Here is a 529,276-nt window from a genome sequence, read left to right as displayed (position 1 = left end):
TCTGAAGAGTGCAAAGCTGCACCCCGCCCTTCCCCAATTCTCTGCAATTGAGCCCAAGTTCACCTTCCCATGGAACACTGGCTCCATCTAGCTGAGTCCACGGTCCTCATTTGCATATCTTTTCTGCACTAGAATAAATCTGTCTTTGCTTTTATTTTATTTATAATTTCTTGGTTTGCATTATTATTGACCTTGGAATATTGCTCCATGGCTACTTTTTTTGTAGTTGTATGTTGTTTATATACTAATTATTACTTTTTCTTAGATAAGTCTCATTGTTCCTCATTCATGTGAATGTCCTCAAGGATAAAGTCAAACACCTTTTCTTTCTAACTTGTGGGATTTTCTGATCAGTGGTTTCTATTGGGCAGACTGATTTTCCAAATGAAATAAAGGCAGTTGATGGATGCCCTTAGATTAGGGTTTTGAATCTAGTGATAAAACTTTTAGGAGCTATCTCATGAGTCCCCCAAGGATGCTGCAATATTTGTTTCTTTAAAAAAAAAAAAAAAGATTTGCTGATAGCCAAGCTTTTTGTATGTTGCTTGCTTCTCTTTCTCTTTGGTAAGAGGAAGTGTTATAGACCAAGTAAATTTATGACGAATAGTGCAAGCTTATAACTAGGGGCGATCAAATCAGTGAATCAGCAGAAAGACTAATTTATTATTCTGAAGTTTCTGGGAATGGTAGATGAAAATCACTTTACATACATGTGTGGGGTTGGCTAAACCTCACTTGGTAGTAAAATCTGGCCTGATCCAAATGAGGAAACTCATCAAAATGTTTTGGAATGCTTTTGTGAAGACTTCAGCAGGAAGTTAGAATTGACAGCCAGAGGCAGACACATGCTTGAGGAGCAGTCTTCACCCTCAACTTTTAAGCAAGAATTGTTTATTGTTGTTTGAAAGGAAGTTGGCTTGGTTTTAAAAGAAATCCAAAACATGTGTTTTGGGGATCAGGAAAATCCCACACTCCCCCCACCCAAAGCCATAGGGTTTTCCAAAGTAGGACATTTTAAAGATCCACAAGCAGCTGAGGTCTTTGCTTAATTTAGAAACCAGGTTTGCTTTTTAAAGTTGATTTTAACAGAATGTTTGGAAAATTATCATCTTGTTTTGAGGAATTTTTAACCCTCCTTCTCTGAGAACTCCAACTTGTGGTGGCAAGAACCATCCTCTTCAGACCTGTCTTCATTTTTCATTGTGGTCTTGTACTAATCCTACCTCAAGTTCTGAGTTAGGATTTCCTCCTGTTCTGGTCACTTCCAAGCATATCCTGTGAATGGACAAGGATCCTAAGGAAAGACAAGTTCCTGGGGGTGGCCACAGGATTGCAAACTCAGAGAGTGGAATCTTTTCTTTTTTTTTTTTTTTTTGAGAGGGCGGGGTACTGGAAATTGAACCCAGGGGCAATTTATTGCTAAGTTATATCCTTATCTCTTTTAATTGTTTTTTTAAAACTTTGAGACAGGGTCTCACTTAGTTGCTGAGGCTGACTTCAAACTTGTGATCCTCCTGCCTTAGCCTCCTGAGTTGCTGGGATTATAGGAATATATAATGGGGCTGGAGTCATCAATTTTAGATGAAAAATAATGCTATCAAGGAGGTAAAACATTAGCATTTGAGGTGCACTGTTCTCTTTTTTTTCCTCCACCCTCAGCTTCCATTATGGAATATCTTTCCATGTGATTATCATATTCTTCCTTTTTTCATTGCTGGGGATCAAATCCAGAGCCTGGTGCATGCTACACAAGTGCTCTACCATTGTTCACACTCCCAGTTCCCATATTCTTTCTTTCTATATGATGAGCTGGTCAACTAAGTGGAAGTCTTCTTTGGCATGGGAAGATGGTACACCTTTACAAAGTGCTTTGCACGTTCTGCTTTGCTTTAACCATATGGGACCAATTGATTTCTAACTTCTTGGAGATGAAGCGCCTCTTTGTTGCTTTCAACTCCTTTTTAGAATTCCTATTTTCCAAAAGTGCAGAAAATGCTTTAAAAATTCATTATTTTATATTGAGTAGTTAACAAAAGTTCAACCCATGATCTTCCAAAGTTCCGAGTAAAGTAGAGCAAGAGCAAACACTGTGCTTTTCTAGTCATTTTTATAGTGTCTTGCGGAGCAATTAGAGAATTCCTCTGTGTTTTAAGATAATAATGGTAATAGCAAACACTAACTTCATCCTAATTCGACATACTGGGCCCTTATGTGCATTAAATAACTTACTACTTACAACAACCTTGTGGGTTAAGTATTATTATTGCCTATGCATTATAGGTGGTGAAATAAGCCCAAAGAGGTCAAGGAACTTGCCTAAGGCAAGGAAATGACAAAATCTGGATTTGAACCCAGGCAGCTTGGCTCCAGGGTCTGTCCACTTAGTGACAGGGTATGAGGGCTTCCAAGTCCAGGAATACACTCAAGAACTTTCTATATTTTAAAAAAATACTTTTTATATTGTATGGGTAATTTAACTCATTTAAACTCTAATTTTAATTAAGGACCAATCTAGTGATGGCCAACTTATTTAAAGCAGAGGAAATGTTTCACTCCACATTTCCAGTGGGCACTCTGTTATTTCTAGCTCTCAAGGAGGAGGGCTGGCTTTTGTCTGGGGAAAATCTGTCAGCTCCATGAAGCAGTTCTGATTTTTCGGTAATGCATCTATTGAGGACTTTCTCTCCTGGCTGTCTTCCTCTGTCATCCTTGGTGACATCAACGTCTAACTGTGTGACCCATCCAACATCTTGGCCATTCAGTTCTTTGATTGCCTGCTTCAGAATCAATGACTTTTTTTTTTTTTTTTCAAATTTCAATTCGGCCATGTGTTCCCATGGTTACAGCCTAGACCAGGAGCTGCACTATCTCTGGTCTCAAACATCCTACTCTGACCAATACCTAGTGTCCCCTCAATTCACTTACTGGAATAGCCCATTTGCAAGAGGTTCAGTTTGTGACCTCATCAAAACCTCTCATTCATCCATTCTCTCCTTTTCTTTTTTGAAACTTTCATACTTCTCATTTTTCTCCTCTCTTCATTTTCTTTACTATCCACCTTAAATTCCATGATCCATCATTATGACTCCCTGGCAAATACAATCAATTGTCTTGTTCCTCTATCTTACTTGCCCGGCACAACCCTGACCTTGGTTGAAGGTAACTGTGTTCCATTTTCTCAAACAATTGAAACACTGAGGAGAAAAATCAGACAATTGAGCTGACTGGTTTCATTTTTAAAACTCATTGCTATCAGCAAATTCCACTGAGAGTTTCACTGCCGAGTGTTTTCAAAATTTTAGTCATTCCTCTATCACCCATATGATTTTTATTATTATCTGAATACTCCCTATGCAGTGGTTAACTGCATAATTTATCTGAAATTGATTCTTTTTTTTTTTTAATGGATCTGGGGATTGAACCCAGGCCCTGGTGCATGCTAGACAAGCACTCTACCAACTGAGCTACAGCCCCAGTCCTTGAAATTGATTCTTATTGAAAATGTACACATATCCTACAATTTGCCTTACACCAAGGGTCAGCAAATATGCCCTGCAGGTCCTGCAGGCCAAGTCCAAACTGATACCTCTGTGTGTGTGTGTTATGGTCCATGAGCTAAGAATAATGATTTTTGCATTTTCAACTCATTGGGGGTAAAGGAACCAAAAGAAGATTAATATTTTGTGACATGTGAAGTTAAGTGAAATTCAATTTTGAAAGTCCATACTAAAGTTTCACTACACTTGTTTATATTTTGACTATCTATGGTTGATTTTGCACTGTAAGAACAGAGGTGAGGGGTTGCACAAGAGATGGCACTGATGCTCTTACTGTGTGACCTTGCTGGTCAGCTCGACAGTGTTTGGAGAACCATGTGTACCACTGTACTGGGATATTTTATTTTACTTTTTAAGTTGCTGGTTATCCATCATATCAAAATGAGAAAAAAGCTAAAAATGGATTTCGGGTGTCATGCTTTTAAGAGTTCATTAAATCACATTTGATTACTGCCACCAAAGAAAAGTATTTAGAGAAAATAAACTTGCCTTTCAGTGAGGACGGTTGCTCCGAGAATTGAGGACACTGGGAACAGTTTCAATAGTCAATAAGAAAGCAAAGTGAATGATTTAGAATGTTTTTCTTTGGCTCTTGATTTGTTGACTGATGTTAATATATCGCCTAATTGTTGTTCTTGAAAAGTTAGCGCCAAGATTGAAATGACTGAAAAGTGGAAGTGGAACAACTACAGTTGACAATATTTTCAGAGAAATTGAGGAAACACTAATTCAGGACAAACTGAAGTGGAATCTGATGAGTGGCAACTGATGGTGGCAAAAATATGCTGGACACCAAAGAGTTTAATTAGATGACATTTAAAAAGCATGCAAAAATGAAAAGCCTATGGTTAATCATTGTATTACTTATCAGCAAATCAATCCCAACAAGCATTTGTGTTAAGCCATTGTGTCAATGTTGAACTTAATTTGTCCTTGTGGTCCTAACCTTTCCTACTTCTGTGAGCTTTTTCTAGAAAAATAAGATGAAAAATCCTGACTTACCTTGTTGCACAGCATTTGATGGACCAGCCATGTTAAAAATTTAGTGAAATTTTTTTGAACCCAGGAATGAGATAGAATTTTTTTTCTTAAAGAATAGATGGCCCTCAACCACTATTATCAAATGAATGGCTGAATGGCTTTGAAAATTAGCCTTTGCTATAGTTAAAATAATAAGATACAACAGCATTAAATGTAAAACTTACACTGTTAAAGTCATTTTTGATAACTGCTAATATTGTTTGAAGTGCAAGCAGAGTTTCTTAAAACACTTCTTATGCTATCAAAGTTAAAAACAGGATTTTAAAATTTTATTACCCCACAAATACTTAGCCCTCAATGTTATAACAAAGGAAATTTCCATACCCCTAACTGTGCCATAGAGGAACTTCCACCTAACTTTCATTGAAAGTGATTAATTAATCTGCAATTTAATGGTATGCTAAAAAACAAATATCAAGATAAAAATCTAATATAAATTGATACGTGCCTCCAAAGTAATTGGTATGATGCTCTATTAAAATCACATCCTAATGGATTGAAATCAATATTTATCAGTACCCATATGTTTGACATTTTCAAAGATGAAATAGGTCATCTTTATTAGAGATAAACCTTAAGTGCTGGACATTTATAATAAATGTAGATGCTAGGAAAGATTTACTTAAGCCCTAGTTAAGCAAACTGTTATTTGCTCCACAAAGGAATTCTATTCTCATTAGTAGAACTTTATTACAGATGTGTACTCAATTATTATCATTCTATTTTTTTAATTTTCTCAAAAAATATGGAAATCTATTTTCTCCCTTGGCATATATGTACTCATTTAATATCCTTGATTTTTCCTCTTGATTTACAAAGTCTAAAATATTTACTCTCAGGCTCTTTATGGAAAATGTATGCCAACTCCTGTTGTAGGATGGTGGTTCTAAAACTTGAGTGTGCCTCAGAATTACCAGTAGGCCTTGGATATGGGGATAGAATCCCAGCATTTGCATCTAACAGGTTCCCTGGTGATGTTGCTATTGCCCCTCTAAGGACCACACATTGAGAATCACATATAAGGCTAATGAACAGCCAGATGCCCTATATTTGTTCCTTTCTCCACAACCCCCCCTTTGCTGTTCTCTGACATAGTAGGAGGAACTTCATGGTTTCCATTATCAACTACGTTCAAGTTTACTTTAAGGACATTCTCCAAATTTGACCAGAGGTCACCAACGGGGACAGTAAAAACAAACACTGAAGACTTTGCAACGTCAGTGCAAAATGGTTTCTCCCTCTTTTCAGAAACAGGGTTTTAGGAATATTGATTTTTCTTCCAGTTGTTTGAGCCAATGGGAGTTCTGGAGGAGAACAGGGCAGAAGGAGAGGGTGGTCTGGGTACTTAGACCACCAGCTTCCTCTCCATCCTCTTGTTCCTCTTGGGCAGTTCTTTCCACGTGGCCACTCTCCTCAGGTTCCAGGAATCATTCCCTCCCCTTAGTCTTGGGTCTCTACTCTGCATCGTTTCCTGTGGGCTTCCCTAAACCTTCCCTAAAGTCTGTAAATGCTCTCTTCATTAAACACCTACGTAAGTCCCCAGTTTGAGTATACTTTGTTTTATGTCATAACTCTGACACAGCAGTGATATACTTCCAATACTGTAAAAATTATATTTGTTGTATAGCAACCAAAAATATTTCTGAAATCATCATGGTTCTGTTTTTCTTAAAAGAATCTCTTAGATGCTTCTGATGGTATTAAATACGATGCAGTTTGGTTCCTTCATCTTTTTTTGCTGAAAGCATTACTTTTATCTTAAAAATCATACCAAATAAATTCAGAGTAAATACATTTAAAAGCTTGAGTGACGGCTCTCTAGCACACATACTATACTTTCTCCCTAAGGCACAACAATTTTTACCTATCATTTGGCCTGCTTTTTAGAATCCATAATAAATATTGCAAATTTTCATTTCATTTTTCATCCTCAAAGAGTTTATAATATAGACAGAATAAAAAAAAATGCATAAGGCAGAAAAAAATAACAAAGATTCAGAGGTTTTTTTTCTGTCATTTTGTTACATCTGATAAATCTCCTAAATTTTATACCTATAGAGGGTTTTAGAAAAATCTATTTTTATTTCAAGTGGATAGTTTTTAATAAGAATACATAATTTAAAAATTTCAATTGGCCACATGCCTAAATGGCAGGAAGTACACTTAAGTTCATCACATTCTACAATGTAGCAATTCTACAGCTCTACTGCATTGTTAAAAATTAGTTATTTCAGAGCAATTGTCATAATGAAGATGTTTGTACATTGAAATTGGGAACTTAAGATATCATTCTGTATAATAAACAGCAGATCATATACATTGTAACGTGAATGTCAAATTTAACCAGTGACTAATCCCAGTAGAATACGGTACATTATTGCTCACAGCAGTTATGTTCTGTGAAGTTGCTGTGAACACTGAATTAGTGCATACTGAACCATTGCTTCTAAGGGAAGTGCAGGGTTAGGTTTTTGTTTGCCTGCTTACGAGATTTTCATCAACTGGTCAATATGTAACTTTGTTTTATGCGATTTTGTCTAATGATACCTTATTAAATATGTACTGTTAGTTCATTAGCTGTGAACTCATGCCAACAGCACCATAATTCAAGCTTGAGTGGCGGCTCTCTAGCACATGTACTGTACTTTCTCCCTAAGGCACAACCCAGCCTAACTTCAGCACCAGAAGGCATCTCAGCACTGTGCCTGGGGCCATTTTAATCAGCCAAATCACCAACAGGGTTGGTAAAGCACTTGTCTTGCATCCTTGAAGCTCCAGATTCAGATGGTTAGCACTGCCAATCAAACAGAAACCAAAATCACTCACAACAAAGACGAAAATGAAAAATAAAACCCAAAACAAAAAACCAAAAAAGACTTCAACAAAGGAAGAAACAAAAATCAAAAACAGAAAAGAGCGCTAACTGTACTGCAAAAGGACTTGTGTTACAGAGTGAGTGTGGGAATGAGAAGGCGGAACATTGCTTTGTTTGACTTCAGTGGAGGATATGCACATTGGCTTATGGTTCACCCTTACTAGTGTGCTCTCTCCCCTTACAACAGAAAAATATTAACATAGATTGTTTCATTTATCTCTCCAAATTTTCCCCAAATATTAATATATTTTAATTTTGCAATTCTATAGCTGAAAGATCACTTCAGTAAGGCCATGAATGATGGCATTATGTATAATATGTCTTTCTGACCAGTTGAGAAAATATCGATTAAAATTGATTGAAATATTAAAATTGAATTTATAGGAATAAAATAAATCACGGGTCTAGAAAATATGTATTTATCATGGATAGTTTTCAGAACTACACATTACCCAGCTAAAATATTTTGAAATGTACTTTACATTTTTGATAAGAGGGATTTTGCTTTTTAAATAAACAGTTATTATTTACCTTAACAATTTAAAAGAATGATTATAATTTACCTTGAAAAGTGGAAGGTTTTGCCAGGCTGATGGTGTACACTGGTAATCCCAGTGGTTCAGGAGGATTGTGAGTTCAAAGCCAGCCTCAGCAACCCAGTGAGGCCCTGTCCCTAAAATAAAATATGAAAAAATCTGGAGGTGTGGTTCAGTGGTTAAGCTTCCCTGGGTTTAATCACGGGTATAAAAAAAAAAAAAAAGGTGGAAGATGTTTGAAAAGGTGAGTTTTCCATAAAGTGAGTTCTTAGAGGTTCTCTCAACCTAGCCTATAGTAAAATTATAAGAGGATCACATTTATTTTATGTATAAAATATGCTTGGTCATATGTGTGGAAAAAAGAAAGTAGACCTTAAAGATAAATTGAATGAAAAGTTATGATGATCCTTGGAAGTGACATTGACAAATTGCTTACAACCAGCTCTATATTACAATAGAACCAAGAAGGGACGGGGAGCTGTTTTTAGGATGAATTGATAAAACTGAAATTATTGCTAAAGAATGATTTACTTTAGCAAATCGTTGCTAAAATCATCAAATAGGGATCAGCAAACAACGGAGACCAGTCTAGGAAAGGAGTGAGAATGGCCATAAAGACCTTTAAATGCTGTCATTTATATGGCGGTGGATCTCAATGGTCCATATTTCACCAGGTAACTTGGGTTCGATGAATACAGAAGTCGTTTGCAGTCTTTGTTCAGTTCTGCCTTACTTCATTTGGGCTGCTGTTCGACTGGGTCATTGAAAACAACAGGTTTTATTTCTCACAGTTCAGGAAGCTAAGAAGTACCTCCTGAAGGTGCCAGCAGATTGGTGTCTGGTGGGGGCCTGTTCTTTACAGAAGGATGGTGTCTTCCTGCTGCACCCTCGGGGGCAGCTTATTGGAGCCACTAATAAAGACACTGATGTCATTCATTAGAGTAGAAGCTTCATGACTTAATCAACCACTCCCACAGCTGCACTACTTAATGCTATCACCTGCAGTATGAGGTTCCAACATGTACATTTTCAAGGGACACCCACATTCAGATTATAAAAATTGTCTAGGAAAATATTTATTTATTTTTTCCTGGAACTAGGAATGGAGCTCAGGGGAGCTTTACCATGAGCAACATCCCAGCACTATATATATATATATATATATATATATATAAATTTTTTTTTTTCCTCCTATGGTGTTGAGGATATAGACAGCACCTGAGGATACCAGGGCCTCATGCATGGTAGACAAGTGCTTTACCTCTAAGCCACGTCTCCAGCACCTGAGTAGGAAAATATTTAAATCAAACATATTCTTTTAATCAATCTTTAGACAACTAAATGTCATAGGAGTGGTTCCAGTGACAAGCTTTTAAATGTAAATTGAAAACCCCAAAGTTGTTATCTCGGTACATTTTTTTCCTGGGAAACATGTTCATTTGTAAAACAAATAAGCAGTTAAACAAAAGAAGGAAAACAGAGTAATAAATTTATGACACCACAAGCAAGCTCCAAATTTTTCATGCCCCCAGAGCTATTTTTGAAGCATTTTAATCTTTTCTCAAATATTGTATTTATTTTACATATATCTCCGCATGCCACGTTTATCGGTGTATTTCAGGGGACGGTTTAACATTGTAGAGAAGGAGCTGGGTTTTCTGCTTCGGGCTGATGTGCCCAGGACTGCCTGTTCCACACTGCAGGATATCTGCTTGTTTTCTCCTTTCAGAGTCAGACTAAAGTTGTCCCAAACTGAACTCTCTTCTGCTTTGTCTCCTTGCTGTCTGGTTAGGCCTCACCAAGATCTGCCAGTCTAAATCTTCCTCCTCCTCCCACTTCCACTTGGTCTGGCTCCCCGTCTCTGCTGGCCTGGCCAGTCTCCTCCTCCAGCCCCCTCACCACCCCTATCAAGGTCTAGCACCATCAGGCTGTTACCTTCTTTGGGTGCAGCATTCACAGCAAAGAATTGCTCTTCCAAAGCGTATCAGCTTAAGAGTCTACATTACCTGAAACAAATTCAGCCGGGTGTCTAGTTAGGAACATCTCTCTTCCATAAAGATGCAGGTAGAGGATGGGTACAAGGTCACAACTCTGGCAGCTTCCTGTCTCCCTTGTCATTTAAAGACAATCAGAAGTCTGTATTGGGGTCTTAGGCACCACAGAGTGTTGCCCACGTGTGGGGCTTTGTGGGAAGTCTGGACTGGAGTGTGCTTGGTCATTTCACTTCCCTCCTGAGTGTAAACTGCCCTCAGACTTGCAGTGCCCCATCCAGATCAAGATGCTGCCTTGGAAGTCACATGGCTCATGCCTTGACATCTCAGAAAGTTCAAAGGTACTGGGACAAAGCCGGGCAAGCACTTTTTCTGCCCTGTCACCTCAGAAACACCTGCTGCCCTCACACAGAGAAAAGCTGTTTAACAAGGATGTTTAAGACTGTGCCAATTCCTACCTCCTGTTCTCACCAAGAAGAGATGCAAGGTTAACCACAGTGAATGGAATTAGACTTTATGACATGGAATCTTGGAGCAAAAGGACGTATGCAGTTTATAGAGAAGGCCTTTTTCAGGTTGGTTCTCTTGCGTTTTTTTTTTTTTTTTTTTTTTTTTTTTTTTTTTTTTTTTTTTTTAGTTGTAGATGGGCACAATATCTTTATTTATTTACTTATTTGTTTTTTTAAGTGGTACTGAGGATCGAACCCAGGGTCTCACACCTGCGAGGCAAGTGTTCTACCACTTAGCTACAGCCCCAGCCCTCTCTTGAGTTTTCATTGACTTTGTGTGTCCTCTGATAGTGTCAATTTGCTGAAAATTAAACACCTTTGTAGTGATTTTATAGCGAGAAAAAACTGCCACTGGAAAACACATTTTCTAAAAATTATACTATTAATTATAATTATACTATTAATCTTCCTATACTATTAATAGGAGATTTCCAAAAGCTTTTGTTTCATTAGGGACTTCCCTAAATGGACCTTGGACAGGTTACTCTCTATGCTTTAGTTTTCTGATCTGGGGTCTTATTGTCACCCTACTATTTGTCATTTATATATCCTTGAACAATGTATTTCATTCTTCCTTGAGGGTTGGTTGCCTTATCTTAAAAGTGCATTACATTATTCTAATACCCACTTTGTAATCCTGTTTCATTTAAAGAGCGATTAGAACACCCCATGTTAGGGCACCTGGATTTCAGAATGAGAAGCCCTGCTGTCACTAACCCTAGTATTACCATCACCTCTATTTTCCTGCAGGGTTGTTGCTAAGGTTAAATAAAAGAAGGCTCACCAGGACAGGCCAAGTAATTTGCAAAGCCCAGTACAAAATGAAACTCCCAAAGTTTCAAGGAATCTGAACGAGGAATTTCAACATGAGAACAGCAGGGCATTAAACCCGGGCCTGTGCGGCACACCGGTTGCACGCCTGTGAAGGGGGCCTTGGAGCTCGCAGGGGCATTTGCACACACTGGGTGCTCAATAAATGCTCCCTTCACCATTATGTGGGTGAGTGCCTACACCTCACGTGCGCCGGCACCGTAGAAGCGACCACTCGTTCTCCCTTGTCCCTGACATAAGGGCAGAGTACCTTGGAGCTGCGCTTACAGTGGAGTCCCACCGTGAGCGCGGACTTCCATTCCCGCGGATCCCAGGTCGCTCAGTCGCAGAGGCTCGCGGTGGAGGACAGCCTCAGGAGGCCGGCGCCTCCCGGCGGTGTTTACGTTGCCTGAGGAGACGCGTCCGCGCCACCCGCCGGCTCAGCGCGCCGCTGCGCTCGGGGCACCCGGAGTCCTGCCATGAGCCGCCGCGACTCCTCCGGCTCCAGGAGCCTGGACGCGACCAGCCACGCCGCGTCGCCAGCGCCCGAGGTACAGTCCCAGCCGCAGCGGTGCGCGGGGTGGCCCCGGCCGGGGTCCCGGGGGCCGCGCTCCCCGCGCCGAGCGGCACCCACGCCGCGCGTCGGCAGCCCTCTCCTCCCGAGTGTGGGGAGCATCCAGCAGCTCCGTCCCGCGTGGGCCGTGGACTCGGGTGGCCGGAGTTTGTGACCGCGTCTGAGTTTCAGGTTGTGCCGCGCAGCTTCTGCGACCCTTTGGAAGGGTGAAATTCGACCGCGCGGCGGCTCCTGCGCTCCCTCCTCCCGGCTTAGCCACGGAGACGCGCTTCCCCGCACTTTCCCTCCAAATCTGACGGTAGGATGCCGGCTCCGAGTCAAGTTGCCGACCTTTACGTTGCTGACCATTCCAGAATATTAAAATGCAGTCATCCTTAAATCCACTTACTCCTTTACTACCAGGAGGTCGCTTAGACCTTGGGGACTGGAGGTGTCAGGTCCCCCTCCCACTCGCTCAGCCTGGGTTACCGTGCACCTCTGGACGTGGCTGGCACTGGATGCCCCCAGGGTATCCTGTATCTGCAGCAGTTGCCAGAGAAGGGAGAGTCGCGCTGGGTGGGATTGCTGACCCTACTGCGGGCATCCCTGGAGGAGGTGTTAGATTCAGAGCAACATGCTACCAGGATTCTCATGTAGGGCACCTTTGACTGTTGCCTGACACCCCCACATTTAGATTTCTCCCATTCCTGACATGTTTGTGGAAAAGTAGTAGCGTGTCCTAAAAACGAAACTAGTTTTTCTTCCATCTGGCATTTGCATATTTAACACAATTACCTTTTATCCCAACATAGGTTTTCTCTATTAATTAAGTCAGTCAGCCCATATATAAGTAGGTGGTATCTTTATATTATTTATTTATGGTGACCCAGAGTAAATTAGACATCATCATGATGTCTATAAGTCATGGTGATGACTGTAATTTACTTTGGGGTCCATCCTAAATAAGCTGGTGTGTATCTTCTAATAAGGGCATTTACTAACCTAAGCACAATGATCAAACTCAGAACATCTAGTTATAATAACACTAACTACACTATCAATTGCGTGCTGTCTACTTGCATTTTGCCTATTATCCCATTCACCAGCTTTATTGCAATTGTTTCCCTTCCAGGACAACACATTATATTGTTAACAATTCTCTTCAGTTTCTTTCATCTTGGAATAATTCCTCAGTTTTGTTTTAAAAACTCTGTTCTTTATGATTAAATTTTGGTAGGATGTTATTTTAGAGGTGTTGTGTCTCAGTGCATCCCATCAGCAGGTACATGATATTGGTTTGTCCCATTATTGGTGATGTCCCCAACTGGTGGTATCTACCAGATTCTTCCACTGTAAAAGGTACCTTTTCTCCTTTAGCAATAAGTAAGTAATCAAATTAATTGAATAATCTTATTGATTCATCAATAATCTCTATTGATTCAATAGAGAGTTTTCAGGATAATCACTATCTACATAAAGGAAAATTTCCACCAGGCCTGAGATTTTAATGGGCTTGAAAGAGCTGAGTGGTACTGAGAACGAGAGTAGAAGCAGCAAGCTTCTATTATTGTAATTCTATTATTGTAATCAAATTTTCAGTTTACAAAAGACTTCATCCGAGATAACCTTAAAATTTAGGCAGGCATAGGCAGCCCAGAAATGTCCCAATATATAGAAGAGGAGACAGATTTCTCAGTTAACAAATGATGAGAGGTACTGAAGTATCTTTATTTTGAAAGTTTTCTTTTCCTACCGGCTGCATTGAAACAGGTAAAAATACAAAGCTATAATAGTATGCACCTTTCTGAGGAAGTAGAGTACCAAGGAACCAAAGCTAGATATAATCCTGGTTACACCTCTTATCTGTGACATTTTGGTCAAAATTATTACTTAACTTAGGAGGCTGAGGCAGGAGGATCACAAGTTTGAGGCCAGCCTGGACAACAACCTTGTCTCAAAATAAAAAATAAAAAGGACTGGGGATCTAGGTCAGTGGTAGAACACCCCTGGGTTCAATCCCCAGGACCAAAACCAAACAAAAACAAAAACAAAAAAACCAAAAACCAAACAAACAAAAACCACAAATAGCATCTCAACTCTAGTGTCCTCATCTGTAATATGGGACCAAAATACTTATCACATAGTGTTGTTTTGGGATTTCACACTCCAAATATGTAGGGCACTCCACAGAGTGTCTGACTGAATAAGTGCTTATTAATATTATCTGTTGTGATTCTTTATAACTTCAAGAATTTGCCTTGGTGTCACGGTACTGCCACCACCAACACCTCCACTGATACCTCACCAACTACCCCAACCATCCACTTACTGAGGGTCTGTGACAGGCACCAAGGACGAAAGTGGGTTTGACACAGTCCTTGCTTTCAGTGAGTCCAGAGTTTATGACTGGGAGAAACAGACACATGAAAAGATTATGGGCTCATGGTTTCACTCATGAACCAGATTTCTTGCTCAACTTTTCTCAAGATGGATTTACCTATAACCAAATCACCCACAGAGACTCACCAGGCTAGAATATGTCATGAGTCCTGATGGCAAATATTTTTGGGGGATTGAAGTGGAACAGCTTAAGTGTGGAGGAAAAGAGACTTGCTTTGGGGAAATTCATAAGCAACTTTCAGCAGTAAGTAGTTGTGCACTTGGAATAAGCTACTAATTGAAAAATCCGACTGGGTTATAAAGTAGTATCATCATCCAGCAAAAAGCTATCACAGTAGTTCAGGGAAAGTGCTTGGATTGGGTGTCGGGGACACAAGACATGGCGATTTAACTATGTTGGTGAGTGAGTGTGTTTTCACATACCCGGAGGACCCAAATCAAAGTGATGTCTTCGATATAAATTATCATTGGGAAATTGGACAAACCTCTTTACTCTCTGTAAGGCAGGGGTGAGTGGAATGCCTTTCTGATAAGATTGTTATAAGAAGCAAATGCAAATAGCAACGCCAGCTCTTACCAGTTTCTGTTCCTCAGAGCCAAGGGCTTAGAGCTGATCATGTGTAGTTAAAGGGAGTGCAGTCTGTTTTCCTTTCTCCTCCCACCACTTTACAGTTAAAAACATGTGTAAAATGCACATAAAATTTATCACCTTAAACCACACATTCAACAGCATTGAGTGTATTCTCGTTGCTGGGAAACCATTGCCACCACCCATCTCCAGATCTTTGTTTATGTTGCAAAACTAAAACTCTGTACTCATTAAACAGTAACTTCCCATTCCCCCTCCCACAGCCTCTAACAAAAGCCATTCTTCTCTGTCTCTATCACTTTGACCATTCTAGGTGCCTCACCTAAATGGAACCATACATATTTGTATTTGTCCTTTTATGACTAGCATATTTCACAAAGCATATTATCCTCAAAATTCATCCATGTTGTAGCTTGTGTTAGAATTCCTTTTGTTTTTAGGGCTGAATAATATTCCACTGTTTGCATATCTCATGCTTTCCTTATCCTTTCATCTGTCCATGAACACTTGGATTGTTCTATTTTGTGGATGTTGTTAATAGTGCTCTATGAATAAGCATCTACAAATATCTCATGGAGTCTCTGCTTTCAGTTCTTCTGCGTACATACCCAGAACTGGAGTTGCTGTATCAGGGAGTAATTTTATTATTATTTTTTTTGAGGACTGCCACCTGTTGTTTTCCCTAGTGGCTCTACTAGTTTACGTTTCTTCCAGCAATTTACAGAGGTTCCAATTTCTCCACATCCTTGACCCTACTTATAATTTCCTCTCTGTGTTTTAAGTCATAGCCATTCTAATGGGTATGAGGGGGTCTCCATGACTACTTCTTAAACAACCATGTCCTCCCTCCTTTCCTCCTCTCATTTACTCTGTTCTATTGTTTTCTTCCCCTCCTTTTTATAAATCAAAATCAAATTCAATATCTTATTCAGAATATATTGTCATATGAATATAAGTAAGAAACCCCTTTTCTAGGTGTATAGAAAAAACGTAAATCTTCCAAAAAAAAAAAAAAGACAATAAAGGAGAGAAAAGGAAATAGATCAGGGGGAAGAAAAAGAAAACACAAAATGAGAGTCGAAAGCAGTGCATGTGTATCAGCAATCACAATAAATACATATGGACCAAATACTCAGCTGACAAAAATAGATCACATTAAAAAATGTTTTATTTTGCAGGGTTGGGAGTCAAACCAGGGCCTTGTGCGTACAAACTACGGGGGCTGCGGCTGAGCTACACCCCCAGCCCTAGATCACATTTAAAAATCCAAGTGTATGATGTTAATGAAAGACTCACGCGTTAGCTTTCCACTGAGGTGAAGATAGACTCGAGGTGGGCTGGTTCTGCTGCTCTGGGCCTGAGACGAGGCAGAACTTCTGGCAGAAGGTCCTGGCAGAGGAGAGCTGTCAGCTCTTTACAGCCAGGAAGTAGACAGAGAAAGGATGGGGGACAAGATACAGTCCCCAAGGGCATGCCCCCAAGGTCATACCCCTCCAACTGTGTCCCACCTCCTGCAGTTTCATCGCCTCCCAGTTGTCCCTTCAGCTGTGACTCCATCAAGGGATGAATCCATTGATGTCAGAGCCCTCAGGATCCAATTAGGTCCCCAAGCCCCACCTCTGAACACTGCCATACCGGGGTCCAAACTTCCAACACATGACTGTGAGGACATTCCAGGTCCAAGCCATAACAGTACCAAAGCAAAAGAAGATGGAAAGATTGAGAGCAGAAGTACATAAAGGGACATACCAGGCAAATAACAGCCCAAACAAAACTGATTACCATATTCATATTATGCAAAATACTCACAGGAAAAAGTGGGTTACTAGAGGTCAACAAGAGTCATCACAAATGATAAAATGTTCCATTCATCAGGAAGTTGTAACAATTATTTTTTTTAAAATATTTATTTTTTAGCTTTAGGTGGATACAATATCTTTATTTTATTTTTATGTGGTGCTGAGGATCGAACCCAGTGCCTCATGCATACTAGGCGAGTGAGCTACTACTTGGGCCACATCCTCAGCCCCAGGAAGTTGTAACAATTCTAAATGTATATGCACTTAATTACATCGCCTCAAAACATAAAAACAAAAATTGACAGGAGCAAAAATCTGTAAGGAGAAATAGGCAAATTCATGACTAGAAGATTTTAAATATACCTCTGTTAGTATTAATTGGCAAGGGGTCTATTAAAAGATTTTGCTAAAGTGCAAACTTGGTTATTGTAAGAATAAAATACATAAAGCATTTGGGTTTTTCTCTCTTGGCCCAGGGAAATAAATATTTTTAGATTATGTAATAATTAATTGGATAAAAGCCTAGAAAGTTTACTTTAATGGTAGAGGTTGAATTAGATGTTTTCTCCATGTGTTAAATATAGAGAGTTATTACAAACAAATGATAACTCTCAAATCATGTGAAAACTTTACACAAACCTACCTTAAAAGACATTCTTCAGAATACTGGGTAGTGTTCTTCAAAAGTATCAAGTTCATGACTAGGGAAACGCAAAAACTAAATGCATATGCGAGCTCAGGTTGGCTCCTGATCAAGAAGGACCTCAGTGAAAAAAGTGATGGAATTGGACTGAAGTCTGTAGTTTAGTTAACAGTATTGTAGCAACGTTAATTTCCTAGCTTTAATAAATATACCTCGGTTGTGCAAGTTGTTAACGTTAGGGGAAGCTGGGTGATAGGTGTACAGAACCACTGGGTTGTTATCTGCAGCTTCTTTGTGATTCTAAATTATTTCAGAATAAAATGTTTTAAAAAAATATCCGATGAGTGGTTCATCATTTATTTACACATTTTGACTTTGTTACATTTATTATAACATTTATTTTCTCTTCCCTATTCTTTGACTGCCTGGCCTTTGAATGCAGACAGAGAGAAAATCCTTCAAAAAGAACAAGTAGGGGAGAACTTTTTGAGCCTCAAACAGAAAGTGAGGTGTTTTTTGCATTTGTTTGAAGAGATTGTGTGTGTTTACTTAATGTTGGCAAATAGAATGTGCAGTGTATTTCAGACAATACGAATACTCTTTGGTTTGTGCTTAAATTGACTCATTATAAAGATTTACTTTTTTCCATGTTCAAGAACAACTTAAAAATTTTTTTTAAGTGAAAAAGGGAGTAACATTTGCTACACCAGGAATTATTTATGCTGTGTTCTTCAAGGTTTCTTTCTTTCTTTGTTTCCCTTCCAATTTTTTTCTCTTTGAAATTGGTGCTTTGGTGGCTTTGATCTAAGGGCAGAGAAGTTCAAAGGCTCTGCTGAAGTGGACAGAGCACCTCATTCTTTCTCTTACTGATAGGGGCACAGCTATTGATTATAGTTTCTGTGTCTAGATGAGAAGAGATTGCTTGAGTAAATAAATATTGCTTGTAAATATCTGAATTGTCTTTTTAGTTCAGTAGGGAGTGAGTCAGTCTCATAAAAATAAATATCTGAATTATATTTCTCTGTGTTTGAAATGACTTCCTTCTCATGGATTAAATTTACCCTTAGACTTCTCCTCTGAAAGGAATCTGCCCTATAAGCTTTAATTCAAAAATGTATGTTTTGGCACATTACAGTCAACATAGTCTAACCTCAATGTTGATGCCAAGGGGAATAATTTTATGACATTTCCCTAAATCTTGTCTACTTTGGGGCAAAAGAAATGGATAGTTGGCGTTCAAAAAGGAAATCTTGATGTTGAAATCTTGTCAATGTTTGCAGTAAGCAAAAGTGAGAACTTAGGAGGAAATGAGAGCCACAAATAATGTGCCTACTTAGTCAGAGGTTAGAGGTTGCCTTGGTCACTCCTTTGTAAACATGCACGGGGTCTCAGGCACTTCATTAGGCACTGAAGACACAGAAGTTCCTTCTTTCAGCCACTACAAAATCTGGGCTGATTTAAAAGCAGGCACTGTGTTGTATATGGGCCCACTTTCAAAAAAATCATATTCTAGTAAGGGAAAAAAAATAAAAAATTAACCAGGCAGATAAGGTCATTTAAAGGAGCCGTCAATGCTTTGAAAGAAAAGAAAGCAAGGTTGCAAGATAGAGATAGAATGGGGTGAGGGGCAGGGTCCGGTTTCAGTCGGGTCAGCTCTCCAAGGAGAGAGACGGCACACTGGGGCAGAGTCCTGAAAGGTCTGTAAGGCAGTGTTCCTAGAAAAAGCCAGGACAACAATCAGGTGGGAATGAATTGATGCATTTGAAGAGTGACTTGCCGAATGCCTCTCACTGTGGGCATGTCAAGCATTTCTTCATGATTAGACTTGTGCTAATCGATTTTTGGCTATTCCATGGGAGGGTCTGTATTCTTTTCCATGCATCCCATAAAGAGCCACGTGCCAATTTATCACACCACTGAGATGTTACGAAAGACAAGGAAAGGCTGACATTTGACAATCACATGCAATGCATTTATTGTTATTCTGAGGAACATTATTGGGTCAATTGGTGAATGATATGGCATCACTGCTGAATTTTTTGAACTTGACAATGATCTGAAAAGGAATGTCATTATTTGTAGATGCACACCAAAGTATTTAGGGTTAAAGGGCCCTGGTGTCTGTAGATTGCTCACATATAATTCAACAATCATAACTGTGATATACACATACATAAATGATTTAATAAAATGCAGCAAAATGTTCTTTTTGGTGATTTAAGTGAATAATATTCTTGAATTCATGGGATTATTTCTGCAACTCTTCTACATATTGATGCAAAAATATATTCAATGGACGTGCCAGGCCACAAATTTGTTGAGCTTACAGTTTAGTTAAGTAAATAATAACTGCTAATAAATAAAAGTTTACAAAAGGTCCAAGGCAAGTGTGGCTGGAGTGTGAAATCAGGGAAGGCTCTGGAGGGAAACCATAGGGTTGGGAAGGGAGCCTAGCCGGGGGTGCTGGAGCAATGGCAGTGGGTCTTGAGCTTGAGGTGCTGGCAGGACATGATGTTGCAGTGGGTCTCTGGCTGGAGATGGAACTGGGAGCCATCACCTCCTGGAAGTGGTTGAAATCGCAGGAGGGTGTGAAGTAGGCGGGGGAGGGTGTCCCGAGAGATGAGTGAGGAGTGTGAAGTCAGAATCCAGCAAAGGTCAAGTTGAAGATAATCCCAGTGGCTCTGGAGGCTGAGGCAGGAGGATCATGAGTTCAAAGCCAGCCTCAGCAATTTAGTGAGGTCCTAAGCAACTCAGCAAATCCCTGTCTCTAAATAAAATACAAAAAAGAGACTGGGGATGTGGCTCAGTGTTTAAGCAACTCTGGGTTCAATCCCTGGTACCAAAAAAAAAAAAAAAAGAAAGATCAAGTTGAGGAATGGGTGAAGGAAGATGAGCTACAGGGGATGGAGAAGGGGTGCACAGGGACAAAGAAAGAAGAGGTGCTCCGGGGAGCACAGTGGCTTAGGGGCGAGGAAGCACAGAGCCACGAGGGAGTGCCTGCTGTGTCCAATGTCAGAGGGAGGTCAAGTCAGGCCGGAGGACAGAGTGTCACCTGGACTTGGGGGAGAGGCAGTCTTCTTCCAGGAAGTGAATCCGAGGCTGAGCTTTGGGAGGTGAGTGGGAATCAGCTGGACAAAGGACTGGGCCTTTAGGAGGCACAGAGTGTGCGGAGGCCGTTGGTCGGAGAAGCACAGTCCATTCAAGAAGGCCAGTGTGGCTGGAGGGGACCGTGAAGGGACTAGAGTGGTAGATGAAGTTGGCAAGGCAGGCTGGGTCCAAGTTGGGCTTAGAGGGGAATCAGCTTTTGGAACCTGCCGTCTGTGATCCCGACTTGGACGAAGGTCAAGGACGTTGAGGGTGCTGGGTGGGAGCATCCACAAGACAGAGGCACAGGAACAGGGAAGAGGGCGACAGAGGTTGCCATGGGTTTCTGGCTTGAGTGACAAGGTGGATGCTTGGTCTCATTCACTGGGATGGAGAACCCTGGAGAAGGCTGGCCTGGCACTTGTGATCCTTTTGTATTCGGAAAGCAGTTAGGTAGGAAGATTCTAGCTTAACAGAGAGGTGTTGATGGGGATCGTGCATCTTTGGAGGTCATCAGCTGTAGGTTGTTCTTGAGGTCATGAGTACAGGCAGACCACAGAAGGAAGAGCCTTCCCAGGGAGAGAAAGAGGCATTTTCAAATCAACACTGGATTTTATCACGTGTTGGTTGGCGTGAGCAGACCCCAGAGGACCCCAAATTTATTCCCTTCACATCCTCTCAGTTAAAGACATGAGGGAATAGACTCTTCCTGTTATAAGCTCCTAATAAGAAAATCAATGGCTCGTCAACTTACTGAGTAAATATTTGTTGACTTGAAAAGAATAAACCTAGAAGTCAAGAGACCTGAGTATTCTTGACTCTGAGATGAGCTGATTTTGTTATGGAGAGCACATTAGTTGATCTCGCTAGGTTTGGTAGTTTTATGTTTTAATGTTAATTTTTTTTTCAAAAATTTGGAAGAAATATTAGTAAACTAATAACTTCCCAAATAATTTGAGAGATTTATAACAGAAATGAGAGAGAGAGAGAGAGAGAGAGAGAGAGAGAGAGAGAGAGAGAGAGGGAGAGAGAGAGAGAATGAATCAGACACTCTAGTTGTGGCTTAGACATGTTGTGAAATGGTGTGAAAATTGCTACACTACATTGAATGTTAAGCTCTCTGACAGTTGTGAAAAAAAGAGCGGTGGGTTTTCATGGTGGAAGTTTTACACACACGCGTGCACACACACACACACACACACACATTCATGTGGAGGGATAATTCTCTTTTCTGGTTGTAAGGCACAGCAGGTATTCACCAACGGGTCCCCTTAAGTGGGAGCCAGGAGCCACAGTGTAGAAGATGGGGGCAAGTCCAGCCACGCCACGTGCTCCATTCAAGACCTCGGAAAAGTGGCTCCAGCCCCCCAGGCCTCAGAGGCCTCTCGGTGAAAATGGGGGTGTGGATCCCTGATCTGGACTGCTGGCCAAAGACAGTGGACCGAGTCCCTGTGTTCACGTCCTCTGCTTCTCTAAATCCCACTAACCCAGAGGAAAAAGCAGGAAACAGAATATAGACCTCCAACATGGTGGAGACGAGACCACACACTGCGTCATTCTGGAACACAGAAAAGGGAAGTGACATCGATAAACGGGAGGGAGCCTTCTTTAGGTGTGGGTGAAGCGACCGTGAGGTAGAGCTCCTCTTCCCAGGGACCTCTGGAAGGGTCCATGCTTGGGCTTGGCACCTGTGGGTTGGGTTAGGAAGGAGGAAGGAACAGGGGTGATGAGTTGCTGAACGGAACATGGAGGCGTTGCCTAAATCCCCAGACCCCCTCGGCTCCCAAATGCATGTGGATTTATCTTTTCCTGCCCTGTGCGATTAAGCTTGCAGCCTGTTGTGGATTTAGGGTTTGTGTCCTCTGCAATTCATTTGCTGCAGCCCTAACCCTCAATGTGATGGTATTGGGACATGGGGACCTTGGGGAGGTAGTAGGTTTAGATGAGGTCATGGGGTGGGGACCCTAGGATGGGGTTAGTGTCCTGATCAGAAGATGAAGACCAGAGCTCTGTCTTTGTCATGATAAGATGGCTATATGCAAGCCAGGAAGAGAGCACTCATCAAGAATAACCTCATCTTGGACTTCCTGATCTATGGAACTGTGAGCAGTACATGCCTATTCTTTAAGCTACCCAGTCTCTGGTGTTTTGTTATAGCAACTTGAGCTTATTAATAGACTGCCTTTGTTAAAGTTGGTATCCTCAATCATGTGCTCAGAACTCACACCCTGTGGAAACAAAGGCCTTGAAAACAAATACAGAGTGTTACAATGATGTCACCTTAGCACTGGTGTCTTTAATTACAGAATTAGTCTTCATATGGAGATTTCTTACAACACTGATCCCCAAAGACTGAAAGACATTAAACTGGACCTTAGAGAAGTCACTGCTCTACAGAAACAAACTCTCTGGCACCTAATTTACAGAGCTGGAAGCAGCAGCCGCTCAGCCTATACTTTTTTGCTCACCTAACACTTTCCTTTGGATGTCTTTGTCATGATAGGTAGTTCTCTGGGGGACTGGTGACCTACAGCTAGCACCAGGCAGGGAGGGTCCAGTTGAGAGGCTGTCTGCCATGTGCTGTCTAGAGTAGAAATACACCTCCTTCCTTTTCCTTGCCTGAGGAGTGGGTGCCCAAGAAGCTGGAAGGATCCACCTGGCCCCCATGGTGGGCCCTTCCCCAGGCCCACCCAGGAGCTGTGCAGCCCACAGGCCTTCCCTCAGAGGCTCTGGTCTCCATGGTGCATCCCCGGAGTGGACAGCTAGCTGGAGGGCACACTCCCACCCCCTCAGTGTGCAGCCCCGAGAGGGTGGGCAGTGTCCCTAGGCACCAGTGGTCCTCTGTCCCTCCCATTTCCCCTCTGTTAGTGTCACATATTCTCTTTATCGTGGAAAAGTGTCTTTCCATCATGGATGGTTCTCCACTCTGTGAATTAAAGAAATGATTTTTTGGGGGGATGGGGGGCTGTGAATCCTCAAGGTGTTGTGATTCATACACAGAAGTAGCCTTTTAAAGCATTTAAAAAGCCTCCTTTTTCAGAAAGTCTGGTTCTTAAAAATCAAGAATTCTGTAGCTCTAGAAAGCTGAGGCTGGTCCCCTAACTTGGGCCTGAGGTACCTCCCCATAGTCCCCAAGTAATTCCTACCCACACAGCACCCCTCTGAGCCACGGAAGGAGCTGGCTTCCTGGAGAGCCCTGACTGGTACAGAGGGCAGTGTCACTGAGAGACCTTCCAGGCTTGAGGAGTTTGTTAGAACGAACAGATTAGCATCAACCGCAGAGAGAGCACACATAGAGAGAGAGACAGAGGAAATGTCCCATCGAGCCACCTGCCATTCCTCTTCTAGAAGTGATTCCACATGTGACAACACTCCCAGGCCTGCATTCACTATTAGTCTTGGAGATACGTCCAATACAAAGGCTCATGGCTTAAAATTGAACCTGGAGTTAATTAATTTGCTTGTGACTTTTATTGAGTTTAGTTTAAGAAATTATCACTTTAATGTGAACAGAGTTTTTTAAAGTGCCATAGAACTTTACAGTTAGCTAAAATAGAGGGCCCTGAGTTGATCAGACCCGCCCTGTACATTTGTTTTGATCCTGTTGTAGAGGTGCTTTAACTAGTCAAGGATTTGATCTTGGGCCACTGGATTATTTTGTGGTTTTGAAATTTGTTGTGATTTTTTTCTGTAGGGAGGTGTGCTGTTACTGAGTAGCGGGTCTGCTCTCCCTCACGGTCCTAGCGAATCCTGTGACTCCTTTTTACCGGCTTGGAAAAGCCAAATCAAGCTCAGGTCATTGCAAGCAAGTGACTCTTATTGGCTTCTTTTAATTTTTTTTCCTCCTTTATTTTTTGTTCACTTTCATTCGCTTCCTTCTTTTCTTTGTTTTGACATTGAATAAGAAATTAGACCTGAAGCTCTGGATGGGAATTAAAGTCATTTCTTGAAAATCCAGGCCTTTTACAGACAATAAAAATTATAGGATACACTAGCAGAGTGAGGACTTGCCTGTGTTTAGGCCTCTGCCAAGATACAGGAGGAGTAGGTCCTAGAACACCCGTAGAAGCAAAATATAAGGCACCTTCTCCTGTCTGAGCTCATGGTGGTGTGATATACTCCTGCTTTGTGGTATTAATGTTTCTGCAGAGGCTGAAATGGAGAATATCCGGCCATTTCCTTCCCATGGAACAATCTGTGGACTTTCCAAATCTGCCCATTCCCAAGGCATGGGGCCCAGTAGAAATCAGCCAGCCACTGAGGCTGATAGTATTAGGCATAGCAAATGAGAATGGGGTGAGATTCTAGATAGAATAGAATGTAGGGTGAAAACTAGGATATTAATAAAAAGAACACCCATCCTTCATTGGTCCATCCAATGGAAAGAGTAAGATATTGGTAAAAAGGGCGTCCACCCATTCCCTTAACTCTATTAATAAGTACAGTTTGTACTGTGAAGTCCTCAGTAGGTGCTAGGTGTGTGGCTTAGTGAGCCTCACAGTCTTTTGTGATTATTTATTCCTTATCCTGGGCTGAGTGCCCAGGGGGAGAAGCATCCTCACTAGGAGAAGAGAGCTGAGACAGAGCAGCTTAGCCGAGCGAGTGTAGACTGGTCAGGTTCTACAGAATTGTCAGGACTGGAGGAGCAAGAGGGTTACTGTTGGGACACACTCACTGGCCAAGCTGATTTTCCCCGTTGACTTCTGGTTCCTTCTTCAGTTCTCAAGCTGCCTCCTGCTACTCTCTGGATTGGAGTTTTAGGGGAGGAGAGGCTGCGGATCCTGGGTAGACTGAGTGAGCTCTGGTGGTTAAGGAGGTGATGAAGCCCTTCTTTGGGAAGGATGGGGTTGCTAGCCAGGAGCCTGCAACATCTGTCCTGAAGAGGGTGTTGAGGACGCGGGTTGTGCTCATGGCAGCTAGTGAGGGGTGCCGAGGACCACAGCGGAGGTATGAATCTGCCTTTAATCTCACTTATTTTGGGAACAAAATGGAGGGAAAATAATTCTAAAAACCTCTCTAAACTTGGTCTAAAAAGACAAAGATCTTTCTTTGTCTCTTTGCAAGAATTCTTGTAGGAAGTCTAAACGCTGTTTGACTTCTTTCTAAAGTGGATTATTTGCTTATGGTTGCTTACATTTTCCACCTTCTGGTTATTTCCCAATGGAGGCTTTGTTGCTGTCAGGATTGTGTGTTTGCTGGAGGTGGTGGAGTGCTCTAACCCAAGAAACGGCTGCTAGGGAAGATGAAGCACCATTTTGTTGAGTTTTCTTTAGGCAAAGCTAAGGGCCACCTGGGGAGAGAAAGCAAGGAGTTAGTGCAACACAGAAGCCAGATGGGTATTTTTTTCCTCTAATTTGTCCTTTGTTAATTGAAGATATTTCTCTAGTTAGTTAAAAAAAAATCACTGAATTCTTGTTTTAAATCTTGAAGGCACTTCATATTTTGGCTACAATATAAGTTATATACCATTCATTTCAGCAGTGAATTTCCTGTCCTGGCACACCAAGTGCATCCCAAGCATTGCTGGAACTCAGTGGTTCTCTTTCCTACTGCCTCTTAGTGCATACTGGAGTTCAAGTTCACAGTTTCCTGTTGCTTCTGCAGCCAGTAAGAATTTACAGATGTAGTATTCAGCTTCTCAAAGTCTACAGCAAAGAAAATTAGGATAGACCAACTGAGAATCAAGCAATATGGACCCTTAAAATGCTTTCAGTTGTCTTTTACCTGTACAATTAAGAAATTTTTAAGGGATTTTTAATTTGTTCTTTTCAGATATACATGACAGTACAGTGTGTTTTGATATATTACACATACATGGAGTATAAGTGATTCTAATTAGGATCCCATTCTTGTGATTGTATATGATATGGAGTTTCACTGGTGGCAAGAAATTAATTTTAATATGAAAATTAATCACTTTTTAAAAAATTTAAATTTTCTAAAACTGATACTAAAAGTGTAAAATTCTTCATATTTATAATGGGACACCATGTGATGTTCTGATACATATGCACATTAGGGTCAGTCACTTTCCCTTTAAAAAGTAGAGTATTACAAAATATACTGTAGTTCCCTTTGACAATCACCTGTAATCTTGATCTTTCCCTCCATTCTCCAGAGTTAATTATTGTATAATCTGGTGGGTATCTTTGAGACCATTGACAATACTTTTTGCATTCATATTTGCACCCAGGGAAAATACTTTATTTTACTTAGCATTCACTTTTAAAACATAAAAGGTATCATGTTGTTACTTTTGTTCTCTAACTTACTTAAAAAACAGTATGTTTTTGAGATCTATCTGTGTTGCTCCAAATAGATGTAATCTGGTTCTTTTAACTGCTTTCTAGATTCTGTCCTTATGGATGTAGTAGTTTACTAATTCCTGTGTTAATAGACACTGTACCCCATGAACATTACCAAGAACTGGAAGAACTGTGGGTCAGAGTGCCCCCAACAGTACTTGGGATGTTTTACATGCCTGTCCATTAGGCATCCTTTAAAAAAATATTTATTTTTTAGTTTTAGGTGGACACAATATCTTTATTATTTTTATGTGGTGTTGAGGATTGAACACACCAGTGCCCATGCATGCCAGGTGAGGGGGCTACCACTTGAGCCACATCCCCAGCCCTCATTAGGCATACTTTTTTTTTTTTTTTAATTTACTTGTTCTACTTAGCTGTACATGACAATAGAATGCATTTTGACACATCATACTTATATGGAGTATATAACTTCTCATTCTTCTGGTTGTACACGATGTGGAATCACACTGGTCCTGCAATCATATATGCACATAGGATCATAGTGTCTTATTCATTCTATTATCCTTCCCACCCCATGACCCCTCTCCCCTTCACTCCCTTCTACCTAATTCAAAGTACCTCTATTCTTCCCTAGCCCCACCTACTTATTGTGTGTTAGCATCTCCATATCAGAGAAAATAGTGGCCTTTGTTTTTCTGGGATATGGTTAACTCATTTATAATTATACAGCACAGAGAAGTAATCATTGCTCCAGAATTACCACCAGTTCTTCTTCTTTTCCCTCCCTCCCTTTTATCTCTCCCTCCTTCTTTCTTTCCTTCCTTCCTTCCCTCCTTTGTGTCTTTCTTTCTTCTTTTCTTTTATTCCTACTTAAAAAAATATGACAACAAAATTCCTTTTAAGGTTTTACTTGCCTCATTTTTAAGTGAAGGGACAGGAACAGCCCCCACTCATAGGGTTATGGTGTAGAGCAATGGGAAAAGTTTCTGGATCAGTACATAATCGTTGTGAAAAAATTGTACATATACCCATACATACATACACATACTTATGTATCCTTATATGTGTATGTATGTATTCTAATACATATGCCTGTATAAATATATAAGATACTTTATAACCAGTACTGAAAGCAGGTCTTCAAAAGCCTTTGGCACCTCAGTGTTTCTTATTGCAGCCCCGCTCACCCCAGGAGAAGAAGACTCAATGTCTTTAGTAAAGCCAGATGATTTTAGATCAGTGTATTCTCTTGGTTTTCCCCTGGGATTCTGGGGATGGTGTATTCTTTTCAACAGGGATATTAGGTTAGAAGGGGCTTCAAGTAAATAAGAGTAATGCCTAAGGGGAAAAGGAAGGGAAGACAATGTAAAGATAATATGATCAACTTTTTGTAATACTTGGTTTTAGCAGCAGTGTCTTCTTCCCAAACGTGTCCCATAGCTGCTAAGGTGCAGGTGTGCAGGTTGACTCCCTGGATCCCACACCCGTCACATGGTCCACTGCACCCACGAAGGCGCACCTGAGTCCAGGTGCAGGGAAAGGAAAAAGAAAAGCAGGAGGCTCAGGAAAGTCCGTCCAGGTAGGGAGGAAAATGGATGAATGGTCAAAAATTGCTTGTAGTAATGATTAGGTGGGAGAAAGGCAATTAATGAGACAATTTATGGATGGTAAATTAAGGGAGAAACTTTACTAGTTGGAGTGAAGGCAGATAATAGGAGGGAGTGTCTTAGAGGGGATTTCTCACTGGGCACCACCGGAAACATGAGTTTGCAGAGAGAGAAGGAAGCATGCCGCAATGCCAGAGTCTTCAGGAATGCAAGTCTGCAGTGCAGTTTGGATCCATGGGGAACAAGAAAGACGAGGGTGGAATGGATTTAGGAGTTTTGTATGTCAGAGGCAGGCAGTGATTTTCTTTCTCTCTCTCTCTCTCTCTCTCTCTCTCTCTCTCTCTTGTCCATGGAATAATAAGACAACTAAATGCCATACTAGCAGGACTGGCCCAAGACATTGTCCACAGATCAGATAATGGGACACGTTGTCTACTTGAACTATGAATAAGCTTTATGCCACTGAGCTTTGAAACCATCCTTTATTCTAAAAAGACTCTGAGCCACCCTGTGAGGCAATTTCAATCATTATCATAATAATATCAGCAGCAAAATCAAATCATACGTAGTTGGATATTTAAAATTAATATAAAATTGCTTCCTGGGTTAGCTGAGAGGTGCCTAATAACTTAGATGGTCCTCGTGTGATGACAATTGGATGAGCTCTTAATCTTGCCATTTTGAATAGGCTAAGAAAAAAGTTTTAAGGTGAAGATTGCTTAATACTTACGGGAAAAGTTGAAGGATTTTCAAAAAATTTTACGAACTCCAGGAGGGCTGAATTAAGACAGCAACCCTCTGAAATGTCAGCTGCCATATGTGCTGTGTCCAGGCTGCCCACTGTCATTTCTTGTCATTGTGTTCATATATATATATACTATGGAGCAAGGCTTCTGGGTTTTGTCTTATTTTTGAAAATTTAAGAAGGATGAAAGTAATACATGGTTGTTGAAAAAGATTTTGGAAAATACGGAAATGTATAATAAAGAAGAAAATAAAATCTAGCCCTGGAACTAAATGATAACCACAGTAAGCATTTTCTTCTCAATGTTTTTCTTTTCTTTAAATTATATTTAATTGTAAAAATAATGCATAAATATATCTTTCTTGAAAAAAAAATCAAAACACTGCGTCCCTATCCACAGCTCCAGTACTAGCGTCCTATTGTCCCCTGCAGAGAAAGTACTGTCATTAGGTGACTGGGTGCTCTGTAGGTCTTTCTCTCTTTTTGTCTCTATATATTCATAGTAAATACATGCAGTGGTACTTTTCCTCCTGTATGTGCTTTGTGAGAACAAGTATCAAACTATGGATGAATACTGTCTTATTTTTGTTCAGTGATATTTCTTGAAGATATTTGTATGCCCCAACATACTGATCTATCTCATATTACCTGTTGCCTCAGACTCTACAGTATGGAAATGGCTTAATATTTTTTCAGTAACCCCCTTCCCCATTTGTAGCTGTTACAAATCGTGATATATCATGAGTATCCTCTGTGCACATGTGTGGGTATTTTTCAAGGGGAACCAATTGGAGAGTTGAGCTCAGTGAGATCCTGTCTCTAAATAAAATATAAAAGGGCTGGGGGATGTGGCTCAGTAAATGTATAAGTGGGTCAGAGACTTATTCATTTACATTTAATTAATTAGTTAATTCTTTTTGTGGTGCTGGTGGATCTGTTAGTTTGCCATTGCTGTGACAAAAACTTCCGATGTGAACAACTCACAGGAGAAAAGATTTGTTTTGGTTCCTGCTTTCAGAGGGTTAGTCCATGGTCAGCTGGTTCCAAGCAGAAGCATCATGGTGGAAGGGGAGAGGTGGTGGAGGAAAGCTGCTCAGCTCAAAGCAGCTGCCAAGCAGAAAGAGAGAGAGGAAATGAAACTGGGGACATGAAATGCTGTTCCAGGGCATGCTCCTTCTTAGTGACCTACTTCCTCCAACCAGGCCCATCACCTAAGGTTTCCACTACCTTCCATTAATGTCATCTAATTATTAATCCACTCATGGATCAATCCACTGATGAGGATCAGAACCCTTAGAATCCAACCGTTTCCTTACACTCCACCTCTGAACACTGCTATATTGAGGGTTTCATGAGCCATAGGGGGTGGGCATTGGCATTTTAAACCACACCATAACTGGATCAAACTCAGGACCTTGCGTACACTAGGCAAGCACTCCACCCCTGAGCTATACCCCCAGCTCTACATCTACATTTAAAAAAAAAATACTTCTTTAGTTGTAGGGACACAATACTTTTATTTTATTTATTTGTTTTTATGTGGTGCTGAGGATCAAACCCAATGCCTTGCACATGCTAGTCGAGTAACCCCAGCCCCTCTACATCTCCATTCTTGAAAGATATAAACAAACTGGTAAGGCATCTGAAGGATATACTCATTTTATACTCCTAGAAGCTATATAGGAAAATAATTCTTCCCTTCTACTTGGCTGACACTTGGTATTATCAAATTTCTTATTTTTTGCCCAATCTGCTATACAAAAATTGGTGTGTCTGTGTTTTAATTTGTATTGCCCTGAATCTTAGGGAAGTTGAGTATCTTTTCATATTTTATATTTTATTATATTATATTACTTTCACTTGTATCTCCCTTAATGGAAATTTCCTGCTTATATGTTGGGTCCTTTTTATGGGGTCATTTGTGATTTTCTTTCTAATTTGTTGGTGTTTACAAATTTTCTAAGTTCTAATAAAACTTTTTTTCTTTTGCATAAAATTGTCTTACACAACTAAAATGAAAGTGTATATACCATTTTGTATTTTGTTTTTTTAAACTAAAATTTATATTGCATTTAGCTGGGTTGGGTGATGCATGCCTGTAATCTTAGCAGTTTGGCAGACTGAGGCAGGAGATTGTGAGTTCAAAGCCAGCCTCAGCAACTTAGCGAGGCCCTAAGCAATTCAGTGAGACCCTGTCTCTAAATAAAATATAAAAAAGCTGGGGGATGTGGCTCCCTGATTAAGAGTCCCTTAATTCAATCCCCAGTACACACACACACATACGCACACACACACACACACACTGTATTTTTTCATATGACTAAAGTCTCCCCAAAACTGGCCTGGGGTAATAGCTCAGTGGTAGAGTGCTTGTTCACCATGCCCAGGATTTGATCACCAATACCTGGGTGAGTCTGGGGGAAGGGTAAGCATTTGGTGGTCATAGTGGTATATGCTTATAATCCCCGCTACTTGGGTGGCTGAGGCAGGAGGATCATGAGTTCAAGTCTAGCATAAGGAATTTAGTGAGACCATGTTTCAAAGCAAAACAAAAAACAATGTAGTCTCCTAAATGTGATTTTTACTGACTGAATATAATTTTATTTATTTATTTATTATTTGGTTCTGGGGATTGAACCCAGGAGCAATTTACTGCTGAACTATACCCTCAAACCTTTTTATTCTTTATTTTGAGACAGGGTCTCTGTAAGTTGCTTAGGTTGACTTTGAACTAGTGATTTTCCCGATTCAGCCTCTTAAATAGCTGGGATTACATCGTGCCTGGCTGAATATGATTTTATTGTGCATTTGTATCATTTTCTTTTCCTTTTTTCCCTTCATGTTAACATTCTTCTAGATCTGTAGGTTTTTTCTAATGTTTGCAATTGCAGATTTAAAAAAAATTGCTAACACTCACCTTTTTGAATATCTTTGTATTAAATATTTGGGTATTTTTTTTCTTTTTCCTCCTCCTCTTCTTCCCCTTCTTTTTCTCCCCCAACCCCCACAATGCTGTAGAGTCAACCCAGGGCCTCGGTGTGCTAGGCACGTGCTTAGCACTGAGTGATAGCCCCAGCCCCATCCTATCTTAATATATAGTTTCATTTGCCCATGAATGTTTGAAGACAATGCTTCTGATACTGTTTTGCATTAGGTTGTAACCTCCTAAAATGAATTTCTGAATTGTCTTGTCTGGCTTTTAGTTTTACATTCAATGGACATAATATTTTTTTCATTGGAAGAAGATATAAAAATACTATGAATATACCATTTCTTTTTTATATATCTTTAATTAATTAATTAATTAATGTGTTGCTGAGGATTGAACCCAGTGCCTCATGCATGCAGGGCAAGCGCTTAACCACTGAGTCATAACGCCAGCCCTTGATTATGCCATTTCCTAAACAAAGATGTTAGTTATTGAACAAGATAGTCCTAGGGGACCTTATTTTCCTAATGGGTTTTATAGAATGGCAAGCCATATACCCCATGGTTGAAACCTCTTGTAAGTGACCCATGTCCTCACTTAGGCTGGTTCAGGACACGTGGCTGTGGTGGTTAGGGAGGAGAAGGCCCTCTGAATCCTGAGACTGAACAGGATGTGGTTCTCCAGTAAAAGCTTCAATGGATCTTGTTCTGCTTTCTCTCCAGGAGGACACAGCTACCATCTCCTTGGGCATGTTGTGATTGGCAAACACTGACTGTTCCTAAGTGCCCAGCAAGTTTTGTTTGGCATCTACGAACTACAACACACTAGTCATGACAACGCTTTATGATGACTTTTACATTCATGATTCTGTCAAACACTTGCTGAGTAGTTGCTGGCAGTCATCGATGGTTTTACTGATGTGTCCCCTGAGGCCACTGAGATTCCAGGAAATTCTCCTTTATGTGACCTCCTTCATATTCCTTCAAAAATGAATGGGTTTCTTTCACAAAGACCTTAGGCCAGAGGGACTTCATAGAGGTGGGTACAGTTATCTGTCCAAAGTAAGAAGTGGTTCTTGAAGGAAGTGGACATAATGCTTGGGAGAACAGAGACAGGACCCGAGGCGGCAGGCTGACCACAGCCTAACCCTGCCAAGTCTGCTCTGCAGAAGTGTTTATTTGGCTCATATTTTTCTTTAAAAACATTTTGACAGTTTTCAAGCTGCAAAACTGAGAATCACTTTGAAAAGGCCGGGTATATGTTTTATCTTTATTTGGCCAGCTGGGGTCCTTATTTTTGCATTGGTGACCCTCAGTGGAGCTGAGAGCTGCTCCCTTCTGGAGGGATGAAGGCTTTCCATGCCCTCCCCATCTCTAATCTCGTGCATTTCTTCAAGGCATCTCTGTGATCCCAGGAGCTTATGAGATTGAGAGTAAAAGGCTTAGTGAGGAGGAAGGATATGGTCGTTCACATGAAATCCCGTGATCTCTGATGAACAGACAAGAGAGGAGCTGGTCACCTTTATAGTCAGGAGACAGGGGAATGATGGAAACCACCTGATACAGAGGGTGTGGTGCTGTTTCTCTTCTGATAGTTCTTGGCTGACTCTTTCTGTGCTGGGCAGGGGTCAAATAGCATTTGAGTTGTCTGGAAGGAAATGCTCTGAATGGCAAGAGTCAATCCTTAAGTGTCAAATCTCACTGCCACCCTGGGATAGCCCCTCATTAGTTCCTGGGCTATCTCTGATCTCCCTTTGAATTTTGAGAACAAGAATAAAGTGATCTGAACACAACATGTTTCTGGTTAGCATTTTCAACACACTTGAAATACGAAGAATACTTCCATGCCATCTAGCTTTGCACAGCTGCACAGAAAAGATTGTTTATCATTTTTCTTTGTATTTTGTCTTTTGGGGGGGAACTTTTAGGAAACTCGTGAACATTCTTTGGAAGTCCCTGTCTCTCGGGAGCAATTAAACCATTATCGGAATGTGGTTGAAAATGTTCGAAGTGAACTCGCCGCAACTTTGGTCAAATTTGAATCCGCGCAGTCTGAGGTAAGATTGTGCCCCTTTATCATCAAAAAGTGGGTCTTTCTAGCTTCTGACAGGTGAAGTAGAGGATAGAGGATTAGGAGTGGGATAGTAGGATACAGATTGAAGCTTTTTGGCAAAATTTGCACTTCTTCTTTTCTGGTGGGCCCATCACCTAGAATTCCTGAAGGGTTGTGCATTTCCACACTGCAAAGCAAGGTGGCTTGGCCTGGCTTGAATCTCAGAAAACCCTGCAGCCTTAAGTGGCCAGAGGGCACCTGAGGACTTTGGGTTGAAGCTGCAAGGGTCTTGGGGAACTTTTAGCCTCTCTGGGAATATTATCCTTTACTGTGAATTGAATCTGAATTCCTTTCTTATGGAAGTTTTGATTGGCTGGGGAAATTCTAGTAAGACATTTGGGGTCCACCTGCCCTCTAGGCTAGATCAGGTCTACAGTAGAGCTTCGAGTCTCCCTAGACTCATTCTGCTCCTAGCCCAGTGTCTCTAGGAATCTAGGCTGGCCTGTGAGATAACAGGCAATCTCCCTGAGGCCGCCAGGACCCCCCTGAAAGATGTGTTGATACTGTGTGTGTGTGTGTGTGTGTGTGTGTGTGTGTGAGGGGGGGGGATGTGTGCAAGTTCACTTATAGTTCCAAAGAAATGCATTGCATTTATAAAATTTATCAAGTGTTCTTGTAGGAGAGACCTGACATCTTAACTTGGTAGGATATGTACATTGATCAGCATTTTGATGCCAGAGAGCTCATAAAACTCAAAATGTCCCCATTTCATATAAATACAATAAGGATTTTCCTTTGCTCTCATATTTTTTTTTGCAGAAATCTGAATGTTATTTTTTTCACCCACAATTCCAGAAGGCTAGTAGAAGAAATATAGTGATATATCAAATAGTCTGTATTTATTTGAGAAATAGTTGTGGCTGTGAAATCACAGAGTGTGGCTTGTAGGTTCCTTGAATCATTGTTTATCAGAAGCAAAAACAGCAATACTGGATATAGAAAATGGGTTACTGCTGCAAAATATATTTATTACTTTTTGTAATCCCATCACAAATGTTTCCTGAATGAGACGAAATCAACCTAAGTCATTGTTCCATTGGTTTTGAAAAAGACAGAACATAAAGCCCAATTATTAAAATATAATTTCCTACTTGAAATACAGATAGAAATATGAGAAAAAGAAATTAAACATGGATTAAGTCATGAATAACAGTATAAGATTTTAAATTATGGTTTTGGATTTCTAACTGGTACTTCAAATGGTATGCCATTAGATTGTTCTATCTTTTTTTTTTTGTTGTTGTTAGCTTCGAGACCTGCGCTCCAAGATGCTTTCTAAAGAAGTTTCCTGTCAAGAGCTGAAGGCTGAGATGGAGAATTACAAAGAAAACAATGCCAGAAAATCATCTCTCCTCACCTCTTTGAGGGACAGAGTTCAAGAGCTAGAAGAAGAATCAGCTGCACTTTCTGCTTCTAAAATCAGAACGGAACTCACAGCTCACGCTGCAATCAAGGAGAATCAGGAGTTAATGAAGAGAGTTGTGGAACTAGAGGAGAAATTACAGTAAGGATACTGCAATATGTTCTCTGTTTAGTGAGTGATCCATACTAGCTTTGGAGCAAGATATGTCTTTGAATAAACTTCAAATATTTTGTATTATCTGACCATGAAACTCAATTAAAAAAAAACCCATATTATTAACCCCAGATATCTTTAGAGTCTTAAAAGCTTTTCCCTAGCTCTTTTCAAGTCTCATCAAGTGTCTCAACAAACACAAGACTGTCCTAAGCAGGGGTTTGTCCTATAGATGAAGCTTGCAAAAACACAGCATATGCAAAATGGGAAGATTTTCTCTAAGTAGAGGTTTAACCCTGAGGTGGCAGGCTAGTCTGCAGAGGGAGGCATTTACTCAGAAGCCAGTTATAAAAATCCTGGAGCGCAACACTGTAGCTCCTGTCCTCCTCCTCTCCCACTTCCTGCAAAACTTCTCCAGTCTTGTATGCCAGACCACCCAAACGTTCTTCACTAGGTTTTATTACCAGTTTACACAGGACTCTTAAAAACCTAGATTTTTCCACCCTTGGTTTCATAAGGAGGTAATTATTAAGACAAAAGTGGGACCCAGTTGCTTCTAAAATATATTTAAAAAATTCTATACAGGACTCCAATGTCTTTATTAATAAAATGCGTGATGTTTATTTTGCTTGTCCCATTTAAAAAAATAAAGCAACACCCTAGCTCCTGTCCTCCTCCTCTCCCACTTCCTGCAAAACTTCTCCATGCTTGTACGCCATCATCACCATCTCCAAGTGCTCTCCTCTCTCCTAGAGCTGCTCCACAGAATCACTCGTGGAGACCACCAGTGTCTGCCCAGTGCAGGGTCAATGGTCAGCCTCACCTCGCTTGACCTGTCAGCAGCACACCAGTCACAGCCCGCTGTTCTGCTACAGTCCCTTTCTTCTGTTGGTCTCCAGGACATTGAACATGACCGTTTCCATTCTTATCCTCTCACGTGGTTTCTTCTGATTTCCTTCATCTCCTTGACTTCTAAATGTTGGAGTGCCTCGGGCTCGGTCTTCAAATCTCTTCTCATTTCTTTGTCATTTGGTGTCATGACTTTAAGCATGATCTAAGGGCTGGTGACACCCACATTTCTGTATCTAGCTTGAATCTCCTTCCACAACTCAAGACCCACCATCTTACCCACATCTTAGCACCTGGTCCATCAGGCACCTCAAACCTAATGCGTCTAAAACTCTGCTCTTGACGTTCCCACACAATCCTTCTGCACAAATTTCCTTATTTTCTTCAAGGATAATTCCATTCTTCTAGTGGATCAGGTCTAAAATCTTAATATCATCCTTGGTTCTATTTCTCTTTCATACTCATATTTGGTTCCTTAGCAAATCCCAATCCTGTCTACCTTCAAAGTGAACCTAAATTTTGACTGCTTCTGTAGTCACCCCAATAACTATTGAATATTGCATTAGACATTTGAAACATTAGCACCCCACTCCTGATATTAATTTCTGTCTTCGTTTGAGGTGCTATGAAAATACCATAGACTGGCTTACACAGCAGATATTTATTCCTTTGTAGTTCTGGAGGCTGAAAGTGTAGGGTCAAGGGCTGGACAGTTCATTCCCTGGTGAGAACCCATTTCCTGGTTTGCAGGTGAATGCCTTCTTGTGGTGGAGAGAGGGAGATTGGTTATTCCTTCATGTCTCTAATCTTATTACCTAATTACCTCTTCCAGGCCCTGCCTCCAAATTTGTCATATGGGCGACTAGGGCTCAATGTATTAATTCTGGGGGACATAAACATTTAGTCCATAATAGTGGTTTGCTTGCTTCTGTCTACACCCCTGCAGCCAGGGTGATCCTGTTACAATACGAATTAGATCATGTCTGTCCTCAGCTCAGAGCTCTCTAGCGATTCCTTTTCTCACTGAGAACAAAGACATAGTAGTATTTTCTATATCCTAACAGACACATCCTAACCTGGTTGATTGCCTTTATCTCCTTTATTTATTTATTTTTTACCTTAGATAACTTTCCTTCCTTCCTTCCTTCCTTCCTTCCTTCCTTCCTTCCTTCCTTCCTTCCTTTCTCTCTCTCTCTTTCTTTTTCTTTTTTTGTTTCTGTTTCTTGAACTTGACAGGTGTGATCCTACCCCAGGGTCTTTGCAACTGCTAATCATTCTGCCTAGAAGGCTCTTTTCCAGATGTTACATGGCTGCTTCCTTTAGGCCTTCACTCAGAAGACTCCTTCCTACTGAAGCCTCCCAAAGTTCCACATCTGAAATTTTACCTGATCACAATATTTCTTACCACCTTTCCTGCTTCATCTTTTCTCTGCAGTCCTTTTATTACTTACTGTAGGTTTTGCATATATTAATATTATGATTATTGTCCATCTTTCCACTTTCCATGAGGGCAAGGGTTCTTATCTGTTTTGTTTACCTACTGTCCTTTAGCATCATGAATAGGGCCTGGTGCATAGTACATGATCAATAAATGTTTATTAAATGAACAATAAAATGATGTATACTTATTGTAAAGTGCCAAGAAGAAATTAAAAATTGCCTAAAACCTTATGGTTGTCGAAAAGCTATAATTAACAATTTCTGAACAGATTTTCAGATAGTTGTACCCACATGACATCATGTAATATACTATTTTTACTGAATAATATATTGTAGATATTTAAAAAAGTCATTATAATTTTTAAGAACCCATTTTATTCCATAGTCTGAAATATCTCAATTTATTCAACCAATTCCTTTTGCTTCCTGTAAACACTTAGATTAGCACCATTAAAAAAAAATTACTACAAACCAATATTAGAATAGGAAAGACAGTAAGATAAGTTGGACATAATTTTCCTATTTTCACATATGAATACATGACAAGGATAACTCCACATCATGTATAACCACAGAATGGGAAGTTATACTCTAAGTATGTATGATATGTCAAATTACATTCAACTATGATGTATTACTAAAAAGAACAAATTAAAAAAAAATAAACCCAGCTGTAATGAATGTCCATGAGCATTCATATTTTCACATTTATGTGATTATGTTCTTAGGGTAACTTTAGGAGGGTAGGTCAGGTAAAATGAAAATAGATGTGGACGTAGTTTAGAGAGTAAGATTGAAATCTTGGGGTTAATATACAGGATTATATATGCAAATCGATAAGAATCACAGTATTCACTGTGCCTTTCACAAACCTGAAAGACTGAATAAATATTACCTTTCATATGCCCAAAATAAGAATTCAAAGATATATTGATGTTAGTTTTTTTATTGTTACATTTTTCCAAGTGAAAATACGATATACTTTTGAGTATATGCAATTACATGCTTTGTTAATCTTCAAATAGAGTGAAAAAATTGCAGTAAACACTCAACGTGGTGAAAAGGGAAAGCAATAATCATGTTCGTTGTCTAGGGTACTGAAAAAAATGGCACCAATTTACTGAAATGATTCTAATTTGCCTTTAATATGCATCTATTTTTTTCATGACCTCTAAGTCTTTAACATTTAAAGCATTAGAAATGGACCACACCATTTCAACAAACCTAACTGAAATTTGAAATAAAATATTCACAACAGGCTCCCAATCTCCTGATTTTTCTTGACTGGCCAATTACAACACTCTTCCCATACCCTAAAGATTCTGTGTGTGTGTGGAAACTAATCATGATCTTTTCTGGTGACTGACCACTTCTGTCCTCCAAGGGTGGCCCATTCCCCCCTCCCTAGGCGTATCTTATTACAGTTCTGCCTGGCTACGCCTGTGCCCCTATAGGCTACTTGAAAATGAAGTGAAGCTTGGTCTTCTAGAACCAATGCATTGGTGCTCTGCTTCTCTACAAGGTCCCAGTGGGGACCTGTGCTTGTGTGGGTTACGATCACACGTGGTAAAGAGTCCACTTGTGATCCAGAGGCCAGCCTCTGCTTCTGCAGATCCCAAAGGGTTGAGCGAAGGAGGCGGAATCCATTCCCCCAACTCCCGGCCCGTTACTAGGCCCGCGATGCCATGAGAATTTCTCTGCATTTGCAGAAATGCAAAGCATTGCTTCCAGAAATGTAAAGCATTGCTTCCAGGTTTCTCTGCCCCTCACAGGGCTTGGTTGACAGCAATGTGCATTGTATCCAGGGGCCTCTTTTGTGCTGAAAATAACAGTTATTTCCCACAGAGAGCTTCACTTCCGACTGGGTTTGATGAATGCTATCTTCTGTGGTGCTAAATCCTGACTTATTTGTTTTTTGCCTGATAGAAAATGTTCAAAGGAAAATGAGGAAAACAAGAAGCAAGTTTCAAAGCATAGCAGGAAACACGAAGAGTTTCTAATTCAACTTCATGATTCCTTGGATCCTGACAAGAGGAGCGAGAAGGCATCGGAAGAAGATTTGATTTTAAAGGTGTTGCAATGCAGACCAGAAAGACTGAAATTTAAGGGTCATTCTGACATGTGACATGAAAGGAGGTTCTGAGGTTGAGTCTGGACAGTGACGGGAGACCCGGACAGTAGCCCAAGTGTAGCATTAATTAAGTGTGTGACGTGGAACAAATCATAGCATCTCTGGGGCCTCAATTTAAAATTCTTCTTGCCATTATTTGGGATTAATTATTCTCCAAAAGGGATGAATTATGTTGTCTAAAATATATTTAGGTTTTCAAAAACAGTTAATTATTCATATTGATGATACATGTCAGGACCATATTTGTTCTCTTTTAGTTACACACACACACACATAAAACCAGATAGGTGTCATTTTGGGGGACTTACCGAGTATACATTTTAGATTAATTCAAAAGTACTTTTAAGTTTTTACATGAAAACCAAGCAATAAAAATATTACTTATTGGTAGATGACTGTTAAGATGGGAATTACTGATACTGACTGAATAATTCATTATCTCATAGTGGTTCATTTGGGTATCTCAAGGTATTTGAGTGCTCCTGGTCTCGTTGCTTATTGAGAAACCCTTTGTTTCCTTGCATCCTGGCAGACTTCATCAGCCATTCTTAAAAGCCACCTTCCAGCTGTCTGTCAATCAGTTCCTCCGGTGTCCTCCCTGTAAGCTGTGAGAGGGTTCCACGATGCTTTAGCACGTATCCATTCTCCGATAGGTTTGGTAGCTAAGAATAGAGTCTGCCCAGCACCCTCATGGGCTCTGGATGGCCTTTTCCTTCTACTGTGACTGATGTGTGACCAGGAGCTATGCTGTAAAAGTGACCTTCACGCTGTGGTCTGGGGGGCTGACTTTTCAATCCCCGTCTGGGGAAAAGCAAAGGATTTCAGAAGTTTCTTCTTTGTGATACCCTTCCCTTCACCAAAGATCATCTCTAGGTGCTCATCTGGGTGCGTTAATCATTCCCTTTAATTTTCTGTATTCCTGATGCTTTGTCATCTGGGAGCTTGCTGACCCAGAACAGACTGCCCCTGCCCCCAGGGTCAGCTGATTCCTAGAGTTGGTAAAGGACTCCGTTGGGAGCTTGGCTTTCCCATGAAAACTAACCAGCCCAGAGCCCACTACCTAATCACCTCCTAAGTCTAGATAGTAATGGAACCTGTATTTCAAAACCAGAGTAGGACTCTGAAGTTTTAGCACCCCATCCTGAGTAGGCGCTCGCCTGGAAACACATCTCTGGCCAGATCAGGAAGTCTGGTGTCTTGAGCAAGATCACAGACTCACTAGGTGTTCCTCTGAGAAATGGGGCAAAATCTCTCCCACTTCAAAGCTATTGCTTTGCTTTCACATGCCCCTGTAAACACGTGTCACCAAACACTTCCAAGGATCTGTGGTGGAAAGGGAGTACTCCTAATAACTTATTTGGTATTCATTCATCCATTTTATCAGTCCTCGGTGAAAGATAGGCGAGGAACCACTCAAGGTGCTAGGAATGTGGTCGTGAGTGAGGCAAAGCTAATTCCAGGCTCTCTTAGAGCTTTCTTTGTCATGGGGTGATGATGGTGAGGAGGTAAATAAGTAAATATAGAATATTGTCCTACATGGCTGAAGGTGCAGTGAAGAAAAACACATCAGGATGGAAGGCTAGACAAAGCTGGTCAGCAGTCTGCGATGCTGGTTCAGGGAGACTGACGGAGGAATGGCCCTTGAAGTGGGGACTCTTGAAGGATGTTGGGGAATGAGCATGCAAATATGAGAAAAAGCGTTCAAGGGGGAGGAACAGCACTGAATTGGAAATGGTACTGTGTTGGCACAGTGCTGAGGCTAAAAGGTGTGGCACTTGCATGGCTGGGTGTGACTTGGAGGCTGGGCTTTCGCACCACCTATAGACATCCACCATAGGCTAATCCATCCCATAGGCTAATCCTAGCCCTGCATGAAATCAGAGTTTGAGGGTGTTAAGCAGAATTTTCCTAGGTGCATATTAGGAGGATACTTTTAAAAATAGTAGTCCTGTCTCCACTGCGTCTCCCCTGGTTCAGATGGTGCCTGGCGTGCAGTAGGTGTGAGCAGGTGGGCATTGAACGCAGCTCCTGGCTCCATTTCCTGCCGTGACCTCTGTGGAGCATCTCTGGCCTCCAGTGCTCAGAAGCCAGCGCCAGCCTCTGGCCACCAGTGTTCAGACGCCAGGGCTGATGCTTGCCCAGTGGACAAATTTTTGACTCACTCCTGACATCCTTGCCTTGTGACCATGTTTTGAATACTTTTAAATTGCCCCTGGGCCTGCATCTAATGGCCCAGTTAGAGGCTGCCTTTGGAAATGTGAGCTCTCGAGATCATTTAGGAATAACGTTTTTTACTGTTTTCCTATGATCACAAAGTCCTGGGGCCCAGGCTGGAGAGAGTGGGTGAGGTTGTGAATTTTCACGGGGGACGGCTGTAATTGCTTTCTCTTCAGCTTAGAGAGCTGTGCAAGGAGATGGCATTCGTGAAAGGACAAATTGTTACTCTTGAAGAGTCTCTAAATGTCCATGAGATGGAGGCAAAAGCTAACAGAGAGACGATTGTGAGGCTGGCTTCAGAAGTCAACAGAGAGCAGAGGAAAACTGCCTCCTGGAAGGAGGAGAAAGAGCAGCTGAACCAGGTAGGGCGCGCGAAGCGTGTGTGCGCATGTGGGACCGCGTTTAGGAAACAGAGACGGAAAAGCCATGTCAGATGAGGGCACCAGGGTCAGGGACCACGATTCCAACCTGCTCTCAGCAGGAGGTGTGGGGCGACGTGGGATTAAGTGACCCGAACAGGCCATTCGATATACATATATTTTTTCAGTTGGAAAAAAAGAAACAAAAAATACTTAAAAGTATAAAAGTAAAGACTCTGTAGAGAAGATGATTTATGTTAACTAGATGATAAGGATTTTTTAAAAATTTGTTTTGCTTTTTTGAACCAACAGAGAATACTTTTACAAGTCTAATGTCCCAAAAGATATTCAGTGAAAACCCTTTCCCTTTCCCCTCTGCCCAGTTCTCCTAGGGGGGAGGGAACTGGCTACAATTTCCTCTGTGTACTTCTGGAAATAATTCTATGCTCATGTAGGCATGCAACATGTAAGAGAAGATGTCTGTTATCTGTAACATGTAATATGCATTTATTTTAAAAAATGGCAATATGTTGCACAGTAATATCAAGAAGGCAATGATGAATGATTTTTATATAATTTTGCATGCTTCATGGATCATATAAAACAAAGTCCTAGAAGTAGACTTGCTCTGTCAAAGGATATGGGTATTGTAATTTTGAGAGATATCGACAAAAGGAAGTAATTTCCTATTCTAAATTTTTTTTTACATAATAAATTGCTAGATCTTTTAAAATTAGCTATAATCTATTTGAGCAAGAGAATTAATACTACGTTTAACACCATATAACCCTTTAATTGTGATTTTTATGTTTTGTAATAAGAAACGAATTATTGGATGAATAATGACAATCTGCTTCCAAAAGCAGTAACGAGTGAGTGCAGTCAGTTAACACAAGTACACAGGAGGGCCAGGGGTGGTGGTGCATTCCTGTAATCCCAGCAGCTCAGGAGGCTGAGGTAGGAGGGTTGTAAGTTTGAGGCCAGCCTCAGTCACTTAGTAAGGCCTTAAGCAACTTAGTGAAGCCCTAAGTATCTTAGCGAGACCCTAAGTATCTTAGCGAGACCCTGTCTCAAAGTGAAAGATAAAAAGGGCTGGGGACGTGGCTCAGTAGTTAATCACCACTGGTTCAATAACCAGTAACAAAAAAAGGCACAGAGGAGGAAATAAAATGGCCTTGGTAAAGAAGATGGAGTTTACAATGGAGTAATAAGTGGTGCCCCCAAAGAGTGTCCCCAGAAAGGGTGAAGACCCAGGCTGAAGAGGGTGTGACTTGGTCTGTGGGAGAGGGGGCCAGTTTCCTTGGGCCTTTCCTATCTGTAGTGACATTACTGCTGAGCAGAAGCGAGATGGGAAACTGAGGCGAGGCAGTGATCCCAGTAAAGATAGTAATTTCTAATTCACCCCCAATTCCATGCATCAGCAAGCCCTCTTACCATTGGTTTTCTTCTCTGACATTTCAACTAGGAACAAAAAGCCAAGACTCTGTCATTGTCAACATCTTAGTCAGCTTGAGTGGCCATCACAAAATATACAGAGTTGGTTGGCGATGTAGCTCCCAGGTATTGCACTTGCCTAGCTAGCATGCACAAGGCCCTGGGTTCGAGTCCTTGCACCACAAAAAAAAAAAAACCAAAAAAACAAAGCAAAGCAAAACAAAACAAAGCAAAGCACCACAAATTAGATTGCTTAACAACAATTTTTTATCTCTTGTAGTTTTGGAGGCTGGAAGTGCAAGATCAGGGTGCAGCCACAGTTAAGAAACTGTTGACATAACAGATATTTGTTGTTTCAAGGTTTCAAATTTTGGGCAAGTTCTGCACAGCAGTAAATAACCAATAATCCTCTCAAATTACATTCAAACACTACATATATATTTGTAAGAATAAGTGCTATATAAGAATGTCTTTTATAGATTTTTTTCACCAAACTGGGATCGAATCTGGGTTTATTTATTGCATATTTGGAAATTTTTAGTTCCTTTTTAAAGTCCAGAGAAGCAATGTGATAGTTTCTTCATGATACCATTTGAATTGTTTCTCTACATCCTGAAATTGTATTATCTCAGAAGTAAGTTGTATATTTTCTATTATACCACACTAGAAAGAAAATGATGTTAGATATTCCTTTATTGGTAACATTTAGTGTGACTACAAATATCGTTAGTGTAATGGTACATTTTTTTCTTCTGCAGTTAAGTAAGATATCTGGGGTGTGTGTGACATTTATTAGTATGGAGCTTAACAACTTCACCAATGATATTAGCATCCATCAAATCTTGTTTGGAATAACTATTAGGTCAGGTTGGCAATGTGGTAGTATTCTAATTTTAGCATTTGTCCTATTAATTAGCTGCTATTTTTCTGTAAAGAAAATATTTCCTTCTTTTTCTTTTCAATTCTATGGATGCATGGATTTTTTTTTTATTGTGTTACACTCAATTATTCTTTTTTGTTTTTCTGAATTCTCCAAATTTGTCCAGCTCCTTGTGACCTTGACTCCTTTAGTGTGTGTGTGTGTGTGTGTGTGTGTGTGTGTGTGTGTGGCACCAGGGATTGTACCCAGGGGTACTAACCACTGAGCCGCATCCCCAGCCCTTTTTTGTATTTTACTTAGAGTCAGGGTGTCACTGAGTTGCTTAGGGCCTCGCTTAGTTGCTGATGCTGGCTTTGAATTCATGATCCTCCTACCTAACTCAGCCTCCTGAGACACTGGGATTATAGGCATGCACCGCCATATCTGGCTTCCTTTAGTGTTTAACACTTCCATATTTTTAGAAAGAAGTTACCCCAGGGTCACTTGAAATTTTTAGTTCATAAACCCAAACCAGCCAATTTCCTAAGGAGCTCTGGTTCATTTTATCAGGGAATGGTGCTTAGAAACCAACAGTGATGCTTTAAGTGTGCTCATTTATTGAACATTTACACGGTCCTTGTGCTAAGTGCTCCGTGAGGCTATGCACTCGATCAGGTTCACATGGCCGTCACATGGCAAAGCTGGGACTGGAGCCCAGATTATCACATCACTGTCTCCGTCCATAAATCCCCTTTACACTGATGGTCACAGTTACGTCTTACGTATGAGTTTGACAGAAGACATTATTTATCAGTAAGAGGAACAACGTTAGCAGCTATGAAAATTTCCTCAGTGAGTAATTTCTAATTCAATTATAATAGTAGTTATTAAATTATCAAGTCTTGAAAATTAGAAAGAATGTAATCTTTTATCTGTAAAATGCATCTCTGGAGTTTTAGGAGTAGGAAATAAGAAAATGTGTTGTTAAAAAAAAAAAACAGAACTAATTCCTTTTCTTACATAAGTGTCTTTACTGGGAAACGACTGAGACAATGTTGTTCAGACTTTGGGAACACATTCACTTTGGCTTGAGGTTCCTGCCAAAATAATAAAAATTGTAAAATAAAAATACAGGCAATAAAAAACTTGAGGTCTTTATAATAAAGTGCTCATTCACAGGATTATGACTCCAAAGATTTACTACTGAAAAACACGGTCAAGTGGTTCTACTGACATGTTAATGGCCTCAGGAAGAGTCTTCCTAGTGCTTTCTAAAGCTCTGTTTTGGAGATAGGAAACTTGTTTTATTAGTGAAGTCCAGCTGTACTGCAGAGCTAGAAGTATCCACAGGGCTGGGGTGCTGTTTCTACAAACTCAACTTTTCTGATACGCTTCAAGACTCTACTTAAGTTACTTTATGAAAAGTTTGCATAAAAATCGGAGCAATTTCTCATAGATATGATGAATATCTTATATACAAATCTTTAATAGTTAATATTTTTGCTTTTTTTTGGTGCTGGGAATTAAATTCAGGACCTCATTTTTCAACCATTGAGCTACACTCCACACATTGAAGTATGTTTTATAAACTATCAAAGGTTGATATCTTTTCTCTTGATTATCTTAAAGAAAAAAATCCAACTTTGAGAAAAGTAGTCACTTTCCCTGCCCAAGTCTACACAGTCATACACACATTTCTTATAGACTAATAGAAGTTAAAATTAATGGACTGGAAATTAGGCCTACACGTTGCATATCAAACAACTCCTTTTCTTCAAATTTATTATATAAAATATAGTAGTATTTGTATATCACCTACTCATATCCTCCTGTGGACTTTAAAGCAGCTCTAGTGTACTTGAAATGCCTAATAGAATGTAAAAGCAGAGTGGTCATACTATATTATTTAGGGAATAATGACAAGAAAAAGGTCAGTATGTGTTTAGTATAGATGCAGGGTTTTTTTCCCCTTGAATATTTCTGACTTGAAGTTGGTTGAATGCATGGGTGTGGAGGCTGTAGATGGACAGGGCCGACTGTTAACATACAGTACTCAGCACATGTCTGGTACATGATTTATACTCAGTATTTCTATTTCTCTTTCCCAGTTATTTAGTTTTATCCAGAGTTTAAAATAAATGTGGGATTGTTTGAAGACTGCAGGCCTATGGAAATGTCCCTGGAATTGACTAGACAGGATATGTTACTAAGGAAATTAAGGGTCTCTTTACTCTTCTAGAATCATAATGTTGGAAGTGACTGTCAAGCCATTTAGAATCTAGACTGACTCTAGATAATAAGAATTGTCCTCATTAATTTATTCTGATTAATTAACTAACTGATGAATGAGCTAACGTTAATTTTGCTGTTCTGGGGATGGAACCCAGGGCCTCACATACTCTAAGCAAGGTGTCTAAAAAATCATTTTAAAAATCTCTCTGACCAGCTGGAGTCCAGCCCTTCCTTGAACTCCACGGGCCAGGAGTTCACCACCCTTCCCTGAGGGCCAGCTCATCCTGTCAGTTCTCACTGTCTGGCTGTTGGGATTGGAATCCCTGTACTTCAGATCTTCATCCTGGTTCTGTCTTACTTCACAGAGGAAACGGACATCCCTCCTTATGGCCACCTTCAAGCACTTAAAAGCATTTGCCATGGATTTTCCAGTCACTTCTGGTTGAACAGCCCCATATCCTCCCAATTCTTCTCACTTGGTCCTTCCTTCTCACTGTTTGTGAGGCTTGGGGAGTTCTACTCTCTGGGTGAGGAATTAAAATGAAAGTAGGCCCTCAAGTCGTGCCTGCTCATAAAATTACAGCTGTTCAGGGACTCTGAAGTACACTTAAAAATCCTCTCTCCTTCAATACTCCACCCTATTCTCACTCTGACAAAGTAATTCTTTTTTACCTGTTTATCTTTCTTAGTTCTTCTGATAATTACCCCGAAGACCTTTATACATTTTATTCCCAATTCATCAATATAAGATAGTTATTTTTTGGACTTCTTTCTATATGAAATATGGAGAATTTACTACCTCTTACTTTCTGGTCCCCTCTTTCTACTTCCTTATTATGTTATTGCACTTAGATGGTCAGGGTTTCCATTTTGTCCTGTTATCATAGTTAAATCTTCAATGGTTTGTCCTTAGGTTCATTCTGAAAATTTAAAATCAGCTAAAACAGGGTTTTAAAATAACATGATTATTAAAATAACATTTTATTAGGGACCTAATCTTTGGGTATAGACAGAGGAGTGGGATAGCTGGGTCAAAGGGTGGTTCCATTCCAGGTTTTCTAAGGAATCTCCACACTGCTTTCCAGAATGGTTGCACCAGCAATGTATGAGTGTGCCTTTTCCCCCACATCCTTGTCAACACTTATTGTTGTCTGCATTCTTGATAGCCTATTCTGACTGGCATGAAATGAAATCTTAGTTTTGATTTGCATTTCTCTAATTACTAGAGATGTTGAACATTTTTTCCATCTATTTGTTGATGGAGTATTATGGACCTAATCTTAACATGTGATGCGGAAACCCATTCCATTTTGCCAATGGCCCTCTTGAAAATTCTAGTGGGAACTGTCCATGGTCCCCCAGATACCAGCTGATGGGTTCAGGGCAGAGGGCTTGCAGCCCTGTACTGGCACCCAGGAGCACATGGGCCTTTTGGGCAGCTAAGTCCACTGCCTACTAGTATTGAATTCATCAATAATGAGAATTTCAAACCTAAATTGAATTCTCATTATCTTCTAAGGTTGATGATGCCATTGGGAAAGGTCAGATTTGGGAAAGCTCTTCTCATTTGAAGTAAAGTGTTACCCTGCAGTTTCCATTTCATTGATCATGTTGAGCAGAACAAAGCTAATCCTCCTTCTAGTAACAGCCTTCAAATTGTTTGAAGGCATCCACAGGACAAATGCTCTAGTTCTTTTAAGATTTCCTCCTAGAACGTAACTTCAAAACTTCCACCATTCTGCCTATTCACTGAATGTCCTCTGGTTTGTTTTTTTTTCCAAACTTTTTGTTGGGAAGGATAACTTTTTCCTTTATTTCCAATGCATTGTTGATCAGTACTTCTAGAAAATATAAAATGAATGACTAGAAAAATCTATTTAAAAAGATACAGAAATGTATCTTTTTAAAATGTCCAAATTTATGTATTAGAAACCACAGACATAAAATTAAATTTTAATAAATGTAATGAGAATAAATATGAAGAATGGAATTATGCAAATGATACCCTTTGTTCTTTGAAAATATGTGTGTGGGTGATTAATATAGAGTATCACTATTATACTCACAGTTTTTTCTTATATTGCAATCATGTGAACAAAAAATGATGACTAAAATTCCCTGCACTAAAGTTCTACATGCACATTTTGAATGAATTCTGCTTATGTCAGTATTTAAAGTTTAATTGTGACAATGAATTTGCTTCTGGCTTCTTAGGTCTGTTGACAACGCTGCTTGCAGAAAACATGTTTTGTTTTTAAGACACTTATGGTTGGAAACTGTCTCAAAGTTTGTTGAGAGTATAAGAGATTTCAAAGTAATTTCAGCAAGCTCAATATGTTTATTTGTAACTTACATCCAAACTGAAACATATGTGTTTTTAAAATCTGTTCAGTCCTCCATTTGTAGATAGTTGTATTAATTTATTCCATAAATTTATAGTTAAATTATCTCTTGATGAAAGACATAGGTTCTGAATTTTATATGCTTTTTACTCTTAGATTATAGTCTGCAAACCAACCTTAAAATAGCACATTTTTTAATGTGTTCCTACAGGACCCAATAAGGTGCAGCTCACACCATATACCTCAACAAAGCCTGAGCAGAGCCCATACCTTATCAACAATCATGTCCACTGATCATATGTGAAATTTTGTTACCCATTTATAGCAACAATTTGTACCAAAACTGTACCTATTCCATTTCTACCAGCAATGTAAAAGAGTGCCTGTTTGGGGGAAATTCCTGGGTTTGTTGATCCTAACTGCAGTAAGTAGAACTAATGAACTTTCTAAAACAAATTATAAGACTGATTTAGGATTGGAGGAATTAAGCTCCATCCAGAGATTCTACCCTGATGATAAATAGTCATTGTATTTTGAAAGGCAATTTGATCTCAGTCATATCTAAATTTATGTAATAGCATTATCATAAGACAAATCAATTGTGTTTTTATTTTTATTTTTTTAAATTTTTTTCGGTGGACACAACATCTTTATTTTATTTTATGTGGTGCTGAGGATCAAACCCAGCACTCCACGCATGCCAGGCGAGTGTGTTACAGCTTGAGCCACATCCCCAGCCCTCAATTGTGTTTTTAAAAGCACAAATCTTCAAAGGCTTTCATCTATTAATGCAGATTCAGCCATTTAATTGGGAAGCTAAACCGAAGGCCTGGATTGTATTATTTATAAATGCTTTTGTTAGCAGTAATAGTGAAGGAGTCATTTGTTATTTCCAGCATTAATTGGACTGAACCTAAAGATTTGTTAATTATACAAAGAATGTTTAAGTGACCAGCTTCACTCTCTGCCTAGAGCCTGCCCTCATTTGCAAATATGGTGTCCTCTGGGGAGGTCAGCCCTGTTTTAGGAGGAGGAAGCTACTTGTTTCTTGCTCTGTGTCAGTGTGATCTGACAGCAGTCCCCAGGTCCTGGCCACCAATGCCCATGTCACATTACTTCATGCCCTGTGCTTCAGTTTATCCTTGAGGTAGTCACGTAACCAGACTCCAGGCCAGTGGATGGCTCCTCATAGCCGTACAGGTAATTGCATTTGCAATCTGAGGACATCTATTTCCAGCAGATCAGCCCAGTGCCCCTGAATCCCGGAATGATTAATCAGAGGCCTGGGGAGTGGCCTTCCCCAAGGTCTGTCACTAGCTCCTGTCCTGCATTTCATACAGAAATGGCTTGGAGTTCACTGGGCTGAAAGTGTCTAGAAAAAAAAGGAATCGGCCTGCTACCAGGTACTGCTGTGTTCCATGATCACAAGTTAGTTTCAGATTTTTATTAGATATAAATGTGGGCGCTCGGGTTTACAAAGAAGAAATGCTTTGGATTCGCTGGACTGTTATGGTCCTTGTTTCTAAGTCAGTGAACAATAGTATGACCCTGGGTAGAAAAATTCCTCAACTAGTTTAGTTGTGTTTATTGGTCTCTTAGTATCAGCTGCCTCTTGATTAGTTTACTTTAAATTGGCAGGAAGTCCATGGCATTCAAGCAGCTGATATTTTTTTGTGTGTGTATTTTGAGGGCCTTTTGTAAATAATCAGTTACAAATAAAAGTTTGTTGACTATGGAAAATTCCTTTTGCCTTAGGGTTTTTTTTTTTTTTTTTGTATCAGAGATTGAACCCAGGGGCACTTAACCTCTGAGCCGCCATATCCCCAGCTCTTTTTAATATTTTATTTTGCCACAGGGTCTCCCTAAGTTGCTCAGGGCCATGTCTCGCCAAATTGCTGAGGCTGGTTTTGAACCTGCCTTCTGCCACAGCCTTCCAATCTGCTGGGATTACAGACATGTGCCACTGTGCCTGGCAATTTAGGGTCTCAGTTTTCTAAGCACACCTGAGATTGTAGTTTCTAAGTAAAATGTGGCTGGACTGATTATCACTTATACTGATAATGGTTACTCCATCTGACCAAGTAAGCAGCTACAATGTTACCACTGGAAGAGCAATCGGTAACCTGCAAAAATACTGTATTTTTGATAAAGTGTCCTCAAATCTACTTTAGTGGCCATAATTTAATTATCAGTGGGCTTTCGCTACAGAGATGTCTAGTTTGCAAAGAGAAAGAGGAAACCAAGACCTTGAAAAGCAAGGCATTTTTCAAAGTAAGCTCCATGATGAGTTATTGCATCTCTGGAAAAGACAGGCTTCTTCTCTACCTACCTCTTATCTTTCAAATTGATGCTTGAGACTTACTTGATTTTTAAAAAAAATCACCCCAAGAAAAATACTAAGATGTTCCTCCTAAATAGTAGGAACTACTGTGTCAGCTAACCTTTTTCTGGTCTCCAAGTTGTTGGTGAAGATAAATACCATTTAAAACCAGCTCTAATGCAAAATAAATGATTGTGTTGTAACTAACAGGCTCAAGCATTTCCAGTTTGTTTAGGTGTACAGGCTGTGATTCAATGATACAATTTCTTCTTCTTTTTTTTGCTTTTTCTCCTAAAATACTATTTTATTTTTTTGCCAGTTAATGAGGCAATATAATAGCAATACTGGTTAGTCAACTGCTTAATCTTATTTGATACGAATCCATGTATTTTGGAACTGAATGTTAACAAGTGATTTAAAAATTAAAAGATACTCCTCTGGTGTCTCTTTGGATCATTCTAGATTATGGTGAATAGCAGCAGGTGCACAGGTAACCTTTTATATGCATTATATTTTTCTGAATCTAATATTACTCAAGATTATTTTTCTCAGTATGGCACTTCATCTCCTCAACTTTTAATCCTCCCACCCACCAAATGGCTAGTTATTCCCGTCTTCTTTCTTCAGGTTCTGTCAATTTTCATCTTGTGTTTATGAGATAAGGAGATACACAGTCAATGAATAGTGAAAGAAACATCCAGGTCTTCTTTATGGAATGATGTTTTCCTGAGAATGCTAGTCTATTTTTAAAAGTAGGATTAAAAAAGCATCTTTATTCAGATAATTTTTAATGCTTTAACCTTTACAATTTGATTGTAAAGGAAAATTATAAAAATGTGTCTTTATGAAGAAACATTAGGGAACTTGGAGTTAAAAAAGGAAACAGTATTTAACCTAACTCCTTGAAGTCTTCAGAAAGCAAGGTTAATGAATTGCTGTGGGCCCTGCAGGTGAACTCTGCTGACTGCTAATGGTAGTGTCTTCCCTGTGATTATTTCAGGACTTGCTCAGTGCTATGGAGGCAAAAGAAGCTCTTGAAAGGGAGGTGAAGATCTTCCAAGAAAGGTTGCTTGCAGGCCAGCGGGCCTGGGATGCCTCGAAGCAGGAGCTGAGCCTCCTGAAGAAAAGCTCTTGTGAATTGGAGAAGAGTTTGAAGGTCAGCCGCGAGGTGGCCACAGCCTCTGAAAGCCAGAGTGCCTCCTTTAGGGAGAAGGTCGCCGGCCTCCTCACGGGCATATGGGGCATGACTGGGTCCACAGAGGACGCCATTTTGGAGAGGATTCAAGAAATGGGCAGCCAGGAAGAGAACTGGAGAAGGGTGAGTGTGAAATAGCTGCTTACAGGCTTCCTCAGAATAACAAACTCACTCATGTAGCCTGTCCAATACCTGATTTATATGAAGCAGTTAAAAGTATAGTTTATAGGGGGTTGGGCCACTTTTAACTCTAGACAGTACTTGGGAAGGCCCAGGAGTCACTCAAGTGACCACTAACGGGGAAGTAAGTTCTAGAGTCAGAAACCTACCTGGCACTGACCCAATCTCTACCATATTCCCACTCATGGTCAGTGTGGGCTTGGGCCATCCTGAGATGATGGCTTCTGAGATTTTGTTTCCTTATCTCAGTGAGGGTTAGTGCAAGGCTCACAGTCCCTGGGCCCAGTGTGCTTTTCAATTCAGATATATTTTTTTTCAGAGTTCAGAAAGACAAGACAGTATATGGAAAGTCAGTAGATGCAACTGTGCACAGTCCCCCACAGGGGGTCTGCAGAGCCCCATCACCTGCCACCTTCCTGTCACTTCATACCTGTGAGCTCCTGGAGCGGGTGGGATGAATGGAGGCCCCGAAGAGCCTCGTGTCACTTCAGATCAGGGTTTGCTGCTCCACTGGGTCAGGTCAGGCCAGCTTTGTCAGCAACTAAATTAGGAAAAACCCTGCCTTTTGGAATTGCACATAAAGAGTTCTAGACCTGTAACAGTATTTGCCACATAAGGTTACTTTTTAAGTTATAAGATTCGATGGAAAAAATTGTTATGAAGTCCTTAACACACTGTCTGGCAAATCACAGAAATTAATCTTAACTATTGCTGCTGTTTCTGGCCCTCTACCTCTTCCTCCTCCCTCCTCGGTATTGGTGCCCAGAAGAGTCTTTTAGGAGACCTAGTTACCAAATGGAGAGAGGGCTTAATTAATTAATATCCACGGTGGAAGCACATTTAATTTTGTCATCATTCATCTCTCAACAATTCTCGTTTCCTGTAAAGCTTTACTGACCAGAGTTAACTTCAGCACAGCTCTTTAAATGATCATCAAATCAAAATTACTGAAGTTGTAATTAATGAGATGTTAAAGTAAATGATGTCCACATTCTATGTACAGTTCCACCATGGACTATTTCTTCTGTTGATGCCATAGTCATTCAAAAGGAGAAAAATGCACTTTTCCATTTTTTATTGTAAGTAAGAATCTCAGTGATAAGTAATTCAAAGCTCAGAGTTGCGTCCTCTGGCATCTCACCATTTCTCCTCTCCTTATTCTTGCTCTTGATATCCACTGTTTTATTCTCTATCTTTGACCTCTCCCATCTTTTTGAAGATTCTGCAAATAAGTGAGATCATGTAATATTTTTTTCTGTGCCTGGTTTATTTCACTTAGCATACTGTTCTCCAGATCCATCCATGACTGTGGGAGATGACGGGTATGTTCATTTTTTCTAATATAGCAACCATTTTACTATATATGAATCTTATAACATCAATTTGTATGCCTTAAACATACATAAACATTAAAAAAAACAAATTCAAGATTATATTTGTAAATTTCCCTTAACAATCCAAAAATTTAAATTACCCTGAAAAAGTCTCCAAAATTCAAAATACTCTTGAAGGAGTAATTGGGGCTCCTTTGGCTACCTGCAGTATTCTCTTTATGGATATAAAATGTTCATACTCACTCAGACATTGCTGGTGGGGCTTCAAATTGGTACAACCACTATGGAAAGCAGTATGGAGATTGCTCAGAACACTTGGAATGGAACCATTTTACCCAATTATCCCGTTTCTTGGTTAATACCCAAAGGACTTAAAATCAGCACACTACAGTGACACGGTCACATTAATGTTTCTAGCAGCCCAATTTACAATAGCTAAACTAGGCATCCTTCAAGAGATGAATGCATAAAGAAAATGTGGTATATATGCATGATGGAATATTACTCAGCCTTAAAGAAGAATGAAATCATGGCATTTTCTGGTAAATAGACGGAACTGGAGAATATCATGCTAAGTGAAATAAGCTAAACCCAAAGAACTAAAGGCCAAATGTTTTCTCTGATATGCAGATGCTAATTCACAATATAGGGGCGGGTTAGGGAAGAACAGAGGTATGTTGGATTAGAGAGAAGGGAGTGCAGGGAGGGGAGGAGGTACGGGGATAGGAAAGATAGTAGAATGAATCAGACATTATTACCTATTGCATATGACTACATGACCGGTGTGACTCTACATCATGTACAACCAGAAGAATGAGAAGTTATACTCCATTTATGTATGATGTGTCAAAATGCATTCTACTGTCACGTATAACTATTTAGAACAACTAACACACACACATGCACACCACAAATGTTCATACACAGAACGTTCCTTGGCTAACCTCCACTCTGGAAAGCATATGCATCTCTAAGAGAAACTCAGTTTTTCTTGTGATTCAATTTATACAGAAATACTTCATAGAGAAAGGAAATTATTTACAAGCTTGAGAAAAACTTTATGAAGTTATTAACAGTAATAAATGTGTTTCAATAGCCAAAGGTTTTTTCCATTTATTTGACTGCTTTTCCTCTGTATTTCCAATCCTACCCCCCAAATCTATTTTAATTCTGGCATGTGAAACATGACGTACAATTGTCAGCATGATGTGTATGTTTATTTTCTAAAGCAAAATGGTTTAAATTGGTTAAGCCTAATGTGCCTCCCCCACTCCCCATAGAAATTAGAATGATTCAGAATCTTTTTAGTGCCTTTGTCTGCCTTTCCTACCCTGTAATTTTTTTCAATAGCTGTTCTTCCTATTTAAAAGCCTGAAATCAAGCATATAGCTGGTGTCTTGTGTGACTCATCTTCAAGTAAAATCAGGAGAAAATGGATTTTGTACATTGTCTCAGAAATGTTTTTGGAGAATGGGAGCTTTACACATTGATGAATCTATTTGTTGGGGAGGCTGCACCCCCCCGCCAGCTGCTGTGTCTACACTGATGTGAAGGCTCCACAGTGGGTGCAGGCTTGGCCTGGCCATCTCTCCCCCTCAGGTCCACTCCTACCTGCTGAGTGGTGCTTTTCATGTTTACCCCTTGGCTACCCATTTTCTCTCTCCTGTATTTGCAGTTCTTGGTAGAACTGAGGACACCACCCACACTTCTTCAGTAAGTCATTTCTACTTGTTCCTTGAATTTCTGCTTCTGGCAAAATTTAATTTTCTTTTTAAAAGCTTTTCTGATTCTTAGAGCAGGTTGCTCAGCCTTGGCATTACTGACATTTGGGACCAAATAATCTTTGCTGTTCTGTGCATTGTAGGGTGATTAGTAGTATCCCTGGCTTCTACCCACAAGACACCATTATCATCCCCTCCCCAATTGTGACAATCACTGGTGTCTCCAACCAATACCAAATGTCCACTTCCTTAGAGAAACAGTCGACAGCAGCTTCCCAGAAATCCTAAATGAGTTGGGTTTTTTTATGTGTGTGTGTGTGTGTGTGTGTGTGTGTGTGTGTGTGGTGCTGGGGATCAAACCTAGGCCTTGTGCCTATGAGGCAAGAGGCCTATCACTGAGCCACATCCCCAGCCTGAGTTTTTTTTTAAATTTTTTTTTATTAAGTCTATTTTGTTTGGGAAGTGGGCAGGAATCCAGCTTCAGAACTTCTGGAAGAACTTCTTGGTGCCAGCAGCCTTGATGTCCTGAAGTCTGTTGAGGCGCACTCTCTTGCTCAAGGGCCTGCACACTGGTTCACGGTGACAAGGTTGTCAAGCTGGACATCCCTGAAGCAGCTGGAAGACAGGTGCACAGACATGTTCTTGTGGCACTTCTCACAGCGACTGCACTTGCAGACGGAGTGGAGACAGTCCCTTGTGGATCTTAGGGCCCTCAGTGTCTTCATCTTAGCCTCCAGGCCAGCCAGGATCCACCCTTGGATGGAGCTAGTAACAATGGAGGGGCACTTCCTGCCAATATAGGTGCCCTCAGTGGCCTCGCTGGGTATCTTGAAGGCCAGACCAATATTCTGGTAGTATCAAGGGAGTTTCTTCTTCCTAGTTTCTCCCGGCAGGACCCTCTTCTTGTTTGGAAAGATGGTTGGCTGGTTTTGGTAGGCCCGCCCCATCTGAATGTCCGCCATCTTCTCAGCTGCCTGAAATAAAAGAACCTAAATGAATTAATGAATTTTCTTTTTACTTTTTTTTGGTGGTGCTTGGGAATTGAACCCCAGGGCCTTGGGTAGGTGAGGCAGTCACTCTACCAACTGAGCTATACCCCCAGCCCTCTAAATGTATTTTAAGATACTATTTAGCTTTGAAATTTCAGGATGCCATAGCAGATATTTATGAAATAGTGATTCCACAATGGCAGATAGTTGTAACGTTTTTAGATTTTTACTTTAGAATTTAAATTAGAAGCAAATTTTTCCCTACTTTGAGGTGTTTACGAACTGACTGGTCATCTGGATGAGAACTGATTGAAAATAGAGCAGATATGACCATGATCAATTGTTCATACTTTCTTAAAGACAAATTCATGCAAGCTGGGCATGGTGGGGCATGCCTGTAATCCCAGTGGCTTGGGAGGCTGAGGCAGGAGCATTGCAAGTTCAAAGTCAGCCTCAGCAACTTAGAGAGTTCCTCAACAATTTAGCAAGACCCTGCCTCAAAAAAAAAAAAATTAAAAAAGGGCTGGGTATGTGGCTCAGTGGTTAAGAACCCCTGGGTTCAATTCTAGGTACCAAAAAAAAAAAAAAAAAAGACAAATTCACGCAAGTTCATACACCTTGGCCTGGACAGCCTTTTAGTTCTGCATTAGGCAAACCTAAGGCTTTACTTCCTTCGCTGGAAAGTGTCTTATTCTGGGGGCTCTGTGGGCATTGTGGAGACCCAGCTTGAAGCCCTAAAGAGCCTGGAATGGGCTCCTTGACCCACCTACTTCTTCTGGTCTCAGAGCCCAGTCCTTGCTGGTGTCACCTGTTCCTGCTCTGTTCTTATCCTGTGATATGGTTTGGATGTGAGGTGTCCCCCAGAAGCTCACCATGCACGAAGGTTCAGAGGAGAAAGGATCGGGTTGGGTATTAACCCAGTCAGTGATTTCATCCCCCAATAGGGGTTACCTGAGGGTGACTGACGTGGTAGGGTGTGGCTGGAGGAGGTGGGAATTGGGGTGTGGCTTTGGTGTGTATTTTTGTACCTGGAGAGCGGAGTCTCTCTCTGCTTCCTGATCATCATGTGAGCAGCCTCCCTCTGCCACACTCTCCTGCCATGACATACAACCTCACCTTGAGCCCTGAGGAATGGAGCCAGCCTTCTATGGACTAAGACCTCTGAAACTGTGAGCCCTCAATAAACTCTTCCTCCTCTACAGTTGTTCTGGTCAGATCCTTTAGTCACTGAAACATCCCGTGACACCTACTAAAGCCAACATTTTCCCAGAAGTGCCAGTTGATTTCTGGTGATGCTTCATTGTATGAAACTGTGTTCCATGGTCACCCCTGGCTACAAGGGCATCTGAACAGATACAGGTTCAGCTTTCCTGGCCTCTCTAATTGTATTTGTTTCCTGCTGTAACAAAGTACCACGAACTGGGTGAACTAAACGACAGAATTTTTTTTTTTTCTTTTCTTCTTTTGGTTCTGGAGGTTAGAAATCTGAAATCCAGGTGTTGGCAGGGCTGGTTCCTCCTGAGGTCTGTGAAGAAGACTCTGTTCCATTCATCTCTCCTAGCTCTTGATGGCTCAGGCCCACCTTGACTTTAGGATGATGTTCTCCCTTGACTTATATTTTTCTGCATATCTGACTTTGTGTCCAAATTTCCCCTTTTAATAAAGACACGGGCCAAAGTGAATTGGACCCTAAGGTAATGACTTCATTTAAATTTTATTCTTTCTGTAAAGAGCTTGTTTCCAAAATAAGGCCCTATTCGAGGTACTGGGGTACCTGGGGATGGGGTATCTTACTCAATGCATCATAAAAGTTGTCACGAACTAAATGGAGTGGGTAGAGTTAGGGAAATTTGACTTAAGGACCTGGCACCTGATAACTTATTTTATATATTTCCTAAGTGAACATTGAATCTTGGATGATCCACAAGAGTTGTTTATGTCCAGAGGCACTGGTGCCCAAGTGACCCAGTAGCTTTCCTTACTTCGAGCCCTTCTGTTTCTGCTTACTTCAGTCTCAGAGCACAATGCCTCTCTGATGAAATCAACAAATCCTTGTCCTTGGGAAGCGAAGTACCTCCGTTAGGGCGTTATGACTTCACTTTCAAACACGGTACTGCTGCCTCTCGGAGCAGAGTTTACTACCGTGACTTTTTTTTTTTTTTGGTTGTTGTTGTTGTTTAAAAACCAGGAGTATTTGTTCTTTGTGAGACCCACCCCTGTTTCCTACACCTCTAGGTGGAAATCCCAGGCACATTCTGTCGCAGGGACTATCAGGTGTATGTTAACAGACGATACAAGAAAAGAGGAAGAGGGAAAAGCTTACTGACTCTAGATTTTTTTGGTGTGAAAAGCAACACATGTTTACAGTTTGGGTGGGACACATATGTTCCCCCAGACACCGGGCATTTGATGTTCCTAAGAACTGTGTCAGATGGGAATGTTAATTTATTTGATTACAGTTTTGTAAATTTAGTTCTGAAAAAAACCCAGTGGTGCCCAATGGGCTGACACAGAAATAAGCTTATGAAGCAACGTTTCGTACCCAGGGGAGTGTGGGGAAGTCCTCGGATGTTGGTAGGCCCCTCCAATCCGTAATCCTGGCAAGGTAACCAGGTAGATTCTGCACCGTTTAACCATCTCATTTAGTGGTCTTAGAAATCATACTATGTGAAGTCTCCAGGGTTCCTTGGCATACCATTGGATCCACACAGGGTCAAGATGCTGATGGGATCCTCTTACCTTTGATTTGAAAATATTTGTCCCTCCCAGAAAGACTTCTAGTGGATAAAAAAGAAAAAAGACTCTACAGTTGAAAACAGTTTGAGAAACATGACATAGGACAATTTCTGAAATGTTCTTTACCTCTTTAAGGCAAGGGTGTATGATTAGCTGAACCCATGCCCTGGAGCAGTAATATGAGTGTACCACGTAGTAACTTCCATACGGTGTAAGACAGGTCTGATCCTGGTGCAACAGAAGTTGTGTGCTTCGCTTGCAAGGTGACCTACAGAAAAAAATGACCAGAGTCCATAAGATGTGGCCTCCCTGGGAAGCTGGTTCCAATTGTTTAAGGTTTGACATGTTTCTGCACAATAGGAGATGTGGCTTTCAGCTGGACTCCAAGTAGGCAGTGAGTCTTTCTGCTACTCAAATTTGTTACTCAAATGATCTAAATTGGCTCCTTTAATCATCTCTGAGTTTCAGAGAGGAAACATGCTGGTAAACATGCTGGTAAACAGTTCAGAGGGACTCGGAACCAGGGCTATCTGACTCCAGCGCACCCGCCCCACAGTGTGGTCCACGTTGAAGATGTCCGCTTCCTCCTTCAAGGTCATTACCACTCCCTAGTCCACTTCCTGTTGCTGCTCAGTGTCGTCTTCAGGATGGAGTCCTCCCTGGCTGATTTCCAGGGAGCCTGTGCTTTCTTCGGGCGAGGGCTGCTGCCAGCCCACACAGCTGAGTGCACACTTCTCCCTCTGCATCTGTTTCCCCTGTGGTCTTGTCCTCTGTGCTGGGTCCCTGTTGAGGTAGGAGAGGTGTTGAAGGCGCCTCAGGTGGGGAGAGTTGCTCCCTCCTGGAGCCTGGAGTCAAGCCACATCTCCTGTGGTGCAGAAATGCGCGTCAAACCTTGAACAGCATGAACCAGCTTCCTGGGGAGGTGGCATCTTGAGGACCTTGTTTCATGGACATTTTTCTGTAGGTGACTTCACGTGGTGTACCAGGGCGAGCACACTATTTCTCTTGCATTAATATCAGATCTATTGTTATTAAGTACCAAGAGCAGAAAATATAAAATGAAGTATCTCCAGAGCCTCATATTCTGTAGTGACATCAAGAATTTCCTTGGGAAATCGTTCCTTGAATGTGGCTCTGCGCAGCTCACCACCAAACATCTAAGCCCCCACATAAACAGAAAATTAAGTGAATAATAGGCCCGAAACTCGGAAGGCTACAGAAACCCTGGATTAGAGAGTTTAGAGGGCATATAGTCTAACCTTGCCCCTGGAGCACGTCAGTTCATCCTATAACAAATGGTCACGACTTCTGGCCATCTCCAGCGACTGGGAACCCACCGCCTGATGGGGAGTATAAAAAGAATTGAAGTAAATGGTAACACATTCTCTGGATTAATTCTTAATATTGTCACTATAATCTTGAGTATTTTGAATGGCATGAGAAGATGCTTAAGATACAACTAGGTAAAAACAAAGAAAGCTGCATACGTAATATAATTTCAGCTATATTTTAATAATATATAACAACTTATTTAAAAATATCAATGTTGTTTCCTCTAGGCAGTGAAATCAGAGGAGATTTTTTGTTTGTTTGTTTATTTATACTTTTTTGTCCTTAACAAATGTTTTATAATGTGCATGTGTTACTGCTATTATTTTGGGATGGGGAAAATTTTCCCCTTGAATGGATGTGGGATTCCTTCTCCAATTTATACTCATTAGTCCTCTGTGGAGGCTGTGAGGCAACTTGGATCATATCTGATTGTTCTTCCACATAATAGATGTCCAAAAAAGCTGAAGGGAGCTTAAAGTTCTTCTTGCCTTTCTACATGGTTGTTTATAGACAGGCGAGCAGAAACTTTTATTTTATTTTTTTTGTTAATTTAGGCTTTAAAAACTGAAGTAGATTGCATACCCTACAGAACGATATGTAAATATCTACTATTTTTTTTCCCTTTCCTCTTCCAAAGGAAAACATCAAAGGAAAACAAGTACATTGCCCAAGCCTTCTGGGTTGTATTGAATTCAACATCTTATGAAACTGGGTTTGAGTTTTCCGAAAGTCTACGGGAGGTCTTTGATGAAACTTATTCTCTTGGCATAAGGGGACAAGACAGTTGAGACAAACAAACAGGCACTTTGGAAAGGATGCAACTTTGGGGAAATCTGGGGTTGTGGAGAACCCTGGGGAGCTGAAATGGAGGGGCAGTGGTTTCATGAGGTAGGAGAGGGGACAGTTGTTAGATTTTTTTTTTTTTTTTTGTTGGCTCGATGTTGCCATTGACCTTGTTTGGAGTCATCATCATGGGGAGATTCTGACATGTCTAATGCTAAAATGAACTTTTTTGCCTGTGTCCTGCAAAGTCAGCACCCCTGGAGTTTAGGGTGTGATGACTGATACAAGGTTGAAGAAGTTTGAAAAAAAATGTTTCTGCACTTGAATTCCCTGCAATGCCTCAAGGTTATTTATCAAGATCATCTTGCTGTGTAATCTTCTGTCACCTGCGTGTGGTGGCAGAGTCTCTCTGGGGAATGACTCTTGTAGATTTTGGAAAGTGCTTTTGTTCACCCTCTTTTCCAACTAAACTTCAAAACTTCTAAATTAATGACAATTTGGGAGGTAAGTAGATGTCATCTGTAAATACTTATCGATTAATCTGTTGAATGTCTTTATACAAATTAAAAATATGTGTCAAAGATATTTTATTAGATAATGAAGGCAGATTTACTTCAAGCAGAGGCAAATAGAGCTACCGGTGACCTATTTTTGATTTGATTTTTGCAAAGAATCTGGAAGTGGGTGTCATTAATAGTGAGGCTGCTGGGCTGAGCTGGATTTTAACACTTTGTTGCATCTAAAACAAGGCTTATCCTGGTTGTGGCTCTGTTTCCAGATGGTCTCCCAGCTTGAAGCACAAAGAGCAGAGCTTGTCGAACAGTTGGGAAAGGTGTCTGAGTCTCACCAGGAAGCTCTCCAGAGAGCCCACAAGGCAGAAGACAAGTTGGAGACGCTTCAGGGTCAGCTGACACACCTGGAAGGAGAGCTGGTTTCTGCAGATGTTTTACGAGATAACTCGAATTTTGAGAAACAAAAAGTAATGACCCCAGGGGACGTCCATGGGTGGTAGCATCTGTTGCATCCTAAAAATTTTACCTGAGAATATTCTGAATTTTGCAATACTTAGACTGATTATGACTTGGGTCCTGAGCAAATTTCAAGGAACACTGAGTCTCTTCCTATTGTTTAGAACTTCTTTGATCCGAATTCATTCAATTAAACTCATATTTTCTGAATGCCTATGATATATGAGGCCCTGAAGGTTTGGGGGCAGTTAAAGTATGAATAATACATAGCCTCAGAATTCAATCGAGGAGACAGACCTTCAGATAATTTGCTGTGCCCTAGACTGTGTATGTGTTAATATAGTGTTGTAGGCACTTCTGGGTAAAGAGAGTTTACAGGAGAAGAGATAACTAAGTGCATCTTTGCAGGATAAGTAGGATTGTAGTGGTGAGAAGGGGCTGATAGAGGAAGCAGTTTGAACAAGGGCACAAAACCTTGTAAGTGCTGTATTCAGAGAATGCAGAGTGGTTAATCCTTATGGCTGGACCATGGCATTCTAAGTGGGGCTATGGCAAGAGACAAGACTGGAATGGCTTAGATGATAAAGACGGAGCATCTTTATTCTGTAGACTGTAAAAGTGGAATAAATGGTTGTGAGCATAATTGTACAGGCATGTGCTTCATCACAATGATTTAGTCGTGATGGACTGTGGACAAGACTGTGGTCCTATAAGACTCTATTGCCTACTGATGTTACAGCTTTTAGTCTGTGAAACTAAGGCGTGCTAAGATGTTCCCACAGTGATGAGATTGTCTGAGGATGAAGTTCTCAGAACGTGTCCCCAGTGTTAAGCAATGCGTGACTGCATTTCAAAACCGTGAGGACGCTGCGGAGCTGAGATTGTGGTATGGAGCTGGCCCAGTGGGAGAGAGGGATGACGAGAGAAGGGGTCCACCCTGAGGATCCGAGGGTGGGAGACCGTCAGCCACCTCTGAGATGCAGTCTGAAGGGGTGGTGAGAAGGGAAGGCAGTTAGCTCTGGGCTGAGGGGTGATTGGAAGAGAAAGCCCCCTGAATGGTGCCTGTGGATGGGCAGGGCAAGCAGCCTGGGTATGATCAGTAATAGAGATGGGTATAAATGTGACAGGGACTAAGGAAAAGGAGGGATGAGTTCCTTCCCATTCCTGCGTGTGAGGAAATGAGCTGTCTTCACAGAAGAGATGCCACTTATCAGGATCCTCAGGAATGAATAGGAATTTATCAGGAATTCCCCTCAGAGGGATCTGCAGGAAGGAAGAAGAAATGGAGGTTGACCAGATGGCCCAGGAGGTGAAATGTGGCACAAGGAGACTGGAGCGTGGCGCCTGGTGAGGCCAGAGGTGTGAGGTGCACCCTGGGTGGTGGGAATAGGGAGGCAGGTGACGTGATCTACTCAGGCTTCACTCTGTAGGTGATGGGAAGCCACAGAAGGTTCTTGAGTAAAGGAAAGTTTTCTCTCAAGGCAGATTGGCTTGGAGCATCTTAGAGGCCAGAGGTAGGGGAGCCCAATGGGAGATTCATGGAACAGTCTAGATCAGAAGGTAATAAGGGTGCGTGGCTCTCTGTGGCCCCCAGGATCTGGCAGATTCCTCCTGGTACCAGGGCTTCACCATCTGTAGGCTGCCAGGCCAAATCTCTCTGGCCAATGGGACAGACTCGAAGCATTCAGGGGCCAGTAGGACCCTGGCAGGGTGGGTGGTAAGTGATTCCTGAGCCTGAAGACACCCATGTTCACATCGGTGGCACTCCTCTGGCTTTGTGGGCATCTCACGCTGCGTCAGGAGAAGGTCCTCCTGCCTTCACCTGGTAAGAGTTAACCTTCCAGTTGCCACTCGGATTCCACTGGTTTCTCTCCCTTCCCTTCCTCCAGGGCCTGAAGTGACAGTCTTTAAATACATGAATTATAGAAGAAATATATCAAAGGCAAGAATTTCAAGTGGATTGTTATCTCTTCCCCCTCCTTTCGTAGAGTGAATCATTAATTTTAATTGGGATGATGCCAAAATAACTCCCAGTTATGAAAGCCAATTATGTCAGCTAATTCTGCCCACGGTGAATTTTCCGGAGATAATTGCATATGAAATAAATGTCCTGGTGAAGGCAGGGTTGTGCAAATTGAAAAGCAAAGTTGTGCAGAGATTAAATGCTCAATACAGGTAATCTAGCCTAACACAAGGTGCACAAAAATGCACTTTTGAACGTTTATTCTGAAATGTGGTTCCGACAAACAAAATGTTCACTCTCGTTTGCTTCTATGTATTTGGAAGTTTTCAGCAGCTGCAGTCTTCAGAGGCACAGCTAAGGTTCTTGAAATGGGCACTTCCTTTGCAGGATCTTGGCTTGTCCCATCTTGATCTTTTCTTGCCTGTTGGAGGTCCTTGCATGCTAAGGGTGGGCCACACATAGAAATAGAAAAAAAAAAGGGGACTTTTCTGTCTTAATAAAAAGGCAACAACTCTTACATAAAATAAAAGCAGTTTAGGTCACTTCCGTGCACAGAGATTAGGGATCAAACATTCCAAGGGGAGAAGGGACACAGCATTAAGAGCTTGCTTTTGTCCCTGGTGATGCAGGGACAAAAGCAAGCTCTGGTATTGTAGGACGATGCAATGTGTGATGTTTATAACGATTGTGACCTATACAAAGAAGAGGTTAAATTATATTTATATGTATGCTATTTATCAAAACTAGAGAAAATATACACTGGGAGATAATTTCATTCCGATGACTGAAATATAGAACGCTCCCTGCTTTAAGATGGTATGTTTAGGCAGCAGGAAATTATTTACATATTTAATTGCCTGAAAATGGCAGATAGAAGAGAAGTTCTTGCAATGAGAAGAAAATATCCAAGTTAGAGGCCAAATCATGCAATGGTGAAAGCTCATGGACTGCTTTAGTCATCCAGCCAAAACTCAGCTTTAACAAGTGGAGGAGGACTCAGTGACTTTCAACTATGAACTTTGACTTATTTTGTATGGTTCTATTTTGGATGTTGTTCATTTAACTTTGATACATTGAAATACTTTTAAAGACATTTTGTAAGATATTTTTAACTTAAAGAAACAAAACAAAATGTTGTTCAAAAATTTTGGGTGGGGGGAGCTTTGATTTTGAAGAGACGGGTGGGGCACAGGAGAGAGTTAAGTAGCCACTGGTTAAGTTGCCAGTTTCTACCTTCAGGGTCCTGGTCCAGTTCTGTGGGGGAAAACTACCACAGAAGGTGCATGGGTGGGCAGGTCCCAGGAGCTGGATTGGCTGGGGGTGGGGCACGATTTCATCACTGTGTTGCCACAGCCGAGAGATGAGGATGTAATTGTCAACCCAGCCAAATTTGTCATATGGCCGGGCGAAGAGGAGTGCATGACATTAGATTGAACACCAAGGTCACTGATCAGGATCAGAGTCCAGGCTCCAGTTTGGGTTTAAAGAGAACCACCGGTAAGCTTGGGAGAAAGAGAAGGATTCAGTGAGCTCACACATTAACGTTACTTTTATGTTCCATTTTCTTTTTCTTTTTTTTTGGTCCTGAATTTAGTATCTTAAATTTCTGGATCAGCTTTCAGAGAAAATGAGATTGGACCGGATGGCTGCTGAACTTGGCTTTGACATGCGTCTGGATGTGGTCTTGGCGCGTGCAGAGCAGCTGGTCCGCCTTGAGAGCAGCGCAGTCGTTGAAAACAAGACGATTGCCTACAATTTACAGAGGAAGGTGGGTGACGTGGAAAATTGGGAATGCTGAGGAAAAGAATTTCTGAAAAACCCCAATATTGAAGAGTGACTCACCCCCGCTGTATATACCAGTGGGATGGGAAACACAAATTATCTATTTACCATCTGGGTCTTGATTTCAAGTCTGGAGAGTTGCTAAGAGTGTGTGTCACTTTCAAGGTTATTTTCACTGGGAGAAATGGAGGCCCCAAATAATAAATTTTTTATGATTTTTTAATTTGTTCTTTTTAGTTAATAATACATGACATTAGAGTGCTCTGATTTTGATACAGGATACATACATGGAGTATGACTTCCCACTTTTGTGGTTGTACATGAGGTGGAATTACACTGGTCATGTATTCGTATATGAATATAGGAAAGTTATGTCCAATTTTTTTCTATTCTCACCCCCACCTCCCCCCAATCTGGCAAAACCCCCGTCCCCCATTGTGCATCAACATTCATGTATCAGAGAGAACATTTGACCTTTGTTTTTTTGGGATTGGCTTATTTCACCAGCAACTGACATGATTTCATTCTTCTTTAAGGCTGAGTAATATTCCATTGTGTATATGTACCACATTTTCTTTATCCATTTGTTTGAGGAAGGTCACCTAGGTTGGTTCCATAGCTTAGCTATTGTGCATTGAGCTGCTATAAATATTGATGTGGCACACCACTATGTGCTGATTTTAAGTCCTTTGGGTATGCCAAGGAGTCCTAAATAATATTGACTTAAACAAGCAGAGGTAGTTTCTTTTCTCACATACATTTCTGGAGATAGGCCGCTTGGGGTTGGCCTGGCAGCTCTGCTCTGTCCATTCTTCAAGAAATCAGACCCGTCTCAGCTCATTAATTTACCATCACTAGGGTGGTCCTTATCCTCAGGTTCAAAATGGTGCCCACACCATTATATCTGTGATTCATGCAGAAGATTGGAGAAGAAGGGGATGAATAAGAAGGTTACAATAGAACATGCAAGAGGTGCCTTTGAAGATGGGGCCCAGAATCTGCTACATGAACTTGCACTTATATCCCCAGCCAGAATGTGTTCTGATGGCCAAACCTAGCTGATACGGAGGCTTTCAAATGCAGCCTCAACTGTGGGTAGCCATTCACCTCCCTTAAAAAATTCAGTTCCCACTGTTTTGCGAGAAGAGGAGAATGGGGGATGCATGTAGCAGTGTCTGCATTTATAAGCTCTGTTGCACAAGAAATTAGAGAAAGAAGGACCAACTTCTCATTCACTCTGAGGAAGAGTTAGAAACAGTGTAGACAAAATGAGTGAATGAAAGAAAGAACAGAAATAAGTATTATTATTAGTTACATAATTAATGGTATTGGGAAAAGAAAACACAGATGTGTTCTTATTATTGTTCTTAGGAGAAAATTTGATGGTCAAATTTTAGTCTAAAGACTGGGTAATGAATGACATCTGGGTTTGCAATTTGGCTCAACCAAGCTGAGTCACCTTGGGAAATCGTGTACCTCTCTGTTTCCTCATATTAAGATAGGAATAGTACTTAATAGAACTGCTATTCTTTAATAAACAACATCTTTGAACTCTTGGTTCATAGAAGATGCTCTGCTCATATTTGTCTTCTTTCCTTTAGACTATAGCTGGAGGAATATTTTATAAAAAAGGAGAGTAGACAAACCAAATTGCCAACAGGGATGTTAAACTGAACAACAATTGTTTCCCAAGTCCTCCTTGGATAATAATTGATTTCCTTTTGAAATATTATTTAAATATTATTATTATTTATTCCAATATAAATAAGAATTACAGAACTATTAGAACAGTCAGGGTGTAGAGTTTACTAGTGTAAATTTGCCATAGAGTGGGATTTGACATGAAGATGCTCAAGAAAGGGAGCCGATGGAGGAGGAGTGGGAGGGGCTTGTTCAAGAATGACTTGGGAGGCATAGGCACAGTTGTCACTGTGAGGCAAGGAACTCAGCAGCATTTCAGTAAGTCCCCCACCTTATAATACCGCATAAATGTGGAGAAGATGATGAGGGATTGTCGGTGATTCTTCCTGACATTTGTGGCAGAATGACTGAGGTGTCTGGACTTAATAGAGCACCCTTTAGTTGTGACACGTGGAACCCTGGAAGGTCTTTTCAGTCTTAGGGTCCAGAGTCATTTTGTTTTTTTCCTCCATATTTTTATTGGGTACATTACAGCTGTACACAGTGGTGGAATTCGTTGTTACCTATCCACACATGCACACCAAGCAACGGTGCAATGTTATTCCCGCGTATTTCTCCTTTCCTTTCCTCTTCCCTCCACCTCATCCCTTTCCTCTACTGATCTCCCTTCGAGAATCCATGGTCATCTAAAAAAGTCCAATTTCCTTCCTCAAGTTTGACTGCCACTGAGAAGCCAGTTTGAGGACTTTGCTCTTTGTGTGGTTGGTTGATCTAATCAGCCAGTCGTATAACAAAAGACCCCAAAGAAATGAAACCTTCTAACATTTTCAATACGTAAACAAAGATTTCTTTTAAAAAAAAAAGCCTCCTTGTTTTATCATCTTTTAGCAATATCTGCATTCTCATATGGGGTGCTTGTTAAAGGATGAGTTGTCACCAAGAGGGACTGAAATCAGCCAGTCCGGGTTCACGATATTAATTTGCACCCTATGTTGTTTCAGAAAACACCAGTGAAGGCATCATGGTCCGTGTGTGTTGGAGAGGGTTTTGTCTCCCTGTCTTGTGTTCTGTTCTTGATAAGCCTGTTTTAGTAGTTTTAAAGTAATTTCACATTTTTATTATGATGCACACAATGTTGGAGAGAAGCAGCTATGGGAAGTCTTTGCACATCTTCTGCGGCTCTTTTGTCTCATACTTTGCAGCTGCAAGATCCATTCTTGGAAAAATATGAATTAAAAAAATGCAATCAAGGAAAGGAACCCAGTGACCTTTTTTTTTTTTTGACGGTTTACAAATTAGTCTTATTGAAGTGTAGATAAAATTTGACATTATCTCTAATTCATTTATATTTACTGACTCTTCAATTATTAAAAAAAATAATCCCTCTTTGTATCAAACCAGCTAAAGACTCAGAAAGAAAGACTGGAGAGCAGAGAACTCCACATGAACCTCCTCCGGCAGAAAATAGCGCAGCTGGAGGAGGAGAAGCAGGTGCGCTCAGCCCTGGCCACAGAGAGGGACGAGGCCCAGCTCACCGTCAGGAAGCTGGAGAAGAAGGTGGAAAGGATGCAGAAGGAGCTGAACCTGTGTCGCGAGTCCAACCTGGAGCTCAAAGCCAAGCTGGCCGACACCAGTGAGCTCAAGGCAAGTGCGAGGCTCCGTGTTCTTGTTCCTTTTGCAGGCTCCCAACAAAGCTTATGCAAAAGAATGAGCCTTATCATGGATGCACCAGGGTGGGGGGGGGAAGAAGAAAATTTCCTCTGTCGTGGGGAAAATGCCAAATTACATAAACCAGAATATCTGATTTAGGGACTTCAATATTTGAGGTGATCACTATTCAAAGAGTCAAAAAGAGGTAAAAATTTAGTGCAAGGAAATAAAAGCATTTCTTTAAGATGTACATGGATGTGTGGTGAGAGATGATGGAGGGATTTAGCAAATAGAAATTCATTTAGAAGAAATGAGAAAACGGGTACACGGTTTACTGAAGAGTCCGAGTTCGACGGTAGAAGGGATCAGCAGATGGGGGACGCAGTCCTGGATTCGAGATGTCTCACGTCTACTAAATACAGAGAAGAAAGAAATGAAACCCCCAGAGGGATTTAATAAGAATATCCCAACGTCCTGCAGGTGTGCTTCTGGCCACAATATGTCCACATGCACACGTTTCCAGCGGGTCTAGTAACTGCCTGCTCTTGGCAGGGGAGTGCCCTGAAACTGACTTTGGGTGTTTCTGAATTTGGAACCAGATCATTGGATCAAGCCACCCTTGAACTCGCACAGTGGGCACCATGGTTCAGGGAACATTTCCTCTGTGTTTTCCCTCCTAGGTCATTAGGGTCCCCACTCAGGCCCTTCTGCCATTGGACAAGGCCATGGAGTTGAGGCGAGTTTTCACTGAGAAGGGAAGGGTGACAGAGGAGGGGACATATTTGACTGTGAGGGAAGAGAAGCAGGGAAAGGCACCTGACAGGGCCCAGGGGTGGGGAATATCAGGGACCAGTGTCCCCAGCTCCCTCCTCAGGCCTTGAGATGGACCGCAGGGGGCCGACTTGAGCTGGGGGTAGAATCCCTGAAGTCGGCCTGGGCTGCTCCCTCCCTGGCTGGAGACAGGATGTCTGGATTGTGTGGTGATGGCCAGGACCCTGGGGTTCCATCTGGGACGGCTGGGGACATGGACAGTCGCTGAAGATGTGTGCCAACGTGCTCACTGTGGGAGCAGACAGGGTGGTCCCTTCAAGTGAGGGGCAAAGCGACCCCATCAGAGGCTCTGGGACAATTCTTGTTTTTTTTTTTATTAGTTGCTCAAAACATTACAATGATCTTGACATATCAGACATTTGATTCAAATGGGGTATGAATTCTTATTTTTCCACGTGTACAGATTGCAGGATCACATGGGTTTTACAGCCACATTTATACATACAGCCATACTAGTGTCTATTGTATTCTGCTACCCTTCCTATCTCCCCTCCCCTCCCCTCCCCTCCCATCACCTCTCTCTACCCACTCTACTATGACACTTTTCTCTCTCTCTCTCTTTTCCCCCCCTTACATCATCTTATATGTAATTTTGCAAACCAGTGAGGTTCTCCTTCCATCTTCCGTGCGATTTCCCTTCTCCCTCCCATTCCCATGCATCTCTCATCCCTATTTAATGGTAATCTTTTCTCATGCTCTTCCTCCCTGCTCTGTTTTGAGTCACCCCCCTTATATCAAAGAAGATATTTGGCATTTGCTCCTTAGGGATTGGCTAACTTCGCTTAGCATAATCTGCTCTAGTGCCATCCATTTCCCTGCAAATGCCATGATTTTGTTATTTTTTAATGCTGAGTAATATTCCATTGTGTATAAATGACACATTTTTTTTATCCATTCATCTATTGAAGGGCATCTGGGTTGGTTCCACAGTCTAGCTATTGTGAATTGTGCTGCTATAAACATTGATGCAGCTGTGTCCCTGTAATATGCTCTTTTAAGGTCTTTTGGGAATAGTCCAAGAAGGGAAATAGCTGGGTCAAATGATGGTTCCATTCCTAGCTTTCCAAGGAATCTCCATACTGCTTTCCAAATTGGCTGCACCAATTTGCAGTCCCACCAGCAATGTACAAGTGTACCCTTTTCTCTCTGGGGCAATTCTGAAACTATGATTCAACGGAGTCACAGGGAGTGTCGAACTCGCCCAGGCCGACGATGGAGTGTTCTCTGTTAGGAGTGAGCGCTCACAGGACAGGCTCCCGGGCAGCATGCAGGAGGGTTCAGGGCAGAACACCTACCAGGGTTTCCCTCCACACAGACCCCATTGCAGGGAGAAAAGAATTCCTGAAAGACTGAGCAATATATAAAGGAAAATGAATTTTAAACCTGAGGAAATATGGTTGGTTACCCACACTCAGTGCTTGAACCGATTGAGGCGGTGGGTGGTGAGGAGTTGGCTTCTTGTTTCCAGAGATCACAAAGCGAGTCCTAAGTTAGGATGGCAGGGACCTTGCTTTGGTCACTCCTGACGGTGGAGTGTGTGTCTGTTCGCCTCCAGGGTGGGGACCCCTTTGGCCCCCCAGCTCAGAGGGCTACAGGAGAATTACTTTATTAAAGAGAACACAGGGCCCCTCAACACTGCCAGAGCCAGCGATGAAAAGAAACGGGGGTCAGGTAAGACAGACAGTGGTGGGAGAGTGCGTAGGACAGCGCAGGGGTGGTGCAGGCCTTGGGCTCCAGAGAAGGAGGAGAAGGCAGAGACCATCTGATCCTTTTGGAGAATCCATCTTCACCAGAGGAGGTGTAGACAGGAAGTGGCTTAAACTCAGATGGAAGTGCCGTCTCCATCTCTCTGAGGCTTTGCCATGACTCCACCAGCAGACGCCCTCTCAGTGCTGTCCTGGGATCTGGCACAGCAGGTGGGTGTCGAGGATGACCAATGACTGTCCGATGCACTGAGACAGGGGAACTGAAGGCCTGGTTGTTGCTGACCACGCCTGATCTTCCCTGTGAGAGTGTTGGGAGGAGCTGGGTGTGGAGGGGGCAGGAGCCTGCTCACAGAGGGCCTGCGGGCATCCTGCAGATGCTTGGACTGATCCTGAGCCATGGAGGATTGTGTGTGTGTGTGTGTGTGTGTGTGTGTGTGTGTGTGTGATGGAGGGGGTGCTGTGGATCCAACCCAGGGACACTCTCACTGAGCTGCATCCCCGGCCCTTTGGATTTTATTCTGAGACAGGGTCTTGCTAAGTTGTCCAGGCTGGCCTTGAACTTGCGATTCTCCTACCTCAGCCTCCTGACTCTCTGGGATTACAAGCATGCACCACCATGCCCCACTCAATGTTCCCATCTTTGTACATAGTCTAAGTTTGTCTCTGTATTAATCTCACTGTTCATGGAACAACACTTCAGGACATCAGTGAATCAGCCCAATTATTGCTAACCCAGTGGCTTAACATTCCCTCTCAATTCTTCTGGAGGCCAGAAGTCTGAAATCCAGGTGTCGGCAGGGCACTTCCCTCTGGGGTTCTGAGGGAGTCCATTCCAGCCTCTCCAACTCCCGGTGGCTGCTGGCAACCCTTGGCTTATAAGCTGCATCATTTCAACCCAGGCTCTGTCTTCATGTGACCTTCTCTCTCTGTGTGCCTCTTCTTCTTGTCACTTACAAAGACATCCAAAATTGGGTTCAGGGCGCCTCCTAAACCACACTGATCTCATCACGAGAACCCTAACTGAACTACACCTTTGAAGGCCTTCTTCCTAAATAAGGTCTCATTCTGAGGTTCCAGGAAGGCTTAGCTTTGGGGACAGGAGGATTATTCAGCACATGATCTAGCAGATGAACAATTTCACCATTTATAGAGGGTCTAGATAAGGTAATAATTGAAATTGCGTTTCTATTTTTTTAAAAATAGAGAAATAGCTCACCTGCCATAAAATGGACCCTTTTGAAGTGTAGTGTGATGGGTTTCACGATGTCGACAGTCTGTGCAGTTACCACCAATAGTCGATGGTCTGCTTCCTGTCTGTAGAGATTTGCATCTTCTGGACAGTTCATATCAATGGAATCATACAGTATGTGGTCCTTTCTCTCTGACTTCTTTTACTTAGTTTGATGTTTTTTAAGGTCCACTCATATTCTAGCATGTGTCAGTGTTCCTGTATTCGTCAGGGTTCTCCAGAGAAGTGGAACCAACAGAATGTGTGTGAAGGTGTGCGTGTGCAAGGTAGGGAAGAGGGAAAAAGAGATCCGTTTTATTTTAAGGAATTGGCTCACATGATAACAAAGGCGGATAAGTTCAAAATCTGCAGGTTGGGGTTTCAGGCTAGAGACCCAGGAAAGGCTGCCATGCAGTTTAAATCCAAGGGCTGGCCGCTGGCAGAATTCCCTCTTGTTGAAGGGAGTTCAGTCTTTTGTGATATTTATATCTTCAACCGATTGGGAAAGCCCACCCACATTAGGGAAGCCAATCTGCTTCACTCAGTCTACGCAGTTAAATGTTAATATTATTTGAAAACATCCACACAGAAACATCCAGAATAACATTGGGCCAAATATGTGGGTACATAAACCAAAAATGTGGTTTAGCCAAGTTGATTCATAAAATTTACCATCACAATGATTTTTATGGGTAAATTATAATTCATTGTATGCATGTACCACATTCTGTTAGTCTAGTAAACATTTAATGGACATTTGGATCGTTCCTAGTTTTTGGTTATTATGAATAAGGCTGCCATGAGCATTGGTGGGCATGCATTTCTTATGTCTGTGGCAAAACCATGACTGAAGACCTTGACTCTTTGCTTAGCCAGATCTCCTGTCAACCCACTTTCATACCTAAATTTGGAGATTAAAATTTCTTTGTAATTTTAAACCAAAAATATGAGACTTTTCCAGATGAACAATTAAATTTTGATTTGGCAGGCAAATCTAGGATTATAGAGATTCTTTTTTGAAAAACAAATATGTCTTCACAGACTTCCCTATTTCAGATAGAATAATTTTATTAGAATGTTGCTCACATGTTCAAACTCAAAACTATATAAAAAGTTTTAATTTTATTATATTTTTAGCATTATGAAATCCAAACCAATTTAGAAATCCAAATAAAGGATCGGAATAGAATTAAAAATATTAGTGATGTTAATTCAATGTGACAGATGATGTTATTTTACTGAAATCACCAGCAAGAATGTGTGGTATAGCTATTCAGGATATATCTTCTTCTGAGTTTGGCAAACCTATGGTTTATTTTCCCGAAGGATAGAGCAATTATTCTACCGCCTGCTTTACTATTGCAGATACTGTATTTGTGCATACACTATAGCTTATCTCTGCTTTCATTTGGCTTGAACATTTATTTATGGATTAACTACTTATGTTAGTTTCAGCTGAATATATTGAAGCAGCCCATAGTGGCTGAGATAGGAGACACATTTATTCTTTGTCACTGAACAGAAGCATGGAAGTAGACATTCCATGTGTAGATGGATAGCTACCTGGTCACCAGCGACCCTGACTTGCTATGTCTCTCTACTTCACTACCCTAACTGTAGCTCTCATTCCCAATGCTGCCTGTTAGCCCAAGGTGGCTGCTGGGACTCCAGCCTTCTTTCAGTTATTTGCTACTTTTCAAGAGTGACTCAACATTTCCTACATCTTCATTGACCAGAACTGAGTACCTGCACTTCATTTAAATGAAGTCAGTCTGAGATGGGTCTTTATTCTGGGCAAAAAAGCAGCTCTCTGGTGGAGAGAAATCAGCTATCAATCAACCTGAGCTATCAGTCTAAGCTGCGTGCCTTAGTAGGGACCTGAGATCAAAGTTAGCAGCCAGACCACCAAAACCTAGGGGCAAGTCCTGATTATCTTCATTGCAGTCTCTCAAGGAAACACCCACAGGGATCTTCAGACCCTTGTGGAATTCTCTGCTGTCTGGCTCTCTTGGTGTGACCACGGCTGCTCCCATGGTCCTTCTCCACTCATGCCCTTCTCCCGTCCAGGACGCCCTTTCTACCTTCTCCCCTAGCCTCCCATTGGATCAGCTCTGATGCTGCTTGGAATCTTTGAGCTCCTGGTGCTTCTCACAGCTCAGCAGGTCTGGCTCCCTGGCTTGGGCTCTGGGGGAGGGGCAGGGTGCCAGAACTGCCTGCCCTTGGTTCTGCAGCATTCTTACCCAGCGGAATCTTTGCGTTCCTCTTCCAAAAGGGGCACAGCCTCTATTCGGGTCAGTGGGAGAGCCTCTCACCTTGTGTTCCCACCCCATTCAGAGGGCCTGCAAGCAGGTGGGTTTGCAATGCCTGTCTTGAACTCCACCTTTGCCCCACCCCACGCTCACACAGCTGGAGGTTTGTGGGAGCCAATACAACAGCTTTTAAATTTAATCACCTTTTCTTTCTGGGCCTTTGGGCCTTTGTAACACCAGAGAGTTGCTCACCGGATTTTAACAATTCCTTCCCTGAGGAGGCAGCAAATATAGTTTACAGTGAGCAGGGAGGGCAGCCTGGACACCTTCCATCTTTGCTGGAGTCTCAGTGACGCATCAATCTTATTTATGGCCAGTTCTGTCCCGATGGGAGAAAATGAGGGGCAGAGACCCTTGCTGAACTCTGAGCTGGTGAGAAGTTCCCTCAGGAAGATTAAGATGCTGGCCTGGTCCTACCAGGCGCCCAGAAATCTGGGGTTTGACTTCAGGAGGACCAGGGTGGACACTACCACTGGCTTCTAGCTCTGCCCTGGTGGCTTGGCCCAGAGCCGGTACTTGCCTTTGCTTCCTGAAAACAAGATTCAAGCAGCCCTAGGGACTGTGATAAACTCTCATATTTTTCAGAAATTCTTGGCAGTGCATTCTTCTCCCTAGGACTTGATTGATTCATCTCTCTGAGCTGTAGCCTGAACGTGTCTCTTCTCCTTTTAAGACAAGGGTCTGAACTCAACACACCAACCCCAGCACTGCCCCTTTGCTGTGTGTTTTCTCTGCAGCACAGAGCTAGGAGCATGTGAAGGGGAGCTCTTTATTTTAATGGGAGATTATTTTAAAAATTGATACTTATTTCATCCATGTAATGTCCACAATTTATAAAATATTTGATATTCTGTAGAATACATTATTTGGAGATGTATATTTACTCAATTTATAAGTAAATATACATATTAATTAAAATTTTTAATTCCTAGGATCCATGATCAATATAGACCCTTTCCCTGCTTTTGTTTTGAAAAATTTCAAATCTATAGAACAATTGCCAGAATAGTACAATGGAATTCTCCAACCCTTCACAAAGATTTTAAATGTTTTATTAATTATTATATTTTGCTTACTATGAGAGAGAGAGAGAGAGAGAGAGAGAGAGAGAGAGAGAGAGAGAGAGAGATTGCTTTTATTTTTGCTGAACCATTTGAGAGAGAGTTGCAAACATCTTTACACCTCACTCTTAAGAGCAAGGGCATTCTTGTCTTTGCCTCAATATAAGTAGCATATTCAGGAATTAGGTTTTTTTTTTTTTGGTGCTAAATTAAACATTGAGATTTTATTCGACATTTACAGTGTGAACAAAGACATAAAGAGAGCAAAATTGGTTTCCTGTGATATGTTGTGGCTTATGGAAAGTGTGTGGACCCTGGGAGTCGTGGGGCCTGGGAGTCGTGGGGCCTTGGGCTTGGGCTTGACTTTGCCCTTGATGGTGGGAGTTACCACTGAGGCCGTGCTCGGACACACCCGTATCTAATACTCAGTCCATATCCACAGACGGGCTTCATACCTTGGGATGCATGAATGCTCTCCCCGGTCAGCTCCTGTGGACCTGCTCTTCGTAGTGGCATTTCTCTGTCCCAGGGACCTGCTCTACTGCTATGGTTTCCTTGTTGCCAGTGTGAAATTCCTTCCCCCAGCGGCGGTCATTTTAATTTCTGCACCTTTCCGGAGCTGTCGCAGTTGTTCTTATGCCTTCTAGATAGCAAATCCCACACCTGCTGCCAGTTTCCTAAGGGATTTCATCTCCTCTGGACAGAGCCAGGTCAGCAGCTGTGACTTATCCGAGCATTGACCTCCTTCCTGTCTAGAAAAGCGTCTCACTCTTAGGCTGCTGTAATAAAATACCATAAACTGGGAGGATTACAAAGAACAGAAATTTTGTTTGCACACTTCTGGAGGCTGGAAAGTTACAGATCAAGGTGCCCGCAGACTGGATGTCTGGTGAGGGCCTGCTTCCTGGGTCATAGAGAACACCTTCTTGCTGTGTCCTCACACAATTCAAGGGGTTAAGGGAGCTCTTCAGCCACTTTGACCCCTTCACAAGGACTCTGTCTTCACTTCCCCAAGTACAACTTCCTACTAGTGTTACCTTGGGGGCTAGGATTTCCACATAGGAATTTTGGGGAACATAAACATTCATACCATAGCTAAAGGAATTTAATTTCCTAGGAAGTTCATGTGTGTTACAGTTGGTCAGGACCACAGGTGTTCCCTCACAAGTTACATCTCCTCATCATGTCCTGATTCCAAGCTCACAGTGATGCCCATCCATCTCCTGACTTTCTAGTGGGTCGGTAAGAGGCACCGGTCAGAGTGTAGGTCAGGTCAACTTGGGCCCAGGTTTGGATCCTCTGTCACAGTGAAGATGTGCTCGGGACCAGGTGAGGATGTCATCTCCTACAGTGTCCTCCTAATAGGACCAGTGAGTCACCTGTCTACACCTGCTGGCCAATTAGTAACCAGTCCAGCAGCTTCATCATTACACAAAAACAAAACAAACCGACCCCCACCCCCAACAAAAAGATGAAGAGGGGGTTCATTCACTGGGAGCAGCAACGGTTTGAAGTGTCTTCTCCTTTTATCTTTCTCTCCCAAGTTGCCCACGCAGCCCTATGGCGCCTAGAGAGTCCTTCCACACCCAGTTCCTTCACAACACCTTTCCAGCAGCCTCTTGAGCATGGCTCTCGCCTTTCTCCCCTCCTTCTCTGAGTTCTTTATCCTGTAGATCAGTTACTCCCCCTGGGTCTCTTCCTTCTATCACCCCCCCAGCTCATCCCTTGACTCTGATTCTGCCCCAGGAGGGATCAGGGGAACAGATGTAGCGAGAACATGTCCTTCATTCTTAGGGAAGACGGGGTCGGAGGGAAGAGGGAAAGCACTTCATTATTTCATGACTTTCATACAGAATATTCAAAGGACTTGAACACAGACTTAAAATCCCAAGTGAGACCTTTTTTTTCTGATACTGTGCCTGCAGACCTTGTCTGATTTGTTCAGAACTCAGAACTAAATCCTGAGCTCTATCCACCTCTGTTCTTTGTCCCCTCGATTCAAATGTACATACTTGTTCACTTATTTCAAATAATTCATTGTCATGCTCTGAGGCCTTCTCTGTAAACGTACATCAAACAATACTTTTATCAAGAAACAATTCACCCTTTTAAGTGTACAGTTCAGTGTTTTTTAGTGTCTTCTTGGGGTTGTGCAGACATCACCATTACCATTATCAAGTTTCAGAATGGTTTCATCATCCCCCAAAGAAACCATGTACCCGTAGGCAGGCACTTCCCCGGCCCTCCCACCAGCCTCAGACCTCTCCCAGATCTTTCATGTAAGCGACATCCCACAACATGGGGTCTTTGCAGCTGGCTTTTCCCCCTTGGCTTGGCATTTTCAAGGTTCACTCATGCTGTGGCCTGTCATGGTACTCGGTCCTTCTGCTGAGCAGTATCCCATTGCGTGGCCACACCACATTTTGGTTCTCTATACATCACTTGATGGACCTTTGAGTTGTTCCCACTTTTTGGTGGTTACTCAAGGTCTTATGTGGCGTGTTTTCTCCTCCTCCTGTCCTGTCTGTCCTTTGTAGTGCTGGGGATCAAACCCTTGCGCATGTTAGGAAAGCACTCTGCCGCTGCACCTGTGATACAACTAGGAGCAAAGCTGTGCATCTTATGGCAACTCTGTGTTCCACACTTTGAAATCGTCCAGACTGCCCTCCTCAGCAGCTGGGCTTGAGACTCCACATTCCCCAGGTTCTTGCAATTCCTTGTCACTGTTTGTCGATTTTATTTAGCCATCCCAGTGGATATTAAGTGGAAGCTCATGTGTATTTACTTTTTAACTTTTAAAATCTGTTTTAATTAGTTATACATGACAGCAGAATGCATTTATGCACTTTGATATACATAGATAGGATATATTCTCATTTTTCTGAGTGAACCTGTTATAGAATCACATTGAGCATGCAGTCACATATGTTCATAAAGTAATAATGTCTATTTTGTTCTATTATCCTCCCTATCCCCACATCCCCTCCCCTCCACTTCCCTCTACCTAATTTAAGGTAATGCTATTCTTCTCTAGTGCCCCCCCACCCCCGCCTTATTGTGAATTAGCATCCGCATATTAGAAAAAACATTTGGCCTTTGGTTAGTTGAAACTGGCTTATTTTGCTTAGCATGATATTTTCCAACTCCATCCATTTACCGGTAAATGCCATAATTTCATTCTTCTTCAAGACTGAGTAATAATTCATTGAGTACATATACCACATTTTCTTTACCATTCATCTATTGAAGGACACCTAGTTTGGTTCCATAGTTTAGCTATTATGAATTGAGCTGCTATAAACATTGACGTGGCTGCATTACTGCAGTATGCTGATTTTTAAGTCCTTTGCATATAAACCAAGGATGTGTATTTATTTATTTATTTAATATTTATTTTTTAGATGTACACAAACCTTTATTTTGTTTATTTTTATGTGGTACTGAGGATTGAACCCAGGGTCTCACGCATGCTAGGCGAGTACTCTACTGCTGAGCCACAACCCCAGCCCATTTTTAATAGTCATTTGAAAATACTTGTGTCTGTATAAAACTGCTTCAAATTCCTCAACTTGATAGTGGCAAAATAAGATATAAAATTCAGCATTTTAGTCATCACTATGTCTGCATTCCAGTGGCGACAACTACATTCACCATGTTGTGAAACCATCGTCTCTATCCGATCATTTCCAGAACTTTCCCATCATCTCAAATGAAACTCTGTGCCCCTCAGATGATGGCTCACAGCTCCCCCATCCCCACCCCTGACAGCTTCTATTCTGTGTTCCCTGTCTGAAACAGCCCGGTCTAGGTACCTTCGATAAGTGAAATTCTACACTCTTTGTCCTTTTGGGCCTTAGCATGTTTTCAAAATTCATCCACATTGTAGCGAAGTCAGAATTTCATTCCTTTTTACTGAAATTCTTTTGTAAGAAGCTCTGGTGTAACCTTGATTAATAAACTAACACAGAAAATATGCCCTGAACTCTAGGATACTCTGTGTTTGGGCTTTAAGATCCTGGGACAGCTGGGCACTGTGGCACTGCCTGTAATCCCAGCGACTCGGGGGGAAGCTGAGGCAGGAGGATCAAAAGTTCAAAGCCAGCCTCAGCAACTTAGTGAGGCCCTGAGCAACTTGGCGAGACCCTGTCTCAAGATAAAAAAATTTAAAAACAGGCCGGCAATGAAAGATCCTGGCACAACTCCTTGGTGGGACGCACCACCCTCCCTGAGTCTGCAGAGTCCCTGGTTGCCACCTTCTGTGACTGGTAGTCCTTGTGCAGACAGAAGACTTTTCTGAATAATTCTGATCTTGATTTTGCTCACAGTGATGCAGACTTGCTGAGGGGGCCTTAGGTGGGGCTCCCCTGTAGGACACACAACTAGTAGACAGTTTGCTCTTCTAATGTTTATAGGGATGGTGGCCCACGGGTAGGGCCAGAAAGTGCAGGTTGCTTGAGAGCTTTACTATCTCAATCCAGAATCATGCTGCCTACAGTTTCATCTCATTGATTTTTCCAAATAAGGGCACTCCCGTGCTAGAGCAGTCTTAAGTCATGTTCCTCCAGCTCATAATATTCAGCAAAGTCCATGTCTCTGTTTAGGATAAATTCCTTTCTTTATTCATAAAAAGTTAAGTGAGCTCCATTGACTTCTGATTTATGTTGTTTGCACAGTTTTCCTAAATAAAAACGAAAGAAACGATCAGCCTTCTTTTGTCTCTTTAGATTAAAACTTTGGAACAGACCAAAACCATCGAAGACTTAAATAAATCCAGAGACCAGCTGGAGAAGATGAAGGAGAAAGCGGAGAAGCAGCTCGCGACGGTCAGGGCAGAACTGGACACAGCGGGGCGGGAGGCCAAGGAGGGTAAGGAAAGGGCCAGACACATGCTGGAAGCAGTGACCAGCGAGATGAAGACTCTGAGAAGATCTCTGGAGGACGCAGAAAAGAGAGAAAAGCAGGTAGGCACAACTGCGGCAGGGAAATCCTGTGGGGACACAGCGGGACAGTTCAGAGGCTTGACGGTGACTCACTGGGATGCTTCACAGACTGTCACAGACTGTCACCCTGGCGCAGGGGCCACGCTACTCTTCTCAGTGTGATTCCAATTTGGTGGTGTGTGCTGCCAAAGACCACGGTATTCACGCACGTTTCTTCAAAACCACTTTGTCAAGCTTTCTATATCATTCCAACCCATCCTCCTGCATCCTTTCGGCATCCCAATGACCATGAGGAATTGTCATGATTTGCAGTTCACGGTGGCATGGCAAGGTCTGTAGGAAATAAAGACAGGCTCTTATCACAGCGGTGACAAGCCGGTGAGAGCCCAGGTTCTGGTTGTGGCAAGGTCGTTTATTGTGTCTGGTGATGACCTCTGGGCTCTGCACCCTTCCGGTCCCTGAACATCAGCAGGGCTTAGAGACCTGGGGGAGAGGCCTCATCTCTGGAAGAGATCAGTGGCAGGAAATAGCCTCCAGTCTCAAACAGTGGCACCCAGACTTGTGAGTCCACCAAGCACAGATGTAAGCCATAAAAACGAACTCATGGCTGGCTGGCTGCAGGAGGAACATTTTATCTGGTGAGCACATCAGGTCAGGCATAAAGAAATATGTCCCGGGCAGCCTGACCCCCACTGCCTCTGGCTTTCATGTCACTCTCTTTCTGGAGCTCAAAAGGGCAGAGAGTGGACTCTGGTCCTAGGATTTTTTTTTTTTCCCTCTCCCCTGCTCTTTGGCTGCCTCTGCTTTGGCTCAGATGTCAGACAGTTTGGGAAAGCCAAACCGTGAGAGCAAATGGACTCGGGGGAAACATCCTGGGAATTAAGAGCTCTGATCACATTCAAAAGGGTGGAGGTTTGAGGAAAACCTCTTCATCTGGGAGAGAGGCCAGGGCCTCAGTCTGCTGAGGTGCTGTGCGCCCAGGCTGTCAACTGGGTGGCTGGTAAACAAGACTGTTCCTCCTCACAGTTCTGGAGGCTGGTCCAGGTGCTGGTACAGGGAGCATCTGGTTCCTAGACGGTGTCTTCTCTTTGTGTCTTCACATGGTGGAAGGGACAAGGTAGCTCTCTGGGGACTGTTTTATGAGGGCACTAATCCTGTCCTGGGGACTCCACCATTATGATCTCATCGAAACCTAATTAACTCCCACCTAATTATCTGCACCTCCTGATACCATCACATTGGTGATTGTTTGCATATATGTGTGTGTGTGTGTGTGTGCACATGCACAAGCACAAACAGATCTATCATTACAGGTAGAGGGGTTGTTGCATTTCCCAAATTGGACTCTGCATGGGAAGGTGGTTGGGAAGCAATGGGCCCAGGGCAGGCTGTATGGATGGTGTTTTTCTAATGTGATCCATGTTCTGGTTGGATCACAGCTTTTCTAAAAACGGAAGGTAGCTTTAATGAGGTATTGTCCAGATAGCCCTCATTCACCTGTTCTGCATTGTCTTAGAACAAGAGAAAGCAGCCTAGGAGAATTTGAAGGGGTATAGGAAGCATATTTCAGCCATTGTTCCTGGTCTCCCATTTTCCCTTTCTCAATGGACAAATAATCCCACACTAGTCCAATGTGATGTTTTGAGGTGGCAATCTCTGTGATGTGATATGATACTAATTTAGAAGCCCTCCTGCTTTCTTGCTTTGTTCTTTTAGTTTAAGAAGTTCATTGTCCAGTTCACATTCCAATGCACAAACATTTATCGCCCATTGACACCATGATACCAACATCTGTATATTTCCAGCTCTGTATTTCTACTGTGCAGAGCACATACATAATTATCATTTCATTTGATCTGAATTTCAGAGCAAGTAAGTATATGGAGAAGAGAAAATGAAGCCTTAGGTCAGAGTCTCATTTATGGGTTCTCAACTGGAATTCTTGAGTAGCTAATCAATTAGCTCATCAGAAAAGTGGCTATGAGAATTGCTAAAGGGAGACCCTTGAAGAGACTTTAGAAGTCATTAGCAGGGAAGCCAACTTATTTTTTATAAGGCTAAAATGGGTAGGTAATTGACCTACCTTGTGCAGACCTGAGTTTTCCAGGTTTTATTATTTATCTTTTTGCTTTTGGTTGCACTTGACCCAGCAACAGTGGAGACTTTTTGTTCTCCCAGTTAATGTGTTTCTGTTTGATGTTGCAGCTGGCGGACTTCAGGGAGGTAGTTTCCCAGATGCTGGGCTTGAACATGACCGCTCTTGCTCTTCCTGACTATGAGATCATCAAGTGTCTTGAAAGACTGATCCATTTACATCAGCATCGCCTTGTTTCCTGTGCCTGCCTCAAAGACATGACTTCTGGCAAGACAGGCACCCGCAAGGGCACTTAAAACTTCTTCGTTGAATGCTGGTCTCCAGAGGGAGGTGGAACTAAGACAGCACAATTCCTACTTTCACAATTTCCTCAAAGTGAGATGTGAGCAGCGTGTGAATAGGGTATGCTTTAATGGCCTAGCGAGGTTGCATCACTGGCAGAAAAGGTCTCAAAGGTGCCAGCCCTCGACAAATGTTTAGCACTGAAAACACCTATTATTCCACTTGCTAACACTTTGAGTCTCAGAATTATTCCATTACATTGCAATCTAGACTGGGAAATGGGATTAGAGCATTAACATTGATGGGGTATCTTTTTTCAGCTGGGGTTCACTAGCCATTTTAATTCTCATAATAACCATATGGAGAAGCTTTCTTAAAGAGGGCCTCTAGAGACTGCATGCTATGGCTTCTACTTTGGAGCCCCTTTTCTGCTGAGTAGAGGAAGCAGTTTCTCTGTGTCCCTGGAGAAGATCCCCATGAATGCAGTCATGGATATGTGTGTGTGTGTGCACGCGCGCACATACGGGAGGGCTCTTTTTGTACATTTTCTCTGTTTTCCACACATAATTTTTAACAAATTTTATTTATCTTCTTTATAAATTTATTTTCTACAGCATTCAAAGATATCTTAAATAGTACTTAAAAACATAAATGTGTTTCTGAGATTGATTTATTATTAATTATATAACAAGATTCATGTAAGAGGCTAAAAATAGTCTATAGTGGGTAGTACTGTACTTTCTCAGTAGTATATGAAATCATACTCCATTTACCTAAATATGTTTATGTAGGATTTCTACTGTAGGACTCAGTGTATATACAATAATCTTTAATATAAAAGGAAACATGTTCAAACCTAAGCTTTAGAGACTTTTAGTGGAAAGAGTATATAGAATAAGAAAAAGAAATCCTGACTATGCATACGGTTGGTTCATAGAGTGGTTGGACAAATTGCAAACCTGCTAGGAAAGCCATTTCCTCCTTGTTACGATGGCATTGGCTGTGGCCTCTCCCTCGGTGGCCCTCATTCCAGAGTTGGCAAGCCAGCTTCATGTTTTTATGTTCCATTTGTTGGTCTGTAATATCCATGTATATTTTATGTTGCCCAATAAAATGCATTAGATCGATGTGATCTTTTAGATGAGGCCTTAAAATATTTAAAACTAACTCTTCAACCAAATACACTTGAGTGAAATTGCTACTGGGGTATTCATTCTGGTCACTGAGACCTCTAAGTATCTGTATAAAGTTCCTCAGGAGGAAAGTGTGAACCCGATCTGTCTAAATTTCCAGTTTTACCTTATAGTCCATTTTACAGGGAGAATAGTGAGCAACTCTATTCCCTGAAGAGCTGTGGGTGATTCTGCAGTACTGCTACAGTGAATGCTTAGGACACAGAAGTGGGGTCTAGTTTTCACTGGGGCAGCGCTCCATGGTCATGTAATCTGTTACTTATACACCAGTGACCTTGTCTTATCCATGTTACTGCACTCTGCTCTCCGGTTCTCATCAGCAAGTATAATCTGGGTACTTCTCTTTCCCCTCTATGTCTTCCACCCATTACTCTATGTAGTATAAAAATCATTGCTCAATCAAAAGTACTCTACAATTTCATCTCACCCCAGCCAGAATGGCAGCTATCGAGAATACAAACAACAATAAGTGTTGGTGAGGATGTGGCGGGAAAGGTACACTCATACATTACTGGTGGGACTGCAAATTGGTGCAACCACTATGGAAAGCAGTATGGAGGTTCTTCAGAAAACTTGGAGTGGCGCCAGCATTTGACCCAGCTATCCCACTCTTTGGACTTAAAAGGACTTAAAATCAGCAAACTATGGTGACACAGCCATCAATGTTTATAGCAGTTTAATTCACAATTGCTAAACTATGGAACCAATGGCTGCTCTTCAACAGATGAATAGATAAAGAAAATGTGGACACAATGGAATATTACTCAGCCTTAAAAGAAGAACGAAATTATGGCATTTGCAGGTAAATGTATGGAGCTGGAGCAATTATACTAAGCAAAATAAGCCAATCCCAAAGAACCAAAGGCTGAATGTTTTCTCTAAATGTGGATGCTAATTCACAATAAGGGGCAGGGCTAGGGAAGAATAGAGGTACTTTGTTTTGGGCAAAAGGGAGTGAAGGAAGGGGAGGGGTTATGGGAGTAGGAAGGATAGTAGAATGAATTGGACATTATTACCCTATGTGTATATATGATTACATGACTGGTGTGATGCTACACCATGTACAACCAGAAGAATGAGAAGTGATACTCTGTATATGTCTGATGTGTCAAATGCATTCTACTGTCATGTATAACTAATTAGAACAATTTTTAAAAAACCGTTGCTCTTTGGAAGCTCCCGCTAACTGCTGTATAATTTTCATTTGTCTTTATTGTTTTACCTAGTAATATGCTAACTATTCTCCCAACTTAAGAATTTTTTTTATAAAATAGTTCCAAAGTGTCTTCTCCACCCTGCTGAGTGCTGTCTTATTCCTGGGTGGCATTAATGTTCATGAGGTCACCTATGCAACATTGTATCTGTTGTCTCTGGGTCTTCTCAGCTCTCCTATCTTCCCTTCCTGTTTAGTCAGCTCTTTCACTACTGTGACTAAATGACCTGACCAGAACAATGGTAGAGAAGGAAAGTTCATTTGAGGGCTCATGGTTTCAGAGGTCTCAGTCCATAGAAGGCTGGCTCCATTCCTTGGGGCTCATTACTTCCTTGGAGCAGAACATCATGGTGGAAGAGTGGGCAGAGGGAGGCAGCTCACATGAAGCAAAGAGAGAGAGAGAGAGAGAGAGAGAGAGAGAGAGAGAGAGAGAGAGAGAGAGAGAGAGATCTACTTGCCAGATACAAATATAGTTCCCAAAGTCATGCCCCCAATGCCCACCCCCTCAGCCACACCTCACCTGCCTTCCGCCACCACTCCTTTAATCCCATCAGGTGATCAATTCACTGATTGGGTTAAAATTTTCATGACCTAATGGTTTCTTTTCTCTGAACTTTCTTGCATTGTCTCACATGTGAGCTTTTGGGGGATACCAATCCAAACCATAACACCTCTTATTGTTTTAGCCACTCACACCTTAGACTGCAGTATGTAGGAGTGCAATTTAGACTACCTGAAGGTGGAAAAAGAACTTTGAGGGCTTATTTGAAAGGTTCAGCTTCAGCTGGGTAGATTGAGGGATTCAAAACTTTTATCGAGATTCTTTTTGCTCCTCTTCACCTCTCATCTCCATCATTGGCTTGTCTTGTCATGTTGGTCTCATTTTCTCCATTGTGACAGGAAAGATGGGCTTTCCAACGGTGTTAGTTCTTTTGTCACTGTGGCAAAATACCTGAGGAAAAGCACTTAAAGGAGCACATATTTATTGGCTCATAGTTCCACGGGTTTTGGCCCATGGTCCACTGGCCCATTGTTTTGGCCTGAGGAAAGGTAGAACGTCATGGTGGAAGGGTGTAGTGAAGGTGACCTGCGCACCCCATGGCAGAGAGCTAGAGACTGGGGACAAAAGTACTCTTCTAGGAATGCCTTCCATGACCTGCTTTGTCTAACTGAGCCTCACCTCCTAATATGAGCTAATCAACAGATTTATCCATCAATGGGGTTAGAACCCTCGTGAGCCAAGGTGCAGCACTTCAACATGTTGCTGCATTGGGACCAAACTTTCCACACATGAGCTTTTGGGGACCTTTTAGATCCAAACCATAATAATAATAATCCCTGAGCTGAGAAAAAGGACTTGTCTCCAAGCATCTGTGTGAGAGATCTTACAGAGGAGCCATCTCTTCTTGTCATGTAACCATCCCTGACCCCTGACTGGAGCCAGGGGATGAACCCACCTGCCTACAACTCATGCCAACCCTGCAGTGAGGCCAGGCAGGGTGAGGTGTACGATGAACTGCTCAATCAGGACCACCTGTAATGACAGATGTTGCCCGCGAGCGCACACGTGCACACACACACAAACACACAAACGCCCCACTCACATCAGAACCTCCCAGTGACCTCGACCTCTCCAGCTCTGGAATCTTAAAAAAATGTTGTTATTAACACGTATTAATTGTACACTTTAGTGGGATTCAGTGTGACTTTTCCGACATTCCCACATAGGCACACAGCATGCTGTGATTGAAATTGTAAGTTAAAATCTCCACCAACTTTGTTCATCCCAGACTTTTACGGCCCACTCCCACAAAGCCTTTGAGTTTCCTTGGTCCTCCTATTTTCTCCCTCCTTGCCCTGCCAATCTTCAGTCCATCTGGAGCCACCTAGAGATGATGGCTCATTTCTTCAATCATTCTCTTCCTAATACCTTCAACTTCCTGTTCCCCAGCCTTTCTGTCCTCAACTTTGAAATCATCCCAACTACCAATGTTTCTGCTGTTTTTTCCTGCCCCTATTGAATGAGGCTGGAGAAAATCACATGAAATCACAGCTAAGTGGCATCCCAAATTCATGACCTCGGGCCCCACCGAGCCCTCTGTGCTGACTGGTAATACTGCCGTGTTTTCCTGGTTAGCTCTTACTGCCCATTTTCCAAAACTACTATTGCAAATATTCTTCTCTTGCTCAAAGCTCTTATCCTCTCTCTTCCCTCTCAGTGGATAATCTCATCTGTGATTTCACTCAGAGAATAGAAGCCATTACAGGAAACACCTTCTCTTCCGCACCCTCCTACAGCCTTCTGTGTCCATACCCATCCTCCCTCTCCCCCTCTCGGCTTATGTCCTCTGTCAGGGCACTAGAGTCCCCGGCAACTTATTCCATCAATTATTTTCGTCTGTTTTCAATATTTTCATCCTTACCTTTGTTAGTAGCTTAATTCCATCAGCCTTAAAATATGTTCAAATCTCTCTTATCTTGAAAAATCACTCCCTCTATTCATGACAATTCTTCAAGCCTTGCCTCCATCATCTTCTTTATAGTCAAGCCCCTTGAAATTGTCCATTGCATTTCTATCTTTCTGTCTCAACTCCCAGTCATTACCTCCTCCCTGCAACCTGGCCCTGTCTCTGCTCTTTGGTTAACAAAGCTTTGCTTTTAAAGTGCTTGTCTAACTTGAACTTTCTGCAACATGCGGCCCTATAGACCATTTCCTTCTTGAAACCTTCTTTTCTGTGGGTTTCCATGAAGTGACCTGCAACTTGTTTTTCTTCTACCTCTCTAGGTGCTTGAGTTAGGTAAGTTTCAGTTTGTAAGAAACAAAAATGAAACGAGAGATTCATGTAAGGAAAAGTGGGTACACGGGTGAGTGAGATCCTTGACTGCAGAACTCAGTGGAGAGCAGTCGGACATCCCGGGAACAGAACTGGAGGGCCCCGTGCAGGGCACAGGGTGACTCTTTGGAATCTCTTGTCCACCCCACAGTGCCAGGTTTCCTTTGGTTCCTTGATGTGACTCAGCTTTCTGCCTCTGCTTTGACAGCTTCCGCACCCATTCCTGGTCCCATCCCCTGTGGTCATGGAGTGGGGTCTTGCTCGGGTCTGTTGGATGTGAATGTTTCATGGGTGCTTATTCTAGGCTTCCTTTTCTCACATTTCATAATCTTTTCAATGCATCAGCTTCATAACCTCAGGCAGGTTACTCATTTCTTTGTGCCTTGGTTTCCTTATCTGTAAGACAGAGGTTAATTTTTTTGGTGTCCCGCCCAAAGCTCCTGTGTTAATGCAGGAATGTTTAACATGAAATGTGAATTGATTGGACTGTGGGAGTTGTAGCCTCATCTGGGTGATCACTGCAGGCAGGAGGGGCGTGGCTGGAGGAGGTGGGTCACTGGATGCATGGCCTGGAAGGGAGCATGGGAGCCCCTTCCCCTCCCTGTCTTGGATTCCTGGGTGCCATGAAGGGAGAAGCTCTCCTCCATCATGCCCTTCCACCAGGATGCTGTGCCTCACCTTGGACCCAGAGCACTGGACTCAGCACATGGACTGAAACTTTTGAGCCAAAATAAACTTTTCCACCTCTGAGTTGATCTTGCTGGGTATTTTGGTCACAGAGGTGAGAAGCTAACAACAGATGTTGAGGTCCTAAGTTTGAATTTCTGTGAACATAACCTCATTTGGAAAAAAGGTCTTTGCAGATAAGCAAGTAAGATGAGGTCATTATGGTGATCCCTAATCCAATATGACGGTGTCTTTATAAAGTGGAAATCTGGACACAGACATAGACACCTACTCAGGGAGAATGTCATGTGAAGATGAAGGCAGATATCAGGGCAAGGAATCTAGAAGTCAATGGAGGCAGGTTGTCAACAAACCACCAGAAACTAGGAAAGAAGCCTGGAACAGATTCTCTCAGTCCTCAGAAGGATCCAACCTTGGTGCATCTTGATCTCTGACTTCTAGCCTCCTGAACTGTGGCTGAAGTCACTCAGTTTCTGGAACTCTATTAGGGCAGCCCTACAATATGAGTACTCTACCTTATGAGCCTATTGCAAAAATTAAATAATATAAAGCATTTGGAAAATATCATAGCACATAATGGATACTCAACACATCCAAGCTAAGATGGTTGTTGTAAATATCACTAGCCAGGACCCCCTACTCTTGTGGCTTTAATTATCACTCATGTAATGATGGTGCTGACCTGTCTTTATTGAGATGGTTTCTGTTCTAATCATCATGATCAAGTGTGGGGTAGAATTGTGTAGAGGAGACACCAGGAGAAACTGAGCAAAACAGGCTCGGGCCAAATACAGGCTCTGCTGAGTGCTTATCCTGAGTGTTTACTTCAGGATGACAGTGGGAATGACAGGAGTGTTTTGCTCATAGAGTCCTGGTGAGGGTTGACTTGATGTGTAGAAGGTGTGCAGCTGAGATCCTGGACAACACCAGAGCTCCATGGGTTCTGTAATATCCTACAGCTTCTCAACTTCAACATGTGCAACACTGAGTTTATACTTTCCATCATATTCTCTTTCTTTACCACCTGTATCCCACCATATGCTCTCCTGGGCTCCCTCCTCAGAGAGTGACTTGGCTTCTGCTCAACTGTCCACGTCAGGATGGAGAGGAGGCTGTGACTTCTTTATCACTTCCACATCTGATGAATCACCAAGCCCTGTCTAGTCCACCCCCTGCCTTCTCCCTCATCCACCCAAGTCTCTCCTTCCACTTTAAGGGCACTGTGGTTTACACCCCCTTTTCTCTGCCCAACCTTGGGTGTTCCTGTATTGTCCCTTCCCTTCCCCACTGTGGTCAGAGTGACCATACCAACAGGACCCTGTGCTCCCTGCTCTACGCCTTTCTTTGATTCCTGCTGACCCCTGGGTGCAGTTGGTCTCGTGGCACGGAGCACAGGGTTCTCACTCTCGCCTTGAGGAATGCCATACTTCATATAAAAGAACCTTGGAAATCCCTTCAGTGCTCTCTCACCTGCAGGGCTTTGCAGTGGCCTACCATTTGCACTGTCTCTCTGCTCTTCTCATTTGAGTGATTCCTGCTTATTGTTTAGGACTCAGTTGGGATATCACCCAAGAACTTTCCCTGTGGTCCTAAAGTTGGGTTGGGTAACCCACTTATGGGTTTCCATGGGATCTTGTCCATAATTTTACCAGCACTTTTCTTTTTTTGGTAGCATCCCATTATGATAGAATTAATGGAACAAAGAAACACCGAGACTCAGACAAATCAAAGTTATAGCCACCTGGTCTCAAATCCAGGCCAATCGTACTTTGAAGTCCCCTTTATTCACAATTGGCCACACTACCTCCTGCAGGCTTGTTCATTATGTATGCTGGGCTTGACCCGTGGTGGATGCACTGTGGGTATTTGTTGAAGGTCTGGTCAAATTAGTTGATAGAATGGAGTTTGAATATACAGGTTGGTTGGATCCTCTCTTATCTACATTTCAGCTGTATACAGATTTGGATGGGTTCTTAATGCATAATGATTTGTGTAATTACTAAGTGGGCATACGATTATAAGGATGATAGCTTGCAGATGCATTCAGTTCTTATTTATAAAATGTTTCATCTACACAATAATTTGGATATGGATGGCAAGCACGGTTATTTCTAGGAAATGGAGTGGGGGAGAGAGAGAGCAGAGAAGAAAGAGGAGAGAGAAGAAAGGAGGATGGGGAGAAAGAAGAGGAGAAGGAGAAGGAAAGAGAAAATAGGAGAGGAGAGGTGTGGAGAATTGACAAAATTGAGACTAGGTCCCAGGTTTCCTAATTCCTGGTTCCATGAAATTTTCCTTTCACAAAGCTTCCCCCTTGCAACACTTTGAGTAACTTTATGAATAAATCTTGACCTAGTAGAAAGTAGGGAAAAAGGTGGTACTGAAGAAAAAGATGCTGCTACTTCCCAAGTGGTAATGGTCAATAAATAAAAACGGAGAGATTGCACCCACTGCTGATCTGGAAATAGATTAGGGGACAAAGCCCACACTCATGCTCTCTGGCTCCAGATTCACAAAGTTCAACTAGAGAAACATGCTTTCCTAGAGTACTGCTAAGTGGAAAATGGATTTTATTGTAACTGTCCTGCTAAAAGTCATTTACACAAAGCATGCCTCTCCCCAGGCCTGGGCTGAATGTCTTGATGAGTTGTTTAGGAAACTCTGAGAACATGATACCGGCTAATGCTTCTCTGGGCTTTGCAGCAGATGCTATGGGTGCACCCCAGTTCCCTCCTTAGGACTGAAGCATTCATTCTTTTCTTTTCTTTTCTTTCTTTCTTTCTTTCTTTCTTTCTTTCTTTCTTTCTTTCTTTCTTTCTTTCTTTCTTCTTCTTTTCATTTTTTTTTTTTTTGCTGTTCTGGGGCTTGAACTCAGGACCTTGCACCGACTACGCAAGCTGAGTACATCCCCAGCTCCAAAGCACTCATTCTCCAGCTACCCAGAGCTGCTGGCTCCTGACAACACACAGCTGAGTTCTAAAGGATTGCAGACCCTTCCTAAGGCAACTCTCATCCAGGGACTGGCCAATGTAGGGGCACGCAGCATGGCTGTCTTCCCTCCATGCAGGGCGGCTCCTAAGGGCCATCTCAGCTTCACATCCCTCCTTCCTCAGAAGATTGGCTGGGGCCTCTGTGGCCATGACATCATGGTGTGACAGCTCCCTCTGTCAATCCTGCTTCTCACTTTCTTACATGTTTTGTCCCTGAGTGTGCAATTCAATGACCCCTCTATGTCTGAATCTCTGTCCTGGGGTTTCCCAGGAAACCTAACCTAAGTCAGCTTCATGAGCTTCCCCTGCAGTGAGTATTGACGATGTACCTTTCATCATGCTCCTTGTCAATCAGTCAGTCAACAAGTATTTTCTGATCACTTGGTGTTGTAGTGCCCATAAAAGAATAAAAACAAAAGTATCTGGGACAAATTACTCATTTTTTTGCTTCTTTTCATAGTTCTCCACAGGGATTCGTAACTAGGTTCCAGTAAAAGGTTGAGCACCAGAAAAAAGATTTTATTAGCTTTACTTTCTAGTCAGTTGTAACAGATCACAGTACTGAGAGTGACATAAACAAGAAGGAATCTGTTGTAAGGTATTAAGAGGCTCACAGAATCGTCAGGACGGCAGAAATAAATGTGTTTCGAGTTTTCCACAGCAATTCTCAAAGGCATGTCACAGAACTAGACCACCATACTCTCTTCTAGTCAATGTTTGAGGGATGAGCTCTCTATGCTGTTCCATTTCATGAAGAATTGTTGAATTGACCCACTAAGTTGATTTCATTGACCAATTAATGAATGGCAAATGGTAGTTTGAAAAAAATACTTAATTAAAGGAGGAGAGAAATGGCTGTTGATTGCCAATCACCAGAAAGCTGGGGGATCCATCATCGTGTTGATACTACCAGGGTCTGAAGCTATGGCTCTCGGGGGTTCTCCCTTTCAGCTGCTAGTTCCAGAACCTCACTGCACCTGCTGTTACCTGGACCAGGAAGTGCATGCCTTGTACCCTGCCCCTCAGGACCCCTGGACCTAGTGATTGCTGGAATCTCTGCTAATGGGACCACAGAGGACCCAAAGCCTCTACCACATGCTTGGCAGCAGTAACAGCTGTGACAGGAGAGGTGTGGCCACCACCATCTTGCAGGTCTCACACTTAGGCATCTGATTGGCTAAACTCACTTTACGTCTGGAATCTGTTCTTAAGGGATTCCAGGAAATATAATATTTAACTTGTCAATGTCAGAGATACAGAAAGGCATGCTAGAAGCATGTTTTTCAAACCTTTTGACATGCTCGATTGTCAAATTCATTTTACTCACAGATACACATAGTCACAGATATGTCTGCCTGAAATAAAAGATTTATAAGAAAAATGTGACGAATCCCGATGGTTTCTATTCTAGTCTGTGTTGCGCAGGGCTCTGCTATTCTATGCTATTCCATTCCATTAAGCCATGTTGGTCTTGACTCACCAAGTTGATTTCATGACCCACTAATGGACGGCAACTGGCAGTTTGAAAAAAATACTTCACTACAGGAAGAGAGAAATGGATGTTGAGTGCCAATCACAATATTCACCATTCTACGCTGTTCTTTCCCCTGACCCTGAATTAACAAAAAGGATTTAAGGCTATTTACAGAAGGGACTTAGTAATAGGATATAGTGTACAGTGGACTGAGGACCAGCAGAGTGGCTGAGTGGCTTGTCCTTGGAACAGCAATTTCTCCATTTGTAAATGAGAGCATTGCAATAGTTCTGGGTTGTAACAACCCTATTGTCACTTGCCTAGAAGAAAAACTGAGGCAAAGTGATCAGTGCCTTGTGATTTTAAGGACAGTGTGGATTAATCTCACAAGGCAGTCTCAACAAAAAAATGTGCTTGTGGATCAACATGTGTACTCTTAAAAAGTAGTACTTTAAGTACTGGCTTTAGTCCAGTTCCTGCTTTTGCATGTAGGTGTAAATCCTAATGATCAATTCTAAGAACATGGCAGTATGTATCAAATGTGGAATGGATGGTTGGTTCACCTGCCCCAAGTTTGAAAAGTGTCAGTTAATTTTGCTGTTAAGGTTTGTAAAGAAGTTAATCCTTTAATGCAGAGCTTTCAGGTAAAATCTTATACTTGCCAGTGATTGAGGCTTTCAATAGGAACTTTTTCTAATCTGGTGTAGGTTTGAAGGTAATTTGTTTTGAAAAAGAGAAACCAATCAAAAAGGGAGAAGAAAATTAAAGTTTACCAAATGCTTATTCTGTGCCAAATGGGGTACCAATCATTTCCACATACAACAACTCATATACACCTCACGATTTTTTTTTAGCTATTTGTTTTTGTTTTTGTTGCAGTGCTGGGAATTGAACCCAGGGTCTCACAAATGCTAGGCAAGTACTCTACCACTGAGCCACACTCTAGTTCCTCACAATATTTTATTTATTTATTTATTTTGGTACCAGGGATTGAACCCAGGGATGCTTAAACACTGAGCCACATCTCCAGCCCTTTTTAATATTTTATTTACAGACAGGTTCTTACTAAGTTGGTTAGGATCTCATTAAGTTGCTGAGGCTGCCTTTGAACTTGCAATCCTCCTGCCTCAGCCTCCCAAGCCACTGGGATTACAGGCGTCCCTACCACACCCAGCCCTCACAATAATTTAAAGGAAGAATTTGATCATGACTTTTACAGATGAGAAAAAGAAGCTTAAAGTGATTTAAAGAGACTGAACCAAGGTCATTAATCTAGAAAGTGGTAGAATGTGGAATTTACACTCAGATCTGGGTGATTTCATAGCTCATGCTTTGTGGTTACAAGTGAAAAAGAATTCTCAAAACAGACTTGATTGGCAAGACTAAAATTATTATGTTCTGGAAAATGAGACATTCTTATGGGCATTTAAGCTACTCGTTTCGTGTAAAATCTTCCTAAGCTGTATTTTGCTCTTTATAAGACCTCGATATCTTAAGTGCAATAGAGAATTGGAAAAGATAATTTGCTGGGATAATTTTAGTTTTATATCTTTCATGGTTTTCCTGTGGATTGAATGTTAGTGCCTCCCCAAGACCATAGGTTGAAGCCTTAACCCCCAGCACGATGGCATTTGAAGGTGACGCCTTCATGAGGTGAGGAGGTTTAGATGAGGTCATGAGGGTGGAGTGGTTCATGATGGGACTGGTGTGAGAAGTAAATTGCTGCTGGCTGAGTCTTCCTAGTCTATGTCATTTTGTTATGGCACCTTGAGTGGACTAAAGCAGTATGTAACAAAATATTCCCCTGAGTGCCTCTACTGCGTGAGCTTAACCCAACCACCTGTGGTATACGTGGCCGGTGCATGTGGTGGTGGCAATGTGAAGAGTGCCAAGCTTGCAAAATACATGAAACAAGTCTACAAAGTGCGTTTGCTTCTCATATTGTTTGTTTTTGCATTTTTCTTTTTTAGCAAAAAATTTTTAAAAATTAAGTAAAATATTAGATTAAAAAGAGCACAATTTGGTATGACGCTTTGCCTATGTGATCTGATTTTATTAACCTCAGGACAGAGACAAAGCTACGCACAAACAAGTAACTTATTTAAAATCTTCCTTGGGTTATTTCTTATGCGTAAATCAATATGAGATCTACACCATTCTGTGAGTCCTCAGAAGCTGGCCACTATGTCTTCCACAGAGAAGATAAAACCCCACATAAGCTTCTCTCAGCATGTCATGGGTTAAGGAAAAGGTAGGGCTTCCAAAGAAGTTCTGAGAAACACTAAATCCTCATCTTGATAACCGGAGTTACTATTTATTTATGTGCCAGAGACTGTGTTGAGCCTCTTGTAAACCCTTTGTAAATTAATGTTCCCTAAACTGCACAGCGTGATCAATCTATGATCAATCTCATTTAAGCCAAAGGATGAGTGTAGATGAGAGCCGTTACTGGTATCCAACCCCATGCTGGCTGATCTGATCTGAAGGCTCTTGCTCCTGTACTGTTCCACCTCTTCTTAAAGCCAGATTTAAAGATAGGGAGCTAGTGTAGGTAGGTAAATCGGGTCTGATGGAGGAAATGGAGTTCGACTGGAGCCTGGGACATTGGAAACAGCCCCTAGGAGAAGAGCCCTTTGATACTCCCCCTCCCCAAAAATTGTTAATTAAGCAACTCCTGAGCGGACAGGGAGCTGCTCATCACCCCCCCTGGGCTGCCCTCCCTTCCTGCCTAGCACCCCATGGAGGCCCTTCCAGCCCACCTGCTCACCCTCTGGCCATTCTATGGACATCCCCCAGTCACTAGACAGGACAAGGGGCAATGAACAAGGGAGAAGAATGCAGGAGAAGAAGGGAAAATTTGGTCATATAAAGGGGATAGGACTTCCTCATCCCACAGATTCTGCTTTTGGGTTCCCTTCTTTCACCTGGAAGAAATCTGTTCTACTGTCCTTTAATAAAGCTTCTTACTTTCTACTCGAGGCTTGTCTGGTGCTTCTCTGGTGTTATACTTCAACATTGGAGGAAGCAGGACTCATCACAGTAACTGGTAACCAGCGGTTCCACTCTTTTGGAGAGCCTAGGGTGCAGGCCCTGGTGTGGGTGCCTGGCCAGTGCCTGGCACTGTCCTATGTGAGTGTGGGAACCATGTGTATGCACAGGTGTCAGCCAGGTTGACTCAGAAGAGGAGGAACGATGTCCCTAGCAGACAGCTTGGTGTTCTGGGAGCCCTCCGTGACTCCCTGGGTTGGGACTCGGGCTGATTGTTTTCAGCTGGATATTAGAGGTAAATTTTGAAAGCCATACCATTTTCACTAACCTGGCACCTCTGGACCATTCTATTTAGGGATCTGATAACCTGGGAATTAAGAGCACAGTTTGGATTATACTGCTGAACTTTAATCTGAACCCACCTTTTGCTGTTTGCATGTATCTCTGGACATTGGTTTTCTCATCTATAAAATGAGGATCAGTAATGGTCCCCATCGCCTACATGAAATGTTTAGTGCATGGCCTGCCATACTATTATTGTCAACAGATATTAGCTATTACTGATATTAAGCCATTAATATGTCCAATATAATATTTTCGTATTTAAGGCATTTGCTGCTGAATTAAATGACTGTACTCAGATACAGGGCTTCTTTTTCAAACCTCTAGGGTCAAGTGGATTGTTCCCAAGGACTCACCTCCTGGTACTGATGCCTGGTGTAATTCTTCCCCAATCCACAGTGACTCCGGGCTTGGCACCGTGACTTGCTTGGCCATGGGACCCCAGCAAGTGTGCTGTAGGCAGAGATGTGGTCAGCTCTTGCACCCTGGGACTTGCCCACTTGGAACCCAGAGGTGGTGCAAGAAAAGCAAACCAAGCCAGTCTATTTGGAGAGAGACCATAAGGCCATACAAAAAGAGGTTCATCCGTGCCAATGCCACAGTTGAACTTGACCCTAAGTCCGTTTTCCAGCTGAATGCAACCCCGGAGATGACTTGAGCAGAAGAACTGCCAAGTCAAATCACAGAATCATGAGAAACAATAAATCACAGTTGTTTTAAGCCACTGTTTTTTTTTTTTTTTTTTTGGTAGGGGGCGGTTTTCTATGTAGCAACAGATGGCCGAAGCACCCTTTGTATTGTCTGCATAATACTGTGAAACACAACCTTGTACCAAAGCCAAACTAATTAAAAAAAAAAAAAAAAGCACAATTGCCACCCTCTCAATGGCAAATGGATAGCTGTGGGAAAAGATAAGAGCTTTCAAAGAGCTCAGAGTAGTCATCTGCATTACCAGCCCACGTTTGGGGGCCACGCCTCCATCGAAGGCACCCACGGCATTGCCAGGACTCCATCCTGATGCAAAACCCAGCACCAGGACCGTTGGCTTGTAGGAAATAAGAAAGAAACCACAGGCGCTCCAGTGACCTGGCCACAATAAATGCAACCCACATTTCCATTTTCCTACAAAACCAGTGTTTACAACAGAAAAACAGGACAATTTATATTTTCAGAAACAAACGTTTTATTTGGAAAATGTCAGTGCCAGTTGTACCCCGACGTTGTTTTTCTAAAACATGTGGTTAGTAAGAAGAGCAGGGTAGGGACTTGGGCTATTTTAAGAGTGCTCTAAGAAGTTGGCTAAACAGTTGAACTTTATTGTATTTGAAGGGACATGGGCCTGTCAGCAACATATTCTTGACTTAAGTACCTGCACCAACACTGCCACCTCCACGGTCTCAGTTTCTCTTTCCTGCATTACTTTTTGCTCATTGTGTTAGATGAAGTGAATTGGTTGATGTGGATATGGGAGAGGATTATAAATCTTTAGGGGAAAAATTTAATCTATTACTAGGAGGAGAGAAAAATAAAGCAAAAAATCGATTTTGAACAAGCAAGTTTAAAAAATAGACTTTATTGTTATTTTTTGGGGTAGTTTTGGGTTCATAGAAAATTAAGTGAAAAGGTACCAAGATTTCTCACATCCTCTCTCCCCACCCACATAGGCATGGATTCCTCCACTTCAAAATCTTGCAACAGAGTGGGACATTTGTTACAATGGATGAATCTCCAATGACACATCATTATCACCCCAAATCCATAGTTCATATTTGGGCTCACTCTTGGTGTTGCATATTCTATGGGTTTTGACAAATGCATAATGCTACATGCCATCATTATAGTAACATATAGAGTAGTTTCACTCCTATGTGCTCTATTAATTCCTCCCTCCCAGCTAGCCCCTGGCAACCACTGATTTTTTTTTTTTTTTTTTTTTTTTTTTTTTTTTTTTTACTGTTTCCATAGTTCTGTTTTTTCCAAAATGTGAGATAGTTGGAATCATAGCTTTTCCAGACTGGCTTCTTTCACTTAGTTATATGTATTTAAGGTTTTTCCATGTCTTTGCATAGCTTGATAGTTCATTCTTTTTAGTGCAGAATAAGATTTCATTGTCTGGATGTACCACAGTTAATTTACCCATTTGCTTCCAAATTTCACCAAGTATGAATAAAGCTGCTATAAATATTTGTGGGTTTTTTCTTTTGTGGACATAAGTTTTCAACTCATTTGAGCATACACCAAAGAGCTTGCTGGATCCTCTGGTAAATTTTGTAAGAAACTGTGAATCTATCTTCCAGTGGGACATCCCCATCAGCAATGAAGGAAACTTCTTATTGTTCCACCTCCTCCCCAGCATTTGGTGGGGTTTTGGATTTGGCCTTTGTAACATGTAATGGTATCTCATTGTTGTTTTAATTTGCAATTCCCTGATGTCACATGGTGTTGAGCATCTTTCCATAAGCTTATTTGACATCTGTATATTTTCTTTGGTGAGGCATCTGTTTGGATATTTTGCTTACTTTTTAATTGGATTTTTCATTTTCTTATTGTGGACTTTTGAAAGTTCCTTGTATATTTTGGATAGCAGTCCATTATCAGATATGTCTTTTGCAAATATTTTCTCTTAGAACAGTTTTATAAAGGTAATAATGTTGAGAGTTTTAAATTAATCTTAGCATTGTGTAAACAAAATAATTACTAAAAGAACAAATAGAAATATATTAGCTATCATGATCAAATTTAGGAAAAACATTGATAGGATGCTGATTCTACATATCTAATCATTCTATATAAAGGAGAGAATGTATTAAAATCTGAGTATCAAAAATGTAATTGAGAAAATCTTCAAGATGTAGACAATCTAATAAAGACTGAAAAATAGTGGAGATCTGTAGAAAAAACAGATTTGTTAATATTTTTCTGTTGTTTTCCTTCTCTCTCACTATATTATCATTATTCATGTCTGTCTTCCTTGTTAGGCTGTGGCCTCCTGAGATACAATATGGCCCCAATATTTTAATATTTGCTGCATATTTGATGAGACAGAATAGACCCTTAATGAATGTTTCTTGAGTGAATAAATATAATTGTACCTTGATTTCTGCAGAAGATTGGTTCTAAGAACCCTCATGGATACAAGAATCTGTGGTGCTCATGTTGTGTATATATAATAGCATATATTTGCATATAACCTCCATACCTGTATATTTTAAATTATAATCTAGTTTACTTATAATTCCTAGTGAATGTAAATGCTATGTAAATAGATGTCCTACTGTGTTGTTTGGAGAATCATAACAAGAAAAAAAGTATATATACACGTTTAGTACAAATGCAATTTTTTTCAAGTATTTTCAATCCATGGTTGAATCCATGATTTCAGAACCCACCAACATGGAGAGAAACTGCATAAGATTGCATGTTCAGTAATTTAAAAATATTGTAAAGTTTCCATGGAATTGGATCTGTCAGAACCAATCCAAAGTGTTATTTGATGAACGGCTTGCAGCACTGATGCATTTGGAGGCCATACTATATAGGGGTCAAGAGCTGGGTTTTGAAACCAGGGTCATCTTACTTTGAGTCCTGATTCACCAGTTCCAAGCTATGTGATCTTGGACAAAGTCTCTTTCTAATTCTTTATTCCTCTGTAGTAAAATGGGATTGAAAGGAATTAGCATATCTCAGGGGTAATTGTGGGAATTCAATAAGAACATGGGTGCAAAGTGCCTGGCAGTCACTGTTATGTCAAGCAAATCAACTAACCTGATTTCATAAACAATACAGTGGTATGTACAAAGCCAAGGGAGGAATGTCAGGTCCCCCGGAAGAGCAAGGCTAACCCCAGAGGCATGGTTAGAAGGAGAGGATGGTGCTAGGAGCCAGGAGAGGAGAGAGGAGGAGAGAGGGGGTAGGGAGGGAGGGAGACAGCCTTGTCTTGGCGCAAGGTGTACCAGGCTAAGGTGCACCAGGCTAAGTTTCTGCTGAAGTTCTATCTTCACACTGTGGTTGGCCTTGGACCAAGGATGCTTATGCTTAAGGGTCCTTGTGGGGCATCTTCTGACCACACTCATGTCAAGGCTGAGTACAGGGCTAAGATCATGAGCTGGAGTCAATCTCAGGTGGCCATCACCTGACAATGACCGCCTAGTCACCAACTCCTGGGGTTCAGATAGATTCATAGCAAACTGGTCTCTTACTTTACTGTCTACAACCATAACATTCCAAACACTGAGAAAACATCGTTGCCTGCGTGATTACTAAATCCTATTCCACAGTTTGCTCTGTGATTTCCTGTGGACGAGAATGCAAGGGTGACAGGATGGCAAAGCACGGACTTTCGCTGCCACTAGGAATTGATGTGCAGCTCATAGTATAAAGATTTAACTGGGGGAGATATTAGGAGCAGATGGATAATTATGGGCAGATAAATAAATGATCTCATTTCAGTAAATGAGTTCCATGAAAGTAAGGCTGCTTAAGTGGAAAAGAATTGGCGTATGGCAGGGTAAGATTCTTTTGGTCTAACCTTGATCTTTACGGAATGTTTTATTGAAGTATGAGCCCCAAGGGCAGAAGCACCTACCACATTCAAAGAATGACAGCGTGGTTCTCACAAATCATGACCTGTCAGCTCCTTTGTAAAACCTGTTCTGAAAACACAGTAGGTTTTTCTATCTGAAGCTTAGTTTGGGTCACAATGATGGCAAATTACAAACTATACAGTAATGAATTCTTTGATACATCTAGATAACTATTAAATATTCATAGGTGTCTTTCTTCTTATCTGTTTGTCTATCATCTCTTTCCCTACATCCTTTCTCCCTATTCATTTGTCTATCACCCATATCCATTGATCTATCACCCATCTGTCTATCTACCTACCTACTTATCTTCCAGTGTAAGCCCTCTCTTTTCTTCCTTCCTTCCTTTTTCTTTCTCTCCCTCCCTCCCTCTTCCTCCTTTCCTTCCCCTTCCCCTGCTTCCTTCCCTCCCTCCCTCCCTCCCTTCCTTCCTTCCTTCCTTCCTTCCTTCCTTCCTTCCTTCCTTCCTTCCTTTCCCTCCCTACCCACTACCCCCTCTCTCCTCCTCTCTCTCTCTCCTTTCTTGATGAGGGTCTTGCCATGTTGTACAGCCTGGCCTCAAACTTGTGATCCACCTGCCTCAGCCTCCCAAGTAGCTGGGACTATAGGTGTGTGCCACTGTGCCCTGTATGGGATGGATTCTTTTCTGATAACAACACACTTTTCTTTTGATTTAGTAGAAACAGAACTCCTAATTACAATCTTGATTTTTGAAGGCAATTCTAGACCCTGCATACCTAAATCATGTGTAGTGTTTATAGAGTCTCAAATATTGCCCAATAGTCCATGGGAAGAAAGACTAGAATTGCTACCACTTGAATTTTCATATATTATTTCCATGAAAAAACACATTTTTTAAAAAAATTCAAGTGGTAGCAATTCTAGTCTAGTAATTATTCATATTTAAAATTCTAGGTCATGTTAGCACAAGGGAGTTTGTGATGATATGAGAGAGGCAACAATATGTGAGATTACACTCAATTCTTGACTTGTTTAGGGGGAACATATAGACAAAATCTTAAAAATAAGGAAGAATTAAAAATAAAAAGAAATGCTGAATAATCTGATGACTCTTATAATAACATTATAAGAGTAAAATAAGATAGTAGAAAGATGTGGAAACATATCATTAACTATAATAACTGCAAAAATATTAAACTTGCCAACTGAAAGAAACTACCCAATTAGATTTTAAAAATCCAGATATATGCCTTTCATATGATCATACCTGGAGCATAAAGACACAAGAAACCAGAAAATTAAAGGGTAGAAGAAATGAACAAAAGAAAAGCTAACAAAAAGCTCATATAGTTCTATAAAGATGAGACAAAGCTTATTTTTAGATAGAAAGCATTTATTAATTCATATATGAGATTATTCATCAACTCACCAAGAATACATATCAATTCTAAAGCTGATTAAAGTGACTCAAAACATATAAAACAAAAATTGAGAGAATTATAGAGTCAGATAAGGGTTGAAAAGAAGAAATAAAACTTTATTTTTAGGTTATATACTTCTTTACATAGAAAACTCTAGAATTCAGACAAATTATTAGAAATAATAGGACAGATTAACAATATGGCTCAATATAAAATTAATATACCAATGTCACTGGCAAAAAGACCTGGAAAAAAGACACTGTTTATGGTTACATTAAAGAATATCCAGAACATAAGAATAAATCCAGCATAAAATATGGAAAGACTTCTTAGAAGAAAATAATCATAAAAATTTGTTGAGGGATATTGGAGAAGATCTAAATAAACAAGGTTACATTATATTTATAGATAAGAAGTCTTAACATTTGGAAGATTTCAGTTCTCTCCAAGTTGGTCTTTAGTTTCAATGCAAATCTAGTATAAATTCCAACATATTTTTTATGACACTTGATAAACTGATTCTTAAGTTTTCATGAAAAAAGTAAAGAGCTAAGAGAAGCTAAAATACTTCTAAGGAAGAAAAGTAGATAGGTCTGGCTCTGTCAGATATTAGAATTTATTCTGAGCCTATCAAAATTAGGACAGTGTGGCCCCGATATACAAATAAACAAATTGATCAATAGAAATAAGTTTGAGAGCCCATGAAAGCAAAGTTTGATCTGTACCAAAGGCGAATGCTAGATTATGAGGGCAAGGAATGATTATTCTAGAAATGCAACTGAGTTTCCTATATGGAGAAAGATAAACATTGAAAATTGGATTCTTATGTCATATCACATACAAAAACTCAACCCCAGATGTCTCAAGGACTTACATGTCAAATATCAAAATTTAGGAGTTGTGGCTCAGTGGTAGAGCGCTTGCCTAGCACATGTGGGGCCCTGGGTTTGATCCTCAGCACCACATATAAATCTATAAAATAAAGGTATTGTGTCCATCTACAACTAAAAAATAAATATTTAAAAAATCAAAATGTAAAACTCTTTACAGAATATTGAATGATTACATATTGGACTTTAGGTAGGGATCAGTATCTTTCTTTTGTAAGTGCTAACCTTGAAAGAAAAGATCATCACTAGTACTAATTTTTAAAAAAGTATTTGCTAATTTGAAGAGTACAAATTATACCCAACTCAGAAATTTATATTTCTGTTATTAATGTGAAGTTGAATTTGTTTTCATGCTCTTTTTTAAAAAATACTTTTAGTTGTTAATAGACCTTTATTTTATTTATTTGTATGTGGTGCTGAGGATCGAACCCAGGGCCTCGCACATGCTAGGCCAGTGCTCTACTGTTGAGCCACAACTTAGCTCCTCATGTTCTTTTTTATTGTTTGGTTAATTGATGACTTTTTTTTTTTACTGTGATATTTCTTATTGATTTGTAAGAACTCTCTATATTAAGAAAAGTCAATTGTGCTTACTATGTATGTAGCAAATATTTCCTTAAATTTGTTTATTTTTGTTTTTCTTTCTTTCCTTCCTTCCTCCCTCCTTCTCTCTCTTCCTCTTTTTTCCTACATAGAAGGTAATAGATTTGAGAGCCCATGAAAAGACTCACATATAAATGGAAGTTTGATGCATAACAGAGACAGAATGATAGATAAAACCTGTCACTATTTTAATATAGAGATTATTTAGAATAACTCTCCTTTCCTTCAAAATGTTCTTCTATTACCGTAATAAGTTTTTTTTTTTCATTAAAAGTTAAGAGCTTTCCATTTTCTAAGGTCTTCAATTTATTTCTTTAGAGTTCTGTAGTTTTCATTGTAGAGGTCTTTCACCTCTTTTGTTAGATTTATTCCCAAATATTTTATTTTTCCTGAGGCTATTGTGAATGGAACAGTTTTCCCGATTTCTCTTTCAGTTCATCACTGATGTATAGGCACACAACTGATTTATGGGTGTCAATTTTATATCCTGCTACTTTCTAAATTCATTTATGAGTTCTAAAAGTTTTCTGGTGGAATGTTTTGGTTCTTCTAAATATGGAATCATGTTGATGGCAAATAGGGATAGTTTGAGCTCTTCTTTTCCTATTCATGTCACTTTAATTTCTGTCTTTTGTCTAATTGCTTTGGCTAGGGTTTCAAGCACTGTATTGAATAGGAAAAATAGTGAAAGAGGGCATCCTTGTTTTGTTCCAGTTCTTAGAGGGAATGCTTTCAATTTTTCTTAATTTAGAATGATGTTGGCCTTGGATTTAGCATATACAGCTTTTACAATGTTGAGGTATATTCTTACTATCTCTAGTTTCTCTAGTGTTTTGAGCATGAATGGATGCTGAATTTTGTCAAAAGTTTTTTTTTGTATCTATTGAGATGATCACGTGATTCTTTAAAAAAATTAAGACCTATGCAAGTTCCTTTATATTTTGCAATGTAGATTCAACTTTATTGTTTCAACAATTCATTATTCAAGTTTATTATTTCAAAATAATTTTTAAATAGTTTTTTCCCATTGAGTTGAAGTACAACCTTCATCATGTGCCAAATTATTAAATATACTTAGGCTTACTTTAAAGTTGTAATTTGCATTAATGAACTATTACTGTATCAATCTTAGTTTCACAATAATGTTTAACAATAACTTTCAGGGAAATATGCTATCCCTTACTTCTCTTCAGATAGGTCTAGTCTATTTTTATGTACTTTTTTTCTAGAAGATCTCAATTTAAAGAGAAATTGGAAATATGGTTACACTTATATTAAACTTCTGAATCTATAGTATTCTTTTAAAGAGAATTTTTAATAGACATAAATATTTATTTACATATAACTTTTCTTGAAAATAGCAATTACACATTTTTTTGTGGGTTTTAGTGTGATATTTTAGTACATGTACACAAATGCATAATCAAATCAGGAAAACTGGTATTTAAACTACCTCAAATATTTTGTTTTCAAGTATTTATCATTTCTTTTTTTTGAGGGGGACATCCAGAATCTTCTTATTTTAAAATATCTATCAATTATTGACAAACATAGTTAGTCTACTTTGCTATAAAACATTAGAAGTCATTTCTCCTATCCCATTTTACCTCTATACCTGTTGACCCTCCCCTTTCTCCCGCATCTTCTGAAGCTCTAGTTACCACTTTCTGCTCTCTCCTCCTATGAGATCAGGATTAGCACCCACCTGTAAGTCAGAATGTGTAGTATTTGTCCTTCTGGGTCTGACTTCTTCTTCTCTTTTTTTGACTATGGAAAACATTTGCAATATACATATTTGTTTACAAAATATACAAAGACCGGAAAACTCAACAATCAGCAAATAATGCGATTAAAAATGAACAAAACACATAAACAGGTATTTCATTGAAGAGGATAATCAAATGACAAATAAGCACATTAAAAAATACCTGGCATTATTCATTGTTAGAGAATTTCACATTAAAATCATAATGAAACACCTAAGAGATTGCCTATAGTTTTACACACGCACACACACACACACACACACACTTATGTATTATTTTTTTTATTTGCAAATAAAAAGTGTTAACAAAAAATAAAATAAATCTGTTGCTGTGTACCATATGATAAATGAGAGAATGAACAATTGCAACAAAAGCATTCCAACGATCTCCTTTTTGAACCCGACAGCAAGACTATTCAACCCATTTTCTAAAATATTACATCATCAAACCTATCATTTAATCAATCTCCCACTGACCTTATGCTAGGTGTTCTTTTTCCCCCCCAACAATATCAATAATTAATTTAAATATAAATGAACTAGATATTATAATTAAAAGGTATAAATGTTCAACATGTATAAAAAGCAAACAGTAACTATATGCTCTATACATATGTTGCACTTTACATATCAGTACACCAATAGGTTAAAAGCAAAAGAAATGGGAAATAAGCATTAGAAAGAGCTATTAATATAAAATAAATTTCAAGAAAAAGTATTTTCAGAGATAAAAGGGAACATGTCATAACCATAACAAAGTAACTTCGTCAAGAAAGTATAGCAAACCTAAATGTGTATGTAGCTAATAACAAAATTTCAAAATACATGATGTAACATTTAATAAAACCATAAAGACAAATCCACAATCATATTTGGAGATTTTAAGCCCCCTCACTTTGCTGGAAGGAGTAATGATATAGAAGGCTTAACAACATTATCAGCCACCTTGACCTACTTATTGTTTATAGAGAATTATGCACAAGAATGACAAATAGAAAATTAATAAGGATAGACTATATTCTGTCATAAAATAATCTTTGAGAAATTTTAAAAATTTGAAATCATGTAGATTGTGTTTCCTGCATGATTTATCACACTAGAAATCAATCACCTTAAGATGTATAAAATCCAACCCTACTTAGAATTAAATAGCACACTCATAAATATCTCACAGATCAAACAAGAAAGCACAAGAAAAGTAAATAAAAAGTGCTTTGAACTAAGTGATAATAAAAGCTTAAAATATCAGAATTTCTGGGATGAAATCGTACTCAGATGATCACTTATAACAAAGAATTTGTATTAGCAAGAAGCTAAAATAATAATCAAATTATTCTCAAGGAAGGTAGTAGGAAGGAAAAAAATAAAAGTAGGAACAGAAATATGTGAAATAGAAAGATAATATAGCTAAAAGTTAATATAAGTTTAACAAGTCTGATCAAGAAAAAAAGCAAGAAAAAATTAATACCAATGGAAAGGGAGCTATCAAAACAAACTAAACTTGCTAAAAATAATATTACAATTGTATAATTACAATTACATAACTTACATAACTTGGTCTGTTTTAGAGGTTAAAAACCCCTGCTTGTTTGTGTGATCCATGTGAACGATGTGTTTTTTCCCCACTCTTTCTCCTTCAGTCTGTGGATGTCTTTGCCTATGAAGTGAGTCTCTTGGAGACAGTATATTGTTGGGTCTTCCTTTTTAATCCAATCTGCCAGTTTGTGTCTTTTGATTGATGACTTTAGGCCTTTTATGTTCAAGGTTATTACTGAGATATGATTTGTGTTCCCAGTCATTTTGATTTATTTCTAGTTTTTAATTTGAATTAGTTTCAACTTTGATTGATTATTACTTTAATGTAGTTCCTTCCTTCATTGGTTTTCAGTTTTTTTTTTCATTTCATCTTCTTGGAATATTTTGTTGAGAATATTCTGAAGTGCAGGCTTTCTGGTTGCAAATTATTTTAATTTTTGTCTATCATGAAACTTTTTATTTCATCTTCAAGTATGAAGTTTAAATTGCTGGATAGAGGATTCTTGGTTGGCATCCATTTTCTTTCAGTGGTTGGTGTATGTTATTCCAGGACCTCCTAGCTTTGAGGGTCTGAGTTGAGAAATCAGCTGAGATTGAAATTATAATCTATACGTAATCTAATATTTTTCTCTTGCAGCCTTTAAAATTTTATCCTTATTCTGTATGCTAGGCATTTTCATTATAATGTGCCTTGATGTGGGTCTGTTGTAATTTTGCACATTTGGGGTCCTGCAGACCTCTTATATTTGATTTTCTATTTCATTCCTTATTTTGGGGAAATTTTATGATATTATTTCATTAAAAAGACTGTGCATTTCTTTGGTTTATATCTCCATGCCTTCATCCATCCTAATAAATCTTAAATTTGTTATTTTCATGTTATTCCATAATTCTTGAAAGTTCATAGTTTCTTAACATCTTTTCTCTGTGGTCAACTCTATTTTCAAGATCATATATTTTGTCTTCATTGCCTGAGGTTCTGTCTTCCAAGTGGTCTAGTCTGTTGGTGATGCTTTCTATTGAATTTTTAATTTGGTTTATTGTCTCCTTCATTTCAAGGGTTTTTTTCCCCTCCAGATTTTTTATCTCTTTATTGAAGTGATCTTTTGATATCGTATTTGCTCTCTTACATCATCTTTTACTTTATAGATGAGTTTAACTATGTACATTCGAAACTCCTTCTCTGATATTCCTTCCACTATGGAATCAATGGATTCTGTTATTGGAGTATCTTGGTTTGCTTGGAGTAAATGTTTTCTTCTTCTTTTTATTTAAAAAATGTTTTTTTTAGTTGTTGATAGACCTTTATTTTTATTTATTTATATTCGGTGCTGAGAATCGAACCCAGTGCCTCATACATGCCATGCTACCTCTGAGCCCCAGCCCCATCCCTAGGGAGATTTTTTTCCCCTCGCTTTTTCATGTTGTTGTATGGCTCTGAGGCTGTAGAGTTTCTACCCTAGGAACTTATAGTGTCTCTGAAGTTTTCCAGTAACTCATTGTTTAGGGGGAGACAAATAAAAACAACAATCAATGCAAGTAATTTTGAGGATAGAACCAAATAGTTCCTATTTTAATGTTTATAATGTTAATTATCACAATAAACAGAAATGACATGATCAGTTATGCCTATAATATAAACAGAAAGTTTGCAAAAGGGTTTACATTTTCAAATGGTGGACAGGGAGAGAACAGAAGTCATGGAGGTGATGATTATGAGGGAGCAGGAGAGAAGACAGAAGTAAAAGATGAAAGGAAGAGTGAAAGAACAGTAGAGATTGGCTGTTAGAAGAAAAGAGAGAATCAAGGGAAACAGGCTAAAAATATATTTAAAGCAAAAATTTAAATAAAAAAATAAAAGAATACAAAACAAAACTAAAACATATTAATCAAACATCCTAGTTCACCAAAAACCTAATTCTTGTAAAATAACTGGCTTCAAAAATGCTAGAGATAAGAATAAGAAAGAAATAGAAAACTGTATAAATGTCCATGTACCATTAAGGGTCACAATTCAACAGTGAAAAATAATTAAAAAAAAAAAAGCTTGATGAAAAGTTAAAGAGTTCTTTCCACTGGAGTTCAAAATATTCTCAGCTTCTCTTCTGAGCAGTTTTAGGTGGGGTCTTCTGGAGCGTGATGCTCCACCCTCTGGATTGCGGGAGTGAGAGGGGTAATCCCATGGATGAAGCTCCTGAAGGCAGGGTTTAGACCTGGGTGGGCTCCAGGCTGTTTGCTGAATGCTAACTTGTCTGGAGATTTTAAATCAGGCACCTCCAGCGCCCAGTACTTGCTGGTCCACACTGGAGAACTTTATGCCAGGGCTCCTCTGGGTTCCACTTGTGTGGTGGGGGAGCGAATTCTTAGTCCCCTACCTGCAGACGCCATGTTTCCTGGTCTCTGGTTCAGTCTCCAATCTCTCCTGCCCCTGTCCTTCTGAGTTCCCAGCCAGGTGCGTCTCTTCCAGGTGGTCCTATAAGCAGTTGGGTTGGAGGGGGACAGGTTGAACTGGGTGGATTTCCACAACCAGTTGTCCCCTGTGTAAACCTCTCCTCATGTTTGATTTTCTTCTGGTCACTTAAACAGACTCTATGCATGCAGCGTGTGTTTACTGGGCTTATCTTTAGGGCCAAACTCAGGTTTGCCAGGAATTGGCTTCCTCAGATGCTGGCCCCTGTGCCTCAGTTGCAAAATCTTTCCTTCCTGTCCTCTGCATGCTGCCTGGAGAGATGGTGGCTTCTTTTCCACATGGATATTGTGCAACGGGTTCTTCATGTTTGTTGGGCAATGTCCTTGTTCACTAAACACTCCATACCCAGACATCTCAGGCCTCCCAGGAATGTGGATTCCTTTAATTCACTTATCCCTCTACTATGCTCACAGAGGGATCCCTGTGGCTGGAGCTTCTGGCCTGTGGCAGCAGCTGTGCTGCTGGGGATATTTTCCTTATGCTATCCAACCTCCTGTGTCCCTGATCTGCTTTGAATGTTCAGTTTTAGGTTCTGGTAAAGTACCCCCTCTTTTTGCTCACCCACCTTGTTGGAGAAGCTGCCTGTTGGGTTTCCTGGTTTCACACCACCAAGGAGCCAGAACACAACTCCTCTATTCCGCCATCTTGGATCTCTCTCCAATCTTTAGTATTCTGTACTCTTTGTGATCATCTCTGTCTCTCTTCTGCCCATTCTTGCTACACACATACCTAGGTATTTTATTATATGATTTTGTTTTTATGAGTGGGCTCAGTTTTGGTTATATTATTCTAAACTGCAGATGAGAGTCTAGGAAAGTTCTTTTTTTTTCCCTGACATATTTTAAAATTTTGAAATGAAATTTGGGAAAGCTGTAGCAATTTATATTTCCACTAGCATTAGGTTTCAGAGCACCTCTATCCTAAACCATCAACACCATAAATATTACCTTAAAATCTGTAGCATACAGTTTTTAAAATGTGAAATTCTTTATCAATAGTGGAATTGAACATTAAGAAATTATGTTTATTAGGCTCTCATATTTTGTCTTGTAAGTCTTCTGCTAAAGTTTCAGTTCTCATGTTTTATTTTTAAGGTATTTGTTCCTCCCCCAGTGCTGGAGTTTGAACCCCAGGCCTTATACATGCTAGGCAAATGCTTTCCCACTGAATTACACCCAAGCCCAAGGTAGTAAGGTTCTTTTTGCTTAAGAATGTTCACCTTTAATCATTACCACTGGTATTTTTCCAGTACCTTCTTTATATACACTGCTTTTTCCCCTCAGCCCTAAGGCACAGGATGGAAGGTTGTCACCTGCCACACCACATCATCTCCAGCTTTCGATGAAGCTACCATCAGAGGCAGTTGGTAAACACCAATTTGCTGCTGAAGAGCTCACTTACTACTCTTCAGGAACATGATGGATGGCTCTGAGACAGTTGTTCTGTGTTCTCTTCCAGTAAACAAAATTTATCTGAAAGCAGAAATGACTCTTAGACATGTTTTCAATGCCTGAAGAAACAATAAGAGTAGTTCCCAAAAAATTATGGTAAGTAGATTTTTATTTGGGACAGTTTATTTATTTTTTGTGGTTCTGGGGTTTGAACCAGAACCTTACACATGCTAAGCAAGTTCTCTGCCACTGAGCTGCACCCCTAGCCACTAGATTTTATTTTGATAAGCTCGAAGTTTCTCACCAGTTAGGAAAAAATGGACATGTAGCTCCAAACATCCCCACAACCTGATTCCAACCCATTTGACTGAAAATAATGTTCTCCATTGCCCAAAGGAAGTAAGTTCTAACTTTTCTACTTTGTTAATTTACCTTAGGTAATCTAATATTGTAATTGCTATGAAAGAATGTAATTTGGTTAAAATCATACAACGTAGAAAGAATACCTGTGTCTTATAAATTGGTGTTAAGATGTGGACGTGGGATACATGTGGGTGCAATGGTTGACATATTCAAAGACTTGACACATGGTCCCTGGATATTTCAGAGCCCTGGATTAAGGATGACAATCTTTCAAATTAGAGAATCTTTAGATTATAAAGTAACGATAGCCAAACAATCTCATTATTCAATAATATTAAATGAGTCTACATCTTAAATACAGAAAATAAATTTTTGTTTAATTTTTTTCTTCTCAGGCAAAGTTGTTATGTCTTTCATCTTAAAAATTCAAATCTTAGCTTTATAGTTGTGAAAAAAGTTAACATTGTGTGGGAATTTAATGTTGTTCTGAAAATATATAGCAAAATATAGATGAATTTTGAAACTTAAGCTCCTATCACAAATAAAAATGGGAAAACAATCAAACTTCCCATTTCTTTTGAAAAAGTTTAACCCTTAAAAACAAAATTTTAGTCATTGTAAATTATGTTACAGTGAAATAATTTTCAGTTTTTGTGAAAGTAAATATTTTGGGTGACCATTGTATTCCATAGTTGTTCATACTTTGATTACTCTTTAGCTCAAATCTAGTCCTTTTTTGGGAAAATTATTCTTAGATTTTATGTTGGATGATATCACTACACTAGCATGGTTTATTGGCGTGACTCTACCATTAAAGTTTTTGTTCTTTGTGAAATGTTTTGGATGAAATTTTATGCATCAGTGACTAACTTTTTGTGCTGATTTTCCTTTTCTCTCCTCTCTTTCTTTCTTTCTTTTTTATACCAGGATTGAACCCAGGGGTGCTTAACCACTGAGCCACATCCTCATGCTAAGCAAGTTCTTCTTTCATATTTTATTTAGAGACAGGGTCTCACCGAGTTAGCAGCTTCACTAAATTGCTGAGGCTGGCTTTGAACTCATGATCCTCCTGCCTCAGCCTCTGGAGCCGCTAGGATTACAGGTGTGTGCCACCATGCCCAGCTGTGCTGATTTTCTAGTTCCTCACTTTAAACATTATGTAATCTCTCTCTCTAAATCTATTTTAAATCTGGAGAAACTAGCATGAACTCATGAGTACCAATTCTAAGTGTTATACATATGCCAGTATGTATTCATCTTAAAAATGCCTTCCTGAGCCATATGTAGTGGCACATGTATGTAATCCCAGTGATTTAGGAAGCTGAGGCAGAAGGATTGTGAGTTCAAAGTCAGCCTCCTCAATTTAGTGAGGCCATAAGCAATTTGGCAAGACCCTGTCTCAAAATGAAAAATAAATAAAGGACTGGGGATGTGCATCTGTGATTGAGTGCCCCTGGTTCAATCGTTGGTAACTAAAACAAAACAGAAACAAAACAAAACAAAACAAAAATACCTTACTGAAATTAAAATTGAATCATATGCAATTTGTTTTGTTGTTTTTTATCTAAAAAATGTTTAAACATTTCCATCTTCATATATTCGACCTAATATCTTTATTTTACGATGTTCTTGGCTGAAAATTTTGTGATGACTACAGAGTGTTTTTACTCTTTGAAATTTTATGTTTTAAAATATTTTTTTAATGTTAAAGGAATATAAACACATTTCCAACAACATTGAAAACATTTGTAGGTTAGTTTTTTAAATCCCCTCCCCATTTATTTTTATGTGCTGTCTATCTCTCCAGTTAGAATTTAATCATTCAAGAAAGGTAAGCAATTCTCCTCATCACCCTTGTGCATCTATGTTCATCGATTTCCTGACGATGCACATAGATGCAGCCCACACCGCAGTGCCTCCGGGGCAGAGAGCACCCAGTGAATATTTGTTGATGGTCCTGATTATGGAGTGATGAAATAATGCTAAAAGCAACTTGAACTTTTGTCAATACAGCTGGGTTTCACTTCGTTAGACCTTTTTTAGTTTGTCTGAATATTATTTCATGTAGATGAAATGACTCACAAGGCTACTTATTGATTTTAAAATTCTTGTTCCCTCCTGTGTTTTTGATTTTTGAAATTAAGTATTTTGTATATCCTTCCTCACACAGAAGCACAGCCAAAGCTATTTCTTATTGTTTTTGTTAAAATTATGTTCCTTAGGGCTGGGGATGTAGCTCAGTGGTTGAATGCTTGTGTAGCTTTTGCAAGGCCTGGGGTTTATTCCATAGTACTGCTTAAAAAAAAAAAGAAAGAAAAAGAAAAAAGAGAGAAATGTTCATTAATATTCCTGTTATGGTTTGGATGTGAGGTGTCTCTTAAAACCTCCTGTCAATAATGCAGGAATATCCAGAGGTAGGCTGACTGATTGTGAGAGCTGTAACCTCATCAGCCCAGTCTGGTTAGAATGGACTAGGTTGGTGGAAACTGTGGGCAGGAGGGGTGTGGGAGGAGGAGGAGGGTGATGGGGATGTGCCCTGGAAGGCTCACTCCTCCTATGGCCCCTTCCTCTTCCTCTCTCTCTGTTTCCCGGCTGCTTCCCTCCACTGGTTCACTTCCCCCACGATGCGCTGCATCACCTCAGGGCCCAGAACAGTGGAGTCTGCGCTCTGTGGACTGCGATTTCTGATACTGGGAGCCGAAGCAAACTTTTCTTCCTCTAGGTTGTTCTTGTTGGGTGTTTTGTTCACAGCAGTGCAAACGTGGACTGAAACAACTGCCTGTTCAATAACAATCCTCCATCCCCAGTATACAATAAGCACCAGGCCAAGGACTGTTGTTCATTTCACTGAGACAATGACATTGCTTTGTTTTCCCTTCCATAATGAAGTCGGATGGCAATGTCAAAAATATATTTATGCTGGGTGCCACATGGAGAACATCCCAGCAGCTCTAGAGGCCAAGGCAGGAAGATCGTGAGTTCAAAGCCAGCCTCAGCAAAAGCAAGGTGCTAAGCAACTCAGTGAGACCCTGTCTCTAAATAAAATACAAAATAGGGCTGGGGATGTGGCTCAGGGGTTGAGTGCCCCTGAATTCAATCCCCCCCTACCCCCATATATATATTTTTTGTATGTATGAATGTGTGTGTGTGTGTGTGTGTGTGTATACACACACATTCATACACACAAAAATAATAAGGCTTTTGACATTGTTATTTAAAAACAATCATTGGTATCATATATTAGGCACCTACTTTGTGCTGAGCACTGTTCTAAGTGGCTAGAGTTATGATCCCATGCACTACTGAGAGGAGAATTCTTTTTGCTTTACACATAAGGAAACTAAAGTATAGAGAATGAATGTATCACAGAGCTAGTGCAGCAGCCAAGCCTGGATCTAAACCCAGGTTTTAAGTCCTCTATTAGAAATATGCATCCATAAGGAAGGAAGGAAAGGTCTTTCTGGGTGGCCAGCCTAGGGCTTGGTTTAGGGAAGCCCACTGAGGCAGAACTCAAAAATGCTAAGGCAAATGTTGGTCACTAGAGGAGGTGACTAGTCTTGATGGCAGGACTTTCCCTCCTGACACTCTCCAATCAACTCCCTAGTTACCATCTAGGAGTGCTGGGTTCATCGTCTCTGTTCAGCAACGAACAGAAGAACAGGACACAGAGACAGCAAGCAAGACGCAGGTTTATTGCGAAGGCGACAGACAACCAAGACTTCTCCATAGAGAAGGGGCCCCAGAGCTGGGAACGTGGTGGGGGAGTTGGGGCCTGTTCTTTGGATGGTCTCTGGAATTCCTCCTTTCCTTATCTCCTCCCCTGTCCACACTCCTCACTGTTATTGACTGGGGCCCCCTCTGTCCATGCATCTGTTTTAGTTTTGCTATTGGATACCCTGATTAGAGCAGAGTATGGAAGTATCTGTCTGAATGGGTCCCCTGCCTGTGTCCAGGAGCACTTTTGTCAAGGAGGAAGTTGACCTCATTAGAGACCCTCTCCATGCTCCTTTGGTCTGTCCCTGTCCCGGAACACTTCACTTGCCATCTTGCCTCGGCTTCCTCTGCCCTTCTACATCTCCCTCTCCTCTTTTCGGGGTTCATGGTCCATCCTACAAACTCCCATTCATGAAGTGGTTCCTTATTTGGTTTTCTAACCAAACGGTGGGTTCTGAGCACCCTTGGTGGGTGCTGAGCCATTAAACACAACTGGAGGTAAAAGAGTGAAGAAAGGGTTATGACTTTCAGAAAGTCACGAGAGCACTGGGGATAACTCCCAAAGCAGTGTCTCCCCGAACAAAGGGAGCAAGGGACTTTTGTTGGGAAAACTTATACCGATTCATATTGGACATCACAGGTAGGGTAAGCCACCTTCTTGAGCATGCTCAGGTGGAGTGTGCTTAGACTTACTTTGCATGTTCAAAGATGGTAGACAGGGATACTCCTGGGGCAGAGAATTTAGCATTATAATGAGATTATAATGATCGAAGTTACTCTGTGTCACCTAGAGGAACCGGATGGCCACGGCTGGTTGTGCTTGGTTCCTGCTCGCTTTCTCTGAAGGCCTTCCCTGAAACAAAGAGACAGGGTGCTAGCAGTGAGCAGCTCCTTACCCCAAGCACAGCACTCACCCCTCCAGCTTCCTGCCTAGCAGCTAAGAGTTTGTCCAGCCCTTTTACCATCGAGTTTCCCAAGGCCAACAAGCACACTGGCATCGGCTTTATCTTTAGGATTCTGGGAACCAGTCCCTGAAGAAGGCTCTACTCCCTACTGTGGGAAACCTCTGGGGATAGGCCCTTGACAGGAGTAATTCACAGCGAACGTCTTCCCTGCCAACATTCCACCCCTACCAAGAGCTTTTCTACTCAAAATAATAGTTGACATGTCTACTGTGGGACTCTCAGCTAAGTTAAAAACCAAAAGATTGGAAAATGAACATGCAATACGTATCAGTTCAAATGCTTACCCCTAAAACTCCTAGCAGATGGTGGCTGGTTATTAAAGTCAAACAAAGGAGGAAAAAGGTGTAGAAGAAGAAGGAACTATTAGTCAAAATATTATTTAAAACAACACATTACTCTTGACCAGTGTGTGTGCAAAAGATTTTTATTCAAAAGGTGAAAAGGGAATTTTTAGCAATCTCCTTTATCAATTTAGAATAGACACATCTGTACAGTTATCAGATCAGCTCTTTAGAGTTCAAAGGAATCACTATTACTTTTACATACTTACCTGGCAGGTGAAATTAACATATCCACTGTATGGGAAAATGAAAAATTCCCTGTAAATTCCACAGGATGTTATAACTTGCTCTAGCAACTTTTTTTTAGAACTATTTTATGTATGTATGTCTTACAATATATATCTGTAAATTCAACTGAGAGGGATGTAACACACACACACACGCCCACACCACACACACACACACACACACACACAGATATGCTCCAGTTCTCTGCCTCATTTCAAAATTCTCTATACCACTGAGAGACACCTCTAGCCTAAGGCATTCTGATTGATTTGGAGTTGGGTCCAGGAAATTCAAATAGGAAGTTAAAATTGACCAATACTGGGAGCACCATATGGGACATAATGCAATAGTCAGAATGGTGGCAAGGGTCAAAAATAGTAAAATGATTTTAAAAAGGTATTTGATTTTTTTTTTCAAGAGTACCCATACAGATGTCATGGGGAAAGCAGAATTCTGTTGGCCTTCCCTACAAAGATTCTGCAGTGTGCTATATTTCTGCTTGCATCATATACTAGGGGTGAGGGGTGTGCTTGTGGAGGATGATGTGTGAGGCTTGCATTGGAGCAGCATGTCCAGATCAGAGGTAAGAGGAGAAGCCCAGCCTTTTTCTGCTCTGCAGCCTGGGTGTCCTGGAGGGGCTGCTTCCAGGAGAGTAGGAGCTGCTTTTCCTAATTATGTCCAAGGTTACAGAAGTGCTTAGCTTGGTCCCATGGGCAGAGCTCTTATTTTAGTACTTAGGACTGCTAAATGTCAAAAAATAGTTTCTCAAACATAAAATGAATACTCAAAATAATTATGGGGACAAACTTTTTGTATGAGGACAGCCTGTTTGTATGGGCATCTCCCAATTAAGTAGCAGCACCACTGGGCCAGGGGCTGACCCTTTATCCTTGGATGGAGTGAGGTGGGTGAGGCAGTCCAAGGGGAGGGGCTGATGGAGGGAGGGAGCGTTGGAGGGCACTTAAGGGACTCAGTTAGTGGTTCTTTAACATCTGGTGAGGAGTTATTTCCATATTTGAACAATCAATATGGCCTTAGGGTATATACAAGTGGAGCCTGATCTCTGCCTGCCGCCTATCTCAGAAATCGAAGTTTCATCATTTCTGTCTCCCTTTTGATGTTAGCGTATAGTTTATGGGCCACAACACAGGTTTACTTCCAGTTTTGGGAAATAGTAATCATGGCAATACTTATTGAGAACTGGTCATTTTATTTCATCTTCATACCAGTCCTTGGGGCCCATGACATTTTAAAGGGAGGACGTTGAGGTTAAAGAACATGCCCCCAACCCTCGTTATGAAGAAGAATAATCAGCCTTTAAACCCAGGTCTGTTTGGGTCTTAAGCCAGGCTTGGAGTCTGGACTCTGTTGCTGAACTCTGGCTGCCAATTTCCCCGTGTCCTCATCCTTTATCTCTATATCAGCAAATCCATGGGTCATGGGATGAAGAGCAGAGAAAGCAGAGATAAGAAGCAGCAGCAATGAGAGGAGATGGACCCCAGGAAGGGCTGGGAGCTAAGCTCCCCCTTATTAAAAAGGTTGCTTAGTCCCAGGATGCAGGAGATGAGAGGAAAAAAGGCACAAGCACACCTCTTCTCAGTTTTGTTCAAAATTATTTTCAAAGATTATTTTTGAAAGTCTCTTGCAGATATTTGGAAAATGAAGAATTTTGTTTATAAGAAAAAAGCGTGGATTGTTTCCATATTCCTCTAAAAAATTCTTGTTAAACTCGCGTGCCGCTAGTAAATTAAGTCATTATTTATTCTATGTAATGGAAAGCATGCCTAAATTGTGACTCAGTAGACCCCATTCTAGGAATGACTTGGCCCCAAGTTCACTGTAGCTCTGGGTGAGTCTCTCAAACTTGCTGGGTCTCAGCATTCTCACCTATTAATCAGGGAGTTCGGGCTGGTCCTTGCTCAGGTAGAATTGGCAGCATCTTTCTGCATCTGTTACCCATGTCTTGGAGCCTCAGCTTCTCTTTGATTATTATTTGATTACACATGGTAACAAATCAGAGCATTTTATACCATGTCTGGCACACATAGTGTCTGAGATTGTTATCTCCACTATGGAAAGCGGGTGGTTTGGAAATTAATGACCTGTACATCTTAATGTGGGTTGGGTGTTTCAAAATCCATTCGTATTTATCTACTTACCACTTTTATTCCAAAATTCTTTCTTCTGTAGACCAAGTAAGATTTATGGACAATCATCTAATGCCAGAAATTTGCTCAATGCACTTAAGAAGAACTGGATTAGTAGAGATTCAAACTTAGTTCCTTAAAAAGGGTTGGTGCCTTTTGTTTCAATTTTTTTTTAAGTTATGAAGAAAAGAGATTTATTTTGGCCCAGGATTCTGGTTCAAAGCCAAGGGACTGCATTTGGTGATGGCCTTCTTGATGATAGAGTGTCAAGACATCATATAGCAAGAGACAGGTTGCATCTAAAAAAATTTTTTTTGGACATTAACTGCCCGTAATAATTGAAACATTCATGCAGTTCGAATTTTTAAACAAAATAATCATAGTAATGAGTTCTGTTCTTTTGCTTTGTTTAGTTCCATTCATTTTCTGTTGGATATTTACTGCATCCCTAGAATTGTGCCAAGTGCTAGCCATGGCTCCCCAAAGCATCGATTTTTTCTTTGTTTCTAGGGCCTCCCATGTGCTAGGCAAGCACTCCTGAATTGAGCCATATCTCCAGTCACAAGAATGGCTTTGTATTCAAGGATATGACAAAATCATTGGAAAAAAGCCTTAAATATAAATTGATTTTAGGCAGCAATACAAGAACAACACATAATGCAAGTTTTAATTGCATCTGTTTCATGGCTATGGTCTAAAACAAAGCACCCTTTGTTCCACATAGAGAAGAAACAAGACCAAACAACACACAGGTGAAAGGAGTAAACTCAAAAACAGAACTCTGAGAATGTGCTTTTTAAAAAAAAAATTAAAACTTTTTAGTTGTAGATAGATACAATATCTTTATTTTATTTATTTTTATGTGGTGCTGAATATCGAACCCAGTACCTCACATGTGCTAGTCAAGTGCTCTACCAATGGGCTCTAACCTCAGCCCTGAGTATGTGCTTTTCATTGCAATGCTGTTGTGTGGTGTGGGCTTCTTTCCATGGTGGCGGTCCATAATGGATTCTGGATGCATTTTGCCACTTGTCCTTTCCTTCAGGCTGACATTCTTTGGTGCCTTGGTTGTGACATCAAATTCTTGCTAAGCATACATTGAAGTTAAAAAACAAAAATTTGAAATGGTGACTTAGAAGTGAGGAAATGTAGATTCCGTGGAGAAAACCCACTTGAATTGTGGGACCTGATAAAAACTCACATTACCACCAGATGGACACAAACCCTGCTTTTACAGATTACTGGGAGCCGATTAACAAGGACACCTTTACCATGTTTTCGTGTGATTTAGAGATGTAACTCCGACAGTGAGGATTTCTAAATTATTACCTGTAATAACAAATCCAGTAGCTTATGGAAAAACTATCACTAAAGAAAACTATTTAAAATATATCAGGTGGTAATAAGGGTGAAATTTTAGATAACAAGAGAAGATAATTTTTCTTTAGGCAGAAAAAAAAAATACCTGGCGCAGATTTCTCTTTGACAGAGTGACCTGCCAGAATGCCCACTCGGCAGCCCATCTGATAAAGGTCAAGGCGGAAACACCCCTAAGCTGGTTCCCGCAGCACCTGCCTGACCAAATCAGCTACATCCTCTTCTCGGTCCACCCTGCACTGTTTTCTCAAAGTTTGAAGAATAATAAACTAAGTTTCCTGACGCCATGTGTGTTTCTTTTTCTCTTTTCCACACTGGAGAGTAAACTGTGTTGTTGTGAAAGTCAATGAAGAAAGACTGTCTGTTTTCCTCTGCTTTTGACCCTTTTTTAAAAAATACTACAACAAAACTCTGTCACTTCTAAACTGAGAAGGAGACAGGAAATAAAAACGGAATTAACTTTAAAACAGCCTTTGAAGAGGAGTGATGACGTGCATAGTGGTTTTATTACTGTGCCAAATTTGGGTTTACAAGGTAATCAGTACTTGCCAAATTACTGCCTTTGACTGATTATCAAGTGGTACAAGACATGGCAAATCAAATTCCCCAAAATATACAGTCCTCAACACATTTTTCTGGTTATATTATTATTATTATTATTGAAATAGCAGGTATAAAACTTAAAGCAAGTTTTGTGAATATCCACTTCCCATTTGTGCGTGTGCACGTGTGTGTGTGGGTAGCATAGAATGAGCAGGATCAATCTACTTCCTCTCTCACAGCTGTGCTCAGTACCAACGCTTTCATGCCGTGGGCTGCCCTAAATTTTCTGGCTTGGTGCTGCCTCCAATTAAACAAGAAAACGAGGTGGGAAGGGTCAAGACACAATAGCAGGGTAATGCAATTGGCCTCAAAGCCCAGCTTCGTCCAGTCCCTTGATTTTTTTAAAGTGGTTTGTTTTTTAGAAGTGTCTGACATGAACTATAAATCATTATTATTTTCATCATTCAAATGGCCTCGGAGAGATTTTGTTTTAAAGAGACAGCACAGTTAGAGAATCATGACCTCTGAACTTAGAAGCCCAGAACTCTGGAGCTGGAAGCAGCCAGACCTGAGCCCATGAAGGTCCAGGGAAGGTCCCCTGGTGCTTGTGAGAGCAGCAGAGTCTGCCTGCTGTGTGTGTGGTCTTCCCTCTCTGTACAGCAGTCCACTCCCAGCTGCTCTCTCGCTCTTCCCACCCTCCTCCCTGGCCTCCCTAAGCTTAGTGCAAGTAAACACTGATACATTAAATGCAAGTAAATTTTGCACTCAGGCCCCCTCTTTTGGGTAATGGCTCCACTGGCTGGAGGTGGGCGGCTGGGGTAGGACCCTCAGTGTCCAGGCCAGCCCGGTTATCCTGCCACACTACCCCGCCTCTGCTCCACATCCTCTTCATCTCTAAATGTCTCCCCTCCCTTTCCCATGCCAAGGCTTAAAAGGTTTCAAATACTTCAAAAATAAATGGTTTCTAAATCATCTCAAGATGACTAACACATGAGGTTTTATCACATTTTCCCAAAGCACAATGGCATATTAAGAATTGATTTCATCTTCATCCATATTCTTAGGATATAGAGACATTATCTCAAATGATTACTCCAGAGACAGAGACAAGAATTTTGTACCATTCTACTTTTCAAATCATTTTAGGTTTTATTTCATTTCATTTCACCTAAATCTCTTAGACAGTTATTTCCTTCCGTTTTTTCTCATATCACTTAAAAATTACATTTTATTTGGTCAGGGCCTAAAGAATTGCATTGGAAAACTAAGGAATTATTGAAAAAAATTTTCACTAGCGCAACAAGGGTGATCAGAAGAAATTGGCTAATTTCACTGTCTTTCTTTGGGCTCTTCATAGAAAATGACTGAAATGTGTCTGCCATAAATAACTGTCACTCGGAAACTGATTTAAAGCTGTAGCAGGGGAGAAAAGCTACTTTGGAAAAATTAAATCTTAGACTCGAAGATATTAAAAAGTACCCCCCCAAAATCTCATGCCCAGGGGATCAAAGACGTTGGCCCTCTCTGAATTCAGCCATTAGATGTGAAGGAAGAAAGCTGGTATGTAGAATAGACTCTGGCTTCCTTGAGCCATTTTTATATTAAGCCTTTAAAGATTATTTTCTTGTTAATAATCCCTATTATTTCTATGGGGGAAATTGCACATTTCTGTTCTCTGTCGGATGCACCACCCAGGATGCTGGGTTCTCAGTGGGTCAGAATATCAGGAACTGTACAGCTCTGAGGCCACGTGTCTCTTCCGCCTGGCTGGGCCCTGTGCAGTCTTGCCCTTGACATAGCTCTGCACACTCTCATTCCTTCAAAGAGCTGGAGTTCCTGGCCTCTGCCCATCTCTTTCTGCAGCCAGAGCCCCTCTACTGAGGTGCACACTTTCACCTGGCTGCAGGCTTCTACCCACCAGCAGGGGCCTCCCCTAGGAGAGGCATGACGGGTATTAACAAAATGAACGAGTGCACCCATGGGTGTGCCATGCGAGGGCTCTAGCATCACCAAGCACACGTGACCACGGCAGCTTTAAACAGTGTTACGTGCTCCAGTGTGTGTGTGGGGGGTGGAGGTCATCAGGCAAGCTGGACCCGGAGAGCTACAAGGAGACAGGAAAGAAGAAAGGGAAGGTGCAAGTGGAAGAGAGAAGAAAAAATTAGAGAAGGAGTTGGGACGTCAAAGGGAATTAGGAGAGGAGAACTGGAACGCAGCCAAGAGAACTCGAGCCTTGAGGCTCCCTCACTTCAGTGAAGGCAGGTACCCATAAAGGGAGCGAGAAGGACAGAGATGCATCCACTGGATTTCTGCCTGGGTCTCACCCACTCGCTAGTCTTCCTCCTTTCTTTTTGCTGACACCGTTCTACTGAGCCCTGTGTACAACTTCTGTTAACTTTCACTGGGAAGCTGTGTGTCCTGATGGGAGCCCTTACATATCATGACACTTAAGGACATCTCATTAAAATCGCTTCTTGGCTTCTTATCCTCTGGAGAGTTCACTTCCCAAACGCAGGACCACACCACTGTTTCTCTTTTATCACAGTAGCCCCAGCACCTAGCAGAATGACCCTGCTCATAATAAACATTTAGCTAAACATTTGCTGAGAGTCTGGAGTTTGGGGTCTGTCACTCCAGTTCTCTGGACTGTAGTCCCTCATTTGCACCATGAGAGAGTTGGTCTGGTTGATACGGGAGACCCCCACCAGCATCGATCCTTTATGGTTTTGTACTTCCCTGGCTTTCTGCCCAATGCCAGGATCGATTTAACTCAAGAAGACAAGGCTGTTGCCTGCAAGGACATTGGAGACCTTTTAAGCCAAACCGTGACTGCTGGGGAGACGGTTCATACAGGACCTTGAACGAGGTCTGGGAACTCAAACCAGCCCTCATTAGCTGGGAGAGACAAGAGCAGCTGACTCTTGCTCTGGGAAGAAGTTGCCTGTAAGTCTCTCCTGGGCCTGAAGATGTGCTGGTGAGACTTGGCAGGCTCATTACAAAGGTGTTTGCAGGCTAAGAGTAAAGGAGAAGGATGCGTTATGTGTATGTGCATGTATTCCTCTGTGTAGCTAGCATTTATTCCATCGGCAAATGTTAAGTGCATTCTTGAGCAAAGTGCTAAAGTGATAAAAAAAAAATCAGGCCTCAAGGATCATGCTATTGGATTGGGGAAGAAAGGCATCTTCCCAACGAAAATATGGCAAAGACAATGTGAAGTGAATGAGACAGGCCCTCCTCCCTCCTAGCAGTCCTCTCCTGTTGGATTTCCTATGAGGATTTAAGAGGAAAGAAATACCACTTACTGCTGCATCATTTGGGAAGGGAGGTTTGAGCTGGGCCTTTCAGCATGGCAGGATCTGGACCTGTAGAGTGCGGGAGTGTCATTCCAGGTGAAAGAAGAGGCGCAGGAGGGTGGAAAGCCCTGGCACCCAAGGGGAACGTGAGTGAGTTCCGCTGTAGCAGGTGATGTGAAGCCAGCCCACGGCAGACCCGTGTGGAAACAGGCTGTGCCAGGCTGCAGGCATCTAGACTTTGCCCACAGGAGATGTGGAACCGCGGCAGGTATCTGAGAGGGTGCTGGCCAGCTCTGGGCTTCAGGGAGAGAGTCATGGCAGTGGTGGGGACCGGCTTGGGAGCTGGGCAGCCTGGAGCCAGCAGGGTCAGTTGGAAACTTCTCAGGGCCAATTGGAAACTGAGGTTTGGGCTGGGGCTATTGATTTATAGAAATGGATGGAGTCAAGGGGAGAGGAGAAGGGGCTAAAGGTGGGCTTCTGAGAAATAGCAGGAGGAGCAAGTCCTACCGCAGAGAAGGTCCTCAATGACAATAAGTCTCCAGAGAGCTGGGGTATAGCTCAGTGGTAGAGTGCTTGCCCACCATGCACAAGGCCCTGGGTTCAATCCCCAGTACCAGTTGTTCCCCCCCCAAAATAGAACACCCCACATATAATTTAAGTCTACAGAGAAGTTGAGGAAGGTAGAGGAAGGAGAATCTGAAGAAACTTGCTTGAGGAGCCTGGGGAGGTGAAACCTGGTTTCAAATGGTGAGAATGAGCCCGAGCCCCGGGGCCCAGGAGGTGGGGGAATGGAGAGGAAAGGCAGGTGTGTTGGGAGTGAAGGTAGATTCATGCTCACGGCATGGGGTAAGTTGTGGGGGGCAGTCTTGGGGGATAAATGGCCTCAGTTTGCCTTTGGATTCAAATTGAGGCTGTTCACCTGGGCTTCCGCGTCCCGCGGTGGCCTCCTCCTGCCTGTCTCTAGCCCCAGCTCCACTCTCCCTGCTGCCCTAGGCATCTCCTGCATTTTCTCAGGCCTGCCAAGATGGTCCCGGCCTGGACCCTGTTCCAGCTCCTCCATCTTCCCTCAGTTTCTTACCTGGTCAGCTCCTCTGTATCTTTCAGGGAATTCATGAAGGACTTCCTGACCAGGCAGTCCAAGAGGGCCACCCAGTGTTTATCACATGGCCTGAATTGTATGCATCACCCCTTGATGTTTTTGTTTGCCCCTTTATCAGTGTCTGGTCTCTCTCTCTTCCAGAGGTGTAAGCTTCATTGGGGCAGAGACCTCTTCTGTTTTTTCATGACAGTATTCTTTACACCTGGCACACGATAGGAGTTCAATTAAATGTTTGCTGAATGAAGAAATGAACACCGTTTTCATCAATATATGAGAAAGCAAGAGGCAAGTCTAGAGGGGCTGGGGACATAGCTCAGTTGGTAGAGTGCTTGCCTTGCATGCACAAGGCCCTGGGTTCAATCCCCCAGCAAAACACACACACACACACAGGCAAGTCTAGGTGGATAAGACGTATTTTGATGCAGAGAAGAAAATTGAGGAAATCGAGCCATTTTCCATTGAAAATCAGGAAGTAAAATAACATCTAGAAAGCAAGGGGGTAGGGATATAGATCTCTGGGTATGTCCAAAGGAAATGAAATCAGTATTTCAAATAGACATCAGCACTCCCATGTCCCTTGCTGTGTTATTCATTATAGCTGAGATATGGAATTACCATGTGTCCATCAACAGATGAGTGGATAAAGAAAATGTGATATCTCTCTCTCTCTCTCTCTATCTATCCAGACACAGTGCAGTACTAGTTGGCTACTGAAAGGGAAATCTTGTCATTTGTGATGGCATGGGTGAACCTGGAGGACATTAGGCTAAGCGGAGTAAACCAGGCACAGAAAGACAGACACTTCCTATTTGTGGAATTTAAAAGAGTTGAACTCCTAGAAGCAGGCACTAGGTTGGTGGGTTGCTGGGTGAGGGTCAGTGGGCAGAGTGGGGAGATGTTGGTGAAAGGGTGGGTAGTTTTAGATAGGATTAGTAAGTTTAAAGATCTAACATCGGCATGGTGACCATGGTCAGCAATACTGCATACTTCAGAATTGCTAAGAGTAGCTCTTAAATGTTCTCATCACAAAAGATAGAAAATGTGAGGTCAATTACCTTGACTTAATCATTCCATATTGTACACATAGATCCAGACATCACAGTATACATTGTGGACATACAGTTTTTGTTTGTTATTAAAAAAAAAAAAAGAAGTGGGGGGGGGTGGAATTGTGGCTCAGAATACATCTCAGAGGAATGTCCTAGGAGCTCTAAGAGGAAGTAGAGGAAAGGAGGGGAAGCCGGGGTGCCACGCCCTGAACCCCCACCCTGGGAATGGAGAAGAAGGTTCTTAGGATTCTCAGTACAGCTGGGCCAGCAGGAAGTTAGAAGTTCTCCCTCCCGCCTCCTTCTGGTGTCCTTTTGTAAGGCCACATGAAATCACAGCCATGCCTAGCGTTTACCACGAGCTGACGCGGTGATGAGTCTTTCATTCCTCGCACATTGCATCAGCTCATTTCAGGGACCTCTGTGCATTTTCAGGGGCTGTGCATTTTCCCCTTGGTGAACGAGAAAGTTGAGGGTCAGAGTGGTTAAACGACCATCAGTGGAGGTGCCAGAACCGTCCCAGGCCTGACTCCAGTGACACTGTTTCAGCCCTTGGCTCCAGGGTCTGTGCTTTCTTTCCAAAATCCAGTTGGGGCGGGCTGTGGGTTGTCCAGGCTTCAGGTGTGAATGAAGAGAGAAGGGTGTAATGCCCCACCCAGCCGGCTCCTAGCTGGGGGCTGGCGGAGCCCTGGAATAAAGGTCTTCTCATTATTACCTTTCCTTTAGGTGTTAAACAGGACTCAGCTGGGGTCTGTCAGGTCACGGCCCCCTTTTCAAGGACAGCTTTTCCATCACCTTTGCTGCTCTCTATGATAATTGATCTACTCAACTTTTCCCACAATCTCTCAGGTCAATTTTACTAATTTGTTTTTTTTCCCTAGGAAGGTTACCTGGCAGCACAGCGTCTTTTCATTGACCTAGACGTGTGTCTGTAATTCTCTGAAACTCTACTGTTTTCTCAGTCTTAGTTTTTCTTTCTCCTTCTTTATTGTGTTAGGTTTAGAAGAAACCTTGGAAAACAAGAAAAATTTGAGTTAGGCTTTAGAACACTGACTTTCCAGGTTTAGAAGAAGTTTATCTATTTTGTTGATCTTTTCAAAGAACAGATTTTAAATTTACTAAAATTTTTTTTTGTCTTTCCTTCACCTTCATGCCCTAGCTTCTTAATTTATTATTTTTATTTTGGATTTCTTAAAACAAGTATTAAGCACATATGTTATAAATATTTTAAATTTAATATTTTACAGATAATATATTTACAAATATTTTAAACTGCATCTGAGTCACTTTTTTTCCCCATGACCTATAGATTTTGGTTTCATTTTTCCAGGATAATTGGAGTATCTGGGGATCCAAGGGTATGCCAGTCAAGGGTTCTTTCATGAGCTATACCCCTAGCCTCCACCTTTGTCTTGATTCCCAAGATTAATTATAGATATATACAGATATATAGATATATATAGATATAGCTATAGATATATAGATATATATAGGTATATATAGATATATACCTATATATATCTCCCATTTTTAAGACTTTTTTTTGTATTCAAATTTTATTGGATTATTATCAGATTATATAGCCTATAGACCTCAACTTTTTAAAAAAATCTTTTTGCACATTCTTGGTGCCCAAATACATAACTAAATTTTATAATTTGTTAATGGATATATTTTTAAAAAATCTCCAATTGAAAGATGTAATTGAAAGATCTATCACTAAAAATGTAGATAATTGAAAGCAATATTGATTCACTTCTAAAAAAATGCATCAACATCTCTCATAATTACATGTTAATGAAGTTCTTGCTCTTCCAGATAGTTTTCCTCTATGTATTTAGGTGCCATGATGTTTGGACCTTTTGGCTTATTGACTGTTGTAGTTCCTTCACAAAAGTATATGATATTACACATATCTCTATTTTGTTTGGTCAGTTTTTCTATAACTAATTAAAATGCCCTGGTGTTAATGTGACTCTTTTTGAAATTAGCTTAGGTTACTCTGCTCCCATCATGTGATACTTTGCCTTTGGGATTGATTGTTCTAAGGCTATGTATCCCATACGTGAGTCTATCAATGTAGTCTACAAAAATTTATGGTACTTTTTGCCATTTGGGAGGCTAAGGGGATTTATTTATCCATTCCCAGTGTGCTCCAATTGGACTTTCATTACAACCAAGTGATTTTCTTCATTATAAAATAAAATGCATACTTTTCTATTGGGCCTAGGTTGCAGTTCCAGTCTATCTAGGACCTCCAGACTTACCTGCCCCACTTCAATATCTTCCGGACACCAGCACAAATCCAAGGGCAAGAGAGTATTCAGTAGGAATGCATTGGATGTCCACTGAGAAATGTTATGCTTTGAAAAGAAGAAATAATGTAGATACATATTTTCAGACCATTGGATTTTCAACCAGAGCATTGGAGCGCCTTGTTGATTTATGAAAATAAATGTTTTTCTCAATTCTAAGCCAATTTTTAGTAATTTGAGGTATAAATGTAGGAAAAACTAAGGTTGCAAGAAGGGGGAGGATGAGTCTTTTCCTGTTATGAGAAAGTGCTGTTGACTGCCAGGCTGTATACGATAACAAATATCTACACAACACCTAGTGAAGGTATGGATTACTAAGTACTCTTTATTACATGGGCATTCATTGACTGACTCAAAAATACTGATTGATGGTCTGCTATAATCTGTTTCCAGATAGAGGCTTGTGATGGACAGCTGGACTCCAGCTATTGTTCAGAGTGTGAATAATTACATGGGTAGCTCAGTGCCTTCAGATGCTGAAATTTATCCTGAGAAGTTTCTGAGTTGCTTTAAAACCAGAAGTGTTTGGGGAACTACAGAGGATTCATCTTTTCCTTTTCTTCTTCCTTCTCCTTTTCTTTTCCACCCCTCTTTTACTATTGTAGGAAAATTGAAATAGATGGAAAAATAAATTAATGTCATAATATCACTTTCTGGAATACTTTCATTTATGTAATGTTTCCTAATCATTAAGAAAAACCATTAATTTTAGGCTGAATCTTAATGATACCTGTATTGTTTGCACTTACCCTAAAAGTTAAAGTGCTCCCCTTAACGTATCTCATTTACTTGATAGCATCACTTGACCATTGAACATTAAGAACTGTTTTGGAACAATAAATTAAGTCAGGCTGTGGTGAAACAAAATTAGCAAAATTTGAGTTGAGGTGGGAAATTGAAGCATGGGATTTAGGGGCCAGTTTGCGGGTTTACTATCTGCAGATTCTGATCTGGACCAGGTGGGGGCAGCAGAGAGCTGATTGAGGGCCACCAAGTGGAGGCCAGGACTTGTCCTTGGAGTCCAAGACAGGAATAGAAGAGGCAATGAATTAGGAGAATCAAGGTTTTGACTCTGCCTCTGAGAAGAAGGGAGGAAAGCAAGAGAGAAACACCACCAAGATCAGAACTCAGGGGAAGCAGGAAGTGAAGTAGGACACAGAGTCAAAGAGCTTGGTGGCCCATAGCAGAGACAGCAGAACAGACAGAAAGGGGAGGAGGGTGGGCAGTGGACAGGAGGAGCCAGGGAAGCCAGCCTGCTTTCCAGAGCCCTCCCAACATGGTGGTCCAGATCCCAGTTCCATCTTGCTTGGTCCTCCCAGAACAACGACTCTGAAAGAACTGACATGTGAGAAGCTGGCCACCTCTCTCCTCGGGCTTGGATTATGATGAAAGTTCTTATTCCAGCAACAAACATTAAAATGAATTGAGAACACTTGGGATGACTTGATCCCCATCCAGGAGTGGTGATGAAGTTTTGCTTGGGCTTTTAATCCTGGTTACTGCAAAGGACGAAAGCCCACGATATCCTCCCGTCCATCTTTTGGAAGAATTTTTACAATCACCAAGGAAATACAGTCCGGTGCTCCTGTTTACTGAATGGTCTAGTACACTTGAAGCATCATGCTCTCCCTGTGTGGTCTTGTCATAATTATCTTCAAATGGCGCTAATTAACAGAGCCAACACGCATGCAGCCGTCCCTTCCCTAACTTGGCACCCTCGAATGCTGTATTTAGCACCCCCCGTGGGCAGGCATTCGGAGAACCCTCATTGCACCCCCCTGTCTTTCCCTTACCACTCTTCTAAGCTGCCTCACCAGAGAGGCTGCCATCCAATGGAGAAGAGCACCGAATCCTAGCAGATGGTAGCTTATCTCAAGGCATGTCCATCCCCCCAAGTCCCAGCAGAAGAAAAAGGCTTTTGGATAGTTCCTCTGATCTAATTATAACAGCGTTTGAATTGTGCAAGACAATTTGGAAATTGGGAGAGTCTAGAGAAAGACAAAGGGGAACACAAGGGAGTTCTTGGAAAAGAAGAAAAATTTGAGTTAGGCTTTAGAACACTAAACTGTAGGCACGGACTTTCTTGAGAAAATGGGTGGAAAGTTCTTGATGAGGGACGACACCATGCACCGTTCATTGGCTCTACTCTTAGGAGTGGCTGAGGCAGCTCAACTGTGACTCCCTTGATCAGAATGATCAACCTTTTCCTGCCTTTATTTACTTTTCTGTAAAATGGGAATTAAAGACCTTGATGACATGATTCCAAAAGATTTTAAAGAAATGAATGGAGATCACTGCTGGGCGTGGTGGCACACATTTGTAATCCCAGTGATTTGGGAGACTGAGACAAGAAGATTGCAAGTTCAAAGCCAGCCTCAGCAACTTAGTGAGGCCCTGTCTCAAAATTAAAAAAATAAAATAAAAAGGGTTGGGAATGTGGTTCAATGTTTAAGTGCACCAGGGTTCAATCACAGGTACTAAAAAATAAAAATAAAAATAAAAAAAATGGAGATTACTGACTCATGCATAGTTCTCTGAGAGGGTTCTTGTGAATGAATGTCAACATCAAGAGCATTTTATTAATGAAGTTCAGTGTGTCTTTGGAGAATAAACAGCCTGCCAGGAGAAGTATTGACTTAGTTTGCATTGTTCTATTGCTTGGTTTGTAAATCTTTCGAGTGATCACACAGTTCTTTTTCTCTTTTGTTCGAAATAGTCTTTAAAAAGCTGAATATAGAACTTCAGTCCCTGCTGGTTTTGTTCTTTTCCACTTGGCAAAGGTTGACGGATTTTATTTTTCTTTTGGCCTGTGCTGCTTAGCGGCTTGAAGTGAGCATGGCTTTTTTTTTTTTTTCCTGTTGTTTGTTTACCTCTTCACCCACGTTGTCAATAATAGAGTCTCGCTGGGGACGGCGTGCACAGTGTGATTTCAGAAGGGAGTTTGCAGAGGGAGGAGTGCTTGGTAGAAAATTTGGAATATTGCACTGTCAAAGTTTTTTCTTCCCCCCACCCCCAAATGCTAGAACGGTTTCTCAGGAGTTTTTCTTCTTTCTCTAATAGAAACTCACGCATTCTCTTGAGTGGTGTTGTTAAACATGGTAAATGTGTTTAAAAGATCATGAAACATGTGTCAATACAAATGTAACGAAAGAAGCAGGAAGTAAGTGGACAGAAACAGTGACACGAGGAGTTGGCTCAGTGATGGCTTGACTGTGTGTGTGGGGCGGTCCATGCATGGGGCTGAATGGGACAGGTTTGTAGGAACGTTGAGAAAATATGAAGCCAAGTGAGTGGTTTTCCACTCTCCTTGGCACATTAGAATCTCATGGAAGATTTAAAACCATGTTAATGCCCACATTTCTCCCCAGAAGTCAGAACACCCGAGGGTGTGGGTGAGGCATAGATGTTTGAATGTCTCCTTAGTTGTACGGCCAGGGCTGGGAATTACTGATAACCCACAGAAATGAGCTTCTTATGAGGTCTCCAGAGAAGGGGTCTCAGCCTGGCTGCAGATATCTGTCTGCCCCAAAACGCACCTGTGGGTTTCATCTAATCTTGATGGGGCTTCTCTTTTGGCAATGCTCCCATGCTATCTGGCCCTTCCTGACTTTAAACAGTTTTTCTCCAGTTGAACTCCTGGAGCATTTAGGATAGAATAAAAATGCCAACAGAAGTGGAATGAAATAGAGAGACGAATTGCTTTTCATGAACTTTTTTTTTCTCAGAGGTTCTTAGCAGCCGTGGACTGGTTGCTTTTGAGCGTGGATGGCATATCTGTTTTGTATCTCAAAGCCGCTGCCTTCAGCCTCAGAGCCACTGTCCTCTCCATGTGATTCAGAGAGTTACATGTGTCAAAGGATGCCACATGTCCGAAACACAAATGCTTCTTTCTTTTGGTGTGGCCTAGAAGAACCCTTATTGAAAAGGTCTCCTGTTAGCTTGGACATGTCACTTACAGGCAGATAGACCAGTGAATTTGGTTGGCATCTGCTAGTCTGTTATATCCGCCTGTTCATTTAGCTTATGTCTGTTAGAGCTCAGGAGAAGGGGACTCAGGAGAGGTAACTGTGTTGGGTCAAGAGAGAGGCGACAATCAAGGGCACAGAAGGAAAACTCTGCGTGGGAGGACAAAAGGCAGGACAGGGATCCTGGCAGCTGAATGAAGGGAAGAGATGCCACCGTCCTGGATGAGCAAGCTAGGGTCACCAGCTCTGAAGGTCCAATGCCTGCTAGGTGCTTTAGACTTGCAAACCCTTTGCCAGCTTACCGTGTCTGGCTGCCTAACTGGTGCCTCAGACTTAACATGTCTGAAACTAGATTCTGGAACCCTTTTTCCCCTTAAACCTGTACCTTCAGGGAACCTCTTTTCTCAGTAAGCGACATCTTCCTATCAGGGTTCTGGAGGCCAAAGACGTTGGGGTAGAGCTGAGCCTCCTTTCTTTTCCTCCAGGCATCTGACCTATCAGCAGTCCTGTTGGCTCCACCTTTCAGATGTACCCAGCGTGTAAGTACTGGGCATCACCGAGCATCACTGCCTGGTCCAAGCACCGGCACTTGTCTCTGGGTGCTGTGTGTTGGATGTTGGTGTCCCTCTTGAATGTATGTGGAGCCCTGGTGAATGTGATAAACGCCCTTATAGGAGAGATGTGAGAGTCGGCTTCCTCTCTCTGCTCTCTGCCATGTGAGGATACAAGAAGACAGGCACCTTCAAACAAGAAGGCAGGCCCTTCCCAGACACTGGGTCGGTTTGCACCTTGATATGGGCTTCCAGCCTGTGAGAAATGCATTTCTGTGGCTTAAGCCACTCAGTCGGTGGCTATTTGTTACAGCAGCCCCAGTGGCCTAAGCCAACTGCGTGGTTGCAATGTCCTCTCCCGTCTCCCCACTCACACGCCCATGTGTGCTAGTCTGTTACCGTGGCCTGCTAAAATGCAGGTTGGATCATGCCTGCTCACCAGCCTCCAGTGCCTTCCCACTGTGCTCGGAGCAGGACATCCACTCTTCTTTGAGGACCTCTGGGGCCCACATGACCTGGTGCCCCTCTTTCTCTTCCACCTCCTCCTTGTCCTTTCCTTGCTGGGGCCACGGCAGCCGCACTTGGTGCTTCTCTCTCTCCCAGTTATACCTGGGACACTCTGCCCTTCGGACTTGCTCCGACTCTGAGCTGTTATGTGCCCAGAATGAGCTTCCTCTGGGATGGCTACTTGTCTTCTCAGTCTGTGTGATCTAGAGTCACCATGTCACCCCTGGTCCCAACCTCCCCGTCTCCATGCCCTGCTCGTCTTCACCTGAGTGCCGTTGCGTTGTCATTTGTCCTTCTCTCTGTTTTATTTACTGGTCATTGTCTTAGTCAGCTGGGGCTGCTAGGACAAATACCATAAACAGGTAGGCTTAAAAGACATAAATCTGTTTGTCACAGTTTTGGAAGCTGGAAGTCAGAGATCTGGGTGCTGCGTGGACTGCCTCTGGTAAGGGCTCTTCTGCGTTGCCCAGGACTGCGTCCTCGCTGTGTCTTAACGTGGCAGAGGAGCTGCAGAGCTCTCTGGGGTAGGTCTCCTTTGTAAGGGCACTAATCTCATGAGGACCCCACCCTCCAGGCCTAGCCACCACTGAAGGCCCTGTCTCCTAACACTATCACGTCAGGGTTTTGGGTTCCAGTGTATGAATTTTGGGGGACACAAACTTTTTGTCCATAACAGTTACTGTTTCTGCTTCTCACTTTCCCGGCACGTGCTCTCTGTGAGGCCTGGAGTTTTGCCCCTTTTTTCTGCTGCTATGTCCCCAACACCTAGGCCAATGCTTGGCATGTTGTAGGTGCTCAATCAATAACTTTGTGTTGAAAAAATGAACTGGTTCTTCACATAATATCTAAGATACTTCCCAGTGGCCAGGTCTGCGTAGCTCCCTTGTGACCGAGTCTCAGCCTTGGGTCCTCATGTGCCACTTGGGGAGCACTGAGATGCTCATAGTCTCTTGCATGGTTCTCTCACTCTCAATGCCCACTGGAGCCCTGCCAACTGCCCAGGTGGCTGCTGGCCACTTCCTTGTCCCTGATTATTCAGCCAGTTGGGGTCTTGGTGTGGACTCTTCACTCACAGCCCTCACGCCCCCTCTGCCCCTTCTTCTGTGGCCCCATCTGCTGGCTGAGACCTCACCTGGGCTCACCTTCTTACTTTTCCCTTAAATAAATACCCCCAGCCCCCACCAACTGCCCAGCTCCTGGAATCATGGGACATTGGTCCAGCCCAGTCCTGCATGAGCTTCTGTTTGCATGATTCCTGTGCAGCCGACCATGTAAATACCGATTCTTTCTAAGGCCACACTGGGGTGTGAGGTGGGAAAAACGCCTCAGGGTAATTGTACTGAGTCTCTCTGAAGTGACTAATGGGACTCTGTGGCCAGAGTGTCATGCTGCTGGTGGGGGTGGGGCAGGGCAGGTGGGCAGGGTCCCACTGGGCTGTGCCTGAGAGGCTCTGTTGATCCTGTCATATAGAAGCCTCTGGAAGCATGAGTGCCTGTGGAAACCAGACGCTGTTCCTGGACTATTTCACAACACTTTTCTCCAGGAAAAAGTAGGGGGAAAAAGAAAGCCTCATTCTCCTGATCCCCCACGTTACATAACTTGATATTTCTCTTGCTGGTTGAAATAAATATCCTTTCTCTGCCTGAATCAACAGCACACCAGCTCTGTGGGACGGGCGGCTTCCTCTACCCCAGTGCTTCCGAGGGGCTGGTGGCTTTGTTGGTTTAGTGGTGGCCACAGCTGGACGTGGAGCAGCGTCTGCCTTCACGCCTCCTTCCTGAAGCACACACGCTGCCAAAACACCTTTTAAACCGTCTCGACTCAGAACAAACAAGGCCCCACCTCTGGCTCTTGCGGGGACTCCTGAAGACCTGCTCACCCTGAGCTGTGGAGGCCGTGAAGCTGGACGTCTGCTGTGGCAGTGCTCACATGGCCAAGTGTGGCCAAGTGCAAAACTCGGCAGCAGGCATGGAAGCAGGTTCAGAAGTCTGGAGTTGCAAACACAGGCCTGGAGGGCTCTGTCATGGGGGGACGGCGGGTACCTTGCTGCTGTGTTCAGCCCTTACTTCCTAGCCTAGGTTTTCTTATTTTTATGTTGCATCTCACACCTGAATGACTCTTTGTGTGACTGGTGGCTTAGCTCGTTCATACCTTTGTCTTTATTTCCTATATGAGAAAAAAATAAAAAGCCCCCGACTGGCCCAACAGAGACGGTGCTGCCCTATGCTAAGGCTGACTTTTGCCTCTTCCATTTCCTCAAGTATAAAGCTTCGTAGGTGGGACAGGCAGGACAGAGGGGGAGCCCTGTGGGGCAAGGTCCATGTGTCATTCTTTCTGAATCTTGGGGCCAGTTCATACCACAACGTGGTAACTGCTGAGAAGACCTAAAGTTTTGAAAATCAGGATCTCTTTGGAGTTTTACCAGTGAGATTTCCAAAACTGAGAAATGACCATTCCAATTTCTTTGAATTGTAAAATTGTAACAACTTGGTAAAAGGCACTAATTTGGAAAGGAAAAGTGATGCGTAGGCAATGTTTACAAATTGTGAAGGAACAATGACAATATATGTTGCATTTACAGTGAGAAACCCAGTTCCTTTGCTTCTTAAACTTGCTTGGGCTTCCTTAAGAATTTGATAAAGTTTCTAGATTTTTCTTTCAGAAAAATACACATGTGCTTATGTACCCAAAAGTTCAGGTAGGATTTCAGGGGGTTTCAAATGCCCTGGAACTACCCTTGTGGATGTTTGTTTTGGAGGGTGGAGTAAGCAAACCAGAGGACAGGACCCAGTGGAACACAGAATGGTTTTATGAAAGGGAAATATCATCTTTGCCTAGTAACCAGCTAAAATAGAATAGTTGTGAGGAAAATGCCTAGGAGATGGCACAGAATCACATTTATATTATTATCTGTTTTAAGCACTCTTTACATTTCTGGTGATCCAATAATCTAAATGCTCTTTATTTGCTTTGATTTTCTTGTTCTACTTAATGCCTGCACTGTGCAACTTAACTGTCCTATTGCTGGTGTAATTATCTAATTTTGTCCTTGGTTTCTTACGTTTTGTCTTTTGCTTGTCCCTTCAAGGACCTTGAAGGTACTGGGACTGGGGGAAAAGTAGGTTCCAGTATAGGTTTTGGTCTCACAGAGGAAGCTTTCCAAGCCCAGCAGCGCTACGCTTGGGGTTAGGCTATGCAGTACCCCCACGTGCGGGCAACTCCTTTCCTGCTCCTTGGAGAGCAAGGTGAGTGTCAGTCTCCTTGGCCACTGAGGATAGCAGAGGGAAGCAGATGGCGGAGGGACTGGAGTTTCTTCCCATTCAATCCAGATTGAAATGTATTTGAATGAAAAACAAAAACAAAAAAAGATATGTTCACCAGGCATTGTGTGGTTTACTGCATAGATCTAGGTGAAGTAAGACATATTCCCAGGTAAATTGCAATCAGTTGGTGGTAGGAGGTGTGGAAGGTACAACTCAGGGCCAGACTGAATCTTCCTAAGAGCCATTGAGTATTCTTTAAAAGTGTGCTCTGGCCAGGCACAGTGGCCACTTTTTTTTACACTGGGTGTAATCCCAGTGGCTCGGGAGGCTAAGGCAGGAGGATCATGAGTTTAAAGCCAGCCTCAGCAACAGTGCTGAGGCACTGAGCAACTCAGTGAGACCCTGTCTCTAAATAAAATTCAAAAACAAGGCTGAGGAGGTAGCTCAGTGGTCAAGTGCCCCTGAGTTCAATCTCTAGTACCAAAAAAAAAAAGGGTGCTTTGACCTGTTATGGGTTATACCTTTCACCTGTGGAAAGGTCGTTCTCCCTTTCCAGCACAGCTCCTCAAGGTCATGTCTGTTTGTTCTTGCTGGGCATAGAGGAGAGGACTCATAGGCACTTGTTGCTACAGGAGAGAGGTGCAGGCAATGCACTGTGGGACCCAGAGGACAGCGAGGCTTGAGCAATGTCAGGCAACCAGGGAGGGCTCCAGGGAGAAGGTGTTCTTTGACCTTGAAGAAGTGAGGCGGTTACAACGGAGCTGAATGGAGGATAGGCTGAGATCAAGGCCAGCGGGGCTCAGAGTGTGAGGCTGGTGAGAGGGCTGGGGTCGGATGAGTCACAGGGACCCAGTGAGTGGTTTGTACTTCATTGGATTTAGAGTGACGTGGTGAGGGTGATTAAAGAGGGAGGTAATCTGGTGAAGCTGCGTTCCGTGGATTAGCAGCGGGAGAGGCTGGCGGCCATCAGACCCTTTAGGATGTCATTCAGTCAGGTCCCCCAGAGCTGACGAGGACCTGACGGGGGCGGGAGGGGCCCAGAAGACCTGGAGGCTGGAGGTGTTTTGAAAATGGTGTTTGAAATCTCTAGAGTGTATGAGTCTGGGTGAATATAGGAGAAAAACTGTTAACCACACAGCAGTTTTCTCAGGTTCTTGCTCATCAACTGCCTTACAGCCTGCAGCCCTTGAAGACTCTTCACTTCTTTGGTGCTGGGTGAATAAGAATGTGCTGCAGAACTGGCCTCAGTGCAGATTGTCACTGTGGGCTCTCAGGAGCCACCAGTATTGGCGGGCCATGGCTGTCCACGCTGATGCACATCAAAGGCAGCAAAAGGGCAGGGCCCATTGCCCGATTCTCTGTGGCTACTATTTCCTAGATTTCATTCATTCATTCTTTTTTTTTTTTTTTTTTTTGGTAACAGGGGTACTCAACCACTAAGCCACATCCCCAGCCCTATTTTCTTTTCTTATTTTGAGACAGGGTCTCGCTAAATTGCTTAGAGTCCCACTAAGTTGCGGAGGCTGGCTTTGAACCTGCGGTCCTCCTGCCTCAGCCTCCCAGTCGCTAGGATCATGGGCCTGCACCACTGCACTGGCTCATCTGGTTCTTGATTCCTGTTCTTATATGGGTCAAGGCTTCCCTCGGATCTCATTTGTTTACAGCTGTTTCCCTCCCATAAAGCCATGTCTTCCGTCACTGTGATTCTGGTGTCTGGGTGAGCTGGGCAGCTGAACTTGACTTGACATTCTGTGCTGTATGTAAAAACCGTTCTTCTCTGACTTTGGCTCCTTGTTCTCAGGTGAAATTTATGGATTCTCCTTTCCTGTCAGAAATAGACCTTAGCAGTTGAAAATATACTAGTGGGAGGGCCACTGATCACAGATGGACTTATCTGATGGACTTACCACTGATCGCAGATGAGCCTGCTCATCTCAGCTGGCTGGTTTTCTCTGTCCTGTACAACTTTACTTACTAGGGGTCTTTGCTTCCTATGTTCTCCATTCCATCCCAAGACATTCCCTGTGAGGCTCATACCTCCCTGTAGGTTTCCAAATTCATACTCCTGAGAACCTCAACATGATTGGCCAAGTCCATCTTGTTAGGTTGTGTTCTAGGTCACTGCCCAGACTGCAGACTGGCTGTCCAGCTAGTGGTAGTCAGATTGTGGGGGGACGTGAAGTCCAAGGGTGTCTGCTTGGTTGTCGGGGCAACAGGAGTAGAGGGCAGGGCAATTTCCCCTGTGAAGATGGCTAGATGGGTGGTCAGGTACTGATTGATGCCTCCAGGCTAGGACAGTTCAATTCTTGTTGCTCTTCAGGAGGAAAACCAGAAATTTGAAGCGGCTTTTATAGTGTGATAGAATTGCGACGGTCTTGGAGTACTGCCCACAGTGGAAGCATCTTTGCTAATAAGGACAAATGGAGACTATGGGCAATTACCTATGTATCTGAGTCCCAAGCTCTGCTATCATCTGGTGTCTGACCAAAGCACACATTCCAAGCCATAAACCTGATTTTTTTATTTTAGCCTGAATCAACCAGATCACAGCAAGATTTTGCTTGAATGACCCAGACAGATTGCATCAATTTTCTGCTTCACTTTACTTGTGGAAACCAGGCTGTTAGTGGCTACTTCTGGAATGGGAGAAGGTATCAAAAAAAAAAAAAAAAAAAAAAAAAAAAAAAAAAAAAAAAAAAGAAAAAAAAAGAAAAAAACATGAAGGTTGTAACCTGAAAATTTTTTTTTAGAATTTCATTGTTCAGTGTTCCTTAATAAACCACATGACTCTATAACATATACACGATATGTTTATGTTAGCCCACTTTGGTTTTTAGTAAAGATAGAGTGGATAGCATGATTTTGATGAAAATGATTCTTCATTTTAAAAGTGTATATGAGGGAATCAGGCATGATATTTCTCTTTGAATTATACTTATGAGATTTGACTTGTCCTGTGTTTGTTTCTATGATGCTGTATTATAGTGCTTCATTTAAATTGTTCTGTTTTTTTTTTTTCATTACCAACTCCTCTTAATAGTGGTGAAATATACACTTTATCTCAAAGGAAGTTTTTTTTTTCTATAAGAAAGCATAGAGTAGTTTAAAACAATATTAGTCTAAGCACACATTTTTATTTTTAGTGAACTCATTAGGATGATAAACATCAAAATGGTCAAAATAAACTTTCTATATCAAGCTGATTAAATTGTTTTTGATTTGCTGATGAAACTTCACTGTCTCCTCAGCACACATAGAAACCTGAGTGTTCTCATAGTGTGAGATCCTGTGTTGGTTCAGATGCTACAGGGGAGTGTTGAAGGTGTGAGGTTTGAGCCCTCCTACCTGCTGGTATGGGAACTTAAGCTTAGTATCTCGTGGTCTCCACATCTGTGTTTTGGTAGAACCTATATCACTATGAAAGTGCTTAGAATTCCTGTATTTATATGCCCAGGAGACATTTGCTCTTATTTTGATTCTCTTCCACTCAAGAAAGCATATACTGAAATGTAAGTGAATACCAATAATACTCTTTTAAGGGTAAGTAATCTAATTTATATTTTATGTGATGTTTACACTATTTATTCATATTTTCTAAAAAAGGAAATAATCTATAATCAGTTTAGAATCCGTTGAATGTCCTATTTTAAGAACTGTTGCTCTCTGTAATTTCTTTCTCTATATTGATGCACACAACTGATTTTAGCAGGAAACTAAATGCTGTTTGAAAAGCATAATTCATCCATTCTCGCTAAAAAATAATGAAAGGATTTAATTAAATTAGAAAAAAAAATTTGCTTTTAAAACATTTAAACTACTCAAAACATTTAAAGTTTACTTTCCCCCAGAAATCATAAACAACAATAAACAGCTAACAAAGTTCCTGCACTGCTTAGTATACATGATTAAGTGAATCTTGTTAACATTTTATGTTTGTTAAACTAAATCAAGTACTTTGCCTCTTAACTAAAATGTTCCCTGCTCTTCATGTTTTGGAAAAGTTAATCTCAGAGAAGTTTGCTCATTCAAATTATTTATGGACTAATTCACAAATATAGAGAAGATGGAAGACAGTGAAGATTATTTATTTAAAAAAATGTTTAAAGCATTGATTCTGAGAGTTTCCCTTTTCCTTTCTTCCCTAAGTCATTTCTGAGATGGCCCTCCTCCTGCGTGTGGCCTTTGGCTGGGAGACCAAGAGGTGCAAGTAGCCAGAGAGAGGCCCCTCCTCCTCCCTTCATCGGTCACTGCTCAACTTCCGGAAAACCAGCCTTACTCAGACTTTCAGAGTAGAAAAAGCTAATATGTATCTTAAAATACATATTTTGGAGTACATGCTACATTAACCTACAGCAGATTTTTATAAGCTATTAAAATTTTTTAAAAAAATTAATATTATTTTAAAACTCATTTTCTACTTTAGAATGTTTGTCTCTGTGTTAAAAAACAAACAAACAACAAACAAAAACCCTATGAACTTGTAAACTATTTCAGGAAAGTGCCAGGATCATAGGACAGAAGAAGGAGTTCAAAGTCAGAGGAGCTAAACCTGTGCAGGTTACAATGTCAGGAAGGTCATTAATCAGTGACACAAAAAGCAGAGCAGAGAGAGAAAGTTAGTTACCAAGACGACGACGATCACAGGTGTGTCCTCCGTCCTGCTTTTAGCTGTGGTTAATTTGGGATGAACAAAATTGTTCAAAATGTGCTGAATGAAAGCTTTATTGACTTCTTTCCCCCCAATTCGTCTAGACCTCAAGTTTTATTATGAGTAAACAGAAAATGGGCTGGATTACATAAGAGAGAGAGAGAGAGAGAGAGAGAGAGAGAGAGAGAGAGAGAGAGAGAGAGAGAGAAAAGAAGAAGAAAAGAAAACAGTTTGGGTGGATCAACACATGACTTTCCCCATGTTAAACATCTATCAAAACGGAAGTGCTGAGAAAGTCAGAATCAGGCCTGGATGGAAGGCCACCGCCGCCTTTATTATTTGAAGGAGAGTTTCCAATCCCAGTCAAATGGTGGTGCTAGTTCTTTATTCTTGAGTTTCTGCATTTCCTAATTTCATGGTCACAACAGCCTCACAACGGCTTCTAGCAATACTGAAAATGCAGGCTCCCTGCTCAGCAGCTCTGTGACCGGCAGCAAAGGTTAAGGCCCCTTCTGCTGCCCTCTCTAGCACAAGAAGACAGTCTCTGAGTGACTTTCTTCTCCTCAAGTAGGTACTCCTTTTTCTTCTTCTCAATTGATTATTTTTTTCTTTTTGCTAGAATGCGCTACTGTGTCCAAGCAGGGTATAACTCAGAGCTTACCTCTCCTGTGAAACGATGTTCATTTTTCTCTCACTGCTCCAGGGGTATTTTGCAAAGTTCCTAGAAAGTCTTAGCATGATGTTAGCATGTTAATCTGAACTTGGTAGTGGAAATTCTCTTTGGGAGTAAGATTCAGCTGAGTCACAGGGCAACCCGACTGCCTCTCCTCTGTACAGCACTGACAGGCTCCCTGCCTGCCCCAGATAACTGTATATTTATTGGATCGGCTCTAGCCATGAGATACTGTATGGCTGAAATCTGTTGCAATTTTAGAAGTTCATGATTGAAATGATCTTGGACTAGCCTGAACACAAACTGTTTCTTGGTCTCTGTTTGGTGCTATAACTTATGTGAGTTTGAACTAAGCAATCGGAATAAGCCATTATTTGTTTCCTGAAGGCAAAGTTTTTTTTGAAAAGCTGCTCGAGGTAGCAAGATGAGATTGAGACTCTGTGTCTTGTATTGCCCCATAATTTTAGGCAAGTTCGTTTGAGTCCTGGGGTTCCGGTTTTCTCTATCTGAACACTACTACGAATGACTTTTTGCAGCAGGGTGGTGTGCACATTAACTACAGCACCACATGTAGCCTGTTGCTCACATAATGACGTGGTGGTCACAAAAGATAGGACAGGATACTTTCATTTTGGTTAATGGAATGCTACATGTTTCAGGAAATGTTTTAAGTTGTAAGTTTTATTCTGGGTTATGAAGCTAACCAGTTTTTGTTTTCCTTGACATGTACATAGAAGCCAACACGATTAATAATTTTTTTTATAATTACTTAATAGAAGGGTTGGTTTTATCAGGGATTGTGATCATTGGTACTGATTCCTATTCAAAGTGCCAGATTTTTAATGACTATGGATCATATCTAATAGGCTTACAGAGTACCTTCAAGTAGAAGGTTGTTGGGAAACTTATCTGGTTTTGATATGATACATATATATTTATTTTTTACACATATAAAATATATTTGTTTATTAATGTTGAGAGTGAACTTAGGAGAGAGAACCAGGTAGAAATATTTGAACTAAATCACAGAATGCATGGAAAAACAAAAAAAAATTAAGTAGGATAGGAACTGAGATCTTGGATTCAGAGCCATTTCTAATTCTTTAAAATGCCTTCCCATTTATTAAAAGCAAATGTTTGCTCTGGTTTTATTAATGTTCTATGAAGTGTGCCTATAAGAACTTGGGATGCATGATTGGATACAATACTGTACAAGTTGTTAGATTTTCAAGAAAATTAGAAACAAAAATAATGTAGGCATGAGAGAAAGAGCATGCAGGAAAAAAAGCAAATTTCTGAATGTGAATATAAGGATTATATTTACTAGTAAAATGTTTTTCTCAGGCTCTTGGAGATATTCGTTTCGTTTCATAACTGGTGACAGTCAAGGAAAGGCATAAAGCTCTGTACTTAAACTTGAAATGAGAACAAAGTCAAACAACTACCTTTTATTTCAGTGAAGCCTGTGTCTCTCATTCAGTTTAGGATTCAGAGCTTGTGACCTCTACCTTTCCCCTAACACTCTAAAGCCACCTGCACTGTAACCACGACACCAGGTACCTGCTGAACATTCTTACCTGGTCGTCTGCAGGGCTTCTTTGAGTATTTTGTCTGTTTCCATTTAGCTCAGTTGGTCAGAACAAATGCTGGGACTGAGGCTCATTGGCTGAAGTTTTGTTTGATCTGAATGGAGAAAAGCTCTGCTCCATGGTTGTAGATAGCTCCAAGGAAAAAGAGGGATTAGCTCTGAGAAGACCATCACATTTCTGGTAAAAAAAAAAAAAAAAAAAAAAAAAAAAAAAAAGACTCACACCCACACTTCATCCATGATGGGTGAGTTATGGTCCTGCCCATCCACTTCTACCAGGGCTGGGTCTCTGTCATTAATCCCTAAGAATGAAACACCACCTGTGAAGCTTCTGCCAAGAGTCTAATAAGGTGCCATTTTAAAAGACACTTTACAGGTGGCTCTTGCTGACGATGATAGTGATAAAGGTGCTTGCCTTTTGGGCAGCATCCCAGTAGGCTACCTCTGGGCCATTCCCCCTGGACTAGGACAGCAAAACCTCTCACAACTGTGAGTTTGTGGTTCTTTCCAAGGAGTATAAAAATTTTCTCTCTGAAAGTCTGTGACTGTTTTATTAGAGTTTGAAGAGGCTTGCACTATTCATTTGCCCCTAAAAAACATTCTATACAGATTGTTTTCAGCTCAGGTTTTCTATAACAGATAACTCTTTAGTGAAGTTTCAGATACAAATAAATATGATATGACTAATTCCAAGACTTCGTTATACGAATATCTACCTGTGCAATTTGGGCAGATTATTTCACCTCTGAACTCAAGTTTTTCATCTGCAATGTAGGGGACTAAGAGTAGCCACCAGGTATAATTTAATGGAAAAAAAATGAGATTAAACCACTTTTTAAACTATTTGCAGTATTCAAGTGATAGAAACTCAACACAAGAAAGTAACTTTCATTCCAAGCCTAGCACAGTGCCTGGTGCTCAATAAATGTTGGTGAATAAATGACTTGAACTCCAGGTTAGTCCCATGACTGCTAGCAGTTGATATCCATCTGATCATAACCAGAGACTTACCCTGAAAAATAACGGGTGGTCAGTTCATCCTGCTGAGAAAGCCACCTACTAAAGAACTGGTGCTTTTGTATTAAGCACAAAGTGTTGAAACAGAAGGCCCAGAAACTGCCAATGTCCTTCTGGCTCTTATTCCCATTATTTCCGTCCTTTGGGACCACAGGATGGTCACATTCCTTTGTGATAAGAAAGGCAGTAAGGAATATCTTGCTGAGATATCAATACTTTGTTATAAATTTCTTCATATTTATTTTCACGTTATAAGAAATATTTTGAGAGATGGGGTGGATGAAGTTCAGTGGTACAGTACAACAAGCCTTACCCTTCTCCCCCCAGAAAGAAAGAAAAAGAACAAATATGTTGCTTTTTTGGGCAAAATCTTAGCTCATATATGCATAGCATGTTAAATTTCGAATTCAATGTGGTATTAGAGAACTGAAATAGACTCTCCCTCTCTGACCCCCATATATTTAGGGCCCATGACGGTTGCAATAATAGCAATTACATTAGCACTTACTGTTTGGGGAGCTCTTATTTTGCATGATACTTTGTATAAGTATATCATGTTTCATCCTCACACCAACCCCAGGTCATAAACAGTAATATGACTCTCAATATACAAATGAGGAAACTAAGGCTTTGCAAGTTAGTGATTTGTCTTGTATTATAAAGCTTTGTAAATGACAAACCTAGCTCTGGAAGATAAACTCATCTAATTCCAAAGTTCATATTCTCAGCTATTACTTGAAATAGTATTCATTTCTCAAGTCTCTATTCAATATGAACTTTGCCTTGGGGAAGCAGGCTGAGCTCAGAGAAGATATTATACCCTCTCTAAGGCTTATTATCTTCGTCTGTAAAATGGGAATAATGATGTTGGATTTAACAGACGTTTTGTGGCTACTGATGAGAATTCAATGTAATCATAACTGTAAAAGAACATTGTGAAAAGTTCACTTTATTCAAATACAAATTTGTTTCTGCCAGTAACACAATTATGCTCAAATTATGACTGAGTTTACATGTAACATTTTGTCACCAGGTAAGTGAGCATAGCCTGAGTGTGGTACTGGGGACTGGGTAGGAGACGCAGGTCATTTTGTGCATGTGAAGCACTGACAGTGAGTGCATCAGTGCAAGTGTGGGTTGGGAGAGTCCTGGCTCCCCAAGCACGTGACCAAACATGCGTATGAGCGGGGGCAGGAGTGAGGTGGTTGTGGAGGAAGATGTCGACCTTCTCCCTGGTCGACCCTTGCAGACTTGGGGGATGCTCTCTAATTTATTTGGAGAAAACAAATGCCTAGGAGCTTCCCTAGGCTCGCTGTTGTAAAAGCCATTGAAGACTCTTATTGGCTGTACACATAGAATGGTGTTGTCCCAAGCTTTCAGGAGCTTAATCTGGCTTTGGTCTCCTACTTGAAATTAAAGTTGTCATCAACATTTTTTTTTGTGTGTGCTTTTCTGCTAAGAATGGGTGTAAGTGGGCACAATCTTCCACCTATCTTTCTTGTTGCCTTGGAGATAATGTCCAGGACCTTCGTGGTTACTGCCAATCATAAGGGGGAAGAGACAGACCACGACAAGATGACCATTCCAGGGAGCTTGTGAAGTTAAGCAACTGATGTCATGATTCCAGCTCTTCACTGGCAAAGTAGAGGGCCACTGGATTTTTGATGTTTCTTTTTCCTTGGGTCTCATTAAACTGCCATCTTCTCAAATGGAGAGCAGCTGAGCTCCTAATATGCAGCTCCTTCCCCAGGTTGGTTCAGAACCCACCAAGGTTCTTCTGAAAATGGGTGATCTGCATTTCTTTTTCCTTCTTCTGGTGGTTCTGGGGATAGAACCCAGGGCTCCTTGCATGGTAGGCAAGCACGCTACCACTGAGCTATCTCCCCAGCCCAGTGATCGAAATTCTTTTTTTTTCTTTTCAAATTCAGTTTAGATTCTATTTATTTATTTGCTTAATTCTTTTTAGTTATAGGTTATAATAGAGTCCATTTTGATATAAGTATATAAGCATGGAATATACCATGTTCTAATTAGGACCCCGGTTTTGTGGATATACAAGATGTTGAGATTCACTGTGGTGTATTCATATATGTACATAGGAAAGTTATGTCAGGTTCATTCTACTGTCTTTCCATACTCCCTTCTCTTTATTTCCCTTTGTCTAATCCAGTGAATTTTTATGCCCCCCGCCCTTATTGTGGGTTAGCTTCCACATATCAGAGAAAACATTCGACCTTTGGTTTTTCAGGGTAGGCTTATTTCACTTAGCATGATAAACTTCAGATCCATCCATTTACTGGAAATGTCATAGAGTCATTCTTATTTATGGCAGATTAAAACTCCATTGTGTGTATATACCACAATTTTTTGGTCCATTCATCTATTGAAGGGTACCTAGTTTGGCTCCATAGTTTAGTAATTGTAAATTGTGCTGCTATAAACATATATGTGGCTGTGTCACTTTAGGATGCTGATTTTTAAGTTCTTTGAATATATTCTGAGGAGTGGGATAGCTGGATCAAATGGTGGTTCCATTCCAAGTTTCTGAGAAATCTCTGTACTGCTTTCCAGAGTGGTTGCACTAATTTGCAGTCCTACCAACAACGTATGAGTGTACTCTTTCCCCCACATTCTCACCAACATTTATAGTTGTTTGTATTCTTGATAATTGCCATTCTGAATGGAGTGAGATGAAATCTTAGAGTGGTTTTGATTTGTATTTCTCTAATTGCTAGAGATGTTGATCATTTTTTCATATTTTGTTGATAGCTCATTTTTAAATGAAGACTCTATTTAGTTCTTTTTGCCCATTTATTGGTTGGATTATTTGATTTTTTTGGTGATTGAATTTTTTGTTGAAGAGGCTGTCTTTTCTTCAGTGTAAGTTTTGGAGACTTTGTGTAGTATGAGGTAACTATCTCAACTATCTCTGTGGGTTTGTCTCTGTGTCTTCTACTCTGTTCCATTGGAGTTCTTGCCTGTTTTGGTGCCAATACCATGCTTTTTGTTGTTGTTGTTATTATAGGTCTATAGTATATTTGAAGTCTGGATGCTTTCTGCTTTGCTTTTCTCACTAAGGATTGATTTGATTCTTCTGGGTCTCTTATTTTTCCACATGGATTTCAAAACTTTTTTTTCTATTTCTATGAAGAACATCATTGGAATTTTAATGGGAATTGCATTAAATCTGTATACAACTTTTGGTAGTATGGACCTTTCAACAATATTAATTCTGCCCACCCGAGAACATGGGAGAAGTGATCTGCATTTCTGAGACCCATCTTCCTTCTGCTGTTCTTAGAAATGGTCTCACTGGGATATTTCCTTTCAGGAGACACCAAGAAATCCAGTAGCAATTTTGAATTTATCTGACAGATAGTAAATCAGGAATTATTTTCTAAAAACCATGCAAAAAAGGGCCTAATAAAGATGATAGCATCATATTTAATAATTCATTTTAATATCTTTTTATTTATTTAGTTTTTGGTTCTGGGTATTAAATCCAGGGGTGCTTAACTATTGAGCCGCCTCCTTAGCCTTTTAGAAATTTTATTTAAAAATGTTGACACAGGATCTACATATGTTGCTTAAGGCCTTGCTAAGATGTCATTTTAATATCTTTTACTTTAAAGCTATGGGATAAACATACACAGACATGTACACACACACACACACACACACTTTCAATAAGGAATTTTAGAAGTCCTACTTGAATCGAGTTTTACTACAGAATATTTAAGGATTAAGGTTATTCAGAGCCAAATATAATTTAATTCAATCCACATTGTTAATTTCTTTCCCTAATTTTGCCTAGGAAATGAGTAGTTGCTACAGGGTCCCATTGTGGCTCATTAAACTTTGTCCTAGAGACCCTGCTCCTAACAGAACAAAAGTGTCGTGGGTACAGTGCTGGTGATTGCACATCGGTGCCCAGGAAGAGCCTGCTACACACTGGTGTCAGGGGCATGATTGTGTTGGATTGAGCCTGACATTTCTTTGATCCCTAGACATTCTCTACTAGGTAGGGTCAGCTGGGCACTGGGTACAATGTATGACTATTAGCTGACAGTTGTAATATATCCTTTCTGTCATAATGTCAGGTAACAGTGAAGGAGAATGTGATGAGTGCTTTGAGAGGGATGAGCTCTGTGGGGGAGTGTGAAGAGAAGGGAGGAAGTTATTTCCAGTTGGCAGAGGGTGGTTAGGGGTGATTTCAGGCAGGAAGTGACATAGGACCCTGACCTTGAACTGTGGGCAATGTTTCCACAGGAAGATGTAAGGAAAGGACAGAAAATAAGCAAAACAAAGGCTTTGGGGAATCATTAGCAGTTTGACAGAAATATAGTTAGGACACGTGCAGGGAGGCAGCAGGAGATAATCTAGGAATGGAGAGTTCAATGTCATTTTGAGGAACTTGGACTTCATAATGTAAGCATTAAAGATTTTGGTATAGGCTTATAATGAAATACTGCCTCAACCTTAGGAAAACACTGTAGGGATGGAAGTGTTCAGGTGATGAGTGAGAACATCAATTTGGAGGTGATTTGAATAGTTCAAGAGAGGTGAACTAAATTAATTTAAGTGGAACAACCTAAATTGAACAATTTAATGAATCTTTTAGGACTTGTTTTTTGAATCAGGACTGTTTATGGTTGTAAAGAAGATTTTGTTCCAAAAATGACGAGCGGAGAAAGAAGTGAGAGTCAAAAGGTCTTACTTTGCCACTGAGGTGCTTGGCAAACAGTCGCAGGCTCTGAGCTGTGTCTCTGTAACTGTAAAATGGGTCTGACAACTGCTGGGCACCCATCAAAGCACTACACTAGTGGTCCCCTGGAGACCAAGTAATGGACCTTTGTGAAGTGCCACACTTCATATGAGTGAAATACTAGTTACTTAGAATATTTTTATAGGACAATTATTTTATTTGGACAAAAAATAGATTCATAAGGAAATAGTTCATATCTCTATAGTAGTTGTACTACTACTACTGCTACTACTAGTACTACTACTATCAGTCTCTCTAAGATTACTCCCTTAATCTTATTGTGATTAATAGGATCATCCCAATTTTTGCATATACTTATTAAATAGATACTCTTCATTGGGCGCTGAGACTTTTGACTTTTGAGGCCTCATTTTTCTCATGAAATGGACACAGGGGTTGGGACTCGGGAAACTGCATGGTCTCTGTGATTTCACCATTTGGTAATTCTGTGGTTCTGGTGTTCAGTTACCTCCAGTTAGAATAGTGAGTTGAGATACCATCATCAACACAATCAAACTGATAGGCATCTGTCTGGGAGTTAAGAGACAGACGTGCCACTGTCCCAAAGACTCAGGGTTCTAGTTGGAAAAGAAGACTGATTTGTCTTTCCTCTGCCAAAATGCTTTGCATTATGGGAATGGGGAGCTGAGTCCAGGCATTGTGGGTAGAAGAAAGGGGGAAGGTTGGGTTTGCTGTCTTCCTTTTTTCTCTTATATAAAAGGAAGGGGAGATAATTATGAAAAGAAAAATGGCAAAGAACAGTCTGGGGTGGGGGTTGATAGAAAAGGCCAAGTGCACTCAATAATCTAATTTCAGTTATAATAAATCTCCAGGGCTGATGCTTCACTCCTGAGAGTGCTCAGTGGCTAACACTTGGCTTTTGTATTTGGGCAGAGATGAACAGAGAGAAGGTGATACTGCACCACTCAGCAGGAAGAACATTACTCATACTGGTTGGATGGTCTTTTCCTCTAGATCACCCAGCCTGCACAAAGTAAGCACACAGGTACTTTAAATCTAGTTTGGAACAAAAAAAGATTCATAGAAAAATGTTTTCTAGGAAACGAAAAGTCAAAAAATAAAGGTCTGTTTACGGTGGCATTCATGTTGCATAAGCTGTATTAAAGTAGATGAGTATTAATCATTTAGAGCAGTTCACAAATTATTCACATTTGGACTATGCAGGGACCTCATTTCACTTCTTTCTCACCATCTGGATTCTGTCCATTTCACTCCTCCCTCAGCACTTGGAATAGAAATGAAATTTCAATGTGCCAAATTTCTACTTATTAGAAGCTATAGTAATATGTTCAGTAGGGAAAGGGATTTATACTGTTATGTAGAAGGAGGGTTTGGGATGATCTAAGGCTTTGGTTTGTTGTTGATGTTGCTAGAATCCACTACCATCAATGTTTGAGAATTGGGCGCACTAGAGAAATTTATAGATGTACAAAAGTGTAACAAACATGGGGTGCACTTGACTTCTTTATCCAGCTCTTTAGTTCTAGATTTATTGTTAGTTTTATTTATCAAACCAATTCTCAGAGGAGTGGTATTTGCTGTGGCCACAAGGAAACATCTGTGAGCTTAAACCTTAGAGGCAAAAAGCCAGTTAGAACATTTGGCATAATGAAGCTCAGATTGCAGAAGAGAAAAATTAATCAAGGAAACCCTCAAAACTATTGAGACTACACTAAAGAAAAGTGTCTTATCACTGATACACTGAAGCACCAAGTTCACATTAATTAAGAAATGTCAGAATCCATCATGAATCAAGGAGGAGTGTCATACTCTGGTAAATTTGGAAGTTGATGTTAATCTGACTGCCAGGATTTATGGTAGATTATATAATGGAATCCTGAGTTCTAAGAGATCAAAGGAAAATTCTGGCTCTTCCTTCATCCATTCTCTTAGGTCAAGCCTACCCAGCCAAAAGCCAAATGGAGAGTTGAGCAATTATCTGAAGTGGGCAGTAGAGACGGCCAAACCAGATAATGCATGATCAGAAAGTCATTGCAGAGGGAAAATGTGGACTGAAAATAGGGTAGGAGTGAGTGTGGAATGTCAAGCAATTTGGTCAGTATCCACAGTCCAAATTTACTGAATAACAGCCAATGCCTTCTTCATGTCGTTGTTTAGAATGAGACTGAAGGACAAGGGGGAAAACAAAGTCACTACTGAGGCTGTTGCAAGTTTGTGCAGATTCTTCTCCATATCTGTGTTATTATCTGTGACATGTCTAATCCTGAGTATTTCCAGGGATCGGATTTCACTGTTCTAGACTAGTAGGTTGAAGTGGTGGAGGAAACTGACTTATGTTCTTTCACAGTTTCGTCGAATATTGTATTTAATTAGTCTTTTTACCCTCCACAGTGCATGCTGGTGAATTTTCCATTGAAAACTTTGATGCTCTCTTGCCTTTCTCATTTCCTCATATGGCCATTTTTATATATTCTTAATTTTAATAGAACCTGAGAGGGAAGCATACAAGTCTGCTAGAAGTGGATTGCATTGCTTTTGGTTAAAAAAAAAAAAGGAAGAAAGAAAAAAAAAACCTACCAAAGTCTCAGAATCCGTGTGGTATTTTTAAAATTTGATGTAAAAACCATAAGCTACTCACATTGAGCAGATGTTTCCCAGCTCTAAATTATCACTATCCATCAACATCCCTGTGTCTGTCAGTGTGAACTTGCTAATTGTAAAAACTCTTTTATTCAATGTCACATTTGTTATTTTTTTAATTGAGAAAAAGTTCATAAATTAAGTTTACTGTTGCTTAGAATTAGGAAAAGACACAGGCACACTCATATTTCAGATGGAAAAACAAAGAAATTAAACAAGTTTTTTTTTCTCACATTATCATGTTTTGTACATGTGAAGTCATGATACAGCATTTTAGAAACAAACAAACAAAAATAAAACCTATGACGTACTTTTCAATAGCTTAAGTTGAAGTTTAAAACCCATAGTAAAAAAAATGCACTGTGGCATTTTTGGAGCACTGCAAGGAATTCTATTGAAATACCTTGTAATAAAGTAAAGATTCAAAAATAGTGTAAATAAGGATTAAGAAAGTCATATAAGTGATGAGATAAAATTGTGTAGGAAATGACATTGCTAATTCCTCACTTGCTGATTCTCTGGTAAAACCACACAGCCATCACAGGTGACTGTACTGGACACATGCTTTGAGATGCTGTGGACTGGGAGGTTTTGTTCTAATGACAATATGAGTGTACAGAAATAAAATTCATTCCCTGAAACTGAATTGAGATAGTAGGTTATGGCCTACGTATAAATGAATCAAAACGACTAATTACATCATTGGTAAATAGCTCATGCCTCACTTAGTTTTGCAGAAACTATGGTCGAGGGACTTGATCTATGCAGATAAGGGAGACATTGATTCTTCAGTGCCATGGATAAGGGAGACTACTTTTATTTTTAATCACCTTGCTTTATTTAAGTGGAGGATAAAATCAGAATTCATAAAGGAAATCCTTGGAAATCACCCATATTATGAAACTGTCCCACTCTGTTATAAAACAAAAGGAAGAAGAAAACCAAGAAGATGTAAGCACAAACATCTCTTTATACTCTTTACCAAGAAGGATGTAGATACAAATCTCAATGGAACCACCATCAAAATAGGAGATCATATTAGTCTCCGTTTTTGTCTTTCAGCTTCTTCCATGGATATATAAAATATAATTGGACCCTTAGTTTGGGGAATGACTTTTCATTTAATTTCTTTGATTATTGAGCAACTATTGTCAGGGGCTTAGCATATACTTGCTCTCTGCGGAGCACTGCAGTGTGCTTCTTGAGTTGAAGTGAAAGATACAATCTATGAACTACCACCATTAAAAAAATCCCCCACAAGTACTGTGTAGTTGAAATTTCTTTACTTGTTATCAGGGAGGTTGACCAACTTATCTACAATGTTCAATATTTCATTCTATATATAGACAACACTACTTAAAAAAATCTTTTAAGTATCATTTTTTTTCTCGAGTAGCTTTATCATAGCTGTTAGCAAGTAAAACATTTCCTTATTGGAATTTCACAACTTCCTTTTTGTCTTGCCAGTTGTATGATGTTAATTAGATGCAAGATGTGAGTTTGCATTTAACCCTAAAATCAGAGAACGTCTTGAGAATGTAGGCTTTATATAATCAGTTTCTACCTAAAACCAGAGACATGACTCTTACATTCTTACTAGTTGGGAATCTTCCTGTGGAATTTAATTATTCAAAAGTGATAAGTGGCAGTTTTTAAGGGAAAAAATTGTTTAGGTGGACAATTGTTTTTTGTATTGTGATTACCAAATAATCAGATCACTTAAATTTAAAATTTAAAGAGAAAATAACTTACTGACCTCCAAGTCCTTTCTCATTTCCTCCATAAAACATTTTAGAACTAGTTTAGAACCTCTTGGAAAGCCATGCCTATATTCTAATGAAAGGTGTCACCATTGTGTAAAGCCAGCTTGAGAAGCTGTGTATTTATTTTGCAGTACATGAATCCAGTAGCAGGCATGTGATATAAAATATTAAAATCCCTTCTTATTTGTAAATTCCATGCAATCCTTCAAAATGATTAAAAGCCCAAGAAGTCTGAGTCAATAATATGGAAGGTTTGTTTTTATGTAACGTGCCCACATTGCAAGGGAGGTGTGGGGTGTGGATCTAGCTCTGTCTGCCAATCAGCTAAAGAGGCCAGCACTTAACCTGACCTCTCTAGGGTCCAAACTGGCATATTTTACTCAGAGAGATGACCTAATTGTAGAACTAGCAGTTTTGGTGAAGTATTTCAGGAAAGTTTTTGATTAGACCTTGTATAAGAAAGGAAAGGTTACTAGGCAAAGACTTTCTTTGGTGACTAATCAAATGTTAAATAATATTACCAATTCCAGGCCTAGTCACTGTCCTCAAAAATGCTGTGGAACTGGTTAGGCCAGTCTTCCCAAGAGGCTGGAGATGATCAACTGTCCCCAGGCACCAAAGCCCTCAGAACCTTGTCTACAAGAACAAGGCTGACTGCAGGCTATGTAGAAGCTCCCACCCCCCAAACTGCTCTGGCTTATGAATCTAAGAGAGTTATGGTTCTAATACCTCTATTAAGAGTCTGAGCAACTGCAAATCAACCCTCATGTGAATCACAGCAGAGCCTGGGGCTTGACTGTTGTAGCTTCTCACTTCCAAGAAGACAGTGAATGCCTGGAGCTATTTGCCAACCGGTGCAGACAGTTTGATTTTGGACAGCAAGGGGAAAGACAATGGGAAAAAAAAAAGAACAAGATTTTAACAAACAAATGAATCCTCTATCTGGCTCGGGGTTAAGACACCAGGAGAACAAGCGCAAATCTTGGGAATTTGGATCCCACACCATTTTCAATATATTGTCCTATGTCCTCTCTCCCTTTCTGTGTTTCCACTGGCTCCACGGGTCTCTTGCATTTTTCTTTCTACTTTGAGGTCGCAGTTCTGAAGTTGATTATTCTACAAAGGTCTAAGGTTGCTATTGTTGTGACTTTGATAGAGGTTTGAAACAAAACCATCAGTCCTCTAGCCGGCATGGAGCTCAGGGCTCATGGTGTTCCTCCCCAAGGAACTGCGACACCTAGGTGGCACGCCAGAATCATTCTTTCCCAATCCGGTTGCTCTTCCATTTACAAACCACCCAGCACAGAAGTGTTTTTCCCATTCTCAAACGTGCTTGGCTCTATTAACATGAAATGTTGGTCTTCAGTACAAAGAACCTGAAGGCTGAAAAAGGAGATACATAAAGCGCTCGGTTATGGGGCGCCTGCATGTGGGTTTCCCCACGAGCACTCTTGAAAGTCCTGTGTCTTTCATGGTCTAGTTTTTTCATTCCTGGGGTCAGTGAGTCCAGTCAAGTGGTTAATATAATGACAGTAATAACAGTTGTACATTGTTTTCCGGTGCTTGGTGCTTTATAGAGATAGCTCATTTGGTCCTTTTAATATCTCTAGGAGTAGGTGTCTATACACCCACTTTCCCAGGCAAGCAAAGGAAAGCCAAATCAAGTAATTTCCTGAAGACCACCTCACTATATGTGGTACAACAAGACTGGAATAGAGGATCTTGGCCACTGTAAGCATGGGTTTCCAGGTTACGAAGGCAGGCAAAAGACATTGATCCTGGAGGATATACAGAAAGTGTCATGAAAAGGAAAAGTCTTCTCCCAGTAGGATCCCATCATCCGTTTGAAATGAGAGCTCAGATTTCTTTGTGAATTGGTATTTGTGTCCCCACTGAATAGATGGACAGATGCCTATGATTTCTTATTTTTATATGTTTGGAGCTCATCTATTCAAGTCAAGAACTCTGTGTGTTTACAGACCAGGCCATGGACAATGGATTTTTAATTATTTTATCATTTGGAGTACATTGTTCTGCCTATAAATAATACCTAATGAAGCCAACTGATAATATATATCTGGACCAACTTGACTTATTAAAAAGACAACATGCAAGATTAGCTAACCAGTCATTAAGCTCAATCCTCATTCTAACTTCAGTTAGTGAAAATGTGTCACTGGATTTTGTCCCAAAATAGACAGTGGAAGAGGTCTCTTCTTGACCAGATCATTTTTTTGCTTCCTGATTATATTTGATGTAGATTAATGGTAAATATGATTTGGGGGATTCAGGAAATATGAACTAAAGATGAAAAGAGATGGCTCAAATGTGCACAGGATGGCATAGGGGAGGGGGATCCACAACCCTGGTGAATCACACCTGAATAATCTAGGACTGACTGCAACGTAACAATGCGCTCAACGATTATGTCACTTCATCCTCTATTTGGAGCAACTTCATTATCTATTTGGGGCATATTACTTCTCTGCTGTATTCTCATTGATATCTATTTACTGGTGATTTCTTCTAGTTTTGACTCTATCTCATTGCTTTAATCTGTCTCTAAATAAATTACAAGGCAATAAATATAATATTATATATATAATTACAAGGCAATAAATATAATATATATATAGTAAATATATATACATATATACATTGTAAGTATATATATACAAGAATTGTAAAAATATATATATATATATATACTTTTTACAATTCTTGTCTTTATGTCCGCTATCTAGTCAGAAGTTATATGTATACAACAAGTAGAAATCTTAGTCATCTGGAATTCCATGATTCCAGAAAAATGTGGACATCTGAAGCTGGAATCAGTTATGAACACACATGTCCATATCCATGTCTACATTTTCTTCCCATGGCAACATTTAGCTACTGTTTTGACACATACTTAAATAATAATATGATATTATCTGTCAAAGTATAGATGACATTTTGTTACTATTGAGCATCCAAAAGTTCTACAGAGCAATTTTGGGATTTTTGCTCAGCTCAAACATGCAGAACACATTTCTTCAAACTACATTTACAACAAGAGAAACCAGCTAATGTGCTTTAAAGAAATTCACCATGTTTCTGTTGATCTTTCTTTAGTCCTTGAGTACCACAGGAAAATGATATATCAGGGAATCCTTGTTCTCATCACCCAGGAAGCAAGGGTCCTTTCCAGGGATGGGAAGAAGGAGAGGGAGGGCAGGACCACGCTTCACAGGTTACTGTGTACCTTGTTGGCTGACTGGTCCTTTCAGGGTAGATTTCCTGGGATAAGAACAAAGCTTATTGGTTGTCCTTGCTCTGTACAAGAGCACACCAGGTCCCTAGTACTGTCTTGTTTGCTTTCCCACACTGGCTCTGCCTCATGTTTCAGCTGAAATTCTTTCCATGCAGGAGGAGAAATGAGAGAAAAAATGGAGGAAGTGTCTCTAGTTTTGAGCCCTCTGTCCAATCTACAGGCATCTGTTTTAAGTAGAGGGCTGGAGAAGTGAATAGTGAATGCTGTTCAGCAGAGTTAACATGAGAAGCACGTTTGGAATCGTGGAAGTTCTTCTCTGTAACCTCCGCAGAGGGACTTGGAAACGTGAGGGTTTACAGGGTCCCGGCTGTAAGGTTATCTGAGACAGGCCTACTGTGGTCCTCAAGGGCCTTCTCTGCTTCCACTCTTAACCAGCGATGTGGATGTGTGAGACTTGTATTTAGGTGATTGAGAGTCTTATGCTGAAGCAGCACTGGAGGAAGGTTATGCCTCCTAACAGAATTGACTATTGTCCTTCATTTTAAAAGGAAATCATGACCTTTCTTATGCTTCCATTTAAAAGTGGTATTGTGTTTTTTTTCATATTGTAGAGTGCCTGTTTTATTTTAGCAAGTTTAGACAAGAGTAAACATGTAAGTAGAAATAACCTATATTCTCATAGGCCACAGAAATTTGTTAATAATATTTTGCTGATAATATTTTAGCACTTTTTCATTTAGTCTTTTTGAGCAAATATATGTATATTGAATAACATGAAAAGATTCCATAGTATAATGTTAATAAAATTCAGGATGAAACAATTTCCTTTTATAATACACATATATAATACACACATACATATTATAGATGTATAACATGTATGTATGCACACATACAGGTATGTATTTTGCAGATTGAGGTTATGTTTACCTTAATATTAGAATTTATTTAAATACTTAGAAATTTTAAGAAGCATTGTTGTCTGCATTTTTATTCCCTTAATATAAATTCCTAAATGTGAAAATAGAATGTTAAAGGGGAAAGCTGTTTTTAAGGGTTTAAAGGAATATTTTCAGATATCTTTTTCTTTCTCTTTAAAAATTACTGCATTGCAGAAACTCTCTCTCAAAATTCCAAGTGAAAATCATCTATAATTCCATCTAGAAATCGAGTCACTATTTTGTCTGTCACCTTGTCTACGAATTTACTCTATTCCTGGATCTTTCCAATAATAGATAGGATTTGTTTTCTGCATTTTCTTTGGTTACTGTGCCTTGCATGTGTTCTATTATACCACAGTCTCTTTTTGGTCTGCCCTCCTTCTTTCGTTTCTCTTTGCTTCATCCATCCTACTTCTGAGAAACCAGCACCTACAGCTTGATGTGCATCCACTAGTCTTATCTCACATAACCCTATACAAATGTGCACACTGATATTCAGAGGAATAGTCTCCATTTGTCTTCACGTGTGGCATCAGGTTGCATATACAGAGTGTGTGTGAGTGTGTGCACGGGTGCACGTGTGCATATTGCTCTGTACCTTGGTTTTCTCTTTGCGATGCATTTTGGAAGTCCTGAGAACTGTACTCGTATCTTGTTCTTTTCAATAGTTGCATGAGGTAGGAATTTGCTAAAATTTATTCAAGCAATCGTCCTTCATTAGTTATTCTGTCGTGAAAAGTTCTCAACACATAAAAAGTGCTGTCACTACAAATATTCTTAGACACATATTCTTAACTATTGGTGGTTTTATTTTTATGGTGTAATTCCCAGAAGTGGGACTGCTGGTTCAAAGGTTATGTGTATTTTTAAATTTTAATGGTTTTTTCCACATTATTTTCTAAAAATATAACAAATCATAGTCCCACTAGGAATGTTTGAGAGTATTGTTTTCCTCACTTTTCCACTAGCATTCCTATTTCTTCACTTTCTAATTTTTGCTAGTCTAATGAGTAAATTGATAACCCTCCCCACCTTTTTTATTTTTTATTTTTGTAGTACTGGGGATTGAACCTGAGGCCTTGCACATGCTGGGAAAGCCCTCTACCACTGAGCCTCATTCCCAGTCCTAATTTCCACTTTTTGGATGTCTAATGATGTTGAGCATCTTTCCTCATTATTGTTAGTTTTGACCTATATAGTTGCATTTATTTATTTATAAATGTTCTTATATTTATATTATAGATTTAAAAATTGCCAGATAAACTTGAATCTCTTTATTATGAGCAACATGGTATTTTGAAATATATATATATATATATATATATATATATATATATACACACACACACACACACACACACACAGACACACATTCACACACACAGTGGAATGGTGAAATACAGCTAATTAATATATGCATTATCTCACAAAGTTATTCCTGTAGTGAGAACACTTAAAATATACTCTCCTACCACTTTTTTGAGAATTCATTATGTAGTTACTAGCTATAGTAATGTTGTTGTCTAATAGAGCTCTTGAACTTGTTCCACCTATCTAATGAAATTTGGTAACTTTTAACCAACATCTACCCAACTATCCTAAGCCCTGATTACCACCATTCTACTCTATTTCTATGAGAAGAACTAAAACATTCCACATGAGAGAGATCACACAGGATTTGTCTTTCTGTGCCTGGCTTATTTCACTTAGCATAATGTCCTCCAGGTTCATCCATGTATGATAAGGGTTTCTTCTTTTTTAGGGTGAATAGTCTTCTATTATGCAGGATCTCTATCCATTCATTCATCCATCAGTGGACACTTAGGTTGATCTTAGCTATTGCAAATAATGCTGCAGTAGATGTTGGGGTATGAATAAACCCTTCGACATATTGATTTTAGTTTTTTTTTCTATGTAGACATAGTAGTGGTATTGCTGCATCATATGGCAATTCTTTTTTAATTTTCAAGGGAACTCATATACTGTTTTTCATAATAGCTATACTAATTTACATTCCTACAAATAGTGTACTACTTTGTTACTATTTTCCCCCCTTTGGATAATAGTCATTTTAACAGTTGTGATCAAATGCCTTCTTGTGGTTTCAATTTTCATTTTTCTAGTGATTAGTGATGTTCAACAAATTTTCCTATAGATTTTTTTTGTCTCATCAGTTGCTATATCTTTCCCCCAACAAAAATTTCTCCTTTGATTTTATTTTTGTAGTTTGTCACAAAATTTACAAAGTAATTTTATGAAATTCAGTGTGCTTCTCTTCCTCTACAGATTCTGGATCTCCTTACTTTAAAATATCTTCTCACCTCCTCTTTTCCTTACAATTTCTTCTAAAAATTCTATTTATCTTTTTCCATTTTTAACATTAGCAATTTTTACACCTGAAATTGTTTGTGTGTCTAAAAGTGTGAGGCTCAATTGTATTTTTTAAAATTTGAATAGTCTATCATTTAAGCATCACATATGAAATAAAATTTTTTCAATAAATCAAATTTTACTAGTGTCTCTTTAAAAATTCTTTTCTCTAGTCCACTAGTATATTTTTATATTGCTTCAATCACAATAGATATATAATACATTTTAACATCTGTAAACTTTTATGCCCTCACTCATGATTATCCATAACTTTTGTTGTCATTTTCAATGATTATTCTTCTATATGAATTGAATTTTTTTATGCAACTTTATTTAAAAAGACCATAAATAGAAGCAAAGTAGTTTTGTTTGTTGCTGCAGTTAACAGCAACAATTTTCAGTAGTTGACTGCTTTGTGATATTATCTTCTTATCCAAGAACATAGTATAGCTTTTCATTGTTTAGCTCTTACATTGAGTTCCTTCGTGGGATTCTCTTTATATTGTTCTTGTATCTTCCTAGTTGTGCTTCCTGTTAGAGTAAAAATAATCCTGTAAGAGAAAAAACTAGAAGGAAATACATCAAACTATTAACATTAGCTGATCCTGTTGGTGGGCGTTACAAAACTTTTGCTTCTTCTTCCACTTTTCTGTATTGATGATGCATTCTTTTTATAGTGTAAGAAATTAGTAACACCTATTTTTCAGATGTATGAGAACTGTAATTTCACCTGGCATTTTTTTGTCATCTCATTGGGGTGGATCTCAAGGAGGACAGGTCCTGGGGAGTGGGGAGAAGCTCTTTGGTGTTGTGTGTACAAGTTGAGACATTTTCCTTATTAGTCCTCATCTTAACTGTAGCTGACAGCTGGCATCTAATAGCACTCAGTGAACATCTGATGAATAAGTGAATGAATGTCATAAAGTATTGTAAGAAAATGTTGTAATACTGTGAATTTGGAAAAGAAACCCAGTGTATTGTTTTCATAATATGAAATGGGAAAATAAAATTCAATAAAAGTGTCTCACTGGGTTGGTGAGAATCTACAAAAGATACATCTCTTCTATGAATCAGTAATAAGAAATTGTCCCAAGGAAGCCAGTTCTCTTCAGAGAGTTCTGTCTGGAAGATGGAGCTTGAGATTTATCTATGGAGAGGGATGAAAAACACTGGATTAAGTTACAATCGGTTGTCATTGTATCATCCTAAAACTTCAGCACTTAGCACAGAGACTAACTCCGATTAAACTCGCAAACAGTGTTGGCAAATTAAGTAGACAGTGTTGAATTATGTCTGATGACCAAAGAATTGAGCTTTTCATTTTGAAAACATGCATAAGATCTGCCTTTCTACCTATTACTGAAATATTATATTAATGGGAAAAATCATACAAGGACTGGGAGAAAAACATCACATCTGTCTTTTGCCAATGGGCTGGATGCAGAGGTGATGGAGTAGATTTACTAGGCATATGACTGGAAATAGGTTATGGTGCCCCAGCAAGTCCTTGTTGCTTGCTGACAATTAGTAGTGTCTGTTTAAATCATGCAGTTTTATTGGGCCTTAAAACTATCTTTTGGTTAGTTTCAGTTTCAGCAAGAGAAAAAGGAGCGCAGGGGAACATGGAAGGCTGTCACCATCCAGAGATCTAAGCTTTATTCTGACTTTTTTTTTTTTTAAGATAAGTGCCCTCACCACTTCTTCCTCCTCTTCATCTCCTCTAGTCATTTTCTTCCCTCCTTCTCTCTTGTCTTAGCTCTTCTTTTCTTCCTCTGAATCTTCAGGGTTTGGAAAAAGAGCCCGAATCAGTAATGGGGGGGAAAGAAGAAGAATGTCCTTGCCACCCCCAGGCTTGCTGGTTCCTCATCCCTTCCTGGAGCTCTGCCTTCACCTCCAGTGCTGGATTCAATTCAGCTGGCAGTCTGCATTCATTCATACCCAGTACGTTGAGCTCCTAGTGTATCGAGGTCGTGTTCTGGATGCTCTGCACAAACCCAATCTTGTCCCTCTGGAGCTTACATCTTATGGTGGAGGCAGATAGGTGATACTGAGATAATGTATAAGGCAAAGATCTTAAAAGATGGTCACTGCTGCAGGAAAGAACAGAAAAGTAGACCAAGGTGAGGTGGATTGCCTATCCCAGGGGGAGGGTGCAGCTAGATGGTCATGATCAACCTCCCTGAGAAGGGAACAGGTGAGCAAAGACATGAAGGAGGTGAGGGAGTGAGACATGGATGTCTGGGGAAGAAGTTTCCAGACAGAATTAAGAGCCAGTCCTAAGCCTCAGGGCAGGATCCTTGCTGTGTGATTGGAGTGTCACGGAGGTCAGTGTGTCTGGAGCCCAGACAAGGAGAAAGCTTGGAAGGTCAAGGAGTCGCTGTGGCAGGTGAACTTTTTTCTTTAGGGGAGTTCAAACGGTAATTCTCAGGATAGATTTAAATGATAAGTATCTCAAATTCATTCTGATATTATTGTACAATCACTTTCATGTGAATACTTGATTGGCAAGCAGACTGTGATCAGAACTCTAGGACAATTTGATTTGCAATTTTCTCTTTTTTTAAATTCCCAATAGAGAAGGGAGTTATTTATTTTTTAAACATTATTTTTTAAAATTTTTTATTTGTTCTTTTTAGACAGACATGACAGTAGAGTGTATTTTGACACAGTACACCAACATGGACTATAACTTCCCATTCTGGTGGTTGTACACGATGTGGAGTTACACGGGTGGTGTATTCATATATGAGCATAGGAAAGTTATGTCCAATTCATTCCACTGTCTTTTCTATGCCCATCCTGCATCCTAAGTCAAGTACTTCTGTTCCTTCTAACATTAACAAGAAATGCATAAATATACTTAGTAGTAAAAAGAAATAAATGAATATACTCAGTGGTATCTTGAATATACTCCTATCTTGGTTGCTCTTAGAGAAACTTACTAGAAATTTCTGCAGCTATCCCTCCTCCCTTCCCTTCATTCCCCTTTGTCTAATCCAATGAACTTCTTTCCTCTCCACCTCTTTATGTGTGTTAGCATCCACATGTCAGAGAGAACATTTGGCCTTTGGGTTTTGGGGATTGGATTATTTTACTTAACATGATAGTCTCCAGATTCATTCATTTATTGGCAAATGTCATAATTTCATTTTTTCCTTATGGCTGAGTAGTACTCTGTTGTGTATGTATATATACCACATTTTTTTTTTTTATCCATTCATCTACTGAAGGACACCTAGGTTGGTTCCATGACTTAGCCATTGTGAATTGAGCTGCTATAAACATGATGTGGGTGTGTCACTGAAGTATGCTGATTTTAAGTCCTTTGGGTATAAACCAAGGAGTGAGATAACTGGGTCAAATGGTGGTTCCATTCCACGTTTTCTGAGGAATCTTCATACTGCTTTTCAGAGTGGTGGCACTAATTTGCAGTCCCATCAGCAATTTATGAGTGTGCCTTTCCCCCTACCTCTTCACTGACATTTATTGTTACTTGTATTCTTGCCATTCCGACTGGAGATGGAATGTCAGTGTAGTTTTTATTTGCATTTCTCTAATTGCTAGAGATGTGGAACGTATTTTCATATACTTGTTGACCAGTCATATTTCTTCTTCTGTGACGTGCCTGTTCAGTTCCTTTGCCCATTTAATGACTGGGCTCTTTGGTTTATTTTTTTGTGTTATGTTTTTTGAGTTCTTTGTATATCCTGGAGATCAATGTTGGAGATCAAGGCTCTATCTGAGGTGCAGATGGCAAAGATTGTAGAGAAGGGATTCATAAAGGAGCTGCAGATTTCTGTAGTAAGTTTCTCTAAGGGCAACCAAGATAAGAGTATATTCCAGATACCACTGAGGATATTTATTTATTTATTTTTACTACCAAGTATATTTATGCATTTCTTGTTAACATTAGGAGGATCAGAAGTACTTGACTTAGGATGCAGGATTGTTTAGAAATGTGACTCCACTGGTTAAATATCTAAACCGTAGCTCCCAGGGAGAATGCAAGGTCAAAACTCGTGGTTGATAACAAAAATGAGGGCAGAATGTTTTGAAATGTCATGCCTTGGGTAATCCACTGACATTTTTTTTTTTGTGAACCCAAGGTTGTTCAATGTTGCCAATATTTTATATCCACCATTTGCTTTTCCCTTGCCATATGCCTGGACATACGCTCCTATCATTACATGCCAACTCTGCAATCTGCCTGTCAAAACAGGTATCCCTGACTCCATCTTGTAAGAGAAGAAAACTGAGTCCCAGAGAGGTCAAATAAGAAGTTCAGGATTATCTACAGCCCTGTTAACTGGTATACCACAGTATTCTCTCTTTTGATTTTATACTTTGCTCTTGCCCTTAGTAAGTTTAAATGAGCAAAGAGACTCACCTTTGAAGAGATATCTAGGAAGCAGATTTTTTCCAAGTGAGTTCCACTCATCTGCAAAAGTCTTGTTCAAATACATTTTCTAAATGCTGTAAATTTCTTGGAGCAGAATTGTTTGCACTTTCCTCCTCTGTCCTTACAGAAGGCAGGATTTTTTTTTTTTCATACTTAGTTGTTCTTTGGCTATGTCCCTTACTGTAACTATTAACTTCATAAATTTGCGACTTGTGTTTGCAAACTTCACTAGTTTGTTGCACGGCTGTTCTCATGTAGTCATTTTTAGTTTGGTTGTAAAAAGAAAAAAATTAAAAAACCTCAAAAACTCTTAACTGAAATTAAGTTTTTTTTTCCTTTTTAACTAGTTCCAAATTTAAAAAACATGAAATAAGTTTTAAATTCATTGGTTTTTTCTATGCCTTTTTGAACTCTCAAAATTGAATTTTGATCACATCTTATATTAAAGTGGCTGACACATGGCTAAAAAAAAAACTGAAAACTTTGTGCTTCCTCTTGAGAGATTTACGTGCAGATTAACACATGAAGGCCTCTGGGAAGTTTGTGGTGCAGAAACCCAATTAACTTATTTGATTAACTTATTTGTTCCTTTCTTCCCCAAACTTTTCGATTGTGAAGCCTAAAAAATAGTACAATAGTTTTTAATATTCTTTGGGAAACACTTAGAGAAGTGTTAAAGGAAAAGACATACAAGGACAAATTGAAAAATAGAATTCTTAAAAATGACAATATTTTGGAACAAAACATTCATTTTGCTTTTAGGTGGTCTGACATACATGCATTAGTTAGGAAACAATGTGCTTTTTGTTATTTGAATTCTTTATTTGCTTTTGAATTTCATGTTACTTTTTAAAGATATTAATCCAATCATTTGTTAAGTGTCAATCTTGTGCTAGATGCTAGTAATATAAAGAGAACAATGTAAAAATTAATAGACATATCTCTTGCTATGGATTCACAGTGCAGTGACAGAAAAAGAAATAATTTATAGGATTGAAATAAGTACCACATGACTTGTGTCAATAATGTGCTATGGAAATAAACTTACAAGGACTTAGCTGCCCAGGGACATCTTTTAGGAAGAGGTGATATTTGATCTGAATCTTAAAGGGAGGCATAAATGTTTATCAGGATGGCCAGGGCAACATGCTGGAGGTGAGGATTCAAGAAAGAGGCAACAAGGGACATGTTTGGGTGACCAGAGAGGTGGTGTGTTCAGGGAGCTGTGATTCGTCATGGCTGGAGTACAGGGTTCCAAGGAGAGACTGGGAGTGAGGAGATTGCTCAGGGCCTGTGTCCCACCCATGAGGCTACAAAGAGAAAGAACACTAGTCTGACGTGAGTTTAGGAAGAGCACTCTGGCTGCAAGATGGTGCATGATGAATAAGTGACCGAACAAGATTCCTGAGGAGACGGAAGGGATTTGGGGATCATACATACGCTAGTGGTTTAACATTCAAATAGGAAATTATAGGAAGCAAAATCCTGACTACCAACTCTTTAAAAATCATGGGAGTAGAGTGGTTAGAAAAGAAGGCATCAGTTTTTCTTTCATTTGTTAAATTCCTATGCTTTACGTGTCTGCCTGGCCCTAGGCAGTGTTCTCCTTCACCAAACATCAAATGGCAGATTTGTAGGTTTACAGTTGCAACCATGGTCTTTTGGCATAACCGTTTAACAAGATTTCTCTCTTTTTCAAGAGCAAGTCATTCATCCAACAAGTTAATAAATAAATTAATTCATAAATTGTTAAATAGAGGAAAATGTCATCCTAGTTGGTTCTCAGGGAGCAGGAGGTACATGTTGAGGATAATTCATATATTTTTTAATATTTTTAATTGTTGATAGACACAATATCTTTATTTTGTTTACTTAGTTGTTTTTTTTATGAGGTGCTGGGGATGGAACCCAGTGCCTCATGCATCCTAGGCAAGTACTCTGCCACTGAGCCACAATGCCAGCTCCATGTTTCATATTTTCAATGAATTCCCAGACATGAAAACTAGTCAAGTGGTATCAGGCAGATGTGATTGGCTTTCCAACTGTTGGTGACATATTGATTTCCTAAGAGACTTATCTGCTTAGAGGCTGTTTTAATCAGGTTTTTTTTTTTTTTTTTTTTTTTTTGCTGCTGTGACAAAAGGATCTGATGAGTACAACTGTAGGGGAGGAAAAGTTTATTTGAGGGCTCACGGTTTCAGAGGTCTTAGTCCAGAAAAGGCCAGCTCCATCCTTGGGGCTCCAGGTGAGGCTGAACATCATGGCCTGAGAGAGTGGCAGAGGAGAGCTGCTCACATCATGGTGATCAAGAAGCAGAGAGAGACTCCAGCTCCAGATACAAAATATATACCCCATAGCCACACCCCCCAATTAACCACTACCTCCAGCTACAACCCATCTGCCTCTAATCACCACTCAGTTAATCTCTTCAGGGATCAATTCACTGATTGGATTAAGGCTCTTGTAATCTGATCATTTCTCCTCTGAACCTTCTTGCACGGTCTCATCCATGAGCTTTTGGGGGATACCTCACATCCAAACCATAACAGAGGCATTGGGAGAATCCTGTTCAGGAGAAGATTGCAGTCAGAATCTTGGAGAACTGGCAGGAATAATCCTGGCACTAAGGGGTTTGGCTGGGTGGAATGGGACATCCCGTAAGCAAGGAATCAGGAGCACTGAGTGAGCCCAGCCTGTTCAGGGGCTAGAGAGGGCGTGGGGGTAGTGGATTTGATCTTGAGGTAGGTGGGCTCTGACTATGGAATCCTTGACAGACCTGCCTGCCAATAAGTTTTGGCTTCTCTCTGCAGTGACAGGCAGCTATCAGAGCTCTTTGAATTGGGAAGTAACACATTTAAAGCAAGGATTTGCACTGAGAGAAGTTCCTAAACCAGGGAAGAGCCTGGTTTAGGGGGAGGCCATGGCGATGCAGAGAAAAAGACAGATGTAGACAGAGACAGGGGCAGAGGAGGAAAATGCCACCCAAGACTGTGTGCAGTCAGAACAGACAGTGCCTTTGGCAAGAACACATGGGCCAACACAGTGACAGTAGAGTGTTCAAACAAACTGGCCCTTGGGGGCCCAGATTACTGACGTCTAGACCCTCCAGTGATAGTACTTCTGGCATTAATGTGCCCAAATGTCTATAAATCCTGATATGTTTCCAAACTTGGGCAGCTTTATAGTCCTGTATATTGAATTAAAAATCTAAACTTCTCTAAAACCATTGTCTTTTCCATAAAATGGTAATGATCACAAGTAGCCTACATCTTCATATATCACTGCTGAGACAAAATTCTATTTAAAGCTAATTCATTACCTGGGCAAGTTGCCACTTTATAGTGTGATGTAAATGGGGTCTGGGAGGCAGAACATCAGTACATTTTAGCTAACTTCGTTTCATAGCATTTATTATAAATCCTTCTCTACCCTGTAAATGTGGCCACTTAGAAGCAAGCAATGTGTATAAAATGTGAATGGTTAGATGTGTTCAGGTTCTCAGTATATTGAGAACTTTGTAGCTCATTTTATATATATTTGTACTTTCCAATTTGGATTTTCAGTGTACATGAAAGCCATGTGTCATAACTTTTTGAATTTCAGAATAGGAAGGAGATGGGAGTGGGGTGGGCTTTGGGCATTTGGAGCTGTGTAGATAGAGAGATGCCTTGTAGGTCACATATAAAACACAACCAGAAGCTTCTGACTAAACTTAGACTACTAACAAAAAAGGAATGGAAAAAGGCATCAACCCACAAGAACAAACAATGATAGGAGAAGGGACAACAGCAATACATGAAACTCTGGAGTGCAGGCAGCTGCTGGATGAGTGATAGGCAGCTCCGCGACCAGCTGGTGTGAATTCTGAGCCTTGTGGAGGTCCAGCTCACCCAGCTAAGGAATCCCAGGTCAGCTGGAGGTTTAGTGGCAGCAGGTGCCTCCAAAGACTAGGGGTGGGGCAGGGCTGAAAACAGAACCAGCTGAGAGTCAACATCTGTGGCAGTTAGAACCACAGACACCCTCCTCGTTGAGTGGAGAGGGGTAGAAGCCTTCTTGAAAACAGAGAAATTAAGGGAAGGCCATCGTGTTGAATGGGGAGACCCCAGTGCTTCCTGCCTCAAGACTTGGTAACAAGGTGTGAACCACCCAGGCAGGAGTTTGGGGGAAGTGGCTAATTGATGAAACTGATCACTTGCAAGAAGGGACCTCTGAAACTGACATTGAAGGGACTAGGTCCCCACCTGATTGCCCTAGAACTACACAGAAACATGATGCTCCAATGAAGGACAGTCATCTGACACTGGTACAATGAAGGATGGAGACACACACACACACACACACACTCTTCCACTGGAGGAACTATACAGGAAGAAAAACATCTTGTGTCTTTTTTGAGCTACTGTTTGCATGTGTTCTTGGCTAAGACTATTAACCTGAACACTAACCAGAAAACTAAGAATCAGACTCCCTGAAAGATAGATCTTTGCAAGGCAGAGAAAAATCTGCTCAGTGTTTGTCCTGGATCCCTCCTGGTCTGTATCCCTGCTCTTCCTCATTTTTAGATTTGAATCCAGAGTTACTACAAATGCTAACACCTGGGGCCAATTTATGGCTCTGTTTTTGTAATTCATCAAGGAGTCTCTGGAAACCTATGAAATACACTTTTATTTGGTCATCTTAGGAGCCAAGTTTGGGAATTTAAGGTTGTTTTGTTTTTGTTTTTTCCTATATCGTGAACAAATGAAATTAGGGAACACATGTATTTTGTCTATTATTTCAAATTCAGAGTGAAGTATTTAAAAAGGCAACAGCTTTCTCTTTGCATGGGATCCATGGGAGGCTTTCTGCTATAGATTTATTAAAATTCCCACCTCTGCTCTCTGATTACAGAATTGAAGACTCTTTTCCATGACAACTCCCTTTGGCCCTGGGAAAGTTGGTCCGCTTTTAGCAGATTTTGTTGATCTGAGCTTTGCTTTTGTTTGCCGAACCTGTTGGAGTGTTTTCAGGTCATGTGGGGGTGGTAGGTTTAATTGTGTCCCTTTAGCATTTTAAGACTCCAAGAAAACAAAATTTCCTTAAAAAAAAAGTTGAGTTTTTTTTTTTTTCATTGGTTTAAGGCTATGTTCTTTGATTTGGAAGTAGAGAGTTAAAGTGTCTGATTCTTAGTTTTCTAGATTATTAGGAATTGGTAAGACTCTGAAGAAATTTGCCATACTATTTGAATTAATAGGGAAAAAACATATAAAACTTGAAAGCAGAGCATGGTATAATTCTTAACCAGGGATTTTGGCAATATTGCCTCCCAAACAGGTTACCTTTGTAAATGTGTGTGGAATATTTCCTATGTGAGAGGCATAAGGTGAGGGTGAAACAAAAAAAATGTAAGGTCTGAATTTGGCCCACTTTGAGAGAATGTTCTCCCTGGGGAGATGAATTGTGAAAGGTTAAACAAGACATATTTGCATACAGATACATGAGTTTGCAGGCATTATTAAGACTAATGTCAAACACTATTAAGGGCTCAAGACAAGAGAAATGAAAAAACTGAGTTGTACACGGAAGAACTTTAAAAATGATGAGCTCTTGTGGGATGAGGGGATCTGGGCAGATGAGGAAGAGAGGAATTAAAAAAAAGATGGAAACCATGGGAGATACTTGATTGACAGAAAGCAAGGAAATTAGTGACATGGGGGAGGGGTACCCTTCATTTCAAACTTCTAGATGAGCTAGGGTACTTGGGTTTGGTAAGGAGCCAAAACTAAGCAACTCTGGCTTGCTTAGGCAGAAAAGGTATTTACAATCCTGGGTCTTGCAATCGGTGACCATAATCTATCCCTCCTTTCTTTTTTTTTATTGGTTATTCAAAACATTACAAAGATTGCAGAATCACATCGGTTACACATCCACATTTTTACATAATGCCATAATAGTAACTGTTGTATTCTGCTACCTTTCCTATCCTCTACTATCCCCCCTCCCCTCCCCTCCCATCTTCTCTCTCTACCCCATCTACTGTAATTCATTTCTCTCCTTATTTTTTCCCATTCCCCTCACAACCTCTTATATGTAATTTTGTATAACAATGAGGGTCTCCTTCCATTTCCATGCAATTTCCCTTTTCTCTCCCTTTCCCTCCCACCTCATGACTCTGTTTAATGTTAATCTTTTCCTCCTGCTCTTCCTCCCTGCTCTGTTCTTAGTTGCTCTCATTATATCAAAGAAGACATTTGGCATTTTTTTTTTTTAGGGATTGGCTAGCTTCACTTACCATAATCTGCTCTAAAGCCATCCATTTCCCTGCAAATTCCATGATTTTGTCATTTCTTAGTGCTGCGTAGTACTCCATTGTGTATAAATGCCACATTTTTTTTTTATCCATTCATCTATTGAGGGGCATCGGGGATAGGCAGAACTAACATCATCAAAATGGCAATATTACCAAAAGTTCTCTATAGGTTCAATGCAATGCCAATCAAAATCCCAATGGCATTTCTTGTAGAAATAGATAAAGCAATCATGAAATTCATATGAAAAAATAAAAGACCTAGAATAGCAAAAGCAATTCTAAGCAGGAAGTGTGAATCAGGAGGTGTAGTGATACCAGATTTCAAACTGTACTACAAAGCAATAGAAACAAAAACAGCATGGTACTGGTACCAAAATAGGCGGGTGGACCAATGGTATAGAATAGAGGACACAGAAACCAATCCACAAAACTACAACTATCTTATATTCGATAAAGGGGCAAAAAGCATGCAATGGAGGAAGGATAGCATCTTCAACAAATGGTGCTGGGAAAACTGGAAATCCATATGCAACAAAATGAAACTGAATCCCCTCCTCTCGCCATGCACAAAGTCAACTCAAAATGGATCAAGGAGCTTGATATCAAATCAGAGACTATGCGTCTGATAGAAGAAAAGGTTAGCTCCGATCTACATATTGTGGGGTCGGGCTCCAAATTCCTTAATAGGACACTCATAGCACAAGAGTTAATAACAAGAATCAACAAATGGGACTTACTTAAACTAAAAAGTTTTTTTCTCAGCAAGAGAAACAATAAGAGAGGTAAACAGGGAGCCTACATCATGGGAACAAATTTTTACTCCTCACACTTCAGATAGAGCCCTAATATCCAAAGTATACAAAGAACTCAAAAAATTAAACAATAAGAAGACAAATAACCCAATCAACAAATGGGCCAAAGACCTGAACAGACACTTCTCAGAGGAGGACATACAATCAATCAACAAGTACATGAAAAAATGCTCACCATCTCTAGCAGTCAGAGAAATGCAAATCAAAACCACCCTAAGATACCACCTCACCCCAGTAAGATTGGCAGCCACTATGAAGTCAAACAACAACAAGTGCTGGTGAGGATGTGGGGAAAAGGGTACTCTTGTACATTGCTGGTGGGACTGCAAATTGGTGCGGCCAATTTGGAAAGCAGTATGGAGATTCCTGGGAAAGTTGGGAATGGAACCACCATTTGACCCAGCTATTGCCCTTCTCGGACTATTCCCTGAAGACCTTAAAAGAGTGTACTACAGGGATACCGCCACATCGATGTTCATAGCAGCACAATTCACAATAGCAAGACTGTGGAACCAACCCCTATCCCTCCTTTCATTTCAGCCTAATTTCTTTATTTTTATAGTTTGAATGGTTTTCTATGTAGAAGACTGGTACATCTTTTGTTACATTTGTTCCTAGACATTTGACAGTTTTATGCTACTGTTAAAGATTTAAACTCCTTTCCTGCTTCTCCTCCTTCCTCTCATACCCTACCTCTACTCAATTGGTCTTTCTTCTATTAATTAGTTGTTTTAAACTGGTGCAGTATATACATAGAAGTGAGATTCACTGTGATACATTCCTACATGCACATGGCATGATTCGCTCAATTTCATTCTGTCATTCTAACCCTTTCCCATCCTTTCTTCCTCCTCCTCGATCCCCTTTCTTTACTCCACAGTTCTCCTTTCTATTTTAATGAGATTCCCCCTTTAAAAAAAAACTCTTTATTTCTGTCTTCCATATATAAGAAAAAATTCTACCCTTGACTTTCTGAGTTTGGTTTATTTCATTTAGCATGATGTTTTCCAGTTCCATCTATTTAGTCCATAAGTGACATAATTTCATTCTTCTTTATGGCTGAGTGAAACTCCATTGAGTATATATACCACATTTTCTCCATTCATTTTTCTATTGAGGAACACCTATGCTGGTTTCATAACTTGGTCCTTGTGAATTATGCTGCCCTAAACATTGATGTGCCTATATCACTATAATATGCTGATTTTAGTTCTTTTGGATAAATACCAAGGAATGGGATAGTTGGATGTGATGGGTCCATTTCTCATCTTTTGTGGAATTTCCACACTGCTTTTCAGAGTGGTTTTGCCAATTTACAGTCCCTCTAATAATGCACGAGTGTCCCCTTTCCCCATGTCTTTTCTAATATTTATTGTTATTTGTGTTTTTGATGATTATCATTCTAAACTGGAGTGAGACGAAATCTCAGTGCAGTTTTGACTTGAATTTCCCTGATTGTTAGGGATGTTGAGCATTTGTTCACATATTGGTTAAAAATTTGCATATCTTCTTTTGAGAAATGTCTGTTTAGATCATTTGCCCATTTGTTGACTGGGTTCCTCTATTTTTAAATAAATTGAATAATTTCAAAACTTCCACTTTCTAATTGTTGATACTACCCAGAGGTACAACACATTTTTGCATATAGTCCTTATATCTAGCAAATTTGCTAATTTAACTTATTAATTATAACAACTCTGTCTATAGATTCTTTTGAATTTTCTAAATATGCAATCAAGCTATGTATAAATAATGACATTGTTACTTTTTCTTCCTCTTTTCTTATTTTTCTTTTATGAGGTGCTGGGGATTGAACCCAGAGTCTTATTTGTATTTGCTAGGCAACTGCTCTATCACTGAGCTACACCTTGGCCATTTCTGATTTTTTTAAGCCTATTGCATTGGTTAGGATCCTCCAATATAATGTGAATAGAAGGTGATATGGTGGGCATTCTTTTCTCATTTCTGATCACAGAAGGACATCTTTTAACATTTAACCATCACGAGTAATGTTTGCTTTACTTATTTTTATAGTTTATCCTAACTAGTTGTCTAATAGCTATTCTAAAATAATGGATTAATGTATTATTAATATATTAAGTAATATAATCTTTTCTATATCTATTGAGATGATCACCTGAATATTGTCCTTCATTTACTATGACGAATTACATTGACTTTCAAACACACTTTTCATTTCCAAACGAAGTCCAACTTGCTTTTCATAGATTATTTGATGTCAAGAAAAAAGCTGATGAATCAGATTCATAAAAAAAAATAGGAGCCAGAATGGCAGCCATGGTAGAGAAAGGCAGAGCCCTGAAACTCAGAATATCTGATGGGAGAGGGAATCTATCTCATAGCAAAATCCAAATAAGAGGAGGAAGCCCTGGCTTGTGTTCAAAAGCTTGGGCTCACCTGGTGTAGTGTCATAGGCCTCTAATTCCAGCTCTGCCTCTCACTTGGTGTGTGACCTTAGCTCCAATTGTCCTTCTCTATAAAGGAAGATGATGATTTATCTCCCTTAGAGGTTTATGCCAAGCTCATAGAAAATGATTATAATTCTAGCTATTATTATTTTTATTAATGAATACAAGGTGTTCACCCAGGCACCTATAAATGGAAAGTTCAACTGAACATTGAGAAATCTTGAAGTCTATTTATCAGAAAGATTTTCATCAATAGAAAACACTGATTAGTTGATAGCTTGGCTTTCTCCAAAACCTTGAATACTTTTTAAAACTCATTTATGATATATGAACTATTTGATGACTTCCAAACTTTAAATTTTTAAACAGCTTTTTTTGAGGTCTAATTTTACACACTGTAATTGCACATAAAGTATATAATTTGAGAAGTTTTGATACATGTAAATTGCCATTTAACCTTCACCATAATCAATACAAGGGACACACCCCTCTTCTAAGTTTTTAAATCTATCCCCGTTCCTCACTGTCTATTAAAAAATGTTTGATGATGCCTTGGGCAATCTGACCCTGTCTGGAAAAACTCCCATGGAGGAAGACATTGGAAGTGCCTATTCTGATAGACTCAGATGTAACATAAGCCACATAAGCCAGTACTACAATGTAAGATTTGTTCTAGAAGGGTGGTACTACAAATGCATAATGAAGCTTGTATTTGTTTGATTTGTATCAACCAAAACTCGATATTAAGATGTCACAATGTAGAAACACCTATATTCTATTACTACTGTCCCATGCTTTTGGTATTCATTTGCAGTGGGCTGAATATGCAGGTCCCTTTCCCCCTAAATTTACATGTTGAAATCCTAACCTCAAAGCTGATGGTATCAGAAGGCGAAGATACAGCCTGAAGCATCTGTGACTTAGAAAGTAGGCCCTTACCAGACTCAACCTTGATCTTGGGACTTTCACCAGCCTCCAGAATGGTGAAAAATAAATTTCTGTCATTTACAAGCCACCTGATTTTGTTATCACAGCCCAAATGGACTGAGACTTTGTTCACCATCAATTTGACTCACCTTGGCACCTACAGGGCTCGTGTGTCTCTGGTGCTGCGATAGGAACTGGGCAGGAAACTTAGGGGAATTAATAATGCTTGGACCTACCTTGAAGAAACAGTAGGAGAAACTGCAAGGAGTAGAGAGCAAAGGAAAGTAAGCAACATTTGTTGTGCCCTAGCTCGTGCCAGACATTGTGCGTGCGTGCGTGCTTGCACGCATACACACACACACACACACACACACACACACACACACACACACACCCTTATCAGAGAGGTTAAGTAACTTGGTAATGATCAGTGACAAGTTTGAAAATGACAAAGGGCAGTTTCTAGTCAGGGAGAATAAAGACAGCTAGGGATCCTTTTGTGAAGACATCACATGAGTCTTGTCACAATCCCAGTCAGAATTGTGTCTCAGGCCTGCTAACTAGTGCCTTGTTGGTCTCTGCTGCAGGACTGTGCCTGTGCCCTGGGTCTGGCACATCACCAATCCTATCCTCTTTCAGCATCTTCTTCTGATCTGGCACAGCCTCTTATTTCCCACTCTGGCCTGTGCCAGGGGTCTGGTCCTCAGAGGAGATCTCTAGCTTTTCCAGTTTGGCCAGTCATGGCCAGCTCCCGTCATATTTGACTTCATTTGAAGAATTCCTCTCCTTTGGATCTAGCTTTCACCTTGCTGTATGAAGTGTTAGCAAACAAATATGTATCTTCACATTAATTCCTTCTAGCTTGGCGGACACTCTGGTCATATAGATGGCGAGGAATCAATGTTTCCTATTCAACATCTTGACATCACGCTAAGAAACTGGGTGCCCCTATAATTCTATGATGCACAGAGCTTACAAAAATCAAGTGTAGCTCTGAAGACCGTCCTGCTGGTCTTCCCTGGTGAAATTTTCATCCTAGTTTTTTCTCTTATCTCTGAGACCACTTTCACACAAGTTTTAATAGGTCATTAAACTAAATAGATGCAATTTTCTCTGTCTAGCCAAAATGCAGCTAGAAAGATCTTTGTGTAAAATTCATCATCACAAAGACATTTTACTTGAATCTTTTTTTTACAGTGGTGTCACCCAAGGGTGAAGAGACACTCATTCTTTTTTGCTTTGTTGTTCTGCTCCAGGGAAATTGATTAGCAGACAGAAACATGGGTGCAGGTAAGGTTTGTTTTGTTAGTATGGGTTTGGAAGGATTAGGCTTGGCTGGCTGGACACCCAGAGCAATGTGGAAACTGGGCAGCGGCTTGCAGTCTACATAGAGGCCTGGGACAGTTCCAAGAAAGGGGGATAAAGATGGTGCCAGATACCTGCTGCTTCCTGCCACTCAGTTTGAATCAGACTCCTCTTAAACCCTCAGAGAGTTTACACCAGCCTAGTGCCTCAGCCACAGCTCACCTGTGATAGAACACTGATCAGTTTGATCCTGGCTGCACGAAATAAGAGCCATGTGAGCATTGTGAGGTTTGAGATGCAGGGTCTTTGGTTGCTAATAACCTTCATAATGTTCTTGTTCCTCTCATCAGGCAGACAAAATAAGGTGTCTGAATTACCACTTTCATTATCCAAGAACAAGACAGAAGTTAAATCTGTAGTTATGTCTTCATAGATCATGGAGAAAATGCTGTTTTCTCATTAATCATAAAAGAAATTGCTTGTCCTAATGAAATGGTTCACTGTAGGGGATTAGAAACAGGGTTTGTGGAATTAGGAGCCACGACATATCCTTATTGTTAGCTGGTTACTGTTAACTGAGTCTTCCTATAATTTTTTTTTGAGAGATAAAAATCTGCAAATGTAAGTTTCTTCAAGTTGCAATTGGTGACTTTCCATAATAGAGTTGTAGAAAGCCGTGTATCTTCTCTTCTTCCCGGATAACATTTTTATTTCAATTATAAAATTGCCGCTATAAATAGCTAGTAGAAGTTCATAGGGTATTAGTCTCATCAGGCAGTTAATTACATTGTAAAATAAGTATGAGTCATTTAACTGAAATAAAAAGTAACTGATATCTTGTCACATACTGCATATGATCCATTTGGTCAGAAAAATGAAAAGTGATTTCATAGTCTTGCCAATGTAATTCCAAAGAATGAAGGACTTAGTGTTTGTGAAATGAAGTTAGTCTGTTTATGAGCAAGTCACACTGTTTCTCAGATTAAAAACTAAAAGGACTTTTTGCTTTCAGGATTTGCATAATGGAAAATGGGGTTCCCTTGGTTTTTTTGTGTTTGTGAGTGTGTATGTGATTATACGACATGCACATATCTTGTGCTTCTGTGTTATTGGGTGATAATTGAATTTGATAGTCTTCTTTTGAACTATTGAATTTGAAGAGATCTTTTTTTTTTTTTTAATATAGTGCCTTCACCTAGAATGAACTCCAATGGTACAAGACTCTGGGGTTCACACAGAGGTTAGTAGGGGCTATACTTTTAGGCTGAAGGTCTTTTTTTTTTTTACCTGCCCTCAGATCCTATCTTGTAGCTGTAACCATTATCATTGTGACACCTGGTTAGTACAAACCATGACTTTGAAACTGAAAGGGAAGGTTACCTGGGGCAAGAGAAGAGCTGAAGGGTTTTGACTTGATATACATACCCTCTCCTGTCACCTCTCCCAAGGCTCCTGGCTACACACCTTGGGCTGTAGTCCCTCTCCAGTCCCACCCAGGACCACAGCCTTTGTTGCCTTCATCTCCAGGACCTCTGGAAAGCCTGGATAACAGTAAGTAGCAGGTGACATTTCTGGTGGGAAACTTACGCACTCTCCTATGTACTTCACACATTTTTATTCTTTCAACCAACACAATGAAACAGATCCTATGCATACCTCCACTTTACGGTTAAGGACACTTTATGGTTAAGGACACTTTATGGTTAAGGACACTTTACAGTTGAGGCACAGAGGGGAAAAATAACTTGTCCAAGTTCATAAAGTCAGCAGCAGAGCCAGGATTTGAACCCAGTCGTCTAACCCCAAAACCCATATCATTAGCTGGCACACTCTCCCACCCCAAACACCACCATCGCAGAGTAGAACTAATCAGGGACATACCTGCCTCCTCTGCTTAATTGTGTGTTTCTAGGGATGAGGAACCTGGGCTGTGTCCAGCACCAGGGCCATGCAGACAGGCACCCTGTAAGTGTTAAGTGTCATCCTCTACTCTGTATTTGGAATGTTTTTATCTAACTTCACATACTTAGGCTTGATTTTTGCTACAATCTTGTGAGATCCACTTTGTTCCCATTTTATGTTGGAAAGATCTTGCATTTAGGAAGCCATGGGATGGGAGTCTGAGACCCCTCTGTTTGGTTTCCTAATCCTTCCCTTTCATGACTTTCATTACACTACATGCTCAATTAATTTAAAAAAAGGAACTAGGTAGGTGAGCATAAAACAAAGACGTGGTGAGTTTTGCTTTCCCAGCATTAGGATTTCTTTCTTCCTCTCGGTAGATTCCAGAACACTCGGAGCATGTGTTGCTGTCTCTCTGAAGGAAAGGGCCGGGTTGTTCACCCTGGTTTTCTTGGACTTACAAGGAGACTTCTGTCCTCTACCAGATGCCTTACCTTACACAATTATTTTTTTCCATGAATTCAGATGATTACATATTCATTTAGGTTAATTGGGTTATTCCTCCTATTTTATTTAAAATTTTATTGGCATTATAATTATACATAACAGTGGGATTCATTGTTACATTCCATATGTGCACACAACATAATTTGATCAATTTCATCCCCCAGTATAACCCTCTTATTTTAAAACTGTGAGATAATCCATTTAATTCCCAGCTCAGTATGATGCTCTTGAATCAGATCTGTTTGCTTGTAATGCCTTGGCTCATGCAAGTCGCAGAAATGGAATTTATGTTGTTGTTGTTTTGGTTTGGTTCTGGGGTGGGACACAGGGCCTCATCATGCTGAGCCATGACCCCAGCCCAGAAATGGCGGATTAAATTGGATGTAGGATGGAGAGGTTGTTTTGGAGGATGCCACTACTTCAAGAAAGGAAGAATGCTATTTAAATAATGAAGCCTTTCCCCGGGGTTTCCCTGGACAGTCTGTGTGCTGCTGGAGAGGCCTGGCTGCGTGTGAGACAACATTATCATGTACATGAGAGATGCAGAAAAAGAAGTGGGTGTAATCCAAAGTCAACTTCCATCTTCTTTGTGATTTGCCAAGGCCAGGTGGCAGCTACTGGGGGTCACTGAAGGACATTGTCCCGAGCTATCTTTGCAGAGACTGTGCCAGTGGTTTCAAATGCAGTCACCTGGGATGCCATCACAGGATTAATTTCTGAGAGCTTCAGAGGAACGGCCCATCTTCTAGATTGGCAAGGCCCCATGGTGGCTGGACTCCCTGGCACGACACCCACTTCATTGCTTCTGCCCTCCTGCATGGCGACAGGGCCACACTACCTACGTGTGAAGGTGAAGGGCCACTTAACTGCATTTTTTTTTGGCAACTCGTTGATCCCTATGAGTGGAAGCCAAGCTTCAAAAGAAAGAAATGTACAAAACTGAAAAGAGGCCTAGGACCTACTGGGTTTTTGGATGATTTAACAAATACCCACTACAATAAAATGTTTATAAAAATGTTTATGAGCAGACAAATCATCTTCTTTGGCCGTTTCTTCATTAGACAAAGATGCTGTGTTTTATGACTATGTTATTTTGGGGATGGAGAGTAGCAGATAGACTCATCTCACATCAGTGGAGTTCTCCATTCTGGACCAGGTTTCTTAGCATCAGGAATTGCCATGGTCCTCATGGTACATCATCCTTTCTCGCCAAGCCTTTCTCCTTAGTTCCTCACCCTCCTGCAGATTTTCGAGGCACCAGAATCCAAGTAACAGATTTCTTGTTTTAATAGAATGATTCTGATCACCATTTTTCTACAGGCTGGTAAAAATTTTGTGCTTAAGAACCACAGAATACCCCAAGAGCATTTTTTTCTGGAGACATCACTTCTACCAGTTCAGTAGAAAAATACACCTTGCTTGTAAATCCACAATCAGGTGTCCAAAGGAAATAGCTCCCTCCTAGAAGGTAAGACGGCAGAAGTCTCACCTGAATTTGGAGGGACTGTATCTATTAGGCTTTTTGTTTGTTTATTTGGTTTTGCATTTGATGTCAATAATAGAAAGTTTTCACTTTGGAGGGTCATATCAATACTAGTCCATTCCATTATAAGAATCTTGTGAATCAATATTTCTTCATTCATTGTCCCCCGAAACTTACACATTTGATTTTTATTCTCAGTAAGACATAATGCAGTGAAAGTTGGAATTGCATACTAAATCATACATTTTTTTATGATTTAAAAAGGTTTAAAAAAAATTTTTAAAAGTTTTAAAAATATTTACTTCTCAAATTCTAAAACTAACAACAATAGTAATAGTGTATTTCAGGAACTGTCCTAATCAGTATGCTTCTATTAATTCATGGAACTCACAATAACCCTTTGGGGTAGTAAAAATCACCTGCATTTAGAGATAGCATGGAGGCACAGTAACTAAAGCACAGAGAGGTTGTGTAATTTGCACAAAGTGTCACAGTGGTGAGTAGCATCATGGGCATTTGAATCCTGGAAGTCTGGTTCTTAAGACCAATCTCCTCAAAATTGCTCTGTGTTTGTTTAATGCAGAGAACTTCAAAAATAAATTTTCCACTTCCCAACCATTCAAAGATATCTATTAAAAGGAAGCATTTAACACTCAGTTGTATGCACTTTCTGAATTTTTATGAAAATATAAACTTAAAAAAGAAGTAGTTTCTTTATCCATACTGTTTGTTATCCCCCTCTGACACTTTCCTAGGTCCAAAACTGGACTTTTTGTATTTTCACCGTTCCATTGTATGAAAGTACATAATTTCTATAATTAAATTTCTTATTAAAAGACACCTATGTTATTTCCAAATTTTCAATAAATGTCACTGTGCATTATTTTTAAACATATGTTTGGTTATTTCCTTATAATAAATTCCTAGAATCACTCCTAAGCGATTCAGGCAGAGGCAAGGGAGATGCACATGTTAAGTGCCTTTATTCATCTTGCCAATTGCCCTCCAGAAAGATTTTCTTGTTTCCTTAATGCTAGCAGTGAACAAGAATACCTGTTTTCCTGGACACTGGATACCTCGGATTCTTCTTCTTCACCCTTTCTTCTAGACAAAACCAAAGAAATTTCTCATTTCAATGTGCATTTCTTGATTTGCAAAAAGTTTAAATATCAACACAATTTTATTTATTCCTTGAATAGGTGTGCATTATTCAAGTTATTAAAGAAGCAAAATATCATTATAGTGAAAAGTGCATGTACCTTCAACATTGGCTCCCAGATGTCCATCAGTAACCTCAGGGAGAACCACTGGTACCATTCTTGAGTAACCTCCTTAAAGGTATCAAGCATATACAATCAAAGAAGTGCATAAGTGGTCTTGTGTACATGCACATACACACAAAGAGAAATATACCATACATCTTGTTTGCCCCTTGCTTTTTCCACTTAACAGGAAATGTTGGTGATCATTCCATATCAGTAACAAAGAATTATCTTATTATTTACAATATCTACATAGCATTGCATCATAAGGAAATAGTTGCAAATATTAACATTTTTTGAGCTATGGGCATTTCTTCTTTTATAATTGTCTGTTAGTGTCCTTTGAACATTTTTTAAATTGCATTTTTAACTTTTATGTTGTTAATGATGATTCCCAAGCCTTTGTTGTAAAATAAATGACCAAGCCATTGGTATTAAATAATGCAATTTTTTTTTCATATTTCATTGTTGGTTTTTTGATCTTGTTTTGTGGTGGTTCATTTTTTTTTGCCATTGTTTTGTCTTTGTTTTGGTGTGGATGTAGAGAAGTCTTCTTACGTAATCCAACCTATTCATCTTTCCGGTTTGTTTTGTGAATGATTTTCCTGGATGATCAAGAGCTGCCATGATCTCTTTGTTTACTTGTAGTCTCTTTACATGGGGGTTTGGCTATTGGGAATGATGCTATCATTAACAGTAATGTGAAAATATTTTTTTAAAAAATACTACTTTCAGTTTCTTGTTTATGTATCCAGAGTGGGGTTGCTGGGCTATGTGGTGTTTCTAGATTTCACTTTTTGAGGAATAATCATGTTGTTATCCACAGCAGCTGAACCATTTTACAATCCAACCAACACTGTTCAAAGGCTCCCATTTCTTTATATCCTTGCCAACATTTGGTATATTCTTTTTTGATAGTAGCCCATCCTAAGGAGTGCCAGGATCATTCTGAATATAAAATTTGTCAGAACCTTAAAGAGTGTTTCCAAATAATATCCCTCCAACTTAAAATATTCTATAAGAGCAATATCATGAATAGAACCGTCTATGAAAATTTGTGGTTGGAAGAATTTGTTTTTTATGAGTTAGTTCCATTTTACATATGCTTCATTTAATAAATAGTTTTTAATGGATATGAAGTGCAGTTCCTGTGCCAAAGGAGGCTTAAGTTCAAGTTCGAGTTAAGATGAAATGACTGATTAGCTTTATGTTGACTTGGAAGCTGCTTGTGGATAAATTTTCATTAAGGAAGGAATTGGGACAGCGTTGAAACTTTACTTCATTCCTATATCTATTAATCTTGGAATATTAGAAATGCAGACAGCACCCAGTCAGAATTTACTGGTGTCTGAAGACACTTGGACACTTGTAGCCATGTTTAAATCAGAGAGTGCAGATTGTTAATAGAGACTTCTCTATCTGGAGTCCTTTCTAACATTTTTGCTTTATCTTATTTATAAGAAGGGGCTTCACTGAATAGTGCTTTTTTGATTTGACCCATAGATGAACAGGGGTAAGTTATTTATAATATTTAAAGTAAGAATAATATTAATAAGGATAATAATAATCTAATATCTACGTCATAGAATTGTGAGGACCAAATGAGCTAAGGTATGAAAAACATGTTGTATGTAAGTGCTAGATAAACCTAGTGGTTGTTGATATTACCATTGTCGAGCATCGAGAGTTTAGTTATTTTTCTTGATATTCAGCACAATTGTATGAAGCCAAGTTTGGGCTCCTTTCTAGGCAGATTTTTGCTAGCACCAGATATTGTCTGTGTAGAAGGCCTTCTTTTCCTTCCTTCCTTCCTTCCTTCCTTCCTTCCTTCCTTCCTTCCTTCCTTCCTTCCTCCCTCCCTCCCTCCCTCCCCTCTCCCCCTCCCCCTCCTTCCCTTCCATCCATCACAATGAAGGGGTTCCAAGTCCATTTCTGACTGCCCATTGTCAGTCGTATAAAAACAGTTGTTGCCCGCAGAACCATGATCATAATATCTTCAAAGTGCTCTGTGGGGTGTAACTCAAGGATTTATTTTCTACTGAACCACTTTCATGGCTCTCAACTGACAGGGAATTCCTTGCAGGCTGAACCCTCAAGCCCCTTTAATTCCATTTCCCAAATATGGTTATACCGTAGATTAAGGTGAACTGTCTTATTCCACCTTGTCCTCATCTTTCATGCTCAGAGTTCATTTTGAACTCTGTCTCTATTTAGAGGTTCCATACTTCCATTTCTTTCTGGCAGAGGCTCTTTCTTACCTTTATTTTGTCTCTAAGCAACCTGTACACAATCTTCTGCTCAATGATCCTTATTTGCCGTCTCTTCCTCCCTCCATCTCTCCATCTTTTTTTTTCACCATCAATCTGGTATTTAGTGAGAACCTACTGTGTGAGAGGCCCTGTACTAGATGTGGTCTTTTCATGTTCTGTCACAGAAGGCTTCTCAGAACAGTCTAAATCTGCTACATTGTCACCAGGGCTCCCCTCCATATGGTGAAACCAATGTCCTCTGAGGATCTTTCCATTTTCTGCCACTTACAGTGGCAGAATTCATGGCGCACAGTGGGCCATTAATCCACTGTGCTATCCTACAGCTAGCTGACAATGTGGCTCAAAAAGGTTCTCACCCCAGCCTCACCTTTTGCCTGGAGCCTATCTCCTGGCTTCTAGGAACATTCTCCATATTCCATTGAGTTTCCTTAGTTTTGATACATGTTTTTTTTTTTTTTATACAGACTTTTCAAACTAAGAAAAATATTACCAGAAATTGTTTCTGGCATGTTTGTGTCAATAGATGTTTGAATCACATGCCCAATTTTCTATTTGGTTCACTCTGAAAATTTCCTCTTAGACATTGTTTAGTATTTTGACTGCTTCTCTTTACACCCTAGGTTTTTAACAATAAAAAAATGTTGGGGCTGCTGTTGTGTTCTGCAGGTGGTTGGACGTGGCTGAGACCACCAATGTTTAACACACTCAGTCCTCCATTCTGCTGCCAGGGCCACCTGTGACCCCCTGGGCCTTCTCTGTTCTCCTCTGCTTATCTCTTTGGTGTGTTATTTACCATTTCATATTATAGCTCTCTCTATCCATGAACTCATGCACGATAAGGGAAGGGCATGTTGTTATTTTAATTTAAAAAATAATAGTCTCTTTTTCATCATAGCTTTAAGCATGCTTTATTTATGTGATTTGTATTTCAGGAAGTTTCTAGTACAGGAAAAACTTCCCAATAGTTAGAGAAGTATCTTCTAGGTTGATTGAGGTATAATTTACAAATCATATATGTACTCAAGGCACACAAGTAGTTTTTAGAATCAATGAATTTAAAAGTAAATTTTACAGTATATATTTAAGAGACAAAACATGCTGCTATAAGATACTTATAAGTAGTAAAATAATTACTATAGTGAAGCAATTTTACATATCCATCGTCTCATATGGTACCTATTTTTGTGTATTTGATAAGATCCACTAAAATTTACTCATTAAACAAAAATCCCTGATAAAATCCTATTCCATTACCTCACTTTACAGTTAGCTCTCCAGACTGTTTATCTCATGTATCTTCTACTTTGTATCTTTTGGCCACATCTGCCTATTTCCTCCCCAACTTCTGCCCTGATAAACACTGCTTTATTCTGTTCTCTGTGTGTATTTGACCGAATTTTAGATTCCACATGTAATTGAGATCAGGCAATATTTTTCTTTGAGTGTCTGGCTTATTTCACACAGCATAGTGTCCTCCAGTTTTATCCACGGGTGGCAAGTGGCAGGATCTCCTTTTCATGACCAAATAGCATTCTGTTGTATGGAACTACCACAGTGTCCTTGTCCTTATTCATTCATCCATCAGAGGGTACTTAGGTTGGCTCCATATCTTGCCTATTGGGAATAATGCCGCAATAAGCATGGGAGTGCGGATTTTATTTACCTTGAACATCCACCCATAAGGGAGAGAGAGCTCAGTCATACGGTGGTTCTAATTTTGATTTTTAAAGAAACTTCCTTTTTGTTTCCCTGGTGACTACACTAATCTACATTCCCACCAAGAGTGTATAAGGATTCCCTGTTCTCCACACATTTGCCAAGTTTTGTCTCTTGCATTCTTTTTTTATAACAGAAGAGCAGGTGTTATTAGCATTATTTTCTTTAAGCTTAGCAGAGTCTATGTGGTAGACAAATACAGCAGACTAGTTTCTGTCTCTGGAATCAGCCTTCTCATGTTTGCAACTTGTCCCTGCCAGTTCTTAACTCTGTAACCTTGAGCAAGTTGCTTAACCTTGTCGTGCCTCATTTCCTGCCTTTGTAGCATAGGGTTGATATTAATGATGCTCAGGACAGTTACTGTCATACATATAAGTGCTATTAAATATTTTCTATTACTTTTGAATTCAGTTTAATAGAATCACTGTAATCACAATTACCAGCCATTTATAGATGGAAGGTATGTGTTTTGTTCATTGATATCATTTCACCAAGAATGAAGCTAGGGATGTTGAAGTTATTAAAAAATGTCTTCTGGGGCTGGGGCTGTGGCTCAGTGGTAGAGCGCTTGCCTCGCATGTGTGAGACACTGGGTTCGATCCTCAGCACCACATAAAAAAATAAAGATACTATATGTGTTCATCTTCTGCTCAATAAATACTTTAAAAATATCTTCAAGTGAGTGAATGAATGCATGAATGACCTTGGCACTGCAGATACAAAGAAATATAAGTGATTTTTTTCTTTTAGACCTCACAGTCTGGTTGAGAATAGTAATTGAATGGTGCTTAAATACTAGGTTTATGTATCATTTCAAGATTTTTCTTTTAGAATCATTTGGGAGGTTTATTACAATTGCTAATTTTCCAGTGAAACTCACTAATATTGGTTGAATAGATATGAATTGAGGTTCAGGAATCTGTACAAAAAAGTTCTCCAGGAGTTTCAGTGAACATCCAGGTTTGGGATCCACAGGCACACGTGGAAAATTATGAAGGAGATAGAGGAGGGAGAGAGCTCTGTGGGCTGAGCTGCTGGCACGGCCTGGTGGAAGAGGGCACCCCAGTGGACATGTGGGGCTTGGGTATGGGAAGGAGGACTAGTGTGGTGTAGGGTTGGTCACAGGTGTTTTCACCAGCCTTTTGTCACTCTCACAATATACCTGATGAGAATAAATTGGAGGAGGGAAGGCTCATTTTGGCACAGCTTCAGAGGTTCGGTCCATGGTTTGCCAGACTCTGTTGCTGTGGGGCTTAGGTGAGGCAGAACATCATGGCGGAAGGGCTTGGCAGAGAAAAAGGAGAGAGGAGGGGGAGGGGGAGGGGAAAGGGGATGGAGGAGGAGGGAGCTTACCTGCCTACACTTACCACCCAGTAGTCCATTCAAATTATTAATCTATCAAGTGGATTTTCCATTGATGAGGTTATCGCTCTCACAATCTAACCATTTCACCTCTGAACATTGTTCCATTGGTTAACACCTGAGCTTCTGATTATGGGGGGACCCTCTAGAACCAAATCTTAACAGTGCATCTGAACAGTGGGTTTGACATTCAGGAACAGAGACCTTCTGGCCACATTTTCCTGCCCACCAGCTCCATCAGTCTCTTGGTTTGCCCCAACAAAGTCACAGAGTCCACAGAGTCATTTGTTGGAAGGTGCCTAAAATCTTCTATTCACTGAGTGATTTACTTGCACTTATCAGTTGGGTATGGAGAAGAACTGCTCATAACACCCCAATGTGGCCTCTGACGTGGCAATTAATAGCCTGAAAAATAATAAGCTCAAAGATTAGATTTTATGTTCAAGTTTTATCCACTTCACAGAACTTAGTTTCTGATATGACAGAGATCACAGTAACAATTCAACCCATCTCCATAATTTCTAACTTCTCAATGGTCACATCTCTCTTAGACCAGGCAGACCAAGTAGTCACCAAATATTATAAGAACTCTCCCAATGTTCCAGTACCTTTTAACCTTAGTCCTTAACATAAATAAATAAATTTGCTATGTACATATAATATAATTCATACGCCATAAAATTCACCAACTTAAGTGTAGAGTTCAGTATATTTTAAGTATCTTCAGAATTGTATAGCCTTCACCACTAAATAATTTTAGAATCTTTTTATGTCCCTCAACTATTACTGATACTATTTTTCTTAAACATATACTATTATTGCTACTATTATTCTTAAAAATTTACTATGACTCCTACTCTTATTCTCTCCCCATGTCCCTGTCTCTGTCTCTGGTAACCACTGATCTATTTTGCATCTCTGGTGTCCTAGGCTGGACAATATATATAAATGGGAAAATGTAACATACACACTTTTGTGACTGGCCTTTTTCACTTAGCATAGTGTTTTCAAGGTTCATCCAGCTTGCAGCATATATCATTACTTTTACCTCAATACTTTTTTATGTCAGAGTAATATTCCATTGTATGGAGTTACCACATTTTCTTTATCATTCATTTGCTCATGGGCATTTGGATTTTCATTTTTGACTGTTATGAATAAGATGATTATGAATGTTTGCACACAAAACATGCATGGATACATGTTCTCCTTTTTCTTGGAATATACCCAAGAGTGGAGTTGTTGGGATATATAGGGACTCTGCGTTTACTAATTTTTTGAGGAACTGGTTAAAATGTTTCCCATAGTGACTATACTGTTTTGCAAGTCTACCAGTGATGTGTGAGTGTTCTAATTTCTCTACATCTTCACCAATATTTTTTAAATTGTCAATGGACCTTTAGTTTATTTATTTGTATGTGGTGCTGAGAATTGAACCTAGTGCCTAGCTATCAGTTCACACATGCTAGGCAAGCACTCTACCACTGAGCCACAACACCAGCCCCACCAACATTTTTTATTGTATTTGATTATTGACATCTTAATGGGTAAGCAGTATCTTATGGTTTTGATGTTAATAATTCTTCATATGCATATTAGCTATTTGTATATCTTCTTTGGAAAAATGTATATTCAATTCTTTGCTCATTTTATTGTTTAGCTATAAAAATCTTTATGTATTATGGATACTAGATCCTTATCAAATATTTTCTCTCATTTTATGGGTCTTCTCACTTTCTTTTTTTCACCACATTTTTTATGGGTACATTAATGTATATATTGATGGGATTTGTTGTTACATATTTGTACATGCACACAACGTAACAATATAATTTGGCCAATATGACAATATGACCCCAACACTTCCCCCCTCCCTCCCCTTGGTCCTTTCCTCTACTGACCTCCCTTTGAATTTTAGGAGCTCTACTCTACCTTTGTTTTCATTTTTCTTCTTTAGTTTCTGAAGATAACAGAAAACATATGACCCTTGATCTTCTGAGTTTGACTTAATTGGTTTAACATGATGGTCTCTAGTTCCATCCATTTTCCTGCAGAGGACATAATTTAATTTTCTTTATGGCTGAACAAAACTCCATGGTTTATATATACCACATTTTCCTTATCTATTCATACATTAATGGACACCTAGGCTGGTCCATAGTTTGGCTATTATGAACTGTGCTTCTATAAATATGGATATGCATGTATCATTGTAGCAAGATGACTTTAATTCTTCAGGATAAATACTGAGAAGTGATATAGCTGGGTCATATGGTGATTCCATGCCTATTTTTTGAGGGGCCTCTATATGGATTTCACAGTGGTTATTTACACTATAGTGGTAATTTACAGCCCTACCATAGTGTCAAAGTGTTCTTTTTTCTCCACATCCTCTCCAGCATTTATTATTATTTGTGTTCTTAACAACTGCCATTCTGACTAGTGTAAGATGAAATCTCAGTGTATTTTTTATTTGATTTTTTTCCCTAAGTCCTAATGATGTTGAACATTTTTAAAAAGTCTTTTTTTTTGGCTGTTTGCATTTCTTTTACTAAGAAGTGTCTGTTTAGTTCATTTGCCCATTTATTAATTGGGTTATTTAATTTTTGGTATAAAGTTTTTTGAGCCCCTTATATATTCTAAATATTAATCCTCTGTCAGAGGAGTAGTTTGCATAGATTTTTCTCCCACTCTGTGGGTTCTCTCTTCACATTCCTAATTGTTTCCTTTGCTGTGTGGAAGTTTTTTTAAATTTGGTGTTGTCCCATTTATTAACTCTTGGCATTATTTCCTGAGGTTTAGTGGTCCAATTGAGAAAGTCGCCTGTGACTAAAAACTAGAGTGTTGACCCTACATTTTCTTCTAGCAGTTGCAAAGTTTCTGAACTAATTTCAAGGCCTTTGATCCATTTTGAATTGATTTTTGTGCAGAGTGAGAATAAGGGTCTAGTTTCATTCTTCTACATATGGATGACTTGTCCCAACACCATTTGTTAAAAAGGCTGTCTTTCCTCCCATGTATAGTTTTGGCACCTTTTGTCAAAGAACACATGATTGTATCTGTGTGGGCTTGTCTATGTGTCTTCTATTCTGTATCATTGATCTGTGTGTCTATATTTATGCCAGTACCATGCAGTCTTTTGTTACTATAGCTCTGTAGTATAATTTAAAGTCGGGTGTTGTGGTGTTGCCTTTTTTGCTTAAGTTTGCTTTGACTGTTCTGGGTCATTTATTCTTCCAAATGAATTTTAAAGCTGTTTTTTTTCTAGTTCTGTAAAGAATGTCATTGATATTTTGATGGAGATTGCATTGAATCTGTATATTGCTTTTGGTACTAATGGCCATTTTAACAATGGTAATTCTGCCTATCCATGAACATGGGAAGTCTTTCTGTCTTGTGAGATCTTCTTCAATTTCTTTCTTCAGTGTTTTATAGTTTTCATTGCAGAGTTTTTTCACCCACTTGGTTAGATTTTATTCCTAGGTATTTATTTGAAGCTATTGTGAATTAAATTGTTTTCCTAATTTCCTTCTCAGCAGATTCATTGTTGGTAAATAGGAAAGCTATTTGTGTGTGTGTGTGTGTGTGTGTATGTATATATTCTATAACCTGCTACTCTGTCAAATTTGTTTATTAGTTATAGCAGTCTTTGGGGGGAATTTTTAGGATCTTCTAGGTGTAGGATCATATCATTTGAAAATAATGATATTTTGACTTTTTCTATTGCTGTTTTTAAATCTACTTTATTTCCTTCTCTTGCCTAATTGCTCTTGTCCCAGATTTTAAAGGAAATCTTTTAGTTTTTCCCCATTTACTATTAGGTTGGCTTTGGTTTTTTCATATACACTTTTTTGTGATGTTGAGGTAGGTTCCTTTTTATCCCTAGTTTCTTTTGTGTTTTTATCATGAATGGGTGCTGAATTTTGTCAAAGCCCTTCTCTGCACCTATTGACCTTACTAAGTGATTTTTGTCCTTAAATCTGTTAATGTGATGAATTACATTTATTGATTTGCATGAATTAAACCATCCTTGCATCTCTGGAGTAAAACCTACTTGGTCATGGTGTACAATCTTCTTAATATATTGTTGAACATGATTTGCTAATACTTTAGTAAGTATTTTGGCATCTAAGTTCATCAGAGATATTAGTCTGTAGTTTTCTTTCCTTGATGTGTCCTTATCTGGTTTTGATATGGGTGTGATATTAGCTTCACAGAATGAAATTGGATGTGTCCCATTCTTTCTATTTCATGGAATAAGTGAGGAGTATTGGCATTATTTCCTCTTTAAAGGTTTGCTAAAATTCAGCTGAGTATCTATCTGGTCCTGGGCTCTTCTATGTTGGAAGGATTTTTATTACGGCTTGTATCTCATTATAAGTTATTGGTCTATTTAGGTTTTCCACATCCTCTTGATTCAGTTTTGGCACATCATATTTGTCTAGAAATGTAAGCCTTTCTTCCAGGTCTTCCAATTTATTGGAGTATAAGTTTTCAAAATAGTCCCTAATGATCTGCTAGATTTCTGAGATGTCTTTGGTGAGTTCTCCTTTTTCATCACAATTTTATTAATTGTTTTTTTCTCATTTTTTTCTTTTAGTTAATTTGGCTAAGGGCTTATCAATCTTGTTTATCTTTTCAAAGAGTCAGCTCTTTGATTCATCAATCTTTTGTATTTTTTTTTTATTCTCAAGTTTACTGATTTTGTCTCTGATCTTAATTCTTTTTTCTGGCTTTGGAATTGGTTTGTTCTTCTTTTTAAAGGGCCTTGAGCTGAAACATTAGGCTGTTTATTTGGGATCTTTCTGATTTTCTTACACAGGCACTCATAGTTACAAACTTTCCTCTTAGAACTGCCTTCATAGTGTCTCAGAGGTTCTGGTATGTTGTATTGCTATTCTAATTTGAGTCTAAGAATTTAAAAATTTCTCCTTTGATTTCTTTTATCACCCATTAATAATTCAAGAGTATTGTTCAATCTTCATATGTTTGTGTAGTTTCTGTAGGGTTTGATCATATTTATTTCTAATTTCATTCTGTTTTAATCTGATAAGATGCAAAGAATTATATCTGTTCTTTTGTATTTACTAAGAGGTGCTTTGTGGCCTAAAACATGATCTATTTTGGAGAAGGTTTCATGAGCCACCTAGAAGAAATTGTATTCAGCTCTTGTTGGATGAAATATTATACAGATGTCTGTTGGGTCCATTTGACTTATAATATTTTTCATGTACAAAGTCTCTTTACTGAGTTTATGTCTGGATAATCCATCTAATGGTGAGAGAGGTATATTGAAAGCACCCAATATCATTGTACTGGGGCTTCAATTTGAGTAGTGTCTCTTTTATATAACTGCACCATGTTTGGGGCATAAATATTGATTACTATTATATCTTCTGGTTGGATTGGGCAATCTTGTTGGATTGTTCAGTTTACAAATATGAAGTGACCTATGTCTTTTTTGGTTAGTTTTTCTGTAAAATATACTTTGTCAGATATGAGAGAAGCCACTTCTGCTTGTTTTGGGGCTCCATTCACATGGTATATCAGTTTCCATCCTTTCACTTTTAGCCTGTGACTGTCTATTAGGTACATCACTTGCAAGCAACATATATTTGGATCTTATTTCTTAATCAATTCTGCCAGCTTATGTCTTTTAATTGGAGAGTTGAGACAATTTACATTTAATGTTATTATAGAGAGATGTTTATTAATTTCTGCTGTTTGATTTACTTATCTTGTTTAATTTGGGCCTGTTTCTCATTTGCTTAGCAACTCTTCAAATGAGATTTGTTCTTTTGTGAGCACTGAGGTTTGTTTTTTTATTTCTTCTGTGTGCAGTATTTTTTTTCTTTTTGGTACCAGGGACTTAACTTAGGGGTGCTCAATTGCTGAGCCACATTCCCAGAACTTTCAATTTTTTATTTTGAGAGAGGGTTTCACTAAATTGTTTAGGGCTTCACTAAGTTGCTAAGGCTGGCTTTGAACTTGTGATCCTCTTCCTTCAGCTTCTGGAGCTGCTGGAATTACAAGCATGCACCGCTGCACTGGGCCCTGCATTTCTTTAAGTAAATTCTTTAGTGCTGATTTAATAGTCATTAATTCTTTTAGTTTCTGCTTATTTTGGAAGATTTTTAATTCATCTTAAAAAATGAATTATAGCTTTGCTGTATATAGCAGTCTTGGTTGACAGTTACTTTCTTTCAGGACTTGGAACACATCGTTCCAAGCCCTCCTGGATAGTAGTTTATACTGAGAAATCAGAGGTTATTCTAATTGTCTTGTCTCTAAGTGTGACCTGATGTTTTTCGCTTGAGGCTTTTAAAAATTCTATCCTTGTTGTGTATGTTAGACATTTTAATAATAATGTGTCATGAAGAGGTTCTTTTTTGATTTTATTGCTTTGGGATTCTGAATGCCTCCTAATACTGCCTGAATATTCAAGGCTGACCTTTGTCTTCCAGCTCTGATATACTGTCTTCAACATGGTCTACTCTATTAGAGATTTTCAACTGAACATTTTATTTGATTTATTATGTCTTTCATTTCTAAAATTTCTGTTTGGATCTTTTTCAACATTTTTATCTCCTTATTGAATTTCTCATTCATATTCTATATTGACTTCCTTAATTCATTCAATTGTTTTTCTGTGTTCTCTTGGAATTCATTGATCATTATTATAATGATTCTTTTGAATTCCTTATTTTATAGTTCATTCACTTCAATATTTTGGGGGTCATTTGCTGGTAAATTATCACCTTTGTGAGGTATTGTATTAGCTTGCTTTTTCATTTTTTTGTACTCATGTGTTGGGTTTTATGCATTTGTTCAAAGTGATTTTTGTTCCACTTTTATGTGTGGGCCTTTTTAGGGAACACTTTCCAAAATGTCCTAGAGTGATCTGGATTGAGACCCCCTCATAGGTGTGGTGTCCACCACTTTTGTGTTATTTCTCTGTATTTGCTATAGCAATGTATATCCATAGATGGAACCTGGGTGCCCACCCCTAACCATTTATGCTTGGGTCCTGGTCATTAGCTTGGGTTTTTGTTCATTCTGTTCTTTGTATTAGAGTATAACTGAAGAATAGGTGTCATTAATTTGTGTGTGGAGCAAGGTGTGCTGTCATTTGGTTGAATTTAGTTTAGCAGCAGAATTTCTACCTTGTGAACATGTAGTGTCCCTGTCGGTTCTGAACACCTCACAGAATAGAGGAAAACAAACAATAGTAATGACCAATGCAAAGACAGCATTAAACTAAATACTTGCTTCCTATCATGACATCTATAATGTTAATTGCCACAAAAACAGAAAGTGTAGGGTCAGAAATTGTTAACAGCAAAAATAATAAGTATCCATTAACTGTTCTGGCATTAAAACATACAAGAGGTGTCAACCATGGCATCCACAGCAGTAATAATTGCAACAGCATTAATGGTGGAGGTAAGAGTTAGATAAACCAATTAGTGATAAAAGGCGGCAAGAATACAGTTAACAAAGAGAATAGGAAACGTGATAGGAAGGTACAAAAGAATTTACAATTTTAAAAAGTGAACAGAGGGAATGCAGGAGAGATGTAGCATGTGATGGTTACCAGGAAGGGGGAGAAAAAGTAGAAGAAAGGGAGAATGAGAGAGAAAAATGTGGTTTTTAGCAGAAGAAAAGAGAGAAAGAGAAATAAGAGGAACAGACAAATGAAAAACAATACAAAACCAAACCAAAGTATACTATTCAAAAAATTTAAATAACCCTCAAAAGACAAGATAAGGAAAAATAACTATAATTTAAAAATGCTAAAAATTAGAACAAAACAAAACAAATATGTATATGTATACATATCCATGAATTAATCAGCACAGCAAAAAAACACAGAAAAAAGCAAAATGCGGAGCACACACACCTACACAGAAAAAATTCTTAATGAAAAGTTAAGGAATTGTTTCCACAAATGTGGTCAAAATAGTTAATAAGAACAGAGGATTAAAAAAAAAAGAACAGATGATCAGTTGCCTGACTCTTTCTTTTCATTTCTTCTTGAGCTATGTACTGAGCATGTGAACAAGGGCTGAGGGTTATTAAACTGTCTTCTTTTTGTGTTTGCTCACCAAGCTGCCAGTTGGAGTGGCCTAAGACTGAAGTGGATTCAAATAATTCTCTTAGAGCTCACTAACTCTCAGGATTGGGGCTGCTGCAGAGTTCCATGAGTGGAGTTCTGGCAGGGGGTTTAGGTCTAATCAGGCCTTGGAGGCTTTGTTGGGTGGTGTATACTCTGGAAGGTTTAGATCAACACACCCCAAGGGCCTGGCAGATGTTAATCTCTTCTGGGAGTCTGGATCTCAGTGGCCTCCCAAGGATTCTACTCATGGGGTGGGCAAGCCCATCTTTTACCCTCTCTGCTGCCCATGAACACAGACTTTCCAGGCTTTGTAGGCTTAGTCCCTGACTGTATTCACACTTGCCTGCTCAGATTCCCAACCTGCTTCAGCTGGTCACGTGAGCCCCCAGACTCCAAGGGGGAAGAGAGTTGGGCTCCCTTTTGCTTTTCTGACTTTAATCTCCCTAGTAAAATATTCTCTGTGCCTGTTTCACTCCTGCTATGCTAGGTACACCCAATGTCACACAGCAGGCACTTGCCAGGACAGTTTAGCCATGTTTACTTAGATCTCTCTGCTCCTGTAGCAGCAGCTGCAGAGTGGCTGCCCCAAGATGGCTCCACCTCAGCTCTCTGCAGCCAGTTGGGAAACCTAGGGCACATTTCAAGCACCGGTGCACAGTGCAGTCTCTGGATCAGCTGAGAGCAGGCTGGTTTTCTGATCTCAGGTTTTTCTGTACTAAATCTGTCTGCTCTGTTTCTCGGTTCTCCCTCCCTCTGTGCAGAACCAGTATTGCTGCCCCAACTGGCTTAGCTTGATGTAGTCTTTCTTCTTTGTTTAATGAATCTGAATTTCTGAGTTTCTAAGACACTCTGACTATCCAATATTGAGTTTTAATGAAATCCCTCTTTCACCCACTTTGCAGAAAAGCTGTACTTCTTGCTGCTTTAATCCTGAGCCAGAGAGTGACTAGGGAGGTAGTCTTCTTCTAGCCTGCCATCTTAAATCTCTGGTCTTCTCACTTTCAAAATAGTGTTCTTTGATGCACAAAAGAGTTTCATTGTATTTTGGACTAATTTGTGTATGTTTCCCCTTTGTTTGCTTATATTTTAGGTACATATCTAAGAAACAGTTGTGTAATCCATAGTCAGAAGACGGACACCTATGTTTTCTTCTAAGAATTTTATACTTTTAGCTCTTACATTTAGGTCTTTGATTCCTTTTGATTAAAAGTTTACGAACGATGTGAGGCAAAAGTTCAAATCTGTTGTTTCACATGTAGGTGTCCAGTTTCCCAGCATCAAATATCCAGTACGTTTTAATTCTTTGAATTCATCTTGTCCAGACTGTTGAAGTACCCACCTCATGGCTCTTCCTGCTTTTAGCTCTTCTCCACCAGAGTTCCTGTGCCACCTTGCTACCAGTTATTCTTATTCACAGATGTGATCATGTCCTTTCCTTAAGAAAAATCACTGGATTTTTTTTCTTATTCTCCTTAAAATATTTCAAGTACTCAGCACATAATTAAAGGTCCTGTGTTCCCTGACCTCAGTCTTCCTTCCAATTTTATATTACTTCCTTCCCACCTGCCATCCCCTCCCAGCCATCCCTAGCCACTTGGCTTGTCTCCTTCTGGCCAAGTGGCATCTGAGTTAGACATCTGTGACTTTGGTGGCTGACTGTGGGAGGGCTGCGTATAGGATAACTAGGGACTCTGAAGAATGGAGGTGCTATCACATTTTCTTATCTTAATGACTAGAGGAACCCTTAAGAAGCCAGCATTTTAGGACTAGCATTCTATTTTAAAACATTTAGAAAAATATGACTAGAGGTTTTTTTCTTTTTATAGGTAGAGTCAAATTCACAAATGATCCTTAAGTTTTATTTTTAATAATCAACCACCCATCTCAAACTCTGCAACTTTGTTGTTAAGGTCCATATTTTACATTCTGACACCCATAATTAAGGCCTCCTACATCACTAAAAACTATGGCTTTCATTACTGGGGTAAAAATAGAAGTTGTTAATTTATAAAAATTATTTATTTTAAATTGTGGTAAAAAATAACAAAATTTACCATCTGAACCTTTTAGAAGCATGTAGTTCTCTAGTGTTGAGTATATTCACATTGTGATGTAACACATCTCCAGAACTTGTAAAACTGAAACTTTGTAACCATGAATCAATTCCACATTCCCCTCTCCTCCAAGTCCCTGGTAACTTCCATTCTACTTTGATTCTATAGAATTTGACTGTCTTTAATACATTATATAAATGGGATTATACAATATTTGTCTTTTTGTAACTGGTTTATTTCATTTAGCATAATGTCCTGAAAGTCCATTCATGCAGTAACATATGACAGAATTTCCTTCTGTTTTAAGGCTGAATAAATATATGTACCACATTCCCATTATTCATTTTTTCTATCAATAGACATTCAGAGTTGGGCATGGTAGCACATGCCTATAATCCCAGCAACATGGGAGGCTGAGGTAGGAGGATTGTAAGTTTGAGTCCAGTTTCAGTAACTTAGGCCCTAAGCAACTTAGTGAGACTCTGTCTCAAAATAAAAAAATAAAAATGGGTGGGGATACAATCCTTGGTTTAAAAAAAAAAAGACATTTTGGATTGCTTCCACTTCTTGGCTCTTAGAAACTATGCTTTCAATTCTCTTAGATCTATAACCAGACATGGGATTGGAATTGCTGAATCATATGCTACCCTATTTTTAATTTTTTTAGGAACTGCCATTCTGGTTTCCATAGTGGCTGACCCATTTTTACATTCCCTTCAACAGTGCACAAGGAGAAGTCAGTAATGGTTCAACTTCTCTAATGGAAATATGAGCTAAGAGCTGTTTCTCTGGTACCACCAGAGACATGTCTACTGTCTTTATAGCTTTAAAATTTACATTACTGTTAGGAAATTTCTAAACACAACTTTTCACCTTTGTATATTTGTAAGGATTGCACATGCCAAGATAATTATCAGAGAAAATTGCCTTCTGTTTTTTAAGGTTTAACTTTTGTAATCAACCATGTGGATAATTAAGATGAAGTTATTTATTTCCCACGGGTTTTCTGGGTTGACTATTAGCATCTTCCTAACTTCACGAAATAATCAAGTCGTTTTCAGGCAGTGACTCCCATTTCCTGATTTAGGCTTTTCATCGTTTCTGAACATTTCGACCTTTATACTTTGCTTCTTTTTGGACATCTCTCATTAAGGTAACCATGAACAAATTACTACTTGAATTTTACCTGCCTGTGCTTTCTTTTGCAAATAGTGAGAGTGCTGAAGTTAATCGAACTTGCAGACTTATAACTCTAAGTAGGTCAATCACTGTTATTACTGTTGGGATATTAGTTCTGTATTATTCTGGGAAAACATTGTTTGATTCAGGGAAGAAAATCATTTCAGAGAAAAAAGTTCTGGGTCTGGTGGTGCGTGTCGATAATCCCAGTGACTGGGGAGTCTGAGGTAGGAGGATTGTCAAGTTCGAGGCCAGCTTCAGCAACTTAGTGAGACCCTGTCTCAAAATAATAAATAATAAGGGCTGGGGATATAGCTCAATGGTAAATTGCCCCTAGGTTCAATAGACAAAAAAGGGGAAAAAAAAAAAGAAGAAGAAGAGGAAGAAGGAACCCTCCCCTCCTTTTTTGAGGAGCTTATAGACTCAATATTTGACAGATTTAAATGCTTCTTTTCCTTTTAGATGTGTATGGTTCAAATCATTTTAGTTGTAAGTGATGAAGAGGATGAGTGAATCATCTGTGTGACAACTGTGTAGAGTTTCAACAATTTCTTTAATGTTTCATATATATTTTGTTTTTTATAATGTAAAAGCCCAAAGTTTTAATAGTACAAGTTTCTTTACATCAAAATACAGAGTACAGATCTCTATTAAGGCCATCTAACAAACAGATACCATGATTGGGATGGCGTCTGACATGGCATAGAAGCCGACATGCTGTGTGCAGTGTGGAAGGGATTCTTATTGAGGCTCTTACACAAGTCTAAGCCAATGAAAGGTATAAGTTAGGGGACTATGTGAATTTGAGTTTAACTTTTACTCTGATTAAAAATATTATGAGAGAAAAAAATATATTGCAACTCTTACATAACAAACCAGGACTTGGGTAAGAGATGGATAAAACAAGGTCAAGAGCAGGGATTCTGGATTCAAAGTGTTTGGTGACAGTGTAAGCTACCAGTAGCTGTGTGACTTGGGAATCTCCTCACAGTCTCCGATCCCTCATCTGTAAAACACAGTTAACAATAGCTGTGGAATTTTAAAGATTTAATATGTAACTTGCTAGAACACTGCCCAGTGTGGAGGAAGTGCTAATAAAGATTTTATTACTGATTTTCTAATATTCATGAATTCTTATGTTGTTCTTTTTTTCTTTTATTATTCCAGGCATCAATATTGTCATTTGCAAAAAAAAGAAAAGTTTTTCTTTTTTTTTTTCTGAATGGTTTTAAATGTGGACAAATCAAAGGTTGAAAGCCCCTTTTCCTTTTAGTAATTGGTTAGTGCATAAATTGAAAGAGGGATGGATGGAACATTTTGTACCCTGAAAACTCTCAGACTGTGCACAGGAAACACCAGGAGATTCAATGAGTGCATCACCAATACATTCTTTGTGACGGCAAGAGTTTTTAATGAATGATTCATTGAATAGGCAGATGGACTGTGGGAAGCAAACCCTGAAGATTTTTTTTTCTCTTACTACAGAAACATTTCAGAGAGGTAAAGACTCAGACTACTGCTCGTGACAAAAGATGCTTGTTAATTTTAACGTATGGCTGTTTATCTTTTCTGTATTTTGTTGTCTGCAGGGTCTCATCTGCTCTTCCCATTTCCATCTTCTCCATCCTCCAGGATGGGTGGGTAGATCAGATGGGATCATGTGTGTGATGGTAATTCTAAAAATGTTTTTTTACAGTGTTATTGTGACACATTTCATGTAAGAATGAACAATTCACATGACTAAAGCGTAAAATTCAGTGCTTTTTAGTATTTGCACACAGTTGAACAACCATTGCCGCAATCTAATTTCGAATATTCTCAACTTCTTTCTCTAGGGAGTCCTGTTTTATATAAAGGGTACAACACAACTTGCCGTCTTTTGTATCTAGTTTAGTTCTCTTGGCATAATGTTTTTGAGGGTCATTCATGTTGTAGCATGTATCAATACTTCACTGTTCATTGTCAAGTAGGATTTCATTGTATGGATACAGACCTCATTTTCTTTTTTCCATTAATGAGTTGAGGAGTAATTTGTATTACCAATTTTTGGACATTATACATAATGCTTCTTGGAATGTTTGTATATAAGTTTTTGTGTGGACATATATTTTTGATTCTCTTGGATATATAGATAGATGTGAAATTGCCAAGTCATAGGAGAACTCCATATTTGGCGTTTTCAGGAACTGTCAAAGGGATGTACAATTTTGCATTTCCATTAACAATGTATAAGGTTTTTTTAACTTCTCTACATCCTCATCACCCTCATTATTGCCTGTCTTGTCATAATGAATATGAACTGGTAAAAAGTAATGTGTTGGGGCTGGGGTTATGGCTCAGTGGTAAAGCACTTGCCTGGGTTCGATCTTCAGCACCACATATAAACCAATAAAATAAAAGGTATTGTGTCCAACTACAACTAAAAAATAAATATTTTTTAAAAAAGTAATGTGTTTGTAAAGTAAAAGTGAAATTGAAACAGTGCAGAAAGTATGGTCTAGGATCAAAATGTCTCCCAGAATCACATTTCTTTTTCTATAGGTCTTTAAAATTGTCTATGCATCTATGATATATATTTTAAAAAGACATATTGGGCTGGGGATGTGGCTCAAGCACTGGTTTCGATCCCTTCGGCACCACATAAAAATAAAATAAAGATGTTGTGTCCACCAAAATCTAAAAAATAAATATTAAAAAATTCTCTCTCTCTCACCCCCCTCTCTCTACAAAAAGACACATATAGGAGTATACTTTTTATATCATTTCTTTCACTTAATAATATACCTTAGAGAAATTTCTATAGAACTGGCTATTCTTTTTGCTCTGTGCAGAGTATTTCTTTGTAAGGATGTACCATAATTCATGTAAACATTTTTTTTCTATTAGAAGGATTTTGGTTGGTTCCAGTATGTTGCTCATATGAACATCATGCACAATTTGGTTTTGAGTAACACTTGTGACAATATTCACAAGAAAAATAAGTCACACTGCTGTGTGTTACCACCAAAAGAGGATGGAAGTGGCTGTCAGGCCAGGTCTCTCCAACGTGCCATCATATGTCATCAGACAATTCCATCTTGGCCAATGTGGTAGGAGAAAAATAGTTTAGTGAAAGTAAATTTGAGCTGCAGGGGGCAAGTCAGGTGTATGTTATTAGAAAGCTGGAATTTTAACTTTTTAAATGTTTTGAAGTTGAGCTAAAGAAAGATGAATAAGAAGCACATATTGCTCACAAGTAATATGTGATCTAGCAAAGGAGACACATATGAACCATTTTGCATAGTGAACATGGCATAAGTACAAGCACAATAAACTTCAGTGTTAGTTAGGTCACAGGCTAAGCAACTGTGAAATTCAGACCTCCTTCCAAATACTTTGGGGATTGCTTTTGGGAAAAGTTAAGAAAAGCTTGCAGAATAGATGAAGGAGTGGACATCAAGAGGAAGCCATTTCTTTTAAGCAAGAGCCATGTATGTTGTACACTGACTTCTCAAAATGCATTGGGAAGCCACTTCTAGTTGTAAGGCGGGCTGGGGTCATAAAGTCCAGCTGTGTGCCCATGGTTGCTATGGTCCTCTGTGGGCAGGGGAGCATGGGTTTCGGCTCCACGGTGTGGGAAGCAGGTGGAAGGGCAGCTAGCTATGTCACTGTGATGTTGCTTAGAACTGCTGGACAGATCTTTGCCAACATAGCTTAAAACTACATTGGCATTAATAAATAAGATTATTCCAAGTAAAATCTCATGGTGACATAAGACGTGTGATTCACAGGATCATATGATTGGCACTATGAAATAGGACTTATGCAAGATACTGTATGGCATGGCTGCTCTATTAGTCAGCTTTTCATACTGTGACAATACCGGAGATAAATCAGCCTGAAAGCGGGAAGGGGTTATTTTGGCTCTGGGTTTCAGAGGTTTCAGTCTGTAGTGGCTTGGCCATGTCATTTTGGGCCTCTGATGGCCCAGTATCTAGTGGCTGGAGTGCATGGCAGAAGAGCTCTGATCACCGGCTGATAGCTGGGAAGCCAGGAGCGAGACTAGAAGGGGCCAGGGTCTCAATATCCCTTTCATATCCCATTCAATGGCCTAACTTCCTCCCCCACTAGGCCCCAGCTCCCTGGCTTCTACTGCCACACAGTAACCCTAGGGCTGAGAAGCACACACACCTTCAGCATATGGGCCTTGAGGGAAATGTAAGATCCCAAGCACAACAGCTGCTGAAAAATAAAGGGATGAGAAAGTATGTGTGACCACGGGAAGACCCTTAAGCTATATTTGATACAGTGTTGTGTAAACATAGTTACTTTTGTGCATACTCTTTTATGCTGCATTTCTTAAAATCATAGATTCAAGGGTTTTATGTATTCAAAACTCTCTGTGGAAAAAAATAACTCTAGATATTTATATCCATATTTATTAGGAATTCAATTTGTTTTGGTACTTTTAGTTTGTCTTTTTCCTATGGCAAAAGTTTTACAGGAAGTAACCTACCAGTGAAACCATTTCTGATAATGGATATTATATAATTACAGTTAGGCAGTGGCAGTTTGGTCATTGACAGAGAATCGGGGACTAGCAATTTGTAGGGTACCTGGGTCAATAGAGGAGATGTGGGTCTGGGCTTCTCTTCCCAGATTTGGATTGATATTCTCCACTAATGCTGACAAGCAGGGGGCCTTTAGTTTATTTTTATTTTTTTTAGTTATTGGTAAATCTTTTATTTTATTTATTTTATTTTTTTTTAATTTTTTTAATTATTTTTTTATTATTGGTCTTTCAAAATATTACATAGTTCTTAATACATCATATTACACGGTTTGATTCAAGTGGGTTATGAACTCCCACTTCCACCCCGTATACAGATTGCTGAATCACATCAGTTACCCTTCCATTGATTGACATATTGCCTTTCTAGTGTCTGATGTATTCTGCTGTCTGTCCTATTCTCTACTATCCCCCCTCCCCTCCCCTCCCCTCCCCTTTTCTCTCTCTACCCCTTCTACTGTAAATCATTTCTTCCATTTGTATTATCTTGTCTTACCCCTCCTTTCCTCTTATATGTCATTTTGTATAACCCTGAGGATCGCCTTCCATTTCCATGCGATTCCCCTTCTCACTCCCTTTCCCTCCCACCTCTCATCCCTGTTTACTGTAAATCTTCTTCTCAAGCTCTTCGTCCCTACCCTGTCCTTGTTTACTCCCCTTATATCAAAGGAGTCATTTGGTATTTGTTTTTTAAAGATTGACTAGCTTCACTTAGCATAATCTGCTCTAATGCCATCCATTTCCCTCCAAATTCTATGATTTTGTCATTTTTTAATGCAGAGTAATACTCCATAGTGTATAAATGCCACATTTTTTAATCCATTCATCTATTGAAGGGCATCTAGGCTGATTCCACAGTCTTGCTATCGTGAATTGAGCTGCTATGAACATCGATGTAGCAGTGACCCTGTAGCATGCTCTTATTAGGTCTTTAGGGAATAGACCGAGAAGGGGAATAGCTGGGTCAAATGGGGGTTCCATTCTCAGCTTTCCAAGAAATCTCCATACTGCTTTCCAAATTGGCTGCACCAGTTTGCAGTCCCACCAGCAATGAACAAGAGTGCCCTTTTCCCCGCATCCTCTCCAGCACTTATTGTTGTTTGACTTCCTAATGGCTGCCAATCTTACTGGAGTGAGATGGTATCTTAGGGTGGTTTTGATTTGCATTTCTCTGACTGCTAGCGATGGTGAGCATTTTTTCATGTATTTATTGATTGATTGTATGTCCTCCTCTGAGAAGTGTCTGTTCAGGTCCTTGGCCCATTTATTGATTGGGTTATTTGTTATCTTATTGTCTAATTTTTTGAGTTCTTTGTATATTCTGGTTATTAGGGCTCTATCTGAAGTGTGTGGAGTAAAGATTTGTTCCCAGGATGTAGGCTCCCTGTTTATCTCTCTTATTGTTTCTTTTGCTGAGAAAAAACTTTTTAGTTTGAGTAAGTCCCATTTGTTGATTCTAGTTGTTAACTCTTGCGCTATGGGTGTCCTATTGAGGAATTTGGAGCCCGATCCCACAGCATGTAGATCATAACCAACTTTTTCTTCTATCAGATGCCGTGTCTCTGATTTAATATCAAGCTCCTTGATCCATTTTGAGTTAACTTTTGTGCATGGCAAGAGATAGGGATTCAGATTCATTTTGATGCAAATGGATTTCCAGTTTTCCCAGCACCATTTGTTGAAGATATTATCCTTCCTCCATTGCATGCTTTTAGCCCCTTTATCAAATATAAGATAGTTGTAGTTTTGTGGATTGGTTACTGTGTCCTCTATTCTGTACCATTGGTCTACCCGCCTGTTTTGGTACCAGTACCATGCTGTTTTTGTTACTATTGCTCTGTAGTATAGTTTGAAGTCTGGTATCACTATACCACCTGATTCACACTTCCTGCTTAGCATTGTTTTTGCTATTCTGGGTCTTTTATTTTTCCATATGAATTTCATGATTCTTTTATCAATTTCTACAAGATATGCTGTTGGGATTTTGATTGGCATTGCATTGAACTTATAGAGAACTTTTGGTAATATTGCCATTTTGATGATGTTAGTTCTGCCTATCCATGAGCAGGGTATATTTTTCCATCTTCTAAGGTCTTCTTCAATATCTTTCTTTAGGGTTCTGTAATTTTCATTGTATAAATCTTTCACCTTTTTTGTTAGGTTGATTCCCAAGTATTTTATTTTTTGGGGGGATATTGTGAATGGAGTAGTTGTCCTCATTTCCGTTTCAGAGGATTTGTCGCTGATATACAGGAATGCCTTTGATTTATGCGTGTTGATCTTATATCCTGCCACTTTGCTGAATTCATTTATTAGCTCTAATAGCTTCTTTGTAGACCCTTTTGGGTCTGCTAGGTATAGGATCATATCATCTGCAAATAGTGATAATTTAAGTTCTTCTTTTCCTATTTTTATGCCTTTAATTTCTTTCGTCTGCCTGATTGCTCTGGCCAGTGTTTCGAGGACTATGTTGAACAGAAGTGGTGAGAGAGGGCATCCCTGTCTTGTACCAGATCTTAGAGGGAATGCCTTCAATTTTTCTCCATTCAGAATGATGCTGGCCTGTGGCTTATCATAGATTGCTTTTACAATGTTGAGGTATGATCCAGTGATCCCTAATTTTTCTAGAGTTTTGAACATAAAGGGATGCTGTACTTTGTCGAATGCTTTTTCTGCATCTATCGAGATGATCATATGGTTCTTATTTTTAAGTCTATTGATGTGGTGAATAACATTTATTGATTTCCGTATATTGAACCAGCCTTGCATCCCAGGGATGAATCCTACTTGATCATGGTGTATAATTTTTTTGATATGTATTTGAATCCGATTCGCCAGAATTTTATTGAGGATTTTTGCGTCAATGTTCATTAGAGATATTGGTCTGTAGTTTTCCTTCTTTGAAGTGTCTTTGTCTGGTTTCGGAATCAGGGTGATGTTGGCCTCGTAGAATGAATTTGGAAGTTCTCCATCTTTTTCTATTTCCTGAAATAGCTTGAAAAGTATTGGTGTTAGTTCCTCTTTAAAGGTTTTGTAAAACTCTGCTGTATACACATCCGGTCCTGGGCTTTTCTTAGTTGGTAATCTTTTGATGGTTTCTTCTATTTCCTCTATTGTTATTGGTCTGTTTAGATTGTCTATATCCTCCTGCCTCAATCTGGGCAGATTGTATGACTTAAGAAATTTATCGATGCCTTCACTGTCTTCTATTTTATTGGAGTATAAGGATTCAAAATAGTTTCTGATTATCTTCTGTATTTCTGAAGAGTCTGTTGTGATATTGCCTTTTTCATCCCGTATGCTAGTAATTTGGGTTCTCTCTCTTCTTCTCTTCGTTAGCATGGCTAAGGGTCTGTCAATTTTATTTATTTTTTCAAAGAACCAACTTTTAGTTTTGTCATTTTTTTCAATTGTTTCTTTTGTTTCAATTTCATTAATTTCAGCTCTGATTTTAATTATTTCTTGCCTTCTACTTCTTTTGCTGTTGTTTTGCTCTTCTTTTTCTAGGATTTTGAGATGAAGTATGAGATCATTTATTTGTTGGTTTTTTCTTTTTTTGAGGAATGAACTCCAAGAAATGAATTTTCCTCTTAGAACTGCTTTCAATGTGTCCCATAGATTCCGATATGTTGTGTCTGTGTTTTCATTTGACTCTAGGAAGTTTTTAATTTCCTCCTTGATGTCTTCTAAAACCCATTGATCATTCAGCAACCTATTGTTCATTCTCCAAGTGATGCTTGATTTTTCTTTCCTTCTTTTATAATTGATTTTCAGTTTCATTCCATTGTGGTCAGATAAGATGCATGGTATTATCTCTACCCCTTTATATTGTCTAAGAGTTGCCCTGTGACATAATATATGGTCTATTTTTGAGAAGGTTCCATGTGCTGCTGAGAAAAAAGTGTAACTACTTGATGTTGGGTGGTATAGTCTATATATGTCAATTAGGTCTAGGTTGTTAATTGTGTTATTGAGTTCTATAGTTTCCTTATTTAACTTTTGTTTGGAAGATCTGTCCAGTGGTTAGAGAGGTGTGTTGAAGTCTCCCATGATTATTGTATGGTGGTCTATTAGACTCTTGAACTTGAGAAGAGTTTGCTTGATGAACAAAGCTGCACCATTGTTTGGGGCATATATATTTATGATTGTTATGTCTTGTTGGTGTATGGTTCCCTTGAGCAGTATGAAGTGTCCTTCTTTATCCCTTTTGATTAACTTTGGCTTGAAATCTATTTTATTAGATATGAGTATGGCCACTCCTGCTTGTTTCCGCAGTCCATATGAGTGGTATGATTTTTCCCAACCTTTCACCTTCAGTCTATGAATATCTTTTCCTATCAGATGCGTCTCCTGTAGGCAGCATATTGTTGGGTCTTGTTTTGTGATCCATTCTACTAGCCTGTGTCTCTTGATTGGTGAGTTTAAGCCATTCACATTTAGGGTTGTTATTGAGATATGGTTTGTTCTTCTAGCCATGTTTGTTTATTGATGTTACTAAACCTGATTTGTTATCCACTTTGACTACTTTCCCCCCTTTACTGTCCTACCTCCCATTGTTGGATTTCAATGTTATTTTCCATTTCCTCTTCCTGAAATGTTTTGCCAAGGATTTTTTGAAGAGATGGTTTTCTAGCTGTGAATTCTTTTAACTTTTGTTTATCATGGAAGGTTTTAATTTCATCTTCTATCCTGAAGCTTAATTTCGCCGGATACACGATTCTTGGTTGGAACCCATTTTCTTTCAGAGTTTGAAATATGTTATTCCAGGATCTTCTAGCTTTCAGAGTCTGTGTTGAGAGATCAGCTGTTATTCTGATTGGTTTACCCCTAAATGTAAGCTGCTTTCTTTCTCTTGCAGCTTTTAAAATTCTCTCCTTATTCTGTATGTTGGACATCTTCATTATAATGTGTCTACGTGTGGATCTCTTATGATTTTGCACATTTGGCGTCCTGTAGGCTTCTAGGATTTGGGATTCTGTCTCATTCTTCAAGTCTGGGAAGTTTTCTCGTATTATTTCACTGAATAGACTGTTTATTCCTTTGGTTTGGAGCTCTGTGCCTTCCTGTATCCAAATGACTCTTAAATTTGGCCTTTTGATATTGTCCCATATTTCTTGGATGTTCTGCTCATGGTTTCTTAGCAGTCTTGCTGAGCTGTCTATGTTCTTTTCCAGTTGAAATACTTTGTCTTCATTGTCTGATGTTCTCTCTTCTAAGTGATCTACTCTGCTGGTAGTATTCTCAACTGAGTTTTTAAGTTGGTTTACTGTTTCCTGCATTTCTAGGATTTCTATTTGTTTGTTTTTTATTACCTCTATCTCCCTGTGAAATTGATCTTTTACTTCCTGGATTTGTTTGTCAATGTGATCTTTCATTGTCTGATTTTGCTGTCTCATGTCTTCCTTGAGACTCCAGATCATCTGAAGCATATATATCCTTAACTCTTTATCTGACATTCCATCAGTTGCAGCTATTACCTCTTCTAAAGTTGAGTTGACCTGCATTGCTTGTGGTCCTTTCTTTCCTTGTCTTTTCATACTGCTCGCGTTTCTTTCTGCTTGGTGCAACTGTTGTGTTTTTGAAATTTACCCCCTATTTATTTATATTGCTCTTGTTTAGTTGGGCGGTCTCCCTTGCAGGGCGGGTAGTGGCTCTGCTCCTCCTCTAATTAGGGTGATCTGTCTACCCCGCTGATCGGTCGCAGGTCTGCCCCCCCTGCGGGCACGGGTGGCGGCTCTGCTCTGCCTCCACTCCAATTGTGGTAACGTAACTACCACGCCCTGGGGTCGTTGGTCCTGATCTGGATGTGGGTGGCGGCTCTGCTGGGTCCCCACTCCAATTGGTGTGACGTGTCTACCGCGCTGGCAGGCCTCTAGGCCGGTGGGTCGCAGTTCTGCACAGCCCCCACTCCCAATGGGGGTACCTGACTACCTCTCCAGCGGGTCGCTGAGCCCCCTCCAGACCCTGGCAGCGACCCTGCTCCACCCCCACTCCAACCAGTGTGACGCGACTGCCTCGGTGTTGCGTGTCCACCACGCTGGCAAGCTACCTGGCCTGTCTTTCCAGTGGGCCGCAGGTCTGCCTGCCCTGCTTGCTCAGATGGCAGCTCTGCACAGCCCCTACTCCAAGTGAGGTTACTTGGCTACCGCGCCTCGGGGTCGCTGGTCCTATTCTAAGCGTGGGCGGCTACTCTCTTCAGCCCCAGCTGCGTTTGGTGTGTCATGATACCACGCCGGTGGGTCACTTGGCCTGCTCTGGGCGCAGGAGGAAGCTCCACTCTGCCCCTCAGCACCCAGCAGGACCCTGACTGAGAATCAGTCACCGCTGGTTCCCTATCCTTGGGCCGAAGCAACTTCGGTAGCCAGAACCCCGCCTCTCGGATCCCGATACACTCACTGCTGGGAGCTGGCTCCAGCGAGCGACCCCCACGGGTTCCCCTGCCCCCAGGCCAAAACTGTTCTGGGAGTCCGAACCCAGTCGCCCCAAGCTCAGCGCACGCTCCACTTGGAGCTGGCCTCCACCGGCAGTCTCCGCAGTTTCCTCAGACCTGGGCCAGGTTAGCCCCGGGAACCAGAATCCAGCTGCTCAGTGCCCGGAGCACGCCTTGCCAGGCACGAGCCTCTAGGAGTATTCTCCACAAGATCCCCAGTCCCGAGCCTGAGCAAGAAATCTGTCTGCTAGATGCAGGCCAATACCAGCCTGAAATCACCTGTTCCGTAGCTGAATGAGCTGAGATCCCAGGAGAGCCCTGATGGCAGATGCCAGCTGCCGGTTTGGGCGGGGCGGGCCAAGCCGCTCGGGTGTCAGCCACTTGCAAAAGTGGCCGCTGGTTTCCGGACTCGACTTCTGCACCCGCTGCGGGGCCACCTGTGAAGCCGGGTAGCTGTGGCCGCGTGGTTAGGACCAGGTCAGGTGAAGTGGCTGCTCCCAGAGCGAGCTCTAGGCCTCCCAGGAGAGCCCTGATGGCAGATGCCAGCTGCCGGTTTGGGCGGGGCGGGCCAAGCCGCTCGGGTGTCAGCCGCTTGCAAAAGTGGCCGCTGGTTTCAGGACTCGACTTCTGCACCCGCCGCGGGGCCACCCGTGGAGCCAGGTAGCTGTGGTCGCGTGGTTAGGAACCGGGCTGGTGAAGTGGCTGCTCCCAGAGCGAGCTCTAGGCCTCCCGGGGGAGCCGCTTGCCGAGTGGCTGATGGCTGAGGGACTAGACCTCTGTGCCCGAGTGGCTGTCCAAGATCCACTTCTCTGGGACGAACTGTCACTTCCAATAAACCTACCAGATCACGGCTGCTCTCCTCTTAAGGGAATTATGCTAGAAGCTCCTCCGTAGGTAGGCTGCAGCTGTTCAGGTGGGTCTTTCTTATCCCGTTAAAGTGGAGACGTTGGAATCGCTGCTTCCTCGCCGGCCGCCATGTTGGATTCCAAGGGCCTTTAGTTTAGAAGGTAGCGGTTGCTTTGTCTTCTCTAGGTATTTTAAGAGAAATCATTTGAAGTTTTCTTTTGGAATCAGTAGAAGGTTGTCTCTGATGAAGAACATTTCCCAGGTTTCTAGTGAAAAAGTGAAAATACCTAGGTAGATTTTTGCCAAGCTTTTCAAAGTGGTTTTCCCGTAGGGTGAGAAGTAATCTTCATTTCCTTGAAGTCAAATGTCTTCTTCTTATGCTAATCCTTAAAATACGATCTTTGCAGAAAGGTTTTGTTTTGCTATCAAACTTGTGATTTCTGAAGATAGGACATCTGAGGAGTTGGTGCCATGGAGTTAGCTTTGCTTTGGAAATCAGGCCTATTTTTATGACCATGATAAAAAAACAAAACCCCACATTCAACTGGAAACAAAGGTCAGGGTTAGACTACTCATCTTGCCTCTGTAAGCTTTTTTGTTCTAGAAGTTGAATATTTATTTGAGGGAAATTCTGGAAAACTACTCCAAGTTGAGAAAAAAAAAATGCTTTCACATGAAATGTAAAAGTAGTTGTGAAGAATTGAAGTTTAAATAGCATAAAGGTCTTAGCACTAGTCTTCAGACACTTAAAGACACATTCTACAGACACTTTAGATGTTTGAGGAAACAAGACAATCAGCCAGGTATCAGCATTAATGGACTCAATTTTGGCTAAAGTTGACTTTGCCATATGACCCTGCACAAATTTGTCTGAAATGGGTGATATTAACTTCTTTAGGGAAAGACTCTACTGGGATTTCTTGAAGGCTACAATATATGAAACAGGAGAGAGTACATGCTCAGGGGAATGATATTTACATATCTTTGGTCCATAATTCTAGAGCTGGGAAATTCATTCATTATCTGTTTGAGAGAATAAGTGGGATTATTTTAATGTTACTGCTTCTGGATTTTTCTCTCAGTATTCACAGTAAACTCCTTTCCAATAAACCAGTTGTCCATCCTTGACTGTGACTAACACAGATAGTAAGACACAAAGAGTTTTGGAGACTGAATGAGAACAATGATTCTCATAGGACAGGCTAGTCAGGTTTTGAATGTTTTATGAAACTGTTCTGAGAATATTGATAGAATGCTCTTTTAAAAAGACAGAATATTTGAATCAGGCTGTAAATTTAGAAAAGCAAAACCAAATTGAACAAACCCAAACAGAAAGAGTTAATATTCAAATCAGGAGACTTACCTGGTAAGTTTCACTGAACTGATAAAATATGATCCAACTTAAACAAAGTATTTTTAATTTTCTCAGAACAAACATCCAAAACAAACACAAATGATGATGTGAGACATAGATATCATTTGGTCCATGATATTTTCCAAAACTCTAGTGCCCCAGCTGGTTGGTATGGCACACAGGAGAGACGATAAATAAGAATGTGCTAGTTGTGTTGCATTTTGTAACCCACCTTGATGGTGCAGGGCTCGAAATGACTTATTATCATAGGAAAACACTTTACTGAAATACTTTAAGTGGGAATATTTATTGTGCATTAAGAGGTTCATATTTTCTTCAGTGGTGTTGTAGGAGGCTCCTTAAAGATTCCTGTCTCTGTGCATTTAAGTGACAGAGTTGGCTATGTATATGTGCGGCAAATTTTGCAGATGTGTAGCTTTGGCAGGGAAGAGGTAATGGTACTGCACCCTGAATACTGGTGAGGCCATAACACAGTAACTGTGGCTTTTAGCAACTACCAGATTTGCTAAAAGCAGCCACTTTCAATTAGCAGTAAGTGCCATGCACCTGGTGTTACTAGGAATTCAGGCTGATTCTTAATGTAGTTTTAAAGAAAGAACAAAAATCTTACTCATATTTTGGGAGACTAAAGGAAAGTTAACAATGGCAAAATGGAAGGATTCTAATGTGTTGATTATTAATAATGATTTAGAATACAGAGGAACATGCACACCAATGACAGTTTTCAACTGCATCATTTCTAAATGCCATTTCCTCATAATTTAGATCCTAATTTTGCATTTAATCTTCATATAACTATTGCAATTGCTTACTTTCAAATTTAGAACATTGTCACAGGCTCCCTATGTGTGTTTTCATGACTTTCTGCAAAGCAAAACTTTTTCACCATGATAATAAAAAAATATTTCAAATTGTAAAGATGTAGAGAAGAGAATATGCTCTTCAATTTCTTTTCCAGGGGTCAAATTGTACCATAATGGAAAGTACTATAATATGTTATTAAGATGTTATTTTCAACACAGAGTACATATTTTTAAATGTTTTAAAGATTTCCTCCTTAAAAATTTAATACCCTTTTCTTGAAAATGTTTATCTTCAGAAAACATTTCTGAGGGTTCTGGGCCATTTGATGCTTCCCGGGCTTTTATGCATTTTTTTTATTCTCTTTTAAAAGATTTTGTAGGACAAACTCATCTGGTGGATTAAGCCATTTTTTTAGCTACTGTGTTATTATAAGACTAATGGACTCATAAAATAATTCATCTCATTGCAGCTGGAGTGTGTACTTTTCCTTTATTCTCAGTCATGATTCTTTTAAAAGAGCTAAGAACATGAAAATAATCAACCTAGCTGGGTGTGGTGGTGCAAGCCTGTAATCCCAATGACTTGGATTTTGAGTTCAAAGCCATCCTCAGCAATTAGTGAGGCCCTGAGCAAGTCAGTGAGACCTTGTCTCTAATTAAAATATAAAAAAGGGGTGGGGATGTGGCTCAGTGGATATGTGCCCCTGGGTTCAATACCTGGTACCAAAAAAAAAAAATCAACCTAATGTAGAACATGCTGTCAGTAACTTTTATTGGCTCATTATATTCTGAAATTTACCATAATGAATAAACCAGAAGCATTGAAATTTAAGCTTTCCAGCAAACTCACTACACTGGTAACATAGTCACCAGTTCTGTGTCTTCCTCAATTGTTGATGTGATTTGGAGTTAGAATTATGACATCCTGCCAAAAAGATCCTTTAAGCCACCTCCACTCTTTGGTTTGTATAGCTAACCATTGAGAGTTAAGGAGTTTTAATATATAGAAGTCAGTTTGGAAAAAACCATGCAAATTGTAAGTTTTTCTTAAAATTCATTATATGACTGACTTTCAATGAATTGAGTCCCAATTGGTAACATCAGTTTGGAGCATAGATATTTCCAGTAGTGTTTATTTATTGCACATATTAAATTATTTAGGTAAAAATTTGGCCCGGCTTTGTAAATATGGAATTTCTAGATCCTGCAATGACTGGATTAACCTGATTGTATTGGAAATATAAATATTGGAACTCTGGGTTGGGTGCCTCCACCTCCATTGTCTCTCTTTTTGTCTAATTGGTCTTTTTCCGTCTTCTTGGCCTCTTCCTAGAAATCATTATGTTTTCTCAGTGACATCAGTCTGCTGTTGTGGGAATGAGTGGAATGTTATGTCCAAGGTCAAACAGATTATAATAGTGCAGAGCGAGGATGTGGAGAGCAGTCAGAGACTGCGGGGAGATGAGGGAAGGAGAAACCAGAGATGGCCACACAGAGAAAACCTTCAGGAAGGAGAGTAAATGGAGACCAAAAATTACAATCAAGATAACCAATGGAAATAAACATTTTTGCATTAGAATTAGGATTTGAAAAAGAAATAAAAGTTTATTTTTGATAAAAAAATGTCATCTGTAATTTCCTGAGTTCAGAAAGAGAAAAATGTGTGTGTCTTACATGAGGTTAAGCCTTCCATTGTCAACTAAGAAGTGTTACTATTAAATCTGTCACTGGAGAAAACATAGAAATCTCTACTTTCAATCTATTATTATTTTATTTGGTAAAGGGAAGATAAAAGTGTGTTATTCTATTCATGTTTTGGCCTATATGGTAAGACTTATGAATCAAAAGACAAACTGAAGATGCTGAGGATTTTCCTTAATATTTAATTATTTGGCTAAAACTTGATTGATTTCTTTCATTCGGGTAGTGACTAGGTGAGCATTCATCTTCACTGACCTTACTTGGGAAAGTTACTGAGTCTTAAATCAGTTTTCGGTCTTTATCTTATTTAATGTGTCAGCCACTGTTGATCATTTGAGACCTCCCTTGATTGGGCTCCCGTTGTACCCTGATTTCTATTTCTTCCCTTTCTTCATTGGTTGTACTTTCTTAGTTTTCTTTGCTGGTTGCTCCTTATTTCCAGTCTTTCAGAGTTGCAAGTTCTCTAGGGTTCAGTCTTTGGACTTCTTTTTCCTTTGTCTCTTCAATTCTGGTATATGGCTTTAAACATATCTATCATATCTGTCTTCTTGAACTCTAGACATGTCCTCCAACCAACTCAACATCTTCACCTGCATGTCTAACAGAATTCTCACACTTCACATGTCTTAAAAAAATTCTTAGTTCTCCCTCCCCTCCATAGGTATTCTCATCTCACAACAGGTACCATTTTGATTTGGGCAGATCCTTCCTTCCAGGTCTCAGGCCAAAACCGGTGGGATAATTCTCAACTTCTCTCTTCTGTACTGCTCATCTAAATATCAAAGAATCCCTTTGGCTTTAAAATAAAAATACACATGGAGTTTAACTACTTCCTGCTGATGCCACCCCCGTCATCCTGATCCTAGCTAATCCATGTGTTGCCTGGATGTTATTGTAGTCGCCTTAGAACTGGTCTTTCTGCTCCTGCCTTTCCTGCCTAGGTGCAGTCAGCTCTATCTGTTACAATGGTAAATCAGATTGTGTCAAGACTGTTTTAAGTCTCTTAATCACCTCCATGGTCATTCAGTAAAAGTCAGACCTGCATGGCCCCAACCTTATCTCTTGGATTGACTGCCGACTCTACTCATTCTGCTACAAGCACACTGTCCTCTGATCTAGAAAGTTTATATTTGCCATCTCCTCAAACATGTGGCTTGCTCCTTCATTTTCTTTAGGTGATAATTCAAATGTCACCTTAGCAGGGCCTTTTCTATCATTCTGTTCAGAAATGCAACACCCTGCCTCCCTACTGCCCATATCCACTTATTCCTTACCTGATGTGACTCTTTCCCCTTTGTCACCTTCTAACCCACTGTGTCTGGCTCCCTACACTAGAATAATCCATCTGTGAGAGCAGAGTTCTTTGTTTTGTCCAATTCTGTATTTTCAGTATTTAGGACGTTCCTGGGCACACAGTAGACATGCAATCATATTTTTAAATGAGTGTAGAATAACACATTATAATTGGTTAAAATAAATCAAATGAATTCATAGCCTATCGCTATTAGATTGAATAAGAAGGAAAAAATATATGTTGGGCTGAGGGGAGGGCACGGTGTGCAGAGAACCTAACTTGGCATTGAAGTGGGGGTTCACGTCGGCCCTCCCTAACCTCTTCACTGGGCAGGTTCCATTATCTTTCTCCGGATTCCAACCAATACTCTTGTATACACCTTTTACTTGTACTGAGGCTATTTTAATGTTCCATTAAAAACCATTTAAAATTCAAAAACAAGGCAGTATTACTTTAACTCTGACCTTACAAGACTCTCAGTTTTATAACTGTTTAGAGAAAATGTGGAAAGGTTGAATATGTTTGCTGGCCTCAATCTTTTTATTACTCATTTCTGTAAAGAGGCTTTTAAGGACATATTAAAAAGTTTCCATCTCTCTTGTCTCCTGCCTTCCTTCTCATCTTCCCTCCATGTGTCCTAACAGTCGAAAGCAAGACCCTGAGAGCCTGAGGGAATGTGTTACTGCAGGACAGACAGGGCGGGAGCTGGCCTCCAACTTTGGATCTGACCTCAGAATAACTGCCCAAGTGACAGCTCTCAAGGAGAGCGAGCTCATGCATGTTGACTATCAGCAAGCTCTCGGCTGTTGTCCCACCCAGGGGCTGATGTCCTCACTTGGACCCTTTGTTCTGTTGTGCTTTTGAAGATGCATTTTCTCCCATTCTGCTAGAGCTGATGAAGGCTTCCATCTGACAAGTGTTACAACCGAGGAGGCAAAAGAGACCCAGCAGGATGTGGAGTGGTCAACCAACACAGCAGGTAGTTTTTCAGAGAAATCTGGAAGCCAGGAATGACTTCATCCATTTCCTATAATGAGGCAATTTTCTTGACCTGGAGGAATCTATCAAAGTGTGCTTCTAAACACAGAGGCCATTTCTAGGGATAGCTGTAGAACAGCATTTACTGTCCACTGTATACCGAGGCATGGTAGTTTATACACTCTAGCATGGCTTATAAAACTTTAGAAATGTGAACTTTTGCAAAGACTCCAGAATACTTGGTAGTTCTGAATGTTCATGCCATATAAATTCTTGGTGGTTTCCTATCTTGGCTATTTAGCATTCTTTAGAGACACCTGTGTGCTAGAAATATAGTAGGAATTTGTGTGCAATTTTGTTACTCATGGGCTGGTTTGTTTCTTTTTCATATTAGAGATAGCAAAATAGATGCTAAGATGCAAACTACTTTATTGTTATGGATGTCTCAGGGGGCCTCCTTTCATCAATGCAACTTAAAATATACTGGTCTGTTCTGTTCCTTTTAAATGCATTTATTTAATAGTCCCCAATCGGTCTGTTCTTTCTGAGCTATTGCATACTACTTCAAGAGAAGTGGCAATAATGATGCATTTAGAATCAGAAAATTATTGCACATTGGAGCTACAGAGGACATTAGAGAACATCTAACCCAATCCCTTAGTTCACAGAAGAGGAAGCTAAGGCTGAGCACAGGCAGTGTGCTCACCCAAGGGTCACACACTGATTTTCTGTCAGATTTGGGCATTAAAATCTGTCTCTCCTAATTTCTTCCCAGTGCTCTTATATCATATGAGTTATAATAACATTACTGTATGGTTTGTAGCAAAAGAGCATAATGCATGCTGCAATGTTGCTTTGGATGTTGCAGATTCCTGTGATAAATTCATCCTCTGATGTGATATTTGATAACTTGAAAGTGGTGCGGACGTTTCTTGGCATCCCAGAAGGTGACTATTGCTCTAAAGGGTTTCCTTGACTCCTGGCTCTTCCATTTACACATTTTCTGAGCTTGGACAAGTTTCTTCCCTGTTGCCCATGTGCTGACCTCTAGAACACCTCTTCTGTTATTTCTACCAGTTCTCTCTTTGCTGCATTCCTCCTGTTTCCTCCTGGAAACTGGAAAGAAATACACATAATGACCCATTTCAACACCCAAAGGCAAAAATGACTAGCCTCTGTAGAAAATGAAAGTGAGAGTATTTTGTTTTGATTTGGCTTAATTGTTGTTGCTTTTTAATGTGTGAATGTTTTGCATGTAACCCCCTCCCCTGGGCCCTCCCCCTCCCTGGAATGCAGTATGGATGTCCTTAATTAGGGGTTACAGACTGACAGGATGGTGTTATTTATTGTGTTGGAGGAACCAAGAGTAGGGAAAGAGTCTCCAAACCTGGGAAATGAGCAGACTTCCAGTCTTGAGAATGGTTTGTCAGTGGTGACTATCAGAAGAGGGTGTGTTGGCTACAAGAAAGCTCAAGAGGTTACCCAGAGCTCAGAGGCCTTTCTAAGACACTTCACTTGTCGTTCATTCACAAATTCAGTGAATACTTGATGGGAATACTGGAAAGATGGTGAGACTCCTGCCTTCAAGGAGCACACAGCTGATAAAGACTCAGGAGCCTGGAGGAAGGAGGAAGGACATGGAGAGAGAGAGCCATACCTGGAAGGTGACTTGCCATCAGGCAAGGATGACAGGGGTAGACTAACGGGAAGGAGACTAAAAGCTGCAGGGAGTCACAGGGGCCCAGCACTGCAGGAGCACAGAGTGTGGGCATCTCCTCTCCCCTGCTCTGCTGCCAACAGGTGAGGCTGGCAAGGAGGGCCACCAACCGCCCTGCTTTATCCAGGACTCATAGTTTCTTGAAAAGAATTTCAGTACTCAAACCAGGAGAGTCCTGGGCCAAACCCCAGGATGGTTAGATGCCCTATCTTTATGTAGGTATCTGCCAACAGAATTGAGGGATGTCTGGTTGTTTGTCTTGTTTTTCTTTTTAGTGATAGAAGAATATATTAAAGATGGAATATGAAAAAGGAGGAAAGGGGAGGTATGATGTTTGTAGATCAGATGGAAATATTCTTTTTGTTTCTTTTTAGACTTGTTTATTCATTTATTTCTAATTTGCTATACATGACAGCAGAATGTATTTCAACTCATGGTACACAAATGGAGCACGATTTTTCATTTCTCTGATTGTACACAAAGTAGTCACACCATTTGTGTCTTCATACATGTACTTAGGGTAATGAAGGCCATCTCATTCTACCATCTTTCCTACCCTCATGTCCCCTTTCTACCTCTCTCTCCCCTTTGCCCTATCCAAAGTTCCTCCATTCCTCCTATGCTCTCCCTCCCTCCCATTATGGATCAGCATCCACATATCTGAGAAAACATTCGGCATTTAGTTTTTTGGGAATGGCTTACTTCACTTAGTGTTACATTCTCTAACTCTATCCATTTACCTGCAAATGCCATGATTTTATTCTCTTTTATTGCTGAGTAATATTCCATTGTGTATATATACCACAGTTTCTTTATCCACTCCTCTTCTGAAGGGTATCTAGGTTGGTTCCAAAATTTAGTTATTGTGAATTGTGCTATAAACATTGTTGTGGCTGTGTCACTGTAGTATGCTATTTTTAAGTCCTTTAGGTATAAAGTTTATACCGAAAGGGGGATAGCTGGGTTTATGCCCAATGTGGGATAACTGGGTCAAATGGTGGTTCCATTTCAAGTTTTCTAAGGAACAGATGAAGCCATTCTTTTTTTTTATTGGTCTTTTTTATTTTTAATTTTTATTTGTTTATTTTTTAGTCATACATGACAGTAGAATGCATTTTGATATATAATACATACATGGAATGTACATACATCAGTCATATTGTCTATTCTATTCTGCTGCCCTTCCTATCCTCCCTACTCCTCCCCTCCTCTCCCATCAGATGGAGCCATTCTTGATGAAGGATGTGTTCATACTTGGGAGCAAGAGTGCTTGAGCACCTGAGGATCCAGGGGTGGGACTCTAGGGGTCCACACACTTGGGCTCCTGAGAATGCAGATTATGTCTGGGAACACAGTGGTGGAAATTGATGGAAGAAATGGAACAGAAAACACATTTAGTGGGATTTCTTTAAAATGTCTGGTTCCTATTAACAGTTTATTAACTATGCTTGAGATGATCATGTAATTACATTCATCAAAATTAAATTTTCTTCTGATTTATGATATTTATCAGTCACAATGATGATTATTAAAGATGGATTAGATAATTTCCTCTAAAAAATTGTGTTATATTAACCTATAGAAGTTTCACTGTCTGCCACATATTTTTAAAATTAATCTTGAGTTCAAATAGCACATTTGTAAATATAGTGCTTCATGTGATTCTGTTGGCACTGAACACACCTCTGTTTTATTTCCCTTTTAATCAATTAGAATAACACTGAGCAATAGAACTATGTCAAACAAAGTCATTTAAAAGTTTCTAGTAATTTCTCTTTAAAAAGTCATGAGAAACCAATGAAATTAATCTTGATAATATATTTTGTTTGACACAATATAGCTATGTCACAATTTCAACATATTGTTAAAGAGATATATTACATTCCTTTGATCCCTACTAACTCTGTAATTTATATAAAAATTTCATTAGGAATTTTTGATCTTTATGTACATATTTAAAATTTACTTTTAAAAAAGTAGATTCATGTATCTAAGTAGCTATAACTGCATTTCAGTTTTCAATGGCTGAGTCGAATATTCATTTTAAAATGAAAAACAGATTGACTAAGATGACAAATATTTTTTTATAGTAACTTGCCTTATTTAAATCTTCATTCAGTAGAACACTATTCTCCAAGTGTTACAGGGCTTGCAATTAGTCTTTGACAGAACCAAGAACACAACAGGTGCCTCTTCTCTCTGTACCCACAGCACTTGAAATATTTGCTCATGACAATAAATTAAAAAATTGGATGCCACCTTACAAATTTATTTTTAAATCAAGTTTCGACTTTGAGTTTTAAAAGCAAAATATAGTAACCATGGATTTAGTGACAAAACTGTTTTGGTTACAATTTTGGAAACTAAAGATACTTACTAAATGAATGTCCTTTGCTTATTGGTCAGGATATCCAAGTTCAAATTGGTCATGGGAAAACAATCTTTGCTCTGAAAACCTCAAAATATTATCTTTATCATGGTTGTGATACAGATTTCAAATATGAAATTTCAAGCATAGAAGTATTACCACTTGCCTTGAATATGAGAATTTAAATGACTCCAATCTTTAGTCACACCAGCCACATTCCAAGTGTTTAATAACCAAGTGTGGCTACAGGCTGCTGTATTGGAACAGACAAGATATAGACTCCACTAGGTATAAGTAAGAAATTGGAAGTGGGAATAATCTCATTCCTTTCTTTGAAGACTGCTACCCTCCTGCCCTTAGCTGAGTACAACTTTAGAATCCACCAGACCCAGCGGTTTTTTTTTTTTTTTTTTTTTTTTTTTTTTTTGGGGCAGGCATTTGTTCCATAGGCTCCCTGTAGGTGGCAGCACTTTCTTCCTGAAACTACAGGAGGAGGTGTTGCTGGGACTTTTCACTCTGTTTCTGGCATTTTTCATAGAAATTCTCAATTCTTTGGAAAATTCTTTCATAGCATAGGTCAGAATCTTTTCAGCTCTAGTGTTATTCTGCACAGATGGCTGTTGATTATGGAAACGGTTTCTCAGCCTTCAGTCTGGAGAGTTTCTCATTGCTCAGTTTGGGGTAAAAAGAAAAGAAACGGTGAGAAGAGAAAGGGGTGCAGTTGAAGCATTGTTCCCAGAATGCTTTTGTTTGCTCATGTCCATATTTTGGCAGTGGTAATTCCAAGTGCCACTTAATGAAACTTCTTAATAGATGAGAGGTGGCTTTTGTTTTCCATGCTGTGGCAATATTAATCTGTTTTCATTTTCCACTGGACTTTATAATTGATTTGCTTGAGAATGCACACAGCATTTCATATTGCTTTTATGTATAAGCTAGATATTCACATCCAGTATTGAAAGAACTTAATGGAATGTAGCTAAGGTTAATATTTACCTGTAGAAAAAAATCATGTTTTTACCTTTGAAGCATCCTTTCCCTCTCCTCACATTGCATTTGCAATAAGCAAACATAGGTAAGTAATGGCATACTGAAGGGAGAGATGAAGATGCAGAGTTAGGTTCTCTGAGGACCAATGTACATCTATACCTCCAATAATTTATGAGACCTGTCTGGGACCAAACCCTGGAAAATTGTGATTTGGTGTCTTCATCCTTTTTGGTTAACACTTAAAAATCAGTTTCCCTTTTCTATATTTTTTACTGTTTCTCACATAGACTATCGATATTCTGTTTGAATATTAATCATGATTTTTTAATGTTAACTTTATTACTAGAATATTTGTACTGTACTTAGTATAATAGGTAAAATGCTATGCTTTTTATACAAGAAAAAGTTCTTTTCACTCAAGAAAAAGTTCTTTTCTTAATATACTCTTTAATTCTTTAAAACTCTAACATATAAAATGGATTTTTGATGGTGGCGGAGTAGATAGGGGGAAATGGGGAGAAGGAGAGCTAACTTCATGAGACAGGGGCATGTCAGGACTGGTCCTAGGTTCTTTGGCATGTGTTTGTTCTCGGTACCTCTTTAAAACACATAGCAGTTTTTATAGATAAAGAAACCTGGACTTATGTATAAATCCCATCATCTTGTAAATGATGGATACAATTGAGAAAATCTACTGAAGTGGTTTGGTCCTCCTGCGCCCCATCCCCCTTTCCCTTTTCTCCTCCTCCTTGTCCTCCTCCTACTCCTTGAAAGCAGAGATTACATATAAGGGCTTCGATGGGAAGACATCTGAGATTGAAACTATGGTGTCAGATTGATATAACCTCGTGCACAGTATATTCCTCGTTCCCTTTCTCCTATTTGTCTGCTCTCCTAATACCATTTTGTCTCCCTTTCCTTCAATCTATGATTACCCCAAATCCAGGGCTTGTCTTCTATTTTTTTTAATCTGTATTCTTGATAATCACGTTCCATCCTGTGGCTTCTACCATCTTCCCATGCATGCAATTTCCAAATTTACAACTTTATTCTCTGGATTAGTCAGGTTAGGATTATTGCTGAACAAATAACTGCATAAATATCAGCTTAAAATAATAAGAGTTTATTTCTCAGTCACACAAATTCTCATGCAGATATTTCCCACCTGTTTTCCTGAGTGACCCCTCAAAATATAGTGACTGGAGGAGCCCTCTCTGTCTTTACCCATTTTATGTCTTGCTCCTCCTCAGCAGTCAGGCAAATCCTATGGGAATGTCCTCCTAGGATGGTTTTTCTAAGTGTGATAAAAGGAAAAAAAATGTAGCAACAGATTTAATAACTAAAATTCAACGTGAATTTCAAATTAGTGATAGGTAAATACATTACAAGATAGCTACATCAAGTATCTGGGATACAAAATATAGGTGACAAAGCTATAAGTATTGTTAACAACTATTATAGTTATTGCTTATTTGAATGAAAGAAAATCCAAGCTCCAATTAAAAGTTTATTAAAGATAGATTTTCCTCACTCAAGTTCATTAAACTCCCAGAATGGTACAGCCTCTGAGGTCTAGTGACTACGATTACCAAAGCCTACTTAGAGCCTTTTGCTAGATTTTATGCATTCAATTGAATGACTAAGAACTTGTGGGAGAACAGGGGCATGTGTCACTTATAATCACAGGCCTATGAACTAGAACTAGTTATCTAATCCCCCCTAGATTTAAGAGGACTGGAAACTAGATTTCATCTGTGCATTTAAGAAGAAGGGAAAGTGTGGGGAGTGTGGAGGAAGATGTGTTTGCAGGAAGAATTAACAATGGAGGCTAAATTTAGTGAAGGCAAATAGGTTGAGAAGTAAATATTTTCAAAGTCTCTAAGTACCTCCACACTAGATGCTTATTGCAAAGGGAGAAGGGAACTTCACAGAGAGGAAGAGATATGTCGGAGATCACCTTATCTAGGTCTCAAAGCTCACACCACTAGTGGTACAAATTAGCACCATGTACTTCCTGATGTGGTGCATGATGGAGAAAAGATATCATTTCTGTGGTGTCCTGCCCACAATCTGTAACCTGAAGGAGTTATCAGAAAAGCCCAAATTTAGGGACATTCTACAAAATAGATGGCTAAAACTCTTCGAAATGGTGAAGGTCACAAACTGTTTCAGAGTTATGACAACTAAATTCCAGTGAGATCTTGGATTGAATCTTGGGTTAGAAAATGGGCATTAGCAGGACAATTTGTAAAATATGAATAAATTCTATCAATTTGAAAATAGCACTGTTTCTATGTGAATTTCCTGATTTTGGTAGGAGTATTATGGTTAAGAAAGAAAAAAAGACTCTCTTTTTTGGAAACATATTCTGATATATGCAACTTATTCTCAAGCATCTCAGAAAAATGAAAACTGGATAAACAGATGATGGGGGTAGATAGATGGATAAATGGATGATAAGATGATGATAAAGTAAATGTGGCAAAATGTGATTTGAGGAATCTAAGCAAACTATATATAGGCATATTTTGTATTATTTTTGCAAACTCTCTTTTAAGTCTGAAATCATTTTTTTTTAAAAAAAAGCTTTTAACTAACTAAGTAGGTTGGCCCAAACTTTCTTATGCTTCCTATTTTTCTCTTTGTCAAAGAATCTTGGTGACAATCTGGGTTGATTACTGATATTCTAGTTAACACCTGAATAAATCCAGAAGTTTCTGGACCATGTGCAAAAAAGTATAGTTCTTTATGTTAATCCATTTTCCTAATAATGGTGAATTTGTGCTTTATTGTCTGGACATTGCCTAGTAATTTGCATGCAATGGTGCAGATAGATTCTGGAACATTTTGTTACTTTGGTTTATCTTATATATTTAGGTAGATTTGAATGCCAGAATCATCAGTGGTTTTGCTAAGACTTCATTGGGAAATATGGATTTTGAAGTCTGATTTTTTTTTTAAAGAGAGACAGAGACAGAGAGAGAGAGAGAGAGAGAGAGAGAGAGAGAGAGAGAGAGAGAGAATTTTAATATTTATTTATTTATTTTAGTTTTCGGTCCACACAACATCTTTGTTGGTATGTGGTGCTGAGGATCGAACCCGGGCCGCGCACATGCCAGGCCAGCGCGCTACCGCTTGAGCCACATCCCCAGCCCCCGGAAGTCTAATTTTTTAAAAGATATTTTGTTTTTTAGTTGTAGTTGGACACAATTACTTTATTTTATTTTTATGTGGTGCTGAGGATTGAACCCAGTCCCCCACACGTGCTAAGCAAGCACTCTACTGCTGAGCCACAACCCCGGTCCCTGGAAGTCTAATTTTGCAAGACATTTTTTCAAGTGTGATGGCTTAGACCACAGAAAAAAAATTTGAATGACCAAACTCATTCATTAACAAAGCCTTATTAATCCAAAAAATCTGAAATCCAAAATATTCCCAAACCTGAAACTTTCTGAGCATAAACATGATGTCACAAGTGGGAAATTCTACAGTTGACTCTTGTGACAGTTTGTAGTCAAAACACAGGTACATCAAAAATACTGTACAATATTAGCTTCAGGTATACATATAAAATGCATGTGGAACATAAATGAATTTTGTGTTCAGACAAATACCCTAATACCCTAATCCTCAGCATCTTATGCCTATGCAGGTACTCTAAGATTAAAAAAAAAAATCAAAATCCAAAACATTTCCTTTCCAAGCATTTCAGAGAAAGGATATTCAACCTCTAATATTGAATGCAACTCTGCCAAAGTGATGAAATATTCATCTTTATCTTTGAACTTATGATCTTTAACATACCTGGTCTTGGCTTTGGTTGCATGGACACTGCCCCCCAACACACATACCAGTGAGATTACAGAGGGGAGTAAGAGTGGAGTAAATAACCCAATAATGTTTAATTGTAGGAATCACACTTAGGTAACATACTGATGGCGTTCCAATAGCCCTATTTTGGGAGACGATCTCCTTTTAATTTATGTTCTCAGAAGGTAAATTTGTTGGAATGAACTTGACTGTCATTACCTTAGAAGTCAGGTCAGACACTAATAGGAGAAAATACCCTAAAACCAAAGAACCTTGATATATTTGCCAAGACTCTAAATAAAATCCATTTGAATCCACTCAATTTTATTCTATTTGAAGTACTAGACCTCACATAAGTAAAAGAAGTTGATTATAAATTGAACTAAAGAAAAAAATTAAACCCATGCAAAATCTCACCCTCTTAATCATTATCTATGTACTTTTTAAATGTTTTCTAGTTTTTAATAGCCTACATATGATTTACAGTATGCTTTTTGATTTATACATCATTTTCAATATTTCTATACCAGTGTTAATACAACGGAATTACACATAATGTATGCATAATAGTCTAATATTAATTTATGTGCCCATACTTATTCAGCCAGTTCATTATTGTTAGAATTCAATTTTTTCTCTAATTTTTTCATAAAAGATAACTAACCAATCCCAACCTTTAAAGCATCTATGTACATATTACTTCTATTGAACATGCTCCTTAGGATAAATTCCCAGAGTAAGATTGCTCAGTCTAAGAAATGTGCATAGATTGGTAGATGGCAGGTAGATAAGTAGGAGTATATGTGCATATTCTTCCTATGTTTTATTTCCAAGGTGTCTCTATCAGTTTGTCTTGGAATATGCATACCATTTCTGCCATTTTAATCATCCACTTACCAAATTTAGGTATTTGTTTCCAATTTTTGCCTAACCTAATCATAGAAGGCAACAGAGAATGGTAAAAAGACTTTGAGTTTTGAAGTTAGACAGTTTTACGTTCCAGTCCTGGTTCTCAGGGATTCCATGATGCAAGTCAAGTTATTTAACCTCTATGGGTTCAGTTTTTCTTTTCTAAAATATGACTTGGGTACTCACTTCATCAGGCTTTCGTGGCTATCAACTGAAATAGTTTATAAACACCTAAACAGGGAACTGAGTATGTATTTGTTGCATAAGAAAAGTGAATAACACCCATCTTTTCCCTGTCTTCTCTGCCACTCACTGCAGGAATAGTTTTCTCACTATAAATAACAAGTAAGATCAAGTTTATTTTTAAATGGGAAGTCTTTTCTGTCTGTAACATTAAAGAATGATTAGTATTTTGAGTATTCTCCCTAAACCTATATCAGCTCTTTTTTTCACCAAATTATCTTTTATAAAGGGATGATCAGTTAAGATGCATTTTAGCAGAAAACTCAAGTTGTTTTTGACAATAAGAAAATTTATCTTACAAAGTGGAGATTCCAGATGTGGGGTGGGGTGGGCTGGAATCAAGAGCTGGTTGAATCACTAGCTTAATAATATTGTTTAAGACTGGGTTCTCTCCAACTTTTTGCTCTGCCATTTTCCATGTATCTGTTTTGCTCTGAGGCAGGGTTACCACACTAATAAACAGTTTTTTTTTTCCACCAGCTTCTAGAATCATGTTTCTTGCTCATGTTGAGAGAACAGGAAAAATTTTGTGAACTGTGGAATGTGAGTGAGTGACTCCTTTCAGTCTGATAAATTTGTTTTGTGCTCATTCTTGGACCAACTTGTTGGAATAGATCAATTAATCTGGATCTCCCTCTGAAACTGGAGATGGTGGAAGTATACATGATTTTAATTGAACATCTCTTGAGATAAAAAGAATGGATTTTATGTCATTACTGGAAGTATGTATTGTAAGGAAAATGGGTTTTGGATACATTGGTCATAACTAGCCTAACTGCCCAAGATTTATTATATTGAAAAAAATTGTCCAGAAAACTTAACGTTGTTTTAAATATCCATACCCTTTGATTCTATGTTGAGAAATAATTTGTAAGTCAAATGATTATCTTGATTTTGGACTATTACCAATCTTTTGGCTTTTGTGTCACAATACTACTATACGTGTAAGAGACAGGGGAACTATGCATACATGCGGCAAATATTTATTGAGCTCGTGTTCCTTGCTATGCCTGGTATTAACTGCTAGGGATACAGTGGGTAACATGCCAGGGTCTCTTTGATGTTGCAAATCTTAGCATGCAGTAGACTAATAAATCTCTGTTTTCAAATAGGGTTGTATTGACTTCTTATGTGTAAGCACCTTCGTCTCCCTGACTTGCAAACAGCACAGCCCATCTTGTTATAGGAAGTGGAGAGAGATTTCTTTTGTATTAATGCTATAAATCTTTTATTTCTTGGTTAGAAGTTTTGCTAGGAGGGGTTGAATTCTGACTCATTGCTATCAGAAGGGACAACTCTTGGTTTTGGGTGAAATTCCCCCAACTTTAAATGGGCAATCCCAAATGGTCTGAGCCAGCAGGTTAATTCATCTGGTGGCACTTGCCTGATGATATCTCCATCAGTGCACACTTCTTAACTGGCACTGTCACACAGACACTGTTTTTGTTTCTCCTATGGATTGTCACAGTGAAAGCTGATATGGTGAACAGTGGAATGACAGAGAACATTAGGATCTATAATTGACGGTCTGGGTGATTGATTGAATGGACAGTAAATTTCTAGGCTGAAAATAATCGATCTGGGTGACATGTAATGAGATAGAAAACACGGGAGGAAAGATTAGACGAGGCTAGGCAGGGAGTGGACTCTGTGTTCAGCCTGGGACATGACAATCTTGAGGTTTTTGTAAAATGTCCATGTGAAGATGTCTACTGGGGCACTGGCTATTTATGTTCACATCCCTGTCACTCCATAAGCTCCAAGTTTGATTTTTCAGACTTCTTTGAACAACAAGGGTGAAAGACTGTAGTGACACTTGATTGCATGATAGCTTATGGAGGAGTTTTCAATAAAAGTTCGGAAGAGGAATGGTTAGAACTCAGGATATGTTAGCCAGGATGAAATAGGGGTTTGGGGAGATGGGGGTGCAACAGATGAGTGAAGAAGGAAATTCTTGCTTCTACAGCCAGTTAGATGATTTCCAGTGATGTTATAAGAGATTTGGAACAATTTAATTCAGCATTGTGTGCTCTTAATTTTTCATTCATAAATAAGAATATTATGCAATATTTGTCATATCTTTCTCAGCTGAACCCAGAATGTTAATGAAATTAAAATTTAAAAAAAATTGTTTTTCTTGGAAGAGATTTCATTATAAATATTTATTAAATTTAGGTAGAGCATCCTTGAAATATTTATTATGCAGAATTTAAAATATAGTCATCACTAATAAAGCCAGGCATAATTTCAATTATTTTATAGAATTCTAGTTATTAAATATAATTGATATGTAACTGTAACTAATATTAACTTAATGTAACTGTAATTATATGTAATTGATAAATATGATTGAAAAAGATTAAAATTCAATAATGAAGAAGAATTCTAAGATTCCCTCTTTTTTCCAGGAGATGAAGGTAGTATGTGATTGGCAGTGACTAGACATAGGCAATAAGCCAAATTTGAGAGTCTCAAGCAAAAGTGCCTTTGGTATAATTAATTTTGGGATAAATAACTACATATGAAATTCTGCTATTATAAATCCAGTCATCTGGGTTTTTTTCCAAGATTTTGTCATAATGGGATGTGGAAGAAGTTTAGACAGATGGAAACTCCTGCTAGTAATCTATCTCACCTCAGATTAGATTTGGAGATGATTCATTTGACAATTTCAGTTGTTTCTGAGCAGAAAGAAAATTTAAGAAAGTAAAACCATTCAAATCAGAGACACAAAAGTTTGAAGAAGAGAAAAAGAAGGACAAAAAGAAAGCATAGGAAAAGAGTGCAAATATAAAGGAAGCCCTAAACCAGTTGTATTAGAGTTTTCAATGGAAGTATTGCAAATCACCGAGAAATAGTGTACAACTTATTTGCTTAAAATTTTCAGTTAATGTGCTTCAGCAGCATTTTGCAGATAACAACTCTCCCTCTGCCTTATTATGAAGGCAGAGCTGTTTCTCTTTTTAGTCTGTCTTGCGATATACTTTTGATTGCTCAAGAGCTATAGAATTGTGTCTATTCCTATTGTTGTCTGCCTGATGGGAATTCATGTAATTGAAAGCGTTTATCTTCTCTTAGTAGAAAAATTGGGCACTTGGAAGTAATGAAATCCCCCACCTTTGTCCAAGGCCCAGGAAATGCTCTTCAGTCAGCTTTGTTCTAAAAGTTTCCACTTTTCCCAGGATAACCTGTTGAAAATGTGGTCCTGCACTAGAAATGCCACTGGACTCTCTCGTGGCAGTTGTAAATAACCATGTGTGTTCACATGGTTACATCTTGGTTGCCGCTTTGGCACTGATCAAAAAATAAAATTGTATTCTTTCAAAAGAAACATGGAATGTCATGAAGAAAGTCCATAATCTATCCTGGGGTGAAAAAAGCCAGTTACAGTGCAAATGTCAAATAGATCCTACTTTTAACTGTATATGTCACATTTAAGTATATCTATTCAGCTATTAGGGACAATGATTACCTGTGGGGAGTGAGATTAGTAAAGGCAATGTGACACTTTCACTGTTAACATTAGACTTTTTATTTTGTGTGCTTTTGTTTTGTCTGAATTTTTAAAAAGAACAAGTGTTGCTTTGTAATTAAAAAAACAACAAACAAACAACGGACAGTTAACCCCCCAGGAGTGAGAAAGTCCTTGGGTTGGAATATGTTTAAATCATTAATTTGTTGATCTGCTGCTTGACTATTATTTTCTTTTGCTTCCCCCAAACTCCCCTGTTTTCTCAGGAGGTGGCTTTGAAAAGGAAGGGTAAATGTTTCGGAGGAAATGAGCAGCTCAGTCTTCCCACCTCCAGCCTAAATGGTTCATTTGGTTTTGTCAGTAGCAAATGTGACATGCAAGTCTTTATGGTAAATCAAGGACTGTGGGCGTCTAACAGGGCAGTTCAGTAGGAAACCACGCTTTGGTAATTGCTGATTTATCCAATGGTAGCAGGAAGGGAGATTTGGAACAACAGGAAGTCAGAGACCAGAAGGGATCTCAGTTATACTGGGCACGGTGACATGGCACCCAAATACCAGGAAAGAGTGGACCTTCCAACATAGGCACCAACCTGAATCTCTTTGAATTTTCTTGAATAGGCCTCAAAACAATGATGAGAAAGTTGTTGCTAGCAACTTTAATAATAACTTTTGCATCTTGTTACAAAGGGTACAGGGTGATTTGTGTGGCCACAGGTGTGTGCAAAAGCAGGAGGTGTGTGTGGGGTGGAAGAGGCTAGACTCGGATTCCCTTTTGATTTTAATTTTTATGGCAAAACATTTGGCAAAATATATGGCAGCTTTTTCAACCATGTATCAAAATCATTATCAGAATCAAAAACGTCATCTGCTTTGGAGGGATTTCAGACAGACGGCCTTGTTGGAGTCTGAGTGCAATGAGGTCAGAGAGACCAGGGCTAAGAAAGATGCTGGCTTGCTGACAACGACATACTAGAGAGCTATTCAAAGCTGGATTCTGGTGAGTGGAAAATCCCCATCAGCAAATCCACTATGAAACTTGAAATTCTCATCAGATGTCCAGCCTTAATAACATATTCGCAAATGCTAAGAGACTGCTTGACAGAGAGGTTACCAGGATAAAAGCCCCGAGTGGTGGAGAAGCAGGCAAATTGTGCAGCGTTAGTCACAGGTTCACTCCTCCTCTCATTGTTTCATAAAAAATCCTCACTGTCTTTGTGCCTCAGCTCTATCACCTCTTGGATGATGAAACATTCCTTTCCTCCAGGATCTTAATATCTTTCCTTTATCAATAGAATTGTGTCCTCCCCAGAAAAAGGTACATTGAAACCTGACCCTCAGGATCTCAGAACGTGACCTTATTTGGAAGTGGGGTTTTTACAAAGGCCATGGAATTGAACTGAGGCCATAGTGTTGGCCTTGATTCAATGTGACTGGTGTCCTTATAAAAAGGGAAAATATGGACAGACACAAAGAGAGAGAGGGAGAGAAGAGACCCAGAAAGAGGTGATTGTGGAGAGTGGAGTGATGTTTCTCCAAGACAAGGGACACCAAAGATGGCCAGCAAACCACCAGAGGATACAAAGGGTCCACAGCCCTTAGAAAGCACTCACCCTATTAACACCTTGATTTTGCAGGTCTGGCTTCCAGAATTGTGAGAATATATTTCTGAAATTTAAGTCAACAAATTTGGGCTGCTTTATTCCAGCAGCCCCATGAGCCAACGTCTGTGATAACAAGAATACTCTAGAACAATCCTTACTCATTTCTTCTATAGAAACAGAAAGTCTGCTGATAAAGAATAATTATCTTTGCCAAAGTGCATGTTTGAAGGCAGTGTTGGGAGCCCACTGGAGGCTTTTACCCTAGACCTAGTTAAAGGGAGGTTCAGGGGTGGAGTCAGGTAGCCTTCTTGGCAGGTGACCCAGTGACTCAGGAAAGCCGGGTAGGTTTCCTTACCCCACAGATCTTTGTGCAAGTAGCAACTCTGGAATCTTTTCTTTTATATTAATTTATGGAGGGAGATCATGCTTGTTGCAGAGTTATGGGCAGAAATTTCATATAAAATATAATTATTTTTTAAAAAAACCCAGCCTCTCATTTTCTTTGTTGGCAAATGATTAGATTGTGGAGGTTCTAGTTAGAAAAGTGATGTATAAGCTCAATTTCACTTTTGGATCTGTTATCAGTACTGTCTTGGTGTCTGATGACTTTCAACTAAATAAACACATCCCGCATCCTTGGTAAAAATATGGGCTTCTACAACAAGAGTGGTAAACTGGGACACATGCTTTTCATGAAGTAGGTGTCCTTATTGAAGAGTAGGTTGATTAAACAGGGTTATTTAAGAAATACTGTCATCAGGAAGTTAGGGAAGACTTCAGGAAGAGTTTGGTCAGTTTTAATTCAACCTGCAATGAATTTGATTCCAAAACCTTTTCATTAGCTGGTAAAATTTATTAGCAACTGGAGATAGAGAATGTCACTCATTTACTTCTGAAAACATGCTTTGGTTAGTGTAGTTTGAGCAAGGACAGCATCTTAGGGTGGCAGAGGGACAGATGGCTGTTCCATGATAATGAATAACTTTGACATTTTGTTTGAAGTTTAGTTGTTTCGTTGGAACTTTCCTGTCCCTGGATGAGACGTTGTGGCATTAGATGCTAAGAGCAGCTAACAGTCTCTGGATCACTAGGGACCAATTAGTCATGGATGGGCAGTGGGCCCTGTGTGGTCTTTCTGTAGGATTTAAAAGTATAAGCAGCTTGAGATGAATTCTTGGTTTGTTTTTTGCACAACAATTAGGAAGGCTGGGCCGTCATTGCTTTTTACCCCCAGCTTCCATCTTTTGAAGTCTGTGATGATCACTGATTGGAAAGGGTGGGTTTAGACAGTCTATATTTAGAAAGAGTGTCCTGTACCCACTGTGTTGAACATTTACAGGTGAAGCTGAAAGAAGCCAAGCCTTTTTTTAGACCTCTTTTGGTGTATTCATAGAATTAGCCTATTGGGTAACTAGAAGAAACTTGGGACTAGATAAAGTCACCTTTAAATGACTATACAGTTATTCAAGCTTTTTTTTCATGGTTGGTTATTGGCTTCATTTTCAGGAACATGTGAATTGACCTATTTCTCATGTCACTAATGGGTTGGGATGGACTTTGACCCAATGACTAGTGCAATGTATTCCTTTGATTTTGGAAAAGGTCACACTTCAAAATTTGTCTGCATGACTACTCACTAGGCAGCCAGTTCCATCCCTGGGTAAGGACTGAAGTGGCATGGGAAGAAAAAGCAGATATTAAAAGGGCACAATCAACTACAGAGATGTATCCTCAACACAAGAGCTGGGTGATACAGAAATAAGTGGTCTAACCTACGATAACATGGATTAAGATTTAAATATTTTTTAGTTGTAGATGGACACAGTACCTTTATTTAATGCATTTATTTTTATGTGGTTCTGAAGATCAAACCCAGTGCCTCACATATGCTAGGCAAGCACTTTACCAAGCCAGCCCTGAATTAAGATTTTTTTTTTTACTTTACCATGGTGCAAAAATGATTCACATTCAGAAGAGATTAAACTCAAATTCTGACTGCTGAGCTCTTCTTGTATTAGAGATCCTATCTCTTAATGCCAGACAGGGGCAGTGTGCACAGCACACTGTTGGGAACCAACACTCTACAGTGTGCTATGCTGCTAAGCCAGGAGGCTGGGGCAGCAGGTGGATTCAATGCACATAGGGCAATTTCAACTAAGGATGGGTTTATCAAGATATAACCACTCTGTAAATTGAGGAGCATCTATATCAGCAAACAAAACCATCCTGGACTTCATGGCTTAGAGCAGAGGCCTGAGGAAAACAAAATGGTGCTATAGAAGATGGCGCTCAAGGCCTGCTCATGCCAGCACCTGGATAGCATGGGGGGAGGGCACGCCAAGAAAAGTCACCCAGGGGGACTGGTCTACACAGAAGATTGTTTTTACGAGCTGGAGAGCAAGAGTGGTGGTCAGAAAAATCACTTAAATGTAAGAGTGGACATGAGAGCACTTTAAATCACAGAAGGGCAGCGGAGTGCATGGGCAGTTGTTGCAAATTGAAAGGTTCTGGGTTTTGGAGCCAAAGGAATTGGTAAAGCTAGGTAAAGGAAAGAGGCTGGGTCAGAAGGAACCCGCCACCAGGAGCTGGGAACCTTGGCTGGGTATCCTGAGAACACAAGGCCAGGGCAGAGAATAGATATGGGAAATAGCTCCCAGGTTCAAAGAAGCTGGCGCAGGTGGTTAGAAACCACCGTATTGAAATTTTAGGAGAAGGAGACCTGAAATTCATTCCAGGGTGGACGGGGTTTGTGGGGCAACACTAATGGTTCCCATGGTAGTTTTGTGGTGAGAGATACCAATGCAGAGGCTGCTATCTGCTCTTTGTCATCGGTGTGAACAGACAGCGGTGGCAGGAGGCCCCTATGGCCTCTGAAGAGGGCTGTGGAGCCATGGGTGGTAGTGGCTGTTACTGGAGGAACAGCGACGAGTTCAAGCTTGCGTGGAGGTAGGGATTAAATGTTGTATTCAGAAAACTGGCCACAGATGGGTGTGGCTGGAGGAGTGTTGAATATGGAGAAATAAAAAGCTGGGTTGATGGGGTGGGCTATCAGGCAAACAGTAAAATAGGCATAAAGTAAAAGAGAGTATTTGCGGGGTGCAAATCTAAGAAGGGCTTGTGTGGAAGCTCTCTCTGACTATGAAAAAGCCAGAGGAAGGCCTGTTCAGCTCTGAAGGTTTTGTCTTTTTTGTTTCTTTTGCCAGTCCCAAGTAAGAGTATTGATTAGGACTGTAGCCACAGAAATTGGAAGAAGAGGTGAGTCAGGTATCTCGTGGACACGCACGCTGAGGGGTGATGCCCTTGAGAGCAAGGAGCTGTGGCTAGAGAGGAGGGAAGGTGGGCATAGGAGGACCAGTAGGCACAACAGAGAAGAGACCAGACTGATTAACTCAGAGCCAAGGGGCAGCTGTCGGTGGTTAATGTGTAGACAGATTGTGCAAACCCACAAGTTCAAGTCCTGACACTGAACTAGCCAAGACATCATTCATTTCTGGCCTAATTTTTAAAAGAAGCTTATACTTTTCTCAGGAAATGACTCCCAGACCTTCTAAAGTTCTTTGTTGTTATTGCTGGGCAAGTTCTCAGGGTGAAGCCTAGCTCTTCTTGCTGTGTGCACAGGGAGAGTAGAGCAGCAAGCGCAACCCCAAATACTCTGCATCGCTGAGTGGAGCCTGGTTTGTTTGGAACATTAGGAGTTCTATTCCTTGGTTTTCCTCATACGTTTTGTTATTTAACTTAGTGTGTGTGTGTGTGTGTGTGTGTGTGTGTGTGTGTGTGTGTGTGTTTTGGTACCAGGGATTGACCCTTGAGGCACTTAACCACTGAGCCACATCCCCAGCCCACAATCCCCCTTTTAAAAATGTTTTTATTTTGAGACACAGTTACACTGAGTTGCTGAGGCTGACTTTGAACTTATAATCCTCCTGTGTCAGCCTGCCCAGCTGCTGGGATTACAGGCATGTGCCATTGCACCTGGCAACCTAGTAGATCTTAACTGGCCGCAGAGGTGTCAAAAGCAAAATAATAAACTTATTGCTGACTCCCACATATTCTCTCTTACCTTCTTTTGGTGCCAGGTATTGAATCCAGGGGCACTCAACCACTGAGCCACATCCCCAGCCCATTTCATATTTCATTTAGAGAGTGTTGCTCAGAGCTTCGATATGTTTATGTATGTTTACATAGAAATATGAATATAGGAAATGGTTAAGATTATAAAGAGGCAAGCACTGTGTGTGTTTTCTTCACTTTTCATAAGATGGCGAGTCTATTTTGGAAATAGTATTATAATGCAATTTTATAGTTAATGTTATGGTTTGGATGTGAGGTGTCCCCCAAAAGCTTATGTGTTGAGACAATGCAAGAAGGTTTAGAGGAGAAACAATTGGATTATAAAAGCCTTAATCCAGCGGTTGAATTAATCCCCTGATGGGGGTCACATGAGCGGTAACTGAGGGCAGGTAGGGTGTGGCTGGAGGAAGTGGATCTCTGGGGGTTGTGGCCTTGGGGTACATATTTGTATCTGGCAAGTGGAGTCTCTCCCTCTCTCTCTCTCTCTCTCTCTCTCTCTCTCTCTCTCTCTCTCTGCTTCTGATCATCACGTGAGCTGCTTCCCTCTGCCACACTCTTCTGCCATGATGTTCAGCCTGACCTTGAGTTTTGGGGAATGGAATCTGCTATCGGTGGATTGAGACCTCTGAAACCATGAGCCCCCAAATAAAATTTTCCTCCCCTACAGTTGTTCTGCTTGGATCCTTTTAATCATAGCAGTAAAAAAGCTGACTAAAACAGGTAATGGTTTTCTTTAATTATTTCCCCTATCAACTGAATTTTTTCCCCTTGGCTATTTCAGTGGATCTTTCTGTTATTTTGGTGAATATGTTGAATGACTTCCTCAAGATTCCAAGATAGATATTTTCAAAATTATAGTATCTGTAAGACTCTTGATATAGGCTTCCCTATTTCCCTCCATGAATGTGTATACCAATTTAAAAGTGTGTGGAAGTGCCCATTTGCTATTATTTGAGTGTCCCTGCCAAAACCCATGTTGGAATTTTATTGCTGCTGTGTGGTTGTGGAATCTAATAGTGTCAAGTGGTGGGATGTGTCAGAGGCGCCTGGGCCCCAGGCTCCTCTCTCATGGGAGGATGTGTTGTGAAGGGGCGAGTCCACTCCTCCTGCTCTCTTGCCCTTTCTGGGTGTGTGTGTGGGGGGGATGATGCAGAAAGAAGGTCTTTCAACTGCCAGCCCCTCCACCTTGGACTTCCTAGCCCCCAGGGCCGAGAGGAAATAGACTTCTGTTCCTTGCAAATGACCCAGCCCATGGGAATCTGCTAGAGCACAAAAGGACTAACACCACTTCATCTCCGTACGTGGCTGCCTTCTGGAAATCATGCTAGCCTGGTATTGTGGCTTTCCTCCAGAAACCCAGTGATTTGAACCCAGGCAGTGAGTGTGTGAATGGACAGTCCAAAGTCCAGGCCAAATGTGGCCAGTTCCCATGAAGGCCGCATAGGGTTAGGTGTGAATCAAGGTCAATGAGAAATCTACCCCCAGTTACCCCACCTGTTCATGCTTTTTCTAATGCCCCAGCGCAGACTGACCCCTCCACTCTGGCACCATTGTCTTCCCGCATCACCAGCCGTGGTCTGCATGTTATCCCGTGTCCCCCAAGGACACTGAAGGCTTGCACAGCTGGACTGAGGGGGCACTGATGGTTCACTTCTACCCGCAGTCTACACCCCAAACTCAGGCACCATTTCACAAGGGCTGTGCCTGGCTGGCAGAGGGGGCACTTCCTGACAATGCCCAGAACAGCCCGTGAGGGTCTGCAGCAGCCCCTGTGCACCTGGGGGGAGGTATAGCTCTTTGCTAACTGGAGAGGGGCAGGCCCTTTGTGGCCAGGATCCAGGTTCTTAGGCACACTGGAATGTGAGGGCAGAAAGGCAGAGGAAACCTCTTGGGGCTGCAGGAGCCTCAACAGCTCTGGGTGGAGATAATAACCGAAATGTGTCAACTTCAGAGCAGTCTGACTAGTGGTGTTAGAATCTCTGCATGTCTACTTAGAAAATAATTTCATGCTTTACTTGTCCTAGAAGATAGGAGTGTGTGTTGATGTGTTGAAATAAACTTTCAATCTTAGGACAGAAAAATCGGGATGATAGATTTCCTGTCTTCCTCACACTCTTCTTACATTGCTATGGTCTATTATAATTAATTAATTAATACTGATACACTGTTATTAACTAACGCCCAAACTTCATTCCATTCCCTCCGGAGTTACCTAGTGTCCCTTTTCTGCCCTGGGTCCCATCTAGAATGCCACTTTACTTCTTATTGTCATGTCTCCTTAGGCTCTCCTTGCTGTGACAGTTCCGTAGTTATCAAAGGACCTTTATTTTATTCATTTATTTATATGCGGTGCTGAGACTTGAACCCAGTGCCTCACACTTGCTAGGCAAGCACTCTACGATTGAACCACAGCCCCAGCCCTGAAATGCAAATTCTTACCACTTCCTATCAATCACATGGACTACCAATTCAGTTTGTGACTGTGAATGTTGATCTTGATACCTGGCTGAGGGGAGTGTGTGCCGTTACTTCACTGTGAAGACTGTACTCCTTTCAGGGAAGTTCCTGGACCCAGCCCATACTTACGGAGTAGAGAATTATGCTCCTCCTCCTGGAGGGTCGAGTATCTACATCAATTATTTGAAATTCTTCTGCCTTGGGGATTTGTCTAGTCTCTCCCAATTATCTGTTTATTCAAATGTTTATTCATATCTGTATAGATTGATGGATATTTATTTTATACTTTGAGATATAAAACAATACTACTTTATTTCTCACATTGTTCAAGCTTTGGGAGAATTTTTTTTTTTTTAAATATAAAAATACTCTATCAAAGAATGAAGTTAACAGGAGAAAATTGTTTTTTATTTTCCTTAATGTGTGTTAATTATACCATTTTCCCATCAAATAAAATTCTGTTATTGCTTGTAACTTAAAAATAGTGTTTGTATTTTAATGTACTAAGATCAGAAAAAAAAAAAAGTAACATTTTTGAGGCTGAGTTAGTCAACATGTGCAGTTGTAGGAATACCTTCCCATTCCCCTCTCTAAATCTGCTGGGTGGCCCACTGCTCCTGGGTGAGGACAAAGGCCTCCGTGGCTCTCCTTGGTCTACCTCATGTGTTCACTTTGACCTTCCCTTACTGGGTTCTGGTTGCTCAGATTTATTATAATTTCTCAAACATAGTTTTTGCCACCAAAGGGTTTTTGCATATGCTACTTTCTCTTTTGGGAATGAGTCCCCTGTAAGTGCCCCCATCCTCGGACCCTGGCTTTCTCTCAATATATATATATTTTATATTTATTCATTGGCTCATGTAGTTTCGAGGACTGAAAATTTTTAAATGTGTGGGAAACACAGGAAGGACTTAATACTGCATTCTTGAGGCAGAATTTTTTCTCTGGTAAACCTTTTTCTGGTGGTAAAGGCTTCAATTGATTGGATGAAGTTCACTCACATTACGAAGGGGGACTTAAATTCAACGGGTTGTTGATATTAATTACATCGACAGAGGACCTTGCAGCAACACCTAGACTAGTGTTTGATTAAACAAAAGGGTTCTATAATCTAACCAAGTTGGTACCGAAAAATGACTATCACAGTGATCGGGATAGAAAGTGAGCAGGAGTAGGATGTAGGGTGGTAGGAGAGTGAGAGACAGGGGACATAGGGGACAGTTACACTTTAGATGGAGTGGTCAAGAGAGATGAAATATGAAAAGCTATAAAAGAAGGAACCAGTTACACCAAGACTTTGCATTTCTACAGTTTCCTGGTGATACTGATGTAGTTGACATGGGGACCTCCTTTGAGAACCACTGAGTGAGGGTACAAATTCTCTTGTCATGCAACTAATCCTAGGAAGGTCTGTTATCATCCTCCTGTGATCACTTTCTTCCAAATGCCTATCTCACCTGGCAGGGAGGGACTGGCAGGTGTGTTGAGAGGCAGACTCTCAAGAAGGAAGTCCAGAGAGGTCCAGGACAAAGGGAGGATAGGGGTTCTGCAGGTCAGGACTGGGTTTACCTGGAGGTTGTACTAAATATAAATTTCACCCCAAATTAGTAAAAGATGAGACCTTGATTCTGCATTGTCTCTCTGGACAAGCAACCAAACCCATTGGGGCTTAGTTCCCCACCGATGCAAAGAAGAGGTGATAATGAATACAGAATTCTGAAACACATTTTGGTGGCACGTTTAAGCAATGAGATTTGTGGGGAGGTCTGATTCAAGTACTTAGTTACCAAAAGAGGTAAGTGTGTTGTGAATGAAGGAGGGTTAGGTTATTCCTCTATTCATGTCCTTTCCATTCAGATTCTTCTATGTGGAGGAAAATCTGGGTGCACCTGAGATTGCAGAGAGCCAGGGGTAGGACAGGAGGATGTGTGAGCTTTTGTGAACTTCGTCCTTCTTTCTCAGCTTCCTGACTTGAGACTTGAGACCTTGATCTACATGACTGCTGAAGTCCTCCCCAGTCCTAGCATCCTTTGCTGACAAGATTCATTTTCACAGGGTGCTCACAATATTCCCAACTTGGATGTAATATTAACAATGAAGTCACGTTCTTTGCATCACCACCGCTGTGGAGGTGTCTGATAGAGGTCAGTTTCCTAAGAGCATTTTCCTGATTCTATCTAGCAGGGCCAGGGCCAATCTCCAAAATCAGATGTTCTTTACAAGGCCCTGTGTCATCTACCCTCTAGCAAGAGGCTGCCCTCCTGCTCCTAACCCAGGTCCAGGAGAGCTGCAGTTCAGGGGCTTTTCTGGGGAAAGTCTGTCCCCAGAGACAAGAGACCAGGTGTGCTCTTTGCACCGCACACACCTTTCTTTATTCCATTCTCACTGCACTTGACTTAGAGAATAGCTAATGGAAAGAACATGCTAATTTCCTCCCAACTTTGTGTTTTTAAACTTCAACAATGAACAACCATTTATATACACAAATATTGCAAAGGAGACATTTGGCTTTACATGAGGGTGTAAATTGAACCTCTGAGAGTGTCTTCTGTTGACTTACTTAAAACTCTATGATTTGACATATGAATGATTAGGAAAACATTTATTCCAGTAAGCATCAGATATGTCCTCAATAGAAGGTATACTGAATTCCCTGGCTCAGTCAATTTCACTGCAGTTGATCTAAAATATTGTTCATGAGATCCATTTGCTCTGTGTATTAGAGGCATCAGAAGGAAGGGGGAACAGGAGGCTCAGTCCCTTGAAGGAATAGAGATGTGCCATTGTGCTGGAAAGCAGGACTCCCAGGGTGTAAACAGAGAGCATTCTCTGTGCCCTTAATCTTGTCCCATGGGGTCAGTGTTTCCAAGGAGGAAATGTAAAGCAAAGCTCAAGACTTTCTGGTAGTAGTAGAAATATAAAGCAAAGCTCAAGACTTTTCTTTCAAGTGGTAGAGGCCCTTTAGTCACTAAGTACCATAGCTGGTCCAATGTGAATGTCAAACACGAGTTTCATTTTGTGTCATGACTCCTCCACTTTCCCAGGGCAAGCCCCAGACAGGTTCACTTGCTCTCTGCAGTGGGGTTAGTGGGAGTTGGCCTCCTTCCTCCTTCCCTCATATTTATTCCTCTTTGTACATCTTGCCCACCTCAATGTCGGATCCCTACAGGGTTGAAGTGAGTCAGGAGGAGAAGTGAGGGTAGGGAATATTGGGTGAGCTGGTGTCACGTTATCTAGATCTGGCAGATGTTAGGAGCTGTCCCTGTCTCGGGGACAACCATCATTCATGGGTTAGCAGGGTATACCCCCTTGACCTCAGCCCCAGGGTCTCACACTTCTGGGATCCTCCATGCAGGCAACACCACATGCCTGGTTGGTCTTGAGTGGAGTCACCAGGGCACTTCTTCCTGACGAGGTCAGCTGTCCCTGCCAGGAAGTCCTCTTTGTTGGATCCAAATTGTAGCTATGCTGGTTTCCTCTTGCACGTGACCCAGATTAGGTCCATTCTTTGCCTCCACAAACTTTGGGACCAGCCCAGCTCTGCCATGGCCAGAGTTCTCCTGTCTTCAAGCTTTGCAGGTAGGCCAGACACCTGAGGTCACTGTGTCTGCAAGTGCTTAGAAGACCAATCTCCTAGGGGTCGTATTAGCCCCTTTCCCTGGGCTCCAGATGTCAGCTGGCCTGTCCTGACTCTCCACCCTGAAGAGGACGTGACCCTGCAGGCAACTCCAAAAATCTTCTAATTTCCCAACTCCTGTTCCTTTCATGCCCTTGATGTATGAGAGATAAGAGTGAATCCCACACCTTTTTTTTTTTTTTTTTTGAATGCTGTACGGTGGCCTGATACTTCACTTTGGAACATGTCATCTATTCTGGGGATTGAAATAGAGCACCAGTAAAAAATGGCTCCATTTTTACATTTTGTTCCTATATTAGCAGATATTTGTTCTAATAAACATGGTTTAACTTTGGTAACCTATTTGCCACCAAATCACTTAATTCAGTTAATAAAAACTAACAAAGTCAATTTTTCTATGGATTAGGATTCTCCATTGTGTAGTCCTGAACTGATTCTTGATTTTCACCTTCAAGGAGTTTACAGTTTTGTTCAGCAAATCAGTATTGTAATGAAATTTCTGGACGTGAAAAAGATGGTTTGTAAAGTTGGATATCATGAGTTTTCCCCCAAAGTGCCAATCTAAGAAATAAATGCTGCTAATGATAATGAAGAGTTGATAGTGGATTGTGAAAAATCATGGTATGTGGTAGTAAACAGAGAGGGCTCTTGGAAGCCAGCCAGCCTAATATTAGATGTGTGGTGTTAGGGTATTGACCCATACCTCTTGACTCTGTAAGCTGTGTGGTGAACCTGTGATTACTGAGCCACATTGTGACAGACTTCCTGAAGGTCTATGAGATGAGAGATCCACTCTATGGGCTGACTTCGGACTCAGGATTCTCAGAGGACACTCAGCAATTGTCTTGAACCATCAGGGCCGGGCAATGTGGGACTTGTGATACATGTGACTTTCAGGGTGTCTGCTGATCAGAACTTGTCTTTTCACCTTATAATTCTTGTGGCATGGATGTTGTTTTATATTTCAGAGAATAATAAACACTTGAGCACAAACAACAGGTAAAGCATTAAAAAGAGATTTATCTACATGAAGCTAGACAATAGGTTCAAATCACTTTATTTATTCTCTTTCAATATATTCAAGTACCAAATGAATGCCAGGCAGTATGCTGGTGACCCCAAGGAACCTCAAAGTCTAGTGGAAAAGATAATATGAAAACAATACGTGTAATTCAAAGGGACAGTCCTATAACAGCAGGTTACCTCTCCACTCCCCCAAGGAGAAATTATGTCTACTTGGTTAATTTTAGGTCTATGTACTTGTGATATGAAAAAATATTTTTAAAGTTAGGGGACTAGATGTTATCTTTAATAACAGGCTAATTTTCTCTTTGTTGATTTTTAAACAATTGGGATATAGTATATATAATTGTGAGAAGAAGTCTTAGTATAACTCTCCTTCAATTTATGTGCTATGGATAAAATACTTATAAATATATAACATTTGGATTTTTTCTAATATTAAAACAACTTTTTAAATTATTTCACAAAAATGAAAAATTATCCATGTATATAAAACCTTGTCTTTCCACTAAAGATAGGTTGTAATTATTATCATTTTTTTTCCTTATTGAGGTTCAGATTGGTTTCCATAATCTTCAAATCCAGTGGCTATATTTATTATTAATATAACTGGAAAGGCTAAAAATTGGCTAAGAAAAATTAGATGGTTTTTGGTTTCCTCTTGGATGATCATGTTAGACTTTGATGATCTAAGTTAGACTTTGGACACATTGGCCATTTGGGTCCCAAGCATTTTAGCTTTACATTAAAGCATCTTAAAACCTAATATTTGACAGTCTACTTTAAAATATTTATTTTTATTTTTGTGAAAGCCACAGTCCTTTTCTCAACATGACAGCCACAATTTTGTCAACAACCCATCACTTATTTATGAAGGTTTAAAATCTGATGATAGATATTAACTTGCATTACAATGTCTCAGCAATAGAAGGTGGTTTGTGTTAGGTCTGAAAACACAGTAAAACAGGCAAAGCTGGTATTGTAACAATTCATTACCCAAATTACACTGAACTCATAAGTGAGCTTTTGTTTTTCAAGTTTACATAGCTTGCTTCTGGTTACACTGTTCTTGATTATTTTTTATCCCCAGAGAAAGGGTGCTGGTTTGTATCTAATTTCAATAATGTATTAAGCTGTCACTTTGTGATGGTAGCAAATAAGTCTTAAATAATAGCTCTTCACTTCATCTAAAAATTTTGGGTCACTCAACTCTAGTCTTTGTCATATCTTCTGTCACCTGTAGTAACCTGTGCTTGTGGGGCCCAGGGCTAACTACTGGGGAAAATGGTGCAAACTATTGAGAAGAACTTGCATTTCCTGCATCATCACTTCCAAATCTTCAAACAATTCTTTGAGGTGAGATTGTCCCAATTTTATAGATTCATGTTAAAAACCTAACTTTGTGGGACTGGGGTTGTAGCTCAGTGGAAGAGCACTTGCCTGGCATGTATGAGGCAATGGGTTTGATTCTCAGCACCACATACAAATAAATAAAGTCTATCGAAAACTAAAAAATATTAAAAACCCAAAACTAAAACACCTTACTCTGTCCCAGGTCTTACAACCTCTAGGTGTATCAGCTAAAAATTGAAACTAAAGCATGTGAAAAGATGTTCAACCTTGCTCATGGTTTAAAAAGTGCTGATTAAAACTGCACAAAGCCAGGTGCGTTGGTGCACCAGTGGTTTGGAAGTCTGAAGCAGGAGAATCACAAGTTCAAAGCCAGCCTCAGCAACTTAGAGAGGCTCCAAGCAATTTGGTGAGACCCTGTATCAAAATAAAATACAAAAAAAGGGCTGGGGATGTAGCTCTGTGGTAGAGTGTCCTAGGTTCAATCCCTGGTTTAAAACAAAAACAAACAAAGAAGCAAATCCGCATGGAGATACTATGTTGAAAAATATTTAAAAACTCAAAGATTCAACATATTTCTGAGGATGTGGGAGTTCCAATTGTACAGCCACTACGAGGACATTTGGCAACATGTACCAAGATTAAAATTAAACTTATTTACTCATGTGAGATTTGACTTAGGTATTAAGTAATTGTAGTATTGTAGTAATTGCAAAAGATTGGAAATACACTTAATTGACTTTAATGGGAATTGGCAAAATAAATTGTTTCCTCCTTGCAGTGGAATACTTATAAAAAAGGAAGAAGATGTTTGATAATGAAATAGGAAGATGTCTAAGGTATACTGTGAATGAAAACAAGAAGCATGACACAAAATAGGATGCATATTACTATAACTTTTTAAAAAGGGGTGTGGAAATGTGTGTGTGTGTGTGTGTGTGTGTGTGTGTGTGGTGTGTTTTCTTCCATATGCATAGGGTATCTCTGGAAGGCTACTTTTAAAATTGATGACATTGGTTGTCTCCAGAGAGGGAAATTGAAGGGTGCCAGGCAGAGGTGGGAGGATATTTCCCTAATTCTGCTTTGGAAATATCTTTTGAAGTTTTTTTAAACTGCATTATATACTTGAAAATTGATTAAATAAAATTTTTAAATGAAATGAAATCTGTAAAGCACACGATAGATGCTCAATTAATAGCCATAAGGATTTCCCTTATGCTTCTGGTGAGGCCTCAGAGGAGAGATTTCAGTAGAAACATCAACACTAGAAAGGATGCTTTCCTTGTTGTCAAATCAATTTGAAAGAAAGGTCTCTGAGTGGGCTCTGTGGCACACGCCTGTAAACCCAGCGACCCACACAGCTGAGGCAGAGGGATCACAAGTTCAAGGCCAGCCTGGGCAACTCAGTGAGACCCTGTCTCAAAATAAAAAATAGACACTAGAAATGTAGTTCAGTTGTAGAGCTCCACTGGATTCAGTCTCTAGTACCCCCTCTCTCCCCAACCCCCCCAAAAAAAGAAGAAAGAAAAGTCTCCAAAGCAGAGGGCCATGTTCACACTGCAGCAGTTTGGAGGGAACAGAAATAAAAAATCCTCACTATCAACCCACTTGTACAGAGGTTAATGAAATCTGGTTCTCTTTACCAAACTCCTTCCTTCCTGCCTATAGACTGGGGTGATTGACAGGTAGCAAAGCTCTCAAGAGCGCACACCAGACCCTGTGGGCCAGGCCTAGAGGAGCACCGGTTGGGACTCCTGGGATATGGATGAGGGTTTCTACTGAAATTCCTCTAAGGAAAGTGAAAAGAAGATGGTGGGGTTGGGAGTGTCACTGACCACTCAGCCAGGACTGGATCACCCCAAGCAGCTGTGGGCAGAGGAGGGCAAGTCTGCTCTGTATGGAGTGAAGGGTGAATTGAGGCTGATTGGGAAACATTCATTGGAATGAATATAGCATTTATTTCCAAGAATAGGCACGTCCAGATTCATTGAGCAAGAACTACATTTAATTGAGTCGTTCTTATGCCCATTCTAAGAAAGCTAAATTATCACATCAGAAAGAGTCAAAAGATCTCCTTTTGCATGAAAGAGAAGCCAATGAAATGAGCTGTTAGGTTTAAACTTTGGGTTATTTTACGGTAGCACTTAGAAAAGGACTTTACTGTTTTTAATGTTTTCTGTCTCAAGCATTGTGCACAGTCAGGGAGTGAATTTCAGTGCTTACCTTCCACTTCCTTTGGGCAAATCATCAGCCCTCTGATCTGACTGCTATGGGTCATGTTCTGTGGAAGCCACCATTCTAGCCACGGTGCTGTTTGTGCTTGTTTATTATGTATTCTCAAGTACTTACCCAAACACAAGGACCATCCCTGTGTAGGAAGGAGGCATGCGACCCAATGAGACACCAAGAATGATGTACCGGGGCACTCCAGGGGCTCACTAAGGGATGGTTTGATGCAGCTCTTTCTCGTTTTGAATTTCTTGAGAAAGCAAAGTGCCTAAGGTTTTTCATATAACTACCTCCTCCCAAGCCCCATGCTTTACTTTTTGTACTTTTGCATTTCTGCAAGAAGGGACTTTCTTAGTTGAATAAGATTTCCCTGTTTAAAATTCAAACACCTACAGGTTTGGTAAGAATGAAAATGAATTCAATCAGATATGTTCCTATGCACGGCAGGCTGAACTTAAGACTTGAACAAGCCAGGATTTTGATGTGATAAGGTTTTGGGCATGGGGCAGCTGTACAAGATGAACGTTGGGCATCTCACCAGAAGTGACAGTTGGGCTGAGCAAGGGGTGTCACTGACTGGCTTGTTGAAAAAGAGAGGCCAAGGGGGTCAAGGACACCCATGTAAGAGAGAGCACGTTGGCTGTGAGGTTTGATTAGAATTCTGGGGCTAGTGAGGTGACCCCTGTTGAGTAGGAGTTGAAGAGGTCTGGCCTGGAAGTATCTCAGAGACCATGTATTAAGGAAAAAGTAGATCTGTATTAAGAACAGAAAATAGAAATGTAAGGGTAGGGTGGAAAAAAGTAAAAAAAAAAGTATACAATTCAACCATTTATTAACTTTTGGTAGAAAAAATGTGGAAATATTTTTTTTCTCTGGGTTTATGGCAAAATGCTGCAGACAAATATCACTAAAAAGAATATATTTATGCGACAATCATTTAAGAGTTTGCCACTAAATTCTTCTGAATCTGCATGTTTGAATTAATAATCTTTCCAATTCTTTTAGAAAGCTGGTGATTTTTAGGAAGGCTACGGGGTTTTGATTCTGAAGTGGCTTCCTTGATCAGTAGAATAGCAAAATAGAAAGGAGATTTAATTTCTTTCAAGCTAGATTCCCTTGAAAATTGAAATGTAACAAATAAAGTAAAATAATCAGCTTTGTTTTCATTTTTTGGTTAAAGCTGTTGCATTTGCAAGTTTGTACAGTTTAGCAGATACAGGAAGGATTTAAATTCGTTTTGTAGCTAGGAAGTTAAATTCCAATTATATGGAAGTGAGACTCAAATGAACTCTCTTCTTGGCAGCAATGAATGGGAGGTGGATTACTCACTTCTTCATGTTCTATTAGGGAAGTCACATCTCTGAACACAAGTTGTGTCAATGTTTGTTAAAAACATTATGTTCTTCAACCCCCTTGTTTCTCTACCAATGATTTGGGAATGTGATAGAAAACTCATGTGTTTTCCAAAGAGCCGGGAATTTTAAAGACATTTAAGAATAGCTCATTGAACCACCAGGATTATACCTTAATTTGCTTTTTGCTAAACCTGGGCCATACTACAGGAGGATACAGTAGCTACACAGAGAGCTGGGGTGAGTGAGAAAGGAGGACTCACCCTGTCTGGGGCCCCAGATGCTAGTCTAGTTCCTCTACCCGGGAAACTTCAGCAAGTTTCCTGTGCCTTTCTGGGCCTCAGTTTCTTAATAAGTACCATGAAGGATTTGACAGTGACAACCCATAAAGGAACCATGAATTCTAATAGTCCATTATGTGATAAGAAATGGGAGTTGTTCTAGAAAATATGAATCTACTTTCAAATTTTCCTTCCAGCTCTGGTTCTAAATTCCAGCCGCCCTCATCATCCATCCTTCTGAGGAAGTCACTTAACAATGCAAACGGGATTCTGGGAGAGGTTTCCATATTCATTATCCACATAGCAGTTGTTGGGGGCTGACTATGCATCAAGCATCCTACTAAGAAATGGACTTGTGACTTTGAAAAACATGCTCCCCATGGCCCTTTTGAATTTACAAGCCAGTGGGGGGGATACAGAGAACTACTTAGGAAGTCCAACCATATGATAGGGGCTGTAATGGGAGTGTTTGTAGAGTGCTAAAATTTGAATGTCCTTTCAAAAATTCATATTAAAAGCCATGGAAACAGTATTAAGAGATACGACCTTTAAGAGGTGACTAAGGCCATTATTGTTGGAGTGGGCTCCTGTTTGAAGGGCAAGTTGAGCCTGTTGTTTCTGTCTCACACACATGCTTCCTTACCACGGGGTGCCCTTCCACCCTGTTAGGACACAGGAAGAAGGCCCTCACCAGATGCAGCCCCTCAATCTTGGAATTCCAGACATCAGAATCATAGCCAAATAAGTTTCTGTTGTTTACCACGTAGCAAGTCTGTGGTGTTCTGTCACAGAAGCAGAAATGGCCCAAGATGGGGAGATAGGAGCTTTCTTACGAGTGGCCCAATGGGAAATCAAGGAAGGGCTGTGGTGTCTTGGGAAGATTTGAAGGATGAGTAGGAGTAAGTCAGCTGAAAAGGGATGGGAGGAAGATTCCGGGGAGTGTAATCTGAATAGGTGGACATCCTGTTTGCATTGTTAAATATCCACCTATTTAGGTCAGAGGGTTTGAGCAACTTGAAAGCAGGAGCATGGTACCAGTGGGAGGGATGGGACCTCTGGAGAAGCAAGGATGATCATTTGAATTCCTTTGCTTGTCAGATAGATTACTCTTCCTACAGTATGGAGACTAGATAGTGGAGGCCAAAGGAGGGAGACAGTGATGTTCAGAGAGAAGACAGTGGCCTGACAACCACAGTGAGGATGAGAAGAGGGAGACCACGGGAAAGAGATCAGGAGATGGAAATAAAAATCTGTGAGAGATTAAATCTGAGTGAGAACAAGGGTCAAGGCTGATGGCCAGATTCTCCTGGCCTGAGCATTTCCATGAACAGTGGGGTCCTTTGCCAAAGCAGGAAATGGAGGGGAGGGGCACATCTGGGGAAAGATAATGATTCAATTTTGAACAAGCTGAGCTTCAAATGGCTAGTATATTATAGATGCTCAATAAATATTTATAGACTGAATGAATCTGCAAGTAAAAAGATGCCCTCTATATCTGGAATTGGAACTCTTCTGGCCAGGATGGGGATCGTGGTTGGAGATCTCTACTCTATCATCTTCAATGTACTTAAATGAAACTTAAATCCCTGGGAGTGGTTGTAATCATCCAGGGGAGTGTGGAGGAGAGATGGGAATGCACGAGCTGGATGCAGAGGAGTAGCAATGCCTGTGGACCCCTGGGGAAGGGCAGGTCTCAAAGGCTGAGTAGGAGGACCCCTGAGATTAGGCTCAGCACTCAGTCAGCTCTGTGAGGTTGGAGGTTTTTGGTTTATTGGGGGTACCTGATATTGACTGAACTGTGTCCCCAGCTTCATATATTTAAGCCTTGACCCTCAATGTGATTATCTAGGTAGGATCCTTAGGCAGCTACGTAGGTCAAATGAGACCAGAAGGGTGGACCCTACTCTGGTAGCACTGTGACCTTCTTAGGAAAGGAAGCGATCTTTTCCCCTCTCCTTTCCCCTCTACTTCTTGCCATGTAAGGATACATTAAGAAGGTGGCCATCTACAAACCAGGAAGAGGGCCCTCACCAGAACCTGATTATGCCAGCACCCTGATCTCAGACTTCCAGGCTCCCAGACTGTGAGAAAATAAATGTCTGTCGTATAAGAAACTCGGTCTGTGGTATTTTGTTATGACTGCCTGAGCTAGCTAAGACTGTGCCCACTTACAGATGGCCTGGTAAATATAGGTAATCAATAGTTCTTTTTTTTTAAAGAACTGAGTGAATGAGGCATTCATTGTCATGTTTACAAATGTGTTACTTCCTCAATACAGAATGATTGCAATTGAGGGGGGTGAGAGAGGGAAGGAGCTCTTGGTAGTGTGAATAAGAGGCAGCTATGACCAACGAACAAACAAACACATAAATAATTGAAAGGCCTGAAAAAGCTTAAAACTCACAAAAATATAAATATAAAAACCATTTGGCTAGGCTTGGCTCTGAAATTGGGCATGGGGGATGGTTCTTGGTTAGAGAGAGAGAGAGAGAAGTGTGTGTGTGTGTAAGAGCCCTCCTTAACATTAGATAGGACTATCTAAATCTATGTGTATTTCGGCACAATCTAGATATTGCTCTACACAGAGAAATAATACCCTAAACTGGCAATGAGATTCCTCAAGTAAATAGCAGATAAAGGGTGGAAGAGGGACACAGTGTAACAATAATTGGAATAATTGGAATTCTTGTATCCTACATGGCACTTACAGTGAAAGTGTCTTCTAAATTGTCTTCTACCACATGCAGTGTAGGTAAATGATATAAAAAGTTCTTAGAGTATTTTAAATACATTTTCCAAGAAAATGTAAGATGAAAGTTAGCCAATTCTATTAAGCTGGCAAATGAAATCTGAATCACTTATTGATTCATAATGAAGAGCAGCCATTCTGTCTGGCAACCAAGAATTCTAATCATCTGCATCAAGTCCTGAGCAAGAAGACAGAAAATGGCATCTGAGGTCACAGGGTTTGTAAGAGGACGGGTCTTTGGCTTGATTCTTGGTTAAAAATCATGCCTTTTTCTTTGCAGTGGCAGAAGGTTTAGAAATGGGTGAAGGAACACTGATTCCACTGGGCGTTTTGGTCACTTACATCTTTGCACCTGCTGAGCTTCAAAATGTCTATGAATAGTGGAATGCTAGTAAAATTCTGTGGTCTTAAGGGTTCTCATGCTGGGAAGTCTGGGAAGAATAAAGTAGATCTGTGCCTTGATGCCAGAGGAAGCTGTAAAGCCAGCACCTGCCTGGTTGTGCCATGGGTGGGAAATGGGGCACATGTGCTCCAATTTGTAAGAGATCTCCTGGGCCAGGTGGCAACATCAATCTATGGCAACAGAACTCAGAACGACAGTTACTATAGAGGTTGAGGGTTGACTACAATGGTCAGGAAGGAACTTTCTGGGTGACGGAAATACTCTATATTTTGACTGGCAGGGTTGTTACATGGGCATATCCTTCTCCCCAGATTTATCAAACTGTATATGCATGTCCATTCTACTGTATGTAAATTTTGACTGAAAAAGCAAAAATCCAAGACTGGGTGAAAAATAAAGGCTAGGAGCTAATAAAAACCCTTAAAACAAATGACCAAACTATCTTTAAAATGAGCCCTTAAAAGGACTCATTATTCATCCACTTTAGAGGAAAACAGATGACGTCAAATAAATGCTCCAAAACAAGCTCCCCAACATAGCATTTGTAATCAGTACAACGATCAGTTTGAACAGAGCTAAACCTGCACTTCTCAGAGTGCAGGAACCATGTCTGGTGGGATAAGCTATCATAGAGCTATTTCTACATTTATTTTTTTTCATGTTTCTGTTGAGGAATTATGTTTTTGTTACTGTAAAAAGCTTTTAATGGAGCTAGAGAAGAAGCTATGTTTGGCCACAGTATTATCTGGTTAAGAACTAAAAATGCAGAGCCCTCTGGTGAATCATGTCGCCAAGAACTGCAGACTTAACACATTGAGATGATACAGATTTGAATTTTGACTTTATGTTTTCAGTCATTGTGAAGATACAGAGATAACAAAAAACAGTTATATAGCAAAAAACAGCTTTTATAGCAAAAAAACAGTTTTGAAAGTGGTAGGACATCACTTAGAAAGTTCGTTTTTAGACACCGTTATTCTGACAGATGGGATATTATTTTATCCTTTGAAGTACCTGTGGTAATTAACTAGCTGATGTTTAATGACCTAATAATAATCAAACACCATTTTAGGCTCTCAAATTCCCAAATAGGGAGAAGGAAGAGGCAGAAGGTCTTTAGGAGGCTCTTGGCACAGGTAAGGCCAGGAGGGAGGGATGGGAGGGATGGAAAAGGGGTGATGGCAATGCAGTGATGAGCAGAAGTGGCTAAGCTAGATTGCTTGGGAACTACTTCTTGATCCCGTACGAAAGGTGATGGAAAGTCAGGCCTCAAAGGAAAATGCTAGAATTTTAATCTGGTGACCAGAGGGACAGTGATGCTGTACACAAAGGGAAGTTGGGGGAGGGGGGTGACCATGTTGGAGGAGAGAGAATGAGGGCTTGGGAGATGATTGGAAAAGCGGGTCTGGAGATACACTGGGCAATGGCTCTAGAGAAGTAGACTTTACCTGGTTAGTCAGTAGGTCATGGCAGGGCTGTGTGTCTCACATGAGAGGTGATAGGAAAGGAGAGAAAGTTGGAGCCAGAGCCACTAGAGGAAAGTCCATGTTGGGCTCCCGGGCACCATGCTTTCCCACCCACCATCACCCAACATGGCAGACCAAACTGATCAGGATGTTGACAGAAATACTGGAAAGAAAGTGGTCAAGAAAACTGTCTTTATTGGACATGTCAGACTTTGATCACAAGTCTCTGCAGATTCAGAGTCTCTGAGAAGACAGCTAGGCTTCTTATCCCTCCCGTGTTCAAGGTGAACATTTGCAGGTTCTCTTTCCCTTCCTCCTTCCTTTCTTATTTCCTCTTTTCTTTTTTTCCTCATCTCCACTCTCTTCTCACTTCCCCTCCCCTCCCTTCCCTTCTCCTTTCTGTCCCTCTTGCATATACTTGTTTTATTTTGGACTGGCCTAGTGCATGTGTGACCACTGTTGACCTATGAGAGGAGGTACTGTCACCAGGATTCACCACTGGCACCAACAAAGGATAATAATCTTTATTTTCATTATAATTTTTTAGATTTTTGTGGTGCTAGGGGTTGAACCCAGGGCATCCTACATGCTATGCAAGTGCTCTACTGCTGAGTTACACCTAGTCTTCAGTATTTATTTATGTTCAATATTTATTTTCATTGCTAATTGTAGAGGGAACTCTTCTGTGTTCTAATATTGCATTATTTTGGGTTTTTCAAAGCACACCAAATATATATTTGCATTACGACATAATTAGCCTTTTTTTAAAAAAAAAAAACCTTTCTACTTTTTTATTTGTACTAGTTTTAAGAACTACTCATAAATCTCTTGGTAACTGCACAGGTTCCTAAGACCAGAGACTAGCCACTCCTGGCATTGTGATTAGAGTTATTTAATACCCAAGGCAGTGACAAATGTCTGGCAATGAGGGCACTACTAGGCATCATGTGTCCTGGGACCCTGGGGGAGGGCACACTAGGAGAACCTTATACCAACTCTTGCTCCCTGGTCAGGAGAAATGTTGAGAATCAGGCAGATGCATGTGGGCACTGTCAGGAAAAGTAAGACCCCTGCCTACGGTCAATGCCAGCACAATTAAAAGCTTAAAATCAGTTAAAACAAAGGTCCTACCTTGGTCTTATCTTCATACCCTCAGACTTAATACATTTTTCACATGTTTACAGAGAGCAGTCAAGGAGATATTGGTGGAGAGTTTCGTGGGTTTGGCTAACGAGGTGGAGGAGTATTACTTTTCAGCTGCAAACGTATCCCTGGAATGCCAAGACATTTATTTCAAAGTCTGATTTCCTTGTGCCACTAGAGGCCTGGCAATAGTGTGGCTACTCAGAGATGTGTGGGGCTGGGACCAGTAAGGCATTTGAGCCAAGTGTATTCCAGGAAGCTTTTCTTGTTAAATTATATTCTTCAGAAAAAAAAAAAAAAAACACCCCTGGCACATTTTGCAAACTTGATCTCTATACACTTTTGATGGGCATTCTATTTTCGCCATAAGCCTATGATTTACAGCTAGGCTGGTTTCCCTCTTGCGTAGGGTGACGATGGCAGAAAGCTAGGGACACAAGTAGGGAGCAGAGGGGGCTGGAGTTTCTTTTCCCCAGGGAGGCACACTCTAGCTATGCCACACTGCTGTCCCCAGCAGACAGCAAGCCTCCCTCACTCCCCACTGCCATTCATCCAGCTCTGTTCAGCAGCCCAGCTGCCGCGTCTGCCGGGAGGGGCTGCCAAGTGCCCTGCCTACTGGCTGCTTCCCGAGTCCCTGCCATTCCACACACAAACACATCCACACACGCTCTGCCTTGATCACACACCGAGCCACTCGAACATGCGAGCACATTCCTTCCTCCCTTCTTACAGTCTCGGCCCTTGACTTCTACAAGCCCATGGAACATTTCTGGAAAGACACTCTTGATCCAGCAGGGTAGGATTGTTTTGATTTCTCTCTCTCTCTCTCTCTGTAGCTTGAGCATTTTGAGAAAGCAACTTACCTTTCTGGCCAGCGTCTGTATCCTAGCTGGGAGATGAGGATGTGCCGTTCTCCATGGGGGGGGGGGGGGATGTGTGCGGCTCCCTTTTCTTTCAGGAGTTGTAGGATTCTTTGTGCCATTTATATATATATATATAATTTGGCAGGCACAGATTTTTAAAGAGCCCCATGAAGTGCTTTTGCATGTGTTGTAAAGAAGGCATTTGAAAATTGAAAGTGTGATTTACGGAAACTAAATCATCTGTAAAAAAAATTGCTCTGGAAAGTAATTGTTGCTGGCCATAAAGAGAGAAATATCTGCAATTCACCTAATGTGTTTTTAACCCTTTCTCTGCTTATGATCTGTAGTTATTGATGCTAAACTCAATTTTGGTTTCATATTAAATCAGCTCATCTACAAATCATCCAAAATTGATCTGTTTTTGCAAGAATTAGATAAAAATGTGTAAACTTAGTATAAAATATTATGAATGTTACCATTAGTAACAGCAACCTTGGCATTTATATATGCCATGAACATTTTGTCAATTACTCTTTTGGGCGTTTGAGATAGTAATTAAGGTAAAGTATTAATGGCTATATCAGAGGCTATTAGGCTGTAGCAAAGGAAGTTTATTAAAAAGTATAAACTAATCAAGACTATGGATTATGATATACTTGACCAGATATTTTATCTCATTAATAGGACTGTGTGTGCATGTGTGCACGTGTGTGTGAGTGCAAGCGGGGTGGCTTAGCGTTAATTCAGTTGAGTTCAAAAATTGTTTCTATTTCTTTTTCATTTGGATATTTGCTTCTGCATGTTCCAGCCCAAGTGGACCCAGAAAGTCCAGCTGTAGGACTAAAGAGATGAAATGCAGAAATGCATTTTAAAATTGCTGGTTAGATGGACAGTGTAACATAATTGCCAAAGCTTTGGCTAGTGACCTCTGAGAGGTTAGGTTTTGTGGGGAAAGGTCGCATTGCATATTCAGTTTTCTGAAGTTTTGGTTGCATAACCTGTGGAAGGCATGAACACCCATTTGCGCCTAACCAAAGGTTTTTCTGAATCATCATTCACATGAGAATTTCTAAAGGGAGCAAGTACAGCACCGTGGTCCAACATAAATAGAAAAGTCAGGCTGGGAGAGTCCCAGAGGTTGTGTCTGGAAAGGACCTTGTCAGAAGCTCTCAGCAGATGAGAAAACTGAAGCGTGGTAGGATTCTCCTGCCTGCCGAAAGCAGTTCTTCCTATAAGTACACCTTGCATCTCCACTCTCCTTGCCCCTACATGCCTCCTATCAATTCCTTCAGCTGCTAAATATAGCCGGCTGTGGCTGGCTGCATATGCAACTGCACACTCCATCCTATCTACCATATCTCAGTTACAGAGCAGTCCTCCCCAGGGTCATTCTATGTACACACTACATATTTCTAGCCAACGAGGAGAGTGAATCAAACAGAAAGACAAACAGAGATAGATTGGAGCCTGGCATGGGCACATCAGGCAGCACTTTAGAAAAAGCTGGCCCCTGGCTTAGTCTTCTGCTTCTGTTTTAACCCTCGTCTTCCCTGAGCCACATTTAGGAGATCCCTCAGCGTCCCCATGCCCCTACGGTGAAATTCAGTCTTCATTCAGCAGGGACCACAAGTTAAGTTCTGGGAAGCGACTCTTTGGGGTTGCTCCAGAAGGAGCGGTGCCTGGAGTGATATTTGAACCAGTGTCAGTGAGAGGCAATGGTCCCTGGCGGGACTCCAGCACCTTTGTAACACTTGTAAGCAAAGGAGACCTGTACTTAAAGTTAGAGACTAGGGAGACCAGGAGCTGGCGGGGCGCGTTCGCACCACGGTTGCACTTGCTGGAGTTTGGCCAGAGTTTGGCCACTCGGCTCCAGGGTTGGCCCCCGGGGCAGGGCCAGGCTGGAGTTCCAGTCGCCGCAGGACCTGAGCTGCGCCACCTCTAACCGCGGACTGTGCTCTTTTTCCAGGTGGCCCACCGGCTGCTAAGCCCTCTGTCGCCCAGGGAGACAGTCTGCGCCTTGCCCCGCGGTCACCGACCATGACCATGACTCTCCACACCAAAGCATCAGGAATGGCCTTGCTGCACCAGATCCAAGGGAACGAGCTGGAGCCCCTAAACCGCCCGCAGCTCAAGATGCCCTTGGAGCGGCCCCTGGGTGAGGTGTACGTGGACAGCAGTAAGCCGGCGGTGTTCAACTACCCCGAGGGCGCCGCGTACGAGTTCAACGCCTCCGCCGCCTCCGCGCCGGTCTACGGCCAGTCGGGCATCGCCTACGGCCCGGGGTCGGAGGCGACGTTCGGCGCCAACAACCTCGGGGGCTTCCCCCAGCTCAACAGCGTGTCTCCGAGCCCGCTGATGCTGCTGCACCCGCCGCCGCAGCTCTCGCCCTTCCTGCACCCCCACGGCCAACAGGTGCCCTATTACCTGGAGAACGAGCCCAGCACCTACGCGGTGCGCGAGGCCGGCCCGCCCGCGTTCTACAGGTACCCGCGCCTGCCGCGTCGCGCCGCGGTGCATCGAGTCGGGTGGCCGATGCGCGCCCTGCGGGAGGGGAGGGGGGAGCCTGCGGGCACCCGCGCGGGTCCCAGCTCGCCCGAGGCCGCGGGTGGGATCAGGCTGGAGCTCTTTGGGCTGCAAGGGCGGGAGCCCTGGGGTTATTTGCGGAACCCGGGGTCTGTACGTTGGTACTTAAAAAACAGTTGTTCTCCACCCTCCTATGGTCTCTGTGAGAGGCGGATCCCAAAGCCTGTGTGCTGCCTAACTAAACATGTTTTGGGAAATTATACAAAGCAGCAGTTATTTGTGGGGGCTAAATACCCCAAAGCAAATAAACTCAAGGCACTTTGAGTCACCAGTAAAGGTCCTGCTTTACTATTTAAAGTTGGAGGTATTTGGGGTTAGTGGAACTCAGGAAAGTTTTTTAAAAAATTATTATTATTATTATTATTAAGATTTTACTTTAATATGCCAGTAAAAATTTCTTTTATCTAGAATCATGAATTTGGAATATGCAAGGTATGATGATGATTTTGGGGAAGCGATTCTTAGATTCTTATTTTCCACTTCACCCTTCCTCCGCATCCTAGTTTCGAAGGGTTTTGGATGGAATCGCGCTGCTCAGAAGATTCATAGAGGAGTTGAATGAGTCTCAACAAGTTTCTGATTTCTGACTGAGTTTCTGGCTGATTCCGTGTTGGAGCAGATTGCTGGCATGTGACTTTTGACAACCGGAAATTTATAGGTGTCCTGTAAACTTAAAACATGCCATATTGAAACACCAGTGATTCAAAATAATCTCCTGCCTGCTAAATGACACATCTGTTCTGCCAGGCATAGAATGCCCCTGGGCTGGCGCGGGGTCAGCGGGGGTCGTCGCCTTTTTCGTCTTGTGCAAGAAACCCTGGCAGTGCACAACACAGGGGAAACTCTTTGTGACCTGAGTGGTGATTGTTTTGTGGCTTTATTATCTCCTAATAGAGATTGCTTCTCTTGCCTCCCCATTACCTATTATTTTCCCTTGAGCAGGTCCCCTTCCTCTACAGAGGGCCCATAGAGGGCTTGGGTGGGCCTTTCTGGTAAATACAGGTGTGGGAGGACAAAGAGAGCTGGGTCCGGTTGGAAGACTTCAGGGTGCCCACATTAGGCACTTTCCGACTGTACACTGGAGTCTGGAGCCTTCTGCTGCGCTGGCCCAGTCCTCCTGCAGTGCAAGCTCTGGACCGTTTTCTGCTCAGTGTTCCTTTTCCAGAGGTATTTATAGCAGAAGAAACTGGACTAAGGAGCAGGTTGGCACCCGAGGATACTGGAGAGCAGACTCTTGGGGTATCCAAGGATACATCTTCATCTCCGTTAGAGAAATCTGGCTCATTCTACAACAGCAGGTCTAGGCTGAGTTATTTCTTAAAAGATGAACAACGCACAAAACTTTGAGTTGCTGTACTGAAATTAATTTACCTGTTTTAATCCAGGGTTAAACTGGAAAGAGAGAGAGGGGAAAAAAAAAACATTTCTTCTGCCCACTTTTTTCAATTGGAAGAACAAAATATAGCGATTAATTCTAATTCCCACCGCATTTTAAACTTCATGATGTGAAGGAAGGTATTGGTAGGATATGAATTCCATAACCTTATGGTGGACTCCTGAAACTGTTTCTTTTCCATTTAATTTTCAGTTCTTTTATTGCAAATGAATGCCACTGAATTTCAATGGGCACTAATGAGACTGCTCCTTGGTGGATTATTGCTGCCTTGCTAATAATTACAAAGTGAGCATGGTCAAATAAAGAGGGGACCACATTTTATTCAAAACTGCTCATCATCCAAGTGGCAAATAATATCACTATAATATGCCCCATCTTAAACTTTTTTGTGTTAAACAATATCCAAATACTTTTAGAATAATAAAAAATGGCAAAAAAAAACTTTTTAAAGTAAAATACTCACAGAAATGCAATTCTCTTGGGAAACTCAGTTTTGGAATTTTTTTTTTCTGTGTGGTTTGCCTCTTATTACCCATGGAGGGAAGGAGTTGTCTGTGCAAGTTACTTCAAATGCGCAGATGCTATTTAATATATTTTCTTTTCTTATCAGTTTTCCTGTTTGGATAATTTGGGATAGAAAGAAAAAATTGATTAGGCTCTTTTAAAAACCTTTAATTTTCTTAAGTAGTTCTTAAAAGTTTTGGATAGCAGTGTTTTCAACTACTTGGCATGACACAGTAGATCAAAAAATTAGTTTATTATGTCTACTACATTATTAAAGGAATAAGTCAGAAAAAATATTAGAGTACATGATATTTCTCGAGGGTAAGTTTTGTTCCATGTAAATTTGTGGTAATTTTATGTGCTACGTGTGCCAATTGTGATGTAAAATATATTTGTTACTGTGGGTTGCGGTCAAAGAAATTTCAAGGGTTATGTTCAGTAAAAACAGAAAATTGAGGCAGTGGCTGCGGTTTTATCTACACAAACCAAAACACTTATTTGATTGCCTTCGTTTTATTTTTCCCTTATACATTAGGCTGGTATATTTAGGTCAGTTAGACTAAGGTTTGCTATTTCTGATTCTTAACTTTCTATTTGTAGAATGGTGAACAGCACCATGGGGTACAGTTTGCACTATCCACATGAATGTCCCCCTGGGATGTTCAGAGAGCTTGTATGAAATTCACATTATTCAGCATTAAGATGCTATGGTTACTTTCTTCCTTGGCCACCATAAACAACCACATTTCTGTATGAAGAAAAGTAACAGGTAAAATTGCACAGGTCACATAATAACATGAGAAGGATTGTTGCACTTCCCAACAGATAGTTATTAAGAGATAATTAGTTTGTTCACAGACAAGCTGTGATTTTGCAAGATGTGTCTTACCTAAAATTTCATGACGAAGGCCTCTGATCTTGAGTTCTTCTTTAAGGTGCCAATGGCTTAGGGATTTCAAATGCAACTAAAAATGAAAAAATTGACACTGTTTTTTTTTTTTAAATTCAAAGTAGACATTTAATGCTGCATGCTTATTTCAGTTTTATTACTCAGTATTTCTAAAGGCTGAACATTGCCTACTTCTTTTGAGTGGCTAATGTTCAAGTTTCCAGTAATTCTTCCCTTGTGCTTAGATGCTATTTCAGCTCCTTTTCTTTCTGTTCTTACTTTTTTCATTCATTTAAATTGCTACTGATTACCTGACACATACTGCCTCGGGAATGAGTGGATGTTCGGATGAAAACGGAATCACATCTCCAATCTCCATTTCATTTTCACCTACTCCATGTGGCTTGTGCCTGTTTGGTAGAAAGCTCGTGAAGGATAATTGCCACTTATTCTAATCTTCTTTCTCACACTCTGTTAATTTGGATCCCTGGCTATAATTGTTTGCTATTTACTTTTGTGGATATATTTAGGCTATGACATTTATAATTTGAGAAAATTCAGGTTGAAGATTTTGGTTTCTTATACATTTAAGGGTACAAAAGACAGGGGGCAAGAAATCACCAACGGCAGGCACAGTAGAAAGCAGGAAAAACTGTAAAAGACAAGTCCGATTTCCCATCAACGATGAGAAAATAGTAATCTTTATCAGGGGAGATTGAATATATAAAAGTAGTATATAACTATACAAATATTAGATATTTTTATTACTTTATCCCCATCCTAATATTTGTGCTGTTGCTTTCTTACTCTAAAAAAGGAGAAGAACAGATTTAAGTGGTCAGAAGTTTTGCTATGAATACAGAGTGATGATATTGTGAAATATTTTCCTCTGGGTGCCAAATTTAGGTAAAAATCTTTATCCCATCTGCAACATTTGTTTGCAACTAGGGTTATTCTAAGGAACATTTATTTTATAGATGCATTTTTAGAACGTATCCGATTCTGAATATCTGATTCAAACTGATTATGTGAAAAGAATTTTCACATAAGGAAATAAATGAATTTTAATTGTATTTTTCTCAACTCCAGAGTGTACATAAAATTAAGATGTCTCACTCCTCCCTGGGCCTTCAGTATTATTTTAAATGTAAATTTAGATGATCTCAGTTGAAAAAGCAGCACTCTGAGTGTGCTCCTTCCTTTTCCAGGAGACTTTAGAGAGGAGCAAGTAGGTTCTTTGGTTTAATGATAAGTCTCAGTTTGCTTACCTAAGAAAGGAAAACCTGAGCACTTGTTTGGAATCAAAATGCATGCTCCAGAGAAAGACGCTATATAAATAAAAAATATAGCCACTTGAATGGGAACCAACCAAAGTGAAAGGCAAAGGATTTCACAGAAGGCACTTCGTCAAAGTCATTGAGTAGTTTTATATTTTAAATGCTTTCCGTCAATTGGTGAATAATGTCATTTGAAAAAAAAAATAAGTGTGTCTGAGCTGTTCTCTCCACCATCCTAAAAGGTCTTTACCCTGTCTCCTGGAATTGGAGGACTTAGGTGGACTGGAGTTTAAGGGAAGCTCCTTTATGATCATCTTGGTCTCATGAGGGAGGAAAGCATAATTGCTGAATTCTGTACCTCGGAGAATATTATTAGGAATGATGAGGAAAGTTTGGCCTTCACCAACAGTATTTTAAATGATGTGTATTTTTTAGACCTTATTAAGATACGAAGGATAGAGCAAACTATGTCAGTCCCATATGTCAGAATTTCATGCCATTTAATAAAATCATAACTTTAAGTAACTTGGTTAAATAAAAGAGGATGCAGCTGTCACTCCTAGGTGGTACGGCAGGGTGGTGACTATGTTAATGATGATGGTGGTGGTGGTGATGGCAGTGGAGTTTTGGGGTCAGTTAGGGTCAATGGAGTTCTGGTTGCTTGTAATATAGCCTGGAGAGGTTTACCCTATATGAAAAAAAATCCATTTATTATACTCGACTCATTTTTGTGAGGCTATAATTTAATAGTCTGAAATGTCAATGATGTTATTAATAATAATATCATGAATCTATCAAGGACCTATAATTGCTACACAGAAAATTAAAACAAATGATCAAAAATCCCCCAAACCCAAACAAGCCTGGATTTCCCCCTAGCCCTGAACATTATAGAGGACCAAATCACGTCACTAGTTTGTTCTCATAACATTTTCTATTTTGATCAAATGTATTGTCTTTAATAAGGCAGTGGGCCTCTTTGTCCTGTAATTTTATATGTTCCGGAGTTTCTGTAAATTATACCTGGGTAAACCTTGGGAGTTCACTTAAAATTAATAAAGTTGGTTAAATAGTGCTCAAGACTCTATATGTTCAAATGAGCCCTTGAAAATCTAAATTCTGTTTTTGAGAATTCCCTAAATGTCATCCCTCCCAAGAGTCCGAAGGGCCTCTGGAGTTCTTACCTCCAGCTTGGAAGCTGCCAGACTGGCTGGTCCTCTCTGTTGGTTCCATTCTGACCTGCATTCTCCAGCTCCATGGTGAATTACCACCATCCGAGCATTGGCATGGTTAGGGGCCCCAGTGACTGGTGTGTTCATGCTGGTACTTACTACTTCCTGGGCAGTTTCCCTGGACTCTTGATCATTGACAGGTTTTGGATTTCTTCTAAATCTCTAAAAGCAAAAGACAATTTTCTAGTTTCCTGCAACTACATGATGTTAGAAAGAGTTATTTGGTTAAATAAAAAAGGAATAGAAAAGAATTATTGGCATAATTCCTCTTTACTCTACGATCTTTTTTACTTTCTCATACTTTCTTATTTCCTCTGCTTCATTTTCTCATAAATGGAAGCTTTAAGTTCCCTTTGAACTCTTTTTGGGTCTCTCTCCCCATCAAGTTTTCTTTTTTTTTCTCTTCTATTTTAGTTGTTTCTTTCTGTGTAGCCTCAATTTTTTTCTTCCACCTTTTCTGGTTTGTTTCTTTATGGACCTATTTCATCTGTTATTTTAATGAAATTTGGAACAGGATTAAGCAGAGTTCCTACCTACCATGGGAAAACCAGTAGTATTAGAATATTCTTTAATAACTCAGAGTGGCATTAACTAGATTAAAATTTCAAAAATGAGTTTTTCTTATCTCTAAGGATACAAACCTGAAACAAAGTCAAGAAATTTTCACTTAGTGGAATTGCTTGGACAGTTCATTCATTCATTTGGCTACCTTGTTCCAAACTGAGTAGCTCATTGAGGGCATGGATTACATAAAGTGCGTTTTCGTGTTCACAGTAATTCATCAAACAATGTTGAATATAACAGCTGGGAAATCTTATGGCATGGGTGGATGAAATCCTAACACCCAAGTCTATTGAGTTTGTATGTGGCATGGAGATTAAAAAAAAAAAAAAGTAAAGTGAAGGCTGGTTATTGTTATCCTGGGGATCGAAATTTTAGACCAGGAGTTCTAGAAACATACGAATATGCACAAGACATTTATGCCAACCTTTTTCTCCTACTCAATTGACGTAAAAGCTCATTAGAAAATAATTTAATTACATTTCATGAATCATTTTACTTATGTCATGAAGGATTTTAGACAGTGATTTGGGGGGTTAAACTTTCATGATGTGACAGAAAGAGTTATTTGGTTTTGGCTTTTTTGAGGGAAGATGGTTGTATTTATTTCTACTGGATTATTTCAAGCATTCCAGAGTGAAAGGATGCATATTCCAATTTGAGTATGAGATACAAGTTAGTGACATTGCAAAATTATTTTCTTTAGTTACAGGAAAAAAGAATCACAGGACTTTTGGAAGCTTCTTTGATTTCTAGTAGGAGGGATCCCTGAGCACTGACCCAGGTGGATACCATATCTCATTCATCATTTGTTTCTCTGAGCCCTTTGCAAAGAATGTGGCCCATGAATGTCTGAGAAGCAGCTGAGTGAATAGTGGTTGTGGGCAGGAAGCACCAATTGCACTGATTCTCTCCAGGCTCTTGGCTGGGAGAAAGGCCATTCAGGAAGGGACCTTCCGATGCCGTTGGAAGGATGGAGGGTCTGTGAATCTCCTCCCTCAGAAATGAAAGTAGAAAGAAGGACTCCAAAAGCATTCCAAGTATAATCAACCCTCATTGGCCACAGATTTGGTATTTGAAAATTCACCTCCTTGCTATAATTTTTTTGTAACCCCAAAATCAATAGGTAAGATGCTTTCTTGGCCCTTCGCAGACACATGCAGAGTGGCAAAGACTTGGTGGCCCCCATGTGCATGTTCTGAGCTAAGGTAGGATAAGGTGCTCTTTTTGTTTCAACTTTCATAGTGTAAATGTGCCCTTTTAGAGTCCTATTTAATGCATTGTTTTTTGCATTTTTATAATTTTTGTTGGTGATTTTGCTGGTTAAATGGCCCCCAAGCACAATGCTGAAAGACCGCCTAGTGTTTCTAAGTGCAGAGAGGCTCTGATGTGTCTCACAAAGACAAGCAGTGTTTTGGCATGAGTGATAGCGTGGTCAGCTGAGTTCAATATTGATGAATCAATAGTTTATACTAAATAAAGTGTTTTTTAATAGAAACACCTAGAAGACAAAGTTATGTATTGACAAAAACAGTGTAACCAGAGGCTCCCAGGGACCCATCATGTTTTCCCCTCAGAGAAATGATTCCATATTCACAGTGACTTTATAGTATATAACTACAGTGAATAGTGAGAATTGACTCTACACATGGGAGTGATTAAAAGCACAGGTTTGGGAGGTAGGCCACTTAAATTTCTATCCTGGCTTGACTCTTGTCTAGCAGTAAAATCTGGCAAGTTATTTAACTGTGTGTTTCATTTTATCATTTGTCAATTGCTGATCAGAATAGGACCTACCTCTTTTGGATGGCGTGAGAATTAAGTGAGTTCATAGACATCTAAGGCTTAAAAATACCCAGCACATAGAAGTCACTATTTTCATTTCTCTTTTAGAAGGGAGAATGGGAACTACCCACAAATGATGAAGACGGGCCTCTCTAGAGTCTGCAACGTTTGTGATTGCCCTCAATTGGTTTAATTTGCCTTTAAGAAACCAACTTTAATACCCTATTGTGATTAGAAGTTAAACTTTTCCAACCAGAAGGAAGCAGGAAGCTAGTATTTCTTGAAGTGCTTAATGTATGCCAGGTACTATGCTAGAAAAGAACAAAACAAGCTGGGCGTGGTGGTGTGCACCTGTAATCCCAGCATTTTGAGAGCTGGAGGCAGGAGGATTGTGAGTTCAAGTTCAGCATCAGCAACTGAGCAAGATCCTGTATGAAAAGAAAAAAAAAGTAAAAAGGGCTAGGGGTGAAGCTTGGTGATGAGTACTCCTGGGTTCAATCTCAGTACCAGGAAAAAAGGAAGAAAAAACAGAACAAAGCAACTGTAATAAATTCCAAGTGAATAAAAACCCATCAGCAGATCAAAAGCGGGGAGAGGTATTGAGTATGGTGGAATTCAGCAGTCCCTCAGAGAGGCAGAGTAGAAGCCGAGCTGAGCCCTTTAGGGAGAAGCTTTCAAGTGCAGAGGGCAAGAAGCCCACTCCTCTGAGATCTGGAACAAAGGAATATGTATGTGCATCTTCAAAGGTGCCTTTCCAACCCTGGCTGCAGTTAGAATCAGGACGATTGCAGAATCATCCAGATGATTCAAAACCCACTAAGGTTTGGGCCGTTTCACAGCAGTTCTGATAATTGCTCTGAGGTTGAAGCTAGAATAAGAAACGAACAAACAAAACAAAATGATTCCTCAGGCTTTACTCCTGGGCACTCCACTGACTTGCAGGTTCCCAGAATGCATCTGCTCTTGTGTTCCATCTTCCCACCATGTTGGATGGGTTGGGGATGTTTCCAGCACTGTTTAATATGGAGAGATAGAGGCAGGAGGGCCCTGATGTGACAGGGCTTTACTGTGTTCCAACTTTAAGGAGAAATGTTCAAATCCAAGTGTGCCCAACTTCCAAGTCTCCCTTCTATTGGGCCACTTGGATATTGGAAGTAGGGAGTAGAGGGAGTATTGAGGACCAAGGTGACAGAAGCATTCCTTTCTACTCCTCATCTTTCCAAAATAAGACTTGATTAGACCGTTTCTGTTTGATGTGGATACACGGAAGACAGAATGAATAAGAATATGAAGATGCACAGTTTTCCACACAGGATATGAAATTGAAATTAAGAAACCACTTAAAACATGGATGCAAACACACCCCAATGCCCATTACTTTGCATAATTGGGTTTTTGTTAAGTGTTTAGATACTTGGGAGGTGATTGAAGCTCTCCTGTGATTCCTGAAGAAGAGTTCTCTTTCCTTTAGGTTTTTCAGTTGCCACAATGTCAAGCTGTTGGTGATGGATATAACCTCTATATATCTATATTTATAACCATAAAATACTAAATATCAGTACCATGGGTTGACTGCACAAAGTTTTAGTTGCACGTTTGGAAAGTTCTATGAGTTGGAATCCTCGGCTTGTCTTTGATGTGGAGGAGGATGCCTGTACAGCTTTCCTGGTGCACTCCCTCTGTCACAGTGTATCTTCAGAATTCTTAATGGAGTTAGAATGTGTGCTATTTTTAATGCTTCCCCCTTCCAATTTTGTGTTTTAAAACATTAATTTATTGATGAAGGAAAGGGGAATTCAGGCCCTCCATCTTGGCATGTGAGCCCAGGGCATGGTCTCCTAAAGATCCCCCTCACTTTGCTCAATGCTCAAGTCTGGTCTTTTTCTCATCTGACTGTCTGGAATAAGCAGCTGAGAGCAAGTTTTTGAAATCCTAGGAATATGTATAAATGCACCTCCTCAGGTTAGAAGTGAACACAGGTTTTCTCTAGCGCCTGTACTTCTTGAACCATAGGTTCTAGGAAACCTTGACCATGAGGGACTAGCAACACACCAGCCTGGGGCTTTTGGTCTCTTTGTTCTTTTGATTTTGATGCTTTGCAGTTGTGACTGATGGGACCAAACTTGCTTTTCTGTAATGAGTCCAATTTTCTTTTAAGAAGTTTGTGTTTGACATAGGAAATGGCTAGCAGAGTGATCAGGTTAGAAGCATTCCATTGCTCTGATTTTTAAACAGAATAGCTGTGGTTGACCTAAAAGTTAGGCCACCTAACAAACACAGGACACTTTACAAACACAGGCAAAATGTTTCTTTTGAATGTCTCTCACGTCATTCTCTCCTTTCTCTACACAAGTTCAGTCCTCTTTGACTACTTGTCCTAAGGTCATCACTGTTTTTTTTTTTTTTTTAAACTCTTTTTCAAACTCCAATTAAGCTTTCAGGTTGCTACCAGAGCATACTAGTCAAAGATCTGTAGACCTGATCTGCTCCTTCCTCTGCTTACGTGCCCTCAGTATTTTCTCACTGGTCACAGAACCCATGTATTTCATGGTGTGGCCTTCAGACCCTTGTGACTTGATTCCAATAAATCTCCTACTGTCGCTCCAAGAAGCTCTTGTTCAAAGCCATATTTGAGTGGCACTTGTGATCCTTATAGTCACCCTTATCTGTATTGTGTACCTTTCTTCCATTTTGTCCCCTCTCTGTGAGGCTGATTCTACGTGGAAGTCAAGACTCAGCTCAAATGCCTTCTCAGCCAGGTGAGTTTCCCACCTGACATTCTTTCAATGTGTATTGTGCACATACATTACTTTTTTGTTATCTTTATTGTAGCCACATGGAATTCTGTTCACTTTGGTTGTAAATAGATTTCTCTCCCCTATCTGTTGAACAGATTGAGTCAGGGTTACAGGGTTACAGGTGAATGTCCTGGATGGGAGGTTTCATTGGATGTGGTGCTGGTTCAGAGAAGGAAACCTAGTCTGGGGTCAAGGAGTTCATCAGAGTGAGGGAGACGCTGAGTGTGTAGACCAGGTGAGAACAGCGGAATAAGAGCTCTGTTAGAGGGCAGCCACGGGGAGCCTAGAGGAGAGGCACCAAGTCAGGTGGGAGGTCCCATCCCTCCTCGTGGAGGTCACAGATGGTCTGATGAAACAAGTGACACTTTCAGCAGAGGTTTTAAGAATGAGGGGGGCGGGTGAGGCTGTGAAGAGGAGTTGAAGCTTGCTTGTCCTGGTGCTTCCTGCAATTCTAGCTCAGATCCTTTGACCAGATAAATACTTAATGGCTTCAACAAAAGAAGGGTAAAACGTTAAGGTTCAGAGAGATAACTTTAACCATGCCAATGGCTGGTGCTTTTGGTTTTTGGAACATACTGTGCCAGACATCTTCCTGAAAATCTTATAGGGATCCTCTGGTTTAATCCTTATGCTAAACTTAAGAGGCTGGTGCTATTATGGCCCTCATTTATTGATGAAGAAATTAATACTTAGAGAGTGGAAATGATATGTCCAAGGTCACACAGCCAGGGAATGGAGGACCAGTGAGCCTCAATCTAGAAAAGAGAGCTGAAGCTTTAAACTGACTGTAGACTATGTGGAAATGGTGACGGGGTGTCTTCTGATGTGATCAGCTTGCTGGGCCGTTGGTCTGTTAATTTCTTTAATGTCTTTATTTTTAGTTGTGACAATGCTTTAATCTTAGACTATGTCCTGAGGCTGCTGCTTTTAGTTTTATGGGAAACTGCTATTTTTATGAGGCTTTCTAAATGCATGTTTAAACAATTTTCCATTAAGTAGGGGGATGTTTTCCCTTCTAATATCAGAAGGAGCCATTAAATACAATCCTAAAAAGACTTGCTGATAGCAACCTTATTCTTTGCATGTGAAAAACATCCAAGAATTTCAAATGTGGACAGAATTATAGTGTTTGTCCAATCCTCTCTTCATACAGATAAAAATCAGAAAATCACAGTATTTTCATCTAGAAGGTACATTAGATATGATCTATTTCAACCTTTTTTTTTCTTTTTGAGATGAAACCATAAGGTCCCAGTGGTTTAGGTCAAGGAGGGACCTTAGATGTGATCTGGTCCCATCTCTTTATTTTCCATGTAAAGAAATCAAAGTCCAGAGAGGTGAAGGGACTCCCCCAGAGCTTCACTCTGGAGAGTCAAAGCAGGTCTATGTCTATACCTGGCTCTTGCCCACCACCTCACCCCTAGCAGATGAGGGTGAGCCTGCTCCCATCACCCAGGGCACAGAGAACACACACACTCATGTTGTTGTTCTAGTGTTTGTGGTGGACGCTCAACAAAGTGGAATGAGGGGAAGCCTGGTTCTACTAGCTATGACATTATAATGATGGCTAAAGGGAAAGTGCCCAGCTGTACCCTCCTGGGCTGGCCATCCACATGATTGGCATATGGTCTCCGTGAAAAAGCATAACCTCTATTTGGCAGTTTGATTTTGGCTTTCTAGTAGAGACTTACTTTCTATACTTCCATTTAGATCGTTTCCTTTCCATCCTAATAACTATAACTTGTTTGCTTTCTGATTGTAGGTTTCCTTTCTTGTTTTTTTATTTCCCCCTTCCATCTGGAGCTTAAAGGTTAGGAATTACCTTGCCAAATTTCCCTGGAGGCTTACGCTGACTCCTTTCAGATTTCTGAAGCAGTTGGAGGCTATTTTTATTCCACTATGACAAATGTGAAGATGAAACTTGCATTAATTCATCATGGATATTTACCTTCGTACTGTCAAAATATTTTTTTTAAAAGCCAGGATGCACATTAAAAACTTTGCTACAATGGTCCCTATGTTGAACAACATGTGTGTCCTCTGAGACTAATTTCTAAACCCAATGTTGGTTATATACTGTTTACTATTAAATTTTTCCATTTGTGGTTTAATATTGCTCCAGGAAATTAAATGTAAGTTTAATATGAATGGCAATTGATGGAACCATATGTTGGAAGTATAATTAATGTTTAGCACATTTATCGTGGCTGATGGGTTCTAACTACACGAAAGCAAAAGCAAAGTACTTTGACACAGCTTATTCTTTAGAAATTTATCGAGATAGGATTTACAATTAAGCAAAAATCCAATATTTTTTCACTTTGATTTTTTTTTACCAGTTAAAGAACTGTTACTTTTTCAACTAAAATGTTTGAAAAGGAGAAAATAATCTTACAATTCAAAATGGTATGTAGAAATTAAATATGTTATTTTAAGACTACTTTGTGTAAAAGAGAAAGTTTTTGAGGTAGAATTTATATGGAATCCTTGAGGTTGGCTTTCATATTGATTTTCTTTTTTTATGAAAAATGTAGGCCAAAATGTATTTTGTTCAGGTTTAAAAGTAGTATCACTCTCCTTTCAGCAAAATGACTCCCACTGAGGCATGAGAAGGAAGCCACCCTGGTGATATTTGGAGGGGCTCTGGTGCAGGATCCCACAGTCTAGGTCGTCCTTAGAGACAGAGGGTGCCACATACAGGAAGCTCAGGTTGACGGCACCCGTCTTCCATCAGTACATCTTGGAGGATGATCTTGTTGATCCTTCCAGAGATTAGACGAGCACTTTCTACTGGGCTCAACCTGGTTGGAGAGAAAGTGAGAAAGATGAAGTCATGTGTCTCATGGCACTTACTGGTGAGGGGACTTCTCGGTGACTTAAGCTGCGTGAATCATGAGATACATTAGTCTTTTTACTCCCAGGTCATTTTAGTAAACAGGTGAACATTAATTTAACATGACATCCCACTGGCCCAGAGTCAGTTCTCCTTGAGCGTTGCCTATTATGTCCCCTGACGAGAAAAGCATGATTAAGTGTGTGATCATTAACTTTTCCTATTGTTCTCCGATCAAATCTCTGGTGACTGCTGGAGTCACACATCTCCATTGCCTTTCTTAAAAGGCTACACAGGGCTGCCAGATAAAATATAGGATGCCCAGGTAAGATGAGATTTTAGATAAGTAGCAAGTCAGTTTTTAGTTATTTCTCCCATCATATTTATACTCAAAAGTTGTTTTGGCAGTGTATCTGAAATTTGAATTGAACTGGGCATTCTGAATTTTGGTTGGATAAATCTGGCAGCCATAATCATCTTGCCTCACTGTTTATGGCTTAGTTTTTAAAGCCCAGAGATTCTTTTGTGTGACTACACAGGTTTCCACCTCTGCCTTTCTATCAGCAAAGGAGGCATACCCATGTCAAATTTGTACATGTATTTTTGCTATTATTGTTAGTTATGATTGAGAACACTGGTTTAGATTAAACATAGACATGACTGCTACTCAGATAATTTGATAATTGTAAAATTTGACAATTATAAAGATAGATAATTGAAGTATAAAATAAATATTATAATGCATGAGGGGAAGGTGAAGGCGTAGGATGCTGTAAAAGGAGATCTTGTCTTCAGAACTGTGGATTCACTTTTGTAGTGAATATTGCAGTGAGTATTATAACACTTTTCTTGGTAACTTTGGGGGAATTCTCTTTTTTTTGGAGGGGGGGAATCGTTGGATTTCAGAAAATAGCAACTTAGAAAAGCAAAAATCTGAAATGCTGTCTAAGGCATAAAAGACTCAGAAGGAGGAAGTGCACCTCCAATGTAGATAAAGCTTTAAAGAGACCTGTCTGCACTCCCACTCTTCATCTGCTCAGTTTGCTACACCTTGGTTTGGCTGTATGGAGAGCAGGAGAACTTTTTTTTTTAATTGTTGGTTGCTCAAAACATTACATAGTTCTTGATATATCATATTTCACACTTTGATTCAAGCGGGTTATGAACTCCCATTTTACCCCGTATACAGCTTGCAGAATCCCATCAGTTACACTTCCATTGATTTACATATTGATATACTCATGTCTGTTGTATTCTGCTGCCTTTCCTATCCTCCACTATCCCCCCTCCCCTCCCCTCTTCTCTCTCTACCCCCACTACTGTAATTCATTCCTCCCCCTTGTATTATTTTTCCCTTTCCCCTCACTTCCTCTTGTATGCAACCTTGTATAACCCTGAGGGTCTCATTCCATCTCCATGCAATTTCCCTTCTCTCTCCCCTTCCCTACCACCTCTCATCCTGTTTAATGTTGGTCTTCTTCTTGTGCTCTTCTTCCCTAGTCTGTTCTTAGTTACTCTCCTTATATCAAAGAAGACATTTGGCATTTGTTTTTTAGGGCTTGGCTAGCTTCGCTTAGCATAATCGAGAGCAGGAGAACTTGAGCTTGCTTGTGGTGGCTTGGGAGGTGGCTGGCTACACCAGGAGGTGCATGGCTACCAATGGCCTTGGAGGGATGGGGGATCTCCAGTGCACCGTGGGGTTGGTAAAGGAAGTCACAGTATGAAAAGGGAAAGTAAAGAAATGCTCCAGTAATCACTGGGTATAGGTCAGTAACTGTACTTGTGTAATTTTCAGGGAGGGAGTGTTCTCTGAAATCTCTTTGATGAGAACATGGAGACAGGAATGTGAGTGACAATTCCCAAGTTCTCTGAAGTATTTCCTTTCATTCAGTGCTGAACCAAAGATGTTAGAGAACTCCCACTATCACATCCCAGGACATAACTGCAAGCAAGAGTTGGTGCCAGGGTGGAAGCGTGTCTGCCAGGGTTCTCAGGTGCTTAGAGAACTTGTTGCATTGGCTGGTGGCGGCCAAGGTGATTGGCTGACTGGTGACTTACCCCAACTGGTTGAGAGCCAGGTTGAACAGAGCCCTGGGGACAGTACTGCATTGGAAGTTGCTTGGCTAGTTCATTTGGCTTCATAGCATGCTTATACCTTGGAGAACTATAGCAGGAGAATCAGGAAGACTATTTCTGAGCTAAATATAAAGAGTTATAAATACCACTTGTAAGAGTAATAAAGATGTAATATTAAATTTCCTCCGAACAGGCCAAGTCTTGCAGGACAACAGAATAAATGAGCTGGAGCCTGGGAATCTGTGCCCTTATCCTAGCAAATCAGTTTGCTTCTGATTCCACTATCTAGACAAGACCACCAGAGGATGCTGCCTAGAAATGTTTTCAGAGTCAAGTGAAGAAGGAGCCAGTCTGCGCCAGCGGCTATAGCCCTGATGTTTTCTGAGAGTCGCAGGGGGCTTTACCTGGCTTTTAACTTGCCACTCAAGCTCTAGAAAACTTTGCTGTATTAACTATGTTGACCTCCTTGGGCATTACATTGAATCCTTGTTTTTGTTCCTCATAAAGAGTAATTGAAGTCATGGGCAGTCTGGTTGACAGTGACCAGTGTAGCCTGTCTGACATGCTCTTACTTCATTTGATATTGTTAAATCTGCAGCTGGCTTCACTGGGTGGCTGGCTCAGTTTGCCCATTCATGCATTTAACAAATATTTATTGAACATTAACTGTATGCCAGGCACTGTTCTAGGCATTGGGAATAGATCAGCTAACAGATCAAACAACCATTCCATTACAGGCTCTATTGCAGCAACTTTGTTATTGCAAAGATGACATTTAAATGAAGATCTGAATAGCGGAGGGAATGGAGCCATGAGAAGTCCCTAGTGAGAAGTGATTGAAGCTGAGGACACAGTAGTGGAAAGGCCCTGAGACAGGAGCATGCATCACATGTTTAAGGCAGAGGCCAGTATGGCTGGAGTGGAGTAGTTTGGAGGTGACTAAAGAGAAGAACAGGGAGGTGAGAGCCAGGAGAGCCACTGTGCACCATCAGCAGGACTCTGGCTTTTACTCTGAGTGAGTTGGAGAGTCAATAGAGGGTTTCAAAGAGAATAATGACCTGGTCAGAGTTCTTATTGTGAAAGTTTTCAAACCTTTACAGAAATGGCAGAGAATAATGACCCTTTATCTATTCCTCGCTCAGCTTCAACAGTTATGTTTTATTCACATATATTTCTGTATATAATTCTGTAGAAGAAGGACTATTTAAAAAATAACTATAATATCATTCCATTAAAAACTTAACATTATTTCCTTAAGTATCAAGAATCTGAATTGGTTCATTCCTTTCATAGAAGCACATTCAAAGACTAATATGTACACTATATGTACACTAAATATGTACCTCAAAACAGGTTTTAAAGATTGATGGCAAGCACTGGCTCTCTGATTTTTTAATTTCTTTTCCTAAATGTTATTCAATAATCTCTCCAGTTAGAGAAAACACTATAATTCTTATTTTTAAGAAAGGAGGAAAATGGTACAGAATTGCTTACATGTTCAGTAGCTTGTTTTAAAGTTCCTTATAGAGTGATTTAGAAAATCTTGGTAAACTGGGAGTCACTTATCCAAACTCGAGTTTCCCTGGGTTCTGTTATTTTTTTTTTCCTTTCTTGCCTGTGGGAAATTTGGGCAGGCAATTGGGCACTTGTCAGGACTCTTTAGATATTTTGAATTATTTAAAAGGGTATCATGGAACTCACTCCATAAAATCACTGGAATGGAATTCAATTTAAATTAATTCAAAAAGATTTCTTGGCTGTCTCCCATCTAAGCTTCCACCATCTAGCAGGTTTGAAACCTGTGTACATGTGACTTGCAGAGTGGTGTGAAGGGGGCCAAGAGGAAGTGGTAATGCGCAGAGAGGCAGCAGATGAAGCTGGATCTGAATGTGTTGGGGATTTCTCCTGACTCGTGAGGGCTGGAAAAGGATGCCATTGGAAGGAAAGGACATGAGCCAAATCATGGAAGTGTGAGGGACGGCATAAAATGGGTTGCTAGGGAATCAGGCCATGAGAAAGGTCAAGGTGTTCCAGCACTTTGTAGACAGTATCCTAAGTCAAAGATGATAATATGATATCTAAACTCCAAGACTGCAACCAAGCAGTTGCCCTAGTAGAGTCGCTGCCCTAGTAGAGTGCATTACACCTATCAATCCAGTCTTATGCCCTGGGGTCCATGTAGTGTGCATCTCCATGCATATTCTAGCACATTCCCAGAGTCTCCAGATGATACCCTCAGCAAATGTCCTCACTGTACCCCATAGTGCTTGACTATGTCTTCTGAGACATAAGAAAGACTTCATCTTTTTTTGCTTCAGTAGCAATAGAATAATTGTTCTTTGAGCCTGCTTTCTGTAGAGTAGGCGGGAAAACCAAAGAAGATTTTACTTTAAAGATTTAGTTTTGACTTTCATGTCTAAGAGAGCCCTTAGTATCTACTCAAAAATTTCTGGTCTATGAAGACTTTGAGAGGTTCGACTTTGCCACACTGATAAATTTGTTCTGTGCAAAAGAGTCTGTGTTTATTTTTTTTTTTTTTACCATATCCAAATCGTCTCCTATTTGAGATCATTCACTTGCTTTGGAACTCTTCCCAGTCACGTGTGCAATGCCATGATAGTCAAATTATAGTTTACTTTGTCTTTTTCTGTCTCAGCTCTTTTTTTCTTCAAGTTTCCATCTCAATCATGGATGATAGAGCTCTTAGAACTGAGAACAAGACATATATACAACTTTTCTCCCCCTTTCTCTGTTTCTCCATTTTTTCTTTCTGTTTTCTCTTACCTTGCATTACCAAAGTTACAGTTTTGAGGGGAAGTCGTATGAACAGTTAGAAACCCAGTGGCTATGACTGACAGCTACCTATGCTGAGATGGCTGCTTGTTACCATTAATTGGCTAGGGCAGCTCCGAGAAGACTCCACTGTGGTGCTACCCCTCATCCCAGCTCGTGTTTTATGCATTTTGTTACTCTTAGGAAAGAGTTCTGAGAAATAAGCTCTTCTCTCGTGGGACCCATTGAAGAAATTCTAGCTGGCTACAGATGTTATTGTTGGGTCAGAGGCATGGGCTAGAATTATGGTCACAAAATTGCGGTGCCAAAAAAGAATTCGGAAAGCCCAGTTGTGATTTCTCATTTTACAAGCAAAGAAATGGAGATCCAGAGAGTTGAGATCATTTTCTTAGGCCACGTAGCTGCTATTGGCAGAGTTTTGTCTAGAACTAAAGAGTTCTGGTTCAGTCTAGAACTTCTTCACTACAATATCCTGCCTTCCTTATTTTATCTTGAAGTTTATTACATTTGCAGCAATGTGATCCCTGATGACATACGGCTTCCCAAATAATTTTTGTGGGCAAAAAATTTCCATTTGCAATTCTGGACATGTTTGTGTGGGATTTTTATGTGATGACATGTTGGCCTTATCTCTTGGCTGGGATCATAAATGAAATGATTTATAGATAACGTTCAAAAGCAAGCCAGAGGCCATTGTTTAAAGAGCGTTGTTTTGAGTCCTTGACATTCCGTGTTTAAGTGTCAGTGGGTCTAGGACTCTTGCCTGCAGTGTGTTTTCCCAAGGGCCCAGGCCTTCCTCCCCCAGTCATCTGCTTCCCAGGACAGAGCTTGGCCTGACTGTCTACCCTCTGCGCCCCTCCACTGCCTGCTACCCCGCGTTCCTTCTCCTGTTGTTCCTGTCCTTTCTCATGCTATACCCTCTGGCTGGGCACAGGGAGCTGTTCTCTCAATGCTGTTGAATAAATGTTAATAATTCTGGGTGTCAATACGTTTATCATTCTCCCAATACAGTGTCATAGTGTCTGTAAAAGTTGGACTGGAAATCAGACTCTTTTTTTTTTTTAAAGGTGTGGAATCCAACTGTTGCTTGCTGCCTCTTGACCCCTTTCTGTGTCACCTGTATACCTTGCTTCTTTGCATCTCCGGGCCCTTAGTTCTCCCCATCGTTCATTAGCACTTGTAGCAGATGTGAGTGAATAGAGAAAGGAGAGGTGATGAGCCTCAAATTGGGTCATTTGGCTACACATTAGTAGCTCAGAGAAGATAAAAAGATATTGACTAAATGGGGTTTTTAGGGAACTTTATACCAGGCTGTTCTTGTTTCCCATTAGTGTGGAAAATCAACACTTGCTTGTATTTTGGGGTGAAGACATTTTTCTTAAGTGAGTGGGAAAACCACTTGACATTTTACGGAGTGCCTTACCTCTTGAGTGATGAATGCTAATGTTCTTTGTGCGTAAAGAATTTCAGAACTTTTGCATATGAGCATTAATGACACACAATTTTCTGTTTGTTTTTGAGTGAAAATAGATGATTTCCTGCAGTCACATTTTTTAGAAAATATTCAAACTTTCATCAAACCCTTCTCCTGTAGGACTTATTAGCTCCATTAACTACATTTTCATGGAACTCAACAGAGTTTTCAACCTTTGCCCTACAAGTTAAATTACCATTCTCCCTCAAAAAAGTATTGCTGGCCTTGTGAGAAACATCCGCAGTGATTTCTAAAGGGATTTATGAGTGTAGGGATGAGATCTGAGGCAATGACTTTGTTCCCAGATGCACTTTGCGCTTGGCCTGCAATGACTTTGGGTGGAGCTCCTGGGGATTGTGTTTTGTGGGGAGCTTGGGCTCTGGGGTCAAATTCCAGGGCCCTCTGCTCCAGAGTTTCCTGACTGACTCTGATGGGTTACCTAATCTGTGTGTGCCTGGGTTGCCTCATTTCTGAAGCAACTGGAGTTTTAATAGTACTGCTTAGCGTGCTTTGAAGGACCATGTAAAATAATATTCATAAAACACTTAAAATAGTGCCTGCCACTACCATCCAGGTTGTGTGACCGTTTGCTAGTCTTCTGGATCCAGAGTCAGGTGGCATTTCCTAGAAGTCTGGGGAGTGGTCTAGAAATTGGGTGGCAGCTGGAACTCCAGCTGCCACCTTCTCCCTAGAGAATTCCATGGAGCATTCTTCCCTGCTTTATCACTAGTCTTTTCTGGAAGAAGTTTACTTCTACACTTTTTAGGGAAGAACCTTCTCTGGCTTTTTTTTTTAAATATTAACTAAAAGACACAATAAAAAATAAGTTAAATTCATTAAAGGGATCATCTGAGACAAGAGATAGATACATATTAAGTTTTCAGAAACACAGTGTAGAGGAGCTAGAATAATTTCTAAAAGCGTTGAAAGAGTCCACTTTGTCAAGCTGAAAATAATTGATAACTTGCCTACCCCTGCACACAACTGCCACCTGGTTAAGGGAGTTGCCTAAATCTGGTTCAGGATTCACTTAAATTAAATTTTTCTAAAGGAGGTCCCGGATTTTCCTTTCCAGATTCCACCAGTTTAGATAGATAGAGTTGATTCCTGCCCATTTTTCTAAGCAACATTTATTTACTTCCAGGAAAACAAATACAGATCATATAAAGTCAAGAAACAAAATTGTAGAGAAATTAGAAATCAACCCATGACATGAAGCATCCCCAGCTTATGCCCATTCATGTGGCTATTTAGAGCAGAGACAGCTGCCCAAGAAACCATATTTAGATGGATTTGTTGCTCCACAAATGGGCATTATTAATTGTTTTCTCTTTCCCTCTATCCATCATTCTGTTAGAGAAACACACTCTGCTATGCCCCTTGCAGGTTATTCTTAAGTCTATTGATTGACTTATTCAGTGAGCATTTATCAGTTACTTTCCATGTGTAAAGAAATGCAGGGGATACAAATTGGGGGTGATATAAATACTTATAACACAGCATCTGTATTCTTGGGAAGCTTGAAGCCCCCTACTGGGAAAGCAAGGCACAAAATAATTGAACACAGAATTTTACTCATTCCCACAACCATCTATCCAATTCTTGCTATTCATCATTTGGTGTTGGAAACTGGGAAACAGCCATGACTAGAGTAGGTCTCCTTCCTGGAGATTCACAGCTAGATGATGATGAAGCATAGATTTGATATTCGATCAGCACAGGTTCATTCTGTTGACAGAGGCAGTGGCTGGTATCTAAGCAGGAGGGATTTTTTACTCAGGAACTTTTTTGCCTTTTGACCAAAATAGGAAACTGTGTGGGCGAAGGTCAGAGCTGTAGTAGCTTGGTTTGGGAAGCATGATGCATCAAATTAATCCCTGAAGGACAGGTAAGGCTGGAGAGACAGAGTTGCCAGGTCAAAATGGGCTGATGCTAAAGAACCTGTGTGTGTCCCACGGACCAGCGGGTTGAGGCTGAAATCTTCTTGGGAAGACATTCGTGGCCTCCAGGAGGCCTGTGAACACCCTACGATTATAAGTGAAACCTGTGTGTCTGTAAATAAGAGGGTTCTCCTGGGCTCCCTCAGCCAAAGAAGGTTAAGAAGTCTTGCAGAAATGATAAGGACACGGGAAGGATTTTTGAACAGGAGTCCACTTTTCAAGGTAGAGCCCCTCTTTCTTGCTCTAGTGTGTAGGACAGGTGTGTGATGTGGGGGAGTGGCAGGTGTGGAGTGGGGAGGAGTGGGAGAAGACTCACCATGACCCTCCACTCATTCACATGGCAAATTAGTAACTTGCAGTCATTCACATGGCAAATTAGTAACTTAGTGTCAGGCAGTAAGGAGGAGCTGGCTGACCCTGGCAAGTAATGTGGCCATAGTGCCCGCCATGGTGGAGGTAATGGCTCATAGGATAAGATACATAAGTAAGCAGAAGGCAGCAAAGTGTGGATTCACTGCAGCTCTCATTTATTTAGGGACTTTTTCATCCAACAACTATTTCTGTGCTGGGCTGTTTTCAAGGTGCTGGTGGAATCAAGCTTACCTTTCTGGGAAGAAGATACACAATGAAATACACATATTTTTGGAGCAGGTATGTTAGTTAACTTTTCTGTTGCTGGGACCAAGATACCTGACAAGAATGATGTAGAGAAGGAAAAGTGTGTTTTGAGCCCACAATTTCAGAGGTTTAGTTCATGGTTTTCTGAGTCTGCTGAGCTGGCCCCAAGATGAGGCAGCGCATCCTGGTGGGAGGGCATGGTGGAGGTGCATGGCTCCACGTACAGGGTCAGGAGTTAGAGGAAGGACAATGGGCAGCAAAGAAGATGCACTGTTTTGGGGCATGCTCCCGGTGACTGGCCTCCTCTAGGCACACCCACCTGCTACAGTTACCACCCATCAGTCTATTCCAGTTAAGATGGGATGAGTAGGTTACAGCTCTCATAATCAAATCATTTCACCTCCCAACATTCCTGCATGAACAGAAACTTTGGGGGACACCTCACATGGCAGGTTTGATGTTGGGTGGTGTTAGGTGTTGTAAAGACAACAAACCAACCAGTGCGGAGCAGAGAAAGTAAGAAGGAGCCTAATCTAAACTGACCAGGAAAGTGGTGCTGGGAAAGGAAGCGAAGCTGCATGGAGGGAAGAAGAAGGCCAGGAGGAGCTGGGCATGGGGAGGGCATGGGAGGGGGAGCACATGGTGTGACTGTCCAGCAGCAGCCCAGGTGGCACCTGAAACTGGGGGAGCAAGGGCAGGGGTGCAATGAATAACAGGCAGAGTCACACTGTGTTGGGCCTTCCAGGGCACCGAAAGAACTTTTGAGTTTTCTTCTTGGAGGGTGGGGACCTGCCAAGCGTTTGCAGTGGGGAGTGCAAAGACTTCTGCTGTAATTGGATGACTCCAGGTCTTATATAAACTAGGCTGATGCATTGGCAGAGCTATGGAGGAACTTGTTTGAGCCGAGATAGGAGGATGAATAAGGGTTATTCAGGTGTGGGGAACGGGTGTTCCAGGCAGGAGCACAGGCTTGAATGCATCAGTGGATCCTAGGAGCAGGCTCTCTGGGAAACAGTCTTGCATGCATTGAGCTTGAGGTTTCTTTGGTTCATTTAAGGGAAGCTGCAGAGCGTAGAGGAGATAATTAGCATATGGTCTGAAGTCCAGGAGGGGGTGTGAGATGGCAGTTGCATGTGACCACACATGTTTCTGAGATCCCACAGAGAGTAAATGTCAACTGAGAATGGCAGAGGGCCAAGGGTAGAAGAACCTTGAGGAACACTGCCTAAGGAGACCTGTGGAGGCAGAAAATACTGCACAGTAAGTGGAATAGTTGCCGGAGGTCCAAGTCCATGTCCAACTAGGTGTGTAGGGATGAGGGGGCGATGTTAAATTGTATAAGAATTCAAACTTGAACCAGTGTGAGCCGGAATACTCATGGATGATATGGAATATAGAGCTTAGTTTTCTAGGAGGGATGAGATGTGTATAGGTGACGGGAAGCAAGAAATATGAGGGGAACATAGTATGAGCAATTTCCTAAGGGTGGATTTGGTTACGTCTTGCTTAGGCAAATACAAAGAGAACAATATTGCCTGGTGCAGGGAATTCAAGAATTCGGGCTTAATTCTAATGTGTTGACATTATTTTTTAAACTTGTGTTTTTCAGGTTTATAACTACCCTAAAATTACAGGGAGAATTTTTTAAGCAGTGCTATCAGGGTGAGTTTGAGGAAAAGGGCGAGGGGGACAATTAATTCAAATTCAGAGTATTACTGATTTCTCAGATATGAATGATGAGAACAAGGAATGGAGAGAAGGATAGGCAGAGTGTTTTGAAGAAATAATTGACTAAATGTGGTGGTGGAATAGATGTGGGAGGTGCATTTAGCAAATATTTATTAAGGACCTACTGTGTGTCAGTTAAAATTGGGAGCAAATGAGTTTATTGGTGAAGGGGAAAATACACCTATCAATAATACCCAAATATAGGACTGGATTTTGTGGTAATTGCCATGAAGGAAAATTCTGGGGAATATTGAGTGTGCACAACTTTGGGTACTTGATCTGGTGAGGGAGAATTATGAAGTTATTCCACTAGCAGTTAATTAAACCATATTTCTAGGGAGTGGACATCTGTTGGTTCTTTTAATTTAGCTTTGTAAAAATATTTCCTCTAGAAACCAGGGCTTTCAAACTTTTAAAAAATGCTTGGTTACTCAAAGAGAATAATGCTTTTGGATAGCTGGTACCATTATATGTGGTTAGACAAACAACAGTATTTCATTGCACTGAGCTTTAAAAGTTTCCTTTGATTAATAAAAATCTTCTTGGTTAATATTTTTTATCATGCTGTGTTCATACTTGGTCCAAGTGCGTCCACTCATATAGGTCCACCTATATGAATGCCTTCAGATACATCTTTTAAATATGTTGCGTATGTTGAATATGTAATATCAGTGAGGCATCCTTTCGGAAATATTTAGAAATCAGTTGATAAAATGAAAAGTGAACTAAGTCAAGGCAGTTGAGTTTCCAATTTCCATAGGTAAATGTGTTGCTGCTTTTTTTTTTTTTTTAAAGCATTGTCTCTCATGCTTCTGGCCCCTGTTCCCCTGCCTTTTCTTTGTTCCTTGGTCACTTGTATGCTTCAGGGCTATATCTATGTATTACTTACATGAAACATGCCTTCATTTCACCCTGAAGCTTCTGTCTTGCTTCTTTCCAAACAGTCTTGAAAAGTGTTAGAAAAACTGAACAATGTTCAGCCTCTTTATTTGGAGCTTAGTAAATCCATTCAACTTCTTATCTGGGTCTGATGAGAAAGTTTCCAAGATAAAAAGCTGTAATGACTGGGTTACAATTCAATGAGAAAGGGGTAAGAACTTTACAAGGAAAAAAAAAAGGTGTTTTAGCAATTTTGCTAAAGAATTAGTGCATCCTTCATTTATAATCCAGAGCTAAGAGCATGGATAGGACTTGGAAGCCTCCTATCAGGAAAGCAGGACCTGAAGACATTTTGAACATGAAATTTTGGTCCTGTGAAAATAAAGGAAATCAAGGTCCTCTGAGGTGAAGGGAGAGGAAGAAGCAATGACTTAAACATGAGGTCAGCCCTTCCTGCAAAGGAGGTGTGAGGCTAACAAGACCAGGTCTGTGACAGAGCAGTGGGCCAAAGCCAGGTAGAGAGCAGCAAGAAGAGATGAGATGAGACTGGGACTCATGTCTAGGCCCATCTGCTGGGGTTGGTCTAACTAGAGGTACTCAGATAATTGCAGGTTGGTGCCTGATCCACTCATATGGCCAGGTCTGAGCCCAGACATGGACACATCCCTCTTTGTTCCTTTCCACTGAAGATAATCAGGCTGAATTCTGCATTCAGAAGACACAGCTGTCTAGAGACAGTTGTGCCCAATTAGCCTGGCCCAATGGATGCTCACAAAAACTTGAATACAACTGTAATGTGCCACTGGGCTCTGCAACCGGTTGCAAGGCCTCACCTGACTTTTAGGATGATCTGGTTGATTCTCTTTTTCACGATGTTTTGGGAGTTTTCATACAGCATATAATATTGTCATATTATGAAATAATAATATTATGACAATATTGTATCATGGATTTCTGGCTAAAAAGTTGCTTTACGGAAAGTAAGTATGGTCTGTCTACTTCCCCCCTTCTTCTTTATATGCCTTCTGCTTTTATGCCTTATGTTTGCAGTCAATATTCAATAATTCAGAATCATTTAAAAGTTAAAGTATATAATGAATGACATTTTGCTTACAGTAAACATCTATACTACTTTTATAACTTTTGCTATTATAATTTTTTAATAGCAAATGGGCTTTTGCTATTAAAATGTTTACCAAAACCTTAAAAACCAACGTTGATTACTCCATTTATATTGTGAAAATGACCACATCATTGGTCCAGTTATGGATTAATTATTTGTGATCAATATTTATTCAGTCTGTCTTTTGGATGAGACACTATGCTCTAAGCACTTGGCATTACAAAGATGAATTAGACACAAGGAACTTTGCAGACAGCAACGAAGTTGAAAATAAATCAGAGGAAGGATTAATGTAGCTAATAGCAGAAGAGAAGTACCAAAAAACCTGTCAAAGAGTCCAGAGAAAGGCTGAGATATTTCAAATCTGTGGGGGTTAGGAGTGGCGGGCAGGGGAGGAACACAATGCTGAAGGTGATGTAAAAAATCGCAACATTCCTCTCATACTCACTAGGATGGCCACTGTAAGACAGATGGGCAAAATAGCAAGTGTTGGCAAGGACATGGAGAAGCCAGAGTCCTTGTGCCTTGGAGGGAATAGAAAAGGGTGCAACCACTATGGAAAACGGTATGATGGATACTCAAAATAGTAAACAGAATATCAGGTGGTCCAAGAATGCTGTTTCTCAGCATAAATTTAAAAGAATAGAAAAGCTGTGTCTTGAAGATATACTTGTACATCCATGTTTATGGCAGAATTATCCACAATGACCTCAGGACATTATTCTAAACGAAACAAGCCAGAACCCCCCTGCCAACAAACAACAACAGCAAAAAGAAATACTGAATGAGTCCACTTATGGGAGGCATCTGAAATAGTGATGTTCTTAGAAACAGAAAGCAGAATGGTGGTTGCCAGGGTATAAAGGAAGGGGGATATTGGGAGTTTAATGGGTTTAGAGTTTCAGTTTTGTAAAGTGGAGCATTTCTGAAGATGGTTACACAACAATGTAAAAATAGTTAACACTGCTGACTCATACACTTAAAAATGATTAAGTTGGTCAATTTTAAGCTATGTGTATCTTACCACAGTTTTTTAAAAAATGCAGTGCTGCTGACCCTTGAATTATGTAGGGGTTAGAGGTGCTGACCTCCTATTCAGTTAAAATATCTGAATATAACTTTGAAAATTATTTAAGACTTTTATTTACCAGGAGTTTAAAGTTTGTTTATTAAAAAATCAAGTTGTAAGCTTTTTATTACACGTTAAAAATAAAATTCTTTAAAAGACTCATCATGTATGAAACAAAATTTTAAAGAAAGAAAAATCTATGCTTTTAAAAAGAACACATTTCTCATTACTAAAAAGACATGTCTTTAGGTAAAAATAGTAAAAACCCTATGCTGTATAGACTATGTAGCTTGAGTTATTTGACCAACAGGTAAAGACATTCCCTGTCTTCTTCACTGTGGCCCTCTCCCCGCCGCCTTTGGTGAGCAGGGCCTGGAGCAACCTCAGTCTATAGCCCTTGCTCGTGTTCTGTCTTTCTGGTCCACCTTGTCCCCTGTTAGCGCCCTGCATGGCTTCTCCCTGCACAGAAGGTGTGGAATACTGTGGTCCATGCCCCTGGGGTCTCCACGTGTAGTAAGGTGGGGACCTGGGCCCGTTGTAGGTCAGTGTTGTTGGGCATGGACTTTGGGAGCGCTCAGGTCCCTCCTTCTCTCGCGCTCTCTATTCCGGAGTTCTGCTGTTGATTGTGTGGATAGCACATACAATGGTCATGCCTGTCGCATAGTTAATGCCTTGAATTGCAGCTCCAGCAGCGCCTTGGGCTGCCTCGGACGCTTTTCCCCAAATGGCATCCAACTCCGCCGTCTCTCCTCCGACCCTGCCCAGGGACATCTCGGTTACTCTTCTTTGTGGCGGTCTGGCATATACATTTATCTTTCTTTGTGTTATTCCCGCTAATGAAACCATGTCCTTTTCTTCCATTGAACTCTTTGACCCAAACCTTGGTTGCGGTAGGTGTGTCCCAACCGGTAGGTGCCGCCGATGTGCGGCCGCCCGCGCCAGGCTCCTGCGCCGCTGTCCGTGGTGCCGCGCTTGGTGGCCGCTGCACCTGCAGCCTTCCAGGCTTGGGCCTCCCGGCTCTGGTAGTGGTTATGGTTCCCCGGGCAGGGGTGATGGTGACAAGCCAGAGGTGGTAGAGGGGCTGCCCAGGGCTCCCTGGGGCTTCTCTGCCCTCCTGCTGCCAATCAAACTCCCAAGAATAACTTTTGACTGCGCCAAATCCAACTACTAGGAGCCTCCCTTTAATCAGAAGCCTTAGCGATACCATAAACAGACTTAAACAATAAAATATAAACAGACTTAAACTTGAACACACGTTTTACATATTATATATATATTATGTGTGATGAAAATTACTCGTGAATTATGAGATTTCTCTTTTTTACTGCCATATGCATTTCATGAGTGTTTTTCGTGGATATTGGCAACACTTGAGCTAGCTGCAACTGGAAGTGGTTATGAAATTATGACAGTAGTACAGTGTATACAGTTAGTTTTATGCAATTATGATTTAATTCTTTACATTTCTGTACTACACCTGGTGCCAACTAGATTTTGTATTTTTGTGGCTAAGTTTGGATACCTTTTAACTTTTCATAATGGATTTTTAAAACTTATGGTAGTGATAAAATAGACTATTACATATGTATATATTTTATGCATTCATGACATATCCTTTTTCTTATTTTTTTTCTATATTTCTAGGCTACAATGTTTATGTGAGAGTTTTTTCAAACTGTTGCATGTCTCCCCTTTCCCAGTCCACCTATTGACTACTGAAAGTTAAAAGCTGTTTTGATTTGGGAGTAAATTGTACTTTATTGTATGACAATTGTGGGAGTATATTTGACATCTTGGAATAGTTGCCCATGCATACCTTTCGTTCATTCATTCATTCATTCATTCATTCATTCAACACACTTGTATTGAATGCTTGCTGTGTGCTAGGCATTGAGCAGGGTACTTGTCTGCAACAATTAATAAGGTTTCTAAGACAGTATGTCTATCCATTTCATGCTTTCTCATTATCCACTCCCACACCCGCAAGGGATTGAATTCCTATAGTTAAATATTCACAGTGGCTTCCTACTGACTTGAATCATGCATAAGACATTAGTAAATAAACCGTAAAAAGATCTGTGGTTGATGGGGGGCATCCAGCAGCATAGTGGTGAAATGGAAAGAGATGGGTAACAAAATATGAACTAGGATTGAAAACTGAGGGCCAGTGCTCTCTCAGGATAATTAAAAAATAAAGAATTCCTATTTGAGGCTGCCAACCTCAGAGCTAAGTTATTCCAAATGGAAAAAAAAAATTGGCAAAGTCAGATGTACTTAACCCAGGGGACCAATGTTTTGTGAATTTTATGGCAAATGTAGTTGGAGACACACAAAAAATTGTGTACAATATTAGTAAGTGAGAAGGGCAGGTAAGGGTTATAAAATCTGAGTGACAAGAAAAAAGGGCTGTAAAGAGGGGAATCGGTTGAACTCAGCATGGCTTGGTTGTTTGAGTGGCAAATAGAAGAAGGATTCTGGAGCTTCCTTAACCACGAGATCCTGGGACCTCTATCTTCAATTTACTGTATCTCTTCTTAGGTTAGTTTTGAAAATCTTCTAGGAACCTTTACCCCATCTACCTTTACAATATCTGCCAACCTCTCTTTCCCCATCACCTTGTACACACTCTTCATTCATTATGGGTATCATTGAGTGCCAGCTACATTCCAGGCACTGTGCTGCCCTCTGGCCAACCGCCCTCCACCCCCAATCCCTTACACTCAACCTGTATTTGTTGTCACAGGTCTAGAAAATCCCAGGCCGCCCTAACTACTGCTTCTATACCTGGCCAGATGAGAAATGCGAACTTCTCATCTACTTCTTCCCATACCTCCTTTCTTCCAGTCTTCTTCAAGGTATCTTCCCACAGGTGGCTCCTTGGACAGCTTCTTTAGTTTCCTTCTTGCCTTTGTTCTTTTATTCTCTTTGTGCCTTCATCCATTCTGTCCCTGCTGGTCAATTCCCTTCAGTTTGCATGAGGGCTTTGTAACCTCTTCCACTATAAAAATCCTTTGGGGAGCATTATATTCTTTAAATACTATAAAAAGTCTTTCTTTAGCCATTCCCATCAGACTCTCCAAGGTATGGCCCTCATTCATCTTCTCACATCCTCCCTTTGTGTCCACACTGGTTTGGGCTGGAACCTCTACCCTTCCTCCCAGAACTCCTTGCTGAATGTTCTCTTAGTCAAATTCAAACTCACTTTATCAGTGCTTGTTTCCTTGGACTTCTCTGTTCCATTTGGCATTATTGAGTGACCTTGAATCATTCTTAAAGCTTTTTACTTCCCCATTTTCTTGGTTCTTCTAGCACCATGCTTTGTTTCTGTTTATTTTTCAATTTCATTTCTGGGCTATGCTTCTTCCATGAAATCATTAAAGGTGGAGGTAACCATCGGTCTTCCTCCACTCTTCTCATTCTACATGTTCTTAAAGAGGACTTTGAATAGTGGAGAACAGCACCCTTAAGTTATAGTCAAGTTTTAAAAATCTGTACCCAGGCTTACCTGGTAACAGTAACATAAACATTTATATTGTTGATTTTTTGACATGTGTTCTACATTGTTCACCAATTCATTGGAATTTCAAATGCTCCAGCTGTCCTATGCTTTGTTTCTATTTCCTAAAGACCCTTTCTGTGGTCTAGAATCAGAATGAGCCTTCGCCTTTAACAGTTCTGATTTAATTATAAGTTTTGAGAAAATGAAGATGCTTATTAGAAACCAGCTAATTTCATCTTGTCATTTTTTTAGGGGTAGCATTTTTTTGGGGGATAGACAGTCTGTTTCTTAAGCAAGTTTGCAATAAACAATTTTTCCCTCAAGGTTAATACAGTAGGCAAACACCTTTTGTGGCAGCAAACAGCAAGAAGTAACAAAAGATTAGCTTACATTATGATTCATTATTTCAAAATGTCAGGATAAAGTGAATCTGCTCATCTCCTAAGCCTCTTATTCTTTAGAGGAGAATACATATTTTGTTTTTTCTGATGCTAATGGACTCACCTTTTTCTTCCCTTTTTCTCCCTCAGGCCAAATTCAGATAATCGTCGCCAGAGTGGCAGAGAGAGATTGACCAGTAACAGTGACAAGGGAAGCCTGGCCTTGGAATCTGCCAAGGAGACTCGCTACTGTGCAGTATGCAATGACTATGCCTCTGGCTACCACTATGGAGTCTGGTCCTGTGAGGGTTGTAAGGCTTTCTTCAAGAGGAGTATTCAAGGTAATAGTGTGTTGAAATCAACTTATTCTATGTTTGGTCCAAAGATCAGAAATGACCAAGGAAGGAAGACACAATCAGCTACTTAACACCAGTGGGTCCCACTAGCATCCTTGGTAGAAACACAGAGAAGAAATGGAATCTCACAGGAGCTGACAGATGCCAGGGAAGCTGTTGTTGAGTAATTCTGTTTCCTCCATTTGGCAAGGTCCCTACAGTCTCCACAAATTCTATAGAGGGGGACTGTAGTAGCTGGGTCTCTGAAATAAAAGGAAATGTCTCTGCCCTGATTGGGAATTGGCAGATGGACATTCCTGTTCTGCAAGCAACTAAGCTTATGCACTATATTGTTTGTGCATAGTTATCTTACCTTGACCTTATCCAGGTTAGTGTTCTGTTCTGATCTTTAGTCCAGACCATTTTTATCCAGCTTGTTCCCTTCCTCTCTTCGATCTCTTTCCTGTCTCAATGGATGACATGACCTTTTGCTAATATGAGCAGACTAAATATCTAGTGACTTGAAATAGGGGATATAGCATCAGTACCAAGTAGTTACGAAGTATCCAACTGTAACATTTCATTCTGCTGCCTGCTCAATCTTTTTGTTGTATATGGTTTATCAATTGCAGCTTCTCTGATATAGTGCCAGTTACAGTTTATGTCTACTCCAGGGTTGTCCATGTTGTGGTATTTCAAAGGATAACCTAGGAAGACGTCTATCATTTTTACTACTAAAATCTCCATTCTACAGATCCTTTATCAAAAAGTCTTACTGAATTTACCTTTTGTTTTAATAAGGGGATATTTTTCTCTGTTCTTATCCCTTTACTTTTTCAGATTCTGTGAAGCTTGGTCTATAGATACTAAGGATATTTCTGAGAGAGTTTCCACAATTCCCTCTCCAGAAATCTAGACTTAAGTAACTTGTTAAAAACTAGAGTCTGCTAAATTAATAGACACTGACAGAAGAAGTGATTCTCAGGAACTTTCTGCTATGGCTCTTCACAGCTCTTATATGGCATGAAAACTGAGGGATGGTACATACTATTTATTTTTCCTTCCATTGCCAGTGGAATTTCTTTTAAAGCTGTTCATATCTTAATAGAGTAGACTGTGAGGTCAATGTGATCCATTTAAAAAGCATTTTTCTTGACACTTACTGCTTTCAACATCTTTAAAACTCTGCTGTAAGACTTGTACTTTTTTGTCAGTGTTTTTATAACAATTAGTGATATTATCTGGCAATAAATAAGTGTGTGTGTATGTATACACACTGTTAATTTTACTAGCTGATACTATCATAATTCAGAAAAATTAAATTTAAAATTTATATCTTGGTTAAGGTTAGTATAAATACTTAAAAGTCTGACAAACATCTTCATTTGTGGTTGTACTGTTGATTTGATTTTATATAATCTAAAATACTATTTTTACTAAGCATTTAATCCAATAATGAAAATGTATCTGATAAAGGTAAGGTTAGTGAATAGGTTCAGCTATATACTTAGGTAAGTCAAATATCAGGGACTTATTTCCATCATCAGTAAAAATGATTTAGAGTAGTGCAGGGGTCCACAAAGTTTTCTTTTTTTAAAAGGGCCCAATAGTGACTATTTTAGCTTCTGCAAGCCATTCAATCCCTGTAACAGGTACTCTCCAATGGCACTGTAGCTTGCAAAGAATCACAGGCAATATGTAAATAAATGAGAGTGGCTATATGTCAATAAAGCTTTGTTAAAGTAGACAACTGACCAGAATTAGCTGGTAGAGCATCATTTACTGATCCATGATTTAATATTTATTTGATTTTATTTAGTCTACATATCACAGTTTATGGAAAAATGGGTGGTTTTTAAATCTAAAGTTCTGATTATTCATGCTTTGTTGAGAACTTATTCTGCACTTTCCTGAGGGAAATAGAAAATGTGAAAGATATACTTCATAATCCCACAGAATTTAGAGTTGTTTGGGAAGTTTATTCGGGGGAAACAAAAGTACTGGTTCTCATGACATAATTGTATAGTAAGTTAGTATAGATAAAGTGTTACTTTATGAAAAAGATAAGGAAAGTAATAGATAAATGTAAGAGAAGAAAATAGTGTCAGTTATAAATGGAAACTTATTGAAATTGAAAGTAGAGATGGCTGTCTTCCAAGAAACAATAGCAGTATTTTTACAAATTATTTTCATCATATTTTTTCAACATTAGTAATAAACTACACAAGTTCCCATCATATTTAGTAGTATCTCCCGGCATTAAGACATCTGACCAGAAAATAAGAAAAAAGAAGGATACACTTAAAAAATATCAATGAAAAATCTGCTTATTGGTATGGTTTTTACCTCAAGTTCAATTTTTAAAAATAATTTCTGCTTACTCTTTGATACTTTACACACACACGCAAAGCTCGTGTGCACACACAGACACACACACACTAATCTCCATCTTATATTCTCAGACTAAATAGTAGAATTTCATTGAAATTGTACCATATAAAAATGAGAGTTTTATCTAGGATCAGAAAGTTCTTGTATATCATAGTGTGGTCATATATATAAAATTTCTTCCATGGGGTGAAGATTGAGTACGAAGTTCTGGAAGAAACCTAGAAACAAGGCAAAATTATTACTTCTAGAGATACAGAGGGACCTTAAAACTATTAAGTTCATTAATTTATTAATTTATTCATTGAATATTTCTTATAGTAAAAGTGCTATGCAAAGCCCAGGGGGATGCAATAATAGAAAAGACCTGGTCCCTACTCTCATTGAGCTTATAAGGTAGAAGTAGAAATGAATAAAGAAACCAGCAATTAAATTACAGTGTGACAAGTGTCAAGCTCCAGGTGAATGCAGCGTTTTACAGAAGTCTAAACTTGACTCAGTCCCAGGGAGTAAGGCTCTCAGAGAAAGTTTCCTGATTAAAATTAAGTCTGAAGGATGAGATAAGTGAGCAAGGTGGAGGACAGAATGTTTAGTTATAGAATGAGAATATGAGTGAAGGTCAGGAGGGAAGACAGAGTGCAGAGAGTTCTGTGAATAAAACTTCACAAGATTCATTTGCTATTAGATTGAACAGAGACATTCCAGGCTGTTGATTCCCTTTCCATTTTAATGCTATTTTCATATGTTGTGTTGGTTTGTGCTGCTACAAGGGGATATGCCAGAGCAAGTTTAAATGTTTCCAATCCTGTTTTTCTCATCAGAGTCTTGATAACTTGGAACTAAAGGTTTTACTGAACTTTTGTGGCTCTTTATGAATCACACTGCCCCTCAAACACATTGAAGGACAGTGGAGGGGCTGGCACGTAGGTGGAAAGTTCTGAAGAGGCTGCGGCTCTCCCTGTTTTTCATGTTACTTAAGAAGAGAGCTAGGAGTGAGTATACATCAGATTATTCTCATGTTCTAAGTGTTTTGGTTGAAGAGGTAAAGTGTTTGACTTGAAAGCACACAGATTTTTATCCACTACTTAGTCTATAAACTTGATTACTTAAGAAATTGAGTAATGGCCTCCAGTTGAATGCATTTTTTTAAAAAATAATAAAAAGCAAAGTTAAGAATGCTATTAAAGTCAGAAGGATGAAATTGAATATTATATGAACTTAGTAATCATTGTGGGCATTGGATTATGCCTTAAGGTATGTTTTAGATAGAGACTATGGAATAAGTTACATAAGCAGATCCAGTTATAGGTTTGGTAGCTGATATTATCTTTGAGTGCTTCTCCAAGGAAATATGGTTCTACTGAGTTCACTTCTCTTACATTATTATTTCAGAAACCCTGAGCCGTAGCAGGGCCCAAGGCTATCTATACACCATTTACTATGCTACCACTTCATATTCTATCCATGTATTCAAGTCACTCAACATTAGACCAATATACATGGCCAAGGCAGGTGTTAACCCACAGGTGAGCTGAGATGGGACAACATGGTATCAGAGTGGAATCCGGTTATGTTTCAATTCAGTGGGGGGCTTACATCCAACAAGGATAACTGAGTGCACAGTCCACCTGGACCTTAGAAAGCATTGGGGTAAGCTAATCCAGGACCCTGGATAGCTCCTGCAAAAGCTGCTGAAGGTGTGCAGAGGCTTACTTTCTAAAGAAAGGTCCACTTAGCTGGTTCCATCCAGTCTGTAGAGCTCTGTTGAGAGAGAACACAGTCATCCTAGGATTGACAACTCACGCTTGTTCACTCAAGATTAATTAGTTTTCATATTAGTGTCCAGCCTTCTGCTTGGTAGGTGAACCCCTATCTGGAAAGGGTTAGTGAACAGGTAGGCGTGGGGGCTCCTCTTGCATCATGTCACTGTTTTATACTGGTGATCTCCTCAGAGATGTGATTTGGATCCTGATAATATATGCACAGAAAAATATGAAGTCTTTTTTCTCCACATTTCTATACTTTCCCCCCTTGCAGTACAGTCTCCATGCAACAGCAGAAGAGATCTTTTAGATACTTAGCCAAACCATATGATCTTGAGCTTAAAACTCTCAATGAACTTAGAGTAAAATTTCCTTTGTATGGCTTACAACGGTCTACCTATTTCTAATACTGTTTACTTCTCCCCAGTTAATGGTGGTCCAGCCCCACTGGACTTCCTTCTTTTCTCCCAGCATGACAACACGTTCCTTCTTCAGAACCTAACACTTGTGGTTCTCTCTGTTCTATTGCTTGGAATGCCCAGATTTTCCCTGGCCAGCTATTTGTCATTCAGAACTCAGCCTATAACCACTTCCTCAGGTAGGTCTTCCTCAATGATCCTACCTAAAAGGATCCCTACAGACCATTGCCCTGAGTGTTTTTTTCTAAGTGCGCCCTTACCCTATCTTCTTTTCTTTTCTTTTTTTTCAATTCATACAGAACAATTATGGAACTTACTTGTAGGGTACCCAATGTTTTGATACATGTATACATTGCATAATGTTCAAATCAGAGTAAATGTTACTTCCTCAAGCATGTATCATTTACTAGTGATGAAAACATTCAAAATCCCCTTTTCTACAAAAAAACAAAACAAAAATCCCCCAAAATTCCCAAACCAAAAAAAAAAAAAACCCACAAAAAACAAAACTCCAATCAACAGTACTTCCCATTCCATCCTTCCTTATATTTGTGAGAGGGGAAGCTGAGAGTTATTTCAACCAGCATCAATCCTAGGCCACTTCAGCTGGCAGCTTGGTGAGCAACACAAAGAGGAAGGGGTTAAAAACCCACAGCCCTTGCTTTTTTTCCTCTCTCTCTCTCAGTACATAACCCAAGAAGAAATAGAAAGAAGGGCGCTGGGGTGATATAGGCAGTGACTATCCATTATCTGACTGTTGTGACCACGTCAGTGGACTCAATTCTCATTCTATCATTTTTCATTAAGATTTGTTTCTTTTCTTTTCTTTTTCTTTTTATGTTGTTTGGTTTGTGGGCATACATACATTCATATATTTGTTTCTTTTTTCTCATTTTCTCTCATTTAAAACATATAGTTAATTTTCCTTGCCTTATTTTTTGAGTGTTAGGGTTTTTTTAAATTTTTTTTTTATTTTTTATTTTAAAGAGAGAGTGAGAGAGGAGAGAGAGAGAGAGAGAGAGAGAGAGAGAGAGAGAGAGAGAATTTTTAATATTTATTTTTTAGTTCTCGGCAGACACAACATCTTTGTTGGTATGTGGTGCTGAGGATCGAACCCGGGCCGCACGCATGCCAGGCGAGCGCACTACCGCTTGAGCCACATCCCCAGCCCAAGTGTTAGGGTTTTTGATGTGGTTAGTTTTGGTTTTGTTTTGTTTATTTGTCTCTCTCTTTTCTTCTCCCACTAACAGCCAAATTATATTTTTCTTTCTTTATCTCTCCCTTTACTTGGTTTTTGTTATTTTTTTCCTCCTTTCTTATAGCCATCAAAATAATTTCTTCTGGTTCTTTGGAAATATATAATGCATGATCATTATCTGTGGTCACTCTACTATGCATAGTGTACCAGAACTTCTTATTTCTACCTAAATATAACTTAGTATATTGACCATCATTCCCTATTCCTCACTCTCCCTAGTCTCTGGTAACCGACATTTACTCTCAACTTCTGTAAGAACCACTTGCTTAGATTTCACATATCATGTACTTCCTCCCTATATTCCCACACAAACTTGGATGTAAACTCAATGGGAGCTGATTTATGGTTGCTATAGCTCCTTTGCCTTTAGCACTGTTGGACACACATGCACTGAATGGAACATGGGTCAAATGAATGATGGATACTGGGGTCAAAAGAATGATGGATAAAAACTCCTAGATGATCTTTAAAATGGCAGATTAGATTGGCAAGAAAAGTGTAATGCAAGTAGTACATGTGATATAAGATTGAAAAGAAATGGAGGATTTTTCATAGGCAATAAGAATTTTGGAAGATAATTTCTGAAATGTGAAATAGGATAAACCAAGAAATTGAGTAACTCAGCCTTGAAATAACAGAGGGCTTACTGTGCTCTGTCCCTGTTTCCCCTCTTTGGTGCTGTAAAAACAGGCATTCTCCAGGTCTGCAATCCTTGCTTTCTCTTCCTCCTCCTTTTCTCTACACAGTTTACTAGGGAATCTCCTACATATCTGATATGGATTGAAGTGTGTCCCTAAAAGAATATGCTGAAGTCTGAACCTCTAGTATCTCAGAAGGTGACCTTATTTGAAAATAAAGCGGTTTCAGGTATAACTAATTCAGATCTTGGAGTAAAGTGGTCCCTTAACTCAACATGACTGATGTCCTAATGAAGAGGGAAAAGTGGACACCGACAGAGAGGAGAAATGCCATGCCCAATGGAAAGGCAGGTGGGAGTGGTGCATGTCTAAACATCACAGATGGTGGGCAAACACTAGAAGCTAGGAAGCAGTAAGGGAGAATCCTCCCTGGCAGATTTCAGAGGGAGCATGGTCCTGCCAACACCTTTATTTCAGATTTCTAGCCAGCAGTGCTGTGAGACAAAACTTTATGTTGCTCAAGGCACTCATTTGTTTTGGCAAGCCTAGGAAACTGACACAGTATATAAGGCCCAAAGTATCACAGCTATGCAAATACCTCTCAAGTCTGGCTCTTGTCCCATCTTGGCTTCTCAGTGATTATGGTGTTTCCCTCTGTGACCAACCACTCCTCCTGACTGCTTGACGTATGGGTCCCTAACCTCACCACTATCTCCAGCATCCAGATTTTCAAACTTGGAGTTAGTTACCTCCATGGTTTCTCTATGCAATCTGTGTCTCTGATGTTATCAATCAGAAGGATTGCATAGTTCTGTTGAGTCTATCTTTCAAATGCAATTCCCTTTATTCAGAGTTGGTCCTTTAACCTTTAACCAGGACCAAACATTAATTCAATATTTCTGTTTGTCTTCATTTGCTTTTTCTTCTTGCAAACCGTTTTGCACACCACCAGTCTGTTAATATTCTTAAAGCAAATGACTAATCATATAAATCCTCTGTCTAGAATCCATGGAATAACCCATGGCTTAGATGGCTATTTCAACATTTATACTGTCTTGTCTAGCTTGTCTTTCCAGTTGTTTTTAAGTAACTGCTTGTACTTGCATGAAGTAAACACTAGACAGACTGGATTATTTACTATTCTACAAATGCAATCATTCCATGTCTTTTCATATTTCCCTATAAGAATTCTTCCTCTCCTGGTCAAAAGTAATTGTCATCAGAACCTCTGATGCTCAGGCAAAAAGATCTCTCTCTCTCTCTCTCTCTCTCTCTCTTTCTCTCTTGACTTCTGTAAAACTTTGTTCCATCAAATCACATATATTTGTGTTTCTCTCATATTGATATTAACTTTTCAGAGGTAAGGACCAAATCAAGCTTTGTATTATAGGAGTCACTCAATGAATAAATCAAAGAATGAAAGGAAGGTGAAGCTTGGTTTGTGGACTTTAAGCAACATAAAACCATCATAGGATGAAATACTCTTTAATGAAGTTTAACCTTCCACAAGCATGTTGGAAAGTTCAGGGAAGGGAGCAAATGAAAGCATAAAGACTAATTTGGGTGATGTTCCGTCAGTTTAGGTACATTATAAATTTGGACACTTCGGTGATTGTAAAATGGGAAAAAAGGGAATAAAATGGAAGGTTAAAAAGATCATACATTGTATAAAGATGATTAAACATGAATTATCCAGGAAAGAAAGGAGTTAAAGATGTTCCAACAGAGGGGGAGTGGCCTTGGAAATGAATGAACTAGTGAATTCAAGAGGAAGGCCAATTAGTAGGGGCACAGGGTAAGTTGACTTCTAGACATGCTGAGTTTGAAAATGTAGCTGGGTCTGCAGATGGAATTATCCAGCAGCCACAGAAACAGAATCAGCACTGTGCAGACAGTTCAAGGATGATTTGAATCAATTTCCTCAATTAATTTTAAAGGAGCATGATGAGAAGAATGGTCTAAGTACTCCTTGAAGGTTGTACATTATTAATAATGGAGAAATAACTGTATACTTCCCCTTACCTAATACCTAAAAGTCCCTGATATAATCACGTGAAATAGAGTGAAGGTTTATTTTGGCTCACAGTTTTGGAGGTTTCAGTCTATGGTCACTTGGCTTTTGGGCCTGTGGTGAGGCAGACACAATGGGGCAGGAGCTTGTGGCAGAAGAAGCCTGTCCATCTCATGGTAAGAATAGGAAAGAAGAAAGGGGCTGAGATCCTCAGATTGCTTAAAGTCCCCAGTGACTTTAAGACCTCCCACTAGGTTCTGCCTCTTAAAGGTGCCTCCACTTCCTGTAGCCCCACGGCTGGGGACTGAGCCTTGACCACATGGCCCTTTGGGAGATACTTACTCAAACCACAGCAGAAACTCTAATATGTTGAAAGAGTTCCCTGAACTTTACCAAAACCTTGTAAGAAACATGTTTATTAATAAAAGTAGGCACAAGACCCTTCTAAACAAGAAAATCACAAATCAGCTGAACAGGGACAAACAATGCTCTCCAGGAGATTATAATTGAAAAGAGAACATGCTGGTACCAAGATAGTAAGCTACATACTGAAGCACAGGAACAAATATAAGCATTTTTATGATGCTCAAGTAAGAACTACTTTTTTTTTTTTGCAAATTATTTGTATTGTGGGAGTTCATAGCCCACTTTTCCGACCAAGAGTTTGCCTAGTCTTTCTACTGTTTCTACTTTTAATTTTCAATTTTCCTTCTTATGGTAACATGCATATTATGCAACAGAGAAATAAAAGTATTGAGGCTGAAGAGCAGGAGGTCTTTAGTGTGTACACAGATGCACTGTCATGGAATTTTTGTATGAAAGTCGTTATAATGAATCTTTTTTGGAGAAAGAATTACCTGCAGGTATTGATAAATTGATAAAGAGGCAGAACCTAGTGGGAGGTCTTAAAGTCACTGGGGACTTTAAGGAATCTGAGGATCTCAGCCCCTTTCTTCCTTTTGTATTCCTTGCCATGAGAAAGAAGGACAGGCTTCCTTTGCTACAAGTTTGGCTCCTGGTTCTCCTCAGAGGAAGAAAAAAAAAAAAAAAAACAAAAAACACCATGAGAATCCAGATCTGAAAGCCTCATTCCATGCAAGAATCCCCCATTACCACTTTTAAGTGCTTGTCACTCTTATTGCATTAGTACAAAAATTAGACATGTGTGTATGCACCTGCATGTGTGCATTTGAAGAAAGTCTCAGAAAAGGTAAAATCACAGTCTTCCTACATGTGAAATGACAGTGGTTCTTCTTTTCTGTCCTTTTGGCCAGGCAATCTTTTACTTGGAGGTAATTAAGACAAAATGCCTCTGACAAATAAAATCAGTATAGAACCCCTATTTTTTTGGCAGCTTTTGTGGACACAGCTGAAGCTTTCAGAGGTCTTTAAAAACCATGGCAACAAATGCCTTTGAAGGGTAAGCAAAGGTTCCAAATGTTTTTAATCGCTGGTGTTTTTTATGCTACCACTTCAAGCATTCTTCTTTACTTTTTGTTCACCTGATTGAAATTAAATTCCCAATTTCCCTACTAAGTGGTTCTATTCTGGTCATGGCATTGATTATTTCCATTAAAGTGGTAGTTTGTGCTCATATACAGTGGTTAAGCTCATCAACAATTCCATTAGAAAGCCCCATTTATGAGTGGCAATAATTTCCCACAAAAATTATAGATAGGCTTTAATGGGCACATTTGCAAAGGGCATCAACTAGCCCTCAGAATTATTGCTGACACTGTTCTTGCAAAACCTTACAGTAGTGGTCTGTGGTCTCATCCTGCCAGATTGGTCCCTCTTCCATGGAAAACTTCTGTTGATACCGTTATATCCTTTTTTTTTTTTTTTAAAGAGAAAGGTCTGTTTCTCTGATACTCATTCAGAGAAAACTATGCATTTAAACATGGACTGATATTTTCTGAATTCATATTGTACAATTTCAACACTATAGATCCAGGTTATACCTCACCTCCTTTCCTGAAAAAAGCCCCATTTGCTGCAAAATACCACATGCAAGAAAAATCTATTTCATAAATCTGCCATCCCACTTTATAAAACTTTTTCTTGCTACTATATTAATTCTGCATTTGTATATGAGTTAGAAAGCAGATTTATTTATTAATATATTTTAATATGGAAGATACTTACTTGAGAAAAAGAAAATATAGTGGGGAAAGTACTCTTATTGTTTCCCACACATTTTTTGTATTCTTTAGCTGAAATAAAGAGATTTTATTTTTTTCATTGCTAAGAAAGAGAGGAAGAAAAAAAACCTTAATTATTAAATTCAGTGTCTCTCTGTAACAGGCCTATATTCTTTGTTTTCTTTAAGAATGAGTAAGTGGATTTTAAATTTTATCCAAATGAATATTATGAATAAATGCAGAATTACCATAGTAGCAAGTAAAAGTTTTATAAAGTGGATGGTAGATTTATGAAATAGAATTTTCTTGTATGTGTTATTTTTTCAGAAAAGGGAGCTTTTTTAGGCAAGAGGATAAGGCATAACTTATATCTATAGTGCTGAAATTGTAAAATCGTTATTCAGAAATCACCAGATTTAAGAATTTATAGGTGGCTGGTTAGACTACATTTACAAATATGAATTATTTTGTGATTAAAATCTAAGCACAAAGATCTAGAAGGATGGCCGTATCAATTTAGTTTATTTCTGTAAGTGTTATGCACAAAGAAATTATGGTTTTAAGATAATAAAAATTCACAATTCACTTCAGAATTACTGATACAGAATTTCATTTGAAAACCATCACTAGTGTATGTTGACACTACTGTTAAGCAGTTCATGATGGTGTAAGTAATCACCATGGAGGGGATTTTTCTCTTTATTTTTTGATTTCTAGCACATTGGTCATTCCTCCCTGTCCACCAGCACCTGCAGGCAAGCCTTGCCCTCACCCTCCTACTTCAGTTCCCCTTTCTTCCTACTTCTCTCCCCTTAGCACATGTGCACTCTGAATGCTCTTGGAGACTTCCCAGCTCAAGTTCCCCGCATCCTCTTCTTCAGAGAGGGCTAACTTAACAGGTACTTAATTTTTTTTATTTCATTGGAATGCATATTTATTGAATGACCGTTTTAGTTTGGAAAGGTGAGAAATGCAAGCCATATCATCCATAGACCCTCCAGTCCAATGAAGGATTCAGCTGGAACATTAATTGAACACCCAGGTTAAATTTAGCACTATAGGCTGTACTGCTGCTATAGAAAGGAGCAAAGGAGTATTTCAAGAAGGACATGTGTGAGTTCAGAGTAGGGTATAAACACAGTGCTCTAGAATAGGCTAGAAGCCTTTGTGGAGCAGATGGTGTCTGATCTGTCCAGAACACCATGAAGAGAGGCTACTTCATTGCAAGTAACCTGAGATTTGTTATTAGTTATTAATTGCATACTTAATTCTGCATGGTCAGTACTGTGCAGTAGCAGATAGCAACTTAGAGTAGGTTTTTAACTATTTGTAATATATTTTTAAATATTCCCAATGAATATCTTTAGCAACAAGTTTATTATGTATCTAGAGATTGGTTATACTTTGTAGGATGTGGGTAATAGAATATTTCCACTTATTTTTGAAGCTTAACAAGGTAATTATATCAACACAACCTGGACATTCTCTTCTGCAGTAATATATAATTCAGCGATTATGTAGGTAAACATACTGTATTTGATGTTTTTATGATGATTTTAGTTCCAAGTAAAGATTTATTTAGGTAGGCCTGATTTAGACCCGGTTATTATTATGTTTGCAGTTTTCTTGGTTTCTCCCCTGGTTTTAATTCTGTGAGATATTTATCAAGGATGCTTTAAAATTGGCTAGAACCTTTTTCATCTAAGAGTTGACAGTAAGCTTTTCTATAACCTGAGCAATTAGTAGTTGACAAACTTAGATACACTCTTTAATTTTTAATATGATGCCAGTAAAACTGGTCTCAGAGAAGGTAGAAAATTGTATGGCCAGCTTTTATCAATTGCATTACATTAAAAGATGTTTGAAAGATTTCAGTTCCTTTCTCTTCCACTCTCAGTGTGATACTTTTTCTTAAGGTCGGTAATGTCCATGCAATTGGTCTCAACAGGAGACAATAGCAAATGTGAGTCTAGGTCCTGGAAACACTTCCTTTCATTGTGCTACCTGTTCTGTGTCCTTCCTCACTTTTTGTAAGTCCAGGAAAGAAGCCGGAAGTGCATGGGATGTGCTAGCGCAACTTTAGGGACAGGGTGTTCTCCTTTCTCCTAATTTTTTCCCCATGTCTCCTCCCTGAAATAAGTAAGGGCATCCTACTCACACTCTTTGATTTTAAATATGTTTCCCTAGAAATGAAAGTATTGTCAAGGGCCTAATGTGATAGTTATTGCTTATAAAATGCTTTTTAGGGGCCTAATTTTTCTGACTATAAGGTAGAAAAAAAGTTTGAATCAAAGGTTTCTTGTAAACACTTCCTTTTCTCTGTGTGTGTATGTATGTGTATGAATGCACACATAAATAGGTGTGTACATAAATGTATATATGCACACATGCATGCACACACATAGAGCAAGAAGCATTTATAAACTTTGAAAATGTGTGTACAAAGTATCAATCTATTAACGGTACATAATAGAGGACCCAGAGACAAACCCACATAAATACTGTTATGTCATAATGGACAAAGGTGCCAAAAGCATTAACTGGAGAAAAGATAGTCTATTTAACAAATGGTGCTGGCAAAACTGGAAATCCGTATGTAGCAAAATGAAATTAAACCCGTATCTCTCACCCTGCACAAAAATCAACTCAAAGTATATCAAAAACTTAGGCACTAGAACAGAGACCCTGCACCTAAAGAAGAAAAAGTAGGCCCAAATCTTCACCATGTTGGCCTAGGATCTGTCTTCCTTAACAAGACTCCTAAAGCACAAAAAGTAAAATCAAGAGTCAATAAATGGGATGGATTTAAATTAAAAAGCTTCTTTTCAGCAAAGGAAACAATCAATAATGTGAGGAGAGAGCCTACCGATAGGGAGAAAATGTTTACCACATGCACTTCCAAAAAAGCATTAATCTCTATGATATATAAAGATTCTCAAAAAACGTTAACACCAAAAAAGCCAGATAACCCAATCAATAAATCGGCTAAGGAACTGACCAGACATTTCACAGAAGAAGAAATACAATTGATAAACAAATATATGAAAAAGTGTTCAACACCTCTAGCAATTAGAGAAATGCAAATCAAAACTACACTCAGATTCATCTCACTCCTGTCAGAATGGCAATTATCAAGAATACAGACAGCAATAATTGTTGGCGAGGATGTGGGGAATAAAGGTACACTCATATATTGTTGGTGGAACTGCAAATTCATGCAACCACTGTGGAAATCCATATGGAGATTCCTCAAAAAACTTGGAATGGAATCACCTTTTGACTCAGCTATTCCACTCTTGGTTTATATCCAAAGGACTTAAAATCAGCATATTACAGTGATGCATCCATGTCAATGTTTATAGCAGCTCAATTTACAATAGCTAAACTATGGGAACCAACCTAGGTGTCCTTCAATAGATAAATGGATAAAGAAAATGTGATATATATATTCAATGAAATATTACTCAGCTTTAAAGAAGAATAAAATTATGGCATTTGCTAGTAAATGGATGGAGTTGGAGAAAATTATTAAGCTAAATGAAATAAGCCAATCCCCAAAACCAAAGGCCAAATGTTTTTTCTAAAATGCGGATGCTAATTCACAATAAAGGTGGGGAGAAGAATAGCATTACCTTAGATTAGATAGAGGGAAATGAAAGGAGGGGAGGGGAGGGGTTATGGGGACAGGAAAGACAGTAGAAAGAAACAGACATTATTACTTTATGTATATTTGTGACTGCATGACCAGTATGAATCTGCCACATGTACACTCACAAAAATGAGAAATTATATCCCATCTATGTATGATATATTAAAGTGCATAAATGCATTCTACTATCATGTGTAACTAATAAAAAATAAATTAAAACTTAAAAAATAGTGACTAATTGCTGAATGATAGGATTAGGAATAAATCTGGTTCTTTTTTCTTATCTTTATTCTTATTTTGTACAATTAACATCTTTTATTTGTGTAATTGAAACACCATGTAAAAGATCAACGCTGCAGTTGATTAGCTGATTTTACCTTAGCATTTTCTTTATTCTTCCTCTAGTAGAGAAAGAGTATTGTGAATCTACCAAAGTGCAAAGTCTTTGCACTTTGTTTTCAACATGTCTTTACTCTCAGTTTGTACTAAAATACAGCTTTCATTTCATTCTCAAGTAGCCCAGGTGAAATTGTGTCAGGTGGACACAGGTAGCTGAGGCCAATAGAATATTCCTTCCGAGCTGTTGGGAAATCACAGAAGAGGAGGCAGAAGGCGTTGTTGTGTGAACAATGCCAGTAGGAATCTATATTTCTACAGCTGCAGGCCTGACCAGCAAGGTGACATATTTCAGTGACTGTTGACCCTAACCATACATCCACTGAAGGGGGAAGACAGCTGTCTGGAAGGGACTTGGGTTGTTATCAGTCATGGATTGAAGCCAACTGCACACGTGGACTAGAAACAGTCCCTCAGTCCAAAGACAATGCTTGATCACCTCACCTTGCTTGTTTTCCCCTTCTCCAGCTCTGGGGACCAGTGGCACCTAAAGTGACTTATGATGTGAACTCTAGCAATTCATTCTGCTCCCACTTCTCCATTTGCAAATTATATTTTTGATTTTGTTTTTTAATTCTGAAAGTACTTGGGCAAAGGGTAAAAAGGTCATCTGGAAGCAGCTGGAAGAATTGAAAGCAAAACATTATATAGGACTATAATGGAATCATTGCAGTAACGGTGATTCTTCTTCTCCTTCTCTCTTTCCTCCTCCCTTTCTTCTTATTCTATTAGCTGCAAATCTAGAACTTTGAGAACCCCTTGGGACAGAAAACTCCCCATTGACAAGAAGCTGGTGCTCTGGTCTTCTGGGGCTGAACTATCTGAAGTCCCAGGGAGTTCTGAGCTTGGCCTTGGTGGCTGCTGGCTGCTCCAGGGCAGGACCAGTGGTGTGACCAGATATACAAAGAGCCTTTTCTCTGTGTTCATATGGCCCTGTGGTGAGCTACCTTTTTCTTACCTAAGATCAAAAACAGAGTATTTTGTTATAGTCTCTTAGAAGTTTTGAGGATCAATGTGATTTTAATTTTAGAGATTAATCTTTCTGAGGTGACTCTCATAATGCTAGAACTTCTCTATCTAAATTAATTTAAAAGCCATGAAAACTTTTTAAAGCCTTTCATTTGCATCTCTTTGAAAGGGAGCTCTTTAAAAAAATAATAAATTAGTCCCTTTGCTCTTATGCAGTTTGCTTTGGAATGGGCTGAAGTCAAGAAACCATTGAAATAGTCAAGGAGAGTGGTACAGAATGTTGGATGGACCTGTGGGTCCCAGGTTGTGCAAGTAACAACTGATGGTGGCCACGTCCTCACCACATGGAGGAAAAGGCTGCTTGCTAAGGAGAGGCAAAGGCTGGTTAAAGTAGAACTGGCAACAATTAACAATGGATTCTTTTTTTTTTTTTTTTTGGTACCAGAGATTGAACCCACTGAGCCACATCACCAGCCCTCTTTATATTTTATTTTGAGACAGAGTCTCTAAGTTGCTTAGGACCTCACTGAATTGCTGAGGCTGGCTTTGAATTTGCAATCCTCCTGCCTCAGCCTCCGGAGCCACTGCGATTGCAAGGATGTGACACCGTGCCCACTGGACAGGCCTTTGAGGAAGAGATATGATGTGATTCTGAGATGTTGAGTCAGGATGGCTGAAAGAACACTGAAGCTGATGCTTGAACAAATGATATATGTAGATCTGGAAGGGAACTAACTTGGAAATCCGTCTGGCTCACTACCCTGCCTCTTAATCCTTTTCTCTCTGTTTTTGGTATTTTACATATGAATGAATATATTATTTTTAATTGCTTCATTTATCTTATAAGGAGTTTAGCTTAGTATTTTAAGTAGAAATAAGACCACAATTGGACCTGGTCTTGTGCCATCTTGTTTAGGACTACACTTTAGCTAAAAACTATAGCTGGATTAGAAATTATATATATTGTTCATGGTATGAAGCTGTTTAAATACTTGATGCATTTGAAATGAAAGCAGTAGGTATTAAAGACAGAATTATTTACCAAGAAATAAGAGGTCAGATTGATTTATTGCTTCAAGACTAGTGGAAACTTGTTTTCTTCAAAATCGTCTTTGTTTCTGTTTCCAATTAAGTGTGGTGAACTTTTATAAAAGACGTATGAATCAGGTCACAGGAGTATTCTCCTAAAAAAACAAAAACAAAACAAAAAAAACCTCTACAAGGGGCCATCTCTATATGGCTAGAAGCTCTACACCTGCCATTGTGGCAGTGGATGAAGACAGTTCAGTAAAACAGCTTCCTGTTCATTAACCTTTTCTTTTTCCTTTCTTTCCCCTATTATTTTCAACTTCCATGACTTATAAGATGCCAAATAGCATAATTAGTCTTTACCTTCAATGTATTTTTGCAGTTTTGGATCATATTTTGTCACAATTTATAAAATGTGCTTAATAAAAATGACTATAACATCTGTCATAGATTACTATATTTCATGGAAATATAGTTGTCACTATTATAACTTATCTGTGTAGTCTTAGAAAAATCATTTCATGAATTTGTAGGGCTTATAGCTTTGAGTCAGCAACTCAGACTAGCTTGGGGATAGGGGGAGATGAAAAGCAAAAGATGTTGCTAGAAGGTCACTTGAGGGTCTTGGTTAACTGCAAGCAGGACAGGAGTGCAGGTAGGTCTCAGTAAAGAAAGGCTAGTTAAAAACTTTACCGAAAAAGGTGATGGAGTGATAAAATAAAATAAAGAAAATTCATTGTTTTTTACTTCATTGAGCTAAGTGAAAAAACCCAGGGTCTCAGAGCAAGTCAGGACCCCAGCCTTGCTTCTGCTCCTCTCTGTGACAGCTTCATGTCCTCCATGGGTAAATCTCCATGAACCCTAAGGTGGGAAGCAGGACTGGCAACAGCTGCCAAGCTTCACAACCTGTGACGTTTTTCAAGCTAACAAATATTGTGAAAGCACTCTGATTGGCCTGGTTTTGGTCAGGGACACACCTCTGCATGTTGTCAGGAGGCAGAGTCACATGCACAGAGTTGGTTCCTGGGGTAAGCCCTGTGAGGTCATTATGAGGCAATTATCTTCCTTCCTGCTACTCCTCTTTTGGTCTTCAAAAACCAGTGTCTCTGAACTTCTGTTTCCTCAATTATAAATGCCACAGTGGTTCTGACATTGCTGGATGATGCAGTGATGAGAGATCATGCTTTGAAAAGAATCGTCGTCATTATGACCTCGAGTGGTCTCTGCCCTCTTTCTGTTCTGAAGCTAAGTGGAGCAAGTAACTTAACATTTCATTATTTTATTTCTACAACCATCTTTACTTCTTATGTCCTTTTAAATTTAATTTAAAAAAAAGTTGTATATGTTTAAGGTGTATAATATGATGTTTTGATAAACACAAGCATAGTGAAATAATAACTGCATTTGAGCTAGCATATCCATTGCTTCACATCTCATATACTACCATAATTTGTGTGTGGTGAGCACACCTGAGATCTACTCACAGAAAACTTCCAGTGTATAGTACTGTATTATTAACTACAGTCACCCATGCTGTACTCTAGGTTTGTAAACTTTTTTGTCCTACATACAAAATTTTATCCTTTGACCAACATCTGTATCCTTCTCTCTCTCTCTCTCTCTCTCTCTCTCTCTCTCTTTCTCTCTCTCTCTCTCTCTCTCTCCTTAACTGTGTGTGTGTGTGTGTGTTATAATATTATTTCTTCATTTTTGGGGGATGGGTAATCAGGGATTGAACCCAGGGTCACTCAACCACTGAGCCACACCCCCAGCCCCTTTTTGATTTAGAGACAGATTCTCACTAAGTTGCTTAGGGCCTCTCTAAATTGCTGAGGCTGACTTTGAACTCATGTTCCCTTGCCTCAGCCTCCAAGGCCATGGGGATCACAGACATGTGCCACTGTGCTGATAGGATTTATTCTTAGCAAGGAGATGCTGCTATTTGTGACAACAGGGATGAATCTTAAGGACATTGAACTACGTGAAATAAGTAAGACACAGAAAAAAACCCATTACTTCTCAAAACCAGAATTTGAAAATTAGTTACCATTATGCTATAAAAACAAGAGATGAGAGTTTTTTTTATAAAGACTTGGAATCTTCATCACTTATGTTTTTTTTTTTTTTTAACCTTAAAATGTTAAGCTTCAGGCTGGGCACAGTGGCAATGCCTATAATACCAGTAGCTGAGGAGGCTGAGGCATGAGGATTGCGAATTCAAAGCTAGTGTCTGCTATTTATTGAGGCTGTAAGGAACTCAGTGAGACCCTGTATCTCACAAATACAAAAATAAAAGATAAAAAAGGCTGGGGATGTGGCTCAGTGTTTAAGTGCCCCTGAATTCAATACCTTGTATAAAAAAAAGTGAGCAAGTATAGTCTTTTTGAGTCTCTGTAATATCAAGAAGTACATCTTTTCTTATATATAGCAGAGACTGAGAAAATTTCTTGGATGAATTCATTTTTCTTTTATTGCTGAATCATTTTTTGGATAAAGTTTCTAACTAGCATTTCCTTACTTAAATATATATTTAAAGAATGAAGATAGTATTTAACTGCAAAGTACAGAATGAGAGCAACAATTTAAATTGAAATTTGTTGTTTCTATAGATTAGTGAAATATACTTTATGGGACTAGGTGAGTCTTACTACTCTATTTTTCTTGCTGTGTTTTTGATAGTGACACCAAGAATATAATCTTTCCCTTTAATGAGATCATTCTCAGAAAGTGGGCTCTGCTTCCACATAAACCTAGCCTTTTTAGTGAATTAAAAAAGAAAATCAAACTTCATAATAACCTTCATAATTGCTACTTTGAAATGGGAATTTGGAATGACACCAAGTTATTAATCAGTAGAAAGAGAGTAGATTGCAAAGAAGTAATTATGCCAAATTTAACACCTCTTGAAATATATTTTGTTAAATAAAATATAGTCTGTCTTCCTTGTTCTCATTTGTAAGCACCTAGGAAAATTCCAGTAACAAGAATCAGGGAACAATACATTCTGTGTTCACAGATGGGTTTCATAGATTTGGGCTTCCCTCAGACTGTAGGTGAGCATGTACCTTTTACTTTTTGAAGAGGAGAGGTAACTGCATTTACTTTACAGCCCCGAAGTGAATTATTAGTCTATGTTAGATCATCTATGGTAGAGGCATATTATGACTTTCACATAGTTCTGGACAAGTTAGAATGTAATTCTTGGTTGTTTAAATAGGTGTTTGGACGTAGTTTGTCAAGAGGATTGAATAAATGGCTGTTTTTCTTACATTTCAGCCTGCTTTTTCAAGCCTTAGAAGTTTCATAAGGCTCTGACAGTTAGCCTTTTGCTGACTGTGGAGGATTTTTGTGTGTGTGTGTGCATGTGACCAAGAGTTTTATATGATTTACACTTGACTGCATAAATGTAGCCTTGCAAGTTATATGATGTGAAGAGAATTACTTACAGGTAAAACCAGATTGTATACTAGGAAATGATAGGTTATTATAGATTGGCTTGAAGTTATTGTCTTTTAGATGTTGTCCCTGAGCTGTGCCATGTGAAGATTTAGCATCTAATAATAATGATGGTTAATGTTTAATGAGGGCTTACCCTGCCCTGGGCTTAATGTTACCCATTTTACATGCATCTAATATCATTTAAAACTTCACAAAATTTTAGGAGGTCAACTCTGTAATTACTGAGGTTTATATGAAAAATAATCCAAGGTTGAAACTAGTCAAACTGCAGAGCCTGACTCTTACTATTGTGTTCTGTGGTCTCCCATAAAGGAAGGAGTGCTTCTGGAAGGGACCTTGGAATGAGGACTGCTCTCTGACCATTGTCCTTCTAGGTTAGCAGCAATGGAAGGGGAACACAGAGTTGTCTGGGATTAGCCTTGATTGCCAAGTGGATAATGGTGCAAAGCCAGAATGCTCCCACGTGCTACCTGTTATACCACTAGGTGTAGGATTAAGGTTTAGAATGACTCCATCCTCTCTATGTAGAGGACACCAAGCCTCTCGGGGATAAAGATTCGGGTCTGCTGGAAATAAGGGTTGTATGTCTCAGCCAGGAAAGGTGGAGACTCACACTCATATGGTCTTGTAACCCCACAGACCAGAACAGCTAAATATCCTTGAGAAACCTCTGCTTGTTCTTTGCGGGATGAGCTGGAAAACACAGCTTGTGCTTAGCCTTTTTTTAATTCTATATAAGAGAAGTGTGATAGTTTCCTTTTGATGAACAAGGTTTTGCAGAAATAAAAGAGAAATAGCCACTGGAGGGGATTGGAGGGGATGGGAGCAGAGCCAGAAAAGAAAATGAAGATTGACATTAGGCTGGTGTTGATTTCAAAAACTTCAAATATATTTTTTTCTTTTTCTTTTTTTAAAGAGAGAGAGAGAGAGAGAGAGAGAGAGAGAGAGAGAGAATTTTTTAATATTTATTTTTCAGTTTTCAGTGGACACAACATCTTTATTTTATTTGTATGTGGTGCTGAGGTTCGAACCCAGCACCGTGCGCATGCCAGATGAGCACGTTACCACTTGAGCCACATCCCCAGCCCTATTTCTTTCTTTTTAATTATTAATAAACACCAGCATATTAGTAGACAAAGTTAAAAGTTAAAGCAATACAACATGGTATGTCATGAAAAGTTAAGGTCTTCTTGTCTCATACCAAAGCCACTGTTCCTTTCTCAATAGGCAAAAACTATTACATTTTCTAAAAATTACTTTATGTATGCACACATATATTTTGGTAACATTTTATAAATAACATTATGGCATACACATTATTTTGTGCCTGACTTTTCCCACTGAATAACTTAGAGATCTTTCTAGATCACTCATTCTCTTTTGAGGCTCCATATTATGGAGTGATACCTGTTATTGTTACAAAGACAACTTTGTATCTATTATCTCATCCATCTATATGGCAGCAGTGGCTGGACACGGTGGGGCATACCTATAATCCCAGTGGCTCGGGAGACTGAAACAGGAGGATTGTGACTTCAAAGCCATCCTCAGCAATGGTGAGGCACTATGCTACTCAGGGACAGCCTGTCTCTAAATAAAATATAAAATAGGGCTGGGGATGTGGCTCAGTGGTTGAATGCCCCTGAGTTCAACCCCCCATATTCTCCCCCCAAAGAAAAAAAGAATCATATTAGGGGCATCCGAAGGCCCAGAGGGCTTGCCTAGCTTGCCCAGGAGCACACGGAGCCTGAGCCTCAAACCCAAGTCTGGTACTTCTAACACTAAAGCATTCCCCAAATATGCCTATATCTCTACAGTTTGGTACAGCAGCTACTTACTGGAAGTGGCAAAAATCTCACCAATCTGGAATATCAAGAAGACATGTAAAACGTGGACCTCAGCAGAGTGAGAAGAAGAAGGTTTAGAACTAGAGTGGACCATAATGATTAGCAGATTCCCATCTTTCCTTTCACAGAGGCAGACCTGGGTGAGGCCTGCAAACCTTAATTAGCATGTTCAGGCCACACAGCGGGGGCCTCTTTCTTTCCTGAGACTAGTTCTGGAAAGGGAAGCAAAGAGATTCTAGATTTTTCTGGCTCTTTTGTTCTCGTCAGCTAAAATGTGAAGTGGAATGTTGACTGAGAAGCTAAATATCCTTGAGAAATGAGAACACTTCTTTTGCAATGCTGTGATGAGGCTTGTCTGGAATAATTCTCCCAGCAGGGCAGTATGACCACACAGTCTGGAGTGGTCTGGATGCCCAGGAAGTGCGAGTTTTAGTACCACTTTTGCACTGACTGCCTGAGCATCCACATGTACTCTGCCTTCTGCCAGGCTCCAGGGCCACTTTCTGCAGCTTATGTCACAGAATCTATCCCCAGCCACGAGGACTATAAAATACAAGAGACTGTCTATACTCTTAGGTTAAATTTTCCATGCAAATAAATCCACATTCGTGGAAAACATTTCTCCCTATACACAGATTTGGTTTACTTTTATCAAACAAACGTTTCTAATGGTTCAATGCCCCTAAAAATGAATGAAAACCAACATTCACTTGTTTCTACTAGATAAGAGAAAGTGTTACCTAAGTTGAAAAAGCGTTAGTAGTTATTTCTCAATCTGACAGACTAGCTCTCGGTTTGTTTCCTTATTATAAAGGAGAACTGAACAAACTTAAAAAGGGAGGGACGACTGAACTCATGCTGTAGATGTGCCACAGTAGCCTCTGCCTGTTGATTCAGAAGGTCCTCATTGTTACTCTGATCAGGATGCCTGGGAGGAACTTCACCTACTACGTGAACTTGGGGGAGATCGTGAAGATGGGTGAAAGCACTTATTTTAGTGCTTAGAGGACCAAAATTCCATAAGGGAATCTTGAGATGTGGCAGGGACCTTCAACACAAGTCTTAGTCAACAGCTTTTCCGTTTTGTTCCAAAGCACCAAAAGGACCCAGAAATGAGAGGGTGGGGAGATGTGCTTATTCATAATTCCAGAGATCCAGGGCAGGAAACACAGCCCTGGGCAGGGTCTCTGAGTTTTACCCTCAAGCTCTGATCACCGGATCATTTTCTTCTTCCTTGCTTCTTCAGCTGAAGACAAGAAAACTTTGAAATTATTTCTACTACTTTTGAACATACCAGGGTTTGGATTTTAAAGGTGCCCAAGTAGGAGAAAAAAAAAAAAAAGCTTGGAGAACTTTCTGGAAACCATTGAACAGAGAAAAGGAGAGAGATCCAAAGGGGAGCTTAATGCCACCTGCCATTGAACTAATCTCACCAATGGTCACCTCTCTGCTCTTTGTTTGATGCTTATCTGTAGTCCCAGAAGGAGCACTTTCAGAAGGTCTTTTTCTGAGATGTAGAACAGCACTTATTTGTGGAGCTCTGAGAGGCATTCTTGAAAGCCATTCATTGTCTTGAGTATGACAATGAGATGGTGGTCACTGATTTCATTATGTTTTCCCCTATTGCAGCTGTTGGTTTGATCCTGTGCCAGGTGCTTAAAACAATTGTGGTTTTTCAGATGAAATCAAGAGGCTGGGCAAAAAGCAGGGGTCATGTCATTTCCACCCCGGCCAAAATTTTAACAGACTAGGGTCTTGTGAGGACAGAGATTTCCTTATTACTTCATTTTCATTTAGAAAAAGAAACTTTTCAGTATGATTTTCTTTCCTAGAATTCCTTTCTTTCTTCCTTTTTTTTTGTTAAATCTTATTTTAAAAATATTCTGAGATGACAACAGTATTTTTTTGTTTCACTTAAAAAAATCAAAACAAAATGCCAATTGGAGGTAATGTTTTCACTGATAAGATTAACTAGATTTGACTGGTGTAAAAATATAATTTGGGAGGCATTATTAAGGCATGCTGGTTTTATTTGGATGCCATTACGTACAGATGTGGTTGTGAAATCATTCAAATCATGGCACATTGAATGTCCTTGCTGGATTTTTAGGAATGTGTTCATCAAGACAGCCAAATTTTATTTCATTTTGTTTGGCACATTGCATTGGCTGTAAATCGAAGAATATTTGCTTTAATATCTGAGTCAAAATTTATTTCCAAACATAATACTGCAGTTCTTCCACAGGATGTAAATTTCTTGTTTATTTCATCAGTACTTTGCTTTCTGCTTTCTCTTCTTATTCTATGCTGGAGTGTGCTAAGACACTTTCCATAAAGATTTTTATTACCTATCTTCCAAATCCACTGATAAACACTTGTCATGGGATTGAGCTGTCATATTTTAGGAGATATAACCATGGAAGTGTTACCACTAGTGGTTCTGGGAATAATTTAGGGAGGCCCTAAGCAATTTAGGGAGACCCTGTCTCAAAATAAAAACTTAGAAGAGCTGGGAATGTGGCTCAGTGGTTAAGCACCCTTGGGTTCAATCCTGTTTTTTTTAAAAATCTGCCACTTGCTTGCTATGTGGCTTTGAACAGAGTTTAAAACTTTGATATATCAAAGTTCTGCATTGGTAAAATGAGGATTAATATAATCCCTTCCTCATAAAGTTGTTTGGGGATTAAATGATACAGTTAATATAGTATCAAGTGTCTGCCACATGAACTACAGTAACTAAAAGGCCAATTTTCTTAGAATGATCAGAGAAGCCTCTGACAGGGCCTCCAGACAGGAAGTGAGTACAGGTTTGAAAGGAATAAGCAGGAAGAGGTGCATCCCTCCTTAGGAATTCCATTTACGGAAAATTCTGTTACAAAATGCAGTTGCTCAGGTCTTGCTGGTTGCTGCCTTGTGCAATGGAGCTCTGACCATTCATTCCCCAGTGGATTCTTATTATATTTTCAAATGCAAAAGCTCAAAACCATGTGTTTGACTTGTCTCATGTGCCTTAGTATCTAGAGAATAATGCAGATGTCCCCCAATTTAGGATAGTTCGATGAACAATTTTTTTGATTTTACAATATTGTGAAAATGATATGCATTTGGTAGAAATTCTTTGATTTAGAGTCTCTGCTCCCTTCCCTGGCTAGGCATGTGCAGTCTGACCCACCTTCATGATGGTGGGCAGCAGCAGCAGCCGTAGCTCCTGACAGGCATATGATCACGAGGGGAACAACTGGCACTCACTCTGCAGTGTGTGATGTGTTGCTATCTAGGGTGCTTGGTAGATGAATTGTATGAGATGCATTTTTTACTTATGATATTTTAAATTTATGATAAATTTATTAGGCTGTAGCCCCATTCATCATAAATTGTGGAGCATCTGCATAGTTTACTGATAAACACTAATGTCATGGATTTCCCTTTGCCAAATATTAATAGGATCCTATTAAATATTAATAGGATCCACATTAAAGCTGTATTCAACACTCTATAAATACACATTAAATACTTAAGCAGGGAAATAATTCCAGAATTGATATCTTATTTGGCAATTTAAACTATTTGTACACAACTTCTAAATTCTAATAAACTTGTTAATTTTATGCAAATAGTCCATAAGAGCCTTTAATAAAGAGAATGGAAAGGTAACCAAGCTTTATGTATGGTAGCTAAATTAGGTATGAGAGAAAAAGACTTTGAAAATAAAATGTTATTGTGTTGAATTCTTCATTGAGCTTTTCAGGATTAGTACAATTGGTTTTTATTTGATGTGTGGATGCTTAAAATTGGAGAGTTAATTTATGCTTGAGAATTCATTTTGATTTATGTGCCTTAAAATATGAACTGTTAGCTAAATGCTTACATATGTTGATAAGAAGTGTTAAGTGTTTATTCCTTAATGGTGCAAAATGTTTTCCCGGTTTTCATAATTAGCTTCTTGCCTAATCTCATGAAAACCTCCTTGATTTCAATGCTTTTTTTTTTTTTCAGAGTATTGTATATATTCTTAGTGAGCTCACTTATAAAAAAAATCATAAAATAAGAGCTGATATCATATATTTTGACGTTTGGAGTTCCTGAATTAAATCTGTGTGGGTACTTCCTTAGGAGTGTTGTGAGCTGTAGAGCACTTTGAAATGTGTCAATTGGAGATAGGGACATTGGAAAGCCCCATTCAAATACAACTCTGATGGCAGAAACTTAGGAAGTAATAAAATGGTGGAAAAATAACTCACTGCACAAATATGTCAACAGACCTGTATTATTTTATTGACAAAATGATCTTCAGCTTTAGAGGCTACGATTGAAGCAAACATTTTTAATATCTTCATATTTAACTATTAAGCCATGAGTAGAACACTTGAACTTTAGCTTCTCTTATAAATTGAGACATTTAGCAGTCTATATCTTTTATGTGCAAGAAACCCTTCAATCAAGGTGTTCATTCTTTCCTACTAGTCCTCTGACCTTGTAATTTATTTATGAGGATTTTTATTTTCTTTGGAATATAATATCATAGACTCATTATTTTTACAGCTAAATGTATTCTGTGGTAATGGTAGTGAGGAGAGAGATGAACCAGGGCTAATCTTGTAGGATTTTGTAAAATCATGAAGCAGTTTTTTATTTTTTGTTTGTTTCCCTTAGTTTGGAGATAGTGATCACACCAGCACACCTCTAATAAAATTCTACAAGGCCCCTTGTAATCTTCAGTATGTCTGGGTATCTACCAGCTTTCTATTTTTATTTATTCATTTATTTAATTTATTATACATGATAACAGAATGCATTTAAATTCATGGTACACAATGGAGCACAATTTTTCATTTCTCTGTATGCAAAGTAGAGTCACATCATTCGTATCTTCATACATGTACTTAGGGTAATGATGTCCATCTTATTCCACCATCTTTCCTACCCCTATTCCTGCTCCATTCCCTTCCCTCCTCTTTGCCCTATCCAAAGAAGTTCCTCCATTCTTCCCGTGCTCCACTCCATCCCCCTTATGGATCTGCATTCACTTATCAGAGAAAACATTTGGCCTTTGCTTTTTGGGGATTGGCTTATTTCACTTAGCACAAAATTCTTCAACTCCATCTATATACCTGTAAATGCCATGATTTTATTCTCTTTTAATGCTGAGTAATATTCCATTATGTATATATATATACCACAATTTTTTATTCATTCATCTATTGAAGGGCACCTAGGTTGGTTCCACAATTTAGCTATTGTGAATTGTGCTGTTATAAACATTGATGTGGCTGTGTCCCTGTAGTATGCTGTTTTTAAGTCCTTTGGGTATAAACCAAGGATTGGTATAACTGGGTCAAATGGTGGTTTCATTCCAAGTTTTCCAAGGAATCTCCATACTGCTTTCCATATAGGCTGCACCAATTTGTAGTCCCACCAACAGTGTATGAGTGTGCTTTTCCCCCACATCCTCACCAATACTTATTGTTGCTTGTATTTTTAATAACTGCCGGTCTGACTGGAGTGAGAAGAAATCTTAGTAGTTTTGATTTGTATTTCTTTAATTACTAATGATATTGAACATTTTTTAAAAAAATATATTTGTTGATTGATTGTATATCCTCTTCTGAGAAGTGTTTGTTCAGTTTCTTAGCCCATTTATTGATTGGGTTATTTGTTTTTTGAGTTCTTTATATATCCTGGAGATTAGTGCTCTACTGATGTGTGTGTAGTAAAAATTTGCTCCCATTCTGTAGACTCTCTTTTCACTTCATTGTTTTTTCTTTTTCTTTTTGCTGAGAAGAAGCTTTAGGAATCTTGTTAAGGAAATCAGTGCCTAATCCAATATGATGAATATTTGGGTCTACTTTTTCTTCTATTAGATGCAGGGTCTCTGGTCTAATTCCTAGGTCCTTAATGCACTTTGAGTTGGGTTTTGTGCATGGTGAGAAATAGGGGCTTAATTTCACTTTGCTGCATATGGATTTCCAGTTTTCCCATCACCATTTGTTGAAGAGCCTATTTTTTCTCCAATGTATGTTTTTGGTGCCTTTGTCTAGTATAACTGTATTAATGTGGGTTTGTCTCTGTGCCCTTTATTCTATACCATTGGTTTACAAGTCCATTTTGGTGTCAATACCATGTTGTTTTTGTTATTTGTTACTATTGCTCTATAGAATATTTAAGGTCTGGTATTGTGATGTCACCGGCTTCACTCATTTTGACAATATTAATTCTGCCTATCCAAGAACAAGGGAGATCTTTTCATCTTCTAAAGTCCTCTTTAATTTTGATATGTTGTATCAGCATTCTCATTTACCTCTTTAGAGTTCTGTAGTTTTCATAGTAGAGGTCTTTCACCTCTTTTGTTAAATTGATTCCCAAATATTTTTTTGAGGCTATTGTGAATGGGATAGTTTTCCTAATTTCTCTTTCAGAGGATTCATCACTGATGTACAAAAATGCTTTGGATTATGGGTGTTGATTTTATATTCTGCTACTTTGCTGAATTAATTTGTTAGTTTTAGAAGTTTTCTGGTGGAATTTTTCAATCTTCTAAGTATAGAATCATATTGTTGGCAAATGATGATAGTTTGAGTTCTTTTCCTATTTGCATCCCTTTAATTTCTTTTGTCTGTCTAATTACTTTGGCTATTATTTCAAGGACTATGTTAAATAAAAGTGGTGAAAGAGGGCATCCCTGTCTTGCTCCAAGTTTTAGAGGGAATGCTTTCAATTTTTCTCCATTTAGAATGATGTTGGCCTTGGGCTTAGCATAGATAGCTTTTACAATGTTGAGGTATGTTCCCATTTTCCCTAGTTTCTAGTGTTGTGAACATGATGGGGTGCTGTGTTTTGTGGAATGCTTTTTCTGCATCTATTGAAACGATCATATTTCCCCTTTCCCACCACTCCTCCCCTCCTCTGGTCCCTCTCCTTTATTCTGCAAATCTCCCTTCAATTGTCATGAGATCCCTCCAACTTTTATTTTCCTTTTTACTTCCATATATGAGAGAAAACATTTTGAGTTTGGCTTATTTCACTTAACATGTTATTCTCAAGTTCCACCCATTTTCCCAAAGTGACATAATTTCATTTCTCTTTACAGCTGAATAAAACTCTATTGTGTGTATGTTACATTTTCTTTATCCGTTCATCTTTTGATGGACACCTAGGCTGGTCCCGTACATTGGCTGTTATGAATTATGCTGCTATGAACATAGTATGCATGTACCATTAAAGTAAGATGATTTTAATTCTCCAGGATAAATGCTGAGAAGTGGTATAGCTGGCTTGTATGGTGGTTCCATGCTACTCTTTGAGGAGCCTCCATACTGCTTTCCATAGTGGATGTACTAAGTAACAATCCCACTCACAGGGTGAAGGTTTCCTCTTTCTTCACATCTTCTTCAGCCTTTGTTATTGTTTGTGTTCTTGATGACTGCTTTTCTGTCAGTCATTACTTTCTTTATAGAACCCTGATATAAAGAAGCCTGTGCTCCTCAGACAGGATGAAGGAGGGGGCAACAGAACATTGGCATCTTTCTTTGAGTCATTTAACAGACTCACTAAGCTCCACTGTGTGCCTGAGAATGTGCAGAGCACATGGTAATGGATGAGACAGAGAGGGTCCATCCTTGTCACGCCTAAACCCATCCAGGAATTGAGAAAAGCAATCAAGTCCCATGTAGTAAGTGCTAATAGGACATAAACTAGGCATGGTTGGAGGGGCAGAGGAGATTTCTCAGAGGAATCCATATCTCATATGCATACTTGAAAGTTGAACAGGAACCCACCATGCAAGAGTAGGGAGGGTGCAGTATCCACAAGAAAAAGGAGCCCATGCAAAATCCTGAGAGTGACAGGAGCCTGGCATGTTTGGACAGAAGACATGGCTGGAACCCAGGAATGCCTTAGGGAGTGTGGAGAGAATCTTGGGGAGGAGCTGGGAAGAGCTCTGTAAGCTGTGTTGGGGTTTTGGATTTTATCCTTAGTCCTTGGAGGCAAGTGAGAATATAATTCAGGATAGTGGTAGCATGGGGTGTGATTTTGAAAAAAAATCAGTGGCCACATGGTGAGAAGGTTGACAGGGGAAAGTTGGAGGCAGGGAAACACACAGTGGGCTGTTGTGATGATCCAGATGGGAGATGGTACAGACTCCAGTAGTGAGGGTGAGCATAGGAAGAAATTGGTCTGCTTTGAAAAAGTTAGAAATAATGGATCTGATTTCTCTGTGCATGTGTCTGTGTTCATGTGTATGATGAGGGGTATGGAAGGAGGGTCCACTGAGGAAGAGAGAAGATCTAGAATAACACCCATGTTTCTGGTCTCGTGGTGGGTACGGACACACTGCTGAGGCAATAAGACAGTCAATCTCACTGGGACAAGTTCATTCTGAAGAGTCTGTGAGTCAAGTCTCTATGGACCGAGGGCAAGTGGACATAGAAATCTGAAGTTCAGGAAAGAAATTCGGCCTGAGGTGACAGTCAAGAAAGTACTGAGGAAAAGGTGGTAAAAATAAGGACCCACAATAGTGGGTTTCTCTCATGTTACTGCTTATTTTATATGGCCTGAGTTTATATTCCTTTTAAATCTCTGATTATGGGTGATTGCTTATTTTTATAACTAACAAATGTAGAATTTCTGAGTGATGGTAACAAAGAAAAAAAAATCATCTGCTACCAAAAGGGGGAGAATAAGAGAAGGAAAAAGTCAAGAGAAAAGAACTCAGACATGCTGAAGGTGAAGTTCATGGGAATCCTCTGTTCCCCAAGAACCTGATGAATCTTGTGTACAGGTGTCTTCTCCCCCCACTCTCTGGCTGTCTGGTTGTTTGCTGTGTCTGCTGTCCCTCTACTTCCTATTACTCAAATTATAGATTCCCCAATGGCTTCTCATTTTTATTTACTTTTGATCTTTACCTTTGCAGTGCTGGGGATTGAACCCAGCATGTGGTGCAGTCTAGGCCAGTGCTCTTCCACTGAGCTGCAACCCTAGTCATCATTTTTGTGTTTTGGTGGACAAGAAAATAGTGATTATTATTTTTCAAACCTTCACCTGAACATGACTCATAGCTTCAGCCTTTAGTCACAGGTATGCAGAGTCTTGAGTCTTTACAGTGAACACATGAATGCTTCGCAAATATCACTGGTGTGAGTTGGCTTTTTAAAAAAGTAACTATACTTCAATAGGATTTTTTCTGGAGTATTTTTCCCACAAGATTAAATGAGATTTAAAGAAGAATTTCCTCTTAAAGCAAATTAAATCAATTGCCTTAATAATACCCATTGACCAAATTATACTCATTAAGGAAAAAAATATTATTTTGTTGGTTTTCTTCTTCTAATAATAGTTGTTGTTGGTATTTGGTTAAGAAGGACATAACTTTCCTATGTTCATATAGAAATACACCACCAGTGAGTCTCCACATCATGTACAACCACAAGAATGGGATCCTAATTGGATTAAGTTATACTCCATGCATGAAAAATATGTCAAAATACACCCTACTGTCATGTGTATCTAAAAATAACAAGTTAAAAATTTAAAAAAGAAGAATTTGTTTTAATTGTAGATATCAAATATGTGCTTTTAAATATTTCTTCTCATCAGTTTATCAACATTTTTTAATGTATTTCAGGTAAAAGAAAACCCAGCTTTGTCAAAATAGGTTTACATTATGAAGTGATTCTGTTGTACATCTGTTTTTATTCTTGTTAAGGAATGAATTTGACTGCACAAATCCAGTGCTTTTTGTGTATTAAACATGTTAGTTGAAGAATTTCACTTGGTTCTATAAAGATAAGCATCTCCAGTGGATGACAAATCCAAATAGAAGGTTTAGCCAATTGGCCTGTCACCCTATTCAGTTCTCCCATCTTCCTCTGGCTTGCAAAACACCTGCTTTTAGGGGAGAAAGTGAGTCAACATAATATTTGGCTTAAGTCATTATTAATTTAATTTATACTCATTTTTTTAGCTAAAATACATTAATGTATTCTGAATAAACCCCACAGAAGACCAAACACTAACCATATCTTTATGGTACCAGAAAAATGCACCTTTTGCTTAGAGTTAGCATCTTCCCAGACAAATTTCGTTCCTGGCTCTATTACTTCCACAATTTGTCCTTATTAATAAGGACATTTCTAAAAATAATATCTGTGCCTGGATATTGGAGGCAGTGTGTGGTCTCTTGCCAAAGTTCCAAGTTTACAACTCCATTGAATAGTTTTCTGGTTTCTATTATGCAATAGAAAAATGCAGATGATAATTTGAGCTGAAGTCTGTTTATACAGTAACTTTTATAATGTATATCTAAAGATGGAGGGACAAGTTTTATAAGGCTAGCATTTCTTGTCAAGCCCCACCCCCTCCACCCTATTTAATCAAGTTTGACTCTTATGTTTAATAAAGAGACCTATATTAAAACATTTCATTATATGATACATCTTGTCCTTACTAAATGGGAAGATAAAGACCTTAGCAGAGAATCTGAATTAGAGGGTGGTATGTATACATTCAGTTTGGGGGAGGTGGGAGAATGGGAAACGAGTTTTTAAACAGTACATAGTACTTTCTTAGTCTAAATTCAGGATACTTCCCTAAGACAATTAGACTCATACAAAAAAGTACTTATTAATTAGTGAAGTTTAATATTCTGCACAATACAAACCAGTCTTCTTTTAATGGATAAAGAAGTGGAGGTGACTTAGAGTAGAAACTTCCTGTGATTGACTGGATACAAGCACGTGGACATGTATTCTCACATTTGAGTCTTAGAATAATTTCGGTAGTGGACACCATATTGTCTCTAGGTTAGAGAGTAGGAAAGGGAGGCCCAGAGCCGTCCAGCAGTTTGCTCTGCACCCTCCAGGGAGTAAGTGACCGACTAACTCAAGGATGAGCCTTGGGGACACCCAGCACCCTCCTGCTTGAATTTAGATATTCTGTGTTTCATTGAGTATCTAATTAAAGATCCTTTAATTTATGTTTTAGGAAGGACCACCTTGAAACTCCTTATTAAAATCTGATTTCTAGCAGCTCTATTTGGACAATTTTATTGAGTGGCCTGGGTAAAAACACAAAACCCAGACAAAACATCTCACCCACCGAGAACCTTGACCTTTGGGGCACAGGTGAGAGGTGATACAGCTCTATCTAGGCTGTGTGATTCACATTTGTACATGTGAGCTCCAAAGACCTCCTGGAGCAATCGGCTGAGGTAGAAATTAAGTCCAGCTGAGGTTTATTTGCACTTAGCATGGAGAGGAGGAGGGCAGATCAAGGTGGCAACTTGGGAAAGCCAAGTTAGTGATATGAAAACATCATCCAGCAGTTTCCCTGTAAAGTCCTTGAAATAATGTTAATTCTGTCCTCTTGCTTTTAATAGGGCATAATGACTACATGTGTCCAGCTACCAACCAGTGCACGATTGATAAAAACAGGAGGAAGAGCTGCCAAGCCTGCCGGCTCCGCAAATGCTATGAAGTTGGGATGATGAAAGGTGGTAGGTACCCTGCCATGGTGCCCGTTCTGGCCTACTGTCCAGGGCTGGCGACTTCTATTTGCATAGCCACTTGGAGTTTAGTGTGTTTAATTCATTTTTTCCTATTTCTCTTTTCAACAAATGCATTTTATTTCAAAGCATTTGAAAGTGGCTGGAACTAGAAATTCTAACATGCCATTTTGTGTTTCATATTTGCAATGTAAATAATTGTCTTTTAAATCAAAGGTGTGTGGGAGGAGTAGTGGAAGGAAAAGAAGACTGCTCAATGAATTATTCTGGAAATATTTTTTCAGTTACCGATTCTATTGCTATTGCTAGAAAACGATATCTAGAGATAAACTTCCCCCTCGATTCACACTTGTACATGTGAGCACTAAATACTAATTTATAATGGTGTGATGTTTTGATGTACCTTAGGGGATCTGAATTTCAGTCAGAGGGATTGTTCACCTTTGGAACTTGAGTCAAGCAGCATATTTTATAATCTCAGTGCTGGGATGGTTAAATGCCCACTGAGCACTAACGAATCCCTGAGCTCTCAGGATTAATGCCCATGTGGTTATCTTTCCTGTGTGGCTGCTCAAGTATGCACATGTGGTTTCTCTGGAGTCCACTTCTGATGGGTGTTCGATGCTCCTATTTAAGATCCCCTTGTATTCTAGGGAATGTCCTCTTGAAGAACATGGCTTCTGGTTTTGGATAGCCTTCAAACATAGTTGGGGAGAACAAATAGGCGCTGTGTAATTAAGTCCTGGATGCTTTCCGTGTTCCACAGTGATACAGGAGGCAGGGAGGGGGTCAATGACTGTGCGGTCTACTGTCTTCCCTGGGGAACGACTTTCGGAAGCAGGCGAGGTTCAGGATGAGCTGAGGAGAACACAATTACAATGAAGAAGAACAGTGATTTTGCAGATAGAAGGTAGCTAATTTTTAATTCACTCACACCTGGATGAAGGGAAAGGAGAGGGAAACCTAAAGTAAGAATGGAGGTGAGGATGAAGGCACACTTGGTCATTATCGACTTACAACAAAAAAGCCTTTTTTCCATGGTCAGGTTGTGATTTTGAATACAGCATTCAGAATACATTTTCTCGGTGAGCAGATGAAATGTTGAATTTAAGCAGTGTTATGAGATGTGACTATATGTCTTGAAAGTCTGAAAAATCAGCTTTAATTCAAAGGGTAATTAATTCTAAGACTTGAATAGCCGCATTCAGAAAATGACACTTTGAGTCATAAATGGATTAAATATTTAAGGAATTAATTTTTCTTTGTACTATTGGAAAATTAGTCATACTTAATTAAGCCCACAAAAAGCTTCTTAAGGTAACTTGATAAATGACAAAAGATAATGGCTATATAAGAAAAGTTTAATTTGAAACAGAAGAGTCCAAATGTAATATTCTTTGGCGGTTGTAGGTAAGATAAGCCCAAGATTTTTTTATTGTCTCTAGAAGCTGAAATAATAAACTTGTGAATAGGTCCTAAACATTTTTTGTTTATAAATTTGAAGGTATCCATACATTGACTTCACTTCTTGAAAACAATTCTTTCTTCTAATTAATATTCAGATACAATCTGGCTACAAAAATATAAATTATTCATCCTCATTTTTAATCTCGCAAAAATTCCAATTTGTAAAGTCATAATAAAATCTTTCTCACTGTTTTCAAATAGAAATCTAAATAATTTGATGCTACCTGGACAGTCAGCATGCATATACTTGTACATGTATATTTATGACCATAAAATATGTATCTGTGTAGTTTTCTGGAGTTGCCATAGCAAAAATAAACTAGTTGGTTCAAATGATAAAAAGTAATTTTCTCACATTATTGGAGGCAAGAAGTCTAAGGTCAAGTTGCTAGAAAATTTGTTCCTGGTGTTGGCCTCTCTTGCAGGTTTTGGATGCCCTCACTCACATGGCCATTTCTCTGCACCTCACTCCTGGTGTATTTTCCTTTTGTTAGAAGGATGTCAGTCTATTGGATTTGGGACCCGCCCTTATGACTTTACATAACCCTAATTATCTCCATAAAGACCCTATTCCAAAGATAGTCGGATTGGGGCTACAGCCTCAAGATCTAAATCTGGGAGGACACAATTCAGTCATAACAGGCTACCATGACAAAACACCCTGGACCTAGTGGCTGAAATGACAGAAGTTCATCTTCTCATAGCTCTGGAGGCTGGAGGTCTGAGGTCTGTGTGCTGGTGCTTTGGTTCCTCTGGAGGCCTCTTTCCTTGGCTGGCAGATTGCCACCTTTCTGTCCTCACATGACATTTCCTCTGCCCACGCACTCCTGCTGTCTCTTCTCCTCAGGAAAACATCGGGCCTATGAACTAGCACCTTACCTGTTATGACCTTGTTTAATCTTAATTGCCTTTTTAAAGACTTCATCTCCAAACTCAGTCCCATTCTAAGGTCCTAGGAGTTAGTTAGGGTTTCAAAATATGAATTTGCAAGTACATAATTCATTATGTAACAATATCCCATTGGGATTACTCAATGATTGTTCAGTACTTATAAACTATATAACTATATAAGTACTTCCTTCTGGAAGTTTATATATATATATATATATATATATATATATATATATATACATAGATACATACATGAGTTTTGAATCAAGTTTTACCATAAAACTGTAGGCTGCAAGAATATCACATTTTAATTACATGTATAAAGTACTTTTTATAGCTGGGATTGTGGCTCAGCGGTGGAGCGCTCGCCTAGCACGGGCGGGACCTGGGTTCGATCCTCAGTACCACATAAATATAAAGGCATGATGTTGTGTCCATCTACACCTAAAATTTAAAAAAAATTAAAAATAAAGTACTTTCCGTAAAGCAATATAATTTATTGTTTTTTTATAATATGGGATATTATAAAATATATCCTCATAGCACATATAACCTCATGGCACCTTATATAACAACTCCTTGGAAATCCCAATGAATAAAGACTTAATTTACAACTGGAAGTACAGTAATAACTAACTATAAAATTTGCAGTTGTAAAAAACAGCTGCGACTAAATAAATCTTTACAACATTTTCCAACTGGTTTCATTAACAATCCAGTTTCTTAACCAGGCTAGTCGCCAATTAGAATAGTAAATCTCTATTTATTTTTATGTGATGCTGAGGATCGAACCTAGTGCCTCACATTTGCTAGGCAAGCACTGTACTACTGAGCTACAACAGAATAGTAAATCTCTATATATGAAATAAAAATTCTGGCTTTAATAGCAAGGCTAATACATTTGTGAAGATGTATTCTAAAGATCTAAGAGAGCAGGATTTATCTACGTAAAAAAAAATTTAATCAATCTGTTGATTACCTACTGTCCTCCCTGCCTAAATCCCATGATTAGATTTGCTTCTGAGTTATGATATCAATGAGATGAGGGATTTATGATATGCCTCAGGGGATGTTTTTCCATCTAAGTGTATTTTTTTCTTCTTCATCCGCCTCATTTCCCTTCAGCCCTAAGAATGCAGATTAGTTAGATAGTTAGGAATTTGTCTTTCTGGAAAATTAGTTCCTATTCCTTTGCCTTGGGTTGGATCCTGTATTCTAGCTTCCACAGCAAATGTCTCTGAGATTCCATCTCTGTTGTTGTTCAGAGTGTGTCTTCTCTAGTTCATAAACTCTATGAGGCAGTCTGGAGTTATTTCTGTCTTGTTGACTGATCTAGTATTGAACAAGTCACAAAGTAGGTGTTTAATAAAAATATTTTGCAAAAGTGAATTGACTTAATTCATTGAAGTAGTATCTGTTTCAGTTGTCTTACATGCAAGTTGTTGTGGATAAAGTGAATATGAATAAGCCTAGTCTCTTCCATCAGTATCCTCATAGTACAAACAAGACACATTGCAAAGGTGCATTTGAAGTGGTAAATAGAAATCCAGAAAATTTGAGAGTTGACAAGCTTGGAAGATGGCTCAAATAATGTAGAATCAGAATGGATGTCCAGAGCTTTAGCCAGCCTCTCCTGGGTTTAGCCCAACCCAGAACATTACTCAGCCCATCTGACTTTCAAAGTATATATTGCTACCCATGAATTTGACAAGAAAAGGGAAGACTTCAATACTGACCCCTCCCAAGACTAGCTGAGCAAGCCCATTAAAATAATTTTTATGAGCTTCACTGCTCTTGGATGTAGGATGAAATAATTTCTACTCAACCAGTTTGTCATGACGATCACAAATCATAACACAGGAAAATACTTTATAAATTTAAAGTTACCATAGAAGCATTAGCTATTTTATCTTTTCTGTCAAAAATAATTCTTATCTTACTAAGGAACATCATGTCTGAATGCTGCTATTTTTTTTTTCAATTGGAAGAAAGACACAATTTCATTACTTCCACTAGGTAAAATTGTTTGATTCCTTTTTGAAGAATAAAAACCTAGGCTCAGACACATATGCTTTTTTAAAGTCATTTTTATGTCATACACTGGAAATAGTTGCACGATGAGGGAGATTTATTATCATTTTATGATGCCAGAGATTTACACAGGTTCATTAAAGTTCTTTCCCTATAATAGACACAGAGACAAGTTGCTGGCAAGGTTCTCTTTTCTGTAGTCCAGGAAGTTGGCATGAGGAGGTTAATTGATGTGCAGGACTTTTGCACTAACTATCCTGGTTTTATTTCATCACAACATATTAAAAGAAATTTAAGACAAAGTAGTAGTTGTCAACTCATCTTTATTTTGATGACAATGTTGCAATCTAATGTTTAGGACTATTTCAAAACAATAAAAAAAAACTGAAACATTGTTCTAATTCTACTTCATGTTTGTTTTGATCTCTTTATGTTTATGGCTTTCTTAAGTCTAAATTTGTTTGTTAAGCTGATATGTTAAAAACATAACGATTGTGCTTATTATGGTGTACCATGGGATGTTTTGATTCATGGATATATTGTTATGTTTAAATCAGATAAATCATATATATCTCAAACGTTTATGGTGAAAACCCTCAATCACTTCTAGTTTTTTGAAACACAAAATCCATTATCATTATCTATGGTTGCCCCGAGATGCACTAGCACAACAGAACTTCTTACTCCTCTCTAACTGTAATTGGGACCCACCCACCAACCTCGACCTGTCCCTCCCTTCCTCTACTCTCTTCACCTCTGCCAAGCAGGGTCCCACTCTCTGCCTCTCAGATGAGATCAGCCTTTTCACATTCTACATGTGAGTGCTATCATGTGGCCCTTGCCTTCTGTGTCTGGCTTAGTTCAGTAACCATGATGATCTCTCCAGTTCCATCAATGTTGACAAAAATGACAATGTTATCCACTTTAAAGGCTGAATAGTGTTCCATTGCATATATGTACCACATTTTCTTCAATCTACTGATGAGTTGATGGACACCTGGGTTGATCATGTTTCATGGCTTTTGTGATGATGAATGCTACAGAAAACGTGGGAGTGCAGGTGTCTCTTCAACATACATCCTTCCTTTAGATGTACACCCAGTAGTGGGATTGCTGGATCATACGGCAGTACAGATTTTACTTTTTTGAGCAACCTCCACATCATTTTCCATAAGGATTAGTTTACATTCCTACCCACAGTGTGCAAGGGTTCCTCTTTCTTCACGTTTACATCAGCACTTGTTGTTTTATTTGTCCTTTTTCTTTCTTTCATTGTTATAGCACATTAGAATTTTACATAACAGATTCGTTATGTTACATTTGTTTTTGCACACAACTAAATTTGATCAATCTCATTCCTTAGTACCTTTTCTTTCCTCCCCTCCTGAATTCCCTGGGCTGCTTGTTTTAATCTACAGATATTCTTTCTAATATTATTACTGTTATTTTAATTAGAAAACTATAATTACATATATTTATGATTCATTCTGGTGTATTTGCTAAATACATAGACATAGCATAGTTTGATAGATTCCCCATGTATTATTCCAGTACTTCCCATGGCCCTCCCTCCTCCTCCCTCTTGATCCTCTATTGGTCTTTCTTCTATTTTCATGAGGTCCCTCCCACTTTTTTTCAATATTCCTTTCATTTCTGTCTCTCTGGCTTCTGTAAATGAGAGCAAACATTCGACCCTTGACTTTCTAAGTCTGGCTTATTTCACTTAGCATGTTTTCTTTGCTATGCAGAAACTTTTCAGTTTGACGTAATCTCATTTCTCTATTTGTGCTTTAGTTGCCTGTGCTTTTGGGATCGTGTTAAAAAAATACTTGCTCATTCCAATGTCTGGAAATGTTTTCTCTATGTTTTCTTTTAGTATTTTCATAGTTTTAGGTCTTACGTTTAGGTCTTTAATCTTTTTGAGTTGATTTTTGTAACTACTGAGTGATTGGTAGGGGTCTGGTTTCATTCTTCTGTGCATAGACAACCAATTTCCAATTTCCCCAGCACCATTATGGAGAAGTTTGTCCTTTCTCCAATGTGTGTCTTAGCATCTTGGTTGAATATCAGTTGGCTGTGGATGTGTGGATTCACTTTCAGGCTCAACATGAGAAATCAACAAATGTGATATAGTGTATCAAATGTGATGCAATTTATCAATGAAATAAGAACAAAAAACATATGATCCCTTCAATAGAGGCATAAAAGATATTTGGCGAGAGTTAACATTGTTTCATGAAGAATGAAGTATGAAATTAAGTACCTTGGCATAACAACATTCTTCTAAATGAAGTATGGAAGGAATGTCCTTCAACATAACAAAGGTCATATATAATAAGCTCACAGCCAACAGAATACCGAATGGGGAAGAGCTAAAAGCTTTCTGAGATCTGGAACAAGGCAGGAATGTTCACTTTCACCACTTTTTTTCAACATGGTGCTGAAAGTCTAGTCAGAGCATTGAAGCAGAGAAAGAAAGGAAATGCTTTTAAGTTATAAGAGTCTAATTATCACTGTTTGCAGATTACATGATCTTATATGAAAGAAATCCCGCAGATGACACCAAAAAACTATTGGAACTAATAAATTCAGCAATGCTGTCAGATATAAAATTAACATACAGAAATTTATAACTTTTTATAGACTAATAGCAAGCTATCTGATATAGAATCCAAGAGAGTACTCCCATTTACAATAGCTACAAAAAATTTAAAACATCTAGGAATTAACTTACCCAAAGAGATGAAAGACGGCTATAATGAAAACTATAAAACAGGGATGAAAGACACCCGAAGAGGACTCAAAAAATTGAAAGATATTCCTTGTTCATGGATTGGCAGAATGAATACTTTAAAATGTCCATACTATTCAATGCAATCTGTTGACTCGATGAAATCCCTATCAAAATGACTTTCTTCAAAGTCATAGATAAAACAATTGCAAAATCTGTACAGAACCATGATAAACACATAATAGTCAAAATAGCCTTAAGCAGAAAGCAGGAGACTTCATACTACCTGACTTTAAAACATGCTACAAAGCCATGGTAATCAAAACAGCAAAACAGTAGTAATGTTGCAGATTTGAAATAAGGTAAAAGCATTCCACTCACATAAATAGAGAAATATAGGCATGTATCCAGAATAACCCAAAAGCCCAACAAATAGCTGCAAAATATAATATTTCCTTGTTTTTAAATATTTATCACTACTACAATTATTTTTGTTGATGAAATGAACTCTCAAATCAGGGATTGGTATTAGAATTTCCTACATTAGTTAATATTATTTTTAATATTAATGATGCTAAAACTAAATCAATAAATTAAAAGTAAGAGTGAATTACCTTTTTGGATTGCTCAATATTTGCAGAAAAATGGTAGCTGCATGTGAATCCAAGTTTTATTAAAAGGGATATTTGGGGAGTTAATGTTTAGGATTCAATTTTTAAAAAGTGTTCAAGAAAAGTTAATCCTTCTTTACCAAAGAGATTCTGGTTGTTTTATGTAGCAACCTACATATTTCTGATTTTTTTTTTGCAGCACTTTAAAGTAATCAAACTGTCCCTCCACAAGCAGAAGCAGATTGTCAATGTATGAGATAGAAAAATGTATATGAAAGAGATAAAGACTGGGTTGTTAGCTTCTCTTCACCCAATATGGTGTTTATGAGAAACCTTTTGGAACTGAATAGCTCTAAGAAGCACAGTTTGCAAACCACTGGTCTAATGTAATCCCTTCATCTTCTGGGTAAGAAGACCAAGACCAGGAAAGATTAAGTGACTTGATCAAAGTCTTTGAATTACTTAGCAGGAGAATTAATCCTAGGCTGTAGACTCAGAGTTATTTCTAGCACATTTATTCACCATGTTCTGCCTCACATTTAGCATGAAAAATAATTGATAAAAAATACGAGTGCCATGTAACTAAATAAATGTCCACAAACACATATACATATCCAGAGAAAAGAAATCCAGAATAAAATAAATCATCTTACTCTATTCTTCCAGATACTTTTGGTGACACCAAAAGTCAAGTGATCTGTTGACCTGGGGAGCTAAGGGAATCTGGCCAACCAGGCTCACAGCTGTCCTGTGGACAACGTTCTGTGTGCCTTAGTTATAGTGGCAACAGTAGTGGTAGCAGCAGGTGTGGAAGGTGTCCGTACTCACTCTGGGTTGTGGAGTTTGAAGAAACGAGTAGGTGGACAGTGACCACATTTGGGTCAGAAAATGAGATCAGTGAGAAACCCAGGTACAAAAACTATAGTCACAAAATTCCAAGGAGAAAGGAATTTTTACATGTTCATTAATTGAGCATGGATGAAAAAATAAGATGAATATTTAGTTTTTCTCTCCAAAATATGGTAACAATGGAAGAGATGTCCTGCTTTGTTATTCCCTTGACTGCCTAGGGACAAAGGCAGGTTGGCTTCTGTGACTGTTAGTTCAGTTGGGTGAAGTATCATAGAGGCCATGCCATGATCCTTGTAAGGGAATTGTGATCTTTAGATGTTTTAATGTAGATCAAGCCACTTTCTTACACACTTGACCAAATGTGAGGGGAGCAACTCAATTAAAAGATTGATGTCCTACTAACTTCTTCACCAACTTCTTTTGTCAGTGTCACCAATGAACTCCTAGCTGTCAATCCTCAGACCTCATCTTCTTGATAGATAAGCAGCATTTGACACAACAGATCGTTGTCCCCTCCTTAATTCACACTCTTGATGTGGCTTGTAGTACTGTACATTCCCTGAGTTTTTCCTCCCATCTCCTTAGTCCTCCTGTTTAGATTTTCTTTGCCTGTCTCTCCTCTTTTTCTTGGTCTCTTAGTATCAGAGTGGCCCGAGGTCTTGTTTTTGGATCTCTTTTCTCCTCTGTCTTTTCCTTACCTCCTTTTTAATATCTAGTCTCATGGTATTAAACATCATTTATATGCTGATAACTCCTTAATTCATACCTGCAGCCCAAACCCTCTCCCATGTCACTGACTGTATGTGCATCTGGTATGTGATGGTATGTGTCTTCTTCTCTTGGATATCTAGATAATTATAACATCTCGGAACCAAACCAGAATCCATGCTCTTTCCCTCAGTAAAGCTTTATCTGTCATCTTTCCCATTTTAGCTAATAACTCCATGTTTCAAATTACTTAGTTCAAAAAATGTGAGTCGCCCTTCATTCCTCTCTTTCTCCCACACCCCATCTTCAGAAGATCATGGTGGGGGGCTGGGGATGTGGCTCAAGCGGTAGGGTGCTCGCCTGGCATGCGTGCGGCCCGGGTTCGATCCTCAGCACCACATACAAAGAAAGATGTTGTGTCCGCCAATAACTAAAAAATAAATATTAAAAAATTCTCTCTCTCTCTCCTCTCTCTCTTAAAAAAAAATTAAAAAAAAAAAGAAGATCATGGTGGCTGTAACTTCAGATGCTTTCAAAATCTGAGCCCGTTTTACCGCTTTTACCTTTGCCACTTTGATAGGAAACACCATCATCTCTCTCCCATTTATTATGGAGTCCTCCTTGCTTTGTTTCCCTACAGCCTATTCTTTCTACAGATACAAAACCAAACTAGATTCTGTCACTTCTCAAAACCTTGAGTGACTTCTCCTCCATCTGCCTCCCCTAAATTCTCCTTCTTTCATCTCCTTCCCTATTTCTCTCTCGCTCACTCCATTCTATCCCTGTGGGCTCCCTTCTGTTTTCCACTCCCTGGAATGCCATTGCCCCTGTATATCTATGTGACTCACTCATTTCTCTCAAATCTGTGCCCCATATCACTTTAACAATGAGGCGAAACCTTATTCTATTTATAATTCAGTTTGTTTCCCCATATCCTGCTCTACTCTCAGTATCTTATGCACCCCCCTTCTAATTTTTGCTTTTCAGAGTTCCAGTTATCCATGGTCAACTATAGTCCAAAAATATTAGATGGAAAATTCCAGAAATAAACAATTCATAATTTTTAAATTACATATTCTTCTAAGTAGCACGATGAAATCTCGTGTCATCCTTTTCTGTCTTGCTCAGGACATAAATCATCCATTTTGTCCGTGTATCCATGCTGTATACACTACCTTCATGTTAGTCACTTAGTAGCCATCTCAGTTATCAGATTAATTCCCAAGGATCACGGTGCTTGTGTTTAAACAACCAATAACCTAACATGATGATATAATGCCTGTATCACCTCATTTCATCTGATCACATAGGCATTATATTATCTCACATTATCTCAAGAAGTATAACTACAGTTACACATTTTGAGAGAGATGAGATTCATATAACTTTTGTTACAAAATATTTTATAGTTATTTAATTTTATTAGTAGTTATTGTTGCTAATCTCTTACTGTGTCTAATTTATAAATTAAATTTTAGAATTCAAATGCATGTATAAAATAACACCATGTATAAGTTTTAGGTATAAATATGGTTTCAGGCATCTAATTGGGGTCTTGGAATATATCCCTTGCAGATAAATGGGAACTACTCTTTTGTGGGCACTCACATCAGTACCACCATATAATAGGCAATCAAGAAAGAGTTGTAAAGGGATACATACAGGAAAAGAAGAACTTAACTTAGCACTATTTGCTTACTACATGATTCTATACCTAGAAGACTCAAAAAGCTCCACCAGAAAACTTCTAGAACTAGTAAATGAATTCAGCAAAGTAGTAGGATATAAAACCATCACCCATAAATAAAAGGCACTTCTGCACATCAGTGACAGATCCTCTGAGAGGGAAATGAGGAAAACTATCCCATTTATAATAGCCTCAAAAAAAAAAAAACTTGGGAATCAACTTAACGAAAGAAGTGAAAAATCTATACCATGAAAACTACAGAACCCTAAAGAAAGAAATCAAAGAATACCTTAGAAGATGGAAAGATCTACTTTGCTCTTGGATAGGTGGAATTAATATTATCAAAGTGACCATACTACCAAAAGCAGTATACAGATTGCATTAGCAATTCTGATCAAAATACTAATGACATTTCTCATAGAAATAGAAAAGGCAATCTGGAAAAATAAGAGACCTAGAATAGCTAAAGCAGTCCTTAGCAGGAAGAGTGAAGAAGGTGGTATCACTATACCAGAACTTAAACTATACTACAGAGCAATAATAACAAAAACAGCATGGTATTGGCACCAAAACAGACTGGTAGACCAATGGTACAGAATAGAGGACACAGAGACTAACCCTCAAAATTACAATTACCTTCTATTAGACAAAGGAGAAAAATACATGCACTGGAGAACTATAGCCTCTTCAACAAATCGTGCTGGGAAAACTGGAAATCCATATGCAACAAAATAAAATTAAACCCCTATATCTCACCATGCACAATACTCAACTCAAAATGGATCAAGGACCTAGGAATTAAACCAGAGACTCTATGTCTAATAGAAGAAAAAGTAGGCCCTAATCTTAATCATGTGGGATTAGGCCCCAGATTCCTTAATATGACTCCTATAGCACAAGAATTAAAATCAAGAATCAATAAATGGGTTGGACTCAACTAAAAAGCTTCTTCTCATCAAAAGAAACAATCAGTGATGTGAATAGAGAGCCTACAGCTTGGGAGCAAATTTTTACCCCTCACACATCAGATAGAGAACTAATAAAGTAGATAAAGAACTGAAAAAGTTAACACCAAAATATAAATAACCCAATCAATAAATGGGCCCAGGACCTGAACAGAACTTCTCAGAAGAGGATATACAATCAATCAACAAATATATGAAAAAATGTTCAACATCTCTAGCAATCAGAGAAATGCAAATAAAAACTGCTCTAAGATATCATCTCACTCCAGTCAGAATGGCAGCTATTAAAAACACAAACAACAATAAGTGTTGGTGAGGATGTGGGGGAAAAGGTACACTCATACACTGTGGTGGGACTGCAAATTGGTGCAGTCAATATGGAAAGCAGTATGGAGATTCCTTGGAAAACCTGGAATGGAACCACCATTTGACCCAGCTATCTCTCTTCTTGGTTTATACCCCAAAGACTTTAAAACAGCATACTAGAGACACAGCCACATCAATGTTTATAGCAGCACAATTCACAATAGTTAAACTGTGGAACCAACCTAGATGCCCTTTAGTAGATGAATGGATTAAAAATGTGGTATATATACACAATAGAATATTACTCAGCATTAAAAGAGAATAAAATCATGGCATTTGCAGGTAAATGGATGGTGTTAGAGAAGATAATGCTAAGTGAAGTTAGCCAATCCCTTATTCTCTGATATAAGGTGACTGACTCATAGTGGGGTAGGGAGGGGGAGCATGGGAGGAGTAGACAAACTCTAGATAGGGCAGAGGGGTGGGAGGGTAAGGGAGAGGGCAGGGGCTTAGCAAGGATGGTGGAATGTATTGAACATCATTATCCAAAGTACATGTATGAAGACACGAACTGATGTGAACATAATTTAATATACAACCAGAGATCTGAAAAATTGTTCTCTATATTTGTAACAAGAATTGTAATGCATTCCACTGTCATTTATTTTTTTTAAAAAAATCAATAAAAAAGGCAAAAAATAAAAAAAGAAAGAGTTGTATGCATGAATTAATGAAATGAATGAAAAAAATGTGAAAGTACAGGAGCAGAGTTATGACTAAGAATCCTGATTTTCTAATTTGGAGAGAATCTTGGCTTGGAAGATGAAACTTATATAGAAGCTTATGCTAGATGACAGAATCTCACCTCAGATCTCAATGACATTCAAGAAACATCTATTACTCACATATCAGGAAGATAGACTTGGAGCATTTGATGATATTGGCTGGACTTACTCATGTCTGTAGGTAAGCTGGTTGTCTTGGCTAGAGCAACTGGAAAGACTTAATTTTGCTTCATACATCTTTCTTCCTCTAGTGGGCTGATCCAGGCATGTTCTTACTGCTAACAGTACAGGCACAAAGAAAGGCAAACCCTAAGCCTGAAGCTTTTGCTTGTATTATTTGATGGCACACAGCAGGCCACAGCAAGTCAATGTCTGAGTTCATTGGCAGAAGGAGAGGAACTTTCAGAGTTATGTGACAAATGTGGGAATGTTTGGGATATTTTTTTGTAATCTGTTTCAAGCAAAAATGTGAATTGCTTAGATTTTGGACTGTAAACCAAATAGAATAATTTGATCTTAGAGTTGGAGAGGGCATATCTACTTTTCTATTCAAGGTGAGAATCATTATGTAGCATCCCTAACAGCTTGTGTTAGAGTGCAGAAAACAGATGTGTATTGTATTTTCATGCCTGTCTTTTATATACATATGATGAATGGACATGATAAGGCAGAAATCCAGCAATATATGTGAGCCAGTACTTCTGGAAAATGTGGGATAATTTCTGGTACGCTGGAATTTTCTAGTTGACTTTGATGTGAGTTTAGTATATATGTGTGTGTTATTACTGGCTATAAATGGAAAATGAAATAGTAATTAAATATGAGACTCTTTTAACATTTTGGTAAAAGTTAATTACTTCTATAAAATTAACTACAGAACTTTATTTGAGCTAACATCCAATTTACATTTTTAAAATTTGTATTTATTTCTAATTGACAAATATATATTATATACTACATGATGTTTTGAAATGTATATACATTGCGGAATCACTGAATCAAGCTAATTAACACATTCATTAACTTGTAAAATTTTGTGGTGAGGATACTTAAAATTGATTGTTTTAATGATTTTCATGTATTCCATGCATTGTTAATAACTGTAGTCACAATTGTGTAAACTGAATCTCTTGATCTCATTCTACCTATCTAGCTGACCTTTCATATACTTTGACCAACATCTTCCTCAACACCTCCCTCCTACCCCCAGCTTCTGGCAACAATCACTCTACACTGTTTCTGTGGGTTCACGTTTTAGGTTCCATACATAAGTGAGATCATGTGGTATTTGTCTTTCTGTGCCTGGCTTGTTTCACTTAATGTCTTTTATGTTCATCCATGTTCCTGCCAATCAGTCTCTTTTGGAAGGTTAAATAGTATTCCATTGGGGCTGCACTTAGGACACTTAGGTTGACTGTATATCTTCTTCTATTGTGAATAATAATGCAAGGAACACAAGAGTGAAGATATCTCTTTGACTTTCTGATTTCATTTTGATATATGCCCATTAGTAGAATTGATAGATCACATCATAGTTCTATATTTAACTTTTTTGAGAAATCTCGATTATTTTCCACAATGACTATATTAGTGTACATTTTCACCAGCAGTGTGTAAGACTTCCCTTTCTCAAAGTTCTCACCAACATCTTGATGGTAATAGCCACTTGTTTCAGTGGGCTTTTTCATTGCTGTGACTAAAATACCTGAAAAGAACAATGTAGAGGATGAAAAGTTTATTTTGGCTCAATCCATGGTCAGCCAGCTCCATTGCCCTGGGCCCAAGGTGAGGCAGAACATCATGGCAGAAGGATGTGCCATAGGAGAGCAGTTTAGGATGTGGCACCAGGAAGCAGAGAGAGCTTCACTCACCAAGAACAAAATATAAACCCCAAAGGCACACCCACAGTGACCTGCCTTCTCCAACCACACCCTACCTGCTCAGTTAATCCATATCAGTGGATTAATCTACTTTTGAGGTTAAGGCTCTCATAACCCAATCATTTCACCTCTAAAATTTCTTGTGTTGTTTCATACATGAGCTTAACCATAAAACCATTGTAATGGGTTCATGATTATACCTTACTGTAGGTTTAATTTACATTTCCTTGATGATTAATTGATTTTGGACATTGTTTCATATTTTTAAGTAACCTATTAGCCATGTGTATCTCTTCTTTTGAGAAATGTCTGTTCTGGTACTTTGTCCATTTTTCACTTTTATCACCAATCTTGTTTTTGAGTTCCTTATACATGTTGGATTATTAACTGCTTATCAGAGGTATGATTTTAGATATTTTATTCCATTCTGAAGTTGTGTTCATTCTTTTATTGTTAATTTGGTGTGCAGAAACTTTTTAGTTTAATGAAATCTCACTTCTCTCTCTCTCTCTTTTTTTTTTTTTTTTGCCTTTATTGTCTCTGGTTGTGAGGTTGTGTCAAAAAAAATTACTCTCTAGACCAATGTCCTGGAAGTTTTCTCTTTTTTTTTCTAGTAGTCTCATAGTTTTAGGTCTAATATCTGAGTCTTTAATCTATGTTAAGTTGGTATTTCTTTTGCAGTATCTACCATTGAACCCTACCACTGAGCTATACCCCAGCCCTTTTTATTTAGAGACAGGGTCTTGCTAAGTTGCTAAGTTGATCTTCATGTTGTCAGCCACCTGAGTTATTGGGACCAAATCTGTGTGCTCAATGACTGGATTACAATATTTTTGCATATAGTGTGAGGTAAGGGTCTATTTTCATTCAGCTGCATTTGAATATGCATATTCCCCAGGAATATTTATTGAAGAGACTCTCCTGTATTTGTGGCAATTTTATTGAAACTAATTGTTGCTAAATATATGGATTTATTTCTGGATTTTATGTTCTTGTTGGTCAATGGGTCCATTTATATGCCAGTACCATGCTTCTTTGATTACAGAAGCTTTTTGGTATATTTTGAAGTCAGGTAGTGTGATGCTTCCACCTTTGTTCTCCTCACTCAGAATTGCACTGAATCTGTAGATCACTTTAACTAGTAAGGGCATTTTAATAATGTAAATTTTTCTAATCCATGAACATTTCCATTTACTTGTATTTTCTTCAGTTTCTTTCATCAATGTTTGATTTTCAATGTACAGGTCTTTCAGTTTCTTGGTTAAATTTATACCTAAGAGTTTTTTAATAGCTATTATAAATGGGACTGTTTTCTTGATTTATTTTTTGGGATGGTTCATTATTGGTGTGTCAAAACACTACTGATTTTTATAGGTTGATTTTGTATCCTGAAACTTTATTGAATTTGTTTATTAGGTCTACTAGATGTGTTTGTCTAACCTTTAGGGATTTATATATTGATATTATGTAAAGTGCAAACAAGGAAAATTCAACTTCTTCCTTTCTAATCTGCATGGCTTTATTTCTTTTACTTACCTAATTGGTATGTCGAGGAATTCCAGCTCTATGTTGAATAGACGTGGTAAGAGTCAGCATCCTTATTTTGTTTCTAATCTTAGATGAAGAACATTTAACTTTTTACTATTGTGTATAGTATTAGCTGTGTGCTTACCCTATGTGTTCTTTAATGTGTTGAAATACATTCCTTCTGTACCTAATTTATTGAGAACTTTTAACATGAAAGAAAGTTGAATTTTGTCAAATGCATTTTTATATCTGTTGAGAGGATTATATGATTCTTGCCCTTCATTCTCTTAATGTAGTAAATTTGTAGATTTGCATGTGTTGAATTTTACCTTTGTCCCTGTAAATTACAGTTGAACATGGTGAATGATCCTTTCAATTTGCTGTTGAAATCAGTTTTGCTAATATTTTGTTGAGGAATTTTTGCACCTATATTTGTCAGGGATATTGATCTGTAATTTTCTCTTGTTAAACTGTTCTTGTTTGACTTTGGCATTAGGATAATGCTGGCCTTATAAAACGAGTTTGGAGGAATTTCCTTCTTTTCAATTTTGTCAAAGAGTTTGAAAAGGATTCATATTACTTCTTTAAATGTTTGAAAGAATTCAGCAGTAAATTTATAAGGTTCTGATCTTTCATTTGATGGAAGACTTTTTATTAACTGATTTAATTTTCTTACACATTATGGGTCTATTCAGATTTTCTATTTCTTTATGCTTAAATCTTGGTTAGTTTTATGTGAGTAGGAATTTGTTCATTTCTTCTTCATTATCAAGTTTATTGGTTTATCATTGTGCATAGTGGTATCTATGATCTTTGTGTTTCTGTAGTATTATTCGTAATGTCTCTTCCTTCATTTGTATTGTCTTTTTTTCTTAGTCTGTCTAATGATTTGCTAATTTTGTGAGTTATCACAATCAATTCTTAGCTATATTGATTGTTTATTATTACTATAAGTATAGTTACCCCTGCTCTCTCAGGGTTTCCATGTGTTTAGAACATCTTTTTTCATTCCTTCACCTTTAGTCTGTGGATCCTTATTGGTGCAGTGTATTTCTTATAGGTGGTATATCATTGGGTCTTGTTTTCTTTAGTCCACTGAGCCACTCTGACTTTTTCTTCTTTCTTTTTGGTAGTAGGGACTGAGCCAAATGTTGCTTAACAACTGAGTCAATCCCCCAATCCTATTTATTTATTTATTTATTGAGACAGGGTCTCACAGAGTTACTTAAGGCCTTGCTAAGTTTCTGAGGCTGGCTTTGAACCTGCAAACCTTCTGCCTCCGCCTCTTGGGTGGTTCACACTGGGATTACAGGTGTGCACCATGGCACTGGCTCTAGACCTTTTTAAATTTTTTATTTGGAGATTATGAGGCCTAACTTTGTTGCTTAGGGTGTTGCTAAGTTGTTGAACTTGTGAACCCTCTACCTCAGATTTCAGAGCACTGGAATTACAGATGTGTGTAGCATGCCTGGCTTTTAGAAGAAAGACTTCCCTGATTGGGAATCAAACCCAAGCCTTGGTGGTGAGAGTGCCAAATCCTAAGTACAAGACCACCAGGGAGCTCACTCTGTCTTTTGATTGGAGAATTTGACACTTATATTTAAAAATAATTATTGATAAATAAGAACTTATGCTTGCTATTTGTTTTCTAGATGCATGTTTTCTTTTTTCTTCTCTTGCTACCTTCTTGTGTGATTAAGTGATTTTTTTTCATAGTGGTATGCTTTAAATCTTACTTTTTATCTTATTGACTGTCAGTTTTTGCTCTGCATAATGCTTACATAAAAATGCTTTAAAAAACCATAATGCTTACATAAAACCTTTTGCAGTTATAACAGGCTATTTTAAACTGATAACAACTTAACCTTGACTAATATTTTTATACTTGAATAATTTGATTGCTTATTTAGAATTCTTTTTGTTTTTTAAAGAAGGAAAAAGGAATCCATCATTTACCTTTTTAAGAATGACCATATCTACACCAAGATAGACATGAAGACCAATGGAATAGAATAGAAAACAGAGAGACATATCCACATACTTATAGCCATCTGATATCTGATAAAGGTGCCAAAAATATATGTTGGAGAAAAAAACAGCTTTTTAAAGAAATAGTGCTGGGAAAATTGGATATCCAAATGCAGAAGAATGAAATTAGATCCCTATCTTTCTCTCTGCACAAAAGTCAAATCAAAGTGGATCAAATACTTAGGAATTAGATCAGAAACCTTACAGTTGCTAAAAGAAAACATAAATACTCCATCATAAGGTCACCTACTTCCACAAGAAGACCCCTAAAGCTCAAGAAATAAAATGAAGAATCAATAAATGGGATGCCATCAAATTAAAAAGCTTCTGCAAAGCAAAGGAAATTATTGATAAAGTGAAGAGAGAGCTTACAGGCTGAGAAAATACCTTTGCCAGCTCCTTCTCTGTCAGGTGATTAATAATCAGAATATATGGAGAATTCAAAAAACTATGAAAAAATAAATAAAAACCAAATAACAAATATCCCAATCAATAAATGGGCAAAATTTAAAAAATTCTCAAAAGAAGAAACACAAATGGCCAATAAATATATGAAAATATGTTTAACATCTCAAGCAATCAGGAAAATAAATGCAAATCATCACTTAGATTTTATCTCATTCTAGTCTGAATGGCAGCTATCAAGAGTATGAATAATTATAAAACTGACGAGGATGTAGGGGACAAAGTATACCTATACACTGTTGTTGGGACTGAAAATTAGTTCAACCACTTTGGAAAGCAGTGTGGAAATTTCTCAAAAAATAGGAATGGAACCAGCATATGACCAAGGTATCCTACTCTTCAGTATTCATCCCAAAGAATTAATATCAGCATGTTGTAGTGATAGAGCTACTACAATGTTCATAGCAGCACAATTCACAGTAACAAAATTATGGGATCAGCCCAGATGCCTGTCAGTAGATGAATGGATCAAAAAATGTGGCCTGTATACACAACAGAATTTTACTTGGCCATAAAGAAGAATGAAATAATGCTATTTACAGGAAAACGGATGGAAATAGAGAAAATTGTACCAAGTGAAATTATCCAGACTCACAAAGCCAAGGGTCAAATGTTTTCTCTCATATATAGAAGCTAGAGCAGAATAAGAGGAAGAAGGTATTGGAGGGGTGGATCAGATGTAATAAAGACACAGGGAAGATCAGTGGAGTGGGAGAAACAGGAGAATGGGAGGGAGAGAGGGAAGAAGGGAAAGGGGAAAATATGGAATGAATTTAACAAAATCATGTTATATACATATATAAATGTACCAAAGGGGGGGGGAGAGAGAGAGAGAGAGAGAGAGAGAGAGAGAGAGAGAGAGAGATAGTACCAATAAAAAATAAATTAATTAAGGAGTGAAAGGACTATCAGTAGAGGAGGGGAGAAAAAAGAGGATAGGGATTAAAATCAAATTCCTTGTCTGTATAATTTTGTCAAAATTAACTCCAATACTATGTGTACTTACAATGTTCAAAAAAACAAAACAAAACCAAAAACAAAGACAGGCATGCATGGCACATGCCTGTAATCCCAATAGCTCAGGAGGCAGGAGGATTCCAAGTTCAAGGCCCGCCTGGCAATTTAGCAAAGACTAAGCGATTTAGCAAGACCCTGCCTCAAAATAAAAAATAAACAACTTAGCCAGACTCTGTCTCAAAATTGAAACAATTTTTAAACAGGGGCTCCAAAAACGATTCACTCCCCTAGTCACATCATTGAAACAAAAAGTATGTAGAAATTCCTGAGGTCTTGGGGCTTACCGAAATTAAAAGTAGCAACTATCATACTATTGCCCACAAACTTTGACATCCGTGGTATTCTATTCACAGAAAGTGCCCTCATAGCATATCAAAAATCATTTAGTTTTCCAGAAACAAATTGTAAAAAACAAGAGAGAATCTTTGAAATTTTTGCCTGGAATTGAGTCTCTGCCAATATTTCTTCTAACATTCAAAGTGAGATATGGCCTTTTTTTCTTTTCTCTTTTTTGGTACCAGAGATTGAAACCAAGAGCTGGAAAGAACTTGGGGATCACCCGCCCCACCTCTTTGTTTTTCAGCCCGTGGTTCTTGTCCAGGTCATACAGCTAGTTGGGACTTGGACCAGAAGCCCAGTCACCTGACTCTTGGACCGCTGTTCTTTCCATGGTGCTCAGTGCAGAGCTGACTTAGATCATCGTGGATAATAGATGCATGCAGATGTTAGATATTAATATGCCACAGGCCCAAGAAGTGACTTAGGAACAGTTATTGTGGACACAGGGTGCTGCTCCTCTTCAAAAAAAACCATGAATGATGAATTTGACATAGTTGCACAACCAAAATACAAAAATAAATATACACAGTGGGTGTAATGGCTAATTTTTAAAGACTTAATATTTAATATAATTTGAAAAGGACATTTTTTTTCCTTCAGGCCAAAGATTTTCACATAATTTTTTTAAAAAAAATTTATAAAGCTTGTTTTTATTTTTAAATGCTGGGACTAGTTTTGGTATACTGAAAGGTCATTTTGTCAAATTGGGATTTTGACTAAGGATCAAATACATAACCTGACTCTTTACTTACTACTTAGAACCTTGGGAAGATCACTTTATTTTTCTGTCCTGTTAAAATTTGGCTGTGGTTTGTCCCCCAGGGGCTCCTGTGTGGTGTTGTTGGGGTGGTAGAACCTTTAAGAGGGAGTGTTACGGGAGGTGGATAGGTCATTGGCAGCACTTCCCTTGGGAGGGACTTATGTAGGTCTTGTGCGACTCCAGTTAGTTTCTTTGAGCATGGGTTGTTACAAAGGAACAAGACTGGCCCCTCTCCACTCTTGCTTTCTGTCTTCCCCTGTGATGCCTCTTGTCCCTCTTGTACACACTCTAACCCTGATGCAATCTGGCCTGAGGCCCTCACCAGAGACTGAACAAATGGGTCAACCTTTCAGCTTCCAGAACTGTGAGATAAATAAACCTTTTCTCTTTGTAAAGTTCTCAGACTCTGGTATTTTGTTATTGTATAGGAAAATGGACTAATACATGTATTCAGTTTTTACTTTTGAAAAGACATGGGCTTAGGAATCAGTGTTCTATAAAGTATCTTTCTAATTTTAAATTTTGTTTTAAGATTTGAGTTCAGATTAACAACGGAAAGGTTAGACTATAAAGGTAGTATGTAAAGTTTCTGGATGTCAGAAACAGCTTGGCAATTGTATTTATATTTAATGCTAAATTTAGCTTAACAACTAGCAACTAGAAAAAATTTTTGGAATTGATGAAGTTATTCTCTTCATTAATAAGCATGGAAAGTGAGTCTCTTCTGAATGGGGAAAATCACAAAAATTAATAGATTCTGTCTTCAGAGTGATCATCATAATAAAAAAGGCAAAAATTACTACAAATTATTTATACAAATAAAAGAAAGAATTCAAGAACAAAGTTTATTTAGACAGGACTTTGAGACAATAACGAAGCTCTTTTCTCTTATTAGAGATGTCATATATGCATATAATTAAGACTTGAATACCAAGAGATGGTAGAACATTCTGGTTTCTGCCTTGGGAAAGAGAGAGGTCAAAAACCTGGTGATTATGAGAAGTTTCTGATTCAATATTACATATGCTAGTTTGGTGGTGTTGGCTGGAAAACATATTCAGTGGGTATAAACCAGTGCACTTGAGGCTGGACTTCTCGGAAATCACAGAAATCTATTCTATGCCTATGAGGGATCCTGAAGTACAGTGCAGAGAGACTAATTTGTAAAGAAAAATTCTGGTCACTCCTGGAGGCAACACTTGTTTGGTTTATGCTTGACTGAGCAGAGAAAAATATCTGAGAAGCATACAGAATTATATTTAGTCTCTTATATCTTTAAAAACTTGCTTTATACCCAGCAGGTGGGGAGGCTGAGACAGGAGAATTGTGAGTTCAAAGCCAGCCTCAGCAATATGGAGGTGCTAAGCAACTCAGTGAGACCCTGTCTCAAAGTAAAATACAAAATAGATCTGGGGATGTGGCTCAGGGGTTGAGTGCCCCTGCGTTCAATCCCTGGTACCAAACAAACAAACAATAACAACAACAAAAAACCCTTGCTTGATAAAACTAATAAATATTTATTTTATATTTAAAATTTTGACAGTAAAACTACCAATTTAAATTTAAAAGATTTTTTTTTCCCGGATTGAATTTGGGGCTTGAACCTGGGGATTGATGTTGGGGCTTCTTGGGTGCTAAACTGAGGACTCTGAGCTACACCTCCAGCTCCTATGTAGAATGTTTTACATAACAAATGCCAAGACTAGTCCAACTTCTGACCTTTTGTTAAGCATCTACAATTTGCAGGTGCTGGAGACACAAGAGAATTTAAGAGGAGGTCACTGACTGACCTCAGAGTTCAGGCGATTGAATGGTGGAAAGAGACCGTTCACTTAAGAAGGTGATGAAATCCCTCCATTTCCTCAGGAGACCTAAGTTTGGAGTTGGCTTAAAAATTCCTGGTTTTTCAGCTTACTTACTGTTCTGACCTTGTTCCCAGAGGTCAAGCAAGGTGAAATGACTGGCCTTTTGTCCTTTGTGGTTTCAACTTCTGACTGATGTTCTTGGGGATGTGTCCTATTGGCACATCAGGCTCCTATGCATCCTTGATGTTTCTGCTGTCATTTTGTGTTCCAGTCTCAGACAAAACTGCTGCCTTCTAAGATTATTTTGAAACTGAAAGGTGCAAACTGTATTTTGATAGTTACAAACTGGCATCGATATAAGGGATTATTATTTGTATAGAGTGTAGCCTTGTGGGTTCAATATTCAGCTTTAGAATCAGACCACTTGGATTAAAAGTTTAACTCTCTCTACAGGTGTATGACTTTGCACAAAACCCGTCACCGCTTTAGATCTTGGCTTCTTTATTTGTCAAATGAGGATGATAGGAGTCATACCTACTTAATGTTGCATGAGAATGAATTTCAAGCTTTTAATATTGAACTTGGCTTGCAGTGAGCTCTCCATATAAGTTGGTTACAGTGGGCATTGAGAACCACACTCAGTTTTGCTTTCTGTACTTAATCTAATCTCCAAATAAAATGCAATTCCACTGTACTATCATCATAATTAAACAGAAAAAATTAAAGTAAGTAATTAGTATGCATTTGGTCCCATTTGGATAATCAATATAAAATGCCACAGCTCACCCTGAGGAACCTACAATACAGCTCCTGCTGACCTTGGCCTTGAAAGTTCTTCATCCTCTGACTCACACCTATTTTTTTCAGGTTTTCTCTCCTAGGTTCCTAACCCACCTTTGGCTCCAGCCAACAGGACTGGTCATTGACTATAGAATGTATTTTGTCTCTTTATGCCTCCCTTCAACCTGAAGTTAGTCATTCATGGCTTTATTTATTAGTCATGCATTCCCCTGTTCACTGATGCCCCTCTCTTGAACTGGATCATGTCTCCCCACAAGCTGTCACTTTTCCTTCTGAATTTCTGTGACACCCTTTTTGAATGTCTAATTCAGGGTCAGCTGAGCTGCTGTCAGAGCCCCTGGGTTAATCCAGGCACTGAGCTCTGGGTTCCCTGGTAGCTTGGGGACAAGTCAGACACATGTGATCACTTTCAACTGGGAGACCAGTTTTTGCCACCAGTGACCATGCTGGCTCTGGACTCCTGCTTGATCTCACCTCCTTGGTTTCCACCTAGACTCCAGCCTCTGTCTGCTGGTTCACCTCCACTTCTGGTCTCTGGCATGACTCCAGTCTGCACGAGGTTTTGGTTTTGGACTTCTGGATCATTTATGTCACTGCTCATTTTCTTTCATCACAACTTATTTGTGTACAGATGTTGATGTCATCTTCCCATGATATGCCTGCCACTCAGCTCTGTTCACTACTGTCACCCACTCTCCATCCAGCCTGGCACTGAATGGCAGAGCACCCATGCCAGTTGGATCCTGCCCTTTGATTGTGCTGTCCCTTTAGCACCTGGCCTGCCGGCCCTGAGTTTGACTTACCTTTGTTTATTGCATGCTTAATTGAATGGGGGAATAGAACTCACTTTCTAAAAAGTTAAGACAAGCTGACAACTTGGTATTTTAAAAACATACCTATCTCTCATATCTATTCAATTAGATTTTTAATCTTTACAGTCAGAAACAGTCATATTCTTATTTTATTCACAGCACAATAATACTGTTTTCAGCATTTATTATTGATGGTGAGTTTAAGTGACAGAGGAAAACAGGAGAGGAGGTAATTTATCTTAGAGTTTAGCTAAGCCATTTCCTTGACATAGTCTATTGTTCAGATGACATAGCATGACTGAAGCAACACCTAGACTGTAATACCATAATTATCTCTGTCTCTCTCAGCTTTTATTTATATAGGGCATAGACCTGTAAAAACTTTATTATGCAATTTTAGTTATAAAAAGTCATGAAGCCAAATACCACAACCATCATAACAAATAAATACAACTGTACATTAACTCAAAGAAACACAGGTTTGGGGAAATAGGGAAAAATGCCATTTCTAAAATTAAGCCAAAATAAGATTTTTTAATTATTCAATTATTTTAATGATTTTATGATTTTAATGATTTGGTATCATAGGATGATTTTGTTGGGAGTTGACATTCTTGACAGAGTTGGAGATGTTCTGATCCATGTCAAGACATGATTCCAACTTCTTTCTTCTACTTTCTTAACACAGGCATGACTCCAGCAAGTTCTAGGTCTGATATCTTTCTGTTGAATTCCTGTTTGTTTTTCTTTAGCTTACTTTTATGTTTATTATTTTGTTTTGTGTGGGAATCCAAAAATTTGGGTTTCATGCTATTTATTATTATTTTTTGACATTATTCCTTGTCTGATGACATTTCCATCATGGATTTCCCAGAATTCCTTCATTTAGACAGATAGTAGCTCTATTTAGTTTTAAAGTCATTCTCTGTCTCAGTCCCTCTTTCTCTAAATATGGTTCTAATACATCCAATGAAAGACCAAAAAATGTGTTAAGCATTTTCTCTAATAATAATTGTCTTTGGAATAGCTTGCTACGTTTGCTCCAAGGCTGAATTTCCTCATCTGTTCAGTTCTGTCCTTTGCACAATTAAATGTTGTGCATCTGTAACTGATTTGCTTCACAGGGATGTTGTTTTTCTTCCCAAGGAGATTCTGGTTTCTGGTTTTCCCTAGAAGGTCAGAAAAGTGTCTGTCTACATCTGACATCATTCCCTGATGGAATTTTGCTATTGAGTTTACTGGTAAGATAGAGGACTGAGCAATAGTAGTAGGTAACTTCTTTGACTGAAGTCCAATTAAAAGAATTAGTTGTCTGAATCAAGGACAAAGAGCAAAAAACAAAACAAAAAATACAAACCCTAGAAATGTAAGTTTAAAAATAGAGTATTAAATAAAATACTCCACCAAAGCACCCAAGGCCATTTAAAAGAATAATCAAACAGAAGACTGAGCTGGCTGGAGGGAACTAGAATTACCCAGGAATGGAACATCATGGGATGGGAGTCTGGTTGAACAGATTCATTTAAAAAAAAAATAGGGGAAAAAAAGTTTAGGACTAACAAAAGGAAAGAGGTAGAATTCTGATGACATAATGGTTAGAACGTCATTAGGATGATAGAAGTAATCAAAATACCAGGAGGTGTGAAGTCCAGGCATGGTGCATCTGCAGATAAATGTTTGGCTCAAAACTCAGTAGGTTCTAAGTTGCATGGAGAGTTGATGAGATCCCAGGCAGAACTGGTGTACCTGATAGTAGAAAGATTTAAGTTCCAGATGATAAAACATTGAATGAGGCATATTCATGAAAAGAAATACTCCAATGACTAAGACCTTAGATTTGGGGCATAATCCTCCAGACAAAGAAGTAGAATCTACTTTTCGATTTTAAAAAATGGGAAGCTTTGATATTAAAATTAAGATGTTAGACTGTTCTAAGAGTTTGCTTCTCCATGTTTAGATAAGATTTCAGGAAAAAATATGGAACATTTCATGAGCATCACAAGCTTATATAGCTTATGGGCAAGATAACGTTTCTATTTGAAGGCAGAAAATGTCATCTTAAGATGTGAAAACTTAATCACTTTTCAACTTTTAGTGAAAACCTGAATCAGCTCCTCCCAGTAGGTCACACACAAAGATGGGGAGGACAGATCAGTGAAGGACAGGTCAATACACTAGCGACAAGTGAATATTAGAAAGTTAAATGCACTATTAATTACTCCATATTTTTAAAATGATGAGACTGAGAACTGTGACAATTTCAAAAACGACCTATGAAGACGGTAGGACAAGTACAGAAGGAAATATCCAAAGTTTTACCTCTGTGTCCCCCTTTAGCATGAGGACTAGTTCACTTAGCCAACTTAGCAAGTTAAAAATACAAATTTTTGTTAAAATGAAATGACTATGGTTAAGTATATTAGTTAAGGTTACTTTTGATGTATTTAGTTAAGAAACAATTTAAAAGCCTGAAATGGGAATTTAAAGACAGTTACCATTAAAATCTAAGTTGACAATCCAATTCATCTAGGATTTCTAAATCATTTTTAATATTTAAGGAAAATGGCCTAAACATGTGTAAAAATAATTGAACAGATTAAAAATATAATCCCTGAAAGAGACACAGGTAACAGTTCTGAATTTTAATATCCTAATACTATAATCACAAAATATAAGTGATAAACATGTACAAAACCATTGGGTTAGAGGTTTTCATGTATTCTGGATCCTAATTTTCAATTTATATTATGATTTGATAGTGTATTAATTTAGTTGGTAGCTCAATTTTTTTGTTTATCATCTATTTCTCAGAAAATTTTAATTCTGAAATTTATCATACTTTATACTTTGTGCTTTGGAGTCGAGTCAATTTTTAATAATGGACACTATCAAGGTACTTCTCTTTATTCTATTTTAAAAGTGTTACAGCTTTGTCTTTCACATTTTGTTACATATTGGAAGAGAATTATGCACATTAATTGAGAAAGGATTATAATTTTATTTTTTCATTTAGATAAACCAAATTTTTTCCAGTGTTAATACTAAAGCATTCCATTCTTCCCATTGATCTGTAAAGCTAATTCCATTACCTCTGAAGTTCTAGAGCATGAAGGAATCTAAGTCTGATCTCTCTTTCCTATTTCCTTTATATGTCTGTATCTTCAATAAAACCATGGCTAAGACCATTCACTAAACCAGTTAACTTTATAATTGCTTTGATTTTATAATCTCTTCTTTAAAAAGGACTTTGTCCTTTTCCAAAATTGTTTTGTCTTTTTATGGATATACTTTTGCTTTCAAATGAATTTCTAAATCTACCATTAATGAAATTGCATTGAATTTATAAATTAATTTGAGGAGGATTGACATTTTACAAAATTTAGTCTTCCCATGCATTAGCATTTTCTGACTCTCCATTTAAGTCTTTTTAAATGAATTTCAGTAAAAAATTATTCACAGTTAGGTCATTTTACCAATATGTAAAGAAATATCTTTTTAAAATTTATATTATTGAATTGTTTCAGATGTGTCTGAAAAATCTTACAAATTTGGGATTACATTGCCTATTCATTTTTCAGTCCTATATTGTTGGTATCTATCAAGGCAAAATTATTAGGGAAGCTACATTAACATTCCTGTATGGACATTCTATAATATATGTAATTATCTTGAATCAGAAATGTACATTGTTTCTAACTTTCACAATTTTAAACATGACTATAATCAGTATTTTTTTTGGTTTTGTTTTGCTGAATTTTTGCATATCACAATAATTGCTTTTTTAGGGTTCATTTCTAGAACTTTAATTTCTGTGTCAAAAGCTATGCATTTTTTCATGACTTAGTATATATAATCAAAATCAAGCCAATGATGATTGATTTACAAATCAGGATATATCATATAAATAGAATACTATGAAAGCATTATGAGTTACGAAATCTAAAAAATATTGATTGAGATGGAATATATCTTGAATAAAATGAGTTATAAACACTGCCTAACCATTTTGAGGCATATAGGCTTCTGTGAGCAATACAGAAAAAGATGGTTAAATGAATGATTCTGGAAGAATTTGCATCAAAGGGTTAGTTAATGGCAGTTAACCCCTCTAGGCATGGGACTGATGTATGCTTTTATTTTCTTCTTTTTTCTTCTCTGTATATTTTAAATTGTGTATATAAATTATTTAGGAATAAAATTTTTAAAACTTTGATTTGTTAGATAGGTTTAGTGGAATAACATTTCTCCTTTATTGCTTTCATTTTAAGAGATCTTTCTTTTTGCAGTTGCTGTTCTTTTTTCTTCTCTCTCTTTTTTTTTTTTTTTTTTTGGCACGGGGGATTTAACTCAGGTGCACTTTACCATTAAACTACATCCCCAACCCTTTTCATTATTTTTAAAATTTGAGACAGAGTCTCAGTAAATTGCTTAGGGCCTGGCTACATTGCTGAGGGTAGCCTCGAACTTGCAATCCTCCTGTTTCAGCCTCCCAAGCTGCTAGAATTACAGTCCTGTGCCACCATGCCAGGCACAATTGCTTTTCTTTTTTTAAATGCTTATTCCTGTCTTTAAGAAGTGAGATTGAGCAGCTGTAATGCTGTGTACATTGTCATTGCTGTATCTAACTGATAAATTCTACAATTGCTAACTATTTTATCCCATATTTGGCTCTTAACTATATTTTAGGTGAGCTCAAAAATATCATTGCCTGAACTCATTTGACATTATAATACTGAATCATCAATAACAAATAATGATTCTCTTAACAAATGACAGGTGTCTTGGGGGTTAAAATTTGTTGATTACATTTTTTAAAATGGTACTGGGGATTTTATTCAGGGATGCTTTTCTATGGAGCTTCATCCCCAGTCCTTCTTATTTTTTATTTGAGATAAGGTCTCACTAAGTTGTGGAGACTGGTCTCAAACTTGTGATCCTCTCGCCTCAGCCTCCTAGGTCTCGGAGATTACAGGTGTGCACTACCAAGCCTGGCACATGTGTGTTTTTTCATGATGAAAGGCAGCCATTACTGTAAATGGCAAGAACACTTTCCAACTGCTCACTCCTTCCTCTTCCCTTTCCTTGCTTAAAACGGAAGCAGGAACACTTGGTGCTATTCACTCAGGAGTTACCTGGAGAAGCCACGGGGAAGTAAGTTACCTTTCCAGGCCTCTGTCAAGATTCAGTTTCTGAATTACAGAAAATTAAATAAGGAACAAAGAGGATTCACCACCAACGACAACGTTCCAAACAACTGAGAAAAAATGGTTCTGGAGCAGCAACGTCTGGCCCGTCCTTTCATTTGAATGTGTTTTCTGAAGGCAGTGACTGGCAAGGAGCTTGATGATTTTATGTTTAAAGTAATTTCTTCCCAGCAAGGTGTCCTGCTGCCATCAGGTTTCTTTTCAGAAGAATTCTGTAACTGATACCTGGTAGCTCATTCTGATTGTCTGCTTCACGTCCACTGTGAGTACACAGTGTTCTGAAAAATCTCAAAGTTGAAATATTTTTATTTGGGCAACTTCTGCAATCAAGGTAATTCACCCTATCTTCAGAGGATAAAATGGAAACAGGCAACCCAATCTCTGTGATCTTAAGCGTCTATTGAAACGTGGAGACGGTTAGCTCAGCTGCTAAGTGCTTGGTGCTGATCACACCAAGGTCATGGATTCTATTCCATTACGGGGCAGTAAATCTCAGTGGAAAAATCCCATTGCATTCACACAAACTCCCTGGGACATCTGCCAGCCATTCTCAATGAGGCAAAGGAGTGCCTTTTTTTTTTTTTTTTTTTTTAGCCAATTATGTTTGGAGATGGCTTAAAGTCTCTGACTTGAAGCCTGAATTCCTTAGTTGGAGGACTAAGGAAGAGGGCCGGTCTTGAGCACTCTTAGGCCAGAGCACAGCAAAAGAAGAGGAAGGCTCGTCTGGCTCCAGGGAGTAGGTGGATGTAACGATGAGAGTGGGTACCAATACCAGCAGGTTCCAGGCGGCAGTGACTGCACACCTTAGTGTCAGGAGGAGACCTGTCTGTAGTGGATGGTGCACATATAACATGGCAAGAGCTCTGGAGGGTGAAATCCATGGAAGGAGGGTTGTCAAATGTCATAAACAGTTCTCCTGGCTGCCACTGGGTTCAGAGCTGTGATTCAGTCTACAGCTTAGGCAGAAGCAGGACCTCTGGATCTTGACCAGCTGAGCCATCAGGGAGTGGTGTAGGTGAGGAGTGGGGAATGTGTGGGGAACTGCACAGCTCTCTGCCCAGGGCCTGGGGGTGGGGTTGGGGGTAGGTGGCATCTATGCTGTGTCTGAGAGCAGGACTTAATTATAGGCTTCACCAACAAGTTAGGAATGCTGACCTACCTGGCTTGGGGCAGGAAGGGACTAACTATAGGTGGGGGCCATCAACAAATCCAGCTGCAAGAATCTATGAGTAGGCAGAGGAATGCTGTAACTAATGTGACGATTACTGTCAGAACTAGGCAGGGGATTGTCTCTGATGTATAGCATCCTTCTCACCTCTGACATGGTTCTGGGAGGATGTACTCCATATCCAGGGAGGTCTGTCCAATAGAACTTTCTGCCATGGAATGATTCTGTTCTGCTCACTTTGGTGGCCGTGAGCCACAGGCAGCTCTTGAGCATGTATAAAATGTTGCTAGTGTGACTAAGGATCTAAATTTTTAATTCAACTAAAATTAAATTTAAATAGCAACATTTGGCTGGTGGCTATTGGATGGGACAGGACAGGGCAGCTCTTGAGGCTACTAGAGTGATAGCAGCAAATTTCATGTGGAGTATAATGGGAATCAATAGCTGTAAGTAAGTGAGTGAGATGGGCAAAAGTCAAATGGTATTCTCCACTCCAAATAGGGAGCACTCATTTTGAAAATTTATAAAATATAAATTCTTTTGCTTGTGGAGATGCAGGTTCACCTGGTTACTGGTACTCAACACACAGAGGTGGCATGGAACTCATTTTGAAGATGTACATTGCGCTGCTCTGTGTGTCTACAAAGTGGTGATTAAGCCTGTACTGGAAACCACTCCAGCAGTAGATGGTGAATGGGCCAATTCTACATATCCCTTCAAATCGTTTAGCAGTGGTTTTCAAAGTAGTTTTGGAAGCAGGCAATTAACAACATGATCTATTAAAGTGTGGGCAGAAAATAAAAGAATTTCTTACTTTAAAAAAGTCACATGAAGGAAATAGTATTTTGGCTTGTGTATCTTTTATGTGCATAACACAGTAGTACACTAGGATATTAATGTAATTCAAATATACACATCTCCTGGAAGTGCTCGCTCAAATATTTTTCCCAGTGGAGATGAACAGTTAAAAAGTTTGGAGCTCCAGTCTTAGTATATTTTATAGAAAAGGGTGGCCGTAGGGGGGTGGACCAGTGTGATTCAATGTTTATCCTCTTCTCAGATATTTGGATAATTTAGTAACAGGATCAAGTTTTTACTGAATGGCCTTTCTTGGCAGGATTTTTAACAAATGTATCACCTGGTTCACTTGATGTAAGTTTTATAGCTCTGTTTCATGCTCAGTGAGTGTTCTATTTCTTTCCATGTCTTTGCTGTTTTATTCCCCATTAATCTTCATAGGCCCCTCAAATGTGCTCTTCAGAACTTTACAGCCTCCTTGTAACCTGCTCTGACTCACCTCTGGGGGTGAAGGAGGGAGGCCGCCCCTCTCAGCTCCCAGCTGCCCCTCATTAGGATGTAATCCAGATTTGGTGCCACAAGCTCCAGCCCTTGGAACCTCTCTTAAGTTACCCACTTTTCTGTTTCGACTTAGAGCAGGCACCAATCTCTAGATGGGTTAAGTCAGACTCTCTGAGGATGGTTGCAGGTACAAGAATAGTTGTCCTGGGTCCCAGGTGATTCTAATGTGCATCCACGGTTATCCCTGAGCAGTGCCACTGCCCGGCATCTTCCAACAGGACTTAGTTGCTGCCCATATGTCGACTGTCTGAGAGGCAGCCACGGCCAGTTAAAATTAAATAATATTCTAAATCCCACTCCTCAGTTGAAGTAGGCATGTTCAAGTACTCACTGACCATAAGTCGACAGTGGCTACCACATTGAACGGCACAGCTATAGCACATTTCTGTCATCACAGGGTTCTGTTGAAGAATGCAGATGCTTAGGAGACGTTGAGATGGAGAAGCAAAGGAGGGAGGGTACCATGTAGCACAAACTCCAAAGTGCTCTGTGGAGGAGAGCTTACAACTATATTAAATTATATTGGGAATTATATTGGGAATGTCATGTATATATTTCTTAATTTTCAAATTTCTTAATTTTCAAATTCAGTTGAAACAAACTTTGGTTGGCTTAAGCGAAGGACTAGCTGATGACGGGATTCATTTTATGTGGTTGGCTTAGCTTTCCTTTGTTTAATGTATCTCTTTTGTTAATAGGGATCATAGCAGCATCTCACACTTTTAAACTATTAAAAGCTATTAAAAACTATAGTTTAAAAACTATCAAAACCAATTTAATCATAGAGATAATCCCCTTCTGAAATCTGAATTGCTTTAAGGAAGGGGTGAACAGCTGGTGAAAAATAACTCTAAGGTTTCTAATCCCTCCAAAGGAAAGCCTGGTGTCAGTCCTGACCTTGCACCGTGACATTTCTGATGGATTTCATGCTCTAGTAGTAATGCATCAATATAAACATTTCCATGGGGCAGCACTGAAGAGCCTTATCATGTCAGGAACAATAGCAGTGCTAGGATATCTACCTTAATATCATTTCTACTTATTGAAAGCACTAAAAGTGGCTATTTACCAGCTGAGTATTTACTGGCTTTTGGGAAGAATCACCTTGTCAGATTACTGGGAACCTTTCACATGCTGCCCCTGACCTCTCCATGGTGGGACCTGCGCTTACAACTAGAGCTTCACTTCTTACGCCCTCCTACTCTTTCGAATGCTCTTCCCATGTCCCTCCCTACATGTTAACAGAACACATTGGTCCATTAATGGACTTCATTATGCTCATTTGTCTTCAAGAAGAACTTCAAAGCTGATCACAAGCGACTGTGTAATTATAATTATAATTTCATGGACGTGTACATGTTATTTTTAACAAGTTCATTTCATTAAGTGTCATCTATTTTGAATAGTGACATTCACTGGTACAAGGAAGAATTATTAAAATGATAGTTTAACTGATACTCTTGTCAGGTAAGGCCAGTTTTTGTATTCAATAATTGTAAATATTAGCTCATAGCTTACAAATAGTAACTCTGGGAAGTTTATTCTATTAGATTAAGCAGAACAACTTCTTCTACCTGGACTTAGTTACCAAAGTAATCTTTTCCCCCATTTTAGTCCATCCATCTATCTTCAGTTTTAATTTTGTTCTTCCAAAGAAGTCTGAATCTTTCCCAGTGTAATATTTCGCATTTTTCAAAAATCTAATATTATGAAGAATAATAACATATAGTAGATTGGTTTTTCATGTACTAGGCTAAAAATTATAAGCATCACCAAATTACCAGAAAATTCTTTTAACAACCAGCTTCTTAGTTCAAAAATGATTCCTTTTTTAAGAGGTGATAATCTTGTAATCTTCAAACTGTCATCCTTGGAAACTTTTATTTTTCATTATTCTTCTTGTTTCCATTCAGAGCATTTCATGAGAACTTTAATTTTACTTTTCTCGACTGCATATGGTCTTAATGTGCTTTCTTCTTGAAAAATAAACTCTTTAGTTTCGGGAGCTCTGTGTTCTATTCCTTCGTTTTAAAATCATGTGAAAAATAACTGTCATTTCTTTATCCCTGTCTTCAATTCCCTCCTCATTTTCTGAAGCCAATTTTCTTCCTTTTCTTCTGTCTACTCTGAAGAACTTTCTCGTGGGCTCCATTCTCTGCAATTCAGGGCTCACAATTTCTTTGAGCTTCTCAGATTACCCTTTGTCCTTGTACCTACTTTTTCATTAAAAAAAAAATCAGTATTTTTTTTAACTTCATCATCAGCGTATTACCATATTTAAAACGCACACACTTATTTATTGAAATGGACTTTTCCTCCTACCAAATTGTACTGAATTAAGTAACTTGTGAATGCCTTAAAAATCATCACATAATGTGAAAGAATTAGATAGCATATCCAGGTTACTGCATTATGTGCAGTGAAGTTGAAGTGAAATAGCTTATAACGAATTCAATACTAAGAACTAATTAGAGAATCTGCATATATCAGGGACTGGGTCAACAAATCCACAAGGCAAATCACCATTTTATTAGACATTCAACCAAACCTAATAGTATTGAGGACAGGCTAGCAGGCGAAAGGGCAGGAAAACTGAGATGAGCTGTCTTGCATTCTAATTTTTTGTCAGCCCCTAATTGCATGTCTCTGGGCTAAGCCATTGTTCCCTCCTGAGACTTTCATGTATAGAAAGAGGGCTAGTATCTCCGACATTTCCACGAAGTGGTATCTAAAGTACTTGGCACAGTAACCACTGCATAGTGTTAACTTTCTTCCCCCAAATGGACACTTGTGCTTTGAATTCAGGATGGATGAATTCCGGCAATTTATAACCATTTCAATAAGAGAACAGTTTGCTTTCATCATGACTTTCATCATGTCCTACATGGTTAGCTAAACTTGCTTTTCACTTCGCCTGCCAACTCAAACCTTGGTTTCACATCTAAAGAAAGTTTTAGATTAGACATCCCATCTTATAAAATCTCAACTAAATTTTCTTTCTAGCTTTTTTAAAAAATGCTTCTATTTTGGTTACAAGGCAGGTCTGTTATCTGACTTGCAGAAATTTCTTCACCTTTACTTGAATCTGAGCATTCACTCTGTTTTTGTGATCTTTGTGACCAGAGGCCTTTTCTGGAAGGCTAAAGTTGAGGTCTCCGACAATGGGGTGTCCTTTTGGATACACCTGCATATCCTGGGGGTCAACTGTAATAGTTTTTTTTACTCCTTGAATCAAAGCCCTGCTAATTTCAATGAGGTATATTCATATTGCCTACAGGAGTCCTATAGTCATAATAAAAATATGCTTTATATGTCACAACCAGTTTTAAAACATATTAAACTTGAAAAAGTATGCAGTTACCAGTTGACAAGTACCCAAAGATTGAATGAAGTTGATTGTCAATGTGACTCTAGCTTTCATGAAAAAGGATGAAATTTCCCTTGTTCTCTCTATAAGAGAAAGTACGCATCTAGGGAAGTCCTTTTACATCCCATGGAGCAGACTCTAATACGTCCTACTTCTGTCTGAACTGTTAACAGTGTCTGATGGATGACTTTCCTGAACCTTGGACTGTTTTTATAGATTTCTGAAGGTTATGAATTCATCTTGCCTGGGTTTAAGACTATTCTGACCATTTAATTTAGAATTTCTTCTGCTCCCTTAACTCTTATAGACATCACTGACTCCTGCTCTTGCAATTTGATTGAAGGCTTCTCTCTCCTTCCATTTCCAGTAGTAAAATCTAGGTTTTATAGAAAACTGGTAGTTAGGCCAGGTTGCTAAGTATCTTCCCACTGAAGGACCATTATTCTGGAGCAGCATATATTTAGCATTTGACATTTGATAAACAAGCTTATTTAAGATATTTTCAATACAATTTCAGCTTTGGCAGTTGTCAGCAAAGGATACAGTTGGTGTTTGGTGAAGTAAACAGATGTGGACATGCTTTATGCATCAAGATGCATTAATTTTTTTTCTGAAAAGTGGATAAGAACCTGTGAAACTGAATAATGGAATTTAAATCAGATGGGGTGAGATAGTTGATATTCAAAAATAAATCACAGTATAACAAATATGCTACTTTGGGTTGAATGGGGAGTTACTTGTGCTGAAATATAGTCAGAAAAAAGGAAGATGGAGATTCTGTAGAAGAGAGGCTGGCCCTGGGGAGAGGTTCTGTCCACAGTGCAATGCTGTCTCCTTTGGAAGACATGATTCAATTCACTGCATGAAACCTGCATTGATAATTAGTTAGGAAAGCTTATTTATTTACAAGGCATAGAGCTAAGTAGTAAGAAACACAGAGAACCAGGTTCTGTCTCTATTGTTAAGCTATTTCTAAATCTAGACATGTTTCAGAGAGAAATTCTCAGCTTGGACAATAGGTTCTTTCCTTGGAAATGAGTGTATTAAGAAAGAATTGCTTCTGACATTTCAGTGATAAGAATGAGATATTTTCTTTTGATGATCTCTCTATTAAAATGAGAGCAGTAAACCTGATATGCATTAAGACTTGATAATTCTGGGTTTTTCACACTATAGTACTGCTTCTATTTGTCAGATCAATATTTTTGGAAAGAATCATACTTGCTAACTCCAGTGATTTTTATTAACCCGCAGGATAAGATATACATCCATCATTTAACAAGTATTTATTGAGCTGCTAATTTGTTCCACACCAGGATTCAGTACTATAGGGCATATCGAATCTCTCTAACACAGTTAAGGTGACAGAGTTCACAAGCAAGACTTTATAATAAAGGAGTATTCATTTTTAAGCCTCAAGAATATGACTTGCACTCACTTGTTTTGTTAAATCATTAGCCAGGGTGAATTATCTTGTGATCCTGTGCGGTATTGTGGCAGGATGACAGTCATGCTGGCAGGCACTTCTTGCCCAAGAGAATGTAATTGAGTGTTGGTGACTCAACGGAGGCTGGGAAGACTCATCGGTGACCAAATTAAAGACAACAGGGGCTTTATTTGTATCCTACTCAGCACCTATCCACATGGGATTCAGGGAGATAAAATGTGTCTTTCACAAGTTAGACAAGAACAGGTCTGAGCTGCAGAACTGCTAGGGAATAGGAGGGGAAGAGAGAGAACTTCCCAGGCTGAGTCCCAGGGTCTTATTTATTCCTCTTGGCTACAGAATGCCTGCCAGCGGGAGACTCATCACTAAGATATTCCCGGGGAAATGAAGCCAGGCAAGAAAACCATGTATTGCTTTTCTCCTCACCCCATAAATTTCGTTATTAATAAATCAGATTCTTATACAACAGCCTGCCACAGCTACCTCTAGAAACAGTTTTATTAGTAAAAATTTCAATAAAATAAAATACACAGTAGTTTTAAGAGTAAACATTATACTTTTCAGTCAAAATGGATGTCTCTGAGGTCACGTGGGGCTGTTGACCCCTTACCAGTGTCTTGCTTGGTGGGGAGGGGTGGTGTCTGGTGCCTGGTTTTTGTTGGTGGGATAAGGTGGCATGATCTGACATGCAGATAAAGGTGCGGTAGTTGTGATTGATGTCCCATTCTTGACACTCTACTCCCTTTCCCGACTTCTGGGAAAATTCAAAACCAGTTCAATTTTTTTAAAAAATATATATTTATGAGTCCATTATAGTTTTACATAATAGAAAAACAGTTCAGTCATATAGGAGGGCCTCCTCCGTGGTGAATTCAGCTTCCACAAAGAACGTTTTTTTAAGTAGTACAGCAAGTCAGGGTAAGACTGGTGCAGTGGCTTTTTAAAATTAAAAATTTGAAACAAATGTCATCAAAGTAAATTGTGCTTTTCCTTTAGGGTTTGGCAAAAAGAGGAAGATTAATAATCCCTAAGCATTTGCTTGGCTGAAGAGCAATAAGAAAACAAATAAAGTCCCTGTTGTCTCATTTTAAGAACAATAGCATATATATTATTTTTCTGATTGAAAAAAAAATCCCTGTATTATCCTTAAATCTGTGTTTGTCAAGTGCTTTTCAGCCAGACCATCTGAGCTCAGTGTGTGGGGTTGGGCTGTGTTGCAGACTTGTGGACACATGCCCTGTGGTGGGACAGGCATGACCAGGAGGGCTGGCAGCGTGTTAATTAAGGTTTCCATGTATGAAACTGCAGCTGCTCCCTTCTCTCATTGCTGAGTTCCTATTGCCATCTTACGAGGGACCGGCTTTGAATAAGGAGAACCCAGGCTGGGTTGGGGACATAACCAGCCACCTGGTGGGCCCTGGTTGCTGCGCATACAAGTGGAACAGCTAGAGCAGGCATGGCTGGAGCTCTAGTTTAGGAGGAGAGGTGGGGATGTACCCTTTGCATCTGAAGGAACCACTGCCCATCTGTGCCCTCATAGACTCAAGGACAGTTGGTTCACCCTGACTAATTACCATAAAGGACCCCCATGTTAAGAGAACTTGCCAGTTGATTTGAATTTGGGCTCTGGAAGATGATAGCATGGGACTTTATATTTATCCATAAATATGACAGTTATGGAGAAGTGGGAGACAAACTGCTAGTCTGGGAGGAAGGACAAAGTTAGTTGGTAAATAGCACCGTGAACAATTGAGGTTAACTGGTAGTTGGTTGTGAGAATAGCATGATGAAAAAGTTGACAGTTAATTACTTTTAAAGAGAATTGAATTAATGGATCAATTCTGTTTGTACTATGTATACAACCTCCCCCTTGCTCTTAACAGTTTCACTTCAAACAAAACTTGGCAATATGGGGAAGGGACAGAGGGATCAGTCCATAAAATTAGATCACAGGAATATTAGGCTGCATAAGTGGGTCACGGATTTCATGTAGAAAGACTGATCATAACTCTTCTCTTTCATTTAACAATAAAAAGATGTGTTATTTACATTGATTGTATAAAGTGAAGCGCCTTACTGAAAAAGTGCCTGTTTTGAGGACTGCTGTCATCAAAAGTCAACCACTGATAGTGATCAAGATATTTGTAATATCTTAAAGCTGTGTTATTAATAAATTCCTTCCTTAATATGATTTGAGGTCCTACCAGAAACATATATGTGTTCAATTGACGTATACCTGCTGAAGTGTAGCAAATATTGTGGACACAAACATTGTGGACACAGATCTTTAACAGTTTATTGTGATCATTTTACCTCTTTAATTGGAGAAATTTTTCCTTTAAAGTGTGCTATGTTCAATATTAAAGGAGAAAAGTGGAAGGTGCTTTTCTGAGACTCAGTAAACCCATCGGGTTTTTCTTTCCCCTTGAAAGGAAAAAAATCAGTGCCTAAATAGATGGGCAGTTTTGGAATTATGTAAGTGATGATCTAGGAGTGAATCTTATTATAATAGTGTTTTAGTCGTCCTAGAACTTCTTGAAAGTGTTAGCTCTGAAAATGATAATAAATTTATAATATAACAAATGTTAATTGAAGGCTAATACAGCACAGCACTGTGTTAGATTCTGAGGTTACAGAACATTGACTGCATTGAACTAGTTGCCCCCATCCCTATAATCAGTTTGAGATTACGCAGGTTAACTGGTAGTTGGTTGTGAGAATAGCATGATGAAAAAGTTGACAGTTAATTAGTTTTAAAGAGAATTGAATTAATGAATCAATTCTGTTTGTATTAATCAATTCTGTTTGTATCATTAAACATAAAAGTGTAATTGGATATTTTGGTTGTAATTTTGATAAGTGCTTCTGTTTGTATTAATCAATTCTGTTTGTATCATTAAACATAAAAGTGTAATTGGATATTTTGGTTGTAATTTTGATAAGTGCTATGGAGAAGAAGCATTGTGTGCTATGAAAGCAGTATTTGATTGATTGATTAGTATGAAGGGTCTGAGAAAAGTTCCTTGAGGCAGAGGCATTGGGCTGAGTAGGAAATAAGTAGGCAGGAGGGAGCAGGGGACAGGTAAGGAGAAAGAGGACTCTAGTCATACACACAGAGGTACACACAGAAATACATACAGACATATGCATGTGCATACCCCCCCACACATGAAAAGCCACCACACGCTTGGGCGTAGGTGCCCAGTTACCAAGGCTCATTCAGAACGCTGAAGATGGAGACAAAACCTTTTTAAACAAAAGCTTTTTGTAAAATGTATTGTGAAATTTTTAGTTATAGATGGACACAATGTCTTTATTTTGTTTACTTATTTTTATGTGGTGCTGAGGGTTGAACTCAGTGCCCTACATGTAGGAGGCAAGCGCTCTGCCACTGAGCCCCAACCCCAGCCCTTATACAAAAGCTTTTTTTTTTTTTTTTCACACAATACCTTTATTTTGTTTGTTTATTTATTTATTTTTATGTTGTGTTGAGGATCTAACCCAGGGCCTCCCGCATGCTAGGTGAACACTCTACCGCTGAGACCCAGCCCCATGCCCAACAAAAGCTTTTTTAAACACAGAGTCTTGGTAGTTTTGATTTATAGGCTGGGTTTTTCTGACAGTCCTATTTTTTCCTCTTTCCCAACTTCATGGTCTTTTACTAATACAATGCAGTCATTATTATAAAATTATATCTTGACTCCCACTCTCAGGTGGGACCATTCAGCTGTCCTCCTTCAAATAGCAGCACAAACAGCAGAAACTGACTGGTCTTTCCAACCAGCGAGTGGGCAGCCGAAAGCCAATCTTCACATTATAGAAAGGTAATTCTTGCTCAGTGCCCTCCCCCTTACTACTTTTTTTTTAAAAAAAGAAACTTATTTCAGATTAGTTTTAGATTTATAGAATTGTTGCAAAGATGCCAAGCGATCTCATAGACCCCACACAGTTCCTACACTGTTAGCATCTTATATGGTATATTCACCACAATTAATGAACTGGTTTTGATTCTTTTTTTGTTTTGAGGTTATAATAATATTGTATTTTTAAAATTTATATATGATAGCATAATGCATTACAATTCTTATTAAATATATAGAGCACAATTTTCCTATCTCTGGTTGTAAACAAAGTATATTCACACCAATTCATGTTTTCATACCTGTACTTTGGATAATAATGATCATCACATTACACCATCATTAATTACCCCATGCTCCCTCCCTTCCCCTCCAACCCCTCTGCCCTATCTAGAGTTTGTCTATTCCTCTCATGCTCCCTCTCCCTATCCCTCTATAAATCAGCCTCCTTATAGCAAAGAAGACATTTGGCATTTGGTTTTTTGGGATTGGCTAACTTCACTTAGCATTATCTTTTCTAACTCCGTCCATTTACTTGCAAATGCCATGATTTTATTCTCTTTTATTGCTGAATAATATTCCAATGTGTATATATGCCATATTTTTTAATCCATTCATCTATTGAAGAGCATCTAGGTTGGTTCCATAGCAAAGGACTTAAAAACAGCATACTACAGGGACACAGCCACATCTATGTTTATAGCAGCACAATTCACAATAGCTAAACTGTGGTTTTGATTCTTTATTATTAAAGTCCATACATCCATCAGATTTCCTGGGTATTTACCTAATGTCATTTTCCTGCTCCAGGATCCCATCAGGATACATTTATGTAAGTCATTTCGCCTTAGGATTCTCTTAGTAGTGACTGTTTTTGTTGATCTAGATGGTTTTAAGGGATACTGATCAAGTATTTTATAAAACATCTCTCACAGTGGATTTGTCTGAGATTTTTCACATGGTTATAGGTGTCAGTGTAATTTGGGGAGGAAAGGCCACTTAGATAAAATGTGATTCTTATCACATCATATCAAGCATACATTCTATCAATATATCTTATGGCTGTTGATTTTCACCTTGATTACCTGGCTTGAGGTTGCATTTGTCAGATTACTGTACGGTTGCTTTTCCTCTCCCTTCTTTGGGAATAAGCATTGGGTAGTTCAGACCTAAAGACTGGGAAGTTGTGCTCCACCTTCTCAAGGAGGGATTAACTATACAAATTATTTTCAAGTATCTGTTCTTCTCCACTAATTAGTTTATTTAATCACTTATGTATATACATATATTTATATATGTGTATATCTATATACATACATTCTTATGTGCATACACACACACAGGCACATACATAAGAATATCCATGGATACTTATTTTATGGTTTGGGTAGAACCTACCAGTATTTTTTTTTAAATTTTGGAAGCTCTTTCTATTGACTTCTGTATGCCTTTACCATGTGCCTATCATTGTTGGTCTTCCCTCCCCCACCACACACATTTGACATTTTTTAACTTTCACAATGAGATATTTTGGATTCATTTGTGTACTTCCTGCCTCACTCTAATGATCAGCCATTTCTCCAGAGAATCTGGAGAACCAAGATCTGGGTAGTAAGTTTACTTGTTATTGAGTGTTGTTAATTTTGGGTCTCCTATGCCGATGATACAAAGAGGTATATGTACTAACCCAAGCCTTTGCATATATCTACAACTATTTGCATACATGACACTCTGTATCTATGCTAAGCTGAATATGAGTACATGCTGATGCTTCCAAGGCTAACCCATTGCAAGAATATTCCTTCTAGCTGCCTCATCCCATTGGTCATTTCCTGAACCAATAGCTAGAAATCATGAGTAGCTTTTGGATTTTGTTAAATGCCTTTTTCTGAACCAATTGATATGAATTTTTCCTATTCTTTCTGTTAAGGTGATATTTACATTAATTTATTTTCCTAAGGTTGAATTTGTTTTACATAACTAGAATAAATGCTCTTTGGTCAGGGTGCGTAATTTATTTTATATGCTTTTAGATTAGATTTGCTGACATTAGCTAAAATTTTATGCTAATTGATCAGGTGAAAGATATTGGTTTATACTTTTTCTTTCTTTTAATGCCTTCATATGATTTTGGTATTAGTGTGATGCTGGACTCACAAAATGAGCTACAAAGTGTTTCCCTGTTTTTGAAGGTTATTAATTATTGATTCCATTTCCTAAATAAAGAGTTATTCAGGATATCTGTTTCTCCTCGTGTGAGTTTTGGTACTTTGTCTTTAAGCAGTTTGTCCAATTTATATAAATTATCAAATTTGAGGGCATAAAATTATTATAGTACTTCTTTATTATCCTTTTAATGCCAATGGGACAAATGATGAGGACTCCTTTTTTATTTATTATGTTGGTAATTTATGTTTTCTCTTTTTCTTAATTAGCCTGACTGGAAATATATCAATTCTAATTGATCTTTTTGAAGAACAAGATTTATTCAACTGAATTTATTTTATTCCTGTTTTTAATTTTGTTGATTTTGTTCTAATTGTTATTTTTTTTTCTTATTTTTATTTTAGACATATCTAGCTTTTTCTCTTCTTGTCTCCTAAGGTGAAACTTTGTTTTATTGATGTTATACTTTTCTTCTTGTCTCATGTATTCATTTAATGCTATAAAATTTCTTCTAAGTACTACTTTTCTATATGCTACAAATTTTAAATTTTATTTTTATTTTCATTTAGTTCAAAACATTTAAACATTTCTCTTGAGGCTCTTTTTACCCCTATGACCCTTAAAAGTGTGTTGTTTAATCTGCAAGTATTTGGGAATTTTCCAGTTATCTTTCTCTTATTGACTTCTAGTTTATTTCAATTCTAACATGAGATCATACTGTGTATGATTTCTGTTCCTTTAAATTTCAAAGGATGTTTATGGCCCCAAAAATGGCCTATCATGGTGAATAGTCCACCAAAGCTTGAGAAGACTGTTTGATGGAACATTTTATAAATATTAATCAGGTCAAGTTGATTGATAAGAGCTATTGAAGTCAGCAACTATATCCATGTTGATTTTTCCACTGGTTTAAACTATCAATTACTGACGAAAATGATGAATTTTCTAATTGTGGATTGGTCCTTTTCACTTTTCATTTACCTGCTTTGTCCATGTATTTTGAGGCACTACTCTTAGGTACAAACATAATTACTAGTGTAATATTTTCTTAGCGAATTGATTTTTCTATTATATGGTAACCCTCTTTTTAAATCCTGATGATTTTCCTTGTTCTGTAGTCTGCTTTTCCTGAAATGAATATAGCTACGTCAGCTTTATTTTGATTTTTTATCCATCCCTGTACTTTTAGCATATCAGATGCTTAGAGTGGGTTTCTTGTAGACAATACATAGCTCAATCTTGACAATTTCTGCCTTTTAATTGGTATATTTAGATCATTTGTTTTTAAAGTTGTTATTGATATATTTGTATTAACAACCATGTTCGTGACTGTTTCATGTTTATTGCTAGAGTCTTCCTTTGTGTCTTCTTCTAGTTTATTTGGAGCATTTTATGTAATTATCACCTCTCTTAGAGCAAAGTTTTTTTTGTAATAATTCCCCTAAAGTTTAAAGTAATAAAAATAATCCTAGTACACCTTCAAATAACACTCTCCCACTTTATGTGTAGTATAGGTACATTAAGACAATAATCCCAAGCCCTCCTTCCTGTCCTTTGTGACATTACTGTCATTCATCTCACCTATCTAGTCACCTAATTCATTGTTACTATTATTAATTTAAACGGGAAGTTAAGCATATTAAGAACTTTAAAAGATTTTACTTTTTCTGCTTTAATTTGATTGTCTGCTGGTCTTCCAAGCTTTATGTAGACACAGTTTCTGATCTATGTGTCATTTTCCTCCTACTTGAAGACAGTCTTTTATTATTTCTAATACCAACACAAGTCTACTGGTGATGAATTCCCTTAGTTTTTGACTTTTTAAAAATGATTATTTCTCTCCACTTTTAAAGGATAGTTTTTATGGGTTTGAAATTCTAGGTAGGTCACTTTTTTCTCCCATCGTTATATTTCATTCTACTCTTTTCATGCATTCATGGTTTCCGAAGAGACGTATTCTTATCCTGTTCTCTATGGGTAGTTGTGGACCCCTGTCTAGGGTTTCAGGCACTTTTCTCCCTGTCTTTGGCTTTCTACAGTTCAAATATCATGTACCGAGGTGTAGCTGTCCTTGCGGGAATGGGAACATTTGTTCATTTTCAAATTCTCTGAGATACCTGGATCTGTGGTTTGATCTCTCATTAATTTTGGAAAAATGTTCAGTCATTGTTTCCCCCAATATTTTTTCTTATCCTTTCATTGGTTTCTTTCTCACATTCTAATTATGCATAGGTTATACTTTTTGCCTTTTTTTAATTTTTTTGGTCCTTTCATTTCAGTTCATGATGATTTACCTTCCAACTCACTGCTTCTTCCCTTGGCCAAGATGAGCTAGAGTAGTGTCTAGCTTTTTACCCCAGAGCAGTGTTTGGCCATCAACCATCAAAGATGTTTTCCATTTCTATCACATTTTTATATTTCTAGCATTTGCTTTTGATTTTTTCTTAGAGTTTTCATCTTTTTTGCTTCTGTTACCTATATGTTCTTGTAGGTTGTCTACCTTTTCTATTAGAGCCCTTGACATCTTAATCAAATGTATTTGGAATTTTTCTTTCCTCACATTTCACATTCAATTCATCAACAATTCTTATTGACTTTACCTCTAATATCTATCTTGCATTCAGACACATCTCATCCTCTTTTTTATCATGCAAAATATAAGCTCCTGTTATCTGTTACCTAGTCAACTGCGGTGGCTCCCTAACTTATTCTGCAGTGCTTATTTGAGGCTGTAAGTTCTCCCTAGGGGGTACCAGAATAATCTTTTAAAAATATGAATTCTATTATGTCACTAGACTTAAAAGGATGCCTTCTCATCTCTCAGAATACAATGCACAGTCAGTCCTTACCTAATCTCCTGGGTTTTGGAGGACGGGCCCCCCTCACCTTACTTCTTCCTTGCTCCGTCTACTGTAACTATAAGCTTCCTGACCTCTGCCTTTTCCTTGAACAACTTGGGTGCATTTTCTTCCAACTGTGGGCATGCTAGTTCTTCTTCCACAGCAGAATTGACCATCCTATCCACTGTGCTTTGGTTTCTAAATCTATGTACTCTCTGGTCTAAATGCACTTTCCACACATTGTTTTTCCTCCTGACGTTTATTATTACTTGTTTAATGTTTATCTTCATCACAAAAATAATGGTAGTGTGAGGGTAGGAATTTTGTCTTTTTACCCCAGCGCAGTGTCTGGCTATTAGTAATTTGTATTGTATAAATTAATGAATGAATAAAATTAATTTATCTAATTTTAAATAAATTTATTTAAAATGCACTGTTTATGTAAGCATGCATACATTTTACATAAGTGATATATGACACCCTTTCAAAGCTTAGAGGTTTTTAACTATTCTCAACTGATTGTAACACACTGGAAAAATCATGGTGAAGGTGTTTTTTTAGAGAAAATTTTAATAGGAGATAGGTGTCAATTTTAGCCCATCTGCTTCATTTGGAGAAAAATGATCTATTTTAATATGTCTGATATTCAAACCTTGGGATCTACTAGTAGGCAAATAATTTGCCTAAATAAAAACTTCAATGAAAAAATAGGAAAATAACTTCTAAAAAAATTTCTGGACTAGGATTTATATAATGTAGACTATGTACTAAGAAATGTTGTAGGTGATATTTCTAGGAATTACAGAATCATGATTATATGCATGGTGGACCAATAGATGTACTGTTTTATGTGATAGTTTGTCCTCCAGGGATTCTAGGGTCTCAACTGTAAACACAAAAACCACAGGATACAGCTAGTTATTTTGATTAACAGTGCTTGTAGGTTTTTACAAATTTTACCAATCAGTATTTTCGGAGACAGCTGTGGCATGGTATTTAATTGTGTGGGCCCTGCAATCAGTCTTCCCGGGTTCAAGCTCCAGTTCTGCATCCAGTTTTCTTGGCAATAGGAAGAGATACTGTATAGGACCTAGCTTACATTGTGTCTCTGAAAATTAAATTGCATAATATAGGCCAAGAGCTTAGATGAACGTCTGGTATATAACGACGACTCAATAAATCTTAGCAACTATTATTATTATTGATTGCATTATTATTGATTACAAGCACTACAAACTGGCTCACACTTAAGAAAGAAATTATTGAGACAGTTTTGTGACAAAAGAAATTATGGAGACAATTTGATTCCATGCCAGGACTGGAATATCAGGCTTAGGGAACAGTTGTGAGCAAGAGAAGCAGGGAGCCATTGCCTTTGCCAGTGGAGCAGTCCTGCCTCCATTCTTGGGCACCAGATCCACCACTGGACAGCAAATGGAATTGTCCTACGCCCTGGCTGCACAGCCTCCGGGGGAAGCAGGCTGTGGGTGGAGCCCAGGCCACTGACTTTCTCCCTAGAGTCTGGAGCCACAGAAAGCAGTAATTGTGGCTTTTGCAGTGAAAGGCAGATTCTGACATCTACTAATTCACAAACTAGGAAATTTGCCAAATATAGAAAGACAATTGAGATGCCAGGAAAACAAAGATTAAGAAATGTCTATTACTACAATTAGTTAACGAAATTACCCATTTCAAAAATGTTTGAACAATGCCCTAAAAGCAACAGTTCAGTTTGAAGTACCAAACAAAAGGTTCAAAACTGCAAAACTGGTCCTCAGTCTTTCTAAGTTCTCTGTCTTTAGGTGTTCTGTAGTGATTCTAAACTTCTAGAAAACTGAAGACTCTGGGATCTATTCAAACCCAGAACATTTTGGTCATGTAGATCTTGCCTGACAGGAACCTGGAAGGTCATTTCAACTTGCTTTGGGAACCTGCTTCTACACAGGGAATAGATTATCCCCTTGAATAAAGAGAGCTACATTCACAGGGTTAAACTGGAGGAACAAGCAAAGGGCTGCATGTCTCTGGAGAGATGCTGCTTCTGGGGTCTTGGGAGAAGACCCCAAGTTCCAGTACAGAAACCTAAATAGCAAATGTGTCTTCAGACCACTGTAACCTGGATCGGAGAGGATCATCCGATAAACAAAGGTGAAAATAGTTCTCATGGTTGGCAGCTGGGGAGAACAGGAATTGCAGCTGGGAAGCAATGAGCCATAGTGTAAAGAAATGGAGAGAGCAGGGTAAAGGAGCTAAGCCTCCTAACTTGGTATTGGGAACAAGCATGGAGTTAGTGGGAGGGAAATACAGTGTTTCCTTACTGAAAATGAGCTCTCTTTCCCTCCCTCTAACTTTTCTAACTTGGGCTTGAAATCCTTTTTGGTCATCACACTTTACAGAAGAGGAAAAGGAAATCCCAATAAGATCCATGCTGGTAAAACTCTAGAAGAAGAAATGGAGGATTTCAAACAGGAAGTTGGTTAATAGAGAAGAGATGAGAGTAAGGGATTTTGTTAAATCTAATGATCAAAATAATTATTGGGAATCTCTGCCAAGATGGAATAGCAGGTACTAGATTACCCACCACCAGAAACATAAAGCAAATAAAACCTACAAAAAATTACACACATACACACACACACACACACACACACACACACACACAGTCTTTAAAAACCAAGCAGAGCATGACGGTGTCTCTTGAGAAAGGGAAACTAATAAGGAGAGCCCAAGACGGCTCCAGGTTCCTTCCTGGAGGGAAGGTCCAGGACACAAAAGTGAGGAGGAACTCAGGTATAACTAAAATGGACAGCAGCACCGTGAAGGGCCCGGGGAAGGAAAGCAAAACAAAGAAGGTGGAGCCACTAGGCGGAATGGGGTCTAAGTCTGACCACAGAAGAAATGGGACCCTAAGTTGTTGAGGTTGATAAGAAAGGAATAGAAAGAGAACAGGGTGATGATGTTGCATGATAAAAGGAGACACAGGCCCAGTCTGCTTCTACCCACATGGAAGGTTTATGAAGAGGATTTGTAAAGCTATGTTTCAAAGGTACTTTATTTAGACTCTTTGTGAAAACTCATGAGTTTTAATTTAGAGTTTGAGTTTATTCCATTAATTAATGACTTTTAAAACTGAAAATAAACAAGTAAGCCCTAAAGTAACTTCTTCCCCTAGTTCCAAACAAGATGCACAGACAAACACACATACACATGCAAACAACACACAGCTGCTCTGGACAAATGAAGGGATGGGGTGGCTAGAAACCCCAGTAGCCCCACCTCAGATATCCTGTGGAACTGCCCAGAGTCTTCGAAGTGTGGTTGAAGAGTTCCAGCTTACAGCCAAGGCACTCAATGAAAGTCTTACATACACAGTGGCTGGATGACATGGGTGTCCAATGGAGATTAACAAATCCCTAGTGAAGGTAGGCAAGGTGCCCAATTAGGAGCTGCTGCAATGATCCGGGAAAGGGGATGAGGACATGAAGTAGCATGGTGTGTTAATGAGCTCTGTGTTACTATAATAAAATTCCTCAGGTAATCAATTTATAAGAGAAAAAGAGTTATTTTGGCTTAGGGTTTAAGAGGTTTCCATCTATGTTTGATTTGCTCTTTTGCTTTTGGGCCTCTGGCAGCACATCAGGATTGGAGCTCATGTTGCAGAAAACTGCTCTCTTCTTGGCAGCTAGGAAGCAAAGAGACAGACAGGAAGGGCTCAGAATCCTAATATCCCCTTCAAGGACACACCTCCAGTGACCTTACTTCTTGCCTTTAGGCCCTGCTTCTAAAGGTTCTGCCATCTCCCTGTAACCAACAGGCTGGGGACCAAGCCTTTAACACCTTGGCTTTGGGAGACATTTATTCAGCCAGAGCAAATGATGGCAGTGCAGAGAAAGGAAGGGACTAAAGCAAGAGGCATGTGTGGAAATGCTGTGTGTGTTATGGTGATTCTTTGGATGTGAGGAGAAAGAATGTTGAATAGTGTTAAATAAACTAGATAATTCCTAGTTCCTTGACCTGACACACTTTGGGGATATGATTATATTAATAATAACAATAATCTATAATTACATAATTTGAAGATACAATCTAATGTTTCGATAGGGGCTTTATGATCAGTCATATTGTGGTACACAGGCTACAGAATCAGATGTACCTTGGTTAGAATCCTGTGCTGACCTTGGTAGGACCTTGGGCATGATAGTCAATGTATTTGCTGTTAAATGGGGACAATAATAATATTTACTTTATAGAATTTATCTTGAGTATTTGAAGGGACACCATTAGAATTGATGAAGGGGAATATCTCTAGAGCAGTTTTATTAGTTCTTTATTTAATTTTTAACTAATCAATACTTCTGTTTTCTTCAACATGTTAGATTAAAAAGCTTTTAGTGTATTTCTTTGTCTGGCTCTTTAATACCTCACGAGTCATGTGAAATTATTGAGAAACAAAGGAAAAGTGATTATGCAAATGCTTGAAATACTTAATAATACATTGAAATAGTTGTAGGAAACTGGAAAAATGACTGTACTGGTGTTATACTAGGTCTTTTTTTTAGAGCTATTGGTTATTAAGAGGAAAAAAAACATTTCAATAAAAGAAAATTTTAAAATTAGAATGCTTTAGAAGTGAAAAATCCAGTGAATTCTATTATTAATGAATATTCAGATAGTATATTAACTTTTGAGATTCAATGGCCAAAGAATTTAAAACGTTAAAAAAAATGATTAAGCCAAGTCTAAAATAATTAGACATGCTCTTTTAAAATGCCTCAGGCAATTTCCTCATTAGGACAGATCTTTTTCCTTTTTAGGGTTAGGATGTACTTTTAAGCAAGAGAGATATCTTGATCTTCTTTCCCTGGGGATCATGCCCAGAGTGCCTTCAGCTGATGACTGATGTTTGAATCCCAGGCAGGCTTGCAGAGATCCTTGGGGCCTGCCTTCCCTCCAGAGTACCCCAGCCACCTTCCTCTCCCTTTCCTGCTCACCCTGATTGCCTGTGTTAGTAAATTCTCTCAAATTCATGCTTCCTATGGTGGATTATGGTCCACAGTGAGTGCTACTAAGTGGAGACACTTTCCTTGGCCTAAGTCCTGACAATAGTTAATGAGGATATCAGAGATGCCTAACCCCAAGGAGACAAAAGTTAATCTGGTTGGTGTTTCACACTCATGATGGGTTTGACAGATGAAAGAGGCTTTCATTTCTCAGTCACTTATGTAAAATCCATGGACCTGGTTAGGAAAGTCATTGAATAACGGAAAGATAAAGAAATCTGCTCAGGCGCAAGTGTTATCTAATCAGCGGCACAACTTGAGAGCTAATAACATGTACATTAGCCTCTCCAGTGCCTAACATCTTGTGCTGATAAATATATTGCTCAATCATTCTGAAAATATTTTAATGTACTAGATGGAAGTGTAGTGCATCTCGTATGTACAATCTTATGGAGCCACAGTGCTATTGGCTACCAATAAAGTTTCTGACTCTCAAGAAGCTGTCTGTTTAATATTTGCATAATCTACATTTTTCCCCCTTCCCTCTGCTTCATGCTCATTGTTTAGTCTTTTAGCTTTTTCCTGATAGTGTAAAAAAGGTAGGCAAAGAGGATGAGCTGATGTTGTTTCTCTACAGATAATTCTGGAGGAATTGGGAGAGAGCAGAGAATGAGTTTCTAGTTTTGTCTTTGGCTTTCAAGTATCCATGCCTTTCCTGTGCCCCACCCCTCTTTATAACTAAGAACTGACCTTACACTCCTCAGAGACACAACAGCCCACAGTCATGGTTCTGATCTTCAGTTCTCACTAGACATAGGGTAAAATAGGAATAGAAGTTGCATTACTTTTCACCTTCTCTCATTTAATTCCAGTTGTACCTTGTTTAAACTGCTGCAAAATAGTTGTGCAGTGTTATCACCAGCAATGTGTACATTATGACTTGCAAGTAGGACAGGATTCCTTTCTCATTGAACAATACCCTGGGATCCTCTCACAGACAGTTGGCCACATAATATGTAGAAGCGTCTCTTTTTATTTTCTTTGTATAATTGTGGGAACTTTGATATTTGAAAAGTATAGTACATTTGGGGTAAATTAGAAAAAATATTCATTAATGCTCATTGAATTTACCTTTCCCTCTTTGACTCTTTGATGGTTTTCCAAATAATCAGCCTGTCTTCATCTCTCCAGTTGTGTTTCCCTCTTCCACCTCTCCAACCTGTGGCCATTTTTGTCGTATGTTCAATAACCTGAATTGTGTGTGAAACTCAAGTGGGTGTGCTGGTTCAAGTCACTGCTTTAAATAGCGCTATGACTAAACCATCAGAACAGTCTACTTCCAAATTCCTCTAAGATGAGAAATTTCATGATTTGACACAAACATTCCTGTAAGGTTTTCATTTAGCCTATTCTTGGAAAATGCCAGTGGCCCACCTCATTTCTTCTTATGGTGGCAGCTTCTGACTCTGTTGTCCCTCTGACTGTTGCACATGCTCCTGGTCCTGCACTGCAGCCTACTCTCCGGGGTCGCTCCACACTGCTTCTGTTTCAGCCATTGGGCTGGTAAGCAGGCAGTTAGTTGAATCATGCCACGCAAGATTGCCCATCTGAGGGTGGTGCTTGAACTTCCTGTAAGTCTTTTCTCCAGGCTCACTCCTCCTCGTTCCTTCCTGGTTCTCCATGTGACCTCAGTTCAGGTCTCCTTGACATTCTAGTTAACTCTAATCTGAATAGATCTTTCTTTACTATGTGGCATCTGGCACTGAGCAGGCTTCTGGTGTGCTCTGATGAGCTGGGAGCAGAGGGGGAGCACCATCACCCTTCATCCAGATGTGGGTGCATCTGGCAATGAGGCAGCTGAAGGGCCCAATTCTGCACAATGACTGGTCGTATACTGTTGTTCTTGTCTGACTTGGTTGACTTCTTGGTGTTATTACACTTAGCAACTTTGTACCTATGATAATGGCTAAAATTCAAAATCTCTGTTTAACTGAAAAGCAAAACAAAACCACTTCTTTAAAGAGCCATGACCTGGAATCAAAGAGAAATGATCATGGATGAGCCATGAACCTAAGTGCAGTTTTCTAACATTTACAAGATTATTGTGAGGACTAATTAGTTACAATGTGTTATAGCATTATGTATGTAAAACACTTAAAACAAATAGTGCCCAATGTGTATTTGCAGTAATAATAAAATTTATGGTTATGATAACTTATTCTAAGAGCTCTGATAAATGCTCATTTTAATACTGAGCAATAGAAAAGGAGGGTGGCTTCTCTTAGTTTTAAAAATGACATCTAATATACCTTTAGACCTACAAGAATAAAAGTTATATATTAAACACTTTACAACCACATATTTGTCAAAATCCCTTGAAAAATTAAATTAAAAAACCCAAAGCTCTCATAGTCACTCATTTGTTGTGGAGTGATAGAGAAAGATGATATATTATAGCATTTATTTCTCATATCTTTAATAGTAAAAATAGTTGTATTAACTTTTTATCAAATGATAATTTTCTACATATAAATTGAAATTGTTACTATCTGACAAATTTTGGACAGATTAACTTTCTTTGAAAATACAGAAGCTTGTGTGAATTTTTGTCTTTTAAAAATATTTGTTTTTGCTGATAACATTTTTAGCAGCACAGCCTGGCCTTTTTCAGGCTAAGATGCTGAGCCAAAACCTCAAAGAATCACAGCAGAAAAATTGAATTCCCCCTTTCTCCCCTATTTCATGATGTAGTTAGTAAGAACCCAGCTGGGTAAATCTTTTGGGGAAAAAAAAAAGCTACTTTGTACTACTTAGAACTTTTAATTCCCAGGTACTTTATTTTTTATAGCTATTGTAAATGAGATTGCTTTTTAAAATTCTTTTTTAGATGATTCATTATCAACTTAGAGGAATGCAACTGATTTTTGTATGTTGAATGTGTATCCTGAAACTTTGTTGAATTCACTTAATAGTTCTAATAGTTTTTTGGTGAAGTCTTTCTGATTTTCAGTGTATAAGAGTATAACTGTAAAGGGACAATTTGACTTCCATTTTTCCAATTTGGATGCCATTTATTTATTTCTTTTTCTTGAATGCTCTGGGTAGAATTTCCAGTACTAGGTTGAATAAAAGGGGTGAAAGTGGCCATCCTTTTCTTGTTCCTCTTAGAAAATTTCAGCTTTCTCCTCTTCACTATTATGTGAGTTGTGGGGTTATTGTATTTGATCTTTACTATACTGAGGTATGCATACCTTCTGAACCTAATTTGTTCAGTTTTTATCATGTACAGATATTGAATTTTATTCAATGCTTTGCCTCTACTGAGCTGATCATATGGACTTTGGTCCTTTATTCTGTTGATATGATGTCTCACATTTATTGATTTGCATATGTTGAACCATTCTTGCATCCCTGGGATGAATCCCACTTGATCATGTTGAATAATTCTTTTGATATGTTGTTGGATTTGGTTTACTAGTATTTTGTTGAGAATTTTTTCATGAATGTTATTCAAGGAAATGTATGTAGTTGTCTTTATTCATGTTCTTGTCTAGTTTTGGTCTCAGGATAGTTCTGACCTTGTAAAAAGAGTTTGGAAGAGGTGCTGGGGCTGTAGCTCAGTGGTAGCACACTTACCTGGTATGTGTGAGGCCCTGGGTTAGATTCTCAGCACCACATAAATAAATAAATAAATAAATAAATAACAACAATTGAAAAATATTTTAAAACATTTTAAAAAAAGAGTTTGTAAGAGTTCCTTCCACCACTTAATTTTTTTTGGAATAACTGAAAAAGAATTGGTTCTTCCTTAAAGGTTTGGATGGACTGCATCAGTGAAGCTGTTTGATTCTAGGTTTTTCTCTGATGGGAGACTAATCCAGTCTTGCTGTGGTTGGTCTGTACACGTTTTCTATTTCTTCATGATTCAGCCTTGGTAAGGTGTATGTGTCAGGAATTTTTCCATTTTCTCTAGGTTATCAAATTTGTTGGCTTGTGGTTGTTCATGATAGTCTTCAATGATCCTTTTCAATTCTGTGGTATAAATTGTGATATCAGAGATTTTTCATCTCTAATTTTGAGTCATTTTTTTTAGTCTAAAAGTGTCATTTTTGTTTATGCTTGCAAAAATCAACTCTTAATTTTGTTATTTTTTTCATATTGTTGTTTTCACTTCTCTTTCATTTATTTGGTCTGACTTTTATTTTTCTTTTGCCAACTTTGGGTTTGGTTTGTTTGTATTTTCTTTTTAGTTCCTTGAGATGCAACAGGCTATTTATTTGAGAACTTTCTGCTTTTTTGATGTAAAAGAAAGTCAACATTACCATGAGCCTATGTGCAAAAATTCTCAACAAAATAGTAGCTAACTAAACTCAACAACACATAAAAATGTTGTCCACCATCATCAAGTGGGATTTGTCTTAGGGATGCAAGAAGGGCTCAATATATACAAGTCCATCAGTTTTCCTCTAAGTTTCCTATACCTCCTAGGTTTTGGTATGTTGTATTTCCATTATCATCTATTTCAAGAAAATTGTATATTTTCTTCTTAATTATTTCACTGACCCATTGGTAATTTGGGTCAGTTTAAGTTCCATGTATTTCTAAGTTTTTCTTGTAACTGATTTCTAGCTTTATTGCATCGTGATTAGATAAGATACTTGATATGGCCTACCATATAATCTCTCCTGGAGAATGTTTTTGTGCTGCTGAGAAGAATGCATATTCTTCAGCTGTTGGATAGAATATTCTGTAATTACTGGTCCATTTGGTTTCTGGTGCTGTTTAACTCTGCTGTTTCTTTGTTGATTTTCTGTCTAGATGATATGTCCATTGCTGAAAATGAGATATTAAAGTTCCCTGCTATTATTGTGCTGGAGTATCTCTCTCCATTTAGGTCTATTAATATTTGTACAGTGGTGTGTAGTCACTGTTTCAGCACTAGAGAGTGCCCCCAAACTCTAGTTTGTCATAAATCTGCCATTGTGTTGTTCAAGATGGCCGAGGGATATATCTGAAAGGGTAGTCCTTCTCTATAAGCCTCCATGTCAACTATCCAGATGCCTTGTCCATGGTCAATGATCTGAAGTCAGGTACCATAGAATTTTGCCTGGCACAGGCCTCACTGTGGAAGGTCCAGAAACAACTAGTGCCTATCTCCCTCTTCATTCTGCAATGGACAGTAACTCTCTCCATGTTGTGCTGCCTGGGATTGTGGAAAGGATGAACAGTCCCACGGACACCATGGCTGCTTCAGTGCCAGTTCGTATCAGGAGCCAATAGTCCATTGATACCAGTGCAGCATGAGGCAGGACCAAGGCCCTTCCTGCTGTGACCTGCCTGCTGCTGTGGTTTCTTTGTGGCCCAAGACCCCTGCAGCTGATTGGAGGTGAAGTGGGCTAAAATGCAAGGCTGTCCTATTGGGGCCACAAGTCTCTGCCTGGTGAAGGGTGCATACACAGGCTTTGTCTGAGTCAAAGACTGGGGGTAGGGGCTATAGCATTATTCCCAGTACTGAATGTCACTGTGGTACACCTGGCACTTGGTTTCGTGTCTAAGGTCTATATTCCTCTCTCAAGTGGGAGGTGTCCTTCTCTACATTGTACTGCTTAGAGTTGAAAGAAGGGTAATGTGAGCAGTTCTTTCCTTGTTGCCTTTAAAGAATCTTTCTTATTTGATGCTAAAAGCAGGTACTGTGATCTCCCATGGCTCTTGTGAAGGTACTTTCATGCATGAATAGTTCTTGAATTGATGTTTCTGTTGAGATTCAATCTTTGGAGGCTCTTATCCCACCATCTTACTCTGCCCCTTTATTATTAAAATATTCTTTTAATTTACTATTTAAAAGAATATTCATGCAGAAGAAATGTTTGATGTTAAACTATATTTCAAGAATAGTTTTTTTTCTTTTTTTTTCTTTTTTTTTTTAATTTATTGTTGGTCGTTCAAAACATTACATAGTTCTTAATACATCATATTTCACAGTTTGATTCAGGTGGGTTATGAACTCCCAATTTTACCCCGTATACAGATTGCTGTATCACATCAGTTACCCTTCCATTGATTGACATATTGCCTTTCTCGTGTCTGATGTATTCTGCTGTCTGTCCTATTCTCTACTATCCCCCCTCCCCTCCCCTCCCCTCCCCTCCCCTTTTCTCTCTCTACCCCTTCTACTGTAAATCATTTCTTCCCTTTGTATTATCTTGTCTTACCCCTCCTTTCCTCTTATATGTCATTTTGTATAACCCTGAGGATCGCCTTCTATTTCCATGCGATTTCCCTTCTCACTCCCTTTCCCACCCACCTCTCATTCAAGAATAGTTTTTTATTATAATTCTTTTGTTTTACAGCATCTGTTTTATACACACACACACACACACACACACACACACACACACACAGACCTGGTGTGTCACAGCCAGCTTGTACTGGCTCACAAAAGCCTACTGTTATTTACAAGTGTTTTATAAGAATATTGATGTTAGACAAGTGACTTGAAATTAGTTTCAGTGGCAGTATTTATATCATGAAAATTGGCAAATGCTACAAATCAATTCTTTTTTTCCCCCCTTATGGAGAGTTAATTGCTAAATGCTTACTAGTTTGTTTGTCCCCCATGTATTTATTGAAATAAAATAAAGTGCTGTTTGCTTTGAAAATGGTGTTTAAAAGAGGTGAAAGACTTATTCAATGAAAACTACAGAAACCTAAAGAGAGATATAGAAGAAGACCTTAGAAGATGGAAAAATATACCCTGTTCATGGATAGGCAGAACAAACATCATCAAAATGGTGATATTACCAAAAGTTCTCTATAAGTTCAATGCAATGCCAATCAAAATCCCAACAGCATTTCTTGTAGAAATAGATAAAACAATCATGAAATTCATATGGAAAAATAAAAGACCCAGAATAGCAAAAACAATGCTAAGCAGGAAGTGTGAATCAGGCGGTATAGCGATACCAGACTTCAAACTATACTATAGAGCAATAGTAACAAAAACAGCATGGTACTGGTACCAAAACAGGTGGGTGGACCAAGGGTACAGAATAGAGGACACAGAAACCAATCCACAAAATTACAACTACCTTATATTTGATAAAGGGGATAAAAGCATGCAATGGAGGAAGGATAGCATCTTCAACAAATGGTGCTGGGAAAACTGGAAATCCATATGCAACAAAATGAAATTGAATCCCTTTCTCTCACCATGCACAAAAGTTAACTCAAAATGGATCAAGGAGCTTGATATTAAATCAGAGACGCAGCATCTGATAGAAGAAAAAGTTGGCTATGATCTACATATTGTGGGGTCGGGCTCCAAATTCCTCAATAGGACACCCATAGCGCAAGAGTTAACAACTAGAATCAACAAATGGGACTTACTCAAACTAAAAAGTTTTTTCTCAGCAAAAGAAACAATAAGAGAGGTAAACAGGGAGCCTACATCCTGGGAACAAATCTTTACTCCTCACACTTCAGATAGAGCCCTAATATCCAGAGTATACAAAGAACTCAAAAAATTAGACAATAATATAACAAATAACCCAATCAACAAACGGGCCAAGGACCTGAACAGACATTTCTCAGAGGAGGACATACAATCAATCAATAAGTACATGAAAAAATGCTCACCATCGCTAGTAGTCAGAGAAATGCAAATCAAAACCACCCTAAGATACCATCTCACTCCAGTAAGATTGGCAGCCATTAGGAAGTCCAACAACAACAAGTGCTGGAGAGGATGTGGGGAAAAGTGCACACTTGTTCATTGTTGGTGGGACTGCAAATTGGTGCAGCCAATTTGGAAAGCAGTATGGAGATTTCTTGGAAAGTTGGGAATGGAACCACCATTTGACCCAGCTATTCCCCTTCTCGGTCTATTCCCTAAAGACCTAATAAGAGCATGTTACAGGGACACTGCTACATCGATGTTCATAGCAGCACAATTCACGATAGCAAGATTGTGGAACCAACCTAGATGCCCTTCAATAGATGAATGGATAAAAAAAATGTGGCATTTATACACAATAGAATTTTACTCTGCATTAAGAAACGACAAAATCATAGAATTTGGAGGGAAATGGATGGCATTAGAGAATATTATGCTAAGTGAAGCTAGCCAATCCTTAAAAAACAAATGCCAAATGACTTCATTGATATAAGGGGAGTAACTAAGGACAGGGTAGGGACGAAGAGCTAGAGAAGAAGATTAACATTAAACAGGGATGAGAGGTGGGAGGGAAAGGGAGAGAAAAGGGAAATTGCATGGAAAGGGATGGTGATCCTCAGGGTTATACAAAATTACATATAAGAAGAAAGGAGAGGTAAGAGAAGAATAATACAAGTGGAAGAAATGATTTACAGTAGAGGGGGTAGAGAGAGAAGAGGGAAGGGGAGGGGAGGGGAGGGGAAGGGGGATAGTAGAGAATAGGACAGACAGCAGAATACATCAGACACTAGAATGGCAATATGTAAATCAATGGAAGTGTAACTGATGTGATACAGCAATCTGTATACGGGGTAAAAATGGGAGTTCATAACCCACTTGAATCAAACTGTGAAATATGATATATTAAGAACTGTGTAATGTTTTGAACTACCAACAATAAAAAAAAGAAAATGGTGTTTATATGAAAATTTACTTGGGAACAAATTAGTTAATTTTTTTTTCCCCCTGCATTTTCAGGAATACGGAAAGACCGAAGAGGAGGAAGAATGTTGAAACACAAGCGTCAGAGAGATGATGGGGAAGGCAGGAATGAAATAGGAACCTCTGGAGAAATGAGAGCTGCCAACCTTTGGCCAAGCCCCCTCATTATTAAACACACTAAGAAGAACAGCCCTGCCTTGTCCTTGACAGCTGATCAGATGGTCAGTGCCTTGCTGGACGCTGAGCCCCCCATAATCTACTCAGAGTACGATCCTACCAGACCCTTCAGCGAGGCCTCCATGATGGGCTTGCTGACCAACCTGGCAGACAGGGAGCTGGTCCACATGATCAACTGGGCCAAAAGGGTGCCAGGTAAGAAGGCTAAACTCAACTTTTATTATAAGAGTCTTTTTAAGAACTGATTGTGATTTCATGGGAGAAATAGTGGGAGGGAAAGAAACAATACTTGTTATCTCATTAGTTTCAAAGCTACATCAGAAATTTTCATATCATGACACTACAATTCTCCTAGAATTTAGGAAGTAGCATTTTAATATCAAAATCTAGAAGACTAAAATGCTTGATCTGACAAAACTTATTTTTAAGCCATCTTATTTGCCAAAAAGATTTTGAGTAGACACATGATGAACGTATTACATATCATATGTGCATGCTGTCAGAAGTGTTTAATACTATAGGATCTATAAAAGATTTTAATATGGAGCACTATCAATACCTCAATTACTAATAAATTGTTTTCCTGAAAATATTTTCTTTAAAGATTTGTCTGAACTAGAGACATAATACTAATAGATTTATTCACTGAATGCCTATTATTTATCCAAACTGACATATGCATATTAGAAATGTAATTGAAAAATAAATTAGGGCATTGTCTCTGAGAAGAGCTTGTGGAAAGACCCAATGGTGGAAGTGACATTTCTACTGATTCTCTCAGAAATGGTGTTTCCATAAAACTTGACTATTGCTCTTGCTGTTCAGAGAAGAGCTCTAATTATTATGGAAATCAGATTCCTCCATGTCCCAACACATTCATTATGCATATCAAGAAGTTTGTACTAAGGCAAGAGGAAGTTAAATCTCTTTTGTGGGCTTATTGGTCAAAGGAGTAGTGGATTTAGATAGAGATTTTCTCATATGGTTTCTCCTACCTATGAAGTGTGGAACTTTTATGAAACTAAAATAATGTGAAGTTTTGTGCGCACATTTCTAAGGTCACTGATATGTTATAGGTTGAGTAGACCTATGTCTGGCCTTAAAGAACCTTACAGGTATTGCATATATTAAATTAATATATAAGCATGTGGTCCTTTGAATAAGAAGCCATCTGTATTGTGATTCATATTCCTTAGAGCATATCCAATCCACTTAGGTAATGGTTAGGATAGTGAAGATTGGCTTACAGGGAAGTCTGGGGATTAATAGGCAAATTTAGGTTTTCAGGGTAAGTCAACCTGGTAGACAAAAACTCCTAACCATTTTTGGAATTAAGAGTTTTATTGAATATATATATATATATATATATATATATATATATAAGCATTCTTATGTGAAGTAGACACATCATCCATAAATTGTAATCTGGATGTTATGGGGCTATAGGTTTTGCTTTATCTTTATATCTGTTAGTACCTTTAAAAATACTTTGGAAGAAGAGAAAAACAAACAAAAGAATAAAATACTAGTGGTCATATCTCTAAGAGCTAACTCTTGGTTGCTGTTTATTGTTCTGTAAAGGTATATTTTCCCTTATGAAATTTTGGCAATATTACTATCTGAGTACTTCTCAATTCAAGTATGTACTTTTGATATTTATCTGTAGATTACCATTGTGGCATTTTTTATAATTATAAAAATTTAAAATCATTTGAAACAACAGTAAGTTCAAAGACAGTACTAGTGGATGAAGAATTCATGGTAATAATATTCTGAGTTTAGGAATAAAATAGGAACTCTGTCAAGGAAAAGAAAATACTTTGTCCATGTTTAGCTATTTCATCATCAACTCACTTCTAGGCAAATTTATAGTAATGAGGCATGTTCAAAAACACCTTGTAACTCCCTTATGTTAATTTAAAAGATCTAGATGACTCAAAAAATCCTTGAACCAATCTCTATTACTTGGTTATTTATTTTTAAAAAGAACTACACAGGCAAAAATGAAATTATATACAGTCATGTGCTACATAATGGTGTTTTGTTTAGCAAAGGACAACATGTATGATGGAATTCCCATGTGATTTTATTAGCTAGTGATGGTGTAGCTGTTTGTGGAAGTACATTTTATGTTGTTCACACATTATAAGATCACCTAATGATGCATTTCTCAGAATGTATCCCTGCCACTAAGTGACACATGACTGTGGGGGGTTGTGCACGTGTGTGTGTGCGCCATTGGAATAGAGCTTTTATAAGTCAAAAGCCTACTTGTCTGACCAAGCAGAGTAAAAATAGTCATTGATTTTAAAAGAATGAAGAGTAAGAGAAGAAAAAGTTGTCCTGGAAGAATTCTGAAGACAATTGTCAAGATTTTCATTAAAATTTGAGAAAGCCACATTTTAAAATGATTTTATATCAAATATTTTCAATCATTTAAAAAATAGTTTACACTAAGAATCAAATTCAGACAATGTTACATTTATGTGATAGTAATTTGAGAGTCATAATAATGGTAACTTTTAAAAGACAGGATAGGAAGCATCATCAGCAAGCAGAATAGTGGGGAAGTTATTTCTAGAAATACCCAGAGTTGGTCTTTATTCCATCCTCAGAATGGCTATTAATATAACAGAAATTATGAACAGACCTCATTTTGAATGATGAATTTTAATAAAGATAATCAAACTTTGGGCTACTTTAGTAGTTCTAGATATATATTTTTTTACTAATAGAAAATTGTCAGAATTTTCAAATACTGGTGATTGTAAGTTGAAATTCCCTTTGTCTTAATATCTTGGCATACTTTGACTACATCTCTTTATTAATAATTAAGATGAGAAGAGTTTTAAGATAAAATACATCACACAATCTTGATAGTCAAGTTCCAACCTACAGAATACTTATTATATCAAGCCAGATTAAACATGACTTCAAGGAATTAATTTTCCTTCCACAATTTACAAACAAAGCCACAACAAGAATGTGAAAACCTGCCTACCCAGCTCTGAGAAGTGATGCTTTTCTATAATACATGCTATATGTCTGCGTTTTGTTATCTAGCTATAGAGGTTTTTCTCTTTATTGTTTGATTTGTTATTCTTCGATATGCATTTTACAGTCAACCATAATGAAGATTAACTTTTAAAAATATATTATTAAATCTTATTACTATTGTCCTGTGCATAGTGAAACTAGTCAATAAATGAAACATCATTCAGCCTGATCACAAAGGGGGGAATATTACTACAAAGTTGTTATACTTCTGATATCTGCATCACTTTCAGGGACATCGATGAATGGTTGACTCTTAGTTTCAGTGTTATTGAAATACATTTGATTTTGTTATTGAAATACATTTTTGTTTTTTGCTAGAAGCTTGAAAGGCAGCAGCAAAATTCACTTTGATTTATGAAAAATTAAATCTTTTCCAAAATGCACCATAATTCTATGTACCTCCAAAGCAATTTCATCCTTACAGTTCGTACTCTAGTTTCTGCCTATTGAATTGGGAATATCGATTTGGGATGGATACCCCAAGGCAGATTGCCTTTTAAAAACTGATCCCCAGAAACCTGACAGCCCTGAACTGCTGGGCACAGGTGTGAGGTTTCCAGGGAGTAGGCTAGAGGCCTGGCCAAGGGAGGAAGTAAAGGAGAAGTGGCTCTGGAGCCAGATTCCATGGGACTCATTCAACCTTAACCACTTCCTCATTCTTTTAGTGGCAAACTAGTTACTTTTCTCCTTTCTTGTCCATCCCTCTCAACACAATGTTAGAGTCCCCGCTTCCTTCTGGGCTCTGGCTCCTGCCCCCATCTTACTTCATGTTCTCTCCTTGCTCACTTTTGGCCCCTGGGGTAGAGGATCCACTTGGTGGGGATGTGCCCCCCACCAGCTCCAAGCTCAGTGTTTGAGCAGTTTCTGTGTCATCTGTGACAGCATGATTGTCTCAGCCACCCCAGGGATTGAGGCTGCTGGTTCTCCTGTATTCCCCAGGAATTCAGCGATTAGCTTCTCTGGCTCTAAGCTCAGCCTCCTCACTCAAACCAGTAATGAACGGAGCTCAGGAAAGGCTGGAAGGAGCAAGTATACAAGTGAAAAGTAGCTTTTGAGATGCCTGATTTTGAGACATCTGAGCCCTGTTAGAAGTCAACACCCCTTCAACCCATTCCGTAAGGCTGTGGCGTTCCTTCGCCTCTCTTCTGAATCTACAGGATGTTCTGATATCTCTCTGGCAGCTGCCTTGGTGAGACTCCAAATTTCCATGCTTTCTTTTGTTAAAGGGCAGAGAGATGTCCAGAGAAATGTGCAGACAGGAGATCTTTAACAGGAGGACTTTAACAGACTTTAGGTGTCTGTCAGCAGGTGAGTTCACTTAGTGTAACTGAAAACTTAAATGGGTAGGGACAAGAGGACAGGGGAGGGCACAGTTCCTCCGTCTGGGAATTGGGAGCATCTAGTAGGAACATATTCTATTCTGGGTGGTTCCTGTGGATTCCAGGGAGGTGGCAAAGCTACCCAGTACTCTTCTTCCCAACTACAACTAGACCAGTAGACCCTACTCTTGGGTGGCTGTGGTTCAACTGCTTCAACATGGCACAGCAATGAGGGAACTTGACATGGGAATATGGGTGACATACTGTGACAGATGCATACGCTTAAGGGCAAGATTTGCTGTTTTGCAACTCTATTGCTTTGCTACATTAAGAGTGTATTCGTTTTTCATCTCTGTGACCAAAGTATCAGAGAAAACTAACTTAAAAGAGGAAAGATTTACTTTGACTCACAATTTCAGAGGATTCAGTCCATGGTTGGCTGGCTCCGTTGCTCTAGGCCTGAGATGAGGAAGAAATCGTGGCAGAAGGCATGGTGTAAGAAAGCTGCTCGCCCTGTGGCTGCTGGTGGGACGGGAGTGAGGGGAGACAAGATGCGGCATCCCTAGGGGCCTTCCTTTAAGGACCTACTCTCTTTAACTAGGTCCCGCCTCTTACAGTTTCTACCACCCTCCAATGGTCCATTCAGTTATCCATGGATTAATCCATTGATGAGGTCAGATTCCTCACCGTCTCATCACTTTCCACAAGCCCCACCTCTGAACATTGACTCATTTGGGACAAAACCTTTATTTTATTTTAACTTTTTCTGATGCATTGTAATTATACATAAAATGAGATTTGTTATGCGATATTCATACATGCACATAACAATATTTGTTTAATCTCATTTCCCAATATGTTCTCTTTCCCTGCCCTTCTACTTCCCCTGATCCACTTTACTCTATTTATCTCCCTTTAATTATAGTCATTATTATTTAAATTAGTGAATTATAATTTTATACACACACATACGTAATATGTGGGATTCACTGTGGTATATTCATACATAGACCTACCATAATTTGCTAGATTTCATTCCTCAGTACTTCCTCATGTCCTCCCCTCCCTTTCAATCCCCTTCCTCTGCTCTTTTGGTCTTTCTTCTATTTTTGTGAGACCTCCTTCTTTTTTTGATTTTTATTATTCCCTTTTCCTCTCTCTCCCTCTCTAGTTTCCACATATGAAAGAAAACATTTAACTCTTGACTTTCTGAGTCTGTCTTATTTCACTTAGCATGATGTTCTCTAGTTCCATCCATTTACCCACAAATGACATGATTTCATTCTTGTTTATGGCTGAGTAAAACTTCACATTTTGTTCATTCATTCGTCTGTTGATGGGCACCTGGGCTGGTTACATAACTTGGCTATTGTGAATTGCACTGCTATAAACACTGAGGTGCCTGTATTACTATACTATGCTGATTTTAGTTCTTTTGGATAAATACCAAGGAGTGGGATAGCTAAGTAATTGGTGTTTCCAATCCAAGTCTTTTGAGGAATCTCCAAGCTTCTTTCCAAAGTGGTTATACTAATTTGAATTCCCACCAACCACATATAAGTGTACCTTTTCCCCGCATCCTTGCCAGCAATTATCATTCTTTGTGTTCTTGATGATTGCCATTCTAACCAGGATGAGATGAAATCTCAGTGTAGTTTTTTTTATTTGCATTTTACTGATTGCTAAGAATGTTGAACATTTTTTTTCATGTATTTGTTGGTCATTTGTGTTTATTCTTTTGAGAAATGTTTATTAAGGACTGTTGTCCATTTATTGATTGGGTATTAGATTTTTTGGAGTGTTTTGGGGGGAGGATTAATATATTCTGGATATTAATCCTTGTCTGAAAGAGTTTTTTTAATAAGATTTTCTCTTATTCTGTAGGCTGTATCTTTCTTTCTTGTTTCTTTTACAGTGCAGAAGGTTTTTAAATTTTTTAAATTTGTTTTAATTAGTTGTACATGACAGCAGAATGAATTTATGCACTTTGATATATCATACATAGATGGGATATAATTTCTCATTTTTCTGAGTGTACATATTGCAGAATCATATTGGTCATGCAGTCACATATATACATATAGTAATAAGTCTGTTTCATTGGACTATCTTTCCTATCCTGACATCCCCTCCTCTCCCCTCCCATCACTTCCTTCTACCTAATCTAAGGTAACGCTATTCTTCCCAAGTGCTCCTCACTTAGCATGACATTTCACTTAGCATGATATTCTCCAACTCCAACCATTTTCTGGCAAATTCCATAATTTTACTCTTCTTTAAAGCTGAGTAATAATCCATTGAGTATATATACCACATCTTCTTTATGCATTCATCTATTGAGGGACACCTAGGTTGGTTCCATAGTCTAGCTATTGTGAATTGAGCTGCTATAAGCATTTATGTGGCTGCATCATTATACTACGCTGATTTTAAGTCCTTTGGGTATAGATCAACAAGTGGGATAGCTGGGTCAAACAGTGGTTTCATTCCCAATTTTCTGAGGAATCTTAATAAAGTGAAGAGAGAGCCTACAGATTGGGAGAATATCTTTACCAAGTGCACCTCCAATAATGCATTAATCTCTAGGATATATAAAGAACTCAAAAAACTTAACACCAAAAAACAAATAACCCAGTCAATAAATGGGACAAGGAACTGAACAGACACTTCACAGAAGAAGAAATAGAATTGATCAACAAATATATGAAAAAGTGTTCAACATCTCTGACAATTAGAGAAATACAAATCAAAACTACTCTAAGATTTTATCTCACTCCTGTCAGAATGGCAATCATCAAGAATACAGGCAATGATAAATGTTGGTGAGGATGTGGTGAGAAAATTACACTCATATATTTCTGCTGGGACTGCAAATGAGTGCAACCACTATGGAAAGCAGTACGGAGATTCCTCAGAAGCTTTTTTAATTTTATGCTATTCTACTTATTGGTTCTTGTTTTTATTTCTTGACCTTTAGGGATCTTAGTAAGGAAGTCAGTGCCTGCACCGACATGTTGGAATTTTGATTCTATGTATTCTTCTAGTATTTCAGTGTTTCTGGTTCTAATTCCTTGGTCTTTGGTCTACTTCAAGGTGATTTTTTGTGCAGGGTGAGATATGAGTATATAGTTTCATTCTTCTGCTTATGGATAACTAGTTTTCCCAGCAGCATTTATCGAAAGCTCTATCTGCTCTCCAACGTGGGTTTTTGGAGACTTTATCAAGGATCAGATGATGTATCTACGTGGATCTGTCTGTGTCTTCTGCTCTCCTTTGGTCTTCATGTCTCTTTTTATTCCAGTACCATGCTGTTTTTGCTAATAGAGCTCTGTAGTGTAATTTGAGATTGAAATATTATGTTGCCTCTAGCTTTGCTCTTCTCGGGGACCAACCCTTCATTCAACTTGAGACTTTGGGGTACATTCCAAATCAAAACCATAACAAAGAGCCCCAGGACTGGGCTGGAATTGCCCTAGTGAGAACGGAGCAGCTGCTCTGGGCTCCAGTGTGCCGCTTCCCTGATAACCTTTCCCCGCTTCCCATGGCTCCAGCAAAAGCTCTGAGTGACACTCAAAGAATGAAGCCCTTTGCTTGTTTTCTCTTTCATGTGAAACTTTGAAGCACTATCAATGTTTGAGGACCCAAAGCTAAAAAGCCTTTTAAAATCCCTTTTCTATTTTGAAAATATTTGAGAAACATACCCCATCCTTCTCAGGGATCTGCTTCAGGAATTCTGGGTAGGGATTTGGGGCATCTGCATGTCTATCTCGAGCACAGTAGGCATGGTTGGTGGAGTGTACCCAGGACATATCATGGGGAGTGTTAACCTGATTCTGTCACTTTCTTGGGGGACTGGCAGAGAGAACATCAGCATCCATTAACTGTTTATGTACTTAAAAGATGTCACTTTGAAGTGGTTAATAGGTCAAAGTGCATCTTAAACCCTAATATCTCAGAATGTGACTTAGGAAGTAGTCTTTACAGTGGTAATCAAGATCAAATGAGTTCCCTCTATGGATTCTAAACCCACACAACTGGTGTGCTTATTGAAATGGAAATTTGGACCCAGAACTAGACAGGTGCAGAGGGAAGCTGAAGAAACTCAGAGAGAAGATGATCACCCAACCAGAGTACATGCACAAGCCTGGGAACACCAAAATTTGCAGCAAACAGCAGAAGTTGGAGAGGCAAGTTGGACTCTCCACTGGGGCATTCAGAGAGAAAGAGAGAGAGAGAGAGAGAGAGAGAGAGAGAGAGAGAGAGAGAGAGAGAGAGGCCCCACTGACACCTTGATTTTAGGCTTTGCTTCCAGAACTGTGAAGCAATGCATTTCTGTTCTTTCAAAAGCCACATTGTTTTTGACACTAAGAAAAATAATACAAAGTATATTAAATATTTTTTTGTTTTGCATATTTTTTGAGGCAGGAAAAAAAATCAGGGGTTATTTATACCAAGAGGAATGCTTGGCTCATCTAGGGCAAGTGTGGTTAATCAATTACTCCTGTGTATTCTCTTCAGTGACGGTGCAAGTGGTTTACCTAACTTCTGGCTTTGAAACTGAGTTAGCACTGTAACTGTTCCATGCTTCTACCTGGTAAATATCTTGTAAAAGATTTTAACCCAAAGAAGGAAGTTTTCATGTGGCACTTTCATAGTTTCTCCTTTAAACATTTATGTCTTCGATCCATTTGAATTCCTCCTGGGATACCATATGAAGTGTGGCTCTCACGATGTCTTTCAACAGGTGGCCACTTAGTTGTTATTTATTGAACAGCCTCCTAAAGAAGTATTTTCAATACTTCTTTAATACTTTGCCTTCCAAATTTCAGACCTTTGTTAGTTTCAGTTTATTAAGAGCTTTTAAAGTAGGGTGAAAGATTTGACCATTAATCTATATGTATGGTTATTGTTTCCCATTCTGAAATAAAAATAAGTTAGCTATTCAAAATGATACATTTTTTTCCTAATTTAACTAAATATATAGTGTGATTTTTCTGCCCTGGGTGGAGATATTTGGTATTTTTCCGTTCATTTGGAAAATAAAGACAAAAATATCATGAGACTTGAGACATTCAGGTAAGACCAGTGCTGGTAGGAGGTAGTCAGGTGATATGCTGACTATTAAGTTTGAATAGGACATCAAAATTGTTTCCCAGGAGAGAAAAGAGTGTGCCAGGCTTCTTTTTTCTTTTCTCCCACAAGTTGTAGGTATCCCCCAAATGCTGCAGAACTGGACCCTCGACACTCCTGCTGCTTCTAACCAACTGGAAAAGCCAGTCTATACAAAGCTTTCTCCAGGAACTTTTGGTTTACTTCTTTCCAGATTTCTTTCTCTAGGTCCTAAACACCTAAATCTTAAATTTTTCACTTTCAGCTGTCTGCAGCCCAGGAGTTAAAGGTCACACTTTCACAAGCCATCTGGAACCAAATGAGCTGTTTTTCTCTTTCTCCCTTGAACAGTAAACTCATTTTTTGATTCTGGTCCTCTCCACCCGGGCCAGGGCCTCCACCCTTCTTCCTATACACCTGTGGAATCATCTTTGGGTATGGCTCTTTTCCTCCATGCACCTCGGCTCTTTCTCTTCATACCTCCAGATTCACACTTCCTCATTCCACTATCACCAGCTTGGTCCACACCACCAAATTACTACACTGTTACGATTTGGGTGTCCCTGCAAGGCTTCTGTGCTAATGCAGGAATATTCAGTTATGAGAACAGTAGCCTAATCAGTCCATTCTGCTTTGAACGAACTGACTGGGGGGTAGCCATAGGCAGGTGTGTCACTAGGACCGTGTCCTGGAAGGATTCATCTTCCCTGTGGCCCCTTTCCCTTCTCTCTATCTCTTCCTGGCTGCCATGAGTGAGACAGTAAAGCTCTGCTACACCTGTCCTCTAAGATGTTCTGCCTAACCTGGGTCTAAAGCAACAACTTAGCCAACCATGGATTAATCCTCTGGAGCTGTGAGCCAAAGTCAATCTTCTTCCTCTAAGTTGTTCTTGTCAGATATTTTGATCACAGCCATGAAACACTAACACAGAAATTAGTTCTGACTAAGCTTTCCAGGTGGTTCAGAAGTCTTTGGAAATGGTTGTTGGAAGGAGTTTGGAAAAGTTTGAAGATGCAGGCTGGAGGAGCCTTAGAATGTTGTAAGCAGAGCTAAATGGGTGATTCTGGTGGGAGCTTGGAATACCAGCATGTTGACAGGAAGGCAGACTCTGCTTGTGAAGTTTCAGAGGAAATGAGGACTGTATTTGGAATTGGACTAGAGGCCATTCATGTTTGATTCTGGCAAAGGACTTGCCTATATTTTACCCGTAATCTGAAACTTTGTGTGAGGCTGACTTTCAAGGTGATTGACTAATTAATCTGGGAGAGGAAATTTCCACACAGCATAGCATTTAGTCAGTGGCATAGATTTTGCTGTCAGCTTTCAGCCAGATTTTCTGTGAAAATTTATAGCGAAAAAAGCAGAGCTGAAGGATTTTAAAAGCTTGCATTCGGCGAGAAAAGTGCTTGTAAAACTAGGGCCAAGCATGATGTGGTTGTTAAAGAGATTATAGCCACTAAAGAGATGCTAAGTAATTTTCACACAGATAATGGGACATCTCAGGAATTTGCAAGACCATACCCATTGCAGGCTTAAGGATGTGGAAAGAGAAACTCATTTAAGAAGTGATCCTGGGAGTAATCTGCTTATACCTAGGCCTAGGGAGCTGTTTCACCCTGCTTAACCACGCAGGCACTCAGAGGCCACTGCTACTGTGATCCTAGGGGAACAAGGTGCTATGTGATCTGGTGGCAGACCTCGGTATCATTCATGTGGTGCTAGTTCTTCAGGAATGCAGGATGCTGGAGTTAAGGGGTTAGAAGACTACCACTGAGATTTCAAAGAAAGGCCTGGAAGGCAAAGTAAAGTGTAGCAGGGTTGGGATCCCTGTAGGTTTCCCCTGAGAGGGTAGTGTGTGAAGCTGTGAAATTGAAGCCAAACCTGGAATGGAGAACCAGATAGGAAAGAGATACCAATAATATGGAATCGCTGCCAAGAAAATCTGCTGGCTCTGGATAAAGCCAGACTAAAAGAGCCTATATGTGCTGCAACCAGCAAGGCCAAAGAGATGGGACTGGCCAAACCCTTTAGGGAGCACATCTCCCTACCATTTATCTAGATGCTGTCTGTGATGTTTCAGGACTTGTTTCCCAAACTGAATTTCAGTCTTATTTTGGACTCATCCCTTTTTTCTATGCACCTATTCCCTCCTTTCAGAATGAGAATATTTACTCTTTACCATTTTACATTGAACACATGTAACTTAATTTTGATTTTTATAAGGGCTCCCAGTCAAGAATGTCTTGAGTCTCAGTAGAGATTTCAGACCTGGACTTTTGAGCAGTACTGGAACTATTACGACTACAGGATTCTTGGAGATGAACTAAATACATTCTGCATTGTCAGATGGAGATGAGCTTTTGGGCACAGGGTGGAATGTTGTGGTTTGGACACAAGGTATCACCCAGTAGAGTTCCTGTGTGAATGCCGGAATATTCAGTGGCACAATGATTAGATTATTAGACTTGTAACCTAATCTGTCCTTCCTAGTTTGAATGGTTTGACTGGGTGGCAGCTGGGTTGGGGGAAGTTGGTCAGTAAGGGCATGCCTTGGAAAGGTTCATCTTCACTGTGGCCCCCCTGCCTCTCTCTGCTTCCTGGCTGTCATGAATGGGGCAGCACTCCTCCACCACACCCTCCACCATGAAGTTCTGCCTCACCTTGGGTCCAGAGCAATGGACTTGGCAGATCCTGGATTAAACCTCCAGAACTATGAGTCAAAAAAAAAAAAACAAAACTTTTTCTTCTTCTAAGTTTTTCTTGTGTATTTTACTCAGAGCATGAAAATCTGATCACCACACTCCTTATTTAATTTCTTATTTGACATCTACTTTCCAACATGATCTACTTACCTTGGACAATATTGTTGGCTCACCCTTTTTCCTGGCACTTTGCCATTCACCCCTTGCATTGATTTTAATTTTCTTTTGTTTGAATGCCTGCATTCATTCCCCTCCCTTCCAGTTCTGTGCTCATTTTTTTTCCCTAAAAGAACATCATCATTTCTATTTCCATTCTGAAATTTCAAACTACTTTCATTGACTTTGATTTTTCGGGATAACCAATACTTAGGCCAGAATATCTTGGCAAATTTCAAAACGAGCCAATGGGAATCTAAAACATGGTAATTACTCCTGTTTTCTTATTTCTTATTTCCTCTATGGTAGGTTTGATGCTGGAAAGTTCATTTGTGAGATGAAAATTAAAGGAGACCATTGTTTTGGACTAAGTTTGTGCAGTAATCCCCATCAGACCATACAAAAAGTTGAAAATTTTCATTCATATTGAAAGTCAAACTAAAATCAAGTTGTTATCTGACCTTCCTAGAAATAGGAGAGAATGAATTAACAGCCCCAATTCCCTAACAGGCCCATTTCAACTTCATGGAAGTTCCTCTGCTTAAATACTTAAGTCCTTAAATTCTTACAAGAAGTATCCCAAGGTAATCTGATGTCTATCAGTTATTTGTCTGTTTTTTCTGTCTCCATGTCCACACTTTACAGGGAAAGAGACTTTGAAATGACCAATCCACTTTATATTCTTGGTTTTATGCTTTCTTCATCTTTTCCTGCCTATAAAACTAACCTCTGCTTGGCCCATTGTAGCACTTAATTCTGTTTTATGGAATGAAGTGTTATCCAATTCCAGGATGGCAAAAATAAAACCAATTAAGATCTTCAAACCAAATTGGTATAATTTTGTTTTTTGACAAACTGTAGTTGAATTTCTTCTTTAAAATGGAAAGATGATTAGTTTTTGTTGGCTAAGTATGTTTTTCTAAGAAACTCTGTGAAAGGAGAAATATTTCCAAAATCTGAGTTTAATTTGCTCAAACCACCATCTTGTTCTTTAAAAATTATATATGTTCAAAATAAACTTATATTAAATGAATCAAATTTTAATGTTGTAAGGATAAATAAAATCTGTGAAATATACTTCTATGAGGTAAGCATTTCTTGACGAAAAAAGTTCTCCTTTTTATTGAACTGAAAAAAAAGAGAAATTTTTCACAAATTGAGAATTTTTAATAGAGTGACCATTTGTGCTAACTATAATATACTCACATTCTTAGAATGGCTCGGAACTACATGAATTCTCCAAATATACGTGTGGCTGATTTTCTTGGGTGACTGGTCTGCATGTTTTTGGCTTAGTGTATTCTGTATCTAGATCCCTGAAATCCAGTTACTTCCAACAGTGGTATATTTAGACCCATATGGGTTAAACTCTGTGTCCTCACTGTGCACATGGTGGAGCCCAGCCTGAGCTTCCCTGCCATGCAATGGAGGTTACACCTCCATGACGTAAGATGTTAGTTTTCTTTGGGGGTTAATGGCTGGAGAACTGCAAAAAAGGAGAGAAGTGTGCCGTAGTCCAGCTGCAGCAAAATAACCCGGGGGTGACGAGCAACTTGTGTACCTTGATACAGTAGGAGTGGGAGCCCTTTATTGTAGGACAGGAGGGGTATATATACATTCCACACAGCTTATCTTAATTAATATAAACTAGATACAACAGTCAACCAATAAGGAATCTCTACACTTAATGGCTCACTGGCGTTACTTCACAAACCACTCCCTCTGGCAAAATGCCAGGCACCATCTTGACTTGTTTACAGACCCTAACAGAAATGGATGTTGGTTTTAATGAGATCTGAGTAGAGAGAAAGAAAACCGTGAGTACATGGGAAGGAATTTTCTAGTGTAAATTAAAAAAAATTTTTCAGCTCCTTATATAATCAGTTGAATCCTAAAGAAAGCTTAGAAAGCTTACTATATAGATTTGGAACTGTTTTCATGCCATCGTCTTGTTATTGCTTTGTTCCCCTGCAAGAATAAGTGGGTTCTAATGAAAGGTTTTACACTTTAGTGTTTACATGAGACTATGACATAAACTTGACTGTTTATTTTTTGGCATAGTTATTACTTTTCTTTCTTACTCCACCTCTAGCTCTGAACTACTTAAGTCAAGGATTTTTTTCTTTCTTCTTTTTTTCTTTTGCTAGTATGAAAATAAAACCATTGCCTCCAGCAGATGGTTGAACATTGAAACAGATTGAAAAGTATTAGAAGTAGACTAGATGTAGTATATATGTGTGCTCTTCTTCTCTCAATCACATAATGTATTTCTGAGAGAGAAGATGGTGTAACATTCTCTTAGGTAATTCATAGCTGAAGTTGATAGTCATCTGGTAAGCAGGTGCCCACTCTGCACTCTGATGGTTGTGCAGAGAATGCATTAGAAAATGTGCAATTGTAAAGTCTTTTTATTACTTAAGTTATTTGGACATTATCAATAAAGTAGACACAACCTTAGGACTGTTGACAGGTCACCTCACCAGAGCCACCAAAGCTTCTTGGTGTTCAATCACCTTCTTTCAAAGGGGTAAGTGATTTCATTGTTTCTGGTTGGATTCCCCTGGAGAATGAGGAGTCTTTGGGTTTTGGTGTTTCAGGTTTATTACCATGGTTACTAAGCTGTTCCACAGTTTAACTTTGTTATTTATTTATTTATTTTTGTTGGGTTGTTTGGTTTGGTTCTGGGGCTTAAACCCAGGGCCTTGTGCATGTTAAGCCCAAGTGTTCTCCCACAGAGTTACCTCCTAGCCCCTGCTCAACTTCCAATGGATACTTCTCTTAGGAGTGTCTTCCCTTGTAAGTAAATTGCTTGATATGTCAAAATCTAAGTTCTATTTCAAAATTCTTGATACCAATTCATCATGATTGAGTTTCCAAAAGTGACCTTGTTTTTTTTTTTGGGGGGGGGTCTAGGATTTATCACTTAATTGTATCTAGCAGAGCCCCTTACATAATAATAGGGAAAAATAAAAATGTAAGTGCTAGAGAAAGATAAAATTTATTAAAATGATATCAGTGCCCTTCTCTGGTGGGAACTGCAGTTTCTCTTTGTAGTATCTCATGTGTTCATTATGTGACTCTTTCATAAACATGAAATCTAATAAAATGATGGGCAGTTTCCTCTCTGGAGGGTGTTAAAAGTGTCTCTTCTTAGAATAGGGTGTTGCATTATAACCTGTGGTTATTTTTACCTGGTCAAGATGTTTCCCTAAATTTACTTAGGCTGGGTAAATGCTTTGGATTTAAAAAGTCATTCAAAGCCTTGGATATTGTCTAAAGTATGTATTCAAGTTGTATCTGTCAGTGTTTTTCTTCTTGTATCAATAAAGCAGAAATAAATATGATCATGTTTGTCTTTTCTTATTGCTGTTCGAAAATCAGAGGTATAAACAAAAAAAATGGATCATCTTTTTCAGAGTAGACTTTGAAATTCTCCAAACTGCAATCCAGAACAATGCTATGTTGGTATTGGGACTGTTTATATAGATGTATAAGGAGAAGCAGCCAAATAGTTACTATCTAACACATGCATACCAAAACAAATGGGTCCAATCTCATGAATCAGAGAGCTCTACATAAATATCTTGGTCTTGCCTAACAAATATCAAGACCACTTTGAGGGAATCTTTAATACCAAAGTGACTGTCAAACAGTTTGACAAATGTTATCAATAGCCCAGTTAACCAATTTCTGATTTGTCTTGGCTTTTTAAAATAATTGAACCTAACTATTTATCATAGAAGCTATAGTTTTAAAGTCTGTTCTGCAGATGAATCATAGTAATGGTTTTAAAACCATGTGAATGAACTGAATGCCACTTAAAAATGGTTTACTGTAATCAAGAAGGAGATACAATACAGTATGAAACTTACATGAAAATAAGTCTTTGCATGTTGAGTTCATCAGCTTTATAACTATAAAAAGTACCTGAGATAATCTACTTATAAAGAGGAAAAGTTTATTTTGGCTTACAGCTTTAGAGATTTTAGTTTATGGTTAGTTGGCATCATTGCTTTGGACTGTGGCAGCACATCATGGCAGCAATGTACAGCAGAGCAGAACCACTTGGTCTACCTATGGTCAGGAAGTAGAAAAAAAGAAGAGTCCGGGGCCCCACAATCCTCTTTCGGGGTATGCCCTCAGTGACCTAAAGACTGCCTGCTAGACCCACCTCTTAAGGTTTCCACCACCTCCCAATAGCACAAGCCTGGAGACCACGGCTTTAACACACAGGCCTTTGAGAGACATTCTACATCCAAACCATAGCACATGGCAGAAAGAAATACATGGAAATGATACTACATTCAGAAGTGATTCTTCTTATCCAGAACTTTAAATTTGATTTTCAGATAAGAATATAAACATTTTATGGGGCTTGGTGATGTAGCTCAGTGGTTGAACAGTTACTTAGCATGCACAAGGCCCTGGGTTTGATTCCTAGTACTGCAAAACAAAATAACTAACAAAAAAATACATATATGTATAATACGTATGTATAATACATAATATATGTAATATAAACATTTGGCAAGAAGGTAACTTGATAAACTAAGGACATGGAGTGGAACAAAGAAATATAAACAAGTTTGACCTTAGTTTCCTATGGAGTCTTTTTCATATTAAGAGCTTTTTTCATATTCATTTCATTCATTTGACAGTAATTTGATGAGCTCCTCCTATGGCTTGGTACTGTTCTGTGTGAGACTATACCACAGAACAAAATGGACAAAAATCTCTGCCTTTGAAGAATGTCCATGCAATGCTCCCAGTTACTGCATAGAGGATGTGGGTCCTACTGTGACCGTCTGCCTATTTTATGTGAAGAAGTCAAAGCAGAACCAAGCTTAGTAATTTATCTCTTAGAAGCAGTGGCTGATGAGTTGGCCTCTGCTCTCAGCATTTACCTGTGTTCACTGAGCTGAATGCTTTTATTTTCTCCATCTTCATCTCATCTTATGGATGATGATGCAGAGCAGAGAGGTCCATTGCAGTCTGGTGTGTCATTAGGGAAGTGATTTGACTTCTAGAACACTATTCCTATGTGAGATTCTCAGCATAGGCTAAAGAAAGTTGCTCCTGATTTGATTTTTAAAAAGAGCCCTCCTCTTTCTCTCCTGCCCTGTGATGTAGACATCAACATGAAGGTCTGTGTGTTACAGGAAGTTAAGAACATAACCTTGATCTTAGAGCAATGCAGACCTCATAGGGCACATTCAATAAAATTAGTGTTGTTCTTGCTGGTTTTGAGGTTTTTGATATAATTAATTTTGAATCTGACTTTTAAGAACTATTATGTAAGTATAAATTAAAATCATAAGATAACCTGGCACTTTGCAAAAGTGGAAACCAGTTTTAAAATGCACTTTAAGCCTAAATTCAGCATGTCCCTTTTTCTTGTGCTATATGATTTGCTTTCATGCTTTTTATTTTTTCAAATAATATTGCTATTCACAAAAACTATATGAGATTTAACTGTTGTTTCTTTGCTTTCATTTTGTTATATTTTTACATAGTGATACAACTAAGAAAAAGAAAACATTTCCTGAAGTATATCAGCTCCTGTCAATTTTTCAGGTTAACCTTAACTAGAGATTTTGACTACATTTTAACACTTCAAGCTAGCCAATAAGCTTAAAATAGTTATACATGCAAATATTTAAGTGAAATTGGAAAGAGAATATATAGAGATAAGAAATAGCATCTATTGAAGAATAAATCCTACTTCAAACCTACGGTTTCACAATTAAAATCAGCCATGTGCAAAAGAAAACCCTCCAATAATAGTGACTTAAACAAGGTAAAATTTTTATTTTCTGTCACATAAAATCACCTGAACTTCTTTTCACAGAGATATGGCAGCTTCACAGTCCAAAGGCCTCGTGTCTCCTGACTTTCTGTTCCCCTCTCCCAGCACAAACATTCCATTTTCGAGGTCAATGCCTGGTCTAGTGTGGCTACGGGGCTCCAGCCATCACCGCTGCCTCCTAGGCAGAAACAGAAGGGGTTATGGGAAGTCAGCGGGGACACACTTGCCAGCAGAAGCAGTTTCCTTGAAGGAGCCTTTCTGAAAGCCTTTCTCAGCACTTGCTTTTGTAACTGTCGTTCAGAACTTAAACTACACCTGCCCTAAGGGACTCTGGGTTATCTAATCATTAAGCTATGTACTTTGTACCTGGAATAAAGTATGAGTTCTATTAATAAGCAGAGTTGAATGGATATTTTGGCTGGCACATGGCAGTGTCTGCTTTAATAATAAACTTATATAAATAAGTTTATGTAAAAACAGTAAACTGAAATAATAATTTCAGAACTGGATCCTGTTTTTTTAAAAAATTTTTATTAGTTGTTCAAAACATTACAAAGCTCTTGACATATCATATTTCATACATTTGATTCAAGTGGGTTATGAACTCCCATTTTTACCCCGTATACAGATTGCAGAATCACATGGATTACACATCCACGTTTTTACGTATTGCCATACTAGTGTCTGTTGTATTCTGCTGCCTTTCCTATCCTCTACTATCCCCCCTCCCCTCCCCTCCCCTCCCCTCTCTCTACCCCATCTATCTTAACTCATTTCTCTCTCTTGTTCTTTTTTTCCCTTTCCCCTCACTTCCTCTTATATGTAATTTTGTATAACAATAAGGGTCTCCTTCCATTTCCATGTGATTTCCCTTCTTTCTCCCTTTCCCTCCCACCTCTCAACCCTGTTTAATGGTAATCTTCTTCTCATGCTCTTCCTCCCTGCTCTGTTCGTAGTTGCCCCCCTTATATCAAAGAAGACATTTGGCATTTGTTTTTTAGGGATTGGCTGACTTCACTTAGCATAATCTGCTTTAATGCCATCCATTTCCCTGCATTTGCCATGATTTTGTCATTTTTTAGTGCTGAGTAATACTCCATTGTGTATAAAAAATGCCACATTTTTTTTTTATCCATTCATCTATTGAAGGGCATCTAGGTTGGTTCCACAGTCTAGCTATTGTGAATTGTACTGCTATGAACATTGATGTAGCTGTATCCCTATAATATGCTCTTTTAAGGTCTTTGGGGAATAGTCCGAGAAGGGGAATAGCTAGGTCAAATGGTGGTTCCATTCCCAGCTTTCCGAGGAATCTCGGATCCTGTTTAATAAATATTCTGAGTTACTGAGTGTCAATTTATATCACAGATAGATCACCATTCTGAAAAAGAACCAGAACACAATAACAAAATTCATACTGAAGTCCTACTAGGAAAAAAAAAAGTTACCCCTGGTTGTATGCCCTGTACAACATACCTATGAGTGTGGCCATTTTAGAGATAGAGAAACAGGGGCATGAAGATGACAAGGAGCTTTCCCAAACACAACTGAACTAAGCAGTGGCAGAGCCTGGGGAGTCTGGTCCCCAGTTGCAAGCCTTAAGGTAAGGCGTGATGTTGCCTCATTTCATACTTCATAAAGTATTACAGGATGTGCAGTTGGTCATCTTGAGCATTAATTGTCATCTTCTGATTTTGTGGAGAAATGTGACCACTTGAACTATTTGACATTTGGGATTTGGGTCCCTACATGTGATTGTGCTTTGTGCATACTTAAAAAAAGAAATGTAACAAATCAACATGTGCGCCCTCACAGGAACCTCTCAGAACAGTTCTTGTATTGAAGGGAAATTTTTCTCTACACGAGAGAAGGCAGTCAGAGCACCTGGTGAACAAATATTTCACACTGGTCTTCAGAAAGTGTCAGGCCCCCGGCGCCTCAGAGCCCAGCCTGTGTGCAGCCTATTTGACAACCAGAGTGTCCATACCATTCCTGCTTTTTCCTTTTTTGGGGGTTCAAAGATGAGGAATTAGAAGTGGAGTTCTACTACTTCCATTAATAGAAACAAAGTTTTGGGGAGGGATTTTGTGTGTGTGTGTGTGTGTCCGTATAGCTATAGAGAGATATTCTGTGCATCAGCAGAGGGTGCCAGTAGCAGGAGGTGGAATGAGACAGAGGGGAGTGCGGAGGGCTTGGACCACTCACCTAATATGTCGTGCACATGCCCTCGTACCTGGAACCAGTTCTGGAGACTGCACTGTTCAGCAGGAAATGCTCCTCTTCCACCCTCGCCTTCTGGGGCTGAGCTTGGCTTGTTTCGTTCGTCTTTGTTTGAATCATTCCATTAATCAAACCTAGTGAGAGGTCACTGAGTCGCCTGTGAAAGCATAAATTCTCGATTGTGAGGAATCACTGGTGCGACACACCTTTCTCTACCCATGAACAAACGCAAATGCTTATTTTCTCATGATTTTTTCTTAAAAAAAAAAAATTCCTAGGCTAAATAACCACAGCTTCACTCCTGATTTCTCCTCTCCCCGCAATCTTGGCTTTTTCTCAGTCTCCATGTTCCTTCATGTCACAGAAGTGTCCTCATGGCAGGGCTGTGAGGGCTGTGCACAGGGTGGCTCCTACCTAGCCACGAGCTTTTGAGAAAGTTGTAGACCTGCAGTCCTCAGGGAGTGCAAAGCCGAGTGGGGTTCTTCCTGGAGCACGGGTAGAGAGTCGGAGATCCCTGAGCCCAGGGAGTCCAGCACGGTGTGGTGCTGTGTCTCCACCCTCCTGTCATTATCACCCCTTCTGAACTACAGGAGGAAAATTGAATTGAATCAAGTTACGTACTATGGAAGAGTTAGTATTGAGTTAAATACCAGGTAGGTTGTGCTTTGGAAGATCACAAACCATTATAATATCTAGGATTTCTTAACCCCCAGAAATAATCTCTGTCCCCTGAGAGATGATCATTGCCTTGATCCTACACACCTTCATGTAAGATGTCCACCACTCTGTATGAGCACCATTCAATAATATGCCTTAAACTTGTGTTTACTATGTTCAGATGTTTATTATAACTTTTAATCCAGAAGAATGTAAGCTCTATGAGGGCAAAAGTTTTATCCATTTTGTTTACTGTTACATTTGCAGTTCCTAGGATACTACCTGAAACATAGTAGGTGCTTAGGAATATTTTTTAATGTTGCATGGTTAATAAAATACAAATTAAGTCTATGCATTTACTGATCCCAGTGTTTTAGGGCTGTTAATTATTAATCAACATTCACTGACAGGACATTAACTGTGTGTGTGTGTGTGTGTGTGTGTGTATGGCGTAGGTACTTAGGCTTTTCTGATGTGCATATGGAGTCTCTGACTATTAAAAAGTGTAGAGAAACATGTGCCTTAATGAGTTTGTAGTATGGTTGGAGCTGGCAGCTACAGATTCACGATGGCTTTGTTTGTTCAGCAGTCTCACTGAGCATGCTTGGTGCTGTCCTGGGTGTTGGGGATACATCAAGTCCTACAGCTGGAGTGCTCAGTCTAGAGGGGAGACAGGAAACAGGCAGACAGGATGTCTGATTTTTGGAAGATGGCCAAAGTGTGGACAAAGGGAAGCAAAAGCTGGAGAAAGCAGAGGCAAGTGCGGGGTTGGGTGAGGGGTCAGGTTAGAAGGAGCCTCATTGGGAAAGCGTCTGAGCAACAGTTGATGGAAGAGGTGGCGGGATTAGCCAGTGTACTAGGCAAGGAGCCCAGAAAACTCAGATTCCTGAAAGCGAGAGCAGTTCTAGAATGCTCTAGGAACAGGAAGGAGGCCAATATGGTTGGAGCAGAGGGAGGTAGGAGCGGGAGAAAACGCATTCAGAGAGTAAGGGTGAGGGAGGTTACGTGGCATCTAAGGTTTCGGCTTGGGTTCTGAGGGAAACGCACCTTCATGGCAGGACGGGAGAGACGCCGTCTGACTTGTTTTATGAGTGTTCACTTTGACTGCTGGGTTGAGAACCCCCAAGGGAGCCCAGGGTTGAGGCAGGAAGGGCAGTTCAAAGCCTACTGCAGAATCTCAGGTGAGAAAAGAGGGACCATGGTGGCCCTGACAAGGGTGGCAGTGAGGGCTGGTCACATCTGGAACATACCCTAAGGTAGAACTGTCAGGATTCCCTGCTGGGTAGGGGTGGTATGTGAAGGAAGGTCTAGAAGGACATGATCCTTTTGACTCGACTGATTGGAAGGTGGAATTGTGAGCCACAGACAGACTCAGCCTTGGAGGAGGAAATCCAGTCTCGTGCTGACCATGTTGAACTTTGAGATGTATTTAGACCGTCCCAGAGGAGACGCCCGGAGTCTGGAAGTGGGTCTGGACTTGGTAATGTTGTGCATCCTAAGTGTAGAAATGATGAATGAGACCACCACCACGGGAGTCGGTGTAAAGAGGGAGAGCGAAAGACGGAGGAGAACTGAGACCTGGGATGCTCAGACGTTATTTAAGAAAGAAGAGGACCCAGGAAAGGAGATTGACACAGAGTCCTTCTTTACGGTGGCATTATGGAAGACAGATGAAGAAATACAGGCGGAAAAAGTGATCAGCCATGTCAAATACTGCTCTTGGGCCAAACAGAATGAGAATGGGCAATTGTCCATCTTACCAGGAGAAGTTTTGATCGAGGGATGGTGGAGGCATAATTCAGTGAGTTCTTTAGAAAATGGGAGGTAAAAGCAAGTCTAACCAACTCTCTCAACAGAGGGAGAAGGAAGGACGGCTCTGTTGATATCAGGTGGAAGACAGGAGGGGCTGCTTCCACTGGGAGGAGTCAGGGCACAGTTCTTAGAGGCAAGGAGTGAGGCCATGGGCTGAGAGTGTGGGTAGGGAAGAAGGATGAGAGATTGGGGTAGTGCCCCAAGTCTTTCAGGAAGAAGGGAGACGACATGGACCCTGTGGAATGGTGTGGCATCTTGGCTGCACAATCCTCCCAACTAATATTTGGGGCATGGAGGTGTAGATGTGTCTTCTTCCGTCAACTCCTCTGCATGGGTGGCTGGCAGAGAGTTCAGTGTAACCCAGATGGCAGTTTGGGAAAAGGAGTATGTGGCATCAAGAGGCGTCAGGGAGCCCACACCACGTATAGAAGAGCCATTGAAATGCACACTCCTGGAAAAGGAAGTAGCGAGGAGGGAGGCAGTGGATCTTGAGTGGGCAGGTGCAGCATAGGGAGTAGGATCCCTGAGGGGGATACTTGTGCCTTCAAAGCAGGGCCAAGAGCTTCCTGCCTTTTTAGGGCTTTCTGCTGCTGCAAGGGGGTCCCTGGAGGCAGCTCTGCAGGGATGCCTGGGAACCAGCACGGAGGGGTGCTCAGAGGCCCCCTGGGAGGCTCAGATGGGAAAATTCCTGTGGTTGCTTAAAGCCCATCTCACTCTGCCCTGTGTGGCCTGAGAAGACCACCACACTTCCACCCTGCCATCCCTAGTTCCACCTGTGGTTCTGGACTCCTGCTTAATGTACTTTCTTTTCCAATAGAACCTTTACTACCACAATCCTACAAGGAATTAAATAATGATGAGGGCTACTTTCCTGTACAAACCCAAACCACAACCAAGGGGGAAAGCCAAGCCAAACCAACAAACCAAAGAAAAGAAAAGTATGTGACCTTTTACCACAGTCCCTCCTACACTGAAGCCCTTTGGCTCCTTTGTCTCTGAAATTTCATGATTGTGTGCTCACTTTCATTCACTGTGCTGGGTGCACACTGAGGGGACTCTTGCAGTTTTAGGAGGAGTGGGTAGGGAAGTGGCAGAGCTACTTTTTAAGATCTCTTCAACTTTATCTTCTAAATCCCATGGATTTTTAAAAATGATGACTGGCTTATTTTCCATTTTCAAAATATATTCTTTGTCCCCTAAGGGTTTCCTTTAACTATATATAAAATGAATAATATGTACATATATTTTTGTATAGATTTTGGTTCATTGTTACTGTTTTCTTTTTATCTTTTGGATGATATTCATCATAGGTTTGTTAAAAATATGTTGTGCATCGCACCCTGAATTACCTCTTTTCTTTAAACTCCTCCCTTCTCCCTTCTTCTTTTTCTCTCCCCTAACTTTCTTCCTTTTGCTTGTGCTCGTGGTTTTGGAGTCTTACGAATATTTGACCATCCATTCATTTTAACTTTGAGGAACTGAAAGTGCTGATTGGAGCTCTGTGTGCCGTTGGAGTGGGGTTTTGGATTCTTGGGCTTTGATGCAATGTTTTTTCTGGCTCTGATTAATTTCCCCAGATCTATAATTTTCGAGACTGTTTCCATGGGGTGAGAGCCTGGCTGCATGTTCTATGGAACTGAAAGGGAGAGGAGAGTGACCCGCCATCAGAACGCAGACTTACTAATTGGCTTCTTTTCAGCCCTGGGACTTCTGCCTCTCCTGCTACCGTTGGTATCCCCAAATATGAACCCCCTTAAATTGTTAAGTAATACACCTAAACCTATACTTTTGATTCATCAACTGAAGACACATCTATCAGTGGCTCATTATAAGAAAGAATTTGCACATTTTTATTTCTTCCAAAGCTCTTTCTCCCCCTCCTTTTTTTCTATGCTACTGCTGTTAGATTGACAGGATTCATAGTTACTGTTCTGAAACTATAGAATATATTTCATGCTCTATACAAAAATTGATTATATAATTAGCATTCACAACATTATCTGGTAAATATTAATGACAAGCTGCACAATGGAACTCAGAGAATTTCCTTAGAGGTTCTTTCCTGAGAATGGAACTCAGAAGCTGTTGCTGAGCCTTTTTGTTAGTGTTAGAATATATCCTTGAGTAATTTTTCAGAATGGGCATGTGGGTTATAAACTTCCTGACCTCGCCTATGTCCAAAGAGTTTGCCTTTATGTTTACTAATAGTCTGATTGCTAATCAGATTCTGGGTTCTAATTCTTTCCCCCTTAGAATTTTAAATAGTCTGCCCCACCATGTTCTAGAATCCGTTGCTGCAATGGAGAAATTCTAGTGTCAGGCAAGTCTTATTTCTTTGAGGTTACTTGGGCTTATTCTTCTGGAAACTAATATTTCTCCTCTGAATGATGACACTCCTCTATCAAGTCCCTGGGTGTAAATGTTGCTTGTGTTTAATCCTTAAAGACTTGAACAGGATTTTCAATTAAATTCTCATTTTTTTCAGTGCTGTGAGATTGATCTTCTATTATGTTTAGGTTTCTTCTTTCCCTTTATTGTTTCTGTTCTTACCTTCTTAACTGTCCTTTTGATAGATGTTGAACTCTTGTGATCTACCTTCCATGTCTTTGAGATGATCTCATCCTCTGTCTCTGTAGAAAGCTGCACTCCATTAAGGACATCCTTGCACATAGGATACCTCCTACTTTATCTTCAGTTTTGTCAATTTTATTATCCAATCTTATCGAGTATTTTTGATTTTCTGTTTTGCAACTGTATTTTTAATTTCCAAGAATCTGTTATTTATATTCTACTTTTTTTTCCCTGAAACCTTACTTTTATATCCTGCAATACCTAGAAAGAACTCTCTCTTATCTGTGGCTCATCAGAACATTGAATGCAGACTTCTGGGCACTTTACTTCTGTCCCCAGGTCTCCAGGCCCAAGAGACCTCCCCTCCAGCAACCTCCCTTACCCACCATATATCACCACCGCCCTTAAGTTCCAGGGCGGTGGAACTTGTATTTTGCCATCCACTCTTTGTAATTAGGCCAGCAAATTCCTAATTCACGCTGTTGTCTTTCACATCTCCAGTAACAATCCTGCTTGATATACCCACATTCACGGTGGGGTGAGAAATAAAGGGGAAGAACTCCATCCCTTGACACTACTTTTTCCTTACAACTTTCTCAGGTTTTGTGGATGCAATAAATTTGCAATCTCTCTGAGTATGGAAAAGAGTTTGTTAAATATTCTATTCCCAGCATGATCTCTATCTTTTTTTATGACTTATCATTTGTCCATCTTATGTATTTTGTTTCTCGCTGTTGACAATAGCCTGTTTATATTGTTCATGTTTGCTAGTTACCGTCAAGGTTGGTGTGGGCAGCTGGTCTTTGCTTTCATTGTGGCTATGTGAGCTTCTCTGGTTCCAGGTCAGTGGACAGAGTGTTTCCTCTTGCAAGCAATCCTTCAGGCTGATGGAAGCTAGCTGTGGGATGCCAACAGAGAAGATTTGCTCTGTGCATGGTCCTGATCAGGGCTGCCTCCTTGATTATTTTTTCTTTCATCAATGAAGACCTGGAGTTTCTTTGCCTCTATCTGGTATCAAAACCCCTGGGTAGAATATGTCCTCACTTGAGTCATCCACATTTTTTAGCAAGTAGAGCTCAGGCTTTGAGTGGAGGCTAAAGGGTCAGGTTTACTGGGTGAGAAGGTCAAGGACCTAGTTCTCCAGGCTGTTCTGAATGCAGTGCTTTAATAAATCACCCTGATAATTGCTCCAGGTGCTATTTATTTTTGAATTTCTGGTGTCTAGGGAGAACTCTGATACTCTGGTGTGGGTTGTGGTTTCCTCCACTCTCATTTCTGCTTACGACCATCCTGTCTGCTTCCTTCTGAGGAGAGAGAGGAAGCACATGGGTGCCATCTGTCCCTTTCCTTCAACCAGAAACCCTTCCAGTTTATTTTAAATCAGATTTGATATTTATACAGATTCGTTATTGGGGTTTTGGTAAGTCAGAACTGTAAGAAACTGTGATCGAAGTTCTACGTTCCAAATGCTTTAGTTCCTTTTCTAAATAAGCCATTTGTGTATACAGCACATAGGAGCCCTGGCCAGGGAATGTGTATAAGCATTCACACACATGCCTATGCATGCGTGCATACACACACACACACACACACACACACACCATCTCTCCATGTCTCTCATCTCACCATTCTAGCAGAAAATCATAACTCATTGCTTTTCCAAATTTTAAGTTAATTTATTTATTGTCTTTCCTGTGTGTCCCCTCCTTTCTCGTGACACCGACATTGTTCCATTCCCCACTCTCCTGGAATCTCATGCTCAGCTCTTTGTTGGCCTTCTGCCTTCTACTGACTTCAGTTTTTCTCATCATTTCTACCCTGTGCCTTGAGAGACTCTTCTAGAGCATGGCTCTAATGGTGACTACATTGGATGCTTTCCAACGTAGAAGCCATGTTTTTGCTTCCCTTGCTGTTTTATGCTTAGCATGATGCTGGGCATTCAGTAGACAAGACTAAAGAAGACCAGTGGTCTATGGCCAGGAGGGAATAGGCTGGTGGAGTCCTGCATCCTCTGTCCCCCTCCTCCGCCACTGACCTCCAGCGTCTTTCCTTCTTTCTACTATGGCACATGACATTAAGGACACTTGCATATAAGAAGCCCTCCCAGGAGCATACTTAGATTTTATGAAAACAAATAAATATTTTTAAGGAAGCAATTCCCTTCAAGTTCGCTTCTCTCTGGGCTTCCTGCAGGTAGCCTGGTGATGGAGCGTCACAGCCCTGGTGCTTCTGGAAATTGGCCCTTTTTCTCCCGCTCTGCAGCAGACCTGAGCTAAAGAAATGTTATGACAGGGAGTACCTTGGAGTTTAATTCACATTTTATTATTAGTGACAGATTACATAGCAATCATTGGATAGGTGGTCAGGAAATCCCACACTGGAGGACTTGGAGCTTCTGTTCTTCAACAGGGCAGTTGGCCTTTTGTCCTGATTTAGTGCTGTCCCCCTGTTCCTCTCACTCAGTTGAACCTCCAACCCAACCAAAAGACTTCCTGTTCCATTAAATTCAGTTTTCTTTTTCCTGCACCTTTCCCCACCTGTTTTTCAAATCCTCCAAGTGGCCTTAATGTTTTTCAAATCTGCCAAGTAGCTTAAACGCTACTTTATCTATGACCGTGTCCACCTCATTCTAATACAAATCTTGGGTGGTTTCATCTTTGATTCGTATCTTTATTATGGTGTATTTAATCCATACCAGAGTTATTTGTTGGTGTATATTATTTCCTCCATAGTATTAGTGTATTTTATTTTTTTTCATACTTTATAGAATGCCTGGTGTAGTGCTTGGTACACTACAAGATAATCAATAGATCCTGTTGCCTGGATCCATTCTAAATTTTTGCCATTTATTTGCCCTGGCTAATAGAGGCTTTGATGGTGGTGGTGGCAGGGAGAATATTGATATCTGACTTCTCAATGTGGGTAATTGTCTTCCTGAAGAAGGAGATGTTGGTGACAACCATGTGATTATCTTCTTTAACCCCTACAACAACTCCCTGGAATAGACACTTGTTTTTGTCTTAGGAGGAAACAGGCCTAGAGGAGCAGAATGATTTGCTGAGTGGAGAATGCTCTATATGCATTCAAAAGTGAGTGTAGCTTCATTTTTCAGTTGCAAGCAAGCTGGAGAATATGACTGGATTTTTCCGTCTACTCCCATTTAATAACTTGGCCAATCAAACTTCAGGGTCTGAAGAGATCTTGCTCTAGGGGATATCAGGGAATTCCCCCAAGTACTTCCCCAGGCTGATTGTCTAGCACACACAAAGCCAGTCACTAAGCTGTCAATGTTATCAAGTTCTGTTATGGTTTCCTGAGTTCTCACTCTGCTGCCAGCACCAGCTGCAGTCCCTCTGCCTGCTCCTTCCCTTTCCTGCTATTTGAAAGCAAGTACAGAGAAAGTCAGTGCTTCAGTTATTGCAGCTTTTCAAAGGCTTCTGGAAGCAAGACACAACATCATAGGCGGGCCAGTGAGTGCAGCTTGTTGATAGAAACTGAAGTTTTACATGTTGTAAATACTAGGACGATTCCCAGACAGATACGTGACTGGCAAAACACAGCTCCCTGGCTTCTTCCACTCACAGATGGCTCATAAACTCTTCCTGCTCCCCTAATTTCTTTTACCTCACTTCAGATACCTGGCAGGGATGTTCATTTTTTTTAAAGTTTTCATCATTGATTTAAAATAGAAATCAGCAAACTTTTCCTATAAAGGGCCAGATAGTAAAATTTCAGGCTTTTTGAGTATTTGGTCTTGGCCACTATTGAACTTTGCCATGGTAGCACCAAAACAGTCACGAACAGCATGTACATGAACATGCATGGTTGTATTCCAATAAAACTTTATTTAAAAAACAAAAGGTCAGCTCAGGCTGCATTTTTCAATCCCCGATTTAAAGAAAAGACAGAATGTGCTGTGCTATGCCCATTAGATGCTACCTGAGTTTGATTCTGAGTTTTCTGTATTTTTCTAAAATTTACTGGGCAGGAAATGACTAAATTGATGATACAGCAATCTAATTCAATCATGGAGATAATAGTGGCTAACGGTTATCGAGTGTTTGCTCTATGTTGGGCACTTTGCTAAGTACTCTCCATGCTTTATATGATTCATAAAGCAAATAATGTTATTATCTCCATTTATAGCTGAGTGAACTGAGTCACAGAAAGCTTAAAGAGACCGCCCATGGTCACATGTCACCCATGCCATGCTTTGAAACAGGTGGTCTGATTACAGGATCCACGAGCTTCTGCAAAGATCACAATGATATGGGACCAACAGGAAAGAGCACAGGACCAGGAGTCAGAAATCTGGGTTTGTATTTCGAATCCGCTCCATGCCAAATTACATTAACATGGAGGCCCAGCTTTCCCACCTAGGAAAGGGACTAATCCCAGCCCTTGCCCCTGTAACCATAGAAGTTGCAGTAAGAATGAGAGATTATATGCATGTACTTCATAAACTAAATACCATACAGATGTTAGTTATTCATTTGCATTTGGATATATCTTAGACTTTTTTAAAATGTGAAATAAAAATATTTAAGAGAAGCAGTGAGATTCCTGAAATTAGAAAGCTTTTAGGGCTGTTGAAGCCACCATCAGTATTTGGGTTCTTAGATAACTTGATCTCTGACTGTCCTGGCAGCCCTAACCTTTTCTAGGTATTTGGCCTCTTGTTAACTGCTTCTAGGCCCATCCCTGTCTGAAGGAGAGATGGCCATTTATTCTCACCTACCTGTTTTTCTGTGGAGGGAGATTAAACCTAGATCTCTCAGGCTAGGTGGAACTGAAGTGGCAGAATTGAAGTTGTGCTCTAAAGAAAGGACAGATAGGTTTTTAGAGAGTTCCAATTTTATGATCCTAGTGTAACCAAGCCTTGCAGCAGATTGACTTGACTGGAAGTTTCAAGACACCTGTCTCCCAATCCCTCGGTCCCCTCAGTGGGGCATCTGTTCATATATTAGTAGTTTGGTCATGGGACTTGAGTGTCCCATATCTTCCCCTCTGGAAGGAACCAGAAAGGCCAAGAATGGAAATTACCTTGACTGCTCTTCCTTTGCCACCGAGCCAACTCCTTTGCAATATCATGCCTAGAAAACTCTCCTTATTTTGTCCTTCAGCTCTTCATCCCTTCTAAGAGTCTAGAGCAATTGGGTATATTAGTCACAGTTCTCCAGAAAAACAGAAGCAATAGGAACCATATGTCTGTCTATCTGTCTGTCTGTCTTGTCTGTCTATCCATCTTTCCATCATCCATCAAAAGAGATTTATTTTTAAGGAACTGGCACAGGCAGTTGTGACATTGGCAATTCTGAGATCTGTAGGGCAGGCTGCTGGCTGGAAACTCAGGGTGATTTCTGTGTGGCAGAATTCTTTCTTCTAAGAGAAACTTTCATCTTTGCCCTAAGGTCTTCAACAGACTGCACAAGGCCCACCTAACCTTACGACGAAGAGTAATCTGCTCTATATAGTTTACATAATGTGAACGTTAATTCTAAAGAACACTTTCATAGCAACATCTAGACTAGGGTTTGACCAACTGCTGGACACTATAATCTATCCAAGTTGACATTTAAAATTAGCCATCATGATTGATATTAAAAACATATCATTTTGAACCTGTCTGTATACTTGAGTAGAAAGACATGCTGGTCATTCTGTGGATGACTCTTTTGCTGAATAGATAGCATGAATATTTGTAGTGTGCTTGAACTGCAGTTCACCTGTGGGTAAGTATCCTCACAGTTTATCTTCAGGCAAATAATATGCTCATTAGTTTCAAATAATGCTGTTTTCCAAGGATGCAGATGATAGTGATGTATATTATTTGAACGATCCCAGGATTTTAAGGGATTTCTTTTTTTTATTCTTTTTTAAGGTTTTTGATTTTTGTTCTATGCTCAATAAAGGAAGCCTCAGTCTTTAATTAAAAAAATAAAAAAATAGAGTCTGGGAAGGACAAGGAGGGAGAAAGCAGCCCACCAAAGCGTCATCATCTTTATTCAACAAGATCAGAATTTAGCTGGTTTTACCTAAAACTCAGAGATTCCCTTCTGGCATAAGTGGGATTGTGACTGAGTTCAATTACTGTCCCTATTATTAGAAAAGTAAAGAGTCCATCGCTGGTGATGTTATGATAGGGAGGTTTTAAGCCAGGTCTCCACCTAAAACTTTTTAGTCAGTGGACTTAACAAACTTCTCAGTTTTGCACCCGAACTACAAAACCTTTTTGGTTGTACAGATCCAGATTGTCTGAAAAGTGCAGGAAATATATCACAAGAACAGCATTTCTTAAATGTTTCAAATGTCCTGATTTGGGTTAATTGATAAATACCATAAGGGTAATAAATCTTTTATATTTTGACTTTATTTCCTACTCAAAAAAATGCAACATAAAGCTAACAGAATTTTAAAAACTAAAAAATTAACCATTGATAAAATTAAAATAGGGATGGGGATGTGGCTCAAGCTGTAGCACGCTCGCCTGGCATGCGTGCAGCCTGGGTTCGATCCTCAGCACCACATACAAATAAAGATGTTGTGTCCGCCAAAAAACTAAAAAATAAATATTAAATTCTCTCTCTCTCTCTCTCTCTCTCTCTCTCTCTCTCTCTCTCTCTTTTTAAAAAAAATTAAAATATCTTTATATTAGTCATCCCCACCTAATATGTTAAATATTCAACTTTGTAAGCAGAATCTTTCTTTTTTACTTGACTAGCAAAATGCTTCAACAACTCTGTCCTTTTTAGCACTCACAGACGCTCCAAATGCTTTACACATATATGCATAAAATGTATCTAACTACATAATTAAATAATTTCAAAAAGTCTTCATTCAAAATGCCCTTACTACTTTCGGATGGAGACTTTTTGAAATCTTTCAGAATTTATTGACTTCCTTTGCTGGTACTATGGGGGCTTGGTGCCATGGAAAACCTATTGAAAACGACTGTGTAGGATTACATGTTAAAACATATCTTTCAAAATGCATCACTGAGCTGGCAAGAAAAGTATGCCATTGTAGAGAACAAAGGAGTGCAAGCAGAAACCCCGGGAGGCAAAGGAGTCTGCAGGTATTTATGACACCGACAGCATCAAGTTTCCATTCTGACCTGCATATGGGCCAGTAGACAATTTCTACATAAATCTGGAGTTACACCCTTGGTGGTATTAGAAAGAATGTGAATAAACTCTCAATGCAGAGAAGAGCAGTCCCCAAACTTGCCTGACATGACCCTGAAAGAAAAATATCTTGGAGAAATGAGAACCAGGAGCCAACTCAAGTGAGTTTGCATCTTGGATTGACGTTATCTGTGCCGTCCAAAGAAGCCACAGTGGACTTGGTACTTCAAAATGGACTTTGTTGATAGGGTCTACAGAGGATTGGGAAAAGGAAACACAAATTCTCACTGGGGAATGGAATTTCATGTTGTTCCTCAAAGATTTCCCACTAAAAAGATTTCAGAAAATTTGTGCCCACAGTCAGAAATCACAAACACTCTTTCTAAAAAAAAAACCACTAAGAGTGAACCAGCAAAAGAAATGGAGAGATGATAGTTGGAGAATTTAGATGATGGAGGTTTAGACACAGGATACCAAAGATAAACGTGAAGCATTTTTAGGATGTAAAAGGGGAATTGAAAATATCAGTCAGGAATAAGAAGCTGGAAAAATAACCAAGTAAATTTGAAAACAGAATGAAATTGAGCATCTAGAAATAAAACAGTATAATAATGATAGTGGAAAAAAATGTCACTGGATGAATTAAACAGCAGAATGAATACAGCAGCAGAAATATTTGTTGAACTGAAAAACATAACAGAGAGGTGATCCAGAAAAAAAAATGTAAGCAGATAAACAGATGGCAAATATGAACAGCCATTTAAGAGACATGGAAAACAGTGAACAGAAGTGTGGTAAATTTTAACCAGAGGCGGGGAGGAGACAGGAAAGAGGTTGGAAAAGCAACACTTTCAAAGGATATAATAACTGAAATTTTTCTAGAAGTGTTGAAAGACATGAGTCCTTAGATGCAGAAGCCTATAATTTGCAAACAGAAACAGAAAACAGAAATCGGCACCAAGAACAGTCTTAGGGCTTTGGCAAAACTTCAGAGATGAAGAACTTATCTTACATGCAGCAAGAGAGAAAAGACAGATCATCTTCAAAGAAAGAGGCAATAAGATAGTTGATTTCTCGGTAGCAACAATGAAAATAAGAAGCCAGAGGGATACTTTCAATATGCTGAGAGAATATGCTTTCAACTTCAAGTTGTATATATGGCAAAATCATCCTTCAAGAATGAGAGTGAGGGCATGACATTATTTGATAAAAACAGTTTCCTATACATAATGATCATTCAGGGAAATTTTGGAGCATGTATTTCAGGCCTAAGAAATAAGATTTCCAGAAAGGATGTCTGATATGCAAGAAGGAATGGTGAGTGAAATATAGAGAAGTATGTGAATAAATAAAAATAAGTGTTGGCTAATGCAAAAAAAAATGTCTAATTTGAAATTTTAATTATTAAATAGAACTAAAATATGGGACAGTAATGGAACGTAAGTTGGGAGGTAGATGATGAGATTCAGGGACAGCATTCCCACTCTCCTTGTGTTTCTACATTTCCTCTTCTTACTGGGACTAAATTATGATTTTCACTGAATCTACTCACTTGTTTAAAGCGCCTGTATAGTCACATTCTGAGATAATGGACATTAGACTTCATTATATGAATTGGGGGTGGGGAGGCACTTTAGCCCATTGCAATTTAAATACAATGTCTGTGGGGGGAAAAAATCTTATCTTCTGGAACAGAAGAGAACAAAGTTCTTTTGGAGGAATGAATGTGGCTATGTATTCTAAGATGACTTTAGAAGAAAGTGGACATTAAAGTACTAGGCTTTTGTCTTTATGATTTTATTAATGACTTGATGTGTATGAAAAAATCAGTAAACAACCTAATAGTATCATAATGATAACTCAGAGTCCTGCCCTTACGTTAATATTATAAAACTAACATTTCTATAGAAATAGAATCATATCAATTCATATTTTAACTTACTTTCCTGGAATGTGCAGTTATTCAAATTAGGAAAGCAGAGTATGGAACTTACTTTAATAAATAGATAAAAATGATGGGCAATTAATCTTATGTATTTCTTCTGAAGTTTTTGAATGCAATCTCTTCTCACCAGGGTTAATGGTCTTCCTCTTCAGTGGTGTTTACAATATTGCCCTTTTTGATTATCTGCTTCTTCTAGATAGTGGAACATAAATCTTGGACACATTTGCTTTCTAAGTACCAAATTGCACATGTAATTAAAATTTAATGAGCTTTTACTGCTGTAATATCAACAGACATAATCTATGATGTTGATTTTTCAGTAGTAAGCATTTTATTGTGTTTTCAAGTAGATCAGATGAGAACTTTAAAAATAATTAGAACCTATTTTCCAAATTGCATAATATTATTGCACACAGTTTTAAAATGCCATTTAAATATTTGCTTGTCTGAAGCTGAAAGATTCAAACAGTTCTTGTGGTTATTACATTTTAGAAAGCATTTCTTAGGGGAAAAAAAATAGCCCTTTGGTTGGTTGGTAAGTGACGGGTTTTCTTGGGATACATTTCATGCTAACTACAAAAAAAAAAAAAAATCCAAATGATCAGCTACGTTCTGAATTGTTTTCTTCCTGTAACATCCTCCCCTTTTGCATTCTTGGATTTTGATACTCCTACACGCCAGTTAAAGCACTTGTGAGAGTGTCCAAAAGAAATCATTGTAATTAATTTCCCAGTCTCTTCTCTCTTTGATGTGTCACTATAATGCTATGAGTAATTTTTGGTGTTTGGCATTTGTTCAAGGACAGTGTTTTGACTTTGAGGAGGGGGAGTAACAATAAAGGAAATATAATCTTTTCCTAAATTGGAGACAAAAAAATATTTTTTTGTCTAACGAGTCTAAAACTTATTTTCTTGACAGATGACAATAAATAGATAACTCATTGACATAGTTGACTCTTCTTAAAACCTTTTCTCTTTGAATGGCATCAGCCCAGTAGCCTGTAACATACAGAATGTCTAGGTTATCTTGCCCAAAAGAAATTCAGATAGATGAGCTTTGCAAACTGGACTCATCTGAAGTTTTTAAATGGCTGCAGGTGTCTTAGTAGGAGACTAATTTTATTTTCTCATGATTAGAAAGAATGACCAGACCATGAACTCTAGGTTGTTATGCTTCGTTTTTCATGTCCTGCACAGTATGTTCTGAGCAGTTTCTATTTGGAGTCGTACAGTGGTTCTAGTCTTTTTGTTCACTCTATACTTGCATTTTAAGGTTAGGAAGTATTTTATTTTGACTTACTCTTTTATACACTTCTTATACTCCCCTCCCATATTTCCAATTCTAAAGTAACAGCTCATTTTCAAGGGTAAGAAAAAGAAAAAAAAAACGAAAATTCAGAGATCTGGTGGAGTTTCTTGTTTGTGTTCTGATTCACTTTTGAACAACTAGCACCTAGCACAGGGCTGGCACCCAGCAGGCATTTGACCAATTTTTGTAGAATTGAATTAATTTTTTTTTAAAAAAATACATAACAATGAAGAAAATGGTTCTGTAGAAATTCTCAAACCAAGAGAAATATCAAAACTAAAGTTTCTGTATTCTTCTGATAGACCATGAGTTTTTCTCTTTGCAGAAAAAAATCCATGTTTATGCATAAGACGTTTGGTGGTGACAGACCAATTCTAATAGAATGGACTTGAGAAGTATATGTAGAATTTGTCTAGTAAAATGTCTGTTATAAAATGTATACCTAAGAACTTATGATAGTTTTGTTTACAAAAAATTATTGTTGCTTTAATTTGAGAAGTTAGAACTATATTGAACCACAAAAATTCAGATGTTCTTTTCTTTTCTCCATTGGTAGAAACTGTTCTCTGTCCCACCTGGCTTCCCAGCAGCTTGTCTGTCTGTCTGTTTTAAGGTGTACGCTTCGTGTTCATAATGATATTTTCCTAGGTCAAGTGTAAACACCAAGCTGAGGAGTTCTGTGGCGCTTCCAGGCAAATCAAATCTATTTTCATTCTATGTTGTGAAATTTGCAATTCAAGATTATACAAATCCCTTTGCATGTTACAAATGCATTTATATAGATAGCCTTGTTTCATTCATTCACTCCGTGTCTCATTCATTCAGTAAAAATACATCGACTGCACACTGTGTGCAAGTTGGTGAAGATTCAAAGGAGAGAAAAGCAGCTCACGATCTACTGGACACCCTGATACACCAATATCCGGGGAAAGAGGGTGGAGGGCCTGAGAGGCTGCGGAGGCAGCTTCATGTCCTCCTAACATTCTCCTGGGCATAGTACCTGACTTTCCTTTAGACACCCAGGTGTGTTTATCCACAACACAGGTTTAACACATAAGATGCTCATTTCAATAAGTAGTGTTTAGAAAGTGTTTGTAGAGTGTCCCTAACAGAGCTTATTCAGTAGAAATACACTCATTCAGGGATACTAACTCAGAAATACACTATTGGTAATATGAAACTTTCTAGTACCCAAATTAAAAGAGCGAAAAGCCCCAGGTAATTTCAGTAATACACTGAGTCCAACATATAAAAATAATGGTATTTCAGCTTGTGATCAATACAAAATATTATCTGCCAACCATTTTGCATTCTTTGTTTTGTGTTAAGTCTTATCTAATTTACACTTTATGCTGAGTGCATATTTTGATTTTGATGTTAATTTTTCACGGGAGTATTTGATCTATATTTAGATTAGATAACTTCCAGGGTTGAAAAAGGAGATTCACATACCCAAGTTGTTCCAAGTACACTTCACAGTGTTTGGTAATCGAATCATTGATTTTAAAACATAAGTTGATTAAAATTAAATACAACTTAAAATTCTCTTCTTTAGCCACACTAGACACATTTTAAATGCTCAAGAGCCGTAGTTGGCAAATAGCTTTTACACTGCACAGTGCAGGTCTAGAATGAGAATTCAGTAGAAGTGGTATGAAGGAGGCATGAAGAGAGAACTGCAAGGAATTAAAAAGGAAAAGATGAAGTGGGTCTTGAAAACTCAATAGGATTCATAGGTGGGGGGGGAGGAGACCAATATATTCCATTTCTTGACAGAATGAGAAATAGCTACAGTAGATGGGTTTAATAACATTCATCATTTAATTGAAAGTAATTAATTGAGCATGCATTATGTTGGTGCTTGGGCTGGGTACTGGAGCTTCAGTGAGACACAGTCCCTGAGCTCAAGTAACTTAGAGTCTGCTATTCATGGACCCATTTCTCAAAGAGGTGGGCCTGGGTGTGATCCCGGGTGTGCCAAAATGTGGCTTCCTATAGCTCATTATTTCTAACTTGACACTTTCAGGGCCGCCTCATGAGTAAGAGGTTTATTCAGTTCCAGGGGGAAAATGTGCTTTAAAGAATTTAATATCTATTATTTGTATAGAATAGGATTCAGTATGATATTTCAATACACGGATGTAGTATGCACTGGTCAAATTCAGCCTCCTCTTTCCCACCCTGCCTCCACTCCTTCCCAACTGCTAGTAATCACTATTCTCCATTCAGATCAACTTTTTTTTTTTTTTAACTTTGACATATGAGAGAGAACAGTCTGTGCTTGCCTTTCTGTGTCTGGCTTGTTTCACTTAAGATAATGGCCTGTGGTTCCATCCATTTTGCTGTAAATTTCAGGATTTCATTCTTTTTTATGTCTGAATAATACTCCATTGTGTAGCTATAAGACTTTTTTTTTTTTTAATTTGCCATTCATCTACTAGGTTGATTCCACATATTGGATACTGTGAGTAGTGTCACAATAAACATGAGCATGCAGGTATCCCTTCAGTATTCTCATTTAATTCATATATATGTGTGCAGGTGTGTGTGGTATGTATATATATACACTCACATATGTATATATTTGTATATGTGTGAGTATTTATATATGTATGTGTGTATATATATATGTGTGTGTGTGTATATATATATATATATATATATATATATATATGTATATCCCCATCCAAAAGTGGAATGGATAGACCCTATGATAGGTCTATTTTTAGTTTTTAAATAGCCTCATCATATTGCCTGTGATTCACAAAGATAACTTGGCCCATACTAAAGATTTCTGATGACTTTTAGGGTCTGCTAGTCATTTGCTTGTGGGATTTTCATCTGTCACCAGGGTTCAGTCAAACTCCATTGTGGCCTTTGGCTCTTTTACTTGAATACCTGGGCCAATGATGGCCGTGGCTGCCACCTGGAATGTTGGAACTGTCCTGGAGACATGGGAGGTGAGTGAGAGACACAGGACTGGGCTGCTAGCTGAGACCCTGATCACCTCCTTGGCATGTTGCCTGTTTTGCAGTTTTGGATCTCTAGTCAACTCACGACTGGCAGATTTCTATTCCGTTTACACTGTGGCTTTTGTCTGTCACTTTATTTGTTTTAACTCTCCCTAAAGATTAGGCAAACAAACAAATCAAAACCGATCAAACAGAAACTCTACAGACAGGAACATCATGGTGCATCTAGAAAGATTCTCTCAACTATCCTCTACAAGATTATTATCTTCTCTTTAAAATTTTCATTAGAGTTTTTTTTTTCTGCAATCCTTGTTTTGTTTTTTTTTTTTTTTAGTATTTCACCATCCTCCTGGTTTTGGAAGCATTTTCTAAAGTCTAACCTGTATGATTGTTTTCTTATGGATATTTTTTAGAAGGCTTACTATCCATCAGTCATAAAATTTATTTTCTCTTCAGAGAGACATGGATTAAGGTGAAATCAGAGACTTTTCATAGAAAGCTAGAGTGGCCATTCAAACCCAACTATGAGGAAATATCAGGTCTAAGCAGGATTCAATTTGAGAGCCAAAATACTAGAAATAACAAACTTGGTAATCAATTTTGGCACTTGAAGCTAGGCTAAAATCAAAAGCTATGACACCCATGGAAAAATGCAGAACTTTTTACACAAAGTGATTTTAACCTCTGCTATCACAGGGTTTCAACAGATAGTCCAGGCCCCCTACTATAGTCCTCCCTGGGCTGTGGATCTGGACACTGGTGGACTACCATTTGCAAGTATTATTTTCATAATTCTGCTCTTTTGTCTCAAAGCTATGGATGCCTATTTTCTTAAATAAGCAGTTTTGCTTCTTATAGTGTTTGTATGACCCTTGTTTCTCCAAAATAATCTCTACATATATAGAAATCTCCAAAAATTTTAAAAAGTATTTTGAGTACTTTATTTTTCCTTCTATCCTAAATGTTATGACTTGACCTCTCCATACGTGGATATTTGGGGACAGCTTTAGAAGAACAGCACTCTAGGGTCATGAAACCTGATTTCAAATATAATTTTGCACAAGTAATTTAATCACATTCATTGTTAGCCTCTTCATCACGAAGATGGGAGAGAATGATCTGTACATCATGAGGGCAATATACCAATGGATGCCTAAACATCAACCCCATAAAGTACTAAAAAATGAAGCATATCGACATCTCTGTGCTGGAGGGATGGTTGTGCTCTAGGTCTTGTCATCCTTAAAAGGGAGCAGGTTCTATGGAAAAGGCCAGTGGATCTTCAGAAGGATTGTAAGGTCCAGGTATGGATGTCATCTTTGTTGACAGGGCAATGGTTCTGACTTTTCAGCTGGGCAGATGTCTGCCTTCATGCATTAGTTCATTTTTTTGGTTAAGTTTTTCATTCCTTAATTTTCAAATGTGTTACTTGGGTGTGTGACCGTATAGGGTGAGGAGGCCCAGTGATATATAGTTGCATTGCTGAGAACAGGCACAGTTTGGAAGTGTGGCAAGTGCCCGTTGTCTTCATGACAGGGCTAAGACTGGTCATGAGGTGTATAGGGTGTGTGAGGTCCTGGTCTTGGGCACAAAACCAAAGGAAACACTCAACATTCAATACAATATTGTAAAGCAGTATTTTAAAAATCAAAATTAATGCAAAAATCTGTGAGGAACAAAATGTCAAAATTTTTAAATGAAAACCTCTTTTTCTTTCTTGTCTTATATATTGTAGCATATTGTTGATTAGAAGAGAAAGTGTCTGTTGCTTTTCTCTTTTCCTCATTTACTGTTTATGTTTGTTTAAATTTCTAGGTTTCTGTGCCTGTGGACACCTCCCAGGCACACTGGTATGGAGAAGCAGTTTATTTGTATTGATAAGATGACAAAATGGGACAATAAGAGTGTGCATTATTATGTAAATGGATTATAAAATAAGCAGCAATAGATATAACTAGTGGATTAACTAGTTTTTTAGATCTATTTTTTTTTTTTTTTGAGAATTCAACAGGCAAGTATCCATGGCCCAAAGTATTCAAGTGCAGTTGGTCATTAAGTGAAGAAGTGGTCAGGGTCCTGCCTGCCATGCTCCCTTGGATATCTTCCCAGTGGAAACCACCTTACACCAGCTCTCCTAGTGGCCACACCCAGAATTCTGAATGATTTGCCTGTGTCTCACATCTTGGTTTACCGACTTTGAGCAGAATCTCTTGACTTCCAGCTCTGAAGGATAAAGAATATGAATCATTTTCTCTTCTCCTTCTTTTTACACACCTCTCAATTATTGTTGCATGCCTGCCTGGGGAATATGGGCAGGTGCATGTGTGTGTGTGCACATGTGTGTACCTGTGTGTGTACATGTGGGACCGTTTTGTCTGGCAGGCTTTGGTTTGGGATGATCCCTCAGGGTAGCTGCCCTTCCCATCTCTCCTATGCTTCCAGAAGGATTCCTACCCTGGAATCCCTGGCCTTTTCCAGACCGCAACCTGGTATTTCCTTGGACATTCTTTCTCCTCCCTCACCCTGGGTCCCAGTGGGCTCTGCTCAGCACAGTGGCTCTCACACTTCAGGTCTCTGCAGTGATTTAGCTTAATTTTGATGCTTCATCTCATCCCATTGTATCCACTCATCAACCATCTCTATTTCAGGACACCAAAAGGATATGGCTAATGTCATATCCTTCCACTGACAGCATTTTAAAAAATTTATGCCTGGTATATATTGTTGTGATTTTTAATAGGCTCTTGAATATTATCATTAATTATAAAAATATTATGTAATTATAAAAAGTTGACCATGTCTTTTAAGCTTCTATTGCTTTGTCATTTGAACTTATATATATGTATATATAATGTATATGCATATGTGTGTGTGTATATATATATATATATACACATGAATATATGACAAATGAGACAAAAAATACAAATGTTTTTCTCCTTTCGCTTGTTGTTTGGGGTTAGTGGAATTAAAAGCTAAAATTCAAAGCAGTTTGAAAAATGTTTTCATTTATATATACATTTCCAAGGAATGTCCTATTTTTTTTTCAGGACTATCAAGTCAAGTACATTGGTTAGGAATTTTACCAACACTTTCTACAACACTGAGGCCTTGGATGATAAAGGCACCTTTTTTTTTTTTTAAAGAGAGAGAGAGAAAGAGAGAATTTTTTAATATTTATTTTTCAGTTTTTGGCGGACACAACATCTTTGTATGCGGTGCTAAGGATCAAACCCGGGCCACACGCATGCCAGGAGAGCGCGCTACCACTTGAGCTACATCCCCAGCCCAATAAAGGCACCTTTTAAAAATTACCCAGTAGGCTGGCAAATGATGCCTCTGGAGGGGATGATTCCACCTCTTCCTGAGTGTGCTGGTGCACATCCTAGCTGGTTGCTTAACTTCCCTGGTGATAAATATTGTATAGTTGATCAAAAAATTAAATACGTGTCTTAATAAAAACAAGATGATCTAGTTCAGATTTGTTAAATGTGTTTATGAATATAGCACATTCACTTTTCATTACTATTACTTTCTTATAAGACCTTTCTCTAAAATTAATTTGAAAAATATGTAATAGTAGTGCTTACGATGGCTTTTATAGTTCCCTCTGAAACTAAGACATAATTAACTTCAAAACTATTATCAAATCATTATATTTAAAATGATTGCAGATTTAAATGGTTTGCATAGGCCATTAGAAAAAAAATTCTAGTGATGAGCAAAGCATTAGACTTCATTGCCAATAACTGTCTGAGACTGAGATAATGTCCTGGATACATTTAAACCAGCTCAGGGACTGAATAGCTGAAAAAACTCCATACTTTTGCTTCCTACCTATATTTAATTGCTATAGTATGACTTATCTTCAGATTATTGGCAGGCATCTCAGGGCAGAAAAAGTCATTGCTTTGTGTATGTTCCCAGTATCTCTTTTATATTCAAAATACTTTTATGTTAATGTGTCATTGATGCCTACAATTGGATTACATCTCTATTAGAATTTGTTTTCTATCTATGATTTGTGTATGTGTTAAGGGTGGGAGTACATGTACATTCTTCTGTGTTATATTGATTTCTGTGACACTGTACATTTTCTTTCTTTCATAATTGAGATTTTATTTATTGTGTGAAGGATCAGTACATAGACATTTCAACGTTACACAATTTTTAACACATAACAAAAATCTAGAAAGCTACATATTTGCTTTTATTTTTTAATAATTCCAGTGACTTTACAGCTTCAATTTGGAGGCAAAATTCCCTTAAGAGTATATTAAGCATCAATATTCATCAAATGTTGATGAGCTTCTACCCATTAAGTCCCAATTTTCTAATTCTGCAAATATTTTAACAAAATTGATACAGGTGCATGAAAATAGGTTGGAGCCAGATGGTGCATGCCTGTGATCCCAGCAGCTCAGGAGACTGAGGCATGAGAATCATGAGTTTAATGCCTGCCTCAGCAAAAGTGAGGTGCTAAGCAACTCAGTGAGACCCTGTCTGTAAATAAAACACAAAATAAGGCTGGGGATGTGGCTCAGTGGCTGAGAGTTGCTGAGTTCAATTCCTAGTAATCCCCCCAAAAAAATAAATAAATAAAATAGATTGGAAATCATATCTAGAGCTTATATATATTTTATTATCATTAAGAGCAAAAGTATATTTTCCTATAAACAAGACACTGGGAAAATGCATCTTATAGATATATAAGCTGTCTTAAAAATAGAACCTTGAGCAAATATGGTATCTGGGACATTGGGACAAAATGGGTACATTCCCACTTATATCATACACTGAATACTTTTAACTTTTAATTTATGTTTCTTTTTATGGGCAGAATTACATCATCTCCCACGTGGGCATCCAGTCATATTTTGATAGGACTACATTTGATAGGTCATCGATGGAGTGTTAGGTGAATGTTGATGATAAATATTCATACCTACAAATAATGATAAAAAGCAACATTTATAACAATAAATGTAAACTTACTGAATTCTAGATGATTTAAATGTCTTCTAAGAGGTAGTATGGATTATGATCAACTATTGCCAGTGAAGTATATTTTGCTTATTTAAATTTTTAAGTGATGATTCTTTTGTGGGATGAATGTGTGTATGTGGTATATAAGGAGAGAAGTACATGCATGTTGAATTAAAAAGGATAATGTTATAGCTGCCTTAGAAAAAATCCTCCAATTTGATTGGTTTATTATAAAAAAATATTTCCTGCTCACAAAATAGTCCCTGCTGAGCTTCTTTTTGGAGGGTGTCTCTATCTACAGGGGGATTCAGGGAAACAATCTGCTCCTTCTGTGGCTGTGTCATCTCTGAGGCCATGAGAAAAACCAGGGTAGAAGATATTTGCTCATGACTGCCTTGGCTTGGACCTAACATACCTCTCTGCTCTCATTCCATTGGACAGATGTAGTGTCATGGTGGCCCAGAGCTGGCTGCAGTGGGAGAGGGTGAGAAATGTAGTCCCTGGATATCTTTTCTCAGTGACAACTCTAAGTGTAAATTATGGGATGGAAGCATGAGTTTTGGTGGAGAGTGAACTATCCCCTGTTCAATATTAAAATAACATTCAGCCTTGTCATTATAGCACACTGATATAAATATATGAATAATTATCCATAAAAATCAATGAATAAATAGCAATCTTCCCTTTCCATTTTTAATTCTAGAATTTAATTTTGCTTATCTACTGTGTAATATAGATATGCACAGATGAAAAGGTGGTTAGTCTGTTTTCATTTATTATAGTGAAGCACCCAAGGCTGGTGCTGTTTAAAGAAAAGAGATTTATTTGAAAGTCCAGACTGCATAGTGTTAGCTCTGCAAAAGGCCTGCACCTCCAATGGCTGCTTCACCTTATGGCAGATGGAGTCATAAGCATGCATGAGGGGGAGATTGCATGGTAGAACCTAGAAGCCAGAAAAGGAAACCTAGGTCCCTCAAGAACTGTTAATTCCTTCTTACGGCATGCCTCCATTGACCTAGGGACTTCTCCATGGACCCCTCCTCTTAAAGGTCCCACCACATTTTAACATCTTCACCTTGGAAAAGAAACTTCCAACACCTTCCCTCGAGGAAAAGTTCACATTTAAACCATAGCAGTAGATATTTATAAATAGATGTATAAGCTAATATCCTACACTAAAGATAAACTTAACCAAGAAAAGTTATGTTAGTTGCCCAAATCCACACAGTACCTCTAGGAGAAACACCAGAACCCATATAATCTAAGTCCAATTCTGTGCCTCTTTCAGAACGCTGAACTTTTGTGTATTTAAGTCCCTTAGAAAAAAATGGCATTTTAGGGGAGAATACTAGGCAAAAAGCTCATTTCACATTAGCTCCATATTGATGGCAAGTTACTTTCTGGGATCTGTGGATCCTAATATTTGTGATGATAGAAAGCATTGGTCAATGTGACTTTTGGATAACTCTGAAGTGTGCAGATCTTGACTCACAATTCAGTTCAGCCTTGTGTTCCTGAACCACCGTACTCATGTATTAATTATTTCTTAGGAGGAAATATTTCTTCAGAATTTGGTTTTATGGTTTATTTTTTTATTTTCTTAGAAGCCAATAGTTGGAAATTCAAGATGACTCCTACTCTGAAAACATTTATTGAAAAGAATTTTATAGTCCTATCAGTTAGATGCTATAAGGAACCAAAACCAAAACCAAAAACAAAAAACCCCATAATTTCTGCTCTCAAGTGTCTTAAAACACAGGTCAGAGAAATCAAGTTCCATTTTTTTTAAAAAAAAAAGTATAATTAGGAGCAAAATGGAAGTTTAGAAGAAAGAAAAATAATGATTGATTTCTTGGAAAGAAAAGTTTCACAGACAAAAATGGGCCCTGAACTGGTTGTGATAAGATGGATCATGGTTTGAGGTTAAGGAAAGGCCATTATGGTGAATATGATACTGTGAACAAGAGCTTGGAGTTCCCAGCATAAACCCTGGATTTCCTGCCCCTCCAGGCCAGGTGGTCTGTCTAGGAGTCCTCTTTTCACCAAATCCTGCCCCCATTGCCTCCCAAACATCCCACACTCTTGGTTGACATGCTCTTTCATCCTCTTTATTGTCATGGGCAGGACATCAACTTTCCCAGGAACTTCTACTGAGCCCAGACTAAGTGTCCCCAGGCTTCTGTATTGCTGCATCTCTGTTACGGTTGTTTGCTAACTCCAACTAGTCAGGATCTCCAAGGAGGGCAGAGATTGGGTCTTCTTTTTCTTTGTTATGCTTAAATTTTTTATCATGCTAATATATATATATATATATATATATATATATATATATATATAACATGCATTTTACATTCTCTTTAACCACATTAAACCTAGAGATGAGTGGCATTTAGTATGTTCTTATTTTTGTGCAGCCACCACCATCACCATCTCCAGAACTTCATCACCCCAAATTCAAACTGTTCACATTAAACAATAGCTATCCATTCTGCTCTCTCCTCCCTCATTCCTGGTGACCTCAAATCTACTTTCTGCCTCTATGACTTTGACTATTCAAGGTATTTCTTGCAAGTGGAATCACACATTTGGTGCCCTTTTGTGCCTAGCTTATTTCCCAGGGGACAGCACTGTCAAAGTTTATCCATGTTGTCCTATTTGTTTTGGTATCTTTCTTTCATAATGCCCGGCACATAGAAGGTAATTAATGCTTTTTGAATGAAAGCATAAGATCAGAAAAATGTAAGCATATTTGAAGGATACTCAAGAGAGTTTCCTGGGGACAGAGATAGTGTAGCTTGGAATTTGGAAGTTGACTGGGAGTGGTGAGGTTGGCAAGGTGGGTGGGGCAAGAACGGGAAGAACCTGTGTGTCCTAAAGTGTTTGGATCTCCCATCAGCAGCATTGGACCTCTAAAAAGTTTGGAAGTGGTAAACATCCTCAGTTTTCCTGGGTACCCTTATTGTTATTATAACAATGATGTTGTGGCTTATGTGTGGGACGATATCTTATTGACCTGCACCAGTGTTAGAAAGGAGAGGCAGAGAAGAACAGGATTTGAACAGGAGATAAGAATGTGAAGATTTGTATAAACATGTCTGATATGCTGTATGTAATTTATTATTTAGAATACCTGCAAGAAAGCACACTATAGTGTCTACACGTATCTAGTTTACTTCATGATTTTGCTTGAGTTGCAAAATGTTGGTACGTGAGTGGAGATGTTCCCCACTCATAGGTTTTAAAAATGTGATTATGAAGGCAAAAAGAAACTTTTCATACAGTAAATTGTACTTCATGATATAAATGAGTTAATATGTTTTTAGGTAATTAATTTACAAGTCAGAAAATCTATTTCTTCTACAGTCTAAATATGTCTAAATTAAATAACTGTTGTCTAGGGTAATCTATAAATCAGAGAAACATCTTAGTCTCTATGAAGTTAACATCACACTCAGTTGCCAAAGGGCTGTTGACATACTATCCAAAGGACACTCAATACATTCACATCACAGTCAGCAAGGTATGAAATGGGATATGTTGATCTAATAATATTAACTTATTTTCTTGGGTCAGGCCTGGCCCAGAGCAAGTGGACAGGACCAACTTCCTTCTCCCAAGTGACAGTATTCTCAGTCAAGCCACAAGGACACCAGCTAAAGAAAGGACCAGAAAAGAATGAGAGCACTGACTTGTTCCTGAACCCTGGATCAGCTTTAACTCCAGCTCTGGATTTGTTGACAGCTTCCCCTTGAATTCTCTGGTTTCAACCCAAGATCCCTCCCTATGATTTCTGACATGCACAGCATTTAGCATTTTTCAACTTGATTTAAATCTTCTCCAACATCTGAACCAAAACTTCCAATGATCTGGCAGGAAAATGAGTGGGTGTTATTATCCCCATTCCACAGATATGGAAATTGAGGTCTAGGTAGGTTGAGTGGCTTGCCCAAGGCCGCATGCTCTTCAGTGGAGAAGTGTCTTCCATTAGCCCACACTGCCACATAATTGCATAGCTCGTTTTCCTTTCTAGATGAGGCAGTACTAGGAATTTTGCCAAAGAATTACTTCTATTTTTTTTATACTGCAAAGTAATGATAAGAGCAAATGACTCTAGAATACTAACTCTATGCCAGGCATGATATGCATTTTATGTGGTAGCTTATTTAACCCTCTCAATGACCATATAGAGTGATTATCACTATTTTTACAGATAGGGAAATTGAAATACTGAGATAGTAGGTAGGTTGCTTAGGTCACCAAAGTTGGGGAAAACTCAGTTTGAGCCCCTCTGAGGTCCATTCCATCCTGAAGACTCGATTCTTTGTTCTCTATATGAGATCACTTTTTGATTGGAACCTTAACATTTAAAAAAATAACCTCTACTAAATTTGCTGTAAACTGTTCAAATGTAATCTCTGGTCTTTCATTTCTACCTTCTAACAAGTGTGAACAATCCTAGGCATGTAAACACTCAGAGAAAACTTATGGAATTAAGTTGAAAAATACTCTTCCAAATAAACCCCAAACCAAGACAGAAAGGCTGATGTCTTAACTTGCTCCTCATGCTGCTGACACGGGACCCATGGGTGACAAGCCCTCTCTTACTTGTTATTCTATGTGTGATGATGGGTGGCATCCAAAACCTTCCATCAAAAATAAGTCCAGGAAGCTCTGTCAAAGTAAGCAGAGAAGCTCTCTTGCATCTTTGTCTTCATGATGCAATACAGTGCATTCTAACAAGCTAGCAGGATGCCTGCTACTTCTCATTAACACCTTGCCTTTACAATCAGGAAAGAGATAGAGATGAGATAGATAGAGATAGAGATAGAGATAGAGATAGAGATAGAGATAGAGATAGAGATAGAAAAGGAGGGAGGGAGAGGTACAGAGAGTGAAAGAGAGAGGAAGGGAGAGGTACAGAGAGAAAGAGTGAAAGGGGCAGACTTGTCCATTTTGCTCAGTATATTTCCATTTGAGAAATTATCATTGAGATGTTTTATTATTCCACTTTCCAAGGCAAATTCCTTCCTTAACTTAAAAGAAATCAATCTTTATAAGTTAATATTTGAATCATGTCATTTGCCTGATTCAAAGAGAAACAAAAGTTATGCTTTTCATATGCCCTCACATATCTCCGGAGGTTTTCAAACTGAAGGAGGGAGCCTTCTCTAGAGGAGATACAAGGAGAGGAAGAGTCCATGGATGGAGCACCCGCTGCAGCTGCAGAAGCACATGGATCCCCTGGCTTCATTCTGAAGATGACCTCTGTGTGCAGACCAGGCCCTGAGAACATGGGTGGAACCCTGAATTCTGAACTCCTAAATCCAGAAAAAGGCCTTGACCTCCAGTGCTGGGACAGCAGCTAACCTCTGGTGTTCTGGCCTCTCTAACTTCTTGCCTCCCTTCCTTCTCCCATTCATCTATCCATCAATCCAAGACTCTTTGAGTACTTATGTGCCAGAAAGGTGAGATAAAGGAAAATCTGTACAATTCTTTTAGGGGCGTGGACCGATAGGAAAGATTTCATATGGGAAGTCACAATTGAAATAAGATCATGATTAGGGCTGGGGATGTGGCTCAAGCAGTAGCGCGCTCGCCTGGCATGCGTGCGGCCCGGGTTCGATCCTCAGCACCACATACCAACAAAGATGTTGTGTCCGCCGAGAACTAAAAAATAAATATTAAAAAAAATTCTCTCTCTCTCTCTCTCTCTCTCTCTCTCTCTCTCTCTCTCTCTCTCTCTCCTCTCTCACTCTCTCTTAAAAAAAAAGAAATAAGATCATGATTAAAATATATCGTCTCATATTTGACAGTAGTATTTTAAGTTCAAAGTTGAAGTTCTTGATTGTGTTCTTAATATCTCTTTTCCAGTTATGCTTTTTGGGGTAAAACTTCAAAAATCAAATTATAGTTTTATGGCTTCTTCATTTTATTTTATTTATTTTATGCAAATGGTGAGAGTTATAAAATAAGTTGAGTACCCCAAAGGTAAAAATTGACTTTTATTTCAGACCTGTCCTACCACTTTGAACCACAATGAGTGCTGCTACTATGGCTGAACTAACAGTGAGTGACTACCTGGAACAACATTTATAGCATTTTATATTTCTTGGTTCATTTACTCATCATAATACACCCAGAGGAAAGACACTTTTAAAATTTTAAGCTCCCACCTCAGATGAAGAAACCCAGGCATGGGGAAGTCAAGTATCCTTCTCAAGGTGTCTCCATTAAGAAGTAGCAGAGCCAGGATCTCAGCCCAGACCCTCTGTTCCTGAGGCCACACCCTGAAGTACACATGACTACATCAAATGAATGGCATCTTCCTCCACTGCAGTTTGAGAGGAAACCTTGCATAGCAAGATCGTTAATACATTCCACAAACAGTGCATGCCCCTCATCCCTTCGGTATGTGTGGGAGAACTTCCTTATTTGCCTATGAAGGAGAGGGCCGTCATGGCTGTCTGCTCTGGTTCCCACAGTGGCTGCCATAGACTCACATGGAGGCATCTGAGCAAGGCCTGGGGTCCTGCTCTGCTGGCCTGAGCTCCACTTAGATGAGTATTTCCTCCTCTGCACACATACCTTTTTCTCTAGCCAGGGCTCCCTCCACCTTGACCTCCTATTGTGATGCTCCTTCCCAAGCAAGACTCTGCTGGTGTCATTTCCATCTCACTTCTTCTTCTGGACATGCATCCTATCCTGCCCTGCTGTCTTCATGAATGTCTGTGGGGACTATGTCCTTAGCTCCCCACCCCTTGCCACTAACTCTTCTCTCCTCTTGAGCTCTCCCAGCTTGCATTTATGCCTCTTGCTTAGGTATGACTATGAGACCATGTTACATATCTCTCTGTGTATCATTCACACCAATAGATATGTAAGCATGTAGCTAATGAGATAAAATGAGAACTTTGGAGTCCATCTCAATATAGAAAATAAAGCAAAGTACGCTAATTTCAACGTTTAACACAATACTTAGAATGTAATAGGACTTCAATAAATATCTAAGGGATGAAAGATTTTGACATATTGTTTGAACAAATCCATAAGTGCTATTCTCAAAGTGAAGATAATTCTATCTTTTAGGTCATTTCAAACAAGTGAGGAGCTTTTAAATACTACTACTTATTAAGGACAAAAGAGACTTCAATGACAAAAATGTTTTGAGCCCATCCAAATATGTTATCCTAATACTTCATCTTAGCTAACTAAATGGGGCCCTAAAGAGTCTTTCAAAGGAAAATACCATCTCTCTCTATTTAAGTACCTTTTCTAGTCTTAAACAAAAACTAAAAAGCAAAGAAATCAAAAGCAAAAACAATGTAAACCCCATTTAACTATTTGGTTAATTTGCCCCAAACTAGTGAATAGTGGTAGATTTGATCAGTATTTGTGGAAAATCTGTATTGTGGAAGTCTGACTTTCAATTTTCCCTCCAATATAATTACTTTTAAAATACATTAAATTCACACATCATTTACTAATCATCTACTAATAAATGAAAAATTCTATAGTAGACCTTTCAGGAAATATGAATTGAAATGGTAGGTAATTGCAAACCCTAACACTATGCTTAGGTTAAATTATCTCTTTTTTATAGCAACCTTAGGAAACTAGAAATGTTTTCTATGCCCAAATAGGTTTTTTCTTTTTCTTTCTTTCTTCCTTTTTTTTTTTTTTTGGCTTTTTAAAAAATCACAGTCCCAGTGTTGCAATATGAGACATCAGATACAGATATCTAATAGGATTGGTATTGTCACTGTAAGAGATTAAGCTCAAAAAGAATAACACTTTATGAAAGATTTCCTATGCTAGCTGGACACTAATAGACTCAAGAACAGAAGGTAGTTTTCAACAAATCATTGTTCCATTTTCTGCCTCTTTCTTGACATTGACTGTGCTTTTAGCAGGGCAAAAATTATCTGAAATTTTAGCTTTCAGAATTTACATCATGGTCCCTCTGCTAAAATGCCACTGGATAGAGTAGCAGAAGAGGAAAACACAGAAATGTAAGAAGGGCAGTAAAAGCAATGGAAAAGTTTTAAAGGTGCCACCATTCTGAGGGATTAAGCAGCAAGTCACGAAAGGCCAAAGGAAGAGTCTTCAGGGTCATTCTAAAATTTCAGTGATGAAAGCAACCCCAGCGCTTCTGCCTTCTTGATAGAATCTTCTCTTATACCTCAACCTGTTTGGATAATCTTTTAAGTTTCTATCTCTATTTTTCACTTGAAATTTTAAAAATGTAAATTTATTTTTAACTTATATATAAAAACATGAAATTTATACAAAACAATGGGGTACCATGTGATGTTTCAGAACACATATACATTGTGTAATTTTTAAATTGGGGTTCTTCCTATGCGTTCTTAGCTCCTTGTACTCACTCACTGAATATTTTCGCTGTTGGTTGTTAGCCCCCAATCTGGCTCTTATCAGTGTTTATGAGGCTGATGTCAGAATTCATAGAAGTTTTGCAGAGTGGGCTGGGTGAACAGTCACACCACAGCTGGATGTCCCCTCTCTTGGCCAGCCCTCTACTGGCCATTTATGTTCAGGTACTAGGATGCTTCATACTGAGGAACATTGTATTTTTTGAGGTTTTACTTGTCTGTTTCATGCATAACTTCGGATTTTATTATTCCTTAAAAGTCAATAAAATGTATTTTTGATACCCCCAAATCATCTTATAATTTATTGAATTACTAATCTCTTCTTGTTAAGACTTGCAATTTACCTTTACTCTTCAAATCTTCATGAAATTTCACAGACATTCTTTAGTTAAGATATTAATGATTTCCCTAAATAGCTTGTGAAATGAATCATCAAAAGTGGGTCATCAAGGCCGACTCTCGTACCTGCTGTTAAACAGTAGTTGTTTCACTAGATCTCTGTTGCAATTTTTTTTCACTTCTCTTTGTCTCATATACAATAAGAATTTCCAATAGCTTATAGAAGTTTATTTGCTCTTCAATCATTTTATGAAAGCATTCCAGAAAGAGTGCAGGATGAGAAAAGGTCTTCCTTGTTTGAAATGTCATATGCATGAAATTCTCATTTAATCTGTTGTGTTTTAGTTTCAAGAGAAGATATAGAATGAATGACGTGTGTCACAGTCCACCAGAAGGATACTGTAGGACAGTCTTCCAACACTATTTGATTATTTAGGAATTCATTGACGTTTATCCTCAGCCTATCAGGTACTCCTAACCTGAGGTCCATGTATACACCAGGGTCTTAAGAAGAACTAAGTCCCACTAAAATGTTTTTCATTTAGTGACATTGGTAAAAGATATTTTCTTTTTCTAGAATTTGAGGATTTATTATTGTCAAATTAAAAAAGCAACATGTAGACTACATAAGCATGATATACATGTAATATATACAAAAATATAATATATATGATATGTACCCATTTGCTAGAAATATATCCACATGCAGTATATTTTGTTATATCTATGCATGCACATGTACATATGTTTATTTATTTATTTTTATTTGTTCTAATTAGTTGTACATGACAGCAGAATGCATTTTGATTCATTGTACACAAATGGAGCACAACTTTTCATTTCTCTGGCTGTACATGATACAAGTCACATGATATGTGCAGTCATACATGTACCTAGGATTCCACCATCTTTCCTGCCCCGGTGCTCCCCTTTCCTTCATTCTCCCCCCACTCATTATGGATTAGTGTCCACTTATCAGAGAACGAACATTTGGCCTTTGTTTTTTGGGGATTTGGGGATTTTGGGGAACATTTGGCCTTTGTTTATTTTGCTTAGCATGATGTTCTCCAACTCCATCCATTTACCTACAAATGCCATAATTTTTTTTCTCAATAAAATGTATTTTAATTTATGCACTTAAAACATTACTCCATAAACTTCACAGATTTCCAATTGAAACAAAAATATTCAAAAACCCTGTCATAAATGTGCTTCTACCTATATACTTTAGATGCAAAACTCATGGTTAGGCATAAGAAAATTGATCTTCTGCATAATATTTGACATTTTTTACCTTAAAATGGAACTAGTAGTAATGATAGCTACCATTTATTCATGAACCACCAATTTGTACCAGGCAATAGGTGATTCCATATATATCTCATTTTACCATAATAAACTGCAGGAATCATGTTATCATTCTCATTTTGCAAATGAAGAAATGGAATCCCAGAACAAAGCACATATTTACTTTTAAAGTATCCATAGAGCAGACACCAAGAGTGGGCAGCAGACACTGATCAATTCACCCAAACCACAAGGCTCATACGGGGCAAAGCTGGGCCCGGCAAAGCCCACTGTCCCTCCACCAGACAGTACATCTTCACAGCATCTTATTCTGTGTCAAACAGGTAAGAAGTCCTCTGGAGACCTGAAACTCTAGGAAGGTAGCCAATACATATTTTACTTTTTATATTAAATATGAAATATAGTTAGGTTTCCCTGAAAAGTAATGATTCTGCTTTTCTTTATTCTAGCTTTGAGTGGGCAAGCTGTATTCCAATCAGTGATGTTCTGGAATTAACCAGTTCTCTTCTAGGTCTGTCACTAATCTTGCAAGGATGCAGAGTTAAGAGTCTGTCATTGGGCTAGGGATGTGGCTCAAGTGGTAGCGTGCTCGCCTGGCATGCGTGCGGCCCGGGTTCGATCCTCAGCACCACCTACCAACAAAGATGTTGTGTCCGCCAAGAACTAAAAAATAAATATTAAAAATTCTCTCTCTCTCTCTCTCCTCTCTCACTCTCTCTTTGAAAAAAAAAAAAAAAGAGTCTGTCATCCCAGTGATGGCATCTATGTGTCCTTGTACCCACGAACATATACGCACTCCTTTGCCTTGACAAATATTCAGAAACCTTGCCTTTAATTTGGTGTAGGTGCCATTGTATTTTCATGGGATCTTGTTTTTTGTTATTTTTCAGTGATCCCAATTCATACTGTTTCACATTTGTGGCCTGAAATAGTTAGATCAAGAGGCTTTGCAATTTTGAGGGTTGAATATTTTTTAAGCCAGGTTGGCATCACCCATTTTGTGCAACTTTGTGATGGAAATCCTAGGAAATTAAACAGATGCTCTTTATCTCTGTCCGGAAATATTGCTGTGCTCCTGTTGAAATCCTTCAGAAGCCCACACTATCCATGAGGCCCAAGACAAAGCTGGGTTCCACATTCAGCTTACAAGAAATTACATAGCTCTTGCTTTCAAGACAAGCAGTACTTATAGAAGCTCTCTTATAGGCTGGCCTAGCACCCACTTTATTTTTAGAGAGGCTATTTAATGACCTGGAAATATATACTGGACTTACAAAAGTATCCACTAGGGTTTAAAGGAACATCAATTCTGGCTATCTGGCTTCCTTTTGACCTCTCTCTAGAATGATCTGTGCAAATTCAGGGATGATTGTCTTCAAGTATTGGGTGGAAGAGGTGGAAATAATTCTTTCTTCTTCATTTCATTGCTCACTTTATCTGGTACTAAAATTTCTATAGGATCATGGAACAATTATGGGTGGCAGGCAATTGTAGGAAGACCAGATGGGAAAGAGCCATCTTTTCTAAATAACTCCCAAGGACTTGTGAGACCCCAGACTTGCTGGCCTGCCCCTTCTTGATCTAGAACCTGTGGCTTGTCCCCTGCCTTCTTGGCTGGAGCATTGCTGTGTGATTTGATACTCTCTTTCCCAGACCTCTTGGGGTTCTGCCTTGTAAAGCTCCCATTCTGACATAAATTTAAGTAAAACAATGAACAAATTAACCTTTTTTTTCTCCTAAAGCATTCTAGAGCTAGATGTCCCTGGGCCATCAGCTATGATGGGTGTTCCAGTATTTAAATCAGGTTTGAGTGTGTGTGTGTGTGTGTGTGTGTGTGTGTGTGTGTGTGTCTCCTCCTAAAACCATAGATCATCAGCAATTTGGTTTCATGAAGGGGCTTGAGCTTGGCAGAGGTGGGAGAAAAGAAATTATCATTGTTGATTTCTTTTGGGGACTTACTCTAAAGGGAGACTATCTTTTCCTTCTTAAAGTGTGTTGATGACATTTGTACTGTTTACCAGGAGCGTAGTTTGGAAACTCAGACTGATGACAATAGTATTTGAAATGCTCTGTAGGTCTGCTTCTAGAAATATGGGGAAAACTATGTTCCCGGGGACAAGTGCTTGTTGACTTTTCAAATGCAGCCAGTCTGTGCTCTTTGTCAGGTAACTCAGAGTCACTCCACAGTGGCTGGCCTTCCTGTCCATTTGACAAGCACTTAAAAGGACAGTCTTAAGTACTTTACTTTATAGTTTATTAATTTTTTTCCTTCTTTAGTTTGCAATCTACTCTCAGAAACTGGAAAATAATTTCTTTTACTTTTTTCCCCTTTCTCATTTAAGCTGAAATTGATTTCTTTCTGAGCTTGTAAGGAAAGAAAATTAAGCCATCGTTAATAGAGTTGCCTTCACTGAATAAAAATAAAAGACTGGTTTACCTTCAAGCTGTGTTCTATCAGAGTAAAAAGCTGTTGCATCCCTCTGTGGAGGATTTTGATCTGAAAAGTGCCAAAACTCATAATATCTATGTAGAATAATTGTAGCCAATATGGGCAGTAATAGAATTGCTTATTTGGGGGTTGGGGGTTTGGATTTTGGTGTGTTTGGAAAATTGGGAAGCCAGGAGACTCTCATAAATTCATCAGCTTCTCCAGAATTCTTCTCAAATGCTCATTGTCATGACAACCATGTCTTCATAAACCAAGGCTCTGCATGTAATACAGATGGGGCTGGTAACAAGGTAGAATTGCCATCTGCTTTGTTTTCTCTGAGGGACTTGTTTTTGGATCCCCAATTCTGAGCCTCAGATTTGAAGTCTTGATTGTTTTCCTCTCGGGAGGCAGCTCTAGTTGTGCTATGAATTCTCTTCTGTTGCCAAATCACTTCCTCATCTGTTACCACAGAACTTACTTATGGTTAAATGGAGGGAAAATGGAATATTCTGTATGTATGCATATTTGAATGGTTTATTTCTCTACCTACTTTGCAAAGTTCCATGTAAGGTTCGTCCAAAAGTAAGGTCCACAGAAAAGAAGCAGCAAGGCAGACTTTTTTTTTTAAGGAAATAGGTGAAATTGCCAGTGTTCTAGAACATTGTATTCATGTCTATGCTTCCTGACGATGGGGCTTACCAGCCAATGAAAAGAGATATGGCAATTCTTCAGAAGAAATTTTTTACTAAATTCAGAAAGAACCATATAAATGAAGACTTGTATGAGATCTCCAGCCTCTTTGACAAAGATGCAATGACATTTTCTCATATTGACTCATTACAGAAATAGAGGAGATACATTTTTAAGAAAAATAGGCAGGGGGCTGGGGATGTGGCTCAAGCGGTAGCGCGCTCGCCTGGCATGCGTGCGGCCCGGGTTCGATCCTCAGCACCACATACAAACGAAGATGTTGTGTCCGCCGAGAACTAAAAAATAAATATTAAAAATTCTCTCTCTCTCTCCTCTCTCACTCTCTCTTTTTAAAAAAAAAAAGAAAGAAAAATAGGCAGTATTTCAAAAAATCACATGTGCCATGATCAGAATTAAGATCCATTTGGCCTTTGAAAAAGAAGAAAGTACAAATCTCGCTATTAAAAGTGTGATAAACTAAATCAATAAGATTAAGGGAAATATTTCATGAAGTTCATTTAAAGTCAAGAATAATTTGCATGTTATCATTATTTTATATATGCCATAATGTATTACTCTAAGCATTGGAATCTTGAGCTTTTATAATAGAGCTCTATTTTTCTTTCTATACAGAGAAGTTCTATAATTACCACTGTAGGTCAGATTTCTATACACTGTTTTTAGGTTATCTCTATGTGCAAACATAATCGAATACTGGCAGAAGATGTAACCACAATACACACACACACACACACACACACACACACACACACACACACACCTAAACAATAAATGTGGACTGATTCCAGATCAGAGGAAAACTGTTGAAAGACTTTGTGGTAGAGTCTGAATTTACTTCCAGGTTAAGGCTAATAATTTCTTAGAGGCATATTATAAGGTATATGGATCCTTGAATTTAATTCAAGGTTGAATTTAATTCAAGCAACAGTTGAGCAAATGGTTTTGTCTTTAGATTTTTTTCTCAACAAGTAGCTTATAATAAGTTATCTAAGACCTTATCAGAAGAACATCTCTTCTGTACTTAGTTTATACTTAATGAATGAATTCACAAGTGAGGGCCAGGGATTACCTGTGACTCTCTTGTTTTTTCCTCTTTCATTTAGATAAAAATGAGGAAAACATGCAATTACCCCAAACAGTACTGCTTTGTTTGTTTTAGGTATTCCACACAACCATCATCTTAGACTCTGTATGTATAAGACTAATTCTCAGGTAAGATGTGTTAGGTTTTGCTGCATTATTCTGAAGGAATTTGTGATGATGTCATGAAAATCTTCATTATGTTATATAAAAGAATACATGATTCCATTGTCAGAGTGCAGTGTCAATGTTGGGAAACAGAGATCAAACAGATTTATATAGCTATCATGACCTTCATCATCTGTAAGTCTTTTGAGATCTGGCTCTCAGTGTGGGGCATTAGAAGCAGGCATCATTAATTTTAAAAACCAATCTCTTCATTTATTTTCAAACCTCTTACTGAATTCCTCAGTTTTTACTCAAATTAATTGGCTTCCAACTATGCTAAGTGTACGTATTTTTAAGATATCAAATTTTCACATTTGGTCCTTCAGTACCAATGGATTTATTGCATAGTGTTTTTCTGAGGAACACCATTTTGTTTCCCAAAGAGAATAGCCACCACAGGGAAAGTTTTATTTTGTCTATCCCAAGGTCATGAAGGGTACCCAGCATAGCCTAGAAGGGTGCTGGGTTCAATAGAAAATCATCTTCTGCTTGTTTTGGGGGTACATGGAGATAGATACATTCTGGAGATGCTCACCATTTTAGAATGCTTTGGATATAATAAAACCCCCAATATACCCTCTTTTCTCATCTATATATTTTAGGGAAAATATAATTCACATGCTCTTATTCCCTCCACTTTTAAATCATAAAAATGTTGTTTTTTAAAGTGCTCTTTGATGTCCAGAAAATCTTTTATCCTTTTTATTAGGTTCTTTATATATAAAGGAAAATACAATATGACAGCATGAATTGGGGTCAATACGAAATGCCCATTTTAAGTTTGAGATTCAAAATCTAAAATATTTTAAAAATAAATCATGTCTCTTGATGTTCTGCAGAAATAGAAATTGTAGCCTGTTGGTATGAAGTATGGAAGACAAGTAGTCACTTTGGTATCCTGGGACAGCTGCGAATTTTTATAGTTACTCTGAGTGGCAGGTCAGTTTATCTGCATTTTACAGATGGAAGCACTTTCAGAGATCTTAAGTAACTGGCTGAAGGCCACAGAGCTATTGCAAACCAGGTCTGCTTGACTTTTCAGCTCACTCTCTGTCCATTCTGTTGGCGGGTAGGGTCCAGATAATCACAGTCCAATGTTGGGATGTGATTTGGAAATAGCTTAGTCATTATGCCCACAGATGAGGGCTATTGTCATACAAAGAAGGAAAGAAGTAAACTTGCTATTGACAAGGTCAATATTTAATTGGTGGTTGCTTAAGAGCATCGGATAGGTGATATGATAAGGTGTGAGGTCAGGGAGGAGGCTGCTCACACTTCTCTTATTAAAGTCAGAACCTAGTGATGGTGATGTGGGGAAGGCTCTTGCATTGTGATTCACAATATTTCTGAACAAGTGACTGTTTATTCTGTTACTACTTATTGTATTGATACAGTTTATATTTATTTTATTTTTAATGGTAATACATATTTGAGAAAAGAGTTGTGTGTATTTAAGTACATTAAACTCATTTCTGCAAAAAGAAGTTTTTGATGCTTACACTGTTGGAAACAGCATTAAATGTCATAAACTAGCAATCACAGCTTTGGTGGATGCCTCTACACTGGGACTGTGTATAAGATGGAGTGTAAGAATATTTTTGGAATGAAGGAACATCATATTTAACCATACCATGGGATCCATGGACCATGGTATAACATTAAATTACTATTTTCTGGAGAAAAAAAAATTACCAAATGAAGAATGTGAAGACTACTTGGCATTTGAACAGGGGTCTAGGATCTTTTCTGATATTATCTGTTCTATAGGATTTTTCTCAGAAATCCTAGTTTGGTTTAGTTTGTAGCTATCATTGTGCTAAAATCTCTCAGAACCTTCCATAATTTCTTAATTTCTTACCTTTCTCTTCTCTTACGTTGAGTCTTTGGCATCAAGGGCAAAAGATATAAATTATTAAACTCTTCTTCCATTGAGTAATAAGGCAACACAGAAAAAAATAAACCAGGCAATTTCATAACTGACATTTTGGAGAACATTGTGGTCATATGACTGAGAACATGATTACTTTTTTTGAAGGTCAAGAAGCCAGTAGTTGTTCCAATAGATTAACTGAGGGACCCAACTACCTGGCTTCTGGTTTTGTTGATAGCATTCCCCTGAGAAATGCTGCTTTCTTCTTCCAGGGGGTTTCAACTTTTTGTCTCCATTAAGTGTATCCCGTGGAAATAACACATATAATTGCTGTAATGCTTGATTTTTCTCATGTCTCCACTGAAGAGGAACTCTGATTTATCATTTATTCTGAGGCAGTGTGGGACTTTATGGGCATTCAGATAATATTAGTCATTTTGCCTAAGGATCTCTGCACACTTTCAACATCATTTCTAAAGACCAGGCCACACCCAGTAATGGAGGGTGAAGCCTAACGATCTCTGTGTGTGCCAAGGCAAATGAAGAAATCTGTACAGCAATTCCTAGCAGAGAAGAGTGGAGCAGAGGGCTCAGCATCTCATGAGGCCCCAGGGAGGGTGACGGACATGCTGTAGTTCCCTTTACAGTTAAAATATCTTGAAGGGGGAAAAAAAAGTAGGAGAGAAGGCATAATTCTACCTGGCCAGGATGCTGGAAATAATAAGCTGGTGATGTATGGGCCTGTGTCCTTTTTCTCCCTCAACTTCATTAGCTAGATTACATTCCATGTGGGATGGGGAGGAGGTCTTGAGGCAAATCTGTCTGTCTATACTATATCCCATCTCTGGAGATTTGATTTTACTAGGCCTGTGAAGGAGAACAGGAGAAAACACCTGTGTTTGCTTTTTTAAAATAATTTTATTTTATATAATGAGATTTCTGAACATTTGATTTAGCTTCATCTCAATCAGCTGCTGGTACTACTTGTTAGCATGCATTCTTTCCTTCTGGTGGAGTCCAAAGGACCATGCTGCCTTATCATGGTTATTAAGATGTGGTCCTCAAGTTGGGCGGCGGGGGGAGGGGGGGAGTCACCTCTCACTGTGCCACCTGTGAGAATATCTATCATTGATGTCTCTACTCATATCCCATGGCAACTGAGAAGCTCCTGTCTTCCTATTGCTGAACTTTCAAGTGTTCAGAAAGAAGGGAATTTAAATTGTGATTGCCCTAAGTTTTGTCAGGTCCATTGGAATTACATATTGGAACTGTCTTCATGTTCATAAGGAAAGTAAGCCATGGAGTGGAAACTTGATGGCATTAGATATCTGGCACACTATCATTTTGTTAGGGATTTATTACATTATTTTTCCCCACTGACTGTCAATTGAAAAATTCATGGACATTTGTTCCACACCAAAAGGGTATTTGGCTCCTGCGTGGTTAATGTAATGTCAAGACCAGTATATTGGAAGAAAGGAGACACTCCATCTAATAACTCCCTTTTACATCCTCTCATTCATCGAGGAGGTTAACTGACAGTCTTTTCTGCATGATTCTCTGACCCTGTCCCAGGAACTTGCAGAGGACACTGTGGAACAGACATAATAACCTTTGTCTGTAGGCAATCTGCACAGCTGGGAAAGATAATTAAATAGGCTCATTTGAGAGATCTACAACATTTCAATAGAGAGACCTAGCAATCCTGCTGGCCTTCCATTGAAAACTATTACTAACAGACATCCCTCAGACCCATTTCATAATCACCATACTTACATGGTACAAAGGATTAGGGGGAGCTTGTTCGGCTCCCAAAAGACCACTAAAACTGTCACACCTAAACAACACTGGAATTCTAAAGAGAGAATTAAAATGTGTGATTCCCATTTAAATATAAAGTTGCCATCAGAAAGCAGGCCTTTGGTTTTCCCAAGTTGATTGGTTACATGACCAACTGCAATTCTGAGAACTTGGGAGTCAGTCCCCAAGACCATCCTTTATAATTTTCTGAGGCTTATGTAAGGAATTTAATATTACAGGGTAAATTCTTCATGGGTAAACATATCACGTGATACCGTTTTTGTGTACACAAAATAGTGAATGTCGTGAGAAGACAGAAAAAGACTTGCTTTTAAATGTTAACCTTTCTAGGCTGAGGATGTAGCTCAGTTGGTAGAGTGCTTGCCTTGCAGGCAGAAGGCCCTGGGTTCAATCCCCAGCACCACACACATACACAAAAAAAGTTAACATTTCTGAAAGTGAGTTTAACTTATAGGGTAGGTTTATTTCACTATTAGGAAACTTTATTCAGAGAGTTGAGGGACACATTTCATTTTATGTTCTTCCCCTGGGTTTGGTTTTTCCTATTAGACCAGAAGAAAGAGAAGCATTTATTGTTGAGCCAAGTGATGTCTCCTCTGGAGAAAGCCGGGTCCTTTTTGACCCAGGGCACTAGGTGAACATCGACGTATTGCAGATATTTATGTTCCTTTTTCCCCCAGGCAGGTCTGAAACCAAAAAAATAGCTTTTTAGTTTTCAAGATTTTCTTATGATCAATGCCACCCATTTCCTCATTTTTCCAGATACCAGTCTGTGTCACCTGAGTGGAATCCATTCTTTCCAGTTGAAAGGTACCTGCCCTGAGGGCTATGCTATTATGAGCCCTGGATGGCTGTGTGATGTCCTGGAAGTCGCAATAAATTTGAGCTTTAAAAAAAGTGGGCTTTGAGAGATCATCCATTTTGTGGCTCTAATACGTACATAGTCTAGTGGGTCCTACAGATATGTGAATAATTGACGTGAATACGGTGTGACGAAATGGTCTGGTAGAAAACATGGGATGCTCAATATGATTAGGAAAATGCAAATCAAACCACAATGTCATTGTTATACCTTTATATCTATTAGAATGTCTAAAATGAAAAAGACCGACCACATTGATACGGGCAAGGATGCGGAACACCTGCTGTTCTCATCCATTGCTGGTGGGTATGTAAAGTGGTACGACCACTTTTGAAAACTGTATGGCAGTTTCTAAGAAGCACTGCACACTTAAATATCTAACCAAGAGCAATGGAAGTATATGTCCATACCAAAACTGATACATAAATTGCTCATAACAGTTTTACTTGTAATAACTCAAATCTGAAAACAATCGAAATGCCCAATGATAGGATAAATGTGTACTTAGTGATTCAATAATCCACACCACGAGAGAAGGAATCAACTATCCATACAAGCAACATCATGATTAAGTATTAGAGTAATAGGGAAGTCATACAAAAAGGTAAGAGGTGGTAAGAGGTGATTAGGAATTGACTTTGTTAACTGTAGGAACAGAGAGGAGAGGAAGACTAATGGATTAGGTTTGATGATGAGATGATGGCAAGAAAGGGGACATAGGTTGTGAGGTTTGTTTCAGGCTTAAATGTCTGTATCTGGATCTCCCTTATTTGGTGATGAAGATTGAGTGCTATACAATGTGTAGGCATGTACAAATATGAGCTAATTATTTAAGGCTGAGCTGTGGATAACACCAAGACCCTCAAGAAGAAATATCCATTAGGCAGATCATTTATACTTGACTAATTAAGGAAATCATCTTACATTTTGACTTTTCAATTAATACAATATTAGATTGCTAATTGAATTAGAAATAGCAAGAAAAAAAGAGAACATTAAAAAAAGATTTATATAGCCATTCTCATGGGTAAGTGGGAACAGAGCAGAGGGTAAGGAGCAAGAAGAAGGAAATACACTGTGCCCCTGGGACAAAGAACAGGAAGCTGATCTGAAAACCAAAAAAACTTTATGAACAGCATCTTCATTTAATTTCCCTGTCACTAATTTATCCTTATGTGTGTGGTTAGATTTACTTGGTCATTCAATTCAAATTCTATAATTAAGGAAAGCTCAGAAGAGGTCATGTTAATTGTGGTCAAGGGCACAAGCACTGGAGATTACATTCCCATCTAGGAGTATCTGTTTTCTTATTTTGTAAATAGGTGTCACTTCCCACCTCTTCTGGATATTGTGTTAATAAAAATGAGAAGAACCAAGTACAGGAAGCACTTGGCACTGCCTCTAACTTATAGTAAGGCACTCGTAAGCTGGTCTTTCTTTCTTCCTCTTCTTCTTCCCTCCATTTTCTTCTCCTTTGCCACCTTCTTATCTTTGTTTTTCCTCCTCTTCCTTATTGTTATATTTTGAGCATCCAGCATTTGTCATTAATGACTGGAAAAAGCTTTAATATCCTAATCAACAATTTGGAAAAAGGGCACATTTTAATGTTTGTTTTTTTTTTTTTACCAAAAGTAATCATAATGTCACCTTTAATCATCTGTTTCATTCTCCCAAGTGACTTACTTACATGTTATTTCTTGAGTTTTCAACAGATTATGAAAGAAGATCATATGATATGATCTTTTAAATATGAAGAAAAAAATAGATTTTTAATGACTTTGGTCCTACCTGAGTGCCAGTTTCTGTATGGTATAAGACAAGTAATTTAAATTTCTTGCACCTTAGTATTTTCAACGAAGCACAAATGAATAGCAGCCAAATAGGGCTATTGAGTCATAAGTAAAATAAAATACCTGGGAATCAATCTAACAAAAGAGGTGAAAGACCTCTACAATTAAAACTACAGAACACTAAAGAAAGAAATTGAAGAAAACCTCAGAAGATGGAAAGATCTCCCATGTTCCGGGATAGGCAGAATTAATATTGTCCAAATGGCCATACTACCAAAAGTGTTATACAGATTTAGTGCAATTCTTATTAAAATCTCAAGAACATTCTTCATAGAAACAGAAAAAGCAATCATAAAATTTATTTGGAAAAGTAAGAGACTCAGAATAGCAATCCTTAGCAAGAAAAGTGAAGCAGGAGGCATCACAATACCAGATCTTAAACTGTAGTAACAAAAGTAGCATGGTATTGGCACCAAAATAGAACTTGTAGACCAATGGTTCAGAATAGAATTTTGGTTATGTCATACTAGACATAAATATGGTTATGTCATACTAGACAAAGGTGCCAGAAACATTCACTGGAGAAAAGATCGCCTATTCAACAAATAATGCTGGCAAAACTGGAAATCCATATGTAGCAAAAAGAAATTAAACCTCTATCTCTCACCCTGCACAAAAATCAACCCAAACCCTGGGCCTAATAGAAGAATAAGTAGGCCCAAATCTTCACTATTTTGGCCTAGGATCTGACTTTCTTAACAAGACTCCTAAAGCACAAGAAGTAAAAATCAATAATCAATACATGGAATGGATTCAAATTTAAAAGCTTCTTCTCAGCAAAGGAAACAATTAACGTGAAGAGAGAGCCCACAGATTGGGAGAAAATCTTTGTCACATGTACTTCTGATAAAGCATTAATCTCTAGGATATATAAAGAACTCAAAAAACACCAAAAATCAAATAACCCAATCAATAAGTGGGCTAAGGAACTGAACAGACCCTCCACAGAAGAAGAAATACAATTGATCAACAAATATATGAAAAAGTGTTCAACATCTCTGGCAATTAGAGAAATGCAAATCAAAACTACACTAATATTTCATCTCACTCCTGCCAGAATCATCAAGAATACAGGCGACAATAAGTATTGATGAGGATATGGGGAAAGAGGTACACTCATACATTGCTGGTTGGGACTGCAAATTGGTGCAACCACCATGGAAAGCAGAATAGAGATTCTTCAAAAAACTTGGAATGGAACTACCATTTTCCCCAGCTATCCCACTCCTCAGTTTCTACCCAAAGGACTTAAAGTCAGCATACTACAGTAATGCATCCACATCAATGTTTACAGGAGCTCAGTTCACAATAGCTAAACTATGGAACCAACATAGGTGTCCTTCAATAGATGAAAGGATAAAGAAAATGTGGTATACATATTCAATGGAATATTACTCAGCTTTAAAGGAGAGTGAAATTATGGGATTTGCCAGTAACTGGATGGAGTGGGAGAATATCATGCTTAGGAAAATGAGCCAATCCCAGAAGACCAGGGGCCAAATGTTTTCTCTAATATGCAGATGCTAATTCACAATAAGAGGGGGTGCGGCACTAGAGAAGAATAGCATCACTTTAGGTTAGGTAGAGGGAAATGAAGAGACAGGAGGGGAGGGGATGTAGGGATAGAAAAGACATTAAATGAAACAGACATCATTACTTTATGTATATATGTATCCTATCTGTGTATGATGTATCAAAGTGCATAAATGCATTCTACTGTCATGTATAACTAATTAAAACAAATAAAAAATTTATAAAGTAGAAAGCATTTAAGCTTCATTACTAAGTACAGAAAGCTAAGTGGGTTATATAAGTTAATGTATTTCTGTAGATGTGACACTAAGTCATTAAAAAACTTAAAACCACAACAAATTTATTCATAGTGCTAGGTTTAAATAATAGTTCCTTGACATTCCTATATGGTGTGCCTCTATTATGCTTAATTCCATCTCATAGAAAACACAGCCAAGTGGTTGCAATCCCTGGTGCATTGATTCCACCAGCAATGAATGCTTTTCATTTTAACTCAGCAGAGTTTATTTTTTCTTGTCATGTTTCAGGCTTTGGGGATTTGAACCTCCACGATCAGGTCCATCTTCTGGAATGTGCCTGGCTAGAGATCCTAATGATTGGTCTTGTCTGGCGCTCCATGGAGCACCCAGGGAAGCTACTGTTTGCTCCCAACTTGCTCCTGGACAGGTGAGTGACTTGGCTCTGTCTTAGGAGAAGCACATCCTTTATTTTCCTGGTTTATTCTTTCAGATATATATTTATATATATACATATATATATATATATATCTGCTGTTGGCTCTATGCATTCTTTTGGAAGTACTTGGAAGTACTATGTAGGCTCCTTATCTCAAAAATTCCACATCTCCATTACAAGTGTCACAATCCCAAATGTCTACAGAGCTAGTCAAATGATGTAAATGACGAAGGCTAGTGGGTGAGAGTCCAAAGAGGAGTGCTGAGGATTAGGTGACCTTGCCCAGGCTAAAGACATCTGCTGGCTGAACTTGAATAACCTCCCTTTAATTAAGACCTTTTTTGGTGCATGTATATCCAACCCACAACAGCCTTTTCATTTCCTCCCCCAATTTTCCTATCAATAAAATGAGGAAATTTGACAAGAGAGCTCTGAAAGCCACTTCCAGTTCTACAAATTCATTTCAGTTTTCAAATGCATTACCTTCTCTAATGTATTGTACTTTGGTTGCCTTGGAATGTGGGTCCTACTGTTTTTCTCTTTCGGTCACTGATTAGCGTAATGGGATTTATATGTCACTTAACAGCAGCTACTGGGGACAGTCACCACCCCACACCAGCTGCTGGCCTGAACCCTTTACATTTGTTATCTCATCCAATTGTCATAGAGCTCATAGGAGGCGGGGGCTTATCATCCATGTTATAGAGAAGGGAAGTCCAGGCTCAGAGACATCCCCCGGCTTGTAGTCAGCAGGAGCCAGTGGATGGTGGGTTGGCACTTGAACTCAAGGTCTTTCTGGCTCTGGCTCTATGGTTGGCTACTTTAGCTTGCTGTTTTCACGTGCACCTTGTCTTTCAAAGCTACAGGATGATTTGAGTGTGAAAGGACCATCTTCTTGTTTGTTGCAAACTTAGCCTCCATTTGCTTTGGAGAGCTGCACTGCCTCTCCAGGGTCGCCCTGCTCTGGGGCTCGCTCTACTCACCAAGCCCACTGGAGTGGAGTTACAGCAAAATTCAAATGTGAGAATATAGTGCAAGGCATTGTTTTGTCATGTTGTGTGTACCTAGCTTTTGAAAAACATTGTTGACACCACTCAAAAAGCAGATTTTGCTGTCCATGGACCATATTCTAGTATCACAATTTCAAAAACTTATTAAGAATGGCCGCTAGTCTTATTCCTTGGAACCATATGCATAACTGTTTCATACTGTATTCTCTCAGACTTTAGAGGATGTCTTTAGACTCCTCTCTCCTCCTCTCCCCTCCCCTCCCCTCCTTTCCTCTCCTCTCCTCTCCTCTCCTCTCCTCTCCCCTCCTCTCCTCTCCTTCTTTTCCTGGTCTTGTCATTTCCCCTCCCTATTTCATTTCTCTTTTACTTTTTTGCTATCTTCTTTCCTTCTTTCTTTTGCACCTGTCTCCTTTTTTGTATTAAATTTCTTGCCCTATAATAGTGTGGTTCTATATCAAATTTGCAGATGAAAATTTTAGACAATATATAATATCTCCCTCCTACATACCACAATGTGTCTTCACATTCATAGCTGAACTGATCTGCTCCATGATTTCCATCCTCCTTTATGTCTATCTTTATAGATTCAAAGTTGCTGAGAACAGTCATAAAATCATTGTATTTTGAATATGAAAGAGCCTCTGGCGTTACTTCAACCCACTGAACTCGTATTGCCGGTGAAGTGAAGTTGCCTAGGATTTGATTAGTCCCTGACTTTCTTTCCTTTGTACACATGTCTAAAGTGGTTAGTCTTCTCTCACATCTCCTACAGAAGGGTGAGGGGTTCAAAGTTCTCATCTGTATCTGGTCTACTCTCAAAAAATCTAGGTTAGAAGTTTCTATTACCTCTAGACTAAGATTCCTCCCCCTCTGCCCCGTTGATGTCCAGGGTAATTCTCTCATGCGGGCAGGGGATTATCTGTGCCTTGTAGAATATTTACATCACCCCTGGACTACTGCTAATTGCCAGTAGCATCCTCCCAGATATGGCAGCCAATACCATCTCCACACATTTCCATACCTCTACTGTGTGCAATGTGGGTGGCTGAGGCCAAATGATTGTGAACCTGGTTGAGAACCATAGCTACACACTCCTACTTCAATGTCTTACAAGCCCTTCAGACTCATCACATCTCAAAATGAAGAACTGATCTTCCTCATCAAGTCTGTTCCTTTCTTTTTCCTCTCTTAATGACATATTTACCTAGACCTTGGAGCTATAAAGTTTAAATGAAGGATGGATTCCACTTCCTCCTTCAAGAATACCCAGAATCCAAAGCTCCCTTGGTCTCCATTCTACTGCCTCAGCTCAGGTCCTGGTGGTCTCGTCCTCAGATGACTCACCTCCCTGACTGTCTCTCTTTATTGGCCCCCCACCCCTCTTTTTATCCTCCATAGTGATACCAGAAACTACTTCCCAAGGCACAGCTAGAAGCATGAAGCTTCTGGACTCAGCTACTGTTGGCTGTGTCCATTCTTTTGGAAGTACTATGTAGGCTCCTTATCTCAAAGATTGCACATCTCTATTACAAGTGTCACAATCCCAAATGTCTGCAGAGCTAGTCAAATGATGTAAATGACGAAGGCTAGGAGGTGAGAGTCCAAAGAGGAGTGCTGAGGATTAGGTGACCTTGCCCAGGCTAAAGACATCTGGTGGCTGAACTTGGCGTGAGAACTGTGAACACAACTTCACACACTGCTTCTGAGAGACCTTCCTCCTTGAGTTTCATGTCAGACACTTATGCATTCCATGAGGCTCAATCAGAAACTACTTTTCCATAAAACCTTCCTTCAAACTCTTCTCTTCAGACAGAAATTATCCTTTCCTCTGTCTACAATCTCATGTGTTTGAATTGGACTTCTCTCATCCTGCCAGATGTTAGCTATGGTTGTATTTCTTATCTTCCATACCAGCTCATAAACTTTTCAAGGTCCAGAACCAAATGTTATTTATCTTTGTGTCACCTCCAACATACAAAGTGTTCCATGATCCCCAATAAATGTTTGCTAACGGCACAGGCCAAGTCAACCAGGTAGCTCATAGCAGAATCAGAAGGAGGATCCACATCTTCTGATAACCATGTCATCTGTTATTGTCATCAAGTTTATTTTCTTGTTGTTCATCATTACTCATCAATTCCTGGCTTATTCCTTTATAAATTTTGCAGAATAAGTATCCATCTGTTATGGAAGGACTTTCTAAATGTATTAATGCATTTGACTTGTAACTATACTTCTGCTTATACTCCACAACCCTCTTTTACAACTTTTAAATTCTAAATGTGGATGAGCAAAATATTTTTCCCCCATAACTGGCCTCACTATGGAGTATAATTCTTAGTATTACTAAATTTAAGAATAATTGGGACCAGGGATGGTGGTGCATGCCTATAATCCCAGTGATTAGGTTACCTGAGACAGGAGGATCACAAGTTCAAGGACAGTCTGTGAAACTTAGCTAGACCCTGTCTCAAAATAAAAAAATAAAAGGAGATGAGGATGTAGCTCAGTGGTAAAGTGCAAAAAATAAAAGAAAGAAGGAAAGAAAAAGAATATTTAGGTACATGTTAATGATGATTAAAATGTATAAATAAATATAAAAGGTATATAGAAAATCATGTAAAATATAAACAGTAAGATATGATCTAGAATATAAAAAATTCTGTAGTCTTCTAATCATTAACATGCACATAAATATTATTCAATTTTAATATAATGTAAATTAACTTCTTAGTGTTTGAAGATAGCTGCTTTTGATGACATTGATAGGTAGAGAACATTAAAAAAAAAAGTATTTCAATCAGCAGCCCATCTGAAACTTTATATGTGTGGAAGATGGCTTTTGAGTGGTGACTGAGAACAGGGTTCACATGGCTTTTTTCTATAAGCTCCCAACCCCTCTGATAGCACTGGACCCTCTGATTAGCACAAGTGGCCTCTATCTTCCCATTGCTCTTTTAGAGACATCCATAATTTTCAAAGCTCTGGGGTTGAGGGAGAGCTGGGAGGCAGAAGACAAATGTTGGCACCACCCTTTTTGTTCCATCTCAGGCTTTGATGCCACTTTGGAAAGGTCGACTGAGGTTGGCCATCTCCAAGGGTTGTTTTCATTTACGTAGCAATGGGAAAAGATCAAGCCTAAAGTCACAATGGCCCTTTAAACATGAGGGTCATCAATGCTACTAACTGGAGACAGAGTTTTATCTGTGATTAATTATACCAATGCCCTGTTTTCTCAGATCTTTCTTATGAATCTGGCATTTGTGTCTTACAAAGCCATCGGAAGGATAGACTACACCCCAGCCTTTTGTAATTACTCAAATGTTTGAATTGGCAAGTGGGGGGTTTGGTGAGCATGGGGCTATAAAACCTGCTGGATTGCCCTCCCTGCTATCTTGTGTCCTTTAGAAAAGAGTTATGGCTTGATTTACTCCCCGATGACAACTCAGGGTATCTTGATTCTGGTAGTTTATTATTTCCTGGTAGTCATATGCTTGAAGGCTAATTTTATCCTTACCCAGCTTAGCCTGCCCTCAATTTCCAGTTCTTTCCTATATCCTGCAGCAGTGAGGGCCCACCTCTTAACGTTGTCCTTGTCACTTCTTCCTATGAAAACCAAGAAGTAAAGGTTGTAATAAAATGTAAATAAAGAACCCAGCAATTTCTTTAGTAATTTTCCTTAGGCAGTGTGTGTGTGTGTGTGTGTGTGTGTGTGTGTTTTAGAAGAAGAAAGTTAAAGATAATAGAAATGCCTGTGAAAATAATCAAAAAATGGAGAAAACTCATTTTTTCATTCTAGCACCTAATCCTTTGGTGTGTGTTTGGCACTAGAAAACACAAAATATGCCCTCCGCGTCTACTAGGAATGAGCCTCTTCAGTTAGTCCTGCTTGAGTGCTCATACTAAAAATTACAGACCAAAAACTGGAGCGGAGGCACTCATCATGACTCATTTGTTGTGAGGTCTCTTCACTTTTGCAGAAATGAAGCTTACTATGTCCACAAGGCAGATAGGATGTTAGAGGAAGCAATGTAAATTGGCTGTTAGGTAGGACTATCCAGCCATCAAGGGGCTGGCTAATACTCTTTGCTGGCGCCATCCATGCTAACAAATTCTGAGAAATATTTGTGGGTTTGTCAGTGAAGCCAAAGCACTCTCTTTTGATTCTTATTCACTCTCAGAGAGAAAAAAAAAAAAAGATTCATGCATTTGAAAAGCAGAGACCAAATTCGACAAACAGAATATTGCCTCAACCAAGCCTTTGGCCAGAGGGTTGTTAATCTAGCTCTTTCCACTATTCTTCCATCAGGAGGCTCTGCCTGCAGGGAATAAGAGCTGGACAACAGAAGTTCTTTAACCCATAGGCATGAAATAGGAATGAGTTCTCTTCCTTAAGGAAAAAAGCAGGTTGCTCCACCGGAGAGAACATTTAAAGAGCAAACTGTTTTCTGTTGATAGATTCACTTTAAATTGAAAAGAGAGTAATTTTTGAACATTCTTATTTTAGGTTGTTTACTGTAAATATTTCAGAAAAAAATGCAAATAAAAACATGCAGCAACAACAACAACAAAATAATGCTTTCAGCAATAATTTTATTGGCTTCCCCCACACCCTCCCTCCCTTGTCTTTACAGCTTCATTAATTCTTTGCAGGTTTTTTTACTTGGAAGAAATAAAAATATGAAGTTCTGAAATAACTTGTTGATGAATTCAGAATGTAATCCATCCACATGTGTTTTGGGGGTAGAAAGGGAAGGATCTCCCTTTATGTTCCCTTTTCAAAATTGCCCTTCTAAGAAGTGTGTGCTGTGCTAAAGAGAAACCTCACACAGTAGGTAGACTGGGGAGCAGGTTGCGGGGGTGTGCAGTGAGCCATCCACCTGTCACAGAGCCAGCCTGGGGCAGGAGGCAGTTCCATAAAGCCAGGAGCTTTGCCAGATTCCCCCTCCACATGCCAGGAGTGCGGTGTGCTTTGCATTGCCCTTTGCCCCATTCAGACCTGAGTGATCATTATACAATGCACCAATAGATCATAGCACACCTGCAAAGATGTATCATTATCATTTGTCAATTTTAAAATACTTTAACCTTTCATAACCTTTCTCCTCTCCATCTTAAGAACTGGATGCAAAAAGAAAAGAGAGGAAGCCAATGTTCATTTAACTTCTTGAATGTGGACAGTCCTGTTTGGGGTTATCTTCTACATTATAGTTCATTCATTGTATAAGAATATAGGAAGTTATAACCAGTTTATAATTTAACCCTGGATTTATTGATTGTCGTTCTGAGCCCTTAATCACTCAGAAGCTTGTGCCAGTTGATCTATTCTTAAAACTCTGGTTTAATACCCTGACAGATTCTGGGAATATAAAACTGTAAACTGAAAAGGAGAACTATTGAGGTCAAAGAAGGGAGAAAATAGCCCAACTTCCATTATTACTGGTACTTCTGACTGAAGATGAATCAAAGTATCTATTGGACTAAAAGTCAGTTGAATTTATACACTTTCAACGCATCGTTGTTAAGACATGAACGTATCTCAATAAAGATATTAAACACACAGACACATAAATACCCATATTGGTATTTCAGGAAAAGTCAACTTGATCAACAAGATCATCAGTCATGAAAGTACTTGAATGTGTTCTATTGGAAAAAGGTAGAAAATAAAAAATTGAAAGCAAAGTTTCTTCTTAAAAACAAAAGAACAACATTATAAAATTTGCTAAGCCCCAAATCTTTAAATCCTTGAGAGAGTTAAGCCTGTAAACAGTAAGTATCCACTCAACATACAATTACTCCAGGGGAAAAGGCCTAATTCCAACTCAAGAATTAATCCTGTGTAGGAGGTTAATTTGACTTTTCTTACATTTTTATACACTGCTTTATTTTTCACTTGCCACTTATTAGTAGCAATTAAATATCAGCTAAATTGATTAGATATAATCAAAATAGTATTTTGACAGTTAATTTTCAAATATATTCATACTATTGAAATCACAGATTCTGTACAGGGATAATCCAGGCTTTTGCCCTCATGCTGCATAGCTGCTTTTATTACAGATACCTCTTCCTGTTAAGAATGGAAAGATCCTTTTTCGTGTGTGCAGTGCTGGGGATGGAACTCAAGGACTTTGCATGCTAAGCAACCTTCCTACCACTGCACCGCACTCCAGTGTGGCCATTCTCATTTTTTTAAATGAGTTATTAAAATCCAGCTATAAGGGAAGAGAGCCAATTGCAAGTCTGTGTTGGTTAGAATTCAGTATAGTCCAACCCATTAGGCATTTACTGAACACCAGCACATCCATAGGGTTCTGCATGATACTAGAGGACACAAAAAAAGGAGATGGGTACGAGGCAGAAGACCTGCCCTCAGGGAATTTAGTGTGCAGTAGTGGATTAATATTTGTAAGTAAATGAATGCAATCGAAAGTAGGAGCTTGCCACACTTCACCTCATTCATGTCTGTTTGTCTTCCTTCATCACTTTTTAATGGCTATGGTTTCTGAGTGCAAACCAACCCCTGGTTTATGCTTGCATTGTTGTACTGATACATTCTTGATAATCCAAGGTGCAATATTTAGCATAATTATGCTCATTATACATTATTCCTGCCTATAAATATACTACTTTAAAATAAACATTTAATATTTAACCAATACTATGTAAATCACAAATATTATGCAGGAATAATCAAGTCACTTCATACACACACACACACACACACACACACACACACATAATACATACATATACATCTTTGAAATATTGCATATGCTAAGGCTGGCCAGGCTTTGATGTTTTTCTGTGACAATAGCTCTTAATTTTATGAGTAGATGAATGTTTGGCTTCAAGGTAAATGGAGTTAGAATGTCTATTTCTTGTTAAAAGTTGAAATTGTCTTTATTATTAGTGTCATGGTTACATGTCCTTGTGGTCTATAATTAAGTTACAGTTTCTATTCGTATTATTGACATCCCCTGTGGGCTTCTAATGCAAAGGATAAAGATGAACTGCTGAGAGCCATAGCCAAGTAGGAATGACGCATGGCAATTTCCTTGTCAGCCTACCCAGTGTTGCTTAGAGGGAGGACTCTCCATTGTGGAAATGGGCTTGCCTTGGACCCAGGTCATTTACAGTGACATTGCTTGAAAGGTGACCTTGCTCAGGGATTAGGGCGGATCCAGGTTTAGGGTGAATCTGGGCTTAGGGTGGATCCTGCTGGGAATAGGACTGTTCCAGGTTTAAGGTGGATCCTGCTGGGAATAGGGCGTATCCTGCTGCCTCAGGCGCCCACTCCTTGAGTTCCCGTTGAGTTCTCGAGGAATTCAGAGGGTATTTGGTACCCAGAGCCCAGTGGAGGGTGGATTTTTTCCCAGAACGTGCGTGTAGAGGGCTGGTGAGAGTTCGGGAATAAAGAGTTGCTGTTTGAATCTACAAGGCTTTTGTGGTGGCTCGGTTATTTTGTGCCCAGCCAGACTGCGGCAGTGAACTTTCTTTTTGATGATTTTGGAGACATTTATTAAGTCTTTTAGTATTCTTATTTGTCATTTCCCCTGCATCTTCATTTTATCAAATAGAAAAGAGATGTTAAAAACAGTCAGTTTCTTCTTTTATATCACCGCTGAGAATCAGTTCTGTAACCTGCTTGCTTATGTGTCATTCTCCATTGGTGTAATGCAAGATCCATCCTAACTTCATCATTGGAAAAGGAGATGCAACAAACACACTGATTTGTTAAGGGAAGGTTAGTTACTGCATACTCTGTACACTCAGGCACTCTGGACCCTAGGTTTCTATCCTGGACCCCCTGGACAAAGCAGGGATGTATCTGTGCGAGTTTGGTCAAGACAAGTTTAACTGATGTGTGTGATTGATCCTCTGGATAGGTTCAGGTGCACCTCTGGGGAAAGTGAAAACTTTGAGGGCACTTTGTGCAACGCAGCAAAATGATCCAAATTTTATGTCAGTGTTGGGAAGTATGCAATGAGACTGGGTGGCCAGGAGAAAGAGGAGAAAGGGTGGCTGTTGGAGAAACCAAATCAGAGAAGTTTTTTTCAGGGAGACAGCTGATTTAAAGTGCAGGGAAGATGTCCTCAAGATGGTGCCCAGCAGAAGGTTGGAGCTCCAAGGAGAGGTCAGAACTGACAATAAAGGTTTTGGAAGTTACCTCCATGGGTTACAGCGTGGAATGAACACAACTCTAAGATGAAATGATAGAGAAAGAGGAGTCCAGAGGGCTGAGGGAAGGTTTCCTGAAAGGCTGACTTTGGGGGACTTTAGGCAAAAGAGAATTTCAGCCTGGGGTTAAGGAAAAGTTGTTTTGAGAAGTAGAAGTAAAAATATCCCGAATTCCAACCATGGGGGGGATGCTTTTCAAAAGAAAAAGATGCTGCATCAGGCCAGAGGGCAGAGAGAGGGGCAGGGGTGAGGTGGAAGGGTTTAAGGATTGGTTAATTAGGGGATCATTGTTCCTTATTAAGGGAACACATTCAGTAAAGGTAGAGGAGGAAAAAACAGTATAGCGTATTGAACACAAGTACTTTATATTGATACATGAAAGAGAAAATGGGCAGGCAACATTAAAGAAAGGAAGCATGAGCCTGCTCATTGAGATGTTTGGCAGTGAGGAAAGCAGGGGGCCTCTGGTTTTGACAGCTGCAGCATCAAGGGGAGCTTTTTAAACCAATTTTTCCTGATTTACAGTGTGAAATAAAGATTGACTTTCATATGTTTCCAAATGGATATTCAGTTGTCCCAACACCCTTATAAAAAAGTCAATATTTTCTCAAGTGATTTGAGATGAATCCCTCATTACACGTTAAATTTTTCTATACACTTAAGTCTTTTTCTGAAATTTTAATTATCTGCTAAAGTTTGTTTACTTAAAAATCAATATCACATAGCTTTATTTATAGAAGCTCCAAATGGTTTTAAATCTAGCTTACTATCCCTCTAATATTGCCCTTTGATTTTTTTTTTCACAGTTTAACAGGCAATTCTTCTGTTTCTTTTTCCATTTGACCTTTGAAATTAACTTGTTTAACCCTATAAGAAAACTTGTAGATAATTTTACTGGAATTGTGGTAAATATAAATTAGCTTAGGGAGCGTTGACTTTTTTGGTTTTTTTGAAAATTAGAGCAGAATAAGTAACTGTAAGAGCTGCAGAGTAAGTGTTGACATCTTTATCATGTGGAATCTTCCTATTCAAGGACAAATTGTGCCTTTTCATTGTTAAATCTTTTTTCGTGTCTTTCATAAGTATTTTAAATATCCTCATAAGTATTTTGCTTGTACAATTTTGCCTACTTTATATAAATACATATAAATTCAATATATAAAATATGAAAGTGTAATATTTATATTATATACTCTATATATGCACTATATAGTGAATGAAGTTCACTAATTGGAGTTTCTCTTCCATTGCTTCTCTTAATTGGATACTCTATGTTGGTAGATAAGTGACTTTTGCATCTATTATTATAGATGATGATTTTACTAAATTTTCTTATTGTTCAGAGTATTTTGTTTTCATTAAATACAGTGGGGTTTCTTAGTATATAATCATATATCTGCAAATAGAGATTCTTTTACCTTTTCCTTCATATTCCTAAGCATCCAAATATTTTTTCTTGTTTAACTGTGTCAAATAATCTTGTGATTATTTATATTATTTATATTTAATGTCTAATATCTTGTAAAATTGGTATGAATTGTGGGCAATACTTCTTTATCAGAAGATTCTATGTATGTATGTATCTATCTATCTGATACTTCTATATTCCTATATATTCATGTTAAAATGTTTTCAGCCATTTCTATATTGTTAAGTGCTTTTATTAGGAAAAAAAAAAGATGATTGTCAGTTTACATCAAAATTCAGACAAAGTTTGGAGTGATTTTTTTTTTTTTTTTTTAGAACTGGGGTTTGAACCCAGTGGTGCTCTACCATTGAGCTACATCCCCACATTTTATTTTGAGACAGGATCTTACTAAGTTTCCAAGGCTGGCCTAGAACTTGCAATTCTCTTGCCTCAGCCTCCCAAATTGTTGGGTTTACAGATGTGCACCACCACACTGGGTTTGAAATTTTTTCTTTATGTAGTCTTAAAGAATTTTTGTTATTTATGTTCATTTGCATTAAAAAGTAGTTTGAAATTTGCCTTTCATATTCTATAATCTAGAAAGCGTTAGGTAGTATTGAGATTATTTGATCTTTTAAAACACTGGTGGAATGCCCTTTTGAAACCATCTGGATCTGGAAATTTATAATAGGGAAGGTCTCTAGAAACTTTTATTTTTTCTGTTGTAATTGATCTCTTTAGACTTTCTATTTTTTTTCCATGGTCAGGTGATAGATAGATAGATAGATAGATACATACATACATACATAGAATCTTCTGATAAAGTTATCTATTTTGTGTGTTTTCAAATTTATTGTATTGAGTTGGACAACTGATTCCTAATTGTTTTTTTTTTAAATTTCCTCTGGTTGGATGGTTATTGCAATATATAATTCGTTTTATGCATTTATGCTGCTTCTAGAAAACTTACATCAGCTGGTGATTTTCCTGTTTTGTTGATTCTTTTCCCCAAAGAACTAGCTTAAGTTTGTGTCTTATTAGTTCTGCTGGTTTTCTGCTTCCTAACTCATTAAATTATACTCATATCTTATTAGGTCCTTCTTTCTGCTTTCAGCTTTTTTCATTAGCTTTCTAAATTAATATTTAATTCATTTCATAATATAGGATATTAATGCTCAGAATTTTCTCAAAATGTTGCTTTGGCTGTGTTCCTATATATATTTTCTTTCATCAACATTCCCCCAAATTCCTCCACTTTATGTTTTATTCTCTTTTATTCAGTAGTTCTTCGATAAATATCTTAATTTCTAGGTTGGAAGAGCAGTTTTTGTTTTATTATTAATAAATGCTATTTTCCTTGGAATCAAAGACTATGGGTTACGTTTTGATTCTTTTGTAACTTATTAATGCAACTTTATAATTTCAGCTTCTCTAAATGTTCCATATATATTGGAAATGCAGGTTTATTCAATCATTGGGCTACATGGTAAAATATTATATGCCTGTGTCTATTTATCTTCTTATAATCTGTCATTTCTGCTTAATGAAAACTTCAAATCTGGTACATGATTCATAAATACTTATATTTGCTTTATATCTATTATGCATTATTGTTGTTTGTGTGGTAAAGTTTTTGATTCATTCAGTTATTTTGTGGGATTGAATTTTACCCTGCTTAAAACCAAGATCATAAACCCTTGTTCCTTTTTTAAAAGTTTTTTTTCTTTTCTTTCTTTTTTTTTTTTTTTTTGTAGTTGTAGATGGACAGCATGCCTTTATTTTATCTGTTTATTTTGATGTGTGTCTAAGGATCAAACCCAGTGTCTCACACATACTAGCAAGCGCTCTGTCACTGAGCTACAGCCCCAATCCACCCTGGTTCCTTTTTATTTTCACTTACTCCATAGATCTTTCCTCATTCTTTATTTTCAACATCAGAACAACTTTGCCTTCAGTCTCTATTTTATATAGACTACAATTGTATTTTAGTTTACTTGTGGATCTGAGAATATTTTTAGTATGTGAATGAAGCTGATTTACATTTAGTGATACCAACGGCGTGTTAGGTTCAAGTTGTATTTCCCATATTCTAACTGTTCTATTTTCTTGGCTCTTTATTGACTGATTTATTATATTTTGGGGGGTTTTAGATCTTTGTATTTTTGTTCTGATTGTTAGATTTATAATCAAATCTTCCTTTAGAAACGGTTCATTTCCTGCTATGAGCAATAGTGAACATAATATTTCCCATCTAACTTCCAATTTTAGTCACTGGTATTGTCTGTGTTCAGCATTACCATGTTAAATATACTTAAGCTTCTACTTTGTGGTTTGTCAGAATTAAATGATATTAATTTACTTCCAGATAATTCCTATGAGGTAATTATAAGCTAGTAATAATTTTTATGACTATTTTTCCCACTTCATCATGTATTTTTATATATCTCTAGAGCTTATAATAATACTTCCATGCTATTTTCTACCACCTCAAAGTTCATTTCTAATGCCAATTCTGTTATTATTATACTTAATGTCTACTCTCAGACCGCATTGTGATGGTTCTCTAATCTTTTTGGTTGTTTGGAACTTCTTTCTTGTAGGTTTTTTCAAGAAATGCTCATGAGAACACTTTTCCTGTCTAGTTTAATAACATTCGTATTTGTCTTGTTATTTATTCCTTTGTGCTGAAACTCGCCTGCATATCGAATCTTTGGCTCACAGTTCTCCTCCAGTGTTTTTAAGTTGTTTTGTACAAAGTATTGCTGTGTCAAGAAGTTGAATGGAAATTTGATTTTCTTTCCCTCATTAATGATTTGGTCTTTTTGTTTTTCTCTTAAATAGCAATCAAGATGTGCTTCTCCTTTGACCATTTTTGGCCAGTAACTCTAGGTACTTGGCACGCTTCTTGAATGTGTAGGTTGCAATCTTTTACTTCTTGACTCTCTTGATTTATATTCTTAAATAATTGCTTTGCGATGTCGCTTTGATTTCCTTCTTCAGAGGCACATTTAAAGGTTACCCATATATTTCTAAAATATCTCAGCTGTTGTACTTCCTGTTACCTGACCGTATCTTTTCTAAGTTTTCCCTTTCTGAAATATGCCACCAGCTCTTGGAAAAGCTTTGATCATTTTTTTTTCAGTGTTTTTAATTCTGTCTGAAACATTAGGCTCCAGTTTTCATCTGCTTTGTGGACAGCAGTGCCATGGGGAGCTGAGCTGTCAGGGCAGTCCCCGCGAACCTGAAATCTGCACCAGACCCCATTGTTACTGACAGCTAACAAAGAGTTCAAGCTGAAAACTCTCATAAGCATAACATATCTGTCTTTAGAAGAAGTCTGAACCATATATAGAGCTTCCAAAGGATCCTCCTTCCTGGCTGAAATGTGTTTTGTTTGGGAACAATTGATGATCTATAGGTAATTGGCCCAGAGGAAGCCATTCTTAGGTTTCATGCTATCTTTGCCATGAGATAGAAATCCTATGGGGTTATTCTTCATTTACAAGCAGCAGCAGCAGGATATAAGTTTTTAAGTTCCATTTTTTAAAATATGAATGATGATTCATATAGACTTCACATATCCTGTTTAAAACATTCTTAAATAAGAAATTACGTTTTATATTTCTGATATTGAATCCCTTAAAAATGGTTAAAAGAAGGTAATCAATATAAAAAAAATCAAATCTATTTACACCAGCAACAAATTCAAAACATTATTTTATACTACAGGTAGACTTTATAGCTGCAACTCAAACCTAAAAAATTATACCCCTCTATTGAAAGTCACTAAATATATATGGAAAAAAAATCTATACTACATTTATGACTGGGAAGATTCATTGTTGAAAATGTTTTTATTTTCCTTAAATTGATTTATAAGTTCATAGGACTTCCAATCAAAATCTCAAATTCATTCTAAAATTTATATGGAAAAGCTTAACAACTGAATCCACCCTCATGCTCCCAAGAATAAAATGAAGATTGAGGAGATTGGGTAGAAAAAAAAAGAAACCCTTAAATTATAAAAATCATAAAGCTGTAATAATTAGGAAAACGTGATGGTATTTGCATAGAAATAAACACATCAACTAATCAAATAGAAAAGAGAGCCAGAAATAAACCTCTACTCTGAGGATAAGCTGTTCTGTAACCCCAGGAGTACTGAGAGTGCCGGGGAAATCGTTCAATGAAGGGTGCGAAGGAACTAGTTTTCTACAAGGGGAAAAAAAGAAAATCAGATTCAATTCCATATCATGTGAAAAAAACAATTCCAGAACTTAAAAGCCAAAATTAAATTTTTATTGGAAAGAAAACTTATCTCAGGGTTGGGAATTATACCTTAAACTAGACCCAAATGTTTCTAAGGATAAAGAAATATGGATAAAGCCCATCTCTTTAAAGTAACTGCTTTTATAAGGGAAATTAAAAGAAAACAAGTTATCAAAGAAATGCTTATTTATTTCATTATGTTTCCTAATATATATATATATATCTATATATATCTATATATATCTATCTATATATATATATATATATATATATATATAAAATAAAAATTCTATCCTAAAACTATAGAAAGGGAAGGGAAACAGAAAGGAAAAACAACCCCTAGGGCTCATGAAGGTAGTCCCTTTACATCCATCATCAGCTGAATCAGGAACTTGCATCACTTTTAAGTTTTCTGAAATGTGAAATGGAAATACTTGTGGAGGGCCCTCACAGATGCATTTAGAGATTGTATGCTCAGGAAAATGGAATTGAAATGTTTTAGTAAGAGTCATGGGCCCAATCCTTGAAATAGATGTTTGTTGAGTTTTCTATAGCATGTAATTACAACACAATAAGACTCAAAAGCATTTCAATAAAGTGTGGGTGGAAGAGAAGCATACTGCTTCAAGGGCTTCATTAGCTTTCTGCAGCCAGAAGCTCTCCAGACTGCCGGGAGGAGCCCTGTTTACCTCGGTTTAGAATCCATTTCAACCATCAAGGAGGTGGGGAGCTCAGGGAGCAGCCTGAAGGCCTTGGGGATACTCTGGGCAGCGGAGGAAAAGATGACAATGATTTGCTAAAAGTCCAGAAATGGGCTGGGGTTTTGTTTACCAGCTGTTCCAGGGATGACATATTGCAGTGCCAACCCTGGAGGAGGAGGTGCAGGATTATACTTTGATCTTGTTTCTTGAAGAAGCTTCAGGTAACTGAGAGCAAGGACATTGACTCTCTTCTGTGTTGTTCTGATAGACCAAGGATACACTCTCCACAGGCACTGAGGTGTGAAGCACTGGAAATGTTTTCCAAGGAGAGGGAGAGAGTAAGTGACAGAGAGAAAGGACCAACCAAAACCAGAACATGGCCCCTTACAGTAAGGATGACGAGTGAGACGCCATTACCCATAAAAGACATCAGATAATCTGTGATTTATTTCTGAAGATGCCAGTGCATGTGACTGCAAAGATAAAACATCCTCTGGGCCGAGTAGAAAGCCTTCATCTGGCCTTTGGAGTCACATGGGTGATGGTGGGCCTTGCTCGTAGTGAAGCTTAGTGGATCTTTATTTGTTTCCTCAAGACATTGATGAGCTATTACTCCTCCTTCTCTCATATTGCATTGCTTTTTAAAAAGGCTTAGAATCAAAGCTTCTAGAAGATCAAAGTAAGTTTTAAGTGATGACGATCTGATAGTATGTATCATGCTAGTGGTTTGGAGTGTCCTGGCTTCTCATGTAGCCTGGGAACAGCATCATGACAATATTAACATACACATTACGAGGCCTTGAACCACAAGACTAGAACGTGGAAGGAATCAAGACTCTTGACTGCAATTCAATGCCTTCTCACTCCACCATTAATAATTGGTGTTGATTAAGAGTCTCGTTATTTTCCTAGGCATTAGGTACATAGAGAAAAATGTGACTTGCCATCTTCTGAGAGCATGTACTACATTGGGGAGAGGGTAGTTTTATAAATACAGAAGGTTGGATATATCAGTGAAAACGAGATAGGTGGCAAATAAGGGATCAAGGTGGAGCATACTTAACCATGTCCTCATCTTGGGAGAAGTAGCAGTGTAGAGCAGTAGGTGGAGAAGCAGAGAGGAAGATTACCGCAAGCAAATAGATGGTGCCCTACAAGAACCCAGGAAGAGGATTCAACAGCTAGAGGGTCTTTAATCCAAGAATCTGGTTCCAAGTCAGGTTTTAGCTGTGGGACTGGTACCATGTAGTCATTGAACAGACTGAGGAACCAGCAGAAAAGAGAGTTATAGAAACTTTCAAAGCTTTATTGGCACATCGGTTTGAAAATCAGCTACCTTTTGGTTCTCCCCACTGATGTTCAGATGCACTGGGGTGAGAGGATCCCAGAGCAGCCTGGTGAGAAGGTTGAGTTGCCTCAGAGACCAGGGCCAGCAAGCGTAGTGGAGAAGGGGTGGTGGTGGAAGGGTGTTCAGTGTGTACTGGAGCCAGGCTGCAGGTTGAGCACCAACTAATGGTGGATTCTGGAAGGTCACATACCTCTCTGGGCTTCATCTTTCTTTTCTTTTCTTTTTTTTTAAATAATAACAGTAGCTTTCTTGTGGAGTATTTTAAGGATTCAATGGTTAGATGTTCAGTCCCTAGGCTGTGTTTATTAGCATCTAGTAAAAACTCAGTAAACATTAGCTTATAGTGGAGCTCAATTACATCATAACTAGCTTCCGAGGTGTGGTCAGTACTACGACAAAGGAATGAAGAGCAGTACTTGAAGAAGTTTGGTTACCAGAGATGGAGCTTTTGTAATTACTGAAGGTTTACCTTCTCGTAGAAGTTTGCAAATCTACAAATATTCAGTTTGTGTTTCAAGTGTCATTTTTGGAGATTTTATGATTCTCTTTGCACTTATAAAGACCCTAAATCATTTTAGAATTGGAATGGAAGTTAAGAGTGAGGCCGATAACTTTCCGCCTTGGGTTCTGGGAGACTTTTCACAAAGGTGGCTGAGGGATTGCCTTAAAGAAAAGAGGAGGGATGGGATATCTAGGACATTTTCTTCTTTCTTGCAGAGCAGAGGTTCTTTGATTCTGTTTCGTAATTGGAGTGTTGCATGTTATTTATTAGGAGGAGCTCACTTCTAAAAATCGGGTTGAAAGCCATTGATATGATCCAGGCTCCTTGTCCACAGAAGAGGAAATGGAATTCCAGGAAGGTTAGATGACTTGCCCAAGTTGGCACAACTGTTGATGAGCACAGTGAATCCACACACACACAGACCTGTTCCTTCCTAGTTACATAATGCTACCTGTTGCTGCATGACACAAGATAAGTTCACTTTTCTTAATCTTGAAAAATCAAGAGAAAAATCTAAAACATGCCTCCAAATTGGCATCTGTATGCAAGAGCTTAAAAAAAATTAGTATGGAACATGGAAAGATATGTCTCCACTTCCCCCACCCCATTAGGAACAGCTCACACATGCACTCCTTTAAATAAATGGTGGTTTCATTTCTGTATCTTATTTGAATAAAACTGAAATTAAGAAGTATGAAATGAAGTTACAAAGGAGGAATCATGTGGAGAACTCAAGATAAGGATTGTCCAGAATAAAAGAAGACAAAATGAAAAGAAGTAAACAAAAACCACAGAATATTTGCAATAGAAAGGAGAGACTTCCAATACTCAACAGGATTGTTTGGAAGTGACTGGCAATTGGGAAGTCCTGCCATGTTCCTTCCACTCTATTCTGGGCCTGGTTTGTGAACTGGGTTCTGGGAAAGCCTATTACTCCCCTAACCTTTGCGGTTCTGACTTCATCATGGAAAGACGGATTCTGGAGGGAGACAATGTTTAGGACACTTGTAATTCCACCTTTCCATTTCAGATTTCTCATGTTGTTCTGCACACTTATTTCCTGTTCTTCCTTACTGGATTTTAGAGTTGCACATTTTATTTCCCTACCCCTAAAAGCAACCATTAAAATAATGACCTCTTTCATATCCTGATGCAAAGTACTTCACATTTCACTCCTAAAAATGGATTCTAGATAACCTCAAAACATGTTGTCATGTAGGCCTTGGTTCGATTGTCACCTCCTCAAGGGCAAGCTAGTTGGAGTTGACCTCACACCGCTTGCCTGCTTCCCCCTGTTCCATCTTTCAACAATTGGAGATGATCTTGTTTGTGAAATGTTTATTGTCTGTCTGCTCCACTTGACTATGTGTCAGGGTAGTCAGGGGCTTGACACATTAGCAGCTTAGGGCCAAGTGAAAGCATGATTTGTACCAAAAAAACTGGTGACTAGGAACCCTGTGAGATCCAGCAACTTGGGAGGCTGAGGCAGGAGGATTGCAAGTGTGAGGCCAGCTTCAGCAACTTGGTGAGACCTTGTTTCTAAATAAAAAGTAAAAATAAAAAGGGCTGGGGATGTGGCTCAGAGATAAAGTGCCCCTGGGCTCAATCTCAGTACCAAAAAAAAAAAAAAAAAAAAAGGAAAAGAAAAAGATAAAAAGAAATTCCAAGTCTTTGTGAGTGGGTAGGTTTTTCATAATAGGAAGAGGGAAAGAAAAATATTTCTTTTTTCCTTCAGGTATTTCAGTGGTCATGATTCATCCATCCTAAACATTTTACAGTGCATTTTGTTTTGGTTTTGGTTTCTGGATGCATAAAAACTTTTGGCAATAGAACGAACAAGTTAAGAAACGTAGATTTTATTTTCTTCCTGCTATAAAGACTTAGAAATATTTCCCATATGAGTGCCTTGAGGACAGAAACTGAAAGAACAACAGCACAGCTCGGTCACTCTTCCCTTAAGACTGCAAGGACCTCTTTTGGTGGCAAGGTTCAGTGCCCTCCCTGTGGGCTATAGCATGAGCTCTAACTCTCCAGCTCCTGGGGCCACTGGTGCCTGGATCACCTGCCTCTAGTTTGTTGACCTTCTTTCAGGTTCTCAAATCCTGTAGCATTTCCTTACTTCCAAAACCTCACACATCTTTCCTGGGACCACTCCTCCCAATTTTTTTCCAGGCTAGTTGCTAGTTCAAGATTAAATGTCCCTCCTCAAGGAGACTTTCTCTGACACTTAAGTTCTTCTCTATCATCTAAGTTAGTTCCTTTTGTTGTACCATCTCATAATCCCGGGTGCTTTCCCTCTTTGGCATTTATTAGGAGTTTTATTTATTTTATCGCTGTGTATGTGTTTGTGCGTATTCAATATCAGCTTACTACTAACCGCTCTACTGCAGAAGGACTCAGCCTGTAACCCAGGGCCTGCAGCATAGCAGATTCTGACTCAGTCCATTTTTACTTAATGAATAAAGAGAGGAATGAATAAAACTGATCGTTTTGTTCCTTGTGCCTAGCATGGAGAATGGCATCTAACCTGGATTCTGGAAATAGTGTTCTGCTAAAATTGAGTTAATGAACAAATGAGGTGTTAATCATGTTTTCTTTCAGAAAAACGGTGGTTTGCTGATCAATCTAGAAACCCTGCTCTCATGTGCGTAACCTGGCGCACTCTCTGTTCAATCATTTGCCTTCCTTTTAGTTCCTGGAGTTGCTCATCGAAGGGCAGTGGAGAGAAACTACCTAACTCTTTTGTATATTTTCAAGACTTCCCAACAAAAAGTGAATAACTGAGGCCTTCATCCTTCTCTTACCCACTTGATGAGGATGCCTTCAAAGACTGATTGTGTCTCCTTTCAGCTGGATATCTGAGTAGCCACAACCATTAGAGAATTTTCCTCCAGGGGCTTACTGTGGCTCTTAAGCCATATAAACTGAACAAGCAAACTCAAGTGGATCATTATCTATAGGAGTGCAGAATCCCATCTCCCTCTGGTAAACCATTCAAACCTAGAAGTGTGTTTTACACATTCTGAAAGAAGAATCTATAATAACCCATTCTAACCTTTTTTTTTTGCCACTTTACCACCCAAAAGTATAAGAAAAGAGAGCATGTTAAAGCTCATTCAATTTATTAGAAAATATCTCCTGGCTTAAGAAAGCTTTTGACTATCAGCCCCCCTGATGTGAGAAAAGTAAATAGCAACAAGTTCCCCAGGGCCTCACTTCTGTGTGACAGGCAGCTTAATAAAGATAATTGAACATTATATGACTAAGTGTTTGAAGCTCAAATCCAGACACATCCTTCAGGTAGGTCAATCTAACATTTCCTGTGTAATTTCCACAACAACAGTTTGAGCCAACGTGAACGCAGAGGGACTGACTCCTTGCGGGTAACAGATACATCAATTATTTGCCCTCTGTGACCAGGGTTGGGAGGCAGGCTCACAGGGGCTCTTTCAAGGCTGACGTCCACCTGTGGAAACTGCAGTAAAAAACAAGGACAAGGGATGAAAAAAAAAAAAAGGCTGGGGGCCTTTTTTTTTCTGGAAGAGGGTGGCTGTGGATAGAATGAGACGTGCGTGGATAGCTGGTGGGTGATACAGGGCAGAGCATTCACCCCCAGTGAGGCAGGTCTCAGGGAGAATGACTCTTCTCCCTCAATCTGAAAATATCTGCCCAAGGACACTGCATGAGAGAAATAAATACTTCTTTCTTTGTTTTCAGTGAGCATCGACTTCTTTATACTAAAGGAATGTCTCTGCCTTTTTAATTTATTATGATAAAAAAAATCTATTCACTGGGCACCTACACACATCGATGGGCTTCTCTTGATTACAGATCTCCTTATGTTTCAAAATTTTAAAAGACAACTACAGAAGTATAGCTCTGTACGGGTTTAGGCTAAGAGAAGCAGAGAGCTAAAACACAGTCCTGCTTCCCAGCTTCTGGGGCGAGTTGCGCTGCCTCGGGCCTGCCCGCCTTCTGACGAGTTTGCAGCTCTGAAGGGCTCCTGGGTTGCTCTGAGCATTTATCCCTCCGACTCCCGGGGAAGCTGGCACTGCTCTCTGTCTCATAGCAACTCTTCTCAAGGTAAAGGACCCGAGAGCCATTTCCACTTGAAATCCAATCCTCCTAAATGAATCACAGGACATAGTCATCTCCATTTCCTCCTAATAACTCTGAGAAGAGGATCCTCTGGCTGTGTTCTTAAAATCTCTCCTGTTTGTGTTTATTTTACTCCATTTCCCCCCCACCCCGCCCTTTAATTCCCTACCTAAACTTGCTCCTAAGAGAAATAATATTTTTCCTAGTTATTATTTTGGTTTTAGCTCCTTTGCCTTGCAATACAGCTTGTGATAGTTAAAGGACACTAACACAGGAACCTAGAATTTGACCCTGGGCCATCAGGGTTGACAGGTGGCCAGGAAGAAGGTTGGGCATGAGGGAGGTGGCTGTCCTTCTAGTGAGACTGTGAAACCTGGTCTGGCAACCTTCTGCTCATTGTCTTTGTTCAGAGAAGTCTTCAGGGGAAAAGGCCTCAAAGTGGGGGTTGGCCATAAAGGAACCTTGGGCTGTTCTTCAAAGTCAGGCCTTTTGTCAACTCTTCACCAGCCATTTCATATTGTGCTTTGTTATGTGACACGGACTTGGTCTCAGTGTCTTTATGGCTCCCCATTTCTGTTATTTGGTTTGTCCTCTGCATTAGCACAACTGCCCCCGGGGACCCCACCACCTGCAGTCTTTTAAACTGGAAGCTCCTTCTCCAGGGCGGTCGTCTCCATGGCCTCCTCCACACCTCTCACCCCTTCCTACTATTGATCCTGCTCCTTCCTCTTCTTTTACTATAAATAGTTTTCCATTTGACTCCTGGTCCATCCTAGGCCCTAGAATCAACCACTGCAAAATTACCTTCTAGCATCTCAGCCTTCAACTTTTCTCCAGGCCTGGAGGGTCAGTCTTCTACCTTGGACCACCTCCACCATCCACATTCTTCACTTCCATCCCCTGGCTACCTAGACTGCTGGAAACAAAGCCAGGATACCATCTGAATCTGGCCCACAAACTCATGCTTATGTTCCTCGATTCCCCTGAGCCATCAACACTCTCGACACCTCCTCTTGGCCTCGCGATGCCCTCCTCCCATGCTGTTCTGCTCCCCAGTGCCCCTCTCTGTGTCTTCGCAGGCTCATCTTCCTCTTAGGCTGTATTCCCCCACCGTGCTCTCTCTCCTCTCCCTCCATGCCCTTGACATTCCCCCCTGGCAGCTCCCAAAGCTGATCCCAAAGTTTCCCTGAGTTCCAGATCCATTCTCCACCATCTAGTTAGATATCCCGCTGCCTTCTCAAGCTTCTCTTCCACACGGGGCTCTGTTTCCCCCTCTCGTAGTACAGTGCAATATCACGACTTCCTCCTTTCTATCAATAACCATGACTCTCTTTCTTTTGAAAACTATCTGCCACTCTGATTATTGTAAGCTCCTTCTGAGTTTGCACATTCCTGTCTACTCATCACGACATTCTTACCAACCCACTGGATGTGGGCACATATTGAGCACAGTAGTGGCCAATAAGTTCATGAAATATACAACAGGGATCTATGACAGGGGTCAACAAAGTAGGAACACAGGACAGATGCAGCCTGCTACTGTTTTTGTAAGTGAAGTCTTATTAGAGCACATGCGATATGCTCTCCTTATGCATGTTAGACATGTGCCTTGAGCATACGTTTTTGACATCTGCTTTGATGCTAAGACATCAGAGCTGAGGAAATGCAACAGAGACTCGATGACCCCCAAAGCCTAAAATATTTACTTTCTGGCCTTTTAGAGAAACAGCTTGCTGACACTGATAAAAGAGATAGTCCAACAACACCCGGGAAAAGTATAAAACCCAAGGGAGAAAAGGGAAGAGAATGGTGTGCTCTCAGGGCAGTCTTCCTAGAGCCTGTCTGCGCCTTAGAAGCTGGGAAGGAGTTCTCCAAGGGCAGGAGGGGTGGGGGGATAGTCCAAGCAGGCAGCACAAGCAGAGTCCTGGGAAGCCTGCGTTGGTTCTGCAGAGCTGTGCAGCTCACAGGCGAGGCCGGGAGTGAGACGTGGACTCACAGAGAAAGGGGCCAGGGCCAGAAATCCCAGGCAATGCCAGGGAGCTTCAGCCTGATCCAATCTTGGGCTCCAGTGGCTTTTACAGATGCTTGGGGTGTCCTGAATTCCATGCCTCAGTCTACCTTTCCATATGCTCTGCAAATAATGACACTTCCATTTCTCAAAACAACTGAGACAAAACTATTTTGAATGTAGACTTACTGTGCTGACATTATAGCTTGTAACTCTGGAGTTAGGAAAAAAGCACTCTCTTCCTCCTGTGATGACACGGAATCTGTTCTCGCCTGTTTCCACGACTCTCTTCTCCCTTTCCCTCAGGTCCCCGCTTGAGCCCACTACCTCTTCTGTCTGACCTTCAGACCTTCTGCATCTCGGTTCCTCCTGTGTCGCCACATCTCTGACTGTTGCCCTCCTGGTTGGCTCCACGCTTTTGTCTCTCATGCTAGAGACGCTGCTGCCCCTCAACTTCCTCTGCTCAGCCTGTTTCTCCTCTGGCTCTCTCTCCCCCACCCTCCTTCTTCCTCCTTCTTTCCTGCTCTCCTCCTCCTCCTTCCTCTTCCTCTCAACCTCTGTTTTCCCTAATGAGTGCAGTCGATTTGGGTAGCTTCAAAATCTCAGTTTCTGGATATGTCCCTGCTCTCCTAAGGGCTGTGGAAGTTGGCATAACATTTTTGAAAATCATTTTAGCCATATGTAGTAAGACGTTAAACTTTTCTATTCTTTGACATCACATATGTAAGGATTTTTTTTCTGTACACTTTGGCAAGTGTAGGAAACATATCTATAAGAATAATCGTACATTTTTTTGTAGCTAAAAGTTGGAAATAGTATAGACACGAATCAACATGGGATCATTCGTATAACGATGGCTACAGTGGACAACTGGGCTGGGCACCCTTTCCAAAAATGTGTATATTCTCATGTGGTGATTTGCATAGATGCCCCCTATGGCACGTGGGAAAAACTATTCTGCACTGATGTATGTAGCATGTTCTCTCTCCCAGGTTTCAGATATATATCTTTAATTTATTTTACATCTTTAATCTTCTTGTCATCTCTAGTTACACAGTTCTATGAATTTTTAAGTTCGATAATTTTTTAGGAGAGGTTGTTCTCATAAATTAAAGACCTCTGACTTTCCTTCTCTCTGCTCATTTCTCTATTTCTTTTATAGTTTTTCAGTTCATCCTGGCATATGATTTCAGAGGACCCTTTAGACCCTTTTTTGTCTGTCTAGTACTGTGGACCGGTCACTAAGTGGGTCTGCTCTTCCTTCGAGGGGACTTTCTAACTCTCTCTTCTTGTTTACCACTGTGGTGGCTCTTGCCCCAACCCACCCCCAAGGTCTCCTTCAGACTTCTCTCCTCCCTCCCTTCCTCTCCTTTGTGCACTGTTGCCAAATTAATCAGAACAAAGTGCTTATGGTACTTGATACCGACACCCACTGATAAGCCCTCTTCTTCCCACCATCATCTTGTGACTCTTCTATTAACCACTCTTCACGCTCTGACTAAGCCCCCTTTGCAAGTTTCTCTCCTTAGAAATAGCCAGCTCAGCCTGCTCCATGGCCCCACCTCCACTTCTCCCACCCCGGGGCCTAGACCTTCCTTCCTCCTCACTCACCCTTCCCCTGGAGACCCATGTCAAATGCTACATCTTCTTTTGTGCTTCTACTAATCACACCATTGGAAATGATTCAAATCTCTAAAGCAAGGTGCTATCAAAGTACATTCCCCCCCCCTTTTTTTTGCACTGGCACTTGAACCCAGATCTCATGAGTGCATGTTAAGCAAGTGCTTTACCACTGAGCTACATCCCTACCCCTGGAATTCCATATCTTATCCCCCCCTGGTCATACAGTACCCATGTCTACAGAAGATAGGTGCACTTTTGCATCCCATGTGTTTCTGTGTGTTGAGAGTATGTTGGAACAGGGAGGAATTATCTCTAAAATTTTAATAACAGTTTATTTCTTATTCAAAACATTTTTTTTTCAGAGTAGGTATATCTCTTGCTAGGTGAACCTATCATTAAGGGACCCAGAATCTTTCTAGTCTGTACCTCTGTCTCTTACTAGGTCCTTGAAGGGCTCCTGATTCAGGTGGTCGGTAGAGGTCTGGGGAAGCACATCTGTTTCTTTACTACCTCATCACAAAGGAGATGTCAGCAGTGTCTGCTTACTTTCCATTGGCCAGAGCCCAGTCATAGTCCACTCTTAACCAGTAATGGAGTCTGGGAAGTCTCTTCCAAGTGGGAATTCAAGAGAACAAGGAAAAGTGCTTTGGGGAACACGGCTGTCATCGTTGTTATCACAGCCTTCACTTCTGGTTGCCAAATATCTATTTGTCCCACACAAAGAACACACTTAGCACCACCCCAGGGAGAGGATCCCATCACATCTACCCATAGAGTCAGCTCAAAGATTTCTCAATGAAGTGCTGTCCTCTCTGTCAAGGATGGATGTGGCTTTCCCTGGTTTGGCAGCCTCACCCACAAGATGTACCCGATACCCCGTGATCAAGCAAGGGCAAACGTACTGTGATCCAGACTTCTTTACAGAGAAATGGAAGAAGGGAAGACTCGGTGTCACGCTTTCATAGGAGCTAGGACATTCTGGTGGCCAGATTCATGGTGGCTTCTACTCTCCTGAGCTGGAAAGTTCTTTAATTAGTCCCTAATTTTGCTCTCTGGGAGCAAAGTGCTCTAATTTTCTCCCACTGTGATGGGAGGGTCTTTCGTTCCGTCATTCACTTACTGGGAGGTTTTTCTTCCCATTGATCCCCTGTGGTCGCATCTGAAGTGGGCAGTGGTGGGCTCTCTAGTGGTCAGAGCACTTCCTGCCCACGGACCCTTGAGGCTTGAGGATCAGAGGCTCAGAACAATCAAAAGCTGTAATTTCTTTGGTAGGACACTTGTCTCCACAACCTAGGAGGCTTCGATTTACATGCTTCTTGTCAGTTCCAACCACTTGTAACCACTCCCAAAGTACTTTGCTAGAGACAGTTCTCAAATCCGATTATTCTTTATTTTATTATTGTTGTTTATGCTTTAGTTGACAAATAAGATTTGTATAGGTTTATGGTGTACGACATGATGTTTTGAAATATATACGTATTCTAAACAAAAGGATTGCATCACATAAGCATCTTTTATTTGTGGTGAGATAAAATCCATTCTCTGGGCAATCGTGATGCATAGGATGCAACGCATACTATTAGCTGTAGTCACTATGTTGCCCAGAAGAACCCTTAAACTTAGGTCTTCTCTCAGTGATGGTTTGTATCCTTTGACCAACATCCCCCATGCCTAACCCCCTTCCCTTCCCAGCCTCTGGTAACCATTCCACTTTCTGCTTCTGTGAGATGGACACTTTTTTATTCCATACATATGTGAGACCATATTGCATTTGTCTTTCTGTACTTTAGGTTCATCCATATCATTGAAGAATGAATTTTCTTCTTTTTCAAGGTTAAGCAATATTCCATTATATGTACATGCCACATTTTCTACATCTGTTCGTCCACTGATAGACACTTAGGTGGATTCCACTTTTTTGCAATTATGAATAATGTTTCCAGAACACAGGAGTGGAATATCTCTTCGACATACTGATTATGTTTCCTTTGGACACGTTGCTAGATCACATGATAATTCTATTTTCAAAATTTTGAGGAACTTCTGTGCTATTTTCCATAATGGCTGCACCAATTACATTTCTACCAATAGGGTGCAAGGGCTCCATATTTCCTACATTCTCACCAACAAGTTTGATATTCTCATTGGCTTCTTAGTCTTTTGGCCTTTCCCTTATGATTTGTGTGTGACTCCTTTGAGGCTTTTTTGAATGATGCGCTTGGATGGGAGGTAATACCCTTTCGGAGTTATTCTTTTCCATGAGACTATGTTGTAGTCATCCTTTGATATCTTTAGGGGATTGGTTCCAGGACCCCTGAGGATACCCAGATCTGTGGAGACTCAAGTCCCATATATAAAATTAGCACATGAAATATATATATACCCTTCCATGAATTTTAAATCATCTCTAGACTACGTATTATACCTAATGCATTGTAAGTGCTGTGTCAATTGTTGCTATACTTCATTTTTCAGGAAATGATGACAAGGAAAAATGTTCTTGCTCAGTACTTGTTCAGTAGAGGTACATCCACGGTAGGTCTAACCATACAGTGTATGAAGCACCACAGGATGCAGAGTGCGTAGATATGGGAGTCTAGCTGTACTCTGTAAACTGAGGAGCCTTCCTGAGCCTTTCTTACCCAAGACCCTTTTCGGTTTCATCTCTTAATATTTTTTGGCCAGAAATAGTTGTTTTTTTCCAAATCTGTAAGACCATCTACCTTTTTTTTTTTTCCGTTCCCTTCAGTTTCTGCTTGAGCTCACCTCTTTCTGAAAATGCCTTACTGATGGCAGCCACAGTACCCACTGAAGTCTGACTCCTTCTGCCCACTTCTCTGGGTACTTGGTCTGCCTTCCAAGTTTTTGCAGATGTTTTATGATGTTGTAGCAGGGTTCCGGAGCTTGCTGCAGTATCTATTTCCTTACTACCCAGCACTCAGGAAGTAAACATTTAAACATTTTTTTATAGCAGTATTTCCACTTCCGGCACCCATCTCTCTCTCCTCCATGATCTAACTGCTGTATCAGAATCATCATTCCCCAATGGCTTCTTTACTTTTTTAATTCAACTTACATTCCAATATGGGTGATTCTGTCTCTCCTTTCATTCAGAAACAAGTAGTGAAATAAAGTCACAGATTCATGGTCACATGCTTCCTAAGTAGTGATATCAAGATTTGAACCCATATAGGCTCTGGGATACAGAGCCTAAATCACTTGTTAAAAATTGCATCTTTTAAGATATATTGCTTACAAGTTGCCATTTTCAGTTCTTCTTTCTATGCTTCAGAGTTGTAGATGCAAACCTCATGATCCTATAAATATTTTTGAAGTCAAGTTCTTCCAATATGACTGATCTTACCACTGTTGATTTTATACAGTATCTAATTTGTAACTGTTTTCTAACCATATTGTGCTATTTTTCATTGAATGTCCTACGCTGATCTGGGTTTTCTTGGTTTCTATTTCTCTAATTCCTTACATGCAAGAGAGGCTGATGGGTAACATTACAGTTTGTAAAGCATATTTTGAAGATATAAAAGATTTGATTATTAGACATCTCTATTTCCTTCCCATGGGGAAGAAGAGGAACTTGAAGCTTCTGAAAAACAGGATTTCACTTTTATAGAGAAGTATCCAAGACCTGCTCTGAGCTCTTTCAAGCCCTGTTCCTTCTCTCATTACTTAAGTGACAATGGGCCGCATTTGAAGAGGGTCAGTGGCAGAACAAGGTTCCCCACAAGGGGATTTCGAGGTGTTCTGAAAAGCTGCCTGATATAATCTGCGAAGGAGTTAGTCATGGCAGGCTGTCACGTCTCACAGTGGGAGTCATGGGCTGGTCGGCTTGGTAAACTGTTGCTTTTGATCTATGACTGGCGCTGTGATTCCTTTAAAATACATCTTGTTTTTTCCACAACCTGTGTGTTTCTCAGCCTCAGGAGCACCTCCATGGATTTACACTAATCTTGTCTTTCAGTAATGTTACCTCCAGATTTTCAGCACCGCCCTCCCCTTTTTGATGCTGTGGATACATTCACTTCTTCGAAAAACTGAGTTAAATGCTCTCATCTGATTTGCTCCTTGAAGTTGGTGCAGGATATTTTGACGGGGCTCTGACCTCAACCCACAGTGAGAGTTTCTTTGCACCAGACAGAAGACAAGTGCCTGTCTTAGAGTGCGTGTCTCAGACTCATGCACCAGAATGTGGAGCACCTATATTCACATGAAAGGAGACTCCAGGGACCTCCTCTCATGCCCTGTGATTGCCGCTCAATGCATGCCCTCTCCACATCCCTAAAGGAATACACACACACTCCAGGGGAGAACTGAACTGAGAATTGGGGGTATGCCCCATCAGTATTCTAATGAATACTGCAGAGTCAGCATTATGTCTGCAGATAATAATTGCTAATGGGGATAAGCAGGATATTCAGAGAAAAGAGAGTGCAGAAAAATCCACCTTTGCTGGAAGAGTTAAGAACGATTCCGGCATTTTCCTTCATCAGAAAATGTGGGAGACTGTTGAAAAAGGACGAGAAGAAAGGAAAATTGTTCAGACTCTACTTTCTCGGTTTCTGAACTGAACTTTTGCGCACAGCAGGTGAAGGCAGGCTTCCTCCCACACCAAGACATCCTCCCTGCTGGTGTGCAGTCTGCTAAGTAAACAGAGACTTTATACTGAGAAAGGAACATTTCTCTATTTTGGCTATGAGTTGTTATTTTTAAAGCTTCATCTTCCAAACATTTTCCCTTATCCTTGTTTATTTTTTCACTGGAAAGAAAATGTACCACATTTGCAAAATTCAGCTAGGTGACAAGGAAAACCCACTCCTAGGATGCCCTCTCCACTTAAGGCCAAGGGCCCCTTTGGCGAGAACACTCTCTCATCCTCACTTTGAGCAATATGGCTTTTAAAATTTCCCCTGTACGTCCAGATTTCCATGGTCAACGTGAAATGCACACAGCACTTGTACTCTAGATGCTTCTCCCTTGACAGACACTCATCTCTCTATTCATCAACATATACGTAACTAATACTTAAATATCAACCCTGCCAAATGCCACCTAGCATTCTAAGTATTTCACATTAAAATCACTTACTAAACTGTGTCGAACATACCATGGCAAATGCTTCAATATTGACACAGATGGAATTGGTGGAGACTGACATTAGATGCAGAGATTCTTTCTGGACCTTTTCTGTGGATGGCATCTCATGTCATTGCACCTATGCTCCCAATTTTCACCTCTTCATTTAAGATTCCCATTGTTTTCTTCTCTATGCCCTAATGTCGAGCACAAGACTGGTATAATAGTAGATCCTCATAATTTTGAATTAAAGAAAGGAAGACAAAGAAAATCTTTCTGTTAGGATTCTTCCTTCTAGTATGTAGGCAGTGTGGTTGGATAGGAAAGTTTAGAGTCCTAATTCTACTACTTGGACAACAGGAAAAATAACACTCTGGAAATGAAAATCAAGAGTCCCTAGTGTATCTCAAGCCGGTGGTTTGTTCCCAAATGGTGTTGAGGACACCAACTTGCTACCTGAAAAAAGTGTTAAGCTGAATCCTATCTTAAGACGACACCAAAACAAATCCCACAAGAGGGTAGGTAGCACAGCTATGTGAATACACCAAAATCCACTGCATTGTATTCTTTCAATGGGTGAATTATATGGCATGTGGGTATCTCTTAATAAAGTCATTATAAAAAATGAATACATTCCAGAAAATCAAAAATTTAAACATAAAAGCATAGAACGTTACTGAAAGGAAACATAAGATTTATGTGTTATTGGAATGGGGACTGACCTTATCCAGCAAGACATAGTGTTCTAGAGCCATAAATGAAAAGTTTGACAGATCTGATCCTACAATAATTAAATCATTTTAGGAAGAAAACGCCAGAAACAAAATTAAAAGATGACAAACCATGAGAAAACCGTATTAGAAATATGTATGACATGGCACTAATTACTATCATATATAAATATCTCCTCAGAATCAGATGGAGGGCTGGGGATGTGGCTCAAGCAGTAGTACGCTCGCCTGGCATGCGTGCCTCCTGGGTTCGATCCTCAGCACCACATACCAACAAAGATGTTGTGTCCACCGAAAATTAAAAAATAAATATTAAAAAATTTCTCTCTCTCTCTCTCTCAAGGTGAAAATGACCAATAACCCAACTGAAAAATGTGGGCAAATTACTACAGCAGGCAGTTCAGAGAAAAATCTCATGTCAACATATTTTCCTATGGAACTGGAGGTGTACCTTAGTGGTAGACCACATGTTTAGTATGCAAAGCTCTGGGTTCAATAGCCAGAATAAGGGGAAAAAAAATATTCTACCAATAGCTTATTGGTACAAGCTCTTTGAAACCAATATTTTAACTATCATAAATAAAAATATATTATGTCCTTTGTTCTAGCGATTCTAACTCTAGGAATGTATTCTGTAGCTATCTATATGTGTCCAAGGGCATAAACACAGGATTGTCATTTTGTGAAATGTTTGTAACAGCACAATACTTAGAATCAAGCTAGATATCAACTAAAAAGAGGTGGATAAATAAATTGTCATATACCACTTAAGAATGTTCTGGTCAACCATGGACCACGTGTATAATGGTGTTCCCATAAGGTTATATTGCTTAGTGACATTGTGGCCATCTTAGTTTATCTAAACTCTATGATGATCACACAGTGACAGAATTGTCTAACAGCACATTTCTCAGAGTGTGTCCCCATCATTATGTGACAAATGATTGTATAGCATTCTGTTCAGTGATAACTGTTCAGTTGTTAAACTGGGTTAAGAAAGAACTCCAGGATCTATTAATCAAAGACAAAATGAAGTCCTGAATTATGTTTCTGCTCATGTTTAAATGTTATGTGTTTTACAAATGACTGAATATGCACAGACTCTTTTAACTTATTTCTGTGTTTTAAAATTTTCAAACATATCATGCCTTCAAATGAATGGATTCCTTCCATATATGGTATCTCTCTTTATTTCTGAAACAGCCCCACGGATAGGATATGGCCGTGTGCATTTTTAAATATTACGTCTCATGACCTTTTGAATTTGCTTATTTAATAGTTGCAACCACTGAGGTGAAATCCTTGATGCCAAGTTTCTGTTGGAAGGGGAGAAGGCCTGAATTTCTTTTGAGGGTCTAGGAGAAGCTTCATCAGCTACACAGGCCTACTTTCCTGGATTCGTCTCCTGTGTCCTCATCACCTACAGCCACCACTCTATGTTCTCTCCTGCTGCTCTCATTGTGTGTAGGACTTTCTTCTAGTTATGCATTCATATACTTACTTGAGGAAATCCTACATTCTCTTAGGGTTAACTCAAATGTCACTTCCTAGGTACATTCTTCCCCACGGTCCTTTATAACACCAATGATCCAGCCCAGACTCATACCATAGTAAATTTCTTGGCACATTGGTATATTACTTGAAGGTCACGAGCATCTTGAGGGCAAACCCTCCCCTTTTATTCTCATAACTACTACAATATCTAGAATACAGTAACAGAACAATGAACTGTATTAGAAAAAAAAATGGCCGGAATCTTAATTATTTTCAATGACTATAGATTGAAGAACTCCACATTTAATGTCGTAGATTTGGCAACTAAACACATCTTTTCTAGGAATTTGAAGTGAAGATGTTTATTGATGGAAAAATCTTTGCTCATCTTGCCTTCTGGAATTCAAATGAATGTCCATGTTCCATTAAGAGGATGGGCTGCAGGTTTTTATTACAGATTTGGAGTCGGTAGCTTTTTATAAATGTAATTTGGGGTTTTGCAGAAACTTTCCTGTCCTTTAATGCTTCTAAAAATTTGTTTTTGTAGGAATCAGGGTAAATGTGTAGAGGGCATGGTGGAGATCTTTGACATGTTGCTGGCTACGTCGACCCGGTTCCGTATGATGAATCTGCAGGGAGAGGAGTTTGTGTGCCTCAAATCTATCATTTTGCTTAATTCTGGTGAGTTGATGACATGTGAGAACTTAATACTGGATTGTTGGAAAAAATACCTGTTTGTACTTTTTAGCAAGATATGACCTACCCACTCCAAGGTCATGGTGTCATAAATGGAAAGACATTATGCATGTTTAAAAATAACCCATCATCATTGTGAGTTTCTTGGGAAGCTAGAACAATGTTAGTCAAATATTAAAAGTGAAAATGATAGCAGACAATCAAATGGCCTTTTGGTTGAAACATGCGCATCCTTTCACAGATGTAGGGATTTAAAAAATTAAAAATGGTGGATGTAGGTAATATATATTCATTGAGAGTTATGCATGTCAGAAGTAAGCAGACCTAGAGGCACTAATAAAAAGTTGTGATCTGTAGGCTGGGGTGATTGCAACTCAATGGTACAGTGTATGCTTAGCATGTGCAAAGCTCTGTGTTCCAACCCCAGGAACACCAAGAAGAAAAATTATGACCATTTCCAACTCCAGGTAATAAAGACAGTTATTTGAGACAGATCATGTTTCTGGTTAAAATTGATCAAATTAGCTTAAATAAACCAGCTACTAAAACTGAGCATCATGGAATGCAGCAGCAAGAGCATTTTTCACCTGCCCATGAAGTCTACTCTTGCTGTCCCATCCTATTTATGCACTTGAGAAAGCTTAGCTGAGAGGGGCAACAGATCGGCTTTGCTTTTCTGTCTTTCTACAGTGAGGCTGGCCGTGGCATGGAGTCACCACAGGCCACCCAGATGGCAAGGGTGGCTCAAGGCTGAATTAACACCCTTACTCCTCCCAGCCCCCTTCATGTGTGGGTCAAGAACCAGGTCTATAGCCTCAGGGACTGGAAGCCCTCAATTGAGTGCCACCTGCTCAGTGGATACCTTGAGTGGGGACTGAACGCCCCCAGCCCTACTTTGTGCCTCCTACGTCATTCTTATGGTGAAATCATAGTTATTTTGAAGCCTCAGGTCCAATTTAGTTCCTTACATCATTACCTATCACAGTCTGTTTGATCAAATACAGCACTTTCTTGTCTTTCTGCATGTTCTTGTCTCTCCCCGAGGAATGCCAATCCCATCCCATCTCCCCAAACAATTTTCCACTTCTCTTGCCCCCCCCGCCCCCCAGTGTTAGCAACTCACTGCCTAATGATTGTCACAGTAATCATGCTCACTTATCAACTACAAAATGGAAATCGGTACTATTACACGAGGCAAGGACTGCGTTACAGAGTGAAGTTCCCTGGAAAATACTGTGGTCTGTTCGGAGGAGGAAGTGATTACCACCCCATTCAAGTTTCGGGTCTCACTCACAAGCATTGTGCCTATTCATTTGAGTCATTTGTCCTGTACATTGAAGGGTCCAGATCCCACAATGGCTCTTTATTGGATGAGAGTTCTGGGAGCAGTGCCACTCGGCTGCACAGTGCCAGGTCCTGAACCTGCTCCTCCTTTGGTGGAAGGCTGGCACACACGCAGAGCTTTCATGTGGGAAATCTGCTAACTTCAGGGAAAGCGGGCCTAACAAGTGTTGGGACATATTTCCCTCTTTAACCAGGAAAGGGGCTGGATGTGGTGGTGCACACCTGCAATCCCAACTCCTCAGGAGGCTGAGGCAGGAGGAGTACAAGTTTGAGACTAGCCCAGGCAACTTAGTCTATGGCTCAAAACAAAACATAAAAGGGTTGGGGGTCTATCTCAGAGGTAGAGTGCTTGCCTAGCATGCGTGAGGCCCTACATTCTGTCCCCAGCACTGAAAAATAAAACTCAAAATTCATAATCAGGGAAGGATACCCCAGACAGGAAGTGGCATTACTCAGAGTTGTAGAATCAACACCTGTGATTTATTTACTCTTGGTAATGAAAAAATACCTCCTTCGGATCCAGATAGCCTTTCCCTGAATTTTGATTGTTTCTCTTCCTAGGACAGTGTGGGTTTTATTATTTTTTTAAACATTTGGTAAAAAAAAAAAAAAAAAAAGAAAAAAAAGTCATAATATTACCACCAAAACATTAGATTCATAGACCAAGGATTTTTAAAACCCATGGAGAAAAACTTTCAGTTATAACCCAGGGAGAAAAACTTTCAGCCCTCACTGGAACATTTTTACTCAAAGACTGGCCCTAGAACCTCAATACTGAATTTTTCATGGCGGGATTTGGTCCTTTCCATCTGACTCCTTGTCATGCGAGGTAACCTTTTATACCCTGTCCTTGTTCCTTCCTTTCTTAGTATCCTCTGTGTGCTTGCTGGCTCTTGAAGGGCTGGAACACTGTTTTGGAAATACGAGGCCCTGTAATGTTGATAGAGTTTACAGTTTTCTTTTTCATGAGATAACAGTGCAGCAGCTTGGCAGCTTGTCTTTTCCGTCAAGGACGGTGCTGCTGGCTCAAGGGAGCAGGAACAGAGCAGAAAGTAGTCTCTCAACCCTGTCACAAGTGAAACCACTCTTCTTAACACAAAAGTGAGCTGTTTTGGAAAAGCAGATCCGCTGCTGTGCGCAGCTCCTGATGTCTCATATTGTCCCCATCAAAGCAGAATCAAAGTGGACAGCCTCTGAAACACAATGGTATGTTATTGGAGCCTTTTTCTGAGTAAAGAAAGCAACCTGTCATTGGAAGAATACCACCACCAATGGTTCCCCCCGTGCACACACACAATGGAGGGGAAAGATTTTTCTAAAAACCTAACTAGTTCATGGTTTTGTTCGGGTAACATCTTACCTATCATGAGACAAATTACAAAGCTACTCCGATTCCAGGAGCCTCTGACAGAAGCCACACTGGAAGTGTTCAGAAAACCTGAATTAGAAGATAGCTTCCTAGGCCTGGGCAGCAAATCCCCAGCATATGGAGGAGCCTAAGGTTTTGTTTCAAGGGCCTGTCAAAAGTCTGACAAGGCCGTGTTCACGTTGGCCCTGATTTTGGAGCAGAGGCACAAGGAGAATTGAAGGGTTAGTGTGAGGACCTGCCAGGAACATCTTCCTGGAATTCTCTAAAGGCCAGAAATTCACAGCAGCTTGGGAGAAGATATCCATCACAATTCTTGCCTCATTTAGAATAATTTATTGTTTTGCTTGCAAAAGACCGGAATCATATATCGGACAAGCACTGTTTTTCTGCACTGAAGGACAAAGGCGTTCCTGGTTAAACCAAAGATGCTGTAACAGAATCTGTACCAGCTTCAAGACTTCAGAGAACTAGCTGGGCTGAACTCAGGAGGAGGGTGAATAAGAACAGAACACATGAGCTCAGGGCACAGCACTTAAGGAGCAGGAGTAGAGGAAGGTTGAGGTGTTGGAGCTGGGAGAGGAGACTGAGGAGGCAACCCTGTGCCTATCCACGGTCTTCCTTCCACCCCAGGTGACTTCCCATCTTCCCCAGGAGCGATCAGATATTTTGCATTATTCTAGGTCTAGTTCAGATCCCTTCTTACTTGGGAAATCTTTCTAGTGCTCAGTTCATAATGCATCTTCTTTCTCTAGTCTGTGTCAGTACTGAAAAACTTACCATTTAATTAATCGATTTCATTTCTTTAATCAATAATTCCATTCACTTATTCAACAATCCAATGCTTAGTGAATCCCCACTGTGATCTTTGTGCCAAATATACCAAAATGAATGTCACAGTTTTATGACTTTTCTTTTCTTTCAGCTTTTCATTTTAACCTAAGTTATTCTCTGGTTCTGTATGCATGTATTTCCTAATTCTTGCATGAACTATTCATACCATTTTTGTATTCCTCATGGTCTTTAGCCTGTCAACATATATTGCACCATTCAGTCGTTTAATAGATGCTTATTTGCTGAACATGGCCTGGAGAACCTTGAAAGTCCTTATTTTTTCCCCAGCCTTTTCCTACCATTCTGAAATATATCATTCTTTTTTGGAGGATTATAGCTCCAGATAATATCAAATTATTAAGAGAAAAAAGCGATGTCCCTATGCTGCTGCTGTGGGTAAGGAGGAAATGCTGTGGAAAATGTGTAAAGCAGTTCTTGGGACGTAGTGTCCTCAGGAGTTGCGTCCTCATTGCCCATGAGAACCTGGCCTTCACGGAGTGGATTACTGTATTTTTGCAATGCAATGAAATATTGTAGTTGAAAGGCTTATGAAAGAAATGCAGGAACCTGGAGGTAAAGTAGTAGAGGCTGTGAGGGTTACCCTGAAGCTTTAAACAACTGTGTTAATTAATTATGTTTAGAAAAAGTTAGAGTGAGATTTATCTTAAGAGTAATAACTGATGGTGATTGAACTTTAGTGTTGAAAGCTTAATGAAGCTACGGGACTCAGTGCAGAATCACCGCAGCTCATTCACCAACCATCCTGTCTTCTCTTAACTTTCAGAATCCACACCCAGTCAGAACTCCACCTTTTTAAAAAGCCTTTTTCAAAACTCAGAAAAATCCATGTATCCAAGTTTTATATGCATATATCTATAATCTCTAATGAAAGTTTGCTTTGTTTGGTCTGAAATTCAATTTAATAATTATTTCCTCCCTTTTTGGAACACTTTTTGACCACAATTCTACATATTTATTCTGAAGAGCCTCATTCACTTTGCTCCTTGGAGCCTGGAGAGCTGGTCAGACTCCTGATTCCAGCTCCTGGGTGTTCGTCTCTCTGTAGGGCCTTTTTCTTTTCCTGGCCCACAAACCAACTCCAGCCACCCGGAAGTCCTCTTCATGTGCTGCTGGTTCCCCAAAACACCATTAACAGGACATCTTGTCCTGGAAGGCCTTACCTGAACTGATCTTGGGACAATATTTCTCTTTCAATTGATGGAATAATGAGGGATGAGGGCCAAAGTCCACAGACTCTTAAAAACTCAAGGTGAAATGTAAGGGAAAACAGAATGCTAGAAAGGATTATGGCAGGATTTCTAAAGTGTGTACCCTAGTGAAGCAAGGGAATGTTGAACAGGAGCAGATATAGTGGACATAAATTTAAAACTGTTAGGCTATTTTGACTGTGTACCTGCCATCATGGTGTCCTGAAGTCAAGCAGGTGATGTTGAACTCATGGCATCCAAGTGCCTTTTCTGTCTTCATCAGTAGCCACACTCTGGTCAAGGAAGCATTTCTTTCACAATTTATTATTATTATTATACCAGGGATTGACCCCAGGGTTCTTAACTACTGAGCCATATCCCCAGCCCTGTTTTATATTTTATTTAGAGACAGGGTTTCTCTGAGTAGCGTAGGGCCTCACTAACTTGCTGAGGTTGGCTTTGAACTCTCAATTCTCCTTTCTCAACCTCTCAAGCCACTGGAATTACAGGCATGAGCCACCTCACTCAGCTCTCTCACAATTAAATTTAACAAGTTCTATCACAAAGAATATTCCAGCTCTCCAGAGCTGGATTATTTGCACTTGTTCTGTGTTATTAGACAGTCACTCAGAGCATTTATGTTTTTAAGTTTAGAAGTAATACAGTAATTCAGAGGGTCCCTATATTTAGATGAAAGAACTTTTTTTTTAAACATATTGACTGTAAACATTGAGGATCATTGATTCTCAACAATTAAAGGTTTCTGACAGGAAGAAGCCTTGGAAATCACAAATGGGCACATTGCCAAGGATGCCCATTGTTGTTCCATTGAAAAAGGTTTGATTATATTATCTCTGTGTTCTCTGTAATGCCAAGCTTCCTCTCCGGGGAGCCTGCTTATTGTCATTATTTTGAGATGAATGGCACTTCACGGTTATTAAGTGGTTCATTGTCTCCTCTCTGGCTGACTGGATTGTGCAGGCAGCAACTCAACTTTTGGAGCCTTCACCTGTTAACAAATTCCAGTGTGGCTTTAAACAAGCCTCATGGCCACCTCCTGAAAATGTGACATTGCATGATCTTTGTCATCAGAGAGGACTGGAATTCAATACAAGGGATGCCACCACTTACTTGAAGGGGTGGTAATAGAGGCCCTTTGATAAGTTGCTTCCCTGAAGCCAGTGTGTAAAACAGTCCCAAGTGACGCTCACTAAATGTTGGACAATTGAGAGCCTGGCCACACAGTTCATGTGGCATCTTGCACTTGCTCGCGGCATGTGGGGGATACACATGCATGCAAGAGTGTTTTATCCCAGGCCTCCAAATACAAATACCCTGGCTCTGGGCTCCATGAAATAAATTACTCTGCTTTTCTTAGCAGATAATAAGTGAATTCCTCCAGAAAATTCTGAGGCAGGATTTCACTTCTCATTTGGAATGAAAAGCTCTCAGTCTCAGAAGAAGGATGCCCTTGAGATGGGGTGGGTTTGGTCCTTCAAAGTTCTCCTGGAGGGTCTGAAAACTGGGAACCAACCAAGTGCCTATAGCCTGGGGAAATCAAAAGAGTACTATGAATATGGTGTTGATACCGCTGGTAATTGGTGACGAGTCCTGCTTCCTCACATGCTGAGGAAAGCATATAAAGCAGGGTTTATTTTAAAAGGGCTATTACAGACTTCTCCAGGGAAGGACAACTGGGGCATAGGTGCTATCCTGGTATCCCAAGTAGTGAGGGTGTTCTGCCTGTTTTATATACCCTAGACTTACTTTGTTCTCCTGCTCTCTTCCCCCTTATCTCTGTCCTTCCTGCATACATGACTAGGCCCAGGAGATGTTCTGGTGGGATGGCCAAAAGGGAGAACAGATGGACAGAGGGAAAGGCCAAATGGAGTGATCCAGGCAGGAAGCAGCCCAGGACACATTAATTAACAACTTTTACAACTCCTTGTAGGCAGGGACAATTCTCGGGACAGGTTACCTTTACCAAATATCATTTTACAGTGTTACAGGTTCCATGGAGCAAGGGCAGGTTATCTTGTTAAGCGTAGAGGAAGGGCTCTGAAGGCATTAACATCTCAATCCTTCAGGGACAGTTTCCAACTTCCCAGACTCAAATTGGCCTCCCTTCTCTCATCGGACCCAATTTACCTATTTGCCCAATTTACTTTTCTTTAATTCTGGCATCATTCCCCCATCTAATTTTAGGAACTCCTTACTGTTGTAATGAAATGGGACTATGACCTCTCTGGCTGCTTGGAGCTGAGAGGAGGTGGTGTGGAGTGGGGCAAGCAGTTAGGAGTTACCTTTTTGAAATTGGGTTGGTTGAGAAGTCCATGGTAATAGTCTGGTTGTAAAGAACAGGTTGTAGGGTCACCTGGGGATGGGTGATTCTATGAGGTAGAAACAAAAATATATGAATATTGAAATGAGATTAATACATAATGAATGTTGCAGCATCTGGAACATGTCAATGAATATCATGAAGATGCTTTAGAAGTCAATAATCTCTCACCAGGAAGTGCAAGAGCTAAGAAGTTGTCCCTATAACAAGGCCAGACAGGACAAGGCCTTTATTTAGATGCTTTAGAAGTCAATAATCTCTCACCAGGAGGTGCAAGAGCTAAGAAGTCGTCCCTATAACAAGGCCAGACAGGACAAGGCCTTTATTTGGGAATATAAATCTTTAACATTGCCAGAGTTATCAGGAATGTAAACACAACACTTAACTTTTAATATCACAGATGTCCATTCTCATAAGATGTAGGTAAGCTATTTAATGTCAGCTGATTTTTGGAAAAGATGATTTTATTGGTATGATGACCTCTGTGTTTAGTAGAGATCTCTTTATTTCTGTTACTTAAGGCTAGATAATCATACTAGCAAACACTGATTAAGCCTGCCTGTGTAGGAGGTTAGGAAGAGCTCTAGGCCTTAAACTTACAAAAAAATCCTGGCTTTGGAAGATTCTCTTGATAGTTATCAGGCATTCCTGCCTGAAAGTCTCTCCTTTGTAGCCTCCAGTCTTATTTATTCTTAGGGGCTAACACAAGTGTTACATTCTTAATAACACAAATCTTAAGTTACTTTTAACTATTGCTTTTTTTTTAAAAGTTTATATAAAATTACTTTAATATAATTGTTAAGTTACAAAAAGTTACTGAAAAATACATCCAGTAAAATAGTAAACATTAGAAGTACCAAGAGGTAGTCTTATAATGGCATAATATATATCACATAATGATGTAATATTCATTACAATGACAGCATGAAACAAATAGAAGGCGGCTTCTGTTTTCAAAACACCTGCCACAAAGTTTTCTGGTTATTCCTCCTTTGGTTCCGAAGACAGACCATCTGCTGAGAGTTGAGCCTTCTCAGGGAAGTAGGCAAAGAGAGCCTCAACACTCACTTTTGCCAACATCTTATTCATTCATTTCCAGTAAGATTGTGAGAAAGATCTTTTCTAATATAGAGCCTGGTTTCTGCAGGAAGGATTGAATATATTATGTTTGAGACAAATTAACATTTTTATTGCCAGATATTCAAATTTATGGGCTGGGGATATATGTCAGTTGGTAGAGTGCTTCTTTCATATGCACAAGGCCCTGGGTTCAATCCCCAGAATCATACCACAAAAAAAGAATAAAGAAAAAAAAAGAAAAGTAATTCAAATTTATCTGGGTGTTTTCTATTTGATTTGGCAACACTAGACTGGACAGAAAGCTGCTGCCACCATAAAGACACTTACTCAAAAATCCTTATGAAACGGGAGCCTGTTTCACTCTTCAGATATTGACTTTGCAGAGAAACAGAGAGATGGGCTGTTTAGCCCTTAGGGCCTTGCAGACCAGCATTTAAACTAGAATTTCTGAGAAAAAGACCTCTTTGCTGGGAAGTATTCTGTTTTAAAGATTTCAGTGGGGTGAAGGGAGAGATAACTATTGCTTTTTATTTATTTGTTTGTTTGTTTGTTTATTAATGCCCAGGAGTGGTTGTGTTTTGGTTTTAACTATTTTTGCTAGATATTTAAGATCAAACTGGTCAAATTGATCTTATTCCTATCTGTTGTTAAAAGTCAGCAGAGTTCCTACAGGGGTCACTCATGGGGGAGCTTGAGAGCAGCTTCTTACCTGGGCTAGTGACATTTGCCCTAAGATGGGTTGAGGTCTCACTGACCATGTGGCTTCCCTTGGAAGCATCAGGGATGTCTCCCTTCTCCAATGACCCCCCTCTTCATAGCAAGTGCACTGATTGGATTTTCCTTCTCCAGTGTCTCATTAATCTCCCTGACGGAGAGACCATGTGTCCCAGAGTTGCAAAGCTCTTTAGAAAGTTCTCTGTTCCCTGGTTTAGGCTAATTTGAGATGGTAAGATCCACATATTGGTTTTCTTGGTCCTTTTAATTTAACTTTAATTTTTAAGTCTTGATTTTAAATATCTAGCAAGCCAGTTTCATTAGTCTTAAAATGAGAGTATTTGGCTTTAACTTTAACGTTTATAACTTCACAGTCATTTACCCCTTTTATTTAATTGGGGTCTGCATTATCTTGTGGGTGACCATTTATTATCTTACATTAACCCAGGTTGTGTGATCTTGAAACAGTACCTCTGCAAAGCATAAATAGGTAATAATTATAGAGTTTACAAGGAAAATACAAAATGGAATTAACAAGAGTAAAAAACACAATTAATTTGTGTAACAGTTATCTTGAATTTTGGCTTATTTATTCATTATATCCTGTTTGAGATCACAATAATCTTTATATCAAAAAATCAATCTTTTGAACACAATTTGAAATGAACTGAAGTCTGGCCTAATTTGGAAACATTCGAACATGCAGTAAGGTTGGAGGCAGAGCCTTATCTCAGGTAAGGCAGGGCTCCTCAAAAATCTAGTTCTAGTTCTGAAGCTGATCTTTGCCTCTTTCTTAAATATCATTTTTCAAATGTTACATGTTATTTCTTGCGTCTATATGAATGTTAGCTAATATAATATGATATTACATGTAAAAATGAATTAAAGAAAGGCTAAGAGAACTTTTAACCTTCTTTTTGTGGAAAAAGTGGCAAAATGGTTTTATATTTTACAATATTAACCTTTAAATAGATCAGGCTTTCATTATCTTTAAAAAATACATTTAAATTTTATCCCAGTGTAAAAAGTAACATAAAATTGTATGTATGTGTGTACACACACACACATATATGTAAATTAAAAGGGTTCTTTTGTATATAGCATTATGCCGGTTGGGACTTAACTTTTAGTGTGTGTGTGTGTGTGTGTGTGTGTGTGTATATATATATTATTGATAACAGATATAGTTATAGAACATGATATAAATAAATCCCCAATAAAATTTGTTATCCTTTTAAGTCTAAAATTAAAATTACCAGACAACTTTAGTTCAGAGAACACCAGCTTGATAAAAATGTTATTTTAAACCTTCTACCTTAAAGACATGTATACCTGCAATATAAGAATATATTTAATATACAAAGAAGAGTAATACCACCACCATTACATTGATGTTTTTATATTAATCGAGTTTAGCTCTTAAATAAAAATCTAGAGTCTGTAATATAATATAATACTCCAAAATAACCATTGTTGTTTAATCACAGTTGTATAAACTTTAATTCCTTCAAGACTAGTTGTTCTAAAGAATAAAACTTAACAGAAACATCATTAGTAAATTAATATTTTAAGAAATCCTTGCCATTTTAGCACGTAGATTAAACTTTGGTTTACATCATATATATAAAAAATATATATATGATAAAACATATATATATATATATAAAACCAACTTAGTTACACACAAACTTGTTGAAATTTGCCCTTTCCTTACACAGACATTCTTATCACTTACTTAGACCCTCATGTTGTTTATTTCATCACACAAAGACTTTCTTACCCAGAAGCATTTTCTTTTTCCTTTTATTAAGTATATTTTTATATCTAGAACCTTCTAATTTCTCTTTCCTATCCATTGATCCTTCTTTTTATTTACATTCTGAAACAACCCTTGTTAATTTCTGAATTTAGATAAATTACTCCATTTTACTAAGATGAGATATTTTATATATATTAAAGTTATAGTATTTAATGGAAGTGTAGTTGAACCTTTTGAGGTCCTTTGTATATAGGATTATACCTGTTGGGACTTAACTTTTAGTAACCTTGTCTTTAGTTATGACACAAAGCAATTAAAAACCCTTTATTTTCCAATCAAAACACCAATAATGTTTAAGTATGTTTTCCTATGGAACTTAGAGAGTTAAGATTACTTGATGTTATATTTAACAGTTAGCATTTTAACTTTGTAAATTAATCAGATGTCTCTAAGAAACACATTTATGAGTAATCCTTTACATATCAAATTTATTTATCTCATTGTAAAAACCAAGATATCAGACAAGTGTATTGAACAGTATTTGCCATCTCTTCCTGGTTGAAGAAAAGTCCTAGAAACAATGGATGTTAGACATTTTATAGACATTGACATTTTATTAATTCTTTGACCACCTAGAGAGACTTGTGAGTTAAGTAATTTTAAAGACATTTTACCTTTATTTGTTTACCCAATTTAAATTGACCCTTTTTAAATCACATGAATTAAAGGTATTTGAATTCATTTTTTTAATTTTGATTTGTGAGTGCTCATTATCTATATATCAATTTTAATATCATGTACATGATACTCTCATACATAGACAACATGATACACCACTGTGCACACATACAAAAGCAAAGACCTTGTAGCTTTTTGTAGGTGAATCTCCATTGCAATGTTTCAGATGTTTCAAAGGACTCTGTAGTTGAATAAAAAATAGAAGTGATGTAGGATCAAAATCATGAGCTCAAAAACATATAGAATCTAAGAACAAAACAGGAGTCCTAGAAAAAAAATGACATGGCTGTTAATTATTTCAGTAAAGCATTATATAATTTTGGCTCAGGACAGCATGAGTTCAGGCAAAAGACACTTCTTTTTCCCCCTTGGGTTTTAGACTGGTCTCCTACTGAGCCTGCAAGCTTCTTCCATTTACATTTCAATGTAAGCCCTTCCAGGAGATCTGGAAGGAGATGAGAGAAATTGCTATTCTGAGCAGAAACCTCATGCTTAGGCATTTTAACCAATTTTTTTTTTTCCTAGTTGGTAATCTGACAGGTTTGGACATCGAAAATCATGATACCTTTGTATATACAGTATGTTCATGCCAATTCATGTCTTTATACATGTATTTTTTTTGCATTACAATTCTTATTACACATATATACCACAATTTTTCATATCTCTGTTTGTATAAAAAGTAGGTTGACACCCAATTCCTGACTTCATACATGTACTTTGGATAATGAAGTCCATCACATTCCACCATCCTTGCTAATCCCCTGCCTCCTCTCTTTCCCTCCCACCTCCTCTTCCTTTATATACAAAGATATGAAAAATTGTGCTCTATATGTGTAATAAGAATTATAATGCATTCCGCTGACATATATTTAAAAAAATAAAATCAGTTAAATAAAAAAGGGGGTGGGGTGGGGATGTAACATGTATCTCAGTGGTCAAGGACTCTTGGATTCAATCCTCAGTAACAAAAAAAATGGGAAAAAATAAAATAGAGAAGGTTTATTTTGGAAGAAAAAAAGAAAAAGAAAATTATGATACCTTATTTCCATTACTTTTGAGGATGAACCTACTATGTTAAGCTCCTTACTGAGCTATACCATTGGCTGTTGAGCAAGTCCATTCTTTTGTGTGATCACTCCCAGGGCTATTTCTTCTCTCAGTGACAAACAGGTTAAATTTTATCCAAAGTACATGTATGAAGACACGAATTGGTGTGAATATACTTTGTAAACAACCAGAGATATGAAAAAATGTGCTCTATATGTGTAATAAGAATTGTAATGCATTCCACTGTCATATATAAATTTTTAAAAATTAATTTAAAAATTATTTTCTTCAGTAGGTAAACTGAGGACTGAGGATAGGGGCTTAGAGTAAGTCCCCTTTTTAATGCCTTAAAGGTCTTAATATGATCTGGTTCCCACATCAGGGTATTTGCTCTTTAGTGTAGGGTTTCTTTAAAGAGGCTGTAAAGAGGCTTAGCTAATTGCCCATAACCAGGAATTCAAAGCAGGCAGTATTCAATTATCTTAAGAAGGCTCTGAGTTGCCTTACTGTTTCAGGTAGAGGATATTGTCCTGTGAGGATTGTTTTCCTGTCCTAGCTTGCCTGTTCCTTAAACGGCTTGATCCTAAGTATTGAACCTGTTGTTGGCATAATTGAGCTTTGTTTCTTTTTTCTTTTTTTTCTTTTTTAGATTTTATAACCCTTATCAGCTAATGTAGTGGCCTTTTGATTTTTTTCCTGAGTGGTGGCACAGTAAAAAAAAAAAAAGGATGTCAGCTACATATTGGAGAACAATTACAGATGTTTTATCTCTGAATTTTGATAAGTACGTAGCTAAAGTTAATCCAAACAGATGAAGGCTATCTTTAAATCCTTGATGCAACATTGTCTAGGTTAATTCAGAGTCACTATTTGGTTCCTCAAAGGCAAACAGATATTGTGGTTGAGAGTCTAGGGGTATACAGAAAATGGCATTTTTAAAATCTAACACAGTAATCCAAGCAGCAGCATCTAGAATCTCAGATAACAGGGTATATGGATTAGGAACTATAGGGTGGAGGGGAATGACTTCTTCATTAATTATTCTGCACTAGGCCCCATTCCCCATTTGGCTTTTGAACACCCAAAATAGGTGTGTTACATCGGCTGCTGTAGGGCATTAGACATTTCTGCAATTAAGGATCTGAATGATCTTTAATAAAAAAACAAAACAAAAAAAAAAACCCAAACACCTTTTTTTTGTCTTTATGCTCCCTTTCTTTTTTCCTTTCTGATCTCTATTATGAAACAACCAAACAAACAAACAAAAAAAAAAAACAGAAGTTGCAAGCTTGAGGATATCATCTAAGGATTGATCAGAGCCATATGCTAATTTTTGTAATTTCCTCCAAATTTCTGGGACCAACTGAATGATAAATTTATCCTCTTAAAAGTAAGTGGACCTCTATGGATTCAGGATCCAGGGTGTTTTTTTTTTTTTTTTTTTTTTTGTCTCCCTTTATCTTTTCATGAAAATAGCAGGACTTTCCTGAGGGCTTTATGTAATAATTTCCCAGGCATCCTGCTCATCATTTGGATCCCAGTTAGGATCATTTCTGGGAACTTCCTGTGCTCTAGATGATAATTAGGTTTGTTCCTAGTTTCTACTGCTGGGGCTTGGGCAAGATGTAGGTCACCCCCAAATTGTTCAGCTGCTTTTAGGGTGGCTTCCTTCTTAAAGTTTGGTTAAGAAATAGCATAATATCTTTCCGGGTGAGGTCAGACACCTGGCATAAGTTCTGAAACATCTCAATATATTTATCTGGATCCTTTGAAAAATCTCCCTAATTTTATTCTTATCTGTTTTAAATTGAGGGGGTTCCCTTGATTTTTCTCCCTTAGTAGGTAATTCCTTAAGGCTCTCTCCTCTCATGGCAGAGATTATTGAGGTCAGGCCTGGCAACATAAGAAAATGAGGCACTTTTCCTGATCATCTGTGATTTCCCAGTATGCAGGCTAGTGATGAACCTGCCCACTGTCGAGGGTGAAGCTACTATCTTAACACTTGCCACGGCTCCCTAAGCTTAAGCTTCAATATGGCCCAGAAAACCCATCTCTCATCACCTAGCTTTGCCAAAGTTATTTCTGGCCTCCTTTGGCAAAGTGCTAGGGTCCCAGTTGCCCTATGCCAGAGACCCTTGGAGGATTCAAACTTAAGGAAATTACTGCTTTTCTCCCTGACACTATAAAACTCCTGATTATGAAAAAAAAAAAACCTGAAAAAAAGAAGGAAATTGTACATTTCTTTGCCTATTTTTTTGCCCTGTAGACTAAAGGACTTGCTGGAGAGTAAGGGAACATCTACTGATTGTTAGGTGCATAATGCCCTTTCCCCAGAGTTTATTGGAGGGATTGGTTTAAAATAGAATGCCTCCCTCCTGCAGTTTTTTTTTTTTTTAATATATTGAACACTTTTGAGCAGAGGAACAGTTACGGGAAGATTTTAACTGGCTAGTGAAGGCTAAGTATGCAAACAAAGGGAACATGGATGTTTTCTTACTAACAGTTTTCAGCTTGGTCTGAATTGATAGTGTCTGATCAGGGAAGGAAAGCACCCTGGAGGGGTGGTATTGGGAGAGGGGTACAGAGAATATTGTATGGGCCACATGGAGGCTAGTTGTAACAGACCCTTTCCCTCAGTGCCACTTATGGACCTGTCATCCTAGATATTCCTTAGGGCAGTGGGGAGTGGAATCTGGAGAAGGAACCTTTGGAATTTACCCAAAAGTGGTCTGGGCCAGAATTCCTCAGTAGTTCCAAGCTCCTTCATCTGCCTCCAGGTATCTGAGGTAGACCAGGACTAGAGACACTGTGCACTTATGCCCATTGCTCTCCAGGCCTGCATAGAAAAGTAGGAAGTAGGGGCTGGGGATGTGGATCAAGCGGTAGCGCGCTCACCTGGGTTCGATCCTCAGCACCACATACCAACAAAGATGTTGTGTCCGCCGAGAACTAAAAAATAAATATTAAAAATTCTCTCTCTCTCCTCTCTCTCTCTCTCTTTAAAAAAAAAAAAAAAGAAAAGTAGGAAGTGGCTTTGGTCTGCTCAGAACAAGAGATTGGGAGCTGCCTAGGCCAGTAAATCTTTCCCCAAGTCTTGAAGAATGGTGGTTGCACTAACTGCATATAAGTAGCCGACAGGTGCCCCCATTATCATTCTCCACAAAGAAAAAGACAGAAAGATGCACCTCAAACAGATGTGGGGTGCATGAAGAGGAGCTTACTTTGGTGTCCATCTCGGTGGGACCTCCAAATATGATACAGGCCAATTATCACTGAGTCCTGCTTCCAAATATACTGAAGTATAACATTAGAGAAGCATGCTGAGGAAAGCATATAAAGCAGGATTTATTTAAAAAGGGATAATACAGGCTTCTCCAGGGAGGGACAAGAGGGCCATAGCTGCTATCCTGGTATCCCCAGAAATGAGAGTGTTCTGCCTGTTTTATGTATCCTAGACTTTCTTTGTTCTCCTGCTCTCTTCCCCCTTCTCTCTCCTTCCTGCATATGTGATAAGGTCCAGGAGATGCTCTGGTGGGATGGCCAAAAGGGAGAACAGATGGACAGGGAGAAGGGCCAAATGGAGCGATCCGGGCAGGAAGCAGCCCAGGACACATTAATTAACAACTTTTACAACTCCCTGTAGGCAGGGACAATTCCTGGGACATGGTACCTTAGCCATAGGGGCAGGTTATCCAGACAAGGGTGGAGGAAGATCTCTGAAGGCATTAACATTTCAATCTCTCAGGGGCAGTTTCCAACTTCCCAGACCCAAACTGGCCTCCATTTTCTCAATTCAACCCAATTTACCTATTTACACTGACTTTAATTCTGTAATAACTATCTTTAATTCTGGCTTTAGTGTGTTACCTCTAAAAGTCACCCTGAAGTTTAACCCCTATTGTGAAGCATGAAGAAAATGGAACTTAAGCCAACAATAGAGGTGGAGGTAGGGCCTTTGGGAGGTGATTGGGGTTACATAAGGTCAGGGTGGAGCCCCCATGATCGAACTTCAGAGGCTCTGATAATACACACTCATGTGCACACACTGCCTGTCTCTTGCTGTCTGATGCCCCACACTGCCTCTGGATTCTGCCAATAGTAAAGCCTGGACCCTCCCCTGCGAACCAAACTGTAAGCCAACATATGCCTCTTTTCTTTATAACTTACCCAGTCTGTGCCATTGTGATATTAGCATCAGAAAATGAATGAATACAGAAAATTAGTACCAAGAAATGGGACTGTTACTAGTAACAAGTTCTTGAATATGTGGAAGCAGCATTGGAAGTGTAAGGGTATGGATGAAGGCTGGAGGGTTTTGGAAGAAAATACTAGAAAAAGCCTCAAATGTTATGAGTGGAACATTATCGGCAATTCTAGCAAGGGCTCAGAAGACAGGCGACTAGGAAACTAGTCTCAGATGAAAATGAGGATCGTACTGCAGGTCAGAGGAAAGGCCATCTTTGTTTCACTCTTGCAAAGAGCTTGACTGTATTGTATTCATGCCCTCCACCTCTATTTGGCCTTATGTGGAAGGCCCAACTTGAAAGTGATGGACTAATACTTTTGGCAAAGGGGACTTGCATTCAGGCTGTGGCAAAGGTATTACTGGTTGTTTTTAATCACCTTTAGAGTGAAACTTTGGAGCAAAAGGAAATAAAAAGGAAAGATTTGGAAAATTCTTTGCATGGCCAGGTAAAGAGTAAAAAGTATATTTGAAAGAAGAAAATGAGATGCAGCCAGTTAAAGCAATTGGTACAGATACATGTCAAGACAATGAGAAAAAGGTCCTGAGGCCATCTTAGGATGACCTCTCCCATTACAGGCCCAGATAAGGGCAAATTGTTTTAGAGACTGAGCCTGGGACACTGTCCAGGGGTTTGTTTCCCACAGAGTCTTTGGGATTCTATTCCTTGTAGGATTCCACCATTTGTGCTAGTGGCAGACCTGGGTAGTGTCCACATTGTGCTGGTTTTGCAGGTGCTCAGGATACAGGAGTTATGATATCATGATGATGCCCATTGAAATTTCAAAGGAAAGCCTACAAAGCCAGGTAAAAGAATGCCTTAGAGTCAGATCCTCTGGGCAGAAATTCCAGTGGGGTAATGCCTCATGGAGCCTAAGCAGGAATCCCAGAGAAGAAACCTAGCAGCAATATGCAAAATCCACTGCAGACAGCTGCAGGCTGTGTGCAGAGCCAGCCCAAGAGACTAAACATGATCTGTGACCCAAAGCCTTATAGGGAGGGCTGCCTAAGACCCTGGGAGGGGGCTTCTCTACCCAGTACAGTGCATACAGCATGCTAAACTTAAAGTCTTAAGCTTTTTATCTTTCCTGCTGGGTTTTGGCTTACTTTGGGCTGATTACTCTTTCCTACTTTCCTATTTCTCCCTTTTGGAATGGGAATGCGTGTCCTGTGCCTGACTTGCCGTTGTACACTGGAAGTAGATAACTTGTGATTTTACGGACTGATAGCTGGATGAAATTTGCTCTAAACTCAGATGAGACTTTGGACTTTTGAATTAAAACTAGAATGAGATGAGACTTTGGGACTATTTGGATGGAATGATTGTATGTTTCATGTAAGAAGAACATGAATTTGGGGAAAAAGGGGGTTGAATGCTATGGTTTGATATGGTTTCTTGCCTCCAAAACTCATGGTGGAGTTTAATCCCCATTGTGAGGGATTAAGCCTTTAGAAACTTGGGGCTGGGGCTGGGGATGGGGCTGGGGCTCAGTGGTAGAGCACTTGTCGAGCATGCATGAGGCACTGGATTTGATCCTGGCATCATGTAAATAAAATAAAATAAACAAAATAAAGGTTAAAAAAAAGTTTAGAAACTCAATCTAGCTACAGTGTATTGGGGTGAGGCATTTGGGTAGTGCTTATGATCATCAGGGTCATCAGGGTGGGAGTCCCCATTATTGAATGGCTTTAAAGCAGAGAGAGAGACCAGAGAACACACACAAAAATGTGCACAAATGTCTGCGTGCATTTCCTGTCTCTTGCCATAGGATATCCTGTGCTGCCTTTGGACCCTGCAGGCAGGAAAATTACTACCACATATGGTCCCTTCTCCTTGGATCTGAACTATGAACCAAAACAGGCCTCTTGTCTTTGTAACTTAATCAAATTTGTGTTGTTAGCAAAAGAAAACAGACTGAAACAGGGAGTTTTACTATAAATCCTTGGGAAGTGGCAAAAGGCATCTGGTATTGAGAGACTGGGAATCCCTGTCTGTTATGGATACCAGGAGGAGTTATCCACTCATGTTCCGGCCTCGGCAGGAGGAGAACCTGCTCATCATGTTTTGCTCTCATGGACACCAATGAAGGAAATGCCACCGCTCAGGTCTTTGATTTGACAACCATTTTGGCACACCCTCTGTGGGTTCTCTACAATAAATTGGCATTCTTAAGTTTGAATAATGTGTAGATCCATGTTTTTTAATAATATGCCCACAGACTCTTGAAGTGCTGACTTTAAAATTCTTAGTATTTGTGCCCAGCATTGTGAACTGTAGACTATAACAGTTTTGAACCTTGAACCAAAGGAAACTAAGCAAAAACAACAGATAAGAAAAACCCTACCAAAGTCCTGAGCCCAGAAATAAAAATAAAGTTCTGGTTTTTTTTAAATGGATTTTTCTTTTTACACCAGATATTTTGAATATTGAGTGTGCATTCAAGGCATGCATAATAGTAAATGTATACTTCCCTCAGAAACAGAAGTGGGGAATCAAACTTGTCTGTAAAATTTAAAGTCTGAACCCAATTGGACTGCACCTACCTGGAAGACCTACCCATGGGCATGGCACTGTTGCTTTTCCTGTTGCTCCCTGGGATTGAAAGACAGATGGAAAAACCAGATCCCTGCTCTGAAATTCATCTTCCTCATGTCCAGCCCTGCTATAGAGGCACAGCCTCCCTCAGCACAGTCCTCAGGGGCATGTGGCTGTGTTGAGTTTGAGGTTTGCCTCCGCTCTAGTTTCTGAGATTTTACTTTATATCCATATTGTAGGTTTTATTTTTCTTCTGCCATAAAGAAAGACAGCAATCTCCCATTATATGGAGTATTACTTGTGAGTTGGACCCCAAATTTAGGATTTACTACATTCCAGTTCTTGTGCTAAGTGCTGAAATACAAAGCTGCTTTTAGTTACTCGCTCTGTAAAATGGGGAAAACAGTAGTTCTGCATTGGGTTTTATGTCAAGTGGGGCCTAGGGACTGTTTCCTGGAACCCAAGAATGGCTCCATGGGGTGACTCAGTGGTTGGACCAGCTGTGGAAATAGTAATGGTAATTAGAAACAACTTCTACCTTAAGGAACTCACAGTCTGATGAAAAGGACAGATATGACAAGAGAATTATCCTTTTTAAATATAAAATTAGAACTATAATATAGTGCATTCAACAATGTATAGTCATATAAAATGTAAAATTAGACAAAATGTGTAATTAAGGAAACATGGAACCACCTGCAGTTAACCAACCACACTAATGCTTTGATGCACCATCCTACAAGGCAGTGTAAGGGTTAAGAACAAGGGACTTTGGCTACAAGTGCAAGTCCTCTTTTTGCTGCCTCTTAGTCATACAACATTGGGAGAAATTGCTTCAACTTTTTGTGCTTCTGTTTCCTTGTCCGTGAAATGGAAATTGTAGTAATGCCTACCTCGTAGGGTATTGCTAATGCCAGTCAGCTCTTAGAACAATGGCTACTGAAACTAACAATTTGCATGAGGCAAATTTTCTTTTCCATACCGCAGTGTGCATGTATTCATAAATAGTGCTGTGTGACTTAATGACCAGCAAGCATTCTGAGAAATGCTTCATTAGGTGATTTTGTTGCTGTATGAACATCAGAGTACATTTATTTGCACAGATGTAGTGGGTTCAGGTCAGTTTCTCTTTGTAGCCTCTTAATGCAATCAAGTGACTCAGTAAACACAAATTGCATGAGGCTGCCCAGGTGATACAGCAGCTGACTATACACACACACACACATACATAAACCAGGAGCATAGTCCTTTGTTACTGTGATCAATATCATGTGCTACGTATATTTGTGCTACACTTTTTTACTACTGGCAGTGCAGTTGGCCTATCCACACCAGCACCCCCACAATCATGTGCTACTTTGCACTTGGACATTATGATGGCTATGACATCACTAAGCAACAGGAATTTTTCAGATCCTTTATAGTCTTTGGTACCACTGTCCCATATGTGGTCCATCACTGAACAAAAATGTCATTCTGTGATAAATGACTGTCTTTATATTTATGTATCTAATTACAATTCTACACCTGTACTTTCTTTTAAAATAAGGTTGTAAATGGATGTATGCTGATCATGAGGATACAACTTGGTTTATTTAACAAATCTTTCATTGTTAAACACTTAAAAGTGATTGCTTTCCTCTGATATTATAAATAATGGTAACTTTGCACTTTCAACACCTCTTTGTCCACTTTTCATTATTAGTTTGAATACATTATTAGAAGTGGATTTGCTTGGTGCAAAAGGCCTAAACATTTTTCAGGCCCTTAATACATATTGCCTACAGCTCCAGCAAACTCTACCAGTTTACACAACTGGGAGTGCAAGTGTGCACATAAATGCAAGTTTATAGTGCACCGTGGAACACGAGTGCAGGTTGCTGGATAGTCCAGAGAGCATTGTCCTCCTGGCCAGGCACTGCCTGTGCATTGAAACACCCGCAGTCAGGAATTGTACACAGATTATAGTATAAACACAGATTATCTTTTATCAGAGAATGTTATCTGCTTAATGAGCCATACAGGTGCTTGTTAAGTTCATTTTAAGTGTCCTGACTTGCACAGACATGGTGCTGGTGAGCTACTCTTTTTCCAGGCAGTGAGGGCACTCACAGGGTTGATAGTTTGTTTTACCTTCTGCAATTGATCCTGTGCCACAGACTTTTTAAAAAAGCAATACTTTCGAAAGAAAGAAAGAAAGAAAGAAAGAAAGAAAGAAAGAAAGAAAGAAAGGCAAGAGGTTGAAGATCTGAAAGCACATCTCTCTTAAAACTTTTCTACAAGAGGACATCCGGGCTCCTCCAGTGATTTTGCTCCATCTGGGTTCTGGGCTTTGTGTGATGGACGTGCTCTTTTCTAGTCAGTAAGAAACTTAGAAGAAGCAGTTTAGCATGTAACCCTTCTCTCCAGGTGTGCCCTCCTCTGACAAGCCCTACTTTTACTCATACTGTGTCCTGTCTAAATACACTGAGGCCCCAAGGATCAAGTGCAAACTACTCTCCAGGTTCTCTGCAATGGAAGGCAGATATTAGACTCCATAGTCCAGCTGGGACAGGTAGCCAGTTCCGAGGAAGCTCAGCATGTGGGTCAGGAAGAAAATGGCAGGGGAAGTTTATTTATTCTTTAAAATTGGCATCAACAACAGTGATGAATGAACTTGAATGTGAAATGCCTTTTCACCATGACACCTGAAGCATCAGCCCTTTCTTTTGGAAGGGAATGTGAATCATTGAATTAGCGGAGCCTTCACGCTTAGTAAGAGCTAAGCCCTGAGCACCTGCTAGTAAGACCTTGAGCCTGTGCTCTCTTGGCAGTCAAACTTGCAAGTCCTCTGGGGACCATGCATGGTCACTCTTTGAAGCTGACCTTCTTTGTACTTATATATGTAGCTAAGCTTATTGATGACATCTCAGGTATTTCTAAGGAAAATAATTTTTAAAAATCTTTTAGTAACATTAATTCCATTTCCTGGTGAAATAATAAGATTTGAAGAGTTTCATAAATGTGAACAGCCTTAGAGAAGATGGAAATATTATGAAAACAGTAATAAATAATATTTCTATAGCAAGCTCCTTAATTCTTTGGAGTATCCATTTACCAGCTGTATTTCCCTCTCAACAGTCTGGGTATTGACAGTTTGTGAAATAATAGGAATGAAAGGAACTTTGATTTTTTTTTAATTTCTAAAAGCACTTTTCTCCATCAAATTATGAAAATAATGCATGCCCAAGGCAGAGAACTTGCAAAGTAGAGAAAAGCCACCAAGAAAAATAGTCTCCTAAGTAATCATGATTTTATCACACAAAAGTAATAATTGTTAACATTTTGGTGAAAGTCCTTCATTAAAGAGACATTTTAGAAGATAATCTGCTCATGTCTACTCCTTTTCTCCACACCATCATGAACCCTGTTTTGAAAAGCAGAATCACTCCTAAATCATTCCAGGAAAATTATTGTTTTCTCAAAGAACTCTGGAGGTGAGTCCTTTGGCAGCCATCCCTAGTTTCTCTCCAACCTTGAAGTGAGGAAATGCCTTGAGTAGTTTTTGAACACTGGGATAAGGTAAGGGATGTTTGGATTCTAGTTCAAGTTCTGTCACTGATTTACCAACTGGGTGACCTCAGTCAAGTCCAGACTCTTTGCCCTACCTGACTTCCCTCCAGCTCACACATCTTCCAGCTCCAGTACCTTTGCCTCTTTGAGCTCCTGTTTCTCAACAATTAAAATAATTGCATCCAATCAGTGGTTTGAACTTTATTTTTTTACATTTTAGCAGACTTCATTTCACTTTTCAGAATCGTGTTAGGGTCATGGCAAACTACAGAGAGTTCCCAGATACCCACTTCCGCCATCTACACGGTGTCCCTCACTATGGACACCCCAGCCAGAGTGGGATGATTGTTATAATCAATAAACCTCTGCTAGCACATCATTATCATGCCAAATCTACGGTCACACCAAGGTTCGCCCTTGGTATTGTGCATTGTGTGCTTTTGGCAAATGTCTCCACTATTGTATTATTCTGTAAAATACTTTCACTACCCTAAAAATCCTTGTGCTCCTCTTATTCAACCTTACCTTTGGCCACCCCTGGCAACTACTTATCTTTTACTATCCCCATAGTTTTGCCTTGTCCAGGATGTCATGTAGTTGGGCTCATACACATACAGCCTTTTCATATTGGCTTCTATCACTTAGTAATATGCACTTAAGTTTCTTCTGTGACTTTTCATAGCTCAGTAGCTTGAAAAGTTCCATTGTTTGGATGTATCAGTTTATCCATTCACACATTGAAGAACATCTCAGTCACTTCCAAATTCTGGTCGTTATGAATAAAGCTGCTAAAAACATCCATGAAAAGTTTTTATGTGGAAATATATTTTCATTTTCTTTGGGCAAATGCTAAAGAGCATGATTGCTGGATTGTGTGGTAAGGGTATGTTTAGTTTTCTAAGAAACTGCCAAAGTGTTCTCCAAAGTGGCCGTGCCATATACCAGTGGAACAGAATAGAAGACACAGAGACAAACCCAGACATCTGATCTTTGACAAAGTTTCCCCAAACACATGTTGGTAGAAAGAAAGCCTTTTAAACAAATAGTACTTGGAAAAACTAATTATCCATACGTAGAAGAATGAAACTAGATCCATCTCTGTCACCATGCACAAAATGGATCACAGACCTAAAATTAGACCAGAAACTTTGCAAATGCTAGAAGAAAATGTAGGGTCACCACTCCTACATATAAGTACAGACAATGACTTCCTCAATAGGGCTCCTAAAGCTCAGTAAATAACAGTAAGAATCAGTAAATGGGATGACATAAAATTTAAAAGCTTCTATACGGCAAAGGAGACAATTAGGAGGGTGAAGAGAGAACCAACAGAATGGAAGAAAGTACTTGCTAGCTCTTTGGAAAGAGGATTCATATCCATAATGTACAAAGAACTCAAAAAACTTACTGCTAAAAAACAAATGACCCATACAATAAATGGGCAAATGAACTAAACAGACACTTTTAAAGTACTACAAATGGCCAAAAAAAAGTTTGAAAAATGTTCAAAATCTTTAGCAATTGGGGGAATGCAAAACTACACTGAGATTTCATCTCACTCCAGCTGGAGTGGCAGCCATCAAGAGTACAAAAAATAATAAAATCTGGAGAGGATGCAGAAGAAGGGAACACTTTTACACTGTTGGTGGAACTGTAAGTTAGTACAACCACTGTGGAAGTCAGTACAGAAGTTCCTCAAAAGACTAGGAATGGAATCACTGTTGCTCCCAGCTATATCAGTCCCTAGTATTTATTCTGAATTAAAGTCATTGTAGTATGGTGATATATGTATACTCATGTTTATAGCAGCATGATTCACAAAGCCAAACTATGGAACCAACCTATCAATAGATGAACAGATAATGAAAATATGGTAGACATACAGAATGGAGTTTTATTCAGTTATAAAAAATGAAATTATGTTATTTTCAGGATAATGGATAGACCTTGGGAACATTACATTAAGTGAAAGAAGCCAAACTCACATATTATCTCATATGTGAAAGCTAGAGGTAAAGGAGGGGAAAATGCAGGGAGAGTCTTACAAAAATCAAAGAGAGACAAGTAGAATAGAGAAAAGAGACTATGGGGAATAAAATTTACCAAATTATATTGTTATAATGTGTGCATGTACAAATATGTAATGGTGATTCCACCCTTATGCATAATTATAATGCACCAATTTAAAAAACATTGGAAAAGAAAAAGATCAAGAGTAACAATAAAAAACCAAAATCGCTGTTATACATTTCCGCCAACACAAATAAGAGTTCCTGTTGCACCACATCCTTGTCAGCATTTGCTATTGTCAGTGCTCTGGATTTTGGCTATGCTAAGATATGTGCAGTGGTATTTCATTGTGGTTTTAATTTGCAATTTTTGAATTATATATGATGCTAAGTATCTTTTTATATGCTTAATTGTCATCTGTATATTTTTCTTGGTGAGTTGTTTGTTAAGGTCTCTGGCCCATTTTTTAAATTGGGTTTTGTTGAGTTTGAGCAGTTCTTTGTATATGTTGTATAATAGTCCTTTATTGGATGTGTCTTTTGCAAATATTTTTTCCAGTCTCTGGTTTGTCCTCTCATTTTCTGGAGATCAATGTTTTTTGCACTTACTTTTGTGCCAAAACTAAGCACTATAGAAGGATCCACAGAGCCACCACAGGATTGGGTACTGGTAGCAAGAAGAGCAAGAGTCGGCTTTAGGCTCCCCCTATCATTCTCCCTGCTTGAATCAGAAAAGTCTGATTTCACCCAGTTTATATATGAGAGTTTACATGGGGTTCACTATTTGTACAAAGATTGTTTTGATTCTCAAAAGTCTGAAGTGTGATGATGATCTTAAGGCATCTCTTAAATTTATAATTCTAAAATCCTGTACCTCGGTTTGTGTAGTATAAGTTTTCTTTCCTTAAGAAAAATAAAGTAAACCTGTAACAGTTATTCAATAGAGTTTTAAATCCACTCTAGTATACACTGAAAATGATGGGATGGATCTACCTAAAGATACATACAACCTGCATGACCACTTAGCTCTCTAAAACAGGAATAACCAGAAAAAACTCTCAGCCATTTCCATTTATAACTAGGATAAAAAGGAAAAATACTTCTGAAGGTTTGTGGTTGAGGAGATAGACATGCAGATCAGAGTGAAGAGGGCATGACTTCACATATTAGCTGCTGGAGCTGAATATCACAGGGTAGCTAAGCAGGCTGCTTGGTTCAGAATGATGTGACCATGTGCAAATCAGCTAACCGCATATGCTTAGGTTGTCTGTCATTTTTTCCTGGAGTCGAGGCTAAGTCAGATGAATATTTCATGATGTTTTATAAACACTTCTCCTCACACTAACACCGTTCATTGATTTGGCAGAGAGCAAGGGAGCCTCTTTTCCATTCTCTTATTCATACACTGCCTATTCCACAGAGGGTTTGACTGACCAAATTTCATGCCAGGCAAAGGGGCAAACTAACAGTTGACAAAATCTGCATAAAATAATAATACCATGAAGAAAGCAATAAATTCAGGAGTCAGGTGAGCACACAGATGTACACCTCTGTTCAGTTCCTAGGTTGGTCCACAATTTGGCTCTCAATTTCTTTGCCTGGCCAAACCAAAAAGGAGGACAAATTCCATTACCAGGTCATAGGGTTTTAATGAAATAAAATGGACTCAGTTGTTCACCATGAAAACTCTCCTTCAGGCTTTTAGGATGATTTGAAATCCTTATAACACTGAGGCTGGACCAAAGCATTGGTGAGTGGTAGAGTTCATAATGCAGAATTCGAAGCCCAAATTCCATCTTTCACATAGCCTTCAAGATTAGGAGCCTAATTTCCATCCTGCTTATTCTTCATCACTTTCCTCCCTAGGTGTGTGATGTGGATGTCAAAGCATCTTCTGGTCATTGCCATTGTGTATTGTGTAATGAATTAACTGAAAATGTAATGGCTTAAAATATTGGTCATAAATTTGGACAGGGCACAGAGGGAATGACAGTCTCCTCTCCGTGGTGTTAGGGTCTTCAGATGAGGATACTTGTCAACTGGGGTAATTTGGTTGTCATGAGCTAAAGTGACCTGGAGTTACCTCTGTTGGCTCACTGGCCATTGATGTTGGCTATTGGGTGGACTATCAATGGGATCAAATAGGATGGCCATTTGTGGCCTCTCCACAGCATGGAATGCTAGACCTCTTAGAAGGTGGCAAGTGCTTCCAAAGCAAATATCCTGGCTGACAAGGTCAAAGCTTCATGACCTTTTATGACATATGCTTAGAAGTCATGCAAAGTCACTTTCAGCCCATTCCATTGATGACAAGCAAGTTATGAGCTCATCCACATTCAAGGGAGGGTGAACAGACCACATATCTCCATAAGAAGAATGCCAAGATGTCCTTATAGAAGCCATGTGGATAGGAGATATTGGCATGGTCATCTTTGGAAAATAAAATCTGCCCCAGTATGTCAGAGCTGCTTCCTGTTCTGTGTTGTTGCTCCCTGATCCTTAAAATACCAGTTAAGAAAATGCCTTTTCTGGAAAGAAAAGGAAACTGTCAGGACCTCCTGAGACTAAGCCAGCTCCCTGTGGTTAGGAGTCCCACGTGGAACCTTGTACAAATTCCTCTGTAATAGATGGACTGCACAATTTCCACCAAGTGTATCTTTGGAGCATTTCCTTTCTGACCTTGAAGAGGTAAAACCTGGGATGATTTTTAATATATTACAAACATAACAAAACTAAGACTCCTAAACAAACTATATATCCACAATGGCTTTATCCTAAAAGGAATAAGGGTAAGTGGTTAAAAAAGCTTAAGAAGTGGGACTTCACATGTAAAAGTGAAACGTATTTGACACTTAAATGTAAAAGAGAAGTCCACATTTAAGATGTTTTCCCTCAAGTCTTCTGAGTCAGTTCATCTGAAGTCATCATTAAGAAATTTTTCTTCTGAGTCAGTTTGACTGTGTTGATGACCAAGTATTTACCTTCTAGAACATCTAGTACATTTCACCAAAAAAAAAAAAAAATTACCAAATTGACAAATGTCACTGAATCAGAAATACATAGTTTCATAGTCATTGCTGCCAAGAGGGCACTCATAGGGACCTAGCATTGCCAAGTGAATAGGGCCACCATGTTCCCACGCCGGGTTCTGGCAGGGACTCTCAACTTCACTTTGATCTCTCTCACATGGAGACCACTGAGAGCGGACTTCTATGAAGTGTGTGGTCTTGTACACATTAGTGTCATTGCACACATTGGCACAAAGATGGGGTTATGAGTGGATTCTCACCAGGTGAATAACTACACATCAGTAGAAGCATAGAAGTTTCCTGTCTATGGACACTCCAAAGTGATAGTGTCTTTTTTCTGGGACAATGAATTTACTTAATGGCTGGCAGCCTTTAGGTAGATGGAGGATGGGGGCTGATCCCTAGAAAGACCAGGCAGGATTCGAGGGCTGAAGACTGAGTTGGGCACCAGTGGTCAGTGGTGTAACCAGTCATGCTCATGCAGTGAAGCCTCCACAAAAACCCCAAAGGTCAAGGCTCAGGTACGTCAGGATAGATGAACATGTGGCAATTTCTGGAGGTGGTGAGCCCTGAGAAGACCTGACATCTGCTCTCTGCTTGTTCCAGGCATCTCTTCATCTGTACTCTTTGCAATATCCTTTATAATAAACCGCTGAACATAAATGTTTCCCTGAGTTTTGTGAGCTGCTTGAGCAAATTAGTGTAACTCAAGCAAGGAGGAGGTTGTGGGAACCCTGATTTCCAGTTGGTGGGTCAGAAGCCCAAGTAGAGCAACTGGGAGCTAGTGACTGGCATAGGAAGGGGGTGGGATCCCAGTCCTGGGGAGAGAGCCTTCACCTGTGGGAACCAGTGCCATCTCCAGGTTGATGGGGTCAGAACCAAATTGAATTAGAGGACACCAGCTGGGGAGGAGACTCCCCACCCTTCTCAGGGTCACAGATGTCCTCTGTGTCTGCTGTGGTGTGAGAGCACAGGAAAAATGGCCTGTTTTTCTAACCCGGTGTCACAGTCCTCTTCCACGTGGTCATTTAGGGACGCAGGTGAATGAGGACTCTGCTTTCTTAAATGAGTGGTTTCCAAGGAGATCCCCGGAGTTCTCTCCATTCTCACCAGCCAGGCCGGGAAGTGGGAGGGGCCCAGGGGAGCACAAGTGGTCCAGGACATCCACGAAGACAATTTCCCGAGGTTATTGTTGTGTTGTGGCACTTTTCATGGAACACGCGATATATACTTTCAGTAGCCACATTTACATTTTAGGAGCCACAATATGAAGAAACCAAGGTGATCACATGGCTTTTCTTCCTGGCTGCATGGTCTTCTTAATGGAGGGTGTTCTTAAATCACAGATATCAGACTCCTCCCTTGGCTTCCCATCATCGTGTTAGGGTGGAACCTGGGTAGCTGCATGTTACAAAATTCCACAGAAGATTCTGAAAGAAAGCCAAGATTGGAAATCACAAACATAGGAAAAAATATGGAAGTGCCTCCTGGCATTTAAAACATAAAAATATACATAACACCACGTTGACTATCTTGAAATGAAATAGATAATATTACACCTAGATGCATGATAGTAAAAAAAAATCAATGTACTTTGAAAACTCTCATATAAAAGATGAATAATATGGAATTCATTTAAAATAAGATGATATCTATTTCAATATAGATATCCAGGCTTAAGAAAAGTAGAAAATGCAATACAGTAAGTAAAATGCATTCCTGTATTCAGAATGAATGTTTGGATATAAGATGATCAGAAGCCTTTCTGTCCAAGTACAGGCCTAGGAAAAAAGCAGAGCTAGAGATGGACACCAGAGGAAGAAGATGAAAAAGTAACCATAGCCTATTTGTACATGATAAAATGAGAAAAATAAATAGATCTAGTAATAACATGCCAAGAAAAACCAGAGTGTAAAGGTGAAAGAAAAATTAGAGAGTGAAGTAATTTTACCTACGCTGGGCATTATTCTAAGTTTATTGTCAAAGTGATTCCCTCTCTGTCTGCATGAAGATTTCATCTCACTCCAGTCAGAATGGCAGCCATCAAGAATACAAACAATAATTAACACTGGAGAGGATATGGGGGAAAAGGAACACTTTTACACTATTGGTGGATTGCAAATTAGTACAACCACTATGGAAATCAGTATGGAAGTTCCTTAAAAAACTAGAAATGAAACCATCATATGACCCACCCATACCACTCCTTGATATTTATCCTAAAGGACTGAAATCAACATACTATAGTGATACTTGCAGACCTATGTTTATGCATCACAATTCACTAGAGCAAAACTATAGAACCAGCGTAGGTGTCCATCAGTGGATGAATGGATAAAGAAAATGTGGTATATATACATAATGGAATTTTATTTGTCTATAAAGAAGAGAAGTTATGACATTTTCTGGAAAACAGATGGAACTTGAGAACACCATGTTAAGCAATAGAAGCCAGACTCAGAAATCCAAAGGTTGTATGTTTTCTCTTATATGTGGAGTCTCAGAAGAAAAAGACAGGTGTGTGTATGTGGACGATTCCATGAAATTCACTAGAGACAAGGGACAGGGGGAGGGAGAAAGACAGGAAATGAGAGATATATTGAGGATTGGAATTGATCATGACTATTACATTGTGTGCATGTATGAATATGTATTAAAGAATCCCACCATTATGTATAATTATAGTGCACCAATAAAAAGGTGGAAAAAAAGTGATTTCCTTTGTTACGATGTAGGATGAGAAAGTGCCAACTCTCCTATCTTAATAGGCTAGGATAATGGGATACATTGGGATGTTGAGAAACATACCCTAATATCCCACTACATTCAAGACAGATATTCAGTCAGTCTCTTAAACTTGAAAAGGCCTTAGAGACTAGATCCTAAATGATAGATTGGAAAAGATGACAGATTAGATGATAGACTAGATGATAGATTGGAAAAAAGTAACATCCAAACACAGAGGAGGTATCAGGAAGTACATGGGAAACTCAGAAGACAGTGCCAACATAAGACAGAAAGAATAAGAATCCCCAAATATCTTAAATATGTACTTTTCACAAAATGGATTCCTTTATAAGTAATGTTATAAAGTTACTTAAAATGTATAGGAGGCAATAGCACAATATTCCACCGGTGTTTACTCTTTTACAATCATCTGTTCTAGTTTTGCTTAGAAGAGTATCATATCTCCTCTCTATATATTCACAACCAATTGTGGTTTTATTTTTTGTAGTACCTGCAGAGTAGCCCTGAAATCATCCAACTGAATGTGCACATGGAAAGCTTATACAATGCCCTCACTTGACAGACTGCATAAAGAGAAGCAGTTATTTAATAATTTGAGAAAATGCATTCTGCTTAATCTTCTCTCCCTATAAACCAGTTTGTGTACTAGACTTTTAAGTACAGCCTGTGAAAGCTTTTGAAATGGTGTGAGTGTGCGTGTCTGTTGCTGGGATGAAACCCAGGACCTTGCCCATACTAGGCAAGTTTCCTACCACTGAGCTACACTTCCAGCCCACTTCTCAAATTTTTTTCTTACAAATTTCTATTTGCAATAATTTTTATTGTAGGACTTTCAAGAGAAGTAGAGATTGGGGGAAAATCCTCGTTTGTCTGGGGCTGTCTTGAGCATTGTAGGACATCTAGCATAGCCCCTGCCACCAAGTGGCAGCAGCAACCATGAGCTGTCCCAAGACTCCATCAGGGACAGGACCACCCCCTGGAAGAACGGTTAGCTGAGGCGAAGCCCACAAGTGTGGGTCATCAAGCCATTGGGCCTCAAAGTCACTTCTGAGCCAACACACTATTTGGCTATTTGGTTGTGGGAACAGTTCTCTGCAGAAACCCAAAAATGCCAGCGTGCTGATTCATCACAGGGTCCTCGATGAATGCTGGGCATTCCTCCTCATCCAAGCCCAGTGACAGTGTCCTGGCCCAGATCACTGACAGCTGTGGACTTAGTCTTTGCTATTTTTTCCCTTTGAATCATTCCCCCTCCCATTCCCTCTTTTATCAAGATGCCATAGACTGAAGAACTCTCCCAGGGCCTATTGTCACATTCTTCCTTTTGGAAAAGGGGAGGGGAAGGGAATGTGGCCTTGCTTGAAGAATTTGTCCTCAAGCAGCTGGTAAGCCAGGGACCCACATTGGTCAGTTCTCTACCACAGTGCCCCCCTGTGGAGGCCAATGGCAGGGCAAGTTGAGGACCCCAGGGGCTGCTTGTGCTTCCTCCCGCCAGTGGCAGACAGACACCTGTGTGCTGCAGAGCCAAGCCTACCTTCCCCCAGCTTCCAGAAGCCACTACTATCTAGAAAAGAGCTGAGCAATAAGGAGGAGATTGCATGGGGTGAAGATGGAAAGGGAAGCAGGAAGAGGTGTCTATGCAGGAGAGAAGGTGCCTGAGAGCAGAATCCAATTCATGAGATCCAGAGAACAGGAGAGGAAAGTCAAGATCTCTTGCGCATGGGGGTCTCTGTGTGTTTGTACTCCCCAATCTTCTCTACCAGTGTGTTTCCCACAGACTCTTTCTAAATCTCTCAATGGTGGCTGCAAGATTCAGAGTATGTAGAATCTCAGATCTGCCTACCAGGCCAACCATGGGCAGGGACATACAAATGGTCTTTCTTTTCTCCCCTGCGCTGTCTTGGGGATTTGGACCCATCTCCAGAGTTGCAATAGTCTGCCTTGCTGCAAGACTCCGAAGGCTCTCAGTGTCTGCTCACTGGCTCCTGCTGCAGGGAGCCAGGGAGCAGCCTTCCAGCAGTTGCAGAGGCCATCTGGGACATGGACATTACCAACAGCCCTGCTTTGCTCTTGCTCATTGCCAGTGGTTGCCAGTGAACCTGAAGCATTCTGGGAATTTGGATTGCTGTTGCTTCTCAAACGGCTCCTTAAGGGCAATAGGCAGCAAACATGGACCACATTCTGCTGGAAAGGCCCCAAAAGATGATGGCTGCTGTTGTCAATTATTGGCATTTTTACAGGGCTGTATTTTTATTTCTAAGTATATTTGCACAGCTAGGAAGCATCTGCTGACAAGGATGAGATGATAAGCTGTACTGGTGCCAGAGCAGGACTGGAAAAACAGGCTTGTTCTGAGAATGGCCCACATCTCGAGAGTCACTGTTAAGAAAATCCTCTCTCCACAGGCAATATCTGCTCTTAAAATATTAACACTTGAAAGGAAATAAGGCATGGAATCCCTATCAAAGAGCATAGTGATGCACACAATAGGTTCTCAGTTATTGCTTGCTGGATGAAGGAACCCATGCAGCCATGCTCATTGAGGGGGACAGGCAATTGGCAGGCCAAGAGAAAACTTGACTTGCTCAAGCCTGAGTGCTGCCTCCTTTACCTCCACTGGAAAGTGCATCGTGAAATGCTGGCCCCCAGGACTGATGAAGGTCTAGAGTGTGTGCTTTGCCACTGAGCCCACAGTAGGAGGAGAAGTGAAGCACAAGGGTCAAACAGGACCCTCTGTGCTGTTTGACCCTCGTTTCTGGGTTCCCTTGAACAAGGAAGGGGTCACTAGTGAATGAGGCCAGTATCCTGGGTGGTAACAGAAAAGGAAATTAGTAGAAATTGCATCATTCAAGTTGGACTGACTTAGCCTTGTGGCCTGGGTGAGTTCCCAGCATATCCAGTCCATGGCAGGACCTGTAGCAGATGAAGCTGGACTGTGAATGATGACATAAAGGACAGACCTTGAGAGGCAGAGCCCATGGGGAGCTTAGCCAGGGCCATCCCTGACCCCAACCCACCCTTGCATATCTCCATGCTGCGTGCTACGTCCAATCCAACCCCATGGCTACTGGACATTGCCCATTTTTCTGATAGACACATTCTTTCTCTGTCAACAACCCACATGAAATGTAAGTGAAGGAATTTTGCAATTTCCTTCTTATCCCACTACCTGTCTGCTGCTTGCTTATTATGTGCTTTGTTTATTTTGGATCCATGGCCTCCAGGTAACAAAAATGACTTGATGCTATTTGATGGCATGCTAGCCACTCTTATTTTGTTGTTGTTGTTGTTGTTTTGTTTGTTTTAAACCTTAGCCATTTTCTATTCTAGGCAATTACAACTCTGTTTACTATAAGTTCCTCTAAGGAGGTGTTTTCTTTAATCCCAACCCACAGACTGCTGCATGGGCAGTAACTTTTGAATTACATTTAACAGTATTAAGTTGGGGGCTGCAAACTAGGAAGATTTTAACTTGAAGGTGCTGGTGAGGAGAGGGGAGGAGAAATTAGTCATGAGATGGCCAGAGAGCTGAATGAAGGGAGACCAAAAAATGGTGCTGCAAAACGTATAATTAGGAGAAAAGCTCTGTGCTTTCTACTCCCTATAAGATAGTGTGATTGAGCAGGAAGCGCTTATTTCTGGAGGTTCAGCTGAGAGAAAATCTGTGGTCCCAAGACAAGCACATTCCATCCAGCCCTTCTTAACACTCCTCAACCCTCCCCACCTTGTGCTGGGGCTCAGCTCACAATTTACTGGAATAGTCAGGATTCTTTCTGTTGAAAGTGGCAGAAACTCAACCCCTATTATCTTAAGCAAAGAGAGAATTTGTTGATTCACATGTTAGGAAGGATACTATGAAAACTCAAAGGTCAAATGAAAACTATGTAAGAACTAGGGTCTTGTGACTGAATAGAGACCTCTCTCTCTCTGTCTTTCTCTCTCTCTCTCTCTCTCTCTCTCTCTCTCTCTCTCTCTCTTTCTCTCTCTCTCTCTTCTCTCTCTCTCTCTCCTTATTGCTGTTAAGCTCCTTCTGCAGATCAGAGCTTCATGTACTAGAAAGAGGGCCATTTAAAGCCCTATACAGCATTCTCATCTCCTAGCTTAGCAACCCTAGAAGAAGGGGTTTCTAGCTTACAACTTCAATGTACAACCTCAGAAGAGAGGTGTCCTGTTGCTCTGGCTCAGTGACAGAGTGCTTGTCCAGAGTAAGCAAGGCCCTAGATTTGAACTCAAACATAAGAAAAAAAAATTCCAGAAAGGGTCTCTTTTGTCTAGCTCAGGACTGGTACTGTCCAGAATGGAGTGCATGATGGTCTCGGCTGCAGTCCTGACCCTACCTGTGGCACAGAGAGCTGGAGAAAGGCAAGAGAGGGTTACCTGGAGTAGAAACAGCTATTTCCAGGATCCTCTGCACTCACCCTTATCCTAAACCATCAGCTGACACTGAAAAGGGCTTAGGCCCCAAATCTCACTGGAAACACAGAAGCAAAGCAAATCCTACCTGGAAAGCCACCTTCCAGTCACTTAGCCAAGCAACCACCAGGACTCCTAGAGTCTGCTTTCTCATCACCAGCTGTGCTAACAAAGCTTTGTAACTACTGTGCAAGCTTGGTAGCAGGTCAGAGCATCCCTCTGCCCTGAAAAGAAACAATAGTGGCTTCCCCACAGGGTTGTGGTCAGTGTTAAATGGACAGTTCACACTGGTGTCAGATAGACCCCAGAAGGGTGGCCAGTGTCCCACAGCCCCAATGCTCACAGTTCTATCCTAGGAATCTTGACTCAGACACAAGGGGCCATATTGGCTTCTGGCGGCCCCCAGACTTGCATGTTCATTAGGAATTTCATGGAGTCGCTTGGTCTTAAATGGTTCCAGAACGTTCCTACTGCTGTACTGCTGTGTCAGAATGGGCTCTGGCTCACTATTTTGTCTCAGGGACATTTGCAGTCTCCAAGACTTCATCCTCTTTGAGTCTCTCTTTCTGTGCACATTCAGGAGTATACACATTTCTGTCCAGCACCCTGAAGTCTCTGGAAGAAAAGGACCATATCCACCGGGTCCTTGATAAGATCACAGACACCTTGATCCACCTGATGGCCAAGGCAGGCCTGACCCTGCAGCAGCAGCACCGGCGCCTGGCCCAGCTCCTGCTCATCCTCTCCCACATCCGGCACATGAGGTCAGTCATCCATGGGGTCCCCTGGGAGAGACCTAAAGGAAGCTTTCCCCAGCCCTGTGTGACAGCTGGCTCAGGAAGGACCACTGCCTATATATGGAGAGCACCCTTGGACAGTTCTGGGTACATAATAAGCTCACAGGTTATGGTAGGATAGAGGAGGGAGGCGCTGCTCTGCCTAGGTCATGGGGTAAGTGTTGGAGAATGCTTCATAGAGAGTGTGGTGTGTGTGCTGGGTTGGAAGCATGTGCAAAGTCTTATGGGTGGGGGAGGAGGCCAATCAAAGCAAGTCAGTCAGCACATGCCCCTCTCCTGAAGGGGCACATCCCTCCTGCTCCCTGCCAAGCTCGCCTGAGTTACACTCAGAGATCCTAAATGACAGACTGTTGAGATGCCCAACCTTGTCAAACTTGACCTCTCCATAGCTCCTTAACCCCTCCTTGTCATCTCTATTCCATTTCCACTGTCCTTTCTGTACCAGCCACCTAACATGTCTGTCTGCCTTTAATCTTGGCCCTTTCAAACTATCCTGCGTGATGTAGCCAGAGTGATCATTCTTATACCAAATCTGATCATGTTATCTCCCTGCTTAAAATCTCTCAGGGGCTTCCCATTGCTTTTAAATAAAAGTTATATAAATCCCTTCATTTTGTTTATGTTACTCCTCGTGGTCCAGCCCTACTTAACTTACAGGGACCTCCTTGTAGTCTGAGCCCTGCCTCCATAGTAAGCTGCTCTCTAAGTCCTCCGGGAGCCTGCACCTCAGGCCGCAGATGGGCCAGGCAGCTCTGCTGATCTCCACTGGATGCACTCACACATCTGTAGGGCACAGGTGGGAGAGTCTGCTTCATGCTGCAGCCCTACAGGTAGGCCAGCTGACAGCTTTATGTGTCTGGTGCATCTTCCTTGCACCCACAGGTTGGCGTGTGCTGGGCACAGGCAGATGAAGCAAGCCCTTTTGGGCAAGTGCGTCATTTCCATTAACTTTCCCTAGCAACCAAGTCAGGTGGTGAAACCCAAAGTCAAGTATCATGGACACATGGTGGCCAGGGTGTGTGTGTGTGTGAATATTTCTAAATAGTAATCAAACTTGTCATCACTTAGATCTCTCTCCTTTCTGGAAAGTATGACCTGATCCTTTAGACTTGTTCTTCTTAATTGTTATTGCCCATTTCATTAACCTCCTGCCCAAATAGACCGTAAACTCTGTGAGGCTATGATCACAATTTGTCTTACCCTGTATACCCTACACAACCCAGCACAGTGCTAAGCACATAGTAAAATGCAGTGAATATTATTTACAGAGAAAATAGAATCTCTTTATGCCAAAACGTAAAGGTAGCCTCATTTCTTTTCTAAAGAATCATGAAACTTGGCTGCCAACAGGCTTAGGGGATGCCATTCTCATAGGCAGAGCTCAGCCTGCAGGGAAGAGATGAAGAAAATATGGATTCTTCATCACAGACTCCAGAAAGTTCACGATAATGACAATGATATGAAATGATAGCACTAGAGACAAGTACCATGGGTGATAAAACCTGCATGACCTTGAACTTATACAAGGACCCTAGGAATCAAAAAGAGGTATCTTTGAGGAAAGGACCAAGATGTTTAGAGGGAGTGGAAATAGTTCATTTTCAAGGGAGCTTCATTTAATCTTTAGCTGTATGATTCAAATGGCAAGAAGTTTTTCCCATCAAAGTCCTAGTTGTCTCCTTTCTGGAGACAATCTTGCAAAATTGTTAGATTCTTAAGAAAAGCGAAGTACCTTTTTTCCTTTATATCCCCCAGAGTGCTGTAGATGAATACTTACATACAAAATGCACTCATAAAATTATAACCGAGTGAATGAATGAATGAGAGAATGAATCAGTGAACAAATGAGTCCTGATAGGTTTTCCTCTTCCTATGAATTTGAAATTCATAAGTAAATAATTCCACTTGGGTAAGTTGGGAGAAAGTGATTACAATCTCTGTTCTCAGGATTCCCCAAGAATCCCTGTGTAGCAGACGAAGGACTCACACTGCCAGGTACAGTGGGTGATTGCACCAGGGTTAACAATCCAGCCCTTTCCTGTCTTTGCCTTTTGATGAGCCTCCTAGAGAAAGAAGCAGAAAAATGGCTCAGAATATCATATATCCTGCCGGATTACCTGGTGTAGACAATAACCTTACCTGGAAGAAAACAGACCGTCTTTTACTTTGAGCTGGGAATTTCAGGCATGTTATAGAAATCCCACACCCCATGGATGTGTTTATTTGTTGATAGGAATCGATGACCAATCAAATTCATTAACAGTCTGACAGCATTAGCAAGCTAAACGGGTTATATATTAAGTATACTGGCACTAGACATCCAGCCCTGGCTGATTTTACTGGGCACAGCAGAGTGGAAGCTCTGTTAGAATTTCTTGAGGAATTGTGTGAAAAACTAGAGAAAGATGCTGTTTTATTGAAAGCTTTGAGTGTCCCACCCCCTCACTCTCTTTCTCTCTTCTTCTCTCTCTCTTTCTCTCCCTCCCTCCATTCCCATACCCCTCTGTCTCTCTCACGCATACACATATACAAAATAATATTTTGGTGCCTCACGACAGCTAATCTAAGTCCCAGAACTCTGTTTTGACAAGCGTGGCTCCAGCCATATGCTGCTATTCAAAGAATTTAACACCAGATTTCATCTGACTGTAAATGTGATCCATTACATTGCACAAGCAAACAGTGGCGGATCCAGGGGGCATTTAACTTTAACAGCATCTAAATTAAATAGCAAAACAGTAACAAAATAACACATCATCTAGGATAGGCTGTAGACCTGGATGACTCTGATGCTGGGTTTCCACCCCAGGACCCCAATCTGTGCTTGCCTACCCCCCGCTCCGCCCCCAACACTGCAAATATTTTCCAGGACATTCTTTTCGTCCTGTCTCCTCATGATACATATTTTCTTTCTTAAGAAATGTCAAGCTAGATAGTCATTGTTGCAGCCCCCTCCCACCTCATGCTGTGGTGAGAACAGCAGAGAGGTGGCTGGTGGAGGGTAGAGGAGGGGCATGTGACAGAGAGGAGTGACATTTGCCTATGTTCCCCTTGCCGATTTACCCCCATTTGCAAGACACTCACCAAGTTCCGGACACAGTTCTAGGCTATGGTAGATGACAGGATGGACAGATCCTCTCCTCCTGTAACTTGTACTTTGCTGGGTTGTGTGTGTGTGTGTGTGTGTGTGTCTGTGTGGAGTGTGTGTCTGTCGGGGGGCGGGGGATAAACACACATGAGCACACAGGAGAATTCCAGGTTGTGTTAACTGTAAGAAGGAAGACGGAACAATTCACAAGAGAGCAGCTCAGACTGTAGGGCCAGGCCTCGTGCCATGGGGGTAGTAGACACTTCCCAGAGGAGGTGACATTTGAAGATTTAGGGAAGTACATCCAGGGAGAGAGATTGGCAGGTGCAGAGCCCCTAAATCTAGGAGGATCCTAGTTCCTTCACAGGAGAGCACAAAAACCAGTGTGGCTAAGGAGTGTGAGTTAGGGACAGAAGACAGGATGAGAACCGTGAAGGAGGACAAGGAAGGTCACTTGGGCCTTGGAGAGTGTGGACAGAAATTTCTGTTTGGTTCTGAGTTTGCTGGGAAGCCATGGAGAGGTTTAAGCAAGGGAGCTTCTTGAACAGCTTCAGATATCGTAGTCTCACTCCTGCCTGGCTGTACCTCTCCTGTTCTCTTTTTACCTGTAAAGGTGAGAGAGGGGAATAGGGTCTCATGCCAGGATGAAAGTCACCTGCGTAAACAGTACGCTCTCAGTGAGGTGACTGGAGGGAGAGTGGGTTTGTGGGGGGTGGGACTGCCCTTGTAGGATGGGAAAATGAAACACAAATGAAGATAAGTCCCAGACGGGGGTCTCAGCAGTCTGCAGGTTTCTGCAGGTGCCGTCCAAAGATGGGTCTTTAAACGGGAAGGGAGACTGGTTTACAAGAGTCCCTGGAGTCCTTCTTACTTCCCCTGGGAATTTCAGGTGTCCTGGGGCTCCGCTGGTGTCTAATGCGGTCCTCTCTGTGCCCCCTCCCCAGCAACAAGGGCATGGAGCATCTGTACAGCATGAAGTGCAAGAACGTGGTGCCCCTATACGACTTGCTGCTGGAGATGCTGGATGCCCACCGCCTGCACGCCCCAGCCAGCCGTGGAGGAGGGTCCCCAGAGGAGTCTAGCCAGAGCCTGCTGGCCACCACGGGCTCCACTTCAGCACATTCCTTGCAGACATACTACATCCCCCAGGAAGCAGAGGGTTTCCCCAACACAATGTGAGAGCTCTCGGCCTCTCCCAAAGCTCTGAGAATCCCTGCAGCATTTTACTCAAGCCAAGCATCACTTTAGCAGAATTCTGTCTCCTGCACACACCAGGCATGCATCCACCACCAGTGGCTTTCTAGTATGAGTGGCCATTCATTTGCTTGCTCAGTTCTTAGTGATATATCTTCTGTTAGGAACAGCCAAAGGGGGTCCAAGGCCAATTCTTGGTAACAGCTCTCTTCCCCCTTTGCTACCTGACTGAGAATGAGGATTCCCATAGCCCTTCGCGACTGAACTCAACCTATGAGGTGACTGTGCATTGAAACTACTTGTTGAGGCCCAGGCCCGGAGAGTGGCCATTTCACTTCTGATAAGCACTTTGTGGTGGCTCCAAGAAAAAGCCTCAGGAAAGAATTGATAGTGGCTCTTTTAACCTATGACATTGAGAAAGCTAGCTCAAGGGTTCCTTAGCATCCTCTTGTATTCCTGTAGTCATGTGTCACTTTATCAAGGTGATGCCTTTTATCATTTTGTTCTGTTGCATGGCTGTAGCATTATATTTAGTGATTGTCTATTCATTTCACCTCTAGGAATACAAGACACACACAGGGAAGGAAGACCCCCTGATTGTCAAGATCATGTCAACTTGCTGACATCTCTACTGCTGTATTTCTAGAGCACTACATACAGATCATGGGTTCTGGCTAATTCTTGCTTCCCAAGGCCCTGTGGGAAGTCAGCAAGTCGATTTCAATTAAGTCACCCCCACACAGATCAGTCTCTCTGTATGAGGGACAAGCTCGAGTTTTTTTGTTTTAATTTTTATTTATGGAAGCAAGCCCTCTGCGCCCAGCACTTGCAGTGAAACAGCTTTCAGGACCTGTCGCGGTGGGGTCTCCTATTTATCAGCAGAGGGCGCTGTACTTGGATCTTCCTGGTGTGAGCTCCACTGAATTTTAACATGTCAGGCCCATCAGGCAAAAGGGGAGTTTCAATGAGCCGGCTTCCTCCTGGTTTTTGAATTTTTTTTTTTTTTCAGCCCTGGGGCATGGGGCTAAATAGTAACACTGCATGATGATTGTAGCTGCTCCAGAGGAAAGTAAGCTGGGGAGAAACTGGATAAATCTGTAAAGCAAGGTCAGCCTTGCTCAGAGTAGCATGGCCACAGGCTGCAGCTCCCAGGATGCATCTCCCAGGCCCTCCACCCTGCAGTGCACAGTGGGCTGTTCTAGGGTCCACAGGGTAGTCTGCCCTTCTTGCTTTCTGAGTGGTCCTCATTGGAAGAACAGCAGTGGATAGCTGTGTGCCTATAGTTGGCCCAGCATGCTCCTGGCAGGGAAGGAGGGAAGGAGAGAAGTGACAGGAGCACTGGACTCAGGCTGTGGGGGCTGGTGAGACCGCACATGCCCTTGGGAAGAAATCGGCCCCTCCCCGCCCCACCCCCCATCTCCTGTCCTAAAACTTCATAAGCCAGGAGGAGACCAGCATTGGGGTCTTTGCTTCTTTAATGCAATTGTGGGCTATTTCCTTTTTTTAAGCTAAGAAGTAAGTTTGATTTCCTTCCCTGACTTCATAGTCTGTAATTCGAACCCCATTGAGAAGTGACATGTTTGCCAACACCCCTGGAGAGCTACTAGGCTTCTCTTGGTATGTCCTGTTTGGAAAAGCAAGTTTGATTAATTTCTGGTTGCCCAGTTAAATTTCTACCAAAGGACTGGGAAACTGGGGGGGCCAAGAAAAAAATTTTTTTTTTTCCATTTATATGAGCATCTAAATTTGGGGGCAATTTTATGTATCTGCATTAAGAATATGTTTAAGAACATAATTCTTTTGTTGTTTGTTTAAGAAGCACCTTATATAGTATAATATATATTTTTTTGAGATTGCATTGCTTGTTTATCAGACAATTGAATGTAATGATTCTGTTCTGGATTTAATTTGACTGGGTTAACATGCAAAAACCAAGGAAAAATATTTAGCTTTTTTGTATACTTTTCAAGTTACCTTTGTCATGTATGCAGTTATTGATGCCTGAAACCTGGTGATTATTCATTTAAATGAAGATCACATTTCATATCAACTTTTGTATCCACAGTAGACAAAATAGCACTAATCCACATGCCTATTGTTGGATATTGAATGATAAGACAATCTTATGTAGCAGAGATTATGCCTGAAAAGGAAAATTATTCAGGGCAGCTAATTTTGCTTTTACCAAAATATCAGTAGTAATATTTTTGGACAGTAGCTAATGGGTCAGTGGGTTCTTTTTAATGTTTATACTGAGATTTTCTTTTAAAAAAAATAAAAACAAAATAAAAAAAAAAACCTCTAGGACTATAGATGATGTAATACCAGCTAAATCCAAACAATAATACAGTGGAGGGTTTTACATTATTCATCTACTGTGTTTGTATTCATGTCAAGATACTACTACATTTGAAACGGGCCAAGAACATTAGATGGTTGAAATGTTAGCCCGGGAATTACAACAATTTTGGAAATCTCTTTTTATCCTTATTTGAAGTGTCAATAATGAGCTGCTGACATTTTCCAGCTGATGTTGCTGTAGAGTATAAGGTAGATTTTGAATAATTTTTCCTGTCCTTTCCCCCCACTTTGAGCCAACTTAAAGTTTGAAAGACATGATCTACCTGGAGGATACAGATAGGATGGGAAAGTGGGTTTGGGAGATTGATGTATGGGAAAAAGGGGAATAAGAATATTGAAAGTATTCTGGCACCAAGTTTCAGTATTCTGCTTGTGCACTGTAATCCAAAAATAACTAGCTCCATTGACAGCCATTTCCAAAATGGTGGCTTGAGTTCTGGGGAAGAAAGTGGCATCAGCAGTGACGTCCAAAGAATAGTTAGGGGTCTGAGTTTCTTTTACCCACTGCCTAGCTTGCTGTAATGATGCTGTAATGCTATCATGCAGAAATAAGGAGACTAGGTATTCCAAAGAGAAGACCCTATTGATGGAGATTGTGAAATTCAGCCCATAAGGCAGTGCAATCTTCAATAGATTTCCCTAGTAGTCTTGCAAATATGCTTAACTATGCCATGTCTTATGCCTTTTGGAGGCTGAATAAATAAGTGACTTACTGATAATTTACTCTTAATCACATTGAGGTGTTCTGTATTTAAAATTTTACTCATTGAAATGGCCCTTGATTTAGGCCACTTGTTTAGAAGATTTCTATCGCTACATGAAACCAATTATGAATCCTTTCCTATTAATACTTGCAACTCTGAGACGGACTGTGGATACTGGGGATGATCACTAGGACCATAGTAATGACTATATATTCACAGGAAGATCTGCTTGGGGAAACTAGTTCTTTGAAAGGCAAATAGAGTTACAGAGTAGCTCATAAGGCAACTGTGATTCTCTTCCATGCAAGTCTTGGGAGGTTGATCCAGATAACACTGCACACTCCCTAGATTAAATCCCCCGAAAATTTACTTACTCTTAACTGGAGCAAATGAATTTAACTGTGGTCCCAAATATCCATCTTTTCATTAGTGTGATTATGCTCTGTTTCTAGCTGCATTTCTTTTCCATTTAAATTAAGGTGTGGTCTTTTATTTAAGTCATTTAAAATTACTTTCTAATAATTACTGCCTCTATTATGGCACTTCAATTTTGCACTGTCTTTTAGAGACTCAAGAAAAATTTCTGTTCTTTCCTTTTTTTTTTTTTTGCATCCAAATGTGCCTGAACTTTTTAAATATGTAAATGCTGCCATGTCCCAACCAAACCCATCTTTAGTGTGTTTTTATGAGCTGTGCACCCTCGAAATAACATTTAGTCCCATGAACAGGTGCCTAAGACACGGACCCCTTTGTGTTCACAGAGAGGTCATTGGTCATAGAGACTTGAATTAATAAGTGACATTAAGCCAGTTTTTGTTCTCTCACAGATATAAACGATGCTTTTGGTGCACCACATATTCTTCAGTGTAGAGCTCTTGTTTTATGGGAAAAGGCTCAAATGCCCAATTGTGTTTGATGGAGTGATATGCGCTCATGCTGATGTGATTCCATTTTGTCGCAGCTTTGCTTTGTTTAATGAAACACACTTGTAAACCTCTTTTGCACCTTGAAAAAGTAAAGAATCCAGCAGGATGCTTTAGCACCTGTAAAACATTTTCTCAACCTATTTGATGTTCAAATAAAGGATTAAATGAAAGATTGCGTTTTGTTTTCTTTTGTTTTTATGCTGTACTTGTTGCTAATAGTTCACTACTGTTTCATGGGAAATCAAGGTGATTGGAAGATCTGTAGAACATAGATCTTCCATCCCCCTCCCCTGCGCGCCCCCACTGCAGGTGTATGGCACTGACTTCAGGTGTGTAGACACTGAGGAGGCACCATCACATGCAAGTTTTAGGATCACTGGCAATTGGTTTTTCAGAGCTTCAGGTTATCAACACAATGGTGATAAGCCATCATCCATTTGTAAGATGAGGAGGTGGATTAAATAAGTTTCTCCTTGGAATAACTGTATTCTATTACTTAGCCCCAACTTCTTCCCAGTGAGAGACAAAGAAGCTTTTTGAGTCCTTATTTACGAATGAAAGAGTGAATCGATGATTGAATGATCTGAAATATATATGCTTAGATCAAAAACCTGTTATCCCCACCATGGAGGTAAAGCAGGATGACTGGTTTCCATTTCAGGACATCCTTTCCCCTCAGAGTTACCTGTTTTCTGTATGACTCACCTGACCAACGGGGGAGAGGAGCGCATGATGTATTGAGAGCTACATCACATACATACAGGCTCCGAATCTAGATTACTCAGTTGGAATCCTCATCCTACCATTTACCTTGCCATTTTCAGTAAGTTAATTTCCCTGTGCCTCATTTTCTTTTCCTCTAAAGTGTATTAGTCTGTTTTCCATAGCTACTACTGAAGCCAGATTTAAAGATAGGTAGTTAGTGTAGTTAGGTAAATTGGGTCTCATATCAAGTCAAATAAAAAATGAAGGCCATGTTGAGAATGGAGCCAGGGAAAGCAGAGCAGCACTTGGAATGTTAAAGTTCCCAAGGCCCAGAGCCCATTCTAAAGAAATGTTAATGAAACAGCTCCCAGCAAATAGGGAGGTGCTAATCAAAAGAGGCCTCAGGCCCTTCCTGCCCAAGATTACTCCTCTGACCCCCTCCGCCCCTCACCTTTTGGGTCTCCCCACCTACATTCTATCACTGCAAGATAACAGGACAAAGGACAGGAAAACCCACAGAAATGCATGCAGGAAAGCTGAATGAAGACCTTAGCTGTACAAGAGGGAAGACCTCCCCCTTCCACAGATTCCACCTCTTGGGTCCCCTTCTTCCTCCGGGAGGAGTCTTTTCTGCTGTCCTTAATAAAGCTTCTACTTTCCCCTCTACACTTGCCTTGGGGTGCTTCTCTGGAGTTATACTTCAGCATTGGGGAAGCAAGGACTCGTCACACCAGTAAACAGGGGTAACACTATGACAAAATATTTAGGCTAGGTAACTTGAAAAGAGGTTGATTTAACTCAGGGTTTTGGAGGCTGAAGTTCCAAGCATCATGGTGCCAGCTCTGGCAACATCTCAAGACCAATGGCCTTACTGTGGGTGTGAGAGTGATAGGGATCACATGGTATGGACAGGAAACCAGAGAGCTTGGAGAGGCCAGTCCTGCCTTTTTATAACCACCTTCCCTCTAGAGATCTGTGTAGGATCCCACGTGAGCTACTACTTTAGTCTCTTATAAATTCAGTCCACCTCCCCCACCTAATTACCTTTTACCAAGTCCCACCTTTTAAAGGTTCCTCCACTTCTCAATATCACCACACCGAGGACCAAGTTGTCAACACAAGAACCCTGGGGCGTGGGTAGGGGGGCATGCTCATATCACATCCAAATCTTAGCACAGAGTGGGAAAGAGAATACTCCCTCCTGCCTTGTGAAGACTACTTTGGCTCATCCATGGAGGACACTTAAGGGCAGTGGCTGACCTTTCTCCTCTCTTCCAAGAGTCCTCTGCTATTGTGTAGCCAAACTCACTTATTTTCTAGGCTGGGTTGGTTTCATCACATTTTAGTCATAGGA

General features: G+C 39.5%; 2 protein-coding genes, 1 non-coding gene and 1 pseudogene across 3 annotated transcripts; 3 read left to right on the top strand and 1 right to left on the bottom strand.

Annotated features, from left to right (window-relative positions):
• Positions 1-25,206: 25,206 nt before the first annotated feature.
• Ccdc170 (coiled-coil domain containing 170) lies at positions 25,207-84,502 on the top strand. Its single transcript, XM_026399943.2, is given in 13 exon segments — positions 25,207-25,334; positions 26,738-26,828; positions 33,865-33,993; positions 35,297-35,553; positions 39,781-39,925; positions 42,379-42,564; positions 52,749-53,066; positions 62,797-62,997; positions 66,544-66,717; positions 69,774-70,016; positions 81,882-82,118; positions 84,303-84,459; positions 84,462-84,502. Coding segments are annotated over 13 exon segments (2,307 nt in total).
• On the bottom strand, positions 56,659-57,140 carry LOC113190587 (small ribosomal subunit protein uS17 pseudogene; annotated as a pseudogene).
• Positions 84,503-126,328: 41,826 nt separating the features above from the next.
• Trnag-acc (transfer RNA glycine (anticodon ACC)) lies at positions 126,329-126,402 on the top strand. Its single transcript has one exon. It is a non-coding gene; the product is annotated as a tRNA-Gly (tRNA).
• A 131,041-nt stretch (positions 126,403-257,443) lies between these two features.
• Positions 257,444-527,345, top strand: Esr1 (estrogen receptor 1). Its single transcript, XM_026399936.2, has 11 exons — positions 257,444-257,488; positions 258,260-258,776; positions 289,881-290,071; positions 323,404-323,520; positions 383,098-383,433; positions 449,873-450,011; positions 483,035-483,168; positions 518,728-518,911; positions 520,892-520,939; positions 522,977-523,207; positions 523,787-527,345. The coding sequence occupies exons 1-11, from the start codon at positions 257,470-257,472 to the stop codon at positions 523,821-523,823; spliced, it is 1,953 nt and encodes a 650-aa protein (XP_026255721.1). The 5' UTR covers positions 257,444-257,469; the 3' UTR covers positions 523,824-527,345.
• Positions 527,346-529,276: the final 1,931 nt, after the last annotated feature.

This window comes from Urocitellus parryii, chromosome 8 (genome assembly GCF_045843805.1).
Source record: "Urocitellus parryii isolate mUroPar1 chromosome 8, mUroPar1.hap1, whole genome shotgun sequence".
Classification (NCBI taxonomy): Eukaryota; Metazoa; Chordata; class Mammalia; order Rodentia; family Sciuridae; genus Urocitellus; species Urocitellus parryii.
The sequence above is the reverse complement of the archived record's forward strand: the minus strand, read 5'-3'. Positions and strand labels throughout refer to the sequence as shown.

Bases quoted from the DNA above. Each gene is read 5' to 3' on its own strand.
- Esr1 (XM_026399936.2), top strand. The intron at 450,012-483,034 runs GTGAGTGACTTG...TTGTTTTTGTAG, and splicing joins CCCAACTTGCTCCTGGACAG to GAATCAGGGTAAATGTGTAG. The intron at 518,912-520,891 runs GTCAGTCATCCA...CTCTGTTCTCAG, and splicing joins TCCCACATCCGGCACATGAG to GATTCCCCAAGAATCCCTGT.